The 576,716-nt window shown below is 38.7% G+C and overlaps 31 protein-coding genes and 4 pseudogenes across 47 annotated transcripts; 10 read left to right on the forward strand and 25 right to left on the reverse strand.

The window, feature by feature from the left end:
- Positions 1-42,492: 42,492 nt before the first annotated feature.
- Positions 42,493-106,115, reverse strand: lekr1 (leucine, glutamate and lysine rich 1). 4 transcript variants are annotated; one of them, XM_056766321.1, is made up of 13 exons: positions 106,012-106,115; positions 105,589-105,671; positions 100,512-100,726; positions 87,629-87,748; positions 81,714-81,877; positions 77,851-78,036; positions 72,063-72,144; positions 65,037-65,114; positions 61,514-61,696; positions 50,976-51,072; positions 49,125-49,289; positions 47,598-47,825; positions 42,494-43,242 (listed from the first exon to the last, which is right to left on the reverse strand). In XM_056766321.1, the coding sequence occupies exons 1-13, from the start codon at positions 106,013-106,015 to the stop codon at positions 42,820-42,822; spliced, it is 2,028 nt and encodes a 675-aa protein (XP_056622299.1). In that variant the 5' UTR covers positions 106,016-106,115; the 3' UTR covers positions 42,494-42,819. The 4 variants fall into 4 exon arrangements, with proteins under 4 accessions (XP_056622300.1, XP_056622299.1, XP_056622298.1 ...); XM_056766320.1 differs by having other exon boundaries at positions 61,505-61,696; XM_056766323.1 differs by lacking the exon at positions 42,494-43,242 and adding an exon at positions 46,342-47,124 and having other exon boundaries at positions 61,505-61,696.
- An 11,242-nt stretch (positions 106,116-117,357) lies between these two features.
- tiparp (TCDD-inducible poly(ADP-ribose) polymerase) lies at positions 117,358-150,640 on the reverse strand. Its single transcript, XM_056765580.1, is given in 7 exon segments — positions 117,358-118,403; positions 120,028-120,303; positions 122,433-122,571; positions 122,574-122,619; positions 123,124-123,310; positions 136,533-137,437; positions 150,492-150,640. Coding segments are annotated over 6 exon segments (1,974 nt in total). The 5' UTR covers positions 137,411-137,437; positions 150,492-150,640; the 3' UTR covers positions 117,358-117,955.
- Positions 150,641-150,694: 54 nt separating this feature from the next.
- ssr3 (signal sequence receptor, gamma) lies at positions 150,695-152,444 on the forward strand. Its single transcript, XM_056765588.1, has 5 exons — positions 150,695-150,925; positions 151,426-151,552; positions 151,680-151,778; positions 151,891-152,022; positions 152,142-152,444. Exons 1-5 carry the CDS (start codon positions 150,793-150,795, stop codon positions 152,206-152,208), a joined length of 558 nt encoding a protein of 185 aa, XP_056621566.1. The 5' UTR covers positions 150,695-150,792; the 3' UTR covers positions 152,209-152,444.
- A 132-nt stretch (positions 152,445-152,576) lies between these two features.
- kcnab1a (potassium voltage-gated channel subfamily A regulatory beta subunit 1a) lies at positions 152,577-302,974 on the reverse strand. 6 transcript variants are annotated; one of them, XM_056765585.1, is made up of 14 exons: positions 302,942-302,974; positions 298,733-298,821; positions 185,765-185,808; positions 174,272-174,309; positions 167,748-167,827; positions 167,619-167,663; positions 165,791-165,835; positions 165,281-165,324; positions 160,920-161,006; positions 156,270-156,355; positions 154,716-154,836; positions 154,541-154,635; positions 154,319-154,439; positions 152,577-154,006 (listed from the first exon to the last, which is right to left on the reverse strand). In XM_056765585.1, the coding sequence occupies exons 2-14, from the start codon at positions 298,801-298,803 to the stop codon at positions 153,819-153,821; spliced, it is 1,065 nt and encodes a 354-aa protein (XP_056621563.1). In that variant the 5' UTR covers positions 298,804-298,821; positions 302,942-302,974; the 3' UTR covers positions 152,577-153,818. The 6 variants fall into 6 exon arrangements, with proteins under 6 accessions (XP_056621563.1, XP_056621560.1, XP_056621562.1 ...); XM_056765582.1 differs by lacking the exons at positions 298,733-298,821; positions 302,942-302,974 and adding an exon at positions 289,316-289,569 and having other exon boundaries at positions 152,577-153,834; positions 153,918-154,006; XM_056765584.1 differs by lacking the exons at positions 298,733-298,821; positions 302,942-302,974 and adding an exon at positions 213,534-214,317 and having other exon boundaries at positions 152,577-153,834; positions 153,918-154,006.
- Positions 302,975-303,763: 789 nt separating this feature from the next.
- On the reverse strand, positions 303,764-311,764 carry LOC130435777 (vomeronasal type-2 receptor 1). Its single transcript, XM_056766611.1, has 6 exons — positions 311,523-311,764; positions 309,717-310,008; positions 308,710-309,585; positions 307,265-307,492; positions 306,716-306,839; positions 303,764-305,475 (listed from the first exon to the last, which is right to left on the reverse strand). Exons 1-6 carry the CDS (start codon positions 311,762-311,764, stop codon positions 304,394-304,396), a joined length of 2,844 nt encoding a protein of 947 aa, XP_056622589.1. The 3' UTR covers positions 303,764-304,393.
- Positions 311,765-314,383: 2,619 nt separating this feature from the next.
- gmps (guanine monophosphate synthase) lies at positions 314,384-329,362 on the reverse strand. Its single transcript, XM_056766525.1, has 16 exons — positions 329,026-329,362; positions 327,478-327,656; positions 325,902-326,016; positions 325,361-325,458; positions 325,120-325,223; positions 324,813-325,006; positions 323,901-324,066; positions 323,355-323,506; positions 322,928-323,101; positions 322,426-322,531; positions 322,060-322,175; positions 320,672-320,797; positions 319,378-319,493; positions 318,904-319,034; positions 317,815-317,987; positions 314,384-317,151 (listed from the first exon to the last, which is right to left on the reverse strand). The coding sequence occupies exons 1-16, from the start codon at positions 329,050-329,052 to the stop codon at positions 317,050-317,052; spliced, it is 2,079 nt and encodes a 692-aa protein (XP_056622503.1). The 5' UTR covers positions 329,053-329,362; the 3' UTR covers positions 314,384-317,049.
- Positions 329,363-331,474: 2,112 nt separating this feature from the next.
- Positions 331,475-337,018, forward strand: slc33a1 (solute carrier family 33 member 1). Of its 3 annotated transcripts, none has more exons than XM_056766935.1 (7): positions 331,475-331,528; positions 332,284-333,076; positions 333,188-333,390; positions 334,334-334,518; positions 334,665-334,782; positions 335,339-335,554; positions 335,639-337,018. In XM_056766935.1, exons 2-7 carry the CDS (start codon positions 332,326-332,328, stop codon positions 335,804-335,806), a joined length of 1,641 nt encoding a protein of 546 aa, XP_056622913.1. In that variant the 5' UTR covers positions 331,475-331,528; positions 332,284-332,325; the 3' UTR covers positions 335,807-337,018. The 3 variants fall into 3 exon arrangements, with proteins under 3 accessions (XP_056622913.1, XP_056622911.1, XP_056622912.1); XM_056766933.1 differs by having other exon boundaries at positions 331,492-331,724; XM_056766934.1 differs by having other exon boundaries at positions 331,495-331,565.
- Positions 337,019-337,106: 88 nt separating this feature from the next.
- Positions 337,107-340,344, forward strand: c18h3orf33 (c18h3orf33 homolog (H. sapiens)). The gene is made up of 5 exons (XM_056766010.1): positions 337,107-337,228; positions 337,431-337,490; positions 337,850-338,003; positions 339,348-339,508; positions 339,684-340,344. Exons 1-5 carry the CDS (start codon positions 337,121-337,123, stop codon positions 339,951-339,953), a joined length of 753 nt encoding a protein of 250 aa, XP_056621988.1. The 5' UTR covers positions 337,107-337,120; the 3' UTR covers positions 339,954-340,344.
- Positions 340,345-342,239: 1,895 nt separating this feature from the next.
- Positions 342,240-399,629, forward strand: plch1 (phospholipase C, eta 1). Of its 3 annotated transcripts, XM_056766007.1 has the most exons (24): positions 342,240-342,423; positions 349,039-349,150; positions 367,023-367,169; positions 371,464-371,706; positions 374,483-374,613; positions 375,393-375,563; positions 376,308-376,401; positions 377,355-377,558; positions 377,999-378,119; positions 379,757-379,928; positions 382,467-382,574; positions 384,803-384,964; positions 385,974-386,036; positions 387,634-387,719; positions 389,602-389,699; positions 390,025-390,204; positions 391,418-391,525; positions 391,692-391,816; positions 391,919-392,003; positions 392,116-392,262; positions 393,406-393,485; positions 393,849-393,908; positions 395,007-395,364; positions 396,645-399,629. In XM_056766007.1, the coding sequence occupies exons 2-24, from the start codon at positions 349,072-349,074 to the stop codon at positions 398,936-398,938; spliced, it is 5,316 nt and encodes a 1,771-aa protein (XP_056621985.1). In that variant the 5' UTR covers positions 342,240-342,423; positions 349,039-349,071; the 3' UTR covers positions 398,939-399,629. The 3 variants fall into 3 exon arrangements, with proteins under 3 accessions (XP_056621985.1, XP_056621987.1, XP_056621986.1); XM_056766009.1 differs by lacking the exon at positions 393,849-393,908; XM_056766008.1 differs by lacking the exons at positions 342,240-342,423; positions 349,039-349,150 and adding an exon at positions 352,496-352,883.
- Positions 399,630-401,025: 1,396 nt separating this feature from the next.
- Positions 401,026-406,884, forward strand: LOC130435954 (extracellular calcium-sensing receptor). The gene is made up of 6 exons (XM_056766853.1): positions 401,026-401,216; positions 402,690-402,966; positions 403,059-403,892; positions 405,024-405,233; positions 405,759-405,882; positions 405,983-406,884. The coding sequence occupies exons 1-6, from the start codon at positions 401,026-401,028 to the stop codon at positions 406,882-406,884; spliced, it is 2,538 nt and encodes an 845-aa protein (XP_056622831.1).
- A 579-nt stretch (positions 406,885-407,463) lies between these two features.
- LOC130435575 (extracellular calcium-sensing receptor-like) lies at positions 407,464-411,997 on the reverse strand. Its single transcript, XM_056766287.1, has 6 exons — positions 411,777-411,997; positions 411,230-411,521; positions 410,238-411,065; positions 409,921-410,148; positions 408,466-408,589; positions 407,464-408,377 (listed from the first exon to the last, which is right to left on the reverse strand). The coding sequence occupies exons 1-6, from the start codon at positions 411,995-411,997 to the stop codon at positions 407,464-407,466; spliced, it is 2,607 nt and encodes an 868-aa protein (XP_056622265.1).
- A 1,129-nt stretch (positions 411,998-413,126) lies between these two features.
- On the reverse strand, positions 413,127-416,488 carry LOC130435527 (extracellular calcium-sensing receptor-like). Its single transcript, XM_056766220.1, is given in 7 exon segments — positions 413,127-414,037; positions 414,121-414,244; positions 414,373-414,600; positions 414,729-415,112; positions 415,114-415,542; positions 415,723-416,014; positions 416,268-416,488. Coding segments are annotated over 7 exon segments (2,589 nt in total).
- Positions 416,489-419,386: 2,898 nt separating this feature from the next.
- Positions 419,387-422,943, reverse strand: LOC130435535 (extracellular calcium-sensing receptor-like). The gene is made up of 6 exons (XM_056766229.1): positions 422,729-422,943; positions 422,127-422,418; positions 421,186-422,001; positions 420,837-421,064; positions 420,388-420,511; positions 419,387-420,300 (listed from the first exon to the last, which is right to left on the reverse strand). Exons 1-6 carry the CDS (start codon positions 422,941-422,943, stop codon positions 419,387-419,389), a joined length of 2,589 nt encoding a protein of 862 aa, XP_056622207.1.
- A 2,580-nt stretch (positions 422,944-425,523) lies between these two features.
- LOC130435582 (extracellular calcium-sensing receptor-like) lies at positions 425,524-429,137 on the reverse strand. The gene is made up of 6 exons (XM_056766314.1): positions 428,917-429,137; positions 428,107-428,398; positions 427,140-427,952; positions 426,830-427,057; positions 426,582-426,705; positions 425,524-426,434 (listed from the first exon to the last, which is right to left on the reverse strand). The coding sequence occupies exons 1-6, from the start codon at positions 429,135-429,137 to the stop codon at positions 425,524-425,526; spliced, it is 2,589 nt and encodes an 862-aa protein (XP_056622292.1).
- A 4,010-nt stretch (positions 429,138-433,147) lies between these two features.
- On the reverse strand, positions 433,148-436,598 carry LOC130435209 (extracellular calcium-sensing receptor-like). Its single transcript, XM_056765631.1, has 6 exons — positions 436,378-436,598; positions 435,676-435,970; positions 434,719-435,522; positions 434,391-434,618; positions 434,140-434,263; positions 433,148-434,061 (listed from the first exon to the last, which is right to left on the reverse strand). The coding sequence occupies exons 1-6, from the start codon at positions 436,596-436,598 to the stop codon at positions 433,148-433,150; spliced, it is 2,586 nt and encodes an 861-aa protein (XP_056621609.1).
- A 2,948-nt stretch (positions 436,599-439,546) lies between these two features.
- LOC130435955 (uncharacterized) lies at positions 439,547-447,167 on the reverse strand. Its single transcript, XM_056766854.1, is given in 14 exon segments — positions 439,547-440,460; positions 440,546-440,669; positions 440,808-441,035; positions 441,153-441,460; positions 441,463-441,949; positions 442,091-442,382; positions 442,681-442,943; positions 443,434-443,438; positions 443,816-444,712; positions 444,813-444,936; positions 445,060-445,287; positions 445,401-446,213; positions 446,351-446,642; positions 446,947-447,167. Coding segments are annotated over 14 exon segments (5,196 nt in total).
- A 2,074-nt stretch (positions 447,168-449,241) lies between these two features.
- LOC130435210 (extracellular calcium-sensing receptor-like) lies at positions 449,242-452,447 on the reverse strand. Its single transcript, XM_056765633.1, has 6 exons — positions 452,287-452,447; positions 451,735-452,026; positions 450,818-451,630; positions 450,544-450,720; positions 450,223-450,346; positions 449,242-450,146 (listed from the first exon to the last, which is right to left on the reverse strand). The coding sequence occupies exons 1-6, from the start codon at positions 452,445-452,447 to the stop codon at positions 449,242-449,244; spliced, it is 2,472 nt and encodes an 823-aa protein (XP_056621611.1).
- Positions 452,448-454,108: 1,661 nt separating this feature from the next.
- On the forward strand, positions 454,109-457,698 carry LOC130435211 (extracellular calcium-sensing receptor). Its single transcript, XM_056765634.1, has 5 exons — positions 454,109-454,390; positions 455,283-456,101; positions 456,263-456,490; positions 456,571-456,694; positions 456,794-457,698. The coding sequence occupies exons 1-5, from the start codon at positions 454,124-454,126 to the stop codon at positions 457,696-457,698; spliced, it is 2,343 nt and encodes a 780-aa protein (XP_056621612.1). The 5' UTR covers positions 454,109-454,123.
- A 429-nt stretch (positions 457,699-458,127) lies between these two features.
- Positions 458,128-461,636, reverse strand: LOC130435208 (extracellular calcium-sensing receptor-like). Its single transcript, XM_056765630.1, has 6 exons — positions 461,407-461,636; positions 460,926-461,220; positions 459,848-460,633; positions 459,409-459,630; positions 459,210-459,333; positions 458,128-459,041 (listed from the first exon to the last, which is right to left on the reverse strand). Exons 1-6 carry the CDS (start codon positions 461,634-461,636, stop codon positions 458,128-458,130), a joined length of 2,571 nt encoding a protein of 856 aa, XP_056621608.1.
- An 878-nt stretch (positions 461,637-462,514) lies between these two features.
- On the forward strand, positions 462,515-463,918 carry LOC130435956 (extracellular calcium-sensing receptor-like; annotated as a pseudogene).
- A 449-nt stretch (positions 463,919-464,367) lies between these two features.
- On the reverse strand, positions 464,368-467,877 carry LOC130435500 (extracellular calcium-sensing receptor-like). The gene is made up of 6 exons (XM_056766180.1): positions 467,648-467,877; positions 467,166-467,460; positions 466,088-466,873; positions 465,649-465,870; positions 465,450-465,573; positions 464,368-465,281 (listed from the first exon to the last, which is right to left on the reverse strand). Exons 1-6 carry the CDS (start codon positions 467,875-467,877, stop codon positions 464,368-464,370), a joined length of 2,571 nt encoding a protein of 856 aa, XP_056622158.1.
- A 7,118-nt stretch (positions 467,878-474,995) lies between these two features.
- LOC130435957 (extracellular calcium-sensing receptor-like) lies at positions 474,996-478,295 on the reverse strand (annotated as a pseudogene).
- A 556-nt stretch (positions 478,296-478,851) lies between these two features.
- On the reverse strand, positions 478,852-482,402 carry LOC130435958 (extracellular calcium-sensing receptor-like; annotated as a pseudogene).
- Positions 482,403-483,315: 913 nt separating this feature from the next.
- On the reverse strand, positions 483,316-486,451 carry LOC130435959 (extracellular calcium-sensing receptor-like). The gene is given in 7 exon segments (XM_056766855.1): positions 483,316-484,127; positions 484,306-484,429; positions 484,506-484,727; positions 484,886-485,484; positions 485,487-485,670; positions 485,757-486,051; positions 486,237-486,451. Coding segments are annotated over 7 exon segments (2,451 nt in total).
- Positions 486,452-489,161: 2,710 nt separating this feature from the next.
- Positions 489,162-493,084, reverse strand: LOC130435207 (extracellular calcium-sensing receptor). Its single transcript, XM_056765629.1, has 6 exons — positions 492,879-493,084; positions 492,457-492,745; positions 491,411-492,229; positions 491,093-491,317; positions 490,133-490,256; positions 489,162-490,060 (listed from the first exon to the last, which is right to left on the reverse strand). Exons 1-6 carry the CDS (start codon positions 492,926-492,928, stop codon positions 489,162-489,164), a joined length of 2,406 nt encoding a protein of 801 aa, XP_056621607.1. The 5' UTR covers positions 492,929-493,084.
- Positions 493,085-493,519: 435 nt separating this feature from the next.
- Positions 493,520-498,256, reverse strand: LOC130435205 (extracellular calcium-sensing receptor-like). The gene is made up of 7 exons (XM_056765622.1): positions 498,151-498,256; positions 496,968-497,129; positions 496,539-496,827; positions 495,584-496,390; positions 494,929-495,153; positions 494,531-494,654; positions 493,520-494,447 (listed from the first exon to the last, which is right to left on the reverse strand). The coding sequence occupies exons 1-7, from the start codon at positions 498,162-498,164 to the stop codon at positions 493,546-493,548; spliced, it is 2,523 nt and encodes an 840-aa protein (XP_056621600.1). The 5' UTR covers positions 498,165-498,256; the 3' UTR covers positions 493,520-493,545.
- Positions 498,257-498,710: 454 nt separating this feature from the next.
- Positions 498,711-524,031, reverse strand: LOC130435206 (extracellular calcium-sensing receptor-like). Of its 5 annotated transcripts, XM_056765625.1 has the most exons (13): positions 522,656-524,031; positions 521,334-521,464; positions 518,463-518,630; positions 516,669-516,799; positions 508,285-508,415; positions 505,474-505,641; positions 505,232-505,389; positions 503,572-503,728; positions 503,196-503,484; positions 502,223-503,029; positions 501,819-502,043; positions 501,321-501,444; positions 500,223-501,192 (listed from the first exon to the last, which is right to left on the reverse strand). In XM_056765625.1, the coding sequence occupies exons 8-13, from the start codon at positions 503,676-503,678 to the stop codon at positions 500,291-500,293; spliced, it is 2,454 nt and encodes an 817-aa protein (XP_056621603.1). In that variant the 5' UTR covers positions 503,679-503,728; positions 505,232-505,389; positions 505,474-505,641; positions 508,285-508,415; positions 516,669-516,799; positions 518,463-518,630; positions 521,334-521,464; positions 522,656-524,031; the 3' UTR covers positions 500,223-500,290. The 5 variants fall into 5 exon arrangements, with proteins under 5 accessions (XP_056621606.1, XP_056621603.1, XP_056621604.1 ...); XM_056765628.1 differs by lacking the exons at positions 500,223-501,192; positions 516,669-516,799; positions 518,463-518,630; positions 521,334-521,464; positions 522,656-524,031 and adding an exon at positions 498,711-498,932 and having other exon boundaries at positions 508,285-508,397; XM_056765626.1 differs by lacking the exons at positions 516,669-516,799; positions 518,463-518,630; positions 521,334-521,464; positions 522,656-524,031 and having other exon boundaries at positions 503,572-503,628; positions 508,285-508,397.
- Positions 504,869-508,453, forward strand: LOC130435202 (extracellular calcium-sensing receptor-like). The gene is made up of 6 exons (XM_056765618.1): positions 504,869-505,214; positions 505,346-505,646; positions 505,813-506,646; positions 506,801-507,022; positions 507,333-507,456; positions 507,558-508,453. The coding sequence occupies exons 1-6, from the start codon at positions 504,988-504,990 to the stop codon at positions 508,451-508,453; spliced, it is 2,604 nt and encodes an 867-aa protein (XP_056621596.1). The 5' UTR covers positions 504,869-504,987.
- Positions 513,338-516,837, forward strand: LOC130435204 (extracellular calcium-sensing receptor-like). Its single transcript, XM_056765621.1, has 6 exons — positions 513,338-513,564; positions 513,696-513,996; positions 514,270-515,103; positions 515,215-515,436; positions 515,717-515,840; positions 515,942-516,837. Exons 1-6 carry the CDS (start codon positions 513,338-513,340, stop codon positions 516,835-516,837), a joined length of 2,604 nt encoding a protein of 867 aa, XP_056621599.1.
- LOC130435203 (extracellular calcium-sensing receptor-like) lies at positions 517,999-521,502 on the forward strand. The gene is made up of 6 exons (XM_056765620.1): positions 517,999-518,225; positions 518,335-518,635; positions 518,921-519,754; positions 519,880-520,101; positions 520,382-520,505; positions 520,607-521,502. Exons 1-6 carry the CDS (start codon positions 517,999-518,001, stop codon positions 521,500-521,502), a joined length of 2,604 nt encoding a protein of 867 aa, XP_056621598.1.
- A 2,735-nt stretch (positions 524,032-526,766) lies between the features above and the next one.
- On the reverse strand, positions 526,767-529,921 carry LOC130435960 (extracellular calcium-sensing receptor). Its single transcript, XM_056766856.1, has 6 exons — positions 529,782-529,921; positions 529,414-529,699; positions 528,283-529,104; positions 527,981-528,202; positions 527,768-527,891; positions 526,767-527,680 (listed from the first exon to the last, which is right to left on the reverse strand). The coding sequence occupies exons 1-6, from the start codon at positions 529,898-529,900 to the stop codon at positions 526,767-526,769; spliced, it is 2,487 nt and encodes an 828-aa protein (XP_056622834.1). The 5' UTR covers positions 529,901-529,921.
- A 10,376-nt stretch (positions 529,922-540,297) lies between these two features.
- On the reverse strand, positions 540,298-544,187 carry LOC130435532 (extracellular calcium-sensing receptor-like). Its single transcript, XM_056766226.1, has 5 exons — positions 543,909-544,187; positions 542,372-543,178; positions 541,708-541,935; positions 541,415-541,538; positions 540,298-541,202 (listed from the first exon to the last, which is right to left on the reverse strand). Exons 1-5 carry the CDS (start codon positions 544,158-544,160, stop codon positions 540,298-540,300), a joined length of 2,316 nt encoding a protein of 771 aa, XP_056622204.1. The 5' UTR covers positions 544,161-544,187.
- A 1,164-nt stretch (positions 544,188-545,351) lies between these two features.
- On the reverse strand, positions 545,352-548,325 carry LOC130435450 (extracellular calcium-sensing receptor-like; annotated as a pseudogene).
- A 1,880-nt stretch (positions 548,326-550,205) lies between these two features.
- LOC130435962 (extracellular calcium-sensing receptor-like) lies at positions 550,206-557,255 on the reverse strand. The gene is made up of 9 exons (XM_056766857.1): positions 556,661-557,255; positions 556,148-556,324; positions 555,955-556,081; positions 553,303-553,476; positions 552,653-552,941; positions 551,742-552,545; positions 551,413-551,640; positions 551,192-551,315; positions 550,206-551,110 (listed from the first exon to the last, which is right to left on the reverse strand). Exons 1-9 carry the CDS (start codon positions 557,253-557,255, stop codon positions 550,206-550,208), a joined length of 3,423 nt encoding a protein of 1,140 aa, XP_056622835.1.
- An 11,611-nt stretch (positions 557,256-568,866) lies between these two features.
- Positions 568,867-572,078, reverse strand: LOC130435643 (extracellular calcium-sensing receptor-like). Its single transcript, XM_056766408.1, has 6 exons — positions 571,864-572,078; positions 571,413-571,704; positions 570,465-571,256; positions 570,087-570,314; positions 569,835-569,958; positions 568,867-569,762 (listed from the first exon to the last, which is right to left on the reverse strand). The coding sequence occupies exons 1-6, from the start codon at positions 572,076-572,078 to the stop codon at positions 568,867-568,869; spliced, it is 2,547 nt and encodes an 848-aa protein (XP_056622386.1).
- Positions 572,079-576,716: the final 4,638 nt, after the last annotated feature.

Genomic DNA, 576,716 nt, shown 5'->3' on the forward strand with positions numbered 1-576,716 from the left:
GCATCATGTATCAACGCTGCCTACTCACTTAAACTTTGCTAACGCCAGCTTTCAGACTCGCGGTCGGATGTACTAACAGTGAAATTAATGTGAGAATGTGCATTCCTCCAAGCCAACTTCATGTTTGGCCTACATACATTTCTTGTGGTTTTTGTCCGTTGACTATCAATTCATTAGACCCGTCTATTGCACCACCACCACCTGTGAAAAACATTGCTATTCATTTGTTATTGAAAAAATTATACATAGCTTTGTCCTTACATGAGGCCCCAGGTCTTTAGAAGACATCTTACAGACATACCTGTGCTATCTGGGTTTGGGTGCTGTGATGAACAGAAATATGATGGCAATGCCTCTGCAACTGGGATTGTCTACTCTGGCATTGTGTTCTTCATATTGTTTTTTGAATGAAGGTAGAGAGGAGAGCAGGGTTGGGCTGGTAGACGATGACATCATCCATATGATGACCGTCCGCGGTTGTCTGCACATCCCATACGACTACACGTTTCCAAGAAAACTGTTGACAGCCGAGTCCAAACATTCTGCGCATGTGTCGAGCTTGTCCAGTCATGCTTATCTGCAGTTGAGTATGATTGGTGTGTGACGTAGAAAGAGAATGCAAACAGTGAATGGTAGTAATGCGTTCAGGTTGTGTAAACTTGTCAAACGACCTGAACTGTGCACGTCCGCAATGGCAGTAGCAAACATCAGTGCCGCGTGACCCGCGCAGTCGACTAATTACACACAGCCTGCACTGCTGGGCTCACTGGTGATACTGAACTTTCCACATGAAATAACAACTGGAAGAAATTCCAAATGTGCAGGTCGTACATGTAACAGTTCACAGATAATGGACCCACAGGAGGTGAGTGAAGGCAAAAAGGGTTTAATCAGACAAACAGGAACCAGGAAGAAAAAGGGTAATCCACAAAATCATATAATCCACAGGGTAAAAACTTTCAAAAACAAGGTAATCCACAAAGGTTAAGTAATCCACAGAACAATGTACAAACACAAGCAAAAACATCCACAGAACAAGAAAAAGACTAATTTACAACATGACCTGATAAAACACTATGAGCAAAGGAGATTACATACAGTGTCCGGTTAACGAGGATGATGGGATGCAGATGTCAGTCAATGATGACGAACAGGTGCAAATGTCAATGAGGGACAGGTGAGGGAGCGTGGCAAAAGTAATGTCATTGGGCAAAAACGAGAAAAAAAGGACTAGGGACCAATGGAAGTGTTATAAAACATTTGCGAGAACTTGTGAAAACTATACTCACAGTTAGCTTTCCTGTAGCTCAGTGGTAAGAGCATTGGTTGTGGGTTCGATTCCAGGGGATTGCAAATACCTATGTAAAATGTATAGGGCTAAAGCGATGTAAGTCACTTTGGATAAAAGCGTCTGTCAAATGCCTAAATGTAAATATAAATCATGCTGTCTTGAAAACTGGTCACAAAATGTCTTTAGGTCGCAGTCTGGAGCACTGATTTTTTTTTTAATGTTTTGTCAGATGGCCATCTAGCAAACTGATATACCCCAACCCTAGACGAGAGCAGTGTCAGGTGTAACTAGTTACTAAGTAATTAGTTACTGTATTTGAATTACTTTTCCCTTGAAAAAGTAAAGTAAGGGATTACTCATATGTTTTCTGTAATTTAATTACAGTTACTTTTGATGTACTAAATACTTTGTGAAATATATGCGTGTGCAATAGTGTAATTGACATCAAAATTCAAAGTCTTACTTTAAAATCTGTGCTCACATTTGTAATACTTTGGTCAGTTAATAATATTATTTATTTGAATGAATTAAATAAGCCGTTTCATGTCTATCCTTGAATCACTTAACTAATCAAGGTCAATGTAGGATATAGAAAGTAATTAGTAATGAGTAACTAAATACTTTTTGGACAGAGTAATTTGGACAGTAATCTAATTACACTATTGAATATGTAATGAGTAACTAGTAATTAATTACTTTTTCAGAGTAACTTACCCAACACTGGACGAGAGGGAGTTGTAAATTGGCAGTAAGTTGTGCGAGTTGGCTGTGTTTAGCGAGTGAAAGGAAAACTTCCAAATGTCATGTTTACAAGTCTTCATATCTCTCACGTTTAACGCACACTTTGGTTAGTGCAGAGTAGATGTCATTAGAGAAGTCTTTACATGCCTGTTAATTACAAATAAAATATGGATACAATACGTATTTTACTACAATTATGAGCATAATCACATTATTTGGATTTCATTATTGTGTTCGCACGAGAAACAGTTCAAGGCAACATTATTGCCTATAATCACATTACAAGCCTGCATGTTAACACAGTCAGTGTAATATGAAAAACCTGAGGAGTTGACACACCCGCAACCCAGACATCAGGAAGGCACCAACCTTGTGTGTCTACATATTTTGTATATTAGACACTGTCTGGATAAATTAAACATAAAACTTGCAAACTTGAGTTTGAGGTCACAGACACTAGTGTCTGGAAAATTCAGCAATAGCAAATCAGAGAGAATGGCATTCCTCATGTTGTTCAACTGAAACATTTCAATCACGCATTCAAGCAAATCTCTAAACACTATCGTCTAAGCAGAATAAGCAGAAATACAGACATATGAGCCAAATAATAAATAACATAGTTTAAGCAGTCAAGGCTGTAGAAGAGCAAAAGCTTTAGATCATCCAACACACTGAAAAGCCACAGTTTTGACACGGGTTGTATTAACTACTTGTACAAGGGAAGTTTTTTTAATGTTAGCTGAATATAACCGAAAGCACAGAAAGATTAGATAAATGTTCTCGTCCAAGATCTGAAGCTTCAATCAATATAAATATGAAACTCTTATGCAATCTGCAGGCTTCCCATATTAAATAAATATGAGCTGTACAGCATATGAATGGCGTTTACATGCATAAACATGCAGGTTACAATGAATGTGTTAAAAAAAGAGAACAAAAAGCTGAATTACATTATGATGTCCATCATGTGAAAGATTGTCTTCAAGGTATAATACAAAAGCCTTTGAGACCTGTTTAAATCGTATTTGTTTCCTCAGTAATTCACTGAAATGTACATTTGGATTGCTATAATTCCTATTGCGAGAAATTCTAAAAATATGTATGGATCAAGGAAAGTCTTACAGATGATAATATGATGTTAGTACTGAACAAATGTCACCGTGAAATCTCTAACATCAGGCTGGAATAACTACAACAACAGAATAATGCATGAAGATGACCTACTTGATCAAAGCATGGTATCTTCTTAACCAAATCTCTACAGTAGCGGAGCTATGCAGATCTTCTCCTGCGGAACAAAAAAAGGCAAATACTATTTAAAAAAAATGGAAAACAGGGATGAAAAGGGGAGGGGAAACGGAGAAAGGACAGCACACGCAAAGCTAAAAGTACAACCCAACCCTACTCAAGATAGAAATAGATGTTTGTGCGTAATGTGAAGTGCGCTGCAAACACTGAAATCTAAGAAAATAAATCTAGATTTTTTTTTTGTCAAAACAAGATGGTCGATGTGCCTTTACAGAGACAGTAGGTGATATTGTTTATTTACTTTTAAAAAGTATTGTTCAGACCTCTGCTGGCAAGGAAATAAAGAAACCTCCTTGAACTTAAATGGAATAACCCTGCCCAGAGCTTTTGAATATTCAAGCACATCTCTACAGTTATCGCCTTTAAACACTTTACAGAAATGTCTCCTATTTAGGAGAATAAGCAGAAATACAGACATATAGCCAAATAAAATAGTTTAAGCAGTCAAGGCTGTAGAAAAACAAGCGCTTGTAGATCATCCAACACACTGCCCAGAGCTTTTGAAAAAAAGAGTTTTGAAACACTTTGATCTCACAGCCACGTGGTCACGTGGTTCATTGAGCTCTCAATAGTTCCAAACTGACAGTATGTTTGAATAGGACGAAGCAGGAGACACAGTGGATGAAGCAGTAATTTATCAATAAATAATGAATGATTGCAAGTAAATGCACCACAAAGAACGCTGAAAAATGAACAAGACAATCAATTTCAGTCAGTAAGTGATTTTATTATATAATTCCTTGTACAGGGAGAGGGTAGATAAAATTTTATTTAACAAGCAGTCTTTATAGAAAATTATTCAACCACAGATACAGACTCACAGAAAAGCCATTTTTATTAAGGAAAACAATATTTTGTTCACAATAAAAAATAAAATACCAGTTTTACAGAGATGCATTTTATCAATATACCTGCGAATGGGTTTGGGAAACAGTGAAATAAATGAGCTTCAATGAAATGTTTGGAACTATAGAGCCCTCCATGACACGAATTACTTCAGCATTCCATTATTCCAACGGACGTATATGTGAGTGTCCCATTCTGTTTTTCAACGGCTCTATACAATTGTTTCAGAGGTGTACAGAACAGGTTTCATTCCCACATTTGTGATCACTAACATAGTGTAACCATAGAAACGTCTTGAGTGTTGACCATCCACTAATTTGATCATACAGCAACAAAACATTTATGTTATGTATCAAGCGACAGAGGCGTGTTCTTGTCATCTTTCAAGATTTCACAACATGAGAAAGTAAACGCTCATCCCTATTTCATTGTGTTTTCTTGCACGTCGCAGAAAGACATGTCCTTGATGCACATTCAAGTAGAACTTAAACAACTAATTATTCGGTGTGGTTTCTTGCACCACAAAGATTTTTGTTACACAGATAGACAGCCAGCCCACCCATTTTTAAAGTCCCTGTGAACCGGAAGTTGCGATCTTTTTTACATCTGTATTCTGACACATTTCCAAGTGAATATATTTCATGAAAAAATAAGAATTGTCATGTTTTATTTCACTAGGACTTTAATAATATTTTAAAAAATTTTTTACATTAATTCTAAATTTGAATTGAATGATAGCATTTGGATTGTTTCCATCCATCCATTTTCTACCGCTTATCCGAACTACCTCGGGTCACGGGGAGCCTGCGCCTATCTCAGGAGTCATCGGGTATCAAGGCAGGATACACCCTGGATGGAGTGATTTGGATTGTTTATTTAATAATAATAATATCCTAATATTATAAAGAATGTCGACACATGACGTCAGTTACGTAAGGGCCGTTACTCTGCGGGCCAATGATTCGTTACTTATGTTGACATCTGTTTTCACCTCTCGTTGAACAAAGCTTTTATTTTGAGGTTTGGCGGCAGTGCTGCATGTGACGTCACCACACACGAGTCGAGTCGGCATTTATCGCTATCTTTGTTAAGAATGGAAAAACATTGTTGTGCAATCGATTGTACAGCACGAAATATGAGACTTCTTTTTTTAAGACTAATGAAAAATAGAAAAGAAGCAAATGGAACGCTGTAATTTGCTTAACACATGGAATATTAAAAACGTAAACGCTTGGTTGCTAGCCATTTCAAGTCAGACTTAGCCAGGTAAGTTTTTACTGTTGAACCATATCGTGATTGTGTTATTGACCTACATTCTAACGTCACACTTTTAAATGTTGCGTAAATGTAAAGTTTTCCCAGCGTTACTAATCTTAGATAAATATTAAAATTGTTGGTAGTGGTCCCCTATTTTTTTTAACTTTGCAGGTGTAATTCATACAAACTTTAGATATACACAAAAAGGAAGCATCGTGTTTTAAATAAGTTTCACAGTTTAGCCTTGGCTTTAGGATTCCTAAGCAACTTTTCATTGTGTAAATTAATGTGAGGCTCCATTAACAGACAGTATCAGTTCCGAACATACATTGTTTACATCAGGGTCGGAAATTACAGTTTTCTCAATTGATTTCTTGAAACTATGCCTCGTATTACCAAAACAGTAAAAACAAATCCATGACATGTCACCCATTTCTCCATACATCCTATTTTCAGGTCAAAATGAAGCTCTACACTCAAAACCATTCATTCTTGCTGAAAAAACAAACTTTTCCCTCAGACACACACAAGCCCTCAAAAACACACACACAACAACATAGTCTTAAACACTGGTGCAATAAATTTAATTAAATATTTCCAAAAAGGTATGTTGCTTGTGGTTCTCCCCCTCAAAAACCTTTTCACATGAACACAAAAGTACAAACCAATGTAAACATTGGCTCCTTTGTATTCATTCATGTACTGCACAGCACTATATTTAAAAAAAATATTTCACCTCAGCATCCTATCTTTGTTCTAGGTCAGCGAGGGAAGAATCCTTACGTGCCTGATCCACCCTTGGCATGCATCTACTGATATGTCTAGGCAGGCTTCTTCCATGGCCTGGAGGATGTGAGCAAGGATATAAGGTTCTCCGTCATACACTTTCCACCACCATGCCGAAAAAAACTCCTCTATCGGGTATAGAACGGGAGTATGCAGGCAGAAAGATATAAGAAAAATTTGGGTTATTGGTAAACCAGTCACGAACCAGAGCAGCGCGATGGAAGCTGACGTTAACCCAAACAACAACATAGTGAGGCTGCTCTGGCTGCGCTGGTATCCAGAGGTCTATCTGGAACATATGCTCTCTTAGAGCGTCAAGGAGCAGCATAGTGTTACGGTGGAGTTCCCCTTGTTGGCTGATGGCTGCACACATAGTGACATTCCCTCCACGCTGACCAGGGACATATACAATGGCACGATGGCCAAATATGTTACTTCCCCTTTTTTTTCTATTGGTCAGGTTGAAACCAGCCTCATCCACAAAGATAATTTCATGGGAACAATCCGGCCTTTAATTTCACAGATTGTCTGCAAAACAAGTGAAAAACAGTGAAAAACAAAAATGAAAACAGTAGAGTAAATCAATACCCTGAAGCACAGCTCAAGAGGTTTCATCCGAGACTGCTTGTCTCCTTCCTCTTCTTCCTCTTCCTCTTCCTCCTACTCATCTTCCTCCGCCTCTTTGACTTATATGTGGATCCATTGTTCCAAAGTTCAATGAACTGATGCTGGCCCTTTTATCTATTTTCATAAAGGATCTGATTCATGTGAGATAAACTTTGTTGTTTCCACTTGGGTAATTGTTTGTTAATTGAGCTCAAGTTGTGCTGATGTGAGTAAACAATATTGATTGCCAGTGCTTTCTAATTGACCTCATGGTGTAATGAACTGTAGGAAAGAACCCAATTGCAGGCAGCAGGGATACTTTATTATAACAAACGAAAAAACAAAAACCAATGATGGGGGAAACAGGCAACAAAGGAACATAAACTGACTAAACTGACACTATAGTAAAACACTTGACACGATTACAATAAACTAAAAATAAACTAGACTTACTTTGACTGAGACGATCACACGTAAACAATGACACAACGCCATTAAGGCATGGCACAAACAGACCGCGGGATACAGCGGTACCCAAACACACACAGAATACAATGCACGAGAACTAGACAATGAACACGAGGGCTATTTAAAGGGAAACTAACAAAGGATAATTGACAAGGGAACAGGTGTAGGGGATGAAACACTGATGGGAAGGTAAATGAGACGAAAGGGCGGGAAACATAGACGAGACTCACAGAGAGATGATGACGATCCCTAAGGCTCAAAACCTCTCTCTCCACGTAAAACCTAAGGCTATGCCATGAATCCGTCATGACACATGGTGTAAGCACTGAGAAATGTGGGGATTTGTGTGTAGAGTTTTGCATTAACAGTTCACCACATCTGACTCATATGTGTTATCTTAACAAGATGAAATGAAAATGAATGAATGTGGATGACAGCGTATTTTTCTCTGCTACGGCTTTGAGCATTACATCGAATCAAGTTCATGGTATGAATACACTAGCCAATCAGAGGCATTTAAATGATTCTCCGGTGAAAAAGAGCAGTGCTGAAGTGCGCCACACTCAAAAAGTTCATCATATTAATCTTGAGTAGTATTGCTTACTTATTTAGTTTTATCACATTTCTAAAAGATAGATACAGCTTAAGATTGTTTCCAAAAACATATGGCGCATGCGGGGGGGAGGGTTAGGCTGAACTAAAGCACGTGCGCAGATATTGGCAACAAAACACAGACATCAGCTTCCCTCCGGCATCTTTTAACGCTGGGACGGCTCCATGTCAGTTTCAAACGATTTCCAAATCCAGCGTAATATCCACCGTTTATATAACATTCATCACCCAAATGCAATCAAACAAACACCTGAACATCGCCAACCAATGCTCTCTCTCTCTCCTGCGCACAAGTGAAAGTGACGTCTGCGCATGCTCCTTCTCCTGCTCTCCTTGCTGTTGCATGCTTTTCCAGGAAAATTGTGCAATAAGGTACTGTTCTCAAACTTTTTGTTTGTTTTTCCCACGGCACCCCAACCCTGATTACTAAATGTATATACATATATAAAATTAAATCCAGATGAGCAAACATCAAAAAAAGTATAAACAGCTGCATGAATTTATTACAAAAGCATTACAACGGACGTTATATGAGTTAGCCATCTGTCATTAACAACTCGATGACACATGTAAACAAATCTGATAGACTGATATGAACCTTTTGCTGTATGTGGAAATCGTTGGAACAAAACACATTAGAATAAAGATTGATACTTTATTCTTTAAATAATAATAAACAACCAACATTACATTTTCCTTTAGGTTCTTATTTGCTTTGTTCAAACTTGACCTTACAACCTAAAAAGGAAACTAAAATACCTGTGCATTGAACTGTGTTATTGGTATTTTAATGGGATACATGTGCCTGCTTTTGGGACCGCAGTCACAGGGGTAGATTGTGGATCATGCTCACTAACTTTTTTTTGTTTTTAACATACGTCAGGGATGAGAACGCTAGCTCACACAAGTTGATCTCACACGTTCTCACATTACCACTTTTGGTCCCCACCCTGGTTCCATTTACGTCAGAGTTCTTTTCATTTGGGTGATGTGAACTGCTGAACCTGGGTGCGCATCCACGAACTGTAACCCGAGTCAGGTCAATAAGGGAGATCGGGGGTGCACAGTGGAAACGCTGGAGCCGGTTGGTCGGTGAGATGGAACACTGTAAGAATAGTTAAAATATGCTTTACGTTGATTGCTTTGCTTGATGTTTTTAACTCTGAAGTGATTTTGGCAAGCCAAGTCTCAGCACATTGTCATTAGCGTTGAGCAACTGTTTATAACATTAAAGAGAGTAAATGTTTCTCCAGCTACTTGAAAAAAAGTGTTAGTTTTCTTTAAATAAAAATTTCCAAGGGGAAAGTAGGTCTGTGGTTTAAATCAACTCGCATTCCCCAATCCCTGTCTAGACTTAGCAGACCTGAATCTTGGGTGATTTTGTATAAACATCAAAAAGAAAACATACAAGAGAATATATACCACACTTCCTGTGTGTCATCCTCACCATATGGTTACGCACAAACTGATAATCAGAACTACATTTGTTTTGTTCTTTATGTTCAAATAATCAATAATCAGTTAAGGTTGTATGTAATGTAAGACATTTTAGGAGAACAAATATTTATTGTTCAAGATGCTGGTAATTTCACAGTTTTATGAATGATGAAAATATACTAAAATCATAAATTGAAAACAAAAACATACTTCTGCAACTATGTTGTTATAATGTCGGCGTAGCCAGACCTTTATGCTGAAGGTCTGGAATTTATATATATATATATATATATATGCGTGTATATTCTTTATTATTTTTACCATGATGTTAATGTGATACCAAGCGTATTTGATAGTAAATGAAAAGCAACACAATAATGTCCAAGGTGCTGTAATTTTTTGTTTGATCACTTTACTTAAATTAGATTGGGACAGAACTAAATAGTCTCTGCTGCTTAGTTTGCATTTTATCCAATCTGTTAATGTAGTAACTGTAGTGATTACTTCTATTTCTGGCGCAATGACATTCTGGGCTATCTTGAGAGTTTCTCTAATAAGATCGGTCACAAACACAATCAATGGACAATCTAATATGTTTTGTCCATTTCCCTCCCGCTAAAGAAACTCTTAAACCTCTTAAAAGTCCTCCACACTACACCGAACAATTTTAGACCATGAGAGCTCTCTTAAAGGTTAAGATGCTTTATGAATTACTTTTTTCTTTACCAGGATCTTTTCTGTAATTTTAATGGGGAACACCTACATTTCATAGAATTTTGACACTAAGAGAAACTACTTGCACAAAGATTTTTATGAATACGGGCCCAGACGTGTAGCCAACGGTCTGTGGGCATGATAACCGAGACTACCTGATAAACAATACGTGGCCCAGTATAAACTAAAATACCTTTCTCATGACCATATTTTTTCACATTTTGGGTATTACCAGCATTCACTGTCATTTTATTTGAGTTAAACCCAAACTCATACACAGACAGCATAAAAACAAAAATCTCTATAGGAAGAGATAAAAGGCAAAAACACAGACCACCCAGCAACTAAAGTTTCCACAAAACAAAAAGCCAATAGAGGGAGTGCTGGTAAATACATATAAAAATATGCAATAATATCTAATATGAGATATATTCAACCTTTTTCGGAGGAGATTTTTGAAGCGATGACAATTGTAAACGCAAAGTAGAAGCAAATACTTAACAGTTGGGTTTCAAAATAAAGCATCTTTGTTAATGTGGTATTATTGCATCAATCAAGATGAATTTCATGTTCACCTTAAAAATCTTGATCAAGGAACAAAGAGAGAAATAAAATGTTTTCATCTACTAGCAGTTTAAGCAGTCCATATAAGATTGTTTTCCCAGAAGACACTGATGCACTTGTTCTTAAAGGTGGAAACACAGATTGATCAACATCTACACATTATATCATGACAGTAGATGTAAACATGACATGAGATCATGTCTGAATGTTTTTATCTCTGTGTAATGAGGATGTACATTACATTTTTTCTTGAACAATGACAGTTACATTCATGCATTTGGCATACACTTTTATCCAAAGCAACTGACATTGCATTATACTACACATTGTATCCAAGTATGTGCCATTCCCTGAGATTGAACCCCTGATCTTGGTGTTGCTAACGGCATGCTCTAACCAATGAGCTAAACAAAAGCTATTATATATAACAGATGAGCATTGATGCTGTTAATAAAATGTTAAATAAATATTTTATTAAATAAGATTTGACGAGTGTCTATGATTGGTGTGTGTTTTGTTTGTTTAAAGCAAACCTACCTGCCACAGGATCGCAGCTGCATGACTAAAACATTTTGATTAATTTCCCACTTCATGTACCGGTAACTTGCGGTAACTCTGTGCTTTTATAGTTGCGCAACCCGTCAACTCCATGAGAAAATATGAAATAATTGAATATATCTTCATATTGTAACAAACCACATCCGGGGAAGATGGACACGATCCAACAGCAGGTTAAGTTAAACTGGCTTACTTGGTATATAAGGTATTTAACAGACATCCATGGGAAACATACAATAACTAGGAGAACATGGGACAAAGAACGGCACTACGTACACAAGGAGAGTCAGGGGAAGTACAAACAGACATAATACATCCAGACCTGACAAAGACTGACGGTGCAAGTGAGGGTTATATGCCATGTGGGTGATTGGGTGCAGGTGTGACTGATAAGTGTAGATGAGTGAGTGCACAGAGTCCTGGGAAGTGTAGTGTACTAAAAGTCCGGGGGTAAGGTGAGAGGATATCCAGGGGGAGACGCTGGTGCCGGGGGCGTGGTCACACAATCCTTTGCTAAGTGAAGTTTATAAACTTACCTGAATGAAAATGCCTGGAACACACTTTCAGTGTTCTTGAGATATCTGCCAAGTGTATGTCCATGCATCTTATGGCAGATATCCAGGCTATCCGTCTCCGCTTGGTTAGGCCTACATTCAGATGTGTCAAAAGTATTCACATACATTACTCAAGTAGAAGTATAGATACAAGGGTTTAAAAAGACTTCTGTAGAAGTTGAAGTATCAACTCAAGCTTTAATGTTACTGTTCTTTAATGTTACTAATAATGTTTCATGATTATAAACAGGCTACTGTTTGCTAAAAAAATATTTTTCACTTAGCAACACAAATCCAAACTATTATAAGAACCAAATTATATTTTGGATATATAAGTTCAAATGTTATTTAGTTTAACAGTCAATTAAAAAATATTGAATAAATTAGGTGCTTTGTTCAAATATCTTATGCTTATGTCAAATAAGATGGCATTAACAAATAGCACCCCTTAAATAGTTTAATTAGGCATACTTTAAATTTTATTGAAATCAGCAATAATTCATCAAACAATAATTGAACACAAAATGCAAAGAATACAGTGCCCTCAAGAGACTACCATACTAAGCCACTAGATAGCGCATCTACGTCATTCGTACAGCGTTTGTCCGCATGAATCCACATGTAATAAAAGGTATTTGCAAACGCTTCATGTTGCGGTTTTTGTAAATTTAAATGTATGCATTCAGTAGAGACTTCGACGCGTTTAAACAGTGACTAGATCGGCCATTTGTATAGTTTAAGCCTTTAAATCGAGGAATGGCCTATTTTAGTCTCTGTATATAGATACTATTTAGCGTTTCACATAAAAGTCTCAACTTCTTGACTCAGGATTTTCTGTATGTTACAAAACCCTGCGCAGTTCCCAACTTAATTAAAAATGACACCAAGCACTTTTTGGAGTACCAAAACAGCGGTGTTTGCCGTTGATTTTTCACGGACGTCTGGATACATAAAGATAGCTCGCAAAAGTATGTTCTGAATGAAGATATCACTCTGGATTTAAATCAAGCGCGTGCCTGACGTAGATAGCGTAGAAAGGAGCCGGCTGTATGATGACCCCGTCGCGCACAACCCCAAACCCGTCCACATGAAAATGAATCGAATTTATGCAATTTATGGGGGACATCCCAGCGAGGTCAAAAAATACGGAAATCCGTATTTATACGGAAAAATCACATCCCTGTTCATGGAGCGGAAGATATGATGAATGAGTTTGCAACGTTGAATCATAGGCTTGCAAGCAAACCATGGCATGTACCTAGCCATAGCAAAAATAGCAAATTTACCATTATTAACCAGCGGGAAAACTCTTATGACCCCCCTACCCTTCACTTTTACTGGTAAAGTTAAAAATGTCCCAAAACTTGTTGAATACAACTTAACTCAAAAAATACACAATTAGACTGGCATACAAGTTTAGAAGTTGCCTGCATCAGAGATAAAATCTGATTTTTTGGTATAGTCATAACAAAAGGGATAGTGCAGACTGTACAGAAAGCCGGTTGTTATCGCAAGAATAAACCAAGACGGTGTGATCAGGATCTTGTATTACACTGAAGGGATTTATTCCGCAATATAAGCTTTCTCTACATTATCCTGTACATTAAATGGCTACTTACCTCATAATTAAATTATTAAACATGAAATACTGATTTTAAATATTTTATTAGCTCCGTTTTGACGAATGCAGACCTTCATGAGAAAAGCCCATTTACTTTGTGGTTTGAGGTAAGACAACAACGTTCAGATTCCAGGTACTGGCAAGTTTGTTGAACTTAAATTTTATTTTGTCATTTAAATTGTTACTTTTTTTGAGAACTATTAAACTGTGCCTGTCAAAACGATTTGCAGCATTCATGTTCCCATGTGTTGTTAGTTTTAAAGGCACAATATTCACCCAGGTATATTAATGGCCGCCCAAGTATATTTAGCGTCATCATTTTTTTATCCATCTGTAATAATGACTGTATCTGTGATCAATTAACTAGTGGATAAATAGCGCTGACGCATCTTTTGTCTTTCCTGACTTGTTCCTGGTTGCGCCACATCCTGTTCTTCAGTGTCTGCATGTACTCTCTCCGATGAGCTCCATGTGTGCACTAGCCCTTGGCCTCTCGTATTTAACGGTCACTTGCATTTAAAATCAATGACGTCTTCGTAATACGGCAACACATTGTCAAGAACGTGCAAACAGAATATAGCTGCTCTTTAAAATAGATGTATTGTGATTTTGTCTGATTATGTTGTGTTCATAAATCAGGATTTCAGCAGCAGTTTAAGTAACTGCTGGTCGCATCCAGTTGTAAAATACAGTATAATGTGACCGATCAGAGGGTAGAAGAAAAACAGATATGAAGTGCGGACACTAACATGACGTATAATATGCTAATTATTCAGTGACGTCAACAGAGCCACAAGTCTGTCAGAATCCAATGGGGAACACTGACGGACTGAATCTGAAAGTCACCTGTCAATGGCATCATATCTGGGTTACCAAAGAAACTAGATGCAAAGCTTGCAACCTTTAGTAAAAAAAATTGTGGCTTCATTGGAATCCAGGAAAGGAGACAAGAGGCTGTTATATGATTGGCTTAGGTGCCTCATGTGATCTATGTAAGCAGTTATACTTACTCCATTTGTAAGTATTACAGACCCTATTATAACACAGTCCCTGACATTACCCTCGGTTTCCCCTTTAACTGCTGTAGAAACCATGCCAACAGAGTCTCGTGGAGAAATGTGAAAGTATTAGTTTGTGTCTATAGGGCAACCATCTAGTTTTGCACATGCTTTTTGGAGAACAATTATTCTTTACCGTTTGCATCTTTCAACACTTCTTCACCCTTCATCAAGCTACGCTGCTGTTGTTGTTTTGAACATATCTGTGCGTCGGACTGTGAGGGAAATTACATACGGAAGAATTAGTTTCAACAGTCACTCAAAAAGAAAAGCTAGAGTGTTTTTCTCCTATAAATCAGGAAGATTTAATTAAAATTATTGCAACATCCAAACCGACGACATGCTTATTAGACCCCATTCCGACTACTTTATTAAAAGAGTAACTACCTGCTGTAATTGAGCCCATTTGTAACATAATCAACTCGTCAATTAATCTAGGACATGTCCCAGGGCCCTTTAAACTGGCTGTAATTAAGCCTCTTATCAAAAAACCAAACTTAGACCCTGATGAACTTGGAAGCTATAGACCGATTTCAAATCTCCCGTACTTGTCTAAAATACTAGAAAAAGTAGTGTCAACTCAACTGTGTACCTTCCTACAAAATAATGACATGCACGAAAAGTTTCAGTCTGGCTTTAGACCGCATCACAGCACTGAAACTGCGCTCGTTAGAATTACAAATGACCTTCTTATTGCTTCAGATAAAGGTAACATCTCACTCTTAGTCCTGCTTGACCTTAGTGCTGCTTTTGATACTGTAGACCATAAAATACTACTAGATCGTTTACACAATTATATCGGTGTTCAGGGACAGGCACTGCAACGGTTCAGATCTTACTTAACAGACAGATATCAATACGTCCATTTAAATGGGAAATCGTCAAATCTTACGCAAGTAAATTATGGATTACCTCAGGGATCGGTTTTAGGACCCTTGCTTTTCTCAATAAACATGCTGCCCCTCGGCAACATTATTAGAAAACATGGAATTAGCTTCCACTGTTATGCAGATGATACTCAGCTATATATCTCATCAAGACCAGATGATTCCTTTAAGCTATCCAAACTGGCAGAGTGCATCAAGGACATAAAACATTGGATGACTAGTAATTTCCTCCTTTTAAACTCTAGCAAAACAGAAATATTACTTATAGCACCAAAATCAAGTAAACAGAATATCTCTGATTACAGCCTGCAAATTGAAAGCTGCACTGTTACTCCAACAAATACAGTTAAAGACCTAGGCGTTATATTAGACGGCAACCTGTCATTTAAAAATCACATCTCAAATATCACAAAAACAGCCTTCTTCCACCTTAGAAATCTTCCCAAATTACGAAATAGTTATGTGTTGCAGACGCAGAAAAGCTTATTCATGCATTTGTGACTTCACGGCTGGACTATTGTAATGCTCTTCTTAGTGATTTTCCTGTATCATCGATAAACAAACTACAGTTAGTTCAGAATGTAGCTGCCAGAGTTCTTACTAGGTCAAGAAAATACGATCACATAACCCCAGTTTTATCATCGCTTCACTGGCTACCCATTAAGTATCGTATTGATTTTAAAATTCTTTTAAGGAACTTACAAAGCCCTGAACGGTTTAGCACCTACTTACTTAACAGAGCTTTTAATCATGTTACAACCCATCACGCTCTCTAAGATCTCAAAATTTAGGACTTTTGACAACACCTAGAATAACAAAATCCACCAAAGTTCCACCATGTCCAGACGACCGACAAATGCACATCCCCAATTTGAGATTACGCCAGATGCAGCTGTAGACTGACTGACCATCCCAGCTCCATCTAAGGCAATTCCACCACCAGCCAAGAGAAATATTACCATCGGACCATCACAGCTCAGACCACTACATCCCCAACCAAGAGCAAAGACGGACTATTTGTCTTATTAATGCTGAAGTTACAATATTTGGTATTAAATGCAAAACCTAAACCACATGTCAGCAGTCTGAGTGCAGCTATGACACGTCAGAGGGGATCTGGCCCTCCCGGTTGAGCCTGGTTTCTCCCGAGGTTTTTTTCTCCATTAATTAATCATTGGAGTTTGGGTTCCTCTCCACAGCAGGGCAGTGTTGGCCTGCTCACCAGGAGACTTCATTCATTTATTTATTTAGAAATTAGATATCATTTATTAGAATGATCTTACTCGTTGTATAAATACCATGCACTGTGCTGTGTTTTAACTTTTCTGTTTTTCCTGTTTGCCCCTGTAAAGCTGCTTTGAAACAATACACATTGTGAAAAGCGCTATATAAATAACTTGAATTGAATTGAATACTGTGGCTTTAAGGGGTGTTATCTTTGAATATCAGACCTTGGAATGTCACGATTGTAAATCAGAATCAAGTATTTCAGGGCGCATTAATACTAATATGACAGTTAAAACAACTGATATGTTCCAAGATATTTAAGTTTTTACATTTTCTGCCTATAGTACCTGTCACCTGTCTTGTTTATGTCACATTTAAAAAAATAAGCAAAAATGTATTTCGAAACAAAAGCCCCAAAATATGTTGTTAATATATAATGCCTACTGTGTACTTCTTGACTCTTCTCTTATATTCCTGCTAGCGTTGCAGAGCATAGTATTACATATTTGTATGTTCCATTCCCAGGGAACACATCAACACACTGATCAAATATATATCTTGAATGTTCTGTGAGTTGCTTCGAATAAAAGTGACTGCTGAAAAGCATATACAGTTTGTAAATGAAATTTGAGAAGAAATGGAGCAGTTGTTGTAACTGTCCAGCAATTATTCTTGAGCTCCATTTGATCTGAAGACAAAAAACATATAAGTTATCTGCACTGTTCACAGAGAATGAGTAATCTCTTCTCTCTTTGGCTTTAAACTAAACACTATGGTTACGTAAAGTGATAAAAAATAATCATTTGCCTTCATTTGCTCACCCTCATGTCATTTCATACCTTTATAAATTACTTTGTTCTGATTAACACAGAGATAGACATTTGGAAGATTTTGTGTTTAACAGAAAACATAATTTTATAAAGGTTTAAAAGAACCCGAGGTTCAGTAAATGATGACAGAAATTTCATTTGTGAGTGTACTTTCCCTTAAAGCTGATATTGGGTCATTTGTTTAGCAGAATGATGTAAGCTGTCATTATCACTGCATAATACAGTATGTGACTCCTAGGAATAACACATACAAACAAATCAAGTCATCTACAGATTGTATCATTCTTCGTTTGTCCTGTGTAGTCATATGTTTATTCATAGATCCTATTAAAAGTCTGACATCATTCTTCTCAAAGATTAGGAAAACCGGTCAATTAAGATCAAAGAAAAACAATTGGAGCAATTGTAAATATAATCAAATTTGTATGGCAAAGGTCAATGTCAGGCTGCACTCAAACTGTTTTCAATGTTTGGGTCGACTTACGTTTGTGAATCACTTTTTACCACACTGAAACAAGTCAAATCAAAGCATCGCTCTGTTCTTACTGACATACATGTGAAAGAGTTACTGCGAGTCGCCACGACTGAATACAAAGCCAAACCTAAAAAGTATTGTGGAAATGAAAGACTGCCAGGTGTCACACTAATGTTAAAAAAGGTAGACTAATAAAGGCTTGTTTAAGTAATTTTTCTGTAAACGTTTTTGTTAATATCTTTTTCCATATAGACTCACCTAAAGGATTATTAGGAACAACTGTTCAATTTCTCATTAATTCAATTATAGTGGTGGTGTAATGGTGTGGGGGATGTTTTCTTGGCACACTTTAGGCCCCTTAGTGCCAATTGGGCATCGTTTAAATGCCACGGCCTACCTGAGCATTGTTTCTGACCATATCCATCCCTTTATGACCACCATGTACCCATGCTCTGATGGCTACTTCCAGCAGGATAATGCAATTCATTAACTTCACCATCACCACATACCAAACAGTACAATATCTTAAAACGAAAGATGCTATGGGGGCAGTCGTGGGCTTATGGTTAGAGACTCAGACACATGACCAGAAGGTTGCCGGTTCGACTCTCAGAGCCGGCGGGTAACAACTGAGGTGCCCTTGTGCAAGGCACCTTACCCCTACTTGCTCCCCGTGCTCTGCAGTGATAGCTGCCCACTGCTCCGGGTGTACTTGTGTTCACGACTTGCTGTGCGTGTGTTCACTATTCTCTGGATGGGTTAAATGTAGAGGTCACATTTCGGGTATGGGTTACCATATCTGACAAAAAAAGGTCACTTTCAATTTTTCACTTTTAAACAATGCCACAGAACTATTATTGGCTGTAAAGTTGAATAAAGATCCTTTAAAGTTCACCAAAGAATGAAAATTCTGACATGAATTACTCATCCTCAAGTCATTGCAAAAACTCCACCAATCTTGGGAAAAGAAGTGCTGATGAGATCCGACAGCTCTCTGATCCTCCCATAAATAGCAATGCAACATACACTCAGGGCACAGAAAGTTAGTAAAGACATCATTAAAATAGTGTATGTGACTACAGTGTTTTAACCTTCATTTTATGAAGCGATGAGAATATTTCTGTGCGCATTAAAACAATGCGGAACGATGCGGAAGAGAAGTTGTTTTCTTTTTCGCACAAAAACTAAAACTTCACTCTTTGGTGAACTATCGCTTTCACAAAAGGTTCTTTGTAGTGGATAAAGGTTCTTTAGACATTGTGTATTCGTGCTTTGAATTTTAAATAAACCAAAAACATATTGAATCATACAATTGAATAACATCATTGGATTATCAATTCTTTCTGTTTGGTGGCCTTATTTTGTGATGTTGATAACACAGAATTTATTAGAAATTCTATATTTCATAAAATACCATAAAACTGTCTACCTACAGATCTATCTTGGTGCCCCCATGGAGCCATGGCCACTAGTTTGATAACCACTGCTTTAGACTATAAAAAGGCAAAAAAAGAAATTGTTCTCCAAATTTCATTCTAAATGAGTCTAACATTCCAAGCTACTGTTATTTGCATGATCCACGTCCGGTTGGTCGTGGTGGTGGTGTTGCAACAATCTTTAGAGACTGTCTTACTGTAACTCAAGAGAACGGAGCATACATTTAAATCATTTTAAGTGCTTGCGTTGAACATAATTGTTCCAAACAAAAGTAAAACAACATTTCTTTCTCTTACATTGTCTACTGTGTATAGACCCCCTGGGCCCTACACTGATTTTCTGAAAGATTTCACAGACTTTTTATCGGACCTATTGGTAAACGTTGATACAGTTCTGATTGTCGAAGATTTAATATCTACGTAGATAGTGCTAAAGATGCATTAGCAGTGGCGTTTACAGAGCTACTACAGTCTTTTGGAGTAACACAACACATCAAAAGAACCACTCATCGATTTAATCATACACTAGACCTGATTATGTCCCACGGAGCCGATCTAACCAATAAAGATATCATACCTAAAGCGACGATGTCACCTATCACCATCTTATAACATGTACACTGCGCACTGCAGAAAGCAGCCGTATAACTCGTTATCGAAAGTGTAGAACAATTACCTCGACTACTAAAGTTCGCAAAGAGCGATAATAACCATACCAATAAATACAGAATCGCTTATTGACATGACAAAGAAATTAGGCACTATTTACAACACATTAGAAACTGTCGCACCTATGAAGTCAAAAAGATGAATGAGAAAAACAAAGCACCATGGTAAAATATCACCACTCGGGCCCTTAAAAGAGAAACACATAAACTGGAGCGCAAATGGAAACAAACACATTTAGAGGTCTTTAAAATTGCGGGGTCTTTATCCATACAGTCCGAAATTTTCATATGCTTTTTTTGTATTTTGCTCCCGTTTGTACAGTGTCTCTGAATTGTTAAAAAGGCCACTCAAAATGCTTGACGGATGCGAAAAACGCCAAAAATCGAACCCAGTAGGATTTTTTTGTGAGGGACGAAAATATCGGAGGCAGTGTGTAAATGTGATTGACACATCGTGAGGTCATATTTACTTTTCTGCATGTGAAAATTTTGACGCAAATTTCGTAATGTTATAAACTGTAATAAAACAAAGGCTCGAAAAGTAGCAAAGGCTGAGCACCTCCAACTCCTCATAGAAACTAACAAAAACAGTAAGGGTGAATGAATTCATAAAATATTTTTAATGAGAAAATCAAAAAAATAAGACACAAAATATTAAAAGCTCAACCTCCAAGTCTGTCCTATGACCTAGTACCAACCATCACCCCAAAAGAAAAGCTACAGTGTTACTCACCTATAAAACAGGAAGATTTAATTTAACTTATTGCAACATCTAAACCTACAACGTGCTTAATAGACCCCATACCAACTAAGTTATTAAAAGAGTTTTTACCTGTTGCCATTTGAGCCCAATTATAACATTATCAACTTGTCAGTTAATCTAGTCCATGTCCCAGGACCCTTTAAACTGGCCGTCATTAAGCCTCTAAGCAAACTTAGACCCCAATGAACTACGAAACTATAGACCGACGTAAAATCTCCCTTACCCGTCTAAAAAACTAGAAAAAGTAGTGTCCACAAATTGTGCTCTTTCTAACAAAATAATAACATACACAAAAAAATTCAGTCTGGCTTCAGACCGGAAACTGTGCTTGTTAAAATTACAAACAACCTGCTTATAGCATCAGATAAAAGTAACATCTCACCACTAGTGCTGATTGACCTTTGTGCTGCGTTTAATACTGTAGACCCCTGGGTTGCGAACCAGTCCTGGTCCTTGACAGAGCCGTTGCCGGATCGCAAGAATGTGCTAAAAATTCATGTACGCCACTGTATATTTTAATTATGCCTTGGCCCTTTAAGAGCGACCGTTCACATATACAAAGAGGGCGCGTTTTTTAAGCAAAGATTACACTTTCCATGTTCCATCGCTTGAGGGATTCTTAAGTGGAGGAGGTAGGAAAAGACCAAGTGATGGTGATTCAGAAACAGCTAACGTTTCTTTCGAGAAAAAGGGGAAAAAGAAAGCCACCTTTAGCCATAAGCTCCGAGCCCTATGTGTGTAATATGTGGAGATAAATTAGCGAATGAGTCAATGAAGCCCTCAAAATTGCTTCGACATCTTCAAACTAAGCACCCAGCACTGAAAAACAAACCCTTTGATTACTTTGAACGAAATAAAAGTAATACATAGTAACAAGGTAACAAATAGGGCAACAGCAACTAATGAAAGCCAATGTGTCCACAAACGTAGCTAGACTGAGAGCATCATACTTGTTGGCGGATCGTATCGCTAAAGCTAAAAAGCCTTTCACTATTGGGGAGGAATTGATTTTGCCAGCTGCCAAAGACATTTGCCGTGAGATGTTTTGAGAAACTGCAGCTAACAAAATAGGCCAGATTCCTCTTTCAGCTACCACTGTCACAAGGAGAATTGATGACATCGTACATGACATCGAAGATCAATTGTTAGAAAGGATTAACGAGTCACGTGGTATGGACTGCAAGTCCACGAATCGACCGATGTTGACAGCAAGGCAATACTACTTGTTTTTGTGCGATATATATTTCAAGACGATGTGCACGATGACATATTGTGTGTGCGCTCTTTGCCAACCTACACAACTGGAGCAGAAATGTTCAAGTCTTTGAATGACTACATATCAGGGAAACTTGACTGGTCATTTTGCGTTGGAATATGCACAGACGGAGGTGCCTGTATGACTGGCCGACTGTCTGGCCTCACTACCCGGGTTAAAGAAGTTGCTCCTGAATGTGAACCAACACACTGTCTACATACACCTATAGTTTTAGCAGTTCGACGATTTAATGGAAATTAAATTGACTTTGTAATGTTTTTATTTTTATTAAGTTGTTGTATGCAGTTGCAATGAGGCGAAGTTTGACGATTTAATGGAAATTAAATTGACTTTGTTTGTAATGTTTTTTTAGTTCTTGTATGCAATTCGAATGAGGCGAAGTTTGATGATTTAAACTAAATTAAATTGACTTTGATGTTTAATTTAACACAGTTGGCATGAATGAGCAGTTTGACGATTTAATGGAAATTAAATGTTATATAAATGAATAAATAAAAAAGTATGTAATAAGTTATTTATTCACAGTAATAGATAATTACTTTCATTGTATTTCCCTGCATCCCCGCCGGCCGGTCCGTGTAAATATTTTTAAAACAAAACCGGCCCGTGGTTTAAAAAACGATGGAGACCGCTGCTGTAGACGATAACATACTTTTAGATAGCTTACACAATTATACCGGTATTCAGAGACAGGCACTACAATGGTTCAGATCTTACTTATCAGAGCGAAATCAATTGTCCTTTTAAATGGGGAACCATCAAATCTAACGCAAGAAAATTATGGATTTCCTCAGGGATCGGATTTAGGACCCTTGTTATTCTCCATATACCCTTGGCAGCATTATAAGAAAACGTGGAATTAGCTTCCACTGTTATGCAGATGATACTCAGGTATATATCTTATCAAGACCAGATGATTCCTTCCAGCTAACAAAATTGGCAGAATGCATCGAAGATATAAAACATTGGATTACTAGTAATTTCCTAATTAAATTCTAATAAAACAGAAATATTACTTATCGGACCAAAGACATCTAAAAAGAATATTTCGGAATATAACCTGCAAATTGAAGGCAGCACTGTCACTCCAACAAATACAGTTCACGAGTTCACCTGAGCAGATAATGAAGATAGCAGGGGTAGTAAAAGTGTGCGTGTTTGGCATGCTGTCCGGGGAGCAGGTTCCGAGTTCGCCGATTCCCTCCGATCCCGGAACGCTCCTGGCCCCCAGTAGGGACGAGTGCGCCGAGCTCGGAAACGGCCGAACCCAGAACTCAACCCCCGGAGTTCTGCTATCGACAAGAGCTCAAGTAGAGGAGCCGGGGAGGTGGTGGAATATGTAATCCTTGAGAGATGTCTTCGGGTAAGAATCTTTCTCTACTTATGTGCTGATAGGGTAAAGTCTATGATTGCTGATTGCGAACCAGCCGGTCTAAATTATATGCTCTGGCTTCTCCCGAACTTTGTTAATCTATAGTCATCCATTAACATCATTTAAAGCCCCTATTAGTTTAAATCCACGATTAGACAGCAACATGTCATTTGGAAATCACATCTCAAATGTCACAAAAACAGCCTTCTTCCACCTTAGAAATGTTGCCAAATAACAAAATATTCTATGTGTTGCTGACACAGAAAAGCTTATTCATGCATTTGTGAACTCAAGACTTCACTGTAATAAACTACTTAGTGGTTGTCCTGCATCTTCAATAAACAAACTACAGTTAGTTCATAATGCAGCTGCCAGTTTTAACCAGGTCCAGAAAATGTTATCACATATCCCCAATGTTAACATCCCTTCACTGGCTACCCATTTAGTATCGTATTGAGTTTAAAGTTCTTTTAATTACTTATAAAGCCCTAAATGGTTTGGCCCCTACCTACTATCACACTACAACCCATCACACTCTCTAGGATCTAAAAAGACTTTTGATAACACCTAGAATAACTAAATCCACCAAAAGGGTAGAGCTTTCTCATACGTAGCACCTAAACTCTAGAATAGCATTCCCGATACTATTAGGGAGTCATACACATTCCAAATTTAAATCTAGACACATCTATATTTATAGATATTATTTACTAGAATGATCTTGCTTGTTTAGGGTTTAGGGCACTATGCTGTGTTTTACCCTTTTTGTGTTTTTCTTTTTTTTTCCTGTAAAGCAGCTTTGGAACAATGCAGATTGTGAAGAGCGATACATAAATAAAATGTAATTGAATTATTTTAGGAGTGTATTTCCTGTAAATAACATAAAGGTACTTGTTAGTTAATGGGGGTCTATAACCCATGTTCAGCCAGAACTTTGTAATTGCAAGCATGATAAGGCATTGAGAAAAAGCCTTGCTTAAACAGTTGCAGCACTGTTTAAGGAATTTGCATTTATATTTTCTCCTTTCGAATTGTTGTAATGTGGGAAGTGAGACAAAATGGTCATTTGAAACATGGAGAACTGAGGGAATTGTATTTGAGAGAACAGAAATCTATTTAAGCCTGAACTCCCTCAGATCATCTACCATTTCCGGTTTTAGACAATAGATCATGTGAGATAATCCCCAAGATTTTTTTTCACTTCAGCCTGCAGTTATCAGAGAGCAAGGGTTTCTTTGTGTTGTTTAAGGTCAGTCACTGGCACTGTCAAGCATCCTGGCATCATGACAATAGCCAACTCGGCCAACCAACTGATGATTTGACAAAAGACCATCTTATGTGATTATAAAATAACTTTCGATCACTTGGAAGATTTCCCCCTTTGTCGCAGTCTCAAATTGAAGCATTAAAGTGCAGTAATATGTGAAGTTACTGTTTGTTGTGTTTTCACAGCATCTCTGTGTGGATGAATTCGAGCTGTGTGCTCACGGCATCAGAATGCCTTTATACATCAAAGTGACTGTAACATGCGACCATGTCTATTTTATTTTTATTAATATTTTAACTAAGCTTTCATTTTTGTTTGTATGTTAATTTTAGTCAAAGTTTTAGCAATTTTGATGTGCGCTGAGTGATTTATTTGTTTATTTTCTATGTCTTTTTTTTTTAGTTATGTTTATCGTTATAACTTTAGTGTTTTAAACTTATTTCAGTTTAATTTTGAGGCGACATTTATATTTTTCATTTAGTTTAAGTTTTTCAAATAATTTTTTGGTCAAAATTTTATTTGACTTCAATGAACAGAAACATTTTCAAAAATTTTGTTTTAGTAAATTAAAATAACCTTTGTCTTTACCAGTCACCACGTGAGACGGAAAAAAAAAACTAATTAGAATACACCTTGTTGGATGCCTGGTATGGATAAAAACTCTAAATAACATGGGAAAGATAGTCATATATCTGAAAAATATAATCTGAACCTGTACTATGCTCTGACAAAACGTCAATCACAGTTTGTTCAGTGCATATGATATAACCTCTCTAAATCCCTTTTACGGAAAAAGAGTAAAGTATGATACTGGCACAGTACAACACAACTGATCAAAAGGAAGAATGAGTAGGAGTTATTTCTAAATGCTTTTAAAAGACATCTGGCAGAAATATTTGATGAGACAGTTCCTGGTTCCTGGTACCGGAAAGTTCCTGCTGCCGGAAAAAATCTGCAAGGAATTCATAGAATTTAGTGCCAGTGCCAAAAGTGCACCACATCCTGAGAACTATTTCCACAGTGAAGTATTGAGTTTGCAACCTCACTCAAGCAGCACACCCTAATAAAGACTGCACAAATTTAAACAATTAATTACAGGATCTTCTCTCACCTGAACAACATTGAAGAACTGAAAAAGAAGTACAAATAATAAATGTAACTAAACAAATGTCACTTAATTGACCCTTTTCTCTTTTGTAGCCTACTTATCTCACAAAAGTCTAAGATTACAAGCCTGTGAATAAATTAGTATTTTAAGGGTCTGTGTCCACCAGGGAGCTTTAACGCGGCTGAAGACGGCAGGAGCTCTACTGAAAATGCCGGCTGCTGGCTCATACTGCAGTCGACTCTTCTTATTCTTTGGGGACAGCAAGGGGGTGCACCTGGGAGTTCTGCCATGGAGGCCTTCATTTCGCAGGGTGCGCCGTATTGTCTGAGCAGAAACTGACAAATCTTTTCTCAGTTCCTCAGCAGTCACACGGGGACTTTTCTCCACTCTACGCTTCAGGTAGCGCACAGCAGTCGAAGTCAGCATCTTCTTTCTGCCACGACCAGGTAACGTTTCAACAGTGCCCTTTGCCTTGAATTTGCGAATGATGCTTCCTATGGTGTCTCTTGGTATGTTTAACATCTTTGCAATCTTCTTATAGCCATTGCCCTTCCTGTGAAGAGTAATCACCTGTTCTCTTGTCTTCCTGGACCATTCTCTTGACCTCACCATGTTTGTAACCACACCAGTAAATGTCTATAAGGAGCTGAGTATCACAGTCATTTTAAAGCTGCCTAATTGGTGCTTATTAGGCTTTATTGCTGCTCCCTGATATCCACAGGTGTTTTCAATACCTGATTGAAAACACTTCATTGAACCTCTGTTCTTCAGAGTGGTAGTCTTTAAGGGCTTGAATAATTATGTCAATGAAGAATTCACAAAATAAACATTTACTACTGTATTACAAAACTAATTGATGTCATTTTAGTTGCATATGGTTCTTTAAGAAGTCCTTGTAGGATTTCATTCTGAATACAATTACAAATGTACACTAAATTCCCTAAAACCATTTACAGCATTGGGGGTTGAATAATTTTGAACACAACTGTAGATGTATGCATGTACTTGATATTTATTTTCAACAAGAAATAATTTAACAGAAAAAAGATTACTGAATTATGATTATGAACAACTATTTTAATTTACTAACACAATTCATAAATCACATATAAAACAAACACAGAAGTCTCTCTCACTTGTGGCGCTCATGCGGTCTCATTCACATCTTCTGCTTTAATTTATATTTTTATAAATATAAAAATATTTTTTGTGCGCCGAGACCGACTTTATATTATTTTTTCTGCAATTACTTGCATTAAACACCACATGCCTATCTAACAACCTAAGCTAATAGCTACTAGCTTACAACATTGGATCACTGTTGGTTGTCTCTCCCGAAACTCTGCAACACGCTAAAAATCTAAGCTGCCATCAAAGCTGAATGAAGCATTATGCAGGAAAGAGACCGGTAAGTGTCTTAAATCTTTATCTGAGTTGTGATAAGAGCAAAGCGTCGACTCAAGTACTCGCTGTCCATCAGTTCCTGGCTGCACAATTGTCTACAATTCTCAATGCTGCAAATTACGCTGCGATAAGAAACCAGCTAGTCAGCCAGAGCCTGAAGTAAACACAAATAAGCACAGGAATGTGTAAAAGCAGCTCCCTCAGCTGCGTTAAGTCGAAGCTACTGGTCCCACACGCCTATTTTATTCCGACTCCCTTACTTCAAATGACACGTGAATAATTATTGCACCCATTACGTCAAATATAAGAGCCCGCCTGCAGGACTATGCCCACTGCTCTAATATTTTGGCTGTTTATTAATTGTAAACAAGCACATTAGCTGTTATTTTGTATTTTAATCATTTAATTGTGAACACGGGACCTTTCTTATAAAATCAAACGAAAAATACCTAATTGACATTTTTATCAAATTATTAAAAAGTCTCAAAACATGTTGTTTGTATTAACTGTTGGCTTTGGCCAGTAAACTTGGAAAACATGCACATGTGCACACAATCAAAATAAAACCATCTCCGGCACATTTCGAAGCAGAAAATCCCCACGCTGTGTCAAGTCCTTGCACCTATTTAGGAATTTAAGGAATCTTATCAGTAGTTCCCATATTAAAGGCAGAACAGAGAAATGTGTCAATGTACAGATTTGTAATCACAGAACCTGTTTAGACACTGTTTTTAATGTTCTTCAAAATGATTAATGTGAACAGGACAATTTCACAGAGGTTTAAACATTGTCCTCCGGGTGTACTGTACAGTACGTGGGTGTGTTAATGTCTGGAATGTTCACCACGGCCCTAGGAATAATTTAAAAAATGTCATGTCTGCCCAAACGTTTCTTTTCCCCAAAGTGTTTACGTTACAAAATACTTTTGGAATGCAACGAGAATTCCAACCTGGATTTTTCAGGAAGGCATATCCCCCTTTTTGCTAGACTAGACTTGGCCTAATATGTTGTCTCAAAGACCTACAGTATGTAAAAAAACAACACTGACTTTTAAAATAGACAACACAGTGTGCTGTGTTTCGGATGATGTAGTGCAAGACCTAACAGAAGATGCAGTTTTTTCCCATATACTGTAGAAAGGCAGAATTACATAAAATGAACAGCTTAACTTTAGCAAGAACAATCTGCTTCACAAACTGGAACAGAAAATCTGATGGGTTAATCAGCTTTACCAGAAAGACCACTGTCAACCAACTTAAAAAAAAAAACATGTTTGCTGGTGAGGAGAACAGAAATGCTGGTCAAAGAAATTATTTTATGAGGAGAGTTGAGTAAAGGTGCCAAAAATTGAAAAAGCAAGAAGGAGAGAAGAGCAACTGGGATATAACATATAACATCTACTGGTGCTCAGCTGTTTAATAGGTACAATCTCATGAAAAATGTTTAAGCAAGGTACTCAAACAAGGTAATTGCAAAGACGCTCTCTGTTTATAATTCAAATAGAACTCTGTTACACTGTCTATAAAGCCCGTCTGAATCTGTTTTTCTGAGCTGCCTTCGTGAACAGTGGAAGTCTTGAAGTATCTCGGACGACCCTTCTGGCCACACTTGTATCTGTTTGCGACCTGGTTTGGTGACTTTAACTAGCGGTCTGAATGCAGGCATTAGCATGACAGTGATGTGGCCAAGATGAGTAGGGCCTTGTAAGATCCTCCTAGTTGGTGTAAACAAAGTCCAGAGTGTTATTCCCCGTGTAGCATCTGATAAACATATTTTTTTATATTTTGGCAATGAAATAGTCAATACAAACTTAAAGCAGAGCTATTGTGTTTATTTGAGTAACACATAGCGATGTTTTGTTTTGTTTTGTCTTAAAACCCCTTACAGTCTTGGTCTTGTCAAGAGATTAGTCAATGAGTCAATGATAACCCAGATAGCAAGGAACCATTGAATCAAAGTTAAAAAATAGATGATTTGTAAATCGTAATTGCATTGAATCAATATCACTTTTGCACCTGCAATTCATGTAGATTTTTTTTAGAAATCTAAACAAATCATCCTTATTGTGACAAAGCTCAAAACAGGGAGTTGCAGAGAGCTAAAATATCTTCATCATGGTCAATTTTCACTGTGGTTCTGCAGTTTTCAGACTGTGATACTTGTGGTGCTATTTTTAGACAGGACAGTCACAGGACACAGCTCAGTAAATAATATTGGGAAACGACTTAACTTGCACCCACACAGAACCAGTACATGTTATCTTTGTGACGAAATGTTCCTGGAACAACATTAAATGAGCAACATCTAAGGACCAGAGGATTAGGTTAAGGGTCAATGTTACATTTGCATGTGCTGTAGGTTTAAAACTGTGCACCTTTCTTTTCAACTTCTTTTTTCCATCTAATTTCAGGACTAAGTTGTGGTTAGGGTTATATAGGGTTCAAATTAAGGCTCCAATGATGTGTCGACATCGCCGATTACATCATATTATTTACGTTTATCGACTGTAATGGCAGTGTGTATGTTAATCTGCAGAAGAAGAGAAAATATAATACACCGGCACACGCAATAAATTATTCCAAGCTAAGACTACATGATTTTAAGCCCGATTTGCAAGTCGTCGGGCTGTGATCGGGGGCAAAACAGCGTGCGATTGGCATATAGCCCTAGCAGAAGATGCAGTTTTTTCCCATATACTGTAGGAAGGCAGAATTACATTAGAAGTATGATTAATATCTGGAGCTGTTGTCCGACTCGACATCATGTGATGTCAAGTGATGTGACAAGCCACAGCCAATGACACCAAGCCATGGGTTATGGTCACAAAAACGGTCCCGTTCTGCTGATCTGTTCTTTCATCCATATTTTCTAGTTTTTTCCGAGCAGATCATCAAGCAAACAGATTGAAATGCTAACTTCTTTCCGATGTCCATTTTCACTTAAACAATTCCTGTGTCGGTGTCACAAAACGTGATTTGGGGAACGGATTGAGTCGTTGGGCAACAGAATTGTTCACAGCTTGTGTAGGGTGTTACCTCCTGTTGCAGATCATTTACATAGTGTCACGTAGTGTGAACACATTAACAACTTAAAGACTCCAGACTTAACAGAGAGTAGGTCATGTTGTCTGATCAGCTCAGCGATCGGCCGGCGTTTAAAGTTGAATAATGTGAACTTGGCTTTAGTGAATGGACAGAATGATTCCCCCTACTCCCGGAATGCGATCATCACAGCATGGACACTAGCCCAGTAGTAAAAATTTCATAGACGTCATATTTTTGCGTTGAAGCTTCGCAGCAGCTCGCCACACACACGTGGGAGACCAAAACATGGGTATGGGAATACTTCAAATTTAGTCCCAAACGTAAAGGTGTCGTTATTTACGCTCTTTGCAAAATGGAGTTGGCATACCACGGCAGCACAACAGCAATGTTGGAGCATTAGAAGCGGGGGCAACCCGTTGTCACTCGTGAAGGAGACAATAACAAGTAAGTACTAACATTGGCTAAATTAATTACATGTTTGTGTAGTGTAGCTTGAGCTCTGCGCACTTCGGTGGTGCTAGTTAACTATCTTAGCTCTCCGTGCAGATTGTTTGTGCTAGGTAGCTACTGGCGCCTTGACCGCTGTGTTTAGCTAACGTTAGTTATCATCTTATGTTGGCTTGAATGGAAGCTAGTTTACAGCTGCAGAACATCGCTATCTATAGTAGCTGACGTTAGCTAACATGAACGTTAGCTACTAACCTATCACGAACAAACTGCACAGAGAGCTAAGATACGTTGGTTAATTGGTTAGCCTAGCACCACCAAAGTGCACAGCTGCTAGATAGCCACGTTTGCATTCAAATAAACAAATCATATATCACTACAAAGAGGTTAAGAGTAGATTTGACACCCCACAGTCATAGCTGTTGTTCTAATATGCATTGCTTTCGTGTTTTCTAGGGCAAAGCAAAGAAGGTTGGCGTCCTATCTTGTGAAAGAGATGCAATGCACGCAAAATATACGCAACAACAGGAATTTTATATTGTGTTAAACACTCAGGAATGTCTATACTGTGCACTGCACAGTATTTTTTTTCCACTACAACTTTAGAATTTTTTGAACAAGAGAGTTATGTTGGTACTGTAAAGAGTAAACAGGCTGGTCTTTTATTTTGTATAACACACAAAATAAAAAAATAAATACAATTATTTTACTAAAGCAGAATACTTTTGCTGTGCAAAACTGTTGTTTAATAAAGTATATTATTACGATTTTTTTTGGTATTTATTTGAGATACATTATGGTTTTTATTAATTGAGCAACAGAAAATTGAGCGTTAGATTAATTGTCCAATTAGTTGTTAGATTAGTCGACTAATCGATAAAACAATCGTTAGATTAATCGTTTAATAAATAACCGTTTACCCCCAGCCCTAATGGACACGCGATCACGAAATCGACAGAGAGGGACACGTAGCTATAGACTTCATAATAAATTACTTTATTTTAACACTACGCTTTACATTAATGATTTACATTAACGCTAGAGCTGCTCCGATGGATCGGTGGCCGATCCCAATCGGCCGATAAACGCTTTGGGAAGTTCAATCGGCGCTCTCTATAAAGGCCGATCCTGAAGAGCCGATCAGATGACGCAAAACTCGCAAGACAATTATTTTACCCGCGAAAAAAAGGCTTCACCCGCTACAAAAATGGCTTCACCGGTCTGGCAATTTTTCAAGGTGTGTGAAAACGATAATGCATTAGCGATCTGCAATGAGTGTACCAAGAAAATTCCACGAAGCGGGAAGCCCCCAAAACATTTTAACACCACCAACCTCAGCAGACATCTGAAGGTTAATCATGGAAAGGAATACGACCAGTTTTCAAAATTAGCCAGCGCTAAGAGAGAGCGTGAAAGTTCGGGAGCTCAAGCGCCACTCACTCAAATGTCGGTAACAGAGACGTTTCAAAGACAGCAACCCTACTGCAAGGACGGTAAAAAGCATAAAGACATTTCAGATAAAATAATGGAATTCATTTGCCTTGATCATCAGCCGCTGTCTGTTGTGGAAGACGAAGGGTTCCGCCGACTAATGTCTTACTTGGATTCACGTTACACTATGCCAGGGCGAAAATATTTCACTGATGTGTGCCTGCCGCAGTTATACCAAACAGTGTTTACCCATGTAGACAGCCTTATGAAGGACAACATAACGTCAATAAGTTTCACAAGTGACATTTGGAGTGCTAGTGTATGTCCCATGTCCATGTTAAGCCTCACTGCGCAATTTATTAATCATAACTTCGAACAAAAGAGAGTTGTTCTTCATTCTCAAGAATTTTCATGGTCACACAGCGCGGAGGCTATTGCTGCTGCATTCAGCGACATGTTTCGAGCATGGGGAATCCCGAAGGAAAAAGTGCATGTTATTTTAAGGGATAACGCGAAGAACATGGAAAAGGCCATGCGCGATGCCAACCTACCCAGCCTACCGTGCATGGCGCATTCACTACAGCTCGCTGTGGCCGAGGGAGTTATGTCACAACGCAGCATTGCTGATTTAATTGCCTCTGGAAGACGCATTGTCGGTCATTTCAGCTTGCGTACTCCAGACTTCAAAGTATTCAGAAACAACTGGGACAGCCAATAAAGAGACTACAGCAAGATGTCCCGACAAGGTGGAACAGTACTGTATACATGCTGAAAAGTATCCATGAACAGAAACGTGCCTTATGTGCTTATGGAGCCAACTATGACTTACCCTCCATGTTTACCGGCAGCCAGTAGAAATTAGTGGAAAATATTATTTGGCTACTCGCCCCATTTGAAGAGCTCACGCAACAGATCAGCTCATTCACTGCATCGGCTGCAGATGTTATACCATCTATCAGAGCTTTAACTCGTCTTCTTGAGAAGACCGCGGATACTGACCATGGCGTTAAAACGTCAAAAGCCACGTTGTTGGAAGCAGTCCAAAAAAGATTTCGTGACATTGAATCTGAGCACCTGTATACCTTCGCTACAATCCTCGATCCGAGGTGAGAAAATATTCTTGAAATTCACATTCTTAAAATATATGTGTGTGTGTGTGTGTGTGTGTGTGTGTGTGTGTGTGTGTGTGTGTGTGTGCGTGTGTAACTGTGTCACGAATTAAAGAAGAGAATACTAATGTAATGACTGAAAACATTCATAAATCGATATAAATTAGAACATATATATTTTTGACTAATCTAGTAGACTCCTTTACTCAAATTACATTGTATCTTTTCGCTAACCAATGGGAAAAAATAGCTATGACCACGTTATTGTGTTACTCCTTTGTGTAAACTGGTATTTACTTAAAGTTCTTTACATTTGCTGAATAAAAGATAATTTGGGAGAGTTACAAATAAGACTACAGTAATGCATTAAATAATATATTCTTATTTTATATAATTTTTTTCTGTGCTGTTAAATATTTATTTTACTAAAATGGAGAAACTATAAACCAATAACTTAAGTACTTCAGATTAGGATTTTTATTAAATTCACAGTCAATTCAATAAATTAATTTGATTTTTTTAAAGGTATAAAGACAGATATTTCCCTGACACACTCAAGCCCCATATACGTGAGCTGCTTTCTGATGTCCTCGCCACTGGATTGGTGCAGCAGGATGGTGGGGCGAGTTTGGCTGCAAGCGAGTCCGAACCCCCACAGAAAGTACCATGGACTGGGTCCTTGCAAGCTATGTATGTGGAGTTGTTGGATGGAAATCGGGAACATGGTGGCAGCACTGACCTCAGCAGCTCAGCATCATTGCAGTTGAACCTCTACCTATCAGAGCCAGTTATCCCACAAAGCGGACAGCCACTTGTTTTTTGGCAAAACAATAAATGCCGCTTTCCGGTTCTCGCACAAGCAGCAAGAACCTATCTATGTGCCCCATGCACAAGTGTGGATAGCGAGCGACTTTTTAGCACAGCGGGAATTATTATAGATGAGAAGAGGAACAAGTTGTCAGCCAAAAATGCAGAAATGCTTATATTCATTAAGAAAAATCTGCCATTGACGCTTTAGTTAGATTGGGGTGCTTTCTCTACCTCACTCCTCTTAGGCAACTTCTCTAGAATGTATCATTGATTCTTGGTGCAAAAGCCATCATTCCAGTTCAGCTATGGTTCTGTTAGAGTTAACTACATTTTTATCTGACATTAAAAGATTTGTGATCTTGCAATGGGCCTGGCTTGTTAGGTAACATTGCTTGTTATTTTTGCTGTGCACATTATTACCTGTGGTCCTTAAACTATTTTAGAAAAACTTAGGAGTTTCTGACTTCAAATAATATTTTGGCTTTAGCCTTTTTTGTTGCAGTTCTAAGTCTGAAGTTAAAGTAGCCTAAAGCTAATGTTTAAATCTATATTCTCTTTTCTGTGTACAGGAAAGCTGTATTTGTCAACCTCGAAACGGTTAACAAAAACCAAGCACAGGCTGCTATGTTTTATGTTAATATAGTCATGTTGAATTCAATAAATATTCACTTGTCAATTCATTAGACTTCGTCCTCTCTTTATTTTAATACTTGATGTATATTGTTTTAAATATAGTTTAATAAATAAGACTGAAAGCTTCTAATAGCTCCTTTAATCGGTGATCGGTATCGGCCGATACAGCTTTCAGTGATCGAAGATCGGCTAAAAAAACCCTGATCGGAGCACCCCTAATTAACGCTATTGTAAATTGGTGTATGTGAACCTTTGCAGATTGTGACCCTGCTTAAGTTACTCTTAAGCTTAAAAAAAATATCTATCATGAAACCGCCATAACAGTTTTCATGTACTTTTTATGTCTTTCGATAGCTTTATGCGAGGAATAAATCAATATTGCAAAATTAAGAAACTGACTTCCGCTGGTGATGTCATCTGTCAATCTCCATTCAGCATGTCTACAGCGCCCCTTGCATAATAAGCACGCCAGTGTTTATGGCGGTTCTCGCTGCCAGCAGCGCTTTGGGAGCGCAAGGATTTTTCCTGGCTCAAAGGAGACGGAGGTGGTGCCATCCTGATCTTGTACATACACACAAACGTAGGCCTACCGTACCTTTCATCGGATAAACCAAAGTGACTTTGACATTAAAAGTTCTAATAAAATTAGATGAAAAAATTACAATTATTATGTTATACAAAAACATTACTTTTATTCCACCATTCAGATTTTTTTAATCAAATAAAGTTTTTATATCATTTTCAACTAACTTTGCAGCCCATAATAACCAACTGAATTAACCAGTCTTACTAAATGAGCAAAGCTCATTCACATCTTGTATTCTCTGTTGTTCACTTTAAATGATTCAATGATCTCTTATATTCACTAGTGACTGAAAAGTTCAATAGTTTAAATGAATCGATTCAAATGAGTAATTAGTGTACGAGTCGTTCTAAACACAATGTGCATTCATACTGGCGAACTCGCTGTGTACAGTATACGCTGATTCAACGATCCCAACTGCACAGCTAAAAACATTACAATGATGTTACCTCATGTTCATTTAAGATATTTCAAGAAATTAAATGTACTTGGATGCAAAACGAACAGCCGTGAAACACAGCTAGCTCTTGTTCTGCAACTCTTTTTAGTCTTCAGTGTGATGATAACGAAACAACGACTTCATTGTGGTGTAATGCTGAACATGCAGTTACAAATGACAGTCTGTTTAATGCACGCAGCATTTCTTGTGAAGACACCCCACATCATTTTGCTCTGAGTCTGAGTCGGTACGACATTTGACCGACATATTTTTTGAGTCAGTAGAGTTGTGATTTTGCAGTATTTACATACTGTTTATTACTGCAGAATATACTTCAGTAAAATAGAAGTTTCATTTGATTCATAAAATACAAGGTGATTTTATAATGACAATTTTTTTGCATTTTGTGTTTTAAGGTGAATAAACTACTATTTTTCCTATTTATACATGTCATACTTGAGGATTTCTTTAAAAATGTCTAAAAATCGCGTTGTCTCTCGTTCTTGTGAACCCAGTCTCGTCGGATAAGTGTCTCGTCACACCCCTAATATACAATGATCTACAATTGTACCTATTGATGTCCAATGTTACTGGTAAGTTTGTGTCAGTTACCCCAATGCTGACCCTCCGTAAAAGCACCAGAGGTCACAATATCTGTTTTTTACTATTATGAGCTCTAGATTTCCTGTAGCTCAGTGGTAAGAGAATCGTGTTAACATCGCAAGGTTGTGTGTTCGGTCCCTCTGCAAATACCTATGTAAAATGTATAGGATAAAGCAATGTAAGTCGCTTTGGATAAAAGCATCTGCTTAATGTAATGTAATGTAATGTTATTTCCTATTAACATGAAACCAAAGAACTAATATCCATATAAATTTTCCTCTTAGTATGTTCATGTTTTAATTAACATTTACATAAAATATACTATTTGGTTAATCCAGTTTATAATGTGATCCCAATGCCTAATGTAGGCCTACAATCCTTGTTTCATAAAACCAGACCTTTGACACCCTCCCCATATCTGGCATATTTGAAAACAAAATAATTTATCCGGTAATATATGTCTAGTTCAACAAAGGACAGAGGACAAGTCCAGGCCTCAAACTTTTTCAAAAAGACTCTTTGATAAATTCTCTCCAATAAAAGATTGGGCAACAACAATAGATGATTCATTCAAGAATGTTAAGCAACCTTACTGCAATGGCACATTATTCCCCAACTAAAGCTGTTTGAAAATTATTATTCTTTGCATATCCTGGCACAATGGTAATGGATCCCTTCTGTGTCCACTAATGCCTAAGTGCCACCCGCCTCTGTGATGTATTTTAAAGTTTATACCATGGTCAACACATGCTTTGGAAAATCGACTGTTTAGTTGATCTTGATAAGTGTTCACCATCACAGTTGCAAACATGATTGCCTTCATCTTTGACAGTGGTCACCAACCATTTTGAGCCCAAGATCACCGACCACGGATTTGATGAAAGTTGAAAATAAAAACAGATCAGATGAACCTCCAGCTTGAGGCATTTATTGAGCATATAATTGTTTGAATTACCTGAAATTCTTTTTTCCACTTTTCAGATGCAACTAAGCAAACTCTGTAACATGTAGATTTGTGTGCCAAAAGGAGGTAAAAATCACCAATTCAAATACCAGTTAAAGGACTTTTAATTCACATATGATAACTTCGGTCTTTGTCATTTAAAAACAGTAATAATAACCCCCAAAAAGCGCCTGGCGCTCAGTAAATGAGCGGCGTCTGGTAGCTCACAAAAGCATACTAAATCTTTCATTCTTCTTCACTGCTGCTTGCTCCTTGCTGGTGGAAGGATCTTCCAAATACAGTCTGACTGGTTGTTGTCGACTATAGAAAAATATTTGACAAATAAATCCTGTGTATTATCTAATGTGCACACGTTTTGGATGATTCAGTCAGAGTAAGATCCTTTTAATCTGTGACAAAACTCTTAACATCAATCAAGTCCTTCACTTTATTTTCTCTTGTACTGTATGTAAGTCCTTTAACCAAATAGTCAGACTCGCTTTGCTTGAATAGGCAACTTTTGCATTAATATGATGAATGCACTTTATTTGGACTACTATAGTCTAAATCTGTGCATTAACATGTATGATATGCTTTTTAGTTATGTTTTAAAAACATACCCCAACAGCCCCTAAATTGGAAATTATCTAATAAGATATTTTGACCCCAATTGACTGGGAACTCCTGTAAAAGCAATAAGCATGGATACATACAATGGGATTGGAATGCTATAATTGCCGACCAAGTTTTGTAGTTTTACCTTTCCAAAAAGAAAAGGGCTTTAGAAAGCAAGCTATGATATGTTTAATGTTAGCAGAGGTAATTCAGAGGAGGGCTGGGCCTATAAACGATATCATATCGAATCGCGATAGAATTTAATTAAAAAACGATGATAAGCTATTGGCATTTTGACTCGATATGGATTAATCCTACAGTCCAACAGACAGCAGAAATAAACGCAACAAAAGTCAGTCAGCGTACAGCTTTGAGCATGTGCATCAAAGTACAAAATCCATTTCATAATGCAATTGGCAAAGAAAACTCACCTCGACGAAAAAAATGACTGGAAGTGAAACTAACCTCGAGTTATCATCACGCTGTTCATCACATGTCTTATTTCCCTTCGAAATCGCCGGTTAAACAAAAGAAAGTGTGGCGCAATCGCAAGTGAGTTCGAAACTCAAGCACCTACGCTTTTATATCCATCGATAACATATCTGCTAACATGAGCTGGTGCATATAAAACAAACCAGCACTGTCCTGTACAGATAAGAGATGTAATGAAAGTGAGTTTGCACATTAAAAGATTGAACCTTGAATGTAAGATGCTTGCATGATAAAAGAAATGTACTTCATTTTATATGAGATGTCTTTTTGAAAGAATCCCACAACTCGAACAAGACATTATTTCAGCGTTATGTATGTGCGCAGGTGCTGAGTCAATAGCGTTCGTATGTACGCAGTAACGGAGCCCTTTCATTAGTTGAATATATTGAATTAACACTACCTTTACTTAACGAGTCAATTAAGACTGATTGAACTGGTACATGTTGATTATGGCCTAATATCCACTGTGTTGCAACAGTACATGTCTAGTAAGGTAATATCAATGACTTGGTTTTATTTAATTTTAACTGGTTTGAGGTTAACTTTTGTTAGACTGTTTTGTTAATAACCTGTATTTAAAAAATATTATTTTACATAGATTATTATAGATTAAAATATATATTTCTAATGAATTATATATCGAAATAAGTATCGTCATTGATCAATATAGAAAACAACTATCAAGTTTACATTGCCATATCTGCCATCAAGCAGTTTTTAATTCCTCCACGCAATAATTTGACGGAAACCTTCTGCGCTGTGATTGGCTGGATCAGTTCCATAGTGTTCCACACGAGATCAATTGGCGATAATATCGAACGGGTTTAAAAATATCGTAGCGTCTGGGATAGCTCGAGACAGGTCCAGATCACATTGTACACCTGCGTATACTTAACGAGCTTCGGCGACCGAAACGAGCACAGATTTGATCGCGATACGGAGGTTTCGTCGCAGACCTTGGAAATCTGTCCGCGGCAGCAAAATCCAGCCAAAAATCACATGGTGTGAGCTTGTCATTAGTCTCCTTCAGACTTCTGTGATTTGTGTTCGGCCTTTCAATGTCTGCAACGGGGCTGTGTGTGTGTCACGATTCTGTTCTGTGTTTACCTGTTGTTTTGGACTTTTGCTTCGTTTCCTGTTGTGTGCCATGTTCTTCTTCTTCTTTAAGGTTCTACTAGCGGTTGACAAACAACTAAATGGTGTATAACCCCCACCAACTGGTATGGAGTGTGGATCAAAAATACTTTTTTTATCCTTTCCCACAAATTTGTTTTTCTAAGATATTACAATATAAATTTACAACATTCATTTCCAGAATTGTTTTGTAACATATCTCCTAATATAAATTGCATTTTTATTTTTCCTAGATTTTTCCTTAGATTCCTTCTTTCAGACTTATGAAAAGTTTTCAAAAAGATTTCTTCTTTCCCACAAAATTCACACCTTCCCGTATCATGATTTCCCATGTTATAAAGTGTGCTGTTTAGTCTTGTATGTCCAAATCTCATCCTTGATATTATTATTTCCTCTTTCTATTTTTTCCTGCACTTCTCATCTCTCCCACTTTCCTTTGAATTTTGTAAAACCAACTACCTTTAGTCTCCATATCCCATCATTTTTTACACCTTACCTTCAACCTTTCTTTAATAATATTCTTGATTTCATTCTTATTAATACCAACACTTATAATAATATCATTGTTTTTAATGGCTTCTTTTGCTGCCTTATCTGCCATTTCCTTTTGCGTGCCATGTTTGTAGTCCTTTGTAATTTTCCTTGTTAATTAGTTTCCCCAGGCTGTTTCTTGTTTCCTTGTTATCCCAGTGTATTTAATCGCTACTGTTTCCTTTGTTGGTGTCGGTCTATGTTTCATGCTTTATTTTTGTGCCTCCTATGTTCTGTGGAATGCAGTGGTTTGTTTTTGCAAGTTATTATTTAATTAAATCTACACTGCATTTGGATCCGCTTCTCTGCCTGGTTACTCTTCATTAAAGAGTTCATAAGCCATTACTTTCCCAGATCTTTTTAAGATTTTGTACCTAGTGATGTTTAGAATATTTCTTCTTATGTCGCTGATAATGTTTGTACGTATAAGTCGTATATTTAACCCTTTAGGTTTCACAGGGAGCATGAGCCAATAGTTAATTGATATAACCGGAAACAATTGAATCGTACGATTTCAAGTCGGAAGTAGGTGACAAGGCTACGCGCAAGTAGTCCATTGCACATGCGTCAAACTCTGACGTCGTTTGTGCGCGACACGGACAGTAAAGTATACCCGCGGGTAACAGTGTCAAGACTGAAGGAATAATAACAGCATAAAAAACATATTTTGGTCCACTTTTTAGGCAATTGCAGGTCTACAATCATTTGGTCCTTATAAAATTCCTTTAGTTAAAATAAATAGTATTTTTAAATGCATATTTTAGATTGTACATGATTTTGAAAACATATTTTTCCAAAAAGATATTTCTTTTTTTCCAGGAATTCGTATAATAATTGTTTCCTACTTGTACCATGGTTCGTGGTTTAAGTAGTAATTATGATTGTTGTTTTTACTTTAAGTACATATAGTTTCAAAAATAACTGAACAGTTCATTCATTTAGAGCTCCAGTCAAATCTGAAGAGGCCTCGTGTTTGACAGCAAACCATATCTCAGACTACATGAAGTGAAATAAGTGTTATATTCTACTAAACGTAAAAGCGATGCTTGTATTTATGTACATATCAAGCCACTAGAGGTCAGCGCAATAACAGTAATAACGGGTTGTGCTCACTAAATATGTGACTATCGCAAATACAAAATGCCGTACTTTTTAAGTTGGAAATGCAGCAATCCACCTTAAAAGGAGGATCTAAGAGACAATGCCGTGTTTTTATTGAACCCACTATATTCTGCTCCTTGCTTTTTTCACTCTCAGCGGAAGACGTGTATAGGTTTCACTTTCATAACTCATCGTTTCATAACTCTAGCTTGACGCATCAGTTCCTCTGTTGGCTTTCCCATCTAGTTCGCAATAAACAACCAGCCGTGATTCAGCAGAATACACAAGCAAGCAATACGTGTGCATTTCATTGTATCCACATTGCATTAGCCATGAGTTAAGTTCACATAGGACGTGTACATTATCTTAACTTACCAGATGAATGTTTGGATGTCCCATCGAGAACGCCCCTCTTCTTCTTAAAACAACTTTTCAGCAAACGGGTGCATGACATTGTCACTTTCCAGGCAGCCTTGATTCCTCTTGAACACAAGTGTAGTTGTGAATATCATTTTTATCTTTAACAAATAGTGATATTTGTAAGTTAAGCACTGTGAGCTATTGCTAACCCCTCTGAACCTCCTGTACATAAACGGCCCCAAACATCTGACCAATGAGGAAACAGTTCCCTTATACTTCCCTTAAATTTGGATCACTGGGTACAAATAAAATACTAGGCTTAACAAAAATGAAATATTTTTTCAGAAGCAAATAATAATAGTAATAACACACTTAAATATCCCTAGAGAAGTGGATCTCAACCATTCGACTTAATAGTCTACAAACATTTAATAATTTAGCAGACGCTTCAATTGTGTGCAATAAAATATTCTAGGGTTTGGCATAACCAAAAAATAACATAAAAATACTTAAACCGTAAGAAATGGCCTAAGTCCAATCAAGGCCTCATTGTGGCTCACCTTTATGAGAAACACTACAGAGACATCATTGAAAAGTGTCCTGTAAGTCTCTGTTAACCTAAAAGAAACTGCAATAGCTTTCATTCTGTGGACACTATAGGGCAGATCAGGGCCTTTCAACCCCATGCCAGACCCGACTGAACAGATGTTATTTTAGAGATCAAACAAGAAAGAATTTAAACTTGGTTTGTGGTTTCCAAGTCGTTTTGTCTGACAGTTATACTTTACATGTACTTTACAAACACCACAAGAAGTAAAAGGGTTTCGCTGCTTGGCACTACTTTAAAAGACTTTCCAACTTCAAAGCACAGAGAAAGAGAGACGTCAGATTGACAGGAAGTGTGGAGCGAGATCATAGGCCACACACATCTTATTCACAGATAAAAGGCCCTTGGTCAAAAGTGCATTTTAAAAGGTGTGTTTGTGTTAACATGGTGAATATGTCCAATGTAAAACAAGCATACCCAAAAATCTTTTTGTATTTTATTAAATGACACCAGTCCAAACCCAGTTGAACCATCCTGTCAATCAAAGTAATGTAAAACAATACACCGACCTTTATTGGCACATGGTAGTGTGTTTTGATCACAAAAATAATATCTTAAAAATTAACTATAAGAGTTTGGCACCACAACATGCTCCAATTCACAACATGCTCTGTGTCGGCACCCATGAAAGAAACTAATTTATAAACATACTTTTTGATGCTTTTTTGAGAATGTTAGATGCAGAAGGGTTTCTTTGAAGGTTTAATTTTCCATTTAGGGTGGGAGATAGAAAATATGACGAGGTCAGTATAAAAACAATGGAAGGTGAAGAGTCCTTGGGAGGAGAATTTTTGAGAGGGGAATCAGAGTTTGTCCCTTCTGCTAAGTAAGGAAGTGATAGTTTTGCAGTCGTTTACTAAAGGGATTCCATTTTTGTTGATTTTGGGCAGGGTTGATACCGGCCTTGATATCTCATGCGAGGATGCTAGACTTCTGGTCACAATGCCGGAATGCCACTCACCCAAACTCTTACGTCTGGTGCCTTGACTTGGTGGGGTGCTGTTGTTGCGTGGGTGATTATGGAGCAGAATGGGGTTTTGTTGGGAGGTTGGAGGGTCAGGGTGTGCGAGTGTCGATCTAGAGAGTCGGGTGTGTGTCTGTGTGTCACGGGGATTCATTGAGATATGTTTGAGGTCAAGCAGCTGTTCTCTAGCCAAAGTGAGGGCTGAGGTCAGTTCTTCCCGTTCCTCACATTCACGCCTTACTGTCTCCTCCAGAAGATACTTCTGTTAGTCCAAGAGAGAGAAAACAGTGAAGAAAGAAAAGAGAAATCATCAGGGTAGTTATGCAATTAGTTGTGATGAAACAAAATATGTCATATCATTAAAGATGACTATGTTTTCCGTATGTCAGTTTCTGTTTTCATGTGTGGTAAGTTTTGGATCATTGCGTGTACAGTCAGATGATGCTGAGTGTTTGGAAGACATTTTTAGTATTTCCACATGCTTGTGGAAACATATTCCAAATAAAAATAGCCATAATTTCCACACACAAGTGCTGACAGAACACAAACTTTCAATGTGACCTGTGGCACATTTAGGATTTAACTAGACCACGATGCAACCAAGTGTAATCTTATGGTCAAACAGCGTCACCTAATGGTCAAACAGAGATACTGCAACAAGCTGAGCTGTCGCATAGATACTGTAGAAGAGTAACAATATTGTTAAATAAGCAATGCTGTGTCCACCAGCCGATTGTATCACAATATTCGGAATAATTATATAATAAAACTGAAATTTCATAACTGATTTCAAAATATGAACAATTCTCAAAACCATTTTTGTTGTACATACAACACCAGGTTTCACAAATTATTTGTATGTACGTCATTTGCATGTAATTCAATAGGCATGTCACTGAAAAATAAAACCCAATTTTATGGTTCAAATAAGACGACATTTTAAAAGCTTAACTCTAAGAGAGAATTACATCACACATTTAAATGAAACCAATACATTTATCAAATGAAATAGATGACACATTGTAAAAATAAATTAATACACAAATGATGGTACAAACTGTACATTTTTGTATCATTGTAAATTAAAGATAACATCATTTTTGATTCCACATTTGTTTCCAATCCTGCGTCCATGTTTGTGTATTCCAAATAATATCAATCAAACTGCTTTTGGGTTGTTTGATTAAGTAATCATAACTAATACAATAAGACACAATAAAAACATGATAACAATAAAAAACATGATTTTTGAATAGGAAAAAAATGAGTTGTCCGTTTTTGCAAATGAACTCTTCATATCCCAAATAAACTCTTGCCCCATAATGCAAGAGTGGTCTTCAATGAACCGAAGAGAGCACAAGTCACTTCTCTTTTTATTAAGTAACATTTGCTCCCAGTAGTCGCTCGCATCGAATTCAAAGCTCTGCTCTTGGCCTACAAGACCACCACTGGTTCTCCACCCCTATATCTTTACTCGCTTATACAGACCTATATACCCGCCAGATCCCTACACTCTCCAAACGAACAACGTCTTGTAGTGCAATCCCAAAAAGGGAAAAAAATCTCTGAATCTGTTCCACATTTGTGAATGATCTGCCCGCTACTACAAGATCAGCAGATTCTGTACCATCTTTAAGAATCGGATGAAAACATATATTTTCTGTCAGCACATGACCGATTAGTACCGACTTCTATCTCTTTTCTACACTTTCTATCCTTAAGAAAGAAACTTCGCTTTGAATACTGAGACCAGTTTTACTTGGCTTATGCTTTTTGTTGTCCTTATGTCTTCCAATTGCTTCCGTTTTTTATCTCATTTGTTAGTCGCTTTGAATAAAAGCAAGATTCTAAATGTAAAATGATGGCATTTACACCCTTAGTGTAAGGTATCATTTATGTGTTATGTTAATGTAGCCCATATAATCTTATATAAATTTAATATGATTAGGTGCTTAAAAAACACCTGAAGAACTTTTATCGGAATTGGTTATGGTCTCTACTGATAATGTGTGGGTTCTGGTGGGATGTAATTGTGGCCGATGGGAACCAACAGAACATCATTAAATCCTACTGGAATAAGGCCCGAAACACACTTCACAGAAATGTCGTAACGGTTTTATTGGTAAACAGCTAATGGTCCATACTGGTATTTGTAATGGAAACCAGAGTGATTATAGTTTAGATATTTGTGTTAATTTTCGTTAATTTTTTTGTAATTTTGTCATTTCATAATTGGTTTATTTTGAATGTTGCTATATAAGATACATTTATTTTTATTTATTATTTAAATTTTACTGCTTTAAACTTACTTCAGTTTATTTTTGAGGCAACATCTCAATTTTTCACAGATTTAAGTTTTTCCCCAAAATTGTAGGTTAATATTTTATTTGATTTCAATGAACAGGAACGTTTTCATTTTAGTAAACTAAAATAACCTTGATGAAACCATTAGAATTTATTTTAAATCTATTAGAATTTCTGTGATGGCTTCTGTTCCTTTTGTTGTCGAGTATTATAAGGTTATTATAATTATTATAATTTATAATATTATAAGGTTATTATAATACTAGAATGCTATTAATATAGACGTAGTGTATTTATAAGGCTCATGTGATATCAGCACTAATAAAAACCCATTTTTTCCCCCTGCGGCTACATACCCACACACCAACCATGTACGCATCTCATCTACCCACACACAGTCCGCTGCACAGACGTGCTTGCTCAACAAGGCATACACTCTTCAACAGCACCGGAGAGACCAGTGTGTGTGTGTCAGAAAAGGTTAAACACTATACGGGCATCTGTGTAGACAAAGTGACCTTTGCTTCACTCTGCTCCTCACCTGACACACAAAGCCGCAGAGCACCAGAGAGTTTATATCACATGAGCATTCGACCACCCTCAGGCCGAATGAGCAAAGCCCCAATGCAGCTCTGACCCCGTCCCGCTGTGAGGGCATAGGGATCAGAGTGATGAGAGCCGAATGGAGATGAAATGTCACATTCTTATCCATCTGTTGAAAAACTGAATATATATTCTACAAATTGAGGAAGGATCAAAACAGGTGTTTATTTTTTCAACGAAAAGGAGCATGAGGAATATGAAAGAAAAATATAATCACACTTTGTGAAATAAGAAAGAATATGAAAAGTGCTTGGATGCACACATATATTCTCTTTGACTTTAGAAGGATTTAAAAGGATAAATATAAAGTGGATATTATATGTTGAACAGTAATAAAAGACCTCACACCATACCACACATCTAAGATAAACACTATCAAGTGCTATAAATACATAAAAAAGTGCCTCCTTTATACAAATGGCAATATTCTTTGTTCTGCAATGTATATCCAGAAGAGAAAATGTTTTTGGTGAGAATATAAAATACAACTTTGATATCTCACAGCACCATCTTAAGCAGGAGCTGTTATAAAAGTCCATGTTTGCTTTTATTGCAGAGCTTTAATTTATTGTAACTGCAACGGCTCTCTGAAGCAACATCCTAACTGAAAAAAAAATGTCAAGTAGGCTCTCATGAGCAGGTTTTTTCTTTGTCCATTTCCTGTTCTGATTTTGAGGGAAATTATTTCATTCTGTTCTTAAAAGGAAGCATAATGTTGCCGTCAACGTTTTAAAACAGCCTTCATGTTGGGACCTCAGCCTTCGATGATTTAAAAAAGCAGTTTGCATCATTCCGTTTTAAAAAGGAGTTACAGAGTCTTCACCAATTACTCCCCTTTCTCCAACAAATCCTTATAAATATCAAGCTGAAGTTTAAAAATGTCTCGCACGCCTCTGAAGAGTGCAAGCGCAGCTCAAAGAGCAGATGAAAAGCGAGAGAGAGAGGGAGGGAAAAGAACATCAAGAAGGTGCTTTTTATAAAAGGTGAAGCGTTAAATGCCCTCAGGTATTGATTTTATATCAGGGTTAGATCTTAGCCAGCTTTAATGGATTCTTAAAATGCAGCAAAATCTTTCCCACAAAAGAACGCCATTTGCTTTGAAAGTGTGGTGGGTGAGAGAGGTAGAGATGCTGCGCTCAGGGGTCGGCGTAAAAGAATACGTCAGCTGGGAAATTGGATGAACTGGTGAGACACTCGGCAAGGAGGGAAGCGGTTCGGCGGAAGTGAGTGGCAGACCCTGAAGGTTGGAGAAAGGGGGTTTTAGTTGTCTGAGTGGGAGGATGTGAGCAAGCGAACTGACAAAAGGTGTCGTGACTGAAACCACAGACTGCACCCTGGAGACACACGCATGCATGTCAACAGAGTAGCGCTCCAAATACATCACTCGCTTACATTAATGCATAAACGCTTTTATGCAAGTCTCACGTTCGCTGGTTCTTATTTTGCTTCTTGGTAATTCATTTTTGATATATATTTTATTTGTAATTGATTTACTGTTATTCCAGTATTCTGATGTATGTCACTTGTTCGTCACTTCACCACAGTTTCACCACTGTATGTCTATAGCAGTAAACTCTGCCAGTTTACATAATTTCCTCTGTTGTCAGAACAGCCGTGTGAACCATTTTTTAAGCTACAGCATCACCTCTTATCAAATTGACAGGCTGTGACAGTGGTCAGATGGACTGATAATCTCCGTAAGTGTCTCACCTCTTCCTCTAGGGCTGTCTTCTCTTCTTTAAGCTGTTGTAATTGTTTCTGAGCCTGTTGCAGGTCCTGCAGGGCAGACTGTAGCTGAGCATCTCCTTCCCTCTGCAGTGCCTGTTGTTCCCTTTGGGGGGCGCTCTCACAAGCTTCTCCCTGCTGTTTAATGCATTCCTGCAGAACTGCAATCTCCTCATGGAGCTCCTGTGTGGCTAAATGTATCATAGCAGGAACCTTAAAACAGAAGATCAGAAACATACACAGTTTAAACCTAAAAAAATAAACGACTTGAATTTTTTATTGGTTTGACAGAATCACAGTTTTCAGTTTATGAGTAAAAGGTCTCAATAAATAAAGGCAACAATGTTTTCATGATTATGATATTTAACCGGTTTTTGAAAAAATAACTTTTTTATTACTTTTTTGTTTAAACTTGGTTACAATACTAGATTTTACTCTGTGTTCACTGGTCTCTACTGTGTATATAACCAAGGTATTTTTCCATAATGTCAGGTTCCAAATCTCTTCTGTCTTGCACACCCCCCATACCCTCCCCAATTCGACTGTGCATGCCAATCCCTCATCTGTGGCATGCGTGCAGACAACATCTCTCAACATCACTTCTGGACCAGTAGACCTGACTCCACCAATCTTACTCTGACCAAACAAACACACGCTGGATATCAGGCTCCACTGAACAGACAGTAATCAGACATCATTTGTGGCCACGAACAAAGGAGAGGTGTGAGCCAAAAACCAAACAAAGCCACATGGGGGGCTGGGAGAGAGAGAGAGAAAGAGAGAGAAAGAATGAATGAAAAAGAGGAGTGCTGCAGTGGTTCTCTGACAGGTCTGTTCTGATAAAGTCACAGCATGGAGAAATCAATGCTACATGAAAAAAATTGCAATGTCGCGTCTCGGGAGTTCAACGAGAGCTATGATGTTAACTTCTATTGTTGTTTATGAATGCATAAAACTGAACTGTCATTGTCATTCTATTGCACAATAATACATTGGCCATTTGGCGCCCTCTAATGGCCTCGACATGAATAAATCACAAATGTTTTAAAAGCCACCAAATGTAGTTTCCATAGAAATCTAATAAATGAAAAAAGATAACACCTATCGTGAAATTGTCTGTGACTCTTAAAAAACAAATTTTGTATCATACTCCAATTTAGCTCACCCAAAATAAACATGTTAAACTTTACAAAGCTTAGCAGTCATGCGGTGAATTTAAAATTTTCACACAAAAGAGGTTTATTTAACACCTTGAGGCATCTCCTCCATTCAAAATTAACATCTCCTTGTCTTGAACTGCTGCGTTACACATTTGAAAGTTTTTATAACCTTGAAGGGCCCACTGCAGGATGGGCTGTACCACACTGACCTTGATTTGAAGGGCAAACATTTTTCATATACTGTATGACTTATATTGGGAAACAAAACCTCTTCCCTGCTTTGATGAATGGCACGCCACTGACCCATTAAGGTCGAGGTCACATGGGTGTGCCAGAGGTCCATTTATTATACCTTCTTTTGTAGTTGCTGGTTTTCATTCTGGTATTTTTGAAGCAGCTCCTGGTTTTTCTGTCTTTGGATGTCCAATTCTATAACTGCATCTCTTCTTAACTCCATCTCTAACTCCTTCAGCTGTTTCTCCTTTTCAGCTTGTTTCTGCTCAAGACAGGCCTCCATCTGCACACACATACGCATATCCAAACAAATGCTCTTCTTAGATTTCTCAAAAAAGTTTCACATGTGTAGTCATACTGTAGGCAGGTGGAAGGAACAAAACAGAAACAAAAAACTACCTATAAACAAATAAAACTGCACATTAAAAATCCAAATACTGCCAACAACAAAGCAAAAAATGTGACTATTCAAAGCATTCATAACCCTGGGTGAGAATGATTACACGTCATTGAATAATTACACAGCCAAGCAGCTGACAGAGCAAAATGGCAATGAGATATAATTATGCCCTTTTATTATGGTTAATTTAGGTCTCATGCGGTCGGGAAAAAGCAATATAAAGCTGTTTGTGCAGTCATTGTGTAACCAGAGACTGTCATATGAAAGATGGATTTCTCACCACCATTGAAATATCGAACTGTCAGCGGCTGAATAAAACGGTTACCGCAATTATAAACAACAAAGAAGGGGGTGGTGACGTGCCATGTATTTTTAGTTGGGCATGACCAAGGCCACCATATTTTTCATGGAGATAGAGTGCATGTGAGAACACAACAGGGTCTGTGTGAGAGTGTGTGGTGGAGAAAGAGAGAGAGTGTGTGTGTTCGATGAAGAGAGGCTTTATGTCTGCGTGTGTGTGACAGCAAGAGACCGTTTCACCTACTGTAGACTTGCATTAACTGCAGGAAACCAGCGAGTCTTAAATGTAATTTTACCAAATCAAGTTCCTCTTACTACTGTTGTGCTGTGGGTAGACCTCAGGCCACGAAAAATAAACAAATGATATTTATTTTAAAAAAAGAGTTTAAGTGAACTTTAGATAAAAGAGGTGGAAGTGTATTCATAGTAAATGTCTATATAGTTCTCAAAGAGCATACAGAGTATTTATCACAGTGGACTTTTATACATATTTTTTAATATCTATCTATATAATATTTACATATATCCACTGAAAAAATTAAGATACCACATTTTCCAAAAAATCTAGTTTTTATTGTGTTTTATTGTGTTCGTTAGCTATATATATATTTGTTATTATAGCTTAAATCAAAACAAACAAACTGCAGTTTGATTGGAGTTAATTGGAATGCACAGTAAAAAAAGATGATTCGTTTAGGAACCAAACTCTTCATTATGTATTGTGGCCATTCCTGTCCAGTCTCTTTTTCACAAAATCAAACATCAGGATCCAATAGTAATGTGAATGGCATAACAAGACATATAAAAACGGTGATAAAACTTAAGGTTTAGAGCTTTTCCTAAACACATGTAAAAATATTACTGTTGTATTACTTAAAAGTGAGTATGAACTTGTTTTCTTTGTAGTATGTGAGGTCTGAAAAATACCGAGCATCTTTTCTGGTATTTTGACCTGTTTCAGTATTCATTTTCTGCAAATAAATGCAAATCTTTAAAAACAATATTTTTTTTTTACATTTGGGAGAAATATTGTAAGAAGTTCACAAAATGTCACAAAAATAATCGTTTAATCTAAAAACTTCCCTATAAAAAGTGAATTAAGAAAAAATGAATATAACTTTGAAAGGGTATCTTACATTTTTACGAAAAATCTTTGGACTACTAAACTCACTTGGGATCAAGAAATTAGACAAAAAAACTGTTTTGTTCATATTTATAATCTAATTCTTTTTATTATAAATGACCAATTTTTTTATTTGATCACATCACCTTTGAATTGCGTTCTTGTTCAGCAGCTTCCAGTCTCGTTCTGAAGCTCTCCTGCAATCTCTCTAGTTCTCCAGCATGAATCCTCCTCAACTCCTTTCTGAGAAAGAGAGTCTACAATGAATACATCAAAAGAGGTCCATAAAACCTCACAAAGAATGGAACATCATATCATAAAGTTTAGAGCGAAAAAATATGACTAATGCTCACAACAATCCAACATGCAATGACATTATAATTTTAAAAGGGCTGTAAATTTCATCTCGTATGGCATGAATATATTAGGCCCATGTGCTAACTAAGTGTTCATACTTTGGTGGCATAATTCCACACGTGGAGACGTGGGGTATCAGTATGCTGTGAAACTCTCCTCAGTGAGGGTTTGACAACAGTGTGGATTGAGGTCACAGAGCGGCCGCAACCCACCCTTACTAACCCTAAAATGTGACCTTAGTCTTGTGGATTTCAAATAGAACTCATGTGATGGTCATCGCAAGACCATGTGCTAATTCTTTAATCCAAAAACAAGAGCGACTGTGACACATTCAGAAGCAATCCTATATTTGTGTGTTTGACCAAGTTGTTATGGAGACTAATGTTTATAATTTTTGTTAGTTGTCATATGTCATGAAACGTTCTTATATAAAACTATGACTAATATCAGGGATTTTTAGAATCAGCCATGGGTTCAAGATGAAGATAGTTTGTCTTAATAAAACAGGTGAGACTGCTATAGTTGTGTGTCACAAACAGAGACTTGCATCCTATAAAAGAAAAAATATAAAGCTGTTTGTGCAGTCATTGTGTAACCAGAGGCTGACATATCAAAGATGGATGTCTCACCACCATTGAAATATGTTGTTATGGACTGCTATAGGTGTGTGTCATAAACAGAGACTTGCATCCTGATGTTCTAGTTCCTCAACTGACAACAAGTTGTGTGTTTAATTCTCAGGAAATGGGTAACTTGTTAAAAGATGGGGTAACATCCGCAGTTTCTGCAAATCTTATATTAATCTTAAGTACCTATACAGTAGTATTTCATACTTCACATCTTCAAAAAGTATTTAGTTTGATCATATTTATAAAAGAGAGAGACAGCTGTATGATTATTTCCGGAAAAAGACGAGTTGCTGGAGGCTGGCAGTGGGATGTAACTTCAGCACGAGCACACAATACGTAATCGCATTAATCCCTTGGTGTTTTTTACATTATGCACGTACATGACAATTGCCAACAAAACACAGACATATGACTCAGTTTGACTTACCGTGTCCAGTTCAAGTCTTGCATCTTTTAGCACTAGGATGGTGCCATCTATCAATTTTAAACGATGTCCAAATCCAGCGTTAAATACACCGTTTATATAACACCCATCACTGAAATGCCGTGAACAAAGAAACAAACCTCAACTTTTCTCACTATCGCAAGAGTAACAAGCTGCAACTGGGAAAGTGGGGCTGGATGTAATTATTTGTCTTTCCTCTTCGATAACTCGCGCATACTCTATTGTCCTCTGCACTCTGTGCGCACTCTAATCTGTCAGGGTGGAGCACAAACTCTCGCGGTTGGCTTCCGTTTTTTTAGTACGACCACAGCACGTTTTAAAAATAACATTAAAAAGTATTGATTTTTTTTTTGATTCGATTCGAATCGAAAAAAACATTGAATCGCGATTCATACATGCATAGATTTTTCTCCCACCGCTAATAACTATTACAATGTCATTAGAATTACATTTCGTGCAGTGTGAATGTGACGGTGATGATCTGCCAAGTTGTAAAGCCGAAAATAACAAAGTTATTGGCTGGGGAAAAAAGGAGTCGTCCGTCGTTCTAATTTCAGTTCTGGGTCAGATTAGCGTCACTCAGTGTAATGCCGGCCTACGTTCCATTTCCGACACTGCGATGCTGTATGCAGTAGACCAATCACAGCAGACTAGACCATCTGACCAATAATGTCAGAGTAGGATGACAGCAAAAGGGGATTAGACCGATGAATCGATGAATTAATCATCTGAGAGTCAGTCAGGATGTAAACTTGTTGTTTGACAATCCATAAAATAAAGTAGGTACTTAAAAATCACAAAATATTTACTCTTTAAATGAACATCCTGAGTGAACACTAGGTTGCTTTGCAAAAAAGACAATGCATAAACGTTTTAGGAAATGTGTGTCCAGAATACATCTGTTTGAACTGAAATACAATCTGTGTTTAAGTATAAATATAAAAAAATCATCCTACATTTTTCCTTTTTCCTTGTAGTCAATTTTAAACTGTGATCACATTTTGACTCATCTAAACCTATTTATAAACATGAATCAAGAATCCTCTTCTTCTACCGTCGAGAGGATGTGAAGAACCCTGGTGACTAGACAGACAGCTTGGCAGTAATTCCATTTTTACAGCACATTCCTCTGCGGCTCAAACATTCCTCCCATGAGACATAAACTGTGACAGAGACTTTGTAGACAGACTGCTTCCATCCCAGACTGGCGAAGACTGAGACACGCACACAAAAACAAACAAACAGCTCAGGATCAACATCAAAGCGTAAACAGACAGAATCACATCACAAGCGCCGAAATTCCGACGTCCACCTCTCCTGACCTAACCTCTCTTAGTAAAAGCTACATCTGTCTTGAATACACAACATTCTAGATATTTAGACCTTTAAGGATTTGTGCATTAAAAATGACATCATTTACTCACACTAATGCCATTGTTAAAGCCATATGACTTTCTTTATTATGTGGAACATGAGAGGAGACGTCAAAAGATCTCAAGCTTTTCATCGAATGATGCACAAATTTAAGGCCAAAGCTATGATATGACTTCAGAAGACTTGGATGAGTGAACACATGTTGAATAAATTACTTTTTGATGCAATTATGGTTCCAGTACATTGTAATGACACAGAAAAGACTCACAGAGTCTTTTCGTGTTTCACAGAAAAGGAAGTCATACATGTTTGGAACGTCACACAGGTTAGTTATAACATTTATGGTTGAACTGGTCCTTGAAAAATCTCTGACACACTAAAATGTCACCTTAAGTACACAGAAGTATGTGTTAATGGAGGGCGAAGTGATTCCCCAGAGATAACCCATTTACAAGAAGAACAGGAGAGGAAAGATTATTGTGGGAAAGAGAATGTGTTTTTTGCCGGTCTAGAGGTTACCTGTCGTTTATGTTAGACAGGCTGGGGACTGACAGACAAACATCTCTCTGAGAAGAAGAGGATGCCAATAATGGCGACGGCTGGATGAAGTGACTGTTTGAGACACAATTGTTAAAGGGGTGATATGACAAGGCTGAAACTAATAGAGAAGATTTAACCATCATATTTAAACATCAGGTTCCAAAGCAATTGTACTGACAGGTGCGCCCACCTTACTTGCGTTTACATTTGGGCGGTCTTAGTCAACTCATACCACAAACTGACATATTTTTGCGGAGGTGTGGTTACACGAGGTGTTTCATGCAGGTTGGGGAGCTTTTAGATCGAATGCATCTTTTGCAACTTATAACAACAAAGACACATAAAAACACGTGTTAGCGCCATATGACCCCTTTAAATAGACACACACTGGAATGTCCACACTTCACTGCACTTGTGTAATCAAATTAACAGCAACATATTGAAGTGACAGATAGAAACAAAATGCTGCTTAAATGGAAGAAGGTACTGGGGTTGTGAAGAAAAACATTGACTTTGAGAGATAAAGGAAAGCTAGAAATGCTCATAACCATCGGACTGAATAAGGAAAAAATAAAGTTTCAGGATTGAACAAGTGTCAGTGCCTGAGACTTATTATCAAGTTGAGTGATTCATGCGGTTCATGAACGTTCTGCATTCTGACTCAGTCTGCACAAACCTGTTTTTCATCTACAAAAACTGAACACTTCATTGACCAATACAAATTCTGTCATGATTTATTCTGGACTTTGGTTTTAAAGATTATTTCTGAAAGCTAAACAACCGTTAATGAATGAAATTGACATTGTGTCTCCGTTTACTCACTCACAAGTTGTTACAAATCTGTATACATTTCTTGGTTCTGATAAACACAGAGAAAGATATTTGGAAGAATGTTTGCAACCAAACATTTCTTGGCCACCATTGACTACCATAGTAGGAATTTGCTAAGAAATGTCTTTGTTCAATGAACACAAAAGAAGATATTTTGAAGGAATGTAGGAAAGCAAACAGTTCTGTGGCACTTTTTGCTACCATTGTCCTTTTTCCTACTATGGTAGTCAATGGGGGACAAGACCTGTTTGGTTACAGGCATTCCTGCTAATATTTTACACACAAATATCTTAATTATACAGATTTGGAACAACTTAAGGGTAAATGATGACAGAATAATCATTTTTAGGTGAACTTGGTCAAACCTGTAATACCTGTGTTTGTGTCTTTGTATTCTCATTTGTGTTCATTTCACTTTTTTTCTGTTTTTCTGTGTAAATGATTCCACCTTGAGAGATTTCCCACCACATTTCCAAAAGATATTTCTGTTAGTCACTTTTTAATGGCATTAATCACTTTGTTAATTAGTGACAGAAATTCCCTACAGCCAATAAACACGGACTAATGAGGCCTGTCAATCACACAATTAGAAATTGTATGCGTGCACTGATCTGAGAACAGTCAGACATGACTAATCGACCATTTGACTGACGTATGTATATGATTATGTTTTGCATCAGTGTGTCTGGTCTCAGTGCTGTATATTGTTTCACTTTTTCCATGACACATATCAACAGAAACGTATAAACAGTCACTCACAAAGATACGGATGTGCTAATCTTGCTACCTAGCTGGTTAAAGTTGTTTACAAATATGCTTTCAAAGGTCGTCTTAGATCTAATCTCAGGGCTGTATATTATCTCACTGTTTATGGCTGTATATTGTCTTATACAAGAAGTTTACCTGTAGCTCAGTGGTAAGAGCATGGGGCTAGCAACGCCAAGGTCATGGGTTCAACCCCGGGTATTGCACATACTCAGAATCAAATGTATAGTATAATGCAATATAAGTCCTTTTGGATAAAAGCGTCTGCAAAATGTGTTAATGTAATCTTTAGAGTCAATTTGGATGGAAAATGGGAGTTAGATGAAGTCAAGGTGTAGATGTATATGGTCGTATTGTAATTTACAAAGCATCCTGTATAATCCAGAACATGTTCAGCTATATAAAGATATTATCAATATGCTTATATAAATTCTGAAATTATAATTTTCAAATCTTGTGGATGCGCCCTGAATTATGAAAGAATATTTCGGTAAACTATTCCTATATTTGGTATATCCACATCATATGGAACTGTAGTCCTATGTCAATTATAGTCCTAAAAAAATGTTGTTTCTAAAGGAAATATAAAGAAAATCCTAAAACTAGTTTCCACAAATGGCATTTCATTTTGAAAATAAAACACATTTTCCCGTATGGTTTTATTACAAATAAAACAAACAAAAAACAAGCTTAGTGCGGTTAAACCATAATGACCACAAATGAACCACTGTATAGCTACAATAACCATTATTTAACCATGTTTTTGTTAACGATCAGTTCACTTTTTAAGCAAAACCATAGTTCATTTCATTAAGGGTAACACGTAGAAAAATGATTTTAAGGAGGAAAAACATGACTGTGTGTAGAATTCAAAGGACCAGTCAGTAAAATCTATTAACGTTTAGTGCTGAGGTTGCGAATTGCAACCAACGGCTCACTCGACCCCACCCTTCTAAAGCACTACAAAGGCTGACAAAAAATGTCAAAGGGACCAACGGTGTATCTATTACATTTTTATATGGACATCTCATCTGGTTTTCTGTATTTCCGCAGAACAGCACCGAAAGCCTGTCATCATGTCTGAGTAACCGATTCTTCTTTCAAGCACAAATAATGAAAAGGTGTCTTTTGCAAGAGAATACAGTTGATTAGTCAAAAGCTCTTTTTGTGCATTTTCAACTGTCAGAAACATGCTTCTTGCACTGAAAACTGCATTTTGTTACACAAAGCATCTGAGGACCATGAAAAGTAGATACAAATAGCTCATACTTGGGCAATACAAACATAACGCTTCATTATTTTATTATATTATTATATAATGATGTATTTATACTCATCTAAAGACATTGTTAAGTATATGTGACCCTGGATCACAAAACTAGTCTTAACTAGCACAGGGACATTTTAAGTAAAATAGAAAATACATTGTATGGGTCAAAATTATCAATTTTTCTTTTATGCCAAAAATCTTTCTTACCTCAAATATATAAAAACTTTATTTTATGAGTTGATGGCCTGGCACAGTGCCCCTGATTCACAACTTCAAAGGCAATTTTGTCAGTATTTAGTTTTTTCATTCTCAGAATCCAGAGTTTTAAAAGGTTGTATCTCAGCCAGATATTGTCCTATTCTAACAACTCATACATCAATAGAAACCGTATGTATTCAGCTTTCAGATTATTTCAAATAAATTGACCCATAAAACTGGTTTTGTTGTCCAGGGTCACATATTATATTACGCTTCTGTCATTAGATCCTCCAAAAATCACACACTGTTCCTTTAAACCATTTAACATGTTTGTGCTATAGTGTGCCAAGAGCTCATTTTAAGAGGGATCCCTTAAAACTTTCCTAAATGATGGCACACACTCCCTCTCTTTCATTTGAATTGGTCTTTGTTAACTAGTGGGAAGGGGATGGGGGTGATTATATCTGTTTGACCCCAGGCTGTGTGTATGCAGAGAATATCTGAAGCAGCTTCTTCAATAAAGTGTCACACTCTTTCTCTTTTCATCTAAAAAACATCAACCGTATCATTGTGATCCGGCTGGACACATGAAAGAGTGGTTTGACCTTATTATTCAGAGGATACACAAAGACTGAGGCAGCAGTTGGGCAAGAGCATGAGTGAGTTAGGGGACAAACTGTCCTCTGTAGGGTAAAACAGGGGTCAGAATCTATTTTCTTTGGTCTGAGGCACATGAGCACTCACACCAGGACTGTGATAATTGTCAAAGCGTGGTTACCGCACGGTCCCTGCGTGTATGAATGCGCCTGTCCCTCTGAAGTAAAACAGCACACTCAGTTCAACAACACAGCCAGAAAGTTCTGTTAACCTCTTTGTTAAGCTTTTAGTGCCATAATGTCTTAGAAATAATGCCAAGCTGACCTAATAACATAGAAACTCTATGTCAACAGCTTTGAAGAAAAGCTACTAAGTTTGTGTAAAGTTTGCATGTCTTGACGTGCTTTATACAGACAGTATTTGTCTCTGGAAATCCCTTTAAACTGTCAAACATCAGCAATTAATAAATGAAACAATCTTTTACTCACCATCAATGTAAATCTTGACATTAGTCAAGGTTTGTTTATGAAAAAGCAATGTTTGAGTCATAAATGAACAGTTTATTAGAGATAAAACAATTTGAATGATTCATTTACAAATATAGATTTATGCTGTACGATTAAATTCTTGTGTTGTCGAAGTGGTAGGATTTAATTGAACGCACTGATTTTTTATTTTAAGTTTAATAATATTTCATTACTTTCTTTATGTTTTGTCTTATTTTTCAGTATTTTCAGTATCTTAAAACTCTAATCCTGAAAGAATTAATAAAGAAATCGTATATAAAAATTAAGTTCAAATATGTTTAAAACAAGGAAAAAATCTGCTAATGGGGTAGGAAAAATGAACGTACATTTGGTTTACTAATTTGAAACATAAATAAAGTATATTTTTCCTACCCCACTGGCATATTTTTTCTGGAATTAAGCATTAAGTCTTTTTTCATTTTTGTAATGTTTGTAGAGATTCTCAGAACACTCTTTAAAAATGATGTTTTGTTTCACAGAAGAAAGACCTGGAAACATTTCCTCATTGCTTTAAGATTTTTAAGTGAAAATGTAATTAGTTTTTTGCTTCGGGCTTTCCCCTATAAAGACGACAACTTAAACACTCATTTCCATCCTATTAGTCAAGCACTTGTGACCTCTGACTCCACCTTACCCACAGCACAGGTATGAACACGTGTCTAATGAAACCCTCACATCTGACTCATGCTCTGTGACTAACAGTTCACTACATTATCACTACAAAATCAAGACTGAAAGATCTTGATCTAAATAAAATTTCCATTTCATACAACAGGCAGAAGTTAAGAAAGTTGACACTGCGTACTACTGCTATAACATATTTAGACAGGCATCACTATTTTATTACTCATACTTTTAAGGACTTTAAGTGTTTAAACTTTCATCTGGTGAATGATTAATGATTACATTAGGGACCAGAAGGTCTCTGAAACACTGAGGGGTGGGTACCTGGCAACCACCCAGAACACTACATCAACACACAAAAAACACCATGGCAACCACATAGTAGCACCCTGCCGAGTATTACAGCCTCGTGAGGACCACGAGGTGATCACAGATAATCTTGAATTCCAACTGGGAATACACAGGCATGATGGGAGCAATGGGGATGATCAGACAAGCCTGGACATCAACAGGTGAAAAATGAGTGAGACGTGACCGAGCACGGATGGGGGTAATGAGACCAACAGTCGGCACAGCTCTTGAGACACAACAGCTGAGATGTAAAAAAGCAAGGACGGACATCTAGCACACTTGGAAAGAGAAGAAGAGCCCCAGCGCTGCCAGTTGCTAAAAGACAGGTAGACCACAGGGACAGAGACGTGTATACAAACAACATCAGACATCTAAACACGCAACAGCTGGGATGTAACAAAAGGCCACTGACGGAAAGAAAAACACACAAACAGAAACTCAAGACACAGGTGGGGATTGTTACAATTAAGCTCTAATAAAGGAGAGGACAGACGTGAATTGAGTTGCAATTACCCCAATGAACAGGTGGAAAAGAACAATGGAGATCAAATAGAAAACAGGTTTGAGAAGTACAGGCCGGGTGGATGAAAAGACATTTCATGCACGTAATTGGTAAACACAGGTACTCAGACTACTAAGCAGGTCTTGATCTGGACTGAACCAATCAGCTTGGGAACCGGTAGCATAAAGGGACAAGAGAGAGAGACCGAGACAAAGTAAGAGAAAGGCCGCTTTAGGGCAGACAGACTGACGGAGAGCTAGACGGGTGTTACAGTCAAGACAAAATATTGGGCTGGGTTTGAAGAATGACGTTTGTTGCGTGTTTGGTAATGTTTGAAGCTTACAAGATTTTTGAGAAGATTATTACATCTATTTTTTGGATTCTCATTTTGATTTGGAGGATGATTATTAATGATAATCTATCGCTATTGTCCTTCCGAAACCAAGTTCAGGAAATGGAAAAACACGGTACTGCTTAAATGATTCAGTTCTGTGTCGTCAAAATTGACATTTATACTTTTTAAAGGTTCAACATTTGCAAAACTTAGTGACAAACATAAAGATGGAGTAATAATAATGATAAAAATAACAAAATATGAAGATAGGAGATTTTAGAAGGAGAGCAGCGATATTAATCTTTTATTGGTATTTTATTACACTGATGCTAAATGAAGCTTTATGCATTTAAGGTTGTTCAATGCAAAAGAAAGAAAACCTTTTAACCTTTGTATTTTTATATAAATACAGCTATAATATTGCATGTTCAAATATTTTTACTTTATCCCCCGCAATGATTGTCATGTACCCCTGTTAAAGGGATAATCCACCCAAAAATGAAAATTCTGTCATCATTTACTCCCTTTCTAGTTGTTTCAATCCTGTAATATACACATTTTTGTTCGGTTGAAGACAAAGAAAGATATTGGTAGGAACTGACATTTCTGGGGCATCTTTTACTACCATAGTAAACACATTTTAAATGGTCGTCAAAATTGCCCCAGAAATGTGTGCTTTAATAAAAGTAAATGACACAATATTTTTTTCTACTATTGTAGTCAATGGTTCCCCTGAAATGTCAGTTGCGGACAGTTTTCAGTTTAAATCAATATATGAATAAAATATGAAAGTGATTTGAAAAAATAGTTTTGTCTTAAATTAAAGAAAAGATTAAAAAAGTAAACATTGAAAGCAGACCTGAACACCACACAAGGTTTAACCTGGTAAAATCATTTACGTTACAACTATATTCATTCACATGGCAACACTTTTATCCAAAGCGTCTGACAAATGAGAGCGCATTCAAAATCGCTGTCAAGCCGGTCTCCAGTGGCTTATCTCTTCAAATGAAACGCAATCTTTCTTTGCTAGGCCGAACAATGCAGCGCGGCTTCTGTGTAATAGCTTTTGTTGGATCTTTAACCATTGTAAATGAAGACAGATATGGAAGAAATAGGTTCATGAACAATGAGTCACGTCCTACAGGTCCAGACGTGCTGAGTGCTTCTTTAAAGGAGCAGGTGGGACAGAAAGAGAGACAGCCTGACAGCTGTAGTGTGACTGAATACAAATGTATTTGTATGTATTAATGCATGGCAACTGTGTAAGCAAAACTCTGTTTGTTTTCTCCAGCTGTGGAGCGCGACTGGCAAGAGTGTGTTTTGTTTACGTGTCAAACCTCTCCTGCTGTAGATTGGATCGGGCCGCTCTCAGGTCCTTCAGCTCGGCCTCCGCCTGCTCCAGCCTACGGGTCATCTCCTCCTCTTTCTGTTGCCACGCCAACAGCTGCTCCTGCAGGGACTCGCATCGCTGTTGACATGACAACCGGCTCTCCTCTTTTTCCCTCAAGTCTCGGGACAGCCTTTAGGGGAAAAGCGTGAAGACATTAACTCACGACACATGTGACTATTTACGCCCACAGGAAAGCTGCATATCTGCACACACAAACACACACACAATGGCTTTGTTCCTAAGTAGTGAAATGCATCTCTGTGTTGCCTACATAGTCAGCTAACTTCTGAGGCAGAATGTGAAAATCATAGTTGGTCAGCACATGTTTTGATTTGGATGCTGGTCCCCTGCATGGCATGAAGTCATTCTAATGTAAGATGGGAATTTTAGCCGGATAACCGAAATGGAATGTGATAAACAGCTAATTTAAAACACTCTTCTTTAAATGCACGAGAGACTTGATTAACACCTGCTAACACTTACAGTTGATTTCACTAGAGTTGGGCGTAAACATGCTTTGCTAATCTGTGTTATCCTAATAAGCACAAACAACACACAAATATTGGGTGAAGAAGTCGATTTTGATCAAAAGGCACAATTACTTGACAAGGAAAGTGACCTACGATATGTTGTCCTGTTTTATAAAAGAAAATATAAGAATTACGTAAGTTTATGTTTAAAACTAGCAACAAATCAGCCAGTGGGGTAAGTAAAACCTCGCATTGAATACTTAAGAAAAAGGTAAAGCTAAATTCCAGATTATTTCTTAGCCCATTTGAAGACAAATAATCTTGATTTAAGATTTTTTGTAATTTTTACTAGAAAACGCTTCGTTCGAAATTCATATTTTTGCACTGAATTTACTTTATTAAACACCAAGTAGAGCAGAAGCAGGTTGAAATAAGACACACCATGATTTACCAAAAATATAAAAAAATACATGCTGAGTGCTGGATTCTGGATGAATGCTTATACACAAGAACGTAATGCCCTATAAACTCAGCTCTTCAAATGAAGGGGTTAGAAATTTAATGACATGATGCACATGTAATGTATATCACGTCTTCATCTTGCCCTTTTCTCTGCTTCGCACTTATCAGTTACAGCAGGTGTCCAAAAACTTCCTCTACCTCCCCGAAAAAGGACCTTCAAGACACCTTGTCCCTCTCTATCTCTCTCTTTTCCCTCCGGGGAAAAAAGTAGGAAATTCCCAAACACAGCAGATCTGATCTGTTAGCCTCCATCCTCCTTATAGAGGAAGACACTTCAGGATATGGTGTGACAATGGTACACTTCCCATGTGGAACAGTTATCACTTCAAGATCAGACAGTTTCCTCTATAAAGCAGCTGAGCTGAAGATATCTTTAGGCCTCTCTGAGGACCAGTCGGGGAAACACAAAAAAAGGTGTTCTGAAGAGGATTGTACGGTGGTAGTTCTGAGCTAGTCTCTGTGTAAATGAAACAAAGATAAGCGTCATCCCATGGGCCCACTCACATCTGCGTTGTTGTTTTTTTGGATGCTGGATATTGCAGATTAACGTGAATGCACACACAGGCTGCTTCTGGAATGCCTAAACAATAAATGAAACGTTGACGCTAAACATATGTTTGATATAAAGTTGAATACTAAATGAATGCAATGTGGGGAACACATGGGTGTATCTGGGGGTGTTTCAGAGTTTTTTAGAGCGTGAAGCAGTGAGAACTGCAGTAAAGTAGGGTGTGGGATAGATTCAGTCTGATATCTGTCATCAGAAAAATAAATGTTTAGTGCCTGTGACAGATGAGTCTGTTTTGGAGATGTCGTTGCTCCTCTGGGTTAGTGAAAATTAAAGGAGCTTTGAAAACCGAGATGTGAAGTGTGTGTGTGTGCGGGTAAGTCTGAAACCCAAAGCCCAGAATGGGAAGTGCTTCCATCTGCCATCACAAAGCTTCACACGCATCTCAGTCTGCCGACACTTTACTGAACGTAATAACTTGAAAGTATCTCTCTATCTGAAACGCCGCTGTGGTACACGGAGAGGGAGGGTGTGACCTCAAAAAGCAGAGGAACACGTGCACATGTCACTTTCAGAGCTCACACGCACCACATCCCCTTTTTCTCTAATTACGTTCCTGTCGTTACACTTCTAAGGTCTTCAAGACCTCACATCATTGTGGCTGAGGTCTCTTCGCCCTGTTCGAAAAGCTTTTATGCCTTTTCATAAACCCTCTTCTTTATTAGAGTGCCTACCCTGATCTCTCTTCAGGAGAGCAATCGTGACACGCCGCACGTCGCTCGAAACCACATCCAGGAATGCGCATGAATGCACAGAGACGCTTGAACGTACATATGACTGACAGATACTAACAAAATCAGTCTCTGCCATACACAGACACACACAGTTAGACACGCACAAACACATGAGCACACTCTATTCAAACAGGTACACAATAGATCATGGCTGCGCAGTTTACTGGTCCATGACATCAACAAAACAAACAAAACGTGACCACGGAGGGCTGACCTGCTACTATTTATAGTGTCCTGATACACGTGACTGTGTACCTGAGAAAATATCGAAAATACTCTCAGATGTTTCTAAAATTTCTCAGAAACAGACATGTTTGAGATAATTGTTGACATGCAATAAGAGTACGAAGCTTAAAAAGAATGTGAATAAAGTCTTAACCGCTGTGCAAAGAAAACATAATTTCATATATATTTACAGCAAATATATTGAACATTATTATATAGAAAAAAACATTGTTAATATATTTACTATATAATCTATATTATATAGATCTATAGGTTGTGTATTATATCCAACGTACGCACATGGCCCGAATTTAACTTGCGGTCTGTGTTTGGTTGTAATATAATAATTTACTTTATATTTCAATTATATTAATATTCATTTATACGAATAGTTTATTGTATATTAATTGTATTAAATTAAATTAAAATACTCAACAGTTATTGATTCTTTGCGGACGTCTACCGGAGGTTAGGTTTGGGCCACATAGCATTTGTTTATGTTGTTGCCGCTGAAACTGTCTATATGGAAATGCTTTATTTAATATATTGCATGGTTTTTCCAGTATATGCTCATATATTTCTGTTTCATAAGGGATAATCATTCAGAGTTGCATTAGATGTAAAGGTGAAGAATGTCTTTTTTTTGTTAAAATATTCTTGCCTATAAATTCGATGAAGGGCATAAATACATTAAAAAACATTGATTTAAATTTTTTGTTTGTTTTTACATTTTAATTTCTGGCTCTACCAAAGCAATTACCTTAGGGAGGAACGGGGGCGGGGGGTGTAATACATCATCATTTTTGTTGTTCTGTTCGGTGCCACCAGCGGCATTGAAATTACACACTTCACCTTTGAACAACAGTCCCCATTTGATCTCCGTTCAATCTCATTATTGACTTAGAGAAACAGTTAAAACATCAAAGAGATCTCATTTGTGATTTGTTGTACCTCTCCATGCCGGCTTTCTGGTCCCTGGCCTGTTTGCTCCACAGCTCTTGGAGTTCCTCCTTCTCGGCGGACTTTGTCCTGAAAGACAATGGCAATGTGTTTTTATTAAAAGCAGCGGCCGCTAGCATCTGTTCTTTCTTTTCTCTATTGCCTGTGAGCTCAGGAGACACTACAAAAAAATTCCCCCTCCCCGAAAAGTCACCCAAGCATGACCCTCTGGCATCCGCATCTGACACCATAACTCAGTATGTGTGGCCGATATACACAGTGTAAAGCAGTACAGCCCAGGGCACGTCCACGTGTGATCTTGGCAGGTATTGTAGAGAGTCTAACGGGTGTTGAAAACTCTGTGAGTGATAGAGTAAGTGAAAAGCAGGTGTAAAAGGAAAGGAAGAAAACACATTCTGACATACAGCTGTTAATTGTTATGGTTTTACAGCGTTGCCCTGTAGTTTGAGTAACAATGTTATACTCGGCTAGCTAGCACAGAAGTGACAAGAGCGAACAGGGAGTCTAATGAATCACAGAATGAAAGGAACACTGCAGCCAAGTGTGTGTGTGTGTGTGTGTGTGTGTGTGTGTCTGTGTGTTTAAATGACTTACATTTACATCTATCCATTTGGCACACACTTTCATCCAAAGCGAGGTGAGGTGCATTCAAATAAATAAAACAATTCATCAGTATGTCATTTCCCTTGAAATGAAATCCACAAGCTTTGCACTACTAATGCAACTGAAGTACATGAACACAGAAGCAAAATGCAAATTGCAGAAACAAATAAAGCTACAGCAACACATGTGTGCATTTGAATGCTTTGTGTTTAATGACATCTCCACCTCATGTCTCAGAGGCCATCCACACAGAGGCACTAAGCTGTATACATCAAGATTTTGTATCTTATCGCCGTTTCGTCCACACACATCCGGCGTTTCAGGAGCCTGAAAACGCTATTTTTGAAGCAGGGTTCCAAAGTGAGATGGTCCTCACTGCAGAACACAAGATCCAGGGGACGAGGTTGAATTCAGACCAAACTACTCCTAGTTTATATACTTAGCCCCAATCTGGTGAGTAATTTGCCACTTGTGGTCACCAATGTTTGCTCTTATCAATCTCATCATTTAGTATACGCCTGTAAGTAATGATCACATTTAAATATTTGTTAACTTTAATTCAAACCCTTACACTAAACCTAGAAAAATACGTCATTAAAAACACCCTAACTCTTAGACTAAACCTAAGTCTTATCAAATACGTAATTCAAATATGTAAATAAAGATTGTCTTCAGCAAGTTTGTGTGTTGTGGCAAAACTGCTGCAGAAATCTGTCGACCAATCAAAACGCAATGGAAAGAGACTTCATCTCAAATCTGAGCTTCAGTTTAAGACGCATCTAAAGTAATTTTTAGATGATTTACTGTTTTCTACATAAAATCTTCCCGTATAACGTTAAGGAGATTTTGTAAACCTATAACCTTAATATCTTTAATATTAACTGAGTAATGCAATATCAAAGATGAAATCATAGTGAAATTAAAGGGGTCATATGGTCACACGGCTAAAACAAATATTACTTTTTGTTTTGGATGTAATGCAAAGTGTATAAATGATTTAAGGTTAAAAAAACGCTGTATTTTTCCGTCATGTTTGTATCTCCTCTTTGTCCCGCCTCTTTGAATCGAGCAGATTTTTTACAAAGCTCATCGCTCTGAAAAGTGAGGTGTGCTATGATTGGCCAGTTAACCAGTGCGTTGTGATTGGTCGAATACTTTAAACGTGTGATGGAAAAGTAACGCCTCTTACCATATTTGGATCATCAGGTTCCAAAGCAATTGGATTGACAGGTACGCCCACCTTACTTGCATTTACATTTTGTCGGTCTAAGTCTACTCATACCACGAACTGACGTAGATTTGTGTGGGTGTGGATTTGAGGCAGGTCTGGGTGAGCATTCGGTTTTAGATAGAATTAATCTTTTGTTAACTTAAATTTTTGCACTTTTACGTGTCAAATATATGCACGGGCAATTTATAACACCTGCAGAGACTTCAGCCTGGATTGAACAGACTGGGTCACATATTTGAATAAAGTCCATCACTTTTGTCCACCACTGTCCTGTAGGTTACAGTCTATACAAACACAATACAGATAATAATAATTTGTACATGTCTATAGCTACACCCCCCAAACACACACATGCATACCAATCCCAGATATCATTTCACAAGAGTCCTCATACAAATTCTCCCTCTGGCTCACAGACTGTCGGGATACTCTGCATGTCTGATCCGGATTGCTAACGAAGAGGAAATTCTCCTCTTCTCTTTCTTCCTTTCAGGCCCTCCACAAAACATCAATGCCAGCCGGGGCTCCTGGGGTCTGACGTTACTCACAACAAAGAAGAGAGATCTCCGCATTGCTAAGCTGAGAAACAATCAAATTTGCATTCTCTCCTTTTCACCCCCGGCTCTTCAGTAATACTCTGTCAAGGTCAGTGTGGTATAGGTTCCCTCGGGGTGTCATTTGTCAACTGTAAAGCCTTCTACATCCCCCCCATCTGAACCCACGAACACTTTGCACCCTCTCACGCCAACACTCCCTAATCCAGTCCCAACAGCTTCAGTCCCTCCCTGCTGAATCTTGCTGGGGTTGATGAGTCTGATGTAGACCTTTCTCCCTCTGTTTATTATGGTTGCCTGAAGGTTTTGCTGAGCTCTGTGACACCCTGCTATCTGACAGAGGGTTAAGATAACCTTTTATTTCCCCTGGATCTCTGTGACACTAGAGATAAGAACGAGGGGGAGGAAGAGAGACAGAGAGAGAGAGAGGGAGAGAGAGAGGATGAGAGACAGAGTGAGATTGTAGAATTAACATGTTGAAGGTGGTTGTCTCCGTTTGGATGAAAACATGCAGCGCTCTTGATGGCTGTCAGGTCAGACGGACCTGAAAACAAGATCGTGGACTGTAAATCTCACTGAATACTGACTAGACGCCCGAGTTCTGCCAAAAAATGGATTAGATTTGAAAGAAATGAATGATGTGTACTGTTTTGTGGTTTGCTGTGTTTGTTATGGCAAACATTGTGTTTGTTATGGCATACATAAATAACTTATGTTTGATGACACAGACATACAAATATTATGTGATGTGAGATGAACAATACTACATTTCTCCACTGACACAGATTATTCAGAGCGATATCTGTTGATGCCGATGGCATAGTGGCTTATTAACTCGCATTAATTACATTCTGAAGATTAAATTAATATTTCTTAACACACTGAATGTTCATTCATTAATATTGAACATCAAACTGGTAATGTTACTTAAAAAAATGTAGATACAGAACACAAATTTGTTGCATTTTCCTGTCCTCTTTTGAGTGATAGAATAAATCGGCCTGTTTTAAACTATCAACCGATAGCCGATACTGATAATTGGCCAATATATTAGTGATCTCTACATAAGAAGAGGCGTGCAATTACTGTTCCAGTCTCTTTGCACCTTAGCAACACCCTGGCAACAAGCCGCCACACTTTAGCATCCAGATGGCAACTTGCATTTTATCCAGAATAAAATTTAGAATATGAATCTCTCTTATTCTCTTTCTGTTTATAGATCTGTTGTACAATCCTTATAACACAGGAATCATATTTTAAAGATGATATTTTGAGAAAGATACATTTTTAGAAAAACATAGTATGAAAGATATCAGCCGGTGTCCATACAGTGGACGTCAATGGGAGTAGGTGTTGTTCGGTTACCAACATTCTTCAAAATATCTTCTTCATAAATAGCCTACGTCACACAGGGTTTATAGTGTATATAGATGATGTGGGAATTTTTATTTTGGGAAACTATTCCTTTAATAACAAGGACAATACTTTTTGAGGTTGATAAAGCTGAACAAAAGGAGGAAAGATCCATAACATAAGTTTATTTCATAAACTACCTCAAAATCTTTCAAAGGTGCCCTTTAGCCCAGAGGGCACACGCACATACAACTAGATCAGTGTAGGACACGTAAGATCATGTATCTATAAGAGAATATTCTATGTGTGAAATCTGAACTTAAGGCACTGAATGGGAGATCATATGTCATGTGTCTGTAAAATACGTAGGGGTAGAAGACAAAGACAGTAACCTCTGTTCAAAAGGTTCCTTGAGGTCCCAGGAAGAAGATGTTTTGCATATCATAACATAACCTCTTCTAAGCTATAAAGTCTACATCTCATAATATTTCATATCTTGGCAGCCTGAATCATTTTCAAAATCTGTCTCTTTAACTCTCTATCTCTCACTCTTGCTCTTTTTCACTCCCTCTCCCCGCAGGTTAATCACATTGGTGCTCTGTCACTCCATGTGTATTTTAACTCGCCTCAAACTATTTCTGACATGGATCAGCGTAGCAACGGGAACAAACTGGCTCGGCAGTGCGGCAGATGTGTGATGTATGTCTGAAGAAGGGTTAGAGGTTGTATGGTTGCTGTGGGAACACACTCTACATACAAACACTGAGCATTTTTTCTGCCTGATTGGGAGATATCAAAGCTTTGGCACACGTCATGTTGTTTCAAAGGAGCAGCAACTCAACACAAAGAGTCCAAAGGTCCTCCGGGAAAAAGTGTCGAAACATCTGAGAGAGCTGAATAATTATTGGCTTGTTCGCTTGTATATTTTAGATTAGGTTAAAGGGATACTTCACCCAAAAATGAAGATTCTGTCATTTACTCACCTGTGAGTTGCTCTAAATCTGTTTACATTTCTTTGTTCTGATGAACACAGAGATAGATAATTGGAAGAATGCTTATAACCAGACCGATTTGGTCCCCCCATTGACTCCCATAGTAGGAAAAAATACAATATCATTTTTTTTCTGTTGAACACAAAAGAGGACATTTTGAAGAAGGTGGTACAGCAAACAGTTCTGGGGCACTTTTGACTACCATCATGTTTTTCCTACTATGGTAGTAAGTGGGGGGCAAGTCTGATTATAAGCGTTCTTCCAAATATCCTTCTCTGTGTCCATCAGAACAAAGAAACTTACACAAATTTTTAATAACTCCATTTTTGGAAGGAGTATCCCTTTAAGAATCTTTGTGCTTCAAGAGGCATTAAGGCTCACAAATGAGATAACAAATTGAACGTAGCATATTAACATTATGTGTTGTATTGTTTAATTCTATTTCCACTCCATATTACCATATGTCTTCATGAAAAAACAAATGTTCCTTAAACAATGTTTCATCTAGGTGAAAAATAACGCTTTATCACAGCACCTAGAATAATCTGATATTGGCTTTGATCAATGTTCAAGTGAATTCTTCAAGTGGATTTGTGTTATTAGAAATAAAACATTATGTGATATAAAATGCATTTTTTTGAGCTCAATGAAATAAATTTCTCTGCTCGTATGGAGGCTGGCAGCTCATTTCACCAGAGAGGACCAGAACGAGTATACGTTTTTGTGAGTGATGTGTTGCCTTGTAATGAAGGAACAATCAGGGGTTGCACGTTTACTGAACATAAATGGCAGGATGGGGTGTGTTTTTCATTGATGTGTTTTCACAGACAGGTAAGTGAAAGCCAAAAGTGAAGTGAACGCCTGTTAGTTGCATCAGATCTGTTTATCAGCCTACCAAAACACATTAGCACATGCGACAGGAAGAGCCACACGCCATGATTCCCGTCACACACATACAGCTGTCAATGCCAGAGCGGGCGTGACGGCTAGCACTGTCACATCAGATACACTGTCCTGCCATGCCACAGTGACCTGACAGCACTTATCCACAGACAAAGAGAGAAACTGAGATAAGGAGGGGGAGGGTTATGAGCACACAGCTAAACATAGAAGATTGTGAACTAACATGAGACTGGTGTATGGGTTTTATGCCTCTGAAACTTATACATTTAGTTTTCTATAATGTATTGAAAATTGCTGTTGTGAATTCTGAAGATTTGAAGGTGAAGTATAAACGTAGCTGCCTAACAAAGAATTGGTTCATGCCTACAGATTAGACATTTTTGTAATAAGATTTATCTATAATTTTCATATGTGTTTATGCTTCTAAAAAAGTAATGAGAAATTATAAATGAAAATTTATTTTTGACAGGGCATATAATAATATAAAATCGAACTTTTATTGTGGTGGGGCCAGTAAAAATGCTGGCAAAGCAAGTAAAAATCTTGCTCAAATTAAATTGCCTTTCATCACTTACAATGGTGATGGCCAATGGTGATTCAGTACATGTAATGTGATGAACCTCAGCAATGGATGGTGTATTCTGTGAAGCAACACGTGACACCTGACACAGATCTTTCCTCGCGCTCTTGCCAGGTCACAGAGCTCGCGAGCATTTGTTCCTGCGCTCCAAGTTTTGTTCCACCCAAGAAAAATAAACTCCCTTCATCAGTAGATATGCCACTTCATACAATAAATATATCTTCATCAAGTTGGTTAAGTAAATATATATTTTGTAGACAGCATCACGCTGGTATGCGAATGAAAGATGAATTGGTTTCTATCAAACAGAGATGATGATCTCAACTAAGCATGTTAAAACTGTTGTTTCTTCCTCCTGACACATATTAAATCATTTTAAAATGTGGGGTGTGTTTTCATAGATAATAATGTTGTATTGAGCTGAATTGTGAGCTTTGCTTGGATGTAGGAAGTATGATAAAGAGGAATTAAAGACTTTAGAGTTGGAACAGCTGAATTGCAGTTGAATCTTTGTTAAATCAGGATGAAATACCAGGTCAGATTGTAAATGAGTGTGTTTGTCTTCAAAACTATTTGGGGATTAGCGCCTGTGTGTTCGTATCTATAATAACTTGTCAGTCCGTCTAGAACCAATTGAGCTGCTTCCTAAAGACAATAATATTTAGTTTTGACTTTAAATTGTTGGCAAGATATAACAATTGAAATGTTTGCTGAGACTTTTCTATCAACCAAAGTTAATTTAAATGATGGAGCAGGACATTTCAAATGATACATATAAAGGTAGTGACAGATGTTACTTACACAAGGAGTTTCTTTACAATCTCTCGTTCATGCTTGTTGTTCTGGAGATCTTCATTCAGTGTCTTCATCTCCTCCCTCAGGCCTTTGAGAACAAAATACAGCTAGTTAGTCATAAAATGGTATCCATAATATGACACCACATCCCACACAGGCCGTACTGCTGGTCCGACTGACACTTCAAGCATCTCGATTGATCAGACTGCTGATTGTGGCATTTCTATTTACACTTGGCAGAATACATTAGCGTTTATTATTATTTTTATCGTTTTGAAATAAACTTCTAATCTAAGATACAGTCCATTACTGTTAATCTTTCAAGTAAACCCATTGTATTTCTTTTCATTTCCAAATGTTTAACTACAATGACAAAAACAATATTTCATCAGCATTGACTTTAGAAAGACTGTTTTACAGAAATAGTTCTAATGTGCTAATCTGGTACATCAGAAACCCCTTTATAATTAACAGTTAAAAGTGGTTGTTCTGCTCAATGAGGTGTGGAAATATGTCTTTCGATTAAGTATTGAGGACACTTTCAGTTTTGCAACTGACTTCACACTTGCAAATTCTTAAAAGCGGCAAAAAGAAACTTTTTCTCCAGAAAGCCAGCAGCCTTTTGTTCTAGTCAGAGATTTGGGCTCTTTCATGCACAATATACTGTCATAAAAGAACAACAAAAAGAGACACATCAAAGTACATCAAAATCTCGGGATTATGAACAAGACAATTATTGATGTCAGACAGAAAAGCCTGTTTAAAACACTGTGAGATACTGACCACGACTGAAGAAAGGGGCAGAATAATTTATTAGAAAAAGGTAAGAAATAGTCACAAAGAAAAAAGAAATACAAAAAGAGATAGTCATTATGGTCATTTAGTAACATTATAAAGAGTCTATGAGTGTTCGATCTCAATTACACACAAATACTTGACGAATAAAACTCTTAACAACAAAACATTTCATAGAGAGTAAAATACTGAAAAATAGTGAAAATTATTATAATTGAAATCTTTAATTCCTACTTTATAATAAATAAGCAAATGCTGATGACATTTTGCTAAAAAGTAACTGAAAACATGCTGTGGTATTTCTTGTTTATTATGTACTGTATGTCACACTTCCAAACTGTCTAGGAAGACTACATATTTTTCTTTTGTGACTTACAGCTATGCTTTGCCATCCGAGTAAATACCCCCTAACGTTCACAATTAAAAGTTGAGTTTCTTCGAAGATGACTCGTACTGCTAAAACGTCTATCAGGCCCTTATAAACGCTCATCTGGTTTTCTTCCTCCGTTCATCTGTTTCCTCCTCAGCCAATAAATGTAATTCTTCATTTCTCGGTTTCTTTGTTTCCTTTCTCTCCCCCTCCCCTGCTTTTATCTTCCATGAAGCAATGAAGCATAATCTGGTGGCTATCGTTTGCCAGCAGCCATAATTGAGGTTGAACTCTCCACATTCTCATTCATCATCTCAGCTCTGTGACATCCGGCGCAGCGCTCAGGAGAGCCTATTCACTCGGCCCTGCTCTCAAGATCGGTGAAGAGGGCAAAGAGACACAGAACTTGTAAAAGAGCCAAGGACTGGAAACTGGAGACACTTTAAAAGAGGTGAGAGAGAAGAGGATGACAGAAGACAGCAGGAGTGAGAGAAGCCGCTGATTTAGAGTTGTGCTACTGCAGTCACGGTACACAGCGGAAATCTATGCACATTATGGGCATACAAACTCATATTCATCTGCTAAACTCACATTTGATGTGCTGCAATTGAAATTGAAATGAACTTCCCAGGTTATAAATTGGAAATTGAACAGGAATGACAGAAAAGGGAATTTAACAAATTGCAATTCAATAGAAAGTCAACACGGTCAGCAAAATTGTCAAAAGATTTTGCAGTAAAAATAATGAAGGTCCTTATTAAATTAAAACAGAATTGATATGGCTTTTAGATTACTTCAGCTTTAAGGATGTCTATCAGTGTCTTATGAATTAAACAATTTTAATGACATCATTCTGAAATCCCCTGAAGTGAGTTAGCATTTTAGGACTTCCGGTTACATCGCCCCAGTCTATGGTTTTTTTTAATGGGTTTTTGGTAAATCGTCCGTGGTTAACAACACCTCTAAATATTTTCACGTTTTATTCTATGACAAAAAACACACCAATTATAACCCCCCTGTCATTCATTTGGTAAACCTTATTGTGTCTTAAAAATGGCGGTTGCTAACAAATTGCTAAAAGCGAGTACTTCCTTTGGAGGGGATGTTAGACGTCATCGTGCATATAAAGCTCACAAATAATGCAACATGGGCACAAATCTCATTCATTCACAGAGTAATTACTCACCGGGGACAACACATTTTTACTAAAGTTGATTTAGAGTTGTCGGAGGCTAGGTGGTGGTGACGTTGATATCGAGCGACCTTAAGTGTTGTCTTATCATTAGCTTTGATAAGTGTTAGCTATGTGTTAGATATGTGTTAGCTTTTTACTTCTGCCGATTGTATTTTGGCTTCAAAAGTAACAAATGTTGTGTTCATTTGTAAAGATTATATTGATAGGCAAAACATGTAAACATCATAAACCTTTGTTAATCACAGAGCTTATCTTTTGCGATCTTCCAGTCTATGGGAAAAAAGCACAAGCTTTCGGTCGAGGGAACCACCGCGGCGCCAACTTCCGGGTTGGCCTATATAAACACGTCACCACTGCGGCTCCCTGTTTTGTGCTTTAGTGAAAATGCATCAAACAAATTTGCACATTTTAAAGGGACAGTTCACCCAAAAATAAAAATTCTGATTTCATTTACTCATCCTGTTGTCATTTCTTTCATCTCCAGAACACAAAAGAAGATATTTGGAAGAATATTGGTCACCAAACAATGGGAATTAATCAAATGCATGAATACTGTTTGTATGTTTGCAACATCCATCAAATGTAAGTTTTTCCAAATTCTAAATGATGTCAACCTGACAGATCTCTTGAACACCAAATTTGCATGGAGAAAAATACAGACATTTACAAAGATGTAAATGTTACAAGTCACTCGTGTAATAGTATGCAGAGACGTGCAGAACAGCACACAGGTCTTGGCAGTGAGATGATGTGTAGAGTCAATGAAATACTGCCCATTACTGCCGCCACCGACCAGAGTCAAGTCACTCTGACCTCTCTCCCTCCTCCTACACACCTAATGATTAGCATCATAACCCCAGGACAAAAACACTCCAGACGCTGCAAGACTTCTGTGATCCAGAGAGAAATGATTTGTAAAACTCGGGTCTAATTTTGAAGCACATCACCAGAGAAAACGCAGGCCATTAATAAACATAATAATTATGACAGAATGGCCGGTGTATCTGACACCGCAAAAAAGTGTAATACCACAGTAAATTACAAAAAAAGGATCCGAGGGTCGAGCAATAAACATCTGAAATCAAAGTCTATCACAGCTCATAATGAAAATGTTCATCCTGTTCTCAAACTGTCGGCGAGCAGGTCCGCTCATGCAGTTCTGTTCTGGTAACTGTGTTCTACCACAACAGGATATATTCCAGAAGTGCACAGAGGCGGGGGGTTTCGCTTCCTGATGGGATCGGTTCAGAGCGCTTTCATCCAGAGAAAAATGGTCTGTTTTGTTCAGCCTGTTTGTTGGGGAATTGGCCGACTGGCTGGTCGTGAGAGGCTGAGAGCGGTTAAGGTGGTGCTTTTTCTGGTGAAAGTGCTCTCCGCTGCTTTGCTTGTGTCAGTCTGACATTTTCTCGATGGAGGAAATAAAAGAGTGGCTAGAAGAAGGCCTTTTTTCTCTTCAGTAATGAACTGATAATTGCGTTCTGGTCACTGTAACATGACCAGTCGAGACCATACTTTGAGAGGTGTAAACTTGTTTGCTCCCTTTTTTCCTCCTTTCTGCCCTTTTCTTTAATACTTCAAATGTGAAGGAACATTTTCTCTGCTTCATTTATTAGATTAATTGATAGTCTTACTGGCTGGTTAGGACATGGACAGTGGTTCTCCTCTTTTGGTTTTCACAATGTTCTGTCATGATTTACGCTCATGCCCTTCCAAATCCGTATGATGCTTTTTCCAGTGGAACACAAAAGGGCAAATTTGTAAAAACTGATTTGTAGCCCTTGCTACACAATTCATAGTGACCTTGACTATGCTTTATATAACAACGGGATACTTATATATATAATATAACATGTATTTATGATGTTTTATTAAAGGGGTTTTTATATGAAAAGATATGTTTGTGCTGTACAGAAAAAATAACAACATACCTTTACAGAATGACTTGAGCATCACTGTAAAATGACAAAGTATTTGTGCCTTATTCAAACTATACTTTTAAAGGCATATGATGGAAATAGATGCAGTTTGACAGCCTCTATCGTTTAGGGGAAATTGGTTTGTCAGCATTTCAGAACATTTCACAGACGTTAACTGAACCACTGAGAGTTTCAGCGGCTCCATAAAGGAACAAGAAGAGGAGATGAGTCTGTTACCCCAAAACACCTGTTTGACTCAAAGTACCACCCACACACTCTGTGCTACACTACACAAACACACATGCAAGAACCAAACTGAAAAAGAGAGTGAAACACATAACAGAAAGGTCTATAAGCCCAGGTGGGACAGCTACCCCCAAACACCTGTGTTACACAATCACACACAAACAACACACCAATTGTGTATGGATGTCCATGGACGACAAACAGACGAAGTGTGTAAAAGGAGTAAAAAAGTGTCAAAAGAGTCAAAACATAGGAACTACATTGGCCATTGAATCGCAAATTAATAATGCTGCCATTTGTCAGAGCCCTTTTTGAGCATACACATGAAAACGCATGTTGGAACTAAAATGGCGGTACTTCATGAATTCTTTGGAATACAGACTTACGGTTGATCTCATTTGAAAAAAGAAAAGTAGCTGACTATTGCAAAAAAAAAATCACACACACACACACACAAAATAAAATAAAATAAAGGTATGTTGTTAGGTTTATTGTAAAAAAAAAAAAATGTTTTTCTTTGATTAAAAAATACGGGTCGCAGAAGGATAACAGAAAATCTTAGCACACTCTCTATTAAAAAAGAATCAATTACTCTCGCTACATAAATTATTTTAAAATAAAGAAAATCTGTATTCTAGAGTCTTAGAACTTTCCAATGACATGGTTTGTCATGATTCTATTAGAAATTACATGCACAATATTGACGCAAACTTAGGTGTCCCATATACGGAACGGGTGACAGTTAACAGGCTACAAAAGTAACAAATAAAAAAGCACATTAACGTTTACGCTTCACAACTTATTTAAATGCTTTTCAAAATAAAAGTGGCGAATGCATGTCTATGTTTGCCTATGGTCATCCACGTAAAGGGACAGTTTACACAAAAATGAAAATATTTTCACCATTCTTTCATTTTTTCTATCCAATCTTTAAAGCGGATGTTTGTAAACCTGGACCTCTACCAACAGCAGAAAGAATCACAAAAATAAAGATTATTTTCAAACAAGTTTCCAGAACACCCCGCCCATCTAAACAAGATCTGACAAACGTATATTAGGTACACTGGGTGAGCCTCTGTTGTTGTGTCAGGTCGGTTAAGACTCTTAAGAAGAGCAATGTTCTGATCTTTATCACCACCGAGTCTCTATGGGTAATGAACCTGATAATGGATTACTCACAGTTGGCTCGGCACATTGAAATAAGATAGAAGAAAGTATTTCAACATTGAAAGAATGACACGTTTTACATTTTCAACTGTTGGTTATACACACCCTGTATGAGAGACCAGGCCTCCTGGTTTTCATTCTGCAGTAGCTTCTGGGCCTGGACCTGGCTGTCCAAATGCAAAATCTGTTCTTGTGCTGCATCAAGACACGTCATCAAATTTGGCACCTCCCCCTGCAGCCTGTTTAGCTCCGCCTCCATACCCTCGGCTTTCTGTTGCTGGTGCTTACACTCTTAAAAGAAATGTAATTGTGAAAGTGGTCAGATTTCTTTATCGTTTCTATTTGATTATTTTGTGAGTCATGGAGTATGCAGGAGAGCTTGTCGAGGTAACAAGCGGCACACATTCAACCATAGTTACACATTTATTTGTGACCAATTCAAATACAGCAACCTCTGAAAAAAACAACATGCATCAGAACAACAAGCGTAAACTAATTTGACCTACTGGAAAGACAATGAGATCACTGAGGTGCAGGATAATCTAGTCAGTATGGTTCCCACCCTCTAAAGCAGACAGTATCATTACATATTACACAAGCACTTTAAATGGATTCTGGTGGGGCAGATTCAGACTATCCAGAATACAGTCTACCCACACTTAATAGTTATGGACAAGTAAGCCGCAATTCAAAAATAAACAGATGACAAAACATCAATGTGGCATTTATTTGTACTCGAGGGGGAATTTTAATTCTCTGAGAAAAAAAACGAATAAACAAATACTTTTGAATCGTTACATGCACATAAACTAAGGTGAGGCGAAACAAAAACACACAGTAAATCCATCAACAGGGAAGGTAAAACCTCAAATCTCATAGAAGGGCTTGTGCATGGCATAACAAAGAAAACTACATAGAGATTCTCAGACGTGTGAGAAAATGCCACAGAACTTTTCACATCGGCAGTGGGCGCAGTAACTCACGTCAACAGGCTGCACCATTGAAGTGCCTGCACAAACAGAGAGAGAGAGAGAGAGAGAGAGAGAGAGAGAGAGAGAGAGAGAGAGAGAGAGAGAGAGAGAGAGAGAGAGAGAGAGAGAGAGAGAGAGAGAGAGAGAGAGAGAGAGAGAGAGAGAGAGAGAGAGAGAGAGAGAGAGAGAGAGAGAGAGAGAGAGAGAGAGAGAGAGAGAGAGAGAGAGAGAGAGAGAGAGAGAGAGAGAGAGAGAGAGAGAGAGAGAGAGAGAGAGAGAGAGAGAGAGAGAGAGAGAGAGAGAGAGAGAGAGCTGAGCCTATATCTGATGATTGACGCACTTCAGGTCACGCGGATACCATCGGCTCTGTTGCACTTGGTCCCAATCGTGCTGTCTCATGCACATAAACAAACACACACCCGCACACACATTCCAACTTGACCTGACTCTCTCAGCTGACTAAGCGCCTGAACAGCAGCTGTTAGCGCTGACCCAGCGCGGGTTAAGGTTGAATGAACGCATTGGGTGAAACTTTTTAGCATACTACTGGATGATGGGTTTACAGTTTGTGTGCTTGTAGGGGGTGCACTCATAAGCCCCGCCCTGCATGTGTGTTCGAACTTGCCGTTGGTTTTCTCAGGCCGTACTGTGTGCACCATGGGTGTAGATTTGTGTACGGGCTAAAAGGACCAAAGATAAGAGACTTCAGAAATCTTCATAGCAATTGTTTTATGCAGTGTAACATGAGCAGTGCTGTTAGACTACATGGATGTATTTCAACCAATCAAATTTGTGAATGCATCCTATAGAACAGTAGTTTTAAATTAAGTATCATTCATGCATTCAAGTATTTATAAGGATTTTTTTTTTTACTTTACTATATTTCTGCAGTTCACATCAAAATATAGGATTTTTTTAAAGGATTCATTAATATATATTAATATAATCTAATATGTAAATTTATTGTAAATGTTTATGATTTGAAATCTATTATTTTTTAATGCTTTTGAAAGATTTTTAAATTAGATATCACCTTAAGCATTGCATTAAAAAACAACTAAAAACTACTCTTTTATAGTTTTTAAAGTGTATTTATTTAAACTGTTCAACTGAATTTGACTAAAATCATCTGTAATGTATTGTTTGAACATAATTGTTTTAGTGTAAAATAGTGCATGAATCCTGTACTCACATAATTTCATAGCTAAAAACATGACAAAAACGTATTTCATGTATTGCTTGTACATTTTTGGCAGTTTAAATAGTAGTGAAGGAATCCTGTACATAAGTATATATTCTAAACAACGTTTAAAAAATCCATAGCTCAAACATACACCTGCTCCTAATAATGCTAAAACCAAACCTTAATGACACTCAGACAAAGAATCATATTTTACATTTTTAATCCGTTCTTCCTTTGTCTTCCCTGAACCATAGAAAGCAGACAGACAGGTAGAAGGGCATAATTGTTGCACCAACACCCATATCAGATCCCCCCCCCCACACACATACACATGCTTTCTTTTATCTTTCTCTATATGCACAAATAGTTAAATGTACTTTTCTCTGGGTGCCTTATTCAATTAATGAATTAAATTGTTTCAAGCGAATTCAAAAGCATTTATGTGTTAAACGCACAAGTGTTGAAAGACAGCTAGGTGCTGGCGGTATAAAAGCAAAGTCTAAACACTCCTTAGGCTACTGTAAACAAAATACCTGTGCATTGGTTCAAAGAAGTCTGACATTGTGTACTCATTCACCTCTCAATGACACACACAAACACGCATGCGTTCGCTGGAATCTGGAACGTGCAACAGGCAGAGAGGAGGTGGTTCCAACCGTTTGTGGCGAGATGACACACACGCCCCATGGGGTGATTGAGAGGTTAACTCGGCCTACGCCGTACAAACCATCTGTTAACCAAAACTATGTTGAACAACACATGGCTAACACACATATGCTCAAATCGGCGCAGGGAACGATTTGCATGCTGCGAATATTGCAGTTTAGCAACTGAACACAAACATGCAAACATTCTCTGAACATGCACACAAACATGCAAGTCACAACATACCTGATGTTTATGGAGAACACACGCTTGTCCTGACTGTAAGACCCTAATTTTCTCTCTTACACATATGTGCAAACACACGCAAATGTGAAAAAATGTGACAGAAGCTAAACCCCAGAATATAACCTCTATTAATGTGCAGTATATTCTCATTTTTTCCCTCATCCTTGCCACATTTGGCAATTATTCATTTATTTTTGCTTTCATTATTTTTGCTTTCATTATTTTTGCTTTCTAGCCATGTCTCACACCACCTGGGGGCATCAATAGGTTACTGAAAGGCATTCAGGAGACTGAATAAACTGTTCCCTAATGCAAACCTATGACCTGCTAATCCTTCTTCTAATCTTAACCTTTAATCCCAAACACAACTCTCATTGTTGATGTAAATAAAGTGGTTATAAAGTTGCTTTGTAAAGCAGTTTTGCTTAGATATGTTTTTATCCTCACGAGAACTCAGTCAGAAATTTCATCGTCAAGAGTGTCAAAGCAACGCACGCACTTCTGTGGGTCATAAATCGGTCCTGTCTTCCTCGGACGCTCTCTTCTCTTCCAGCTACATTAGCAAATGTCTCACATTCACTATTATCATTATACCGCAATTATCTCGGCACAGCGGGTACACTGCGCCCTCACTCTAATAGCCATGGACACGCACACATAGCCAATAAGGGAGAGTGTGTTCCTATTTTAATTTCAGACTGTGACATGATATATCGTGAATGTCATGCTCGTTGCGCGAGTGAGAGCTGGTTCTGATCCGCCCGCATTAGCTCCGAGCACGCGTGTGAGCCCGCTTAATACACACATGCAGATGCATATAAATGCACAAGTCCTACCAGATGTAAAATTGGATGCACGGCTTTTCTGAAGCAGGACAGAGTTCATGAGCAGAGGTTGTTTTGTTCTTGTGTGTGTTTAATTACCGGCGTCAGCAATGATGCAACTCTGCTGTATCAGTGCTTTGCTGTCCTCCCAGTTCTCCTGGAAGTGTGTAAAGCGGCTCTTAATGGACGTCATCTGCCCATGAGACGACTTCAGCAGGGCCAAAGCTTCCTCGAGAACCTGCTGCTGCTGTTCACACCTCCATCTGTCACACACACGATAACACTTAAGGGGATAGTTCGCTAAAACAAAAAATCCTTCATCATTTAGTCATTTCATCTCAAACCTGTATGACTTTCTTTATGACTTTTTGAAGAATGTTGATAAACAAACAACGTTGACATCCATAGACTTCCCTTGGACACAAAAGATATTTCTCTTAATATTTTCTTTTGTGTTAGGCTAAGAAAGTCATACATAGATTGAAAACAAAAGAATGTGAAAAATAATGAAAATGTATTTATTATCCCTTTAATACACTGTTACATTATAAATAACTTTTTTTTTTTTTTTCGACTTTCATTCTTTATTTAAATAGCAACTTTTTCAAAAGGAGGATACTTCTAAATCCATATGAGAAATAAAGAGATAAAATATCAGTACAAAACAGAAATGTTGATAACATAGTTTAGAGGTGAATAAGGTCTGGAAGGAATTTGAGTATATTTAGAATTTTGATTGAAGTTTATGGTATCTTGGAAAATCTCAGACAGTTTGATTTATTGTTGAAACCTGTTAAGACATGTGAGATTTTGGAAGCCTCTTTTTTGGGGGGTGAAAAATCTCAAAACGAGGATAGTTCTCACAAAAATGAAAATTCTTTATTCATTCTCATGTCATTCCAAACCTGTATGACTTTATTTCTTCTGCGGAACACAAAATAAGATATTTTGAAGAACGTTGGTAACCAAACAACATTGTCCCCCCATTGACTCCCACTCACACATTTTTTAAACTATCTTATTCCCCCTTAGAGTCCTATACAGGTTTTCATCCACATGAGGGTGAATAAATGTTGACAACACTTTCTTTTTTGGCTGAACTATCTCTACGTTCTCCCCTTTTTAATTTCATTGCTTTCTAGAAAATATAAAAAAGAGAAAAAATCATTTCTCTTTTATTCTAAAGGGAAACACTAAGCACAACTGAAAATTATTTTAGTTTGTCCAGTCCATCAATATAAGATGAGCTTATATGCAACCTCACATTTCAAAACCATTTTTATTATCATGTGCCATATGTACTACATTTCATTTGAAGCTGTGAGTCATTACAGCTAAAGTTTATTCTCATCGAGTCCATCCATGTCTCGGTGTTTGGTCTCTCCTAAGGTCTGGCAGGCTGTCAGCGCTTTGCGGGATGATTTAATGAGGTCTGAACTTTTGAAGTATAGTGTCAGTGGTGTCTGTTTCGCTGCCCTATATCACGCCCCTCTCCTTTCCACCAGCATTACATCATCATCAGCAGACAGAGGCAGATAAGAGCTGCCAGGATTCTCCAAGTGAATAAACAGGATGCTAACTCCACACACACACGTAATCACATCAGCGACCACACACTAACCCTCCACGTATCCATCCTTCCATCCCAGCCTGTCACCGAGTAAACAAACATACACAAACACAAACTCGCACATTTGTCTAAGTGTCATGGCAACCGGCAAACACGGTAGTGTTTCGGTGAGACGCAGAGAGAAAAAAAGAGAGAAACAATTGTGCGAACCTATCTTCCATAACAAGTGGGAGACAAAGCAAAGAGCGGAGAGGAAACCGGAAGAGGAGAGATGAGACGAGCAGAGATGAGAAAAGGCGGTTAGAACTGAGCTGTCAGCATTTCAATACTAACAGCTGGCTGCTTCTGCTGCTGTCTTTCTTTCTAAAAGTACATCTGGCTTTGTCAGTTAAACCAATCCTCCTCAGTTCAGCCATATGACCCTGTTCAGACTGACTCTCTGTCCACACCTTTCTCTCTCTCATTTCACTCTCTCCTCTCCGTTTGAAGTGTTTCTGGTGTGTCTGGACAGCACATGCTCGGTTTTTGATGTGCGCGTCTGGCCAGCTGCTTTCCCAGCATTCTTTCCCGTCCGGTTGAAGACGCATGACCTCATCATCTCGGGTCATATAAATCACCTCCCACATCCACATCGCGATTGTCTTCAAAATGATCCTCTTCACCTTGCGGAGGACGGTGCGTGGATGGGCGATCGTGGAACAAACAGTGTTTGTTTTCTGTCTCATTGGCCGTCTTTCTTTGTCTCTGAACCTCCGGTGCGTAGTCTGTAATCAGGCTATAAACCTTTTGACCGAAAAGACTGCTGGAGCTCACGCTACATTGAACTCACACTGCACACACACATGCCCCATATGTGAAGCACACACGTCGCTCTCAAGCGCACATAAAGGCACACGTGCTTTTACACGAGACATGAAAAGGGGCTTTGAGGAGACGTTGGCATTATAGCTTGGGGGTTAAGGAGAGGAGACATCTGAGAGCATTCATTTTCTTTTCGCTTTGATAACTCGGCAGTTCAAAAGCATTTATATCACCAACCTTCCCGTTTTCTGAGGGATGTTTGTTTGTGTAAAGATACTGTTGCCGGGCATTTAATGTGCTACTTTGTATTATGTAGGGTTATCGTAAATAATTCATTGCTTGGGTGTTTTAAGGTGGATGCTAAAGGGGCGATTCACGTTTCGCATCTTGTACACGCGCAAGTTCGGTATTTTAAATGTAGACACGTAACAGGCATGTGCATATAGGGAGCGATGCGGTGCCGCATTCAGATGGAATATTTCAACTTGACCGCCGGTTATTTGATAAGAGAAAGCGACACTGCGTTTTCCACGCAATTTTAAACGCGAAATGGGATTCCTGGATGACAAAACCAGTCTTATGCATCAATTTTTCGAAATGGAGATTTTTGCATCATCCGAAAGCTGAATAATTGATGTATGGGTTGTTAGAATAGGACAATATCTGGCGGAGATACTGCCGTTTAAAACTCTGGAAGCTGAGGGTGCAAAAAATCGAAATATTGAGAAAATCTCATTTGAAGATGTGAATCAGAGGCATTGTAGAGGCCATCCACCCACAAAAATAAGGTTTTTATATATTTACAGTAGGAAACTCACAAAATAGCTAAATGGAACATGATTCTTCCATAATATCCTAATGATTTTGGGCATAAAAGAAAAATCTGTAATTTCAACCCATACAATGTATTTTTGGCTTTTACTCAAAGGTTCCTGTGCTACTTAAGACTGGTTTTGTGATACAGTGTCAAAATTGTGAATCCCCCCTAAAGGCATAGTTTACCCCAAATTCTGTCAAAAGAAGATATTTTGAAGAACGTTGGTAATCTATTGTCCATTCAATAGAAGATAATAGGTACCGCCGTTGCCGTTGTCAGCAACATTCTGTTTGACAAAGTAAATGATGACAGAATTTTCATTTTTGGGTGAACTCTCAAATTTAAGTAAAATGAGTGCACTTTCAAATATATGTGACTTATATGCTTTAATGTACGCTTTTCTTAGAAAATAAAATAATAGCACATCCTCTCAATAAGATGCCCAAATTGTTTAAAAACAAACAATGTAACAAAAAATTTTCTGTTTTGATCACTAAAATAGGGCACAATATAAAATGTATTAATTTGTGTTCATCTTGTGTGATATACCAGAACTTCAGCACCAATTCGAATCAGTTAGATTACTTCACAGCCTAGACCCATCAGTAATACAGAGACAGTGAGAGAGATGGAGAGGCACTTCTACAATCATGAAACATTACAACGCTTTTCCGGGGCACATTTTGATGCACACAACCTGAGACTGAGTCATAGCCGATTATTTCTAGACAACTTGAGAAATGTGAATGGTGTTCTGAGAAAGTCAGATGTAATAATAATGTCCAGTCTACAAAATAACCATAACGCCCCGCATTCCAATATAACAGTTCACCCAGGGAAATAAGACGCTTGTTCTACAGGTGATGAAATTTGATATAATTATCGGTAAAGGATGATGAATCACCTGGTAAGACCTCGTGGTCACAAGGGTGTGACACAACGTGCTCATGTGCATGTGTGGAATGCCATTACAGCATATTTCACAGGCTTGTCATAAAACTATATGAAGGTGAGCCAGAATAGAAGAAAAAACTAAATAGTTCTGCCCCCTGGTTCAACAGGAATGCTCAGAGAGAGAGAAAATATTCACAGGCTTCATCCATCGGTTGAAATGATCAATCAAAGTCAATCCGGCAACAAAGAGAAATCAAAAACACATGACAACAATGAGCATAAAGCAAATTAGAAAAGGTTTTTCAAGTCACTCCGGGCTATTTACGTCACAGAGAGCTGAGGCACACTAACCGCAAATAAATGTTTACTGCACACTCCTTCAGCGGCATTCATTCCCCCGACACACACCTTTCCTGGAAGCACTTCTCAGTGTGACACTATCACAGCCTTTGTGTGCGTGGCTCGCACAGACGGTTGGTAAAGATGAAGAAGCCCATCACAGAGCTCATGACTGCATTATCACCTGCCAGTCAACCGAGACCGCTCGCCTTTCATGACAGCTTCTCTTCACAGCAGCTGATTATTAACTGTTTGCAACTCATCCAACGTCACATATCAATCTGCTGATGGGTCAAGTCTCGAAAATAACATATTTTAATCATGTTTATCTTAAATGACGATATGTTTAACATTTTATGGAAATATTCTTTTCGCAACCAATATTTTGAATTAAATTGCGTGTAGAGTGAATTTTATGCAAGTCTTTATTTTCTCTTTATTTAACTTTCTATTCATATAACCTTTCTTGTGGAGCTAGCTAAAAAATAAGTGTTGCACTTATTTAAATTTTTAATTGCGTATCTACTTGTTATTAAAGGTATTTGTTATTTATAATGTTTGTTGTTAGTCATAATAGTAATTGTTTTTAAACAATGATTTCATATTTTTGTACACCTTTTTGATTTCTTGTCACATGATTGTTCATGTTCTACTGTATACGAAGAGTTTTGTTCCAAAATGAGATAACTCCGTTTTTAAACATAAAAAAAAGAATTGTAATATCAATTTCAATCAAACTGCAGTTAGTTTGTTTTGATTTAAGCCATAAAAACAAAAAAATACAGCTAACTTACATAAAACACAATTAAAACATGATAACATAATAAAAAACTTGATTTTTTAAAACAAATAACTGTGTTATCTCATTTTGGAACCAAACTCTTCATATGATGATATGAATAACATAATACATTGCATTACAATCATTAAACTTTTGATTTATGCGTGTTGTAATATAAACCTTATTTTGCACATGCCACAAAAAAAGTCACGCTTTACAATAAGGTTGTATTTGTTAACATTAGTTAATGCATTAGCAAACAATGAACAATACTTCTACAGGATTGATCAATCTTAGTTCATGTTTCAGCATTTATGAATTTAAAATCAAAAGATGTGTGTTAAAAATATAACTAAAATGAACTGTACTAACATTAACTAAAATTAACAAAGATGAATACATGCTCAGTGTTAGTTCATGTTAGCTATTGCACTTACTTAAGTAAAGAAATACAACCTTATTGTAAAGTGTTACCTCCCCCCACAAAATAGAAGACTAGTTTATTTTTAAGCCCTAAGCAAAAAGATTTTCAACGGCCAAGCATATCAGCAACCATTTGTGTGGAAATGTCAAAGCCCCTTCTCTTTTTTCTTCTCCTTTTTTATTCACATGTGTGCCTGGAAACACCCACAAGTGTACACACACTCACGCACACAGTTGTTTCCCATCTGCAAAGCTCTTCCTGTCGTGCCGTGGCTGAGGTAGCTACTGCAGACACGCCACACGCTCTGGCCTTCAAGAGCCAATGGGAGCTGCACGATCTACGGCGCTTTCTTTTGTCCCTTTATGCCATTGTTCCCCCGTTTCCTTACCTCAGGTGCAGGCGGCGAGCGTGCTCATTTTCCAGCTCCGTACACACTCTCTCTTTGTCTGTCCTCACGCTCTCCATCTCATGCCTGACCACGCACAGCTGCAGGTCAAGGGCCCTTGTGCTGGAACAGAGAGAGAAATCAGGAGAGGGATATTATGAGGGAGGCATAATGGAGCAGTGGGCGTTCACAGGACACAGAAAATATGACATTGAGTTTTTTTCTAGGGAACAATATTTTTTGTGTGTGGAAACATTTCGCATGTCGATTTTCCCAATATAAACGTCTTTCTTTCTCCCTCTATAAAAGTTCAATGGCAGCGGAGCGGCCCAGCCACAGAACAGGAGGGTTTATGTTGTGTGCCGTGTGTGTGAGACTAAATGAGAGACAGATTTCTGTAGGGCAGATATACAGGCTGGAGAGTATTATGGGCTTCTGAGGATCACACGCAGACAAGGTCCCCATAGCAACGGAGAGCAAACGCCAAGGCTGAGTAATCCCTGGCACGCAGGGGTTTATCGAACTTGAGGCAATAGTCGATATATCAGTGCGCTAGAGTGTAATTGTGTTTGGTTGTGTGTGTCTATTTATGCGCATTCAGAGTTGTGTTTGTGAGAGAGCGAGCGAGTAAAAGAGAGAGCGAGAGTGTGTGTATACTGTTTGTGCTTGCAAAACAGACATGGTTATGAATAAATTTAGATCTTCAGAAGTTTCCCAGCTGCGTTACTGCATATGCTTGGGTCTTTGTCCTAAATTCATGTATCACATTCACACCATCTGTTTGTGAGTGCTGAATAATCAAACTGCAAGCAAATTTGTAAACTTGAAGTCAAATAAATAATTTCACCATCTTTTTTTCCTTCCGGTATGTGCTGGTGTGGTAACTGGTAAATAATCATTTTTATTTTTGCAGGAATACAGTTTGTAATCTTTGGCAACAGCTGAAAATTTAAATGATTTGTAAAGAAAAAAATATGATTTATTTCTAAATCTTTTTTGAAAAATAAAGCTTAAAACACAAAATAAATGAATTCTTTAAAACGCTACTTTAAACTGATCCAGCAAAGGCCAACACCCTCAGCATTCTATCGACCAATTTTTGGGTGTTTATCTCTTTGTTGGATCATTGTGAATTCAGACTTTTAGTGTCACTACAGCAACATGTTTATTTTACTTTTTGCAAAAAAGGTTGGACAAAATTACACATAATACAAATGTATTATAGAAGGGTACAGAAAGTACAGATTGCTCTGCGGTCACCCCCAAAACGAATCCAATAAAAAATATTTTTTGAACTTTAGCAGATGCCCATTGCTAACAAAACACCCAAAACATACAAACAAAGAAAAAATAGATTGTTATAGGTAAGGCAGTGTTCTCCAATTGGATATTAAATGAAACGTTTTTTCAGTAGCGTTGTTTCTCAAATTATTTTCAATTTTTACGTTAAAAAATTTAAACCGTTCTAACTCATTAACATTATTGATTATATTTCCAGAATTATTCACTTGTTAACTGTTATTATGCACAGTGGTAAAAAAGTTCAGTTTACCTATCAGAATAATAATAATATCACTATGTTTATAAGAAACAAGAATTGAATCCAGTGCCATTGCGTGTAAAATACTTACAGTTTCTCATTCTTATTCTCTAAAACGGAAGGACTTCACAAACCTCACAAAAGATACAAAACATGAGGCTTTACTCTTTATTACCCTTTAACAAATCTCCAAGCCATAGCAGAACACAGAGATGCCAGAGTGAGAATGTACTGTTCTCACTTCTGCTGTCAATAGATCCAGCCATGCTGAAACATGGCGCAGCCACAGATGGCTCCGGAATGCCCTGTACCCGGTACTGTCTGTGAAATTACACAGGCTACGGTCTTGTAAGGACATGAGAGACCTGTTCCAGAATCTTCATCACTTATTTAATACCACTGAGAGAGCCCCACATAACATTATATTTCATCTCCAGATGACTCTGTATTTCCTTTGTACATTCCTGACATCCGCACAGGTAAATGCCAGGGCTTATAGGCATTTAGATGGCTTCAGAGGGTAACTCTGGCGGAGATGAACAGGTTATAGAGTATTTAACCGGAGATAAAGATTTATCATAGAATCGTCTTTGTTTCAGTAATGAGTGACGCTGATGCAGTATGGGTAAATGTAGCAGATGTTATGGTCTAAAAGCAAAGTGAATATGAGAGAGAGGCTTAAAGAGATACAGGCGATGTCTGCTTCATTACCTCACATGTTACTCAGAATTAAAGCAGGACCTCAGACTGGGGACAGTCATTCAGCTGCCTACTGAATGTGTGTGTGTGCTTACCAAGAGATATGAGTCGTGATAATAGGCTGCAAATCCCAGACTAAAGAAAACACTGCTGTTCACTCTTCTACAGGACTGTGTGTGTGTGTGGGAGTCTAAAAGAATCGTGATAACAGATAACAAATGGCTGTAGCTGAGACCATGTGCGTGAGTAAGCCGCTGAACTGGCCTGCTCTTTCCATTAACGTGCGACTGAGTGGGAGGAGGGTTAAAAATGTGTGTGTGTGTGTGTGTACGTCTGTACTTTTATCAGTGTGAGTCACTGATCTATATAAATGACTGGATTGCACCAATAACGCTAAACCATAGGCAGGAGTTGAAGCCAACAGAAGAGATTGCGGCCATATTGATATGCCTAACTGACAGAAAGCGCTGTTGACTTACAGTCAAAATGACGATCTAAAATATAAATAAAATTCGCTTATAAGGCACCAGATACGTTTTTAGTTCACACGTGTGTTTCGGATGTTTTTTCCAATGTTTATGTTTATTTTTGGCAGAATAGTGACATAGTATAGAAATCAACAGAAGGTGAGTGTGTATTGCACACTGTTTTATTGGCAAATGTGTAAATGTGTAGAACTTAAGCTTCATGATTAAAGAACGTATACAGCCTATATTTATCTGTATTTAGATTTTAGAATAAGCACATCTGTCACATGTTGAGGTGTCTCGATGGTCTGCTGATCTAATATGTAAGCTACCGTAATGAAAAGGAACGTAACTCACTCTGTCTAATAAGACAGAATAATTCCCGACTTTCAATAATTAACCATTTACATGCTTAAGACATTTTGCGTAAGAATGTACCGTGAGACTTTAAAACGTTAAATGACTCCCTATTCATTTAATAGAACGTTTTGGCATACCAACGTGATGGCGCGGTAGTTTCAGTGTATTGACGTCATGAGCAATCCAGTCATTTATATAGATCAGTGGTGGGAGCGCATGAAACAGTGAATCACTATAATAATTTTTTGCTAAATATAGACATATATGATAGTGTCATCATTTTCTATGCTATCTAAACCTTACATTAGCAGCTGCCTTCTAAGTCTGCATCTTAACTAAAATGGAAAGACTTAAAATGATTAGACTCTTAAATAAGTTTAATGTACAAATATCAGTATCAACATCAGCTATTAGCCAAAACGAGTTTATAAATATCAGTATATATGATATCTGCAAAACCAAATATTGCACATAGTCTGAAGCACATCAAAGATTGCTTCATTTGGCAGTTCACGCATTTCTTTTGCCTATGCTGTACAATACGTAATTTGTCATTTCTACTGAAAATTATTGCTATACTAATGATTTAATGGTTACTTCTGACCTATACTCAAGTCATTACGTGTTTGACATTTTGTGTAAGAGTATGCATCTGGATCCCAGACCCCTGTTCCTTTCCCATCTGCCTGCATTGGTCTCAAAGCCAGATAAAACAGTATCAGTATAAGCGTAAGGAGTGCCGTGTGTGTTTGGGAGCGAGTATGTGGTTCTACTGTGTAAGCAGACAGGGACGTTCACAAGCTTTGAAGGAGAAAACTCACAGATGCAAGAGTGTGCCGAGTGCTGAGCTAAATATCTACACATGCATAATACGTCATCCTCCCTATCCCCATCCTATTTTTTACTAGTGGGTGCTGGACGCTGTAAAATCTTCAAACAGTGAGATCTTACTACCAGTAAGATTGATAAACATTTGAGACCAAGAATTATTCAGACATTTTGACCTGAACATTGCTAATACGACCATTTTCATCCACAGACTGAACTAAATGAAGCATTGCTTGGTAACTGGTTGCCCTAACTTGGTATAATCATATTGTGTACTTAAATTTAACAGCTTACAGCTATTCAACCTAATCCATTACATATCTTTCTATCCAAGTTATCTGACATTATCAAGAATTTGTTCTGACACAGTTTAAGTTCTTGTCGTATTTTGTTACCATTTTCTAAACTGTAGCAAATAACTGTCATGTGAGAAATGTAGAAGATGTCTGAATAAATTTTGGTTTGACTGTATATACGAGGTAAATTATTAAATCAAAATCTCAGAAGGAAAACAAACATGACGCACAGTAAACTAGAGAGTATAATGTGAACTAATAAACCAAGGCTTTTGCATTTAAGACGTTTAAAAAGATCACGCCATGTTGTCAGTTTGTAGTGCTGCCTTCTTAAAGTCCAGTGTGAAATTTTTTAGAGGATCTATTGACAGACACGCAATATGCTACATAACCATGTCTTCAGAGGTGTATAAAGAATCTAGATAAATGTATCTAAGGTTTTTATAAATGCAGAAATAACACAAAAGAGGGGTTAAAAAGTTTTGGGGTCACACTTTGTTTTTCCCTTACAATATTGATATATTTTAAGATGAAGTGTTACTGTATATTACACCTGTAATAGTTCTTTCATAGTGCTATATCACCACCATATATCAGTGTAGCACAAGGCAACAGGCCAAGTCATGCAGGTAATCATCGTCCGTTGAGATATAGTCAATTTAAGCTTATGTAATAGACATCCAAATGGCCTGAGGTTCATTTATAAACGTTTAACATCCAACTTTAATAAACATGCTTTTGGGAAACGTGTTATGAAGATTGAATGCTACTTATGTGCTTTTAACATTGTACTTAGTGCATTAGAAACCCGGTCATGATCAACTAATGCGAATGGCTTTGGAATGTACCCTCCAAGATCAAGATCTCAATTCGGACATCGTTCTGGCATTGTTCAGTTATAAAATACTTTCTTCCATGGCAATCTTGAATAAAAATCCAATCCAAGAAGCAATCTGATTCCAATAAGAGACGGATAATAGCTTGGCAGCAGGAAGGCCAACAAATATCGTTTATCAAATAATAAAAGAGAGCATGAAGAGTCATCGTTTAATATACTAATAAAGATCATATATCATCTAAATAAACTGTGCTGGTCTATGACCCACAGACATCAATGACAGATCTTTGCCTGTTCTACCAACACTCATCCAACCTCAACAGCCGTCGTGATCAACATAGCAACATACCACCAACTAATTGCGAACCAATTACTCAATGATTATCAAGCATGACAAGACATAACGTTCTCATTCAGTCATTCGACCGAGGGGCTCTTCCTCTGTGTGTTGAAAAGCAGTGAGTCTGAACGTGAGGTTTTGATCAGCAGCGTGAAGCTGGGGACCATTACACAGAACAGAGTCGTGACTCATGGCCACATTCCCGATCAGTCGAGAGCTCAAAGGGGCCGGTTCTTAATCACAGTCGCACTTAAAGAACCAGGCTACTGGAAACTGGAGCATCTTTACAGCTTTGCAGACTACTGCAAATATCACTTAACCCTTTCGAAATATAAAGCAAGAGGGAATTATTTCCGTGATTATAATGCTATAGGGTAATTCATGGAAACCAAACATCATAAAACAAGATGATATAAATACACACAGAAGTGAAACACAAAGCCACATACACACTCAGTATCGGATATGACCCTTTAATGTTATTTCAGTCACATAGGAAAAGTTTCACTGGCAGTTATCTGTCTTTTTCTGGGCACATTCAGAGCTTCGCTGATGTTTTTGCATTCGGGTGTTGAATGAGATCACTGAAAGTCTGGATAAAATATGAAAATGATATGCACCATCGTAACGCACAACTTCAAAGTCACACCAGGAGGCCTTCACGCAGGTTAGCATGAAGCTTGGCAGCGGTGGCTTTTTTTGTTTATTCTTCTGTCCTTTTTCTTTAATGTTGCTGTTGCTGCTGTTGTCATGCCAGCCGCTGAGCAGAACCTCAAACGTGTCAACTGCAGTGTGTGAAGCTTATGTAAGGACCTTCTCTATGAAGATCAGGCTTCCTTACACAAGTGTGATGCATGAAAGCATACCTGATGTATTTTATATGCAGGTGAGAGAAGGAGACGGTTGGGTTTGCATAGACATACTATTTTAATCAAAGACCATACAGTCAAGAACTGTTTGTTCTGGGAGCAATTTTAGTACCGATATGACTATCATTAAAGATGATGATGAATGAGGATAAAAACTGAATATTCATTATAACGACATTACAAAATAGATATTAAGTATATATTTTACTGCATCATGCATCTTACTGTTTGAATATTGTAAGGTAAATAACATTTGTAATAGTAAATGCTGTTTCACATGACTGACCTGGAAACAGTGGAAATATATAATAGAAATAGAACATGAATTTACAGAGTTGGGACATTGAAGTCCACAATACTCCACTGATACAGACATACACAAACATGTGGGCAAAGTTTTATTTTTGGCCTGAGCTTTGAGGTGTGGGTGCTGATAAGGGCATGAGGGAAGAAAGGATGGAAAATATAGCCCACATTCCAGCCCCGCCTCTTTTCAAAGGGACACGCTACACACCTGCTTGTGTTTGAGAAAGAAAGAAAGAAAGAAAGAAAGAAAGAAAGAAAGACAAGTAACTAAGTAAGTAAGTAAGTAAGCAAGTGGGTTTTGGGTGTTTTTGGGTAGGAAAGAAAAAAAGAAAGAAAGAAAGAAAGACAAAGAAGAGGAAGAAAGAAGGAAAGTAAAAGAAAGAAAAAAGAAAGAAAGAAAGAAGAAGTAGAGTTAACTGAATCCTTATAATTAGTTCTCTGTGCATATGTGTTTTGAAACAGAAAGAGTGTGTTGGTTCATTCAATGTTCCTTTGATCTGGAAATATAGTCCCATATCAATATCTCCTATGAGACAGACGAAATGCCGAATTTGCATAATTTGTGCTGACTCAGACCCACTGCACAGCAAAATAATGGCCAGCCTCACACTGTTTGCTTGGTTGCTAACTGTAACATCATGACAAGGAAATATCCCAATTATTGTAATGTAATCCCAACCTTAAAAGGTTTCTTAAAAGCAATTCAAGCCAAATGTGTTTTTGTGTTACTTTATAAGATGAGTGTTATATAAGTGAACAGTGAGAGGGATCCACTGAGTGACTATGCTTCTGCATTTGCTGCTAATTTAATACAAGTTAATATAATGTAAAAAATAATTTGAGTTCATTAAAATGTCATCCGTTTGGTTTAATGACCGTGCACACAGACTGTACATACAGGCATGTTACGTTATCCCGGTGGGATCTGGGAATGTTCAATATTTTGTGTCCTTAAAGGAAACAAGAAAATCTTTTTTAAGTTTGTTTTAAAAAATGTTTTTTGTGTTTTAGACGTTGCTGTATATTTACACAGGAATCCAAACACACACACGAGCACATACATACTCGAAACACATGTGAACGAACACATTCTGTCACCACCTTAACTGCAACCCAATTACAACAGTCAAGTAAAGGCATAATATGTGAAGACAGATTTGTTGCATGGCAGCAGCTATGCATTACTTCGAAAAAGACACACAAAGCAGCACAATTATCTTCCCTTTCAATAATGCATTTAATGCAAACGTGCCATATAAAGAACATGAACTAAAGGCCTAAAGAGATACAAAGCAAGAATCAGTAAGAGCAGTTTTATAAAAGCGTCACCTAGAGAAACCAACAAATATAAAAAGTAAAAATGTTGTGGTCCTATTAATTGTGGGTTTATTAATGTACCATGGAAAACACTTTGAAAAATACATTTGTACTACCATGCCCTGCCTATCTCAAAGAACATGATAGTTCAATAATACTACTTTACATAGTGGTAGATAAACTGTAAAGATAATTCAATTACAATGAAGCACAAAATCCACAACCATGTCCTTCCCAACTCCCATAACGTTCCAACGGATGGCTCTTATTTCCTTAAGGGATCCATTAAAACGTATGTCTATTATTAATGTGTTGTAGAGACTGGTCTGTTTGCACTTTGTTTACATTTGCACTGTTGTGTAGGGAGTGTAACTTCTCATAATGGCAACACAAACCACCAAGGGCTGTTTGTGCCTTTTTCCAGTTCTAAACGGTGTTTTGCATTTTGGCTTATAGGCTCCAACTGAGATCATATTCAGCAACATAAAAAAGCGTTTAGAGCAGCGCTGTTTTTAAAGTGGCTGGTATAGTACAAAAGCAGGATACATGACTGATTTGAATCGCTAATCACACTGTTGACAGAGTGATTCAGATGCTTATTTTTCGCCAATCTGAAACATCACAATCAGCCAACTTGCTTGATCTACAAACTCCTTGCTCCCTTTTATGAACCTGTCAGCGCAGGTCTTCTGTAGAGTCCTGGACAAACTTGATTAAGCTGAATCTCCTATTCAAACCCAAGTCGAATGAATCGTTTTCGTGAACCTTTGACCCTGTCAATCGTGTTAATTGAAGATGGTAAACGACGCCCTTTGGCGGGGGCATGAGCCCACCAATGCAGTGGTTTAACAATATTTATACACTACAGACAGGAACTTTTTTGAAGCATGCTGGGAGAACCAGGGGGTCTTCACGCACATACACACAATCACACAAATAGATGCATGACAGAGCCACTTATAAATAATGAAAGATGCCATTGTGTGACCTCCATCTGAACTCATGCATACAAAAAAGAGGAACAGCTCCACCACGAGCTGACCTGGTGACCACATCCAAACATCTGAATTTAAATGTAAACCTGCTAAAGGAGTCCCAAACATGCATGTTTGTACACTAATTAAAAACACAGCAGACATAAATAACTTGGAATACTTTGAAAGGTGTAAGAGAAGCAAATACCAAAGCTGGCCTGTCAATCACTATTAGTAAAGGTGAAACCAAAGCTAATCATAGCGAAGCCTTGTGTACGTTTATATTTCAAACTAATTGAAGCTGTCAGGCATCATTTTGTCAAAACTAAAGCCTTTTCCTACACCTAGAAATGGAACAAACGTGCATTAGCATATAAATAACTCCCCAGCGTGCATAGCTTATTCACAACCTGATATGACAAAGTTGCATTTAAATAAATGACTCATGCATGTGCGTGTGTGTGTGTGTTGTGAGAAAAACACTGCATCTATACACTACCCTCTTCCACTTCCTGTGCCAACCACAAGGATAAAGCCTCTTCGTGCTCACACAGTATAGGTTACGAGGCGGTGACACGTATGTAACGCAGGCATGCAACACATATATACGTTAACCTCAATGTAACCTCACACAGAGAAAGAGGTGCCAGGTGTGTTAACAGATACACAGGCACAGATAAGCATGCACGCAACAAGTGATGACATTATAGCAAGTTCTCTATAACCGAGAGAAGCGCTGAGGAAGTGAAAAAACACAAAACCTTTAACAGTATACATTTATATCATTGTCACACACAAATCCATACATGTAAAAACATATGAATGTAATCTAAAATGTTACATGGGCTTTAAAGGTGCTGTTTATCATTTTTGGAGCCTCTATTGAGAGAAATCCAATATAAAAGCCAAGCCCATACATAATTATGTCTTCAGAGATGTATAAAGACCTTATATAATGAAGTGGTAAGTTTTTATTATCTTAAAATGAGCTATTTCTATCTACATACACCTCAGGTCCACTTAAATGGAATTCACCATGTGGTTTCTACAGTAGCCCTAAACGGACAAACTGCTCTACATAGCATTTCATTAAAACATTATGAATTACGACATTTTAGTCTAGAGTTAGCCGCTGTAGTGCTTCGAAAGGGAGGGTTGGAGTGAGCCATTGGTTGCAATTCGCAACCTTGCCGCTAGATGCCGCTACATTTCATACACTGAACTCACATAAACACAACCATCAACTAAATAACTACATAATAGTTTATTATAAGAATTAAAATGTAAAAAGAATATAAATTGTGTTCTACGATGTAAAAGATTCTTTAAAGCTGCTTTGCAACAATGCACTTTGTAAAAAGTGCTAAAAATATAAAACTGAATAGCTTTCTTTATTTTCCTTTAGATCCAAAGCAGTTCATCAAGGTGTTCAAGACCAGAACATTAAAGGCAGGTGTTTTGGAGCAGGGTTTGCATTAAACTCAACAGCAGGGTACTGTAGCCCTTCAGAAAAAGGGTTGGTTTTGTAAACAAATGGGGCTCTGTGGTGCTTTCAACATGGCTCTATTTGTTTGAGCGACCCATTTTAGCAACAACCAATGGCGCAGGTGGGATTACCTGTCAATCCATCCAATGGCACGGAGGCGAAATGTTTTGGAAACCTGTCTAAAAACATTATTGTTTGGTGTTGCTTAGTAGTGGCATAGAAAATACACACATTTTCCTTAATTAAAAAGGTTAAAAAAGACCAATGCACAGGTAGCTATGCATAAAGTATGCATGAGAAACCATACAGCACCTTCGCAAACATCACTGAATCTGTTTCATTCTCACACTGCTGTCACGGATGTTGTTGCCCACTAACTATCTACATCTCCCACATACCCTCTCTCTCACGACCCACTTACTGCCATCTCACGTCCGCCTCTTCCTCTCTATTGCTTTGAGTCAAGTCAACGGGTTCACAAGCAGGTCGCAAAACTGTCTGAGTCAAACCGAAAGCCTCAACCAGGCCTGCAGCTGATTGTTGTTATTTGAAAAAAATCTCACTGGCATGTTAAGCCGTGACCCAGTTTCTTTTAAATCGACACCTGATTTAAGACCATCATAAATAGGGTTGAGAAAATGGATCCTCTAGCCTCCTCATATCCACCTTTCTCAAACTAAAGCGCATGGATGCACAAGCCGAATGTGCACCCGTGTGCACCCTCCTGTCGTGTCAGGTCTGGAATGTGCTAGCTATGAATGAATCGCGGAGGCCGATCCAGAAGCACGACTGCTGTGCTGTTAAGAATTTCTCGTGAGCTCAAGGGGACGACACAACCTGCTATTATTATCAGCCACAGTGGGGGAACAGCCCTGAAATAGGATCCGCTCGCTCTCTGTCTCCTCTTCATTCTCAGAGTTTCTGTCTGTGCTAAGCTGCATAGGCGTAGGCGCTGAGAGGTTTATTTTTTGATTGCTGCGTTGGTATAATTATGCTTGGAATCTGCGTCAGCTGGGAAAGAGGACGTACACGGTTCTACTGTAGTGAGGGAAGCCAAAATGAGGTGTTCAAGTACCTGCAGGGCATGATGAACCATTCACACATACACAGCACTTACACACACAGAATTACACATACACACATGCTATGTGGGGAAAAACATGCACGTCCGTATGTAAGCATGTGACACATAATTTACATTAGTATGCTAACGTTTTTCAGTCATGACCTGACTCACTTACTAGTTTGACCGGGTAGAATGACGCGTGATCGGAAACCACAAAGAGACCAATGCTCTGGGTATGGAGTGGGCAGATGCTGTTTGAAGTGTAAAGTGGGTGAGTGGGGGTAAAATTATGCGTATGGATTATATACATTGGCCTGTGGGTGCTTACAGCCTTTGAACATTAGGGGATGGAGTTAAGAAAGGCATATATTCTAGAAAATGGAAAGTTTGAAATCCTTTTCAGCATTGCCAGGGTTTACAATCGAACTACATTTAAAGGAAAATGGGATTTGGTCTTTTAGCATAATTTTTTTTGCATTAAGGAAAAAATCGCCATTTCAGATAACTTGGAAAAAGACCCCCACAACTCTCTTCTTAAATCTTCTAAACATAGAAGGTCAAGATTACAGTTTATAGATAAAACCTTTAGTTTTGTTTGAGAATAGACCACTTTGCGATGTGTAAACACTGGTCCAGCAGCCGATCCAATTACATTTATTTTTTAAACCTTACATACGGTATATAATAAAAAAAAAACATGTGAAAGGTGAAAAAATTTATGTTCTCCTGGACCAGTGTTGGACCAGCATGGTTTAGGTTTTCCAAAGTGGTCTATAGACGGTTTCAGCACAACAACATAAACAAGCGTCATGTGGCCTAAACTTAAAGGGGTCATATTAAATATATTAAATATTATCATTTGTTTTAGATGTAATGCAATGTAGACACATGATTTAAGAACCCTGTATTTTCCACATAGCTTACATGTTTGCATCTCCTCCTTTCTGAAACCTGCAGATTTTTTACGAAGCTCACCGCTCTGAAAATCAAGGTGTGCTATGATTGGCCAGTTAACCAGAGTGTAGGGATTGCTCAAATACTGCAAGCGTGTGACGGAAATGTAACGCCTCTAACCATAATCGGAACATCATGTTCCAAAGCAATTGTACTGACTGGTGCGCCCACCTTATTTGCGTGCACATTTGGGCGGACTTAGTCAACTCATACCACAAACTGATGTAGATTTGTGGGGGTGTGGTTACACGAGGCGTTTCAGGCAGGTCTGGGTGAGCATTCGCTTTTAGATGGAATTTACATGCATGGGCAACTTATAACAAGCCGGACACAGAAAAACATGTTTTGCGCCATATGTCCCCTTTAACTTCCAGAAGACCTCCACAAAGAATCAATAACTGTTGAGTAGTATTAATTTCATTTAATACACTAAATATACAATCAAATATGAATATAAATAAAAAATAAAATAGATTGTGCATCACAGGAAAACATCTATAAGAATAATCAGATGTTTGCATTAGTGGAAATATAATGGAAACTCACGTATCCTCCTGCTGAAGCACCGCTGCTTTCATCTCATCCAGATGATCGAGGGCTTGCCGGAGCTCCACTCTCACAGCCCTCTCTCTCTCTACACTCCCTCTCGCTCTCTCCAGCTCTCTCTCCACTTCCTGCAGACGTTCCTGCAGACGCTGGAACTCGTGCAGGATCAAATAACTCACGCCACAGTACCGGCAGGCCTTCTCTGTTTGATCCATCTGAACACACATATACACGATCATCAGTTCATTTCTGTATACATTTAATTCAAATACAGCAGTCAAAAACAAACAAGGAAGTTTAGTTCCATAATTTCCCCAATGGACAAAATTTCCATAATCGACAAAAGATAAATAAATAATGTATTAAAAAACATCACAAATGCATACTTCTGAGAAACACACTCATAACTGACGGGCAGTCTGGGAAGAGAGTTAAAGGATATTTATCATTTCATAGCACATGTTTTATGCCATCTTATGAGTCAGTTCTGTACACAATTACACTTCACTGAACTAATGGCAGCTTTATGATAACCCTTGGATCATGACAAATATCCAAGTCAATTCACTCCTCCCGACTGCAAAAGACCTGTCAAACTGTAACTACCACACCAAAGACCATTAAACCTCCATCTGAGCAACACAATGCTGTGAACATGTTTTTCTTTCATTTCATATGTGACTAAAAACAGAAATTATAACAGGAGGATAGGCACTGTAGTTTCATTATTATTAAATAGCCTTAGTTTCTGTTACATTTACTGTAAGATAACATGTGATCGTGTCCGCTAAGCCTGCAGCTGTGTTTAAGTAGCTTTACAGTAAAGATTACTGTAAATTCTGCGACACATGCAGATCTTATTGCTTTGGAAACGAGAAGTGAACCTTCTTGTTGAGAAGGAAACCAGAATGATTGATTTGCATTTGTATCGCTACATCTCGACACATCAATCATTTTCATTCGTATACTCAGTTCTGTTTATTCATAGGAGGCCAATCGTGCTGATTGCAGCACATAGACAGATTCATGAATAAGTAATTCTGTTTTTTAGAACCTCTCTATCTCTATTTGCCTTTAATCAATCACACAGTTTCTTGGAAAATGGGCGCAGAAGATCACTTCAAGGAAATTGTAATCAGACAGAATCATTTTGTTTTTGAATAAAACAATATCCTTAAAATTAGTTTAATTCACTTTGTACAGTAAAGGTCTTTGCACAAAACAGCCTGAAATTTTTGTATGCGTTTTTTCGTATTTGGCTCTCGTTTGTATGGTGTCTCTGAATTGTTAAAAAGGCCACTCAAAATGCTTGACGGATGCGAAAAAATGCAGAAAATGTCACAAATTTGATGACATTAACGCATGTGGACTTACAGTACATGATGCGTGGGGACAGCAATGATTTGGTGGCGCAGTCATGTCATCGTCTCACATGGAGGAGCAATGTTCAAAACATTTAATACGACAAACCTGATTAATGGAAAATATAACAAAAATATAACCAAGGTAACATCCATGGTATTACTTTATCTACAAAAGGTTAACGTGACTAGAGAGCTTACATATCAGTTATATAAAGCTTGAAGCATTGGAAGCGGGATCCATGCTGGCCGATCAAAATGACAAGAAATCGCTAGGCCTACTTGGTGTTGGCAGCAAAAATCCTGAACGGAGCATCCCTAATTATTTTAGTAATATACTGTGCAATTATGCAGTCCTTTAGCAGTTAGTAAATGCACCAAATTTTTTATATAAAAATAAAAAAGTGCTATTTTGCAGTGCTCGGTTTTACAAGGGTCACACACATATATAACACTTTGCTCTGTGAGTTTGACCTTCTGTCTGTTAAAGCCTATTCGTGATCCGGCTTAGCCAACTGTCTAAACAGACACGCAAACACACAGTCCTCCTGGAAAATGCAGACATTGCACGAAATCTAACGACTCTGATCCCCCTCTCTCTCACTCACGCATTAGGTCACGTTCAAAGACAGGCACGCATGCATAGGCTTATAAATACACGCACATGCTGGCCTGGGGGGGATGTCTGCCACCAGTAGGAATGTGTTTTGTTGACAGTAATGGCCCGTTGGATAGATCCTTACTCCTAGCACTGACACATCCACTTAACACTGAAACATACACACAGTGCTTACAAATCTACCTTACCAAAGTTCTGGTATAAATAAAGCTCCTAAAGCGATAGTGCACCCAAAAATGAAAACTCCAGGACGATGGACACTGGCCCTGATTCTGCACCCTTACGAAAGTTCATTTTTACACTCATCATTAAACTGAAAAAAATATCTGTTCAACTTTAGTAAAAGTATTTGATAAACAGGTTATGAGTGTATAGGTAGTATAAGAATGTAAGTCACAAAAAGTTTACACTTCATCTTTAAGATCAAATAAATAAAAAAAATGCCTTTTTATATCTTTTTTAATTCATATGACAGAGCTTCAACCAATTCTCAGAAAAATGTGAAGATGAATTGAACATATGACTGTACACAGTCTCTTAAAATAACAGGATAAGTCTTATCAAGGAAGTAAAGACCCATCATTAATTATATGAAATCTTTTAGACCTGATTAAGCATTGTGGGATTTGTCTCAAGCAGAAAATAGGAAAGAGCGGCTCACGTGCAAAGGTCTCAAAACAGAATCCTAATCTTTTTTCGCCCCACCCCTCCCGCTCTTCACTTGAACCCTGTCAAATCCCATGGCAGAAATGGGTCAGTGTTACAGACACGCAACATACCCCCAATACCTCTGCAAATTACCACAGCCCCATCCAAACCTCACGCGAGGGAACCTGTTATGAATTTCATCTGACAACTGTGCATTTGAATCGAGTTTCTGGTTCTGCTAGATAAAAGAACACGTTTATTTAGCAAAATTACAATAATCAGTATTAAGAGTCCAGCATGTGATGTTATCTTTTTCTTTATCCACTGTCCATAAAATTCTCACAGATTAAGCTGGCTAAGTGGTTCCTCATCTTTGTTTCCTAAATTAAGTTTGCACACGATTGTGCGTTGGCATGAGTGTTTGTTTTTGTCCATATGGGCGAGAGTGTGTGATTTTCGAGCGCGTCTGAGTAAAAGAGGACGGTTCGTGACTGCTGCTTTGTGTACTTTCATGGAGATAAAGACCCCCCGTGGTGCTCACTGTACCATGAGCCAACACCGAGATTCTCATCTGGACACACCGTGCCAACGCGTTACATGAGAGCAGGATGCCTGTTGGCAGGGGGATGGGGCGTAGACTGCCACTTCACTTGGGGCAGGGGAGGGGGGGTGTGCCGTTCAGACGATGGCCTTCAGCAGTCATGGGTGCATTTGACGCCTGAATGAGCTCCCCAATTCCCTACTTCTTCTGTCTTCGCACACACTTCCTCGCGTGGAGGAAGAACAAGTGCAGTGACTGGGAAAATTAACCTTTGACTGCATGTTGATCTAAAGCCCAACACAGAGACAAACATGCCAAAAGTGAGGGGGGGGGGGTTTGACCACTACCTCCTATATACTCAACAAAATAAAATATTATAATTTTGTCTTTTGGCATGACATCATTGAACCCTGGCAAGGAAACCCAGGCAGGTAAGAGGACAAAGAAGAATTGCTCGTGTACTAGGCGACGATGGAAGCTGAGGATACAAACATGCCTTTGAACACGCAACACTTGCCGCCATTATCCTCTCATGTCTCCCAGGGTACAAAAATGTGGCTGTTTTCATCTCATTCATTATTTAGAAAGAAGCAGAGCTGGAATGAGAGGCACCATGGTGTGACTCCATCACTTCTCTTGTCACAGTGGAGCTACTTGCCACGCTAACATCAAAAATGAATAGTGGAAAGGCTGGAAATCCAAAGCAGTTGCCTTGTTTTATAAGACATTACAGCCAGGGATGACAAAAAGGAGTCAGGAATGAAAGTCATTTGGATTTCACCACAAGAGATAGAGAGGGGTCAGTCAAGAAAAAACATCTGAGGCATTGTGTGAAAAACTGTTTTTACAAGTCACATTAAATTAATTGGTAAAGCCCAAAGGAAATAGCTAGAAGGTGTTTATGACCTTGCGTTTACCCTGCAAGAGGTATGCCATGAATGCCATGCATCTGGGCCAGAAAACACAATACCCCATCTAACCGGGATCCTCCCTGTTGCAAGGTATGCTATCAATGAGGTAGTTTAACTATGATGCGTTTAATGGAATAACATCTATTTCCTGATTATTAAAAAGATTTAAACAAGAAGATATATTGGCATTGTTCTCTGCTATAAATATTACCTTTTAATCCGTGCAGGTTAAGGAGAGTTCACCCAAAATGGAAAATTCCTCATTCTTTATTCACAATCATGTCATTCCAAACTTGTATGACTTTCTTTCTGTCGCAGAACACAGATGAAAATATTTTGAAGAACGTTGCTAACCAAACAATATGTCCCCATTGACTTCCATCGTATAGACACGAAACCACTGAGACATTTCCCAGAATGTCTTTGTGTTCAACAGAAGAACAAGTCATATATAGGTTTTAACAACATGAGGTTGAATAAATGATGGCAGAATTTAGATTTTAGGGTGAATTATCCTTTCTAGAATGCAAGCTACATGCATCCTGAAATACGTTACAAGTAACTCTTAAGAAAACTCTTACGTGAAAGAAAGAATTCATGATGTTTTGATCAAACGCCTTTCCTGGCAAACTTTTGTATGTTTAAGAATAAAATACGTCTTAACTGGTTGACCTATTTCTGAGCTATGAGACAAAGACAAAAATACAAGTACTCTTAGGTCAATCCTAATGATTTTTTACTACACAGAATAGTTTTTTTCGGATAATAGAACTCCTCTAAATGACCCAGAGCAACATGACCTCGTGACACAAAGACACCTGAGTAAATCTGAGAGAGAGCGAGTGTTGAATCTCCTCGTATCTCTCTCCAGCTGCCCCGGAACACAACGAATAACAAAGTATCAGCATTTGTGTCTGTAACAACAATTAACTGAGAACCTATCCAATTATATATCTGCATAGCAGGAGTGTTACACCTGTGAAATGAATGTTTTTACCTGCTGTATTTCTCGAGGTAGGGGGTAAGCAGGGGTGTGTATTTCCATTTCCTCTTTATCAGATCGCTCCCTGGGTGTCTCCTCTACAGGACAGAAGAAAAAATGCAAATGTTACTGTATTGACATACAGACACAACGTAGGCTAAATAATTGTTACTTTCATGCAATAATTACCCCAAATCCAATACTCGGTGTATCTTACGTGATTCTTGCAAGTTTCTATCAATATCTGCTTGTAATATCTTCTTTGCGCTAATATTACGTTTTTAAGACTTTTAATACAACAGCTTTATTTGTTGTGCTAAGAGTTTCATTTTAAACGATTTACTTAGCATAGCAAAATGCTCGAGCTTAAACCATTAAACCTACATCTTTTAACCGTTTGGTTAAACAAAAAAAAGTACGTTCAAAGCAAATACATACCCATTGTTTTATCGATATACCAACAAAAAATTGTTCAATCACTTTAGTGTAAACAAATACACCTCACAGGCTGTAGCCTACTCGGTCCAGCACTCCGAGTGAAAACGTGAGTGGTAAGTAAAGCGTTACGCAGTCTCCATGGTATCAACGTTGTGTTTACGCAAATAGCGTAGAAACTTTCGGAACGGTATATGACGCGCGTGCTCGAAATAGAACAGCTGGTTTACGTAAAGAGTCACGAAAATGTTTAGGTTTATGAGATCCTTCTCTTTTCATTTTAGTAAAACCAATGGTCTCACCACAATTTACTACTTGAACCATTTTTAACTTCCGTAAGTCTCGTTTTATTGAACAATGGAGTGGTCATGTTTAAGATTAAATAATGTAATTATTGTTATTATTGTCCTTAACGAATATTAATAACTACGTTTATTAATTATTTATTAAGCAGCTGGTTGGACGTGTTGTAACCGAAATGCAACCACTAATGGCAATATGCCCGTGGGACTGGGAGGCTTGCGTTTGTAGAGTTAACGCAGGCACGCTATGGTGTGTGGGGAAGTGTGTAATGTAAATAGAACATTGACGAAACGACAAGTGTGTGTGTGTTTGCGTGCGTGTGTGTCCCTTGCGTGCGTCTGGATGTCACAAAAGGTTGTGCGTGCAATCCCTGTGCGTGCAACACGCAGTAGGGTAAATTGCGTATGTGGCGTAACAGAAGGGATGGGATTGAGTAGGTTTAGAGATGGCAACCTATTAAAATTACGATGAACCTTATATTGGATTTGCCAATAGCCTATGTATCGGTTGTACATACAATTCAGTGAGCACAGAATTACATAATCTATGTTAAATATACAATAAACAAATTCTAATGCCTAGCCACGTTCCTTTGAGTTATTTCGGTCGAAATTAATCTATGAAAAATAGATTTTTGTATGGTATTTTCTAAAAGTGAGATGGTATTTCTATTTAGTTTCTTCTTGCAGCTGTGTTCCACTACACTAACAGATAAACTTGCGAGGTTTATTATTCGCTTCCTCATACAATTTTTAAGCCTCGCGCGTCCTCAGGGAATTTTTCTCCCAGGGTACCCGAACACCAAATGGTCTTTTTCTACTGTCTGCACGCAAACGTGTGTAAAAACAATCTCAAAAATCAATTAAAGCCGATGGCCACTGTGTCGGAGTGAACGATGATGGCGTGACAGCTCTGCACTTATCCTTTCTGTGTCGTGAGAGAGAGATAAAGCATCAGACACCTGACATGGTTGACATCCTCGTGCAAGCAGGAAATGAGACCGGGTTTAAAAGCGAATTTGAAAACTATCGGTCATACTAAGTAGCTTTTATTTTTTATGTCATTATATTTCCTGTATATAATAGGGCTGCCTTAAAATAGCAACAGACTACCACATGAATAATTTCATGATGTCGCCTTGTCACAGTGCAGAATGCGTGCATTAATTCTCCACTAAAAATAACATAAATATACATTTTGTGTTGTTGGATAATAATAGACAATTACGAAAGAGCCAGCTAAGCGTGCATGTCCCCAGGTCTGTGTGTGTAATGGTGGAGGAAGGGAGAGTAAAGCTAGTGAATAGATTTGCATGAGAAGCGCAGAGGCGCTCCGGCTCCTCTCACGGCAGCGCGTTGTGTAACACTTGAGCGGCGGATGTCGTGACAAACCCCCGCCAGATCATTTCAAATAACGGCGTGTGACAAATGCAAGTCACGCATCAAGCTGAAGGGGGCGCGGCCTCAACAAATGCGTCATCACAAAAATGTACGAAATGTGAGCTTGAGCTATATTAGGTGTAGGATTTTCACACACTCATAATCCACATCTTAGTATGAAAAAAAAATATTCGTATAAAAACACGAGAGGCCTATTTATAAATAAAAGAGCCCATGAGTTTCATGTGTAGAATGAAAGCCTTTCAAAACAACAAATTCCTGAAGGTATGCCTATATTCCCCACAAGAAAGAACATTCTGTCATCATTAACACCCAAGTTGTTCCAAACCTGTAAAAACTGTGTCGATAAACACAAAGAAAGATATTTGGAAAAAATGTAATGTACAGTAATGTATAGAAACAAATATTTTTACAATTTATTTTGCTGCTCACGCGTTTGTAAACAATGGAAATGATCATTGGTATAATTGCCATGTCTTTTAATTGTGACTACTTTTTAAAGTGAGTCTGTGGTCAAAAGGAATCAACACATATACTGCACATCACAAACTGAAAATTCCCACACGGGTCATCCAGCTGACCTCTAGCCGGAGTTCACAATACTCTTCATAGCTGCAGTTCATACTGAGAGGTTATTAAAGAAGAACTGACCTGGATTCAGTATGATGACTTTATATGCCTCTGATAGGATTATTAAGAACAGATCACAATTCCATCATCAAATTTCATCTGTTTGTGTTTCCGAGCTAGGTTAATTTTATCAAGTAACAATTTAACATTTATCATATTAAGACTGCTACCAGTGAAAGTGTAATTTGTCATTAATTCAAATCCCATTTTCATTTAAAACACATGAATGAATCCAAAACGAAACCCTTTTCTCATTCATGAGCATTTACAGGTTGCAAATAGATGGCATTTTCCTATCCCGTGTTTCAGCAGGCCATTCTTCCGGCGGTCCTCTTAAATCTGATCTGTATCAGCACCTCTGTTGGGTTATCTTCCCCGGACCACCCCTGAGGAAGGCGGCAAAGAGAAAAAACAGTCCTGTACCGCTGAAAGAAAGAGATTCTTCTGTGTGAAGGCAAATACTCTCAGTGACAATGGCTCCTTCTTTGGAATGTCCATTGTGTAAATGTTTACTACTAAGCTCTGTGAGAAACTGGTGGGACGGATTGTTGTGGAAAGAATCTAATCAAGCGTTTGAATGGGGCAAATTTGGAGGGGCGAATAAGTGGATGGATTGAAGCTGACAGTGAAGAAATGGCAGTGTGTGTGTGTGGGGGTCCGATTACAATCTTCCAGGTTAAGTGTGGCATAAATATGTGTGATGCATACTGACAAGGCAGGTTTCAGTTTGTGCATTAATAATATACGTCACTGATTAAATCAGGCAACAGGTGACCCTGTTTCTGTGGAACAGGTTTATCTCGGCGAAAGTCTGTTACAGCGATAACAGAATTTGCCTCAGCAAAATAATTCTGTTCAATAAATGGATCTTTTGCATGTGATTTGCACTTAATCAGGCCAGTTTTGTTTATGACATGTCGCATCATCTTTCCAGACACACAACCCCTGAAACACAAATACAGGCACATTCCTGTCAGTGCTACATTTGACCCGTGAAGCGGTTAAGCTGTTTTTGTTGATTATGATTAAGATGTTGAGCATGGTTGAATTTGGGCTCCGGTTTTTAATTAGGCATCCTATTTGGAGCCCTAAGCCTCTACTTCCTACGAACATAAAACACTCACACACAACTGAATAAATCATGTCTGATCAAGATCATCTGACTCCAACCGCCAAATGAGGTGGAATTCATACAGTCAGAACAACAAACTGCACCCTTCTGTTATTTTGCACGCTTATCTTTCTATTACTGCTTCTAGTTTTAACATATTTTGAAATGAGAGACTTTCAGAATTCTGAAATAAGTCCAGGTGTAAAGCATGGATGGAAACATTGCAGTAAAATGACTCCAGAACACCAATGCGGGGAGAATTGAAAATCTTCAGGTTTTGTTTCTGGATCGGTTTCTTTCGCCTTAATTCGGACTAAGTGCCTGCACATCAAGCACTCTCAAACATATACGCACGCACATACGTGGAATTCCAGTGACGCAGGTAGTGTGAGACTACGTTCCCTCACTGTTGCCGTGACAACCTGCCTGGGCTTGTTCTGTGCAGAATGAGGAGCGCTCTTGATGTAGGATCAGTTGAGGAGAAAGAGGAGCCTGCATTTGTTCTTTGTCACCTGTTACCTCCGTGTTGTGCCGCTGCGTTGGGCATACCAACGCATCTCACATCTCCTGCACAATAAATGTGGTCCTTGTTAGAGAAAAATGACTGGCAGACACTTTACTAATTCTCATTATTGACCACAGCTCCTCTGAGAGGAAAACCTCAGACATATTTTGGAAATGTGATTATAGGATTTGAGGTTGGAAGTCGGAGACGGTCGACTCTGGGCCTTGGGTATCCCGGTCTGGTTTGGGCTTTGAGTTTGAACCTTGATTGGATTAGCGGTCTGTTCCTGCTTATAATGTTACCGAACACATTCAAGAAGTCCGAGGGGCCTTTAAGGGTGACAAAAAATATGCCACAGTTCATGTCGTAAATTTTCATCTTGCTAAAAGGTGCGGTATGTTCCTCCTTTGAAAATGGTTAGCACTGACTCACACTCAGGAATGTTTGTGAGTGTTACAGGCTGGATCGACATCCCTCAGGTTAAGGGAAGTTACAGTAATAAACAACACCCAGACAGGCTAACACTTGACATGGTGCACATTGTGTACACAGGCCTGGAATCCATTTGGGTTTTTGAAAGTTAGCTTAGCGCTCTGGCTTTTGAAAGACCTTCCAGTTTGGAGACAGCAATGTGGAACAGCTGGTTCAAAGTACCCTTGACATGCGCTTCCCGGCCTATGCCACAAAACAGAGACGTAACGATAGTTGTGGTATGTTGCTGCTTTCCTATAGCTCAGTGGTAAGACACATTGCATTTACCACGCAAGGTTGTGGGTTCCATCCCAGGGGATTGCACATACCTTTGTATAAATCTATAGGATATTCAAATGTAAGTCGCAAAGCGTCTGGCAAATGAAAATGTGTAGTGTTGCTGTGAGAAGAATAAGAGCTTATTTAAGTTCGATTTACATTACAAAAGTTATACAGTTGATTTGAGTAAACAGCAAGAAATAACATTTGAATAGTTGCAGACAGGTGCACTGCACTGAGGAAATATTACAAAGAGTGTTGATTTAAAAAAACTATATGATTTTGAATTGACTTATATCAATTAAAATGGTTATATTACTAAAACATTGCTGTTTCAATTAGTTGCCAATATCATGTTAGAACTACACATATATATATTTTTAATTATTCAGCATTTATTAAAAACACATGAATTTCAATATTGATTTATTCCCACCAATACAGTTAAGAAAATGAAACACTAATTTGATTAATAGCAACTATTAAATAAATATTACATTAAAATAGTTGAATTATTTTGGACAAAGTACTTCTGTTTTTTTTCAACTGTTTCCAATGGAAACGGTGCGTTTTCTGAAGACACGAGCAGCTGGCGTTTTTTACACACTTTGCGTTTTTCCCACGCTCAGCGCCGGCGCTCGAACGGGCGCCCAGAGATGTAAAATGCTCAACTTGGGGCAGAACGCTATGCCCGCAGCGGGTGTTTTCCGCCGAGCTCCTGGTGTATACAGCCGTGTAAAAGCGCCTTGGTGGACACAGCCACTGACAATCCAAAGTTTGCATTATCTTAAAGGTCAAGTGTGTAATATTTTGGAGGACAGAAATGGAATATAATATGTACATAACAATGTCTTCATAAGGAAGTGTTATGTCTTTATTATATTAGAATGAGCGATTTCTATCTACATACACCACGGGTCCCCTTATATGGAATTCGCCATGTTGTTTCCACAGCCCCAAATGGACAAACCGCTCTGCAAAACGCATTTCATAATTATGTTTGTCACTCGCCAAAGAAGTGAAAACGAGCTGACATCTTTGTCCTGTGAAAGCCACCATCGTGCTTCGAAAGGGAGGGGCGGAGTGAGCAGTTGGTTTCAACTCGCAACCTCACTGCTAGAGACCCCTAAAACCTCCCCATTGCTCCTTTAAAGAAAATTTAACACGTATATACAAACTGAAATTATGTTTTTAGAATAGGACCAAAAAAACTTAATGAGGAACAGCATTAAGTGGGAACACACTTGGAAACCTAAGAGTGTTGGAAAAGTATTCCAGGTGGCTACCGTATGTCCTTCGATAAAAAAATACCCACAGTGTTCAAAGCTCTTATTAAGGCAAAAGACTTTGAAGAATAAAAAGTGAGTTTAGCTTTTCTTTGTTTCAAAATAGCAGTCACTGTATAATTCCCACTTACATTAGTGTTATTTCATAAATGACTTATTTTAAAATGTGGAAAATGGTAAATATGAATCTAAACAGATGTACTAAATTTTTCGACTGGTTGAGTAGACGTACATAAAGGAAAAGTAAGGTCTCTAACAATAACGACTGTAAAGAGTGTTTTCCTTCAGCCAGTGGTCCTAAATGAACATGTTTCTAAATGTGACTGTTAGCATGTTGACCATCCCCAGCTCCTCTGAGAACAAGGAACTGTGATGTGACTGCCAACTCTACCCAGCAATTTTGTCTGAAGAGATCATTTCCTTTATGAGAGAGTTCCTACATCATAACCCTCTTCCTCCCTGACCCTATCCTCTCTGTGTCTCTCTTTTTATTTCTCTCTATCTCATTTTTCCAGCGTGTGCAGTGGGATGAGTGTTGTGCACAGACTGCCGAGGCGTACGCATTCCTGCAGGGCTCAGCATCCTGTTCTTTTGTCTCCGCCTCCAGCACCAGTCTCAAGCTGTGCTGCACGTACGCACGCCCTGCCTTCACACCCCCATCTTTCCACCCTTCCTCCGGGCACCCGCCATATTCCAGCACCTCCCATTCCTCCACTCAGGAAATGGTACCAGGGGGCTTGTCACAACCAACAACCCTCGCCAACTAGGGGCCAGGCATGTGTGACGGGACAACCCTTTCCAAATTTTCTCATTCTCACCATTTATTTGCCTGTCGGTTCAGCAGAAATGGATTTTCAAACTTTTTGAGGCTTTTGGCTATTGTTTTTATATTGAAGAGACAATTGAAGTGAACAGGAAAACAGAGCGTGAATGGGATCAGGACAGGCTACTTAAATTACCTCAAGCATGTGCAATACTGGAACAAATCATTTTTATACCTCCGTATATAATTTATCTAGGGATGGACAGATACCATAATCGTTATCAGGCCCGATACTAAGCTCATGTACTCGTAAAAATGTACCGATACCAAAGACCAATACCTCATGTAACATAATTAACAGAACTGACTGAAATATGTTGTGAAATTTGCTTTGAAAGTATGTGAAAAGCACATAATAATGTGTTGAAGGTATCGGCGAGTGCTAAAAAATATATTTTGGTACTCGTACTTGGTCTTTAAAAACTGGTATGGCGCATCCCTAAATTTACCATTTTTTTTACTTATTCAAAAAACCCTTACGCACAAAATATTTTAAAGAATCAACCTTCATGGCTTAACATAACCATAATTTATTCAGGTCCTAAAATTGCTCTACAAATGACAACAAAATGACATTTGATCTAACGGATGTCCAACCTGAACCATATTAGAGATTCTGATTTTTATGGTTGGAAAAAATGATGCAAAGATTTTTGTCTTCTTTGGTCTTTTCTTCCATAGAACAGTAATTGGAATTCAGGGGGCTTGAAAAATGACCACATTGGCCTAAAGTGACATAAGGGGTATAAGTCAATAATGAATAAATTATTCTAGGAGAGGTGAGAAATCCCTATAATCTAGACAATGTCTGTAACATTCTTTTGTTTGCCCAGAATTCGAAACAGTCGTGATTCTCCGGAGTGTTGAGCGAGCAAACCGTACTTAGCAGGTAAATGGAAGCAGAGGTCTGCTTTTAGAAACTTTTGATAACCTGTTGGCCTCCCGCTCGAGCAGGGCTATATATTCATCAGTCTGCTTCAGACTATCTCGATTCTGCCCTTCAAATGAGTCCATTTTGAGATAACCTTGCTCCTAACCTCCCTGCTCCCCTTACCCACTGACTGACCTACTCTGAAATTCAATTAAAGAAAGAGACAGCGATAGGTAGATAAGCCAAAGAGAAAAGAAGGGCTGTCAAACCACCCGGCCTAGAGATCCAGAATACACAGGAAGAAGATAAAACAAGGACACTAGATAAAGAGCGACAGACACATGAATTGGAAGCGTGCGGGGCGTAAAATCCAGCCGTTTGACCATGCATGCAAACCGGCCCTTAAGGCCATCTCCAGGACAGAAAGCAGAGGTCACACCGAGCAGACGGCTTTTAAGGTCACGCTGAGTTCACAACACAATCTCCTTCCCATATTTGGTCCGCCCCTGTTCATTTTAGGGGCTTATGGCAGAAATTTGAAATGATGGAAAAAGTGAGCTGGAATGTTCATTGGTTGCAGCTGGCCGTCATTGGAGCAATATGGAACTGGGTTGAGCAGGAAGTACGGGGATTCAACATCGTGAAGCTATCCGTGTGCTCGTTCCTGGTTCTCGTTGGGCTTAACCCTCCCCGAAGCAAACAAGAAGTCAAATATTTAAAATCCACACAAGAAGTCAAATATCTCAAATCACACACATTCTTTGCCTGTGTCTTCTAGACACACCTTACACAAACATGCGTCTCCCAAGCTCGAGAGATTTAGCAGTCGTTCTGCATATACCGATGTGACGTCTGTAAAATGTTTGTAAGGAGCACGATTGAGTCACGTTATCCGGTGGAAGCCGGGGGCTTGTGTCTTTAACTGGAACTCAGAGGACGGCAGATGGGAGAGAGGTCGGCTAAGTACAAAGAAAAAGAAGCAAGAAGAAGGGTACAAGACCACCTGGGGCAGGTTTCACAAACTGCTTAGACTAGTCTTAGAAGTTAGTCATCTCATTTTTTTCTTCAAGACTGGTCATCATTTCTTTAAATCAGTAACGTAAAAAGATAGATTGGGCTCATTGAAATATGAAAAGTAAGACTGATTAGTTCAAACTAATTGCTAGTCAGTGAGACTAGTTAAGACGCAGTCTTAACTTAACGGCTAAGTTTATGCAACTGGGCCCTAATTGCCAATTTCTAAGTTCCTGTTTGAGGGGTCACATCCCAGCAGGTTATAATCAGTGTTGTTGCTCAAGGGGAACCCTACTTGCCCTCCCTCCACTGACTGTCCTTTCCTTCTACCCCCACCTCAATTGTTCCAGCCCCAGGACACAAAGCGATATCGGCTTTGTGCCAGTGATCATTCCACAAGGGCAGTCAGGCAGACAAACAACACCTGGCTTTTCTATGGGTTCCAGAGCTGTTTGTGAAAACAACTGACGGCAAACAAGCCTGCATATCGAAAACTAATCCTACTGAAAAGACCAGCATATCTGGTCACCGGAATCTATTGTGTTTGCACGCTTATGTGCCCCACTGAGCTGTTTCTCTAGCTTAACCAGCAAGACTACCTTTGTGTATCAGCTCCATCTGATATGCTTTGCTGGTCATTACAGATACACTGCCAGCTAGTCACATACCCGGGACTAACCAGCATTTGACACAATGACCCAAAGTAAATAAGTCAGAGGGGTCATTTTGAATCCTCAAAGGTTTTGCAATGGAACACAATGAATAAAATTCAGACAGAGTAACAGAGGAAGCCATTGAACGCTGGATTAGAGGTTGGGAAAGGAGGGTTCTCATGCATATCATCAGAGAATTGGGGACCTGCTGTTGTTTCCTAAACTGGCCGGCTCTAGGGTGGGGCGAGTGTTCCCTTGCTGCCTCCTTGGTCTGTCTGGTGCTCTGGGATTCATTAAACATGAAGCTTAGGAACCCAGAACCCCTGGAGAGCAAGTGCAAGAGAAAAGAAGAAAAAGAAAGAGAGAGAGAGAGAGAGAGAGAGAGAGAGAGAGAATTGAGAAGGTGGGACACATTCTTCTTTTGGACAACAAGCTTAAATGTCATCCAATCTAATTTGCACAATACCAGCAAACTGTTCTGTTATAAGAACTGAAAGACTGCCTTTAAAATTGATCATAAAACCAACAATACTGGTCCAAAGTTTTAGAACGGTTACAATTTTTTTCTTAAAATTTGGAAAAATATGAACAAGTACGCTCCGCAAAACTGGGAAATAATACAAAGGGAGCTATCAGAATTATGTTGTGGCTGAAAAATCTAAACAAAATATAAAACTTGTAATATTTTAGCATATTCAGTGGTTACCTTTTGTCTAGAAATGTGTTTCTTCGAATTTTACAATCCAGCTTCTTTGGGTTTCACCCAAAGATTCTTTTTAAATAATATTGAAGTAGTCCCCATCTATTCTGTGCTCTTATAGGCTCCACTTTTTCCATTATTCAGTCAAAGTCATCCATTTCAAAGACATTTCTATTAAATACAATTTTGTTATAATTAATTTTAGTAATAAAAACCTTTATATTTGTACAATTATACACTCACCTAAAGGAGTATTAGGAACACCTGTTCAATTTCTCATTAATTCAATTATGGTGGTGGTGTAATGGTGTGGGGGATGTTTTCTTGGCACACTTTAGGCCCCTTAGTGCAAATTGGGCATCGTTTAAATGTCACCGCCTACCTGAGCATTGTTTCTGACCATGTCCATCCCTTTATGACCACCATATACCCATCCTCTGATGGCTTCTTCCAGCAGGATAATGCACCATGTCACAAAGCTCGAATCAACTAAATTGGTTTCTTGAACATGACAATGAGTTCACTGTACTAAAATGGCCCCCACAGTCACCAGATCTCAACCCAATAGAGCATCTTTGGGATGTGGTGGAACGGGAGCTTCGTGCATCCCACAAATCTCCATCAACTGCAAGATGCTATCCTATCAATATGGGCCAATATTTCTAAAGAGTGCTTTCAGCACCTTGTTGAATCAATGCCACATAGAATTAAGGCAGTTCTGAAGGCACAACACAGTTTTAGTATGGTGTTCCTAATAATCCTTTAGGTGAGTGTATAGTTGTATTTAAGAAGCATACACCTTCTGATCAAAACCTTTTTAAGAATACGAAACCTCTCAAGTGTTCCTTTACTTTTGACTGGTAGTGTACTACTTGTGCGTGACTGGCCAAGTCAGTTTAACTTTACTTGCATACTTTAACGACTATCTCAACAGAAGCGTCATGCACAGCTTAGACTTCGGCCGTTTACAAGACCATCACAAATCGAGATGTAACCAGGGCCAGTTTCAGTTGTACACACTTAAAATGTTGGGTTGTTTCAACCATTGTTGGGTTAAATATGGACTAACCTAACTGTTGGGTTAAAATAACTCAGAGAATATTTATATTTGACTGAACAATGGGTTGAAACAACCCAGCGTATTGGTCATTTATAACCCAACATTTGGGTGTGTCCATGTTGACCCAACGCAGGTTTGAAATAACCCTATTTTTTTCTAGAGTAACTGTTGTCTTTAATCTGTAGGCGTTACGTTAACAACGCTTAAACACACTGAAAAATTATCCTAGCTTCAAACTTTTTCTTTAATTGTTTTATTTACTTATCGTTACATTGACTAACATAAATAAACAATTTATTTATGAACAAAAGGCACACAGTTCAAATATAAACAAGAAGAACATATTTACAACTTTCACAAATTAAGTATGGATCGCAAATGGCAGCAATGTTGGTAAGTTGAGTCTTTTGGGGAAAAAAACGATGTGAAGCTCCAAACACAGCCCCAAGTCCGAGTGGCAAGCCATGAACAGGCTTCTGAGTAACACGGATATAAATCCACCGTCAGCTACGGAAGCCGCATCAGAGACACACGTCCACACACGAGGTTCACACACTAAACTGTCCAGCACTGAGGAGAGACGTCACGCACACTCATGCTCGCACATACACACAATCCCCATTTGTATTCACAGGGGGACGAGAAGACGGGCACTAAATGGTCACACATTAACCCTCACACACAGCAACGAGGGAAACTGGTTGTTGCTCCAATGCTCTCTACAGCCGAATGTATCCCATACGGTCCCGAGTTCCATTCGCAGAGCCAGAGCACAACCGCTCTGTTTTCGTTTCCTAACCGTGCCGGTCTAGCGTGCAGGTATCCACGCAAACGTCACTCTTCAAATAGCTACTGTATTGCCCACTTCTTCATATTGAATAATAAAGTACGGATAACTCTGATCGTCATTAAAGATGACAAAGATCTGTGGGTCCATCCAATTATCCACGCAGGAGTCGAACAGATCACTAGAGGGGTTTTGTGGATTCAGTGGAGGTGGTCGGCGCATGGAAGGGTTGCCCACCGTGAACTTGCCCGTCAAGACTTTGGCCAGGAACATGTAGTGCACGCCACGGGGCGAGCGCTTGGAGAAGTTGTGAGAATAGATGGCCTTGCGTGCAAAGTAGCTGCCCTGGCCAAACATAGTGGCGTGCTTGCCGCAGACGCGTGGATCGAAGTTGTGCTTGCAGATGCCCTCAACCACATCCTGGGACGTGCCGTGGAACAGGTGGCGCTCGTTCAGCATGCGATCCATCTCGGACATGTGCCGTGACATGTAATCCTTCTTCCTGTCATGGGCAGAGAGAAAAATATGCTTTAATTAAAAAAGTGAATCAAAAGTGATTCTGGGAACATATAAGGATTGTGTATGACATCAAGGTCCAAAATCTACATAAAATAACACTTAAAGGCATAATGAAAAATAAAGATTCTTTATTAATCTAATGTCATTTCAAACCTGTATGACTTTCTGTCTCTCTGCAGAACACAAAAGATATGCTGGTAACCAAACAACACTGGCCACCGCTAACTTCCATTATATGGACACAAAACCACAGAGAAATTTCTCAAAATATCTTCATTTTGTGTTCCACAATTTACTTTTCAGAGTACTTAACAGGTTTTAAACAACACTGTGGTAAATAAATGATGATAGAATAATTGATGTGTTCATTTCCCCTCTAATTCAAACAACCACAACAACAAACCTTCAAAAGCTAAAAAACATTTTTCTTGTATCAGCGCGTGCCAGCTGTCCACAAACAAGACAACAAGGCAAACTACTGAGCGCTCGGCTTGTCATCTGGTCAAGTGGAAACAGAGAAGTGAGAGGGTACCAAAAGGGCGAGTGATCAAATGAGAACCAGAGACCCAAGTGACCCCAGTCAGCTACAAAGCTCCATTAACCCGAATCTGTGCCTCTATTGTTGAAGACAGAGATGACGTGAGGTCATCTTAGCGGAGAGAAAGCCTCTGATCAGTAGAGTACCCAGCGTGACATTGCCAGACCTCTGGTGACCCTACGGCCCACAACTAGACCCAGTCGTCATGGACATTGCTTTTTAACATGTGGCCTTCAAGCCCAGCTCCATGTACGTCAATGTCTTTGTTATTTCAGCAGGTCAATTCTGTTGATGCAAATAATCGCTTATGTCCCCCACTCACTGGCCAACTCCCCTGAAACGTTCGATGCAATTAAACTAAAGATATAGAAGCACACATGCGCATAAACATTTTACAAAATAAAAGCATTATCGTATCACATTATTCATCAGTCTCGTCTACACCAATTCTGTCACCACCATATTATTCTCCCACACATGCCGCATTTATGCATTTCCAAACATGGCTACGCTTCCATCAGAGAAGGCGAACACTCTAAGCGATGCTTTACTAGACACATGGAGCTCAGAGATAAGCTAATCTCCCGCATGCTTCATAAAGCAGTGAACACGCATAAACAGTGAGTCAGCAGCCACTCTTTCCCCCTGACTCACTATTTTTTATGGGCTAAACATCACAGAAAAGGGGTAAGAAACCTTGTTTCTATGACAACCAAAACATTTAAAAACGTTAGCGCACCGCATGTACTTCCTCTGCTCTGCATTTCACACCTCACGTATCCACCACAATCACATCTGTTTCCGACCAACAAAGGCATCGTAAGAACCGTTGGCGTGGCTGACACCGAACCGTGTGAAGACAAACAACTTTAAAGCCTCGGGCCTTACGTGTGGGTGTGGTCGAACATTTCTGTTACAGATGTTTAAGGGACAGATCGTTCCTGATAACCTTTTAAGTGGCAGTTTGTAATCTCAGTGTTTACTAAACACAGCTCTGGCTCCAAATAAATAGTCTAAACAACTTTAACCAACACAAAGGATTTAGTCATTTGGGAATGTTCTACCGCACCTTTTGTACTTCTCCCAGAGGAAAGGGTTTTGGACGCGGAGGATCTTGAGGATGCGGAATTTGGTCTCGGATACGGTCTTGTGGAACAGGCCGTAGACGGTCCGGTAGCTGCGGTCGTCCCGGGAGACGGGCACCTGCAGAAAGTCCTGATTGTTGGCCATGTGTAACCAAGTCTCTGGGTATACTCGGGAGGGGGCGACTGGTGCAGGAGAAAGAGGCAGGTTTCCAGAATTTTCCAGGGAGGATAGAAATGCTGAGGAAAGGCCACCGAGAGTCCTGGAGGAGAGGGTAAAACATGATGCCATTAGGAGCATAAATGATGAAAAAAAATCATAAAACATCAACAGTAACTATTTTACCTATTGTCTAGATTCACAGCCCGTTTAGAATAAAGAATTAATATGTTTAATATGAAGACTTCCCATTCATTATGTAGTTTTAATCATTTAAAAATGATAGTAGTTATATTATAATATATAAAAATATATTTTGTAAGATATATGTTATCTATATAATTATATCTAATTTTATATGCATAAATATATATTTCAATAATAAATATATCATTTGGACTATTTCCTTTTTTCAAACGCTTGTTCAAAACTTCCAGAGTTTATATTCACCTACTCTTTTGTCATATATTTTTTTATTATCTCGCAACTTCCTTTTGCAATGCTTGCTATTCTCTTGCTCTCTCGCTCTCTCTCTCTAAAGCTGACTGTCATTGCAGGAACTGAGGCGATTTATTCATCATATTTTTCCGAGAAGCACCGAGCAAGACTGAGGAAAAGTGAATAAATAGAAGAGAGCAAAAAAGTTTTGCAGAGATAGCAAGACGACAAGCAAACACTTTTGGGAAACCAACTGTTAAGAGATTGTTCAAGAGTGTTTGTGCGTGTATGTGAGAGAGGGAGATTTATGCTGCTCGCTGAACGTTAAGTCAGCTGGTGCAAGAAGCGGTTCAGCCAAATTGTCAATCGCACAAATGAGTTCCACCACTGTGCTCAGGACAATGTGTTCCTGACGCTGCAGGAGACAACCTGACAACAGGAGCCAAATAATGAGGATGAGAAAGATACTGACTGAAGTCTGGGCAATAAATCAAGATTTTGCTAATGGTATGATCTGAAAAAAACACTGCAGTGTATTAAATATTAAATTTAATAATAAAATTATCAATTATAAACGATTATTCTTGTTTAAAGAACTCTTTTACATTATACTAAATAACTGCTGCTTGAAAATACTTTTAAATTATTACCAAAGAGACAAACAAATAAACTGCTTTAGAGCAGCATTTATAATTATTGTCTCTGACGGACTAAATACACGAAAGACAGGACAAACCTAGCCCAAAAATCTGATATCCAAATGGTCAAATTTTACTTTCAAACGCGTTTACTCCCTCCGTTTCCTCAACACTTTTTTTATATCTGCTGCGTTTTACATACACTCACCTAAAGGATTATTAGGAACACCATACGAAAACTGTGTTGTGCCTTCAGAACTGCCTTAATTCTACGTGGCATTGATTCAACAAGGTGCTGAAAGCATTCTTTAGAAATGTTGGCCCATATTGATAGGATAGCATCTTGCAGTTGATGGAGATTTGTGGGATGCACGAAGCTCCCGTTCCACCACATCCCAAAGATGCTCTATTGGGTTGAGATCTGGTGACTGTGGGGGCCATTTTATTACAGTGAACTCATTGTCATGTTCAAGAAACCAATTTAGTTGATTCGAGCTTTGTGACATGGTGCATTATCCTGCTGGAAGTAGCCATCAGAGGATGGGTATATGGTGGTTATAAAGGGATGGACATGGTCAGAAACGATGCTCAGGTAGGCTGTGACATTTAAACGATGCCCAATTGGCACTAAGGGGCCTAAAGTGTGCCAAGAAAACATCCCCCACACCATTACACCACCACCATAATTGAATTAATGAGAAATTGAATAGGTGTTCCTAATAATCCTTTAGGTGGGTGTTATTTTTCCTGTAAATAAGCAGACGTCACATTCCCGCTCACGAAGCATTATAGATGTAACAGCTTTCTGTCCCGTGATAGATTTACGATATTCAAGATAGGCTGACCTGTGACTTTTAGTTTACAAGCTGAAGTTCTAGAGTAAGATGAGCATGAATATTAGGTTTCAGAAAAGTGTTCTGGAGGCACGAACAGTACTCGAAGCAATTAAAAAGAGATCTCTTTAAACCTCTTACTGATGGGAAAACGGCAAAGTCTCAATTACGTTTTTTGTGAGCGATGAATTCTCACTGACATTAAGTGAGAACGCGGCGTGTATGACAATGGACGCCCTACGGCTACAGGTCATAATGAACCTGGTAGGAACATTCAGTATGTCAGATATGTCAATGTGTAAAGGGATGTTTTTTATACTCACTGGAGGTAAGGTGTGAGCAAGATGGAGGACCTGAACAGCGGGCGTTTTTTGATTTGTCGGCGGAAGCCGAACACAGCATTTTGCTGGAAGCCCTCGCGAATGTTCAGGATGTACTGATTCTGCAGCGTGATGAAACGACCTCTTTCAGACCGCGACCGCTTGCCTCTTCAATCAGTCGAACCACTGGCTGTGAGATGGAAAAAGACAGGAAATGAGTTAGTCAGAGCACGAGGCAAAAACAGCCAACCTCAATGTGCTTCGTATCCCACTCGATTCATCCGAAGCAGCGGTCAGAATGTATTCATCAGATGAGATTTTCAGAGGAAATAAAGGGCTCTGTTTTCAAAGGAGTGCTTACGCAATGTTCTGATTTCAGGAGCTTGTGAGCAGAACAGTACGTCTTCTACTTTTAGTTTAGACCCAACACGAACACAAACAATCTAACTCCCAAAACTGAATACCTGCCACCAACTCATCTATTCAATGCAACCCAGAGCTGCGCAATCTAACAGCTTAAAAAAACCTACAGCATCGAGACCAAATCTTAACATAATACTGCAATACAATAATGAGAATCTAATGAGAATTGTCATTAAGAATAATGAGATTTTTTTGGTTTTGAGGTTAAATGTGGAGCGTTTTGGACTTTATTACACAGGTAAAAACTGAAGGAAAAGATCAGATGTCTTACCTCGGAGTACTCCCTCCAGCCAAAGTTATCTCTGCAGTAGTACTTCCAGACGGTCAGACAGCTGGGGGTGGGGCTTGTGTTAGTGGGTGTGGCTGTAGAGCTGGAGGGCGTGGACAGGCGCCTGACGAGGTCAAACTCCAGGTCACAAACTCGCATGGAAGTGAAGTCCAATACAAACACTCGACCCCTGCATTTAAACAAAAGTAAACAAATGTAAACACATACATTTACATAAACACACATCGAACATGAGACTGAACACTGATCAGCTCCAGACAGCAAATAATAATGCAATGTGTTCCTGAGCCATGACATCACCAGATCCAATTTAATTTCTACGAAATACCTTGGGCTTACTGAAAAGCTCTCTTATTGTCCTGATTGATCTTTGCTGCCTGACAGTGCCCTGTATGCATAAAACCCTGAAAAGCCCAATGAGACAGAGGATGGATGAAACCCTGCCCCCTGTGTGCAGACCATGGCTGTTTTAGGACACCCTCCAGGGGTGTACGGCTCACTATTAATGGCCTCATCGATTACACTTATTCTCTAACAAAAAGAGGATTTGAGGTCAAAGGTGAAACGTCTGGGCAGTAGTGGAGCAAGTAATTCCCAACACGATGGGTGTTCCACTTATTGAGAAAACATAAATATTTCAACATAAACTGTAACGATAATCAGGCGACTATAATCCATAAAAATAGACATGGCTAATATCAGAAAGAAAAAGAGATACAGAATTTCTAAAATAAAACTAATTGTATTTCATTCAGATATCTAATATTCGCCTTAAGACGTACCTGCAAAGGCCAAAGACTCTCACAATGCATACAGACAAACCATGACGCACTAGACCCACACTGTCAAGAACACTCAAAATCCACACTCGGTAACACGCTAGTCAGTTTAGACAGCTAATCTTAGCAGCCCAGCAGAAGGACAGGGGGCACTGACAGGATGAGTGGACTGAGGCCTAAAAAAAAACACTTATAAGCGAATGTGGCGGACAGACGAGATGTAGACTAAACACTGAGAGTTCAGCATACAGCAGACGGGGCCGAGCACAGAGATGATCTCAACAACCTCCCAGTTACATACACACAAAATACAATTAACTGCAAAAGGCTTCAACAAGCCTTCAAAACATGACAATACTAGACTAAACATAAGTATTGTTTGAACAAAACAATCCATGTTGCAATAAATTGGGGAAAAAACAAACACATCAAACTGCCATGACTTCAGTCCTTTTTAAAGACTTTGTTTGGACCTGTTATGGAATAGTTGGCAGCATTTTGGGGACTTTCACAAAAACTTGCAATAAATGTCATGGTCATATTTCACCGCAAAATTAAAATAGAAATATACCAAAATAGATTTTGGATAAATACAATGAAGCGTATTTTACGCTTGCTCGATGACATTGTTTTCATAATAATTCAGCTTTTCCCACATCTGAGGGATATTCATTTATTTACTTTTTTATACAGAACATAGTGCATTAGTAAAGTAGAACTTAGTATTTGTCAAATTAATTTTATGCTAATTTAATTTAAAAACATTGTGTATGACAGGGCTGGCTTTAATGTTTGTGTAATTTAGTTTTATGTGGTGAAATATATCCTTGACATATCATTGCAAGATGAATCACCCTTTTAGCAGGTGGAATGATGGGAAACTGGCAGAGACGGATGATAAAACAGTCTGCTTACCGTAAAAATAAAACAAGAGCATCTAAGAGAGCAACCTGCTCACGAGATACCAAAAAGGGGAAGGGGAGACAGAAGTGATACTGTAAAGAGCGAATAAACAAATGAGGGTTAATCCTGTGAACTCACTTACTCTAGCAATGTCTTTCTGACTTGAAATCTTTCCAAGAGACACTAAATCTGATCTCAAAAAAATGCATGACAAACAAAACCAGGCCCAGAATTCATGTACGTAAGAGAGAATCAGAGAGGAAAGATGCTTATCATTTCTGTCCCAACTGACCTACTGAATTGAGTTAAATACACAAATGCATGAACCCGCAAACATTTACATACAGCAAACACATGCTCCATGAGTCACAGACACACATGATAATGGTCTTCCCAGCAGCCCTTGCAGAGATAAGGTCCAGTGTGTTAACAGTTTAAGCCGCTCCCAGAAATCCTTCCCAAAACTTGACTGTCTACCTGAAGCCCTTCAATTCTCTTTTTCATAGTAAAAGACAAACACTATGTCCTTTCAGCTGGAACGCGATGGGTTTTACACTTACACACCCATGTTCACTTTAAATCAGAAGGTTCAGGACAGCCTGTATTTTACAGACAGTTCCGGGCACACAAACACACATTGTGCCCCAGCAGATGCAGCCCCGGGCCCAGCCAACAAAACCCGACAGGGACCAGCTTTCTCCGCTGGAGACCGCATTTCACCAATTTATCCAGGCCATCAGGCCAAGGTACCAGATAAGTAGTAGCCAAACTTTTTGAGTCTTGATGTTCTAAGGGACACTAGAGGGGACGCTAACAGATCTACATGCAAGCCCAGTCACAGAAGGACAAAATGAAAGTTTCATTATCATAAGGATTGCACGCACACAAGATCAACTGACAGCGTTAAAAGACCTAAGAATGGACACAAACAACTTGGTTGAAAATAATGGAAACAATTGTTATGGAAAATATTGCTCCGAGGTAGCCCCTTCATTGTCAAAACACTACCCAATTAACTTACTTTGGTCTCAAAGTTGTCCCTTTTTCTCAGAAAAGTTTTCCTGAGGAAAATAATCGAAGATCTCATCAAACGTCTGCATTTGATCTCATTGCTGTCTAGGAGAAACACTTCTACATTAAACAGATCTTTTTTGTGATTTGTCTTTCTACGCCAAGTGCAAAATTGACTTAATTCAATATTTATTGAATTTGAAGAAAATGAGCTAAGCTGGACATTTGAGTATTTAAACAGTGCATAAAAAAAATAAAAGCAATTTGTCCGCCCAACATTTCCGGATGACCGGGAACTCATTTACCATTCCCTCTCTGCCACATCTCGCAAACAAAAATGCTCTCACCGGCAAAACAAACTTTAAGATACTCAATGATGCGAAACTCAAGACAGGGCTGGGCTCTTTACTGAATTGCTGCCAGTCAGAGGGTTTCACAACCCAAATATCCTTCTGCGGGAATTACTCTGTTGCTAGTTTCGTTTCTGAGTGTTGCTGACTCATGCCAAGTCATCTGGACTCAATACAGCAGCAAAGACATAATGGACAGAGCCAGAATATCTACAGGGCACAGTGACCTGAAAGACCGGTGGATGTCACACTCTTTTGCTCCACCTGACCTCATTCATCGAAAGCAGCAGGAATATAAAAAACACCATTTAAAAATGGAATACACGGACTGGTGAGCTAATCCAAAAAAGGCAATGCTGATTTCAAACTCACCTGAACTGTAAAGAAATTTCTGCTTTAAATTTTGAAAGGAACAGTTCACCCCAAAATAAAAAAAAATCTGTAATTTCCTTCCCTCAAGTTGTTCTGATGAACACAAAGATATTTGGAAGAATGCTTGCAACCGAACCGTTCTTGGCCACCAATGACCCTATAGTAGGAAAAATTGCTTTATACATTTCTTTGTTCTACTGAACCCAAAATAATATATTTTTAAGAATGTAGGGAATCAAACAGTTCTGGGGTACTTTTGACTACCACCACGAAAAAATAAATGTATTCAGATTTGAAACAACTAGAAGGTGAGTAAATGATGACAGAATTTTTATTTTTGGGTTAACAATCCCTATAAGGGATACGTAATTTCTATCTTTCATTTGAAATGTTGTTAAAACAAAAATGAAGTTGAAATTCTGAGTGAAATGGTTACAACAATTCACATTTCAAATATAAAATAGTATGTTAAACTACTTGAAAAGTCAATTTGATGGTACTAGAAAATCTAAGGCAGCAAAAAAAATTAAGTGCACCTTGAGTGTTTTATTTGTTTTTTTTTTCACATAAAATGTGTTTTCGCAGAAAAATAGGCAATAACCAAACACTCAATCATCGGTTGACTAGCTGACAGCAGCAACCCTCATTTACATTAAACCGCATTTGGCAGATGCAGAAGCGAAGCGACCAACAGCGCATTCTACGGAGGACCACAGTACTCAAAATGAAATAATTAAAATATTAATTAATTAAGTGAACCACTAATAAAATTCTGCCGTTCATATTGCAACAATTTAATCATTAAATAATTTAATCAACAATGCATTAAATGTATTCATTTATTTTGTAATATTCTCTGAAAATACATCATTAATTGTTTAGCTCTTTTCACAACAGCTGTCACAAAAAACTATTGCTTTTTTCCACCAAAATGAATTAAGATGAATTTCCTAATAATTGGCTGAATTTCCAAATGAACACATATTTCACCACTGTCTCTTTATTGGCGTTCGTAAAATATATTCTCTATGAAAACAAAACTCTGACTGGGTGATGTGTACAGATTTGTGCTGCCTGCCAGTAGGACCTACTTTTTTTCCAACCATTTAGCGACAAGTACTGCCCTAGTCTGTTGGCGTTTGTGAAATATTCTCCAGTATTATGAAAAGAAAAAAACTGTGATGAAATTGTTCTTAATATTATGAAAAACATGCTTTTGAAAAACACAAGGCATTATGAGAAATTCTTCCTACTTTATTAAGGAAATTGAATAAAAAGATTTATATTATAAAAAGTTTTGGTCCTCCATAGCATCCAGCTATACATTTCATCAGTATGTGTTTCCTGAAAACCAAATCCTCTCCCTTTAAAAAAAAATTTGCTCCCTTTAGCACAATGTTACACCAACCTAGCTATAGGAACATTATCATTCTAGCCATCAGCGAATACGATCACTTCTAGAGCTAAGAATTAAAAACCCCCATAACAGCCAGAGAAGAAACAAACAAAAAGTAGATAAAAGAAAACTGGTTGGTGAAAATTATACAGAAAGTTTATTTTCGCTCTCGCTTTCCTTAATGCTCTTTCTTTGTCCAGAACGCTCTACTCGTAATGCAGTACAATGAGAAAGAACAGGGCATTCTGGGATTAGGGAGGAATGGGTGGTTACAGAAGTGACGGCGCAGCGAGGTAAAGAGCTAAGACAACATAAAATAAGAGAGTTGAGAGAATTACACAATGTCTCAGAACAACGCGAGCTCTTTTCTATTTAGAGTGACAAAACCGGCAATGTCATTTATGACGTCATTTCTCAGACACTGTCATTATCCAACAGTGGGAGGCGACACGGCTTCGATTTCACAACACTGCTTTAACACATACACATGCATGTTTTGTGTAGCGCTGTGATTGTGTTACCGTTTCTCTTTTGGATGTGCATCAACACACACCCTCATGAAAGGTACCGTATTTGATACCTAGAGCAAGGTGTTTCGTGCCAGAACGCACACACATTCTCCCGGGTTTCCTGACAGACTAGATTTCACAGTGGCTCACCCACACACACACTTTTCATTTTCACACAAGTGCTCGCTTCTTTTTCCAGCCTGGCATGCCGAACCGAATTCGGCCACCTGTGCGCGGGGTAACCATGGCGACTGTTATCCGAGAGGGTGCCTGACGGACCGAGTAATAGCGTGCTGATAACAACAGAAGACCCGCCGGCCTCTTACCCTGCCTCGCAGACAAAGCTCAGTCACCCCATACCAAGAATCCCTGAGATTGCTTGAATCCTCCCGCCCTCCGGCTAGAAAAATAACATTCCAGCTATTAAATCAAGTGCAAGGACTGATTCTCTGGGCTCATCAGCGCTGCCTACTTATCAAGCCTCGGGATTTTCTAGTCTGCACATGCACGCACGTGTTTCTGGAAGCGAAAAGTAACGCAATGATGCTATAGGGATGATGTGCGAGAGAAAGACGAATACAGAGAAAAAGTGTAGTGAATAGGTCGACAATAAGCAGGAGGACGGTAATTAAAGCCATCAATGTGTGCTGAGGGAGAGAGCTTGATAAGTCAGTTTTATCTCTCTTTATATACCTATGAGGCGGAGTCATGGGAGAATAACCTGCTTTGCTCTTCCAGTCAGCCCTGCGTTCCTTTAATGTCCCCCTGACCCAGTCGTGAGGTGGTGTTCATAGTCACGGTGACATGACCTGTAACCGTGTGATGACTCAGTGGTGTCAGGTGCTGAGATCAGCTAATGTAGACATACACACTTTTTGACTCGGTAAGGTGTAAATATATAAAGCAGAAGTGCAATATTTCTCCATTTAACATTTAATAATCTACAAGTGAATGATTACAGAAAGGTCAATATAACAGAAGATTCAGCCGTGTAATGATTCGGTTACCCTGTACTAAACTCAATATGTTATTATTCAGGTGGCTAGCTATAAACATGTTGACAATTGAAAGACTGATACTTGCATTTTGTTATGAATTGTTTTAAAATACAGTGCTGCATGAGAACAGGCTTGCATTCACCTACTCACAAATAGCAACAACCACTCTAAAGAGAGTAAGAGACTATCAAAATCTACATTGAGTCAGGACAGAAATCTCTCTCTGTCTCTATATCCTCCCTGGCTCCCGAGATCGTGAGTCAGTATGTCGTGTACACGGGTCTGGGATCTGGTAAGGACCTTGGCTCCCTTCTCATTGGGACACCGTTCACTTATTTTCCTGTGACGTGACTGCTTAAGCCCGTTGTGATACTCCACAGCTGGTATTAATCAACAAACGGCAAAACCGACATCTCTCTGAATTTATTTTATAAATAATGGTTGAAGAAGGCTACATATGAGAAACACTTTCATTCTCTGTTACATATCAGCGCACAGATTTGGTCGCTTATTAAATTTAACTGTTGTGCTGCCTGCCTGTCTAGCAACATTTGTTTACACATAACATAAATAAGCGTTTGTCTTTTCAAAAGTTACTTTGAGTTTCATGAAGTTCATCGAGTTGGCTCCTGCGATTTCAGTTAAACGTCATCAAAACATGTCATATGGTTAACGGAAAGGGAACATAGGTTTTTGAAAAACATGGTTTTTGCAGAGCATTGTGTGAAAATTTAGGGAACAAATGTTTCAGTGCAATGAAGGATTTTGCCAATGAGACGGCCCTTAAATGGCTGACTCCCTGGTTAGTGCCCTGACTACTGAACAGGGGGCTGATTTGAGACACAGGCTTTGTTTGCGTCACATCTCAGACAAGCTATCAGAGTCTAAAACTGAAGTGGCATCACTGAACTGCAATGTGGTTCTGTATAAACAATGCAGATTTATTTTAGTTTTTTAGGTGAATGCAGTTTCAACTGTCTTAAAGAACTGAACTGTATAAATTAAAAATGGGACTACATAGTCGCCACATTGTACAATGCCAATCTCTGTTCCTGAACTGAGCTGATATCCAGTCATTCTGCTAAATTATGGGAACTCAAACCCAGCTGGCAGATTTAAAAGACTTTACAGTTCTGCTTTACTAAAACCTAAATAATCACTATTGTGCTAATTTCACCAGCTCGAAACCCACACACTGAAGAGAACAAACAGTAGTACCAAAAAGGAAATCTGATGTACGGTAGCATAAGCAAGTTGGCTGTATGACAAAGGGAGAGAAGCAAAAAAAAGGGGGATAAGACATAAACAATGCGTCACAAATCGCCTTCTTCCATACTATATACTAGGGGAAAATAATTATGAGTCACAATGATTATGTCCGAAACCTCAGCAGGTATAACACAGTAGGCGAGAAACTCCTTTCGCTGAGATTTGTGAGTGTGGATCGAAAGGACACTTCTCTGTCTCATGATGCCACGGGAGCTGAGCAACGGCCAAATTTCAAAAGTAAATCGAACAAAAATAGCGGAAAACTTTTTAAGGTGGATGTCCATTTAATAGTGCCATTAAACAAATTTCTTGTGACTAACTTATGTTTTTATCAGCGCTTATGTACAGGTTGTTGTTAATAAATCAAAGGTCAAAGAGCATACGGGTCACATGACCATAACACATAGCGGATTAATTATGTCCGAAATGTAGTCCTACTCCCACTCATACTATATACAACATTCTGTTTTAACGGTGGATACGTACTTATTCAAAATTCAGTACGTACTGTCACAGTATGTGATTAAAGTGTGAAGGATTAGCAGTTGTTTCATAGCTTGTGTGGCACGGAGCATGCCCAAAACCCAAAGCCTCTGCTGGGACTGGCATGTTTCACAAACTACAAAAAAATTATTTTCCTAGGCAGTATTTTTGACTTGTAAAACACGTTTAACAATTTAAATTTACTTGGACAACGATTTACACTTTTGTTGTTTCTTGTTCATAAACCTCATTATGTTTGGGTTTGAATTGTTTAATATATGAAAGAAAACAATTTGCCAAAGGATTAAGAGAATAAACATCAGTTAGGATAAGTTCTCTGAATGTAGTTTTAATATCTCATTTTAGGTAAGATTTGATAGTGTTTTTACTGTAAAAGAAGATGAAAATAAAGATATTTTACAGTCAGAAAGACACATGATAAGCCTTTAACCCTGTGGCCCTGGCACACACGATCCAAGTGCCTTCTGTGGTCTCTGACGGACTACTGGAGAAAGACAGTAGAGATTTAATTGAAAAGAAATACGACGGGATTCAAAAGAGAGATATTTCATATTTCTATTCTCTGTTGTCCATCATTTCAAAGCACTGCATGATCTTAATGACTTATAACACATACAACAACTCACTTTTACATGCTCAGCATGAGCTACCCGCAAGCCAGTATCATTCACACCCAGCACGAGTGTCACAGTCTGAGAGGAATTAAACAAACACACACACGCACCTGATCACACAGTACCAACCCTGAGATAAGAGAGTCAACTCTGCGGGTGATAAACTTAGTAGAAGCAAAGTCAGCAAATATACACACAACACCTGTACAAGTTGTATCAGTCACACTCAAACGCTGTTCAGGTGAAATACTAAATAGTTTTATACTTCATAGATACATGCACTTACTGAATTTATAAACACTTAGACTGTGACTAAAAGGTTTATGAATGACAGTTCGGTTAATGGTGCAACCAGGTGACTTTTGGACAACCTCTATCTTATTTGGCTTATGAATAAGTCGCTGACGTCACCAGACTGTCAGCCAAGAAAAGCTATTCAGCAGATGACTGGTTTCCATCACTCATTTCAATCCCAAACTCTCACGCAGTGTCTATAACGCAAGTGAGCAGCGTGATGCGGCTAAAACATACAGCTCCCCTTAAAATAAGTACACAAAAGACTTTCATTGCCCTGTAGATACAGCAGAAGATTTTGGAGAAGTGTGAATACTTCACTGAACTACAAAATCTGGTGGTACAAATTTCTGCAGGGCCATGGTTATATTTCAAAGGACCCATGATTTTTAAAGGGTGGGCTGCCTCTCATCTCCTTATCATACGGCTTAAGACAGAGTTTAGTTTTCAGTGGTCTATCTCCTTTTTCTCCAAAGAACAATATCCTCTTATATTATACTTTATATGAAATATTACAAGGTAAAATACTGCAAATCCTTGAAAATCCATTTCTGGTAAAGACCTACATCGTTTTGAGGAGTGAGCTCTTTCATTCTGCAATAACACGATACCCACACAGATATTCTGCTGTAATGAGGTCATCTGAATGACAATGAGAGCAATAAAGTGACAGTTGATAATGAAGTGCGAAGGTCTTTCCATTCTTCCTCTTCAAGAGATTTAAAGGGAATAAAATCAGCCTCAATCATCACGCTTGACTTCCCCATTTTAAGTTTCCATTCATGGCGGACATGCTCAGTGGTGCTGAGGGCAGTAAGCGCTCTCGCTTCCCTCCTGCTCACGAGAAGAAAAAGTATCTGAAAAGTCTCAGGATGTTCTGGAGGCCATGAGCTAACAGGACGTGCGCTACTGTTGCACGATGCGGGACCAAGAAGGAACTGTTTGTTCAGACAATCCAGCCTCTATTTGGCTTTTGCTCTTTGTTTCTCTCAGTGAGAGAAGAACACAAACATACTTCAGCTGAAAATTTTTGCAGCTTTTGTTTATGTTGGAGAACACATTTGAGCTAGTAAAAGATACACACCGACGGTATCAGAAGACAACTTTGATATATATTCCTATGGTACTGAATGCCTTTCATGAGGCCAATAGAGACAAAAAGATCGTACAATTCGAAATGACGCAAAAAGACCTCACCCATGAGAATAACTTCAATGCTTGTCTAAGATGTTATCTCCTTTCTCACACACACAAGCAAACACCTTGGTTACATGTCACTGTGCCCTTGGTGCGCAGCGAGATTGTGTGACAAACACAATTATCTCACCTTCAGCTGCTTCCATAGAGACCAAACCATCAAGATCAAGGGTCGCAATTCTCATACATGGCTGCACAATGGCATAAGAATTCAAAACCTCCAGCACCTGTTTGTTTGTAAGGAATATCTACAATGATGAATAAAAGTTTTGCTCTCTGAGATAACTGAAAGCTAACACTAACAGCCTATGTTATCATCAAATTGCAATGGCATTCAAGCACTCTGCAGGAACATAATAAGAATTTGAATACTTAAGCCGCACTTAAACTTGCATGGAGATCACTACATTGGATAACACAATAACTACCCAGATGATGCTTATTTTCCCAGAATTAACAAAACTTTCTATTTCTTAACTATTTCTAACCCAAACCAACTGGTTCAAATGTTTGTGTACTCGCTTTCCTTGTAGTTTATGCAGTTGCCCTAAGCACAGTGGTTCTCAACCAGGTGGCGCAGAGGTACTGCAGGTGTGGCACGAAGGTTACCCGAAATCCCAACCTGAACGCAAATGCACGGAGGAATGCGAATGCAATAAATCTGTTCTTGGGAATCATCCGATATGCTCTGCCAGATCTGCGTGTCCGTTCTGCGGATCTGCCAGTGGTACGGTAAAACGGTGGGATGCTTCGCAAATTGAAGGGCAATATTCCATCTGAAGCTGCGAGCGTGAGCCGCGCATTGTAGATATTAAGCTTTTGTGCACAACCTAAAAGTGCATAGTAAGCAAACGTCTACTCAGGAAGTGGCACCAATTACCTCTACATCATCTTAAGAAACAGGTTGATCATATAAGTATGAGTACGTTTGTCTTTCAGACTGTAATTTCAGAATAAGCGCAAGTCTCTCTCTCTCTCCCGAAAAGAGTTGCGTGTAAATAAAGTGCCTTTTCATATATTTCTGAACTTGGACGGCTGTTTAAAGCTGTTGACAGTTAATAAAGATGTAAAGCACAAATGACACCACACCGCATCTGTATTAAAAACTGCAAATAAACTCTCACAATGGTATTTTAAATGGAAACTATTCATTTCTGTGATGGTTTCTTTTGTTTTTATTAGCAGGGTTGCTACATCTATAATGTGATCTTTTGAGATCAATTTGTCATATACAGGTATTTTTTGCTTATATATATTTTTTAATTATGTTACGTTATGTTTTAATTTTATTTTATCGTGTTAGTTAGATATATTTTTTTGGTAATTGTGGCTTAAATCAAAATAAACCAACTGCAGTTTGATATTAATTGGAACGCACAATCATTTTTTTTAATCAAATTATATATATACATATAATCTAACATATTTTACACATTATCTTATCTATCCTCGACGTACTGTTTTGGGGGGGTTGCAAGTTCTTTAAATGTGTTTAGAGGGGGGCACGATCATGAAAAGGTTGAGATAAACCACAAGTTTGACAAAGTATCAACTGCTTACGCTGTTTCATTAAAATAACCAACTAAGACTGATAAATGTTATCTAATGCGATTACATTCATGCTGTTTTAATGTTGTTTAATGTGTAATAAGCAGTGGCCATCTGTCATTCAGACGAGCACATTTCTGTCCTCAAACACCCTGCAACATTGTACAGAAGCATTTTGTGCATATATGATACAAGTCATATACAAATGCAAACCAGCAGCCAGAGCTGGGGGTTCAACAGATATGGGTGTGGTTAACAGGATCCCTGTGGGTCCCTGAAATCCCAGTCCGCAGGGGGTTAATGGTTGACTTAAGCCATTAACATAAAAAAGGTTTCTATCAGCCAGCTCTTTCAGAGCACACAGGCAGACCAGCAAAGATATTTGTGTGTGTCCATTTGGCAAAAGCTTATATCCAAGGTTACAGTGCATTTAAGGTATATATTTGAGCAGTCTGTGTGTTTGAAATTATAATCTTTGCACTGGTAAAACCATGTTCTACCAACTAGCCACAAAAACACTTTATTAAAGTTTGATTCATTTGTTTATTACAGCAAAAAGGAAATTAGAAAATTCAATAATCCCGAAATTTATTCACCCCCATCCCAGATGTGTGACTTCCTTTGTTGGGTGAATAAATATGTTCTGAACTGAAGCAAATAATTAAACTGTGTTGTTCACCCTGTAAATAGTGATTTGTCATATTGAAAACTACTATGACAAATCAACAATACTATCTTTAAGGAGGAAGTAGCCATGAGCTGCGTCATGGTAAACATTAAAATCACTGGGTCTTTTTTCTGCTTTGTCACCACCAAGAGTGTTTCCTTCTTTAAAGGACTTTTGCATACAGACCGCGTTTGTACCTAATGAGCAGTATCACAAACAAAGGGGGCCCACAAAAAACCCAGCTGTGTCGAAACTTTTACAATTTTCTATGACACAAGACATGGTAATGGAGAGTACGGTCAGCAATGTCCGAACAAGTCGATGTACATGAACATATCAAATAGAAAAAAAAGAAAAACATACATAGGCCTTTTGAAAACCGAGATTTGCATGAACTTGTCTGGTGTATACGTGCGTGCGTGCGTGCGTGCATGAAGGCAAGTTCCCGTCCGCGCGCGCGCGTGTGTGGGTGAGCTAGCGAGCGTGTGTATAATTGTGCGTGTGTCTCTGAAGCTCGTTTATTTGCGTGTCTCTGAGCAAGTCTGCGTGTGAGCCCTTCTCTGTCTGTGCAAGAAGTGCGTGTGACCGCCTGTGCGCAAGCCGCAGTGAGTGGGAGCGTGCGTGCGTATGTGTGTGCGTTTGACAAAACTAAGTAGGTGTGGGTCATGCGAGTTCACGGCTTACAGCTGTCAGTACGCTTCCACATGTCAGCCTGGTCAACGGAAGGCTTAAGTGAGACAATCAATCTCTTGAGTCACATCTACCTCTTCCACAACACGCACAACACTTCCGGTCACGCACTGTTCTTCACTAGCTGGCTCCTTCAATACGCCCTCACACCATTTCTCATGTTATCTCACGGATCAAAACAAAGCACAACATCTAAGCTCTATTTCCTTCGCCTCATAAAATATTCAAGTTGCCTATGAGGTTTAAATGAAATGGGTATCATACCCGGAGGTAAAATCAGAAACACTTACGGAAACTTAAGCCGGACATGTTCGTTGTCCGGATTGCAATAAAGCCTTTCCAGTTGTTCTTGAGAATCATCCGATATGCTCTGCCAGATCTGCGTGTCCGTTCTGCGGATCTGCCAGTGGTACGGTAAAACGGTGTGATGCTGCGCACAGTCACTGCCATAGACGCAGACACCCTGGAGAAAATCCACACAAATCGATACGCCGTCCCCTTGATGCGTGTGATACTGGAGCTGGGTCAGAAGTTCAAACACTAGATCCAAAGAGGCCTCCTCGCTTTTATCCTGAAAGATCTCGGCTTTCAGCGAGCCCTCTTTGATGGAGAGGCAATTTGCACCCTGCAAGGTCTCAGCGGTGTAGATGTCATTTAACTTCGACCCCGTAACGTCGGAGGAGGGCGCCGCCACGTCGCGCTCCTGGGGCTGGAAGCGTCGCTCATTAGCGTCTATTGTGACTCGCTGAATAGCCGTCACCTTCTGTTCCACGGAGAGCACGCTCACCGTCACATCAGCGTCCGAGTCCACGGCCATGAGCGCGGATACGGCGCCCTCCTCATCTTCCTCCTTCAGGCACACCTGACTAATCCTGGCCTGCTTTTCCACGGCTACAGTGCATATATTCCGTTGAGGTCGAGACTGGTTTCGTGGAACAAACACGCCGTCCCCTGACACGAGAGCGTCCGAGTTTAATAGCGTACTTAAAATAGGGTCCTCTAAAGCGCGTAAGCACTTTGCGTCAAGTTTTCTCTGCGAGTGTTTCTTTTTGAAGTAGGGCTTCACTAAAGGGATCTTGTCGGCGAGTCCCATCTGGTGCTCGGCAAACTCTCCAGTTTCCACGGGTAGAGCTAAAGCGGTCTCGGTGGTCTCCACTGCCTCCTGCATGGTTCAAAACCTTAACTCCACCGACACCTATTTTAAAAAACAGAGAGAAATGTTCTGTTAAAAGGACGATTGAAATCGACCAATGCGTAATGTTAAACAGTCATCAACAAGTTTCATTGTTTGTCCTGTCAGCTTACGCATCGCGGGACATGACTAGATGACCAATCAATACATTTAGCAGGGCGTAAGCTCAAGCCTTTCCTTTCTCGAGAAAGGAGAGGGAGGGAGGAGGTGGCATTACAGAAACAGAAACTTTCTTTCAAGTCCCCCTCCCCATTTAACAACAAAAAGCAGCACAGCACGGATTAAATCCTTCCATTATTATAAACGAACGCATCATTTTGATTTATACCTCACGAACAGCATCGCTTCCTTGTGCTCGTTGCAATTGCATCAGTCTAACGCAAGCCAAACGCTCCCTAGGCAATATTTTGATGGCTTGATCTAGATATAAGGAGTTGGGAGCGTACGTGCCCGTTGCCAATAGCTGTTCGTTCTAGTTCGCACGTACTGCCTTGTGTTGATGCGATCCCAGCGAGAGCGCGTCTGCCCACCGCGGCGCCTGAGACCCATTCTTATACAAATACACAAGCTCGCTTAAATTTCGCAAGAATCGACCACTACATACACACAGTGTTAATCAAACGCACGAATACAGTCGGATTACAGCATTTCACCCGTGCGCAATGCAGAAAAGCCGCGTCTTTTTCCCCGTGGACTAGATTCACTTAAACGCTTCACATATTCGGATCTATTCCAAATGTACCTGTAAAACGTCCCGGATCCTCTCGTGCTACAGTCAAAGCCCGTAGCTCGTTCCGGGGGTTCCGCACTCCTTTCACATACAGGACAGATGAGTGCGTTAACAAAGCGCTCTTCCACAGAGCGAAGCGTCCCCGTCCGTCTCTCCAGTAGAGTCTGAGCGGCTCGCAGCTGTTGCAGAACACGAGCGCGATAAGACTCGCTCGTCCAATCACCGGGCGAATGTGCGCCGGAGGGGCGGAGCGTCGTCTGGGAGAGCGGCGGAAAAAAATCAGGAAGTTGTCCGATGCGTGCATGTGTTTTGACTCACCCCACTCGTTTGCTTATGCCAGAATGCGTCAGGTGTTGTAATTATAGGACACGGGCTGGTTCGTGTTTTTCACATAAAAATTCTTTCAAAGTTTTAGTAGGGGAAATGAGAACAGTTAAAGAGATGCATTTAAAAGTGAGTTTCTGTGGGACAGCTTTTAGTGGAATGTGGTCACGGGAGCATTGGGTAAGCCTATTTACCCTAGTCATCCAGTATCGTTTTTCCTGAACAAAAAAGGCGTGTGAATTATTGATGCGCTAAAGCGAACCATACATGATTGTATCGTGACCAGGTGACGTGTGTGACTGAAATGAGGTGAAAGGTTATCCAGTGCACTACCGATCAAACCTGTATTCACACCAACTGCAAATGAGAAAACAAATACCCCGCACAGATGAGGACAGTAAACACACCTGACCGTGGATCAAGTATCGACTAGTCAGACACAGGACGTTAACAGTCATAAAAACCTCGCCATTTCATTTGAACAGATATCCCCTGCACTGTAAAATTGCATTTGCCATTGAAGGGAGTTAAAAAGACACGAAAGCATAATTGGGTGGCTACGCCTCTGTGGCCAAGTTCACATTGTACCTCGCCCAAAACACGTTGTGTATCTTGTGTATAGACATGTCGGTACGAGCCCTCCCTCACAGCGGAATCTACAGTGAAATGGAGTGACGTATGCGTGTTCCCATGGCTCTGCCCTTGAGAGAAACAGCTCTGCTCTTTGGAGTCTTGATAATGATCCTTCCCCTATTTTTAATACTGTTCACATATCGTAGTGTTTCCCCTAACATTCCCTTAGGGGGGGCGCCCCGTCTGCCAACGGCAGCCCGGCCCCCTTGAAGGTCAAGTTAATTTTATTTTCTATATCACCAGATCACAAGAGAAGTAATTTAAGGTTACATTTCCTATAGAACATTGTTTTTTATTAAACTAATTAAATAGCATTATGTTTTTACACTATTTACACAGCGACATGTCATTTCCTGCTACAAGTCTAGTGGCGATATTTTTCTTCTCTTCCTACCGTAGCAGTCTCCCTTCTAGCAACAACCTAGCTTGGCTTTGTCCTATCCGCACCTCAAGTTCTGATGAACCATATAAAACATCAAATATTTCCGTAGTTTAAATGGAACAGCCTATCTACATAACTGACCTGTTCACATAACAGGGACTCGGGGACATTTATGTTGATTATATTTTGCAGCTATATCTTTAGCGACAAACTCGCTTCGTTTGAATAATTTCTGCTGTGTGAGCACTGCTTCTCCCGCCAAAGATGCGTCGCATATAAAGACCTGCAGACATCAAGAGCAGGTAAATAAATGTAAATTTTTACTGTAACGTAAATAAAAGAAAATGCAGCAGTAGCCTAATAAAGTATTTTTAACTGTCAGTCAGTTTACGGTCTGTATACGTTTAACACTAATGATATTAACAATATTAATAGTATTAATAATCAGCAAAGAGCATTTCATAATGAACCATGTTTTAATCTGAAAGAATATTTAAATCAGTTCTAGTATGAACTGCATGGAAAGGAAATTGTTAGTGACTTTGTAAGTACTTGTGCTCATGATAAATTAATTTAGGTCGTTTTTTTATTATTAAAATATAAAATATATACTTTGCTTCAGCACAAAAGCCTACAGCACATTTTCTCAGTAAGCAGGCCTTCTAATTATCATATATACTGTGGGTATCAGAATATAAAATAAATGGACTGATAAAACATTCGATGTTAACTCTTTATTAACATATTTGACTGGGCTCAATTGATTATATTTTCTTTGCAGTGGAGGTCCAGACAATCTTTATTTAATGAATAATATTTAGAGACCGCACCCCCCTCCCGATCTGTAAACCTAGGGGAAACACTGTCAATGTATATTAACAACAAAAATGATTCCCATGCAACAAAGATTTCTAGTCATGAGAACAGTAAATATGATGTTTTTTTTAAATGATGTAATTACACAGTATAGGCAGGAATATCCTTCATCAGAATGTTTAATGCTTGACTTACCAATTATACATAATTACTACACACTAGTGCACGTAAAAAGTCTGCCCATAAAAATGGGACAGGCACTTAACTTGTATTAATTCGGCACTACAACTGCTTAATCTGCCACTAAACTTTCTGGCCTGGTAGCATTTATGTTTTGTCAAATTGTTCATCCTCATTTAAGCCTATAAACATGAGGTTTGTAGAAACACACTATGCCACAGAAAAATATACAGGCCTCTTCTTGCGGAACGGTGTTTAATGCAACGAGGAGTATATATTTACAAGCCACAACACTTTAACTGACGTGGCTTTGGGATCTTTCTTTAAAACCTCATTGTTCATTTTTGTTGGCCTACACATCGTATAATCCCCCCCTCTGGGCTCTTTATTCTTTAAGAGGTGTTTCCCTAAATTTTCCTATTAGAAACAGTCTATCTTAGTCTGCTTGAAGGATGTCTGAGATGTTGACCCAGTGACCTTGCCCGTGTTGAGGGTCTGTACGTCTATAAGCAAATGAATGACTGCTTGAAGGTATTCTACAAAGGGATTTACTTCAAGCCTGTGAGTCGCTGGGTTTGCAGTGGGGGGTTTATGAAAAGAGGAGGAGATTCAGAGGCAGGTGGTGGTGGCAGAGCTGAGCAAAACAAAAAAGATTCCGTAGTGATTTAGCCCAAGGAGGACAGGAAAGAAGGAACAATACCCTGTTCTTGAGTTGCTGCTCTCCCTCCCTCTCATTGCTCTCTTCTCTCATCTGCACATGACCAGGTCACCTAGTGTGCACTCACAATGTGCTGATCAAAGCCATGGGTTTGCCCTGCATGGCAGACTCTTGTTGAGGCCACCAGGGATGCAGGAAAATTGAGGGTAAAGGTCACATGAACCATTTTCAGAGCCAAATTCATGTACTGTATCGGTTTCTCCGTTCAATGATGTTCACCTGCCCTCAGGGATGGTACCTCTTTGTCCTCTAGCTGAGGGATTCTGCTTTGTCCTGATCTACGAACAGTCTGTGTAACCAACATTCTTATCTCAATTTTAGTAAGTGAAAGAGCAGAAGTCTCAGATCAGTGCAAGAGGGCAGATTTTTCCAGCACCAAAGAGGGGAGATGGACATGAGCCAACATGTAGCTTTTAGTAGCAGAGGAGAGAACAGGAATTTTAATGACCCAACAAAAACCCGCCCAGCAGGTTGTCATCTTACTAATACCACAGATGTCTCTAAAAAACAGCACAGAGATCTTAAAAAAAAGGTTACCTGGGTCTGCGTGAAAAAGTCTTTTTCAATGTGGAAAATAAAAACACAGGGAGGTCTCTCCACTACTAACCAGTTTTCATAAAATCTGTCGTAACATAATTTAAATTATGTGCATTGTAAAGGACCAGACATCTGGCAAGAATGCACAGGTGCTTTCTTGACGTAAATACAACGATCCTTGATGACACATTAACCCCAGTGAATATAATGACAAACCCTCTGTAATCTTGAAACCTTTACACCAAAAGTGGGACAGTTTTCATGTAACCTCATAGAAAAATCAAAAGCTTTTATCTTAAATTTTAATGGTTATATATCTAAAAAGTACTAAGCATATGTAGTATTAGGCAATAATTTAATGAGCGGTGACTAACTGTCTGGGTGGCACCAGTATACTAGTCATTGTTTATATTTGGGAAAATACCATGGCACCTTGATTTTCATTTCTCCATATGTTCAGTCATAAACCATTCATAGGAAATTTTTCAGACTCACCATGACTACAAGCATTGATGAGAACACACATCCATTGCTTTCCTTTCACTGCAGTGGGGTTGTTAAGTTTGGGGTCTTAAGTTTCCTTTCTGTTCTGCTTTTTCTTTCGGGCCCCTAGGTGAACAGAGGGGCCCCTATGTTCTACTTTCATTTCACAACTAGTCCTCCTGGGACGGGGGTTGCCACACATGGATCCTTTTCACAGTCATCTACGAGGAATGTTCTTACACTACCTATCACTCAGGTGACTGTGAAACACACAAATTATGAGCAGCTCAGTCAACAAACACATACACAGGCTGTGCTTGTCATCCGTAGTGTGCCTGGCACCCTCATACCTTGTCTGACAACTCAGTCAACTGTTAAGCACTTACTAAATAAACTAAATAAAATGACTGAAATACCTTTGTTTGATATCATGTTTTTCTTCTCTGGAGACAATGTTACATTTATCTGTCTGAGTTTCCATGAAACAGAGTTGACAGACACAGCAGCGTTCAGTGACTAAAATGTCTCTAGCTTTGGATGTCTAGGGCATCGCTTTCTCACTCCGAAAAATTCCCCTGGATCCCTGTGGGTCACACCAGGACACGCATATATGAGCTCTGCCTGCTCTTCAAATCCACAACAAACTCTAAAAAGCTTTTTCTGAAAAGACTGATGGGATGGGATTGCAAGACAAATGTAGAATGGGGAAAAATCGATACAGAAATATATAAAAAAAGAAAAATTATCAAACAAGACGAAATACCAGAAGCAACTCTGACAGTTGAGTAGTTACAGATAAACCAAAAAATAGTAAGTTTGGAGAAGATTCTATAGACAGAGAAAATAAACTATATATTACCATATTTCCTGGAAGAAACCGATTCACGGAATGGCAAGTAAAAGGAAACCAAAGGAACTCAAGATGGAGAATATGCTGGTGCAAAATAGGTTGTTGTAACAGCAAAGTTTCCTGGTTGCGGTCTTATCTCTCTTTACACTGTTTGCAAGCCTAATTTACTTTAGGATTATGTTTTTTTCACGGCTTGAGCTATGAACTTTGAGCCATGCTATGATTCAACAGCTTGAAATGGCACATCATTGTAAATGCAGTGATCACAGGATCTGGACAAGAAATCATTGCCTGATGTGTCCTGTGACTGCTTATGAAAACGTCTATCACATGGTTTTAGCAATAGCCAGGTCAAGAATGGTGTAATTTAATAATGCCGTACATGAACATCTTGTATACTGAATGCTTACATCACACAAATCTTAAGAAACGTTTGCTTATTCAATTGGAGGTCAAGCAGATGTCTTCCAGGAAACCCAATTGAGAAAACTATCCTGCCCTCTATTGGTGGCTTAGAGTTATGTGTGAGGGGACGTCTGTCAGTGTTGTTTATTCATTTTAGGGGGTGTCCTGACCGAAGACTAGAGATCTTTCTAACTGGAATAGGTCCAACTCTGCTTTGACCCACACTTTCAAGACAACCAGAAAACCTTGATTTGCTGGTTATAGAACCCCTGGACTATCCTGAAAATATGAATATTTTGGGTTGGATTCTGAAACGCGCTGCACGATTAAGCATTCCAATTCTATACCCTTAGGTCTTATCAGCCTATTTCAACCTGTGGAACAAATGTTTATAAAAAAAAGTAAATATGCACGCAATATTCCAAAAAAGGCTAACACGATAAAGATGCTGCTGCTAAAGGCACGTAAAGAAAGTGTAGATTATACAGCTGCATATGGCTTGTCTATTAGAAACGGAGCCATCTGGTGTACAGATGTAAGCTTGGGTGTGTTATTCGCCTCTTCTTGTACAGTAGATTAACCAGTTTTTAAAATGAGTACAGCCAAACTCATAAAAACATGAGATTTAAAAAAAGAGCATTACAATTTTATTGTGTGATTACAGACCCGATTCGTTCTCATGATATTGTTGTGAAAGCATGCACAGAGAACCCAATTTTTTTCTAAAACAAAAAGGGCGTGTTGTAATATTAGATAAGGAAAAGGTCAACCATTATCATAATCGCTCTAGTCTGGTCAATATGCATTGTAAAGTGCTTGGGTTGTCTGTGTGTGCAGGGTTATATCCAATGCTCTGATCTACGTCCAACCTAGATCCACAACCCTTTCAAGTCCACATCTTGTGTTTTTGAGGCTTTCTATGGAGCATGGGTTCCCCAAGTGGTCCTTCCTTGAAGGGTTCCCCCCTTCCTTCCACACCATGTTATCTTGGTCCCAGGTTTCCTCTCTGCCCACGTAACTGACATTACACGTGTACATTTGTATAAACACAAATGGAAACACGCCCACACTTGTCTTGTTGACATAACTAAACATGACCTTTTACTTTCTATTCACTAATCTTGCTCACCAACATTTTATTTTGAACAACGTATAGAAATTGCTACCTAACTGTTATGTAACTACATCTGAAACTTACTTTTTTAAAACAAGATTTAAAATACACATGCTAACATAATGTAATTATGTTATTATATATCATATAGCAAAACGATGGCTCTATGGGATATACTCTCTCCCTATGGGAGAGTAGCATAAAATGGACCATACGTCGAAACCATGTTAAGTGTTTGGGAAAAGTAACATTGACCCAGTTGCGATGTTCAGAACTATGTTGTATCGGTATAAATGTAAATGCAAACATGAACATAATATATGTAAACTACAGTTATACATTTTAGATCTTACAATTTAATGAGATGTGCAATCTGACACCAAACACATCTTTTTAAATCAAAGATCATAAATTCTGCACTGAAAAGCTCCTGTGTAAACGTCTTATTTCTCTGTGGTTTGTGAGATTTAATTTGTTTCACCAGAGGGAGGTTCCCTGTTTGTTCCAAAACAAAGTAAATAGACAGCAACCCCATTATAGTGACGAAAGGAAGGGGAGGCGCTGCGAGTATAAGTTCATAATGAGGTTTGGGCGGAGCACTTTCAGTACTCAAGCACAAGGTCAATAAATGTATGACATTATATATTATGACACAAAACACATCGAATGTATCTATCAAAATAGGCAACACAAGGTCTTCCCAGACTTTTCCCTTCAATGGCACAGATAATGAAGAGAACGTTCATTCATCTCTTCCATTGTGGGCATGCCAAGCTGCATTTATTTAGTGTATTTAACAGTCTAGAGCGGTGGAGAGGGAGTGACGTTTAATCCGCTTATTACAATCCTTAGTGTTGCCAGTGATTCGTAGAGAGCGAACATGACATACAAGCTCTTTCACCATGGCATGGTCACAACAGTAAAAAGCAAAAGGATTTTCCAGCCCTTTGAATTTTAGGGGAGTAAAATGGGATGTAAAGAATACATCACATAATGGTTTCTACATAATAAGTACAATAATAAACCTAATTGCTTCTACATAGCGAAAGTGCATTCATATAACAGAATTTAAAAGCCTCTAAGAGATAATCTTAATTCTGTAAATGCTGTTTTAACTGTGAAAATTTATTCAAAATTTAAGAAACCCCATGACATGTAACATCTTGAATCTGAATATTTTTTGCACAATTCCTTTATGTATCATTTTATTCTTGCCAACAATAGTACATAGAATGTAGTGTTTTCTTAAAGAACCCAGTCTGGCTGTTTTAGAGGCTTTGATTATGTTTTTTGGGTATTTAACTATGGATGTTCATGTTTCTAATTTCAAAAAACACTTTATATTTCAAGTCTGTTGATCAACGTTACAGTGTTAGTTTAACTTTTTTATATTGGACCCGATAGGAAAATAAAACAAGCCGATTGACCAGGAGACATTTGCAAGCAGGACTTCAAAGGACGCTTCATAGAAGTGTTTAAGAGGTATCCGCACACACACACACAATATCAGTGTATTACACAGAACAGCTTTCACAGCCAATGTTAAAGTCATGGAAGCTGTTATTTGACCGTTGGTTATCTTAGTATGCGTCACTGCGTGTAGCTGAATTCTTATTACCAGCTGTAGGACTGTGATGAAAGTAGTTATAGCGGGTAGTTCAGTCAAATGTTTACGATCTCTGATAACCAAACACAACTACAGCGGCTCTTCCTCTTCTCGAAGGAAAGCCTCGCCTCTTTTTTGGCTGAGGTTATTAAAAGCACTCGGAATAGTGAGATCATGTACCCGGGAAGTATAGGGCTGTAGTTTGATTCCAGCCATTCTCTGTAGTCCTTGAAAAACGAATTCTGTTAAAGAAAATATCTCGCTTCACGAGATGGCTTATTTGTGAAATTGTTCGCTATAAATCATACAAAAACATTGCTAGAAAAAGCAATAAATAAGATCAACCCCTTAATCTAATCATCACTGGGGTGAAAGCAGATCTTACCAAAACTACATTGGGTAGTTTGACAAATTTTTCATAAATGTGTCTTATGGTGGGACGGCAAAAATGTAGAAAAAAAAAACTAACAATGACGATAAATCTAATTTGATATTTTATATCATGTATAAAAAATGATATAATATCATTAACAGTTTGCTTTCAAATTGTTTGCCATGTCATGTACAGAATATACATGGAGATGGTGGTCTAGTGGGTTAAACCACTGAAAATCAAAAGGTTGCTGGTTCGATCCCAGCAGCCACCACCAGTGTGTCCTTGAGCAAGACACTTTACTCCACGTTGCTCCAGGGGGATTGTCCCTAATAAGTGCACTGTAAGTCGCTTTGGATAAAAGCGTCTGCCAAATGCCTAAATGTAAGTGTAATATTTGTCAACTATCCATTTACATATTATTAGCCAACTCAAGAAATAGTTACAAATTGCCACAAGATTTTGTTGGTATAGACACTGTAAACACAGTCCATTGACTCCATTCCTACATCTCACATTTATTTTAACTTTATTTATGATAAACAAAACAATTAGGTTGGTCTCCAGTGCTGTATGAGCCACACTAATGTGTCCTCTATAAACTGGGTTGTGATTCAGAAACGCATCATTATAACTTTCCACACCAGTCTTTTGCAGACGTCACAAGAGCTCTTCATGAGTCAGTTTAAATGTGTCAAAAATGTGTGTTTGTTCAGTATATATGGGCCACATAATCACAGCTCACACAAACCATGTGTTCTTCTTGTCTCTTCTAGTAATGCACACAGTCCTTACAGGACATAATGTCTGGCTAACTCAGCAGTCATTATTCTCTCTTTTTTTGTTGTTCTTCCTTCGTCTGTGTTCGGTCTTTACTCAAATGAAAAGTTCGCTCAAAGCCATAGAGCAGAGTTATTATTTTTTTATTCTACAGCCCCCACACAGTTTTTTAGGTTGTTGTTCCTGCTGTGTTGTTTTTGCTTTATGAGTGGTCACACCAAGTTTGTTTTTCCATCTCCCGTGTTCTTCACACGCAGAGTTGACACTACAAAAAGCACAGTGACCTTTCAGATGCAGATAGACGAATGAGCTTTCCTCTCCTGCCAAAATGTCAACCTCTACTTTTTTCTTTCCCTCGGTTTTTTGTGTTTGTTTTTCTGAGCGGCCTTGGCAGCACGTTGGTCTAAACCTCAAGCCTTTTCCCTTCGGCCAAGCATGTGCCCTGGACATCTGAAGAACATGACCCCTACTACAAACAAAAAGGCCATCTCACATTCCACTTATTTTGTATAGCGCTTCACAACAGGACGCAGTACTTCAAAACATTTTGTTGCATTTTATTTGTGGTGCTTGCTATAATCACAATCATTTTACTGTATATTGCTAAAATGTTAATAATTAACAGTAAAATTAAAGTAGTTTGAGCTTTTATAAAGCGGTCCATGCTAGTGCCTCTTTCTTTGCTTTATGAATGCTCTGTGTAGTGGAGTAGGCGGGGCGAGACCGTGGTTCGAGACCGGTGAGTAATTGTTAATGAGCGCCAGCTGTGCGCGCACCGGTCTCGTATCACGTAGGAGATCGGGAGCATATAAGAGAACGAGCGACCGGACCGTCGATGAGAGAGGAACGGGCCTGTACATGTTTATGTTTTGTAATTTGATGGCAGAGCTGAGAATGGGAAGCGGTGACCTGACAAGAGCTAAGAGGATAGAGCTGGATAAAGGACGCGACAACTTTGTTTTTCCTACAACATTTCAAATGGTATTAGATTGTTAATGATAATCTTACATCTTAAATCCTTAATTTTTATATTTTTATTAAGCCTTGTTGTGCAAGCACTGTTGAGCCTGTGCAGAAGCAGCAGCTTTTGCCAGAGGGGAACTGGAATCCCTGGTTGGGCCTGGGTTCCCCAGTTTTTTTTTCTCGATGGGAGTTTTGGGTTCCTCACCACCGTTTGCATATTGTTTTGCACTATCTGCCTGGCCGGGGGGGCTGAGTTGAGTTGAGTAATTTGTTTTGTTCGCCGACGGTCGGCCGTGAGGGTCCGCCGGCTGTCATTATTTATATTATAACTTTATTTAAATGTCTGCCGGTTCCCGCCTCCTTCCTTCCCTACTTTAAATCGTGCTACATTGGTGCCGAAACCCGGGAGGAAGGAGTGACATGCCCTCGGACACTCCTCCCCGCCGAGTGGCCTCGGGGTGCCGGAGAGTTCGGGTAGCGCGGACGAAGGGCAAATCCAAAGCTTCGGTGCGACGGCGACCTTTGCTGCAGCGCCCCTGGGTCGAGGTGGGGTGGCTATCGTCCAAGCGGGAGCGGGGGAGTTGCCGCCGTCCGCCAGAGGCCGGAGCCTGCGTCCGTCCCCCGAGGGGGAGGAGCAGGGGACGGGGAAGGGAACTCGCCCCGACTCCTCGATAAAGGAGGAGCCACCGCCGGCCGCCAGGGGGCGGATAGTCGAGCCGTCCACCGAGGCCCCAGGGCCACCGCGAAGGAGAGTATCCCGGCCGGTTGAGGACCGAGCGGCAGCATGTCGGGGAACCGGACTATATATATATTATTTTCTCTCTCTTTCAGGTCGCTCCGAGGGCTCCCGTCTCCATTGATTCGTCTCGTCGCTGCATCCCCCCCATTTTATGTTTGATTAAATGTTTGCCGGTTCCCGTATCCTTTCTTCCCTACTTTGAAACTCTCTACACCCGGCAATGTCTTTCTAGACTGTTTAACTGCCAACGCTACAATACACATCTTCTTTAAAATGAACACTCCACGTATCAATTTTACACACGCTCCAGAATTAAAAATAAAACAAAGCAAATCGAATGGACAAATGATGCAACATATAACAGTCATACTGGCAGTTATCAATATTCTTTTGCTTTCCATTCAAAGCATCATCACATGCACGATGTGACCAAAACGGATCCACCCCTTGAATACACTAATAGCTGCAAATGTGATCAAACAGGATCGAGGACTGTCAGTCATTCAGATTTCAAATAAAAAACAAAACCTAACGTTTACACCCACGTCATGCCACAAATGACCTGAGGATGGGGAAACCCGCTTCACATGACACATCAACTTCACCCAAACAACTGTCTCCCTTACTATTCTCCGCATTCCTTTTTTGTCAGCAGACATGGTGTCATTTCATCCACAATTCACTTTTATTCTCTTGTCTATCTCGCTTTTTCATCTGGGCCTTAATTGTGATTAGTGATTCTGCTTTCCACACCTAGTGTGAAGGGTAAATAGGATGAAGACTCAGGTTCAAAAGTTGCTCAGGGGTAGAATGAGTAATTTATTCTCCAAAGCAAAGTGCAGGAGAGAGAGAGAAAGAGGGATAGAGATAGAGAGAGGGATACCTTTCTGAACATTACATGCACTACTTCAAAACTATGATTAACAATAACTTTTAACTTACAATATTTGTCTCCCCCTAGTGGTCATGAATTCCACAATGTCTTATTAAATAAACTATTTTAGACTGACCACGCAGGTTTCGTATTTTCCGAAGTCCGTTTGTATCACCACATTTGCACCACACGGTCAAGTAATGGACAATTTTCGTAATATATAATCACACAAACTAATTTAAACAGGACCCAGTAATTTGTGTCAAAATAAAAACAAAAGCCTTCCTCGGTCAACAAGAACATTACAGTAACGTTAAATACACGTTGGTACAGGTAACTTAGTAGAGACACCAGGGGAAAACAGTACAAAATTAAAGGGAACGATATAATAGCAAGAAAAGTACAAAAAATATATTATAAAATACAATGTAAATATAGTATAAAACACATATTAACTTAAATTAGCAATACACTTGAATAACGTCAATAAATACACACTTAACTTACTTTAGAGTTTTACGAATTCCAGGTGTATATTAAGACACCTTACCTGGCTAGTTAAAACCAACTGTCTTCCCGCTCGGTTTCACCACTTTTTCTCCTCAATTTCCATTTACTTGCTCTATGAATAATGCACAACAAACAGTCTAGTGCTCGCCGGTTAGGTGCGTTTGCTCTTCCCGCGCAGTAGAGGGCAGAGACTGCGCGAGTCTCTCGCTGCACTTCCGGCGCATCAATTCTACGTCACTGTTTGTGCTGACGCGGCGTAAGCGCTTCATCCATTTGGATCAAATACGTGTCTGTCTCTTTTTGTCCAAACCGAGGATCAGAGAGGAGGATCGACTAGAGCCATGCCACCAAAAACAAACACCAAACAGCAGTCAGAAGAGGATCTTCTCCTCCAGGACTTTAGCAGGAACCTCTCGGCGAAATCCACGGCGCTTTTCTACGGCAATGCTCTCATTGTGTCAGCGATTCCCATCTGTGAGTTCCTGTCTTGGTTTACTACCAATCTGTGTAACGTTAACTGTCTCTAAACATGCTTCGTTGCATGTGTAGACAGTATTCTGATGGTGTTTATGGTTATAATATTGAAGTATAATATTGACGGTTTGAGTGTATTCTACGGTAACATTACGTGTAATGTTGAGGGTTTAAATGTCAAGCTAATGCCAGAGACTGACAGGACTTGTTTAGATCAAACTATTTCTATCTGGTGTTTTTTTTTTTGTATAACTAACTTTTGTTGTGCCTTGTAAAAACATCCATGGTTGTGTGACGTAAGCATGGCAGATGGAGACCACAGTAAATAAGCAATGGTTCATTTTGGTAGTGGTCACGTGGCAACGACTAATAATGATTTGTGATCTTTTGGTCAAATTTTATTTATTGTAATTGATTTTTAATACATGACAGATTCTTTCCCTTTGAAGTTTGAATGATCAGATCTTACCTGGCTGTTGTTATTTATGATTGTGAAACAGGGCTGTTCTGGAGGATCTGGCATATGGATTTGGTCCAGTCCGCTGTGCTGTATGCCGTCATGACCCTAGTCAGCACATACCTGGTTGCCTTTGCTTACAAGAATGTCAAATTCGTCCTAAAGCACAAGTAATACTTTACCCTTTAATCTATTCTGTGTTTCAGCTCTTCACAGTGTTTGTGTTTGTTGATTGGCTTTATCCATAGACCTGTTTGCTTCTTCGATACTTGATAATCTAAAAACCGCTATTTTTAGGGTGGCTCAGAAGCGCGAAGATGCTGTGTCCAAGGAAGTGACTCGCAAGCTTTCTGAAGCCGACAACCGCAAAATGTCCCGCAAAGAGAAGGACGAGAGGTACGTTTGTCTCAGTTCTCAGACATGTTCTAACAATACTGTTGTTCTTATAGGACACGTTTGCTTAATCATTTTCGAGTACCTCATTGGTAACGACAAGTCTTTGTCACAGGATCCTTTGGAAAAAGAATGAAGTTGCTGATTATGAGGCCACAACATTCTCCATCTTTTACAACAACACCCTGTTCCTCTTGCTGGTCATCGTTGCCTCGTTCTTCTTGCTGAAGAACTTCAATCCAACAGTGTAAGCTTACTATGGAGTGCTATTCTTTACATTTGTCTCCTGAAACATGTTGATTGTTTGATTGATATTTTACAGCCTTGTGTTTTTACCTAATGTTTACTTTGATTTGTGTGTCACAGGAACTACATTCTGTCCATTAGCGCCTCTTCAGGTCTGATTGCCCTGCTATCCACAGGGTCTAAATAAAGAGACTGATCACATAAGGATGAGAAGATGAGGAACAAACAGATACGGGGATTGTGGGATAAGGAGGGATGGTTAAGAGTAAAAAGAGGTTTGCTATCTTTTGTGTGTGTGGGGCGTTATCATTTCATGTCATCTGATAAACTTTCATGAAATTCATGATCGGTAAATGCTTAACGGCCATTTTTGTATGTCTGCTCTTCTCTTTGTTTTGTATCAATAAAAGACAATTTATTCAAGGTTCTCTTCATATTTTACTCCAAGAAAACCCAGCTGATTAAGGAATCACACATGGTTTTGCTGACTTTATACAGTTTATTTTAAGCATATAATCTACCTCTATATACTGTTTTACATATTTATATTTACAGAAATCACTGCGGCCATCAAGGAGAGAGATGCACGATATGATAAAATATCCTGATTCATAACAGCCTGTCAATCCAACACGTCATCTTTTACAAACTTAGAAAACAATAGTCACCCCATGGTGCGATTTCCTACATTTTTGCAAAAGAGGTCATTGAAAATGGAGAAAAGCTCACAGTATTACACTCGTGGACCCATGGGAGAACGGGCCAGCCCTAAAGTTCATGCAGGTTAGAATCAAGGCACTCCGCATGGAGACTAAAGGTAGCACTATGGACACACAGATGTCAATATTCAAAAGCCTCCTGCATTTCATTACATGATATATCTAAGGTTTCTTGATTTGCAAGGAATCTTGTGTTTAAAGCCATCAACATTTAAACGATACTTCTGCTTGTTTCCTCATGCCAAAATTTCACATGTATCTATAAGCTCTGAGGTTGTAGGACATATTATGGCTCAAGCAACTAAAGACAAACATGAGGCACCCACAGACTGAATTAAATTGACTCCAGTTATAATTTATATCGTAATCCTGCCATGCATATTGGGAGCCTAGTTTCCTCCGAACTTCTAAAAAGAACCTGGAAGGAAACTTTGAGAATATAATTTATAAACAAACATACCACGAATGCACAGCATAATATACAATATGCATGTCAATTCTAATACTCTATATTTATACTGACTGAGGTCTGATTATCATTCATTTTCTGAAAGTATATATTTATCCTCGTTAAAGTCATTTCACTAAATCTCATTCTCATAAAAATGTCCCTCATAAAATTCTCAAAAACAGCTTCAAGGAGTCCTTGCTTGTTAAAACAGGTTTGCAGTTGCTGCAATTGAACACAAGAGGGCGGCAGATCTCCAGACACACCAATCAACCAATCAGAGGCCAAGCATGGGTCAGAACGCATGAAGATCACATCACAGGGCTCCGCAGTGAAGGAAGCTTTCCCTTGTTGACACCTTGACGGCAGTTGTGGAGATTTTTGCGGTAGTGTTGATGTGCAAAAGGGGGAATGCAGGTACACGTTTTGGAGCGTATAACTCTAAGGCTTCAGAGAGGCCAGACCGATGATGAAAAAAGACTCTGAGCAGGAACCACTTAGGGCATAAATACTGCTACACACAGATCTCTCTTCACCCTGAACGTGACCCGAGGCCCTAGGACCGGTAGTCCTTCTTGCTGTACGGCCGGTTCCCAAGTATATGATCGATGTCTGACACTATGTGGGATGTCATCTTTGGAAGTACCTGAGTGTGCAACAAATTCGAGGAATACGGAATGAGTCAAAACTCTTGGTACTGTTTAAGAGTTTTATTCCAGTTATGCTTACCTGTATGGCTCCCAGGTTTTCAGTTAACTGTTCTGGATTAGAGGTTCCTAAAAGAACAGAGCTCACGCCTTCGTTCCGCAGACACCAGGCTAGAAATAGACAAAAAAGACACGAATAGAGTTAAGGCAAGTGTTCAAAAGCATCTCTGTAAATCATACTTTGTGCATCTGCTTAAGAACAGGAGGTGGCGCAATAGAGCTTAAATAAATCTTGGTGTTCTGCTTGTGTCAGAGGTCAAGGTTTGGGTGGTTAGCTAGCTTGAACAGTTAACCGCTGTAGGTAGATATCATATTTGCACCATTATGCAAGCAAATTGTGTAGGTAACAGCTAAAGTTTAAGGGCTGCATGCCAACTCCTCTTTGAAATGTTTTGTACGGATATCTTTAATGCGCAGTCTTACCTACGGCGAGCTGAGGCAACGTGCAGCCCAGCTTCTCTGCAATATGGCCCAGTTCTTTCAGTTTGGCCTGCTGTTTTCGTCCATCCTCACTGACAATCTTATCTTTCAGCCACTGGTATGACTTGGACAAAAAAAGTACAATTTGGAAAAATGCCTTGCAGAAAATCTATATTTTATTTCTTATTGTGAAGGTGAGGTTTTTCTAGTTTTAACTGTAGGTACCTTCATAGCTGCTCTGGAGGATTCTGGGATACCATTTTCATACTTCCCGGTGATGATCCCACAGGCCAAAGGGGACCATGTCATAGCCCCCACACCTACAGTCACACACGGATGATGTTATAACAGAGACTGACAGTGTTACGTTTATAGAAAAAGTCTGATGAATGACACCTGCCTATCTTATGGTAGAGCTCAGGCAGCTGCACCTCCACCTTCTCTCTCTGGAAGAGATGATACTCGGCCTGTTCACATACTGGAGGAATCAAGTTAAACTGCCTTGCCACGGAGTACGCCTCCTAAATAAAGAAAGCGAGAGAGAGATTACATTTGCTATTTAGGCGTTTGGGAGAAATTTTGGCCTCTGAATAAATAAGGTCGGATGCAGATCCTTTTGTTTTTGAGCTATTTAGGTTTAAAACATATATTTTTTCACCACTTTTTTAATGTTGCTTTTCCAAAATATCTAGTTCAAAACAAAATTAAATGAGATATTTGTGAATTCAGTCATTCAAATTCAAATGTCATATTCTCGTAATAGCTTTTGAATAAATAAGTAAACATAATTAATCCAGAATGGCATTCATAAACCCAAGGGTCTATTTAATTATAAAAAAAATTGTTGGAGATATTAAAAATGAAATACATTACTTAATAAAAACTAACTAATAAAAAAGATTTGTTTTGTTTTAAATGTGTATATGTTACCTTTTTTCGGTAATTATGATGAAATACACTTTTTTGACCAAACTTACTTTTCTGTATGTTTCCATTTGATTCATATGAGGTTTAAGGACAGGTTCTTATTGACAACTACCCCCTTAAAATGTATTCCCTTCTGTGTAATGAAGTAATCAAGATGTTTCAATGCTTCATATTTTCAAGAAATAAACCATTTATAAATATTTTAAAAAGTAAATACAGTATATATCATTAAAAGTAAAACTAGCCTCTATTTCCTGCTATGACAGAACCGACATCTACTCCGCTCACCCCTGCTTGTCAATGCAAGTACAAAAATAAATGTACAGTGCTCTTGTCAGCCATTTGTAAGGATTTCATTGACACATGCTGTGATGGTCTGTTCCAGTGGGAGGATGTTTACGTGGGGTGTGTCAGGCATGGCCACTGAATATTCTATTATCAGTCACCCAAATTACAGGTCATCACCATATCTCCTCACCAGCTGTAAAAACCCTGATCAAGCCCACATTCATCAACCATGAATTATTAATGTCAGCATTTAATTACAGCATATCAGTTTGGGCAAACTTGTCTTGTGCTACACTACAATTACAGCAACACAGAACACTGGCAAAACACTGACTTCAGACAACATGCTAAAAATATGTGATGTATGCAATGTACACAAGAGAAGCCGATAAACAACGCCTCATTTTGTTGTCCACCCAAGCCCAGCTAGCTCTGTATTCTGTCCCCTTTTTAACTGAGCCCTAAACAGAAAGCCAATGATTTGTCCAGCTTCTTTTCCAGTCGACGAAACAACACTTAATGCTTAGTTAGACATCAGAGTGCACATCTGGGTCCCTTGTGTGATTTGCAGTACACAGGAAGCCTAAAAACTAAAGCTACCAATGTCTGTTCCCCATTCATCCAAAAGTTTATTTTCTTATTTATGTAATGTAAGTTTTAAAACACAATTTTAAAGAATTCTGTGTCCTATAGGAAGACATTGATGACACAGATTCCTCCATATAATGCTGTAACTCACCATTATTTCCATAGCCGTCCATCGTGAGGTACCCCAATACATGGACATGCCTTGGTTTATCACGTAGGTCATGGCTCTAACAATCTCTGGAGGAACAAATATGCAATGCTGTTATCAAACATGATGAAAAAACTTTTTTTTTTTAATATCTTGAATAATGAAGACATACAGTAAAACTGTATTAGGGTGTCATCTTTATACGCAAAGTTTGTAATTCAGGGCTTTCCGAATTTGTGGCGATTCAAGCATCCCAATACTTTTCCAGTAGTTGTTAAAAATAACAGAATATTCTGCTGTCTCAGATTTTCCTCAGCTACAGTATATTTAGGAGTTTGTTGAATCAGGTTTGGTTCAATATATCTTCAGGAATCCCGGTGAGCTGATTAAGGTCAGCTTGACTAGATTCACTGTGACTTCATTCAATAAGTGCACTCGTGAGGAATAAATGAATGATAAATTGCAGCGTAACTTTATATTCCCGTCACCGTTTGCCCTTCAGAGTGATGTCACGGTGATCAGCATTTTCCTGAGTTGCAGGTAAGAAACAGATCGAGGGTAGAAAACTTGTAAAAGGAAAAGAGCAGGACAAGTGTGCGGTCACAGAGGAACTTTTGATATGCATTGCACACACAGTGAGAAGCACTATGCTCTAGACACTATACGCATCAATGCAGCAGAAAAGCACTACATAGCTATCTGTCTACCCAAGACTAAAAGAAAGAGAGAGAGAGGATTTACCATTAGCCGGTGATGTTTAAACACTAAGAACCTAAGTTATTACATTCACAGAGATAAGAGCCACATGCAAGAACAAACTAACAGTAAAGATGGTACCTGTTAATACTGGCTTCACGTTTTTTCTTAAAGTGATAGTTCACCCAAAAATGAAAATTAATTTACTCACCCACATGTCATTCTAAACCTGTATGACTTACTTTCTTCTGCACAACACGAAAGAAGATATTTTGTAAAGTGTTGGTAACCAAAATAGGACCAACACTGGTCCTATTTACTTCCATTATATGGAACATTTCTCAAAATATCTTCTTTTGAGTTCATCAACATGTTTTTTAATGATACTGGGGTGAATGATGACAAAATTGTAATTAATGTGTGAAATGTTCTTTAAATGCAGGACTGGTTTTTAGAAAAAAAATACGCTGAGAGAGAAAAGACCAGACCGGGATAGAATGAGATAAATGTAGCGATGCATTCTTTATGTTGTTTGCTAGAGGTTGATGTAAAATCCCGTGGAGAAGTAATGTTAAAATAACTCCAGGGGCACCAGGTTGACAGGCGCAGTTCATTTCTGTGGGTCTGTGATGGGGTGGGGTGAGAGCTGAAGAAGCATGTGAAAGTAAGGAGGCTTGGAACAAATGGCTGAGTCAATGTGACCTTGAAATGCAGCACGAAGCTTTGAAATATTACTTAGCCCTAAATGCTTTACAACAAAACAGATTGAAGCTGATATTCATTACAGAGGGAGAATACTGATCCTCTCTGATGCATGAATATTGATTCAGAGGATGTGAAACATTTGTTTTCTTAAACTTAGATTTTGAATTAAACCAAAGACATATTCAATTATAAAATGCTGGAGAATCAATTCTCTTGGTTGGTGGTATTATTTTTCTGTTTGATTACACAAAATTGATGGTAAATATCTGTGTCTCATAAAATGCCGCAAAAATGCCGGGCCCCCTGGACCCCCCAGTTTGAGAACCACTGGTCTAGAAAGTATTATTTTGGGTTACCAGTTGAAGAACCATCACTGGGCTTAACTAAAATGCAACAAAAACATTTAAATGAATAAATTTAATTAAAGTATGTACGTACAATGCATTATAAAAGTAGTTTTAATGTATTACTTATGCCTTGTAATGCACCTTAAAATCCATTGTAATGTCTCATGAATAATTGTAAATACCAGCGCCAGGATGTTTTTCTTGGGGGTGTTAAGGGGCGGGGCTTAACAGTTTACAGGGTGGGATAGTAAAATTATTAAATTAATAAATGCCTAATAGACAACATGCAATATTGCTGCTTACATACAGAACAAATTTTGTTCTAGAAAAATATTGTTGCATTGTATTAGCCTACACGTCTTCCATGGATGCATTTAGTTATAGTCATTGTTAATTAGACCACAGGACTGCTGTATACTTCAATCTGATTGGTTGCCAAACTTTCTATGGTTATGCATTAACTTTCAGTTAAATGTACACCTATGAAAGTGCTCCAAGTCTGCTAACCGCATTACAGTTCCACATCATTTGCCAAGTTTAAACAACAGAAAGTATATAGTGTAGCCTACAGACATCACCGCACCCAGCACTGATCATGATCTGACATTTATAATGTCAAACTTTACTGTTAACAGAAACGTGTGCAGTTTCGTTTCAATAAACAAAGCATTTCCGAAACAAGAAATACATATAGGGCTACTGAAATGAAATGAATCAGATAACTTAATAGAAAAACAAAGTGCATTAATAAACACTGATATCCTACTGTTTCTATTCCTCTTCATGCCGCTTATAACTGATAACAAATATATTCTGGTAGACCTACTCTTTCTAAAGTTTGTGTTATTTTTTTTACTGCTGAAGATATAACCAAAACAAGGAATAAATCATTTATTATCACTGGATTTTCTGTCACATTACTGCAAACACGCAGGTGTGCGTGCAATTTCTCTCTGATAACACCCAACACGTGGCTGAAGCTTCCGAGTCCATTCGATCAAACAACATGAACAAGAAAGTAGTCCTACCATCAACAGCATTTTAAAGACGAAAACAAGACAAACATTGACATTAAACATTTGAAAAATGTCATGTAAGGTGTAGTTACTGTGTGGTATATGTGGGATTATTGACTCCTGTCCATTCAATTATTCGAAAGTTAATGCAAACCCATTAACTTTTGAAAAATTGAACGGCCCGTCGTCAATTATTCCTTATTTAATTAAGAATTTGTGAGCATTTTAGAACAAGCTTACATTATATGCGGTTCTCTTTTGTTGAAGACATTATGCCATACATATCAGTGTAAATAGGCACTCACTCCGTGAAATATATAAGGAAATCCTTGGGAGTGCATTGCCAGGGCTGAGCAGTTCCCCCCTAGCGCTGCCATTGGTAACTACAGTCATACATTATAACACTTGTCAATTCTTTATTGTGGTTATAATTCTTTACAACTACATTTAATGTATTACAACACACAAAACGAACAATATTAAATATATTTCATCAGACACTTTCATAACGCTTTATAATGCATTATACATACAGGCTTTAAGTAAAGTGTTACCACGAAGATTAATATAAATAAAATAATATTAATATAAATAGACATTAATATAAATGTCTTAACAACTGTGAGACTAGTTGTTAAGAGACAGTCTTAACGTAGCGGCTAAGTTTATGCACTTCGAGCCAGGCGTGTACATCCGAAGAAACGTCTATAGCAGACTCCCAGAGACTCTTCTCTGCACTTGCAATGTTTTGACTTAGCATTCGTATCTGCATTTGCAAACTTCACGTGAAAGTCATTTATCAAGTATTGTGTACAAAGCACAATGAAAAACTGAACCTTTGTTTTTATTTGTTTGCGATCACGTTTTTTCCATTAAATATTCACTTTTGTAAATCTTATTAAATACATGGAACATGTTAGTATTCCATTGTTTGAAAATAAATATAAACTTCTTTCTTTTGTTCATTGTTCATTCATTCCATTCCATTTTTTAATATAAATAAAAGTCTGTCAGGTTTTCATTTTACGCAAATAAAAGCAACATGTTTTGTTGTTATATGAGAGAAATGCTGTCTATAGTTCAAAGACTGAAACCACAACAACACTTTGCCAATATAGTTTATTTAGAAAAGCTGAAAATATCTTTGCCGTGGTCCCTACATTTTTTTCAAGAGCTGCTCTTTCTTTATTATCTTGGCGTGTGTTATTCATGTGAATATAATAGAAAGGATACAGAGAGAATCTGTTGTTACAGCTGGAATCTTGTCTCCTCATTCATCTCTTCTGAGAATAAAACTCTCAAAACTTAAACAACAGTATCAGTATTTTCCTATATATCATTTTTTCTTGTCTTTATACAAATCTACTTTGATACTGTTTAAATCTGTTTTTTTGTCAGTGTTGTCATAAGCGTGAAGTGACAATCCAGGAATGTTTTCTGTAACCAGCCACCCAACACATAAAATGTTCTCCTGATCCCTATGATATAAAAAGCGAGCCCGGGCAAAAACAAATTAAAACAATAGATTAGATTTTCAGGTTGACTGCTCTGGAAGTTTCGGGCAGAACAGAATCTTAACAGTGCCGTGACAGCCTGCTGGCTGTATTACCTACCTAGGGCACAAGTAAGAAGTGAGTTTATTCAGAGTTATTATTGTGATGGTACTCTGGGGACTGCACTTAATCATAACCATGACATCATGACTACATCTTTAAAAGTACTGGCCTGTGGGACACAAACCCTTTCAGTCTGACGCACTCATTCATTTGTACCTCTCTGGCATTTGATGCACTATCGTAAATGCATTGTCAGTGCAACTCTTCCACTGCTTTGGTTATAAAATATTTGAAAAAAACTTCCATACAAGTTGTCTGCATGACCCAACTCACCCTCCATTGGTGTGTTGCTGTCGGGACGGTTGGCAAAGACCACATCGACATATTCCAGCTGCATTCTCTGTAAGGAGCCCTTCAGACCTAAAAAACAAACCGTGTGTGAGTGTTTGTTTTATGTTCCTTTTCAAACGTTCTGGTAATGTTTACCAGGGATGTCAGTGGGGGACAATACAATATGCTTTATTTTTCCTGAGTAGCAATGAGGACTGGGGCCAACCATGGTTGGGGTTTAAGATTTCAAGCACCGGTCAACAAGGTACTTAAATGTTCAGTCTGAAAAGTCCAAAGCAATTTGAAAGATCACAGAGGATCTGCTGAAGATTCAAGTCCATGTGACATCGAGATAAACATCCCCCCCTAATAAAGCTTTACAGACAGGGGACCCACAGCTGCGTGAGTCAGGTGGACTTTCATGTAATCAAACCTGTTCTGTCTTATACCCCAGAGCTCACTTATATCTTCGGTCTCTCTCTTTATCCCCATTACCCTGTGAATTGATGGTCAAATGTAATGAAGTGTTTGGGACCGGATTGTTTCTTTTCCCATCTCCAGAGATTCACTATAATAGGGTCAACATTCTGCGGTTAGTAAAGGCTTCACAATTACTCCAGAAAGGAGATTGTGGTGTTTGTCAGGACTCCGAGGAACAGGCAAGCCAAGCAAGATCTAATATTGATCAATAATACAACTGACCGTATCTCTTCCTATAGCACCATAGGATGACAGTTTTAAACCAAACACTCGGGCTGTTTAATGTAATGGTTTTTACGAAGCATTGCGATGAAGATGGGAACGATTACAGCACCGATGCATTAAAACATTTGTTTATTAAAAATGCAATTGTAAACTGTGCTAAAATTCACAGCCACAACAGCGGCCCAGTAATGTATGATTTAAAGGGGTCATATTTTGCCAATTTTCAAAGTCTTTATAATTTTTATGATGTGCTAACCAAGAGAAGTTCATATTTAAATTTTTCAAAAAATGCTTTATGTATTACATACTGTAGTTAACCAGTGTTTTACACCGTCATCTCGATTCTCAGAAAACAGGCTGTTGAGTGTCTGGCTCTTTGAAGTGCTTCCTTCCAAAACGCTCTGATTGGTCTAGCTTAGACAGTTTTTTATGATTGGTCTACTCTACTGCTTCGAGTGTGTGTTCAGATTTTGTAATGCCATGCTCTCTCTCCGGTCTTGTGTCCTTTAGCCCCGCCCCTTGTTCTCTGTTAGCGCCCCATTAGTCTCACCTGTCCAGCCAGTTCCCATCAGTGTTTTAGTCTTGTCACCTGCCCGTCACCATCCTGTTTCAATCTTCCCTAATTTACGTCTCCCTATATATTGTCCCAGTGCCCATTGTTCCCCGTCGGTTCATTGTTTGTGTACTCTATCATTGTATTACCAGTTCGTGTCTCCTGATATTCTGTGTTCCTGTTGGACTTCCCCTATTCGTGTTTGGACTTATTATTTTGATTATTGACCTTGTTTGTTTTGTCCCCCTTGTGGGAAGTCTTTAGTTTGACCCTTTGTTTCCGTTTTCGTGTTTTGCCCCATCGTGGGTCTTTTCTTTATTAATAAAAGTGTATAAGCATGCTAAGCATGTTCACAGACATGCCCCATATAAACACATCTTCAGGTGGAAAGTGCCGTTCCCCAAGCTCTCTGTTTGTAAAATAGGTGTCTGGCTTAAAACCTGCTGGCATGAGGGAAAAATAAAGGCCAGCACAGAACAGCAAACACAACCATCATTCATCTTCTACCCCCATAAACCTGAATATCTAGGCCATGGTTGTATATTAGTTCAGGGGCTTCAGAGAAAAGTCATTTTCGCCCTAGAGTGACAATGTACGCATTACAATGTAAGCATTTCAGGGGAGTAGTTTATACTGCAATATTAATGCCTCCCATAAATCTCACTGCTTCTCTTTCATTATTTTTATGTAATGAAACAAGTCAGTACTGCCACCAATGCTGGATAGCAACATCACTCTTGTGCCCCACCATTAATAGTCTGTCTATTCAGAATTCAAGGTGCTATGTCAGATGAGATTCAGTCAGGAGCAAATTATGCAAAGGAGATTTACTTTGGAAGGTCAGATATGTGTGACATGCTTATCATCCTGACTTTCTGCTGCTTCATTGTGTTCCAACATGCGTGTGTGTGTTCTGTGATGGAGTGTTAAATGAGCTGTTTGTTTGTGTGTGTCTCCTCTTTAGTGCTATAAGCCAAAGCCAAAGCGACACTAACACTAAATTCACTCAATCAGTCTCCGTGTGTAGATACCGGTATGTCACAGACATGTTTACTTAAACAGGATCATTCCATAGATTTCAATGGCATTTTGAAATTAAAGATTGGACCAAACAGTGAATAAAAATCAGCCAATAAGATTTGAGCTTTGACGGAAATTTCTTCAACACGGTTTTAAAAGCTTCCCAGGTTGAGACCTCAAGAAGCTGGATGATAAAGTGCCAAGCGTACCATTTTGGAAATTCCATGCAGACTACTTTGAACATTCTAAAATATTTATTTTATATTATTTATTTTTGATGCTTTTAGTCAGAACATAATTCCCATAATTATCTTATTCCATGGTTTTAATGGGTTGACTATTATTTAAAAATGTGCGAAAAATATAAATACTGAATGAGTAGTACATTTTAAGAAATTCTAAAGCTAGTGTGTATTTAATTGTACATGTGCACAAGTTGTAAATGTAGAACAGAACATTTCATAAAGAGAGAAAAAACAAAGAGCTCCAACTCGCTAAAACAGTTTTTAAATGTCAGTACAAATTTTTTGTCTCCTTCACTAAAAACCACAATTCACTTTAACTAAACATGCACCAAAGTTCTTTTCAGTGCACACACCTTCTTTCTATGTAAATTAGCCTTCTAAATCATAAAACCCAGTGCAATTTATTTACTAATATTTACATTGTGTCATTACAAAACTGATGTCTATTAAAAATAAATGTTTTTGTACTTTTTTATTGGTTATGTACGGTGGCCGCTAGGTGTCAATGCGCTGCGACGGAAGAAAACACATGCAAACATAAAAAAACACAAGCAAATTCAGAAAGCATCTTCATTAGTTTGGCGACACATGCCCTGCAAATACTCGAAACACAAACAAACACAGAAACGCGCTGCAAGCTGCACAGACGACAACGGAAGTGTTTCAGGAGGACCACAAAAACTGATGCACCTGATTGGGATGCGCTTCATTTTGACTGTTCAAATTCGTTAGTTGAGTTGTCAGCCACATTGACAATGTTTTTAATCATTTTTTAAACCTTTAAACTTTTTTATAGTGACACTTGTTTAAGTAAGTCGAGCAGCTACTACGTCTCATAGTTTTTGTTAAACTGATCAAAACGACAGGCTAATAATATCCTACGGACGTACGTTCAGAAAGTTAAACTAATGTTATAAAGCAATTACCTTCAATGTGGCTGACAACTCCACTAACGAATTTGAACAGTCAAAATGAAGCGCGTCCCAATCAGGTGCATCAGTTTTTTGCGGTCCCCTAGAAACACTTCCGTTGTCGTCCGTGCAGCTTGCAGCGCGTTTCTGTGTTTGTTTGTGTTGCGAAAATTTGCAGTGCATTTATGTGTTTGTTTGTGTTGCGAGTATATGCAGTGCGTTTCTGTGTTTGTTTGTGTTGCGAGTATATGCAGTGCGTTTCTGTGTTTGTTTGTGTTGCGAGAATTTGCAGCGCGTTTCTGTGTTTGTTTGTGTTGCTAGTATATGCAGTGCATTTCTGTGTTTGTTTGTGTTGCGAGTATATGCAGTGCGTTTCTGTGTTTGTTTGTGTTGCGAGAATTTGCAGCGCGTTTCTGTGTTTGTTTGTGTTTCGAGTATTTGCAGGGCATGTGTCGCCAAACTAATGAAGATGCTTTCTGAATTTGCTTGTGTTTTTTTGTGTTTGAATGTGTTTTCTTCTGTTGCAGCGTAGTGACACCTAGCGGCCACCGTAGTTAACACACCAGTAACTCATCAAAAGATGAAAGGAAAAAAAGCATTTTAACTGGGCACAAATCCAGATACAGTACACAATGTTCTCAAGTGCAGTTTCAGAATTTTAATAAACTAAATTACTGTAGTGGTGCAGCGATGCTGTACAGACTCAGTCTGCTGCATCATGCACAATCTAACACAACAAACTAATCCGAAAGATCCTAATTGCATCAAATGTTTGATTTTTGGTATTTCTGTGCATGATTTGTGTAATTCCTTTAGTGAATCGGGTGCCAAAACAATGCAGAAAGTGTGTGCAAATAAACAGCACTGTCAGCAGACACTATTTATCTTTACAGATTCACCCCACGGTGTAAGGGAGAAGGTGTAGTGTACCTTCGATAATGTGTTTCCTGGAGAGACCTCTTTCTGTCTCAGCTCTGTGGTAAAAAAAACACAAACAAAACTTTAGAAAGCTGCACTATGGCAAAGAACATCTCTCAAGTCATTCAGCCTAGCTTCTGTGCATCTGTCAGATATTCTCGGTCATCTGTTTCCAAGTGCAAAACGCTTGCTCTTCATATTTTAAAAACGCAGCGTTTTGCCAGCATGTTTAAACAGCAATTATTATTCATGAGAGAGGATTTGTAGAGAAACAGAACATGGCTTTTCTTTAGTCTTATCTGGCTCTCCAGGTGCACCTGAGACGAGACACACACTGGACTGATGGAGAAACGCTGGGTCAGCTCCTGACCTCAGTCAAGCTGCATAATTGCATTTACAAAACATGGAAATCCACAGATGTCAGCGTTAAGTGTGCTGCTCTTTAGAATGTTCAATGAAGAGACAGTTATTATATATCAGAACGTGTCTCTCAACAGGAAGTGACATGAACCGTTTACTCACTTTCCACCCCAGTAGAGCTTTGTGGTTATAACCAGACTGGATCGCCTTAAAAGGATGAGAGAAAATGTTGTTAATTTATACTGAAGTCTGAAGTAGCCATTAGGCCTGTTAGCCGGTTACTAATATTTACATTTAGCAAACGCTTTTCTTCAAAGCGCATTTGACATTTTGGTATTATGACTTTATTAAACTGCAAACAACAGAATAAGAGACAGTAATGCTATTGCTATGTGACGACACATAGTGTACATAACTTTCGCCTGTAGCTGTTTTGACAGTAATCTGCAGGTCTAAGAGATTTATTCTCATCTACATTTTAAAAGGGTGTAAATGAGCTTTCATCACTAGGAACTCTCAATGTGCCCTACATTTATTATTTGCGAAAAAAATTGATAAAAAAAGAGAGCCAAATATAATTTAGGCCAAATGAAAAACAGACAAATTACAGAAGACATGCTTTAATCATGAAAGCTGGGGCTGAGTCAAATCCATCATATAACAGATACAAGAAATCAGATTTTAAGTGATTCTGGCGGCTCTGTGGGTTACACAAAGGGGAACAGTTTCCCACCCAACTTTCATTTTTGTATAGCAGAAAAGCAATCAATGAAAAACACCATCAGCTTCATGAAGAGGCTGGAGCGGGATGGAAGATCAGGAACTAGAGCTTGAAATGAAATGAAAAAGCAAATGAAAGGAAAGCCGAAGGGGAGAAACTGGGTTATGAGAGAAGTGGAACGGGGCTACAATTAAAATGTGGGAATGAGAGGGGAATACACTGGAAAGACATTAAAGATTTAGGAAGACACTAACAAAACGATTAAAGGCAAAAAACAAGTGACAGTGAAACAAATCAAGTAGTTTAAAAAGCTGTACATTTCCATGGGTCACATCACCTATAATGTGCATCCATCAAACATATACCAAGATCATCAAACCAGATAAGTTTATGCATTTTGAATGGGTGTCATTGGATAGCTAGACAATAAGATGATATATAATATGTTCTCTACAGTGGGAACAGAGAGAATTCATTATAGCATAACAATGTGTTGATCAGTCATTATTAGTCAATATTAAAGATTCATGATTTAATTTAACTTCGGAGAGTTACACAAAATGGGATTGTAAATCATAAAACAACCATTAATTCTATCTGAAATAGCCAAGTTTCAAATAATTATGAAAGATGATGTAGTATTTAGTGCATACTACATAGTGTGCACTATGGTAGTACTCCATGGCAAACACAGACCTTTTTATCTCTCATACTGAATGGGAACAATGACAAATCAACAACACGACTTAAGGCTAAAATACACTACAAGACTTTTGCCCAGATTTTCAATCTGTACTTGTTGTAGAAGGTCTGTGCAAGTCTGCAGATTTGATCAGATAGTGTGTTTCTATCTGAAACTTTCAAAAAGTCTGAAAGTGTATGATGTCTAGTTTAAAAAAATCTGTTAAGATTTTTAAAGTCTTGTAGTGTATTCCAGCCATAAGAAATTTTCTATGTCAGTGGAATAACAGTCATTCCACAAGTGATATTGATCACAGTGGGTAGTCATCCGTTGTCATTGCAACCACCCACACCAGGAAGTACTTGTGTGTTTCCATCAGTTCAGCGTTACAAAACGGTGATCAAAGCCCCAATCTACCCCCCTCTGACAAATGAGATGTAACCGATACTACAGTCAGCAGGTAGACAACAACCACAAAAAATACAAACATCTTGCAGTTTTTACTTGAGCAAAGAGTTTGCACTTCCTGCGTTCTAGTATCACAGTTACATATCTACTTATTTACACAGGTACACATGCAACCGTACCTCCAGCCCTTCTTTCTGATGATGTTTCCCAGTATGACTTCAGCTCTGTAACAGAGAGAGAGATGTTAATTATGAATCATGGTGTAGAGTGAATTATGGGTATTATTGTTGAAGTTGAGTCACACTCACTTTCCTGCAGCATACACCTCTGCCGTGTCAAAAAGGTTCACCCCGCTCTCATAAGCTATAGTCATCAACCGTTCTGCCACCTGAAAGAGACACAAACATACACACTTAGTATCAAGTACCACAAAAATATCAACCTACAGCAGTATGTAAGACACGACACTGCTATTATTAAGATTCCAATCCAAAGTGTTTACATTATCTACAATATAGATTTACAGTATTCAAGGTATTCTGCTGGCTTATATGTACAATCAATGTCATTCAATGCATTGTTCCCCAAATGGGCAATTCCATGCAAATGTCAACATTTGAGGTCTGTGTTAAAGTTTAAAATGCTTTGTTTTAAATGCATAGTCCGGTAAGTGAATTGTCACATCCATAACAGTCCATATTCCTCATAAATGGCCACATGAAAATTAAATTAAAATAACCTTAAGTTCTATGAAGACTCATCCTTTCTCAGTTTGTGGAGTATTGTTGCTTCTGGTTTGAGCATATTAATTCACATTTTAATTAAGACATTCTACGAAGTATGTTCTCTTTAAAAAACATGTCAATTTATGTCACATCCGTAACGCATGCAATCTTTGCCTCTTTTAAATAGAAAACTTGATGTGCATAGACTGATATTTTTCTAACTCTATCATCAGGGGTTAAATAAAATATAAACAGATTATTCAACATAGTGGTAATAAATACATTCTCTGGGAGTTTATATATTTCATGTTTTGATTGAAAATGTCACATCCATAACGCTGTAATTGCTTCAACAATAAATGTTTAGTGTTTATTGCAAGACCAAGCCAAATCTCACTCTGGTTTGAAGTAAAACATTGAAAAGACATTTACATAGCCTTTGGGTCACTTTTACAAAGGTTTCTGTGGTTGTGATCGCATTTATTTTTATTATGAAGTGATTTAGCAGGTGTGGAATCATTCATCCTGACAGCAGCCCATTCATCTCCCCCGCATGCTTGGAGATTAATTTTGGCTGTTTGAGGGTTTTTCTATGAGCTAAGCTGTCACATTCCACATATCACATTCATATATCGGAGTGAGAAAGAATTAGTATATGAGTTTAAATGTGTTTGTATTTGTATTGGTATGATTGCCATGTGAGCAATCACTTTTTTATTCATCTCTAAAATCATATTTTTATTTGATCCTAGTCCAGTCCTTTGAGATTCTCATCACTTTCCGAAGGTCCCTGCTTCACAATAACACCACAGCCAACCCTTATCAAAAAGAAGTTTATTCAAGTGTGCTATTAGTATATGAACTAAGGAGTAAAATTGAGCAGCTTATACAGGAGAGTTGAATGACTTTAAAAGTGATGGCAGTGAAGCTATCGATCATTTAGAGCACCCTAGAAACCACCTTACAACACCTTTGCAATGGCCCATAAAACCTTAGCAACACCATAGCAACCACTTAAAAAACACTTAAGCAATCGAGTGCCAAATTTTGCCACAGCAAATAAAGTTTTACATACTTCCTAATCTTCACATTTTCTTCTACTTTTTCCACAATTTCTTAAAATTAATTTACATCTTCTAGTTTACACAGCAAAAAGTAAGACTTAAAATAAAGGCAAAAAATAAATACTAATGTGTGGAACTTTAATGCGCCCTTAAAAAAATACATTTAAGTGCATTTTAATTTATTTTGATTTCAATTTTCTCTTTACTAAGCAATGACAACTCTAAATTACAGAACGCGATTAAACTAAACATATTCATTTAACTCTATTTAAAAGTGTAATTTACATATGTGTATTGGAGCCGCTCGTGCACAGTTACACAGTTCAACCTATAGGTGGAGTCCATCTGAATACTCAAGGAGTGAATGAAAGTGAAGAAGCAGTGTGAGGTATGTTGGTGCTCTTCTAGCATCTTTTTTTATTGCTGAACTGCTTAATTTTTCATTGTACAAATATTTTGTACAGTTCTTACATGTGAATGTTTTGACTCTTTTATTATTTTTTGTATTTACTAAACAGAAAAGTTTTCTATTTATTATGTCTATTGCATAATTTCCTGTTTTATACTTCTGTCACTACTTATTATATTAATATAGCTACTTTTTAAATTAATTTGTATTTGTAAAGCTATGAAAGATTTTAAACGTGCTATAGAAAGAAATTTGAACTGAAGAGAATTGAATTGACAATTATTTTGTTGGTTTAGAAAAATTACACTTTGCTGCAATTTAGAAGTAGCGATATAATAAGATTTAATAAAATATTTACAAAAATGTGAGGGTTGTACTTACTTCTGTGAGATACTGTGTATTAGAAGTATTTCAAGTGCAAAAATAATATCTAAATAGTATGTTCATAAAAATACTTCAACTAGTTTACTTAGAATCAACATTGAGGTGTACTTACGAATGTTCAACAAGAATTAATAATTAACTGTCCGTTTATATTGAAGGTAACGCAAAGAAAGCTTACAAGCATACTTAAAATAAATGGGAGCTCGAGAGCTGCCCACACTGTCTCGGTGGCTAATGAGTACGGTCCGTCTTGGTTACTCGATCCAGTTCGCCAGAGACTCTCCGAAGTTTCGGGGCATCCTCTCTCGTTCTTTGATAGGCAGGCACGCCTACGTACTTCGGGTAGAGGTCACCACCCTTCTGGCGAAACAGGTATGGAGTTCGTCCCTCAAAACCAAGATGTTCAGTGGGTTACAGCCCACACTTCATCGATCCCAAGACGGCAGGTCACGCCCCACAGGTCTGCTTGCCCTTAACAAAGCACCTTCACAAGCTGCCATTCAGGATGCTTATGCATCCAGACATCTATCAGGTGTCAGGATTGGTTTCGTGGCAATCGACCTGTTCTCCCTTTCGGTCTGTCCCTGTTCCCATGGTCCACGAAGATCGTGGAAGCCGCCCTATCTCCCTGAGGGGAGGAAGGTGGGCGGGTACTAAACGATCTTGACGACTGGCTTATCTTGGCACACTCGCGAGATCTGTTGTGTACACAAAGGGACCTGGTGCTCCGGCACCTAGATCGGTTGGGATTACAGGTCAACCGAGAGAAGAGCAAGCTCTCCCCAGTGCAGAGCATCCTCTTTCTCGGTATGGAACTAAACTCTGTCAATGACGGCTCGACTGTCCGCAGCACGCACCCAGTCGGTGTTGAACTGCCTGGAACACTTCCCCCTGGGAATCAAAAGGTGATCCGCTCCCTGCGGGCCTCACACATCCCGGGCAAACTGAACAAGACAGCCAACACGCTTTCTCGTCAGTATACGCCTCGCGGAAAGTGGCGACTCCACCCCCGCAGTCCAGCTCATTTGGATGCTGTTCGGACAGTTCCAGGTAAACCTGTTCGCCTCCCGCAACACCACCATTACCCGCTTTGGTATTCCCTGTCCGAGGCCCCCTCGGCACGCATGCCCTTGCGCACAGCTGAGCGCGGGACGGACGGAAACACACCTTCCACCTTCCTCTCTGGGCCCCCCAAGAGCCCCTTGGAGGTTCCGATCTTCGTTACCTGAAGAGAAAGACAGCCCTCCTGATGGCGCTCGCTTCCTTCAAGAGGGTAGGGGACCTCCAAGCATTCTCGGTTGGCTGGGCAGAGCAGCCTTCCCCCTTAGGCCGGGATACCATATGAACTATCACAGATAGCTCTAGCCGGACCTAGTGCTACCAGACGTTTGTAAAACCCCCTCCATGGGCTGTTCCGTTTGATGTATCCTCATGAGAATGGTTCCCACTCCTGGTAACCCATGAGCTTCCCCAGGTGGACCTCCACCTCGGGGTTAACTACTCAGTCCACACGTTCCATGTGTTCTGCTCCAAGGACAAGACCATACCTATGTCCACCATATTCCTCCCCAAGGGTAGGAGGTGGCCTCTGCAGCGCATCCCTAATTAAGGAAGTTGCGCTTACCCGGTGTAAACCTGAGCCGGACAGCCTCTCGCCAGTAGAGAGCTAACGCCTCCGTCCGTGAAAGGTTACCGGTCAGGGCTGTACCCATCTTTCTCCAAGAATCTGTACCCATCTTTCTCTGGAACCCCCCGACCACCACACGGGAAGGTTACAGTTTCACGAAAGCTTCGAGCTGACACGCCCAGGCCTGTTACCGTCGCTTCGCTAAAGATTGTGACGCGATACAGCATTGTCGCCTTTTCCATAGGTAACCCCATTGGTCGTTCTCAACACTATGTCGAGAGACCGACAGAAAGGGAACGTCTTGGTTTTACATGTGTTAAAAGTATTGAACAAATAAACTATCAGCACAGCAACAAATTTATATGGATTATAGTTGTTGAACAAATGAAAACTTATTGTGAAATTGTTGTGTACTCAAAAGTTAACTACTGGTAATTTTTAAGTATACTTAAATCTATAATTTTATCTATATCTATAATTTTTATCTAATCTGTACTTTTATAAACTAAAAAGAGGGCCAATTGAGTCCCAAGAGGTTTTCAAGTATTACACTTTCAAGCATACTACTAGTCCATTGATATTAGTATACTTACTACATAAAGTATACTTAAAAATATACTTGAACTTTACTTAAGTATACTCAAAAATGAACTTCAAGTATACTTCTTTTTGACAAGCAAAACACCTTTACTACACCATGCATCACAATTAAAACTGGAGGAAAGCAGACAAATGGAGAATGACTTTAAGGCATAAAACCACCTAAATGAATCTCTCTGGCCTCTTCTAAAGTGACGGAAGCGATGGAGGGTTTAGGTTCATTGGTCAATTCATGCGTTCACTTGACCATTTGGAGTGATAATGTAAATTGATTTGCCTTGTTTCCCGGAATGCGAGGGCTTAGCCTTGAGATTACTTTAATTTCCTCCTCGCAGACTCATGAATCATAGGTGGGATGCTCTAGGCAGCTGAATGTAAGGATGTTCTTAACCTTGTGATTCATTTCACGACTTTCTTCCATTTCACAAACTTTAGTTGTTTTTTCAAACCTATATGACTTTCCTCTGCAGAACGCAGAAGATTGATTGACTTCTATTGTATGGACACAAAACCACTGAGACATTCCTCAAAATATCTTCTTTAGTGTTCACAGAAGAAAGAGTCACAGCAAGTTTTGAATGACATGAGGCTGAATAAATCATAAAATAATTTTCACTTTTGGCGGAACTTTGCCTTTGGAGCATCAACATTGAAACATGTATTGAACAGCCGAGTTTAATTTAAAGGGTAACTCTGGCCAAAAATGAAAATTCCGCCATTAATTACTCCCCCTCAAGTAGTTTAACATCTGAATTACCTCCATTTTCCCCCCAAAACGTGAATTAAGGTCGTTTTGGAAGCTTTCTGACTCCTCCTTAGATTGCAAAGCAACTAATCTTCAAGGCGCTGAAAGTGCCTAAAGACATAGTAAAATTGTCCACACGCCTCCGGTGGTTCAGTATAAATTAATATAAAGTGACAAGGATACTTTTTGTGCGGAAACAAACAAAACTAACGACAATATTCAAAAACTTCCTGATTTGATTGTTAGTTTCAAGTGTGTGTTCCCGAGAGGCTCCCATGCATCCGGTGTCAGCATTGCTGGACACATGCGTGTTCTGATACAGAGCCTGTGTGGTCAGAACGCGCATTTGTCGAGCGATGCTGACACCGGATGAACTGTCATGTGCCTCGTATGTTTGGTTGCGTTGCAATCTGAGGATTCAGAAAGCTTCCAAAAGTAAAAAAAATGGGGGTCATAAAGATGTTAGAGTCATTTTTGAAGTATTTTCATTATTTGTCCGGAGGTACACTTTAAGGCTTGATGCTTCACCTCGGGTCATCTGTAAATAGGAATTTGAAGAGAGAAAGAACACTTCACAGTCTGTACCCTCCAGATTACATATAAGCTCAAAACATTTAACAGAAGCAAAACCCTCTTATCCCCATTAATCCACCTACACACACACTTTCACACTCCCAAAGTGTTACTCGCACAAAGTCCTGATTCAGTCGTTGCTCCCCGACATCCTAATGCTCTGGAGAAAGCAAATCTCTTATGACTGCAGAGAAACAAACTGCTTTGTCACTCAGACGGGTCGACTCAGCTGGCAGGACACGCCGAGTCATTCTACTGCCAGGAGCAAGTGTGTGTGTGTGAGTGTGATGTAGGGCAGGGTGACAATTCCAGCGTTTCAAGCTTGTTCTCCTGACAACCAGCATTGAAAGAACAGGGCTGTTTAAGCGGAGAGGTTGAGGACTTGTTAACCCTTCCATTGAGGCAAAAGAACGGCAGGCAGTTTTTCTATAAACTTACATGCCCTCAAAAACAAATTACTGTCCCTGCCCGTCCAATGAGTCTTGTTCATCCTCTAGGTTGATTTGACTGTCCCTTCCACAACATCTGCGCCCGTGCACATGCACATTTTACACAACTTCTAGAACAACGTCACAGGCTTTTGCACACTATTTGCAATCTGACGGCTTTTTCTTGTCACTTTCGCTACTGATGTCATTTTGTATGTTATAGTTTTATATCTTTATAAAGTTTCTTCGGTTAGTGAGCAGAACAATTCTGACTTACCTCATCTGAAATCTGGCCTCCAAACGTTACCCAAGTCCCTGTGAAGAAAGAAAGAATAATGAGGTTACACTTAAGAAGTTTTAGAACGTATTTTTAAGGATCAAAACCTCCTCCGCCTCATATCTTCTAATGAAATGATATTTCTCGCACAAGCACACCTGACTCATTTCATTACTGTCTGATTATCACTTATAATGCCGTGGGATGGAAAATCTCCAAGAAACCGGAGAGATTACAATTCATTTTTAAATCAGGTTGGTTTCTAATTTCTTTATATTTTTAGGTTCAGTTCAACATTACTGCTCAACAGTACATATAATTATGAAATAAAGAGTGATACAAATAACCAAATAATATCTTATAAATATCTTAAGAAAAATAATAACACAATAATAAAAAATGAACAAGATCAAATGTCACCATGTTAATCGCAAACGGGCTCAGGAAATCAGTTTCAAAGCTCTTGTTCAATGTTGCAATGACAATGGATAGTTCACCAAAAATGTTTTAATTCTTTTATCATTTCAAGCCTGTATTACTTTTTTCTTCTGCAAAACACAAAAGAAGTTATTCTGAAGAATGTTTGCTGCCAAACCTATAGCTATCCCATTGACTTCCATGGTACGGAGACTAAACCACTGAGACATTTCTCAAAATATCTTCTTTTGTGTTGTGCAGCAGAAAGAAACTCATACGGGTTTGGGATGATATGAGGGTGAATACAAATATTTTTGGGTATACGATATTATCAAGAATATACATTTAACGTCTATATTTCAATAGACTACAAAAATCTGATTCATTCTTAAAATAGGTTTGAATTGAATATCTATCTTTCACTGCAAATATTTACCAAACCCCAAATCTATTAAACCATGTGACATTTAAAAATGTTCCAATCTTTATTAAAAGCGACATCACTCCTATTACAAAACACTCCAACAAAATTATGGCTCTGCTCTTTTAAGAGAGTAATGTTGTCCAGAGGCAAAATCCTACCGCAGAGAAGCTTTACCAATTCCTAACAGCTGCAGATTTAGAGAAAATACTCCCAAGAGCCGTAAATTCAAGCCAGCAGAACAGAAGTTACAAGCTCAGCCAACAGAGCTTATAAATAGCAGCTGCTGTCTGACTCAGAGATGTAATGCTGCTGTGGACTGACAGTGTAGAAGACTCTGGATTTACTGCACATTGCTTATGAAACATCAGGATATTGGGAAATGTTCTTCACCGTGAAGCTGTTACGCTCTCAGCTCCACTGAGCTTTAATGAGCGATCCAGATCTATTTTAGCAGAGGAATTATCATACGTTCACACCCACTCACTTGATATTGCTGTGAGGTCATGTAAAGGTTTAATCTCGCTCTACTGAAAAATATTGCTGACATCAGCAACCATCATCTCTTTTCTGTAGGCTCCACCAAGGATTAAAACCGCAAAGAAGTTAGATTTGTACTCTGGTGGAGAAACTGTGACCGAAGATAAGCAATCGTTCATTCATCTGAATTGAAATTTTGACAATCCTAATCCGTCCATGAGTAAAGTTTTGGTTTTAGTGTTTATAGAAGTTCAAGAATAAAGTGATATGATTTCTGACAGGAGAAATTTTGGGGGTTATTTAGATTATTCTTTCAAAGAGAAGTTTCTTTGTTCTGATGAAGCAGAGAAAGATATTTGGAAGAATGCTTGTAACCAAACAGTTCTTGGTCACCATCGACTACCATAGGAAAAATGACAATGTTATAGTCAAATGTGTCCCAGAACTGTTTCTTATATTCTTCCATATATCGTCCTTTGTGTTCAACAGAACAAAGATATTTACAAAGCAATTTCTCCTACTATGGTAGTCAATGGTCTTCTAAATATCTTTCTCGGTGTTCATCACAACAACAACAAAAGTTATACAGATTTGGATAGAGGGTGAGTAAATGAGAACCATTCCATTCCATTCCATTTTCTACCGCTTATCCGAACTACCTCGGGTCACGGGGAGTCTGCGCCTATCTCAGGAGTCATCGGGCATCAAGGCAGGATACACCCTGGATGGAGTGCTAAATGAGAACTATCTCTTTAATTTATTCAAAGAACAAACAAACCACTCCTGAGACCACGACTGCTGTTAACTAAGGCCTTCATCAAGGCAAGGCAAGTTTATTTATATAGCACATTTCATACACAAGTGCAATTCAAAGTGCTTTACATAAAATGATTGACAGAAAGAAATAAGTCTTATCTTGAAAATGCAAATGATTTAAGATCTCAAAAACTTTAGATTTTAAGAAACAATAAAACAGCAATAAAATTGATAAAAAATGTGACTGTATACATAAAAAGAATAAGAGCAAATAAAAATAAATTAGAAATAGAAGTGCAGTTGATGTAAAGCAGCACAGTGCTCTAGTATCTAGTATTTTTCTTAATCGCAATAGTTGAAATACATGCTCATATTTATATGAGTGTGCTTGGTTTCTATTTTCTCCACTGCAAAAGATGACTTTCTTACTTAGTCTGTTTTTCTTGTTTTCCAGTGAAAATGTCTAAACATTCTTGAATCAAGATGCAGCAAACTGACTTAAGAAAATAAATCCTGCTTTTATTAAAAATATATAAAATTTCAGTATATTTGTGCTTAAAACAAGCAGAACATTTGCCAATGGGGTAAGAAAAATAATCTTGAATTGATTGACCTTAATTCAAGATTATTTTTCTTACCCCATTAGCAGAATTTTTTGCTTGTTTTTAGTAAAAAAATATGAAATTTCAGTGAAAGTGTGCTTAAAACAAGACACATATTCTTAGGTCATTTTGCTCATCAAGAAAATTCATCTTGATTCAATAATTTGTAGACATTTTTACTGGAAAACAAGAGTATTCTTTTGCAGTGTGTTTCTCTTAGCTGAGGGCAGAGATGTCAGAATGTGCAGATCATAAGGGACAAGGTCATTTTAGGAGGATAAGAGGATGAGAGAGAGTGTGAGAATACCAGCGGGTCAGTGACATTAGGTCACACCGCTGATGGTGGAAGCGCAATTGTGAAAACAAAGAGCTTTGAGCAAAAAGCAAAAAACATTTCACAAGTACAAAAGCAGACACGTGCAAATCCATTTTGCACCAATTACTAATGAAAGATTTGAATAATATCTCACTTATACATACAAAAAGACATCTCAGTGTGACCTTGATACACTAAATTATCTTCTGTAACTCTAAGTGAGAAAGTTAAAGGCAAAAATTGAGCAGATCATTCAGATAATTTACATCATAACCCTCCTTCAACTGGGGAGCATGTGTTAGGTCAGCGTGACTGAGCAGAATCTCTTTATTAATGCTAAGTGCTCTCTCACTCTCTGTCTCCAGGCACATTAGTATTTGGCACAAATAGTCCTTAGATGACTAAGGTTTACAATGTTCCCTTTGTTAACCCCTGTTTCTGGACCGTCTCTCTAATGTCTCATCATTTTGATGGGTTATCAGTTTGTTTTTCTATAGCCCTTGAACAGTCCTGAGTTTATTTTTTATTAACGCATCTCATATGAAGTATCGTAAACGACCATACGGACAGTTTTCTGTCATACACTTGTTTTGTAAATGAGGCCTGTTGTTACTTACTGTTGCTATTTTAAAAAAATCTAACTTGGCCATATCATTTTTTTTGTTATGTATTCTCAAAATTGCTGGCAGAATATAAGCGTCTTCTGTGTATTGTATAGTAGTTGGCTGAAATACATTGGCTGGATGGATCCCATTTTTCATGACAGTGTGTTGATGTAACACTGTAAATCTGTCTGATTGACAAACACATCCTAAAGATGCTATGAATCAATTCAGGACATAACTGAGCTCTGAAGCACTTCAGTTTGTTAAAATCCCCCCTTAGTTAAATTCACATGTTATGTGTATTCCACAAAAATACATATACAAGGCATATTTGATATTATTCTTCCAGATTCTTCTTCAAACTGCAATGAGATGTAACACATCCAATTCTCATCTGACATACGGTATTGTTTTACTGCAGTACAAATGTCTGTCTTCTTGACTTTAGCCGCAGGGATTTGGACTGCAAAATGAAAAACTCTGAATGATGAAATTCAGAGGTGTTTAAAGGAATAAACGTTCCTTCCAGAGCCTCTGGTGCTTTTCATGCATGAAACCCGGAATGAGTGACATTTTAAGGTGAGTAGGTTTTCTCCTCAGGGTGGTGGAAATGATCCACAGTCCAACGCAAGAGTGATTCAAAAGCTTATTCGCGTGCACACAAAGACACGCACACACACACTGATCCCTTAAGACAAAGGCTGTGCTTTCTGTAGCCTTGAATTCACTTAACAAACCAATTTTCAACTCCATCCAACTGGAAGAAATGTTCCCGATTCAATCAATGAGCAGATGGCAGCAACAAGCCAATGCCACGGGAACAGAAGGAAAAGAGAAATAGAGTTTGAGAGAAATATGGTGAATTCAAAATATTCTCATTTCATCTCATCTCATTTGCCTGACTGCATTTAGGGAATTGCTAAGGGATACTTCAACCAAAAATAAAAAGTCTGTCATCATTTACTCACCCTCAGATTGTTCCAGACCTGTAAAATCACACAGGAAGTGTAAAATCTCCACCTCCCATGACTCCCATATTTATTTTCCATACTATGGCAGTAAATGGTCTGTTCTGTTTGGTTACTGACATTCTTCCAAATTTCTTTCTGTGTGTTCAGCAGAACAAAGAAATGTATACAGGTTTGAAACAATCTGGATGAGTTAATTTTTGGTTGAAGTATCCCTTTAATACTGCATTCATGCAGCTCAACAGGTACTCTACAACACTAGCCATGCCAAGATCATGGGTTCAATTCCCAAGAAAAGCACATACTCTGTAATAAATGTTTTGCTTGATGGCTGTTACAGCTTAAATCCAAGCTACGCCAGTAACAAGCATTTGCCAAATGCAAGATCAAAACATGATCAAAAACATGCTTTCAGGTGGTAACATTTCCTGATTTGATACACACTGTTGGACCACCAACCTGTCAGCGAAAAACAGGGGCAGAAGAGGTTTCATTGGGGATAGAAATGAGGCATGGTGGGTATTTCATGACTGAATGCATCACTGTGCTGTTTAATGGTGGGTGAGTGTGTGTGCAGTGACATTTGGAAAGAGTTTGAGTAAGTATGATACCCTATAGTTCTCCATACTCAACAAAGTTATTTACACTTACTCAAAATGAAAGAGAATTAAAGAGAATAAATATACGCAGTCATGGAGAAAATAACGATATTTTTTTAAGACCATTTTCAGTTTTTCTGAATTCAGTATGTGTTTGGGTAAAAGTATTATTTTCGTTTTCTATTATGAACTACTAGTCTCTCGTGGCCAGACCTTCATACTGCTTTCCTGTGCCTCAGGGTTAGCATGGGGCTAGCAACTCCAAGGTCATGGGTTTGGCAGGGGATTGCATGTAGTCAGAAACAACATCAATGCAATATAAGTCGCTGTGGATAAAAGCGTCTGCCAAACGTGTAAATGTAAATAAATGTAAGGTCTGGAACTTATCGCCGCTTTCTTTGGCCCTAGGCCCGGCCAAGAGGCCATATGACTGACAGGTTTCTTTTTGTGCCGCGCCAAAAGTTAACAGCAACAAAATGATTATAATGCCGTGAACCTGGCATGCTTTTAAGAATTAAGCGTTTAGTCAATCGTGATAAATTCCTATAGCAAACATTGTAAAAACTTCCTGTTGTTTCCAGGCGGAAAACTCTACATGCAAGGCGGACACCGGAAGACTCCCGGAAATCCTGTAAAATTCAACCAATCGACGACTTCGAACGTGCTGAAGTGTTTCCAGAAAAGTGTGCCTAAGGCACGTGGCATGATGTCTGATGCTGAGACTAATGAACTATTAACAATATTTCAAATCAAAATATTGCTTTTATTTGCATTTAGTCACGAAGAAAACAAGTTCATATTTATTTTTATGCAAAACATCAGTAATATTTGTATTTAGGAAAAGTGTGAAATTAATTTTTATGTATTGACCTAGATTTTTTTGACAGTTTTATGTCTTGTCATGCTGTCAGTATTACATCGTTGTTGGATGACTTTATGCCACTCCTGTGTCACGAATTACAAGGAGAGAGAACCCAAGTGCATTCAGCTGTAAGCAAAACACTATTACAAACAAAAAAAGACCCACGAAGGGGATAAACAAGAACAACACAAAATATAAACAGAAACAAAAAGGGGCAAAAGCAAAGGAAACAGGAAAACTCACACTAACTCACAAAACGGCAATGACAGGACTAGATATACAAGAACATCAATACACGAGGCAGGGCAATCCAAAGGGTATGTTAATCCACAAGGTTATGGTACAGCAAACAGAGCAAAATTAATCAGCACAGGACAGCAAACACAAGGGCATTAAATAGGCGACCAAATCAAAAGGGTGCGGGGCATGAACTTATTAACAATCAATAATGAGGGAACCAGAGGACGGGAACAAAGACGAGACCCGAGAGAGCGCATGGCATCACAAAACAAACAATGCCTTGTCTCTCTCACACTAAACACGTGGGTCTGTCATGATCCTGCCACAAGACTGAGAAAAACATGACCAAAAGAGGCAGAACCATGACATCCTGAGGTTTGATTTGGTTGAAATTCAACAGACACTGGAATGGAATTGCCAGAATACATGATCTAGAAATGCAGATTAAATGAAAATTTGGAATCATCTCTTAATGTTTTCTGTGGCTGTACAGTTAACCCCAAACCTGGAGATATCTGCAAAATCCCAAAACTTATCACCAATTATAAAAACCACCTAACAGCTGTAAATGATAAATAAGTTTTTCCATTGATTAACCATAATGAAAAATTGGCCCTGGGTATAAATAATTTTGGGCGTACCTGTATAAGTGATGTAACTACAAGACTATAATATACTAAACTGCTCAGTAAGATTCTGCATAATAATTTGCAACCTCATTTTTACTGTTTCACTGGGGAGAGTGATTTACAGATCAAATTAAATATAAATGAAATATATGTTTGATGGTTTACATTTGGTATTATCATTTTGAATATCAATATCATTTTATAATCTAGTTAAACATGCAGTGACGTATTTTTTTAAAGTAAACTGTGGTTCTATGTCATTTTTTTTCTTCCTAAAAATAAGTGACCTGTACTGTCACAGAGAACTGAGCGAAGCTGTCTGTGTGTTAACTTAAAACCTTCCTTACTTAATGCAGCTTATCAGGATCCGAGGTGGTCAGCTGCCTCTGAGCGTGCTCTCTAACTAAACATTGGTCTACTGCCTGTTTTGTGCACTTGTGGCATTATGAGAGACGGTCAGTTGGCAGCACACTGACCTTTGCATGAGACGGCTACCTGGGCGGCTGCTCTAAACATATTCTCCTGGACAACTACCTCGGTCAAGTTCTGAAACAACTATCCACTTCATAGAAACGCCTTTCCTATAACTTAATAAGTGCGTTTTGGGCAAACTGATTTATATTTCTAATAAAGTAAAATGAAGCAGAAATTTGATTAAACAATATTTTCAATAAGTTGTAAGTTATATGATTGTGAGAGTAGGCTAAGTATTTGTGAAACAAAGTATATGAAATGTATCAGTCTAGGGACACCAGCAGACCTCAGTGAGAGCCATTATCCACAAATAGAGAAATCATGGAACAGTGGTAAACCGTCCCAGGAGTGGTCGGCCTACCAAAACTACTCCAAGAGCACAACGACGACTCGTCCAGGAGGTCATAAAAGGATGACTGGCCATAATAGATGGAACCATGAATTCTGCGATCTACCAGAGAATCCTAAAAGAGAATGTGTTTGTGACCTCAAGTTTAAATGCACTTTAAGATCAGACCAGCAAGTCCACCTCTGAATGGCTAAAATAATCTAAATAAGGGTTTTGGAGTGGGCCTAATCAAACTCTGGCATGACCTTAAAAAGACTGTTCATGCTTAGGACCCTCCAATGTGGCGGAATTAAAACAATTCTGCAAAGAAGAGTGGGCCAAAATCACATCACAGCGATGTGAAAGACTCATTGCCAGGTATCGCAAACACTTGATTGCAGTTGTTGCCGCCAAGGGTGGCACAACTTGTTTTTTGGTTTAGGGGGCAATTACTTTTTCACATAGGGTCAGAAATGTTTGGATGTTTTTTTCCCTTAAAGGAGCCAGTCGTTTGCTGTTCTTTAGGCTTTGAGTTCTTAAGGTGTTTAACAATGGATGTTCATGTTTCTAATTAAAAAAAAAACGCTTTATGTTTCACATAATGGCTCTGATTGGTTAAGCTGAACAGGTCTGTGATTGGTTCCCTGCTTAGGTATGTGTGTGAAGATGACCCACCCATACCATATCAGTGAGCTTCCGCTTCACAGGCTGTATTGATTTGTCACTCTCAGTGCACTTGTATTCATAAACTTTGGCTTTTACCAATAAACAGTAACAATTGCGTCAACGTAACTTTATCAATTGAAAATATGCGGATCGATCGAAGTGTAACGGAGGTCTGCTAGTGCATTAGCAAACGTCAATCTTTGTTAGGGATCGCAAATGTTATTCCTACTATGTCGAGAGAAATTAAAACTAAGAAGCCCTATACGCCAAAAAATGGGCGTATAACTTTGGGTTATTAAAAGCACTCCGAATAGTGACATCTTGTACCCGGGAAGTAGAGGGCTGTAGTCCGATTCCAGCCGTCCTCTGTAGTCCTTGAAAAGTGAATTCTGTTAAAGACAATATCTCGCTTGGCGATGAACTTTGAGCTTTATCATTTTGCAGGTTTTGTTTATGCTCTAACAGCAACATTACACACTGACTAAAGGTTGAAAAATAGGATCACGGGGAATGTGAACTTTATTAAATAAAACCTTCATTTAAAAACTGCTGTATTAACTCGGTTTTCTTTGTGTAATATAAAAATGTGTTTGATGATCTGGATCATTTAAGCAAGACTAAAAATCAGGAAGGGGCAAATACTTTTTCACATCACTGTATATCAGTAAAACAGAAATCAATAACTAATAATAACAACTAACTATAACAAAGTTCCCTTCTAAAAAAGTAGTAAGTTACAAACAAAAGTACTTCACTGTGCTTTATTTAAGTTATTTTTTTAAACGATAAAAGTACCTAATTCAGTACAATACTGCCAGAAAAGCAGCTGCTCTCAATCAAGAAGTAACATCAAATTCAAACAAAAATATCCAACAATACAAATAAAAACACCTTTTCATACTGCTATTGTTTAGAGATGTTACTAGAAAACATACATATGACAATAACTGAAAAACAACACATTCTTATTCGTAACTATTTTAAGATATGAATTCATCCATCTCATTCGAAAGTTATAATCAGCTATTGTGCCATGATTGACGGTTAGGTGTAGGTGTGTGCTCTTTTTAGAATAATCGTTTTTTTTTACAATTTACTTTACATGAATTTGTACGAAATCACCACCCCAAAAATGAAGTTCATGTATGATCAGCCTGGAAGAATAGTAAGTTTAGTACTCGCAAAAGAGAACATTTTTAAAGAACAAAACACACAGACTTATATAAACCTGAACACACCACCTGTGTTCTCAATACAAACCCACACAGTCTCACTGCAGGACTCTTAACCTGCCTGGTTCTTTATTTAACAAATTATTTCCCTTGTCTACAAAAGAGTGAGATATTGTCCTTTCTGTCTTTCTTATTGTTGGATTTTTATAAAATCTGTAATGTAAGACATGCTTAAAATGTTATGACCGCATTCTCACCTCGATCTCTGCCGAGCGCTGTGACAAAAACATGTGCCGTCCACATCTTTTACACATAAAAATCATTTCTACAGCATATTTAACAGAAAACAATGCAAACCTATAAGATTCACTTTTAACGTGTTGCCACTATTTCAATAAGCAGTAGATACAGGAAGCATTAAAGGGGTCATATGGCGTGAATACGTGTTTTTCTGTGTCTTTGGTGTGTTATAAGTTGCCCATGCATGTATAAGACACGTACAATTGCAAAAATTAAAGTGTCGGAACAAAAGATGCATTCCTTCTAAAAGCGAACACAGACCTGCCTGAAACACCTTGTGTAATCACACCCCGGCGAATGTACGTCACTTCATAGCATGACTTGACCAAAAAACTGCCCAAATCTAAACGCAAGTAAGGTAGGAAGACTTCTTAATCTCATTGTATCGTCACTGGCGCAGCCATGTCGCGGAGACGCTGTGTGTTTCGTTTAGAAAATACTTTGTTACGGACTAAGGCGAGTTGAGCTCACACTGGTTGATCAAGAAGGGCCAAAGCGCTCTCGTTATTTATTATGTTACCATTCCCTGCTGTAATGCGAGTTTTTTTCTATCTCACACAAACTCTGTATGATGTGTATGGTTGTTTGTTTATAGTCTTTATAACGTCGTATATAAAAGGTTAAACAGTTAGCTATCATTTTTAACTATTTAACATCATCTTTTTGTAACAAAACCTTACCGATCCTTTAAATCCTGCTCAAGTCACGCTGGCAAAGTTGATGTATCGACTTGATCATCTTTATTTTCCCTATCAGGTTTGGGCTCAAATTGAAGGAAGTACCAGATTTGGGCTCATGTCAAAGGAAGTACCGATGACATTTTATCACCTGTCAGTACAATTGCTTCGGAACCTGATGTTCCAAATATGGTAAGAGGGTTTACATTTCTGTCACAAGCTTGCAGTATTCGACCAATCACTACGCACTGGTAAACTGGCCAATGAAAGCACACATCGCTTTTCACAGCGATGATCTGGGCGTTTCATAGAGGCGGGGAAAAGAGGAGATACAAACATGCACGTTATGTGGAAAATACAGCGTTTTTTAACCTTAAATCGTGTATAAACATTACAGAACATATCATCTAAAATAAAGGCTAATATTCATTTTGCCGTGTCATTTGCCCCCTTTTAAGAAAAACAAGCATCATCTGATGCAGGCCAGATTAAAACCGTAACTATTCATCTTCTAAAATATTTTTTTAATACATGGACACACTGAAGTGTTCAAATGTAAACACGCACACAAGCAAACTGAGTCCCTGCAGCATTGGCCTGTTTCGCTTTATAAGCTGAGTCGGCCTTTTGTCGTCTCTGAGGTCCTTAACGCTGACTGGCTCGCACTGGTTACCAAAGTTCAGCTTTAGTAATTGTGCGCATATATCCCACTGTACAGTTCCCAGTGTCTTTATGTCGACATCAAGAGCCAGATTGTGTTCGTGTGTGTGAAAGAGAGATAAGCAAGTGTGTATATGTGTTAGCGCACTAAGCAGAGTTTCTCAAGTCAGCATGGTGCTTGACATGATTAATGAACTGTTACACAGGGAATTAAACCGAGGCCTCAAAAATCTGTGCCTGCTGCTATCTGTCAATCTACCACAGCATACAGAGACACGCAGCACAAAATATATTTTCTGAGATTGATAAAGTGATACTCACCCAGACCTAGGCATGATACTCTCAATCCAGATTTCCCAAGGTTCCTGACAGGCAGAAACAGAGAGAGGGAGAGATATTGTTATTAAAATTGAACATCTGTGTTCTGGGATCTAAACTCTATTAAATCAACAGAAAGTAATTAACCAGCAAAAACTACAGAAATGTGCTTGATCATGTGAGATTATGGTTGTTTCATTTTTTACAACAGCTTTTAGATCAAGTAAAAGTTTTTAAAGAATATTGGTGAGCACGTTTGTTAAAGATAGCGAGTTTGTCAGAGCCGATGGTTGAGTGGTTCGTGGTCCGACATATAACGCCTGGCGACCCGAGTTCGAATCCCGGCTCGTGGTCCTTTCCCCGGCCCCACCCTCTCTATCATCCATTTCACTTCTTGTCCTCTCTAAAAAAATCACTGTCTGTCCAATAAAGGCAAAAACTAAAAGCTAGTTTTGACATGTAAATAAATAAAAATGATAGTTTATCTCTGTAGCACTTTAAATTAAGGTTGTATTTGTTAACATTTGTAAATGCATTAGCTCCCACAAATCAACAATAGTTCTACAGCATTTATTCTTTTATAATAATATAAACATAGTTAATTATTAACATTAACAAAGATTAATAGATTATGATAAACTTAAACTACAGTTTGTTGCTCATTGTTGGTTCATGCATTTACTAACATTAAAAAGTAAAATCTTATTGTAAAGTGTTACTGTACATTCACACGGAGCTTCAGTGTCGCATCACTGGCGTTGCTCGTGGCAGAAGTTGAAAATGTCTCAACTTTTCAAGCACCAATGCAGGAGTCAGCCAGTCAGTTCACGTTGTGCAATCAACCTATTGCAGGTGCTAGCCAATTGCGTTAATGAAAGACAGGAGAACAACGTGATTGGCTGTTGTAATTATAACGATTGGGTCTGGCCACGCTTCAGACACACCCCCTTGTCAAGCTCTGTCGCTGAAGCCCCTTTTGAATGTAGGGTTACTCTCATTTTTATGGCACATAACATAACTCTCACTCCCCTTAGAGGGACAGTTAACCCAAAATAACAATTCTGTTTTCATTCACAGAGAACGATACTTGAATAAATGCTTCTAACCAAACAGTTCTTGGGACCATAGTAGGTTACACTGCTACCATAGTAGGAAAAATAACAATGGTAGTCAAGAGTGCCCCAGAACTGTTCATACGTTCTTCAAAACATCTTCTTTTGTGTTCAACAAACAAAGAACTTTGTAAAACAAAACTATGGTAGTCAATGGAGGCCAATAACTGTTTGGTTACAAGCATTCTTCCAAATATCTTCCTGTAACAACTCGTGGGAGTAAATGATGACTTCAGATTTTTGGGTGAACTGTCCGTTTCAGTATTTAGGTTTGTTACCACCGCATTAAGTTGGTAGCTGTAGTGTGCAAAATGAGTTTAAAGTGAGTTTTATTGATATCTAGTGGCTTGGGATAAGCGACAAACTTTGGCAGGGAAAACAGTAAAGTGCTGACAGAGAAAAAAACGTGGATGAGCAAGAAAACGCAAGCAGTTGCTTTTTGCAGTAAACGTGTATAGCCTCTGTGGAACTATCAGAAGGCTAGAGAATGAAGTCGCAAGATAATAGCTGTGCTTGTAGATAATAAAACTGCTTCAATGACAGATTACATACATCTACAGTATCCTGTAGTGTCCTGCGGGCTTCGAGTTACACAGCAAATATTTTAATAAAGTACCCATATACTATCTGTTTTCAGTGGTCTCCGTCTGTCATTCTATAGAAGCATTGCTGAACAGCGTGACCAAGAAGAGCCAGGACCATAAGCAAGTGGGTAAACAGATGGGATGGATTTCAGGGGTATAACAATTGTAGTATGTTATTTTGGAGCCCACAGTAGTATACCTGAGATGCCAAAAACCAGACTGCACCCTAACTAGGATCAACATAATAAATCTCCTTCATGTAGAACTTTATTATTTATCTACGCTGAAAAGTTATTCCCAGCAACAAGCAAAAGGACATTCCTCACAGTGAAATCAGGACCATTTCATTAAACATCAAATATCTTCTGACTGGCTGCTTTCCTGGACGCACAAATTGCTTGCCATTGGAAACGTGTCACATCAGTCTGGATTTGACAAAATGCAAGAGCATAAGCAAATCTATCTCAGTAATTTGACAGCGCTGTGTCTGTCTGTGTGTTGTGTGTCCATTCTGTGTGCAAGAATTTCTCTCCACATCTGCTGTATTTGTATGATATAACTGACACGACGGCAGGAGGGAGAGCTAGCATTTAGACAGTGCAAATACAAAAAATAATGCCAGTCAGAGAAAGCTGGAAATCTGTTAAAGATTACATGAGAAGTATTGCCAAAAATGGCTGCACAAAAAAACAAATGCAGCATTGCGCAGTGCATAAGAAACACAACAATGACGAAGCATGAAACAGAAAAGAAAACCAGAAAAGGCAACAGGATTTATTACAGGTGGTCTTTAATGTATAATTTGCAGTATTTTCATAAATCCACACAAACAGCATCAAAGAGATGAGTGACCCATGAGGTCTCACTGGGCCACTGAAGCAACACAGACATAAGGTCCATTAGGCAATGCTGAGTTTATCCAAGTTTAAGCAAAGTGTAGATGCTGAACATAAAAAAATTAGACAGAGATAGAGGTGCTTAAATCAGCCAAACAATTCATCATCCTTAGACTAATGCCGCTGCGGTCACATGGGCGTCTGCAGGAGGACAGACAGAGAGACGCTGCCTCAGCTGGACATTACAAAGCGTGTCTGGACTTTTCTGGGAGTATTGAAGAAGTTACTGGCCCAGCAATTCCTTTCAGCGAAATTCCGCTGATCGCTCGACATGTTTCTCAATGGATTATAAAAAGAGTAAAGCAGCTTAATTGTACAGATGTTAGGGCTGCTCGATAAATCGAAAATAAACCGCAGGTGATTTGCCGGTTGGCTGCGATGTTTTATGCGCAGTTTGTCAGTGAAATACTGTTCATTGCAGCAGCATCCGAAAGCCAGAGGGCGCTCTAGCACAGAACCTCAAATGCTCCATAGAAGAAGTATCACGCGATAGCCAGGAAATGCCGTCTTCCTATCTGCCTCTGGCATCTTTCTATCAATGTTTTTCAAGCCTTCTCAGGAATTTTCATGATATTAAAGTATATTGATAAGGATGATGTTTGACGGGTGTTGCATTTTAAATGCACGTTTTAAGCGATTCAAACACTTAGTGCTTTCAGATTGAGCAGTATTTCCCACAGATCACAGAGCCGTGCTTCACGAACAAGCTGCGCATACAACATAATCGCAGCCTTCGCGATTTCACAATCGCGATAGCCACATCGATTTAATCAAGATTTGAATGGGAAATGTGATTAATCGAGCGGCCCTAACTGATGTGGACAGCATCAGAAAGGAGAGACGGGAGGCAATTCTAACAACTCTAAAAACTGACTTCCAATAAACTTGTATGCTATGAGGCTAAATTGTTGTGTCTGGCACATATAAATGTTTCTTATAACAAGAGATGACAGATTGACGTGTAGAAGCGTGTAATGTATAGACCACTCAACAAGACCTGTTGGTTGTATTTTGTTCAAACGTTTGTGCAGTGTTAAAGTCCCACTGCATTTGATCATTTATCACTTAAAACTCATCTTTAAGCATGACAATAGTATATGTCAAAGTATTTTCCTGTGATACTAATTTATTCATGCCTTAAAATGACTTAAATATAACGCTACACCTTTGCTTCATTTAGTATACGTTGACAAATTAGTCAGGCGTGTGATTTCGGACCGTTGATCATGGGTACATATGTAGATGCCTCATTCAACATGTGAGCAGCTCATCCTCGTGTTGCAGAATCAGAGCTGAAACAGCATCGATCGTTTCAGTGTCGAGTCTATGCTCCATCCTGAAATATCTATTGCTCAAATCTGATATTGTGATTGGTTACAGGGTTATGATGTCATAAACAGAGGTTCAAACTGCATTTCAAACTGTCTTTGGTAAACTACAGTTTTATAGAGAAAATACTCGGCAATGGTTTAAAATGATGAATTTGCACACGAGTTATCTTAAGGTATGTTAAAAACACCACATAGACAAACAAAAACCTTGATTTTTCACCACAGGGGGACTTTAAAAACTTAAAACAGGATGTTTACTGAACTGGTCTATAGATAAAAATTCCACACAGAATTGATTGCATTTACATTTATGCATTATTCAGATGCCTTCATTAAATTGCATTCAATTTATCTGGCAATTTACCAACCAAATCCTTCTCTGGTTATGGTGTTTGTGCATATGAGCAGGGGCTAAATTAGGATTTGTAATGGGCTCTATGGGGGATTTTGAGGGGTGCGTATACAAAGCTTTTAATTTTATTAATTCACAAACTGTAAAATATAAATTCAGACAGCCCTTTGCTATGAACAATAAAATGCTGATCAAACTCATTCTAGATGCCAGCAGTTCACAAAGCTACATGTGATAGATCTCTCTGTAGGCCTGTGCCCTTTCCTTCTTTCATTATCAAATATTTTCATCTATTAATGTACACAGAAATGTATGTATGACCTGTGGATTTCTGGTGCTTTTCTGTCAAAACTTCATACAACATTCATAATGACTGAGATGACGAATCGTTGCTGCCTCACACACCATGAACAAACCGCTTCAAATGCTTGAACTTGATGAAAATGACATTATTTGGAAGTCGAGCCTTTCTTCATAAACAGCTCATTGTGACTTGAAATGTTTAAACAACAGTGCGCCCTGTACAAGAAGCACCGCCGCGCATCATGTCTATAACTCGGAAATATAGACAGTGCAGAAAGGAAACACAAGCGTGCGCAGACACCCGGTGCCCTCCAACCGGAATATGTCTCCCTGCGAAGGGCCCTTTGGGAATGGAACACCATAAAAAATGTCAATCCAAATACAGAGAAAATGGTGTTGTTTAAATCTCCTTTTGCCATGTTAATTTTAAATGAACAATTGAGTTTTTCCCTTCAGGGCTTACACATCAAGAGCTTTACTCCTCGAAGAGAGTAGGGCATAGGGATCACTTCGAAATGAAATGGAGCAGGGAATGATTTCTGCTCGAACGCGGTCAATGTACGACTGCGAGTTGGGTTACGTTGCATATAGACCCATTTTCCACAACCATCAATGTAAGACTATACACTGACAAATAGGGAAATTGTTACTTAAACTTGAGATTTCTACTGGTGCATAGCATATTTGTAATGGCTCCGCCCCCGATGGGCATCTACCATAATCATGTCACATGGAGTAATATGATGTGAGAACAATATTTGGGTCATGGTGAACCCGACCAGAATGCTTTCCCCCGTGTACTGCCTGGAATTCCGATCTGTGTGTGTGTGTGTGTGTGTGTGTGTGTGTGTGTGCTTCTATGCCATAACATCTGCCTTTCTGTGTGTGATAGGCACTTAAAATCCAAAGGCTCTCCAGAAAAACCCACCTGAGCCTCATCTGGATATATGATGTTTACAGTATCATTACACTTTATGGTTACTGTCTTTCACATAGAAACGTTAAGGATAAAAAATGATCTTCCTTGGCAATACCATGGTCACCGGTGACAGGAGATAGTGTGGTACATACAGTGCAGCTAAAAGTATTATGCTGATAGTTAGTGATTAAAAATGTTAAAATCAGCATGAAGGAGAGAACAGTTTAAACATCACAGAGATGGTGAGAGAGAAAAATCATAAATAGATGGTGAGGCGTATGAGGCTGGTTTGGCTCTGGCAGTTTTCTGATGTGTCGGGGGAGACCCCATCTGTGTCATCAACACAAAAACACTGTAACTACATCTCAAATGGATATTACAAATATTCCTGTCAGGGAAACACCTCTGCTCTCGAATAACCAGACCTTTGATGTACAGCATAAAGTCCAGCCTGCTTTGCAACTTGTTCTGGTTAAGGTCTTCCCGGAACTAAAGAACCTGAGACTGACATGTCCCTTCATGTTCTTTAAATATTTCCTATTCATATACAGGATGACCAGAAAAAGCCATAATAAACAGACCTACTACAGACAAAATAACTAGCACCAGGTCAGGAACATGGGTTACTTGTGTTTGCAAGTTCTCTGCTGAATCTCTAGTTAGAAAGCCAGTCAATCAGATTGAAACTGGTTTTAACCATCACTTGTCATTTTTGTGAGCAATATGTATCAGACTTTCAATGAGGAGACTGTGGGCGGTCTGTGGGTGTACTGCAGTCTGAGAATACAGTCTTCTACTGACTAGCTGTAAAAAAACATCTGGGATTTATCTTTGATAACTTGCAAAGAGCAAGACACCCCCTTAAAAATAACGGGAACATATTTCCAATGCTAAGAAACATATTATGCAGATCTATGCCCTTATTCATGTGACTTACACTATGACTTTCAGCTATAGACTGAACACAGAATGTTTAGCTCTTTTAAAAACATAGATTTTACATTCTTTCATAAGTCTGCAATAAACAAGCTGCTTTGTTAAATGTCATATGATGTCACTGTTCTTAACAGAGCCCGTCGAAAGCTCGTTGCTTTGGTAATTGAAAACAATAACAAAGTTTTATTCAAATCTTCAGAAGCCTAGGTAAAAAAAATAAGGCAGGAGGAACTTACAATTCCATATATAGGATTCAAAGAACACTAGCTTTAAAGCACATACACTCTTAAAGTAAACCCTATGGTACTTGGATAGATTTACTCTGCGGCAAATAAGAAAGAATGCTCACATGCTCGATAGGGCAGATTCAGTGCAGCTGTGCTAGCAAACATCTATCAGTTTGATTGACAGCAAGCCCCTTTTCTACTTTTCCTTCATTCCTTAACTCATGGAGAGTCAGATAAGAAAGGTTTGAGGTTGTTGAGCTGCATGTTCAATAACGTGCCGTAATAAGATGCATGGAACACTACGGAAGATCCGCTCAGATTTCTGGACAAGAGGGTCACTTCATAAATTCTGAATACTTGGAAGACTGAGCAAAACAGAAAGCTGTGTGAAGTTGATATCTGGAATTTGATTTAATGTTGGTTTGACTGAAATGTTACCAGTAATCTTCAGAGTGTGGACTGACTGGTTTCTGTTAAACCAGAATAAAGTGAATTAAGGGGTGGATATCAAAATGTTGGCTTTTGATAGTCACTTGAGAGTGATGAGTCTGAGAACAAATCAAGATCTTTATTAGCAGATTGCACAATATGTTGATTTCAATGTTGTTAGAGAACCCCTGGGAGTAATTATTATATAAGTAAACTGAAGAAAAAATGTCATGTTATATGTGCTGTGTGTAATTTTTGCAAGATCTATTGACAATGCAATATAATATTCATGCTGTAATTGTGTCTTCAGTGGTGTATAAAGACCTGACATCATGAAGCATTATGGTTTATTATCTTAGAATGAGCTATTTCTATCTACAAACATCGCGGGTCCCCTTACATGGAATTCGCCATGCTGTTCTACAGTAGCCCTAACGGACAAACTTCTCTACAGAGCACATTTTGAAAATATGTTATCTCCTTCGATAAAGAAGCACAAACGTGACATTATTTAAGTCCTGTTTCAGCCACCAGAGCACTTCGAAAGGGATGGGAAGGGGGAATTGGGCTGTTGGTTGCAATTCACAACCTCACCGATAGATATTGCTAAATTTGTACACTGGACCTCTAATTTAGAAAACTATCAATTCTAATACGATAAAAATATAAATCAACCTAGAAGAACCTCAAGAGTGCAAAGAATTTTCAAGTACAGCAGGCCTCTCTAACCACACTTGGTATAAATAATCTTGTAATAATATCTTTTGTGATCTGATGGTCATGTTTGTGTATTTGACCCAAACCCAAACTGTTGACTACATTAAGAAACAAAATTGGCTAAAACCAAGATAAGAAAACCAATACCGTCAAAAAGCATTAATATTTTACAAAGTAGGGGTGTCACAATATGCCAACATGATAACAACTGTGGTATTAAAAACTTAATTATTGATATTGTGTTACTACTGAATCTGCACAAAAAATTTGCCTCAAAATTAAATGAAAGAATAAATATTTTGTCCACAATAATAGTGTGAAAATCTGACATTGTTACAGTCCACCTACAATGTGACATTTACCTGCTGCTTTAATTCAAAGCAGAACACTAAATGCAGGGACAGAGGTGCCTTGCTCGAGGGCTCAATGGTAATGATTTATGGCTCACTCCAAGCTTCAACCTTTTCGTACCAACACAAATCTCTGACCACTTGCCTTCCCGTGCACCAAGTAGCTAAGCATCCACAGTACTTGCTGGAGAAGAATGCACATAAGAGCAGCTGCACAGAATTCCTCTGATATATACATACATAGAAAGAAAGCATTAATCTTCATGTGAGGTGTTATATCTCCTGGGTCTCATTTACACCTTCACATGTTGAGCTGAGTAGTTTCCCTCCCCATGCTGCAGAGAAGCAGCTACCCTGTGATTACCTCCTTTCCCTTCAGAGACACTGACCCAGAGGACAGTTTCTGAGCATCACGCACACACATGTACACATAAAAGTCACACGCACACTCGTGCGATCAAGAACACGCACGCACTGAACTTACTGTACAATACTGCACCCAATATTTACACTCCGAACAGGACAGAGAGAGAGAAACAGTGTCGCCAAGCAACGTTGAGTGGGCAGAGGGAGAGAAAAACACTTGCATTAGTGTGGATTCAAGCATCCGCTTAGTGTTAGCTTCCGGCGAGACTTCAGCACAGTGTAGGCGAGCAAGGCCACTGCAAGCCGTTTAAACATCACACACTGGTCATTGCATGCCTCTGAATGAAACAACTCAAGGAGAGAGAGAGGGGGGTTTGTCAAAAAATGAGCTTGACTCATTCGCATATATGAGGATGTTGGCGATTCAATTAATTTCTCATTCCCCCTCTCTTCTACTAAAACCAATACATTTGCATGTTCCCCACAGTCATCAATTGTCTCTGTTTTCACGCCTGTCACAAAACCTCGTTAACGCAATATAAAAAGAACAAGGATTCTTTCGATAAATGTTTCCTGAACTTTTCATATTGCAATTTAAATTCTCTGTGGTAGTGTTGTGATTCAATACTGAATGCGTTTGGCATGCCAAAGGTCTAAAACTGAGTTCAAAAGCATCACACCAGATAAAACATGTGAATGTCAGATGTTTCATAGATTTTGGATGTGCATTCAGGATGCATAAATGTAATTATTTTTGGTTGTTATGTCTACAAAAATGACGCCAACATTACCCATGTAAGTGTCAATTTGCTCAGTACGGTCAAATTGAAGATTTTATCATCCAGCCCACCGCATCTTTCTCCACGTGAAACACATTTTTTTATCAAAATATTAAAACAAAATCTACATAACACATGCTGATGCAAAGTTTCAATTCGTTTTGGATATCATCATTATAGAAAATCTGGCCAGGGGCATAGTAAGCCACTGAGCCACAAACAAACAAACAAACTAAACAAGGAAAGGCTTTCTGCAGGATCATAAGAAGGTTACAGTTACATTTATGCATTTGGCTGACACGTTTATCCAAAGCGACTTACATTGCTTTATACTATACATTGTATCTGTGTCATGGTTTCACCTCTCCCTGTCTGGTATTTCTTGGATTAGAGGTGGAATCATAGAGAATCCTTTGTTTCATGTGGGGAGAGATAATTTTGACCCGTGTGGTCTTCCATATTCTCCCCAAGTCGCGTCATCGTTTCTACCCTCCTGTTTCCTAGTTTGTGTTAATTAGCTTCCCCTATAAAGAGTCCTCGTGTTCATTGTCTTGTGCGCGTGCATTGTTTGCTGTACCTGTATGGTTTCCCTCGTCGTGTGGCTTTGTGGATGTTCCTTGTTCCTGGTTCGTGTTCCCCTTTCTTAGTAAGTTTAGTCATTGTTGTTCTAGTGTTTTATTTTACAGTTTAGTTAGTCCGTGTCTTTGTTTGTTAAAGTTTATTGATTTACTCCTGTCTTGTTTTACCCCATTGTGGGTTTTGTTTTGCCTTTTTTGTCCCTGTTTCTCTGTAAAAATAAACCATTGTTACCCCTACCATCTCGTCTTGCCTGTGTTTGCCTGCAATTGGGTTCGCCCTTGAGATCCTTGACATACTCGGGGGCACCGGACTGGGTAGCACCGGACTGGGTAGCACCGGACGGGGTAGCACCGGACGGGGTAGCACCGGACGGGGTAGCACCGGACGGGGTAGCACCGGACGGGGTAGCACCGGACGGGGTAGCACCGGACGGGGTAGCACCGGACGGGGTAGCTCCGGACGGGGCAGCTCCGGACGGGGTAGCTCCGGACGGGGTAGCTCCGGACTGGGTAGCTCCGGACTGGGTAGCTCCGGACTGGGTAGCTCCGGACTGGGTAGCTCCGAACTCGGGAGTTTCTTTCTCCTCCGCCGGCCAGTGGGACTGGCAGACGGTAGAGTGGCTGCAGGAGGTGCTGCGGATGAGGGTGCCGAGCTCCCCAGGGTAAGGGCGGCCAGGACGCGGTCCCCCGGGACGGTAGCCACGGGGGTGGACACCCAGTCTGGCACTAACGGCCAGGGATCATCCCGGTTGACCACGTACCTGATCAAGTCGCCCATTCACAGGGAGCTCAACATCCTCATCTCGGACCGCCGGAGAGGCTCTGTGAGGCAGCAGTTAAAAATAACCTTGAGCTCTGCCTCACCGAACTCAGTCTCCCTAGCTGCAGCCAGGAATTCCCGAGCGAACTCCCTGATCCCGCGATCCCCCTGCTTAAAACCCAACAGGAGTCGGGCCTGGTGGGACCGCAAGGAATCGTCCTGCTGGGTTCTGTTTGGCGCGTGCATTATGTCACGAGTCACGTGGCAAGAACCCAGATGCAGGCACACACAGGCAAGACGAGATGGTAGGGGTAACAATGGTTTATTTTTACAGAGAAACAGGGACAAAAAAGGCAAAACAAAACCCACAATGGGGTAAAACAAGACAGGAGTAAATCAATAAACTTTAACAAACAAAGACACGGACTAACTAAACTGTAAAACAAAACACTAGAACAACAATGACTAAACTTACTAAGACAGGGGAACACGAACCAGGAACAAGGAACAAGGAACATCCACAAAGCCACACGACGAGGGAAACCATACAGGTACAGCAAACAATGCACACGCACAAGACAATGAACACGAGGACTCTTTATAGGGGAAGCTAATTAACACAAACTAGGAAACAGGAGTGTAGAAACGATGACGCGACTTGGGGAGAATATGGAAGACCACACGGGTCAAAATTATCTCTCCCCACATGAAACAAAGGATTCTGTATGATTCCACCTCTAATCCAAGAAAAACCAGACAGGGAGAGGTGAAACCATGACACTCTGAGTATGTGCAATCCCCTGGGATTAAACCCATGATCTTGGCATTGCAAGCGACATGCCCTAACCACTGAGCCACAGAAAAGCATTGGTTGCATTCGGATTGCCTTAAATTTGTGATTGATGATGCCCCCTTCAGAGACATTGTTCCTCTCAGCTTCTGCTGTGATCAGATGTGCCAGAGCAGGTAAACAGGACACCAATGACTTCAAGCTTCATGAAGAAGAAACATTCACTGCCACCGTTAGACTTCGGGTCATTTATCATTAGACTGCTACTTATTATTATCCCATTAGAATAAGAACTGTTTGTCTGAGCTGATGGCATTTCCAAGTTAAGATTTGTGGTAAAAAGCCTATGGATGCCCAAGTGCTCAGTTTGCAAAACATACAAATGTAAGAACATGAGGGATTTTTTTTCAGAATTTAAGGTGTAATATGAACAAAAGTGTTAAAATTACTATTTAAATTTAATTTTGCAATAAATATTAATCTTGATTTTCAATAAAGATTATATGAGGATGGAACTTGACATCCCTATTATAGTTTTATATGGAGATATGGCTTTGACGTTTTGATAATAGTTCATTTGTGTTCCCTGGGGAGAAAAGTCAAGTTTCAAGTGATCAGGTTGGGTGAACGATGACAAAAAGTTTTGTACAGTGCCTCAGCACCACACAAAGATTCACTCTGTAAGATAATAATTGTATTAAACCAAAGAAACCGTGTCAAAGGGAAAAATGGAAAATAGGCCAGGCCAAAAATGTTGTGCGAAATCAGCATGTTTTTTTTCTTCTGAAGAATACACGAGCAAAAATAGTTTCAAAAACAGGGTCACGGGGAGTGAAAACAGAGGTTGTAAAAGTCTTAAATAGGAAGATTGCACAACTATTTCAGCTCAGCATAACACACTTCTATAAAAGAACACTTCTATGTTATGACTGCTATCAAAGGACATGCAAAGGATTGAGAAAATCACTCAGTTGTACGCCGTCTCATCTGATCCTTTCTGAACAAAACAATTGTGTTTGCACACTGTCATTCTGTCTCTCCACAGCCTGACACTGCTCAGTGTTTTGTTGAGTCTGCTTTAAATAAAATGCTGAAAAGCTGAGACAGCAGTAAAATACGAGAACGCTGATTCGAGTTTTTACAGTGACGGGTCTATGTTTTCATGTAACTGTTCAAATGTTTTGTGCAGGAGAGCAATAAGCTCCTGTGGATCGCAATAAGACACCTGATGAGAGAAGCAATCACCTGTTCCAAATCCAGAGCCGTTTGATATCAGACAGACCCATAATCCTACATGTCCTGTCGATCCGGATGTGTAATATCTTACCTTTTCTCCATTTTCCAGGACAGAAAAATCAATGCTATTCATTACTGAATCAATTTACAAATGGGAAAACAAATGCCATTATTGATGCATTAATTATAACAACTAAGACCTTTCATTATGACCATGTCACATACAATTAGTCCTGGTAAATCGGAAAATTATTGATTTTGTTGAAAATCTTTCTGATATAGCTATTTTCCTCATCAGATGCAGCTGTATTTCAGTTGATTGCGCATGTACAGACATATAAAACATTTAAATATAATTTTCTAATTTTCACTTTTTCTGAAATTACTATTAATAGTATGTGTTGTGGTAAAATTATCTTTTTTTATTCTGTGAACTTCTAACAAATGTCTTCCAAATTTCAAACAAAAAATGTTGTTTCTATTTGCATTTATTTGCAAAAATTTGAGAAAAAATATGCGCTGTATTTTTTCAGACCTCTAATACTGCAAAGAAAACAAGTTTATAATCACTTTTAAGCAATACAACAGTAATATTTTGTTGAAATTCAACATACACTGGACTTGAATGTCCCCAATACATCAATGATAATTAAAAGATCATTTGGAATGGTCTCTTAATTTTTTCTGTGGCTATTTATACAGGAGCAGAGACAATTTTACGAGAATTCAAACTATTCATTTTTCACTGCTGTTCATATAAAACAGTGCGGTATTCCCTTTTGATTTGATTTTCACTTCAGGTAAATAAATCAATAAAATGCCATTTGACGGAACGTTAGATCGGCGGAAAAGCCAATTCATGTGTGACAGACCACAACAGCTGCCGAAGTATAATATCCACAAGCACACACAAACAGTGATTCATCTATAGGAGGAGAAAGGGAAAGAATAATGAGAACTAGCAGAATTCATGCCCTTTATTATTGGTGTCATGGTGTATACGATGGGGGTGGAATATGGGAGGGGATTAAAGCTCAATAAATCAACAGTGGGAGTGAGATCCCCTGAATCTCACTTTAATAGATTCTTTAAGCCTCACCCCCTAAAACACCAGCCACAATGCAAAAAGATGAATCATATTTGGTAACCACTCCGCATGTTAAATGAATCACCGTGTGTTTGTTAAACGTGTTTTTATTGGGTTTAACAGACAAATTGCACAAGAGCTTGTCTCTGTAGTGTTCAACAAACAAAAAATGAATAAATGAAGAGGTAAATAAAGAACTGAAATTACCCACTGGGACTTGGATTATTTACAAGTGTGCTGTTTGCGTGAGTTCATATCAATGCAGTGGTGCTCAATAGATACTTGGACCCGATATCAGCAACATGTTCACCACTGAGAGCGATATCATCAATTATTCACAACACAGTAACGTAAACTCATTCTAAGAGTTAACTACAGAGATATGACAAAAGTTAAATCTTCCTATAATTCTACAGATTCAGTGTGTTTCAGAGCGGCACAGTCTAAAATAAGGCTTTAAGGAGCTCTGAATAAAGAGGCCTGGGACAATGGGAAATAGAGGTTAGAGAAGTTCAATCACAGAATCAGCAATAATTCACCTAAACACATTACTCGACTCTAAATAAGATTTAAACTTTAACTCTTGACTTGTCAAGCATATCTTATCTACAATGCAATTTCAGGCCATCACAAGCTGCAGCGCTCACAGCAAAACAATTTGCTATGAGTTTAAAGGAGTATCAAGCACTATTATTTGAAGTTCCCAGTATGTTTTTAGAAAGTAAACTTTGCACTCATGCCAGTGTTTCTCAAACTTTTTCTGCCATTCCACACTTTGGAGGTAGGGAAGGGTTCCGAGCCCCACCTGTCCCCAACCGCCCCAACAAAATTGTTATAAACTTTAGGTCCACTGTCTGTCTTAGTTTTGTCTCCTGGTGCCAAATTTTCAGTTCCCGTTTCATTTCATGTCACAAACTTATCCATTGATAACTTTTATACACTACTCACACTATGAATACTACATAATAGTGTAGAATTGTGCATAAATATGCAATATGAGATGCAGCTATGTGTTCTCAGTCATTTTATATAGAGGTTAAAATGGTATGAGGGACGAATTATTAGTGCATTAGTCGTACAGTAGGAATTTATAATATAGTATGTTGGTAATCTAAAGACAAACTGTTAATAATATATTATTTCATATTATTAGGAATTATAATATAAAATAGCAGATTAATCTTCACAGTTGTTTGCTGTCCATACCCTAGGACACATTTACGTTTTGTTTGTCAACTACCCATGTACATGTTGGATATAAAGGTCTTTGTACATGCAGTAGTGTGTGTGGATCCTTGTAATCCTACCCAGAAGGAATCACTTTATAATTATTTTATTTATAGGACAATTGTGTCGTTTTTAGCAGCATCTAGGGGTGAGGTTGTGAATTGCAACCAAAGGCTCACTCCACCCCTCCGTTTGAAGCACCATGGAGACTGATGCAGCACTAATATATTGTCACATTTTCATTTCTTTGCCGAAGAAGATAACGTATTTACAAAACGTTCTCAAGAGCAGTTTATCGGTTTAGTGCTACTGTAGAAACAAATTGGTGAATTCCATGCAAGGGGACAAGCGGTGTACTGTATGTAGATAGAAATAGCTCATTCTAAGGTAATAAAAACAAAACGCTTCAATAGGTAAGGTCTTTATACACCACTGAAGACATAGTTATGTATATTATATTGCAGTTCTTTCAATAGATCCTCCAAAAAAAGTACACGCTGGACCTTTAAAGCTCTCAGAATTATGGAACTTTAACGTGTCTAAGTTTCTGTGTGTTTGTGGGCACTTGTTCTGTGAGGTAATGAACTCTCTAACTCGCTGATGTGAAGAGAGAAAGAATTAAAAACAAAATGATTTTTTCACCATTCACACCAGCTCTGACGTGTTTAATGTGTAATCGCACTTGTTATTGTAATTTCTTAATTTCTGGTTCAAACTGTCATGTAGCCTACTGCTTCAAGGGATTATAAATGCTTTGTTAAAATGTATTCCTTTTCGACTCACAATTATTTATGTATATTTATATTCTGTGTATCAGAGGTGTGCTATAAGTAAAGGGTAATGTACAGGATGATCTTACTGTATATTAAACTGTAGGAGTTTATTTTGAGATTACAAGTAGCTGGGTGTATATTATTCCCAGTGGTGGAGAGAGTACTGGAAATTTGTACTTAAGTACTTCGAGTAAAAGTAAAAATTACTCTTCTCAAAAACTACTCAGAGTACTAGTTACTCGTTACTTTTTAGGAGGTGTTATTTAATAAATTAAGAATGAACACAATTCCCTGGAAGCTGAAAACATCCCAGTTCTTGCATGGCATTAAGTATGTAAAACTTTAAAATTCGAATTCTAAAGCAGCCCCCCCGCAAATAGTGCAAAGCAGTATGCAAACGGTGGCGAGGAACCCAAAACTCCAGGAAAAAAAACCCAGGAGAACCCAGACCCAACCAGGGGATTCCAGTTCCCCTCTGACAAAAGCTCCTGCCATTGCTCAAGCTTGGCAGTGCTTGCACAATAAGGCTAAATAAAAATAAATAAACTAAGTAATAAGGTAAATTATAGATTTAAGAGTATCATTAATAATCTAATAGCATTTGAAATTTGAATTGAAGACGTCTCAAATCGTCGTGTCCTTCTTTATCCAGCTCTATAATCTCAGCTCTTGTCAGGTCACCGCTTCCCATTCTCAGCTCTGCCATCAGGTCTGGGCATGAACTGCATCCTGCTTGCTTAGTAACATCGGAACAATGAGACAAGACTGGCTGAGAGTAGAGTAATGTTCTGCACTCTTTGATGCAACAATACATCAATTGTTGGAAGTGTTCCTGGTTCCGGTTGATCCAACTAATGCAGCCTAAACCCTCAGAGGATTCATATTATGGAAGTGTAGTGTATGCATGATTAAAACAATGTGTCTTTCGTCTAGATTTCAATTGACAGAGTGTGTCTGCCTCCCGGACAGTGCAGGGAAGACTGTACCAAAGTTTAGGCGCTAGATAGGAAAAGGACTACCACCTGCACTTGATTTTTAAATTCTAGGTATTACCAACTGACAGGACGCCTGAGAGCTGTAATACAAGAGGAGTTCACTCAAGTACTAAGGAGCTAAACCATGTAGGGCTTTATAGGTAATAAGCAAGATCTTAAAGTTAATGCGATGCCTTATAGGTTACCAGTGCAAGGTTGACAGAAACGGGTTAATATTCTCATTCTTTTTTGTACGTGTAAGAACTTGAGCTGCCGCGTTTTGCACCAGTTGGAGTTTTTATACTAAGCCTGCAGGGCAACCACCTAACAGTGCATTACAGTAATCTATTCATGAATGCATTTATTAATTTCTTTGCATCTGAAAATGACTGCATATGACATAGTTTAGATATATTCTTAAAATGAAAAACTTTCACAATTTTACTGGTGTTGGCGACATGGCTCTCAAATGACAGATTACTATCGAATAGAACATTAGTTTCATTCGTGCTGTTTTGCTTGAGCAAAAACTGAACACATTATTTCACCCACAAAATCAAGTATATTGCTGATTGGCAAGTAAATACTGTATGCTGCTGCCTTGTATTTTTTCTTATATATTTTATTCTGTTATATTTCTCCAATGGTACCTGTTTCCCAAACACAGACGTTTCTTGTTTGTGAAGTAAAACTATGAAACGCTACAGGCGATTTATTTCTTGGACAGCATAGAGAATCTGTCCCTGCTACCTGACAGATAACACTAAATTAGGTGTCATGAGACTTGTCTCCGTCACCAGGGCTCAGTAAACAGTGAAAGGAATCTGACCTCAGGATTCTATTATTTAGCACATCAGTTGACTTTGAGGCTTTCCCTTCCAGTCAGTCATTTTGAGCATTCAGGATGTCTGAAAGGTCTTCTTTAAAGAGATGGGTGGTCTAATTCTGAGGCCGGAAGCAGTTGACAACTTGGCTAAAAACGCATCCAGGGTGCTACACTGAAGCCCTAAATTTGCACCAGTACCACTAACATTTGTCTCCCTAACATAAAAATAATGCAGACATATTGCCAAACTGGAAAACTGCATTCTGAGTTGTTGAAGAGCGAGGAGTCACAGAATATATTACAAGAATTAATGAAGGCCCAAGAAGATGTGGGTTAATGTACGTGGCCCAGGATAAACGTGTGTATTGTGAAATGGATAATCATGAAGCGTGGGGCTCCGCGGTTACAATTTATTTGTGCTCCTGTGGTTGGAAGCTTAACAGATGCACATAGAACCGCTTTACAATGAAGGCAAAGACTGCATCTGCTATGTAATAAACTATACTCCATTTATAGAGCTACTTGGTGCATTCATGTATCATCTGTTTTGCAATTTAAATTCAATAGCTACATATATGCAACTATTATGTTCAATCCCAAAGATGCAAACAAGGCTAGGTGGAGCAAATTGAACTTGCCATAGAGATAATGATGACGAAAAAAAATCTTACGAAATCAGCATCATTAAAAATGTATAATCTTACTATAAAAATACATAAACTATGCTTTATAAAGTAGGCCAATTAAATTGTCTGTCATGTAAATGCAAATCCTACCAAAGCACGGATATTTTTGATTTGCATTGTTTTTTAAATACAACAGTTTACAATGTCACTGCAATAAAATGCATAAATATTAATTATTTTTGGTCCCTTAGTTTCAAGAAGACCATAAGAAATATTATCTGCTCAAAATGTATTTGAATGTTCACAATGAGTGTCTGGATAATTCACAAATGATATAAACTATATAGATAATGACACTTAAGAAACTGCTGTTATAGTACATAACAGATGAAGCTGAACTGTGTGTTTTGGGGAAACCCAGCCAGCATCAGTTATCACTTTCATTGCATAATAGAAAATGGTCTTTACTTAATATAGATAGACTCATCATTTATTAGTAAAACACTGTAAAGAAAAAAGAACAGGTAACTGTAAGAGTTAAGCAGTCGAAGACACTGCACCACTGTAAATGTGACAATGAAAAGCAGAGACCATGTAAATCCAGATACAAACAGCACACCCAAAAACAGACTAAAGCACTTCAGCTCATTTGCTGTACTAATGACATTTAAATGCAACTTCAGTGGGTATAATACTGTTATGGTTATGATTCTAAAAGCAGTTTCATTTTAAGCCCCCACAGAGTGCAACTTTATTTCATTTCCAATTTTAGTTTTTGGTGGATCAGCATTTTCTTTTATAAAAACTTAATTCAGGAAGCAGTCTAAGTTTTTCTAGAGAATGTCTGGGGGATTTTATTCTCTTTGTGTATAAGCGAGTACAGTATGAAGTCTGATTCACTCTTTGATCAGAAAAACGTGCACATTTTAACAACACTATGATTTCAAGGAGACAAGGATGTACTGCCACTGCTACAACTCCACTGTTAACCCACTCCACAGCATTTACTAAATATGTGACTCTGGACATTAGGGTCAGACTTATACAACTAATAAGGTTTCCATTAATGTATTGTTTGTTAGAATACGACAATATTTGGCTGAGATCAATTTGAAAATCTGTAATCTGAGGGTGCAAAATCTAAATATTGAGAAAATCACCTTTAAAGTTGTCCATCAGAGGCCGTTGCTAAGAAGAAACACGTTTCTTTTAACGCTCTCTATTGGCTTAACACAGTAATGATGTTGTGTAGAGAAGATAATCCCAAAAACTGAAATTCTAAGCTTCACACGGATACCAAACATGAGTGGGTAATATTTAAAGAGCGGGCAGCAGCGAGTGAAGATTGTGGGCGTGTTTCCACATGGCTGTACGTAAACTTTGAACGTATCACTGGTGCTACGGAGGTTTAAAGTTTTGTTGCATGGGCCAAGCAGTCAAAGCAGAAGTATAAAACGTCTGTTATATTAGCAAAATATACACATACAAATATTTATGTGTAGTTTATCACATAAATAGGCAGGTAACAGACGAAGGACATTAATGTTACAGTTGTGTAAATTAGGGCCATATGATTTAGTTTTTCCCAAGTTCCTTTTTTCCGACTTCTTTGTTTTCCATTCTTTTACAATACAATAATTGTATATTTGTCCACATACTGTCCACATACATTCTATTATACGATTTAAAATGGTAAACTGTAGTAAAATTCCTCCTTTTGCCAATACAATGCTTTTCTGATATATCATGTTATGTTAAATAGTAAATATAAGTATTCTCTAGTGTTTATAATTTATAAATGTACTGCTAGAATACTACAATTTACTACAATCAATATTAAAATACAAAACTGTGTTTTTAATCTGGATGTTCGAGTTTTTATAAAACTGGTCGTCGCAACGAGTGTGTGGTTCTCGATCTTTTCTCTAACACTGAATCCACTCTCAGATCAGCTCTGCAGATGAAGTTCATGTGTTTATGTCCTCATACAGAGACGCTGACAAAGGCAGGAGCGTCACACAGGTGTAGGCCTACTGTAGTAATGCGTGAAACTTTGCAGCTCGTTCACATTCACGCAAAACAACCAGGTGACAAATATAAAGAGCCGGATAGCATCTCCCCTATTCCTTCCAGGTGAAAAAATCGCAGAAATCACAGGGCTCAAAATATGGACTCAATGCAGCAGGAAAATAAGTGTTGAGGGCGATTCACATTTCTCGTCTTTGCGCGCTCAAGTTCATTAATTTAAATGTAGACACACAAAAGGCACGCACAAATAGGGAGCATGCGGTGCGCACATTTTTCTAGGTGCGTCGGCGCCATATCGAGATGGAAATACCTCAAATTTTCAGAGTGCCGCACACGCATTGCCAATGTGAACAACTACAATATCGGTGCACCGTTGATTAACATCAAAAATAAACAAGCACCGCGACAAACACCTCCCACAACCAAGCCGCTCTATTTAAAAAACGGTATTACACACGTGCTACACTGGTAAATTTATTCATAGCACAGACAGATTTTTAATTTCACTGGGCCTTTAATATCCTAATGATTTTTGGGCAAAAAAACCCAATAATATTGACCCATACAATGTTTTGTTGGCTTTTGTCACAAACGTTGCCGTGCTACTTATGACTGGGTTTGCAGTCCAGGGTCACATTAACTATATATTAGCCTATATTTGTACTTTTATTATTTTAACTGCATGTTAAACTGACATATTAAACCAATGAAAGTGGTTTGTTATGGAAAGGGTTGGGGAAAGTCACCTGGGATGAAAAAGGACATATTAATTGGGGAGAATGTAATTAAGAGATGCTTTCAAAGCACCAATCAAAGCAAAAGCAATGAGCAATACACGCTCTGATCCACACGATCCCCACTCAAGCTTATTAGACATCTCTCTGTCCCTTTCTCTTCACTGATAGAATTTATTACTGCTTCTATACATTTCCTGAGGGTCTCCACATGTCGTGGGTGTGTTTTACGTTCTTATTGCACTAAACTCAGCTCTGCATCAGCACATAGAAATTCACTTATCCAGTGCACATCCGTTCTTACTATGAAACAAGCTTCAGTTCCCTGCAGCCTTTCATTTAATGTAAAACCTCTTATCCATGTCACGGAAAGACATATAAATATACACAGAAGGATACTCGGTGGCTGTTATTCTTTAAGTCTACAAATGTTTTAGCACGCATTCTCCCATCTTGCCATGTAACAATCTTGGGATGCAACCGAAGTGTTCGCATTGACAGACTTGACACTACAGTATTTAACTCTGTTCCAGAACCAACAGTAGTGAACTCACTGTCTTCTGCCTACACCAACAGCTGCCTATGGCAGTATGATAACTTGACTGGAAGCTCATAAACTGAATGATTTGGAACAGTAAGGGTGACAACACAATGCAGTATATAAATAAAACTCCCCACACACGATAAACAGGAGAATCAAGCCTTAAATGGAAACTTCACCCCAAAACGAAAACTTAAAAACGTAATTTTTCCTACTATGGGAGTCAATGGGTGTTGAGATCTGTTTGGTAATGAGCATTATTCCAAATATCTTTCTCTGAGTTCATCTGAGTTTTACTCAATGTATGAGAAGAAGGCAATGATTTCAGTCATCAAGAGGCTGCGACGTCTGTCAGTAGATCAGGTGGCGTTCCTCCCATGTCAACTTACAGAATAAAAACTCACTAAAACATCGTAAACTGTGTGGCTTTAAAACTGTGTTTAGCCTATAAGTTGTTGTTAGTGTATTGAAATAAAAAGGATTTGGAAGTCATTAAATGCATTATTTAACAATTATACATTTTAAAAGAGAAACTCTTTTTCAATATTTGTTTGTTCTTACTCCTTTAGTTTTCTCTTTTTGAGAAGATCTTCAAAGTTTACAAAATGATAACTCCACATATGTTCTATGCTCAAATTTAAAGAGACAGTGAACAAAACAACATATCGTCATTCAATTTTGATGTGTTATAACATTTAATCTATGCCTTAATTATGTTGTAGTTGAAATAGACTAAGTAACTTATTATTTTTATAAGCCATAAATTATATAAAAATGTTACTTAATGTAAATCCTTTGTAGCCGTCTTTGCATATGAGCATGAATATGGCGTTTAGCCAAAAATAAAAATAAATCTGCCATCATTTATTTACTCTTGTGCTGTTTAAAACCTCTGTATGACGTTTTGGTCTGTGGAACACAAAAGAAGGTATTTTGAAAAATGTATTCATACAATTGAAGTCAAAGGAATAAATGCTGAAAGAATTTTATTTTTTGGTTGAACTATCCCTTCAACAATAATGATTCAGCATCTATTACCTTTGGCAACGAACGCTGCAGTTTCTTGTCTCTTGTGTCACTCTTTGGTCCCTTTACTCTTACTCAGTGAGTTAAATTGAATTCAAATCAATATTCCATGACTATTGGTTTATTTATTTTTTACATGAGTATTCATGAAAACAGAATAATATACAGTTAGCTGGTGATTATTTTGTCAGGGTTCATGTCAGGATTTATTTTGCACTGACCCACTGAGTGTACATGAACCTTTACTAAAATTAAAAAATATTTGATGCGTCTCTTTTTTAACCTTTGTAGAAACACAAAAACACAGGTTAACACCTGAAATATATTTAGATCTATACAAGCAAATCTGATCACATCAATGGGTGAAGGATTCCAAGAAACCTCTGTTTAAGGATGACAGCGAATGGATGAATAATGAATGCAGTATGAGGAGATGAATATAACAGCCCAACATCACCTCAAGGAATTGTGAGGAACATATCCAACAAACCCCACGTTGCATTCTGTCACAATCCATAGCATTATATTCATTTTATTTTCTCATTGTGGACAGCTGGCAACCCAACTGTATGTGTCATTGAATCAGAGCCTCAGACGAGTGAGAATGTGGAGAATAACCCTGACTGTTCTTATTCATTTGTAGATAAGATTAGACATTTATGTCTACATGATGAAGATGACTGCAACATCCATGCATTTTGGTTGATAGGGGCACATTCATTAAATATTAAATAACTACCAGGGGGTAATAAAGTGCAGTTAACATATCAAGTTATACCATTAGATAAAACCTCTTAAAACGTAACCCCCCCCAAAAAAGATTATGAATTATACATATTAATTGATCGATGTATGGATTTAATTACTTTGTTCTAGATGCTGATCAATAACCTTTATTCAGTTACTTTCTATATTATGGTGCTGCACCCATGCCAGGGACTATATTCTACAGTATGTACAGTATAACACAAAAATGGACTTGGATATTTTAATTTCGCTTCTATCTAAAAAAACCTCTTATACAAAATGTAGTCTTGTGTTAACAATTATGGTAATATGGTATAAGTTACTGTGCTAAGGGAAAAAGTCATTATGTTTTTTCCCACAAGTCACTACCCATATTCTGGCTTGGTTTAGTAAATAAACAAATCCAATAAAAAGACCAAGAAAAACATAGAAATAAATTGAATAAATATTTTTTTTTCAAATTGTTTTGGACATAAGGATCATAAACAAATGAATATTCATTTTGAACCCAGAACACACCACCAGACATCAAACATCAGTTTGATGGATGCAATGATCTGTAACAGAATCAGTAAAATTAAGTCTAAATGTTGTCATGGAAACTACTCAAGCTAATTTAAGGTTTTAACTGCAGGGTCACTGGAGGCCACCAAACAACAAGATGTTCTTCGTTGACACATTTGTAAATTACAATGAACAATTGACCCCACTGCTTTTAAGGTCTTATCTCCGGGGATCATAATTCCTTACATTAACGGATGAAGTGTGCATCTCAGCACTGCTGTACACTAGACTCAAAATAACGCGAATCGATATGAACTGCTGCCCTGCGATGGGTTGGCACTCCATCCAGGGTGTATCCTGCCTTGATGCCCGATGACTCCTGAGATAGGCGCAGGCTCCCCGTGACCCGAGGTAGTTCGGATAAGCGGTAGAAAATGGAATGGAATGGATATGAACTGCTAGTCTTGCAATTTTTAAAAAGCTTTCATCATTTCTTCAAAAATTCCAACAGATGTTGCTTTTTATTTTTGTCTTCATACTTGGTTTGGTTTCTCTGAAGGCACGACATCATTTAGGTCTAAATAATGACTTAATCAAAGGTAAAGGCTATTGTGGCTCATATATCACTCAAGACTCAGTGGGAATAGACTCTATCACTAAGCATCAATCCTATCATCCTGTAATTAAGTGTGCATACTTCTGTCTCGCTGTGTTTGCATGCGGGCGTCCACTGCATGATTTATTCATCAGTCGGGCTATTGGTGCGAGTTTGGCTCCTGGTGCTTCTTTTTCAAAGCTTCAGTGCTGCAATGGGAGGTCAGGTGACTCTGAGCGTTCATGTAGAAAATAAGACCCTAGTGACAAACGGTTTATTGCAGCACACCAATACAGAAAAGGAGAGACGGAAGAACATCTGGGACATTATCTCTTCCAGCTAAGGACTTTTAAGCCGCTTATAGCAATTGTTTACTTGCTCTATGCTTTCTACCATGCATACATTATCCTATTACCTGACAGATATCCCAGAAATGTCTCTGTGACAGCCCTTAAACTCTGTCATTGTGCGTTCACTGACATCGATGTCTTTGGACGCTGAGTTTGCAGAGAAACAGTGTTTGTTTAGCAAATCTAAAATTGCTTACAGAACCTTTAATAATGAAACTCATCTTCGGTTCGATTTGACCTTTCAACAAGTAAGCTGCTGTGACACCCAGTGAACAGACCCCAGACAAGCTCTTCATTTCCCCCCTACAAAACCCTTTAAAGGTCATCTCTGACAAACGGTATGTTTGCGCCAAAAGTCTCAATTTGACTTTTTATTTGCTGTTCCTAGTTCTGTGTTTCCTTTGGAGCAATTGAAAAAAGAATGAATGCAAGCTCTCTTTATCTCAGTTTGCCTGATCTGCATTCACGGTGTACCACAGGATACAGGATTTTATTCAAGGTGCTATTGTTGCCTTAAAACCTATTAAAGCTTTGTTTGGTGACTTCAAGCTTGTAGGAGAGATAATTTCTGATGGATGATGGGCTCTTTTTATCCTACCTTTATTTACCATTTAAAATAGCCTCAGCTGTCACCTATAGACTTGCTTTGTATTGGATTAGTATGAGCTCCAGAATGTCATTTAAGTATTGCAGAAAGATGACTGTTGTATTTTTTAATCCAGTATTTTCAGCGATAACAACCACACTAATCAGATTCGAGATTGGTGATGACGGATTAAATGAGAAAAACACTTCCTGGATGTTATTCTCATCTAATGGGTCTCCAAGGTTTCTACTGCAGCTTTAACTGTAAAGCCACAATGAAACCTTGGCCTATTGAACCCTGTCAATGTGATGTTTACCATGGGTGAGCACGTATGAGCGTGTGTGTGCTGGTAATGAGAGCGGTCATAGAAAACTTCATCCCGAGCAGATCGCTGTCAGGGCTCTACAATGAAGTCATGATGGACGTGAAAAGCTATAAGTATAACTTCTAGAAACACAATCCTCTTCTATCTGCTCCTCACTCATACACTGTATGTTTCATCGGTACGCTCTCTTGCACTTTTAATGTTGTCCTGATGGGCTGTCAACGGCACAGAGATCACTATCAAAACACAGAAAGAGAGAGAGAGACAGACAGACAGACAGAGAGAAATTCATACTTTATGCTGTTGCTGTGTTCCAGTAGAGATTAAGATGAACCATGGATTCCCCACTCATACAGTATACAGGTTTTCTGTCCTTTCAAATTCTCACACCAGTGATTTTCACCAAAGTGAGTTTTAACAATTAGGTAATAGATTAATCTTTGTTGGGTCGTTGTTATCCAACCAACCCAGCATAGGTAATTCTTTTTAACCCAACAGTTGAATTTGTCCATATTTTAACCAAACCATGGATTGGAACTCAAGTGTGAATTAAATATGCAAGACATGTCACTTTCGTTTTTATGGACTGGCAAAATCTAGATAATGAAAGAACGCATGATCTTGTTTTCCTACGGCTTTTAGAAGTATAGAGTTTAGATTGTTGTCTTGGGGATTGGTAATGACGGGCAGATTTGAGGTCATGAAATCCTAAAGGATTTACAATAGACAATCCAAAGTAACAACAAAAGAAAAGAGATTAAAGCCTGTACGGTGAGATACACACCACCAATCTCAACCCACACGCATGCACGCACACACACACACACACACACTCATTTATCATCACATGCACAAACAATACAGAGTATGGTCTTATTATTTCTAGCAGTTCAATGGGTGTTAAACAATAGATTTTCAAAGGATGGATCATGTAATCTGGGTCATATTGTGCATGATCCATTGGTGCCTGTTTTTCCAAAGAAAAGTATTGAAAATAAAAGGCACCTCCTCTTAATCAACTTAAAAATACAATATATATAGATAGAACAAGGGAAAGAGAGAGAGAGACCAATGTTCATTGATCAATCCATTCCTATGAATAAAATCAAGTCCTACCTCATTTTGTCATCTTGCAGATTATTCTTTAATACATTATGTGAAATGTAAAATTTAGAAATTCGTTGTACCATGCAAATGAAATGGGTTATGAATTCTGTTTAATGAATTTATTAATTGGTGATCCCACTGCTGTGCTGACTATAAAAAGCATGCTACTTCATGTCTTTCATTCACATTTTACATTGTGTACCAAAGTTGAAGCCTGGTGAGATATATATTAATATCAAAAATATGTTTGATCAGCAGAGGTTTTAAATGTCCCAAACTGACTTCTTAACGTAACGCAAAGAATACAAACTTTAAAGCTGCGTGGCTTGCAGTGGTCTGCAAACATAGTATATTGTTAACAATTTGTCATCATTTTGTCTCTAATAAATTTGTTAAGTGTTCAAAATAACTGTGCATGTTTAAAGGTAATCTTAACTTCATAATGTGCTGATTCAGGACTTTAGGTGGGTCATACAAAAATGCATGAATGCATCATCCACCAAAAGTAAAAAATCGACTACAACAGCAAAAAGTATTAGAATATCTAGATACCTGGTCAATTACTACATCAAAATTTTTATTAAGAAAACAAAGATTATTCAGCTCCAGAGGAACAAAAAATGACCAGAAGACTGTATTGATGCATCAATCTCACAAGTGTCCTTTCTAGTATGTAAATAGCAAACAGCAAAACAATACGATGTGTTTAAAGCGAAAAAATAACAGACAGGGAACTTATCTTAAACAGACAAACTAACACTGATCTATCAACAACAGTATAACACACAACCTCAAGTTACAGTGAAGTGACAAATATATCACCTGAAGTGCCCACAATTCATCTCAAGCTTTCCCATCACATAAGACCTTCACTACAGCACTGAGACTCTTAGAGCTGACCTCAGAACAGTTCTAAAACATTAAACTGAAAGACTGAGCCAGAGGTGAAAATGTCCTTAAGAAAGAGAGAAATTAAAAAATGAGAGAAATGGAAAGTGAGTAAGAAAGTGTTAAACGTGTGGGATAGATACGGAGGCAGAAAAAGACGTACCGGTACTTCATGCCAGTGAGCTTGCCGGTGGACTCTTTGAGGGAGATGTGGTTACGTGGGGTAAAAGAGCCAAAGCTCCGGGCGATGATGGCAACAGTGCGGAACTTTGCCCGTGCTGCGTTCACCACGTTGGGACTGGTGGCGTTCTGTTTTCCATGGTCCCCATTGCGACCCTTCAGATTGTGGTCTGTGCAAGCGATGGAGACCTGCATGCTGGCACTCGAGGATGAGAAAGATCAATGCAGTCTGAAACTCAAAAGAGGACTCGCTGGGAGATCATGTGGAGGTCACGATTCCAAACAACCTCACCGGTCTCCTCCAGTGGATGCTGTCACGCCGGCAACAGAGAAACCGCATCAATTATTGAGCGCAAGGAAAAAGGAGCCGTCTACACAGTCCGAAAGTTGCTTCGCTCCTTGTTTTGCTCCACCAGCCAAAGGCAAAAGTCAAAGCTGGGGTCAGTGAGCAGGACTATCCGGAGAAGATGAGGAGATTCCCACAGCACTGAGAGGATCCTCGCATGGTCAGCCACAAAAGCCCGCCTGCTGAGGGGGAGGGGGGAGAGGTGGAGGAAAGGAGGGAGTGATGTCAAGACCGGACAGGATACAATGTCATCTTCAAGAATAAATCCACACTTCTGTCCTCTCTTCTGAAGTCCACTTCTAACACACTATTTCTCTCTCACACACCTGCATTCACTCATTCCTTCTTTTTCTTTTTCGTACTTTTCTTTCCTTTCTTCTTTTCTCTACAGATCTGTATTTTGTTGAGCTCAGCACTGATGCTTCATCTCCACAACAGCACTGAGGGAATGAGCAGCAGGCAGACGTCCACGTCTGTTTAAGCACTCTCTCTCTCTCTCTCTCTCTCTCGCTACCTCCCTGGCTCTGTTTCTTTCCCAGCGAATCTCGCTGCACTGCTGTAAAGCATTTGGTCTCTACACACAACGCGTGTACATTTTCTCACACCTGTGTACACACGTACGTAATCAACACATTTTCAATGCTAAGCCTGTAAATGAATGCTAAATGAAAAGCTGTCGAAATGTGTGAAGCAGATGAAGCGCACCAGAAGCACATGGCTCTTTAAAAGTGAAAGAGTAATTTTTGGTTTAGAAATAATTTTGGGTATTCCATCTTACATAACATTGATATACAACAATTAGTAAAGTTTTGAATGAGCAAAACAACTGTTTCAAAAATCTGCTAGTGTAAAAAAAATCTTGCTAGTGGGATGGAGATAACATGCTTCAACTTTAATTAAAGTCAAAGCAATAGACCTAAAGCAATAAAATAAGATCCTGTTCTGCAAAGAAAGGTATCTAATGAGGTCCTTCTTGCAATTTTTATTAATATGAAATTATTTAATTATTTATCAAAATATTTCTTAAATAACTGCTACATGTTATTTATATAAAAACTAGTGGCACGGTTTAAAAATTCATATCACAGTTACTGTATTGTGCATTTGTGTTATATTGGTTTTTATTTTATAAGGGGGTATGTTTATCTCACCACGGACTTGCAGACACACACATTCACATAAACACATTCACACAGTCAACATATAGACGCCAACAACATAAGACACCAAAATCAGTTTTTCTGATTTAAAAATGTACTATTTATTTGTTTAGGTAAAATTATGATTTTTGTTTAATTCTATGAACTACCAACAATGTTTCTCCCAAATTTTAAATAAAAATATTGTTTCTATTTGTCGCATTAACAGAAAAGATGCACAATTTTTTTCAGACCTCAAACACTGCAAAGAAAAGAAGTTCATATTCACGTTAAAGTAATACAACAGTAATATTTGTACATCTATTTAGAAAAAAATATTTTATACGCGATAACCTTGGGTCTAACTTTTGGGCATCTTACTTTTTCACACGGCAGTATATACATCATGATAAAAATAAAAGACCAACGCAGAGAGGATCATTGTAATAAATTGCAGCGCATTAGTTATATTTTGAGCCAAATTCAGACCCCATTTGGAACCATTACTAATCAATTGACCTCAAAGTAAATGTTGAAATGCCAATTGATGCTCTTCACCTGAAACTGGTTCTTTATAGAGTCAAAGTATCAACTCAGAATGAAACTGTTATTTCTGAGCCTGTTAGCATCCTGACACTATGAAATGAGATTCATCCCAGATCTGAGAATGAGAGAATTGTCAGAAATATATTCCTCAGCTCTTGGTTTCTTACCGCGCTAAATAAAAAACCTCCTACCCTCAGCCCCTCGAACCACAAACTCAGTCCCTCATATAACCAGAAACATAGAAATTTCAGATCAATACTAGATCACACACCGCAGTGTAGATTGCATACGCTATCCATTAAATCTTTAAGCTTGGGTCTTGAATCAATATTGATCAAAGGAGCAGTGAACATTTTATGATTCCCACCATTTGCACAAAGTTGCTCATTACACCAGGAAGCTCAGGAGATAATGGTATAAAACATGGTATTGAGCCGTGTCTATGGCAACCGTAGAGAGAGGAACATGTTTGCAATAAAATGCTCTGGTAAAAAGGTTATTTTGTCAGTAGTAGCTATAAAATAGGTTTTATTGCTGTGTAATTTTCACTTAAGATTTACACTGTGTGCGTACTGTTAAAAATGATGGTGATTAGCATACGACGGGACGCTATCACATCGCATCTTATTTCTCAGATCCAATTTTTGCCGCCCAAATTCTCTTCTGTTCTCCTCTGTTTTTCAAGACCTTTTACATTTTTTTTATAAATATGTGCATGTTTTAATGTAAGTGACCCGTTCACCTCTATTGTATGGACACATACCCAACACAAGGCAATGGGTGCCGATTAACAACATTCTTCAAAATATCTTCTTTTGTGTTCTTCGGAAGACTGTACATTACTGCATTAACAAGAGCACTATATATACTGATATGCAGTAGCAGTGAGGCATCCTGATGTACACTTGTGTCTGATGAGTCTTCCTGAGTGGCATGGGGATGTCAACTCAATGAACGTTTGTGCCGATTATATTCATCTCACAATAGCCTTTGATTCGCATCAGTACCTGTGTGACAATGATGGTAATTACTATGCAAGGCAATAGACAGCCTTGAGTAACTGTATCAGTGGCACAGCCGACCAGCATGATAAGATCTTTCTCTCTCTTTGACCGCACACGTAAGGGTTGACTGGCAGGTTTGTACTTTGGTAATACAACCGAGGGAAAATAACAAACTTTTTAACTTATTAGTGTGTATTAATAAAATTAACCGATTAACAATATTTTTCACTGGAATATGCTCTATATATTTACCACAGGGCTTTGTATCTGATGCACTCCAATTCCAACACTTTGATGTCAAACAGTGATGTCAAAATAGTTTTACTGTATATCGCACACTTATGTGACCCTGGATCACAAAACCAGTCTTAAGTAGCAGGGGAACATTTTTAGTAAAAGCAAAATTATTGATATTTCTTTTATGCCAAAAATCAATAGGATATTAAGTAAAGATCATGTTCCATGCAGATATTTTGTAAATTTCCTATGATAAATATATAAAAACTTAATTTTTGTGAGTGAGTGGTCTGCCACAGTGCCCCTGATCAACAACTTCAAATGGCATTTTCTCAATATTTAGATTTTTTGCACTCTCAGATTCCAGAGTTTTAAAAAGTTTTATCTCAGCCAGATATTGTCCTATTTTAACAACTCCTACATCAATTGAAATCTTATTTATTCTGCTTTCAGATTATGTAAACATCTCAATTTCGAAAGATTGACTCATAAGACTGGTTTGGTAGTCCACGGTCACATATATCAATAAAACAGTATTCACTTTTCCACTTCTGCATGCCAACATCATCTGTGGTGGGTACCTTAATGTTAATTAAAGAATGAATGAGCAAACCCATTTGATCTCTTTAAGTTCTAACAGTCATTCGGTCAGCCCTGAATTCTCGCACAATCTCAACTGGTTGAGCATCAAAGGGTTGGTGGGAGATACATAAAATATGACGGCAAAGGCCAGGGAAAAATCTTCTCTCATGCATTTAAAAAAGTGTTAGGAACTATAAAACACGACATGACTTAAGTTTGCACCAACTCTTACATACAGAGTATTAGTATCGTGCCAAGATACAACGTACATTTTTTTCAAACAGCAACTGTCCCACAGCTTTCCTGAGGCTCAGTGGTTAGAGCATTGCACTAGCAATGCCAAAGTCATGGGTTTGATCCCACTGGATTGCATATAGTCAGAAACAAATGTATAACACAAAGCAACGTAAGTAAAAGCGTCTGCCAAATGCATAAATGTAAATGCATTGATGTCCAAAGACATACAGTATATAACCCTTAGAGGAACACCATTACAGAACCCTGGATGCTGTCAGAGTCCCCGAGTTCTGCAAAGCCAATTAATTACCAGACACCCATACCTTAATGCTTCACTGAATTTATGGTATTACTGAGTATATTTTGAAGCTTGTATAATTAAAGCTCCTTGTGTAATCCCATAGGCCGTGGCACTATTGACTTTTAATGCATTCTTCAATTAACATGCATGGTTTGGCACTTTGTGTATCCAGTTAGCAACAACAACAAATTATCCTGGGTAAATCAGTTCATGATTTCTTATAATCAGCAGGGTGTTTTATTCATTTGTTTTTGAAGAATATGTTTAAGTATGACGACACTATGCCTTTTAATGAAACAAGACCATATAAACATCCAATTACAATAAAGATATGGCAGTTCAAAACAATTATATGATCTTATTTGCATCAACCTGCTCCTGTTAACATACTTTCATAATTGTGTACATAGTGTTTACGATTTAATAAAACATTTATGACACAAGGGAAAGTCATGACCGGTGCAATTATACATAAGTACGCTTTGTACTGCCCCCTAGAGGAACATATAGCATTTGTTATAGTTGTGTCACATGCAATTTCACAAGAAAAACCTTACAACCACACAAACAAACACATTTGAAGAGCGACCAGGTTGCGTTTGCTTTTTGTGAGTAAAAAATAAAAATGCACGTTCTCACACTGTATGAGGTAAAAAAAGAGCAGGCAGCATCTCTTTCAGCTCCCCAATGTGTGGGTGGAAGGAGAAACACTCACTCAACAGTGCTGTGATCGTCTAACTCTTTTTATATACACAAACACTTTAACTTTGCCATAGGACATGTACGAACATTTAACTCCATGAAAAACGATGAGAGGTGAGCAATAAAGTCCATTTCTCGCCACATACTCTTCTTCTATTCTGCATTTACACATTTACACAGCTTAACATGTTTCAACTCCTGACACCGTTTTAAACAGTGAAAAGTATCTCACCTTCTTTTATGTCATATCTGAGCATAAAATGCTGTCAGGAATAGTATGTCTGTGTTCATTGGTAGGTTACGTGGAATTCGAGTTCTATAGTTTCTGGAAAATGAAAAAGCATAATCGTTTGTAGTTAATGTTGTACATATGTAAACATAAACATATACATCTAAAAATATATTTTATATTTTTTCCCCAAAGTCTATATTAGAGTATATCTATAACGACTCAAATGATTTTTTTTTAGTGTAGTTTAATAAAGATGATTATGATATTTATGTGAAATTACATGATATATTATATATGATATATGGTATGATTTATACCATATAAGGAGTTTATATGATTGTGGAGGGATGGATTTGTTTGTAAATTGTTTTCTCATAATCTTCTCATAAGCATTCAATCAAAAATAACACCAATGCAGCCATGTTCTTCTAAGCTATGTGGCAGATGCCATAAATTAAAAATACCATATGCAGTACTTATTTTAACATGACCACGGTAACCTGGTGAAACATGCCGTTTTTAAAGTGTCTGTTTATATGTCTGGGGGAAAATATGTTTGAGTTTTGTTGGATTGAACCACAATCAAAATTGTGATCCTTTACAGTAATGAAAAGCAGGGGTTTGTGAAAAGTATAGAAAAGTGAAAGAGAGAATACATTGCCTTCTGAGCAATGACCTGTTTTTTGACCTTGCATAACTTCATCACCTCTCCCCAGAGACAATTTTCTTTGCTGCTCTCTCTCTCCATCTCACCCACTCTTTAATGTCACTGTTTCTGTAAACACAATCCTTCTCTCTGTTCTCTATCTGGCATTTTTAAGATAAAAATCTTTCAGTGCGCAAGATTCAGAACTGCACGATTAAAATATAAGATTAAAAACAGGCTAATGGAATTGCTGGAGGCATGCATGAAAATGTTTTACAATGGCATTACAACAACACAAGTCAAATAAAGGCAAAATAGCTCTTTGACAGTTGATTGGTTGTCTGGAATTGCTGTTGGCAGCATATGGGTTTTTCTTGGCTATGGTGAACTGTTGAGTGAAGTAAAGAGCACATGCACACAGTGTGAAGGTTATTCTCTCTGTAAGTTCATGCTATATTTGCTTTCCAGTTGCATGGCAATACAGTCGGATTACAATTACCGCAAATCCCCTACACAACACAAAATCTCCAGCATAAAATGCAAACGCAATCTTATACCTCCTTGTCTTATTTCTTGCCTGTTTATTGTTAAGTAGTGTTTAAGCAGTTTTTTTGCCAACTATGAAGGCAGAATAACCAAAGAATTCATCGGAAAAATGTATTACATACAATAGCAGTTTTAAAAAATACATAGAAACCTTATTGCGATAGTTAGCCTAAAAATACAAATTCATTCATTTATTCACCCCTTATAATTTCAAATTGTATGACTATATGACTTACTTCAGACACAAAGAAGATATTTTGAAGAACATTGCTAACCGAACATCATCATTAATCACTTCCACAGCATAGACACAAAACCCCTGAGACATTTCTCAAAATATCTTCTTCATATGCAGGTTTTCAACCACATGACTCTGAATAATTAATGACATCATTTTCTTTTATCTGAACTATCCCTTTAACTTGCACAGCTAATAATCCGCACGAACTGAATGCATACAGAACTGTGTTTCTCTATAGTCTAAATTCATGTGAAGACTAACAGGCAGATGTTTAAAAAGCGTAACCTCATCACACTGCATACTTGAGTATTTCACTCATCATGCTTGCATTCAGAGAGCCTGTCATCCATATCCCACGAACACACATCATATCTCATCATATCAGTGAACGCTTAAGCAGTAATGAGTAAGAAAGACAGTCTAATGAGAGGTGTTTGATCTCACGGAGCAATCTCACAAGTGTAATTACTGTAAATGGAACATACTGTACTGTAGCACAGAGAGAGAGAGAGAGAGAGAGAGAGAGATGGGAGAGTGGTTTATAAAAACACCTGGACACACTACAGAAATGCAATCAAAACTATGTGATGGCTGAAAAGGGGAAAAATCTTGAATTGTTGGTCGAAAGAACCAGGGTTGTGTATTACCACTGAAGTGTAAGATATCTATGGGTAAACCAATCAAAACCATCCCCAGCATTGCTCCATAAGAGCTCTCGTGCAACTTTTTGTTGTTTTAAAGCTTGTGTAGACAGTTTTGTAAGGCTAGCAATACTAAGTTAGCTTTGAATGGGTAAAAGATCCCAAATTTCAAAGATCACACAAAGCCATGTTTTTTTAAAGGGATAGTTTGTCCCCAAATGAAAATTCTGTCAACATTTATTCACCCTCATGTCAATCCAAATCTGTATGACTTTCTTTCTTCTGCAGAACAGAAGACTGTAAAAATCATGTGAACGTATACAACAGTTTAAACCAATAAACAAGCTCAGTTCATCACCCATAAATCCTTTTGCGCCTCAATCCTGGGTTACGTGAGTGGGGAAAAATAAATTCTTAGATGCATCGGCAGACATGAAAGATTCTGAATCTAATCAGAAACGTAAAAAAATATTTTAAATGTTAATGTATTAATAATCTGATGTTTCGGAAAAGCCAACACTAGTCTGACTGTGAGTGCAAATGCGGCGTGATGTCATCTTTTTGCAAATGAACACACTGAGAATCGATTCTGAATCGACTTGTGACCTTCAGAATCGTTTCTGAATCGAAACGTGTAGGGTTGCACAACGATTGCCATTTCATAATTATTATACACAGTTCAAACACATAGATTTTTTTAAATAAAAACTTTTGTTTTGCATTCGATTATTCGCAACTAATCGTTCTGCAAAATCTTGAGGGACTAAAGAATTGCCACTCCTTCGAAGCACATAACAATGAACGTAAACTTATTATTAATCATTTAAGGACCCTTAGCAGTTTTCTAAGCTTGTTTACGTGCCAACAGGGTGCAAACAGTTATGCAAATACACAGGCATCGAATGCAATGATTGGACAAAAATGCTATAGTCCTCAGACAATACTGGTGCGTTATCTTTTGTATACATTTCTGTTATAAAGTACAGATTATATAACACAGTTACATTGACACTTCACAAAGTGTAGGTGTCTGCTGTAGGCCAAAAACAAACAACCACAACAAAACACACTGCCGTACTTGTGACCTTCTGTTTATACGACTTGTGGTAATCTTGCACAAATCTTAATGAGAGTATCTCATGAGGGGGAAGAACATGATTGAGAAAGTTTGTGTGTTATTTACCAGAGAGAATCTCTGGTCATATTACTGAAAGCATGACTTTCTTGACCTGCTCATAACTGAGCTAATTATGAAGAAATATACGTCTGGGGCGACTAGCGTGACATTTTAATGTGCGTTTGAGTGTATGTGCATATCAGGGTGAAGAGGAGGGGTGTATCACCCGAGGCAAAATCTGTGTCGTACATCAAAGCGACACGGTGTGTGTGTCCATCATTCAGAGCAGAGCTGCCGACTTTGCTTTTTTATTGGCCGCTGGTGTATGCCCTTTATTAATGAACTCAGGAAAACACGTACATCACAAAAGAGACTCAACTGTGATTCTGTCACAAATCACGAAGTGGCCTTGTGCACACTGAAAAGACATATGTAAAAGTGTTTTCAATGCTAAAATACTACACACCTTAAAGGGATACTTCCTTTAAAAATGACATCTAATTAAATCTACTTATTCTGACAAATGCACGATTCAATTTTCATGCCCATAAAAAGCTTTGTCTACCAAAATACTCACTTCTATCAACTGACCTTCAAACAGTTCATAAACAGCATTGATTAGAGCTGTATTTAACAATTAAAAGGATTGTTTTTATGTCATCCAAACCTGTTTATGTCTCTATCTTCTGTGGAAGACAAAAGAAGATATTTTGAGAAATGTTTTACAGTTTTGCGCCCATACAATGGAAGTCAATGAGAGTCAATGTTTGTTGGTCACCAATGTTCTTCAAAACATTTTCTTTTTGTGTTCTCCAGAAGAAAGAAAGTAAAACCGTGGTAAACTAGTCCATAACAATACTTAGAAAACACTTTCATTTTACACTCTTTTCATTTTAAGCTACCTACATGTTTCTAAGCACTTACAAATATAAACTTTACATTGAACACAACCTACATGCATGTGGCTTAAACTTTCAATCTATGCAGCTCTTTAGTGTGCTGACACAAAATATCAAAGACGTGTTCATGTTTGACAAATAGAAGAAGATTACATGGGAAAGGGAGAGAGTATGAGTGCAAAAGAGAGGCAGAAAGAGGGAGAGAGTGGGTGAAACAGATTGTACTGTCAAAAGGGGACGGAGCAGGCTCAATGTGACGTTGCCACGGCAATGCAGAGTGGGGCAGAATAAAGTGGCTGGCTGTGTGTGTGTGTGAGTGGGCGATACATATTTCCCTTCGACTCACAACAGCATAAATACCGCAGGCGCTATCAAAGGCACTGCTCTCATCTGTGCTTTGTCTTCCTCTTGTCCCTCAGGCCTGATGGCTCTAGTCACTGTCTGTTCTCTCTCACACAAACACATAGGAGGACAGCAGGAAAGTGTCACACCAGCCTAGTGAAGAGAAAGAGAGGGAATCCTTTGATGCCCAATTGAGAGTCTTGCAGCTGATCATACATGGGCATATAAATGTGGAACCCCTTTTCACATATTTAGGCAAGACCAGATTGCAGGTAAGACTCATCATAATGCAATACTATACAACACAATAATAATATATAAAATATAACTGCAAGCAGTAATCATCGGGTTCGAGCAGTCTAAGGGGACTAAGGTCAACTGCCTTCGCAGACTACGGTCAGGAATCGCACCATAACACATCCGCAACGGATGACACTTACCCATATCCAGAAAAATGAAAGAAATGGTCAGCAACGGTTAATACAGACCACGCATGCTTACACTCATATGCAGGTTTAAACAGATAAGGGACGAGTGAAATTAACCAATTCTCATGTCTCTACGATGTTCTGTTCCAGAGATATAGGTCTAGCTTAATGGTTGCTAAGTTAACCTGTTTAGTTGCTATGGATGTGGCATGGCACCTGCCATACATTATGATAGACGTGTATACATTTTTTTTAAGGCTTTAGGCCAGGAGCATCTTAAATAGATACATTGATTCACATTCATAATATTCTAGAATGCCATGGCATTTAAATTATGCTTAATTTTATACAAACACCTCACATAATACAATATACCCCATTTTGATGTTTGCTTTGAACTTCAGGAAGTCATGTTTACCATGTCTAAATGCCTAAATTTATTGAGCTGCTGCCATGTGACTGGCTGAGTAGCAATTTGGGTTTACATGCAATTAAACTGGTTTTATCTAATAAAGCTTTGTTATATATATATATATCAACACTCATCTTAAAAGCAAGCAGACATGTGCTATATTTATAGATGTGTAAATATGGAGCAACGTTTAATGTGTAATACATTATATTTCTAACACTGTCTTCCTGTGAGACACATTTCATTACACACACATGCACACTCTCGATCACACAAGACATACAGAACTATACAGTGCATTCAAACTCATATGATACAGAGGGAAATGATATCCATAAACACACACGCACACTACACACCTTTATCCTGCACATATTTATCGTTCCTTTAGCAAAGCTACATGCATTGTGATCTGGTGACTCTATAAGAAAGCCATCGAAATGAATGTCTCTTCCTATGAGCATCACATTTTGCATGCTTGTTAAGTGTCATAATATGTATAATAGTACTAAATGGCAAGTAAGTTGGATTATTTATTAAGGAGTATCGACATATAACATACTCGTTTCACGCTAATATAATAAAGGACCCTGTTATGGTCACAAAACAAAAAAAACTCAACATGATTTTGATGATTATTGACCTAGAGAGTCCAAAGAAATGAACTGAGGTGGAAATTTTGAAATTGCTTGAAAGTCCTTGAACAAGTTTGAAAAAGTAGTTTTTTAAATCATCACCAATATCTCACAAACCATTTGATAGACATCAATGGTTCAAGAGGCAAAGTTGTTATGAATAAGGAGATCTATCGTTTGATATCAATAGTTTGTGTATTACTCAAATGTCACGTGACGAACAGTTGTCTAGGCTACCAAAAGACATGTGCATTATGCCATTTTTATTATTATAGCGCCACCTAGTGTCCAAACGCCACGTTCTTTTTTATGTGAAATCCTAGTGATGGTCTCCAGATATTTCCTGAGCCCCTTGCTGTTATGTTAAACCGTTCTTGATTTGAGGCCATTTAAATGTGATAGGCTCCGCCCATTTTTTTATTTTGGGGCCCCTAAGCGACCGTGAAAGGAAATTTCAACTTTTTTTGATAATTATTTACCTTCACACTCAACACAAGTCATCTACATTGGTTTGGGTCTGATCGGTCAAAAACTCAGGGACAAGTTTGCGAAGAAAGGTTTCTATCAATATCTGCGATAACTCACAAACCATTTGATCGACAGAAGTTGTTCTAGAGGCAAAGTTGTTTAGAATAAGGAGATCTATCATATAATACAAATAGTTTGGTTATATGTCAAGTGTCACATGATACACAAATGTTTAAGCACTACTAAAGCGTTATTTCGCCCCCCGGTGGCCAAATGAGTTCACATTTCTTACAGACCTTAAGGACCTTGAGATGAATAAGCCCAGCGAGTGTCGTTTTGATCGGCCTCCGTTTACCCGGTGTAATGAGCGCTCAAAATTCATTGGCCAATGGCGGCCATGTTTTTTGACATACGTCAATGTCCTTTTAGATATTCATGAAGCATGAGACAAAGAGACACCATACCAATTATCAAGTCATTCGGGCAAAGGGTTGCGTAGTTATAGCCATTTTCTAGCTCATTCAAATTATAGCGCCACCTAGTGGCCAAAATGCCACATTTTTTTTATTGTGACTCCGGACTGAGGGTCTACACATATGTTCCAAGCCCCATGAAGATATCTCAAACAGTTCACGAGTTATGGCCATTTTAGCTAAATATGCCACTTCCGGTTTGGACGTTTTAGCGCCACCTAGCGGCCGTGAATGGAAAATTCAACTTTTTTTCGATAACTATTTACATTCACAGTCCACAGAATTCATCAACGTTGGTTTGGTTTCGATAGGGCAAAAATCCAGGGACTAGTTCATTTTTTTTTTTTTTCATAAAATGCAAATTAGCGAAAAAATTTGCATACCGGAAATGAAATCGGAGATATACGTTTTTTAAGTTTTGAGCCAGTGATTACACTGATATAAGACACTTGGGTGTGCGACCAATGGTTTAGGAGTATAAGGCGCAAACGCGCTTTTCATCGTTGTAGCGCCACCTATGGGCCGATTTGGCTGGCTCCGTGTATCTGAGTAGCGACAAGGACTACTACCATCTGACCAAGTCTCAGCTCTGTCGGTCTTACGGTTTGGGCTGCAGCATCAGTTTTAGGGCAGAATAATAATAAGAATTAAAGCTGCAAGCAGCATTTAGCGGGTTCGAGCAGTCTAAGGCCTCTATTGGCCTTGCCATTGTCAACTAGGCTCAGGAATGGCACCGTAACAAATCCACAACGAATGACACTCTTCCACACCAAGAAATATGACAGAAACGGTCGGTAACTTTTAATACAGACCATGCATGCTTACACTCGTATGCAAAAACGGGCGTAAACTGATAATACCTAAGGGACGAGTGCAATGAACCAATTCTCATGTCTCTACGATGATTTGTTGCAGAGATATAGACCTTGCTAAACGGTTGCTAAGCTAACCTGTTCGGTTGCCATGGGTGTGGAATAGCACCTGTCAATTAATAACACATCAAACCACAAGTCAAACGAACCAAGCCCCTTGTCTCTATAATATTCTACTGCAGAGATGTAGGTCTGGCTAGACGGTTGCAAAAAATAATCTGTTTGGTTGCTAAGGGTGTGGCTTGGCAGCTGTCAATTGATAAAGAACGAAGCCATTAGCAAAACAAAGCAACTCCTGTGTCTCTAAAACATTCCATGCACATATATAGGTCTTTTTTGTTAATACAATGCACATTCTTCAAAATAGCTCATTTTGTGTTCTGAAAAATTGATTAAAAAAAATAAGACCAATTTAAATAGATAATTGATTCACATTCATGGTCTGCAACAATATTCCAGAAGACCTTGCCATTTAAGTGATGCTTATTTGGTTGAGTCTGGTGACTCTGAAGGCCATTGGAGTACAGTGAGCTCATTGTCATGTTCAAGAAACCAGTTTGAGATCATTTGAGCTTTCTGACATGGTCCATTTTTTACTGCTGGAAGTAGCCATCAAAACATGGACTTGGTTGGCAACAATCCTCAGGTGGTATGTGTTATCTAATATATCCCATACCATATATCCAACTGTTTCTCCATTTTGATGCTCGGTTTGAACTTCAGCAAGTGTGTTTACCACGTCTAGAAGCCAAAATGGATTGAGTTTATGCTATGTGACTGGCTGATTAGCAATTTGATTAGCAAATGATGTATTTATTAAAGACAAGTTTAAAATAGTAATTTTAAATGTATGATATTTCACCTTTTTGACTGTTGTGAAGGCATGCCTCTTCCGATAAGAATCACATGTTGCATGCTTGTTTTTTGTCATAATATGTATAATAGTACTTAATGGCAAGTCAGTTGGATTAATTATTAAGGAGTAGCGACCTTCACCGTACTCGTTTCACGCTAATATAATAAAGGACCCTGTTATGGTCACAAAACAAAAAAAACTCAACTTGATTTTGATGATTATTGACCTAGAGAGTCCAGAGAAATGTACTGTGGTGGAAATTTTGAAATTGCTTGAAAATCCTTGAACAAGTTTGCAAAAGTAGTTTTTTTACATCATCACCAATAACTCACAAACCATTTGATAGACATCAATGGTTCAAGAGGCAAAGTTGTTATGAATGAGGAGATCTATCGTTTGATATCAATAGTTTGTTTATTAGTCAAATGTCACGTGACACACCGTTGTCTAGGCCACCAAAAGACATGTACATTTAGCCATTTTTAATATTATAGCGCCACCTAGTGTCCAAACGCCCCGTTATTTTGTATGTGACCTCGGAGTGATGGTCTACATATATTTCCCGAGGCATATGATGATATGTTTAGCTGTTCTGGATTTAAGGCCATTTAAATGTGATAGGCTCCACCCATTCTTTTATTTTGGCGCCCCTAAGCAACCGTGAAAGGAAATTTCTACTTTTTTTCAATAATTATTTACAAACACTTCCCACAGAAGTCATCTGCATTGTTGTGGTTCCGATCGGTCGAAAATCCAACGACTAGTTTGCGAAGGTAGGTTTTTAACCTCATCAGCGATTATTCACAAACTGTTCGATTGACAGAAGTTGTTCCAGAGGCAAAGTTGCTCAGAATGAAGAGTACTATCATATGATACCAATAGTTTCTGTATATGTCAAATGTCACGTGATACACAATTGTTAAAGCACTCCTAAAGCGTTATTTCGCCCCCCGGTGGCCGAATGAGTTCACATTTCTTACAGACCTTAAAGACCATGAGACGAATAAGCCCAGCGAGCGTCGTTTTGTTCGGCCTCCGTTAACCCGGTCTAATAAGTGCTCAAACTTCATTGGCCAATGGCGGCCATGTTTTTTAGGATACGCCAATGTCCTTTTACATATTCATGTAGAATGAGACAAAGACACACCATACCAAATAATAAGTCAATCGGGCAAACTGTTGCGTAGTTATAGCCATTTTCTAGCTCATTCAAATTATAGCGCCACCTAGTGGCCAAACGCCGCATTTTTTTTATTGTGACCCCGGATTGAGGGTGTACACATATGTTAAAAGCCCCATGAAGATATCTCAAACAGTTAAGGAGTTATGGCCATTTTAGTTCAATATGTTACTTCCGTTTTGGACATTTTTGCGCCCTCTAGCGATGGGGGATGAAAATTTCAACTTTTTTTTAATAATTATTCATATTCACACTCCACAGAACTCATCAGCGTTGGTTTGGTTCCAATAGGGCAAAAATCCAGGGACTAGTTCATTTTTAATTTTTTTCATAAAATGCTAATTAGCGAAAAAATTTGCATACCGGAAATGAAATCAGAGATATACGTTTTTTAAGTTTTGAGCCAGTGATTACACTGATATAAGACACATGGGTGTGCGACAAACGGTTTAGGAGTAACAAGCGTTAACGCGTTCGGCATCGCTGTAGCGCCACCTATGGGCCGATTTGGCTGGTTCCGTGTATCTGAGTAGCGACAAGGACTACAACCATCTGACCAAGTCTCAGCCCTGTCGGCCTTACGGTTTGGGCTGCAGTATCAGTTCTAGGGAAGAAGTATAATAATAATAATTAAAGCTGCAAGCAGCATTTAGCGGGTTCGAGCAGTCTAAGGCCTCTATTGGCCTTGCCATTGTCAACTAGGCTCAGGAATGGCACCGTAACAAATCCACAACGAATGACACTCTTCCACACCAAGAAATATGACAGAAACGGTTGGTAACTTTTAATACAGACCATGCATGCGTACACTCGTATGCAAAAACGGGCGTAAACCGATAATACCTAAGGGACGAGTGCAATAAACCATTTCTCATGTCTCTATGATGATTTGTTGCAGAGATAGAGATCTTGCTAAACGGTTGCTAAGCTAACCTGTTCGGTTGCCATGGGTGTCAATTAATACCTGTCAATTAATAACACATCAAACCACAATTCAAACGAACCAAGCCCCGTGTCTTTATAATATTCTACTGCAGAGATGTAGGTCTGGCTAGACGATTGCAAAAAATAATCTGTTTGGTTGCTAAGGGTGTGGCTTGGCAGCTGTCAATTGATAAAGAACGAAGCCATTAGCAAAACAAAGCAACTCCTGTGTCTCTAAAACATTCTATTGCACAGATATAGGTCTTTTTTTTAATACAATGCACATTCTTCAAAATAGCTTATTTTTTGTTCTGAAGAATTGATAAAAAAAATACGACCAATTTAAATAGATAATTGATTCACATTCATGGTCTGCAACAATATTCCAGAAGACCTTGCCATTTAAGTGATGCTTATTTGGTTGAGTCTGGTGACTCTGAAGGCCATTGGAGTACAGTGAGCTCATTGTCATGTTCAAGAAACCAGTTTGAGATCATTTGAGCTTTCTGACATGGTCGATTTTTTTTACTGCTGGAAGTAGCCATCAAAACATGGACATGGTTGGCAACAATCCTCAGGTGGTATGTGTTATCTAATATATCCCATACCATATATCCAATTGTTTCTCCATTTTGATGCTCGGTTTGAACTTCAGCAAGTGTGTTTACCACGTCTAGATGCCAAAATGGATTGAGTTTATGCTATGTGACTGGCTGATTAGCAATTTGACTAGCAAATGATGTATTTATTAAAGACAAGTTTAAAATAGTAATTTTAAATGTATGATATTTCACCTTTTTGACTGTTGTGAAGGCATGCCTCTTCCGATAAGAATCACATGTTGCATGCTTGTTTTGTGTCATAATATGTATAATAGTACTTAATGGCAAGTCAGTTGGATTAATTATTAAGGAGTGGTGACCTTCACCACACTTGTTTCACGCTAATATAATAAAGGACCCTGTTATGGTCACAAAACAAAAAAAACTCAACATGTTTTTGATGATTATTGACCTAGAGAGTCCAGAGAAATGTACTGTGGTGGAAATTTTGTAATTGCTTGAAAATCTTTGAACAAGTTTGCAAAAGTAGGTTTTATACATCATCACCAATAACTCACAAACCATTTGATAGACATCAATGGTTCAAGAGGCAAAGTTGTTATGAATGAGGAGATCTATCGTTTGATATCAATAGTTTGTGTATTAGTCAAATGTCACATGACACAAAGTTGTCCAGGCCACCAAAATACATGTACATTTTGCCTTTTTTAATGTTTTAGCGCCACCTAGTATCCAAACGCCACCTTCCTTTGTATGTGACCTTGGAGTGATGGTCTACACATATCATCTGAGCCCCATGATGATATGTTAAGCCGTTCTGGATTTATGGCCATTTTAATGTGATAGGCTCAGACCATTTTAAGTTTTGGCGTCCCTAAGCAGCGGTGAAAGAAAAATTTCAACTTTTTTTCAATGATTATTTACATTCACACTCCACAGAAGTCATCTGCATTGGTTTGGTTCCGATCGGTTGAAAAACCAGGAACTAGTTCGCGAAAGTAGGTTTTTGACATCATCAGCGATAACTCACGAACCGTTTGATCAATAGAAGTTGTTCCAGAGGCAAAGTTGCTCAGAATGAAGAGTACTATCATATTATAACCATAGTTTGGGTAAATGTCAAATATCACGTGATACACAGTTGTGCATGCACTCCAAAAGCGCTATTACGCCCCCAGGTGGCCGAATAAGTTCATGTTTCTTACACACCGTCAGGACCATGAGACAAATAAGCCCAGTGAGTGGCGTTTTGATCGGCCTCCGTTAACCCGGCGTAATGAGTGCTCAAACTTCATCGACCAATGGCGGCCATGTTTTTTGATATACGCCAATGTCCATTTAGATATTTATGTAGAATGAGACAAAGACACACCATACCAAATAATAAGTCAATCGGGCAAACTGTTGCGTAGTTATAGACATTTTCTAGCTCATTCAAATTATAGCGCCATCTAGTGGCCAAACGCCACTGTCTTTTTATTGTGACCCCGGACTGAGGGTCTACACATGTGTTCCAAGCCCCATGAAGATATCTCAAACAGTTCAGGAGTTATGGCCATTTTAGCTAAATATGTTACTTCCGGTTTGAATGTTTTAGCGCCACCTAGCGACCGTGAATTGAAAATTGAACTTTTTTTTAATAATTATTCATATTCATACTCCACAGAACTCATCAGCGTTGGTTTGGTTCCAATAGGGCAAAAATCCAGGGACTAGTTCATTTTTTTTTTTTTTCATAAAATGCTAATTACCGAAAAATCTATAATGGCGGAAATGAAATCGGAGATATACGTTTTTTAAGTTTTGAGCCAGTGATTACACTGATATAAGACACTTGGGTGTGCGACAAACGGTTTCGGAGTAACAAGCGCAAACGCGTTTGGTATTGCTATAGCGCCACCTATGGGTCGATATGGCTGGCTCCGTGTATCTGAGTAGCGACAAGGACTACTACCATCTGACCCAGTCTCAGCTCTGTCGGCCTTACGGTTTGGGCTGCAGTATCAGTTTTATGGCAGAATAATAATAAGAAGAAGAATAATAAAACCAACAAATACAATAGGTTTCTAGCCCTTCGGGCTCGAACCCTAATAAAACCAACAAATACAATAGGTTTCTAGCCCTTCGGGCTCGAACCCTAATAAAACTAACAAATACAATAGGTTTCTAGCCCTTCGGGCTCGAACCCTAAATATAACTGCAAGCAGTAATCATCGGGTTCGAGCAGTCTAAGGGGACTAAGGTCGACTGCCTTCGCAGACTACGGTCAGGAATCGCACCATAACACATCCGCAACGGATGACACTTACCCATATCCAGAAAAATGAAAGAAATGGTCAGCAACGGTTAATACAGACCACGCATGCTTACACTCATATGCAGGTTTAAACAGATAAGGGACGAGTGAAATTAACCAATTCTCATGTCTCTACGATGTTCTGTTCCAGAGATATAGGTCTAGCTTAATGGTTGCTAAGTTAACCTGTTTAGTTGCTATGGATGTGGCATGGCACCTGCCATACATTATGATAGACGTGTATACATTTTTTTTAAGGCTTAAGGCCAGGAGCATCTTAAATAGATACATTGATTCACATTCATAATATTCTAGAATGCCATGGCATTTAAATTATGCTTAATTTTATACAAACACCTCACATAATACAATATACCCCATTTTGATGTTTGCTTTGAACTTCAGGAAGTCATGTTTACCATGTCTAAATGCCTAAATTTATTGAGCTGCTGCCATGTGACTGGCTGAGTAGCAATTTGGGTTTACATGCAATTAAACTGGTTTTATCTAATAAAGCTGTGTTATATATATATATCAACACTCATCTTAAAAGCAAGCAGACATGTGCTATATTATTAGATGTGTAAATATGGAGCAACGTTTAATGTGTAATACATTATATTTCTAACACTGTCTTCCTGTGAGACACATTTCATTACACACACATGCACACTCTCGATCACACAAGACACACAGAACTATACAGTGCATTCAAACTCATATGATACAGAGGGAAATGATATCCATAAACACACACGCACACTACACACCTTTATCCTGCACATATTTATCGTTCCTTTAGCAAAGCTACATGCATTGTGATCTGGTGACTCTATAAGAAAGCCATCGAAATGAATGTCTCTTCCTATGAGCATCACATTTTGCATGCTTGTTAAGTGTTATAATATGTATAATAGTACTACATGGCAAGTCAGTTGGATTATTTATTAAGGAGTATCGACATATAACATACTCGTTTCACGCTAATATAATAAAGGACCCTGTTATGGTCACAAAACAAAAAAAAACTCAACATGATTTTGATGATTATTGACCTAGAGAGTCCAAAGAAATGAACTGAGGTGGAAATTTTGAAATTGCTTGAAAATCCTTGAACAAGTTTGAAAAAGTAGTTTTTTAAATCATCACCAATAACTCACAAACCATTTGATAGACATCAATGGTTCAAGAGGCAAAGTTGTTATGAATAAGGAGATCTATCGTTTGATATCAATAGTTTGTGTATTACTCAAATGTCACGTGACGAACAGTTGTCTAGGCCACCAAAAGACATGTGCATTTTGCCATTTTTATTATTATAGCGCCACCTAGTGTCCAAACGCCACGTTCTTTTTTATGTGACATCCTAGTGATGGTCTCCAGATATTTCCTGAGCCCCTTGCTGAAATGTTAAACCGTTGTTGATTTGAGGCCATTTAAATGTGATAGGCTCCGCCCATTTTTTTATTTTGGGGCCCCTAAGCGATCGTGAAAGGAAATTTCAACTTTTTTTGATAATTATTTACCTTCACACTCCACACAAGTCATCTACATTGGTTTGGGTCTGATCGGTCAAAAACTCAGGGACAAGTTTGCGAAGAAAGGTTTCTATCAATATCTGCGATAACTCACAAACCATTTGATCGACAGAAGTTGTTCTAGAGGCAAAGTTGTTTAGAATAAGGAGATCTATCATATAATACAAATAGTTTGGTTATATGTCAAGTGTCACATGATACACAAATGTTTAAGCACTACTAAAGCGTTACTTCGCCCCCCGGTGGCCAAATGAGTTCACATTTCTTACAGACCTTAAGGACCTTGAGATGAATAAGCCCAGCGAGTGTCGTTTTGATCGGCCTCCGTTTACCCGGTGTAATGAGTGCTCAAAATTCATTGGCCAATGGCGGCCATGTTTTTTGACATACGTCAATGTCCTTTTAGATATTCATGAAGCATGAGACAAAGACCCACCATACCAATTATCAAGTCATTCGGGCAAAGGGTTGCGTAGTTATAGCCATTTTCTAGCTCATTCAAATTATAGCGCCACCTAGTGGCCAAACGCCACATTTTTTTTATTATAACTCCGGACTGAGGGTCTACACATATGTTCCAAGCCCCATGAAGATATCTCAAACAGTTCACGAGTTATGGCCATTTTAGCTAAATATGCCACTTCCGGTTTGGACGTTTTAGCGCCACCTAGCGGCCGTGAGCAGAAAATTCAACTTTTTTTCGATAACTATTTACATTCACACTCCACAGAATTCATCAACGTTGGTTTGGTTTCGATATGGCAAAAATCCAGGGACTAGTTCATTTTTATTTTTTTTCATAAAATGCAAATTAGCGAAAAAATTTGCATACCGGAAATGAAATCGGAGATATACGTTTTTTAAGTTTTGAGCCAGTGATTACACTGATATAAGACACTTGGGTGTGCGACCAATGGTTTAGGAGTATAAGGCGCAAACGCGCTTTTCATCGTTGTAGCGCCACCTATGGGCCGATTTGGCTGGCTCCGTGTATCTGAGTAGCGACAAGGACTACTACCATCTGACCAAGTCTCAGCTCTGTCGGTCTTACGGTTTGGGCTGCAGCATCAGTTTTAGGGCAGAATAATAATAAGAATTAAAGCTGCAAGCAGCATTTAGCGGGTTCGAGCAGTCTAAGGCCTCTATTGGCCTTGCCATTGTCAACTAGGCTCAGGAATGGCACCGTAACAAATCCACAACGAATGACACTCTTCCACACCAAGAAATATGACAGAAACGGTCGGTAACTTTTAATACAGACCATGCATGCTTACACTCGTATGCAAAAACGGGCGTAAACCGATAATACCTAAGGGACGAGTGCAATGAACCAATTCTCATGTCTCTACGATGATTTGTTGCAGAGATATAGATCTTGCTAAACGGTTGCTAAGCTAACCTGTTCGGTTGCCATGGGTGTGGAATAGCACCTGTCAATTAATAACACATCAAACCACAAGTCAAACGAACCAAGCCCCTTGTCTCTATAATATTCTACTGCAGAGATGTAGGTCTGGCTAGACGGTTGCAAAAAATAATCTGTTTGGTTGCTAAGGGTGTGGCTTGGCAGCTGTCAATTGATAAAGAACGAAGCCATTAGCAAAACAAAGCAACTCCTGTGTCTCTAAAACATTCCATGCACATATATAGGTCTTTTTTGTTAATACAATGCACATTCTTCAAAATAGCTCATTTTGTGTTCTGAAAAATTGATTAAAAAAAATAAGACCAATTTAAATAGATAATTGATTCACATTCATGGTCTGCAACAATATTCCAGAAGACCTTGCCATTTAACTGATGCTTATTTGGTTGAGTCTGGTGACTCTGAAGGCCATTGGAGTACAGTGAGCTCATTGTCATGTTCAAGAAACCAGTTTGAGATCATTTGAGCTTTCTGACATGGTCCATTTTTTACTGCTGGAAGTAGCCATCAAAACATGGACTTGGTTGGCAACAATCCTCAGGTGGTATGTGTTATCTAATATATCCCATACCATATATCCAACTGTTTCTCCATTTTGATGCTCGGTTTGAACTTCAGCAAGTGTGTTTACCACGTCTAGAAGCCAAAATGGATTGAGTTTATGCTATGTGACTGGCTGATTAGCAATTTGATTAGCAAATGATGTATTTATTAAAGACAAGTTTAAAATAGTAATTTTAAATGTATGATATTTCACCTTTTTGACTGTTGTGAAGGCATGCCTCTTCAGATAAGAATCACATGTTGCATGCTTGTTTTTTGTCATAATATGTATAATAGTACTTAATGGCAAGTCAGTTGGATTAATTATTAAGGAGTAGCGACCTTCACCGTACTCGTTTCACGCTAATATAATAAAGGACCCTGTTATGGTCACAAAACAAAAAAAACTCAACATGATTTTGATGATTATTGACCTAGAGAGTCCAGAGAAATGTACTGTGGTGGAAATTTTCAAATTGCTTGAAAATCCTTGAACAAGTTTGCAAAAGTAGTTTTTTTACATCATCACCAATAACTCACAAACCATTTGATAGACATCAATGGTTCAAGAGGCAAAGTTGTTATGAATGAGGAGATCTATCGTTTGATATCAATAGTTTGTTTATTAGTCAAATGTCACGTGACACACCGTTGTCTAGGCCACCAAAAGACATGTACATTTAGCCATTTTTAATATTATAGCGCCACCTAGTGTCCAAACGCCACGTTATTTTGTATGTGACCTCGGAGTGATGGTTTACATATATTTCCCGAGGCATATGATGATATGTTTAGCTGTTCTGGATTTAAGGCCATTTAAATGTGATAGGCTCCACCCATTCTTTTATTTTGGCGCCCCTAAGCAACCGTGAAAGGAAATTTCTACTTTTTTTCAATAAGTATTTACAAACACTTCCCACAGAAGTCATCTGCATTGTTGTGGTTCCGATCGGTCGAAAATCCAACGACTAGTTTGCGAAGGTAGGTTTTTGACCTTCAGCGATTATTCACAAACTGTTCGATTGACAGAAGTTGTTCCAGAGGCAAAGTTGCTCAGAATGAAGAGTACTATCATATGATACCAATAGTTTCTGTATATGTCAAATGTCACGTGATACACAATTGTTAAAGCACTCCTAAAGCGTTATTTCGCCCCCCGGTGGCCGAATGAGTTCACATTTCTTACAGACCTTAAAGACCATGAGACGAATAAGCCCAGCGAGCTTCGTTTTGTTCGGCCTCCCTTAACCCGGTCTAATAAGTGCTCAAACTTCATTGGCCAATGGCGGCCATGTTTTTTAGGATACGCCAATGTCCTTTTAGATATTCATGTAGAATGAGACAAAGACACACCATACCAAATAATAAGTCAATCGGGCAAACTGTTGCGTAGTTATAGCCATTTTCTAGCTCATTCAAATTATAGCGCCACCTAGTGGCCAAACGCCGCATTTTTTTTTATTGTGACCCCGGATTGAGGGTGTACACATATGTTAAAAGCCCCATGAAGATATCTCAAACAGTTAAGGAGTTATGGCCATTTTAGTTCAATATGTTACTTCCGTTTTGGACATTTTTGCGCCCTCTAGCGATGGGGGATGAAAATTTCAACTTTTTTTTAATAATTATTCATATTCACACTCCACAGAACTCATCAGCGTTGGTTTGGTTCCAATAGGGCAAAAATCCAGGGACTAGTTCATTTTTAATTTTTTTCATAAAATGCTAATTAGCGAAAAAATTTGCATACCGGAAATGAAATCAGAGATATACGTTTTTTAAGTTTTGAGCCAGTGATTACACTGATATAAGACACATGGGTGTGCGACAAACGGTTTAGGAGTAACAAGCGTTAACGCGTTCGGCATCGCTGTAGCGCCACCTATGGGCCGATTTGGCTGGTTCCGTGTATCTGAGTAGCGACAAGGACTACAACCATCTGACCAAGTCTCAGCCCTGTCGGCCTTACGGTTTGGGCTGCAGTATCAGTTCTAGGGAAGAAGTATAATAATAATAATAAAACCAACAAATACAATAGGTTTCTAGCCCTTCGGGCTCGAACCCTAATAAAACTAACAAATACAATAGGTTTCTAGCCCTTCGGGCTCGAACCCTAAATATAACTGCAAGCAGTAATCATCGGGTTCGAGCAGTCTAAGGGGACTAAGGTCGACTGCCTTCGCTGACTACGGTCAGGAATCGCACCATAACACATCCGCAACGGATGACACTTACCCATATCCAGAAAAATGAAAGAAATGGTCAGCAACGGTTAATACAGACCACGCATGCTTACACTCATATGCAGGTTTAAACAGATAAGGGACGAGTGAAATTAACCAATTCTCATGTCTCTACGATGTTCTGTTCCAGAGATATAGGTCTAGCTTAATGGTTGCTAAGTTAACCTGTTTAGTTGCTATGGATGTGGCATGGCACCTGCCATACATTATGATAGACGTGTATACATTTTTTTTAAGGCTTAAGGCCAGGAGCATCTTAAATAGATACATTGATTCACATTCATAATATTCTAGAATGCCATGGCATTTAAATTATGCTTAATTTTATACAAACACCTCACATAATACAATATACCCCATTTTGATGTTTGCTTTGAACTTCAGGAAGTCATGTTTACCATGTCTAAATGCCTAAATTTATTGAGCTGCTGCCATGTGACTGGCTGAGTAGCAATTTGGGTTTACATGCAATTAAACTGGTTTTATCTAATAAAGCTGTGTTATATATATATATCAACACTCATCTTAAAAGCAAGCAGACATGTGCTATATTTATAGATGTGTAAATATGGAGCAACGTTTAATGTGTAATACATTATATTTCTAACACTGTCTTCCTGTGAGACACATTTCATTACACACACATGCACACTCTCGATCACACAAGACACACAGAACTATACAGTGCATTCAAACTCATATGATACAGAGGGAAATGATATCCATAAACACACACGCACACTACACACCTTTATCCTGCACATATTTATCGTTCCTTTAGCAAAGCTACATGCATTGTGATCTGGTGACTCTATAAGAAAGCCATCGAAATGAATGTCTCTTCCTATGAGCATCACATTTTGCATGCTTGTTAAGTGTTATAATATGTATAATAGTACTACATGGCAAGTCAGTTGGATTATTTATTAAGGAGTATCGACATATAACATACTCGTTTCACGCTAATATAATAAAGGACCCTGTTATGGTCACAAAACAAAAAAAAACTCAACATGATTTTGATGATTATTGACCTAGAGAGTCCAAAGAAATGAACTGAGGTGGAAATTTTGAAATTGCTTGAAAATCCTTGAACAAGTTTGAAAAAGTAGTTTTTTAAATCATCACCAATAACTCACAAACCATTTGATAGACATCAATGGTTCAAGAGGCAAAGTTGTTATGAATAAGGAGATCTATCGTTTGATATCAATAGTTTGTGTATTACTCAAATGTCACGTGACGAACAGTTGTCTAGGCCACCAAAAGACATGTGCATTTTGCCATTTTTATTATTATAGCGCCACCTAGTGTCCAAACGCCACGTTCTTTTTTATGTGACATCCTAGTGATGGTCTCCAGATATTTCCTGAGCCCCTTGCTGAAATGTTAAACCGTTGTTGATTTGAGGCCATTTAAATGTGATAGGCTCCGCCCATTTTTTTATTTTGGGGCCCCTAAGCGATCGTGAAAGGAAATTTCAACTTTTTTTGATAATTATTTACCTTCACACTCCACACAAGTCATCTACATTGGTTTGGGTCTGATCGGTCAAAAACTCAGGGACAAGTTTGCGAAGAAAGGTTTCTATCAATATCTGCGATAACTCACAAACCATTTGATCGACAGAAGTTGTTCTAGAGGCAAAGTTGTTTAGAATAAGGAGATCTATCATATAATACAAATAGTTTGGTTATATGTCAAGTGTCACATGATACACAAATGTTTAAGCACTACTAAAGCGTTACTTCGCCCCCCGGTGGCCAAATGAGTTCACATTTCTTACAGACCTTAAGGACCTTGAGATGAATAAGCCCAGCGAGTGTCGTTTTGATCGGCCTCCGTTTACCCGGTGTAATGAGTGCTCAAAATTCATTGGCCAATGGCGGCCATGTTTTTTGACATACGTCAATGTCCTTTTAGATATTCATGAAGCATGAGACAAAGACCCACCATACCAATTATCAAGTCATTCGGGCAAAGGGTTGCGTAGTTATAGCCATTTTCTAGCTCATTCAAATTATAGCGCCACCTAGTGGCCAAACGCCACATTTTTTTTATTATAACTCCGGACTGAGGGTCTACACATATGTTCCAAGCCCCATGAAGATATCTCAAACAGTTCACGAGTTATGGCCATTTTAGCTAAATATGCCACTTCCGGTTTGGACGTTTTAGCGCCACCTAGCGGCCGTGAGCAGAAAATTCAACTTTTTTTCGATAACTATTTACATTCACACTCCACAGAATTCATCAACGTTGGTTTGGTTTCGATAGGGCAAAAATCCAGGGACTAGTTCATTTTTTTTTTTTTTCATAAAATGCAAATTAGCGAAAAAATTTGCATACCGGAAATGAAATCGGAGATATACGTTTTTTAAGTTTTGAGCCAGTGATTACACTGATATAAGACACTTGGGTGTGCGACCAATGGTTTAGGAGTATAAGGCGCAAACGCGCTTTTCATCGTTGTAGCGCCACCTATGGGCCGATTTGGCTGGCTCCGTGTATCTGAGTAGCGACAAGGACTACTACCATCTGACCAAGTCTCAGCTCTGTCGGTCTTACGGTTTGGGCTGCAGCATCAGTTTTAGGGCAGAATAATAATAAGAAATATAGCTGCAAGCAGCAATCATCGGGTTCGAGCAGTCTAAGAGGTCTAAGGTCGACTGCTTTCGCTGACTATGGTCAGGAATCGCACCATAATACATCCGCAATGGATGACACTTACCCATAACCAGAAAAATGAAAGAAATGGTCATCAACGGTTAATAAAGAATACGCATGCTTACACTCACATGCAACAACAGGTGTAAACCGATAATACCTAAGGGCCGAGTGAAATGAATCAATTCTCGTGTCTCTACGATGTTCTTTTCCAGAGATATAGATCTTGCTTTACGGTTGCTGAACTAACTTGTTTGGTTGCGGCATGGCACCTGCCAATTGATAGCACACTAAGCCACAACTGAAACAAACTAAACCCCGTGCCTCTACGATGTTCTAATGCAGAGATGCAGGTCTGTCTAAACGGTTGCTAAGGTAATATGTTTGGTTGCTATGGGTGTGCCATGACACCAGACAATTGATAACACGCTAAGCCACATGTCAAACAAACCAAGCCCCTGTGTCTCTACAATGTTCTAAAGCAGAGATATAGGTCTCGGTAAATGGTTGCTAAGGTGCTCTGTTTGGTTGCTAGGGAGAGGCTTTGCAACTTCCAACGTATAATACGCATGTCACAAGTGAAACGAAACAGCCCTATTGTCTCCTTTGTGTTCTGAAGCAGAGATGTAGGTCTACCTAAGTGTTTGCTAATGTACTCTGTTTGGTTGCTAGGCAGTGGATTGTAGCTGCCAATTAATTATTCACCGACCAATAAGTGAAACAATCCATACACCAAGTCTCTATGATGTTATGATGCATCTACATGGAGCTTGCAAAGCGGTTTCTAATGTGTGCTATTTGGTTGCTTGGGAGTGGACTGGCAGTTGTCAATTGATTATAGATCAAATACTTTATGCCAGAATGAAGGATAAATCAACCCCCATGTAAATATGACGTTCAGATTTAAACATTTCCGTTTGGGTTTATAGTGTGATCAGCAATTGTTGCTAGTATATGTATATTATCCAATGTAAACTTTCATGGACTGTGCTCCAATCAGTTTAAACACTCCAAAAAAACTGCACGACGCGGATGATTAATTTCCATAAAGTTTACTGAGATTATTGTGAAACTGCAATACAATACAGAAGAGTTAATTCTACATATTGATATTAAATACAAGTGTCAAAAACAACACGGGTAATCTACGTCATTAGATGCAATCGAGCTGATAAACAATCGGCAGTAATAGGCATGAAGCTAACTTAGCCACAACTTTACCGGTAACAAAATAGAGACTACCTTAATATTAAATGATAAGAAGTACTCACAGACGTTGCTTAGCAAAGAGGAGAAAAGAAAAAGAGATCGCTCTAGAAACGGAAGACTGAGAGCACTCGCAGTTTGCTGCTACCACTGCCGCTTGCGTGAAAGACTTCCGCATACATCACGTGAGCCGGTAACACATGACTAAAGTAACAGAGCCAGTCAGATCGCGCTATACTAGTAAAACAAGGGAAAATACACATGTAAATTCTCAAGGAACACAACATAAACACTTAAAGCTTTAAATTGATTAAGAAATTGATCCTGAAATAATACTTAATCATCAAATCATCAGTTTCAACACGGAATCAATAAAGCACATCAGATTTCTGAATGTCCAAACACACATCACCAGCTTCAATATCATCAACCATCACGATAAAATTACCCAGATAACTTTTACACAAGTGTTACAACTTTAGATAAAACATCATTCATGCACTTTAAACAAGGATGGTAGTTATATTTGCCTTTTAATCCGCTTTGCTGAAAGAAATCACCTGCTCGCGGTAAACTTCCATCTCAAATCAGTGAAGTGAAGCGACGTCAAACAAGCGCCAGTTTTAAAATAAAAGTCACACTTGAGTTTTTTTAAATTATTTAAAAATCCATCATGAACAATGATTGAGCTTACACCTATTATTGCTCATATGTTTTTAGTGACAATATAATGATTTACAATTGTATTTATGAAGAGTTTCATTCAAAAAGAGAAAACTCCGTTTTTTTATATTTTTTTATAGACAAAAATGTTTCTGGGGACAAAGTTGTTCGGAATGAGGAGAGCTATCATACGATATCAATAGTTTGCGTAAATGTCAAATGTCACGTGATTCACAATTGTTTAAGCACTGAAAAACGCATCAATATTGCCATTTTTGGTGTTATAGCGCCACCTAGTGTCCAAACCCCGCCTTCTTTTACACGTAATATCGGAGTTATGTCCTACACATATATTCCAAGCCCCACGAACATATCTCAAATAGTTCTTGAGTTATGGCTATTTCATTAAAAAATGCCACTTCCTGGTTTGATTTATTTGCGCCTGCTTGCAACCATGAATCGAAATTTCAACTTTTTTTCGATAATTATTTACATTCACACTCCAAAGAATTCATCAGCGTTGGTTTGGTTCCAATCGGGCGAAAAACCAGGGACTAGTTTGAAAACGTGTTAGGTGCATAAAATGCTAATTAGCGGAAAACTTTTCCGGGCGCAAATAAAAACGGAGATATACGTTTTGTTCGGCTTTAGCCAACAATTCCAATGATACCAAACACTTGGGTGTACGACAAGCGGTTTAGGAGTTATAAGCCTAAACGCGTTTGTCATCGCTGTAGCGCCCCCTAACGGCCGATTTGGCTGTCTTTCTGTCTCCGAGTAGCCAACAGGAGTACAACCATCTGACCAAGTATCAAGTCTCTAGGACTTACGGTTTGGGCTGCACGATCAGTTTTAGGGGGAAAAATCTGCTCTGTGAGCAATTATAAATAACAATATAGCTGCAAGCAGCAATCATCGGGTTCGAGCAGTCCAAGGCGTCTAAGGGGTCGACTAGGCTCGGGAATCGCACCATTACAATCCACGACGGATGTCAGTCTCCCACACCAAGAAAAATGACGGAACAATGACAGCCATGAGACTGGTTGAGTATCAATTTGGGTTTACATGCAATTAAACTGGTGTACGTAATAAACGTTTGTTATGTACATAAATACAGCATCTTACAACCAGCCAGACATGTGCTATATTTATAAATGTATAAATAAGGACCAATGTTTAATGTTTAATACATTTAATTTTTATCACTGTCGTATTGTGAGACAGATTTCATTCCACACACATGCACAGTCTCAATCACACACGACACACAGAAGTATAAAGTACATTCACACTCTTATGAAACAGAGAGAAATTATATCCATAAATACACACACATAACATGTAATACATACGCACGTATGCACACATAATATAATATACAATAAGCCGCTACAGTGAAACAATATGCATTGTGATCTGTTGACTATAAAAAAGCCATTGAAATGAATGATATTTCGTCTTTTTGAGTGTTATGAAGGCATGCATCTTCCGATGACCTTCACATTTTGCATGCTTGTTTAGTGTCATAAAAGTATAATAATCCTTAATGACAAGTCAGTTGGATTATTCATTAAGGAGGAGTGAGCTTTCAGGTGTACTTTTGAGGTTAATATAATAAAAGTACATCTTTAACATCTTTAACATCATCACCAATAACTTGCCAACTGTTTGATTGACATCAATGGATCAAGAGGCAAAGTTGTTCAGAATGAGGAGAACTATCATATGATTATATTAGTTTGTGTAAATGACAAAATGTCACGTGATACACAATTGTTTAAACAATGAAATACGCATCAATTTTGCCATTTTTATCGTTATAGCGCCACCTAGTGTCCAAATGCCACGTTCTTTTGTAGTTGACCTCGGAGTGATGGTCTACACATATGTTCCGAGGCCCATGATGATATGTTAAACCATTCTGGATTAATAGGCATTCTAATTTGATAGGCTCCGCCCATTTTTTTATTTTGGCGCCCCTATTCAACCAGGAAAGAAAATTTCAACTTTTTTTGGATAACTATTTACCTTCACACTCCACACAAGTCATCTACATTGGTTTGGGTCTGATCGGTTGAAAAACCCACGACTAGTTCGCGAAAGTAGTTTTTTGACATCATCAGCGATAACTCACGAAGCGTTTGATCGACAGAAATGGTTCCAGAGGCAAAGTTGCTCAGAATAAGAAAAGCTATCATATGATACCATTAGTTTGGGTATATGTCAAATGTCACGTGATACACAGTTGTTCATGCACTCCAAAAGCGTTATTACGCCCCCCGGTGGCCGAATAAGTTCATGTTTCTTACAGACCTTAAGGACCATGAGACGAATAAGCCCAGCGAGTGTCGTTTTGATCGGTCTCCGTTAACCCGGTGTAATGAGTGCTCAAAATTCATCGACCAATGGCGAACATGTTTTTTGAGATACGCCAATGTCCTTTTAGTTATTCATGTAGCATGAGACAAAGACCCACCATACCAAATATCAAGTCATTCGGGCAAAGGATTGCGTAGTTATAGCCATTTTCTAGCTCATTCAAATTATAGCGCCACCTAGTGGCCAAACGCCGCAGTTTTTTTATTGTGACCCCGGACTGAGGGTCTACACATGTGTTCCAAGCCCCATGAAGATATCTCAAATGGTTTACGAGTTATGGCCGTTTTAGCTAAATATTCCACTTCCGGTTTGGACGTTTTAGCGCCACCTAGCGGCCGTGAGTGGAAAATTCAACTTTTTTTTGATAACTATTTACATTCACACTCCACAGAATTCATCAGCGTTGGTTTGGTTTCGATCGGGCAAAAATCCAGGGACTAGTTCATTTTCTTTATTGATGCATAAAATGCAAATTAGCGAAAAAATTTGCATACCGGAAATGAAATCGGAGATATACGTTTTTTAAGTTTTGACCCAGTGATTACACTGATATAAGACACTTGGGTGTGCGACAAACGGTTTAGGAGTATCGGGGGCAAACGCGCTTTTTATCGTTGTAGCGCCACCTATGGGCCGATTTGGCTGGCTCCGTGTATCTGAGTAGCGACAAGGACTACTACCATCTGACCGAGTCTCAGCTCTGTCGGCTTTACGGTTTGGGCTGCAGCATCAGTTTTAGGGCAGAATAATAATAAGAATAATAATAAAACCAACAAATACAATAGGTTTCTAGCCCTTCGGGCTCGAACCCTAATTAAAGCTGCAAGCAGCATTTAGCGGGTTCGAGCGATTTAAGGCATCTAAGGTACGTCTGCCATCGCCGACCAGTTTCAAGAATCGCACCATAACAGATCAAGGACGGACGACACTCTAGCGCACCAAGTAAAATGTCAGAAACGTTTAATACAGTTGCAGAGATATAGATCTTGCTAAAAGGTTGCTAAGCTAATCTGTTTGGTTGCTATTGGCGTGGAATGGCACCTGCCAATTAATAACACATTAAACCACAAGTCATGCGAAACAACTCCAGTGACTCTGCGATGCTCTATTGCAGAGATGGAGGTCTAGCTTCATGGTTGCTAAGTTAACAGTTTAGTTGCTATGGATGTGGTATGGCACCTGCCAATTGATATTACATTAAGTCACAAGTGAAATTAACCGAACCCCTGTGTCTCTACAATATTCAACTGCAGAGATATAGGTCTGTGTAAATGATTGTTAAGCTAATCTGTTTAGTGGCTATGGGCATAGCTTGTCACCTTCATATTATAATACACTTTTCCATGAGTAGAACGAAGCAACTTCTTTGTCTCTATGACATTCTATTGCAGAGATATTGGTCTTTTTGGTTAATTTAATGCATATTTTTCAAAATAGCCTCTTTTGTGTTTTGAAGAATTAAAATTGAATTAAAATTTAGGACCATTTTAAATGGATACATTGATTCATATTCATGAATACATTGTGGTCAGTAAGACATTGACATTGTCTGCAATAATATTTTAGAAGGCCGTGCCATTTAAATTATGTTTCTTTGGTAGACGCGCCTCACATGATATATCCCATTTCTTCTCAAGTTTGATGTTTGGTTTGAACTTCAGGAAGTCATGTTTACCATGTCTAAATGCCTAAATGCATTGAGTTGCTGCCATGTGACTGGCTGAGTAGCAATTTGGGTTTACATGCAATTAAACTGGTTTTATCTAATAAAGGTGTGTTGTATATATATATATCAATACAGCATCATAAAAGCAGCCAGACATGTGCTATATTTATAGATGTGTAAATATGCAGCAACGTTTAATGTGTAATACATTATATTTTTTAACACTGTCTTCCTGTGAAACACATTTCATTCCACACACATGCACAGTCTCGATCACGCAAGACACACAGAACTATACTGTGCATTTACACTCTTATGATACAGAGGGAAATGATACCCATAAACATACACACATGCACACTACACACCTTTATCCTGCACACATTTATCGTTCCTTAAGCAAAGCTACATGCATTGTGATCTGGTGACTCTATAAGAAAACCATTGAAATGAATGATATTTCACCTTTTTATCATTTATGAAGGAATGCCTCTTCCTATGAGCATCACATTTTGCATCCTTGTTAAGTGTCATAATATGTATAATAGTACTAAATGGCAAGTCAGTTGGATTATTTCTTAAGGAGTAGCGACCTATAACATACTCGTTTCACGCTAATATAATAAAGCACCCTGTTATGGTCACAAAACTAAAAAATACTCAACATATTTTTGATGATTATTGACCTAGAGAGTCCAAAGAAATGTACTGTGGTGGAAATTTTGAAATTGCTTGAAAATCCTTGAACAAGTTAGCAAAAGTAGGTTTTTTACATCATCACCAATAACTCACAAACCATTTGATAGACATCAATGGTTCAAGAGGCAAAGTTGTTATGAATAAGGAGATCTATCGTTTGATATGAATAGTTTTTGTATTAGTCAAATGTCACGTGACACAGAGTTGTCTAGGCCACCAAAAGACATGTACATTTAGCCATTTTTACTGTTATAGCACCACCTAGTGTCCAAACGCCATGTTATTTTGTATGGGACCTCGGAGTGATGATCTACATATATTTCCCGAGGCATATGATGATATGTTAAGCCGTTCTGGATTTATGGCCATTTAAATGTGATAGGCTCCACCCATTCTTTTATTTTGGCGCCCCTAAGCGACCGTGAAAGGAAATTTCTACTTTTTTTCAATAATCATTTACAAACACTTCCCACAGAAGTCATCTGCATTGTTTTGGTTCCGATCGGTCGAAAATCCAACGACTAGTTTGCGAAGGTAGGTTTTTGACCTCATCAGCGATAACTCACAAACTATTCGATTGACAGAAGTTGTTCCAGAGGCAAAGTTGCTCAGATAGAAGAGTACTATCCTATGATACCAATAGTTTCTGTATATGTCAAATGTCACGTGATACACAATTGTTTAAGCACTCCTAAAGCGTTATTTCGCCCCCCGGTGGCCGAATGAGTTCACATTTCTTACAGACCTTAAAGACCATGAGACGAATAAGCCCAGCGAGCGTTGTTTTGTTCGGCCTCCGTTAACCCGGTCTAATAAGTGCTCAAACTTCATTGGCCAATGGCGGCCATGTTTTTTAAGATACGCCAATGTCCTTTTAGATATTCATGTAGAATGAGACAAAGACACACCATACCAAATAATAAGTCAATCGGGCAAACTGTTGCGTAGTTATGGCCATTTTGTAGCTCATCCAAATTATAGCGCCACCTAGTGGCCAAACGCAGGATTCTTTTTACTGTGACCCCGGATTGAGGGTCTACACATATGTTCCAAGCCCCATGAAGATATCTCAAACAGTTCAGGAGTAATGGCCATTTTAGTTCAATATGTTACTTCCGTTTTGGACATTTTTGCGCCCTCTAGCAATGGGGGATGAAAATTTCAACTTTTTTTTAATAATTATTCATATTCACACTCCACAGAACTCATCAGCGTTGGTTTGGTTCCAATAGGGCAAAAATCCAGGGACTAGTTCATTTTTTATTTTTTTCATAAAATGCTAATTAGCGAAAAAATTTGCATACCGGAAATGAATTCGGAGATATACATTTTTTAAGTTTTGAGCCAGTGATTACTCTGATATAAAATACTTGGGTGTGCAACAAACGGTTTAGGAGTAACATGCGTAAACGCGTTTTTTATCGCTGTAGCGCCACCTATGGGTCGATTTGGCTGGCTCCGTGTATCTGAGTAGCGACAAGGACTACAACCATCTGACCAAGTCTCAGCCCTGTCGGCCTTACGGTTTGGGCTGCAGTATCAGTTCTAGGGAAGAAGTATAATAATAATAATAAAACCAACAAATACAATAGGTTTCTAGCCCTTCGGGCTCGAACCCTAATTAAAGCTGCAAGCAGCATTTAGCGGGTTCGAGCGGTCTAAGGCCTCTATTGGCCTTGCCATTGTCAACTAGGCTCAGGAATGGCACCGTAACAAATCCACAACGAATGACACTCTTCCACACCAAGAAATATGACAGAAACGGTTGGTAACTTTTAATACAGACCATGCATGCGTACACTCGTATGCAAAAACGGGCGTAAACCGATAATACCTAAGGGACGAGTGCAATAAACCATTTCTCATGTCTCTATGATGATTTGTTGCAGAGATAGAGATCTTGCTAAACGGTTGCTAAGCTAACCTGTTCGGTTGCCATGGGTGTCATTTAATACCTGTCAATTCATAACACATCAAACCACAGGTCAAACGAACGAAGCCCCGTGTCTTTATAATATTCTACTGCAGAGATGTAGGTCTGGCTAGACGATTGCAAAAAATAATCTGTTTGGTTGCTAAGGGCGTGGCTTGGCAGCTGTCAATTGATAAAGAATGAAGCCATTAGCAAAACAAAGCAACTCCTGTGTCTCTAAAACATTCTATTGCACATATATAGGTCTTTTTTTAATACAATGCACATTCTTCAAAATAGCTTATTTTGTGTTCTGAAGAATTGATAAAAAAAATACGACCAATTTAAATAGATAATTGATTCACATTCATGGTCTGCAACAATATTCCAGAAGACCTTGCCATTTAACTGATGCTTATTTGGTTGAGTCTGGTGACTCTGAAGGCCATTGGAGTACAGTGAGCTCATTGTCATGTTCAAGAAACCAGTTTGAGATCATTTGAGCTTTCTGACATGGTTGATTTTTTTTACTGCTGGAAGTAGCCATCAAAACATGGACATGGTTGGCAACAATCCTCAGGTGGTATGTGTTATCTAATATATCCCATACCATATATCCAATTGTTTCTCCATTTTGATGCTCGGTTTGAACTTCAGCAAGTGTGTTTACCACGTCTAGAAGCCAAACTGGATTGAGTTTATGCTATGTGACTGGCTGATTAGCAATTTGACTAGCAAATGATGTATTTATTAAAGACAAGTTTAAAATAGTAATTTTAAATGTATGATATTTCACCTTTTTGACTGTTGTGAAGGCATGACTCTTCCGATAAGAATCACATATTGCATGCTTGTTTTGTGTCATAATAGGTATAATAGTACTTAATGGCAAGTCAGTTGGATTAATTATTAAGGAGTGGTGACCTTCACCACACTCGTTTCACGCTAATATAATAAAGGACCCCGTTATGGTCACAAAAAAAAAACTCAACATGTTTTTGATGATTATTGACCTAGAGAGTCCAGAGAAATGTACTGTGTTGGAAATTTTGTAATTGCTTGAAAATCCTTGAACAAGTTTGCAAAAGTAGGTTTTATACATCATCACCAATAACTCACAAACCATTTGATAGACATCAATGGTTCAAGAGGCAAAGTTGTTATGAATGAGGAGATCTATCGTTTGATATCAATAGTTTGTGTATTAGTCAAATGTCACATGACACAAAGTTGTCCAGGCCACCAAAATACATGTACATTTTGCCTTTTTTAATGTTTTAGCGCCACCTAGTATCCAAACGCCACCTTCCTTTGTATGTGACCTTGGAGTGATGGTCTACACATATCATCTGAGCCCCATGATGATATGTTAAGCCGTTCTGGATTTATGGCAATTTTAATGTGATAGGCTCAGACCATTTTAAGTTTTGGCGTCCCTAAGCAGCGGTGAAAGAAAATTTCAACTTTTTTTCAATGATTATTTACATTCACACTCCACAGAAGTCATCTGCATTGGTTTGGTTCCGATCGGTTGAAAAACCAGGAACTAGTTCGCGAAAGTAGGTTTTTGACATCATCAGCGATAACTCACGAACCGTTTGATCGACAGAAGAGTGTCCAGAGGCAAAGTTGCTCAGAATGAAGAGTACTATCATATTATAACCATAGTTTGGGTAAATGTCAAATATCACGTGATACACAGTTGTGCATGCACTCCAAAAGCGCTATTACGCCCCCCGGTGGCCGAATAAGTTCATGTTTCTTACAGACCGTCAGGACCATGAGACAAATAAGCCCAGTGAGTGGCGTTTTGATCGGCCTCCGTTAACCCGGCGTAATGAGTGCTCAAACTTCATCGACCAATGGCGGCCATGTTTTTTGATATACGCCAATGTCCATTTAGATATTTATGTAGAATGAGACAAAGACACACCATACCAAATAATAAGTCAATCGGGCAAACTGTTGCGTAGTTATAGCCATTTTCTAGCTCATTCAAATTATAGCGCCATCTAGTGGCCAAACGCCACTGTTTTTTTATTGTGACCCCGGACTGAGGGTCTACACATGTGTTCCAAGCCCCATGAAGATATCTCAAACAGTTCAGGAGTTATGGCCATTTTAGCTAAATATATTACTTCCGGTTTGGATGTTTTAGCGCCACCTAGCGACCGTGAATTGAAAATTGAACTTTTTTTTAATAATTATTCATATTCACACTCCACAGAACTCATCAGCGTTGGTTTGGTTCCAATAGGGCAAAAATCCAGGGACTAGTTCATTTTTTTTTTTTTTCATAAAATGCTAATTAGCGAAAAATCTATAATGGCGGAAATGAAATCGGAGATATACGTTTTTTAAGTTTTGAGCCAGTGATTACACTGATATAAGACACTTGGGTGTGCGAGAAACGGTTTCGGAGTAACAAGCGCAAACGCGTTTGGTATTGCTATAGCGCCACCTATGGGTCGATATGGCTGGCTCCGTGTATCTGAGTAGCGACAAGGACTACTACCATCTGACCAAGTCTCAGCTCTGTCGGCCTTACGGTTTGGGCTGCAGTATCAGTTTTATGGCAGAATAATAATAAGAAGAAGAATAAATATAGCTGCAAGCAGCAATCATCGGGTTCGAGCAGTCCAAGGCGTCTAAGGGGTCGACTAGGCTCGGGAATCGCACCATTACAATCCACGACGGATGTCAGTCTCCCACACCAAGAAAAATGACGGAACAATGACAGCCATGAGACTGGTTGAGTATCAATTTGGGTTTACATGCAATTAAACTGGTGTACGTAATAAACGTTTGTTATGTACATAAATACAGCATCTTACAACCAGCCAGACATGTGCTATATTTATAAATGTATAAATAAGGACCAATGTTTAATGTTTAATACATTTAATTTTTATCACTGTCGTATTGTGAGACAGATTTCATTCCACACACATGCACAGTCTCAATCACACACGACACACAGAAGTATAAAGTACATTCACACTCTTATGAAACAGAGAGAAATTATATCCATAAATACACACACATACACACACAGAACATGTAATACATACGCACGTATGCACACATAATATAATATACAATAAGCCGCTACAGTGAAACAATATGCATTGTGATCTGTTGACTATAAAAAAGCCATTGAAATGAATGATATTTCGTCTTTTTGAGTGTTATGAAGGCATGCATCTTCCGATGACCTTCACATTTTGCATGCTTGTTTAGTGTCATAAAAGTATAATAATCCTTAATGACAAGTCAGTTGGATTATTCATTAAGGAGGAGTGAGCTTTCAGGTGTACTTTTGAGGTTAATATAATAAAAGTACATCTTTAACATCTTTAACATCATCACCAATAACTTGCCAACTGTTTGATTGACATCAATGGATCAAGAGGCAAAGTTGTTCAGAATGAGGAGAACTATCATATGATTATATTAGTTTGTGTAAATGACAAAATGTCACGTGATACACAATTGTTTAAACAATGAAATACGCATCAATTTTGCCATTTTTATCGTTATAGCGCCACCTAGTGTCCAAATGCCACGTTCTTTTGTAGTTGACCTCGGAGTGATGGTCTACACATATGTTCCGAGGCCCATGATGATATGTTAAACCATTCTGGATTAATAGGCATTCTAATTTGATAGGCTCCGCCCATTTTTTTATTTTGGCGCCCCTATTCAACCAGGAAAGAAAATTTCAACTTTTTTTGGATAACTATTTACCTTCACACTCCACACAAGTCATCTACATTGGTTTGGGTCTGATCGGTTGAAAAACCCACGACTAGTTCGCGAAAGTAGTTTTTTGACATCATCAGCGATAACTCACGAAGCGTTTGATCGACAGAAATGGTTCCAGAGGCAAAGTTGCTCAGAATAAGAAAAGCTATCATATGATACCATTAGTTTGGGTATATGTCAAATGTCACGTGATACACAGTTGTTCATGCACTCCAAAAGCGTTATTACGCCCCCCGGTGGCCGAATAAGTTCATGTTTCTTACAGACCTTAAGGACCATGAGACGAATAAGCCCAGCGAGTGTCGTTTTGATCGGTCTCCGTTAACCCGGTGTAATGAGTGCTCAAAATTCATCGACCAATGGCGAACATGTTTTTTGAGATACGCCAATGTCCTTTTAGTTATTCATGTAGCATGAGACAAAGACCCACCATACCAAATATCAAGTCATTCGGGCAAAGGATTGCGTAGTTATAGCCATTTTCTAGCTCATTCAAATTATAGCGCCACCTAGTGGCCAAACGCCGCAGTTTTTTTATTGTGACCCCGGACTGAGGGTCTACACATGTGTTCCAAGCCCCATGAAGATATCTCAAATGGTTTACGAGTTATGGCCGTTTTAGCTAAATATTCCACTTCCGGTTTGGACGTTTTAGCGCCACCTAGCGGCCGTGAGTGGAAAATTCAACTTTTTTTTGATAACTATTTACATTCACACTCAACAGAATTCATCAGCGTTGGTTTGGTTTCGATCGGGCAAAAATCCAGGGACTAGTTCATTTTCTTTATTGATGCATAAAATGCAAATTAGCGAAAAAATTTGCATACCGGAAATGAAATCGGAGATATACGTTTTTTAAGTTTTGACCCAGTGATTACACTGATATAAGACACTTGGGTGTGCGACAAACGGTTTAGGAGTATCGGGGGCAAACGCGCTTTTTATCGTTGTAGCGCCACCTATGGGCCGATTTGGCTGGCTCCGTGTATCTGAGTAGCGACAAGGACTACTACCATCTGACCGAGTCTCAGCTCTGTCGGCTTTACGGTTTGGGCTGCAGCATCAGTTTTAGGGCAGAATAATAATAAGAATAATTAAAGCTGCAAGCAGCATTTAGCGGGTTCGAGCAGTCTAAGGCCTCTATTGGCCTTGCCATTGTCAACTAGGCTCAGGAATGGCACCGTAACAAATCCACAACGAATGACACTCTTCCACACCAAGAAATATGACAGAAACGGTCGGTAACTTTTAATACAGACCATGCATGCTTACACTCGTATGCAAAAACGGGCGTAAACCGATAATACCTAAGGGACGAGTGCAATGAACCAATTCTCATGTCTCTACGATGATTTGTTGCAGAGATATAGATCTTGCTAAACGGTTGCTAAGCTAACCTGTTCGGTTGCCATGGGTGTGGAATAGCACCTGTCAATTAATAACACATCAAACCACAAGTCAAACGAACCAAGCCCCTTGTCTCTATAATATTCTACTGCAGAGATGTAGGTCTGGCTAGACGGTTGCAAAAAATAATCTGTTTGGTTGCTAAGGGTGTGGCTTGGCAGCTGTCAATTGATAAAGAACGAAGCCATAAGCAAAACAAAGCAACTCCTGTGTCTCTAAAACATTCCATGCACATATATAGGTCTTTTTTGTTAATACAATGCACATTCTTCAAAATAGCTCATTTTGTGTTCTGAAAAATTGATTAAAAAAAATAAGACCAATTTAAATAGATAATTGATTCACATTCATGGTCTGCAACAATATTCCAGAAGACCTTGCCATTTAACTGATGCTAATTTGGTTGAGTCTGGTGACTCTGAAGGCCATTGGAGTACAGTGAGCTCATTGTCATGTTCAAGAAACCAGTTTGAGATCATTTGAGCTTTCTGACATGGTCCATTTTTTACTGCTGGAAGTAGCCATCAAAACATGGACTTGGTTGGCAACAATCCTCAGGTGGTATGTGTTATCTAATATATCCCATACCATATATCCAACTGTTTCTCCATTTTGATGCTCGGTTTGAACTTCAGCAAGTGTGTTTACCACGTCTAGAAGCCAAAATGGATTGAGTTTATGCTATGTGACTGGCTGATTAGCAATTTGATTAGCAAATGATGTATTTATTAAAGACAAGTTTAAAATAGTAATTTTAAATGTATGATATTTCACCTTTTTGACTGTTGTGAAGGCATGCCTCTTCCGATAAGAATCACATGTTGCATGCTTGTTTTTTGTCATAATATGTATAATAGTACTTAATGGCAAGTCAGTTGGATTAATTATTAAGGAGTAGCGACCTTCACCGTACTCGTTTCACGCTAATATAATAAAGGACCCTGTTATGGTCACAAAACAAAAAAAACTCAACATGATTTTGATGATTATTGACCTAGAGAGTCCAGAGAAATGTACTGTGGTGGAAATTTTGAAATTGCTTGAAAATCCTTGAACAAGTTTGCAAAAGTAGTTTTTTTACATCATCACCAATAACTCACAAACCATTTGATAGACATCAATGGTTCAAGAGGCAAAGTTGTTATGAATGAGGAGATCTATCGTTTGATATCAATAGTTTGTTTATTAGTCAAATGTCACGTGACACACCGTTGTCTAGGCCACCAAAAGACATGTACATTTAGCCATTTTTAATATTATAGCGCCACCTAGTGTCCAAACGCCACGTTATTTTGTATGTGACCTCGGAGTGATGGTCTACATATATTTCCCGAGGCATATGATGATATGTTTAGCTGTTCTGGATTTAAGGCCATTTAAATGTGATAGGCTCCACCCATTCTTTTATTTTGGCGCCCCTAAGCAACCGTGAAAGGAAATTTCTACTTTTTTTCAATAAGTATTTACAAACACTTCCCACAGAAGTCATCTGCATTGTTGTGGTTCCGATCGGTCGAAAATCCAACGACTAGTTTGCGAAGGTAGGTTTTTGACCTCATCAGCGATTATTCACAAACTGTTCGATTGACAGAAGTTGTTCCAGAGGCAAAGTTGCTCAGAATGAAGAGTACTATCATATGATACCAATAGTTTCTGTATATGTCAAATGTCACGTGATACACAATTGTTATAGCACTCCTAAAGCGTTATTTCGCCCCCCGGTGGCCGAATGAGTTCACATTTCTTACAGACCTTAAAGACCATGAGACGAATAAGCCCAGCGAGCGTCGTTTTGTTCGGCCTCCGTTAACCCGGTCTAATAAGTGCTCAAACTTCATTGGCCAATGGCGGCCATGTTTTTTAGGATACGCCAATGTCCTTTTAGATATTCATGTAGAATGAGACAAAGACACACCATACCAAATAATAAGTCAATCGGGCAAACTGTTGCGTAGTTATAGCCATTTTCTAGCTCATTCAAATTATAGCGCCACCTAGTGGCCAAACGCCGCATTTTTTTTTATTGTGACCCCGGATTGAGGGTGTACACATATGTTAAAAGCCCCATGAAGATATCTCAAACAGTTAAGGAGTTATGGCCATTTTAGTTCAATATGTTACTTCCGTTTTGGACATTTTTGCGCCCTCTAGCGATGGGGGATGAAAATTTCAACTTTTTTTTAATAATTATTCATATTCACACTCCACAGAACTCATCAGCGTTGGTTTGGTTCCAATAGGGCAAAAATCCAGGGACTAGTTCATTTTTAATTTTTTTCATAAAATGCTAATTAGCGAAAAAATTTGCATACCGGAAATGAAATCAGAGATATACGTTTTTTAAGTTTTGAGCCAGTGATTACACTGATATAAGACACATGGGTGTGCGAAAAACGGTTTAGGAGTAACAAGCGTTAACGCGTTCGGCATCGCTGTAGCGCCACCTATGGGCCGATTTGGCTGGTTCCGTGTATCTGAGTAGCGACAAGGACTACAACCATCTGACCAAGTCTCAGCCCTGTCGGCCTTACGGTTTGGGCTGCAGTATCAGTTCTAGGGAAGAAGTATAATAATAATAATAAAACCAACAAATACAATAGGTTTCTAGCCCTTCGGGCTCGAACCCTAATAATAAAACCAACAAATACAATAGGTTTCTAGCCCTTCGGGCTCGAACCCTAATTAAAGCTGCAAGCAGCATTTAGCGGGTTCGAGCAGTCTAAGGCCTCTATTGGCCTTGCCATTGTCAACTAGGCTCAGGAATGGCACCGTAACAAATCCACAACGAATGACACTCTTCCACACCAAGAAATATGACAGAAACGGTTGGTAACTTTTAATACAGACCATGCATGCGTACACTCGTATGCAAAAACGGGCGTAAACCGATAATACCTAAGGGACGAGTGCAATAAACCATTTCTCATGTCTCTATGATGATTTGTTGCAGAGATAGAGATCTTGCTAAACGGTTGCTAAGCTAACCTGTTCGGTTGCCATGGGTGTCAATTAATACCTGTCAATTAATAACACATCAAACCACAAGCCAAACGAACCAAGCCCCGTGTCTTTATAATACTCTACTGCAGAGATTTAGGTCTGGCTAGACGATTGCAAAAAATAATCTGTTTGGTTGCTAAGGGCGTGGCTTGGCAGCTGTCAATTGATAAAGAATGAAGCCATTAGCAAAACAAAGCAACTCCTGTGTCTCTAAAACATTCTATTGCAACTATATAGGTCTTTTTTTTAATACAATGCACATTCTTCAAAATAGCTTATTTTGTGTTCTGAAGAATTGATAAAAAAAATACGACCAATTTAAATAGATAATTGATTCACATTCATGGTCTGCAACAATATTCCAGAAGACCTTGCCATTTAAGTGATGCTTATTTGGTTGAGTCTGGTGACTCTGAAGGCCATTGGAGTACAGTGAGCTTATTATCATGTTTAAGAAACCAGTTTGAGATCATTTGAGCTTTCTGACATGGTCCATTTTTTACTGCTGGAAGTAGCCATCAAAACATGGACATGGTTGGCAACAATCCTCAGGTGGTATGTGTTATCTAATATATCCCATACCATATATCCAATTGTTTCTCCATTTTGATGCTCGGTTTGAACTTCAGCAAGTGTGTTTACCATGTCTAGAAGCCAAAATGGATTGAGTTTATGCTATGTGACTGGCTGATTAGCAATTTGATTAGCAAATGATGTACTTATTAAAGACAAGTTTAAAATAGTAATTTTAAATGTATGATATTTCACCTTTTTGACTGTTGTGAAGGCATGCCTCTTCCGATAAGGATCACATGTTGCATGCTTGTTTTGTGTCATAATATGTATAATAGTACTTAATGGCAAGTCAGTTGGATTAATTATTAAGGAGTAGCGACCTTCACCGTACTCGTTTCACGCTAATATAATAAAGGACCCTGTTATGGTCACAAAACAAAAAAAACTCAACATGTTTTTGATGATTATTGACCTAGAGAGTCCAGAGAAATGTACTGTGGTGGAAATTTTGAAATTGCTTGAAAATCCTTGAACAAGTTTGCAAAAGTAGTTTTTTTACATCATCACCAATAACTCACAAACCATTTGATAGACATCAATGGTTCAAGAGGCAAAGTTGTTATGAATGAGGAAATCTATCGTTTGATATCAATAGTTTGTGTATTAGTCAAATGTCACGTGACACACCGTTGTCTAGGCCACCAAAAGACATGTACATTTAGCCATTTTTACTATTATAGCGCCACCTAGTGTCCAAACGCCACGTTATTTTGTATGTGACCTCGGAGTGATGGTCTACATATATTTCCCGAGGCATATGATGATATGTTTAGCTTTTCTGGATTTATGGCCATTTAAATGTGATAGGCTCCACCCATTTTTTATTTTGGCGCCCCTAAGCGACCGTGAAAGGAAATTTTAACTTTTTTTCAATAATTATTTACAAACACTTCCCAAAGAAGTCATCTGCATTGTTTTGGTTCCGATCGGTCGAAAATCCAACGACTAGTTCGCGAAAGTAGGTTTTTGACATCATCAGCAATAACTCACGAACCGTTCGATCGATAGAAGTTGTTCCAGAGGCAAAGTTGCTCAGAATGAAGAGTACTATCATATGATACCAATAGTTTCTGTATATGTCAAATGTCACGTGATACACAATTGTTTAAGCACTCCTAAAGCGTTATTTCGCCCCCCGGTGGCCGAATGAGTTCACATTTCTTACAGACCTTAAAGACCATGAGACGAATAAGCCCAGCGAGCGTCGTTTTGTTCGGCCTCCGTTAACCCGGTCTAATAAGTGCTCAAACTTCATTGGCCAATGGCGGCCATGTTTTTTAAGATACGCCAATGTCCTTTTAGATATTCATGTAGAATGAGACAAAGACACACCATACCAAATAATAAGTCAATCGGGCAAACTGTTGCGTAGTTATGGCCATTTTCTAGCTCATTCAAATTATAGCGCCACCTAGTGGCCAAACGCAGCTTTTTTTTTACCTTGACCCCGGATTGAGGGTCTACACATATGTTCCAAGCCCCATGAAGATATCTCAAACAGTTCAGGAGTTATGGCCATTTTAGTTCAATATGTTACTTCCGTTTTGGACATTTTTGCGCCCTCTAGCGATGGGGGATGAAAATTTCAACTTTTTTTAATAATTATTCATATTCACACTCCACAGAACTCATCAGCGTTGGTTTGGTTCCGATAGGGCAAAAATCCAGGGACTAGTTCATTTTTAATTTTTTTCATAAAATGCTAATTAGCGAAAAAATTTGCATACCGGAAATGAAATCGGAGATATACGTTTTTTAAGTTTTGAGCCAGTGATTACTCTGATATAAAATACTTGGGTGTGCGACAAACGGTTTAGGAGTAACAAGCGTAAACACGTTTTTTATCGCTGTAGCGCCACCTATGGGTCGATTTGGCTGGCTCCGTGTATCTGAGTAGCGACAAGGACTACTACCATCTGACCGAGTCTCAGCTCTGTCGGCCTTACGGTTTGGGCTGCAGTATCAGTTCTAGGGAAGAAGTATAATAATAATAATAAAACCAACAAATACAATAGGTTTCTAGCCCTTCGGGCTCGAACCCTAAATATAACTGCAAGCAGTAATCATCGGGTTCGAGCAGTCTAAGGGGACTAAGGTCAACTGCCTTCGCAGACTACGGTCAGGAATCGCACCATAACACATCCGCAACGGATGACACTTACCCATATCCAGAAAAATGAAAGAAATGGTCAGCAACGGTTAATACAGACCACGCATGCTTACACTCATATGCAGGTTTAAACAGATAAGGGACGAGTGAAATTAACCAATTCTCATGTCTCTACGATGTTCTGTTCCAGAGATATAGGTCTAGCTTAATGGTTGCTAAGTTAACCTGTTTAGTTGCTATGGATGTGGCATGGCACCTGCCATACATTATGATAGACGTGTATACATTTTTTTTAAGGCTTTAGGCCAGGAGCATCTTAAATAGATACATTGATTCACATTCATAATATTCTAGAATGCCATGGCATTTAAATTATGCTTAATTTTATACAAACACCTCACATAATACAATATACCCCATTTTGATGTTTGCTTTGAACTTCAGGAAGTCATGTTTACCATGTCTAAATGCCTAAATTTATTGAGCTGCTGCCATGTGACTGGCTGAGTAGCAATTTGGGTTTACATGCAATTAAACTGGTTTTATCTAATAAAGCTTTGTTATATATATATATATCAACACTCATCTTAAAAGCAAGCAGACATGTGCTATATTTATAGATGTGTAAATATGGAGCAACGTTTAATGTGTAATACATTATATTTCTAACACTGTCTTCCTGTGAGACACATTTCATTACACACACATGCACACTCTCGATCACACAAGACATACAGAACTATACAGTGCATTCAAACTCATATGATACAGAGGGAAATGATATCCATAAACACACACGCACACTACACACCTTTATCCTGCACATATTTATCGTTCCTTTAGCAAAGCTACATGCATTGTGATCTGGTGACTCTATAAGAAAGCCATCGAAATGAATGTCTCTTCCTATGAGCATCACATTTTGCATGCTTGTTAAGTGTCATAATATGTATAATAGTACTAAATGGCAAGTAAGTTGGATTATTTATTAAGGAGTATCGACATATAACATACTCGTTTCACGCTAATATAATAAAGGACCCTGTTATGGTCACAAAACAAAAAAAACTCAACATGATTTTGATGATTATTGACCTAGAGAGTCCAAAGAAATGAACTGAGGTGGAAATTTTGAAATTGCTTGAAAGTCCTTGAACAAGTTTGAAAAAGTAGTTTTTTAAATCATCACCAATATCTCACAAACCATTTGATAGACATCAATGGTTCAAGAGGCAAAGTTGTTATGAATAAGGAGATCTATCGTTTGATATCAATAGTTTGTGTATTACTCAAATGTCACGTGACGAACAGTTGTCTAGGCTACCAAAAGACATGTGCATTATGCCATTTTTATTATTATAGCGCCACCTAGTGTCCAAACGCCACGTTCTTTTTTATGTGAAATCCTAGTGATGGTCTCCAGATATTTCCTGAGCCCCTTGCTGTTATGTTAAACCGTTCTTGATTTGAGGCCATTTAAATGTGATAGGCTCCGCCCATTTTTTTATTTTGGGGCCCCTAAGCGACCGTGAAAGGAAATTTCAACTTTTTTTGATAATTATTTACCTTCACACTCAACACAAGTCATCTACATTGGTTTGGGTCTGATCGGTCAAAAACTCAGGGACAAGTTTGCGAAGAAAGGTTTCTATCAATATCTGCGATAACTCACAAACCATTTGATCGACAGAAGTTGTTCTAGAGGCAAAGTTGTTTAGAATAAGGAGATCTATCATATAATACAAATAGTTTGGTTATATGTCAAGTGTCACATGATACACAAATGTTTAAGCACTACTAAAGCGTTATTTCGCCCCCCGGTGGCCAAATGAGTTCACATTTCTTACAGACCTTAAGGACCTTGAGATGAATAAGCCCAGCGAGTGTCGTTTTGATCGGCCTCCGTTTACCCGGTGTAATGAGCGCTCAAAATTCATTGGCCAATGGCGGCCATGTTTTTTGACATACGTCAATGTCCTTTTAGATATTCATGAAGCATGAGACAAAGAGACACCATACCAATTATCAAGTCATTCGGGCAAAGGGTTGCGTAGTTATAGCCATTTTCTAGCTCATTCAAATTATAGCGCCACCTAGTGGCCAAAATGCCACATTTTTTTTATTGTGACTCCGGACTGAGGGTCTACACATATGTTCCAAGCCCCATGAAGATATCTCAAACAGTTCACGAGTTATGGCCATTTTAGCTAAATATGCCACTTCCGGTTTGGACGTTTTAGCGCCACCTAGCGGCCGTGAATGGAAAATTCAACTTTTTTTCGATAACTATTTACATTCACAGTCCACAGAATTCATCAACGTTGGTTTGGTTTCGATAGGGCAAAAATCCAGGGACTAGTTCATTTTTTTTTTTTTTCATAAAATGCAAATTAGCGAAAAAATTTGCATACCGGAAATGAAATCGGAGATATACGTTTTTTAAGTTTTGAGCCAGTGATTACACTGATATAAGACACTTGGGTGTGCGACCAATGGTTTAGGAGTATAAGGCGCAAACGCGCTTTTCATCGTTGTAGCGCCACCTATGGGCCGATTTGGCTGGCTCCGTGTATCTGAGTAGCGACAAGGACTACTACCATCTGACCAAGTCTCAGCTCTGTCGGTCTTACGGTTTGGGCTGCAGCATCAGTTTTAGGGCAGAATAATAATAAGAATTAAAGCTGCAAGCAGCATTTAGCGGGTTCGAGCAGTCTAAGGCCTCTATTGGCCTTGCCATTGTCAACTAGGCTCAGGAATGGCACCGTAACAAATCCACAACGAATGACACTCTTCCACACCAAGAAATATGACAGAAACGGTTGGTAACTTTTAATACAGACCATGCATGCGTACACTCGTATGCAAAAACGGGCGTAAACCGATAATACCTAAGGGACGAGTGCAATAAACCATTTCTCATGTCTCTATGATGATTTGTTGCAGAGATAGAGATCTTGCTAAACGGTTGCTAAGCTAACCTGTTCGGTTGCCATGGGTGTCAATTAATACCTGTCAATTAATAACACATCAAACCACAAGTCAAACTAACCAAGCCCCGTGTCTTTATAATATTCTACTGCAGAGATGTAGGTCTGGCTAGACGATTGCAAAAAATAATCTGTTTGGTTGCTAAGGGCGTGGCTTGGCAGCTGTCAATTGATAAAGAATGAAGCCATTAGCAAAACAAAGCAACTCCTGTGTCTCTAAAACATTCTATTGCACATATATAGGTCTTTTTTTTAATACAATGCACATTCTTCAAAATAGCTTATTTTGTGTTCTGAAGAATTGATAAAAAAAAATAAGACCAATTTAAATAGATAATTGATTCACATTCATGGTCTGCAACAATATTCCAGAAGACCTTGCCATTTAAGTGATGCTTATTTGGTTGAGTCTGGTGACTCTGAAGGCCATTGGAGTACAGTGAGCTCATTGTCATGTTCAAGAAACCAGTTTGAGATCATTTGAGCTTTCTGACATGGTCCATTTTTTACTGCTGGAAGTAGCCATCAAAACATGGACTTGGTTGGCAACAATCCTCAGGTGGTATGTGTTATCTAATATATCCCATACCATATATCCAACTGTTTCTCCATTTTGATGCTCGGTTTGAACTTCAGCAAGTGTGTTTACCACGTCTAGAAGCCAAAATGGATTGAGTTTATGCTATGTGACTGGCTGATTAGCAATTTGATTAGCAAATGATGTATTTATTAAAGACAAGTTTAAAATAGTAATTTTAAATGTATGATATTTCACCTTTTTGACTGTTGTGAAGGCATGCCTCTTCCGATAAGAATCACATGTTGCATGCTTGTTTTTTGTCATAATATGTATAATAGTACTTAATGGCAAGTCAGTTGGATTAATTATTAAGGAGTAGCGACCTTCACCGTACTCGTTTCACGCTAATATAATAAAGGACCCTGTTATGGTCACAAAACAAAAAAAACTCAACATGTTTTTGATGATTATTGACCTAGAGAGTCCAGAGAAATGTACTGTGGTGGAAATTTTGTAATTGCTTGAAAATCCTTGAACAAGTTTGCAAAAGTAGTTTTTTTACATCATCACCAATAACTCACAAACCATTTGATAGACATCAATGGTTCAAGAGGCAAAGTTGTTATGAATGAGGAGATCTATCGTTTGATATCAATAGTTTGTTTATTAGTCAAATGTCACGTGACACACCGTTGTCTAGGCCACCAAAAGACATGTACATTTAGCCATTTTTAATATTATAGCGCCACCTAGTGTCCAAACGCCACGTTATTTTGTATGTGACCTCGGAGTGATGGTCTACATATATTTCCCGAGGCATATGATGATATGTTTAGCTGTTCTGGATTTAAGGCCATTTAAATGTGATAGGCTCCACCCATTCTTTTATTTTGGCGCCCCTAAGCAACCGTGAAAGGAAATTTCTACTTTTTTTCAATAAGTATTTACAAACACTTCCCACAGAAGTCATCTGCATTGTTGTGGTTCCGATCGGTCGAAAATCCAACGACTAGTTTGCGAAGGTAGGTTTTTGACCTCATCAGCGATTATTCACAAACTGTTCGATTGACAGAAGTTGTTCCAGAGGCAAAGTTGCTCAGAATGAAGAGTACTATCATATGATACCAATAGTTTCTGTATATGTCAAATGTCACGTGATACACAATTGTTAAAGCACTCCTAAAGCGTTATTTCGCCCCCCGGTGGCCGAATGAGTTCACATTTCTTACAGACCTTAAAGACCATGAGACGAATAAGCCCAGCGAGCGTCGTTTTGTTCGGCCTCCGTTAACCCGGTCTAATAAGTGCTCAAACTTCATTGGCCAATGGCGGCCATGTTTTTTAGGATACGCCAATGTCCTTTTAGATATTCATGTAGAATGAGACAAAGACACACCATACCAAATAATAAGTCAATCGGGCAAACTGTTGCGTAGTTATAGCCATTTTCTAGCTCATTCAAATTATAGCGCCACCTAGTGGCCAAACGCCGCATTTTTTTTATTGTGACCCCGGATTGAGGGTGTACACATATGTTAAAAGCCCCATGAAGATATCTCAAACAGTTAAGGAGTTATGGCCATTTTAGTTCAATATGTTACTTCCGTTTTGGACATTTTTGCACCCTCTAGCGATGGGGGATGAAAATTTCAACTTTTTTTTAATAATTATTCATATTCACACTCCACAGAACTCATCAGCGTTGGTTTGGTTCCAATAGGGCAAAAATCCAGGGACTAGTTCATTTTTAATTTTTTTCATAAAATGCTAATTAGCGAAAAAATTTGCATACCGGAAATGAAATCAGAGATATACGTTTTTTAAGTTTTGAGCCAGTGATTACACTGATATAAGACACATGGGTGTGCGAAAAACGGTTTAGGAGTAACAAGCGTTAACGCGTTCGGCATCGCTGTAGCGCCACCTATGGGCCGATTTGGCTGGTTCCGTGTATCTGAGTAGCGACAAGGACTACAACCATCTGACCAAGTCTCAGCCCTGTCGGCCTTACGGTTTGGGCTGCAGTATCAGTTCTAGGGAAGAAGTATAATAATAATAATAAAACTAACAAATACAATAGGTTTCTAGCCCTTCGGGCTCGAACCCTAATTAAAGCTGCAAGCAGCCTTTAAGCGGGTTTCGAGTATTTGCGCCATTCAATGGAGCAGTGCATCCACGAACAGGCTAAGGGGTCAAACCCCAACGAACCCACGACGGATCAAAGTCCCACACACACAGAAAAGTGATAGAAAATATCAGTATTAACTCACAGAAGCGTTGCATGCTTACACACTCATGACTAGCTGTTTTCTCTCGATAAAACAACAAAATAATCTAATTCAAAGTTGGTTGGTGTCAGGTAATGGTGTCATAAAATACTGCCTGCAGGCATAGCCTTTATCCCCTAGCAGGATTCCATCATAGTCACCTGTATAATAGAAACATGCAGTTCTGTTAGGCCCAAGATTAGTAATCTATTTAGTTTGTAAAGTCTATTTGACTTGCCACGTTTAAATAATGTGCATAACTCTCTAGGATACTTGGGTCGTGCACAGAGCCTGGCCATTTTGCTACCACATATATCATATGATATATAGTCACACACCATCTAAGAGATTTGTTTTATAATTGAATACATTCCCACGAATAATTATCAAACTAAATGTTATGAATCTCACCTTCACATTTATACTGTGAACCCCATTTTGGGCCATAAAAAATCCCCTTCATTGTGGCCTGGGGGTGCCTTGATGGCAATGTGTGTGCAGTCTATGGCACCAATCACATTAGGGAAGCCGGGAGACAATCGCATCATATTAACTGGCATGGCCATTTTTTAATCTCTATTGATAAATTATAATGTGCCTGCAATAGAGAATTTTTAAATTGCTTGAAAATCATAGAACTAGTTAGCAAAAGTCAGTTTTAAACCCCATCACCGATAACTCGTGAACCTTTTGTTTGACATCAATGCATCAAGAGGCAAAGTTGTTCAGAATGAAGAGGAGGACTATCGAATGATATCATTAGTTTGTGTAAATGTCAAATGTCATATGATACACAATTGTTTAAAAATGAGATGCATGTCAACATACTGTTTTAGCGCCACCTAGTGTCCAAACGCCACCTTCTTTTGTAGATGACCTTGGAGTGATGGTCTACACATATCATCTGAGCCCCATGATGATATGTTAAGCCGTTCTGGATTTATGGCCATTTTAATGTGATAGGCTCAGCCCATTTTAAGTTTTGCGTCCCTAAGCAACGGTGAAAGAAAATTTCAACTTTTTTTCAATGATTATTTACATTCACACTCCACAGAAGTCATCTGCATTGGTTTGGTTCCGATCGGTTGAAAAACCAGGAACTAGTTCGCGAAAGTAGGTTTTTGACATCATCAGCGATAACTCACGAACCGTTTGATCGACAGAAGAGTGTCCAGAGGCAAAGTTGTTCAGAATGAGAAGAGCTATCATATGATACCAATAGTTTCTGTATATGTCAAATGTCACGTGATACACAGTTGTTCATGCACTCCAAAAGCATTATTTCGCCCCCCGGTGGCCGAATGAGTTCATGTTTCTTACAGACCTTCAGGACCATGAGGCAAATAAGCCCAGCGAGTGTCATTTTGATCGGCCTCCGTTTACCCGGTCTAATGAGTGCTCAAACTTCATTGGCCGATGGCAGACATGTTTTTTGAGAAACGCCAAAGTCCTTTTACATAGTCAAGGTTCATGACACAAAGACACACCATACCAAATAATATGTCGATCGGGCAAACGGTTGCGTAGTTATAGCCCTTTTCGAGTTCTTTGCTATTATAGCGCCACCTAGTGGCCAAACGCCGCAATTTTTTTATTGTGACCCCGGACTGAGGGTCTACACATATGGTCTAAGCCCCGTGAAGATATCTCAAACCGTTCTCTAGGTATAGCCATTTTAATGAAATAGGCTACTTCCGGGTTTGACGTTTTGATGCCCCCTAGTGACCCTGAATCGAAATTTCGACTTTTTTTCAATGAATATTTACATTCACACTCCACAGAATTTATCAGCGTTGGTTTGGTTCCGATCGGGCAAAAATCCAGGGACTAGTTCATTTTTTTTTTTTTTTCTAAAATGCAAATTAGCGGGAAAATTTGCATACCGGAAATGAAATCGGGGATATACGTTTTTTAGGTTTTGAGCCAATGATTACAATGATATAAAACACTTGGGTGTGCGACAAACGGTTTAGGAGTAACGAGCACAAACGCGTTACGCATCGCTGTAGCGCCACCTATGGGCCGATTTGGCTGGGTCACTGTATCTGAGTAACCTGCACAGATACAACCAACTGACCAAGCCTCAAGTTTCTACGATTTACGGTTTGGGCTGGGCGACCGGTTTTAAGGCGGAAAAATAATAATAATAAGAATAATTAAAGCTGCAAGCAGCATTTAGCGGGTTCGAGCAGTCTAAGGCCTCTATTGGCCTTGCCATTGTCAACTAGGCTCAGGAATGGCACCGTAACAAATCCACAACGAATGACACTCTTCCACACCAAGAAATATGACAGAAACGGTTGGTAACTTTTAATACAGACCATGCATGCGTACACTCGTATGCAAAAACGGGCGTAAACCGATAATACCTAAGGGACGAGTGCAATAAACCATTTCTCATGTCTCTATGATGATTTGTTGCAGAGATAGAGATCTTGCTAAACGGTTGCTAAGCTAACCTGTTCGGTTGCCATGGGTGTCAATTAATACCTGTCAATTAATAACATATCAAACCACAAGTCAAACGAACCAAGCCCCGTGTCTTTATAATATTCTACTGCAGAGATGTAGGTCTGGCTAGACGATTGCAAAAAATAATCTGTTTGGTTGCTAAGGGCGTGGCTTGGCAGCTGTCAATTGATAAAGAATGAAGCCATTAGCAAAACAAAGCAACTCCTGTGTCTCCAAAACATTCTATTGCACATATATAGGTCTTTTTTTTAATACAATGCACATTCTTCAAAATAGCTTATTTTGTGTTCTGAAGAATTGATAAAAAAATACGACCAATTTAAATAGATAATTGATTCACATTCATGGTCTGCAACAATATTCCAGAAGACCTTGCCATTTAAGTGATGCTTATTTGGTTGAGTCTGGTGACTCTGAAGGCCATTGGAGTACAGTGAGCTCATTGTCATGTTCAAGAAACCAGTTTGAGATCATTTGAGCTTTCTGACATGGTCGATTTTTTTTACTGCTGGAAGTAGCCATCAAAACATGGACATGGTTGGCAACAATCCTCAGGTGGTATGTGTTATCTAATATATCCCATACCATATATCCAATTGTTTCTCCATTTTGATGCTCGGTTTGAACTTCAGCAAGTGTTTACCACGTCTAGAAGCCAAAATGGATTGAGTTTATGCTATGTGACTGGCTGATTAGCAATTTGACTAGCAAATGATGTATTTATTAAAGACAAGTTTAAAATAGTAATTTTAAATGTATGATATTTCACCTTTTTGACTGTTGTGAAGGCATGCCTCTTCCGATAAGAATCACATGTTGCATGCTTGTTTTGTGTCATAATATGTATAATAGTACTTAATGGCAAGTCAGTTGGATTATTTCTTAAGGAGTAGCGACCTATAACATACTCGTTTCACGCTAATATAATAAAGCACCCTGTTATGGTCACAAAACTAAAAAATACTCAACATATTTTTGATGATTATTGACCTAGAGAGTCCAAAGACATGTACTGTGGTGGAAATTTTGAAATTGCTTGAAAATCCTTGAACAAGTTAGCAAAAGTAGGTTTTTTACATCATAACCAATAAGTCACAAACAATTTGATAGACATCAATGGTTCAAGAGGCAAAGTTGTTATGAATAAGGAGATCTATCGTTTGATATGAATAGTTTTTGTATTAGTCAAATGTCACGTGACACAGAGTTGTCTAGGCCACCAAAAGACATGTACATTTAGCCATTTTTACTGTTATAGCACCACCTAGTGTCCAAACGCCATGTTATTTTGTATGGGACCTCGGAGTGATGATCTACATATATTTCCCGAGGCATATGATGATATGTTAAGCCGTTCTGGATTTATGGCCATTTAAATGTGATAGGCTCCACCCATTCTTTTATTTTGGCGCCCCTAAGCGACCGTGAAAGGAAATTTCTACTTTTTTTCAATAATTATTTACAAACACTTCCCACAGAAGTCATCTGCATTGTTTTGGTTCCGATCGGTCGAAAATCCAACGACTAGTTTGCGAAGGTAGGTTTTTGACCTCATCAGCGATAACTCACAAACTATTCGATTGACAGAAGTTGTTCCAGAGGCAAAGTTGCTCAGATAGAAGAGTACTATCCTATGATACCAATAGTTTCTGTATATGTCAAATGTCACGTGATACACAATTGTTTAAGCACTCCTAAAGCGTTATTTCGCCCCCCGGTGGCCGAATGAGTTCACATTTCTTACAGACCTTAAAGACCATGAGACGAATAAGCCCAGCGAGCGTTGTTTTGTTCGGCCTCCGTTAACCCGGTCTAATAAGTGCTCAAACTTCATTGGCCAATGGCGGCCATGTTTTTTAAGATACGCCAATGTCCTTTTAGATATTCATGTAGAATGAGACAAAGACACACCATACCAAATAATAAGTCAATCGGGCAAACTGTTGCGTAGTTATGGCCATTTTGTAGCTCATCCAAATTATAGCGCCACCTAGTGGCCAAACGCAGGATTCTTTTTACTGTGACCCCGGATTGAGGGTCTACACATATGTTCCAAGCCCCATGAAGATATCTCAAACAGTTCAGGAGTTATGGCCATTTTAGTTCAATATGTTACTTCCGTTTTGGACATTTTTGCGCCCTCTAGCGATGGGGGATGAAAATTTCAACTTTTTTTTAATAATTATTCATATTCACACTCCACAGAACTCATCAGCGTTGGTTTGGTTCCAATAGGGCAAAAATCCAGGGACTAGATCATTTTTTATTTTTTTCATAAAATGCTAATTAGCGAAAAAATTTGCATACCGGAAATGAATTCGGAGATATACATTTTTTAAGTTTTGAGCCAGTGATTACTCTGATATAAAATACTTGGGTGTGCAACAAACGGTTTAGGAGTAACATGCGTAAACGCGTTTTTTATCGCTGTAGCGCCACCTATGGGTCGATTTGGCTGGCTCCGTGTATCTGAGTAGCGACAAGGACTACAACCATCTGACCAAGTCTCAGCCCTGTCGGCCTTACGGTTTGGGCTGCAGTATCAGTTCTAGGGAAGAAGTATAATAATAATAATAAAACCAACAAATACAATAGGTTTCTAGCCCTTCGGGCTCGAACCCTAATTAAAGCTGCAAGCAGCATTTAGCGGGTTCGAGCAGTCTAAGGCCTCTATTGGCCTTGCCATTGTCAACTAGGCTCAGGAATGGCACCGTAACAAATCCACAACGAATGACACTCTTCCACACCAAGAAATATGACAGAAACGGTTGGTAACTTTTAATACAGACCATGCATGCGTACACTCGTATGCAAAAACGGGCGTAAACCGATAATACCTAAGGGACGAGTGCAATAAACCAATTCTCATGTCTCTATGATGATTTGTTGCAGAGATAGAGATCTTGCTAAACGGTTGCTAAGCTAACCTGTTCGGTTGCCATGGGTGTCATTTAATACCTGTCAATTCATAACACATTAAACCACAGGTCAAACGAACCAAGCCCCGTGTCTTTATAATATTCTACTGCAGAGATGTAGGTCTGGCTAGACGATTGCAAAAAATAATCTGTTTGGTTGCTAAGGGCGTGGCTTGGCAGCTGTCAATTGATAAAGAATGAAGCCATTAGCAAAACAAAGCAACTCCTGTGTCTCTAAAACATTCTATTGCACATATATAGGTCTTTTTTTTAATACAATGCACATTCTTCAAAATAGCTTATTTTGTGTTCTGAAGAATTGATAAAAAAAATACGACCAATTTAAATTGATAATTGATTCACATTCATGGTCTGCAACAATATTCCAGAAGACCTTGCCATTTAACTGATGCTTATTTGGTTGAGTCTGGTGACTCTGAAGGCCACTGGAGTACAGTGAGCTTATTGTCATGTTCAAGAAACCTGTTTGAGATCATTTGAGCTTTCTGATATGGTCCATTTTTTACTGCTGGAAGTAGCCATCAAAACATGGACTTGGTTGGCAACAATCCTCAGGTGGTATGTGTTATCTAATATATCCCATACCATATATCCAATTGTTTCTCCATTTTGATGCTCGGTTTGAACTTCAGCAAGTGTGTTTACCACGTCTGGATGCCAAAATGGATTGAGTTTATGCTATGTGACTGGCTGATTAGCAATTTGATTAGCATATGATGTATTTATTAAAGACAAGTTTAAAATAGTAATTTTAAATGTATGATATTTCACCTTTTTGACTGTTGTGAAGGCATGCCTCTTCCGATAAGAATCACATGTTGCATGCTTGTTTTGTGTCATAATATGTATAATAGTACTTAATGGCAAGTCAGTTGGATTAATTATTAAGGAGTAGCGACCTTCACCGTACTCGTTTCACGCTAATATAATAAAGGACCCTGTTATGGTCACAAAACAAAAAAAAATCAACATGTTTTTGATGATTATTGACCTAGAGAGTCCAGAGAAATGCACTGTGGTGGAAATTTTGAAATTGCTTGAAAATCCTTGAACAAGTTTGCAAAAGTAGGTTTTTTACATCATCACCAATAAATCACAAACCATTTGATAGAAATTAATGGTTCAAGAGGCAAAGTTGTTATGAATGAGGAGATCTATCGTTTGATATCAATAGTTTGTTTATTAGTCAAATGTCACGTGACACACCGTTGTCTAGGCCCTCAAAAGACATGTACATTTAGCCATTTTTACAATTATAGCGCCACCTAGTATCCAAACGCCACCTTCCTTTGTATGTGACCTTGGAGTGATGGTCTACACATATCATCTGAGCCCCATGATGATATGTTAAGCCGTTCTGGATTTATGGCCATTTTAATGTGATAGGCTCAGACCATTTTAAGTTTTGGCGTCCCTAAGCAGCGGTGAAAGAAAAATTTCAACTTTTTTTCAATGATTATTTACATTCACACTCCACAGAAGTCATCTGCATTTGTTTGGTTCCGATCGGTTGAAAAACCAGGAACTAGTTCGCGAAAGTAGGTTTTTGACATCATCAGCGATAACTCACGAACCGTTTGATCGATAGAAGTTGTTCCAGAGGCAAAGTTGCTCAGAATGAAGAGTACTATCATATTATAACCATAGTTTGGGTAAATGTCAAATATCACGTGATACACAGTTGTGCATGCACTCCAAAAGCGCTATTACGCCCCCCGGTGGCCGAATAAGTTCATGTTTCTTACACACCGTCAGGACCATGAGACAAATAAGCCCAGTGAGTGGCGTTTTGATCGGCCTCCGTTAACCCGGCGTAATGAGTGCTCAAACTTCATCGACCAATGGCGGCCATGTTTTTTTGATATACGCCAATGTCCATTTAGATATTTATGTAGAATGAGACAAAGACACACCATACCAAATAATAAGTCAATCGGGCAAACTGTTGCGTAGTTATAGCCATTTTCTAGCTCATTCAAATTATAGCGCCATCTAGTGGCCAAACGCCACTGTTTTTTTATTGTGACCCCGGACTGAGGGTCTACACATGTGTTCCAAGCCCCATGAAGATATCTCAAACAGTTCAGGAGTTATGGCCATTTTAGCTAAATATGTTACTTCCGGTTTGGATGTTTTAGCGCCACCTAGCGACCGTGAATTGAAAATTGAACTTTTTTTTAATAATTATTCATATTCACACTCCACAGAACGCATCAGCGTTGGTTTGGTTCCAATAGGGCAAAAATCCAGGGACTAGTTCATTTTTTTTTTTTTTCATAAAATGCTAATTAGCGAAAAATCTATAATGGCGGAAATGAAATCGGAGATATACGTTTTTTAAGTTTTGAGCCAGTGATTACACTGATATAAGACACTTGGGTGTGCGACAAACGGTTTCGGAGAAACAAGCGCAAACGCGTTTGGTATTGCTATAGCGCCACCTATGGGTCGATATGGCTGGCTCCGTGTTTCTGAGTAGCGACAAGGACTACTACCATCTGACCAAGTCTCAGCTCTGTCGGCCTTACGGTTTGGGCTGCAGTATCAGTTTTATGGCAGAATAATAATAAGAAGAAGAATTAAAGCTGCAAGCAGCATTTAGCGGGTTCGAGCAGTCTAAGGCCTCTATTGGCCTTGCCATTGTCAACTAGGCTCAGGAATGGCACCGTAACAAATCCACAACGAATGACACTCTTCCACACCAAGAAATATGACAGAAACGGTTGGTAACTTTTAATACAGACCATGCATGCGTACACTCGTATGCAAAAACGGGCGTAAACCGATAATACCTAAGGGACGAGTGCAATAAACCATTTCTCATGTCTCTATGATGATTTGTTGCTGAGATAGAGATCTTGCTAAACGGTTGCTAAGCTAACCTGTTCGGTTGCCATGGGTGTCAATTAATACCTGTCAATTAATAACACATCAAACCACAAGTCAAACGAACCAAGCCCCGTGTCTTTATAATATTCTACTGCAGAGATGTAGGTCTGGCTAGACGATTGCAAAAAATAATCTGTTTGGTTGCTAAGGGCGTGGCTTGGCAGCTGTCAATTGATAAAGAATGAAGCCATTAGCAAAACAAAGCAACTCCTGTGTCTCTAAAACATTCTATTGCACATATATAGGTCTTTTTTTTAATACAATGCACATTCTTCAAAATAGCTTATTTTGTGTTCTGAAGAATTGATAAAAAAAATACGACCAATTTAAATAGATAATTGGTTCACATTCATGGTCTGCAACAATATTCCAGAAGACCTTGCCATTTAAGTGATGCTTATTTGGTTGAGTCTGGTGACTCTGAAGGCCATTGGAGTACAGTGAGCTCATTGTCATGTTCAAGAAACCAGTTTGAGATCATTTGAGCTTTCTGACATGGTCGATTTTTTTTACTGCTGGAAGTAGCCATCAAAACATGGACATGGTTGGCAACAATCCTCAGGTGGTATGTGTTATCTAATATATCCCATACCATATATCCAATTGTTTCTCCATTTTGATGCTCGGTTTGAACTTCAGCAAGTGTGTTTACCACGTCTAGAAGCCAAAATGGATTGAGTTTATGCTATGTGACTGGCTGATTAGCAATTTGACTAGCAAATGATGTATTTATTAAAGACAAGTTTAAAATAGTAATTTTAAATGTATGATATTTCACCTTTTTGACTGTTGTGAAGGCATGCCTCTTCCGATAAGAATCACATGTTGCATGCTTGTTTTGTGTCATAATATGTATAATAGTACTTAATGGCAAGTCAGTTGGATTAATTATTAAGGAGTGGTGACCTTCACCACACTCGTTTCACGCTAATATAATAAAGGACCCTGTTATGGTCACAAAACAAAAAAACTCAACATGATTTTGATGATTATTGACCTAGAGAGTCCAGAGAAATGTACTGTGGTGGAAATTTTGTAATTGCTTGAAAATCTTTGAACAAGTTTGCAAAAGTAGGTTTTATACATCATCACCAATAACTCACAAACCATTTGATAGACATCAATGGTTCAAGAGGCAAAGTTGTTATGAATGAGGAGATCTATCGTTTGATATCAATAGTTTGTGTATTAGTCAAATGTCACATGACACAAAGTTGTCCAGGCCACCAAAATACATGTACATTTTGCCTTTTTTAATGTTTTAGCGCCACCTAGTATCCAAACGCCACCTTCCTTTGTATGTGACCTTGGAGTGATGGTCTACACATATCATCTGAGCCCCATGATGATATGTTAAGCCGTTCTGGATTTATGGCCATTTTAATGTGATAGGCTCAGACCATTTTAAGTTTTAGCGTCCCTAAGCAGCGGTGAAAGAAAAATTTCAACTTTTTTTCAATGATTATTTACATTCACACTCCACAGAAGTCATCTGCATTGGTTTGGTTCCGATCGGTTGAAAAACCAGGAACTAGTTCGCGAAAGTAGGTTTTTGACATCATCAGCGATAACTCACGAACCGTTTGATCGATAGAAGTTGTTCCAGAGGCAAAGTTGCTCAGAATGAAGAGTACTATCATAATATAACCATAGTTTGGGTAAATGTCAAATATCACGTGATACACAGTTGTGCATGCACTCCAAAAGCGCTATTACGCCCCCCGGTGGCCGAATAAGTTCATGTTTCTTACACACCGTCAGGACCATGAGACAAATAAGCCCAGTGAGTGGCGTTTTGATCGGCCTCCGTTAACCCGGCGTAATGAGTGCTCAAACTTCATCGACCAATGGCGGCCATGTTTTTTGATATACGCCAATGTCCATTTAGATATTTATGTAGAATGAGACAAAGACACACCATACCAAATAATAAGTCAATCGGGCAAACTGTTGCGTAGTTATAGACATTTTCTAGCTCATTCAAATTATAGCGCCATCTAGTGGCCAAACGCCACTGTTTTTTTATTGTGACCCCGGACTGAGGGTCTACACATGTGTTCCAAGCCCCATGAAGATATCTCAAACAGTTCAGGAGTTATTGTCATTTTTGCTAAATATGTTACTTCCGGTTTGGATGTTTTAGCGCCACCTAGCGACCGTGAATTGAAAATTGAACTTTTTTTTAATAATTATTCATATTCACACTCAACAGAATTCATCAACGTTGGTTTGTTTTCGATAGGGCAAAAATCCAGGGACTAGTTCATTTTTTTTTTTTTTCATAAAATGCTAATTAGCGAAAAATCTATAATGGCGGAAATGAAATCGGAGATATACGTTTTTCAAGTTTTGAGCCAGTGATTACACTGATATAAGACACTTGGGTGTGCGACAAACGGTTTCGGAGTAACAAGCGCAAACGCGTTTGGTATTGCTATAGCGCCACCTATGGGTCGATATGGCTGGCTCCGTGTATCTGAGTAGCGACAAGGACTACTACCATCTGACCAAATCTCAGTTCTGTCGGCCTTACGGTTTGGGCTGCAGTATCAGTTTTATGGCAGAATAATAATAAGAAGAAGAATAAATATAGCTGCAAGCAGCAATCATCGGGTTCGAGCAGGCTAAGTGGACTAATGTCGACTGCCTTTGGTCACTACGCTAAGGAATCGCACGTCAAATGTCACGTGATACACAGTTGTTCATGCACTCCAAAAGCGTTATTACGCCCCCCGGTGGCCGAATAAGTTCATGTTTCTTACAGACCTTAAGGACCATGAGACGAATACGCCCAGCGAGTGTCGTTTTGATCGGCCTCTGTTAACCCGGTGTAATGAGTGCTCAAAATTCATCGACCAATGGCGGCCATGTTTTTTGAGATACGCCAATGTCCTTTTAGTTATTCATGTAGCATGAGACAAAGACCCACCATACCAAATATCAAGTCATTCGGGCAAAGGATTGCGTAGTTATAGCCATTTTCTAGCTCATTCAAATTATAGCGCCACCTAGTGGCCAAACGCCGCAGTTTTTTTATTGTGACCCCGGACTGAGGGTCTACACATGTGTTCCAAGCCCCATGAAGATATCTCAAATGGTTTACGAGTTATGGCCGTTTTAGCTAAATATGCCACTTCCGGTTTGGACGTTTTAGCGCCACCAAGCGGCCGTGAGTGGAAAATTCAACTTTTTTTTGATAGTTATTTACATTCACACTCCACAGATGTCATCAGCGCTGGTTTGGTTCCGATAGGGCAAAAATCCAGGGACTAGTTCATTTTCTTTTTTGTTGCATAAAATGCAAATTAGCGGAAAAATTTGCATACCGGAAATGAAATCGGAGATATACATTTTTTAAGTTTTGAGCCAATGATTACTCTGATATAAAACACTTGGGTGTGCGACAAACGGTTTAGGAGTATCGGGGGCAAACGCGCTTTTTATCGTTGTAGCGCCACCTATGGGCCGATTTGGCAGGCTCCGTGTATCTGAGTAGCGACAAGGACTACTACCATCTGACCAAGTCTCAGCTCTGTCGGCTTTACGGTTTGGGCTGCAGCATCAGTTTTAGGGCAGAATAATAATAAGAATAATAATAAAACCAACAAATACAATAGGTTTCTAGCCCTTCGGGCTCGAACCCTAATAATAAAACCAACAAATACAATAGGTTTCTAGCCCTTCGGGCTCGAACCCTAATTAAAGCTGCAAGCAGCATTTAGCGGGTTCGAGCAGACTAAGGCCTCTATTGGCCTTGCCATTGTCAACTAGGCTCAGGAATGGCACCGTAACAAATCCACAACGAATGACACTCTTCCACAACAAGAAATATGACAGAAACGGTTGGTAACTTTTAATACAGACCATGCATGCGTACACTCGTATGCAAAAACGGGCGTAAACCGATAATACCTAAGGGACGAGTGCAATAAACCATTTCTCATGTCTCTATGATGATTTGTTGCAGAGATAGAGATCTTGCTAAACGGTTGCTAAGCTAACCTGTTCGGTTGCCATGGGTGTCAATTAATACCTGTCAATTAATAACACATCAAACCACAAGTCAAACGAACCAAGCCCCGTGTCTTTATAATATTCTACTGCAGAGATGTAGGTCTGGCTAGACGATTGCAAACAATAATCTGTTTGGTTGCTAAGGGCGTGGCTTGGCAGCTGTCAATTGATAAAGAATGAAGCCATTAGCAAAACAAAGCAACTCCTGTGTCTCCAAAACATTCTATTGCACATATATAGGTCTTTTTTTTAATACAATGCACATTCTTCAAAATAGCTTATTTTGTGTTCTGAAGAATTGATAAAAAAAATACGACCAATTTAAATAGATAATTGATTCACATTCATGGTCTGCAACAATATTCCAGAAGACCTTGCCATTTAAGTGATGCTTATTTGGTTGAGTCTGGTGACTCTGAAGGCCATTGGAGTACAGTGAGCTCATTGTCATGTTCAAGAAACCAGTTTGAGATCATTTGAGCTTTCTGACATGGTCGATTTTTTTTACTGCTGGAAGTAGCCATCAAAACATGGACATGGTTGGCAACAATCCTCAGGTGGTATGTGTTATCTAATATATCCCATACCATATATCCAATTGTTTCTCCATTTTGATGCTCGGTTTGAACTTCAGCAAGTGTGTTTACCACGTCTAGAAGCCAAAATGGATTGAGTTTATGCTATGTGACTGGCTGATTAGCAATTTGACTAGCAAATGATGTATTTATTAAAGACAAGTTTAAAATAGTAATTTTAAATGTATGATATTTCACCTTTTTGACTGTTGTGAAGGCATGCCTCTTCCGATAAGAATCACATGTTGCATGCTTGTTTTGTGTCATAATATGTATAATAGTACTTAATGGCAAGTCAGTTGGATTAATAATTAAGGAGTGGTGACCTTCACCACACTTGTTTCACGCTAATATAATAAAGGACCCTGTTATGGTCACAAAACAAAAAAAAACTCAACATGTTTTTGATGATTATTGACCTAGAGAGTCCAGAGAAATGTACTGTGGTGGAAATTTTGTAATTGCTTGAAAATCTTTGAACAAGTTTGCAAAAGTAGGTTTTATACATCATCACCAATAACTCACAAACCATTTGATAGACATCAATGGTTCAAGAGGCAAAGTTGTTATGAATGAGGAGATCTATCGTTTGATATCAATAGTTTGTGTATTAGTCAAATGTCACATGACACAAAGTTGTCCAGGCCACCAAAATACATGTACATTTTGCCTTTTTTAATGTTTTAGCGCCACCTAGTATCCAAACGCCACCTTCCTTTGTATGTGACCTTGGAGTGATGGTCTACACATATCATCTGAGCCCCATGATGATATGTTAAGCCGTTCTGGATTTATGGCCATTTTAATGTGATAGGCTCAGACCATTTTAAGTTTTGGCGTCCCTAAGCAGCGGTGAAAGAGAAATTTCAACTTTTTTTCAATGATTATTTACATTCACACTCCACAGAAGTCATCTGCATTGGTTTGGTTCCGATCGGTTGAAAAACCAGGAACTAGTTCGCGAAAGTAGGTTTTTGACATCATCAGCGATAACTCACGAACCGTTTGATCAATAGAAGTTGTTCCAGAGGCAAAGTTGCTCAGAATGAAGAGTACTATCATATTATGACCATAGTTTGGGTAAATGTCAAATATCACGTGATACACAGTTGTGCATGCACTCCAAAAGCGCTATTACGCCCCCAGGTGGCCGAATAAGTTCATGTTTCTTACACACCGTCAGGACCATGAGACAAATAAGCCCAGTGAGTGGCGTTTTGATCGGCCTCCGTTAACCCGGCGTAATGAGTGCTCAAACTTCATCGACCAATGGCGGCCATGTTTTTTGATATACGCCAATGTCCATTTAGATATTTATGTAGAATGAGACAAAGACACACCATACCAAATAATAAGTCAATCGGGCAAACTGTTGCGTAGTTATAGACATTTTCTAGCTCATTCAAATTATAGCGCCATCTAGTGGCCAAACGCCACTGTCTTTTTATTGTGACCCCGGACTGAGGGTCTACACATGTGTTCCAAGCCCCATGAAGATATCTCAAACAGTTCAGGAGTTATGGCCATTTTAGCTAAATATGTTACTTCCGGTTTGAATGTTTTAGCGCCACCTAGCGACCGTGAATTGAAAATTGAACTTTTTTTTAATAATTATTCATATTCACACTCCACAGAACTCATCAGCGTTGGTTTGGTTCCAATAGGGCAAAAATCCAGGGACTAGTTCATTTTTTTTTTTTTTCATAAAATGCTAATTACCGAAAAATCTATAATGGCGGAAATGAAATCGGAGATATACGTTTTTTAAGTTTTGAGCCAGTGATTACACTGATATAAGACACTTGGGTGTGCGACAAACGGTTTCGGAGTAACAAGCGCAAACGCGTTTGGTATTGCTATAGCGCCACCTATGGGTCGATATGGCTGGCTCCGTGTATCTGAGTAGCGACAAGGACTACTACCATCTGACCAAGTCTCAGCTCTGTCGGCCTTACGGTTTGGGCTGCAGTATCAGTTTTATGGCAGAATAATAATAAGAAGAAGACTAATTAAAGCTGCAAGCAGCATTTAGCGGGTTCGAGCAGTCTAAGGCCTCTATTGGCCTTGCCATTGTCAACTAGGCTCAGGAATGGCACCGTAACAAATCCACAATGAATGACACTCTTCCACACCAAGAAATATGACAGAAATGGTTGGTAACTTTTAATACAGACCATGCATGCGTACACTCGTATGCAAAAACGGGCGTAAACCGATAATACCTAAGGGACGAATGCAATAAACCAATTCTCATGTCTCTATGATGATTTGTTGCAGAGATAGAGATCTTGCTAAACGGTTGCTAAGCTAACCTGTTCGGTTGCCATGGGTGTCAATTAATACCTGTCAATTAATAACACATCAAACCACAAGTCAAACGAACCAAGCCCCGTGTCTTTATAATATTCTACTGCAGAGATGTAGGTCTGGCTAGACGATTGCAAAAAATAATCTGTTTGGTTGCTAAGGGCGTGGCTTGGCAGCTGTCAATTGATAAAGAATGAAGCCATTAGCAAAACAAAGCAACTCCTGTGTCTCTAAAACATTCTATTGCACATATATAGGTCTTTTTTTTAATACAATGCACATTCTTCAAAATAGCTTATTTTGTGTTCTGAAGAATTGATAAAAAAAATACGACCAATTTAAATAGATAATTGATTCACATTCATGGTCTGCAACAATATTCCAGAAGACCTTGCCATTTAAGTGATGCTTATTTGGTTGAGTCTGGTGACTCTGAAGGCCATTGGAGTACAGTGAGCTTATTATCATGTTTAAGAAACCAGTTTGAGATCATTTGAGCTTTCTGACATGGTCCATTTTTTACTGCTGGAAGTAGCCATCAAAACATGGACATGGTTGGCAACAATCCTCAGGTGGTATGTGTTATCTAATATATCCCATACCATATATCCAATTGTTTCTCCATTTTGATGCTCGGTTTGAACTTCAGCAAGTGTGTTTACCACGTCTAGAAGCCAAAATGGATTGAGTTTATGCTATGTGACTGGCTGATTAGCAATTTGATTAGCAAATGATGTACTTATTAAAGACAAGTTTAAAATAGTAATTTTAAATGTATGATATTTCACCTTTTTGACTGTTGTGAAGGCATGCCTCTTCCGATAAGGATCACATGTTGCATGCTTGTTTTGTGTCATAATATGTATAATAGTACTTAATGGCAAGTCAGTTGGATTAATTATTAAGGAGTAGCGACCTTCACCGTACTCGTTTCACGCTAATATAATAAAGGACCCTGTTATGGTCACAAAACAAAAAAAACTCAACATGTTTTTGATGATTATTGACCTACAGAGTCCAGAGAAATGTACTGTGGTGGAAATTTTGAAATTGCTTGAAAATCCTTGAACAAGTTTGCAAAAGTAGGTTTTTTACATCATCACCAATAACTCACAAACCATTTGATAGACATCAATGGTTCAAGAGGCAAAGTTGTTATGAATGAGGAGATCTATCGTTTGATATCAATAGTTTGTGTATTAGTCAAATGTCACGTGACACACCGTTGTCTAGGCCACCAAAAGACATGTACATTTAGCCATTTTTACTATTATAGCGCCACCTAGTGTCCAAACGCCACGTTATTTTGTATGTGACCTCGGAGTGATGGTCTACATATATTTCCCGAGGCATATGATGATATGTTTAGCTTTTCTGGATTTATGGCCATTTAAATGTGATAGGCTCCACCCATTTTTTATTTTGGCGCCCCTAAGCGACCGTGAAAGGAAATTTTAACTTTTTTTCAATAATTATTTACAAACACTTCCCAAAGAAGTCATCTGCATTGTTTTGGTTCCGATCGGTCGAAAATCCAACGACTAGTTCGCGAAAGTAGGTTTTTGACATCATCAGCAATAACTCACAAACCGTTCGATCGATAGAAGTTGTTCCAGAGGCAAAGTTGCTCAGAATGAAGAGTACTATCATATGATACCAATAGTTTCTGTATATGTCAAATGTCACGTGATACACAATTGTTTAAGCACTCCTAAAGCGTTATTTCGCCCCCCGGTGGCCGAATGAGTTCACATTTCTTACAGACCTTAAAGACCATGAGACGAATAAGCCCAGCGAGCGTCGTTTTGTTCGGCCTCCGTTAACCCGGTCTAATAAGTGCTCAAACTTCATTGGCCAATGGCGGCCATGTTTTTTAAGATACGCCAATGTCCTTTTAGATATTCATGTAGAATGAGACAAAGACACACCATACCAAATAATAAGTCAATCGGGCAAACTGTTGCGTAGTTATGGCCATTTTCTAGCTCATTCAAATTATAGCGCCACCTAGTGGCCAAACGCAGCATTTTTTTTACCTTGACCCCGGATTGAGGGTCTACACATATGTTCCAAGCCCCATGAAGATATCTCAAACAGTTCAGGAGTTATGGCCATTTTAGTTCAATATGTTACTTCCGTTTTGGACATTTTTGCACCCTCTAGCGATGGGGGATGAAAATTTCAACTTTTTTTTAATAATTATTCATATTCACACTCCACAGAACTCATCAGCGTTGGTTTGGTTCCGATAGGGCAAAAATCCAGGGACTAGTTCATTTTTAATTTTTTTCATAAAATGCTAATTAGCGAAAAATCTATAATGGCGGAAATGAAATCGGAGATATACGTTTTTTAAGTTTTGAGCCAGTGATTACACTGATATAAGACACTTGGGTGTGCGACAAACGGTTTCGGAGAAACAAGTGCAAACGCGTTTGGTATTGCTATAGCGCCACCTATGGGTCGATATGGCTGGCTCCGTGTATCTGAGTAGCGACAAGGACTACTACCATCTGACCAAGTCTCAGCTCTGTCGGCCTTACGGTTTGGGCTGCAGTATCAGTTTTATGGCAGAATAATAATAAGAAGAAGAATAATAAAACCAACAAATACAATAGGTTTCTAGCCCTTCGGGCTCGAACCCTAATAAAACCAACAAATACAATAGGTTTCTAGCCCTTCGGGCTCGAACCCTAATAAAACTAACAAATACAATAGGTTTCTAGCCCTTCGGGCTCGAACCCTAATAAGTAATATGCTTTCCTGTAGCTCAGTGGTAAGAGCATGGCATTAACAACACCAAGGTTGTTGGGTTCCATCACAGGGGATTGCACATACTGAGAAACAAAATGTATGGATAATACAATGTAAGTCGCTATGGATAAAAGCGTCGGCCAAATGCATAAATGTAAATGCTTTAAAATGAATTCCAATATTTTGGGAAGAATGCAAATCAGATGGACATTGCTTTTGTTGGGTTGTTTAGAATAGACAGATGGTCTTAGTACAGCTTGTAAGATAGAGAAACTAAAGTCATTTTCTGTGTAGCTTTATTGAGGTTGCATTAATATTTAGTGCACATTTCAACAATGCACATAAACAGAATTGTGGAGGATATCTCAATTTAATTAAACAACAATGCAAATGCAAACGAGTGAAATACACATGTATTCTGATCGGTCAATGCACAACCAAGCAAACTTTCTAAACGTGACTACTAAGAGTTGTAGCGCCCCCTGTTGGTCAAAGTTGGTACGAACAGCACCGTGCACTTTGATAACCTCTGGCAAATACCCACTGCTTTTTGCCACAATACACACCCACAGGCCATTAGCACACAGGTAGAAGGATACTGTTACTGTTACCTACACCTCCATTAATACTCACCAGATCATCTAGAAACTTTCTAATGTGTCTCAATGGACACTAATTGATTCAAAGGTGTTTTGGAGGGTGCTGATCTAGCTTATATAACAACGATCCTTCAGCATAAAGCCTTTTTCACTTTTAGATTAAAAGACCACCGATTATTGATCTCAGCTGGGAAGGATTTCTGTCAAAGCTGCTGTAGAAACACATGGCTGAGGTGAACTCATTTAGAGTGTCATGTGTGTGTGAACATCTCAATTACCGTGAGATGGTCAGAGCATGTTTGTTAATAATTTACACACACATCACACACTCATTCACACCGCAGTGGTCGGATTGAGGCTTGAATGACAGAAAGCATTAATAATGTTGAAATAGTAATGAACTACAAATGAGATGACTGTAAAATTCCCATACACAGAGACCTTTAACTGTTTGTCAGCAGGCATTCGATTGTCATGGAGATACATAATGCCTGTGGATTTGCTTTCTTAGTGTAGCAGAAGTTACATAAAGGATTAATCCTATGGTGTCACAGTGTATGAGAGAGATACGTGGAAAAGATAGATTGGGTGTAAAAGAATGGCTCGTCAGGTCTGAAACTGATGGTTGCATTATTGATTGTGTTTAAAACCTATGGTCACATTGCTGATGTGCATTCCACTAATGCCAATACTGACTAAATAACATTTAGCCTGGATTGCTGGTGAACAAAGACATCTTTATCTAAATTAGTCAAGGTTCAGTGCCACCTTGCTTAAAGATGGGGTAACATGCTGTTTCATGCATTCTGACATCTTTACACTGTCTTTACACTGCTGGGTTCTCATGCTAAACATGGTCAACTTGTAAAAGAAACTAGTTGGACGTATGACGTAGTATTTCTGTGCTCTATACACTCCCCCAGCATTTCCAACTCGGAAAATGTTTTATTAGTCTTTTTTATATTCCCTTTATTAGCCATTCTGCTGGAAATGCAGGCCCACATGTTATCCACTGAGCGAAAGACCACGATGCCGCCTGAGAAAGAGCAGCACGCCCATCAATGCCGCTTCAGTCGGCTGACGTAAATTAAGCTGTTTGTTTGCCAACTGCATTTCGGTGATGAATGTTAGCAGCGGAAATAATCCTACAGCTGTGTCTCTCTTTTATAAATTGTATCAAACTAAATACTTTTCGAAGATACAAAGTATGTAATACTTCTGTATAAGTACTCAAGATTTATATGAGAATTGCAAAAACTATGTGTGTTACCCCTTCTTTAAAGTACAGAAATAAGTGCCTTTTAAGATTAAAATTACATCTTACATTTACATTTATGCATTTGGCAGACACTTTTATCCAAAGCGACTTACATTGCAATGTCCTATACATTTTCTATATAGTTATGTGCAATCCACTGGGATCGAACCCATGACCTTGCGAGGTTGACGCAATGCTCTTACAACTGAGCTACAAGAGCTTCTTCCCTATAAATGTACAGAGATATCGATATATTCAGCCTGTTAGGATTAAAATACGCTTTTCCAATCCTAGCTAAATTTACAGATACAAATGCAATTTTAAAAGATTCAAATATATTGTATTCCTAATCTATCTTGAAGGGATTTCACCCAAAAATTGAAATTCTTTTATCATTTAGTGACCTTCGTGTCCTTCCAAACCTGTATGATTTTCTTTCTTCTGCAGAACACAAAATAATTTATTTTGAAGGATGTTGGTAACAGAACAGTAGCGGTACCCATTGACTTGCATTGGTCTTATATCCATACAATAGAAGAAAAAAGTCAGACAGGCTTGAAATGACCAGAGGGCGAGTAAATGATGTCAACATTTAAGTTTTTCAGGCAAAACAATCCCTTTAATGTATAGAGCTAAGCCATTTACACTGTACCTCAAGGATTGTAAACACTGGATCCTTCTTTTACAAAACTGTTTCTTCAATTTCTATGAAAAAGATCTATAGTCATATATTCACTGACAACAATCTCTAAAGCTCACTTGACATCCTCGATTCCATTAGACATGTCATTAAGGTGCCCTTTGATGCAGTCCGAGTTTCTGGCTAGCAAACAACCCGTCTTTGATTTCAGACGCAAGCAGTGACTCTGTTTGCATAGCCAGCCTGACATGTCTCAGTTGGGGTCACAACCAGTTTTATTCCCAAACAGATGAGGATGTCTGAGAAACCTGTTTGAAACAGTCATAATTTACAATACTCATTAATGACACATTTCACATTCATTAAAGCCTTTAAGAAAATCTCTAATTCTGATAACCACACTGAGACCATTTATGAATCATTAATTATGACTGGCCAGTCTGAAACCCAAAAGTGTGTTTTGAACCATCGTATCCGAATGTAGCAGGAATGGGATCACTCAGTCTAAGTGCCTCTGTCTCTCCCTTAAGACCCGTAATCCGGTTTTTAGACGTGGGGTGCAGAGTGACGCAGTGTCACGGGTTATCCCTTATCTTATTGCGTAGGCAATTAAGTATTTAATGGAAACACCTGGTGATCATCCTCAATCATTTATTAGCTTTCCAAAATGAATAAATGATTAGTGACTGGCAGTTTCTGAGTGATTTAAAAGCGACCTCACAAAACCAGCCCACTCCAAAACTGTTTCTGTTGAGACCCTGGTAAAGAATCTTAAAGAAATACTGTACAAGATCAGGAAGAAATGTTTCAGAGAATGGTTATATTGACTTAATTTTCTTTATATGTTTATTAGAACAGAGCCTTATATTATAAGCCTTATTAAAACTTAAACATTGATTAGTGATGCAGAAATATCTGTGCCAACTTAAGAAAATTTAATTCTGTGAGTAAAAATATATGGATATTCTATGAATGGATTCTAAACCAAAACAAATGCAAACAAACCCTCAAACAACACTGGTTGTCAAAACCAGAAAGGGCAACAGAAGTGCTGTCTTATGAAGGCTAATGAAGAAGAAAGAAACTTTTTTGACAAATACAACTTGACAGGTCTCCTTTATTTAATGACAGTGTTGTAAAACTCAAACAACAATGTTCCACTATAAATGTCCTGCCAGTACCATAAGTCAGGCAGTAACTGTGCCTGGATCGCAACTAAAGTCCAGCAGCCTGAGTAGAACTGAGACTGTAAATAAAGCAGCACACAAAGCGATGACAGGAAATGGATCAAATAGATTATACCCTCAAGTTCTTTCCAGTCAATATTAAGCAGTGTATTCCCTCAGCTGACAAACAGAAATTCATCACCAGCATTTCTTCTCCATAAAAGTGTATTTAACAAACAGCACTCTGGCCCGTGAATGTACGACATGTAGTAGATGTTATGGTCATAACTCAAGATGGCCTATAAAAGCTATTTCCACAAAACTTTGTCTGACATCGGAATGTAGATCATTGCAGTTTTACAATCTCTCTTCATGTCTTTCTGAACAATCAGCCCTAAAAGCAAAACAGCTTTATTTTTTGTTTTATTGATATAATTTCAGTTACAACAACTGTGACCTCCCTGTTTCGGGTCATTGCTATGCAGTTTAACGGGTTGAGGTCATTGGAATTACTGGGTTTGAAGTTATTCGTTCACGATCCAACGCATGCCACTGACTGATGTGACTCCAAGAAATGATGCTCTTGTGGCCCCGGTCAAATGCCTGGACATGACCCTCGCTGTCATGTGACACTATGTACGTGTTTATTTGTGTGTGTGGAAAGAGCTTCGAGAAGAAAAAGGAATATATCGATAGAAATAACTTTCACGTGGCCCAAAAGAGTGCATCTGTTACTGCGACAGACAGTTTACAGATAATTCCAATACTTTTGTGTTGACTCAATATGGCCTCTAGCCCTTGTTAACACACCATATGTTATCTAAAAGTGGAACAGCCCGGTAATGTCCCACTCAACCCATGAGTCCATCACCCACCTATGGAGTCAACGTCCTACAATACACATGTTTTGTGCCATCTTTTGTATCTGTCTATCTAAAACATGACACCCAAAACCGTCTCTTGATGTCATTGTTAGACCAGTAGAGTGACCTATAGTGACGTATTTTCGGAATGTAGCTGTGAGGACACACTGTGCCAGCAGCCAGCTACATAATCAAAGAACTAATAAATGAACGGACTAACAAAAGCTAGTGAAAATCCCTGGTTATGGGAACGGATGGGTGAGAGGCTGTTGCTATGCCTGTAAATCAGGCCCAGCCAATATGTTCAAGTGCACTTGAAACCAAAACACAAATTCACAGTATATGAAAGACATAAAAAAAGTAAGAACCAGAGCTTTAGACGGTTCGTGATGTCCCTGTGAGAGATTTTAAATCGTGCAGAACATAAATGAGCACAAACGAGAACAAAGGCAAAACTATGACAAAAAAAAAACAAAACTATCCCACAACGTCACTCAACAGAGAACACAATATACAACCACATGTGGGCGAAAAGAGGAACAGTGTGTCACTTAAGATCCCAAGAAGACTTATTCCTCCTACTCTCAGTACTTAGAGTTTTTGAAGCTCATTTAAGGGAAACAGTTCATCCCAAAAAATGTAATGTTGTCATTATTTACACACATTTCTTTGAAAAACTTTAGCAGTAATTGTGTAACTCATCCCTTTAAAACTGAAAGAATGCTCTCTCATCCTGCATCATCAACAACAAATTAAACCAAAGCTCCACAATTAACAAATGAAACCCCCAAACATACACCGACTGGAATTGGAGTATGCATAAACGTCGCTGCCCCTCAGAATTGTGTACCTGTATGCCATGCCAGTCCTGGCTCGGACAGAATCCTGTAAAGAGAGTGTGTGTACGTTGAGAAACTCCTCCAGATGTTTCAGCTCTAGCTGGGAGTTGTTATGCAGGCCTCCCCAGCACACGATCGGAGGGTAAATCTTTCCCCCAGAGGTCTGTTTGCTGCCCCGCTGCTGCCCCCTCTCCCCAACGGGCTTCTGCCCACCCTTCTGCTTTGGAGTGGGAATCTCAGGACAAGTGGCTTTGTACAAGTACATCTCTCACGCTGACGTCCTCACGTGCCTGTACATACACAATCCTAGTGGGCCTTCAAGAAACTTCTGAGTTAAAACCTTCTGTTTTCCAGTACTCTGCGCTTTACAAGAATCAAAATAGACCTGAATGTCTCCTTCGGTCAGTAGATTATCCCCCAAAAAGAACAATTGTTCCAAAATCCTGTTGAAAGTAAATATCCACTGATTGAATTTGTATCTCTCTTCGACGTCTTGTCAGTTACAGATCCCATTGCATTTGATCGACTTAGTTTCACTCTGTAATAAACACCATGGGAATCTGGGACATTTTCCCTGCCTGTATCTCCGCTGCCATCCCTCCACCGCCCCCCGCCCACCCAACCTTTCCATCTATGTCGCTCCACCTCCCTCACTCGCTATATTTCATCCCCTACTATTTTCCGTTCCATTTTTTTCATGCCTCCTCGCATACAGTACACCTCATCTACAGTCGACCTTTGACCCCTGTGTAGTGTTGGAACTACAACTATGACATCATGTCTGTGCCGGGAGATTGTGGGAATGAGAGACTTATTTTCCAAGCACCGTTCTAATATTCCAGGGAGAACAGCCAACAACAAATACACAGAAGACCAATCTATACACACACAAGTGTGTTAAAGTCTTTGACGTATTCCAAATCTCAATCTCCAAGCTCATACAACCAAAACCAGACAAACATTCACACAAGTCTACAGGCAAAGCATTGACAGATATCTGGTTCAATCAGGAGTGAAAGCTGTGGAGAAATCAACAGCAATGCCAGTTGAGGTTTTGTAGTTTTGCTTTTCTTAACGTTTATTTTTAGGCAAAGGACGAGGCATATAAATAACCAAATGAGTTTTCACACTCAGAAGAGCATGCAGAGGTCTAAGGGGACAAATTACCCTCCTCCATCCCCAGCTCCACCTCACATTTTCAATTGGGACTCCACTTTCTCAACTCCATATCAAAATTCCAGATAGTCAGACGTGTATCCCATACTTATAGTGTATTTTTTTCCTACGATGAAAATTCAATGGGGACCATATTTATTCCTTTAGGTTAAGCAGTTAAGAAACCCTGTCTATGCTAATTAAAACTATTAAAGGGACACTTCACCCAAAATTGAAAATGCTGTCATCATTTACTCACCCTTCAATTGTTCCAAACCTGTACCAATTTCTTTGTTTTGCTGAACACACAGGAAGAAATAGGAAGAATGTCAGATCTTGTAAACCATTTACTGCCATAGTAGAGAAAATAAATACTTTGGGAGTCAATGGGGAGTGAGATTTGAAAATCTTCCAGATATCTTCCTGTGTGTTTAGCAAAACAAAGAAAGGTATACATGTTTGTAACAATCTGAGGGTGAGTTAATGATTACAGAATTTTCATTTTTGGGTGAGGCATCCCTTAAATTGCCTCTTTACATGAATTCAACATTTCTAGGACATCTGTGTTTGAAACTTAAAAATAAGGGAGCCAAGCATAAAAACACCTGAAACCCCTCAGCATACAAACAGAGCTTCTGTTAAATCTCAGGGGGGGCGTTATATCTCACAGACATCACATCATTATTTCCCATTGTAGATAATGATCTGTTAATTAAATTAATAATCAGAACACTTTAGGAAGGGGTTGTTATTTCAAGAGCAGGGACCACTGGTGTCCCATATGCCGTGAGCCTTGCAGTTCTTCTTGCTATTAAATCTGAACTGTGTGAGACTAATTATTATTTCACACTTCAGTAAACTATCAGTTAGAAAAAACCCAGTGGACACAACTTGAGAAAACTGTAAAAGTGCAAAATATATAAATAAAATGCATGAAAAAAGCTAGCCAAAGCACCAGCAAATATAATAAGCACTTTAACAACAATAGACACCTTAACAAGATAAGCATTTACAACTAAATTGAAAAAAATATGTAAGCATCCTTTCAAAAGTCAAACTGGCACATTAAGCTGTCAGCTGTTTAATCAGATGGTCATCTGCTTCCTACACAGTGTTAAGGTCACTGAAAATGGTGAGAAATGCCTCCAGTTTCATAACAACCCATAAAAAAGCATTATAACTTTTCAAACCAACCTTTCATATTTTTTTAAGTTAAAATATTTAAAAGTTGAGTGTTCTCAATTTTGATTTGATACTCTACATGTGCTATTTTTGTCTTCTAAATGTGTTTGAGTATGAGGCACACACAGACTCAGAATAAAAAAGAGTAATCTAGCACATTATCTAATGTTCAAATGTTTAACAATCTATGAAAATACCAAGAGTAGATTAGATCCATAAGGAAAATTTAGCTGCATGCCATAAAAAACAGTATTATGTAAAATGCACATTTTAATAAGGGTGAGTCACCATTTGAAAAATAAAACACTAAAGGGAGATGAAATTCTTGGGTTAATGGAGTGGTTTGTCCTGACAACCAGGTCTCGCCCTGTCTGTAAGCACATAAATAACTCATCTTTTTATCTAATTTACTTTACAGGTATTAAGGATTTAGTTACAAAGAATGTCTGATGTAGGACACAGATTTGTTACAAAACAACTTGGATGATCTCGCTATAGTAAAACTAAGTGCCTCCATGTTTTGTGTATGTACCCTGTGCTGTATAACTAGACATGAGTAAATTGTTTACGGTGTCATATACAGTACATTTTAGAGAGGGGGATGAAACTAAAACAATTGTCTTTTTTGGTTTGCCAGTTCGCATTGGCAAGAAAACAGAAGTGCCAAGTTTTGGCTTCATGCTTAAAGATAATACAGTACTGTATGTATCACAGAGAATATTTCCTCAAGAACTGCAGTTCATTACAAAACGCATAATGTGAGAAAAATGGCCAATTTAAAGCTAAAATGAACATGAAATACAACGTTCCTTTCTGTATGTGTTTTGCTCACCCAATGTGTCTCTAGACAGATTTTTTGCATGAGAAGAAAGAGAATAAAGAGGATCAACATTTTCACAGTTTACAGCTGCAGGGCTTTAACTTTAAACCCATTAACCTTGTCTGCATTCTTCATTCTCCTTAAGACATAAAAAGAAAAATCTGTTTGAGGACAGACTGCAAAATTTGGAAACACAGAGAGAGATAAGCACACAATGTATGAAAGGATGAATGGATTGTAATGGGTTCTTTTGCATTCATTTGGCTAGCTTTATAAATCTGGAGTATTATTGAACAAAAAACACATTTTAAAAAGAGTGTTAGTCATAAAATGGGCTGACACCCAAAATGATTTCTATTTACTACTCTGTATGAACAAAATGTGAAACATCAATATGACCACAGGTGAACATGGTGGTTCAAGGACCAAAGCTTAAAAATGGTTCAACTGCTTGGTGTTATTATCTATCTACTTTCACTTTATAAAGTGAGAAGAAAAGATTGATGAGTCCCTAGACAGCTTGAGATCAACCCAGAGAACATCAACTACATCAAAATGAAATGTAAACTAATGTTCTTAATTTCATTTCTTTATAATAAAACGTAATTGAGAAAATTTATCCAATGAGCAGCCACAATTTTTACAGTCAAAATATTGACTTAAACACACATTATGTCCTCAAGTCAAAACTTCTGTGTGTCACTCACATTGCCCCCCCCCCAACAAATTTAAAAACATCAAAAACTACACCACTGCCACCTTTTCATCGCCTAAGGAGCTCTTGTGTTTTAATGCAAAGACGAAGAGGCAAACAGAAAGAGAGAAATCATGACATGGACCCTTCCTTCATATAACATCCCCTCCCTACATTCAGCACTCACCGGTAAGGCATGCCGGTCTGATAAGCTACGCTATCTTCCTTGGCTCGACCACACAGCTTCAAATACCAGTTTGTCTCCATCTCCCTGATAAGAAAAGCTTTCCTTGCCCGCATCAGCGCCACCTGCCGGTTGTGAGAATGGCTGCCATCGCGGGTGTTCTCCTGAGAGCTGCGCTGGCTGCGGTGCCCTAACAGAGAAGCAGCTGACTGTCTGCGGTGCCTGGAAGGATCCTCGGGCCCCCCCCGACCCACCGAACCGCTGCGAGCTGCAATCATGGCTGGCAGGGCCCCCTCCCCCCTATGGAGGCTGGGGGGAGTCTGGATTTAATCACTGAGGCTTCTCAATCAAAAGTTGAGTAGCTTCCTAATCAAGTTCTTGTTTGACTAACTGGAACTCAAAGGTCAGGTATTATCTTCTTTTGCTTCTCTTTCTGTGCGTGAGATCTTTTCAGCCTCTCTTATAACCTCTCTGTGTGCTGAGGATGAAACCAGATCTGACTGAGCTCTTCGGTCTGACTGCAGGGCTGGGTTGGGTTGGGCAAGGAAGAAGACAAAGCCAACAGGCTTGGGTTGGGTGTAAGGAGCCTGGCATTCTAGTTCAAGCATATATGGAGTTTAATGTTTTTTATATATATGATATTAAATATCTAGATTAACCATATTTTTTTTATTAGGAATAAAATTATCAGCATAAAAATCATAGTATTAGGTGTGTTACTCTTTCAAGAAGACAGTATGCATTTGACCTGGCATAGACCCCACAAGTTTATTATGTCACTGCTGTTCTTCTGAAAACATTTTTGCCATTTTTTTTGTCATAAATTGATAGTATTGGACCCCCTTTATGTTTGTCACAGGGTATGGCAAATATGCTACCAATAAAACATATTAAAAACTGCTTGTCAACTTTGACAAAACAGTATTTAATCACTTAAAAATATATATTTCCTCAAAAACAGTGAATTTGAACAAAAGAGGTTTTGAAGTACCTCAATTTTTTTATATGAGTGAGGAAATATGAGTTTTTCCAGACTCATTTTACATCCTAAACGTTTTGGTATCGTTTCCAAACCCTAAAATGTCTAATTTCCCAACTTAAATGTTAAATCCTGGATTTTAATGGGACTTTTTGATACCACTGTATAGTAAACACTAGCGTACTTCTACAAGCTGAAGAAACAAACTTTTCAAAGACATTTGTATTTAAAATAGCCTTTCTCTTGAAAACGCACCAAACTATTGATGATTCATTTTACACTTAATACGTTAACAAAACGATTCAATATTTTGTCCGTATAATACATTTGCTTCCCTTTTCAAAAGGGAACATTCAATACAAGAAAATCGTGCTTCTTAACATAAAATAATCGTAAAAACCATGTCATAAACTACTTCCAAAGTAACCGCAGGTTGCCTGAAGCTTTGCAAAACTCACCAAACAAACAGACTAACAAAACTTTCAAATTTCAGTTCAAACAGTGATTTTCAGTCTTTAACTGTAATAGCTTTTTGGGGTTTTTGCTTTTATTTTTGTTGTCATCATGTGAGCAGTATTACAGCTGGAGATGTTTTGTACGTAATGGTGCATTGAGGATTGATATTGTGACAGTTACTTTCTCAAGTCTAGTATATACATAATGTAATGCTTCTAAAACAGCAACATTCACATTCATTCATCCTCACACCTGAACATCTGCTTCCTAAATAGCTAAATTAATCGGATCATTAGGACACGTTAAAATGGTCGGTTGGAAGCAATTAACAAATTATAAAGACCCCTTGGGTCATTTATAAAGCAAGATGATATCATCCTAAAGTAATCTTCCTAATCAATTCATGCTTACCTCAAGGGTCCAAAATACATAAATATGGAAATGACTCCGCTAATTACTTTGCTTGCTCTCCCCGAAGTTTGTTTTTCTTGCCATGAAAACCAGCATCAAAATCAATCTTCCCTTGAATATCAGCAACAAAAAAGTTTGCAACTTTTCTCCCAAGTACTTCAAAGAAATTATTTCATGCTTCAGTAGAGGAGCTTGAAAAGAATCTGATGACTAAAAACAGTCTCTCACCTCAAGGTTACAAAAGAGACGTCCCAAGACAGGCTCGCTTAATCAATTTCAGCAATCTGCCAGCATACGTGCAAATAGGCACAAATCGCTAGTGATCGATGTTCACTGAGCCCATCAAGACTTCAGTCTTAATGCAGTCAGAGCTTCTGCCTTTAAACCAAAATTGCATGCCAGTTTTTATATCACGTTCAAGCAGAAAAGGTTCAGACAGGCAAAAATTGCAGCCGGTAAAACTGATCCGGGCAATTTCCAAGCACAAACACGTATGTCGCACATATCAGCTAATATGACATTTCAGTCTGTTTTTTGCTATGTTTTAAGCTAATGATGTTTAGTCAGGCACACTTCACACTCAGGAATTAATGAGTAATCAAATATGAATTTTAGAGTAACTCAATGCTTCTCTTTCAGATTCTCTTCAGCTCACAGGCTTTGACCTTCAGCGTCACATTTCCAAAGATTAGTGCTGTTTTCTAAGCTTAATAATTGATAAAGGTAATGTCTATCTGGTCTGGACGGTGATCGTGGATAAGAGTAAATGCGTGTTGGTTTTTAGTCTGGGCAAAAAGGTTTGTGAGATGGAAAGTGAGAAAGGCAGGACAGCAGAACGAGAGGCTCAAGAAATTAGAAGCCGGCTGATCGGACCTTGGACGTGACGTGGGGGGAAACCTGAGCACATGGAGGTCAGGGTCTTGCACAATGACAAAGGTGAGAACTCTGTAATTTAAGTCTTGAGCAGAATGACACAGGCAAGCGGGATGCGAAAGTCCGAAGATACAAACTGACAATCCTCGCATACGTGGACACTCATACATGTGAAGGAGAGGTGATGACCATTTGAGTTCCTCATTTCAGGGTAACTAAATGCGTCCTCCACTCAAATCCCCAACTGGTGAACATAACATCATCTTACATCCATCAACAGAGGTTCTGACCTCTGCACCCGTATTGGCAGAGCAGACACGACTGTGATTGGCATGCCGTCACTGGAATGCTATTGAGAGACTGTAACTAAGGCAGCAAACATAACACAAATCAAAAATACACACATATGACCAAACGGTCAACTGTGGACTAAACATGCTCTAAAAACATATGTGGACCCAGACATGAAAACATAAAGAAATTGAGTTCTACTAGTTTCTGCATATACAATTACTTTGACTTTATTCACTTTACCCCCCCACGCACTTTATTCATACACAGAAACCAAAAACACATTTCATCATGCAGCACTTAAACAAAAGAGTTGCCCTCGAGACAGAGATAGAAGATGCATGGCTTGAGATTATTCCATCTCCCAGAGAAGCAGAGGAAGGGTAAAGAGAAGTCTGACATTACTGCCTCAAGAGATTCATTGGGCAAGTTTCAGAACTGAGAATAAAGTATTGGCTTGCTTTAAAGAGAACTGAATTGATTTGGCCATACCTCACTGGATGTGGCCTGTACAATTCTATTGAATAACAATTTAAAGGAACAGTCATAGAAAATGTTCAGTCAATAGAAAAAGTATATAATTAAATTACCCAAATAATTTTGCTACATTGTTTTTAGATACCTTTATAAAATATACAGTGGCACATTTGAATCTAATAAAGCTATAATTTACTGATCCACAAAAAAGTGTACAAATAAAAAAATAAGAAAACACCATGTGTTTATTCTTAAAGGTCCAGTGTATGAAATTTAGCGGCATCTAGCGGTGAGGTTGTGAATTGCAACCACTCCTCCCCTTCCTTTCAAAGCACTACGGTGGCTGACACAGGACTAAGATGTTGTCACGGCTTCGCTTCTTTGTCGAAGTAGATAATGTATTCAGGAAACGCTCAGTTTGTCCTTTTAGGGCTACTGTAGAAACAACATGGTGAATTCCTGTAAGGGGACCCGCTGTGTTTATAGATAGAAATAGCTCATTCTAAGGTAATAAAAACATAACGCTTCATTATGTAAGGTCTTTATACACCTCTGAAGATGTATGCATATTATATTGCATTTCTTTCAATGGATTTTAAATCACACACAGCACCTTTAAGCCACTCTTTTACATATACGTTTAATTTAAACCTACTTTCTTAAATTTAGATCCAAATGACAATTCTGTATCAATTCATTCTCAAATCAATTCAATTGTTTATACACGTCCTTTCCTACTGTTTCTATATTTAAATGTTTTTTTAGATTCTAGGAGTAATACTATCTCAGTAATGAAGGCGAATGAAGCGATGCTGAAAAGAGGAGACCAGGAAATAACAGGCATGAAAGTTCAATTAGGAGATGAAGAATACATTGAGGCATGATAGCTAGTAAGAAAAAAAACTGAAACTCCTGATGAAGCAGAGATGATCAAAATACAGTAGAAGTTTGAATGAAGTGTTAAATCTCTAGACTCTAAAAAAATACAGCTGTGAAATACAGCATTTTCATTCTGAACCGTCTGTGAACTCAAACCATTTTTTTTGCTGTTTGACATGGAGATGAGAGAGCCAAGTGAGAGTCGAATAGGTTACACAGTCTGATATAACTCAAGTCATCAACCCAAATAATACTGACTCATAGCCAGGAGCCTGGTGGCTCATAACCGTGTGACTAAAAAGAACAGCTGTTCTACAGACTTCGATTCTTTCCACAAACACTTTAACATTCATTCTACACTTCTTCACACAAACTGTTGTAAATCTCAGAACAGCCTGCTGCTGTATGTCACAAGAATAGTCTTTTTACACTTCTCACTTTTAAATAAGTGAGGCACTCAGTCACAAGACTTATAGTAATGTTTTGTGTTGTTTTCCTTTATATTTAAGCATTTTAACAACAAAATTGTGTCAGCTCTGTAATATCTTGTGACATGAACAATTAATCATTGCAATTGTATTGAATTCACCCAAACAAATATTTATCCTAATATCCTCTTTTGGGTTTCGACTGACATGAAGGCACTCTACAGTTCGATATAAAATACTCGTTTGATTGAAGTATGTCAACTATCACCTAAAATGTAGGTCCTAAATGACAGAATCAACTTTCTTCTTACTTACAACTTATTAAAAGAGAACATTACTTTTACATTTATTTTATCAGCTGTGATGTTCAAAGAATTGTTATATAACTGGGTAAAAATATCACCAAATGTCATCACAGAAGCTGTTAGAGACCTTTGACATGCGGTGTTTCAAGGAAGACAATCTATCACCTCACAGTATTAATCACCAGGATTTACTGCATGTATTTACAGGAGCTCAACATAAAGTACAGCTCCCTAACTGTAGTAACAGATGGACGTCATAGCTCTGAATCATACAGTAGAGAGTATTTCTCTCACCTGTATGGTATCTTTGAACTTCTGGGAACTCTGTCACTGCCATCTATCACCTCTTGTACTTTATCTGCCATATTTGGTATCCAGTCCACCTGCAAAACATTAAAAGTCACATTGGCTTACATAATAATAAAAATCTCTTTTGACGATACACAATATATCCTATACTATTATTGACTATTTTTAGTTATACGCTGCGACACCTCGGATTTGGAATATTTCCCACATCAAACCGTGAACCATCGTCTGGATTTTGAAACATTAAACATATTTAGTAACATTAAAACATTATTGTTAGTAAAGATGAAGTACTATTTAAATAGTATTTATTAAATTTATTAGCATTGACAGAGACAAATGTCCCTGATGGAGGGAACGAGACATTGTGTGAAGAACGACAGATGGGGTTCGCCCTTGAGAACCAATCAACTCTGATTACTATAGAAAAGGCCAATGAAATTTGGCGAATGAAATTTAAATGCTGGTCCCCGCCCCACTCTCCGCGAGGCGTATACTGACGAGAAAGTGCGTCGGCTGTCTGGTTCAGTTTGCCTGGGATGTGTGTGGCCCGCAGGGAACGGGTCACCTGTTGACTCCACCGGAGGAGGCGTCGAGCAAGTCGTGTTAGCTTCCGTGAGCGTACGCCACCCAGACGATTTGATGTACACCACAGCTGTAGTGCTGTCCTCGGACCAGCATGTGCTTGTCCTGCACGAGAGGCCGCAGCCTGCTCAGTGCAAGTAGCACAGCCCGCAACTCTTGGCAATTGATCTGCCAGCGCAGGCGGGGATTCGTCCAACGCCCCGCTGCTGCGTGCTCGTTACACACTGCACCGCACCCCTGCAGGGAGGCGTCCATCGTCACCATGACTTGCCTCGTTACCTGCCCAGAGGAACCTTAGTCCGTCGAAAGGTCATGGAAGCCAGAGGGTTATGATGCGAACCGGGGACAGCTTGTCCTTCTCTCGGTTGACCTGTAGTCCCAATCGATCTAGGTGCTGGAGCACCAGGTCCCTTTGTGTACATAACAGATCTCGCGAGTGTGGCAAAATAAGCCAGTCGTTGAGATAGTTAAGTACCCGCACACCTTCCTTCCCTCAGGGAGATAGGGCGGCTTCCACGATCTTCGTGAAGACCGTGGGGACAGGAAAAGACTTAAAGGGAGAACAGGTCGATTGCCACAAAACCAATCCTGACACCTGATGGATGTCAGGATGCGCCTCTGCGTGAGCATCCTGAACGGCAGCTTGTGAAGGTGCTTTGTTCAGGGTACACAGACCTATGGGGCGCTTTCTTGGGAACGATGAAGTGCGGGCTGTAACCCACTGAACATCTTGGTTTTGAGGGACAAACTCGATGCCTGTTTCGCCAGAAGGGTGGTGACCTCTACCCGAAGTATGGAGGCGAAGTATGCCCCGAAACTTGGGAGAGTCTCTGGCGAACTGGATCGAGTAACCAAGACGGACCGTACTCATTAGCCACCGAGACAGTATGGGCAGCTGTCGAGCTCCCAGGGACGAGGCAGGAGCCGTCCCGTACCGACCGATCAGAGACCGTGGCTGTGAAGGTCGGGCCTGATGTTGTTCTCCCTTGGGTATTCCCGTCAGTGTCACTTCTTGCGAGAAGGTTGCTGATGGGGTGGAGGTTTCCCCCTCGACCTCAGCTTCCGGGGTGCCGCCTGTGGGGGCACAGGAACCGGAGCCGATGTCGAAGGGTTCCTGGGCTGCCTGGAAGCAGACGTCACGCGGGATCTCGGAGGCCTCTAGGCGGCCGAGTCGCGGAGCGGTAAAATGTGGCTAATTGCCACTGTCTGCTTTTTCACCATCAAAAACTGCTGAGCGCAGTCCTCGACGGTGTTACCAACAACCCACCCTGCGAGACGGGTGCATCAAGAAAGCGGACTTTCTCGTTGTCACTCATCTGCGCAAGGTACAGCCGGGGGTATTTCTCCTGGACCACTACCGTGGACATTGTCCGGCCCGACATTTGGTCGCCCATAGAGCGCTGTCAGCGGCGGCACGGAGATCCTGCATTATTCCCGGGTCGGCCTTACCCTCATGGAGCCCTCTCAACGCCTTGGCCTGGGGGACCTGCAGGATGGCCATGGCTTAGAGAGGAGGCAGCCTGGCCCGCAGCAGTGCAAGCCTTCGACACCAGTGATGCCGAAGTCCTACACGCTTTGGACGGTAGGCGTGGCCGATTCCCCCAGGTAGCAGCCGTCTGGAGCGGGCCATGAGTGGAGCACTCCAAGTTTTACACAGCTCCTCATGCACCTCCGGGAAAAAAATTGCACCCGGGGTGGCCGCGGTTTGCACCGCGCGCTGACCCCAGGAACCACTTATCCCTGTGTTAGCATGGCTGACATCACTTCTGCTTCCTCCTGAGCTCGACCCCCCAGGGGGGGAGCTTGGATTCGTCAGAGTTGGTTGGCCCGTGATTACTTGGCTGGCGGGTTTACGTTCGCAGAGGTCCCCACATCACTAACCCTGCTAACACTGGCGGGCATCGGGGCCTTAGCCACCGACATCACGGCCGGGGTAGCAATGAAATGGTGGCTGGTTCCCCTTAGGAAGACAGCCACCCGTAACCGCAACTTCTGTATGACCATCTGCCCGCAGTGCTGGCAAGATGTGTCAATGAAAGCTGCCTCAGTGTGCTGGACGCCCAGACACTCGACGCATCTATCGTGTCCATCCCCCTCCTCGATGAGAGTACCGCACCCAAGAGAACAGCGGGACATGCCGCTCATTTTGTCCCAAGACACTCATTTTGTATTCTGTATGTAAAAAAGAGATACCACATGTGCTATTAAAAACGCTTTAATAATAAAAATATATTTGTCACGTGGCTGTATTTAAAGACTGATTCAGTCATTTTATACTAGCGCTGGGAACAGAGAAAGTCGATGTCTCTGTAATAAACTACAGTTTGTGCAATACAATCTACTAAATAAAGTTTGTCCAGACATTTTGTTTTTAAAATGTCACCAACAAAAAAAACTGTAGGCCTTTCAACATTGGCAACGCCAAAGGAACAATCATAACAATTTTATTAATAATATAGTAATATCATAACCCACAAAACCTACTCAATTTACTCTGTTAACATTAATATTGACGTTACCCTTATGTCTTAAAAAGGAGAGAAGTAGCATTGACACAAGAAAATAACTTAAAATTTAATAAACGGTCGCTTAGGACGTCCATCAGGTCATGACACTGTGAGGTCAAAATAAAGATGTGGGCCCGGTTGCATAAAGCACCTTAAGTGTAATTTTCCCTGAAGTGTGACCTTAAAAATACCTTAAGTTTTACCTTATTATTCTCCTATTGTCTTTGGTAAAGGGAAATCACACCTTACGTCTCACACTTAAGGGAAAAACTTAAGGTGCTTTATGCAACCAGGCCGTCACAGTGGTGTGTGATTGTAGGCTATTCACGAGAGTAGCATCTGCCTGCAAACCAAGGGGCTGCATTTTCAAGACCGCATTTCTGGGGATGCATTTCTAGGACCAAAAATGTTTTTACGTATATTTTATTTCTTAATGGCAGTTTTTGTTGCTTTTAACTTTTCGGCTAAACAAAACCATGACCAAAACCCACCAAGATTTTAACTCAACTATTTGCTTTTCATTGCGAGCCTAAATCAAGCCAAGATTTGGCCAAACTGATGCATGGCTTTTTGTTTCTTTTGGCTTGAGACTCACACCACAACCAACCCTAATGCTGTTTGACACAAGACTGTGGAATAAAGCAATACCAGGACTAAGCTATAGAAGTGCCAAATGTAAGCCCTTTTCAGCCCAGAATTTGTTGCTATATCTGTGGTGTAGTTCTGTCAGTTTCCAACAATTCAAACATCGTTTGGAGTTTTAAATAGAGCTTGCTATACATGATAAAATGTTGATATTTTATTAGAACACTTACATCACTTAAAGAAATGTTTAGGAAAGAAATTGTTTTGAAAGCACAAAGAGGACATAGGTACTTAAATGATTCAAGTCCATGAAACGTGTCTTACATATTTTTTGTTTGAGAACCTTTGATCTATACACTGTAACCTGACAAGACTCTCAAGGACAACTCTCAGCATGAAACCGGCCTGCTAAAATAGTAGCAAGCATAAACTTCGTAACACCCATTTGACCGCATGTATCATTAATATCATGCTGTATATTACTTTACAAAGATCTGATGACTTATTAAAATCATACCTTCACAGGGCCGTCAGTTTAGCTGGTTTCCACTCAGTGTTGTCTGTGGTCAGTGGTCTTAAATTAGCCTTATTGCCAAACCCTTATTCAGGCATTTTGTTTATACCACATCCACAGTTACTCAGACACACACCCATATCAACTGCAAAGGTCTTCCTCAGGCATGCTAGGCTTCCCTCACACAGGGTATGTTGTTACACGTCCAATTATAGACAAACACCATCCCTCCACAAAGCATCTACAGTGGCAAGTGATACCGTGTGACCACTGGATACTTCCTCTCTGTAACACAAAATGTCTGAAAATATTGTTTCATGCAAGTATTTAATCAATGCCAACTTTGGTCATATTTGGCTAAAAATAGTAGGTAGATACAGTATATTATGCATGGTCAAATTTATTGTTGAGGACTGCTGTTTTTGTTACTCCCTGGTTTCTCTTAACGCTTATTTTAACAAAATAGGAACCATATAGTAAGAGTCTACGGTGATAAATTTAGCAGTGGAGAGATACAAATAAATAAAGATGGAGTCTGATTCAGCCTTTCAGTGTCTGCTAAACACTTCGTGTCACATGGTGTCTGGAAATGTAAGGTAAAAAGAGAGAAACAAAACTGGCAATTTAGTGTAACTGTTTATTTTATCAATACGATAAATGCAAAACATATGATAATGATTAGTACATATTAGTTGAGAAAAAGACATGAAAATGAAGACCCCTTCAAAGATGCCTGTGCAAAATTCAGCATAGCTCTAAACAATTTACAAAGGATTTAACTTCGCCTCCCACATCTCTAAATAACACACCCAGTTTATTCTAATCTCACCAATAAAACCTTTAAAGAAACTTTACATTTAGAAATAAAGCATAGTTTACAGAAGTTTCACAAAAATATACTTCATGTATGTTAGCAAAACTATTGCGATACATCTTTTATTTATCAAACAGGAGCAACTGTGGTACTTTTATGTGGAGAATATCCGGCTGCTGAAGTCTCAGTGCTCCCACCTGCTGTCAGGAACCTGCATTACCTCTCTATTGTCATGTCTTTAAGACAGGAAATAAGTTTTATTTTATTTATGTGCCGACTCTTGCTTCATATCAACAGCTACACTAGTCAAAAAACACCCTGAGTGCAAATTTCATGTTTATTTAAAAGGGTCATATCGTGAGGAATCCAATTTTACTTTCATTATTTTCCTTCCTTTATTTTCTTAATCAAACATGGCATAGAGACTGTTATTAAAGAACATGGCAGTTAGAAACTTGACATAGATTTAAAATAGAAATAGAAATAGTAATAATAATGTATGATATGACCCCTTTAAGGTCTCTTTACTGTTATTCCTATTCTGTTTTAGATCTGATATGTAAATTTATATTTATGAAATATGAAGTTCAAACAAATAAATCGGACTTGAAAGTTCATAGTGATGTTTTCAGGCACTGTCTTCATTCATCTAGAGACACGGTGGACACAGTGGTGCCATTGCCGTTGGCAGTGCTGGCTATAGACGCTGAGCTTCCATTGGCAGCTGTGCCACGAGATATCGGTCTGGTAATCATCATCTCCTCTTTGTTCCTCTCAGGCTTGATAAGCAGCACATAGACCTTGGGGAGAAAAACACAAGCCAGCAGGCCGAAGCTGGAAGCCAAGATGGCAAAGATTTGCACAGCCACCATGAACTTCCCCCGTGTGCTCAGGTAGGCCGGCACGAAAGAGATCCAAACGATGAAAAACACCAGCATGCCAAAGGTCACACTCTTGCCCTCGCTGAAGTGGTCTTCCAACTTTCTCGCCACGAAAGCAAAGGCGAACGCGACGACTGCCAACAGAATGTCATAGCCAAATATGGAGCAGATGAAGATGATGTTTCCAGGATCACATTCTAAGATGATCTTAATGTTCTGGGCGGCCGTGTTTTTCACCGGGTGCGGAGGAACTAGGAGCAGCCACACAGTGCAGCCCACCACTTGGATCAGGGTGCACACTATCATTATCGCCCTCTGGGTTCTGGGATGTATGGGGTCAAAGTCATTCTTCTGAGGTATGGCTGGGGCAATGACAGCGGTGTCGGGACTTTGCTCAGAAGCTGCCGCAGCCGCTTTGGCCTTCTTGGAGGCATTTTTGACGGCTTTAACCGCTCTGGCTCTCAGCATGAGAAGAGCTGACTTCCCCATGATGGAGGAGAGGACCAGAGCAAAGCCAACAGCCAGTGCCACCTGGCTGGTCATGCAAGACCACATCTGAGGCTCTCCCAGGAAGACAATAGAACAAAGGAAGGTGATGACCAAACCGAACAGCAGGGAGAAGCTTAGCAGTGGATCATTGACCTTCACCAGAGGGGTGTTTAGGTGAATAAAGAAAATGATGGCAACTACGATAGTCAAAAGGGCCCCAAAAGCAGAGATGGCGATAAGTGTGATCCCAAGAGGTTCCGAGAAGTCCAGGAATTCAATGGTCTTTGGCACACACTCATCATGATTTGCATTGGACCAGTCGTCTTCATTGCATTGGATACAACCTCTTGCATCTGTTGGAAACGCACAAGTGATTCAAAGTGATTATTTGGCTACATGGTTAAAGAGTACTTAACATGAGATCATGAAAATGACATTTCATGCACTGTGGAATGATGCCGTGTCTAAAAGTAAGCAGTCTACCAAGATGAAATCCGAAGGTGAATGAATAACAAAGTTATAGGCTTGAAAAAAAGGGAGTCGACTCTGAATCACTCAAAAGAGTTGTCCCGATTCGTGAACCGCCGCAGATGTACATCACTACATATAGTCCCCGCCTACATTTTGCTAGGACTTCCAGCGAAAAACTTCACTCTTCTCCTACAAACACTGAAGTTTGTGAGGGTCATTCAACGTAGACCAATCACAGCAGACTAGACCATCTGAATAATCACATCATACTAGACCATCGGACCAATCACACCAGACTAGGCTAGCGGAAAGGAGGCGATTATACAGATCAATTGCGAAACAAATCATTTGAGAGTTAGTCAAGAATTACGGTAAGAATAACTGCCTATTATTACGAGATAATAGTGTTTTTACACCTATGTACAACAACTTGTTGTTGAACACTTCATAAATCAAAGTAGGACCTTAGAAATCCCTAGTTATGTACTCTTTAAAAATGACAAGAAGCTTTCTTTGCTATTTATAATCGCTGATCATATATTATCAGGAGGATAAGCAGCTGCAGAAAAAACTAATAGACCATTTCAAAATGATTTCATTTTTCAGAATTGACTATTTCTAGGTATGTGTTAAGGTAAAATTACTATTTTTGTTTTATTCTGTGAACTAATAACAATATTTCTCCCAAATTTCCAAGTTTTAATTTGCATTTATGTCAAAATAACAGAAAAGATGCTCTGTATTTTTCAGACCTCAAATGCAAAGAAAACAAGTTCATAATCACTTTTAAGCAACACAACAGCAATATCTGTATTCAGGAAATTTCATAAAAATCTTTTACGGGATAACGTTGATTTTTATTACAGTTTTCATGTGTCTTTTCATGCTGTCAGTCTTTCACATTGCTGTTGGATGACTTAATGTCACTCCTGAGGTTTGATTTTGTTGAAATCCAACAGACACTGGACTGGAATGGACACAATAGATCTAGAAATGCTGATTTGATGAATTTGAATGATCTTTTAATTATTTATATACATATCCATCGGGTGGAATATCATGCCTCTCCAAGAAACGCACAAACACACGCACCAACAATGTTCATAATGATTAACTCCTGACCTGTTGTGTTCGAGATCTCGCCATCTGCACATGTGATGCAGTCAAAACAGCAAACAGGTTCTCCCTGACGGATACCCATCCTGGTTCCCGGCTGGCACCTCTCACTGCACACAGAGCGTGGCACCTGTGACACAACAACAAAAGACCGCAAGAAGTTTCATGTCAGTTCACCGGGGAAGCACGTCAGTTTGTTTACTTTGTTTCTTATAGAGATTCCACATGCAAAAATGAGAAGCAAACCGATAAAGTCTCAAGCCTCTTTAGAAGGGCACCTGTTATAAGATGGGAAAAACATTATTACATAAAAATGTCAGTGATTGTCAGTGATTTGGTGGTTACAGGCCATATTATGTAATACAATATTTAATTAGCATTAAAAAGCCTGTAATAAAGTTTGAAAGGTTGTTTCTTGTACAAGTGAAATTAACGTTTTGATTGTCAACCACACAAAATAACTATTTTAACCATTTCTTATTTTCATATTGTCAATGGTAGTAAGGGTGATTTGTCAAAAGATTAAACACGGCACACATAGTGTAACCTCCTCACCTCCAGAATTTCATTGTTCCAGATGATAGAGGTGTTGTCAATTGTCAATCTCTTATCTATGGGCAATGTGCCACTATAGTTACCAATGGAGTGATATTTAACCCCACCCTCTGAATCACTCTGCCAATTTAAGATTTCATAAAAGCCTTCCACATCGCCATTATTGAAGTAAATCTCTTCTCCGGTGTGAGGGACTTTAAATCTGAGATTCTTCAGGTAGTACATCAGCTAAAGAAGAACACAAGAAGACATGAACGAGACATGATTAACTAACAAAGATTAGTGTTTCTGTAGCACATTTGATAGAGCACTTTTAGATTTGCAAAGGTCATAGGTTTGAATCTTAAAGATGGGGTAGCATGCTATTTCATGCATTTTGACTTCTTTACACTGTTAAACATGCTGGCTTCTTATGCTTAACATGGTAAACTTGTTAAAAAAATGAGTGAACGTATGACGTAGTATTTCTGTGTTCGATACACTCCCCCAGCACTCCAACTTGTTTTGCAAAGTTGAACTGTCTCACTCATTTATAAATTTGATGAAACTAAATACTCTTCGAAGATAGAAAGTATGCAATACTACTGTATAAGTATTCATGATTAATTTGAGATTTGCAGAAACTGTGTGAGTTACCCCATCTTTAAAGAACACACAAAAATGAATCATTTGACACCATTTTAAGCCCCTTTGAATACAACTGTGTGTTGAATGCATTAACGAACATTTAAAAAGACATCGTTTTTGTCTGTGTTGTTTCTGTTCCACATAAGTGTGTAACATTTTAAAGCTGCAATCCACAACTTTTACCTCTCTATCGCCATCTCTGTTTGAAACATTAAACTGTAGATTATTTGACATGCTTTTCTTTACGTGTTGAAAAAACATGTTGTGCAAACTCCGTGCTCAAATTAAACCCCATTATTATAAACTTACACTTCGGAATCAAGAGGGGCTAAGATGAAATTTCTTTACTTGCTCAGTTTCTGATTATTTTAAAGTTATTGTGTTATAAATTGCAGCTTTATACACCCATAGCAAATAAGTGGTTAAAATTTATGATGATCTTTTTAGTCCTGTCAAATTAATTAATTGTTGAATTAATTAATAACAATTCATCCATTCCAAAATAAAGGACTGTGTTTATATAATATGTGTGTGTGTGGCATTTACATTTATATATATATTGTATATATTTAAGAAATATGAGAAATATATATCTATATTTACATAGTGTACATATTATTTTAAACATACACATATATATGTTTATGTAAATATATGTTATACATATGTATGTGCGAGCATTTATATATATGCGAGCATTTATATATATATACAGCATATATACACCACACATATATTATATAAAAAGATTTTTTTGGAATCGAATCATTTTTGTTTTTTGTTTACTTGCTTTGTGTGCTTGTTGTTTTGTGTTTTACCTGCCAAGGCTCAAATTTATCAATGTCAGCACAGGTGCCGCCATCAAAAGGGCCATACCCTGGTACACAATGCTCCAGATTATGAAGGGCATGTGCCACGGCATACACAGCCTTATACACATTGTACGTAATCCTCAACTGTGACACGTCTGTGAATGTATTATTTAACTTGCCTAACATCTCCTTCCCATTACAGAGGCCTTCGGGAGCTAATCTGACATCCTGAGCACTTGTAATATTCCCTGATTCTCTGGCCTCTCTTGTCTGGGCATTTTGCATTGCCTTTTGATAATTCAGCGTACAGTTAAAAGCTGTCTCCCAAAACTCTTCTGTCAAAGGGTCCTGATAGGGATCGATCTGCAGCAGGTGCTCTTCCAGGCCGGGTATTGTGGCTTTTCTCACAGCGAACCCGATCGTGCCACCCAGAACGGGCAGAATATTGCGGTGATGTGAGATGGCAGCAGACGTGACCCAGGCCTCGCTTGCAATCCACGTGCGATTGGTGACATTGTTCAAAAGCAGTTCTTCCACCAGGAGGCTCATATCCACATCAGAGGAGAACACCACAATGATCTTAGCCGTGGAGTCCAGCACCGTCTGCACAATGCGCTGGATGGCCTCTGGGCTGCTGACCTTGGGGAGGGTTTCAGAGAAGGATGTGCAGACCCCTGCTTCTTCCACCAGCTCCTTGAACCTCTTGATGCCATATTTGCCGTAATCGTCTTCGGCTGCGATGGTACCCACCCAGGTCCAGCCAAAATGCAGCACCAGTCGCGCCATAGCCACAGACTGATGCTCGTCACTGGGTATAGTGCGGAGGAAGGTGGGGTATTGAAATCTGCTTTCTAAAACTGAGCATGAAGATTCGTAGCTCATCTAGTAATGTGGAAAGAAGAACTTTAGTTCTAACACCCAAACTGATTTGTTGTGATTCTTGGCTTTATAATATAGCAATATCTAAACATTAAAAACATCACAGATCAAATACAGTAAAAATTGAAGGTTACTTGTGGGAAATAGTAGAGGCCCAGGATCCTGGCAGTGGCAATAGAGAGATCAGAGCCTCCAGCCCCGATCAAAGCCGAAAGTGGAGGACCATCTCCACATCTGTAGTTGGGCACAGCCTCATCTTGGCCTGTCAAGAAGGTAAGGGTCCCCTCCACAGCTTTGGAAATGGTGAAGCACGAATCATAGATGACATAACCTAGCTCAGTTTTGGGTAACAGGTCGACCCTGGCGTTGATCTCTTTAATGGCAAACAGCATGGTCTGAGTCCAGCGGAAAGTACGGAAGTTAAAACTGAGGGGAAATTCACACATTAGAATTCAATACAATGGGCAGGTGTCCTAGACATAAATGAATAGCACTCCTGGATTGATAAACACTGTATATATTATTGAGTGTTGTTCTTTCAATCGAAGACTGGAATCATTTTTGAGTGTAAACAAAGCATAAAGGAATAGTTCTCCCACAAAATTGTTCCCATTGATTGTTCATATTAGTCATAAAATGACTATGGTGAAGTCAATGGGAAATGTTTGGGAGTGCAAAATTCCTTCAAAGACATTTTGTTGTCATTTCTTAAGTACGTAAAGCCTGGATGATGTTCCCTTGCTTTGTTTAACATGGATCGGTAGACATGACACAGAAGTCGCAAGTTGTGTCTCTTCCATATTGTGATGTATATTTAAGTGAAACGGCTTCTGGAATGAGATAAAAATGCATGGCAGGACTTGATTTTGTTCTTTGGGAATTGATTGGATCATTGAAAGTTAAAACCATGGTCATTGAACAGTCAATATAGCCTCACCCTTATGCTAAGACATTCGTCATGTAAAGAAGAGACTTCGTTTGAAAGGGACATTTTACATTTATTGCACATACATGTAAGCAACAATGACCCTCACAGATGAATTACTTGTAACAAAACACTGCAATATTAAACTAAGAATGGTCAGTTTTCATTTCATGGTAACCAAACGCTGCTCTTTTGCATACAGCCCATAAGGGGTCAAAGTTTAAAATGTTTAAAAATGCAAAATGGAGAATGAGATGTTGCAGAAAGAACACATACATTTTGCATTTTAAATGTGATTCATAGGTCTCCCATGGGAATTTAAGGGAACTTCACAAAATGTTCCAAAACACACAAAATATGACCATGTGCTTTTGCATATGTAATAAGTTGTTTTCAAAAATAATATAAATGACACCGTATAGATTCGGAACAATATGTATGTTGTTGGAAAATAGATACAAAATTAATTTTATTGAAAATATTACTCTACAAATGTGTGATGTGGACATTTAATTTAGTCCTCAATTCTCTCTAAATTTAATACAATTTTTCTTGCATATCTTGATTTGCTTGTCAAATTAACTTTATGATATTGTAAATAAATGGCATTTCTTTTATAATGTATCAATATACTGTAAATATCAGGTGACTGGGGATTACCAATGTAATACCAGTTAACACCAATAGGTGTATTGTATACAATTAATTTCAACATGTAATGAGTTTATGGAAAGTAACAGTGATCTCCAGGGAGGCCAACCTGCGATTTTGATAACAACGATGACAAAGAAAATCTGTATGAATGAAGTAACAATCCAGGAAATGCAGTGTAATAAAACATATTAAACAGTTTCCAAATAACGTGCATTTCATCATAAGCCTTACAAGTCAGCAAATTCAATAACAAGCATATAGTTGTAAAAAGGACTATACTATTATTTCAATACACAAGTTCTAGACAGCTTTTCTTCCAATCTGAAATCTTTCTATGGTTATATAAAAAGTGTAATCTTACCCCTCACATTCCGAGGACTCTGGAGCGTTTGTGGTGTTGCCGTCAGTTGATGCCAGGCGATTATGAATAGGAAACATACCACCAATAACCACCGTCTTCTTCTCCACATCCTTATATCCGCTCAGATTGAATTTGGCTTTGAGTTTGCAGCTGGCCTCAGCATTGGTCGACACACAGAAATAAGAAATAACGCAAAAAACGAACAATAAACGTTCTTTCGAATTCTTTCCAGCTAATTCCATTTTTAATATAGGAACATGCAGTAGACACTGCTCTGATGTGCATGTGTTGGGAGAAGAGCAGACACTGTGGATTACTGACGCTTGAGTTCCCAGCATCTCCACTGGGAACTCAAACGATTGCATAAGACAACTTCATAAAACATTCTCTGAATGTGGATTCACACACTGACCCGTGTTAGTGAAACACGAGTTTAAATAAACTGTAAATATTAACATGAAAACTAATAGAGCCCATGATGTGCCTGCTGGAATAAAAACAAAACAACGTATTGTTAGAATGGTTACACTACAAGTGAACCGTTACCTATAATTCCTTCATGTGGTGTTTTGAGTGTTTTTTTTTAGATAATAATGTTATATTGGATCCTATTCAATAGATAACACCCAGAACACATTACCAGTTGAGACCCATAGACATTACATTACAACCAATTCAATTCTGGGTGTCACCATTAAATCCATTAGAATGTTTGTGATATATTGTTTTTTTATCGGCATATTATCAGCTTACTTTGTCTATAAAATGTATCTCTAATTTTTTTCTCTTTATTGAAATAATGAACACATATAATCTGTATATAATCTTTTCGTTCACATTATTTAACAATCAGACTACTGACTGCATTGTCGAAAAAAGGGCAAACTGCATATTAGTTCCTCAGAGGTACATTGCAGGTACATCTAGGGTACTGTATATGACAGCTTGACCATTTTTTACCATTTCTTCTGATAGTGTGGGAGAGGTGCTATGAGGTGAAGATGATATAGACGAACAACACAAAAAGTACCATGGGGTTGAATTAATTGTGATGGGCGTGAATCAGCTTGTTCGTTGACAGCACCAGTGCTTGAACCTTCCCTGCCATTTACCTCCATAACAGGCTTGATATTGTATCTTTAGTTACCTTTGGGATGTAGCTGTTTGTGGATGTGCTTGTCACTACATGTCCTCCGATCAGCACAAAGGCACACACCTGAACCCCTTTCCCAAGTGAAAGACAGAACACCACACAGGCTCACTGCAGAACACAAACAAGTGCCTGACATTGTACACAATGACAATGAAAGAAGAACATTAGTCTGTACTTGCTTTAAGGTATCAAAGTATGGCAGTTAAGATTTAATGAAACAAATATATGTTCATTTTGGCTAAGTACGCAAATTATTCAACGCTTGCTTATTTGTTGGTCACTTTGGTTGCCAGCATCAGCTAAGTGAATAAATGTTTATGATGAAATGAAATGCTCATTAAAATGGACAATAATGTCATGTTTTGTAGAACATACATGCACATACCATATCTATTAAGACTTAAAGCTTGTATCTCCAAATCTGACACTTTTACACTTTTTACACTTTTAAAACACCTTTTTTATAATCAAAAGTTGATAAGCTCTGTTCAATACATTATATTCGCTAAATATTTGCAAATCCCCAGAATAAACATCAAGGATCACCAATAGCGATTGATTTATGAAAAAATATAGATGCTGGTTTCAGTCCCACAGGAAGAATATGTTAAAAAAATGAATATGTTTTAAAAGATAAGATGTATTACCATAAACACTATTACCATGTATGATTTTCCCAAGACACACACAAGCATGAATCTGGGTCTTCCATTTTTCCGACAACAAAGCACCTAAAACATAACCAGCTCGGAATCATGACTTCAGAAGTGGGAACTAACAAATTTCCGAGAGCACGTGAAGGCAGTTTTAGCATAAAAAGGTTGTAGACACTTGGGAGATAGAAAAAAACTAGAAAAAACTAAAGGAAACTAAGGAATAAAGACAGTAATAAATAAAGAAAAAGTGTTTGTTTATAATTTATTGTTAAATATTGCATTTGCAAATAAGTTTTTACTTTTTATAGGCTTACAACAACAATTTTTTTAAGAGTTTGCCATGTTATAGTGAAGGTCTGTGAATAATGTGATGAAGTAAATATACGTAACCATTTAATTAATACTCAACTTTATTTTATTTATAAACAATATGCACGCATTCTATTCCTAATCTAATCCCTAATAAAACGCTGAACATGGCTCTGTTACTGTCTCTCTGGTTTTATCACACTTTTAAAGGCAATCACATAATTTACATATTTTTCATCTAAACAGCGTTTTGTAGTTCGCATCAGTGGAAACTGTCGGTCAACAAAAGTTGTAAAATATTGGATGTTTAGCCACTTGCGTTGCACCCTGAATCAAAGTCCCAGAGAAGTAAAAAAATAAAATGCCTATTTTTTCATGAAATTTGCATCGTTTATTGTAAATTGTTTATCAATGAGGGTCATTCTGTTTTTTAAATTTGTGTGCCCTCTTAATCTTTAGTTAAAAACAGAAAATGTTATGACTATAACTATAAATGTCGTCTTTGATTTGATTGGTCACTGCTCAGCTATGTAAACAGAAACTCCTGCCTCCTTACATTTATTTGGCCACCTCATTTTAACATTGAGGTCCATTGCTGAGATGTACAAAAAGTTTGCAGCACCAAAATAATTATTTTAGGGGATTTATTGAACAAATCTTATCACACTTCACCCAAAAAAATGGCGGGAGATGAAAATGGATTTGTGGCATGAGGAAAGTGTCTCACGGTATTGAGAGTTGGCAGCCTTCATCATGTGGTCCAATTTGCGGTAGACCATCAATTTTATTTAGTTTACTACATCTCATATACAATACAAAATTAATATAAATTAAATACAAAAGTAATTCTTATTTTATAACCAAAGACAGAACCCAGCAGCACGCCTCATCTTCAACAGCCCAAAAGGGCTCATGTGACTCCCCATTTTCATCTCTCTCCACTGGCTACCAGTTAAAGCCGTATCAGTTTCAAGTCACTAATGCTTGCCTACAGGACTATCAATGTATCTGCACCGGCATACTTTCACACCCTCCTAAACCCCATAAAGAAGCCTGTGTTCAGCAAAACCCAGGATTGTATGCTTCTCTGAATACTTGAAAGACAAATGAAAAATAAAACTAACCCTCTCTCTTTCTCTCAACAGGCAGTGGTCTAGCTTTTGTTGAAATCAGTAACTTTGTATTGGCATCTATTTTATGATTGCTCGTGTATGTCATATTGCGTATTGCTCCTTGAGCTCCCTGAAGTTGCTTTGAATAAAAGAGTCTGCTAAATGACTAAATGTAAGAGGACCGCGCAAAGGTTTCACCTAGAAAAAAAACTGTAACTTCTTTACGTTTAAGATTTTAGGGACATTGTCCAGCAATCATGAGTAATTTCTATACAGAAGCATAACTCAATCATTCATTTTACTACCATTTTGCTAATAACATCTGAATGATTGAAAGGTCATTGCGAAGGACAACGTCATCTGAACACAGAGTTCTTTATTAAAGCTCAGTTTGCATTATACAAATATCAGCTTCAAACTGCATGCGGTGGCTTGGTCTGAGGCACAATACTAAGGTAAAACAGCATTGTTCATCTTTAAACAAAAGGGGAGCGGGAAATCGACATAGAATTGCATAAATTAAACTGAATATCATGTAATATTGCAGTTTACCCACTAGGAACTTGTTAGATGTATTTTCAACAGACATGTAAAATATACACTACAGTAAAGGTGACACAAAAAATACAATTAAGACAAAGATGCTTATCTTGCAGTGAATTTTTTTTGCTATTGTGACAACAGAAGGTTATGAAATGAAATCTTTGAAGACAATAAATACCAAGCATGTTACTCATAACACAACAATTCTCTACATCATAAATTAGACCGAGGGTTGGACATAGATCCCTATTTGTGTCCATTCAAAGTCTCCCCCTCTCTATATTTATAAGACCACATGTTTGTTAAAGGAGTGAAAAATTGAAACCATACCCACAGGACTCCTACATTGACAGCAGGTTATAGTTAAAAATCTGTAAAGCTCTTACTGGCTTATAAAGGATTTGACCTATTCGGATGGTTTCTGCTCTTCATAATAAAAGTCCTGTCAATCATCTATTCATTCTCTGTCTGCATCTTCTTTCTTGTGCCTTTGGAAACAAGACTGCTCTGCTCAGCTCAAGAAAATACCAAGGCCTTTATCGGTGAAAATAAGTACATTGATCTTACTGAAACAAAAAATTATTTTCTCAATTCGTTTTCCCTCATGTTTCACAGTAAAAATACCTCAACGTTCTTTGTACAAGACAAATTTACCCGAGAAGCATAACTGGTGTATAACACATATATCCTGAATGAAGTTTATCATCTCACTGGCACTTTTTGTCTTAGACACAAACCTCACTCATTTATTCTAGATTTATCCTTAAAACACTTGGGTAAAATAAATGTTAATCAAGATTTATTCGCTAAAGCCAACGCAATTCATGCAACTTTGCTTCCCAGGTAGATTTAGTTAGCGGATTTTAACTGTAAAACAATAATGTTGGTGTGAATTTTGTATGTCAAAATGATGAGAAGAAAACTATGCAGCATAAAATAAAAAGTCACATCCCTGAAAAACAAAACCAAAAAAATATATAAAACAGGCACAAATTCCAGGAGCTCTCCAGCGTCTCCTCCACAGCAAGCCTCTATTACACCAAACCTGCTGTCCACCAGGGTGACAGCAGCGCTCAAGACACTCTGATCTGTTTTTGGCAAATAAAGTTGAAAACATCAATTGGTCACGTCGAATCGCCACTTCTTTTAGAGAAGACTTGATGTAAGAGATCCAAACAAATAAATCAACACCACACAAGCTGGGTTATTGAAAACTGATCTTAAAGAAGGCAGGAAACAGCATTTGGAACTTTGTCCTTGAAACACAATCTGTACGTTTGTTTAAAAAAATGTTGCTTGTTCGTGTCATGCTGCACTTGGACAGACAACTGCCCTAATATGACCTTCCACCTTCAGTAGCTACAACAGAGATTATGGAGAAGACCTGTCACAATGCATTAAACACACAGAGCTGATATAAAAAAAACTAAATCCACGTATCATCATTATCATCATCATCAATAATGATGATAATAACAACATTAACAATAATAATACCAATGTTACAACCAACCCCAGAAAATGAGGCGGAAGTCAAGTAGCGGTGTCAGTTTTACGCCAATCACAGTACAACCTGCCTGTGTGGGAATGTTCCGTTTCGGTGGGACAATGACAGGGCAGGCCGGCGTGACTAAAGGGGGGTCGCAGGTGCGGGAAAACTTTGGGATTCAGGGGTTCGGTAGGGAATGTAGCAGTACTGGGTTAAGGGGGAGGTAGAGGAGACAAGGACAGGTCAGATGGTGAAGTCCACTGTTCTACTCCCACTCTGTGGTTCCTGGAGGCTTGGAGGTAAGGTCGTACATCACCCTCGAGATACCTGGGATTTTCTTGATCTCGTTGACCATTTTAAGAACCACCTGTGGCCACAAAGCATGAGTTAGGGACACGTTATTGTTTTCCATTTATCCTTTTTTTGATGTGTGTACAAGGATGTCATGTGCAAGTTTTTCAGTGTCTTGCTGTCGTTTCAACAAGTGTGCTAAGCACCATTAAAGGGACAGTTCACCCAAAAATGACATTTTGAAGTCCTGCTAAACACAAAAAGTTATTTTGCAGAATGTGTAAAACCAGACAGTTCTGGGGCACCTACTATTAGTAGAAAGTAGTAGGAAGTTTTTCCTACTATGAAAGTCAATCGTGCCAAAGAATTGTCTGGTTATGAACATTCTTCGAAATATGTAAATGATGACAGAATTGTCATTTTTTGGTGAACTATCCCTTTAAGACAGCTAGTGGGGGTTAAACTTCATGTAACTCAAGACCACTAAATTCTAAATTTCATTCCATTGCACCGCATCTAGCTATTTTCGATGGCCCTCGTGCATTGTACTGTACAGTTTCTAAACTTTTCAACAAAATTTATTTTTCGCATCTATAAGCAGTTTAACATTAATTAGAAATCACTTTTTCTAATCCAACAAGATGCTTGTTACCGATACAATAACCCACATCTGCAGATGAATTCCATTTCCTAAAAACTGAGGATATGATAATGAGGATATTATTTCAGAGATTCTCACCTCTTCAGGGATTTGGTTGTCTGGAGTAGCGGCAATACCCGTCATAAAGTCGCTGGTGATGAAGGTTCTGATGACCACGGATCGTCTGCAAGAGGGCTGTTTCGTAAGCGGGTCACGATCAAAGTGCAGTGGGGTGAGAATGATTGGCATTTGACTGATCTTGCCAGAGTAGCCTAGAAATAAAGCACAACATGAAACTTCAACACACTGAAGAGTCCTAAACACAAGTCTGTACAAACAAACCCGCGGAACATTTAAAAAGGCCTACACAGCTGTAATATTTGGAGAACTATTTTGGGGTGGGCCCCTATCTCTACTGAGCCAATTGACTAGTCATTAGAAAACTATAGTGTGCGCAAGAAGAAAAGTTAAACCGGTTTAAAATGTCAAAAGGTTGAGCAAATGATGACAGATTTTTCTTTTTTTGACCAACTATCACTAAAATTATAATTTTATTTTAATTACAATACAAGATTATTTGAATGTTGGGTGTCATTTTCATGTAAATAAATCAATGAACAGGCCCAATGGTTGTATAACTGTGATTCTTAGCCATGGCTGTACCACCATGGTTTGTAGAGCATGTTTGTTGATATCATTAATGTCTTAAGCAAGGAAATGCAAAAAGCTACAGATACCAGATGACTATTCATCTGTGCTGCAAAACATCTGGCCATACAAAACATGATGTCACATTAACATTTATATACTTTACAATACTTACACAATATACTTGTCAAACAATTCTGCAATTACACATTGAACCACTAGGTGTCCACAAACCCCAAGTTTCAATTCATTCTTGCTTCCCTCTAGCTTCATTTAGCTCTTGGTTTAAATATTTATATAATTTGTAGTTGTGTATACATGTACTACATTCTCCTGAACATCCAGCAATCTTTAACACTGTTTGAACAGAAGTCAAAGTCTAACAGCATCAGAAACATCAGCTGATGACGTTTAACCAGCAGAATGAGACATAGCTGTGGTGAAAATATTGACTCTGCTCTGACAGTAGCCATTACTGTGGTGTGAGTGTTTAAGTCCGTAAAGGTTACGACAATAATGAAGCAGACATTCAGTTCTTACCAGACTCCCTCAAAATAGAGTGTGCTACAAAGTCAGCTTGTCTTAACGTGCTCAGTACACCAGTAGTCAGGAAAGTGGGTGTGATGTCACTGGGCGGCTCTTTTACGTGTGACCCAAAAACATAAACAACTCTGCGAATAAAGAGAGAAAAAATAACATTACTTTACTTATTGGAGGTTCACACAAAGGTTTACTCAAAAAATAGAAGAAATTTGTCATTAGTTACACACCCTCATTTATTTCTAACTATTTTCTGGCCTTTTTTGTTAAACACAAAAGGTTTAATGTCAGGGCTTTTGTTTCATAGCTTTGCCTTAGACACAGTTCTTCTTGAATCTTATTTGTAATCACATGACATGTGAGAACCAATTATTATGTGTACTAGCTTTAAGCCACAAGAGGGAGTCAATGAAGTTTTCCTTCACATTTCCCATTTGTTTAAAGGTTAAAAAAGCACTGCGACAAAGATATTACCTGTTGATGGCATGACAGATTCGAGGGATAAGTCTGGCCAGAAACATCAGTGAATCCCAGTGAGGAGCTTCTTTACTGCTCACCCCACAAACATAACTGTATGAGCGACAGTCGCCCTGTAAAGAGAGAGCACATTGTACCCAAGTTAGAACATGATTTGTCCTCTTAAAACAAGCTCAAAATATTCATTCAAATTTTCAAAGTTTCTTTTAGCATTCGGGTACAACATCTATTAGTCCTATACTGTATTCTTTTATAGTTCACTCAATCTTAAATTCATGCATTAATACAGCACATAGCATGTCAAACTTCCGTCCCCTGTGAGTCAGCAGTCTGTCTGTGGTAATTTTAGCTCAGCGTGCTTTAGCAGTAGGCAGTTTGTAATAGGAACGCCCAGCCATGCATCATAAACCTGTGGTGAGACACTGACTGCCTCTGTCTGGACATGTTCCATCTAATAACTTCATCTCACAGAACAAACCAGCCGACCATAAATCTGTCTATAAATACAAACATCATGAGACTTGCGCATGGCACCAATGCATTGGAGAAACTATCGGCCTTTGAACTTCTGACATGTAGACGGTTGGGCTCTTCGACATTTACTGAACTCCACATATCTATAAAATAACATCTTATCCTAAACATTAACAAAGTGAGCGAGAGAGGAGGAGGGAGGGATAGAGAGAGAGAGAGAGAGAGAGAGAGAGACAGTCAGTAAAAAATTTGTGTCAACAACTAACCACAGAACTGTGGCTACAGAAAATAAAAAGTCAGAATGAAGGGTGTTGTGTAGGTAGACAGGTCACTCTACCATTTAAATTTACTTTAATTTTATAGATGAGAAAATGTTTAGTTAAAGTGATACTTCACCCATAAATAAATATTCTGATATCATTAACTCACCCTCTTGTCACTTCAAACATGTTTGACTTCCTTTCTTACGCAGAACACAAAAGAATATTGGAAACAGAACAACACTAGAACCCCTTCATTTCTATTATTTGCACAAAACCATTGCATCAAAGTGTACCACCATTGTTCGGTTACCAACATTCTTCAAAATATCTTTTTTGTGTTCTGCAGAAGATAAAAGTCAAACATGTTGGAATTGATAATTGAATTTTCATTTTTAACAACAAATTTTCTTCAACAAAACACTGCAATTTCTGCACTCCAAGTGCACAAAGGGAAAAACAAAAATGATTGTTTTACAAACAGGCCCCAAATAATAACTGTTAGTAATCGAAATGCCCGTTCATTCCTGAAAATGACACGGCTGATAAAAGCTCACCTGGACACCGACAGTTTTGATTGGCAGCAGAAAGGCATTTAGTGAATGAAGGCTGGTGATCTGCATCAGTTTCTCCTCCTCCTCATCTGATATGCATGACTTCACTCTCTGAAGAAGGGTGTGTGGCTGAATGAAACAATAAAAAGAGTGTGACTTTTATTAGTACGTAACATAATCCACTGGAAACTCAATGGACAGACTAAAGCTGTGTCCCAATTCCGAGGGCTACAACCTTCTTAGGACGCAGACTTAAAAACGAGGACTTTTTTTCAAAGCACGCAGGCTCAAAAGTCCAGGAAGCTAACTGAAATGAGGCCTCGCAGAGGGTCTCTGAATTGCGTCACCTGTTGCTCATGTTGCGTGGCGACAGCAGTAGGACACAGCAGAGACGTTTTTGACTTTTTTAAACTAATACGGAGCCAGAAAAAATATTTTATTTTAGAGACTATGACACATTTGTGCAGATTAAAACAGCCAAACAGTATATTAAATAAACCAATCTTACAAATTTAAAACACAATAATGCACCCATAATGTTAATGAACAACATCCTGTATAATATTGTTACACTGAAATGGACCGTTTTTGTTAATTAAATACTTTATTAAACTAAAGTTTTGAATGATTATTTAAAAATTTCAAGCCATTACCGGCGCACAATGAATCTCGGGCAATCCGAGGCTGTGAAGGATACATTCGTTCTATCCATTTTGGGGCTGTCATACCAGCCTTCAGTGGCGCTGCTATGACGCAATCGTTCTTAAAATGCAACCATCAAAGAACACAGCCCCGAATTGGGAAACAGCCTAAGAGGCCATTTACACTAGACATATTCAACTAAAAACTGAGAACTTTTTAAGCGTTTTGGAGGACTGGAAACGCAAACTTTTGAAGACGGGACTCAGTTTGAAAAACTTTGAAAACGATGGTTATCGCAGCGATTTCCAAAAATGATGACGTCATAGGCATGTGTATTACGCATTCAGTCTGTAGGCATGCGCAAGCGTATTCCCCAAACAATAATGGCAGCCTCCATCCTACATGTTTATGCTGCATATTATTTCTACACCAAAAGGTAACTTAACTGCAATACTACAACCAGTGGAGAGTAGTGTTTATATGCATACTACTATAAACACACATACACTGTGACAAAGTGTATTAAAAGCACTGATTTAAACAGTGTATGCGGATATGCATAAGCATGTAGAGTTTCTTTATAGCGCAATAGTGCCATCAACTGACCTGGCATGCATAATACATAGTTTATATTAGTTTCTTGGATCCATGTAATGCAGATGGTTATGTCATGTGAACACATTTACGTTTTTATCATGTAAACGTACTCTAAATGTTTAGTAACAGGACAGCGCAGATTAAACGCTCACCTTTTTGACACTGGCAGAGAAATCTGTGATGATTTTCAGGATGTTATTGGTCTCAGCGAAGTCTTTACAGATGTAAGGCTCATCAGCACAGATCACTCTAATGGCCAAACCTGGACCTGCAGCACATAAAACAATCACAATTACAGCATGGCATTATTAGCGAAAGCATATCCAATGAAAACGATCCATGATTTGCATTTTGTTTAAATATTAGATATAACAGACAGAACTGAAAGGAATATGCTATATATATATATATATATATATATATATATATATATCAACTTCTTATATATTTGTTAAATTTAAATCAGAAATTAAAAATTTGGTTATATTCTTAAATTAGAAGCACGTTGATGGTCTCACCTGGGAAGGGGTGTCGAGAGACGATCTCTTCTGGAAGCCCCAGCTCTCGTCCCAAGGCTCTCACTTCATCCTTATGGAAATCTTTCAGTGGTTCGATAACTTTTCCCTGCAGGGAACCACGTTTGAGAGAACAAAATAACAATTAGGAGAGAGACATAAATGTGTTTTCCTAAAGATGAAAGGGAAATATTCCCTGCTATAAACCTCTATTCGGGTTTTCAGTAAAAATATTATTCCTTGAGTCCAGACTTATAAAACATTACATGTATTTATCTCTTTTAATCACAATTCATACATTAAAAAAACACGTCTACTATTTTCAGGGCATCTCAATATTTGTATTATTCTTCCTCTTTTTTATGCACACACAGTGAAGCCAGACAGGAATTATTGAGGAAAGACAAATAGAAAAACATCACTGTTTATAACATTACAATCCCAACTCGAACCTGTAACACCCGTGTGAGCACCAAGGCTCAGTATGAAGCTGGTTGATTTTTACCTCATCTCTGAGTTTGCGGATGAGCTCTGTGTCATTATGGTGCGTTTTTATAACTTCTGCCTTTCCGCTAGCGAGATGAGAGGCGCTCTCAATCAGGTCTGGCCTGAGTGTGCCTTGCGCCAGGTACACATCCTCTGGCTTCAGATTCATCTCTCCGATAACCTCATTCGCAACCTGAGAGAGACAGCACATTACACCACTGTCTACTACACATCCAGATAACCTCTTAAAAATTTGCTTTGTAATTGTTTTTTTCTCCAGGTAAAGGCTTGTTGATGTTTGCTCAAGATATTTTAAAGCAAATCAATAGCTAATTCAGTTCTGCGATAACATAATACTCATATAAAATAATGACATCATCAATTCTATTAATGGGAGATTAATGCTTAAAGCAGAAAACAGGATCACAAAATGCAGAGCTACACACCTTCACAAACGTATCCCCAATGATCTTTCTTTTCTCTTCTGGGTTGGTGGTCATGTTGAGTGTTTTGCTAATGCGTTTTCTGGGCGTGCGATCTTCTTCTGATATTGGCAGTGTTGTTGTGCCGTTGTAAAAGGTGTGTGCTGCATTTACAACTGTGAAGAAGACAGAAATATTACAGTCACAAATTGTACAACACTTAGTTCCAAAAAATCTAATAATAATATTTGTCAGGCATAAACAACAAAAAGATTGGGGACCTTTCAAAACCCTTTTTTTAATTCTTTTAAAAAATGTAGTTCTGCAGTTTTGTTGAATTTCTTTTTTTACATTTAATATTATCCACCTACAAAATAGCTATCATAATATTGTTAAGAGAAAACAAAGGGCAATCAAAATGGCGTATAAACAATACATTTATATTTTTATTGAGGTTTAATTTTGAAGGAACTTGGTGCATTCCTTGATTTTTTAACCAATTCATATGTTTACAATATTTTCCATCTTGATTTGACATTCGGCCAACCAAAATAAATATATTCCTGTTACCTTTGAGATTGATGCCCAGTTTTGTCAGTGCTTCCTCAACGCTCTGACTCTCTCTCTTCCTCATGAAGCCGTTGTCAATGTGAACAGCGATCACCTGATCCTGATTCAGGGCTTTATTCAGCAGAGCTGTGCACACGGTTGAATCTACACCACCGCTCAATAAAACCTGCACAGAGATTCCATTTTACACACATATCACACTTGAACTATAAACAACTATTCCATAGAAAACCGTACAAAGGGTCTGTCTTTGTGGGAGGGAGATTCAATAACCAAAAGATTATAACCCTCTGTTCATTTTCTCAAGAGAGGAGACCCACTTTACAGAGTCAATCACCTTGCTTTAGGAAAGAGTGCCAAGTAATTGGCATTTTTTAATTACTTGCGCACTCTCTCTCTCACAAACATACACACTCAAATCCCACCCAAACATCGCCTCAAGCAACAGCAATTAATGGACAAATTACAGTATTATGGTAATATCAAATATGCTTTCAACCAAACAAAAACAAAATCTTAGTATATCAAGGCAGATCCATAATAATAGCATCACTTTCACTCAAGTGTTCAGCGTTCGGCTGGTGATCGCAAGCCAATTTAGGCCCCTTGTGAAAGATGCTAAACCATTCATCTGCCAAAAAGCATCCTGTAATGCCACCGGTGTTATCACCATCTTCCTGCTGCTCAGGAGAACTTCTGAGGCCAGAACTGAGTGCCCACAAGGACAGATGGCAGAATTCAAGCATGAAATCAAATCGTTCAAAAAGCATGCAAACAAAGCGTTTACTTTTAAAATCACAGCCCTCACAGTTTCCAACAAAAAATATTATTATCCCTATTAAACCAACAGAATATATTATCTATTGATAGGAATACTGGTCAATTATTAATGCAAAGTTGTTCTGTACTCACCAGAACTTTTGATTTGTCTACTTTTTCAGTGATTTCTCTGATGCAGTCGAGCTGACGGTTCTGGACGGTAAAGTTACTGCTGCAGCCAGCGATCTCAAACAGGAAGTTGCGTAACATGTCCATCCCCCTTTCTGTCAGATCCACCTCTGGATGAAACTGAGTCCCGTACAGCTTCTTCTGTTCATTGGCAATGCCTGAGAAACAGATGATGATGGAAAATGCCTTAAACCTCAAACGCCCACAGCAGACATTCTTAACTTTCCAAGATTCAGGACATGAAAAAATCTGCTGTTTCCTGTCTGCCTACCCGCAATGATATTTCCAGACTGGGCAACAACTTTAAATCCATCTGCTACTTTGTCGACACTGTCTCCGTGTGTCAACAGCACGTGTTCCTCTTTCTTCAGGCCCCTTAAAACACACAAGAGAATGTGTGAGTGCAATTCTTCATATAACCATGGGCTTTGAGGAAGTTGGCCAACTATGCCAAACATGGTGAAAGAGAAAATACATCATGTTAAATATTACAATCAGGGGATTTTTTATACCTAAAAAGAGAACAGGAGTTGTCCAGAGCAATGTTGAAAACACCATCCTCTCTCACACTCTTCCTGTGGACTGTGCCTCCAAACACTTTATTCATCATCTGAGGAATGCAAAAGTGTGAGGAATTACATGGTGGACAGTCTATTTGTTTACAGAAAGAATATGCCAAGAGCACTATGATGGATTATCCTTATAAAATATTGTGATGCATGGCTATTAGATATAAGAAGGCAAGGCAAGTTTATTTATATAGCACAATTTATCCACAAAGATATTCAAAGTGATTTGCAAAGAAATGATTTACAAAGAGAAAAAGGACACATAAGGAATACAAATAACAGACCAATGATATTTAGGGATTTAAAATAACAATCAAATTGAACTAAAATTGTGTTTATTTTAAGATGTGAATATAAATAGAAGAAAACGAAAGAAAAAGAAGAAAATAGCACATCCCTCAGTCGGTAAATTTAAGAAATGTTTATCTGGATTCGAAAGTGTCTATTGTAACAACACAAATGTAACAAACAAACAAATTCTCACCTGCATTCCATAGCAGATTCCAAGTACAGGTTTTCCAATGGTGAATATAGCAGGGTCAAACCAGGGTGCATCCTCAGCATAGACCGAGTTTGGGCCTCCAGATATAATAATGGCCCTAACACAAAAAAGAACCCTTATTGTTAAAATATAATCCAAAACACAATACCTAGATCTGAAGTGGTAAAGAAAAATGGATCTAGCCTCTCTAAACTTGAATTACTGAGAGAGTGAAAGCTATAATGCCAAGGCCAGATTACATGAGCAGCCCCTTATCTGACTAAATTGTCGATCTTTCTATTAGGTCCAATCTGAGTCCCTCACTGTTCAGTGTTTCAGGAAAACACAACAGCTTTGTTTCCTTTTCTCTCCTCACAGGTGGGTTGCTCAGCTCTCTACAAACTCACACTGTGTTCTCAAAAAGACATGAGATAAAATAAACCAACCACACGTTTATCTTCATCACTGACCGGTGTTTTGCAAATGTGTGGGACATGTTTTACAAGAGTTTAAGATTTCCTAGTGCTTCCATTTGTTATAATACCCACTGGTTAAATGTTGGTTGATCTTTAATAGGGATGTAACAATATTATTGATATCGTGTAATCGCAATAGCAAAATTGTTAAAATATGATCGCGGTCACATGACTGTATGAAACGATATGTCTTCCGGGCCTAGAGAACATAGAGAATGTTCTAACAAAATAATAGACGTTACCTTTGGCAAAGTTTATCTGGTGCAATTATTTTATTTTATAAAAGGGATTTTTAGGTCATTTGACCCATATCATACCATAACTCATTCCTCTAAGCAACAGTCATGAATAGAGGATTAAGAAAAATGGATGGTAATGGAATCTTTCCAAGTCATCATTTGTCATTTTAAATATTGCAATAAATATTGTACCATGTATAAACAGAGGTATTATTGCACAGTGAGATTTTGATATTGTTACATTACTAATCTTTACAATAATATTTATGATAAAATCAAAGAAATGTTGGAAAGACTTTATAATAAGGCTGCATTTTTTAACGTTAATACGTTGAACAACAATAAACCTCTCTACTTCTCTCAAAAGGTATTGGTCTAGCTTTTGCTAACTTTTTATCAACACTTATTGCATTATTGCTCCTGTATGACATATCGCTTATTGCTCCCTGAACTCTCTGTAAGTCGCTTTGGAAAAAAGCATCTGCTAAATTATTAAATGAATTTACATTAAAAATGATTAATAAATGCTGAAAACTATGTTACTAATTTATGACTAATACAACCTTATTGTAAAGCGTTATGTAAACATGATTGCTCTTTCATTAAAATCTGTAAATAATTAAACAAGAAATGTATTTAATGGAAGATTTGATCAGAGCTGTCTCAAGTACACAGCACAGTCACTGATACAGAATACTCCTGATCAGAATAAATGGCATACTTTGCTATATTGTGCAACGGCTGTTAGTATCAGTATTATCAGTATTAATGCTTCTGCTTTTTTTACATAAAAATATTATTTGACTACTTTTCACTACCATCTCACCTGATAAGAAAAAAACAGAATGGTTTAGATGGGCTCACCTGAAACCCTGCTCTCTGATGGCAAACGCTGGTGTCTCCAGAGGCAAAATCTCTGACTGAACCAACAGCTCTCGCACCCGCCTGTCAATGACTTTTCCATACTGTGCTCCAGCATCCAGGATCACCACAGCACCCTCATAGGAACATAAACCATCTTTGGGTTCTCCAACAATATCCAGCTGCATACACACACAAAATACATTGAAAGAGAGAAATCTCTGAATATCGATTTAAAATGCCACTAATAGAATTTGTGACGCATTAAAGGCATGTGTGCACATGTGACTAGAGATGTGCTGCTTCTGATCAGTGTAGTCTGGTCACATGAATACCAAGAAGGTGACTATGTTATGCAGATAACCATTTCTGTACCTCAGACTTGCATTAATGTCTTAAAGTGTAAGACAAATAAAAAAAAAGATTTTTATTAATTATTGACAAGGAAACACAATTTGTGTAAGATTAAGAATCATGTAAGTGTATAGGTGGTCATGAAGGGTGGGTGGGCTTTTACCCATACTTGGGGCAACAGTAACAGGGAAAATATCAGCATGTTTTTAAAACATTTAAGCAAGATTATGAACAGCATAAAAACGTGTTATTTATTCATCATGGAAAGTGTTAGGATTTCAGCATTTCTGTATTGATGTAGTGCATTTTAAAACGCCCAATTCTAACTTTGTATCACTAAATCCTTAAATAGACAATACGCAACTCTGCTATGTAGCATTTGGTCTTTTTCTGCAAAATCGTCTTGCTGTGGTTTATAGTACGAACGTTCCCACGTGGTTTTGAGCGCAAGATAACAGCAGCAATTCACTTCACTCACTTCCAAACAGATCTCAACTCAAACCCTGTAACAGTCCGTAAAATGAACAAACCTAAAGTAAGTTGATAATAACAACTGGAAGTGTGCGAATGTTAATCAGCTGTCATTACATTTGAGGGGAAAAAACAGTTTCAGTCTTAGTCTACAGAAAACATGATTCAGTCAGAATATGCACTGGCCTGTTTATAGGCTACAGCTGATATTAGCGTAAGGACGCACAAAGCAACTTCTTCGTTTGCCTTAAATAAATGTATACGGGGATAAAGAAATATATTCTTTTTAGCGACACGAACCCCTCCAGTGTTTCACGGGTCTCGTTGGCAATTGAGGCTCAGCATGTCACACTGAATATGGCTAACTAGCATTAGCTTAGCCTCATGGACAGCGCTCGCGAGCCCGGCTTCAGCGCGCGGTGAGCCTGTAGACCTCCCCCGGGGCACAAAAAGCTCTCACTATCGCTTTCACATCAGACACCACGAGACCAGGCAGGGTGGCATGCACTGGAAAGATAACGTTCACAAAAAATGTTTTCAGAATGACACAACGATCTCCGGAAGCTCAGAATCCCGGGTGCGCAGTCTGCTATAAGTTTCCCAGAACAGACAGGCCGCGTGTGAACGGCGACTACCGGAGGAGCCCCGTCCACCGCTGCGGCGAGCCCCGGTAATACGCACAAGGACGGGCTGAACTTCTGTGCATGCTCAGTTCGGTTTACTGACCTTGCTATCCCCGTTACACAGCGCCATGGATGCGTGCTGTGGAATGGACACCCCTGTCTCGCGTGTTATTCTCTTCTGAACGTGTTCGGCGAGCACTCCACTCACTGCCGCTTCCGTGTGATTACCGACGGTATCTGCCGTTCGCCTGCTGGTAACGTTACTACAGTTCCGTAGCTCACCCAAGCTCAATGCGAGCGCTGAAAGGGAGGAGTTTGACGTTTAGAGACGGAGAAAACTTTCTGTTGGCTGGGGGATCACAGACAAGACAGCCTGCTGGATGTCAAGTGTAGAACTTTGCTACAGAGTTGCATGACAAATTACATTTTGTAATCGAGTCAAATAAGATGTAAATTGTCTTTAAATAAAGCTGTGGGTCATTAAAGGGGTCTTCGTCTCTCAGTTACTCTGTAGAATTAAATAACGCTCTGAAATGTTACGCATTGTGGACAATTAGATTTATTTGTGTTTACAGAATGATCCGTAATTAAAATGATACTTCACCCCACAATTAAAATTACGTCATCACTTAACTACTCACCTTCGAGTTGTGCCAAAATTTGTATACATTTATTTGTTCTGATGAACACAGAGAAAGATATTTTGAATAATCCTAATAACCAAACAGATCTCAACACCCATTGACTACCATAGTAGAAACAATAAATTTATCATGTTTTTTTGTTCTGTTAAAAGAAGATATTTTGAAGAATGTAAGACAGCAAACAGTTCTGGTGCACTGTTGACTACTATGAGAACCATCATTCTTAATACATGAAGTTAATTTAAGTTTTTATAAAGTCATAACTGGTTTGAGTGATTAACCATCACATACCCACGAAAACACCCATGACTCCATCTGCTAATGGTGAAAAATTGATTTAGTTTACTAGTCACATGTTTTTATTCAACATGCCCTGTCACATGCATTTAAATCTTTTTACTGATCCCACAGCTCCACACACAGTCATTCATTATCTCTGCATGATGGAGGAGGGGTCCTATTCAATGACTGTAAAAGGCTAAAGAGGACATTTCAGCACTTAGCAACAGACCTGTTCTTTTTCTCTTTAGCCCAGGTAAACCACTTCTGAATTGGTCTCTGGTTAAAGGGTGGCTAATGTGACAATTGTTGCCTATTTTCTAAAGACGCACTTCAACTTCAGTCCACTTCCTGTGAAACCTCAAGTTTTTGAATCAGCTCTGCTTGACAGTCTTCTATATGACTTCAGTCCCTGTTGACCTTACACCTTTTCTTACCACACTTTCATACAGTTAACTTTTCTTGAAAATAATACCCATCATCAGTTAGCCCTGTGGAGGATATAGATGGTTTTCTTCTGGAGAACAGGCAATTTAGGAAGTCTTCCCTTTGGTTGTGTTCGTGGTTAATGGAAGTACCACAAAATACTCAGAATCCAAACTGTATTAATAGTAATTAAATCAAACTTCAAATGTTTTGTTTCCATCTAAGAAATGTGGACAAAAACGACTTGAAATACTTAATGTATTGAAGCTATAAAAGGAAATAATTTCACTTTTTGAATAAAATTAAGAAACTTGTGTTTTGTTTACAATATTCAATCTTCTTGAGATGCACCTAGTTACTATATGTGACCCTGGAGAACAAAACCACTCTTATGGGTCAATTTTTCAAATTTAATATTTTTACATAATCTGAAAGCTGAATTAATAAAATTTCTATTGATGTATGAAGTGTTAGAATAGGACAATATCTGGCTGCGATGCAACCGTTTAAAACTCAGGAATCTGAGAGTTCAAAAAAATCGAAATATTGAGAAAATGGCCTTTGAAGTTGTTAATCAGGGGGACTGTGGCAGACCACTCACTCACAAAAATAAAGTTTTTATATATGTAAGGTAGGGAATTTACAAAATGTCTCCATGGAACATTATCTTTACTTAATATCCTAATGATTTTTGGCATAAAAGAAACATATGTATTACTGTATTTTTGTCTTATTAAAATGTTCAGGGTCACATATGTGTATCAAAAAAATCCTAGTAAGGTGAATACAACATATTAGTTAATTTATAATTTATCACACAACAATTGCAAACACTGCATGTCAATCACATACTCATGATGTGAGTTAAGTTCGATTTTTTAAAGTTATTAAGTCGATATAAAGGAGTATGAACTCTAAAAAATATGCTGTATAAAATGTATACATATATTCCCAAGCACACCGTATACCAAAACCTAACCCTACACTAAAAACTAGACTACACTACACTATTGTCAAAAATCTGACTGACTTTCTAATTAATTTATTTAGCTTTATCATGAGATGATCATATACACACATAAAATGGTCATTTCTAACCACCTCACCAAACCCAAGGGAACTTACTACTTCCTTCACTACCAACGAGAAGAGGGCGGAACTGTAATACGGAAGCAGTAAGACACGTCAGCCGTAACGTCCGGACACATTTCAATGACGCACCGCTCCGGTTTCCTTCTCATACAAAGTCAGTTCGGTGTATGTACAGTCTTTCATTGTATCCTGTAAACATTAGGTATAATATATTTGTGTGGATGTTTTTTTAACAACATACTGCTCAACAGAAGTCACGGGACAGTAACGCAGTCTTTAATCGATGTTTTATATGCGTGATAAATAACAGATTTTTTCCATTGATTTTTGACTGTCATGTGGTTTGTCATCATAGTGCAAGGTAACCATGAATCAGTTGTTTTTTACCATCTCGTGCTTGTGTGTTCCTTGCATTTGTCCGATAAATAACATTACTATTATGCTAACACATCTAGTGTGTATCGCGTGTCATGTCATCTATACTGATTCTTTATTATTATCTTTTTATTTCATTTAAACATATTTTTGTCCTCATGCTTTGATGACTGTACAATACATTCTCAAAAGTACTATGACATCTAAACACCTTATGCACATGTGCTTGTTGAACGTTACATCTGAAATCCATGGAGACTAATAGGACATTGGGCTCACCTTCTGCTGCTATTACAGTTTCTTTTAAAGTATTCTTTTTGCTAGAAATTGGAACAGAAATTTGGTTATTTTCAAACATGAGAGCATCAGTATGGTTAGGCAATTATGGTGATGGTATTCAATTGGTTTCAGAACAGGTGTGGGGTCTCTAAAGCTAGTTAAAAACATCTCCACCTGACTCCGTAAACCTTTCACTTGTTTTTGTAACTGATGCTCAGTTTGTAATTTGATTGTATTTGAATTCATCGCTTCTGTTTCACATGCAGGTGATTTGAGGACATACCTGGATTGATGCCGATTAGATTAAAATGGAACTATCTAAATCTATCGCACTCAAGAACGGGAGGAAGCGGAAGCCTGTGGTGCCCGGGTCAGACATGGGTGGAAGGGAGCCCAGGCTGTCTGACTTAGAAGTGGACGGGGATGAGGAAGCTCTTTTACGGAGCTCGAACAGGTACAACGGCAGTTCCAAAGGGCGAAATGGAATCCATGGAGAACTGGGCAACGTGGCCCTCTTACTGTTCTTGTATGTGCTTCAGGGCATTCCCTTAGGCTTGGCTGGAAGCATCCCTCTTATCATGCAGAGTAAGAACGTCAGTTACAAGGACCAGGCCTTTTTTAGTTTCGTTTTTTGGCCCTTCAGCCTAAAGTTGCTCTGGGCTCCTCTTGTGGACTCTGTATACCTGCAGCAGTTTGGCAGGAGGAAATCTTGGCTGGTGCCCACTCAGTACCTGCTAGGTCTTTTTATGCTTTATTTATCCTTTACGGTTGACGCAATGCTTCAGACAGATGGGCAGAAAGGACCGGATGTGATCATGTTGACTGCAGTCTTCTTCCTGTTAGCTTTCCTTGCAGCCACACAAGACATTGCTGTTGATGGCTGGGCTTTGACCATGCTGTCCAAGGAGAATGTGGGTTATGCTTCAACATGTAACTCTGTGGGACAAACCGCTGGATATTTCCTGGGCAATGTGTTGTTTCTTGCGTTAGAGTCTCCTGACTTCTGCAACAAGTATCTGAGGTTCGAACCCAAGGACCAGGGCATTGTAACACTCTCAGGTAAAGATATGGCTAATGATTGACTAAAATTTAGTTGTATCACCATGTGTACAGACTGATATATTTAAATGCATTTGGTAATCATTTGTACTGCTCTGCACCGTATATCAGATTTCCTGTTTTTCTGGGGGATTGTTTTCATGGTGTCGACCACTCTGGTTGCTATTCTGAAAAAGGAGAACGCCAGACATCAACGTATCCAGAAAAAGCCCAAAGAGGAGAATCAGGGTGTCATGGAGACCTACAAGCATTTGGTCTCCGTTCTTAAAATGCCCACAGTCTTTACCTTCTGTATCCTATTGCTAACTGCTAAGGTAAAGTCATCTAGCTGAGGTGTCACTTATTGCTGTTGTCATCATCCTTTTTTAATGTTTTATGCGGTTTTGTTACACGACTCATTGAAATGCTTTATTCTAATTGGCCAGTCGCGACATTTGCAGGTTTGTTATGTATGGGAGAATGTACAGGCAGCCGGTTGTTATCGCAGAAATGAGCCTTGACAATGTGATCTTGTACATTAACAACATTATCCCGCTTATTACACGGCTACTTGCCAGATGAAAAAAAAGGACATCAAATGTGAATTTTAAATATTTGAAAAAGCTAATTTTTACCGAATGCAGACCTTCTGTATGGAAAAGCCGTTTACCTTATGAAGTTCAAACGTCACGAACAGGCAAATTGGTTCAACCATTTGTAAATATAATGTCATACATGTTATTAAAAGACATATTTATAATTAATTTTTGTGTAATATTAAACTGCCCCTCTCAAAATGATTTGCAGCATCCGGGTTACAGGTTTTTTTTTTTTTTTTGATGGGTTGTTATTTGAAAAGACCAACCCTTGGAATGTCCGGACTGCCCAATCAGAATCAAGCATTCAAATGAGCTGTGTAATAATCCCAGATAACAACATCTTAAAACTAATAACAGCCGGTCACCTGGATGCAACAAATCATTTTGACAACTGTTTTTGTTGACAATTTAAATTGTAATGTCTTTTAATAACATGTATGACATTATATTTACAAATGATTAAACGACTGTTTGTGACATTTGAATGTTGTTTCTTACCTTAAAACCTAAGTAAAAAGTAGCAAAATAAGCATATCTGCATTCTGTAAAAATTAGATAATAATATATTCCTGATCACAATGTCGGGGGGGCTTATTTTTGAGCTAACAACCGGCTGCCTGTACATTATCCCTTACTAATGCAGATCAGTGATATATCTCTCTCTTCCCGTTTCTTCCAGATTGGCTTTTCTGCTGCGGATGCTGTGACTGGGCTGAAGCTAGTAGAAGCTGGGGTTCCTAAAGAGCAACTAGCCCTGCTTGCAGTTCCCATGGTGCCTCTGCAAATTCTGCTACCCCTGGTTATCAGTAAATACACAGCTGGTCCTCGTCCACTAGATATCTTTTACAAGGCTTTTCCATTCAGGTACAAACAGAATCCATAAACATAACTTCCTGCTAGTAATAAATAGCTTTGACAACCAAATAAAATGGCCAGTCACTTCTTAAATTTAATCGTAAGAGGGAATAAATGCATATAGACTAATAGTGCACATGTTGTGTTTCATTAAGGTTACTGATTGGTCTGGAATATGCCCTGCTGGTCTGGTGGACCCCAAGTGTTCGGCATGAGGAGGGATTCCCTTTGTACTACTATGCAGTGGTGCTGCTCAGCTATGCTGCACATCAGGTTAGTACAGTATATACTGTATAAACCACAGCTACTGGGTTGATCAATGACATTTTATGTTTTTGGTTCAAAATGTTTCTGCCTTTTTTGGGGGTTTGTTATATTTTAAAATAGAAAGAAAACTAGTTTCACCCGAAAATGAAAATTCTGTCATTATTTATTCTCCCTCTTGTTATTTCAAACCTGCATGACTTCATTCTGCAGAACACAAAAGAAGATATTTTGAAGAATGTTAGTGACCGAACAATAGCGGTACCCATTGGCTTCCATTGTATAGATTCAAAACCAATGCAAGTCAATGGGTACCACAGGGATATTTCTTAAAAATATAATTTTTTTGTGTTCTGCAACAGGTTTGAAATGACATACGGGTGAGTAAATGATGATGGAATTTTCATTTTTGGTTGAACTAGTCAAACAGACATACCAGACATATTTTATTTTGTTATTCAATGGGAATGTCTAAATGTCACTTTTAGTATTTATTTAAAAGTTTTCACTCAATGAAATTCACACACTTTGTTTTTCTTTGAGTAATTTGTATTTTTTCCACTAGGTGGCAGTATATAGCATGTATGTTGCCTGCATGGCCTTTCATGCTAAGGTCAGTGACCCTGTCATCGGCGGCACCTATATGACCCTTTTAAACACTGTGACTAATCTAGGAGGTAACTGGCCTTCTACTCTAGCTTTATGGCTGGTAGACCCTCTCACCTCTAAAGAATGCCAGGGAGCCCCTGGCCAAACATGCAGTTCACTTGAAGAAGCAGGGGTGAGTTTTACTTTTCTTTTTCACTAACAGAAATTTGCTGTATCTGCTTGCAGACTTTTTCACCTGTTTTTATATTGTCTGCAGCTCTGTGTCAGAGAGGGTGGGACATGTATAACAACATTGGACGGTTACTACGTGGAGTCTATTGTGTGTGTTGTGATTGGTCTCTGCTGGTGGATCTTTTTCGGAAAGAAGATGACGCGATTACAAGAAGAAAGCCCCTCGGCATGGCACTGTAGAGTTACCAAATAACAGAATCTCTGCCAGACTCAGAGCTACTGTGGTTTTTTAGTTACTTTATGCCTTGCTCTCTTATGCCCCCTGTCTTTTCCACACTGAGCGACAGCTTGTGATTTGTCACACTATAGAAAGCCCGTGGACAGGCTTTATTCTTTAAGGACTGAAATGCTGAAATATACTGTACCATTAAACAATCACAGGTTTAAAGCCTGGAGATGTATACACTATCAATACAGCCATAGTTTATGTACAGATTACATACATAAACCCTTCTGACATAACATAGCATCCGTTTTATGATTACTTGAGTTGTCTGTGCCTTGTTTACCTTTTCAAAATATACATTTCAATATATACATTTTTATCATGTATGCCTTTGTTCCAGAAACGTAATTGAGCTGTTCAGGATGGCAGTGAAAGTTATTATTGTCCCTAAGGCATTACCAGTTGCAAATGGATAGATCCCATTAAGGCATATAGCCCTTTTCATACAGAGGTCCCAGAAAAGTCATGGAATATTTTTTTCTGGGATCATTTGATTTTTGTTTATATGGTGGAATATATGCCTAATAGGGACATATATATGGGAATAGTTGGTGCTTAGATCTGTTTCATGAAACAGAGGTTACAAGAAGATTTACCTACAGCAAGGCCAGGAAAAAAGTACTAAAAATATGGTTGACATAGACAACTGTCTGTCCTTTCAAAGTAATTTTAAGGCCAGTAATTCCCATTTAATCTGATTGAACATACTGTTTATGCAGTCAGCTGGGTACCTTGAATTGTCTTTTTTTTTTAAACCAAAAATGAATGTTTAGGTTTTCTGTAAATTATGTAGACTAGCAGTGGAGCAGAAAGTCCACTGTAGAAATCAGTTTACTGCAGTGATACGGTTGGTGTGGATATTTATGAAATCACCAGCACTGTATTGGGTATTGATCCTCAATTGTGTGTTGATCTGTTTATCTAGATCATCAATTTAATGCATATAGATTTTCTAATGCAAATGACTTGTTTTCATTCATTAAGTCCTTACTTTAATTGTTATTCTATCGTGTTGTATGTTGATTTATGGGAAGAGGATACTGTTGCATTGTTTTGAACTTTGTAAATACATGTAAACTGTTACCTTAGTCGTTTTAATTAACAATCCAGAAGTGTAATGTTAAAAAATTAAATGCCTATCTTATATGAAAATAAATGAAACGAAGATTTGAGCTTGCAGCCTCCTTTAGCTGTTTTTGCTCAAAAAGCGCGTTGTGTCCTATCTTACTTTCCATTGGAAGTGGGCGTGGTTTCATCTGTAGTTTTTTCTTTGTAAACAACATGCCGGATTTGGATCCTGCAGATGTAAACGAGGAAAATGCCAAGAGACCACAGAATATAATTGCACTTGTATCACAGCATGCCGACAACAACTTAGTTTTTGTCCGGGTAAATAACTCATCAGAATATTCCGTGTGATTTGCTGTCTTTTTAATGTTAGCCGAAATATACTGAGGTTTTAAATTACAACCCGACAAATATAATACAAATACATTCTTCATAGCATTATACTACGTTACATTCCATTGTCTTTTACATTTGATCATGTCATCTGTTTATATCTTCATGATGTTTTCGTGCTCTTCAACAGAACATCAGCACATGTCTTGGGCTCGCGGGTGTTCTCGTCATAGCGAGGAGCATAAGGCTGGTAAATGCTTAATTCACGAGCTTTTATCTGACGCAACTTCTGTCAATCAAAATGTCAATGGTGATTGTAAAATTACGTTTTATAAAGAGCAATAAGAAAACAGAATTTCTCAATTTTTCTAACCTTAACAGTCAAACGTTACTAAAACTCACGACATTGGTTGACAGGTTTCACGTGCAAGGTTATTCTTTTATTTAGTCTAATTAAATGAAACCTGTTTTGTGTAGTATTCTTATAAAACATGTATTTCTTATACAATTATAAAATGAACCACCAGTATTATATTACAAATGTATAGGGCATGGATCCTTTTAATTTACATATTTTTTTCACTTTGGTAATGTCTTTTTATTCTGCAGATTACAAAATTTGGCTCTGCCTCTGATATTCCAGCACGGTTCATTGAGAGTAACATCAGTATCAGAGGAAGAGTGAGAACTATAACCGAGAAAGGGCTTGAAGTGGAACACATACCAATTTACGTCCCTTTGCTCAGTCCCCTGCTTACGAAACGTAAGGAAACACCCACTTAGTTTAGTATACATTGAACTGAAAATCACATAGACCCCCTATGCAAACCCACAGGAAGACCCCCTCACACACACACACAGTGAGCTTTAATTAGAGTTTTATTCGTTGGCCTGCATATTTGTTTCACTGCTGTCATGGGGACAACTGTGTTCATCTGAACAGCTGGTCCCGGTTATGACTAGGGATGTAACAATATCCAAATCTCAGTGTATGGTAATACCTCAGAATAAAGACTGCGGTGCGGTATTTATTGCAATATTTAAAATGATGACTTGGATAGGGCCATACGGATCCTCTTTTCTTTATCCTCTTATCATAAGTGTTGCTTGAAGATATGAGTTATAATATGAGATGGGTCAAATGACCTAAAATCCCTTATATAAAATAATTGCACCAGAAGGACCACGCCAAAGTTAACATCTATTATTTTTTAAACATTCTCTATGTTAGGCCCGGAAGACCTATCGTTTCATACAGTCGTGTGACCATGATAATATTGAGACAATTTTGCTATTGCGATAACACGATATCGATAATATTGTTATATCCCTAGTCATGACTCAATTTCTCTTAGAAACAAAATGCAATCTATTTTGCCTAACAGTTTGCCTAATAGATACATTCACTTTGAACTTGTATTGAAGCCCATTCACTTATTAGTTATTGAACATAAATGAAACCTATTTTCTGTTTTCCTATTGTTACAACCTATGTCACAGGACACAGGAGAGTAGACAGGAGAATAGGGATGATAAGTGAGTTGTGGGACCCCCGTGAGCCAACGGCTTGTATTCTTTATTACCACAAAACGATTAATCTCCTTTTAGATTCAGTTTTGTAAACCGGTAAGTGGAGGGAAGTAGCCAGTATAATTTTATTATGGACTAGCCATGCTTTTAAAATGAATGTAGAAGGGTTCTCATCTGCTTTTTTTAACACTTTGATAGGAACAGATCAAGTGCCTGAAGTTTGATTATAGTCGGTCAAGAGGATTATACAGTATCTTTCGGGTTTTCTGTGATTCACAGATGGCCTTGTCTAGCGTGACCTCTTTGGGCTTGCACCATATGGGCAGGCTTTCTCTTGTAAGTTGTAAAGACAGACCGTCACAGACCTACAGGATAGGGTCACCCTTTATGATCTTTCCCCCTTCGACAACAATAAAAGGATCATTTCTATGAATATGTTACATGGCTCACTGCTTTATGCTAATTCCTTAAACCAGGGAATTTTAACTATGGTTTAGAGTTAATTTTTGACAAAAGCCCTAAAATCACATCTTGTTGATCTGGTGATTTTGAAGCTCACTCACCCTGATTTCACCAGGCCAGTCCGTGACCTTTCTGGATGTGCGTCTGGCTGGGGTGGAGCTGACATCCGAAGGACAGAACTGGATCAGTCAGCAGCTGAAACCTGCTGAGACGGTGTGGCTCCGACTGATCGCTCGACAGAACGAGACCCTCCACTGCCTAGTGTCAGTTAACAGGGTAAGTGAGATATACACCAGATTAGCACAAGGGTCAAATGCCACCATGGAAGTTGTTAACTTGAAAGACGAGAGGCTTTCACACTTAAAGTAAAAAGAAACAAAACGTTTTCTTATCAATCTTACTGGTATTAAAATAATAGATGAACACTTCATCACATTCCTTCTTTTTCTAGGGCTCGTTCTTCAACACTTGTATGAATGACAAGCTTTTAAAGGATGGTTTGGCCCGGACTTCTCCCCTTATTGGTCTGGACCCTCAGTCACGCATCTACTGGAGACTTTATAAGCGCTTGTTGAGGGCTGAGAGCAGAGCTGAGAAAAAAGGAAAAGGTCTGTGGAAGGAGGAGAGTCGTTGGGAGAGAGCCACTAATGTCTTGAGGAGCAATTCACTGGTCGTGTCAATTAAGAAACTCTTTAAATGGACATTTGGGGCTAGAAGATAGTAAACTATACAAAAGAAGGAGAACGGGTTTAGATAATGCAGAGTTGTTTTGCATGTATTTATGAGACACATTTTAATATGTGTTCTATTTGTGACATATTGTTGATGGCAATGCATGATTAAAAGTGAAAGTTCACCCAAAAATGAAATTTTAATCATTTATTCACACTCAAGTTGTTTCAAACCTCTATAAATGAACACAAATATAGTAGATTGGTAGATTGCTTGGTTTTGACATACTTCAAAATTTCTTCTTTTGTGTTCAACAGAACAACGGAATCTAAACAGTCACAACTTATTTAACCATGACAAAAAAAAAATTGCGGGGTGAACTTTCCTTTACTACCTTAATAAAATCATAAAACTTGAATAAAAAGAAAAGCACAAATTTACTTTCACTTATTTAAATATTCGTCCATTTGTTGCTAAACCTGATGCTTTGTGATGCTATAACCTAAGAATGTATCTCTTCACACATGTGTTTACTCAACACAAAAACCTTTTTAACACTGTCCCTGATGTTGACGGTGTGATAATCACATTATCATGCTGCCGTACACCTGTATCGTCGGAGCCCACATCTTAGTTTTGACAACCGGAAAGCCTTTGTACTCTTGCCTCCTCCTCCCATAAATCCATATCCCACAGACCTCTCAGTTTTCGCTCACCCTGGGGAGGTGGGGGAGTGCTTTGTCACAATGACATGGCAGTGGGGGTCTACCCATGCCCCCATTGAGACAATGAGGAGGGGAGAACCCCATCACTATAGAAACATCACACTCTGGACAAAGTACATTAAAGGGGGTACCATCGCAGGGTCCTAAAGGACTTAGACTTGGGAAGGGAGAATGAGGCTCAAGAGGGAAAAAGTAGTAAAACATGGAGTGGGAGTTTACGAAGCTCTAGATAGAGTAAGAAACAGTGGAAGGTCATGTATTGTGAAAATAAATCTTTCATGCTTAAATGAGAACGTTTTTTTTTGTGTGTAGTTAGATAAAAAGTAGACAAGCAGCTTAATTTTAGTGACTATATAAGTATATATTTTATACTGTTGTATGTACTAAATACAAAAACTTGCTGTCTTAAAAGTACTGCAAGGGGTCATTTTGAGTTTAACTAGGAAGCTGGAATCAGAATCGCTTTTGGTAGTGTTATTCTATACACAAGTGGCCAAGACCATAAGGAAATGAACTAAAGAAAAGCAAACAAACAACATATAGAGAGAATGTTAGAATAAGGCTTGTTAGTCTGGGGCCTAATCGACATTGAATGACCCTCCCAGTGGGTTTCTCTGAACAGTAAAATCTCAGGTCCTCTGGAAGGGGTTTTGTTTTTGTCTCAGCTCTCAATGGCAATAGTCTATCTACTCTAATGGGCACGAGGGGGAGGAGGTGACTGCCAGCACCCCTCTTCCGCCTTTGTTGTGCAAATGTCCCTTGCGACTATGGCAGAGTTGCTGGACTCTTATTGGACAGACGGTTTGAATTGTAAGGTGCATTACTATGATCATTGGGTCTGAGACTGGCAGACTTTGAACTCAGACTCAGCACATGGGCGGCTACGCGGAAAGAACAGTGGAAACTGTGGAAGGACTGATGGATGAGAGATGTGGGAGTTAAGCCTTGGAAAAACATGGTCTTTGTGTTTGTGCAGGAGCGAGAACAGAGCTCGTCTCTCCTCATTGTATCAAATTCTACACTTGGAATTTTGAGCTCCTCAACTGATTTTACCTCTCAGGGTTTGTGTTTTTGTGACTATGAAACAAACTATTAAACTAAGTGTATTTGTTTATAGTTAATTAATGGTAAACTATAAAATACTTATAAATGCATGTTTTCAGTATTTTCAAACCAACTTTTATTTTAAAGTATTTAGAAAAACAGTGTAGGCCTACCATGCTGGACACTTCTAAAAGGATAGAATATCATAATAAAACAAAGACTGACTAGAACATTAAAAGTTAAAATAAATTATTTAAGTTCCATATACCACATAAATAATATATGCACGCCTATGTACATTTATGTCAATTATGTACATTTTAAAAACTGAGATGTGGCATATTTCGTTAAATATTAATGTTAAATTAAAATACTTTAAATGTGTAGGCAAAATGTTTAAATGAATGAATATACTAGTGAGTTAATAATATTAGCTGTCTATTAACAGATTTTTGTTGCTCAGTCCAGGTTCACGTGATTCCCTCTCGGTCCAATCCGTTAACTCCGCGCCTGGATTTGGTGGTGCGCGTCTCGACTCCGGTCAGTCCGGAGCGTTTGAATGAGCGCAGAGACTTTACAGTTAAACAGTAAACACCGCTTTACATGATCTGGGGTGAGGAAGCAGAACCTTGGAAACGTTGTGGCCCTGTGTGGAGGATACTACATACACAATGTTTCCATGAGTCAACGCTACTTTTATAAGCAAAGCGGATTATTGAGCAAACTCGTCAGGGACGCAGAGGATCTTAGGTAAGATTTGTGTGTTCTTTGTTGAGAGCAGGTGCACGTTTGATCCATACGTTAACTTACCCACAAACTTTCGCTACGTCCGAGAACTTTGTTGTGAATTTTGTCTCCGCAGTAACTTTCATTTTAGGTTTTCTCACAGGGTTGATGGAGGCTTTATCGTCCAGCATGGCTTTTTTAATGAATATTAAAGTTATAACGAATGTTAAAACAGTTGTTTTTTATTATGTAAAACATTGTTTACATGTATTGTTAGGTACGAGTTTGACATATGATACATGTGGCATTACAAGCAAAAGGTGACAAGGTTGTCAAGGCTTTTGCTGGCAAGGTTGGCAATTTGCCAAACAAAATGTGTTGAATGTGGTCCCCTAAGAAAACTGAACCACGCTAGAAGTGTAGGAACTCAGGATTGAGTCCGATTTGTTTGAGGCTGTCATAGTTTTGCTATTATGCCATTTGGTTTCTAATGTGTGAAAATGGTAAATTTGTGGTTTTAAAACAAAAGTCATGGTTAAGCTTTGGTTAGTATGGTAAAACCATGGCACATTTTGGAAAGGGAAGATGGTCTTGGGTTTTATGCCACCCAATCAGGTCATACAGAAGAGTTCACAGGTGGTCTTAAGGGGATCTTGAAGATTCACAGGGCACATGTTCAGATCACTACTGGTATACAAATTTGACAAATGTGGGGTGTGGTGTTATGTTTGTACATTCAAACATGATGGCACAATTCAGGTTGGTCAGTTGATATGGTGGTCAATGATCATTGTTTCTAATTTTTATAATTTCCCCTTTAACATATTTAACATGTAATTTGGCAAAAGTTAGCGTTAGCAAGTATGAGATTGCCTATCCAAAGTTTGTACATACTTTTGTGTATTGGAACGTGCGGGGTAAAACGACTCTAGTGTTTTCCAAGCACAGCGTATCAATTTGCTCCCCTGCTCGGGTGTAGCGTGGGCCGGTAAACAAGCGGAGCCCAGATTAATTATTTAGCTTTTATTCTCCGGGAACAGAAGATGCGTTAACTGTATTCTTTGTGTGCTCGGTGTCGCTGCAGTTACAGTAAAGTTAATCCTCTGTGGCCTTCTGATGAAACAGATCTTCGTGTGTCTCACTTGTTTTGGGTCATGAGCCCTAAAGTGTCTGCCACTCCTACTTGGTTTAGCAAAAGGGGAGAATGTTTCAGACTAGAATTTTGCACAAACCAACGTAACAAAGCCTCTCTCTATTCTAGAATTGTTGTGAAAGAATGAACATAATCAAATAATGCATTCTTTATACAGCTAACCTTCTGGGATTTCAATGCATAATAGGTGGAGTGGGATGTAAGGAGGGTGGGTCCATGGGGACAAGATGGAAAATGTACAAAATGCTTGGAATAAATGTTTTACATTGATCTGAGATATTGCGATAGTCTTGAAAAAGGGGACACAATAAACCTATTACTATACTACCTACTATAGTGTCACAATTCAAAGTAGCAGCACTATCTCTCTCTCTCGCATGCACGCACACACACACACACACACACACACAAGATGAAGAAAAGCGAGTCAGCAGTTTTATTGACCTGTATTTTGCTGTTTGACAGAGACAGACAGTCAACTCCTACAGGTTAAGGAAAGGTTTTATATACAGGGCTTGTGTTGGGGAAAGTGTCTTTCTATACATTGTGAGGGGGTGTGGGGGTCAAAGGGTTAGCCCCTCCCCCACCTCTACATTTATTTTAAGTGCTGTCACCCCAATCCCTGGTGCTTTAACCACCTCACTCTCACTGGTGGCATATATATATGAATTACTGTTTTTTTCTGTGAAAAGATAAGAAGCATAATAAACAAAGTCATAAAATGATGCTATTAGTGTTTGTTTGTCGTCTTTTGTCCCTGGCTGCTTTATGGTGCATGTATTTTTAAATGTGCTTGTTCGTCACCAGTTGTTCATTTGTCGCTAGAATCTAAATAGTAACGTAGCTTCTGAATGTTTCAAAAAGGGATTCTTTGTATCGTGAAACCAAAAAGACCGATGTTTTAAGAAATGACTCACTACTTTTGTGTCCATACAATGGAAGTCCATAGGGGCCAGTGCCGTTCGGTTACCAACATTCTTAAAAATGTTTTGAAGTGGAAAGTCATTTAATAAAGATGGTGGATAAATGAGGAAATAATTATTATAGTGTATGAAATTTAGCGGCATCTGGCGGTCAGGTTTGGGAATTGCAACCAACGGCTCACTCCACCGCTCTACCTTCCTTTCTAAGCATTATGGAGGCTACCATTCTAAGGTAATACAAACATAACGCTTCATTATTTTAGGTTGTTATACACCTCTGAAGATATAGTTATGCATATTATATAGCATTTCTGTCAATAGATTATCCAAAAAATTACACACCGGCCTTTAAGTGCTGGGGTCTGTTTGTTTAGCCAGTGACCATTTTAAATTCTTTCTATCACAGTTTAGTAAGGACACTATAACAAACAGCTTTTGCGTGTTCTATAATGTATAGTGGCCATCAAACAGAATTATCATGTAATTTGCATACAGCCTCAGGGTGCTTAGTCACATGGCATTTGCTACTCAGGTGGTTGCCTTCTATCGCCATAAGTGGCCATGAGCCAACATGGTAACATGCAGGCCGGTGGGTCAATGGGATTGAATGAGAATGCAAATGCATAACATCCTATCCTTCTGGCCTCTTTACAGACCTCGCTCAAGAAGACAGACTTGCATGAGCTGTTTCCTTATACAGTTACTGAAGACGAGTCAGAATGTCTATTTGTAAACCAGGGGTAGCAACTTGGCTCCTACACTGCCAGCATGTGAATTGGGATTTTATACACACAAATTATGTATAATTGTATACAATAAGTATATTTATTCCTTTTAACACATCTTGGCTGTCTAGATTTGACAACTGTTTATCAAGCTCTCTCTTTCTCATCTTTTTAGAATATACATTACCATGATTCCTTAAATTTCCTCCAAAAAAAGATGCCATTGACACAGGTTTTATATATTTCAAAAAAGTTATATTTTTGCACCTAATAATGATGCCCCACCAAACCAGATTATGTTCGCTAGGGGCAGATGGGACTTTCTTATGACAGTACAAACAGGATGGTTTATTGAAAAGCCAAGTGCTCACATTACCACACTCTGACACCATAATCATTCTCAATTTCCCCCCTCTGTGTGGGTAATGCACGCTCAAAAAGGGCTGCTAGCCTCTTATCCTATATCTAATGTGCCCCATAGTCACGGGAATAAAATTTTCAGGCACATGTGACAGTTTATGATTACCCTCACATTTATATTCTAGCTTCTCTGACAGTAAGCGCCAAATCGAGAGATGAGAGAATACAGTAAGGCTGAATGCAGTGTGGATTTCATGTTTCAGGCATGTAACGATGGACAACATTTTATAAATGTTGGATTTTGCTATTTAATACCTAGTCCTTTAAATTCAAGATTTAAAAATGAGGTTTGTCTTGAATGAAGGGCAATGTGGTTCAGTTCAGGAATCGTTTGTACTATATTGAATGAGAACTCATAATCTAGAAGCTATAGAAGTGCAGTGGTTTTCATATTACAATATTGATATGTATTACTAACAATACCACGAAATGTAGCTCTCGCAGAATCATTAGGAGATCCACCATCCTCTTGCCATCCCTCAGTCCACTTAAATCTTTGCCCTCTTCCTAGAACTATACGTTCCCTGTCCAGTCCTTTTACATTACATTATATAATTTTTCATTGATATCAAAGGCTGATTTCTTTCGCACCATAGTTTCTATAGCAGCACCTGTTGTGCAAGTTCGTCTCCTGCTGATTTATGAGAATATCCTGAGAGTAGAGTTCTGGAAAAAGAAAGACCCCCGTCGGCTTCTGCTTCAGTATCTGATTTCGTCTTGTTTCAGGAAATTAGTGCAGACTGAGGGCACAGGGTCAAGCACATAGAGTTTCTAGGGGGACACACAAAAAGTGAAGGGCTATTGGTAATAAATTGCTATTTGTTAGCTTTGTGAGCAGTATTTTCTCTTTGTGGTTTAATTTGACATTTTTAGGAACTTCATCATAAATGATTCATAGAGAAGTTTTTGTTTTAATGGCTTTAATAGACGTTTAGAATGGAGAGGTTGAATGGATTTGAACTTGTCATGTATCTTGCACATTTCATTTATTAAAAAAGAGGAAGATCACACTAGGTCAGGGCCTAAGGGCTGATGAACATAATTAATAAAATTAATTATACACCCGTCATGTGAAAAGTGCTTGAAAATGATTATGAGTACAATTATTTAAATGAATAGTAAAAGTCAGAGTTATAAAATTGCACATGATTACACATCCAGAAAAAGTTCCCAGCCTGTAAATATAGACACACACCTATTTGTGCTAAATGTATAATTTATAATGTGTTTAGAACAGTCTCAGGGCGCCTTTCAGGCTTCAACCCTTTCATTCTCTCCATGTATTTTTTCTCTCACGATTTTCTTTTGTAATCCCATCAGTACAATCAGCGTTGTAACTGCAGGTTTGCACCTGTTACCACCAATCAGAGCTCACGGTGTCTGATGAGACACAAGACCTGTTTGTGGTCAGGCCTAGCACATAACATAAATCAATAACTATTAAATTGCACAGTTAAAAAACATTTGATATAGCGGCACGATATTGAAAAAAATGTGATATGTGATAATTTGCTAAATAATGCAATATATGGTATAAGGTTAATAGGCGATGTAATGTGATTTATGATAATGCTTTACGTTTGTTAAACCAGTCGGAACCTTTGTCAAACAGGCTACTTAAAACTAAAAAGTATATAATCAGCATTCATGTTGCACATTCTTTCTGTTCGTCAGAAAATAGTTTTTTTTTAAGTATTAATTAAAATCTTTGTTATTGCAAACAACTGCTCAGAAACCTCAATATGCACATTTACAGTGTTTCTAACTGAAGTATAATATTAAATAAGATGTCTTATATTTTCCAAAATAAAACATTTCATGCAGGATACTGTTTGATGAGCCTATATTTATTAGCACACCTGTGTGTGTAGGGATGGGTACCGAAACTCGGTACTTTATCGGTCTCGGGGCTAAATTGTGAAAGACCGAAGTATCGATAAGCCCTGACGTTAACGGTCCTGCTATCGGTACTTGCGAAATTAAGAAAAACATTTCCTATTTATTATTGCTAAATAAACGTTACATAGCATTTTAACTGACCAGCCATTTCTAATTTGAGATAATATTTAAGACATTTACCTGCATTTTCGTTATTCGCAATCTCGCACCGCACGTAAAATGTACGTCTGTTCCACACTACACGGAGCTCGCGCGCACACAACACGAAAGCTCGCGCATATAATAGTGACGATGGCGGAGAGAAACAAACGTTCTAAAGTCTGGCTATATTTCAAGCGAGTAGACACAGATAATGCTCGTTGCATTAAGTGCAACAAGACTTTTGCTTGTAAGAGTGGTAACACAAGTAATCTGTCTAAACATATCTCTAAAGTGCATTATGTGCAGACAGAGAGATGCAAAGTTTTCGACTGCCTGCAAACTAATAGTTCGTCATCCACGTCCTCAGGTGCGTATGCTAGCCCAGCAGTCTTTCTAAATAACACAGACAGAATTTAAACATTGCATAAGGTTTCTTTAAATTATTATGTAATAATTGTATAAACACACATCACATAAAAAATAGCCTACATATAAATCTTTAGAGTTTTTTTTTCTGCAGTAGCCTAAATAAATCTTAAACTTAAAAACCGCTTTCACAGTACTGAATTTAAAATGGATGAATAATAATAAATTATGCTTAAGAAATTATAAAGCAGAGCTTACCTAAAAAATTAATTTGTAGCGATGAAATACATAAACTTTTTTGTGTTCATGTAAATTGCAAGAGGTTCCAAACCTGTATAACGTTTAAGCCCAAACAGAGTTAACTACATTGTAATTTATGTGAATGTAAAGCTGCAGTTACAGTGAACCAAGCCACTCCAGCATCTGGTCCAAACAAAAGAGAATTCCAAAGCCCCTTCACACTGAGCAGCATGTGTGTGTGTTTGTGTGTTTATACATATTATGTCCCTATTTATCATAAGTATTAAATGCACAAACACACAAATGAAGGAAATATGTGCTGCACTACACACATCATCACAAAAGAGAAGATCTCCAGCCACAACACATAATTGGAAAACCATTTCTTTATTATTATTCTTAAACAAAAACAACAAAAAACATAAACAAATTTAGGACCACATGCATTTTATCTAAATTCTCTATGAATAATAGGCGGGTATCATTCATCTTTTACCTGCATTAAGATATGTTAGGTCAACGAATGTAAAGAATACGAATGTTTTAAATAGTGAAAAAAAACTCCAGCTTTAGTTTCGTCTTTCATAAAAAAAACGCAACAAAAAGTACCGATAAGAGTACCGTTAAAGTACCGGACCGATAAGTGGTACCGATAAAAGTAGTAGTACCGTTAAAACCTTAACGATACCCATCCCTATGTGTGTGATGTTCATTTTTATATTATTTAAATTGTTTATATTAATATTGTTTATACCTCTGTTTTTCTTAACAGCTATTCCACTTCCCATCATTCCTGGATCTCGTCATGAGCTACAGGAAGATGGACAAGCATGGAAGTCCACAGTATTGCCGTCATTTTCTGGCTGACAACAGCATCTTCCATGGTAGGTCTTTGCTGCGGATCATGAATATCGTAATAGAGTATTGTTACACCTCTTCAAATCTTTATTAATGTATTGGAGGGTACTTCCGATCTCTTTATCCTCTAGTGACTGTCAATTCAAAAGAAATGCAGGTGGGACTTTTATACACAAGGTGGTGCTATATCTCACATCATAAAAATAGTGAAGTTCACTCTGGCCGTTAAGTGTTTGGGAATTGGCACCTATAGTACAGAAGGGAAAGGAAATCAGTCCTCCCTCACTTGATGACATTTCCTTAAATGGGTCATATGGCAAGAATACATGTTTTTATGTGTCTTTGATGTGTTAAAAGTTGCACATGCATGTAATAGACACATAACATTGCAAAAATGTAAGTGTCGGAAAAAAAGAGGCATTCTATCTGAAAGCTAATGCTCATCCAGACCTGCCTGAAACGACTCGTGTAGCCACACCCCAACAAATCTACATCAGTTTGTTGTATGAGTTGACTAAGACCGCCCGAATATATAAGCAAGTGGAGGGTGTACCTGTCTGTACATTTGCTTTGGAACCTGATGTATATGGAAAGAGACATTACGTTTCCGTCACACGCATGCACTATTCGACCAATCACTGTCCAATCATAGCACACCTCGCTTTTTACAGCGATGAGCTTTGTAAAAAATCTGCGCCTTTTAGAGAGGCAGGACAAAGATGAGATACAAACAGGCACGGTATGTGGAAAATACAGGGTTTTTAAAACTTAAATCGTGGATACACTTGGCACTACATCTAAAACAAACAATAATGTTTTAGCCGTGTCATTTGACCCCTTTAAATAGGACAGTGTCCATATCACCAAACAAGAAACTGACAGCTTGCTCTTAACAGAAATATTACCACAATACCTATTACAAATCTCAACAGATGGTTTCTTCGTAATCAGAAGGTTTGATTCTCATGGCCAGCGGTTAACTGGTAATGACTGAGGTGCCCTTGAGCAAGGCACCATTCCCCCACTTGCTCCCCGGGAGCTGCAATGATAGCTGCCCACTGCTCCGGGTGAAGGTGTGTTCACAACTTGCTGTGGGTGTGTTCACTGCTCTGGATGGGTTAAATGCAGAGGACACATTTGGGGTATGGGTCACCATATCTGACAGATAGGTCACTTTCACTAAATGTACTAAATAGCCCTGGACAGATGTTGATGTGGACAAATGGTTTTCACTTTACCCATTTGCTGTTGGTCAGACAAAACAAAGTTCTGCTCCAGGTTCAAGTCTTTGGTTGAGGTTATGTGGCTGTGTTTGAATGCTTAAACAACAAAAAGTATTTAAAAAGAATATATACAATGTTCAGTGGAATCAAAATTAAACTGATATTCAAATTTAAAGTGATATTGAAGAAGGTATTTAAAAAAAATTGTCTCCATTAGAATGACCCCTGCTTCTTGGTAGTGCTTGTTGACGCTTTTCAGGATCACTACCTTAAATATTACCACCATTGTATGAATTATATTCCTATATCTTTTATTAATAAGATGAATGCGGTGGTGTGGATGGTTGTTTTACTGAGAGAGGTGGGATGGTTTTGTAGTGGCTGGGCAACTGATGTATGATACCTATCAGACCTGTGAGCTGCAGCCCGCCTGTCTGTCTGCTTGCCTGCTTGGAGATGGTGTGTCTGGCATTCGGATGTGGCATGCTGTAAGTTACCTGTTCTTTAAACAAAAGAGGTCAGTGAATCATGATAGAAAAACAATTGTGTGTGATTGTGAAATAGCTCATATGTCAATGTGTAAATTGATTAGATTTAGATGGGTTGACTCCACAAGTAAAGTCCGCTCAGCCTAATTTGATATCTCTTAAATCTCCTGCATTGACATTTTAATGTCACACATATACACACAAAACACATGAATAGAGCAAGAAGATCTAACATTATCCTGACCTAACAGATTTCTCAGACAGTATTGATCGTATCCGCTTCATTCCAAACCACTCCACAACCCATGTGGGATCCACTTCGATCTATCCTAGGGACCCTAAGCTTTGACTTGCTTTTCTGTTTGTTTTGCAGTGAATGTTTCTTTTAAGAGATTCAGTAACGCACACACAGCATAAGATTAGAAGCATATCTGATTTATTTGCATGCTGTGAATATGGTTCCCTCTGAGGAATTGCAGAAGACTTGCTCATATTTTATAAGGCTTATTTTATGACTGTCACTGATGTGGCGTGATGGATGAGAGTGATGGGGGATTCACAGAGAAATGCTCGCCAATTTAAAAAAAGCGACAGATGTTTTTCTCTGACGGAATCCACAGTGTAAAAATGAAATGATGGAATAAATTACAATGCAACAATCTTAACTACCGATTTTAGGATGTTAAGACACACCTTAGATTTAAACTTCAGTCAATCTCGTACATGCAAATTACATTGCACAACAACAATGCAAACAACCACACAACAGATTTTCACGACTTTCATCTACAACAAGTTCAAAATACCAGTCACCATTCCTCGTTTAGGGTAAAATTGGTTGAAGGGACAACTTATCTGGTGCTTTTTATCCATTGTCACCATTTGTTTTTTACAAGAATAACCGAATATTCAGTTCATCTTTATTTGCATTCCACTTAATGACTTTGGAATGACATGGGCCATTAAAAGATTAAAGAATTCATTTTTGTTTGAACTATTTCTTTAAATATGTTTTTCACACTCTGCCCTCTGGCCATTTTTTATATGTTATAAAATTCACATGTCACTTTAATTTATGAAGCAAACTGTCACCATCCAAACATTCCACTGGATAGATAAATGAAAAATACATTATGGCACATTAATCTTTTAGAAACCTTCTGTGAGTAGTGCTAAAGCAATGCCCAGCAATCATGTGATGAGAGTTCATTCATTATTACAGTATGTGGGTTTGAGCTAATCCCAATGGCGTTTTAATCACTTTATTTTCCAATACCAAATAACTCATGACCATTTTGGATGTGGAGAACGATTTCTATAAATTGCATGTCTCTGAGCATGAACAGCACAATCCAGTTTTTTAAAGTCCACTTTAACTTAACGCATTTTCCTTCACAGCTCTTTAAGTTGCAAATGATCATCGAAATAGTAACATATCTATCACTATCTATCCAGACAAATGTCTGAGGCAAATCACGACTCCTCAAGTGTTTCTTATTCACGTGGTGTTGTATTGATGTAAATGATGTGTTGTTGATCCCGCCGATATCCCTCGGACTCCTCAATTACCCACAAAACTCCCGCCTCCCCATGTAATCCCCTCCCGCCTCCACTCACATGTGTGCAGAAAAGCGCAGATATTCCTCGCGCAGAGATCGGGCTCATTGGCACCTCCGTAAAGAGAATGAGCCGAAAAAAAACGCGCGAGAGAGGAGACGAGCGCGCGCCGCGCTCAGCGAAAATTGGAGAGCTCCTTTCCGCGCGCCTTGACTGAATGAAAATGGATTTTTAAACGATCAATTAAAATATGCAGCCATTTATTAGACTAACAATTTCATCCATACTCTGAAATTAAATTCCTAAAGCAGAGAATGATATTATATACCGTATAGGTATATGGAAGAGTGCATTGGCACCTGCGTTCTGAAGCGCATGCCGTATTTTCCTACCTCCACACTTAACGGGATACGGTCTTTAATGCGGTGTTTACCCCTTATAAACTACAATGGCGGAGCTGGAAGTTTCGAAAAATATCACTTTGGAAAAGGGTGAGTCACACGTCATTTTTTCCCTGTTTGCTCTTCTGGCAAAAGTGCGGGTTTGTGGTTTTTATTTTGGTGCATTTAAGCGCGCTGTTCTCGGTGTTCGTGCCACTTAATTTAGTCAAGTGAAGAATTTAGTGCCTGATTAACTCTCATATAAAGGATTTGAAGCGATGTTGATGTTGTTTGGTCTTTGGCTTATCACATGCTTGACTTAACAAGTGTTGTGAGGGAGCGGGAGCTGTCCATGGTTCTACATCGGAATGCTGCTGTACTCAGCGGGAGGGGGAAGAGAAGCTGCGCTCGAGACACAAATGTAAAGGCTTTGGCTGATTTAATGTTTGCCAGCTATTCTGGTCCCCAACCGCGAAACCTAATGTTCTGTTTATTAATTGAATCATTTTTTATGTTATAAATTATAATTACAATTAGAAACCGTGTTTGAGTCTGTATTTGATATTGCAACAAGAATGGTCTTTTTTTCTCCCGCCTTAAACACTTGCATTAGGGCGGGGTTAGTTGATGTTATTGGTTCAAGTAAATGTGATTTTTCTTGCTTTTCTAACGCAGTGACCACGTGAGCTGATTTGATGCCACGCGTCACACATCTCCGCTTATTTTTACCTTTGCGCTTTTGTTGAATCGTGTCATTGATAATGTTTGCTGGTATTCGCCTACTGTAGGGACTTTAAGGATTGTTGTATGTGTATTTAAATATGAGCAGTACATGCACATCAATAATAAAAGCATTTCTTTAGCTATAACTCTCTATGGATTAAATGTTGTGTCAACAGGTTAAATTATTACACTTGTGACGCAGGTTTATGCCTGAACTGACTGTTTTAAGATTAATTTATTGGCAAGACAAAATCAGTATAAAAAGTGCTTTTTAAGTTTATGATGATTTACTGCTCCTTCCCCAGCCTTCACATTCTTTAAGAGTTCATGGCCTCCTTGTGTCTCCTTCTTTTTCCATGTCCCTCTTCTCTATTTCTCTTCATCTTTCTTTCCTGTTTCTCTCCCTTTCTTCCTGAATGAGTACTTAGAGTGCCTATTGATTTTGAAAAATTGTTAGAGACCAGCTTAATTGCCCATTAACTTGATGTTATGATGTAAATCAAGAGATTTTATATGGGGTTGTGCAGTAGCCCGTATTGGTGTTTTAAGTAATCCGTCGAGACTAGTGAGCAGAATACAATCAACATGAATTTTCATTTTAATATTCAATGTAGCCATAGGCCTTTAAGACCACCCACTCTGTGTGACCTGATGGGCCTCAGTTGCACAACAACCACCGTTATAGCCAAGCTGGAGGCAAATTTCCAGTTAATGTGTCTCCAAGGCCGTCCTTTATGAAGTGGAGAAGATTAGGCAGATCACAGGAGTACCTGTTTCTGTTTGGTGAGATACTGGTATCAGCTCAGCTCCATCCTTCTTCTGGGTAAAGGGAAATGGCAAAGGGGAGGGGCTTTCCCAATTGGCCCAATACATCCCCGAAGATCTCTGTGAACGCCTGCCTGCCTAACTGTGCTTCAATACTAGGAAACGCTGTCAGAGCAGCAGTCATGAATATATTAAGATTCTGCACAGTTATTTTGGCTCTGATGGATTGTGGGAGCTCAGTGGGGTTCTTGTTGAACGTAGTGATGCAGTTTGAGTTAGGGCAGTAATAGCATCATTTTTTTCTAATTAAGATGGAGAGGATGTGATAAGTGCTTCCTTCCTCTGTTTAAATCCCCAATTTAAAGTGCGTTCCTGTTGAGGATATTCTTGTCTCTCAAGCTTGGCAAAAAACTCTCCTTTATTTAGTTCCAGTTTTTCAAAAGAGTTTCTAAAATAAAACTCAAATTGAATTCGTACTGTCCTGTAATTTAATGTGTTGCATGGTAGAAGCAATACTAAGGTTGAGGGTTTGATGGACATGCTTAAAAAATGAATACCTCAAAAATATTTGCAAGCCATTTTTATAAGCCTTCAATGTTATTGTCGTGGCAGTGCATATGCATTGAGGCTGTTTATGACATTTAATCAGATTTATTAACATGTCATTTGAATTAATATGAACAAGCAGTCTGTTATCACATCATAGAGAGCTGAGCACGCTCAATTTGCAGTTTTCCCTTTTCTTACCTCAAAATATCTGTCACGTCTTGAGATTATAAATGTCACATTAAGGGCCTTCTGGTTACTGCATCTGAGATGGACATCTCCTCCATCTGACCAGCGGTCAGATCCCACCGGTCAAAAAGCAGCATGGACTAATACAATTTCATATCTGAATGACTTCGTCGTATAGTATGTGTAGTCTCACAGCGACACAGAATAGAGAAACGAGAGAAAATGAGGACACAGAGAACTTTGAGATGTGAAGACATTGTGAAGAAATGCATTCATATTGCAGCAACTGGGAATTAATGATTTATAATGGAAGTTCAACTGCTTTCTTGAGGAGCTGAAGAGTTTTAATAAATGAGTGGCTTCCCCTTCAGTTCCACTCTTGAACTTAATAAAACAGTACACTTTATTGGACCCTAGAGAGATCCACCCACAGTTCCCCAGTCTCGGGTTTTGTAAAAGGTATTTTTTTCCGTTATTTTAGGTTGTTTTATAGATATATACTTATGCTCAACCCTTATTTACTCGAATAATACACTTTAAAACAAAGAAGAAACGAAAAATGTACTGTTAATTTTCTGCCTGGATTTTATCCATTCTTTTCACAGAAATTTTCGTTATGCAAATTTTAAACAGCTGTGAAAAAAATGAATATGGAAAATACCTTATTTTAATATTTAATATGATAAATATGTTAATATAGTTAATTGTGCCCTTTAAATGATTTTTAGTGTAGATGCCTTGACTTCTTCATGGAATGTGAAAAATGTGTATCTTGAAAATGTAGGACACAGTTTGCACAGCTTTTCAAAGATGAAATCATTTTCTCAAATTATAGTACTTGTCTTGAATAAAGTATTCTAAACCTACAATGTCAGACTTGATCAAAAGAAAAGATTGAGAATAATGTCCTTATGTCCTTCTCCACTGAGCAAGCACTAAAATACCCATCACAGATTGTTTGGCATCACATTCAGTTTTAATGACTGTATTATGTCATGTCATGTCATTAAGATTTTCTGCTTTCTCGTCCATCTGTATCATACCGCTCCCTTTGACCCTCCAGGACAAAAACACATCTGTTCATAGGCACAGCATCATGCACATTTGCCCCACTACAATACATTACATATTCTGTGTTAATCCCTGCTCGGTATTGCTTTCTACAGTCACAAAGGTTCAAAGGCTCTTTGTGAATAGCTGGCGTGATAGAAGATGGACAACCAAAGCAAGGGTGGAGTGGTCTTTTGTGGCTAAAGACGTGAGTGTTGTACACGGACGATCGGCGACAACCCAGCTCGCAGAGTTGGGAAGAGTGCGAGCTAGAATTCATGACGGATGATGCCTGAATTACGAGCGGCCGGTTTTATGTTTGGATGCTGTGGGACTTTTCTCTGTGACGTCAGAGCGATCAGCCATGGCCAGTGTGGCGTCTCTCTTGGCCCGTTGGTTCTACCATGTTGGAGGCAGCGTGGCGGTGCCACAAAAGTATCGTTTGGCATACATAGGTAGGAAATAGATTGTAGAGCAAATTTAATTTCTTTGTGTGTTTGTGTAGACACTTCAATCACAAATCTCAAAATTTATTAAAAGCTTCATTGCTTAGTTTAGTTTATTGGCTTTTGAACTAAAACACTTATCTCATTCCTTGACCTATATGAACTCATATTCATTAAATTTATATTTATTAAGCTGTTGCTTTTATTAACCTTTTGGATCAGATATGAAAAGCGAAAGTATGAATATTCTGCTTGTTATCACCTCTCAGAAATTGTGGAAGATGACATCTCAGGAATGCAGAGAGATGTGCAGAGTACTCTTCCTCTGCAGGTATTCTACCTGCCTGACTATTTGGTGTGAAACACGCAGTGTTTTATGGAACAGATGGTACTAAACAAAACACAAACATAAAACAAACTGATCAGGCTATCTTAATACAGAAAGAGGTCTCAATCTGTAATGAAAAGGTGCACAGCTTTATAGAAATGTCAAAATTGTCCCATCTTTAACGGTGCGTTTTTTTGTTGGGCGAGTGCTCGTTCTTATCTGTCCTGCTGTTGGTTGGTCTAATTAAGCATCAGTTTGGATCTCTGTGTAATAAAATGGATTTGATGTATAAAATGAATTACAGCTGATTTGGGTTCGGAGTGGTGAGTAGCAGCACAGGGTTCGTGTATTATGAGATGTTTGACTCAACAATGAGAGCACAGAGCAGGGACAGATATATTTTGGGGTATTTATAGTTCAGGCTGTGCACATACACGGTTTAATCTGGTTTATTGTTGTGTGTGTGTGACATGTTCCTGATCCAGATTCTCTGTTTTACACTGCTTCAAGGCTCTCTGAACATTATGACAGTGCTGTTAAGCCATCTCAATGACTTGACTGTGATTCAGAGCCTCTTTGTAGAGTCTTTTATCCTCTTCTGCTGGAAGAGTATGAGCTGCTGTTTGTAATTTAAACTTTGATGATGATGCTGATGCTGAGATCTAAACCAGGGGTTATCTGCTGGTTCTGCTTCAGGACACAGATTATAGTGTATAGCAGCAGCATGATGTTTCTAAAATCAAAGAATGAAATGGATTAATTTCATGGTTATTTATTAATACTTTCATGAACATCCTTTAAAAACCTGGTGTAATAGTTAAAATTCTCATGGCAATAGTTAAAATGTTGATGGCAGTAATATATGGCACAGAAGGCATTGCTGTCAACACAATAAACCCATATTTTTAACCAATACTTTTTAATAGGGCCAACGCTGTCGGACAGTTTGTCAAACCTGTGCGCAGGTGTCTAACTGCATAATGCATGTGTCGCCCTGTGTTCTGTGTTCCCGTTTTGATGGTTCTGAACGCAGGGTGCTTTGTGATTTAGGCATCACAGAGACTAAGCTTCTATGACCCCATTATGCAGTGTTTGATATCTCCCTGTACTTCTCCTCACCAGCCTGCTTTGATCTGTTCTCATTTCCAGCCGCCGGGCTGATGAACACATTTAGGTTTCTTGTATATCTAAAAGACGGTCTTTCTCCAACCCCCTGCTTTTATTTACTCTTTTATCTCTTTCACTGAATGGTTCCTGGGTCAAAAGCAGTTGAAATGTCCCATACATTTAATTTTTAATGTGGCTTTGAGTTTTCTGTTGATCCCTTGCTTTTCTGACACAGCCCTGCCCATAATCTGTCTGGACCGCAGACATATGTGAGGAATTTGCTAGCTGTGATTAGACAATCAGACTGCATAATGAAATAGGGCATGAAAACAGAAATGAACACTTTGACAAAAAGCATGTCACAGTTTTTCAGGTTCAAACTGCATTTAAAAAAAAAGAGTAATGACTAAACACCAATTCCCGACCTGGTCACATAGGAAATACATACATCTGTACACTTCTTGCAACACCACAAAATACGTACCATCAGGTATATTGCTAGTTTTGAGACACAGAACTCCACTTGGGGCGCTAAAGAGAATAACTGCATTTGTTCTGCTAGAATGCGTTTTAGTGTCACGATTGGCCTCTGAATTAATTTTAAAAAATAATTTTTATTTGTACTTTAATAGATATTTTAGAGCACCGTACCCAACTCCTACTCTAAACCTACCCACTTCCCAACCACTTAAACACGCAACAAGGAAAGAGTAGTCAGACACGGGTATTTATTGCAAACACTGACCAAAATCAGTATAAAGCACTACAAACAAGTTGAGTTGCGTTTCGAGTCTTCTAAAGCCATACGATATCGCTGTGTGTGCACTGCATGGTTTTAATCACTGTTCATATCAATTTAATCTCCAGTTTCATGGTTTTATTCAAATTTTTCAGTTTCACAGCTTGAGAAAAATATGAAAAAAATGTTTAAATTTCAATAATGGTCTTTTTTTTTTTTTTAGAAGATTTCTCGTGTAAATGCAAAAGATGCATTCTATCTAAAAGCCAATGCTCAATCAGATCTGCCTGAAACGCCTCGTGTAACCACACCTCCACAAATCTACATCAATTCATGGTATGAGTAGACTAAGACCGCTCAAATGTGTACGCAAGTAAGGTGGGCGCACCTGTCAGTACAATTGCTTTGAAACCTGATGTTTCAAATATGGCAAGAAGCGTTACATTTCCATCACACGCTTGCAGTAATCGACCAATCACTATGCACTGCTTAACTGGCCAATCACAGCACAGCTCGCTTTTCAGAGCTATGAGCTTTGTAAAAAATCTGCACGTTTCAGAGAGGTGGGGAAAAGAGGAGAGACAAACATGCACGGCATGTGGAAAATACAGCGTTTTTAAATCTTAAATCGTGTATACACATAACATTACATTTAAAACAAATGATAATACTCATTTTAGCCGTCTCATATGAACCCTTAAATGTTTTTCTTTATTTCATTTTTTCGTTGTTGTAAGCATAGTCAAATGTATCCCATTCTGGCCTATTCACACCAGGAACTATGGACTGTTTAAGATAAAACTTTTAAATTGTATAACTCTATATAACATTCTAAAATGGATAATATATTTATATAATAATAATACAGAGCGAAATTATTTTGATCACCTTCAGAGTGTTATTTTACATTGACAGACAATCATTATCCTTTCACATTTTAATGGGCACACACATTTATATAGACTAGTTTAGTCTATAGTTATCTTTAAAGTTATCATTCTTGATGTGAACATGAGCTACTGGACAGTGGAAAGAAATACACATATATTGAACTTGTATTTTGGGACTAATTCCTGGACATTCTGTCCCAGTGTGAAATTAATTCTGTCACTTTAACTCATCATTATCAGGTTATGAAGTGGCAGGGGATGATGGGACGCTGGAGGTGAGCCGCTCGTCTCCATCCTCCTCTCCAGCTATCTCACCTCTCTCTGCAGTCTAATGAACATGCTGCCCTCCCTCTCTCCATTCCCCCGAGACCAGTGCCGAATCCCCACAGTGCAGAAGGCAGTAATCGGGCGTGAAGGTTTACTCAACACAAGACTAATTTGTTTCAAATTAGCCGGAGAGTCTCGGCGTAATAACAATAATAAGAGTCCAACCAGAGACTCTAACAGAGAGATCAAAAGACGGAGGGAGAGAGAGTTTGAGAGACACTAACCAAGAGACCCTTATAAATTGTTTATAAATCTTGACCACTCATTAAAATGGATTTCTTTATTTAGAGATCTAATTAATGACCCCCAGATGTGGTGCATGTGCTTGTGCATGGCCTTTGATTCTCACAGGCATTCCTCCAAACCATAAAGTTTGGCCATCAGAGAAACCAATTTAGATCCGTGTTTTGGCATTCAAGTGGAGTGTGTGTGTACCTCTGTGTACAGATGTTGAGTGGAGTGCCCTTGTGGAAGTTGTTGTGGTCTTAGTTGTGTTGTTTCCATGTTTTTAAAATTCCAGTCACAATTGTTTGGGTCGATGGAACCCCTTGAGTCCATAACAAAAGGACACAGTTCTCTAGGTGCTTCTAAAGCAAGCAGTATTGAAAGTCAAAATGTTTTTATTTTGTTTATGTGAAATGATAGTTTGAGTGTTATTTAAAGTGAATCCAGTAGTGCACAAACAATTTATTTATAGTACAGCTTCTATGATCACACTCGTTTCAGGAGACGTACAGATTCATGGTGTCAACCATTTTGTTCGGGGAGACGCTAATCGCAGAAGAAAAGAAAGATTATGTTGTTGCATAAATGTTTGCTAAAAGGTATTAAGTGTAACTTGCTTTTGATAACCTCAAAACTCACTGATGAGTTTACTGACTGCATCTGCACACTGAGTTCTTTATATAGCGAGTACACAGTGCTCTGCATGTAAGATTTTGCCTTAGAAACGGATTTTGGTTGAAGTTAAAACGTCTGATGGAGTTTTTATGTGGATGAAACTTTACTAAACATAGACATACTGTATACTGCATACAGTGGCACACACCAGTTGAATTAGAATTAGTCATTTTTATACCAGTACAAAATTTCTCCACCGATATCCGATTAGTCAGTTTTCGAAACAATATTTATTTACATACTTAATGTTGTTAATTCCTATGACTATTAATATAAACATGAAACAGGTTATATTTCTTGAAATTTTCTACACACAGAGCACAAATTCATAGCATTTTCCTGTCCTCTTTTGATTGACAGGATATATCGGTCCTGATTGTTGGCTGTTTTTAAACTATAGTTGTGAAATATTGCTTTAATCGACCGATAATTGGCCGATATTTTGGTGCATCTGTATCTCAAACTTTTAGCTATGCTTTAAGTAAAGAAAATATAATAATATTTATAATCGTTTCACTATTCCCCTTGACACAATTTTTTCGATGTTTACATTGAGCCCAAAGCATTTTAGGATTTCCCCAATGCAAAGCATTCCTGTGATGTCACCTTAGTTCCCTTAGAGATTTAAGAGCAGCTTGTTGCCTGCACCACAGGACATGCTTCCAAACATTGGTTGAAACTCGCCTAAACCCTGCTGGAAGCAAAGACGTATGGATTGACCCTGAGGGGGAAAGGGAACATGAGCAGGTTTATTTAGGAACAAACAGTATGTTTCAGGGGAAAGATAAAGAGCTGTTGCTTTCATAAGAATGAAAATCAATAAAGCTCTCGTCTACTGAAACGATCACTGACAGACTTGTGCGTGTGTGAGAGTTTTCTGATTGAAACTGCCGAGTTATTACGTGTGCGAATATATCGCTCTGCCGGATGATGTTTGACAGATTTTTCAAAAGTTTCTTTGCTGTTTCTTTCTATGGAAGTAAATAAGAGACATAATGTTTTGAAATTTAACAGCCTATGAATACTTGATTTTGAATTATTTTACTTTGGAAACCATGTATCTGAATTTATTTGTTTCGAATTTACCTCTATGAAATTTAAATATGAAAATTATTGATTTCCAATTTAAAAACCTGAATTTAATGCTCACAAATTCAGATACAAAAAAAATCAACTTACAGAATTTCAGATAAAATACATTCAGATTGATCAAATTTGATGGCTCTTATTCAGATCTCAAATTTAGATCGAAAAATTCAAGTTAAATATTCACATGGTAACATCCGGGCTACCCAGGATAGGAAAAACAGTTGAGCCCAGAGCCCGTCTGCAATTGAACCGAACCAATGAACCGAACCATTGAACCGAACCATTGAACCGAACCAATGAACCGATGTCGGGCGGCCTATCAGAGCACAACAACCTGACTGTCTGTCATGATCCAAGAAGAGACCAAGGCACGGATATTCCACCTGTAAAGAAGATGACTTCTAGGGAAAACGAAGGCGCTCCGGTAAGTTTGCCGTTTATGTGCAATCAGACTCTACAAAACAAAAGTATGTTGTTGCTAATTATTTTTTGGAACTATTATTATTATTATTTTTCGACCGACGTCGGTTCGGTTCAACGGTTCGGTTCATTGGTTCGGTTCATTGGTTCGGTTTAAATGGCAAAATATTTGGGAGCTGAAGACCAGACGCTTAAGAAGACCAGAGAGCGTTTTATTCTGTCTAACAGTATATTAATGTGCTTTGGAGGATGACCCGAATCTTTCATAATAACAGGAAGATTGTTTGTTGAAACACCCACTTAATGAACTATTTTGTTCCTGTATTTTTTTCTCTCCCTTGAGTCCAATACAAAAGGACACAGTTCTCTAGGTGCTTTTAAAGCAAGCTAAATTTTATTTGTGCCCATATTTAAAGTGAATCGAGAAGGCCACAAACTATTTATCTAAAGTACAGCTTCTATGATAGCACCAATACCGATTATTGGCCGATATTTTGGTGCGAGAAGACAATTCGTTCAGATTCATGGTGTCAACCATTTTGTACTGGGAGATGCTAATCGCAGAAGCAAAGAAAGATTATGTTGTTGCATAAATGTTTGCTAAAAGGTATGAAGTGTAACTTGCTTTTGAAAGACTCTGTGATGAGTTTACTGACCGCATCTGCACACTGAGTTCTTTATATAGCGAGTACACAGTGCTCTGCATGTAAGATTTTGTTCATGTTAAAACGTCTGATGGAGTTTTTATGTGGATGACACTTTACTAAACATAGACATACTGTATACTGCATACTGTGGCATCTCTGCTACTTTACTTTATTCTTCTTCTACAGTCTCATACTTGTGGCTCAAATCCTACCTTAAGAAATAGTATCAGTAATGAGTTTAACCTGTCCAAGCCAATCCTTCTTTTTGTTTCACTTCACAAACAAAAATCTATCTTTGTGCAAACCAATACTACGTGTCAAGAGAGAAGAAAACAAGAGGGTGTTTGAGTGTTTCGAAGGGGAAGAATAGAAAGCACTGTCTTTCATGGTCATGTCAAATCTAATTGGATTGTAGATTGTTTCCCAATCTGTGAAGTGCTGATAGTGAAAGTGGGCCAGAGGTTTGGTTGGGACCGAATGATGGTGCTGTTCTTTTTTATTTTGGATGAGTAGATGAGTCAGCGGGAGAAGGTGTATATGGAGGCAGAGAGGAATATTTCTGGATCCTTGTCAGGTCATGATCAAAGTACATGTTCTCAGGTATGGCTTTATAATCTGGGTCAGATTGTGCGAGAACACAACAGAGCCATTGGTATCATGGCTTCAATAGAAGCCTCCAAACCTGGTGTTTGTCCTGTATATGAGTTTTATTTTTATCTCGAACGTCATTTCCTTTTTTGCCTGGTCTAATTTCAGCCTGTTAATTCCTCTTCATCATCACAGATGGTCAGAGCGGAATTGGCACACAATGTCTGAGCCTGCATCCATTATCTTTAATTATACCACGGGCTGTTGAATGCTTCATACTGATTGGCTGACGAACATTATGCGGGTGTGCATTATTTTTCAGTTAAACGCACATATATGTAGTTGTTCCAGATCGGTCGACTGAATTACAGTTCCATATCAATGCGCCCAGTTTAATTAAAAAGGTTATACTGGAGCCTACTGTCCACCACTGAATATGGATTTAACAACAGACAAAATGACACACAAATTCTATTGTCTGAGAAGAAATCACTACTAAAATGAATGGACAGCATGAACATTTCAACAACAATGTGGCGAGTGTTATACAGGTCTGTTCAGAAGGAAAACTAAAGCATATAGCAAAGGTAACTACATGACACAATCTGCGGGTTAAAGATAAAACGCGAAGAAAGACGAAAATAACAAAAACAACTGTTTAAATTAGTCTGTGGAATGGGTTAACGGGACTTTAAATGCACAGTAGCAAGCTTTCCATGCTGCTGCGAGAACCGCAGTTCGTGCAGAAATCTCTGCATCACATTTTTTTCTCCTTATGGTTTTTCATATGACCGGGTGTTAAATACGACGAAAGCAAATCAAATATAGATACTTGGCTTTTCTCTCTCAATGGTGCAAACACATCTGCATGTGTCTGTCTTCCTCTTGCTCTCGGATAACTGCATATGCACGCTCAAGCAACGGCTTCAGATGAGATGCGCAAGAAATTAGTCCTACCAACAAGTGCATTCCGAGACAAATACCTTACAAATGTCTTGAGATAAAACATCGGAACAACGTCTTGTGGTGTGGTATAAGCGGAACAATTGACTATAATTAGTAATCGTAAATTTCATAATTGAAAAAAATGCACACCCGTCGTTGCTTCATTACCCCCTTGGGGTTTGCATTATTTTCAAAGAATTCAATGGCATGTCGTGGCGTCATCAATTATTCCTTTCCTAATCATCTTGTAGACTAGTGTGTGTGTGTGTGTGTGTGTGTGTGCTGACATCTGTCTCTGTGAGTGAGATTGGTTTAAATCCTTTATAATTGTCCTGTCCTTTATGTTAAATCCTGCTTCATTAGATCCAAATGGTTCCCAGTATTCCTGCCCAAAAGTGCTTTGTTCTGCAAGAAGTGCAATAGTTCTTGTTACATAAGCACTAGTGTTGAGGTGAGTTCAAGCAAATTGGTTGTTGACAAGAAATGGTATGATCATGTGATCACTATCACATCATGAATGGAATATAAAATTCATATGAATTATTATTGTCATCATTTAAAATGTGGGTAAACATTTCTTTATTTTTGCATGAAACTGTACTTATAAAAACTATGTTTTTAGAATATTTGAGACAAATAAAAAATTACAACAGTGTGACAGTCAAGCATGTTTCAAAATTGTAACTTTTATAAATTGAAAAGAAAATTATAAAAAATGTACAACATTTTACAACAGTCTTTTTGAGTAAATGGCAAAAAAACGGATCCATATATTTCTAAAAGTTTAGGGATTTAAACATTTTGTCACTGAAAACCATCCTAGTTTAAGCTAATAAAACAACTTGAATTAGCCGATGGACCCCATTCAGGATTTAATGGCGGTTTCCAAGTACACAAAAAATGGAATTGTGTTCTCGTGGAGACCGGTCTTGAGAGGCAACCTCAGAAGAACGAACTCGGATAGACGTTGAGCAAACTTCTGTAATGTTTCTGGGACTTCAAATGGTTTCAGTACGCGAAAGTCTGCATTCGATCCGTCTGTGCTGAAAAGTTATTTGTATAAAAATACCAAAAGTTTTGTCGTCGTTTGGGGCTACACCCCCTAAATTATAGTTTTTAATTAAAAACGGTTTCTTTATGTTTTTTACCCAAAAATAATGTTTATTTGTAATTTCATATTTAATAAATAACACTATATTAAAATAATTGTAAATGTTTTGCTATATTACACAATATGACACATTTACGGCACAGGTTAGTAATTTTTTTTACAGAAACAGTAAAATAATGGAGAAAGTTAGTGAACCCTTATAGACCCCTTAGTCTCATGAGACTTCACGCTACAATTATTTTCAATTTGCTTAAAAAATGGTGGTTTACAGAATATTTTTGTTTTACTACATATTTGTCAATTACTCAAGTACACTGTATCGCGTGAGTATGGCTGAGGTGTCCTGGATGTTTTCTGAGCAATAGAATTTTGTTAAAGTGATAGGTTACCCAAAACCAAGTTAATTAAATGGGGGCATTTAACAACATTCTTCAAAATATCTTCTTTTGTGTTCTGCGGAAGAAGGAAAGTCATACAGGTTTGAAATGACAAGAAAGAGAATAAATGATGACAGAATTGTTATTTTTGGGTGAACTATCACTTTAAGTTGTTTACAGTCTTTCCTTTGAGGAAATATCACTGGCATTTATCGACAATTAGGTGTCAATGAGCAAGAGCAATGATCTTATAAGAGAAATGTAAGAACGTCAAATTTCATTGTGACCCTAGTTTTGATCAGTTCCACACACAAAGCTATGGCTCCTGAACACTGGAAATCCAGCCTGTTAGATGAGCCTATTTATGTTACTTTTATAACAACCAGACAAATGTGATTAGATTGAACAGTATAAAGCAGTTTCTGGGAGTGTTTCATCAGGTCTGCAGGGGATCTTTAAGCTTAAATCACATTTAAAGCACACAAGTATCTTAAAGAGAGTTTGAAGGAAAAGCAACCAGTGCTGTGCATGCATGCTCACTCCATGTGTCTCCATCCCTTTCTTCTACTTCTGCCGCACTTTTATCAGCAGGGTGCCAGCCTCAGCAGAAGTTTTATTTAGAGTCTTTCTGTCTGCTGATGTGAAGCCGATTGGTCCCAGTGGCCCTGAAGGACAGGGAGTTGCCGTCTCACTTTGTAAAGATGAGGAGCGTTGCAGGCACTCTCTGCTATGTTGCATCAGTGAAGCTCCTGGTTCTCACAGTTCACTGAGGGGTTCTCGAATCTTCTGATACAGAGATTCTCTATTCTCGCATTGTTTTTGGTATAGTAGTAATTGCACCCCCTGCCAATTTTAAAATGTTGTCAATTTTTCAAGTTCCATATTCTGCCTACATGTGTCACAATTAAAATGACACCTATCGGCATGCGATCTAAAAATATCAGAGCTGATACATCAGCCAATTTATATCTGTCGATACTTCCGTCCAGCTGAATAATTTTACCTGGCTGTTCAGTTGCCCATCTACCCACTCAATAAATGTGCATGTTTGTGTTTTCTGCAGTGGAGCGATGCATGAGTGTGATGCAGTCAGGGACTCAGATGGTGAAGCTGAAGACTGGTTCTAAAGGTCTGGTTCGTCTATTCTACCTGGATGAGCATCGGTCATGTATCCGCTGGAGACCATCTCGCAAGAGCGAGAAAGCCAAGAGTAAGTCAAACGTATTCATATATAGTTTAACATAAACATGCATTCTTTTTCTAAACATGGACTCAAAAAGGTTTACTTCACATGCAAAAAGAGCCTTTGTCATTGTTTATTCGCCCTCAAATCATTCAAACCCTGCAAGACTCATTCTTAGGTGGAACACAAAAGAAGAAAATTTGAGAAATGTCTCATTGGTTTTGTGTCAATACAATGGAGTCAATGTGACCACAGTGTTGTTTGGTTACCAACATTCTTCAAAATATCTTCTTTTGTGATCTGCAGAAGAAAGATAGTCATACTGGTGTGAATTGACATTACATTGTAAATGATGAAAGAATTTTCTTTTTTGGGCGAACTACCCCTTTAAATATTATGTATTTATGTAGAGAGAGAGATGAAAAATTTCCAAAAATGTATTTTTTTTAATTGGCTAGCTTGTCACCAGAATAAGAATAACCACACTTAAAGGAAATGCATTTTACTGAATAGTATCATGCATAATTCTGCAGTCACACTAGACTTACACAGTGTGAAATTTCTAAATGGAGATTTGGGTATGAACCATTTATGGATAGCAACCAGAAAACCCTTGATAAAAACATCCGACACACAGTATTTGCACCGTTATAGATGTTTTCCCTATTTTAAGGTGTATTGTACAGCATTAGACTGTGTGATTATTAATATTGTAAGCATTTCCTCCAACCGTAAAGGTCACCTCTTTGAATATCAGTCTTTTTTAGGTCAGACTTCATCACGATACACATTCGCAGGTCGCCAAACTTGACCTTTAAAATGCAATAAAATGCATTTTTTGGTAGGAGCTTGCATTTCCCATCTACTACATTCACAAGTATATGATTGGAAGTCAATAAAACGAAAAGTCTTGTGTGACTGTGATAACTCCCTCATCCTAAATGTGCTATGTGTAATATTAAAGCTGAGGTAACGCATGCAGTTTCTGCCAATCTCACATTGCATAATATATATCTTCGAAGAGTATTTAGTTTGATCACATTTATAAAAAACAGATACTTCTGTACGATTATTTCGAAAACAGTCAAGGTCCTGGAGGCGTGCTGTTGGCGGAACTAAAGCACGGGCACACATTACATCATCTTATTACCCTGGGCTCCAGACCAACATTTTTTTGTAGGAGCACTGTAGCCAGTGTCCAAGCGAAAAATGTAGTGGCACACCGTAATTCAGCCTGCAATGCAATTATTCACATTTTCCCCAAAATAACTGTATTACTTATATAGACAAATAAGTTACTTGATGACAGCAGATTTGGTTCTGCTTATTTAAAAAGAGGCAGAGAGACTGTAATCTGAATTAATTTGAACCAACAGAAATTGTTCTTATCAAAAAGTAATAATTGTTTATTAAAGAAAAACGAAAGCCCTCGTTTTATTTTCTTAAGATGATTTATTGTGTATTAGGACAATTCTCCTAATGTTCACAACACATGTTAATATAACGTCAAATAAAACTTAACAAGAGCATTCGCCTGTCGTCTGTTCTTGCTGTGAGCGGATTTGAAATGATCCAGGGCTGTCTCAAGTAATCCTCTGATAAATAATTTTCCTGAACTCTTCCGATGTTAGTTTAGTTTTAAACGTCTCGTACATCGATTCGTTCATCCTCGTTCTCAAGAATCCATCACAGCAACTCGTAGAAATGCACTCACGTTGTGTGTTGAATCTTGTCAATGACGACTGGATTGTGCGCGTCTGCGTCAGTGCTAAGCATCAGTGACACGAGTGACTGCGTAGTTGACAATCACACACAGCCTGCACTGGTGGTGGTCGCGTTCTAATCATTTTTCCACATAAAATAACAGCTAGAAGAAATTCCACATTTGCAGGTCGCACATGCCCGAGTACTTATAAAAAGTGCTTGCACTGTCTGGAAAACTTGTCGTAAATGTGACTATTAAGTTGAAGTCTGGAGCCCTGTTATACCTGCATAACTGTGTTCACTATAAATTTGTATAGTTTACATAATGCAAGCGCATGCCTATTGGCAATAATACACAGACATATGACTGTTTCACTTACAGCGTGCGGTTCATGTCCGGCATCTTTTAGAGTTTTAAATGATTTGCAAATCCGTGAAAATGACTTGAATAAACAAACACAGCTGAACGTGCGTAATGTAAGAGGTACATTGATGGGCGTACCCTTTCTGGTGGTTAATGTGTGGGCGTGCTTATCTGGGAGAATTGCCCAATAAGGTACCAAGAAAAGTTGTTACTTATCAGAATTTCATGTTCGAAAAAAAAAACCAAACCTATAAGAAACTTGGGGAGTGAATTGAGCACAGAAATACTACGGCATACGCCCAACTCGTTTTCTGACAAGTTGACCATGAAGCATGAGAAGCCAGCACGTTTAACATTGTGAAGATGTCAGAATGCATGAAACAGTGTTGAACCACTCCTTTAAAGGTCAAGTCAGTGAAATCTAGCAGCAAGGTGTATAAAGACCTTACATAATGAAGCATTATGTTTTTAATATCTTAGGATGATTTTAATATCTATGTGCATACACCCCGGGTCCCTTTACATGGAATTCACCATGTTGTTTCTACAGTAGCCCTAAACGGAGCACATTTCGTAAAAAAATTATTTCCTTCAGCAAAGAAGCAAAAACGTGATGACATCTTACTTCTGTGTCAGCCACCCAAGTGCTAAAGTGGAGTGAGCTGTTGGTTGCAATTCATAGCCAAACCACCAGATGTCACTAAATTTCACAAACTGGACCTTTAAGTTCATCTGTCTATTCTTCTCTGTCACTTCCCTGAGATCTCTCTCTCTCTCTCTCTCTCACTCTATAATCGTTGTATTATTTATTTCCTTCTGCTTCCCCATTAAAGCATCCCTGAAAATTTTGACATGTCGAGAGTCTGAGAGCAGCTCTCTTACATAAAACCGTGTATGAATCACAGGCCAGGGGCTTTCAGAAACAAACTACTCTCTAACCATTTTTATTTGCGCTCTGCTTGTTTGGGTTCAAGAGAATTCTGTATAAACGCTTATTTTTGCACTGGCTGAGTGTTCCGCTAGCATGCTAGAAATAAGATCCTGTTCCCTTCTCTCTATATTCACTTGCTCTGCAAGCTTTTGTTGGCTGAACTCACCCAGCCCAGATAGATGGATTATAACACAGTGCTGTTAATAAAAACTCAAGTGCTTTGGTCCAACCATCTCCTCCTCTCATTCCCTCTGTCTCTATCTGTCTCTATCCCTCTCTTTGTATGCTGTTATGTTTGTGAACTGCTCTCATAAGATAACATTCTCTTTGTTTTCCATTTGCATAATTAAAAAGGCAGATTGTGCCTAGCTCATTGTCAGGTTAAGGGATCAGAGGCTTTGATGCCACTCGGGTTTCCAGAGCACATGCAGAGCTGCTGGAACAGATTATCATAACCGGAAGTGTTAAAGGCGTGTTAAAGAGGTATTGCTGAAAGATTCAGAGGCTTGTTTGGGTGTAGATTTTGATAAGACTGAACTGGACAGAAATCATAGAGCAGATTATGGAGTAGATCCAAAAGTGAAATTTCGGACATTATTTATGTTCCCCCATGCTATATTGAACCTGTATGTTGAACGTTTTTTATATTTTTAAATAGTTTTTATGTAGACAGTTTAAAGAGAATTTGGGCTGTCTCCAAGAACAGCTATTAACCTATATTTAGTATTAATATTTGTTTTAAGAGCTGAAGTGACTAATTACATTTGGATTTCTTTACCTACATCTGTACGTAATTTTTGTAATAATAATTATTAATAATAATATACAAATATAATATACTGTATATAAAACCCATGTTTGTTTTTTGTTTGTCTCTTCTATTTCCATGTATTTTCTTCTGTAAATTATGTCTTCACATTTTGCTTTCGCAAAAAAAAGTATTTGTGTCTCACGTATAGCTATGGGTGGCATCACAAGACTTGAAATATAGACCATGAGCCATATAGACTACTCTACCGTTATGCTCCAGTGCTTAAGAAAAAGAAAGAAAACACTGTGATGGGATGAAGATGGTGATTATTCTCTTAGATTTTGTTTCTTCAATCTCATATTCAATTTCAGCCATACATAGAATTGGAATCAATGTTTCATTAACACATTTCCACTTCACTTTCTGTTAATTTTACCGAAGCAAGTCTTTTATTGTACTTGAGTAATACAGGTCAAAAAACCGCTGGCAGGCTTTTTTACCGATGAATGCATCGCTGCATGTTGGACATTTCATAGCTTGTGGGGTTCAGGGATCTCTTTTTTCTCCCCAGTCACCATCGACTCACTCTACAAGGTCACGGAAGGTCGTCAATCTGACATCTTTCACCGACATGCGGAGGGCAACTTTGATCCCAGCTGTTGTTTCACCATTTACCACGGCAACCACATGGAGTCTTTGGACTTGGTCACGTCGAACGCGGAGGAAGCGAGAACGTGGGTGACGGGACTCAGGTACCTGATGGCCGGTATCAGCGATGAAGACTCTTTAGCGAAGAGACAGCGCACCCATGATCAATATCCTTCGCTTTTACATATTCAAACTGGGTGCTTTTTGGAATAGTCATGTCCCTTTTTTTGTAAAAGGTCACGTTAGAAAGGTTTAGCAAATGATATTTACCTTTTTGGGTGGACTGTTCCTTTAATGGATGCGTGGATGGATGGCTGAGTGGGTGGGTGGTTGAATACATTGATGGCAAGAAAGGACCCGTGATTGATTTTGACTGAATGATTTAGACTGACTTACAAAGACACAAACACAAAGAGAGAGAGAACGCGAGCGAGCGAGAGCTGCTTGACTCAGTCTTTAAGGCTGTGAGTAGTTCAGTGCTTTAGGGAGTTTTGCTCTGCAGGGAGTTCTTACAAAAGCACAGCCTCACATGAAAGAAGCGGCCTGAGAGGAGGAGGAGATAAAACCACAGAGCTGCTCTTCCTCTCCTCCCTTATGTTTCTGTCTGTTATTCTCATGAAGGTGCGCGAGTCATCGAAGGGAAGTATTATAAACTACCATTACAGGAAATGAATAACGCATTTCTCTAAACGACAGATCGACTGTGACCTATTTGATTAATCGCGATTCCAGAATAAAAGTTTGTTTTTACATAATATATGTCTGTATACTTTGTGTATTCATTTTGTGTTTATAAACACATACATTTATAGAAACAATGCTAATGAATGTTTATATTTTTCTTAAATATATGCATGTATGCATGTGTTTATAAATACAAAAATTATTTCATAAATACAAAATTATTATGCACAGCACAGAGACATAATATTGTGTAATCACAAAATTTTATTCTGAATGTGATTTAACAAGATTAATTGTTTAACAGCCCTAATGGTGTCTGTGTTTACGAAAAAAACGTTTCTTGTATTATCTTAACTGACTGCTTGTGAATACAAACAAATCTGTGAACAAACTGTTTAGCTGTTTAAAATGACTCAGATCTACTGTGGGCCAAATGTTGAGAAGACATTCTCTGTGATTTTTCCATCACACACGCTCACATTGAGTGTTATAAATCGAAGCACACATTTTTATCAAAGACTTGGAAGCTTTATAGTTCAAAGCTAGTGGATTAGCATTAAATGAAACGTCATTTAAAGTTGATATTCTGCAGCTCACATGTTAATGCCCCTTTGATTAGCCATCTAATCGCACCATGGTTACATGACTCGACCGCTGTATTTGGATGACTTTCAAAATCTGTCCCCTGCGTGCAGACCTATACAAGTAGCCTTCCGCTCTTTTGCCTTCAAGTCTCTCTGCTAACTGTCGTACTTAAAAAACAAAACATCCTTTTCATTTCGGTATAGATTATATGTTTCCTGACAGTTAACGTCTAATCGATGATAACCATATTCATCTACATTATAAACATGTGCAAAATAGTACGCACACACACACACACACACACACAAAAAGGTATCAATGTTTTAGGGTGACTGTACGAAACTGTAATTTCAATGTTATTTTACATTTTCATATAAACATAAACAAATCAAACATAAAGTGTTTTCTAATGGAGACCCTGACCATCTCCACAAGGTCAAAAATGACTGGTATTACTAACATAGGGTTTACCAGGACCACACATGCACACACATAGAGTATAAGTCTCCATGAGGATACTCTATAAGTATCCAAAAGCACCTGAATTGGCTCATTAAAATGCTAAACGTACACTGGTCTACACCGGCTTCTGGATTCTTCCCAGTTCTTGTGCTGTTCTCCATAATAAGATGAGTTACTGATGCCATTATCAATAGATCATGTGAACAAACATTTCTTTCAAAATGCTGTTGTACCATTTGCCACTGCAGACAGTATAGCAGGAGTTTAATTGTTGAGGAGAATATTGAATATGTTTTTTTATATAAAACACTTTGAATAATGAGCCCGATTTGGATAGAACGTCCATATGTCGTATACGTGTACGGTTAAGCTAGATTGCAGTTGCTTATTGAATGGGATTTTTGTGCTAAAATATTGCATGAAAAGGTCGGATGCTGCGACTGTCTTACTGTTTCTTTATGCATATGAGTGAATCGAGTTCCAGCTTTATGTTTTTAAGATCTCATCATTCAGGGCCTGTTCTCCTAATGAGACACACAGTGCAGCTGAATCCCGCTCGACAGATGGGCTGAAACATTTCAACAAAGCTCAGTTGATTTCTGCTGTCTGGATGGCCATTTTGGCATGCAAAACCAATGAAAACCCACATCAGCACTCACAATGAGTGAGTTGTGCACGACCACTGTGTGCTTAGCAGCTATGGGAATCTCTCAGTTGTGCATTAGTGCTAATTGTGTTAGAGCGGAGAGATGAGAAACGCATGATGTCATTTGTAAGGATGCACAGAAACATGAAATTGATTATAAAAATAATGTTGGAAAGTGAATTGTTGCACGTCATCTTTTTTTCATCCAGGATAATTATTTCAAGAGATGGTAGTTACGTGCAATGTAGCATGTTATACTTTGTCTGAAACCGTTTTGAACAACATTTTGCCAGTTCTTGTATTATGCATGAAGCTTTTATGAGACTATGTGGTATATCTGTACTTTTATAAATTCATGTCACACAGCAGACCAGAGCTTTCCTGATGTTGAGAGAAGGCGTACAGTACATTTCATTTTAATAGTGGCTGGAAAGTCGTTGTCGTCTCGATTTCTGATAGGCCACTTAATACTAATTTTTAGAAAAACTGGGAAACATTTTATTATGGAGTGATTATTCTAGATAAGAAAATAGTTTTCCTGGTGTTTTTTCTTAACCTCTCTGTAAATGGATGAAACAGACGTTTGAGGAGGCTGATAAGAATGGAGATGGTCTTCTGAACATTGAAGAGATCTACCAGCTTTTACACAAAATGAATGTCAACCTGCCTCGCAGAAAAGTCAAACAAATGTTTCAGGTATGCGAAATTTCTTTACCTTTGTTACGATTCACTTTAGAAAAAGTACATTATAAATTCAGTTGGCATTTCCACTGCTTCATAGAATGTGTGATTTAATCGGGCCAGGACCGTACGCTCCAGGCAAGGTACAAGTTGTTATTTTAAGGTTCTCCTTGTTTTCTTTGTTCTATTTGTTCAGTAGAGCTGTGTGTAACACTATAATGTGGTATCACCTTATGATTAATGTGTCTTAAAGCATTATTCTCCCTTTTTGGCGCAGTTAATGCTCCGTTTCTGGGAAACAAAGAAATTTAATTTGAGCTATTACAGAACAATAATAGTTTTCTCGGACAGGAGGAGTGAAGAAAGATAAAAGAGAGTTAACACAGTGGAGTAATATACAGTATTCCTACAAAATAAGAGTTTCCCAGTCAGTCGTCATAGAAGATTCCAACATGCCGAGTCATCTAGTGACTATTGAATATTAATAAAAGTTTAATTGAAGGGGATTAACTTATTTCTATTTATTTGTTATTAATTATTTAAGTTTTAAAAAGAATATTGATTATAAAAATCAATTATATAAAACAGTATAGTCCTATACACTTATATATTGATGATGGATCTATTTACTGGAGGCGGGACTTCGTTTAAGCTCCACACTGAATATTGTATTCATAATTGTAGCACATGTTAATATTTAATATCTTTCTATTTACCATATCGATTCAAACCTATTGTGTCTTGAATGGAACCCATAATGCACCTCTGCTCTATCTCTGTGTATGATGGAACAGGAAGCAGACTCTGATGACCAGCAAGGCACACTGACGTTTGAAGAGTTCACTGTATTCTACAAGATGATGTCATTAAGGCGAGACCTCTTCCTTCTGCTCATGTGCTTTAGTGAGAAGAAGGATCACCTGACCCCAGAGGAACTTGGCAACTTTCTGGGGGTGGAGCAAAAGGTCTGAAGTGAAGTTCTTCTCTCCTGCACTTGTAATAAATTCAAAACTTTCTAAACACACATGTACTGTTCTGTTCAGGTTGAGAGGAGATGCTCAAAAACAAAACTCCCTCACAATAGTTATTCTACTAAATGCATTATTAATAAATGTACATTTTACAATTATCAAAATGAAATACTGTTATAACCCATTGCTATTAAATAATCAAATTAATTCAAATTATGTCATATTTTCAACGTAAATGTTTTACATTTTCTCAGTTTTTTACAGTTTATTTGACATATTTAGCTGTTTTTCCTGCATTTTCCCGCTTAGACATTTTTTCATTAGCCGTCTTTGCCTTTTCCATCTCAATATGTGCCGGAGCTCTTGGGCATTCTTTAGGAATTGGAAAGCAAAAGCCTTTCCCTTTCTATCAACCATTACAATGGCTTTCCAGCTGAGGCTATGAACAGCCCCAGTGTGATGCTAAGAAAGTCTCGCTGTGTCCCAGCTTCCTCTCTCTCTGCCCACGCACGGACCATGAAGCCCTGGGGGAAGAGAGGGGAAGAGTGGAGAAGAGAGCAGACAAAATAGAAGATACAGTCATTTGGTGACAGAATGGCAGTGGGAGGGTTTTTGTGATCTCAGTTTAGGATGAGGTGACCCTCAGAGACCACATGATTGACGTGTTATGGATCCTGTCTGGAAAAGTGATTTTTGTGACTGACTCGCTCTTTTCATTCCTTCCCTGCCTTTTCACAGATGTCCAATGTGACCCCAGAGAACTGTCTGGACATAATCAATAAGTTTGAAGTCTCTGAGGAGAACAAGCAGAAGGGAGTTCTTGGTGTTGAAGGTACTGTGAGAACTGTGTGTGTCCGTTTCTCTTTTTATTTTTAAGGGTTTTTTCAAAGTCAAAATACATTTCAGGCCTAAGCTATTCTTAAGTTAAATTTGAATCGACACATATTTATTACATTATGCCGTGACCATAAATGAACCCATTTAAAAACATGAGGGTACAACTTTTTATAGAGTTGTTCCTATGATGCTGTTGCACAAGCTGTTCCATTGATGTTTGTTATTCAAGTTTTGTTGTTTTTGGAGGTTTTGCTGAAAGCGTGTGTGTGGATCATGAAACTTCCTCTGATCGTTTGAGTGGTTTTATTGATTGGCTCAATGAACGCTGTCCACTGACAGAGAAGCACTGGCCACTTTGTCCTCCCTGAAGCTAAATAAGACACAGGGCTCCGTTCAGCTTGACTGTGTACTAAAGTAAAGCTGATGAGCAAAAGGAACTGTTTGAACCTGGCTGCTGTGTGTGACCCTTTTAAAACCCTGTAGACGGACATTAGTGTGTTAGAGAAACATGCATCTGTCTATCCATCCATCCATTCTTCTCTCTATCCATGTCTGTCTGTCAATGACATAAATGATGTTCTTTTGTGTTTGTTTGTCAGTCACATCCATAAGATGTGTTTTATGTGCTTACCAGTGACCGCTTCACCATCAGTGGCTTGTCATGTCACTGAAACCAATTCATTTTGCATCTGCCGCTATTAGACAGACCATCGATAGCTCTCTTGCTGTCTAAACGCTACGTTTAAGAATCAGTACAAAACATTGACGATTATTTGTGGGGGTTTTTAAGTGCATCATTCATCAATGTGTTGTCTGATTTCTGCACTTTGAAAAGTCATTGTGCTTGAATCTACATTTAGTCATTTGGCAGACGCTTTTATCCAAAGCGTCTAGGTGTTTGCATTGTTTGGAAGTTTTAAAGCAACAATTGTTCTCTGTTCCATTTAGGGTTCACCAATTACATGCGCAGCCCTGCCTGTGATGTGTTCAACCCTCAACACAATGAGGTAAATCAGGACATGGATCAGCCTCTGTGTAACTATTTCATAGCTTCTTCCCACAACACCTACCTGACCGGAGACCAGCTGCTGTCCAACTCAAAGACCGACATGTATGCATGGGTGCTGCAGGCCGGCTGCCGCTGTGTGGAGGGTAAGACCAAACGTACAGTCAGAGTTGGGTGTAACTAGTTACTGAGAAATTCCATAAAAAAGTAAAGTAAGGGATTACTCTGATGTTTTTCTGCAATTTAATTACTTTGGTTGTAATTGAAGCAAATACTGTGTAATGTGTACAATAGTGGAATTGACATTAAAATTCAGAGTCTTCATTTAAAATGCACGCATTGATGAATCTTTTTCACATTTGTAATACTTTAGACCATTTAAAGGGGACTTTATATAGTTTTATATTATTTATTTGATTAAAATATTATGAAATTAAATGTATTGTTCTTTAGAACACAGGGAATATATCTGTATCTTTTTGAGTTTAGGTTAAGCATGAAGAGTTTTGAATTGCAGAACTGTCTTCCTTTGGGTTTTTTTGACCCAGCTGTAACCGTACTGTGTTGTATGTGTTCTGTTGTGCAGTGGATTGTTGGGATGGTCCAGACGGTGAGCCCATGGTCCAGCATGGATACACTCTCACCTCCAAGATTACCTTCAAATCTGTCATCGAGACCATCAACAAATATGCCTTCATAAACAATGAGTGTGTACAACAAATTATTTTATTTTGTCATGTTTCATGTGTCATTGGTTTATGTTAAAGGAGGGAGAAACAATCGTACTTTATTTGTAAATTTATAGGGTATGTGAAGATGTTAAATTCTTGTTTATAACATCGATTCTCTTTAAAGAATATGCAAAGTTTGCAAAACAAAGTAACATTTCTTATTCTGCAGAATATACCGGACTAGCAAGAGGTCATGTGACAGGGTTTGAGATACTCATTTAATCTTCATATATTGCATATTTTAAATATTAAGTATATTTATGTCGTTAAGTGTTTTTCTATCCAAAGTGAGTGGATTAAGGCTTTTATTTAACATTTTATCATGGGGTGCATTTAGCGTTGGCTTACCCAAACATTTTTCTACCAGTTGAGTTACAGGAAGACAATGTAGTAGTCAGTATGTATACATAAATCACATTTGTATGCTGTTACTGTATTATGCTGGTATTCTATTTCAAACATACCCATCAACTAAATTAAACAAAAACATTCTTAAAAAGATCATTTTTGGTTTCAATAATTAGCTTCACAGGGCTGTGCAGTGTCTCTGGTGTGCCGCTTGCTGTTTTAATAATCAGAAGAGTTCTGTTATGTCAAAAACAATTTAAAAGAACCTTGTTTGCCTTTCCTCCTCCATTTTATGATATCAGCGCACCCAGCGAGGTGCAGGTGACATGATAATTATGTATGATGTGTTGTGGAAAATTGTTTTATATACCATGAGGTGAAGTACAGTAAAAATTTAACAGAATTTTGGGCACCGAGGCGTGTAAACTGTAGGAGAGCTCTCAGAATCTGTTTCCTTAATGGTGTTTTATCATTAGTCAGCCACCTGTTTCATCTAATGGCTCAGCATAATGAAGTAAATGAGCTTTTTTGCACACTCACATCACATGGAAATGACACTCACTATTTCCCAAGATTCCCACAGAGACTGGTTTGCTTTTCCCCCCTCTTTTCCTGTCGTTTTTCCTTGTTTTCATTCTCGTTTTCAGAATGTGTGAGGGAATGTCACTTATAGTGTACTCACTCTCCTAGTCAAATTGAACACGTTTTCGTCATTTTGGAAAGCAGAACACCTTTATTAGTATGTCAAACATGAAGCCATCAGCAGGACCAAAGAACGGCCACTATTGAATCTGTGTCTTTTTAATCTCATTGACAATTTTTCTGATAACAGGAGAAAAATACAAAATAACTGTCATGGTTTCCTTTAATACTTCTAGAAACACTAAGGAATTCTGAAGCAATTTTTAGAATATGAAATATTTGTATTTCAGAGCGAGAATTGTAGAGTTTGATTTGTTAGGTGTGCAGATCATGTATGAGGTAAACAAAAGCTGAGAATGACAGCAAGCAGCGTGGGGAACAGACAGAAGCCGAGAGCGACAGTCAAAGAAACAGACGCTTATGAGAAAGGGAACAGTGAGACTGCAGAAGCGACAGACAGCACATGGCAGAAGATGAAAGTAATAAGAACAAGAGATAGATGTTGAGGACAGAATCTGAAGGCAGGGAGCATCTGCTGACTCTTCTTGTTGTTGCCTTGTTTGTGATTACTGTCTCTCTCTCTCTCTCTCTCTCGCTCTCTCTCACGCTTTCTCTCTCCTTAGGTTCCCGGTGATACTGTCCATAGAGAATCACTGCAGCATTCAGCAGCAGAAGAAGATAGCGCAGCATCTAAAAGAGATCTTTGGAGACAAGCTGGATGTGGCGGAGGCCCTGAACAAAGACCCCAAGCAGCTTCCCAGCCCGAACAGCCTGAAGGGAAAGATACTCATAAAGGTACAACCTGAACTGAAGACACACTGATCACCATTTAAAGCAACTCCAGGTTTAGCTTGGCTCCTGAACCCACGGTTTCAATATACATTTCAGACTTTTACATCGCCTGCTTTTGGTTGGATTTATTACTATATTCATGGCTATATACAAAACTAGACAATTGCAGGAGGGTGTTAAAATTGTGTTTTTGTGTTTTCTATACCTGTTTTACCATGAATATGCATTTTTTTCTAGGAATTACTTGATAATATCGCTCTTATAGGCTACAGCAGTTCTTTAGATAGATATGTGGAGTATAAGATGCCCTAATGATTTTCCTATTTGTGAGTGAATTCTTTTTTAATTCTTGGTTCTTTTAATTCACAAAATGGTCTGAAATGTTCACCTGAACAAAAATAAGAGACTTAGAGAAATCTACGTGAACATGGTTTATACCATTGACTGTAAAATAGATGAACGGCATGACGCCACTTCCAGCTTTCCTGTAGCTCGGTGGTAAGAGCATTGTTTTAACAACACAAGATTGTGGGTTCGATCCTAGGGGATTGCACATACCTATGTATAATGTATAAATGTATAGGATAATGTAGTGTGAGTCGCTTTGGATAAAAGTGTCTACCAAATGCGTAAATGTAAACTAAATGTAAGTGTAATGAATTGAGCGCAAAACGTCTGACGATGGTCACTGACATGTTACGCAAAAACGTCAGTGTGGAGCTGGGCATGAGCAGAAGGAATCGTAAGTGACACTTAAATCTGCACAGTAGTGAGCACAAAGTGGACCGCGGTATGAAGGTCCTGCCCTTATTCCCTGATGACTCAATAGTCAAATAAACTTTTTTTAAATCGTATAACTTACTAAAACCAAATGTATTAATAAAATGAACACTTGGACATGCATCAACGTGATAAAAGCTGACTAAAATAAAAATAAAGTGTAATTGGATTGTGTTGTTTGGCTCCTGTGCCAACATGGAGAGGGCCAGTCACCATGGGATCAAAAAGCCTGCAGCTTCTCTTTTCAGGACGTGTGAGGCACCCCTGTTTTATATTAAGATAGTTTTGATAGCATATTAAAGGGATAGTTCACAAAAAAATATGAAATCATTGACTCACCCTCATGCCATTCCAAACCCGCATGACTTTCTTTCTTCTGCAGAACCCAACATTTTTTTTTTTGAAGAACCTTGATAACCAAACAACATTGGCCCACTTTGATTTACATTGTATGGACACAAAACTAGAGACATTTCTCAAAATATCTTTTGTCTGTGTTCCACAGAGAAAACCGTCAGATACAGGTTTTGAGGGTGAATGAATGAAAAGACTTGGAGTGAACTTAGTTATCCCTTGCAAAAGTGAAGCTCCATCATTTGGTCCATGAGGGTGTCATCAGTGACACGTGGTCATGTGGAAGAGGGAGTTGGGTGTTGCTCCGCGACACTTCAGTACACGCAGACGTCACTGCGCTAGCTGGAACCTTTGGCATTAGTAAAGCAGGTCAAGACAGATGGCACGGCCAGCCTGCCGCTCTACGGGACCCACCCGGTTAAGCAAACAAAACCGCCAGCCTCTCAAACACAGCAAGGACACTTTGTGATTGAAGCACACTTCAGAAAAATCTCTCCTGGCCTCCTTTCATTACATTCTCGCACACACCTGCATCTACACGCATGCTTGAATCATGTCTCGATGAAAGCAGCATTCATCCTGTCTTCCTGGACAATGTCTAGGTCAAGCAGCATTGATTTTACCTTCGTCTCTACCAGCGCTGTTATTTCCCACCAATGTTTATATGTGTGGAGAAAGAAATGGACAGCTGGAAAGGGGCCTGCACTTGGAGTTTTAGGTTTAATGACCCTTTAATGGGCCTCAGTGCTCTCGAGTGTCTAAGATGATGTTGTTTATCCTCAGGCAAAGAAAAAAGTGAGCTGTGGGTCACTGAAGGATGCTCTGCTGTCATAGTAAAGTGTCTGGAGTGCTAAACAGGTGAACATGAGCTGTGTCTCTCATTAGCAACAGAAGGTCGAATAACGTAATTAATAGTGAGAGTTTGTTAGATTATATAGAGCTATTCTTAAATTTGGGTGTCACAATACTGATCATTTTGATAAAAAACGTTGTATTGAAGCAATGGTTGGGTTTGTTCCTTTTTACCCAACGCTGGGCTGAAAATAACCCAGTATTTTTTCGAGAGCAGGTTTGGTATGACATGGACTCTATGACAAGAGCTGCAGGGTCATAGCTGCTGGCTATATGTCATTAAGAAGATGTAATTTCATTTGCCTTTGGGCTGCATACAGTTTCTGCTGTAGCTAGCAGCCATTAGTATCCATTTCTGAGTGGCTGCGTAAGGTGCTGTCAATGTTTGGACTCGTGGTGTAGAACAATCTGGCGCTCAGTAATAATCTTGCCTTGCGTGTATCGCTGGAATGATTGTTTGTATTTCACAGTGATAGTGATTTTTTGATCTAAAACGCATAGGGAAGTAAAGAGATTTAATCTGGATTATGAAAGAAGTGATCTGTTTGTCTGCAGGGGAAGCGTCTATCTCCGTACCTGTCTGCAGATGCAGAGGAGGGGGAGGTGTCTGATGATGATAGCGCTGATGAGATTGAAGATGACTTCAAGATGAAGAACAGCATGGTAAGACACTTTGAAAATGTTGTGATCAATGAAAATAAATGCTTTTAACTATAAAATTGTATTAATTCAAAAAAAACAATAATAATGATAATACAAATAATAATGGATTAAATCAAATATTAAATAATATATAAAACAAATACTAAATGAAATAAAATAAAATACAAATGGAATTAAACAAAAGTATTTGTTGTGTTTATATGGCTAAATGTTGCTATATTTAAGGTAAACTAGTATAAAAATATGTAAACCACAGTTAATGCACTGAGTTGCGTGGGCTGTCGAGTTGAATCCAAACAATTTTAGAAGCTGTGTTTATAGTGATGTTCTATGTATAACTGTCTGTCCCATATATAAATAACCAGATTCCGCATTAGCATCAGTTTCTATGGGCTGCTATAAGTAGGACGTCCACGATCAAAATCCAACTGACTGTGTATGATTATGAAAACATATTTTTTGTTGTGTAAACGCATGACAACAACGAAGGTTATCAAATTTTTCAGGAATTTAAGTCTCCGTGGTTTTCACAGCCATGGCTGCGCAGCGTTGGGGTATTCTAGTAAACTGTGAGTGATATCAGAATACAGTTCCAAGATGGCAGACACATCTACGTTGCTGGATTGCTTGAATGCTATATCTAGTTATTTATATCTATGGTCTGTCCAGGTGTACTGGATTCTAGAACCGAACTATCTGTTTAAAAAGCTGCAAATAAATAGCATGCATAAAAGATGGAGGCTAGGGGGTGAAGTTCACCCACAGATTTCCCATGGGCCCCCCAAAAATGTCCAGCTGACAGTTAAACATTAAATATTACTAATTTGAGTCCTCTATTTAATAATGAATAATGACAGAAAATTATGCATGCAGTGAACTATGATTATATTACTAGAAAAATTGTTACCCAACTAGAATATCTAATTTGCCCCCAGTCCATCCAGTCCAGGTTAATACCTGGCCTTAAATGACCAAATCATCTCTCTCTCTCTCTCTCTCTCTCTCTCTCTCCATGTATATGTGTACAGTGAGAATACATATATATGTACTCAGTGTGCCAAATGAGTTACTGTAAATGTATACAGTGTGTGTGTGTGTGTCTAGGTGGCCCTGTTTTTATATCCCAGGGGAAACATGAATGCACACTCATCGAGGGAGCCAAAATTGAGGTCCCCACGTGTAAAAAAAAAAGTTTTAATCGTACAGAACGATTTTTTTAAAAGCTAAAAATTAAAAAAATATTATATGATCTTCAGGTTTAGGGGTTGGGTTAGTGGATAAAATATACAGTTCGTACATCATAAAAATGATTACGCCTATGGACTGTCCCCACGGAGATAATAATCCAGACAGGTGTGTTTTGTCATTTCCTACATTTTCACTCAAGCTTTTATGTTGCGTTTCTTCATGCGCTGCCATGCCACCTTCTTTCAACGCATTATCTCATTCTGTCTCTCTCTCTCTCTCTCTCTCTCTCTTTCGTTTTTGGATTTGAGGCTCTCTCACTGGCAGTTTTTTTACTGGCTGCCTCCCCACACTGGCTCACAGTGAGCTGTTGGTCTCAGTCTTTAAAAAGCGATCAATCACAGCCCGAAACCTCAGCAGGCTCCCGTTTATGTGGAAACGCATCTAAACAGACAACTGTAACATCAGCAGACAGTCTTGCCACAACACTACCACTGGATGCATTTAGCCACACTAGCACAAGCCTTCCACACACAGATTCATCAAGCTTCTGTGTTTTTATGCCGAAAACCGTATTGAAAATGCTCATTTTTTTTCAAAATGACTAATTTACTAGGAACAAATTGATTTTCTAGTTGAGTCATTTTGGTCAATCGTGATTTCTCTGATAGACTTTTAATGCATCCTTACAAAATATTCATGTTGTTTTGTTAGGAGTAATTAATGTTTAATGATCAGTCTAAGAAGTCATTACTGAGAGCATATTAAAGGTTTCAATGTCTCATCTCATTACACGGCTGCTTAAACACCTCAAGAAATGCGAGTGAATTGCTGAATCTCTGCTGTAAGAAATAAGTAATACAAGAAAAAGGGAGCGAAAGAAAGATTGATGAAAACCTGTTAAAGTATAAATGGACAACACAACACTTTCAAAGAATAGACACTATTTTCATGCAAAACCTTTATAATTAAGAATTTGTTCTTCTCAGTATAAGATACATATTTTTACACCTTCTTTTTTGCTTTTGCTGTCGGTATTTCAGTCCAACGGGACCAGTCAGCACCAGGTAGAGACCCACATCAGGAAGAAACTCGACTCTCTGATGAAGGAGTCTCAGATCGGGGATAAAGAAGACACTGACAGCTTCTCCATCAGAGCGTTGCTCCGTGCCACTCACGAGGGTCTGCAGAGAAACCTGCGAAAGGTAGCTTTAAACTGAATCGTTATGTTGCTGAGGTTGGCTCTGAGGCGCTCCTGTGGAGAGATTGAAGAAAATAAAGGAATTTTAATTCCTTATCAATTCACACACATTACACTCGTAATCCAGGGAGAGACAGAGAATCACTTAATTAATATTCCTTCTGCCTCTTCTCTTGTCCTATTATTAGACTTTGCACCCTCTAAACATTCATTGTGATGTGCAAAGAGGGATTTTCTCTCCCTTCCAGTGTTCCTGCATAATATTTATAGAAAACCATAGAGGCCCATGAAGAAAGCAATTAAATTAAGAATTTGTATGGAGAATATTTTATGCTTACGTTTCCTCTTGTGATGTGTAACCCCAAATATTCATTGAAATGCTTTGTAACACTGTGAGGTTTGACCGAGTTAAGCCTTATAGGAACAGATTACATCTTGTATTGCTCAAAATCCACATGTTTCTGTCTTCAATGAAACTCAAAATGATATACGAAATGTTCAGTTGGCTTTCCAACTCAAAAATGTGGAAAACAATCCCCTTTTAAATTGCCCATATGACAAATTATTGACGCTTGTGAATATGGGCGATTCCATGCAAATGTCAACCTTAAGATGACAAAGTTTATATTAAATGTTTTCACCGTACTGATGTCAATATTTGGTGGTTTAAATACGCATGTCTCTCTTAAAATGAAAATGCATTTTTTATGTTTTGAAAGCATAATTTGCCGTAGTCTGGTAAGTGAATTGTCACTTCCATAAAGGTACATATTCCTCATTTGCTTCTGGTTTGCACATTTTAATTCACAGAAATCCTAGAAAGTGTGGCGTCTCTCAGAAATGTGCGTTCTTTTTTGTCAAATCCATAACGCATGAATTTTTCCCTCTTTTAAACAGAGAAATCGTGCATAGACTGTTATTTTTGTCTGGACTCTATCATCAGGGGTTTCAAAAATTTGATGAATTATGTTTCTCTCAATGTAATTGCTTTTGTTTATGTGCTTGCTTTCTAGAATTCCAAAGATGGCATGAAGAAATCCCAGAGTCGCTCTTTTATCAGCAACCTCAAGCAGAAGGTCAGAATAGAGGATATTGAGCCTTTTTAGTTTTTTTTTTACTTTCTCTCTCTCTTTGTCTCTGCTTTAGCCTGTTTGTGTCTGTCTGCAGTATCAACTGTTTTCCACTTTACTCCCTAGAGACAGGAACATTTAAAGAATAATCTCTATTGATTTTTTTGGAATCAGTGCTCAGGGCTCTAGACTGCGACTATTTTTCCTGCCAGGGCGACACGTTTTTCTTAATGGCCTGCCAAACTGATTAATATATATTTTTTGTGTGTTATAAATTGAATGCGCAGAAATGTTATATTGCGCAAGCAGAGCATTCAGTCACTCATTTTCGTATTCCCTCCTTAACCATTATCTTACCTATCAGTGCCCCCACTCCCAAAAGATGTACAGTAGCCTAATGCGAGGGTGTTAGAGGCCATTTAATGCTATGATGAAGTGGAATGACCGACAGAGCCGACAAGTGAAACGCTCAATATTGCAACTGAAATAAATATGCAGAATACAAGAATTTCACCGGCTAAGGTACATAATAGCAAAGATAACAATAAGTGTTGCGTGTTTTGTATGCATGTGACGCTAAAGCAGGAAACACGTCTTTAAATGTTATTTCCTTTGGCAAAGAAGTGAAAATGTGTCGACATCTTAGTTCAACGTCAGCAACAGTAGTGCTTCAAAAAGGAGGGTTGAGGGATGGAGTGAGCCATTGGTTGCAATTCGCAACCTCACCACTAGACGCAGCTAAATGTCATACACTGGACCTTTAAATTCTAACTATTAGTCCATTAACTAACATTCTTAATTTCTTATTGTAAAACTTGGATTTATCTGAAGTACTCTCTTTAGATGCTGAGGTTTATAGCATTCATGGTTTGTTTAGTCACACATGTTGATATTTGATACTCACTTAGGTCCTGTTTTATTGTGTACACAGATAATGACAATTCTGAGCTCCAGAGAATCTCAAATTTCATCCTGTGCACGAAACCACCAAACACATTATTCATCTACATCTCGTACACTGATTTGTGTGTAATTCTGCACCTCAAAAACAGATCAATGAAGCAAGCAAACATGCGGCATGCAGTTTCTGCTCCATACATTTAATCGTGTCCTATTGTACTGAGGCGTCTACACATTTTTTTTTACTAAATTGTAATCAGGCTTGTCAGGTATATGTTGCGGTTTCTCGTCTCCTGCAGATCGCATCCGTCTCCTTTGTCATTCCCGCAGGAAGTGGGCTTGCATGCTTCTCGTTCGCGTTTGCTGTTTCCTCCCACTCTCAATGATGTTGGTTTTGTATGTGTGCTTATGAGGTCTCAAAGGTTTTTCTTTTGTTAGTAGTGAGTGTATAGCCTGTAATTACTGTAGCTTTCATGCACTGCGAGGCCTAAAAAAAGTTAAAGGATTTAGTCGCTATTCACGCCTGGCAAGTATTAAATCCACACAGTTGCGTGGTTATGTTAAGTGTGCCCTTTAAAACAAGTCTGTGCTATTCTTTCTCTCTGTTATGTGTAGGAGGAATTTCATTAATACCCATCCAAACGCTTAAGAGTAAACATTCTCTCTATGTACTTATTTAGCTTGTGTGTGTGTGTGTTCACAGAGGCACTCCAAATCAAGACTGAAATGTCAGAGTGTTGAAACAGACGATGACGGGCTGCAGGAGACATCAGGTGGACAGTTCAGCAGGTGTGTCCTAATCGCCTCGGCCTCCAAAATGTTACCTGTCGGACTGGTTGTGTAAAACTTCAGTCACACCAACAGACATCTGTCTGTCTGTTTGTTTAGCTGTCTGTCTGTTTTTTGGGGTTTTTTAGGGTATTGGGAAAACAATCCTACTATATTGTTCCACAGTATATCTTTATTCTGTGTAAGTAGTGGCCTTAATATCCAGCTTTGGAAAATCTTTATTCAAATATATTATTACACTTTTAATTAAAAGCATTGTATGTGTATAGCTTGCAATGTAAATCTCAAAGCTTAGCTCTTTGAGTAAGGGCCCAGGAGACTCTTTTTAATATAAAGCAAGAGAGGATGAACACAATATTAAATTAAGTTGTCAATGTATGCTTCTATTCGTGCAAGCTTTTTTCCCATATTAGATAAAACATACAGATTTTCTAAAATTGTCGTGTCAGAAACCGTGTCTCCATATTTCGTGATTTATGTTTTTTCCACAAATCATTACAATTGGACACCCTTCATGTTTTTAGTTTTTGCAAACATTTGACCAATAAAAAGTATTGAAAGGACGTTTCAGCTTTGACAACACAGAAATAAATAAAAATTTTGCGCTTTGCTTTTTTTATTGTGCCCTTTTGCAAAATAATTTTCTTACAGAAATGCAACATAACATATACATAACTATGTCTTCAGAGGTGTATAAAGACCTTACATAATGAAGAGTATTTATTACCTTCTATCTACAAACACTGCATGTCCCCTTACATGGAATTCACCTTGTGGTTTCAACATTATCCGTAACCAGACAAACTGCTCTACAGAGCGCCTTCATACATACGTTATTTCCTTTGGCAAAGAAGCGAAAGCATAGTGCTTCGAAATGGAGGGGTGGAGTGAGCCATTGGTTGCAATTCGCAACCTCACCACTGGATGCTGCTAAATTTCATACAATCTAGCTTTAAGCCAAGTTTAGTGTTTTCTCAATTGCTTACCATGCACATCTTATTTGTATGGTTAAATCTGACACAAGGGGACTTTAGAGGCAAATATACACATACTGTATGTTATTCGGATATCGGGAATTTTGGCTACTACATTTGTTTATTTTCCCAGCAATATGGACTATAGCCATTGTTTTTGCAAAGAGATACCATTTTAACAAATCAAGAGCACAAAGAAAGAGACGTGAAACACTCACACGTAGTGACAGAGGGCAGAGTGAATATCACATCGTGTTTAAGCAGTATTTGAAAGACCAGCAGCCTGCAGCAACACAAGATTTTCCAGAGACAACATCACGTGACTCGTAGTTTAACAACAGCCTGTGACACGAGAACAGAAATGCTAAAACATATAATGTAGCAGACATCATGTAGAGATTGTTAGCGTCTGATGTCAATGAGTATTTGACCACATTTGGCACCATGAGGTAACTCATTTGTGACAAAGTTCTCTTCAAGACACTTTTCTAATCTTCTCTGATAAAACATCTCTTTGACATCGACATGTGCTGTAAGTATTTACTGATTGCTTGAACAGATTGCTATTAGCGTTTAATTTAGCGGTTTAGTAGACCTTGATGTGAAGCTATGTCTTAAACTCACTCCCTGTCTGTCTGAAGGATTCCTGAAGGAAAACGTTTTTGATGACGATACCTTTTTTAACGGCTTTATATTTTCTGGTCTAAGAGTCCGACCATATGACCGTATCACACACTCTGTACACAGAGACTGTTCGTTTGTAGATGTGTTTCTAGCCTTTGTTTACTGTATGTTACACATGTCTTTGAAGTAATTTCCTGTGAGTGTTCATCCTGTGTTTGTGTCTAAGGCAGGAGCAAAGAAATCGCATGTTATAATTTTATGGCCTGTTATGTGTTTGTGTGTAGAGGTGGAAGAAGGAGAAAAACGATAAAGCTGAGCAGAGATCTGTCAGATCTTGTGGTGTTTACCAACTCTGTGGTTTCTCAGGAGTGTTTAGATGAGGGTAAGACTTTCTGTTTTTATTGTCTGCCTGCAATTTCTATGCTGGCTAAGGCTTGTTTACATTACCAGTCAAATATGGATGCAGATGTTTTTATTTTGGTTTTGTGCTTGGAATTAGTTATGTATACATATATACTGTACATTTATTTTTTATGTAGCTAAAATGTGGTATTACTTTTACATTTTTCAGGATAAAGATTTTTTATAAACTGCCTATTTGTTTAACTTTTTCTAGACTCCTTTTTGCGAAATCTTATTTCTGGATGAATTCACCATCGTCTCCAACTCTCTTCTGTATTTTTGTGTTTCTGCACTTTTTCTCTCAGGATCGCAACATAATGTTCTGTCCTTTAGTGAGACGCGGGCTCAGCACCTGGTGCACCACCAAGCCGAGCGCTTCCTGACTTTTAACCAGCGGCAGCTCTCTCGGATCTATCCCTCCGCCTACCGCATCGACTCCAGCAACTTCAACCCACAGACATACTGGAACGTGGGCTGCCAGTTAGGTGAGCATTCACGCATGCAAATATAGAAATATTAAGTGTTGTCAGTTCAATGTGCAGGGCTCAGCAATAAGGATTTTATACCAAGTTTTTAAAAGATTTTTGTTTAGTCATTATTATATAATTAGGTTAATATTATTATTTCATGGTACTGAAACTTAGTAGTAGTTAGTAGTATTTCTTGTCCCAACTTGACCATGGTATTGACTGACACTATTTATAATGGTCTGTTGATTCAGTCATATACGGCAGACAAATTTCACTCATGACCATGTTGACCTCCTGACCTTTTGTCAGTGTGTATGTGAGCATGCTGTGTTTTTTAGCGGTTCTGTCCTGTATGCCATATGTTCCTTGCTGCACATACCATCTGGGTCTTGGCTGTCAAACTGACAACTCAGCCAATTCTGGATAAGTCGAGTCAATTAAGGAAAACACATTTGCACTTGCGCACACAAACTCTCCTCAAGAGACCGACTGTAAGGCTTAGACATACAAACCCTCGCACACATTATTATTGTCATCTCCTTCGCCACGTGCCCCTGTAGTTTGAAATGAATAACTGTTATCAATGGTCCATTTCCCTCTGTGTGTGGAGAATCTGCAGGATGAAGAAACCGAATCAGATGGAACGGAGCAGGAAAACATCTAAACGTTTTTAATAAGAATAAACCAGATAGACAGGAAGACAAGGGAGAAACCCAGAAAGTCTGAGCAGGTGTTAAGCATGAGACGTAAATGGGTGAAGAACCCCAGACTTGTGTGTGTGTGCACGTGTTTTTCATCATAAGGGTCCAATAAACAAGAGTAAATTGGAACTTGTGGAAGCGCAGCTGAGTTCTGACTTTTGCCTCCTGATTGTTTGAGCAAAATGTTTACCAGGCCATGATGAAACCTCAAAGTTTGTTCATCCATCCGGTTTATTTAGGTTTACACGGATGAATAAATGCCTGAAATTATTTATCTGAGTAAAATTCGAGTGAGGTCGGAAGGTAGAAGGTTTAAGGGGAAGTAGAGAGAGAAGGACGACGAGTCAGACTAGACAGAATAATGAAAAAAATATGATATTTTGAAAAAGAGTGAAATAGATGGAAATGAAGTATATAAAGAGAATAATGATAAAAGTAAGATTGCAAAAAAAGAGAGTAAATATAGAAAGAAGGAGTAAAAAGAATGGGTGTGATGAAAAAGGTTTTTGATTTTGCTTCACCTGCAGTGGCTTTAAACTACCAGACGGATGGACGCATGATGCAGTTAAACAGAGCCAAGTTTATGGTGAATGGAGGGAGCGGATATGTGCTCAAACCCGGAGCCATGAGTAAAGGTGCACATTTTCACTCTATCACCACGCAGCCACTGTGACGCCCATCTGTGTTATAATGCATTTCTCATTAGTACAGAATAACCAGCTAACCATACTTCAGATCACACACAAATGCTTAACAAGCGAGTCTTCTGGTTTTGTGACGTTCTCTGATAATCATTTTCAGGCTCATTCAACCCACTGAACGACGATCCGCTGCCTGCAAATCCTAAGAAACAGGTGGTGATAAAAATCATCAGTGGACAGCAGCTGCCCAAACCCCCTGACTCAATGCTGGGAGACCGTGGAGAGGTGAGCACGTGATTCCTACTAAACATAATCCAGTTTGAGGAAGTACAGCGTGTGTTGTTAATAATATATATACTGCTTATGTTATGCTGATTTAATTCACAGATCATTGATCCTTTTGTGGAGGTGGAGATCATTGGCATTCCTGCGGATTGCTGTAAAGAACAGACCAGAGTTGTGGATGATAATGGTACTGTATGACTTCCTTGTTTTTACCTGTGTGTCCAGCATTCTTTTTCTTTGAGGAAGAAAGATGAGAGGGTGTTTGAGTGTCTTAACCTTCAGTGTAATTGTTCATGTAGGATTTAATCCAGTATGGGAAGAGACCTTGTCTTTCACACTACACATGCCTGAGGTGGCTCTGGTACGCTTCCTGGTCTGGGATCATGACCCTATTGGCCGAGATTTTGTGGGTCAGAGGACCGTAGCGTTCAGCAGTCTTATGCCAGGTAAGAGATTCTGAAAATCATTCTTTCTGCAATCATGGGCACGTTTTTCTCTGTTTTAAATTCCTTTAAAACGCACAAACTCTGTGTATTTTATTTATCTGCTTCGTGTACTTTGTTCAATAGAAATATAAAGCCATTTTTTAAACAACAGATGTCATTTTTGCCACAAGTCATAATGTTATGTAGTGGAAATGACAATTTAAAAAAAAATTGTGCTTGCTTAAAAATAAACTTTAACCAAAAATAATTAAGTTTGAAAACTATGCACAATAAATTGAATTTGCCAGCTAAATTATTTATTTACGTCCATTTAAGTCTTCTGAGTCGGGCAAGACGGTAAATTGATAAATGTATAAACTGCATTTTAAAAATAGCAAAAGGAAATTTTGCAGGTAAGAATAAAAAGATAAGAGCAGTTTAAACAAGTTAAAAAATGTTTAAATCTGTTATAAGCAAAATAATAAAAAAAGACTTATTTTTTATACTTTAGTATTTTTACTCAAGTACATTTTTAAATATACATACTTTATCAGAATGTTTTGACTTTGGAATTTTTTTACTAGATTACAGAAATCTTTTACTAAATTATAAAGCATTTCACACTTTGTACTCCATTTCATAAGTACATTTCATGTTTTTTAATACTAGAGTAATTAAGAATTAAAGGTAAAACATTTTCATCTTTATTCAAATGAAGTGGAGTAAAAAGTATGATGCATAATTATATAGAAAAATGAAGGAAATACAATTCTGATAATGTACATATATGTATGTACTTGAGAGTAAAATTTCTCACGTAATTTACACCTCTGTCCAAAAGGAAAAAGGAATCAATAGACTATTGGGTTACGGGGGAGAGAGGTGAAGGGTTAAATAAATAGCATGTAAAGTGTAATAGAGTTCAGTGCCAGCAGTTAGATGGTGTCATACGAAGCATGTAATGTGTTGCTCTGCCCTCACTGACAGACAGTCACATACGGCTTTCACAGATGGCAGACGTGTTCCTGTGCAGAAACATTGAAATACTGATGATACCATGTCTTACCGCCTGTGTTTTTTTCCAATTTCATTCGCCTTTTAACCATTCCCGCAAATGCCTTTCTCCATTCATTTCAATCATTGCTCTTCTTTCCACTCTCACAGGATATAGACACGTTTATTTGGAAGGAATGACAGAAGCATCCATTTTTGTCTATATCACAGTGCACGACATCTATGGGAAGGTGAGCTCATGACAGCTGTACAGCCATCTTCACTGAAAGGGAATGCTTCAGATTTAAATTCAACACGTTAATGTGTCATATATTTGCTGTAATTTAGAAAATGTCCTGTTTGTTACTGAAGTGTCACTTTAAAGGAACTATGGAGCTTAGATTAAATAAAAAGGTGTTAAAAGCTCAGCTGGTCGCCAGCGAAACAATCTGTCACACAAGCTGTTGTTTCTTTCCATTTTTGCTGCAGTACGACCAAACACATGTGCGCTGGCATGTCCATCATAAGACTGAGGAAAATACCTACAATTGTAAAATCACTTAATGATTTTATGTGTTTGAAGGTCCTTCAACATTTACATTTTTACTTTCCAGTGGAGTCCTTTAGTCCTCAACCCAAGTTATACCATAATGCACTTGCTAGGAGCCAATAAGGTACCCTGGCTATATAGTGTGCTGCATGTGTACTGCATGAGCGTCTCTGAGCCGTCACTGTCAAATCCTGTTGATGTTCAGTGAAAAGAAAGTTGTTTTAAATGTGCGTGACTGTGTTGATACCTTTTTTTAAGTGTGAGTAATGCTTTATTTGGCCAATTCAGTTTTTGGCCTTAAATCTGGATTTTTTTTTAGGGTTTAAATTATATATATTATTTCAGTGTTTCCCAACCCATTTTTAGTATGTATATTAAGGAAAAAAGTTTGCTTGATCTACTGCAAACTAGAAATTTTATACTGCGTATAATCTAGCAATATACATATTTTTTATATTATGGGTAATAATCCCATAAACGTTTTATAAACATGAATATAAAATAACTTAATATGCATGATTTTGTTTTCTGTTTTATAAGGCAAGAACATGAAATTCATCATAATTACTTATTTTAAGATATTTTTATGTTTAATAGGTTTCCAATGTTCTTGTTGGATATGCTGCAGTGCATTCTCTGGTTGGGAATAACTGTATCTGTTGTAATGATGGTGATTTTGTAAAGGATTATGCTGCCATCTGTTGGTTTGAGTGTATAGTGCAATGGTTGATATCACAGTGCTGTATTTGTCTTGTGAAAACACACAGCATATGAAGTTTTTAACTGAATGTGATGGTGCATGTATGCATTGTTGTTGTCTGAGCTTGCTTACTGTTGGATTCACAGTCATTCGGGACCCAGCAGGACTTTTTTGTATTTCTGTTTAAGGGTTGAGTTGGTTAAAGATCTTAGAAAAATGAAGTCGGTTATTTTAAAATTTTTAAATAATTAATTTTTTATGAATTCTGGAAAAACTAGAAGTTAATATTATAAAAATAATATACAATGTAAGAAATAAGAGTACATATTGTGTAAAGAATCAGTCCCATATCTCCCATATCATGGTTGTGCTGCAGTTAAAAGGTATTTTTCTTTCTGTTTCATAATCATAAATGACATAAATAATAAAATGAACCCTTTTGGTGCTGGGTCCCAGGTGTATAATATGCGTATGCAAATAATATCTTTTAAAATATCTTTCTGCTCCTTTTTCTTACCTCAGGGTCGTCAGCTTCGGGGTTTCAGAGGCTTATTTAATAAAAGTTCAAAGTCTTCAGTAGACACAAATATCGGTGTCCCACCACGTAAACGCTCCATAACAGACCACCTCCTCCGGAGAACAGCCAGTGCCCCTGCCAAAGGCCGCAAAAAGACCAAGATGCCGTTAGCTGAAGTTCCGCACGAAAGAAAACTGAGTACTGGGGACTCTCAACCTACCGATGTAGAGAGAAGAACAGACAATAGAAAAACGCTTCAACACCGGCCAGTCTCTATGCCCATGGAGAAGCTCCTACACAGTAAAGTCAACCTGACATCCACAGATCAAGAGGGGACAGATACAGGAGCCGACACAATCACTGGTCAGTAAAAATGTGAATAATTCTTCTGGATTATGTAAATGTCTTCCAAATAACATGAACGCGGCTACAGCTCTGTGATGAACAATCTTACCTTTGCTTGTGTTACCCTCTCAAAAAAAGGAAGATTAAACATTTTATACATAGACATGATCTAATAGTTAACATGTACTACTTACTCCATTGTTTTCTGTATCTAATGTTTTGGTTCGCATGCACTTTTTATTTTACACTTCCTTATAGGGCTGCAAGATGTAAAACTAATTGGAATATATGGAGATGAAAAAAATAATTTACTATAATGCATACACACAGAAACGAAATACTGTTTCTGCATTAAAGCAAGTTATCAAATTGCGTATTGCATCATTTCGCAAATAAACACATATCACCTTCAATATGTGCAGCCCTAGTTCCTATTAAACAATGTAGTTAAAGCTAGGGTAGGCAATGTATATTTTGTGTTGTACTGTTTCAAAGTCTCACATCCTGACAGCAAACTAAAGTGGTCTATATATAAAAAGTACAGATCTTCTTTAGAAGTCTCAGGTCCATGAAAACAAAAATTTTGTTCCAAATGCAACTATAGGAAGTCAAAATTGAATTGCATAACCCTGCTCGTACATGAATGTTACATACATAATATTAATGTTATGTTAATGAGACAGTAAATGTTAGTGAGACATAGTAATTGACATGAGGAGGCGTGTCTTCAGAGGTTGCTATTGCTAGCCTCTATGAAACAGCCTACCCTAGCTTTAATCGGTCCCTTTGAAGTATTCATACTTACAAGCTTTTCTTTCTTTGATATCTTAACTTGCTTTTGTCTTATTCTGTCTTTACTGTTGTGCTTCTCTGTAGTAGAAAACTGACTAGGAAAACCCCTGCAGGTAATCCACAAGCCATACTCAGGTCGACTCATCAAAAACATCCCCGTTCTGAATCATCGCACTGATGTGTTCATTATTTTTAGGATTTTTCTTTAAAAACTCTTTCTCGTTTTACAAGAAAATCCAGGCCATAATTCATCAATGGTGTGTTGTTTGAAAAATTATGAAAAAAAAGCACCAAATAATTGAATGTTAAATATATGCAAACTGGATGTTCCCTCTACAGTGCCATTATCAAACTTCCTTCTCACCGTCGTACTTGGTGGTACATTTCATTTGTCCTTTGTACAGAGTGACGTGTGTTTGATTGTGTTGTTTGAAGGTCTGTGAGTTTTTCCTGTTGTTTCTTTTTCAAACTTCTAACAATCATCTCCTTTTAATTGTCTTCTACAGATTCTGTTCACCATCAGAAGCCAAAATCCATCTCAATGGATCTTCTTATCGAAACTTCTGCCTTTAAAAGACCCGATGGTCGTTCCCTTTCTGCCAATCCCATTCAGGACTGTAACACTGAGCCCAAGGAAACTATAGAAACTCCATACCTGGTCATTGAAAGCAGTAGAGAAAGTGTGGTTGATCCTCACCAAGAACACTCAAGCCACGGTGTCATCCCAACTGAGGACATTCAATTTTGTTCTTCCAAAAAGCCAGCAGACCACTGGTTAGATCCCTCAGATTATTGTAATGGTGATTTAAGCATGCAAAGAAAAGAAAGTCAAAGAGAATCCAGCCCCTTACAATCTCCAAGAAATAAAGTGTTATCAACCAAGGCAGCCACTTATTCCTCGTCCTCCTCTTCTTCATCTTCTTCACGCACCTTTACCAAATCTGACCCTCAAATCGATCAGACTGACCAGAGTCAAGTGTCCCTTCAGGACAGTGCTCTGTCTCGCCTTATTGATGCTGTCTCCCTTGGAAACGAGAACGACACCTGTGGATCAATATCTGCTCTGATTGGCCAATTTGACTTGACCGTTGAGCAAAGCCCCTTAAATGTACTGTCAAACTCACAACCATTGAAATATTCCTTACCACCAAATGACCTCCCTGATTTCAGCAATGAGCTTTCCAGCACTCCGCTAAAGGCCATTCAAGAATCTTCTGGCTTAACCTCTGCTCTACCTGACAGATCCTCAAGTCCTGCAACTACCGAACCTGAAGTTTTCACCATCCTGGATGAGGAGGTGCTTTCTCCTGTTTCCTCACACAACCATTATCAAAAGAACTTCCAAAAGGACCTAATTGGCTCTCCAGTGGCCAGCAAAGTATCCTCACCCATCAGGTGGCCTTTGGAGAGGTTCACACAAGGTAACGTGAACTTAGTATCAAACAGAAAGACAAGGTATGGCAGTCAATGTCATTCCACAGGGTCCATGATGCACTATGAATTTGGAGGTTACAGAGAAACCTCAATGAACAGCACAGTCTCGGACCGCTTCCTATTGTGCCAAGACTCTGCGAGCAGCAGTCTGATGGAGGTGGAAATCAACGTGGACGGGGATCCCTTAGATGACACATTGATCTCTCCAAATCAAGACCATCACTGGTGTAATGACCTCAAAAACGGCTCCAATCAGCCTTCCCCGTATCACGTACCAAGACTTGAACCATCCCATCCTCATAAACCCTCAAATCATCCTTCTCCAGGTCATTCTCATTCAATGGAAACAGCAATTCACAGACACTACCAGTCTCCATCATCACATCACATTCCAACCTCCAGTACTGTCGATCACAACAAATCCCATCCCAGGAGATTTCCACTTGGCACTCACAGAATAGACACAACAGAGGAAAGGCACCAGGAAACAAGATACCAAAGTGGCTGTAAAGTTGAGCATTTGCCAAAAAGCTCTTTGTCCTCCGAATGTCTTGCAAGGACTCGAGGCAGGCAAACTTCATTAGAAAGAGACTTGTATAAACCTGCATCAGACATTGAGATGATTTACAACTCTGTTGCGTTACAAGACAACAGAGCTCCCATAAACTCATATTCCCCGCAAAAACGCCATCCTCCGATCTCCCCAGTGTCCTCCAATACGTGCAAGTCCAAGAGTCTCGGAGACTTGACCTCTGAAGACATTTCTTGTAACTTCCAAAGCAAGTACAAGTTCATCAGCCGAAGTTTCGTCACTCCTGCGATGCGAGACCAAAGACGGATGTGTGGGTTGGCCGGTAGACCAAAGTCATCGGACCCCTTAACTGAGCAGCTTCGCAAGCTTGTGACCTTAGACCATGAGGACTATATGCATGCTCCCTCCTCTTCTCAGCCCACCACTAAACTACCTACAGTCCTTCAAAGTTCAACTGATGATCCCGAAGATCCTCCACCGTTCCTCTCAAGGCGGCTTTCCTCCCGGAGTCAAAGTCGTGTGCGTCACATAGCCAACCGTGCACGTGAGAAACAGCAAGACGCCTTGAAACACCAGCATCTTGAGGGCTCCACAGACGTAGTTCTCCGTAATAAGCTCTCTTCCCAAAATCCTCCACCGAACAGGCATTCTACAGGCTCGTATATCGCCGGTTATCTGGATCAGCTAGGTCCAGAGGATAGAGGTTTGCCTGAAGGCGCCTGCACTACGCTACGCTATGGATGTGGAGATGGATACTATGCTGATGATTCTTTGCTCCCTCCTGACTTCTCCAGCCAAGCCGAACCTGAGGTTTACTTTTTGCTGAGGCTTTGACAGCGCTGTTTTCGGACTCTGCATGCGTTTCCCTGTAACAGTCTGAAGATGTATGTAGCAGGACACTTCCAGAACTGTGCACTGTACATATGCTGTATATCACAGTAGGGGGTGTACTGTATCAAACTGTTAATGTATATGTGGTCCCGTCTTTCTTAAAAAAAATGTATTGTTAAACATGTGTGTTGTCTTAAGGTGAAAAATAATTGTTATAATAACAAGTAATTGAATTTAAGAGGACAGTTTGGGGTATTTGTTCTGTTTATGTAGTACAGCAAAGCCATGAATGGGCTTCACTTTTAATTCAGTCTTCCTGCATATCAAATGTTATTTGTATGTCTATGTAGTTTGTACATACTTGGTAAATTTATCCTCACTCAAAGCATTATGAGTCTTCATTTCAATTTGAATAACTGTGATGTTTTTCTTTAGGAAACAGCATGTGAACCTGTGAACATTTCAGCATGACTATGCACAGACCTGTAGATGTTCCTGTGCTATGATTTTGCACAGAATTATTGTGTTGTATTGAATGCAATTACAACACATTTACCTGCTTGCTCTCACTTGCTTGCTTTCTATTAGTCACACATTGAAAATTTTTCTTCATATTCTAAAGCTGTATGTTGAAAGTTTTATTTTTGTAATTGCTTTGATACAGATAGCAAAAATAAACATTTGTTAGACTTAATATTTTGTTTTCTTTTAAAGAGATTGCGACAAAAAAAACTTTCCCACTTCTCTAGTGCTTTAATGCATTTAGTGTGTTTTTCTTTTTAGGGTTGCTCATTAAAGATGAGTGTGAGCATTTTCCTACCAATGCAATAAATTCTAAAATGTTTGCCATGGAGTTAAAAAAAGTTGATTGTGTGATTTTTCATACCTCTACAATATCATTTTCATTATGATCAGGGTTGCCAGCTTCCGTGAAATATGGCTACTTTTAAACTGTTGCCATGCGTGTTTTAATCTGCGGGCTAAAGGTGGATAGATTCAGTTTATCAGCTATTATTCTTCAAGTATATGAAGATGTTGATGAAAATTGAGCGTGTTTAGGATTACTACTACAGTGATGTTTCAATAATAAATTGTGTGTAAATCATAAAAGTGACTGTAAAATAGGAATTGTATGTATTGGGGTAATTTATCTTATTTAGGCCTGGTTTCAGAGAAAAGGCTTGGTCTAATCCAAGACTATGCCTTAGTTCAATTTAAGTCGTTTTTATTAAAATGTCGTAGAATACAAGGCATTTTAATAAACGCGACTTTAATTTAACTTAGATTAGATAAAAACATTACTGGTGTACATTTTAAGAAAAAACAATGGTAGTGACATATTCAAGATATTTTCAGTAAGGACAGCTCAAACTTTCGATTTAGTCTGGTACTAGTCTTAAACCTTGCCTGTGAAACCAGGCATTAGAGTTTGGGTATTTAGGCTGGGGTCATGGGATAATTTTGGTAGGCCACTGGGATGGTTTTGTCATGCAGATTTGGCAACCCTGATTGTGATGATTTCATGTCGTGTTTTTGACTAACCATGATATATTTCTCCCATATAGATGAATGTATTTTCTTCTAAGAGGTTTAGAGTTTGATATCACAATCTCTGATAATCACAAAAACAGTCTCACTCATGCTGAAATGTTATACCCGGAAAGCTCAGGTGAACATTCGCAATTAAAACTTAATCTATCAGAAGCTTTCTAGCAGATGTGACCCTGTTGTTGTTGTGGACAGGAGATAAGTAACTGAGACTCAGTACTTCACTATTCCGAAAATACAGAGTGTCCCTCTGCAGCTTCATCTAACCGTTAACTCATCACAAATTATTTTGTAATTACCTTTAATTTTTGGACTCCTAGGAACCACAATTTGGCCTCCCATTGCCTGGCTTTTGTTTTTCTGCTGCTCTCTTAGGACTGTGGTCATAACAGGTATCCATTCTTACTCTACATAACACATAAGGTTCAGGAAGGCTGTCAGACAGCAGGTAACACTAAACTGTGCCAATGTCTGTACTCACTCAGTCGTGGCTTCTACCGTCTGTGCTGGTGCTTTTGCAGTGGTCAGTATGTGAGGCTGGGATGAGTTTTACTGTGGTGGAGGAGATTCAGCAGGAAAAGTGTGTGAACTTGGATATGTCACAGCGCTTAGATGATGTCGGTCTCTATAAGGATGGTGATATGATCATTGGAGCTCTCATTAATATATACAACCTGCCGCCGACCCCTGACCTGACCTTCACCAAAAGAACTGAAATAAAGCCGTGCACTGAGTAAGTGAGTTTTCTGTCACATTCTCTTTACAATATTTTTTCCCATGTATTACGATATACTTATTTATATGTGAGTTTATTATACACTTAGTATGTTCCCCTAGGTTTTCCCAACAGGTGTACGAGGACTTTTGAGGCACCACCTATTCTTTTACTTTTTGTTCTTTTACTTTTACATCTTTTATTTTATTTTGTGATTTTACAAATATTTATTTTTCCACCTGTTTGGTTGATGAAACAGCAGTATTTATGAAATGTTAACAGGATTATTAATACATTTACTGTAACTGAACATGTATTCAGTCATTTCTGAACTGAACATTGTTACAATTTCTTTCATAATATTTTTTATTTATGTTCTATTTTTGTTGCACTGTTTATCATGGGAAAACAATATACGGTATGTAAATACGTTCATGGATCGCACACATCTGTGTGCAATGGGGGGATGTTCCTAACATCCAGACTGTATTTGTTTGTCGGTTTAAGTGGTCATTGTTCAAAACTTACACACCACTGAAGAATGTATACTTTATTTATTTTTATAAAAAAGTGTATTGAGTGTATTTTCTAATTGCATGTGTAGTTATACAATCCCTGACATAGTATACTCTGTTTATAATTTATTATAAAAAAAAATATTTTTGTTTTTGGTTTGGTTAGAGATGCAGTTTGCTCATACTATCTATAGTTTCAATTAATTTCATTTTAAAATTATACATTTAAAATTGTAAATTAAATTAAAATTGTAATAATTTAATTCGTAGTTTTAACGTTTTGACATTTTGTTTCTGGGCATAAATGTCTTTATGCGTTTCCCACAGGTATACTTCATTACACCCTTGTATGGTTATGTTAAGTGTTTGGTTATCGTTCTGGCTAGGGGCTATTACATGACATTTAAACAAATTATATTAATATTAATATTAAATTGAATTGAATTGTATATTAATTGTATTAAATTAAACTACTCAACAGTTTTTTATTCTGTGCTGAGGTCCAAAGTCATTATAGTTTTGAATTTATTTTATTCAGTTTTGTTAATATTTAAAATTGGCTTTTATTTTTCAATCTTTAGTTGTTACGGTTTATGTTAAGTTACGGTATTAGCAATTTTGGTATATGATTTTGTCTTTTTACAATATGTTTGTTTATTGTTTATGTTGCTATATAATATCAAGTAATTTTTATTTTAGTTTTTGTTCATGATTATAATTGTAGTGCTTTAAACTTATGTCAATTTATATTTGAGGCAACAATTTTTCCTTTAGTTAAGTTTTTCCCATAATTTTTAGGTCAATATTTGATTTGATTTCAATAAACAGAGACGATTTCAAAGGTTTAATTTTAGTAAACTAAAATAACCTTGCTGAGGTCTACCAGAGGTAAAGTTTGGGCCACATAACGTTTGTTTATGTTGTTGGTGCTGAAACTGTCTGTAACCATTCTTTAAAATGTTCTGTCTGTTATCAGGCTTCAAGAGCGTTCTATGCGCTGGGTTCAAGCTGTGGTGTTTGCTGTTGAAGAAATTAACCGCAATCCCTTTCTATTGCCTGGTATTCAACTGGGATATCACATACAAGATAGCTGTTCCCGTTACCCCTACAGCCTAAGATCAGCTTTGTCAATGATCAGCGGCGGAAACCAGACCTGCAGCAACACCAGACCTGCTAAACTCATAATTGGAGATTCTGCCTCGACTCAAAGCATTATCATGTCCACAACACTGCGTCCCCTGCAGATCGCAATGGTGCATTAAGGATACTTCTAAAAAAGTAACTTTGTAATTGAAATGCTTGATCATTGACCTATACTTACAGCATGTGTTGTTTGTCTTTCTAGATCAGCTATCTGGCTAGCTGCCCGTGTCTCAGCAACAGACAAAAATTCCCCAATTTCTTCCGCACTGTCCCCAGTGATGCTTATCAGGCACGGACGATGGCACAAATGGCTAAACGCTTTGGCTGGACGTGGGTCGGAGCCGTGGTTGTCGATAATGACTACGGCCGTGGGGCAGTGCAGGTGTTTGAAGAGGAAATTAAAGGGATGGAAATTTGCTTGGCTTTCTTTCACACCATCTACAGGGAGCAGCTGGCCAAAGATGTTGACCGCGCAGCGACGACGGTACAAGCCTCATCTGCCCGTGTGATCCTTGTGTTTGCATGGTACGCAGATGTGGAGGCTTTTCTGTTGGAGTTGGTCCGTAGAAATGTGACCGACAGGCTGTTTCTGGCCAGTGAGATCTGGAGCACCAGTGGGCATCTCTTGAGCAATCCCCAGCTCTACACAATCTCCAAGGGAACTCTCGGTGTGGCTTTAAGAAGTGCACACATACCTGGCTTTGATGCACATCTCCGACAACTACATCCTGCACTTTACCCTAAAGATGCTCTGTTGAAGGCTTTGTGGGAGAATATATTCAGTTGTAGCCTTCAAAAGAACTCTTCCACAGGTTTTCAGAAGAGCCTCTCTCGCTGCAGCGGCACAGAGAGTCTGAAAGGAATGAACCGTCAGTTTACAGACACATCTTCCCTGAGAGTGACCTATAATGTGTACTTGGCTGTGTATGCTGCTGCCCATGCAATGCATTCTCTGTTGACCTGCACAACACAAAATAACTCAAACCCTGAAAGAAAACCACAGTGTTCCTCTCTGGATAGCATCACCCTGGCACAGGTATGCACATCAATTGTTATAGGCTATGTATACAGTTTGTGTAAAAGTCTTAGCTCACCAGCAGCTCCACCAAGATTATACTTTTTTTTTTGGTCTCTAAGATACAACAGAAAATATGTAGGCAACACAGTATATACACAATAATAAGCTACAAAATGTCTTATTGCAAGAGTAAGTATTATCATTTTATTCCAATTTGGTGAAACAGAGTCAGGTTTCTCAAATGTGACCCTGGACAACAAAAACAGTATTATGGATCTAAAATTTAGATTTTTACATAACCTAAAAGCTGAATAAATAAGAGTTATATTGATGTATGATTTGTTAGAATAGGACAATATCTGGCTGAGATACAACCGTTTAAAACTCAAGAATCTGAGAGTGCAAAAAAATAAAATTGATATTGAAGTTGTGAATCAGAGGCACTGTGGCAGGCCATCCACTCACAAAACTAAAGTTTTTATATATTTAAGGTAGTATATGTACAAAATGTCTCCATGGAACATGATCTTTACTTAATATCCTTATGATTTTAGGGCATAAAGGAAAAATCTATCATTTTGACCCATACAATGTATTTTTGTCTTTTACTAAAAATGTTCCCGTGCTACTTAAGACTGGTTTTGTGATCCAGGGTCACATACTGTAAGTGCAATGAGAACTCAGACTATAAAATCTAAAAGTTTTTCTTTTCTTTTTCAAGCTGCATGCGAATATTATCAGAATTCAAAGGTTGTATTCTAATAAACAGACTGAGAAATAATCATTCTACTTAAACATCATTGCTGAAATCTAATGGTGGCCTAAGACTTCTGTACATTATGTATTTGGAATTTAAGACACGTCTTTCAATCAAAAAAATATCAAACCAAGTAGCATTTTTTAAAAGATAGATGAACATACTTATTCTTAAAACATGTGGTACCTGTGGTACACAAATTATAGTATACCTGTGTAAACTTAAACCTAACTGATCTAACCTAACCTTGGGATTGGCATGTTAAAAGTTGTTTCCAAAATGTAGTTTTTATTGATACATTTCAAAGTGTGTAATAAAAAAGATGTTTATGGGATTGAAAGAGACTTTTCAGTTGGTCTAAAAACATGTTGTTCTGTCTGTCTTTTTAAAAGCTTTTACAGCACATTGAACAAGTTAATTTCACCACTCAGTTAGGAGAGGAGTTTTATTTCCAGGATGGAGGCATCCCGCCTGTCTATGATCTGGTGAACTGGCAAAGAGCTCCTGATGGTTCTCTCCAGTATGTGACCATCGGTAAAGTGGAGGGAAGCCAACTTATCATGAATGAATCTGCTATTATATGGCCTGGAGACTCAGGAAAGGTAAGAGAGGCTTGTAGTATTTTATTGCATCTGACAATGAAATATGACTGAAGATCACTCCAAAATGAATCAAATATATCACTGTAATTTCAAATTTTTATTTTTGTATTGTTTTCTAGTCACGAAAATCAAGACACATTTACTTGAGAAGCAAAATTAGCCGAGTTGTGTTCTGAAAAATTTAAATTAATCTTATTTATAATATAAATAATCTTGAATTACGTAAGAAAGATCATCTTGAATTAAGTTGCTCACTTAATAAAGATGTCGAACCTAACTTAGTATTTTTCTTATTCCATTGGAAAATATTTTCTCCGGTTTTAAACTCACTGAGTACATCAAGTGTGTCTTGATTTGTCCATTTTTAGGTATTTTTACATGAAGTCAAGTGGAAAGAATTCTAAATAGAAATGATTTTTTGTCAACAGACATTTAAAATATTTACATTTAATTGATCTAGAATGTTTAAATGTAATGAAATGACATCTTTGATTTATTTCAGTCTTATACATTTCATCTTCGCAGGTGCCTGTATCTGTTTGCACAGCTGAGTGTCCTCCTGGGACACGTAAGGCCATTAAGAAAGGTTTGCCCGTGTGCTGTTTTGACTGTCTGCCCTGCACTGATGGTGAAATCAGCAACATCACGGGTTATTATTCCTTCCTCATTCGTTTGAACAAAATATAAACACCTGACCACATTTTGAAATCAATAAATAACACAAAACATGTGAAAATGTTCTCCCCCAGGTGCTGTGAAATGTTACAGCTGCCCCCCAGAGTTCTGGTCTAATAGTTTCAGAAACGAATGTGTGCCCAGAGAGACTGAATTTCTCGCCTTTACAGAAACAATGGGCATCACATTGACAAGCGTGGCTGTTTCTGGTGCACTTATGACATCTACAGTGGCTGTTATTTTCCTGTACCACAGAAACACTCCCATTGTGAAGGCCAACAACTCTGAACTTAGCTTCCTGCTCTTGCTGTCACTCAAACTCTGCTTCTTGTGCTCGCTGGTGTTTGTAGGCAAGCCCTCGCTTTGGTCATGCAGGTTACAACAGGCCGCGTTTGGGATCAGTTTTGTCCTGTGCCTCTCCTGCATCCTGGTCAAAACCATTGTGGTTCTAGTTGCATTTCGCTCGGCTAGACCTGGATCCTCGGCTCTTATAAAATGGTTTGGACCCGGTCAGCAGAGAGGAAGTGTTTTGCTGTGCACCTGTGTTCAAGTGATTATCTGTGCCATGTGGCTCTCCGTCAGTCCACCTTCACCTCACCATAACTATGGAATCCAGGGGTCAAAGGTCATCCTGGAGTGCACGGTGGGATCAGTTGCAGGATTCGCCTCAGTACTGGGCTACATTGGCTTTTTGGCTTCTTTCTGCTTTTTGTTGGCTTTCTTTGCACGGACGCTTCCGGATAATTTTAACGAGGCCAAGTTTATTACATTTAGTATGTTGATATTTTGTGCGGTGTGGATTGCATTTGTGCCAGCGTATGTCAGCTCTCCAGGAAAGTACAGCGTGGCTGTGGAGATTTTTGCCATCTTGGCCTCTAGTTTTGGACTTCTGGTTTGCATATTTGTCCCAAAATGCTACATTATTTTACTCAAGCCAGAAAACAACACTAAGAAGTTTCTTATGGGAAAAACATAATTGTGCCTGTGGAAAAAAGTATTTTGTATGTACTGTGATTCTTGCTTAATAAATCTATCTATAATAAAGCTATTCTGATTCGGTCCTGTCTCTTTCTGTCATTTATTTAGTCTAACAAAAAACATGGAGAAACTATTTTATAACCATTAAGATGGATTTATTATGCACAATGCATATGAAGTTGATGTCATATACACATAGATCTGTCAGCTATTTCCAGTTTCAAAAGATCAAAGGCTATTTATCACTGAATACACAATGTTTCAAATTGGTGCTGAATGTAAAATATAAGGGTAGCCTGATTGTAAAAATATATTTAAAAGTGTTTCATTTAGCTTTTATATAATGTATTAAAATACATGTTTTTAAAGGTTTCATCTTATTTTGCTCTTTTACATTTAGTAGACAATTCATATTTCACACATACGAATGCAAAACAGGTATTGTCATCTGCTTAAATTAACTTTATTGTAAATCATAACAAATTGACAGTAATGTGTATCATGAACACTTTTGCATATGTCTATAAGCAGGAGACAGTTTCAGAGTTTATAGATATATAACAGGTAACATGCAAAACTATTTCTTTTCTGTGCCTCTCCCCATTAAGGCTTTTTTGGTGTTTCTCTCTGGACGTAAAAGGATGATGTAGCACTTTGGGGCAAATATAGCCACCAGTAATCCAAAACTAGAAGCCAGGATGGCAAAAATCTCCACAGCCACTGCATATTTCCCTGGTGAGCTGACATATGCTGGAACAAATGCGATCCACACAGCACAGAATATCAACATGCTGAAGGTTATAAACTTGGCCTCATTAAAATGATCAGGAAGGTTTCTTGCCAGAAAGGCTAACAGAAAGCTTATAGCTGCCAAAAGTCCGATATATCCCAGCAGCATAGCAAATCCAACCACTGAACCAACAGCACATTCATACACTATTTTAGACCTGATATACTGGGTGTTTTTATGGGGTGTTGGAGAAGCATTTGATAGCCAGACTGCACAAATCACCACCTGAAGGGCAGTGAGGACTAATACTGTGCCTCTTTGTTGAGCTGCTCCAAACCATTTCATTGCACTTTTACCTTCTGGTCGAGATGACTTGAACACGGCTATTACCACCATAGTCTTGACCAGAATACTGGAGACGCACAGAACAAAACTAATGCCAAACACAGCATGTCTTAACTGACACGTCCACAACTGTGGACGACCAATAAACAGCAGCACACACAGAAAACACAGTTTGAGTGACAGCAGCAGCAGGAAGCTGAGCTCTGAATTATTGGCGCGCACTATAGGAGTGTTACGGTGATGAACGAAGATGATCATCACAAGAGCACAGAAGCAGGTGCCGAGTAGTGAAGCAGTGGTCAGAGAGATGCCCAGAGGTTCCTCATAGGACAGATACTCCACTTCCTTTGGGACACAGCGATTCTTTTCTGGATTGGACCAGAACTCATCTGGACACACTGTGCACTCATTTGCATCTGTGAGGTGTAAAACAGAGAATTTAGAAGGAAACTACATGGAAACGTAGCAACATTGATTTCTTTATAGGAATCATAATACCCTCACCTGTTGTGTTAGAAATCTCTCCATCTGCACATGGCAGGCAGTCAAAGCAGCAGACAGGAAGGCCCTTTCTTCTGGCTCGTCTGGTGCCTGGAGGGCAGCTCTCACTACACACAGACCGTGGAGGCTGTCAGGGACATCATCTGTTATCATTTAGTTAATACAGTTATCTTTAATAGCTCAAATAATTTAAAGCTGATCCTAAAAGTTAGGTTATTGAAGTGTTATGAACAGGGTTTGAAATGAACACCGGTCAACAAATTAATACAAATACGTAATGCCCCGTAACTTAAAATATCAGAAGTCATATTGGTGATTTGTGAAAAGGTTAATTTCAAACCCATGTTAGGAAATAAATAATGTAATTAGTGTAGGATAAAAACAATACAATTGAAAGTCCCTCCTTTACCAGAAAGACTTTAAGGCTCCCTTCATAAAGCATTTATAAATATGTTCATTAATGATTAATAAGTCATTTCTGCATTATAAAGCAGTTTTAACTGCGTAAATAAAAATGATTCTAACGAAATACCTGCCAAATAGTGGGCCATTTTGGACTCACGTTATAAATGCTTAATAAATGTATTTATTTATTATTTATTTGCAAAATAGGCGTTCAGACTGGAGACTGTAGGGTGTTTTAATATGATATATTTCATATTTTATGTCACATTTCAAACCATGTTGCTTACTTAATCAGATTCTGAATGTTTTACGGTGCCCCCCAGAATGCCTTCAGATCATGATGCTTATCCAAAGCAGTTGTTTCTTGCTTACCAAGATAAATTTTGTTCACTTTTTAACACTAAATGCATAAAGGTAGTCTTGTTTGTTTATAATGTTTTATTAATGATTCAATTACTTCCAATAATTAATCAAAACCTGAAAACATTTATTTATTATTTATTGTAGAAACAGAATGCTTGCTCACAAGGCTACATCTAATAATGTGAATCATACATTTAGAAGTATTGACATCCCATGAAAGTACACTTTAAAGAAAAGTGGACGCCTGTGAAGTATTCATTCACAACTTCAAACACCTAACTTATAAATGTGAAGTGTAATAATATGATAGCAAACCATGAAAGTGTGCCTTAATAAAGAGGATTCGTCTGAACCATTTATTACGTCTCGCAGCCTATTTTGCAAACAACGCCAAGATAATCATGAATCTGGAGTCTAATAAATATGGAATAAATACACTTATTAAGTTCAAAACGGCCTACTATTTGGCAGGTAGTTTGTTAGAATCCCCCTTTCTGCTTTATAATGCATTTGTAAATGACGTGTTAATCATTAATGAACACATTTATAAATGCTTTAGGAAGGGAACCTTAATGCAAAGTGTTACCAATAATGTTAGTAGTGGTGTATTATTAATCACAAGAAATATGGAAAGCATTGCTCTATCCATACAATTTCGAAAAGTAATGTTAACATGAAATGTTACTTTACTTTTCTTGTATCAGAGTTCCAGTATAATTCATCTTCATACAGTGTGAGCACTTTCCCCGTAGCTGCCCCTTCATCCACCACACCGACTGTGTAAACCTTTATTGACCCATCAGAGCTCGGCTGCCAGTTCATCACATCATAGATGGCCAGAGCATCTCCATTCTCATCAAATGACACACGGTCCCCAAAACCTGTGGTGAAGTTCACTTTCTGTAGATAATGGACCAGCTGTAGAGGTTACAGAAAGGACAGTTGTTTAATGTAAATGTGATTTTTTTAAATATGTTTTTTTGGACAATCTTTTTTATTTTTCTTACCTGCCATGGCTTCAGATCATTTTTGTCAGCACATGTATTTTCACTGAATGGTCCTCTCCCCTCCTCACACTGCATCAGATCATGAAGTGCATGTGCCAGAGCATAAACTGCCTTATACACATTATAGGCTGGTCTCACCCCTGAAACATCAGTGTACACTGTATTTGTGCTGTATAAATCTTCCTCTCCTGAACAGACCTTTTTAAATTGCTCTCCGTTTATCTCTCTGCCTCCTGTCTCAAAACTACAATCAAACATATTCTCCCAGAAAATTCTCAACATGTTATTCCTTGGGTCATTACTGGGCCGAAGGCGGAACAAAAAGTCATGAAGTCCCTGGATTTCTCCACGTCTGATGGCGATGCCCAGTGTGCCCCCTAGAAAGGGCAGGAAACGCTGAGAGTGAAACACAGGAGAAGTGGCCCAAGCTTCACTTGCAATCCACTGCAAGTCTGTCATGTTTTGCATCACTACCTCATCCATTAAGGGCATCAGATATGAAGAAGTAGAAAAAACAACCACCACTTTAGCGGTAGATGCCTGAATCACGTCCACTATGCGCAGAATATCCCTGCGGTTGTTATCATGAGGCAGAATTTCAGAAAATGCCACACAGCCTCCAAACAACTGCATCTCCTGATGGAAGGACTGAGCGGCATATTTTCCATAATCATCATCACTGTAAAGAAGACCGACCCATGTCCATCCAAAATGTGTCAAGATCTGCATCATAGCCCTCACCTGGAAGGCATCACTGGGGATAGTTCTGAAGAATGACGGGTACTTTTTTCTGTCACTCAAACAGGAGCAGGTGGCATAGTGGCTAACCTATTGCGGGTACAGATTAGATGGAGAAAGTGAAGAAAAGACAAATAAAATAATAATTGTATGATTGATTATGATTGAAAATTTTAAAACTGTGAAAAAACTGCAAGAACTGCATAGCATAAATACACATCATATCCAATTTTACTTTTTTCATCCCATCTTACTAAAGGTACTCGAAACAGCCCCAGCACACTGGAGATGGCAATCGATGGAGTGGATCCTGGATCTCCCACAATTCCGATGACTGGTGGTGGTCCAGTACAGTCTAGGTTGGAGAAGGATTCTTCTGTCCCACTGACCAAAGCTATGGCAGCCCGGAACGCCATTCCCAACATAACACAGTTGTCATGCAGATGATAACCAAGAGTGATGTTAGCCAGCAAGTTGGGATTCTTATTGATTTCTTCTATAGCAAAAATCATAGTCTGCGCCTGCTGGAAACTTTCCATATCAAATCTACACAAAGCAAGAGAAATGAGGATATAACTGATTTGAAGACAATAAAACAGAAGCACCAACACATAACAAAACGTTTTTTCAATTTACAGGACAATTTGTATGGACACACAAGTATTTGTTGTAACACAGCATTTTTGCTCCCAAATGACAGAGTGAGACTGAGAAAAACAGAACTTTCTATAATTACAAAAACCTTGCAGTCATCTTTCTCTTTTCTTTATAGTTGAGCATTTAGTTTTGCTCCAGACTCACTTCTCACAGTACGGTGGTTCTGGCTCAGTTGTGAAGCTCAGATCTGGAAACACTGTGAAAAAGTGAACCTCAAACAGGCCTCCGAGTATAAGATCTCCATCCTGGTACACTCCATTCAGTTTAAAATGTCCCTGGAGCTGACAGGTAGCCGGGTCAGCGATTACAGCTGAAGAAATACAGTTTAAGAACAGGCATATACAAATATACAGAGTGATCCACATCTCTCTCTCTCTCTCTCTCTCTCTCTTTGGCCCTCTCACACAGTTGGCTTAAACATTTATGTCGAATGTTGAATGGGGTGTTGCTTTAAAAGTGCAGGCGGTGCCAGATGGGCATTGATGGAAATCAGATAGTAACTCTTTGAATCTTTTTTTAATCATAGAACTTGTTTTAAGGAATAACAACTGTGTTTTTTTTGCTCTGTACTTTGCTGCCGAATGAAACAGATAAATACAAAATCGATCTTCAAATGAAAACAAAACAAATGATGTAATTATGTTTTGTTTATTGACCTGTTCAACTGAATACCTACTTGCATTGTGTTTTCTATAACAGTATTTTCAATAAAATGTCCTCTAGATGTCACTCATGCCCTTCCCTGTCTCTCAAAGGAAAAATACAGTCAATGGAACAAGATCCAAATGAGTTAAAGTCGTACTAAAGGAACAGTTTGCCTAAAAATAAATATTCTGACATCATTTTCTTACTCTCAAGTTGTTACAAATCTGCATAATTTTTTTTGTTCTGATGAACACAAAAGAAGATTTTTTGAAGAATGTAGGAAAGCAAACAGTTCAGGGATACTTTAGACTACCATTGTAATTTGTACTACTATCGTAGTCAATGGTGGATAAAAGAACTACCATTTCCCACCAACCCCCATTCATGGGATTCAGAAGAAACAAAAAATGCAAAATTTTAAAATTAAGACAAATTTGGGAATGACTTGGGAAGACTAAAAAATACCATTAGGTGCTGTTACTTGTAAGTATAATGATTTTTGTGTGTTTTGTGTTAACTTAAAATTGACATTATCACTTGTTCACGTTTGTTGTATGTGATGACTCAAAGTCTAAATTAAAGCTATTTTTTAGGAATTGCCTGTTAAGTATCTTTCTATAATACAGATTGTTCTGACAAACACTCCAGTCTTTTGTTCTTAGTTTTTTTTTTATTTGGAATACATTTTAAATCATATATTTGTATTATTTACATAGAAAAAGGAGGAAATACTCTATATGCTATTAACTACAATCATACGAATAAACTGGCATGTTGATTTTAAAAAAAGGTAGAAACAAGCCAAGTGTCAATTACAATTTCATGTCACAGTCATACAAAGGAAAATTATTACTTTTCTGAGCCTCTTCCCATGAGGGCTTTTTTGGTGTTTCTCTCTGGACGTAAAAGGATGATGTAGCACTTTGGGGCAAATATGGCCACTAATACTCCAAAACTAGAGGCAAGAATGGCAAAAATCTCCACAGCCACTGCATATTTCCCTGGTGAGCTGACATATGCTGGAACAAACGCAATCCACACAGTGCAGAAGATCAACATGCTGAAGGTAATAAACTTTGCTTCATTAAAACTATCAGGAAGGTTTCTTGCCAGGAAAGCTAACAGAAAACTAACAGCTGCCAGAAAGCCAATGTAACCTAGAAGCACAGCAAATCCAGCCACTGAACCAATAGAACATTCATACACTACTTTAGAACTAATATATTGACTGTTTTTATGGGGTGTTGGAGATGCAGTTGATAACCAGACAACACATATTGCCACTTGGAGAGCAGTTAGAACCAAGACTGTGCCTCTTTGTTGAGCTGCTCCAAACCATTTCATTGCACTTTTACCTTCTGGTCGAGATGACTTGAACACGGCTATTACCACCATAGTCTTGACCAGAATACTGGAGACGCACAGAACAAAACTAATGCCAAACACAGCATGTCTTAACTGACACGTCCACAACTGTGGACGACCAATAAACAGCAGCACACACAGAAAACACAGTTTGAGTGACAGCAGCAGCAGGAAGCTGAGCTCTGAATTATTGGCGCGCACTATAGGAGTGTTACGGTGATGAACGAAGATGATCATCACAAGAGCACAGAAGCAGGTGCCGAGTAGTGAAGCAGTGGTCAGAGAGATGCCCAGAGGTTCCTCATAGGACAGATACTCCACTTCTTTAGGGATACACTGATCCTTATCTGGATTGGACCAGAACTCATCTGGACAAACTGTGCACTCATTTGCATCTGTGATGTGTAAAACAGAGAATTTAGAAGGAAGTTACATGGAAACATAGCAACATTCTTCATATGAATCATAAAACCCTCACCTGTTGTGTTGGAAATCTCTCCATCTGCACATGGCAGGCAGTCAAAGCAGCAGACAGGAAGGCCCTTTCTTCTGGCTCGTCTGGTGCTTGGAGGGCAGCTCTCACTACACACAGAGCGTGGTGGCTAATGGATACATCATTGGAAGAAGTGATACATGTGTCTGTCAAATATAGACTCTATAATATTTTAGTGACCATTACGCACCATAGTATTTTTTAAATATACTTCAAATCAAATATAATGTAAGTTACTTTTCTTGTATCAGAGTTCCAGTATAATTCATCTTCATTCAGTGTGAGCACTTTCCCTTTTGCCGCTCCTTCATCCACCACACCGACTGTTCGGACAATGATGGACCCATCAGAGCTCGGCTGCCAGTTCATCACATCATAGATGGCCAGAGCATCTCCATTCTCATCAAATGACACACGATCCCCAAAACCTGTGGTGAAGTTCACTTTCTGTAGATAATGGACCAGCTGTACATTTTTAGACAGGACAGGTGTGAAATAGAATCAGAATGAATACTTTTCTCAATATGCGCATCTTTGCTTTAATGTTTTTTTCTGTGTTTGTGTTATTATGTGACTATATATTTTAATGTTACCTGCCAGGGCTGCAGGTTGGTTATGTCAACACATGTATTCTCACTGAATGGTCCTCTCCCCTCCTCACACTGCATCAGGTCATGAAGTGCATGTGCCAGAGCATAAACTGTTTTATACACATTATATGAAGCTCTCAACTGTGATACATCAGTGTATGCTGTGTTTGTGCTGCTTAGATCCTCTTGACCTGTACATGCTTTTTCTCCCTGACTGCCTTCAGTCTTAAACCTGCACCCGAATATGTTCTCCCAAAAGATTCTCACCATATTATTTTTTGGATCATTGTCAGGAAGGAGACGAACAAGAAAATCCCGAAGTCCCTGGATCTCTCCACGCCGTATGGCGATGCCCAGTGTGCCCCCCAGGAAGGGCAGAAGACGCTGGAGTGTGAAACACAGGAGAGGTGGCCCAAGCTTCACTTGCTATCCACTGCCTATCCGTAACATTCTGTAAAGCCACCTCATCCATTAAAGGCAACAGATAAGTAGAAGTGGCAAACACCACCACCACTTTAGCTGTAGAGTCCTGAATAACTCCCACTAAATGCCGAATATCTTTGCGGTTGTTATCAAGAGGCAGGATTTCAGAAAAAGCAACGCAACCTCCAAACAACTGCACCCCTTGGTGAAAGGACTGTGCTGCATAGGTGCCATAATCATCATCACTGTAAAGAAGACCGACCCATGTCCATCCAAAATGTCTCAAGATCTGCATCATAGCCCTCACCTGGAAGGCATCGCTGGGGATAGTTCTGAAAAAAGAGGGATACTTCTTCCTGTCACTCAGACAGGAGCAGGTGGCAAAATAGCTCACCTAATAAAGGAAAAGAAAGAGATATGGTACATACTCAAATTCGTATTCAAATTCTTGCATTTGAGGATTTATATAAAGACAGAGATTTAGGATAATTGCACAATTTTTTCCTTTTAAAACAAAACATATAAATGTGGAGCGAAGTGTATTGTATTATTCATGAATTTCATCACATCTTACTATAGGTATTCGAAACAGCCCCAGCACACTGGAGATCGCTATTGAAGGAGTGGAATTTGAGTCTCCCACAATTCCAATGACTGGTGGTGGTCCAGTACAGTTGAGGTTGGAAAAGGACTCTTCTGTCCCACTAACCAGAGCAATAGCAGCCCGGAACGCCATTCCCAACATAACACAGTTGTCATACAGATGATAACCAAGAGTTATATTTGGCAGCAGGTTTGGATTCTTATTGATCTCATCTATCGCAAAAATCATAGTCTGTGCTTGCTGGAAACTTGCCATATCAAATCTAGAAAAACAAACACACATTTTAATACGAAGCCATTATAATTCTTATTAAGAGAAATAAGAGAATCATCAACACAATGCCATATAGGCCTACAGTATATATATTTTCCAACATCCTTTTAGAAACTTAACAGTAGCAAATTACAAAAAAGTTAAGTAAATGTCATTTTTAAAGAGCAATTTTACATATATGCATATATTGTTTTTCTGATGTTCCCATTATCTGTCCTTATTCCATTTGGCTCCAGACTCACTGTTCACAGTACGGTGGATCTGGCTCAGTTCTGAAGCTCAGTTCTGGGAACACTGTGAGAAAATGAACTTCAAACAGGCCTCCGAGTATAAGATCTCCATCCTTGTACATCCCATTTAACTCGAAGCGTCCTTGAAGCTGACAAGAACTCGAATTGAGGATTAAAGCTGCAGAGATACAGTTTAAGGACAGATACAAGCAGATGTTTAGAGGGATCCACATCTTTCTCTGTCACTTACACTCTTTCTTTCCTACTCACTCACTTTGCTCACAAATTTATGATAACGTTGAGCAGGGTGTAACTTTTAGAAAAGCGGGAGGTGCCAAACAGGCATGAGTGGAAATTAGGACGTCACCGGGAATCCCTCAATTGTTATAATTAAAATAGCTCAGGCAATTTGTTTCAGTATTGAACATTCAATTTATTGATAACCAATGTTGCCAAATTATTATAGATTTTTATTACAGCCACACATTTTTTCTTAAAGGAGGCATGAATTAAAATCACAATTTTAAGTCAAGCTTTTGTTATATAAGTGGGAATCGTATTCACACAAGTGTAAGTGTTAATACTGAAAACACCCTTTTCACTGAGATTACTGTTATTGACACAAGGCCCAGTGAACGGCAGTTTCTGGAATGCACCTATCTATGACGACATTAATAGGTTGAACACAACCTCCATAGAAAAAATTCGCCTCTCACTAAATCCTTGGTGTTTCGAGTCTGACGTCATTACCCAAACATGTTTTTTCGTACATTTTAACAATCATAGGTAGTTTAGATAGTTAGAGTAAGGTTAGGGTAAGAGTGTGGGTCAGGATAAAGGTTTCGTAAGACTTGAAACACCAAGATTTAGTCAACGCTACCAACGCTGTTTACAGGTGAGGGGGGCAGCTGTTTACCTCGACCGGGGATATCGTCGGGCGGTGTAAGGAATACTTCGAGGATCTCCTCAATGCCCGCCGTCACGTCTTCCATTGAGGAAGCAGAGGCTGAGGGCTCGGAGGCGGACTCATCCATCACCCGGGCTGAAGTCACAGAGGTCGTCAACAAACTCCTCGGTGGCAGGGCTCCGGGGGTGGATGAGGTCCGCCCTGAGTACCTCAAGTCTCTGGATGTTGTGGGGCTGTCTTGGCTGACACGCCTCTGCAGCACCGCGTGGCGGTCGGGGACAGTGCCTTTGGACTGGCAGACCGGGGTGGTGGTCCCTCTTTTTAAGAAGGGGGACCGGAGGGTGTGCTCCAACTATCGGGGATCACACTTCTCAGCCTCCCCGGGAAAGTCTATGCCAGGGTACTGGAGAGGAGAATCCGGCCGATGGTAGAACCTCGGATTCAGGAGGAACAGTGTGGTTTTCGTCCAGGTCGTGGAACACTGGACCAGCTCTATACCCTCTCCAGGGTGCTGAAGGGTTCTTGGGAGTTTGCCCAACCAATCCACATGTGTTTTGTGGATTTGGAGAAGGCATTCGACAGTGTCCCTCGCGGCATCTTGTGGAGGGTGCTCTGGGAGTATGGGATTCGGAACCCTTTGCTAAGGGCTATCCGGTCCCTGTATGACCAGAGCAGGAGCTTGGTTCGCATTGCCGGCAGTAAGTCAGACTTGTTCCCGGTGCATGTAGGACTCCGGCAGGGATGCCCTTTGTCGCCGGTTCTGTTCATAATTTTTATGGACAGAATTTCTAGGTGCAGCCAGGGGCCGGAGGGCGTCGGGTTTGGGGACCACACGATTTCATCTCTGCTCTTTGCGGATGATGTTGTTGTGCTGGCCCCATCAGACCAGGACCTTCAGCATGCACTGGGACGGTTTGCAGCCGAGTGTGAAGCGGCTGGGATGAGAATCAGCACCTCCAAATCTGAGGCCATGGTTCTCAGTCGGAAAAGGTTGGCTTTCCCACTTCAGGTGGGTGGAGGGTCCCTGCCTCAAGTGGAGGAGTTCAAGTATCTGGGGGTCTTGTTCACGAGTGAGGGAAGGATGGAACGGGAGATTGACAGACGGATCGGTGCAGCCTCTGCAGTAATGCGGTCGCTGAACCGGTCTGTCGTGGTGAAGAAGGAGCTGAGTCGCAAGGCGAAGCTCTCGATTTACCGGTCAATCTACGTTCCTACTCTCACCTATGGTCATTAGCTGTGGGTCATGACCGAAAGGACAAGATCCCGGATGACAGGCGGCCGAAATGAGCTTTCTCCGCAGGGTGGCTGGGCGATCCCGTAGAGATAGGGTGAGAAGCTTGGTCACTCGGGAGGAGCTCAGAGTAGAGCCGCTGCTCCTCCACATCGAGAGTGGACAGCTGAGGTCGCTCGGGCATCTTTTCCGGATGCCCCCTGGACGTCTTCCCGGGAAGGTGTTCCGGGCATGTCCCACCAGGAGGAGACCCCGGGGAAGACCTAGGACATGCTGGAGGGACTATGTCTCCCGGCTGGCCTGGGAACGCCTCGGTATCCCCCCGGAAGAGCTGGAGGAAGTGTCTAGGGAGAGGGAAGTCTGGGCATCCCTGTATGTTTCATATGTGTTTAATATGTTTCATGTACAGCTGCTTTGTAACAATGAAAATTGTAAAAAACGGATATAAATAAAGTTGACTTGACTCGACTTTGAGAACCTGTCTTATAAAGAAAAATATTTAATAAGGATTTGGACCACAGGAAAAGTTTACCAAGTAGCAACACTCACAAAAAGATCAAATTCATTATCATAAGTGCATGCAATAGCTATAAATTAACATTAGTTAATAAAGCAATAAAATAATCATATTACAATATAATATACAACTTTTTTAATTGATTACTTGTTACATTAATATTACACCAAATTAATAAATGTCATATTTAAATGTCAGTACATGCTGTGGCATAAACTAACATAAATTAAATGCTCTGATGCTCTGAACACAGATGGTTAAGCGTGAATGAACGTCCCGGACTCAGGTGATCCATATGTTTTATTATGATTTTAATGAGATAAAAATTGAAGAAATCAAGTGTATTGTAACTTAAACATTTATTTCAGCTAGACTCACCAGCATGGCCAAAATAACTTACATGCATGCCTCAAACACATTCACTAAACTACTGACATTTTTACAAATTTACAGTAAAAGTGTATAGAATTTGTTTTCTATTTCTCTTGCATAGCTCTTCCCATAAGGGCTTTTTTGGTGTTTCTCTCTGGACGTAAAAGGATGATGTAGCACTTTGGGGCAAATATAGCCACTAATAATCCAAAACTGGAGGCCAGGATGGCAAAAATCTCCACAGCCACTGCATATTTCCCTGGTGAACTGACATATGCTGGAACAAATGTGATCCACACAGCACAGAATATCAACATGCTGAAGGTTATAAACTTTGCTTCATTAAAACTGTCAGGAAGGTTTCTTGCCAGGAAAGCTAACATGAAGCTTACAGCCGCCAGAAAGCCAATGTAACCTAGAAGAACAGCAAATCCAATCACTGAACCAATAGAACATTCATACACTACTTTAGACCTGATATACTGACTGTTTTTATGGGGTGTTGGAGATGCAGTCGATAACCAGACAACACATATTGCCACTTGGAGAGCAGTTAGAACCAAGACTGTGCCTCTTTGTTGAGCTGCTCCAAACCATTTCATTGCACTTTTACCTTCTGGTCGAGATGACTTGAACACGGCTATTACCACCATAGTCTTGACCAGAATACTGGAGACACACAGAACAAAACTAATGCCAAACACAGCATGTCTTAACTGACACGTCCACAACTGTGGACGACCAATAAACAGCAGCACACACAGAAAACACAGTTTGAGTGACAGCAGCAGCAGGAAGCTGAGCTCTGAATTATTGGCGCGCACTATAGGAGTGTTACGGTGATGAACGAAGATGATCATCACAAGAGCACAGAAGCAGGTGCCGAGTAGTGAAGCAGTGGTCAGAGAGATGCCCAGAGGTTCCTCATAGGACAGATACTCCACTTCTTTAGGTATACACTGATCCTTATCTGGATTGGACCAGAACTCATCTGGACACACTGTGCAGTCATTTGCATCTGTAGGTGTGCGAAAGAAAATTAAAGTGAAAAATACATTCAATATGTAGGAGAAGTCTTCTTTATTTGCCAGCCATAATTGCTTACCTGTTGTGTTAGAAATCTCTCCATCTGCACATGTCAGGCAGTCAAAGCAGCAGACAGGAAGGCCCTTTCTTCTGGCTCGTCTGGTACCTGGAGGGCAGCTCTCACTACACACAGAGTGCGGAGGCTGAAGGAAACATACAGTACGTCAACTATTATTTTACACACAAGCATTAATGTGTTTTTCTGTTGTAATTCACATTAGTTCTTCATTATTGTGCATTTGTGCTTCAGTTATTTGTATTAAATTGATATGGCATCTGCACAAAAAAATAACACGATGCGCACACAAACCTTGGGAACTAAGGGGGAACAACATCTGTCATTACTCATCAGTGATGTGTGTTTGTTGGATATACCACAGGACATTATAGTGAACAATCAAAGAATACACTTTACATTAATCTATTATCAGATTTTATTATAGTTCTGTGTTGTTTTGAGTACATTACTTTTCTTGTATCAGAGTTCCAGTATAATTCATCTTCATTCAGTGTGAGCACTTTCCCTGTTGTCGCTCCTTCATCCACCACACCGACTGTTCGGACAATGATGGACCCGTCAGAGCTCGGCTGCCAGTTCATCACATCATAGATGGCCAGAGCATCTCCATTCTCATCAAATGACACACGATCCCCAAAACCTGTGGTGAAGTTCACTTTCTGTAGATAATGGACCAGCTGTACAGGTAACAGACAGTTATAAATTTGGTTTGTAAACAAAACATTTTGTATGCGGTTTTTAAAAGATTTTTCTAATATGCAGTTTATTTGCAATGCTGTGTTTTTTATTCGGTCTTACCTGCCAGGGCTGCAGGTTGGTTATGTCAAGACATGTATTCTCACTGAATGGTCCTCTCCCCTCCTCACACTGCATCAGGTCATGAAGTGCATGTGCCAGAGCATAAACTGCCTTATACACATTATATGAAGCTCTCAACTGTGATACATCAGTGTATGCTGTGTTTGTGCTGCTTAGATCCTCTTGACCTGTACACATTTCTTCTCCTTTTTCTATGTCTGGAGTTTCAAATTTACATCCAAACATTATCTCCCAAAAGATTCTCAGCATGTTGTTTTTTGGATTATTGTCAGGACGGAGGAAATGCAAAAAGTCATGAAGTCCCTGGATCTCTCCACGTCTGATGGCGATGCCCAGTGTGCCCCCCAGGAAGGGCAGAAGACGTGGAGTGTGAAACACAGGAGAAGTGGCCCAAGCTTCACTTGCAATCCACTGCCTGCCCGTCACATTTTGCAGGGCCACCTCATCCATTAAAGGCAACAGATAAGCCTCAGTGGAGAAAACAACCACCACTTTAGCCGTAGAGGCCTGAATCACTCCCACTATGTGCTGTATATCTCTACGGTTGTTATCACGGGGCAGCATTTCAGAAAAAGCCACACACCCTCCAAACAACTGCACATCTTGGTGGAAGGACTGAGCGGCATAGATTCCGTAATCATCATCACTGTAAAGGAGACCGACCCATGTCCATCCAAAATGTGTCAAGATCTGCATCATAGCCCTCACCTGGAAGGCATCACTGGGGATAGTTCTGAAAAAAGAGGGATATTTCTTCCTGTCACTCAGACAGGAGCAGGTGGCAAAGTAGCTCACCTAATAGAAGAGACACAAATATAAATCAAATCAAGTCTAAAAATTTGTTATATATTTTACAAAATTGTCTCTATTAATCCATTCATTTGTTTTTTAACGCTTAAAAAATATAGCTTACATCTTACCATAGGCACTCGAAACAGCCCCAGCACACTAGAGATCGCAATGGAGTGTGTGGACCCTGGATCCCCTACAATAGCAATGACTGGTGGTGGTCCGGTACAGTCGAGGTCGGAGATGGACTCCTCCGTCCCACTTACCAGAGCTGTTGCAGCACGAAACGCCACTCCGAGTTTTACACAATTGTCATACAGATAGTAACCAAGAGTGATGTTAGGCAGCAGACTGGGATTTTTATTGATTTCCTGTAATGCAAAAACCATAGTCTGTGCCTGCTGGAAGCTTGCCATATCAAATCTAGAAAAATGCAAGGGAAAAATGACATTTCATTGTTGATTTACAAAGATACATTAAATTCATAGATACTGTACTGTAGATCCAACATAAAATCAATCTTTTTACTTTAAGTATTGTTTAAGATCCGTCAATCATGAATTATAATTTTCATTTGATTTGCAGAAGGCACATGTTTGTTTCTACATTTATCAAAGCACATACCAACAAAAACTATTTGCAATTGCTAAAAAAGCATTTTTCTTTAGTCTCTTTTAATTTGTTTTTTGCTCTCATGCCCAGCTGTCCTTATTCAGTTTTGCTCCAGACTCACTGTTCACAGTACGGTGGATCTGGCTCAGTTCTGAAGCTCAGTTCTGGGAACACTGTGAGAAAATGAACCTCAAACAGGCCTCCGAGTATGAGATCTCCATCCTGATACATCCCGTTTAACTTGAAGCGTCCTTGAAGCCGACAGGTGCCTGCACTGACCACTGACACTAAAGAAATGCAGTTAATGGACAGGTACAGACATAGAGTGATCCACATCTCTCTCTCTCTCTCTCTCTCTCTCTCTCTCTCAGTTGAATCATACCCATTCGGTTCTTTTATTTATATCAAGGATTGCACTGTATGGGGTTTTGCTTTAAACAGTAGGTGGGGCCTCTCAGGAAATCTCTTAATGCTTTTTGAAAATGAAATGTAGTTTGGAGAATAGCGACTTAGTTAAAGCTGATGTATGATGTAGTTTCAGTTGCTTTTATTGTATTACACATCAGCTCATTAAAGATAGTTTTACGTTTAAATTTGTTTCCCTACGACTGAAAAGTCGTTGTGGCGCACATAATAATATAAAATGACATTCATTGTTATCCGTTTATTTTGCGTACATTTCCTTTAATGATAAAACAATGCAATGCAGTGCAAAATTTAAAACACATGTAAACCGGTGTAAAAATGAATACTTAACATTTATTTGTATTAATACAGTATATTGTGCAATCTTTTTATGTTTTTAAAAAAATTCTAGCGCACAGGTAGAGTATAGTGCACATTTTCTGTTTGGTCACTAAATTCCTTTTGTGCAGAAACTTTCTCATAGTTTTGATTATTTTATTTTCATTATTTGGATAATAATAAAAGAAAAAAAATGTGTAGGTTTGTCTAAAGGTTGAACTTGTTCAGTATACATCATGCTGCCCAGGGTGATTGTGTACATCAGGCTTGTCTTATCATTGAGTATAATTGTGTTTCTAGAATGGCCCTGTGGGTGGCAGTGTGTCATTAGATTATGTGTTAGATCGTCAGGCACCCAGTTTGTTTGGGTTGTTTTGGACTAAGAGCTTCTGTCTTCATGACACGTCAGTTTCATTTCACATGGGCGGTTTTGAAATGATGTAAATCCTGCTCTTATAAACAGAAACAGAACAATATTTCATGCAATCTCATTATTTTTTATGCTGTGCTGCTCTCCTGTCATTGTTGTTGTTCAGGAATGTCACCATGGGTGTATGTGTGAACATAGTGATCATGCACACATACCAATTTACCCAGTGTCCTTTGTTTTTAGATCTCAGCTTTATACAGTACAGACTGCAGCCACTAGTGCTTAGCATCTTCTACATCGGACAACTATGCTGCACATGATGATGTCATTCAGAATCAGCTTCTGGGCCTGCATCCCACAAACCAGTTCAGATTTTAAAATACAGCTGTAAAGCTCAGACATACTGCTTTATCGTAGATAATGTTGTTTGTGTAATATATTAAAGTTTTTATGTCATCTTAGCCTTTGACTCTCTAAAATGCTTGATTCTGAATAGACATTCTTGTGTTGTTTAAAACAAAACTCGAAAACCTATCTCCTAAATAGATGTGCTCATATTTCAACCCGTTCTCATCAACTGAATATAAATAACAAGCTGTTGCATTATCGTGTAATACGTACTCCAAAATTCGATTTTGCGTGCATAAGCTAGGATAGGCCAATGTTTGCTTGCACCTGGGTGGAGCGCAGCCATTTTAAAACGTAAATAAAGAGGAAACACTGAAATAATTTAAATAATACTGTCAGGTTTAGGGTTTGGTAAGGGTATAGGTTATAATATGCACACACGCTATCATTAGGTTTAGTGTTTGGGTAAGGGGACATGTCAATGAGACAAACTCCTGTTTAAAATACACACACACCAAAATGGCGTATCATATGCATGCAAAATTAAACGTATTGTATGCACACAAAACCACACTTTGGCGTACGTATTACACAATATTGTACAGCGCGTGTTATTTACATGCACTTGAAGAGAATATTTTGTCTATCCACAGATTTGAAGTCTTGATGTTAGCTGTTGACATATTCCAATTCGAATCAATACTTATATTAAATATACTTTTGTTTATTTGTGTGATACAGTAAGTAGCCATAAAATAATAGGACAGTATACAGTTAGATGTTTTCTATCTTTCTTTCTTTCTTTACAGGAAGAAACTAAACAAAATGCAAAAACATAAAAAGGTAGAATACAGTACTGTACATGGTATAGAAAGAGTAAGACCATTCTATTAAAGCAATGTCAATGAAATTTTCAGAACCCTGAGCTAATCTATATCAGCAGTCTCCTGGTGAGAAAGCCAAAACTATAACAATGAAAAACTTTGTGAGAAACCAGTCTCAGCCGAGAGAGTCAGGTCTCATCTGATGTGTTACAGCTGCACGCAGTGACTTTGATAAAAAGTTACAGAGTAAATGTTTTTGATTAGTAAGGAGAGCTTATTAGTTGTAATTTATCAAATTTATATTTGTGTGAAACTGTTTAACTCAGATTTTTTACAACAATTTTGAACAACAGAGGAGTGTTTTAGGCTGGGATATTAGTAGAGGCATAATGTGCATCTACAATTTATTGTATATTTTACTGAAATCAAATAAATACAAATAATACATTTATTTAATCAGTATACTATCAATATAACATTTGTGTAAGTTTAGTGTATGTTATGTTCATTCAATATGTTAGTAAATAACATGAAGGGAAATAATGAATGTATTTTAACTGTAAGAATGGATACTGATTTTATGTATCTGTCAAGCACCAACGGCATCAGATGATGTAGTGTACATGACTATTAGCTTTGTGTGCCTCTTCCCATGATGGCTTTTTTTGTGTTTCTCTCTGGATGTAAGATGATGATGTAGAACTTTGGTGCAAATATGGCCACCAGCAACCCAAAACTTGAGGCCAGGATGGCAAAAATCTCCACAGCCACTGCATATTTCCCTGGTGAACTGACATATGCTGGAACAAATGTGATCCACACAGCACAGAATATCAACATGCTGAAGGTAATAAACTTTGCTTCATTAAAACTATCTGGGAGGTTTCTTGCAAGAAATGCTAACATGAAGCTTATAGCTGCCAGCAGTCCGATATATCCCAGCAACATAGAAAATCCAACCACTGAGCCTACAGCGCATTCAAATACTATTTTAGACCTGATGTACTGACTGTTTTTATGGGGTTTGGGAGAAGCAGTTGATAGCCAGACTGCACAAATCACCACCTGGAGAGCAGTTAGAACCAAGACTGTGCCTCTTTGTTGAGCTGCTCCAAACCATTTCATTGCACTTTTACCTTCTGGTCGAGATGACTTGAACACAGCTATTACCACCATAGTCTTGACCAGAATACTGGAGACACACAGAACAAAACTAATGCCAAACACAGCATGTCTTAACTGACACGTCCACAACTGTGGACGACCAATAAACAGCAGCACACACAGAAAACACAGTTTGAGTGACAGCAGCAGCAGGAAGCTGAGCTCTGAATTATTTGAACGCACTATAGGAGTGTTACGGTGATGAACAAAAACGGCCATCACGATAGCACAGAAGCAAGTGCCAAGTATTGAGGCAGTGGTCAGAGAGATGCCCAGAGGTTCCTCATAGGACAGATACTCCACTTCTTTAGGGATACACTTATCATTTTCTGGGTTTGACCAGAACTCATCTGGACAAGGTATGCACTCAGTAGAATCTGTGCATGAGAAATTACAAACATGTTTGTTAAACGCGAAATGACCAAGCAAATGAAAGTGGCATCTTCACTGGTTGTACAGATGTTAAACACATGTGTTTTAATAAATATATAGAATATTATATTCTCTTAACATCATTTCCTCACCTGTTGTGTTAGAAATCTCTCCATCTGCACATGGCAGGCAGTCAAAGCAGCAGACAGGAAGGCCCTTTCTTCTGGCTCGTCTTGTGCCTGGAGGGCAGCTCTCACTACACACAGAGCGCGGAGGCTGTAGGATAAATTGTTTGAAAAAAAATTGCATGTATCTGCACCTGAATGTATATTATAGTGACCATTACATCTATAGTTTGGTGTAAACTGTATAATTGCAAATCAAATATAATGTAAATTACTTTTCTAGTGTCAAAGTTCCAGTATAATTCATCTTCATTCAGTGTGAGCACTTTCCCTGTTGTCGCTCCTTCATCCACCACACCGACTGTTCGGACAATGATGGACCCATCAGAGCTCGGCTGCCAGTTCATCACATCATAGATGGCCAGAGCATCTCCATTCTCATCAAATGACACACGGTCCCCAAAACCTGTGGCGAAGTTCACTTTCTGTAGATAATGGACCACCTGTACAGGTTAGATAAAGGATGTTTTTTTTTCTGCATTTTGGTGTATTTTGCTTTTTATAAATAACTACACCTATTATTACCTGCCAGGGCTGCAGGTTGTTTATGTCAGCACATTTATTCTCACTGAATGGTCCTCTCCCCTCCTCACACTGCATCAGGTCATGAAGTGCATGTGCCAGAGCATAAACTGCCTTATACACATTATATGAAGCTCTCAACTCTGATACATCAGTGTATGCTGTGTCTGTAGTGCTCAGATCCTCTTGCCCTGTACACAACTTTTCTCCCTCATTGCCTTCATTCTTAATCTTGCATCCAAACATACTCTCCCAAAAAATTCTAACCATACTGTTTTCTGAATCATTGTCAGGTCGGAGGTGTAGCAGGAAGTCACCGATTCCCTCAATCTCTCCTCGTCGGATGGCAATACCCAGCGTCCCACCCAAAACAGGCATCAGCCGCGGAGCGAGAAGCACAGGTGAAGTTGCCCAGGCCTCACTAGCAATCCATTGTCTGCCTGTCACATTTTTCAACAGCATCTCGTCAACAAGGGGCAACAAATAGCTTGAAGTGGAAAACACAACAACCACCATTCCTGTGGAATCCTGAATAACACTCATTATACGTTGTATTTCCTTTGGGTTGTTATCAGAAGGTAGTATCTCAGAAAAAGCCACACAGCCCCCAACCAGCTGGATCTCCTGGTGAAAGGATTGAGCTGCGTGTTTACCATAATCATCATCACTGTGAAGGAGACCGACCCATGTCCATCCAAAATGTGTCAAGATCTGCATCATAGCCCTCACCTGGAAGGCATCACTGGGGATAGTTCTGAAGAAGGACGGGTACTTTTTTCTGTCACTCAAACAAGAGCAGGTGGCATAATAGCTCACCTAATGATGAGATGTGAGAAAAGAAAACAACTAAGTTATTAATGTTATAGCAACTGCATTATTGTGTTTGCAAATTTTCTGACATTATCTGGTATGATTCTTATTGTGGGACCATAGCTGCATGAAAAATAAAAAATACAATTGTATCTCTCACCATAGGCACTCGGAACAGTCCTAATACACGGGAGATGGCTATAGAGTTAGTTGAACCTGGATCTCCAATGATTCCTATCACTGGTGGTGGTCCCGTACAGTTGAGATGTGAGAGAGACTCTTCTTTTCCACTAACCAGAGCTGTGGCTGCACGTAATGCCACTCCAAGCCGCAAACAGTTGTCAAAGATTTGGTATCCAAGCGTGATGTTAGGGAGCAGGTTGGGGTTATTATTGATCTCATTTATGGCAAAAACCATTGTCTGTGCCTGCTGAAAGCTTGTCATATAAAAGCTGAAAAAACAACAACAACACAAAACAAAGTTAAGTTGCTTTAAGTAACAGTAACACACTTTGACAGTAACACAGACTCAACATTTAATTAAATACAATCTCATTAGGTTATTATAGTTAACATTTCTGTTTATTGAAATCAAATTAAATATTGCCTTAACATAATTGGAAAAACCTAAACTAAATGAGAATGTTGCCTAAGAATATGTTTAAGGCACTTAAATTATAATATTAAAAAAACTATATAAAAATACATTAATCTCATAAAGAAACAAAAATACATAAGAAATAAAATGACAAAAGCACATAACGAAATTGCTAGAAATCCCACTATCAATTTTGTACATTTAATATGGACTCTATATGAATACACACAAATTCTATTTATATTATAAGCATGATTTTAGTTCTGTTTCTAGTGTTTCAGATGCCAACATGATAACACTGACAAGTGACAGTGTATATACAGTACAGTGGATTTAAAAAAAGTCCTTTCAGTTGTTTTGGTCCAGACTCACTTCTCACACTGTGGTAATTCTGGTTCTGTTCTGAAGCTCAGCACTGGGAATGTTTTGAGGTACTGAACCTCAAACAGACCTCCGATGATTAAGTCTCCACCCTTGTACATCCCGTTCAACTTGAAGCGTCTCCGTATCTGACATGAGACTGAACTGTTCATCAAAACTGCAGGGATATACTGAGAAAACAGCAAGAGACAAATTTGCAGAATTATCCACATCCCTTCCTCTGTAAGTGTCACTTTATCTTTTACACTCAGTGATTTGTCCTGAAGATTAAGTGTGATACTTTTTTATAGAGCAGGCGGAACCACTTGGGCCTTTTTTGCAAGTGAAGACGTCGTTCTGGGACTCCTCACCTCGTCATCATAATAGAAATAAGAAAAATCTAAAACACAGGGCTAGGTAGAAGGTAGAAGTTAGTTTAGAATTACGTCCTTTAGGGGCATATTGTTTAAATTGACACAAATCACTTACAATAAATAAAGCCATATTTGTACAAATTTGGTGCATGATATCTTTATGCACATGCATGATTTAGAGTTTTTAAATAATATATTCAAATTTGGTAACATAACAGTATAAGCTAGCATGAACTAACAATGAACTTTAATAATTCTGAGTTCAAGTTAATTTCAGCATTTATTCATACTTTAATATATATTTTTAAAATATATGATTTTGTAATAAACTAAAATGAACAAAGATTGTTAATGCTGTAAACTGTTATTAATTGTTAGTTCATGTTAGCTAATACATTTCCAATTGTTAACAAAAACAGGCATATCTGTTACATCACACAGGTCTGATGTCTTTGTATAGGTAGTCTTCAATCCGGAGTCTAGATGGCAGTCTTGGCTTTGCTTTGTAAAGCACCTGTGGTACTGTAGATTAAAAAGAGCAACCTAATCCTATTATGGTTATCACAGAATTTATCATTTCCGATACACCACAGCTTCTGTATTCAGTGCACGCACGCACACAAACATTGCTTAGCAGGTTATAGCCATGTGCAATTGGAAGTTTGATCACTCCTGCCTTGGGCGACACCACTAAAACACACTACAACTTTCAAGATAAAAGATTATAAAAATACTGTAAACGTAAAATTTTGCCCAAGTGCTCAAACTGACGTCATCAGTAAAAAAGATAGCCAGAAGTACATTTACAGATTATGTATAAAGACTCTAGATGCATAGCAATCAGCGCAGAGACGTGGCATGTGGTGTTAAATGTTGGAAATGCAAGTGAAATGGCTTTAGGACAGACATGGGGCATATAGTCAAAGATAAGGTTTGCTTAAAGGTACAGTGTGTAGCATTTTGAAGGATTTATTTACCAAAATGTAATATATAATACAAAACTATGTTGTGAGTGGTGAAGAAATACCTCACAAAATGAACCGAAATGTATATATAACCTTACAATGAGCCATTTTATGTATATACACAGCGGGCACACCCTTACATGTAATTTATCAAATTGCACAGCCATGTTTCTATAGTATCACTACACGGACAAACTGAGCACTTTTCGTAAAAGGAAGGATGCACGGGACAATGTTATTCTTCTTCGACTGTGTTTTGCAAAGGCAGCTTGCAAAGCCACTACATAGAAGGATTAGCAGAAGTAGAGGAAGAACAATAACAACATTTTCTTGTCGTGTTTTTATTAGAAATATAAACAGTTCTTTGTTGCAGTAAGAAGTGAAATTTGCGCTAATGGCGGACCACACATACTCTGCACACGAGCCGACACAGACGTCAATCTGTTTCGTCAAAAAAGAGAAAATACGATGCAGCAAGGCGAAGTTGAGACAAAAAACGGCAGAAAACCCGAATAAACATCGGCGTGGTTCTTTTAAAAAAGGAGGGCATGAAGCAGGAAACGGGTTTGCCAAGCGACGCCGATAAATTTGTTTAATTTCCGCAATATAAGTGAAATGTTTGATTGATAGCTTTAGCTAACAGATGAGCATGATCATCAAGAGAAGTAGCGTTTTTCCTTGTAAATTGTTAGTACTTTTTAATTGTATCATAAGTACTTGTTGCATGGCCGTGTGCAAATCAAGGTAGAAATCATGTTTACAATCTGAATTTGCATAAATCGGGTGTAAGTTATATTATAATACTGCTTAGCTTCCACATCCTCTCTTGTGCGGTCCTCCCAGGTAACGTTAGGTCCTCTGCCTCTCCTCTGCCTCTCCTCGCCCTGCCTGCATCTCCAACACCCCTACCTCTCCGCCCTCTTCCTCTCCCTCTTACTACCTGTGTAAAGTTCTCTGATTGACTCTGTGATGATGAGAAAATCGTCTGCTAAGACATTCGCGGTTAGATTACACCGTTTTATCATTAGCAAGCCGTTTCAATAGGCTGTAAATTACGAACCAAGTTACCGTGCCAAAAAATGCTATGCAAAATAAGCGAATAAATCACTGACACAATGTTAACAAGTAACAATAATATTCACTATAACGATTAGATTAAAGTATGAATTAAGTCAATTTAATTTATTTATTTTTCTTTGTAAATAAACCTCGTCACTTGACTTGCAAAGGTTACTCTCTGCTGTCTCAAACAACGACATCTCTGTCCTGTGTCCGTAACTTCAGTCTGTTGTTCGCCTGTGAGACGTAAATTGCAATTATCAACACCACCGATAATGGCCGCTATCATTTACGGGACCCTTTTGTCCTGTGACGGCAACCGTAGCTTCTCTAATGGGAGGTAGAGGGGGGCAGAGGAGCTGCAGGTTGCAATATCCTACATCGCCAATAGTGGCCTCTGAAACTTACACACAGAACCTTTAAGCGAAGGTTTTGCCTTCCAGCAAAAAGAGCCAAATGCGATATATTGCCAGAGGTGTAAAGTATGAGTAATTTTACTTGATTACTCTACTTAAGTATTATTTTGGGGGTTTGTATTTTACTTGAGTACATTTAAAAAAGAAACCTTGTACTTTAACTTAATTACATTTTTAAACAAAAAAAGTACTTTTACTCCTTACAATTTTATTTTTTAATAAATTATTATTTTTCCTCTATATTTCCCTTACTACTAATGAACCAACTAAATTGCGATGATAATTTAATAGTTTTATTTAAATGTTATTTATTCAGCCAATGAGATTCGTTTTAACATTCAATGAAATTGGCCAGACATGTCATTTGTCCTTTTGAAGTGACGTTGTGTCACATTAAAATATCACATTGCAGAGCACCTTGCCTGACCTGAACCAGTGGACCTGATAGAAATAGACATGACATGATGTGGCAGAATCATGGCAGTCTCCTTCTTGTAGTGGAATGAAAAAGGATTCGTATAAGATGAAGTGTGTTCTTTGTCTCCCACTCACCAAGAAAATATCTGCCTATCTTGATTCTAATAATTTTGAAAATCAGCTTCTGCTGAATTTAAACCAGAGGTTTAACAACCTTTAGGAGCATGTTGCATATAAGAAGAAGGATGTCTTGTAGTTTAAAGAAAGTACTTGTACTTTTACTTGAGTATCATTTTTGAGTACTTTTTTCACCTCCGTATATTGCCATCCGAAAGGCCCTTCAGACTGAAAACAATCATGGCCGCCATATTGAAGAGTCGTTCCAAACTGAAGTGCTTATAAATGGCCACTTCAAAGGGCCCTTCGGAATGAAGGATTTTGAAGGCACAACTGATGGACACTTTGCGCCCCCATGATTCTTTGCGCTGATTCTTTGCTTGGCGTCAGCGCCTGGTTATGGGCACAGAATGATGACACAAAAGGGCACTTCAAGAAACAGTTGTTTGGTCCCCTACAATCTTCAACCCTTTGAATCTCTCACTCCGGAGGGTAATCTCTTTGAAGGGCTTAGGGCATAGGGATGAACCCTTCGAATTAGAATGCAGGGAAAGAGTGACATTCTCTAGAGGAGGGGCTCTTTAGAAAGTCTCGTGAGACCCATGCCAACTTGTGCCAACTGGTGCTCATTCTGTGGAGTAGCTGAGCAACCTCAAAAAGCTAGCAATTTTAAAGTTATTTGTCTTCCCTGTTCAACTACTGTAGAGTTTTTTTTTAAAAACACTTTTTAAATTATTGAATTTGTTAATATATTTATTTACAAATAAATTCAAAACAGTAGACATATTGTTTTTTAAATCATGTTTAATGAAACAGATCTGACAATTCAAAGAATCTACAAGGTATAAGGCAACAAGACTGTAAAAGGTAAAGTTATCACTGTCAAAGTTTTAAATTATTTATTTTCAGTTTGTCTAGCCATGAGGGCTTTTTTGGTGTTTCTCTCTGGATGCAATATGATGATGTAGCACTTTGGGGCAAAAATGGAAACAAGCAGTCCAAAACTGGAGGCTAAAATGGCAAAAATCTCCACAGCCACTGCATATTTCCCTGGTGAGCTGACATATGCTGGAACAAATGTGATCCACACAGCGCAGAAGATCAACATGCTGAATGTTATGAACTTGGCCTCATTAAAGTTATCTGGGAGGTTCCTTGCCAGAAAGGCTAACAGAAAGCTTCCAGCTGCCAAAAGTCCAATGTATCCCAGCAGAATGGCAAAACCAGCCACTGAACCAACAGCACATTCATACACTATTTTAGACCTGATGTACTGGGTGTTTTTATGAGGTGCAGGAGAAGCAGTTGATAGCCAAACTGCACATATTATAACCTGGAGAGCAGTTAGTACCAAGACTGTGCCTCTTTGTTGAGCTGCTCCAAACCATTTCATTGCACTTTTACCTTCTGGTCGAGATGACTTGAACACGGCTATTACCACCATAGTCTTGACCAGAATACTGGAGACACACAGAACAAAACTAATGCCAAACACAGCATGTCTTAACTGACATGTCCACAACTGTGGACGACCAATAAACAGCAGCACACATAGAAAACACAGTTTGAGTGACAGCAGCAGCAGGAAGCTGAGCTCTGAATTATTTGCGCGCACTATAGGAGTGTTACGGTGATGTACAAAGATGATCATCACAAGAGCACAGAAGCCTGTTCCGAGTAGTGAAGCAGTGGTCAGAGAGATGCCCAGAGGTTCCTCATAGGACAGATACTCCACTTCCTTTGGGACACAGCGATTCTTTTCTGGATTGGACCAAGAATCTTCTGGACACACCATGCACTCATTTGCATCTGTGAAAGATATAAACAGGAAGTTGTATATTTGTTTCAAACAAAACTAATTAATTAATATTTATTATTTGATTATACCTGTTGTGTTAGAAATCTCTCCATCTGCACATGGCAGGCAGTCAAAGCAGCAGACAGGAAGGCCCTTTCTTCTGGCCCGTCTGGTGCCTGGAGGGCAGCTCTCACTACACACAGACCGTGGAGGCTGATGGATACATTAAAAAAAATAAAGCATGTATCTGTAAAATATAAATTCTTAAAAAGAATTTTAGTGACCATCATGCACATCTACAGATCTTTTAAGTTGGAAAGTCAAATATAATGTACATTACTTTTCTAGAGTCAGAGTTCCAGTATAATTCATCTTCATTCAGTGTGAGCACTTTCCCTGTAGTCGCTCCTTCATCCACCACACCGACTGTTCGGACAATGATGGACCCATCAGAGCTCGGCTGCCAGTTCATCACATCATAGATGGCCAGAGCATCTCCATTCTCATCAAATGACACACGATCCCCAAAACCTGTGGTGAAGTTCACTTTCTGTAGATAATGGACCAGCTGTACAGGTGAAAAAAAATAAAAACGTTTTTTATACATTTTGTGTTTTGAAAGAATTTGTAGTCTACAAAACCGTTTCTTTTTCTGTTTACAGTATTACCTGCCAGGGCTGCAGGTTGTTTATGTCAGCACATTTATTCTCACTGAATGGTCCTTTCCCCTCCTCACACTGCATCAGATCATGAAGTGCATGTGCCAGAGCATAAACTGCCTTATACACATTATATGAAGCTCTCAACTCTGATACATCATTATATTCATTAACAATACTGCTCAGATCCTCTTCTCCTGTACAACGGTTTTCCCCTTCACTGTCTCCAGTCTCAAACTTACACCCAAAAATATTCTCCCAGAAAATTCTAACCAAATTATTTCTTGCGTCATTGTCTGGACGAAGGCGTTGTAAAAACTCAAGAAGTCCTTGGATCTCTCCACGACGGATAGCGATACCCAGTGTGCCCCCAACGAGGGGTGAGTATCGTGGGGCATGAAGCACAGGTGAAGTGGTCCAAGCTTCGCTCGCAATCCACTGTAACCCTGTCACGTTTTGCAACAATAACTCATCCATCAGGGCTAACAGATCGGTTGAGAATGCCACCACTACTTTTGCTGTAGAGGCCTCAATCACTTTCACTATGCGCTGAATGTCTCTGCGATTATCATAGGGCATTATTTCAGAGAAAGCCACACAACCTCCATGCAACTGCATCTCCTGATGAAAGGACTGAGCGGCATAGATCCCATAATCATCATCACTGTAGATAACACCAACCCATGTCCATCCAAAATGTCTCAAGATCTGCATCATAGCCCTCACCTGGAAGGCATCGCTGGGGATAGTTCTGAAGAAGGACGGGTACTTTTCCCTGTCACTCAGACAGGTGCAGGTGGCATAATAGCTGACCTAATGAGGCAATGCAGAGGAAGAGAAAATATTCAAATATGATTTTAAAGCATTTTATGTACCATGACATTATAATGTGATATTAAATAACAGCATAATATCTAAAATATCATGATTGTTGTTATTTGCACTCCATTTTTTAAGTTATCTTACCATTGGAACCCTAAATAGGCCAAGCACACTTGAAACTGCAATGGAGTGTGTGGACCCTGGATCCCCCACAATAGCAAGAACTGGTGGTGGTCCAATACATTTGTGGGAGCTGGGTAGGGACTCCTCTGTCCCACTGATAAGAGATGTGGCCGCCCTGAATGCCACTACAAGTTTTAAGCAGTTGTCATACAGATTGTATCCAAGAGTGATGTTTGGCAGCAAGTTTTGATTTTTATTGATCTCATCTATAGCAAAAACCATAGTCTGTGCCTGCTGGAAACTTGACATATAGAATCTAGGGAAAAAGCAATTTGGTTACACTTTGATTTACAGTGCCCGTGTTACAGTGTAATTATACATTTAAGTACTATAATAGTAATAATAATAATAATGTAATAATTTTACCCAACATTTATACATTCAGTGACTTTGGCAGGAAAATCAAACCCATTACAAAATCCAATTTCAATATGAAAATAATTTACAAATGGATAGTTTTGTAATCTAAAGTAACCCTTTTTTAATGCGATTCTTGCCGTTAGATTTGAAGTCATCTTTTTCTTTGCAAGTAATTATTACAAATAAGTTTCAATAACTTTTCAAATAATTTTATCTTAATATAATATTTTCTTTGGATCTTTAAATTTTTTCTTTCATATTTTTTGTGAGGTATCATTGTACTCCTTTGCAGCCCAAACTCACTCTTCACACTGCGGTTGTTCTGGCTCCATTCTGAAGCTCAGGTCTGGAAATACTTTGAGGTGCTGAACCTCAAACAGGCCTCCAATAACAAAATCTCCATCCTGGTACATCCCGTTCAACCTAAAGTGTCCCTGAAGTCGACAAGATTCTGAGCTGGGGATGAAGGCAGCTGATATACAGGTAAAGCACAGATATAGGCAGATGTTTACAGTGATCCACATCTCTCTCTCTCTCTCGTGATCTCTGTTTGATCCCCTCAGCTTCTCAGTGTGCCAAGATATTGTAAGAGCTGTGAATGTTTTTTTTTCTATTAAGCAGGAGGTGCTACATGGACATCCCTGGAAATTAATACGTCATTTTTTTAGGGTGGTACCAATAACTCCAAAAACACCATAAGAACCTATACACTACCAGTAAAAAGTTACTTTCTTACTTTAAATTCATATTTTTGACACATTTTAAAAAAGTAGAAAGTTCATCAATACTGGAATATTGTTAAAAATAAGTCTAAGCAAATGAAAAAAAAACATGTTATAAATTATTTTATTTGTTTAATAGGTGTCCTAGAGAGAAACAACTTTTGTGTATTTTTATTAATTTACTGGTTGGTGTGATTGAATCAGTCTGTTTTCTAACTCATACTGGTTGTGGATGAGCTGGTGTGACATAAAATTATAAAACAATGTGTCAATTTTTAAGTAACACTATCAGTTCTTCCAATATGCATACTATACGTCCTGAATAGAATTTGATATTAAAATTATAATGTTACAAATCATAGTATGTTAAAATGAGTACCTTGATATTCTACTATTTTCTGTGAAATTTCTAAGTGTGGATCCATGGACACTAAATGGCTGATATTACCAAAGATAATAATATTAACCAGACGCGCCACTGCCGTTACAATGAATAGCGAGGTATCAGGTCTCGGGTCTGAACACTTGGTGGCTTTGTTTATTGTTGAGCACATGGCGCGTTGTACTAACCACCATGTGCTCCGTGTCTTCGAATGTGACCCCGTCCCCTTGTTCTGCTACCAACTGATCGTTAGTGTTTCACTCTCCTCACCTGGTGTCACTTTGGGTTCTACAACTCTGATTTCCTCCCCTACTTTATCCCGGGTTATTCTCAGTCCTGTGTCGGTTCTTTAATGTTGTTCAGTCAGAATCCCTCTGGCTTTTAGTTCTGGGGTTTTCACTCTAACCACTCTTTGTGTCCAGGCTCCGGCTGTTATTGTGCTTGCACGGTGCCTACTTTTTGCATGTCCGCAGTTCCAGTTAACACTTGCTCCTGTGATCTTCGTGGTGAAGACTTACCTCTTGAGTGTAATAGCGGGCGGATCCTGTGAAGGTTCTTCCAGCACCTTGTCTTGCCACGAATCATCAATTATACTGCCTAGTGGAATTATGCCGTGTATCTTGTGCTGCTGAGAATCATTGAGTAGCCTGCCTAAACGGAGTAACGTCTAGTATCCTGTCATAGAGAGAACCATTTTGTAGCCTGCCTAGTGAGTTCACGGCTATCATACTGTCTTGTGGATTTGCGCCGAGCTTCCACCCGACGGACTCTCACCGAGGCTCTGACCTCGAGGACCAGTGTGATTCGACTTTCACATTGTCGATGCGGTTGGACTCCTCTATGGACTCTCTCTGACTCTGTTCGAGGACACTTACCTACCCTGGGTTTCCTATAACCAAGTTTAATTCCGTTGTGTTGATGTGAGGAAGTCCTGAATCTTCTACATTTTTGATCATTGCCTTCACCTGTTTTTTTCGGCTGAGCGCTTCAGCCCTTGCCCCTCTGAGGGCTTTCTGTTGGGTATGTTGGTTCTATGTGCCATCACAATTAAGACTCTGTTACAACTGCGCTTGACTCTGAGAATTCGTGAACGAGGAATGCTACGCTCAATATGGCCGCTCTTGTGAAAGTTTTCAAATGAATATTAATGAGAAATGAGCCATTATTATTTTTTACAACACTATTCAAACAGAGTGGTTTAAAATAGTGGATGTGGCTTGTGTTTTCCATTGCGATTTGATCGGATGAATAAAAAAATATATATAAAATGTGTGGTCACGTAGTTCATGGGGCGCTCAATAGTTCCAAACAAATCTGTGCTGTTAACCTATTTTAATGGATTTTACTGGGACAGACAGCCGCAACTAAAATTGCATAAATATAGTAATAAAGCCCTGCCACCTCGTTCCCTTTTTTATCGTCCCATCATTAGTTTACGCCCTTCACCTGTTGCCCTCCTTACCTCCGCTTAGTTTTTACCCTACTTAAAGCCTGTGTGTTTTCTGTCTTGTACTGGAATGTTTTGTTATTCCCCTGCCACATTTTATCTGCCCGGTGAGTGCTTTTGATAAAAGTTAAGTTTTGTATTTTATCCTGTTATGTTTTGGTCTTGTTTTTCTCCCTCAAGGGATTTTTCTGCTCATGTTTTGTTAATAAAGGTTTTTGTTTAAAGAGCTGTCTGAAATTGGGTCCTATCCTTAGAATTCATGACACATTTGCAGTAGTATTTTGTCTGGAGAGTAATATGAATATAAGATCTATGAATATAAGATGTAAAATATGTCGGCTTTAAAAACTCGTTAAAATGGAGTTTTTTTACCAACTGTACAGCAAATGCTTCTGGGAGACATTGAAATGAATCAGCTTCAGTGCAGTGTTTCAAACTATTGGTCACTCCATGACGCAAGTTTCTTCCGCATTCCATTCTTACTATGAAGGTATATGTGAGTGATGTAACTCTGTGTTTCAACGGCTCTGAGATTGATAGCCACCAGAGGGCAGAAGTTCATTTTTAGATTTTGATTGAAGAACATGAGGGCACATGAATTAAAAACATAGAATGACCAACACTAATAAGCTATTTATAATTTAAACTTCAAAATTCCATGAAAAAAATAGGAATTGTATTTTTTTTATTTCACAATACTTTTACAGATATATTACACAAAGTCAAAAGTTGAATTTGATACAAAGGCATACAAGCCATTTTTAAATAATTTTTAATTCTTTAATAACACATAAAGTTAAACTTGTTGCTTAAGGTAAGATAATAAAAAGTATAAATTAAAGCTTTTCATTGGAGCCTTTAGAAGCAGTACAATAAAAGAAATGTCGCAACAATTAATAATCATACAGTTAACAAGTCAAACTATTTCTGTTGTGTTTCCCTTCCCATTAAAGCGTTTTTAGTGTTTCTCTCTGGACGTAAAAGGATGATGTAGCACTTTGGGGCAAATATGGCCACTAATACTCCAAAACTGGAGGCCAGGATGGCAAAAATCTCCACAGCCACTGCATATTTCCCTGGTGAGCTGACATATGCTGGAACAAATGTGATCCACACAGCACAGAATATCAACATGCTGAAGGTAATAAACTTTGCTTCATTAAAACTATCAGGAAGGTTTCTTGCAAGGAAAGCTAACAGGAAGCTTACAGCCGCCAGAAAGCCAATGTAACCTAGAAGCACAGCAAATCCAGCCACTGAACCAATAGAACATTCATACACTACTTTAGAACTAATATATTGACTGTTTTTATGGGGTGTTGGAGATGCAGTTGATAACCAGACAACACATATTGCCACTTGGAGAGCAGTTAGTACCAAGACTGTGCCTCTTTGTTGAGCTGCTCCAAACCATTTCATTGCACTTTTACCTTCTGGTCGAGATGACTTGAACACGGCTATTACCACCATTGTCTTGACCAGAATACTGGAGACGCACAGAACAAAACTAATGCCAAACACAGCATGTCTTAACTGACACGTCCACAACTGTGGACGACCAATAAACAGCAGCACACACAGAAAACACAGTTTGAGTGACAGCAGCAGCAGGAAGCTGAGCTCTGAATTATTGGCGCGCACTATAGGAGTGTTGCGGTGATAAGTGAAGATGACAATTACAAAAGCACAGAAACTGGTGCCTATAAGGGATGCTGTGGTCAGAGAGATGCCCAGCGGATCTTCATAGGACAGATACTCCACTTCCTTTGGGACACATTTATTTTTTTCTGGATTGGACCAGAACTCATCTGGACACAACGTGCACTCAGTAGAATCTGTGAAAAACATACAAAGCACATTTATTCATTAATTGCAAAACATGTGCACAAAATACTTTAATAATTTAGTATTATGTCTCACCTGTTGTGTTAGAAATCTCTCCATCTGCACATGGCAGGCAGTCAAAGCAGCAGACAGGAAGGCCCTTTCTTCTGGCTCGTCTGGTGCCTGGAGGGCAGTTCTCACTACACACAGACCGCGGAGGCTGAAGGATACATTACATACATTAGTCACAGTGCATTTCATTTCATTGCTATGTATTATGTGTTCAAATAGAAATGTTTAAGTAAATTAAGTCATATCTGCGTAGAGGATTTGAAACTAAACATGCATTGTACTTTACTTTTCTTGTCTCAGAGTTCCAGTATAATTCATCTTCATTCAGTGTGAGCACTTTCCCTGTTGTCGCTCCTTCATCCACCACACCGACTGTTCGGACAATGATGGACCCATCAGAGCTCGGCTGCCAGTTCATCACATCATAGATGGCCAGAGCATCTCCATTCTCATCAAATGACACACGATCCCCAAAACCTGTGGTGAAGTTCACTTTCTGTAGGTAGTAAAGCAGCTGAATAGAAATGACAGTTATGCAGTTTAATAATTCAAATGCATATGTGATTCATTTATGGCTTTAGTTGTGTTTCTCTCATGTAACTGAAACTTTACATTTACCTTTGGATCTTACCTGCCAGTACTGTAAATATGTCATGTCAGCACATGTATTTTCACTGAATGGTCCTCTCCCCTCCTCACACTGCATCAGGTCATGAAGTGCATGTGCCAGAGCATAAACTGCCTTATACACATTATATGGCCCCCTCAGCTCTGATACATCAGTGTATGCTGTGTTTGTACTGTTCAGATCCTCTTGACCTGTACACACTTTTTCCTCCTTATTGGCTTCACTTTTAAATTTGCACCCAAACATATTCTCCCAGAAGATTCTCACCATATTATTTTTTGGATTGATGTCAGGATGGAGGCTTAGCAGAGTCCCTGGATCTCTCCTCGTCGGATGGTGATACCCAATGTCCCCCCCAGTAGAGGCAGATAATGTTTAGTGTGTAATATAGGTGTTGTGGTCCAAGCTTCGCTTGCAATCCACTGCTTTCCTGTCACATTTTGCAACACCAACTCATCCATTAGGGGTTTTAAGTAATTTGAAAACGCTACTACTACGTTGGCTGTGGAGGTCTGAATAACTTCTACTGTTCGTTGAATATCTCGCTGGTTGTTATCATACGGCAGGATCTCAGAAAAAGCCACACAGCCTCCAAACAGCTGCATCTCCTGATGAAAGGATTGAGCTGCGTAGATGCCATAATCATCATCACTGTAAAGGAGGCCGACCCATGTCCATCCAAAATGTCTCAAGATTTGCACAACAGCTCTCACCTGGAAGGCATCGCTGGGGATAGTTCTGAAGAAGGACGGGTACTTTTTCTTGTCACTCAAACAGGCACAGCTGGCAAAGTAGCTCACCTAATTTAAAGTGTCAAAAGTGAGAGGAGAGAGTAGGAAGAAAGGATTTGCTGCTTTGGTCATTTTACAATGCAGAAGTTTATCTTACATATACAATTCAATAGTAAGTAATCTTATTGTCAGAGAAAAAAAAAATTGTACCATAGGCACTCTAAAAGGGCCTAGGACACTGGAGATGGCTATAGAGTTAGTTGAACCTGGATCTCCAATGATTCCTATCACTGGTGGTGGTCCCGTACAGTTGAGATGTGAGAGAGACTCTTCTTTTCCACTAACCAGAGCTGTGGCTGCACGTAATGCCACTCCAAGCCGTGAGCAGTTGTCATAGATTTTGTATCCAAGCGTGATGTTAGGGAGCAGGTTGGGATTATTATTAATCTCATTTATGGCAAAAACCATTGTCTGTGCCTCCTGAAAACATATCATGTAGAATCTAGAAAAAGGAACAACATTTTGTCATTTTATGATTTAAAATTCAAATGAATGCAAAACAGTATTACAAATATGTTGTAAATGTGAAAATGTATTTTGTTCCTTATACATTTAACCTTGCAACAAGATTTAGAAATTGATTTAATTCGTCGTCACAAAAATCACAGTAAATAAAGAAAAAGTGTTTAAATGACACCTTCATCTTGTCAGTATTATCTATTTTGTTATATCTCATTTGAGATTTTGTTAATGCTGTTTGCTTTTCAAGGCTGTTCTCATCCTGTGCAGTCGAAACTCACTCTTCACACTGCGGTTGTTCTGGCTCCATTCTGAAGCTCAGGTCTGGAAATTCATTGACACTCTGAACCTCAAACAGGCCTCCAATAACAAAATCTCCATCCTGGTACATTCCGTTCAATTTGAAGTGTCCCAGGAGCTGACAAGATTCTGAGCTGGGGATGAAGGCAGCTGATATACAGGTAAAGCACAGATATAGGCAGATGTTTACAGTGATCCACATCTCTCTCTCTCTCTCTCTTGATCTCTGTTTGACCCGCTCACCCTTTCAGTGCGCCAAGATATTATAAGAGCTGTGCATCGTTTTTTTTATATGGGACAGGAGGTGCTACATGGACCTCCCTGGGAATGAAAACATCCATTTGTATTAATTTCCTATTCTTTATATCATTGGTCGGTGGCAGTTCAGAATGGTAAATCATTAGGTTGCATGCTTTGTTGTCAGTGTCTTTCTCCGGTACTCTGTCATTTCAAGGACATACTATTGTTTTAGTTTTATTTAAACAAATATAATGCTTTTTTCTGCCTTTTTCGTTTGATTAAAATTAATTTGACGTTAACTTCACTTATTTATCAGTTACTGTAAATATAACCTGCTTGTTCTCAGAGTGAATGAGTGGTGTGTTTTGTACTAAATGCATGATGCAGCTACTGCACCTAATTCTGAGGATGTTCTATGAGGATGCGAACCCATGAAATTCATCTCTAGAGCTGCTCTAAGAATTCACTTGACTTACATTTTACTGTTTCATTACAAAACCTTTTGTCAAACATACAATGGAAGTCAAAAGAAGAAAAGAAAAATCTACTTTGTGAAAAAATTAAATGCATTTCATAGGGCCCTACATGCCCCATCTATGTTTTATGCATACTGTTTACAGGGTCTTTGATAACTTTTGACATATGTGAAGGAAAATATATAATATATATATATACATATATATATATATATATATATATATATATATATATATATACACACATATCTTCTAACAATAGATTTTTTGAAACGATTTTGAAACAAGGTCAGATAAAGAGAACTGGAAGATATCCTGGTGTCCTTGATTTTTATTCATTTTTTATTTCATTTTATTTTTAAAACATTCCACGTATTTTTCATCCAGCATTTTTAGGTGCCTCTTCCCATGAGGGCTTTTTTAGTGTTTTTTTCTGGATGTAAGATGATGATGTAGCACTTTGGTGCAAAAATAGACACCAGTAATCCAAAACTAGAAGCCAGGATGGCAAAAACTTCCACAGCCACTGCATATTTCCCTGGTGAGCTGACATATGCTGGAACAAATGTGATCCACACAGCGCAGAAGATCAACATGCTGAATGTTATGAACTTGGCCTCATTAAAATGATCAGGAAGGTTTCTTGCCAGAAAGGCTAACAGAAAGCTTATAGCTGCCAAAAGTCCGATATATCCCAGCAGCATAGCAAACCCAACCACTGAACCAACAGCACATTCATACACTATTTTAGACCTGATGTACTGGGTGTTTTTATGTGGTGTTGGAGAAGCATTTGATAGCCAGACTGCACATATTATAACCTGGACAGCAGTTAGTACCAAGACTGTGCCTCTTTGTTGAGCTGCTCCAAACCATTTCATTGCACTTTTACCTTCTGGTCGAGATGACTTGAACACGGCTATTACCACCATAGTCTTGACCAGAATACTGGAGACGCACAGAACAAAACTAATGCCAAACACAGCATGTCTTAACTGACATGTCCACAACTGTGGACGACCAATAAACAGCAGCACACACAGAAAACACAGTTTGAGTGACAGCAGCAGCAGGAAGCTGAGCTCTGAATTATTGGCGCGCACTATAGGAGTGTTACGGTGATGAACGAAGATGAGAACCACCACAAAACAGAAGCAGGTGCCGAGTAGTGAAGCAGTGGTCAGAGAGATGCCCAGAGGCTCTCCAAATGACAGATACTCCACTTCTTTAGAGATGCACTGATCCTTATCTGGATTGGACCAGAACTCATCTGGACACACTGTGCACTCAATAGTATCTAACAAAGAGACGAAAATAAATGTTATTTGTTTCAAAGACATTTAAAAAAAATATATTTGTTTAGGATTTATCTTTGTTTCTGTCAATAATCGTATCACCTGTTTTGTTAGAAATCTCTCCATCTGCACATGTCAGGCAGTCAAAGCAGCAGACAGGAAGGCCCTTTCTTCTGGCTCGTCTGGTGCCTGGAGGGCAGCTCTCACTACACACAGACCGCGGAGGCTGAAGGATAAATTATTTTAAAAAAGTGACTGTGTTTGTAAAAACTAGACTTGTAATAATTTAATCTTTAGTGACAATTATACACCATATTATTTTATTCAAATAATGCATAATGTTAGTCACTTTTCTAGTGTCAAAGTTCCAGTATAATTCATCTTCATTCAGTGTGAGCACTTTCCCTGTTGCCGCTCCTTCATCCACCACACCGACTGTTCGGACAATGATGGACCCATCAGAGCTCGGCTGCCAGTTCATCACATCATAGATGGCAAGAGCATCTCCATTCTCATCAAATGACACACGGTCCCCAAAACCTGTGGCGAAGTTCACTTTCTGTAGATAATGGACCAGCTGTACAGGTTACAGAGAGGATTTGTTTAAGAATATTTTGTGTTAAATAGTTTTTTTCTAGCTAGAAAACAATGTAGTGTAAAAGTTGAGCTGTGCTTTTGTGTGCAGCATACCTGCCAGGGCTGCAGGTTGTTTATGTCAGCACATGTATTCTCACTGAATGGTCCTCTCCCCTCCTCACACTGCATCAGGTCATGAAGTGCATGTGCCAGAGCATAAACTGCCTTATACACATTATAAGCGGCTCTCAGCTCTGATACATCAGTGTATGCTGTGTTTATGCTGCTCAGATCCTCTGTCCCTGTGCACGATTTTTCTTTCCCACTGTCTGTAATGTCAAATCTGCACCCAAAAACATTTTCCCAAAAGATTGTAACAATATTATTTCTTGGATTTTTGTCAGGACGCAGGCGTAGCAAAAAGTCCCTAAGTCCCTGGATCTCTCCACGTCTGATGGCGATTCCCAGTGTGCCCCCTAGGAAGGGCAGGAGACGAGGAGTGTGAAACAAGGGAGAGGTGGCCCAACCTTCACTTGCGATCCACTGCCTGCCCGTCACATTCTGCAGGGCCACCTCATCCATTAAAGGCACGACATAAGCTACAGTGGAGAAAACAACCACCACTTTAGCCGTAGAGGCCTGAATCACTCCCACTATGCGCTGTATATCTTTGTAGTTGTTATAGCGTGGAAGAATTTCAGAGAAAGCCACACACCCTCCAAACAACTGCACATCTTGGTGGAAGGACTGAGCGGCATGGATGCCATAATCATCATCACTGTAAAGGAGACCGACCCATGTCCATCCAAAATGTGTCAAGATCTGCATCATAGCCCTCACCTGGAAGGCATCACTGGGGATAGTTCTGAAGAAGGACGGGTGCTTTTTTCTGTCACTCAAACAGGAGCAGGTGGCATAATAGCTAACCTGAAAGACATAATTATGAAAAAGAAAGACATCATTGTTATAGCAATTATTATTTTATACGCCTGTAAATAATAAAGTGAAAACAGTTAATATTATTCAATGAACAGATACAGAACATTATATTCTTGACATCCTACCATAGGTATTCGAAACAGGCCAAGCACACTGGAGATTGCAATACAGTGAGTAGAACTTGGGTCACCTACAATTCCAATCACTGGTGGTGGTCCAGTACAGTTGAAATCGGAGAGAGACTCTTCTGTCCCGCTGACCAAAGCTGTTGCAGCCCGTAATGCCACTCCTACTTTAATACAGTTGTCATACAGATGATAACCAAGGGTGATGTTAGGCAACAGCTTAGGATTCTTATTGATCTCATTTATGGCAAAAACCATAGCCTGTGCCTGCTGAAAGGCTGCCATATAGAATCTAGAAAAAGCATCACAGTGTCGGAATTCAGTTACTCTATGAATCTCATGACATGTACAGGTATATAATAAAATGAAATATTTACTGCACCCTGTAATATGATGTACTTTTTGCCCCTATTTAATAACAGTTAAGTCACAATGTAAGATCATTGTTAATACATTTTCAAACATGTAAATTAAATATAAGCAATAAGAGCAGCAAATTTGCTGTTAATGTGCTTCATTCTGATGTTTTGTCCTTTTCATTAGTTGTCTTTGTTTTCAGATTTTGGTGCTTTTAGTTCAGTTTAGCCCAGGCTCACCGCTGGCAGTACGGTTGTTCCGGTTCTTGTCTGAAGCTCAGTTCTGGGAACACTGTGATGAGATGAAATGCAAACAGGCCTCCGATAATAAGATCTCCATCCTGGTACATCCCGTTTAACTTGAAGTGTCCCTGAAGCTGACAGAAGCCTGAGCTTCTCATTGAAGATACAGAGATACAGTTAAAGGTCAGATATAGACATACATGCAGAGTGATCCACATCTCTCTCTCTCTTTCTATGGCTCATTAATGTCTGACAAAGATTGTGTGCAGTACTCATTTATAAAGCAGGTGGTGCCACATGGGCTTCTCAAGAAAGACGTCACACTAAAGCTGTCTGTGTCGTCATTTGACATTTTCTTAACTGTGAACCACTATTTATAGTTTGGGTAAGTTCTAGAAAATATACTTTTTCATGTTAAATCAGTATTGAAATGTAGTAACCATTTGTAAAATGTAAATTGGTAATATTTCAATAATTCCCTTACACTTTATTTCTTAAAATAGCCTATATTGCAACCAAAACTTCTTCAAGTTGTTTATATCTCTCGTCATTGAATGAAGATTGTGCTAGTAATGACAAAAGTATTATGGTGAAATTTTTTATTTTTACAAAATATAAGAAACCTAATAACAAATAAAAGGATCTTTGAAAAAATACCAATTGTATTGAAGCAGAGTGTGTGCCGTAAATTGTCCAATAGATGGCAGTCACCTCGTAAGAGGCTGTGTATCTTTCATTTGCCACTCCATCATACACTAACCTGGGAGGCCCAACACACAGACATACTCATTATACTACACCTAACCTTTACACACACAAACACATTCTATTGCTCAGTCTATGAGAGCACTCTGCAATGGAAACTGTTGGTTTTAGACTTTAAATAATATACAGCATGCACAAACTCTAACCATAACAGGGAACAACTTTACATTTTAGAATTAAAAACATATATATTTACTATTCAAATGCAATTTTAACAAACAAGGAATCCCCAAATGTTACTAAATGTAGGCTTTATTAGATTAAGCTAAATTCTGAGATCAGATTTGTCCCTAACCGATTCCATATGTGGACATACAGTAGTGTACAAGTATATGCATCGTAAATTAGTCTAAAATAATATTCTGAATAATATTCGTTTAAAATTTGTATTATACAGACAGACGTTACATTTATTTTTAAAAATGTACAGTTCAGTGAGTTTGAATATGGTTGTTTTCTGACTGATACTGGGAAGGAGCTGGTGTGGCAAATGACCATTTGTGACCCTGGATCACAAAACAAGTCTTAAGTAGCACGGGAACATTTTTAATAAAAGACAAAAATACATTGTATGGGACAAAATGATAGATTTTCCTTCATGCCCAAAATCATTAGGATATTAAGTATAGATCATGTTCCATGGAGATATTTTGTAAATTTCCTTCCTTAAAAATATAAAATCTTTATTTTTGTGAGTGGATGGCCTGCCACAGTGCCCCTGATTCACTACTTCAATGGCAATTTTCTCTCTTTTCTCTCTCTCTTAGATTCCTGAGTTTAAACGGTTGTATCTCAGTCAGATATTCTCCTACAACTCATACATCAATAGAACTCTTATTTATTTAGCTTTCAGATTATGTAAAAATCTCAATTTCGATAAATTTACCCATAAGACTGGTTTTGTTCTCCAGGGTCACATTTGTAAATTTTTAAGTTAGCAGTCTCTAGTCTAGTGTATCTCATTTGCAAGAATATACTAACATGTCTTCTGACAGTCGATGTGTTTCACTGGACATCATCTAGATGTCAGTCATGAGCTGGACTTTGTGTTCCGGATGCTAATGTATTCCATTATAAAGACAATCATGTACTGAAACACATGCACATGCATGTTTTTATACAAATTCAGCACATTCAATAATGTCATAAAAATTACAGTGTATAAAGAAAGAAAACAATAGCATGTGTAAATAAATAAATATATATGTATTTATATATTAAGCACACATTTACACATATGTGCAGGCCTCAAGGGTCTTAAGACGTAAGGTGATATTTCATGTTTTATTAAAAGCTTGGACTGTAACTGGTAGAAGTCTGTGTGGCCTTTAGACTTTTCACTTTATTCATTTAATTCCATTGTTGCAGTCAAGTGACTTCTAACTGCTGTTTTCTCTGTTTTCATAATAGTTAGTCATGACTGGTTAGTAAGTAATATTAGTCAGACTAATTTTGTCATTACTTACCTCATCATTACAATGCTACCTGTAATAAGGAAAACCTAATGGAATTTCACAGAATAATATTTTAGGAAGATCTTCCCATGAGGGCTTTTTTTGTGTTTCTTTCTGGATGCAAAATAATGATGTAGCACTTTGGGGCAAATATAGCCACCAGTAAACCAAAACTGGAGGCCAAAATGGCAAAAACTTCCACAGCCACTGCATATTTCCCTGGTGAGCTGACATATGCTGGAACAAATGTGATCCACACAGCACAGAATATCAACATGCTGAAGGTAATAAACTTTGCTTCATTAAAACTGTCAGGAAGGTTTCTTGCCAGGAAAGCTAACATGAAGCTTACAGCCGCCAAAAGGCCAATATAGCCAAGTAACATGGAAAATCCTGCTACTGAGCCTATAGTACATTCATACACTATTTTTGAGCGTGTGTACTGGCTGTTTCTATGGGGTTTGGGAGAAGCAGTTGATAGCCAGACTGCACAAATCACCACCTGGACAGCAGTTAGTACCAAGACTGTGCCTCTTTGTTGAGCTGCTCCAAACCATTTCATTGCACTTTTACCTTCTGGTCGAGATGACTTGAACACGGCTATTACCACCATAGTCTTGACCAGAATACTGGAGACACACAGAACAAAACTAATGCCAAACACAGCATGTCTTAACTGACACATCCACAACTGTGGACGACCAATAAACAGCAGCACACACAGAAAACACAGTTTGAGTGACAGCAGCAGCAGGAAGCTGAGCTCTGAATTATTGGCGCGCACTACTGGAGTGTGCCGATGATGGGCAAAGATGAGAACCACCATAGAACAAAAGCAGGTGCCGAGTAGTGAAGCAGTGGTCAGAGAGATGCCCAGAGGTTCCTCATAGGACAGATACTCCACTTCTTTAGGGATACACTGATCCTTATCTGGATTGGACCAGAACTCATCTTGACACACTGTGCACTCAATAGTATCTAACAAAGAGACAAAAATAAATGTTATTTGTTTCAAATTAGGATCTATCTTTGTTTCTGTCAATAATCGTATCACCTGTTTTGTTAGAAATCTCTCCATCTGCACATGTCAGGCAGTCAAAGCAGCAGACAGGAAGGCCCTTTCTTCTGGCTCGTCTGGTACCTGGAGGGCAGCTCTCACTACACACAGACCGCGGAGGCTGAAGGATACATTTATTGTTCCATACTTTATTCACAGTGCATTAAATTGAGTTGCTATGCATTAAGTGCTTAAATTGAAATGTTTAAGTAATTTAAATTTATAAATTTATATGGGATTTGAAACTAAACATGCATTGTACTTTACTTTTCTTGTCTCAGAGTTCCAGTATAATTCATCTTCATTCAGTGTGAGCACTTTCCCTGTTGTCGCTCCTTCATCCACCACACCGACTGTTCGGACAATGATGGACCCATCAGAGCTCGGCTGCCAGTTCATCACATCATAGATGGCCAGAGCATCTCCATTCTCATCAAATGACACACGGTCCCCAAAACCTGTGGTGAAGTTCACTTTCTGTAGATAATGGACCAGCTGTACATTTTGTAGACAGGACAGGTGTTAAATGTAAATCTGACATATATTTTCCATTTTCCCCCACATAAAGAGAATCTGCTGTGTGCAGTATTACCTGCCAGGGCTGCAGGTTGTTTATGTCACCACATGTATTCTCACTGAATGGTCCTCTCCCCTCCTCACACTGCATCAGATCATGAAGTGCATGTGCCAGAGCATAAACTGCCTTATACACATTATAAGCAGCTCTCAGCTCTGACACATCAGTGTATGCTGTGTTTATGCTGCTCAGATCCTCTTGACCTGTACATGTTTTTTCTTTCTCACTGTCTGCCGTGTCAAATCTGCACCCAAACATATTCTCCCAGAAGATTTTGACAATATTATTTCTTGGATTTTTGTCAGGACGCAGGCGTAGCAAAAAGTCCCAAAGTCCCTGGATCTCTCCACGTCTGATGGCGATGCCCAGTGTGCCCCCCAGGAAGGGCAGGAGACGTGGAGTGTGAAACACAGGAGAGGTGGCCCAAGCTTCACTCGCAATCCACTGCCTGCCCGTCACATTCTGCAACACAATCTCATCCATCAAAGCCAATAAATAAGCTTCAGTGGAGATAATCACTACCACTTTAGCTTTGGAGGTCTGAATCACTTGTACTATGTGCTGAATATCTTTACGGTTGTTATCAAGAGGCAGGATTTCAGAAAAAGCAACGCAACCTCCAAACAACTGCACCTCTTGGTGGAAGGACTGTGCTGCATAGGTGCCATAATCATCATCACTGTAAAGAAGACCGACCCATGTCCATCCAAAATGTCTCAAGATCTGCATCATAGCCCTCACCTGGAAGGCATCACTGGGGATAGTTCTGAAAAAAGAGGGGTACTTCTTCCTGTCACTTAGACAAGAGCAGGTGGCATAATAGCTCACCTAATAAAAGAGACAATGGTTGATCAGAAAAGTGTCATTGTTACATCAGTTACTATTTTATATGGCTTTTAAAAAGTAAAAACATTTAACTTGTGGAACATTACCATAGGTATTCGAAACAGCCCCAGAACACTGGAGATTGCGATACAATGAGTGGATCCTGGATCTCCCACAATTCCAATCACTGGTGGTGGTCCAGTACAGTTCACTTCGGAGAGAGACTCTTCTGTCCCACTAACAAGAGCTGTTGCAGCCCGGAACGCAACTCCCAGCTTCACACAGTTGTCATACAGATGATAACCAAGAGTGATGTTAGGCAACAGTCTAGGCTTCTGATTGATCTCATTTATGGCAAAAACCATAGCCTGTGCCTGCTGGAAGCTTGCCGTATAGAATCTAGAAAATCATACACAAATTGCATTCAGTTACATTAGAATCTCAATTTTTTGTCACAATTTCAAGAGCAGTTACTTCCGTTAATTTGAAATACATCATCAGACAAATATTCACAAATATTTACAAATATTTACAAATACAAAAAATATTGTGAATATGCTTCCTTTCCCCCTCATTATCTTTCTGTTGTTGTGTCATTTTCATTAGTTGTCTTTGTTTTCAGATTTTGGTGCTTTTAGTTCAGTTTAGCCCAGGCTCACCGCTGGCAGTACGGTTGTTCCGGTTCTTGTCTGAAGCTCAGTTCTGGGAACACTGTGATGAGATGAAATGCAAACAGGCCTCCGATAATAAGATCTCCATCCTGGTACATCCCGTTTAACTTGAAGTGTCCCTGAAGCTGACAGAAGCCTGAGCTTCTCATTGAAGATACAGAGATACAGTTAAAGGTCAGATATAGACATACATGCAGAGTGATCCACATCTCTCTCTCTCTTTCTATGGCTCATTAATGTCTGACAAAGATTGTGTGCAGTACTCATTTATAAAGCAGGTGGTGCCACATGGGCTTCTCAAGAAAGACGTCACACTACATCAGTCTATCATTTCATTTTACAGTATTTTAGTATGAGTTGTGGTCACAACTTGTCAAATGTAACGAGGGGATTCTTTAGTTCTTTGTATTTTTAAGATCTCAGGTAACTTCATCACATTATCACACACACTATCCCTGTCTGCAACACACTAATGAAGTATTTTAAACTGGTAATGTCTTGTAGAGAAGAGTGTGCCTTAAATTGTCCAGTAGATGGCAGTCACCTCACAACAGGTGGTGTACAGTAGGCCTATGTGTCAATTCTCACTTCATCTAACAAACACTAACCACACATACATAGACAGCAATTTGTATTACTATTTTATCGTATAATAATTTTATTACATAAACAACATGTTGAAATTTTTGTATATTCATTTATTAAATAAACAATTTGTTGAATGGGCCGTGTAACTTTGTCACATTTAAGTTTAGCCAGGTAACAGTACTTCTACTCCTAACCCAAATAATAAGCCTACTGGCTAGACATACTTTTAACATGCTAGCAAATGAAATTGACTTTATATTGCTTTTGCTTGTTTTTAGAAATAATCTACAGGGACTCGGATGTGTGCCGGAAGTTTGGTTTGGGACAGAAAATCGGGCATGCGCTGCCTGACACAAACACACAAGCACACACGGATACATAACACATACAGTAGGCCTACCTGTCATACATTGTTGGAATAGTTTAATAAAAAAAAAAAAAAATGGTTATTCATAACACATCTGCATTCAATATCAGTTTCCCTAGAAATTATAGCTCATTAAACGTAAAATAATCAGTGAATTTTTATTTGTTTAGATGTCAGAAGCATGTGTGTCGCTACTCCACCCACCATGTATACCATTGGCTAGATATATCTGATGTTTCAAATGACATGTCTGTGATATTTTTATATAGCAGGGAATTCAAGACTTTCATACACTCTGGATGGAGTCCTCACCTGCTGTGTCCATGGTTGTTTTTAAAAAGTTTCAGCAATGGCCAATAAGATACTAGTGATTGAACTGGTACCACTGGGTCTTTTGCTTTGCTTGCCAGTCGTCTGCACTTTGTTAGACAATAAGTGCTGGAGATTGAGAGATTTTAACTCACCAGTGTTGGAACAGGAAGGTGATATTATAATTGGAGGGCTGTTTCCATTGCACTACATTGCTCCGGAACCTGAGTTCACTTACTCTGAGCAGCCACAGTATCAAGAGTGCAGCGGGTGTGTGACACTGTTCTGCACAGACATAGAAAAAAAAGCAATGAAACGATACGTTTAAACCCCTGAATGTAACATAAATGAGATTCATATTGTGTTACCCAGATTCTACGTTGTATTATATTCTACTACGTTGAAAGAATTGATCTTGATTGTATAAATTGTTTGTATTTTGTGTGCAAATCTGTTTCCTTATATTTTACCACAGCTACACAGCAGTATGTCTTCCTCCTTTGTGTCTCGTCCTATCTGCTAAACAGGTTTGATTTTCGTGCATTCCGCTGGATCCAAACAATGGTGTTTGCCATTAAAGAAATCAACAATATTTCCAGTTTGTTACCAGGAGTGACACTAGGCTATCGGATCTTGGATAGCTGTGACTATGTCCACACTAGTCTGCGGAGCACGTTGGCTCTGGTGAACGGGACCTCCGGTCAAACACAGGCTGTTGGGAGTGCCAAATGCCTTTCCACGGCCCCGGTGTCAGCTGTCATCGGTCTGGCATCCTCTTCACCTACTCGTGCTGTGGCACATACTTTGGGTCCATTCGGAATTCCACTGGTAAGAAACTGAAATAGCTATCAATTTCAGACATGTAGTTATATTATGCATTGTTCTCCTTTATTAAACTTTTTTGTCATTTAAACCACCTGCGAATATTCAGAAGAATTGCACTCACCCATTTTGGCTGGTGTGAGTAAAAAGAATAAGAAGGTATTTTTTTCATTAAAACCTCAGGTTTTGAATGGTGTGAAATTGTGAACAATTTAATGTAAAGCGGTTACGGAGATGTGTCCACTTTTCCAAGAACTTACATTCATTAAACCTGTATTAAATCCTATTAAAGAAATTCATAATGATATCTGTTGATATATTTTGTTACAAGAGTACAAAAGGCGTCTAGCGGTTTTGATGATCTGTTTTGTCTATTATGATCTCCAAACACATTCACGATACTTTGCATCTTGTATTTTCTGTATAAAAAAATAGCATGATTGTGATGTATGAGGTTCAGATTTTTAATGATGTCAAAATCCCAATTTTTTGGTAAGGTGTTGCACATAACCGTTTTAGTTCAAAAGCAATGAAAAACATCAGAGACACATGCACACTGTCATTCTTGATATTTCAATATTGACACCTTGGAATGATACGTTTCTATCTGCATTTTGAGCAGAGATTGAGCTTCAAAGTTTTTGCCCAGTTTTGAAAAAGATGTAAGAACCTTATAATTTCAGGGTAATACTGTCAGCCTTTGTATACATTTTTAGCAACATATGACCAGATATTAACTATCACCTAATTCAATATTCTGTTACAAATATTACACTTTCAAAGCTCTTAAAAATCTGAAAAAATAATATGTCAAATACAGTATGACCAAGCTTCCCTTTTTAAGTCCCTTCTAACTTCTCTTTTTCCATTTCTCTTTCTCTACTGACATCTCTTTAAGATAAGCTACTTTGCGACTTGCACCTGCCTTACAGACAAGACAGAGTACCCGTCTTTTCTCCGTACAGTCCCCAGTGATGTTTTTCAAGTGCAAGGACTGGTTCAGATGGTTTCCTACTTTGGCTGGCACTGGGTGGGCACAGTTGGCACAGATGATGACTACAGTAACTATGGCATCCAGGCCTTTACCGAGCAGCTCAGACAACTTGGTGGCTGTATAGACTTTCACCACACTATACCCAAAGCAGCCTCCCAGGCACAAATACATGCTATTGTCAACCGTCTGGAGGCTTCATCGGCACGAGTCATAATAGCATTTGCCACGGAAGGGCAGCTGCTGGAGCTCCTGACTGAAGTGGCGTACAGGAATCTGACAAGGTGGCAGTGGGTAGCCAGTGAAGCTTGGGTGACAGCAAAACTTCTCACTGTCCCGGAGCTTCACCCTGTTTTGGCTGGAACAGTGGGCTTTGCTTTCAGAGGCACCACTATTCCTGGTTTGGCTGAGTTTCTTCTAAAAGTAAGGCCTTCACCAAGAGCTGAATCTGTTTTTACTAACATGTTCTGGGAGGAACTGTTTGGATGCAGACTAGATTATGAGGACGACGGTGATTCAGTGTTACCCCTCTGTACTGGCTCTGAGGATCTGATGGACACTGAGACTAGCTACACTGATGTAACACCGGTGAGAATTTCCTACAATATCTACAAAGCAGTTTATGCCATCGCTCATGCTCTACATCAACTGTTACAGTGTGGCTCTGAGGGCCGAGGCTTTGATGATAAAGTCTGTAACACGGCATCAAAGTTCTCTCCATGGCAGGTAATGAGTTTTTAATGTGCCTTTAAGTTGTTTTAAATGATCAAAATCATTCTGTCATAATTTTTCTTTCTTTATAAAAAGCATTACGGTCAAATGTGCTTTTCCACATAATTATATTAAAATTTTCATTGTACACATTTCTTGCCTAACCAATTCAATAGCTTCTTCGCTACCTGAAGGAAGTCAATTTTATTAACCAGTTAAATGAGAAAGTATATTTTGACAAAAATGGAGAGCCTGTGCCCCTCTATGACATCATAAACTGGCAAACAAATGGCGGCGGTGCCATTCGGTTTCAGATCGTGGGCACCTTTGATGGTTCTGCCCCAAAGGGGGAGCAGCTTAAGATAGATGAGAAGTCAATTCAGTGGGCAGGGGGACACGTTAAGGTGAGGTTTTTTAACAAACAATTAGAAAAATCCTTCTTTTTTTATTAGGAAGTTGTTTCACTATTGTATATTGTGCGCAGGTCCCCGTTTCTTTATGCACCCCTCCTTGTCCTCCGGGAACACGTCAGGCCACTCGGCCAGGGCAGCCTATCTGCTGCTTTGACTGTTTGCCTTGTGCTGAAGGGGAATTCAGCAATATCTCAGGTAAACATCTCATGGAAATACAATGATGCATGATAACTCAATTATGTAAAGTTTAAATTCTATATTGATTATAAATTTGGTTACTGTGTGATACACTAGGTGCTACTGAGTGCATCAAGTGTCCCCAGTACTACTGGCCAAACAAAGAAAGAGTTGTCTGCCTTGCTGGAATGGAAGAGTTCCTCTCCTACCACGAAATTATGGGCATCATTCTCATTTTTCTGTCTCTCCTTGGAGTTGCTGTGGCAACAGTTATCACAGTGATATTCTTCCTCTTTCGAAGCACGCCCATAGTTAAGGCCAACAACTCCGAGATAAGTTTTTTACTCCTGCTCTCTCTCAAACTTTGCTTCCTTTGCTCGCTGGTGTTCGTGGGCCGGCCCTCGCCATGGACGTGCCGTGCCCGGCAAGCTGCGTTCGGGATCAGCTTTGTTCTCTGCATCTCATGCATTCTGGTGAAGACAATCGTAGTGCTGCTGGCTTTTCGTTCGACTATACCAGGGTCCAGTTCTCTAAAGTTATTTGGTCCTCCGCAGCAGAGGGCTTTTATCTGCTTTTGTACAACGGGTCAGGTCATTCTGTGTGCTTGCTGGCTGGCACTAGCACCTCCTTACCCCTATAAAAACACATCATATCAGGGTGGTAGGATTGTTCTGGAGTGCAAAGACGTGTGGCCTCTAGGATTTTATCTGGTGCTGGGTTATATTGGATTGCTCTCTTGTATGTGCTTTGCCCTTGCTTTCCTAGGACGGAAACTCCCGGACACGTTTAATGAAGCCAAGCTCATCACTTTTAGTATGCTAATATTTTTTGCGGTGTGGATCTCCTTTATACCAGCATATAACAGCTCACCAGGGAAATACACAGTGGCGGTTGAGATCTTTGCCATTCTAACTTCCACTTTCGGACTCCTGTTTTGTATTTTTGGACCTAAATGTTACGTGATTTTGCTAAGGCCTGATTTAAACACTAAGAAGGGAATGACTGGAAAAACATCAAAATGACATTTTTTCGGCCTGCTTCAATTTGCCCATGTCCATTCAGAAGGATTGTCGTGTGTTATGGTTATATTTTCAATTCATTGAGTGATGACAGTTTTTTTAAACTATGTAATAAAACAACTCTGCTGCAAATTGTCTTTAATAATGTTGACATAAATAAAACCATTAAAAAAAATAATGTTTCTTTACCTTTATTTAGCACAAAATAAGGAAGCCAAGTAGCCAAGCATCTTTATTTAAAAGGATATGCAATAAATAATGAAAAAGTATATACAGTTTAATACAGTACCGTAAATATCAATTCATTGTTTCCATCTTCTGTGGGCTATTTCAAACCTAGTTTCTATACACATACAGAACAAGCTAAAAAAAATGTTTAAACTAACCATTAATGCATTTAAATTATATAATGCTGTGTGTGCTTTGCTTGTCTCACAGGGCTTTTGATTGTACTTTTCCCATGAAATGTTTTTTAGTATTCTGCTCTGGCCTAAACACAATAATGAAACACTTTGGAGCAAAAATACAGATAATCAGACCAAAGCTTGAAGCTAAAATTGCAAATATCTCTACAGCAACAGTAAACTTCCCTGGAGAACTGACATAAGCTGGTACAAATGTGACCCACACAGCACAGAATATGAGCATACTGAATGTGATGAATTTAGCTTCATTGAAGTTATCAGGCAACTTCCGTGCCAGAAAAGCTAAAACAAAACAGAGGAAAGCCAAAAGGCCTATATAACCCAACACAGCCCAGAAACCTACAGCTGATCCTAAACTGCACTCCAGAATAATTTTTTCTTTGTAGTGTCGCATATTGTTGAAAGGGAAAGGTGGGGATATTGTTAACCAAAGCACACATATAAGAACTTGGACAAATGTGAAACCAAGAACACTAAGTCTCTGCTGAGGAGGCCCAAACCATTTCATGACGTTACTTCCTGGAAGTGTGGCTTTAAAGGCCATTAACACAACTAATGTTTTCCCCAGAACACAAGAGATACAGAGTACAAAAGTGATCCCAAACGCTGTGTGACGTAACATACAGGACCACTCAGTGGGGCGACCAATGAAAGTAAGTGAACAGAGAAAACACAGAGTCAATGAGAAGAGCAGCAGGAAGCTCAGCTCTGAGTTGTTGGCTTTTACTATGGGAGAAGCTCTGTTTTTGTAAAACACTAAAGCCATGCTCAAAGCCACTAAAGAGCCAGCAACAGAGAAAGCAGCAAGGACTATCCCAAGGATCTCATTCCAAGACAAAAACTCCACTGGTTTAGGATGACATTTATTCTTCTCTTTATTGGGCCAGTACTCAGGGTGACAGGTGTGACAACCTAAAGAATCTGTAATAATGACAATGACAATTTACAAAGATAAAAAACAACACTATTCTGGAAAGTCTATGCCCTGTTGGAGCATTACAGAACAAACTAATACATATCATAATACATATTAGAACTGTAATAAGATGCATTAGAATCACTGGTAATTTATTCAGAAGAACACATTACCTGTTTCATTACTGATTTCTCCATCTGCACATGGAATACAGTCATAACAGCAGACAGGTCGTCCTTTCTGTACAGCCTTCCTACTGCCTGGAGGACAACTCTCACTGCACACAGACACAGGAACCTGGAGGTGACAGGTGACACAAAACTCTCACCGATAACCACAAGCAGATAGAAACAGAAGAAAACATTTGCAAACCTTTTCAATTCCATCATTCCAAATTATAGCTCCGTTCAAACTGAATTCTTGGCCTTTAGGCTGGGATGCATCATAGTGACCCACTGTGACAAAGACAATTGCACCATCTTTCTGACGCTGCCAGTTCACAAGTTCATAGGTGGCTATTGGGTCCCCGTTGGTATCAAATGAAACAGGATAATCATTTTTTGTGAAGTTAACTCTCCTGAGCTGTTCAGAAATCTGCATGATGGACATGATACATTTAGTCATGATTGTAATTGTTGATTAGTGATATTGATGAAAATTACATTTATATAAATAATCCATATTAAAATCCCATGTATACAGTGCAGCCTACAGATTACAGAAATTGATTTTAAAATGTACTGTATGTAGATCTTTAGGAAATTTAAATTATGTTTGACATTAAACATTTTATTAGGAAGAGAAAGCTTACCTGTGAGGGTTTAATTTTGATTTTTTTGTCACATTGCATGTCTTTACAGACAATAGCATGGATGGCATGAGCTATAGCATATGTGGCTTTGTACACCATGTTAGTGATTCTTAACTGGGATGTATCTGTATACGGGTTCTCTAATGCACGCAGGTCCTGAGTACCATCACATGCTGGCAAACCAGAGGAAGAACCTGTTTGCTTTTTTAAAGTACAACTAAATGAGCTTTCCCAAAATTCTATCAGCAGCGGAGATTTTAGTACCTCTTCTGAAGAGAGATCAAGTAAAAAGTCTCGAAAACCCGGAATAACAGAGCGCTGAATTCCAAAGCCCACAGCACCGATGCACATATTAAAGCGCAACATTCCTGGGTCTGTAACCCACGTCTCACTGCCAATCCACTGTAACGGAGGTGGTGGCTCCTGGCTCAGTTCTTCTAATAAGATTTTCATGTCACCTGAGGCAAGAAAAGCAACGATTACACGAGCCGTTGAGCTGCGGATGACATCTGCCACTCTTTTGAGTTTAGTGCGCGGCTGGGTCCTGTAGAAGGCCTCTGAATACTCTACACAGATTCCCTCCTCCTCCGCAGCTTTCAGGAATGATGCCATGCCATTATTCCCGTAGTCTGAATCACTGCGCACCGCCCCGATCCACATCCATCCGAAGTGCTTGACCATTCGTGCCAATGCAGCCGCTTGATGGTGGTCGCTGGGGATGGTCCTGAAGAAAGTAGGATACTCACGCTTATCACTGAGACACGCGCAAGTTGCGTAATGACTCACCTATAATTCGCCATAAAAGAAACAAAATGTGTGCCAGTAAATCATCGATATCATTTTCAAAGTACTTGTTTATTTATACATTTTGGAGCACGCTAATAAATTAGTTATTTTGGTTACTTATATCAAATACTTCTCAGTCAAACTTTTTGACAAAGATGTTTCACACTGTGATATTACAAAACAGAACGTTATGTTTTTTTAAAACAATGATTTGAAACCAATGTAAGATAGAAACATTTTTCTCTTTATTCTCTGATGTATCGTGTATTGTATTATGCTTTGGAAAAAGCACCTGTGGGTATCCAAATCGACCGAAAATTCTTGACATGCTTATAGACGGAGTGGAACCAGATTCTCCAATTACTGCAGCAGACGCAGCAGATTTTGCGCATGAATCAGTGTCATTATAAACTAGATCAAATCCATTGGTGAGCTGAAACGCTACTTTTATTGCCATTGGCACAGATGCACAAGAATCATAGATTTGGTATCCTAGAGTGATGCCCGGTAGGAGATCAGAGCTGTTGTTGATTTCTTCGATTGCAAACTGTAAGGCACGAGCAAAGCGCATCTCTCTGGTATCCATGCTGTACAAATACACATAGGATAACAAATATTACATTAATACAATAAAAAGTAAAAAAACGAACAAGTGAAACATGTAATTTTGATTACCATTAGCTTACTTATACAACAAACATAACGACAATCATTTATAATTTCAACAGAAAAACAAAAGAACCCTGATTGTATCCTGTTTGTTAAACTCTAACCTCCCGCTGCATTCTAGTGGCTCTGGCCGTCTAGTGTAGGTGCGATTCTCTGCCTTCAGATAGTAATGAATCGTGAAAGCCCCTCCAATAATAAAATCTCCGTCCTTGAAGAGACCAGGAGGCTGGGGGTCACCTCGCAGGGCGCAGGTGACTGGATTTACCTCACACAGAGCAGGACAAAGCCTGGTAATGTACAGTATTGTCAGTGTTAATATGAAATTAAAATGCATTTCTCCCGCAAGCCCAACAAACACTCCAAATGTGAAGTGAACATCACAGCATGTTTAAATAGCCAACACTACCACAACTGTTCCTGTGTTGTAACTATACAACTGGGATCCCCAAGAGGGTGTGGTTATTTTTAATACCTGTAACTCAATGACAGAATCTGACTTAAGTGTAACATCAAATCTAAAAACACTAAAATTAAAATATATAAACCTGCCTTTTTATGGTGGTCACTCCTGTCAACCTCATGAGAGATGTCACAAAGCATATTTTATAACTTATTACCACATGACAACTCTTTATCAACATGCGAGATATAAATATAATAAACAGGCATTATAAAAGAGACCAAAATAGTTTATTAAATGTTTATGACACTTTGAAGACTATATTGTCTATTAAATTAAGATAAAAAGTTACATGAACTAATAACTTTACAAGTAATACAATTTGATTATATATGTTCTATGTAAGGCGCAGAGATTTGCTAAAAGGTTATCAGTTAAATAATAAAGTAGGACTAAAACATTGTGAAAAAGCATCAGTTGCGATTACATTTTAGGTGTGAACATAAATCCATAAAAGGTGCATCAACACATACTGGTTTTGGATTTTTTTCTGTGAGCTCGATTTTACTTTCAGCATTTTTTTGTAATAATTCTATAATTAACAATATACATAATTAGTTTGGGAGATAAAAACTCATACAATCACGGAATAGATATCAAAATAAATGTCACTAATAGTTGCTTTGAGTGTTTTAAGGTGCTTTTGACAGTACTTTGACTGCCACATATGACCAGATATTAACTATCACCTAATTCAATATTCTGTTACAAATATTACACTTTCAAAGCTCTTAAAAATCTGAAAAAATAATATGTCAAATACAGTATGACCACGCTTCCCTTTTTAAGTCCCTTCTAACTTCTCTTTTTCCATTTCTCTTTCTCTACTGACATATCTTTAAGATAAGCTACGTTGCGACTTGCACCTGCCTTACAGACAAGACAGAGTACCCGTCTTTTCTCCGTACAGTCCCCAGTGATGTTTTTCAAGTGCAAGGACTGGTTCAGATGGTTTCCTACTTTGGCTGGCACTGGGTGGGCACAGTTGGCACAGATGATGACTACAGTAACTATGGCATCCAGGCCTTTACCGAGCAGCTCAGCCAACTTGGTGGCTGTATAGACTTTCACCACACTATACCCAAAGCAGCCTCCCAGGCACAAATACATGCTATTGTCAACCGTCTGGAGGCTTCATCGGCACGAGTCATAATAGCATTTGATGCATTTATATAATGATGCATGATAACTCAATTATGTAAAGTTTAAATTCCATATTGATTATAAATTTGGTTACTGTGTGATACACTAGGTGCTACTGAGTGCATCAAGTGTCCCCAGTACTACTCGCCAAACAAAGAAAGAGTTGTCTGCCTTGCTGGAATGGAAGAGTTCCTCTCCTACCACGAAATTATGGGCATCATTCTCATTTTTCTGTCTCTCCTTGGAGTTGCTGTGGCAACAGTTATCACAGTGATATTCTTCCTCTTTCGAAGCACGCCCATAGTTAAAGCCAACAACTCTGAGATAAGTTTTTACTCCTGCTCTCTCTCAAACTTTGCTTCGTTTGCTCGCTGGTGTTCGTGGGCCGGCCCTCGCCATGGACGTGCCGTGCCCGGCAAGCTGCATTCGGGATCAGCTTTGTTCTCTGCATCTCATGCATTCTGGTGAAGACAATCGTAGTGCTGCTGGCTTTTCGCTCGACTATACCAGGGTCCAGTTCTCTAAAGTTATTTGGTCCTCCGCAGCAGAGGGCTTTTATCTGCTTTTGTACAACGGGTCAGGTCATTCTGTGTGCTTGCTGGCTGGCACTAGCACCTCCTTACCCCTATAAAAACACATCATATCAGGGTGGTAGGATTGTTCTGGAGTGCAAAGACGTGTGGCCTCTAGGATTTTATCTGGTGCTGGGTTATATTGAATTGCTCTCTTGTATGTGCTTTGCCCTTGCTTTCCTAGGACGGAAATTCCCGGACACGTTTAATGAAGCCAAGCTCATCACTTTTAGTATGCTAATATTTTTTGCGGTGTGGATCTCCTTTATACCAGCATATAACAGCTCAGCAGGGAAATACACAGTGGCGGTTGAGATCTTTGCCATTCTAACTTCCACTTTCGGACTCCTGTTTTGTATTTTTGGACCTAAATGTTACGTGATTTTGCTAAGGCCTGATTTAAACACTAAGAAGGGAATGACTGGAAAAACATCAAAATGACATTATTTCGGCCTGCTTCAATTTGCCCATGTCCATTCAGAAGGATTGTCGTGTGTTATGGTTATATTTTCAATTCATTGAGTGATGACAGTTTTTTTAAATGTGTGTAAGCCACCATTAAACTATGTAATAAAACAACTCTGCTGCAAATTGTCTTTAATAATGTTGACATAAATAAAACCATTAAAAAAAATAATGTTTCTTTACCTTTATTTAGCACAAAATAAGGAAGCCAAGTAGCCAAGCATCTTTATTTAAAAGGATATGCAATAAATAATGAAAAAGTATATACAGTTTAATACAGTACCGTAAATATCAATTCATTGTTTCCATCTTCTGTGGGCTATTTCAAACCTAGTTTCTATACACATACAGAACAAGCTAAAAAAATGTTTAAACTAACCATTAATGCATTTAAATTATATAATGCTGTGTGTGCTTTGCTTGTCTCACAGGGCTTTTGATTGTACTTTTCCCATTAAATGTTTTTTGGTATTCTGCTCTGGCCTAAACACAATAATGAAACACTTTGGAGCAAAAATACAGATAATCAGACCAAAGCTTGAAGCTAAAATTGCAAATATCTCTACAGCAACAGTAAACTTCCCTGGAGAACTGACATAAGCTGGTACAAATGTGACCCACACAGCACAGAAGATGAGCATACTGAATGTGATGAATTTAGCTTCATTGAAGTTATCAGGCAACTTCCGTGCCAGAAAAGCTAAAACAAAACAGAGGAAAGCCAAAAGGCCTATATAACCCAACACAGCCCAGAAACCTACAGCTGATCCTAAACTGCACTCCAGAATAATTTTTTCTTTGTAGTGTTGCATATTGTTGAAAGGGAAAGGTGGGGATATTGTTAACCAAAGCACACATATAAGAACTTGGACAAATGTGAAACCAAGAACACTAAGTCTCTGCTGAGGAGGCCCAAACCATTTCATGACGTTACTTCCTGGAAGTGTGGCTTTAAAGGCCATTAACACAACTAATGTTTTACCCAGAACACAAGAGATACAGAGGACAAAAGTGATCCCAAACGCTGTGTGACGTAACATACAGGACCACTCAGTGGGGCGACCAATGAAAGTAAGTGAACAGAGAAAACACAGAGTCAATGAGAAGAGCAGCAGGAAGCTCAGCTCTGAGTTGTTGGCTTTTACTATGGGAGAAGCTCTGTTTTTGTAAAACACTAAAGCCATGCTCAAAGCCACTAAAGAGCCAGCAACAGAGAAAGCAGCAAGGATTATTCCAAGGATCTCATCCCATGACAGAAACTCCACTGGTTTAGGAAGACATTTATTCTTCTCATTATTGGGCCAGTACTCAGGGTGACAGGCGAGACAACCTAAAGAATCTGTAATAATGACAATGACAATTTACAAAGATAAAAAACAACACTATTCTGGAAAGTCTATGCCCTGTTGGAGCATTACAGAACAAACTAATACATATCATAATACATATTAGAACTGTAATAAGATGCATTAGAATCACTGGTAATTTATTTAGAAGAACACATTACCTGTTTCATTACTGATTTCTCCATCTGCACATGGAATACAGTCATAACAGCAGACAGGTCGTCCTTTCTGTACAGCCTTCCTAGTGCCTGGAGGACAACTCTTACTGCACACAGACACAGGAACCTGGAGGTGACAGGTGACACAAAACTCTCACCGATAACCACAAGCAGATAGAAACAGAAGAAAACATTTGCAAACCTTTTCAATTCCATCATTCCAAATTATAGCTCCGTTCAAACTGAATTCTTGGCCTTTAGGCTGTGCAGCATCATAGTGACCCACTGTGACAAAGTCAATTGCACCATCTTTCTGACGCTGCCAGTTCACAAGTTCATAGGTGGCTATTGGGTCCCCGTTGGTATCAAATGAAACAGGATAATCATTTTTTGTGAAGTTAACTCTCCTGAGCTGTTCAGAAATCTGCATGATGGACATGATACATTTAGTCATGATTGTAATTGTTGATTAGTGATATTGATGAAAATTACATTTATATAAATAATCCATATTAAAATCCCATGTATACAGTGCAGCCTACAGGTTACAGAAATTGATTTTAAAATGTACTGTATGTAGATCTTTAGGAAATTTAAATTATGTTTGACATTAAACATTTTATTAGGAAGAGAAAGCTTACCTGTGAGGGTTTAATTTTGATTTTTTTGTCACATTGCATGTCTTTACAGACAATAGCATGGATGGCATGAGCTATAGCATATGTGGCTTTGTACACCATGTTAGTGATTCTTAACTGGGATGTATCTGTATACGGGTTCTCTAATGCACGCAGGTCCTGAGTACCATCACATGCTGGCAAACCAGAGGAAGAACCCGTTTGCTTTTTTAAAGTACAACTAAATGAGCTTTCCCAAAATTCTATCAACAGGGGAGATTTCAGTACCTCTTCTGAAGAGAGATCAAGTAAAAAGTCTCGAAAACCCGGAATAACAGAGCGCTGGATCCCAAAGCCCACAGCACCGATGCACAAATTAAAGCGCAACATCCCTGGGTCTGTAACCCACGACTCACTGCCAATCCACTGTAACGGAGGTGGTGGCTCCTGGCTCAGTTCTTCTAATAAGATTTTCATGTCACCTGAGGCAAGAAAAGCAACGATTACACGAGCCGTTGAGCTGCGGATGACATCTGCCACTCTTTTGAGTTTAGTGCGCGGTTGGGTCCTGTAGAAGGCCTCTGAATACTCTACACAGATTCCCTCCTCCTCTGCAGCTTTCAGGAATGATGCCATGCCGTTATTCCCGTAGTCTGAATCACTGCGCACCGCCCCGATCCACATCCATCCGAAGTGCTTGACCATTCGTGCCAATGCAGCCGCTTGATGGTGGTCGCTGGGGATGGTCCTGAAGAAAGTAGGATACTGACGCTTATCACTGAGACACGCACAGGTTGCGTAATGACTCACCTATAATTCGCCATAAAAGAAACACAATGTGTGCCAGTAAATCATCGATATCATTTTCAAAATACTTGTTTATTTATACATTTTGGAACATGCTAATAAATTAGGTCTTTTGGTTACTTATATCAAATACTTCTCAGTCAAACTTTTTGACAAAGATGTTTCACACTGTGATATTACAAAACAGAACGTTATGTTTTTTTAAAACAATGATTTGAAACCAATGTAAGATAGAAACATTTTTCTCTTTATTCTCTGATGTATCGTGTATTGTATTATGCTTTGGAAAAAGCACCTGTGGGTATCCAAATCGACCGAAAATTCTTGACATGCTTATAGACGGAGTGGAACCAGATTCTCCAATTACTGCAGCAGACGCAGCAGATTTTGCGCATGAATCAGTGTCATTATAAACTAGATCAAATCCATTGGTGAGCTGAAACGCTACTTTTATTGCCATTGGCACAGATGCACAAGAATCATAGATTTGGTATCCTAGAGTGATGCCCGGTAGGAGATCAGAGCTGTTGTTGATTTCTTCGATTGCAAACTGTAAGGCACGAGCAAAGCGCATCTCTCTGGTATCCATGCTGTACAAATACACATAGGATAACAAATATTACATTAATACAATAAAAAGTAAAAAAAACGAACAAGTGAAAAATGTAATTTTGATTACCATTAGCTTACTTATACAACAAACATAACGACAATCATTTATAATTTCAACAGAAAAACAAAAGAACCCTGATTGTATCCTGTTTGTTAAACTCTAACCTCCCGCTGCATTCTAGTGGCTCTGGCCGTCTAGTGTAGGTGCGATTCTCTGCCTTCAGATAGTAATGAATCGTGAAAGCCCCTCCAATAATAAAATCTCCGTCCTTGAAGAGACCAGGAGGCTGGGGGTCACCTCGCAGGGCGCAGGTGACTGGATTTATCTCACACAGAGCAGGACAAAGCCTGGTAATGTACAGTATTGTCAGTGTTAATATGAAATTAAAATGCATTTCTCCCCCAAGCCCAACAAACACTCCAAATGTGAAGTGAACATCACAGCATGTTTAAATAGCCAACACTACCACAACTGTTCCTGTGTTGTAACTATACAACTGGGATCCCCAAGAGGGTGTGGTTATTTTTAATACCTGTAACTCAATGACAGAATCTGTCTTAAGTGTAACATCAAATCTAAAAACACTAAAATTAAAATATATAAACCTGCCTTTTTATGGTGGTCACTCCTGTCAACCTCATGGGAGATGTCACAAAGCATATTTTATAACTCTTTATCAACATGCGAGATATAAATATAATAAACAGGCATTATAAAAGAGACCAAGACAATAGTTTATTAAATGTTTATGACACTTTCGGATTTTATTGTCTATTAAATTAAGATGTAAAGTTATTAGTTCATGTAACTTTTTAAGTAATACAATTTGATTATATATGTTCTATGTAAGGCTCAGAGATTTGCTTAAAGGTTATCAGTTAAATAATAAAGTAGGACTAAAACATTGTGAAAAAGCATCAGTTGCGATTACATTTTAGGTGTGAACATAAATCCATAAAAGTTGCATCAACACATACTTGTATTGGATTTTTTTCTGTGAGCTCGATTTTACTTTCAGCATTTTTTTGTAATAATTCTATAATTAACAATATACATAATTAGTTTGGGAGATAAAAACTCATACAATCACGGAATAGATATCAGAATAAATGTCACTAATAGTTGCTTTGAGTGTTTCAAGGTGCTTTTGACTGTACTTTCCCCATTAAATGTTTTTTAATATTCTGCTCTGGCCTAAACACAATAATGAAACAGGAGCTAAACTACAGATAATCAGACCAAAGCTTGAACCTAAAATCTCAAATATCTCTAACAAACGGAAACTTTCCTAGAGAACTGACATAAGCTGGTATAAATGTGACCGACACAGCACAGAATATGAGCATACTGAATGTGATGAATTTAGCTTCATTGAAGTTATCCGGAAGCTTTCAGGCCAGGCAAGCTAAAACAAAACACAGGTAAGCCAAAAGACCTATATAACCCAACACAGCCCAGAAACCTACAGATGATGAACTGCATATAGATTGTTGCATATTATTGTTAGGGAAAGGTGGGATATTTTTAACCAAAGCACACATAAGAGCCTGTACAAGAATAAAACCAAGATCACTTATTCGTTGTTGTAAAGGCCCAAACCATTTCATGACATTACATCCTTGAAGTGTGGCCTTGAAGGCCATTAACACAACTAATTACCCAGAGCAGTAGAGAAACAGGGGACAACAGCTCTGTTTTTGTAAAACAAAACCATGCTCAAAGCCATGCACAAAGAAAGCAGCAAGGATTATCCCAAGGATCTCATTCAAAGACAAAAACTCCATTGGTTTAGAAAGACATTTATTCTTTTCTTTATTAGGCCAGTAGAAAAGTCCTGTCCGGATACAGAACTGATTTCTCCATCTGCACATGTTATAGTCATAACAGCTTTCAGGTCTTCCTTCTTTACAGCCTTCCTAGTGCCTGGAGGACAACTCTCACTGCACAGACACAGATAATCACAAGCAGACAGAAACACAAGAAAACCTTTGCAAACCTTTTCACTTCCATCATTCCAAATGGTATCTGCTCAAACTGAATTCTTGGCCTTTAGGCTGAGCAGCATCATAATAACCCACTGTGACAAAGTCAACGGAACCATCTTTCTGACGCTGCCAGTTCACAAGTGGCTACTGGGTCCCTGTTGGTATCAAATGAAACAGTATAATTATTTTTTGTGAAGTTCACTTGCTTAAGTGGATCAGAAACCTGCATGATGGACATAAAACATTGATTTATAGTTTAACATCATTGCAGGTCAATGCTACTGGTTTATTGTTTGAGAAAAAGATCTGTTGAAATCCCCAGTGGTCCTTTACGGTCTATGCAAAATCTTTCCCAAAAAAATTCAGAAACTGAAAATTCCTGATGTATGCAGATTTGAAATATCTTTGGTAAATCAAACTTTGATTAATGAAAAGATGGCGAGAATACGCTTATCTGGTTGGGCTCCATTTGAATGTTTATGTCACACTGCGTGCCGTTACAGATAAAGGCATGGAACTTGAGTAATTCGAATACAAAAAAAATAGAGGCAAGCTGTTTAAGCCATTTAACTACAGTACACACAGAGCACCACGTTTCCCCACTGACCATGATTACTGAAGCACAGTCCGCAAAACTCTGGACATGTTATGTAAACACTGCAAAATAAATTAGAAAAATCTATCGTTTTCATTTCTTGTCTGACGAACGAGAGACTGCACGTGTGTGTGTGTGCGCGTTAGAATAGTGAGAGAACATTGTGCTTGGTACATTACTTTCCTTTAAACAGAACTTTTAGGACTTTAGCCGGCAAAGTCTATCGTTTACCAGTGGACGTTAGCATGCATGCAATAAAGTTTGACAAGTGCATTAAACTGAGCCGCTTGTTTTAAGTGCGTTTGTCGTTGTGCTTTTTTCTGTATAACGTTACGACCCTTCGCTATTTTGCGAGTGAAACTTGTTGTTTGGCTGCATTGAGTTCATATAACTAGATGCAGACATCGAATCCTGTTATTTAAACATGCCATCTGCCTGTTCTGCGTGTCCGAGTGCTACACGTGTGATTATCATCGATTTGTCCGCGTCTGTGCTTTATGAGGACATGAAGACATGAGCTTCATCTCCTTTCAGAACATTTTACTGAGTGAAGCTAAAAAACACCAAATAATAAGCGTCTTCCGACAAACTGCCAAAATAAACGTCTGCTTGACTACAGTAGTTTCACTTCTTGCCAGGGACAAAAATGTATAAATTGCCAACACTTAAATTAATTAAAAATCACACTATATTGCCACCAAGTGGTGCAACTGGGTAACTACTACATTACATGTTTAACAACCTGTTTTGAAGTCATTTAAAGGTTACATATATTTTGCAGCCCATGGCGACCCCTGGGGTAGACAGAGAAGGTGTCAGGGGGTAGTCCATATTGCTGGGGAGGTGAGGACAATTGGAGAAGGCAGTGAAGTGTCCAAAGCAGGTTGAACAAAGGCCCCGGAGACCAGCCAGGAGGAGGTCCCGTCCTGGAGACCAGACAGACTCTGGGGAAGAGTTACGGAGATGACTAGGAGGAGTCCAGGCGACCCAAAAGGTCAGAAGTACCGAGGGGAAGGTGTGGACACGGCAGAGCCAGAGCAACGGAGGATGGAGGTGGAGCAGAAGGGGCAGAGAGACGAGGCTAGCCAGAAGATAGGAGTCCAGCAGCGGATGGTCGATGACAGACCAAGGCGGAGGCGGAGCGACGAGGGAGTCTGGTGAAGCCAGTGGGATGACAGGCCACAAAGAAGACGAGGGAGACAAGAGCTGAGGTGTGGTCGCTGGGTCGAAGGAACGAGGTGGAGTCTGGGTCTAGAAGCGGAGACATGAGATAATCCATTTGGCAGCTGGAGATCCAGAGGCTCATCGGACCCAACAGCGCTGACATGCTGAGGGTGAGCTAAGGGATTTCCTGGTTCCAACAGGCCAAGGGCTAATACACTAGTTAATGAAGACAGAGGGAGGGAGGGCATGAGGAGTAGCTCATCATCCAGTCCCGACACAAGCAAATGGTTTAATTCAGGGTAGCACCAACTCAACAGTCAACAGAGCTGCATTAGCTGGGTCTCTGGAGAGGTGATGCGAAGTTTAGGTCCGAAAGGGTCCGGGGGTCAGTGAAGGGGTCCTGTGATTAAGATGGTGAAGGTTGAAGGATTGGTCATTGTTGGTGTTGCTCAAGTCTTCTGTAACAATTACAGGCAGAGGGACGATGCCACACGGAGAGCTGAAGTTGACTTGGGTTTATTGCAGGGTTTACTGATGAACAGAAAACAGGTAAAACAATTCAGGTAACATACACAGGAAAGTAAATTAACAACAGGTCATACCACGGGTAACTATAAATGACAGCTAGACACAAAGCATGGACCTTTGCTTCGGTTACGCCCACTTGTCTGAATGGATATATTCTCCTGGACGGCCTTCACTTCAGTACCACACCCATGCTGGCCCTGAAACAACAGAATTGCCATAAGGTTTTAATTGGTTAAAATGCACAACAGAATTTGTAGCTCCTCCTTCTGGCTGTATCCGATAGAGGACTTCGGACACCTTTTCCACGATTCTGTAGGGGCCCTTAAATCGCTTTTGCAATTTAGGACTCACCGCTTTCTTTCAAGCATTATTCTTTAACCACACCAGCTCGGCCACCAGGTAGTACTGCCATTTAGCTTTAAAGTCAAAGTAAACCTTTAGAACGCTCTGAAGCTCACAACAGGTGCTTTTTCACTGATTCAATGACTTTAGAAAGACTTCCTACCTCCCTTTCAACGTAATCCATTTACTGTTGAAAATTTCTCCTGTCCCCCATGTCCATAGTTACATCTATAGGTGAAACAGTCTCTTTACCAAACAACACATTACTGTATATGGGGTAAAACTTGTCATCTACTTAAAGAGACAACATAGACAACAAAGTATGATTATACCTCTCAATCATACCACCTGACTGTGGTTGATATGGGGTTGTTCCACAGTTACAGGTAAAATAGCCATTTGTGCATCATCAGGAGTAGCGTTAGACTCTCCACGCACTTTCGCTTCCAGGGACATCTGACTCTGTTCGAACTCCCAAATAAGCTCAAGTTCTGTGGCCAAATTTATAGTTGCCTCTAGCGTGGTTGGTCTAGTGCTATGGAGCTGTATCCGCTGTTCCCCAACATGAGCGATAAATTATTGTTGTGCAAACAGATCTTGCGTCGAACAGTCAGCAGCTGGATAAGATTTATTCAAGAGTCATCTTAAGGCATTACCAAACTCTCATATGGATTCCCCTGGTACTCTTCTTCTAGAAGAGAGACTAGCACTATTCCAATCCTCAGTTTATTTAGAGCATTTCAACTTATGGTTTTCCCTGGACAGACCACAGAATACAACTCTAGCTCTGCCTGACAATGATGAGACTTAATATTTAATTTCTATCTTTCATCCCAATTATTGATGTCTGCTGATTGTTGGGACCAATCAAACCAGCCGCAACCACACCCTGTGAATGTCTCTGGCATAAACACTGGATGATTCACTAAGCTATGACTTTAAGTGGTTCTACCACCATAAGCCGGAGCCTAAGGTTCTTGAGTAGAGTGTACAGCTTCGGAGTGCTCCACTATCAATTTTCCTAGAAGTATTCATTAGGAATATAAGCTCAGTCCCACTGCTGCCGCCAGTGTATCAAACCATAATTACCAATAAGGGCACTTGGGCGCTGCAAGTAATGTTGCTGCCACCACCTTTAATTTATAAACTGGTAAGGTCCGAAGTGAGCACTACAGAAACGCAAGGATACCAGAGAAAATTACATTTATTTCAATAGGAGCAGTTCTGCAGCAGTGGTCACAATTTACTTCCCAATAACACACACACACACTAGTTATCCCCTATAAAGGCCAAGCACTAGAAGTTGGCCCAGGACACAGTAGACATTCAAATTACACAATTCATTGTGCAAATGATCAGTACATATAATAAATACCAGTTAGCACTGCACACACGTCCCATGCACGTACGTGAAGTTAACCATCATACATAACCAGCATGGCATTGAGTGAAAATGAATCACATCTGCAAAGGAGCACAAGAACAAACACAAACACACACAAAGCAATAAAAATCGGACTTCCCTGTCCGTGTGACGACACCGCGCCATCACGTTCAGCAGGCAGCCGCCTCTCGGCCGTGAGGATTGAGGGTTGAGAGTTCGACAAGTCCGCCGGCGTTCACCTATAGTCCCTTTCATCGCTCTCTAAGCTTTTCCCACTATCTACTATTCCAGAAAGTTTTTTTTTTTCTTTAAATACTTTATTCCTTTCATTTTTTAGTCATTAAAATGGCTTTCGTCTTTAAATGGGTTAAAAGTTGACCTCAGTTGACCTGTGTAGTCGCAGCTCCATGCGGAACTAGTAACATCCAGCAACTATTGAGAGCTGGTGTCATGTGATTCACGGAGCCTTCAGATCGTTCCGGGCAGTTATGTTTTCTCTTTAAATTCTTTATTTCTTTCATATTTTTATTCATTTAGGGTTAGGGTTAAATTGGTTAGAAGTTTACATCAGTTCTGTTAAGACATGCGTAACTTCCGCGAACTATTGAGAGCCACCATGAACCGCCATTGCTGTTAAAAAACGTTTCCATTGGAGACAACGGAGTTGATACTACTCTCTCGCAATGACTTTGGTGCTATAGCCAGCCACGAACGCCACAATTCGACACCCTGTTCACCCATGCACTCTCCCGCCTTGAATAACACAGTCTATGCTCCTCCTCTATTTTTCTCTCGTTCCTCTTCTTTGTCGCCTTTTTAACACGTTGCCGCCATCTCATTTTCCACAGGTGCGTTCATCAACAACTGCGCCACTCCTTCATTACGTCACTTTTACATGACATCACTATTACTCGGGTGATTATACGTCTTATGCGATGTGATTTATGAACTGATTGCAGTCCTGATTTATTTAACCTACTTGCTTTTGATGACTATCACAAGGGCCATCGGTTCTGATAGGTGTCACTTTTTACGTGACACTAAGAGTAGGTACTACAAAGTATACATTTGTTAGTAATAGGAGAACGTTTTACATAATGATTGCTTTTTTTCATTTATTTATCTTTTTTTATTTAATCATTATTAAATACCCGATTTATCAGAGTGTCTCTATGACAATACAAGCATTGGAATTAAATTAGATTATTCATCTCTGGATAAATCAATGAAATTTGCTAAAAATTCAGCAGTTAAAATAATAATGTGCTTACAGTCTAAAGGAGCATCTTTAGTTTGGGTAACATACTGTATGTTTGAAAACAAATCAAATGAAATGTTTTAAATATTCTTATTTAAATTAAGAATATTCTTATGAATTTAATTGTAATATATTTTTACTCTCTACATGTGTATGATTTATAGTACATATAATCCGTGTGAAAATTGAAACAAATTGAATTAAAACACAGAATGTCTGACATTAGCACGAGTGCTTCTCTGTTTCAAGGAGCTTGTTACTGTACTTTTCCCATTAAATGTTTTTTAGTATTCTGCTCTGGCCTAAACACAATAATGAAACACTTTGGAGCAAATATACAGATAATCAGACCAAAGCTTGAAGCTAAAATTGCAAATATCTCCACAGCAACAGTAAATTTTCCTGGAGAACTGACATAAGCTGGAATAAATGTGACCCACACAGCACAGAATATGAGCATACTGAATGTGATGAATTTAGCTTCATTGAAGTTATCAGGCAGCTTCCGTGCCAGAAAAGCTAAAACAAAGCACAGGAAAGCCAAAAGGCCCTATATAACCCAACACAGCCCAGAAACCTACAGCTGATCCTAAACTGCACTCAAGAATCACTTTTTCTTTGTAGTGTTGCATATTATTGTTAGGGAAAGGAGGGGATATTGTTAACCAAAGCACACAGATAAGAACCTGTATAAGTGTAAAGGCAAGAACACTGAGTCTCTGTTGTACAGGCCCAAACCATTTCATGACATTACTTCCTGGAAGTGTGGCCCTGAATGCCATTAACACAACTAATGTTTTACCCAGAACACAAGAGATACAGAGTACAAAAGTGATCCCAAACGCTGTGTGACGTAACATACAAGACCACTCAGTGGGGCGACCAATGAAAGTAAGTGAACAGAGAAAACACAGCATTAGTGAAAACAGGAGCAGGAAGCTCAGCTCTGAGTTGTTGGCTTTTACTATGGGAGAAGCTCTGTTTTTGTAAAACACTAAAGCCATGCTCAAAGCCACTAAAGAGCCAGCAACAGAGAAAGCAGCAAGGACTATCCAAGGATCTCATCCCATGACAGAAACTCCACTGGTTTAGGAAGACATTTATTCTTCTCTTTATTGGGCCAGTACTCAGGGTGACAGGCGTGACAACCTAAAGAATCTGTAAGATAAAGATTTAATGACTATTTATGAATCAGAGTAAAAGAGAAATACGTAATCAGACTGGGTTTTAAGGAAAGTCATGTCCAAACACATTACCTGTCTCATTACTGATTTCTCCATCTGCACATGGAATACAGTCATAACAGCAGACAGGTCGTCCTTTCTGTACAGCCTTCCTAGTGCCTGGGGGACAACTCTCACTGCACACAGACACAGGCACCTGGAGGTGACAGGTGACACAAAGCACTCACAGATAACCACAAGCAGATAGAAACAGAAGGAAACAATTGAATACCTTTTCACTTCCATCATTCCAAATGACAGCTCCCTTCAAACTGAATTCTTGGCCTTTAGGCTGGGATGCATCATAGTGACCCACTGTGACAAAGACTATTGCACCATCTTTCTGACGCTGCCAGTTCACAAGTTCATAGGTGGCTATTGGGTCCCCGTTGGTATCAAATGAAACAGGATAATTATTTTTTGTGAAATTCACTCTCCTGAGCTGTTCAAAAACCTGCATGATAGACATGATATATAATATGGTGTCTTGCTGGTTTATGTTATTGATCTATTTGCTTAATTTTCTGTAGGCTTACTAATATCCCTGATTGACCATTCTTTATGTACAGCATTTTGCAGTTCAAAGTAACATTACAATATATCCAAATATCTTTAGTAGGCTACATAACCCTATGTAGAATTAAAAGTATTTTTTTCTTACCTGCTTGGGCTCAATTTTAATGTTTTTTTCACACTGCATGCCTTTACAGACAATGGCATGGATGGCATGAGCTATAGCATATGTTGCTTTGTACACCAAGTTAGAAATTCGTAACTGGGATGTATCTGTATACGGGATTTGTAATTCGCGCATATCCTGAGTACCATCACATGCTGGCAAACCAGAGGAAGAACCTGTTTGCTGTTTTAAACTACAACTAAATGAGCTTTCCCAAAATTCGGTCAACAGGGGAGATTTCAGTACCTCTTCTGGTGAGAGATCAAGTAAAAAGTCTCGAAAACCCGGAATAACAGAGCGCTGAATTCCAAAGCCCACAGCACCGAAGCACAAATTATAGCGCAACATTCCTGGGTCTGTAACCCACGTCTCACTGCCAATCCACTGTAACGGAGGAGGGGGCTGCTGTCTCAGCTCTTCTAGTAGGATTTTCATGTCACCTGAGGCCATGAAAGCAACGATTACACGAGCCGTTGACCTGCGGATGACATCTGCCACTCTTTTGAGTTTAGTGCGCGGTTGGGTCCTGTAGAAGGCCTCTGAATACTCTACACAGATTCCCTCCTCCTCTGCAGCTTTCAGGAATGATGCCATGCCATTATTCCCGTAGTCTGAATCACTGCGCACCGCCCCGATCCACATCCATCCGAAGTGCTTGACCATTCGTGCCAATGCAGCCGCTTGATGGTGGTCGCTGGGGATGGTCCTGAAGAACGTAGGATACTCACGCTTATCACTGAGACACGCACAGGTTGAGGAATGACTCACCTGTAACGCATTGTAAAGAGGATAAAAAAGTTGTCCGCAACACATTGATATACAATTTTAAATATCATACGATTTTTGTAAAGCCAGCATATTTATAAAGTGATTTTTTAACGCAAAGAAAATAGGGCAATTGATATTTTCTTTATTCTATATGTAGGCACTACAGAAAAATGCACCTGTGGGTATCCAAAGCGACTGAAAATTCTTGACATGCTTATAGACGGAGTGGAACCAGATTCTCCAATTACTGCAGCAGACGCAGCAGATTTTGCGCATGAATCAGTGTCATTATAAACTAGATCAAATCCATTGGTGAGCTGAAACGCTACTTTTATTGCCATTGGCACAGATGCACAAGAATCATAGATTTGGTATCCTAGAGTGATTCCCGGTAGGAGATCAGAGCTGTTGTTGATATCTTCGATGGCAAACTGCAAGGCACGAGCAATACGCAATTCCCTGGTATCCATGCTGTTTAAATACATATACAAATATTTTGATTTGCATCTGCATATAATTGAAAAAAAATATGTGAAAAATATACATGTCTGATACCCTTATTTACACAATAAACTCACAATTATAAACATAATTTCAGGAGTCAATGCCATTCAACCCTGATACAGATTGTACTGTATTAACCCGTTTTTTTAAACTCTAACCTCCCAGTGCATTCTAGTGGCTCTGGCCGTCTAGTGTAGGTGCGATTCTCTGTTTTCAGATAGTGATGAATGGTGAAAGCCCCTCCGATAATAAAATCCCCTTCCTTGAAGAGAGCAGGCAGCCAGGGATCACCTCGCAGAACGCAGGTGACTGAATAAACACCACACAGAGCAGGACAAAGCCTGGTAATGTACAGTATTGTCACTGTGAAGAACAGATTCATTTCTCCTGCTAGACCAGCAAACAATCCAAATGTGAGGGGAAAATTTGGCCTTGTTTAAATATTCACCATTACCACAACTGTTGACACAACTGGGAAACCTGGAGGGTGTGGTTAATATTTCATGTCTGTCAATCCTAATAACAACATGTGTCTCAAGTGTGTAATATACTGTAGTTTCAAAACATAGACCTGCCTTCTTTAAGGTCATTTCGCTCCTGCCAACCCCATGAGAAAAGTATCAAAGCACATTTATTTCCCTTAACCTCTCACCAAAATATTATAATAACCATTTCTCAACATGTATTGTAAATAAAATTAAACACTACAGACGGATATATTTTTTAATCTGTTAGGTATTTTTTAATCTTTTGCATGTTACGTGTGAAAATAGATCAATGAAAGACGTTTCAGCACATTCATGTTTTGAATTTTATTGATATATATTTTTACTCTCTACATGTTTATGATTGTATAATTTACAGTACATTTAATTATTGTGAGGATTGTAACAATAAAACACAGTATGTCTGATATAAGTACGAGCGCTTTGTGCGTTTCAAGGTGCTTTTGATTGTACTTTTCCCATTAAATGTTTTTTGGTATTCTGCTCTGGCCTAAACACAATAATGAAACACTTTGGAGCAAAAATACAGATAATCAGACCAAAGCTTGAAGCTAAAATTGCAAATATCTCTACAGCAACAGTAAACTTCCCTGGAGAACTGACATAAGCTGGTACAAATGTGACCCACACAGCACAGAATATGAGCATACTGAATGTGATGAATTTAGCTTCATTGAAGTTATCAGGCAACTTCCGTGCCAGAAAAGCTAAAACAAAACAGAGGAAAGCCAAAAGGCCTATATAACCCAACACAGCCCAGAAACCTACAGCTGATCCTAAACTGCACTCCAGAATAATTTTTTCTTTGTAGTGTTGCATATTATTGTTAGGGAAAGGAGGGGATATTGTTAACCAAAGCACACAGATAAGAACCTGAATAAGAGTAAAACCAAGGACACTCATTCGTTGTTGTAAAGGCCCAAACCATTTCATGACGTTACTTCCTGGAAGTGTGGCTTTAAAGGCCATTAACACAACTAATGTTTTCCCCAGAACACAAGAGATACAGAGAACAAAAGTGATCCCAAACGCTGTGTGACGTAACATACAAGACCACTCAGTGGGGCGACCAATGAAAGTAAGTGAACAGAGAAAACACAGAGTCAATGAGAAGAGCAGCAGGAAGCTCAGCTCTGAGTTGTTGGCTTTTACTATGGGAGATGCTCTGTTTTTGTAAAACACTAAAGCCATGCTCAAAGCCACTAAAGAGCCAGCAACAGAAAAAGCAGCAAGGATTATTCCAAGGATCTCATCCCATGACAGAAACTCCACTGGTTTAGGAAGACATTTATTCTTCTCATTATTGGGCCAGTACTCAGGGTGACAGGCGAGACAACCTAAAGAATCTGTAAGATGAAGATTTAATGTTTAAATTATTAAGTAAAAGAAAGACATAATCAGACTGGGTTTTGCAAGCCATAAAGTTAGAAACTTAAAATTGTCAATGCATTCTTGTTGGGATAATTACACATGAGAGCTAGGGAAAATTGCCTAAAGAAACTAGGATGCAATGCATATTAATCATGAGTCATTTATTCATAAGAACACATTACCTGTCTCATTACTGATTTCTCCTTCTGCACATGGAATACAGTCATAACAGCAGACAGGTCGTCCTTTCTGTACAGCCTTCCTAGTGCCTGGAGGACAACTCTCACTGCACACAGACACAGGCACCTGGAGGTGACATTTGACAGGTAACACAAAGCACTCACAGAAAACCACAAGAAGATAGAAACAGAAGAAAACATTTACATACCTTTTCACTTCCATCATTCCAAATTATAGCTCCGTTCAAACTGAATTCTTGGCCTTTAGGCTGGGATGCATCATAGTGACCCACTGTGACAAAGTCAATTGAACCATCTTTCTGACGCTGCCAGTTCACAAGTTCATAGGTGGCTACCGGGTCCCCGTTGGTATCAAATGAAACAGGATAATCATTTTTTGTGAAATTCACTTTCTTGAGCTGTTCAGAAACCTGCGTGAAGGAAATGAGACAGGATTCCTGGTTAACATTACAGATTCGTATTTTACTAAATTATCTTTGCTGATATCCCCACCCGGTACCTAACCTTCTATGACATTTTACACTTCACGGAAACTAAAGTAACATTACAAATATATGCAGATATAAAATTTCTTTGGTAAATAAAACTTTGTTTATGTCACTCGTTTGTATTCTATGTTGTAAATTCGCTTACCTGCTTGGGGTCAATTTTGAAGTTTTTGTCACACTGCGTGCCGTTACAGACAATAGCATGGATGGCATGAGCTATAGCATATGTGGCTTTGTACACCAAGTTAGTGATTCTCAACTGGGATGTATCTGTATACGGGTTCTGTATTGTGCGCAGGTCCTGAGTACCATCACATGCTGGCAAACCAGAGGAAGAACCTATTTGCTGTTTTAAACTACAACTAAATGAGCTTTCCCAAAATTCGGTCAGCAGGGGAGATTTCAGTATCTCCTCTGGTGAGAGGTCAAGTAAAAAATTACGAAACCCAGGAATAACAGAGCGCTGGATCCCAAAGCCCACAGCACCGATGCACATATTAAAGCGCAACATTCCTGGGTCTATGACCCAAGTCTCACTGCCAATCCACTGTAACGGAGGTGGTGGCTCCCGGCTCAGTTCTTCTAAAAGGAAATTAATGTCACCTGAGGCCATGAAAGCAACGATTACACGAGCCGTTGAGCTGCGGATGACATCTGCCACTCTTTTGAGTTTAGTGCGCGGCTGGGTCCTGTAGAAGGCCTCTGAATACTCTACACAGATTCCCTCCTCCTCCGCAGCTTTCAGAATGATGCCATGCCATAGTTCCCGTAGTCTGAATCACTGCGCACCGCCCCGATCCACATCCATCCGAAGTGCTTGACCATTCGTGCCAATGCAGGCCGCTTGATGGTGGTCGCTGGGGATGGTCCTGTAGAACGTAGGATACTGACGCTTATCACTGAGACACGCACAGGTTGCGAAATGACTCACCTGTAATGCATCATTAAGAGGACAAAAAAGAAAAACGTGTCAGCAACCCGACAATATTTCTATAATCTATATTTAACATATTTTTTTCACATCTACATAATATATATCCAGCGAAATATAAAATCAAATCACAACGGTTTCGTAGTCTTTTTTTACACACATTTTAGAATCTTAACAGTTAGATGTCATTATCACATTGGCCTACAAAAACTATTGTAATGTTGTGCTGCTCTTTTAAAAAATATTTATTCAATAATAAGTTGGCACTATGGGAAAAAAAGCACCTGTGGGTATCCAAAACGACCGAAAATTCTTGACATGCTTATAGACGGAGTCGAGCCTGTTTCTCCTACTAGCGCCGTAACAGCAGCAGATTTTGCGCATGAATCAGTGTCATTATAAACTAGATCAAATCCATTGGCGAGCTGCAATGCTACTTTTATTGCCATCGGCACAGATCCACAAGAATCGTAGACTTGGTATCCTAATGTGATGCCCGGTAATAAATTTGAGCTGTTGTTTATCTCTTCAACGGCAAACTGTATGGCGCGACCAAAGCGCAGCTCTCTGGTGTCCATGCTGTTAAAACAAACATCACACAAATACACACTGCATCATAATAACTTGTTATTTGTGCCCTTTTAAAATAAATTATTTTGTGAAAAATAGCTATGTCTGATTACTATGTCACATTTTTTACATGGGCTAACAAACAAAAATGACAAATATATTTCAAATATATTTATATATTTCAAACTCTAACCTGCCACTGCACTCTAGTGGCTGTGGCCGTCTATTGTATGTGCGATTCTCTGCCTTCAGATAGTAATGAATCGTGAAAGCCCCTCCAATAATAAAATCTCCGTCCTTGAAGAGACCAGGCAGCCAGGGATCACCTCGCAGGGCGCAAGTGACTGAATAAACCCCACACAGAGCAGGACAAAGCCTGGTAATGTACAGTATTGTCACTGTTAATATGAGATTAACTTGCATTTCTCCTGCTAGGCCAGCAAGCACTCCAAATGTGAAGTGAACACTTGGCCTTGTTTAAATATGCACTTAAACCACACTGCTGTTTTGTAAAAATACAACTGGGAAACTAAGGAGGGTGTGGTTAATATTTCATATCTGTCAATCATGCTGTATGTGTCTCAAGTGTGTCACACTGAATAGTTTCCTTAACAACAAAATCTAGACCTGCCTCCTTCAAGTTCAACATACTCTTGCCATTCCCATGAAAAATGTGTCACTTGAAAGCATGTTTATTTTATATTTTTTTTGACATCTCACCAAAAGAAGAAAATAAACCTTTCTCCACGCATACTGTAAACATATATAACAACTAATAAAAATTGAACTGCAGGAAGTTAACTCATTTCTAATGTCAGTCACAACATGCCTTGGTTTTAGCTGTCCACTTTTACATGACACTCTTATATTGTTATCACCAAGGTGTGTGGTCAAATGAAGTAAAATTACTTTTTTATTTAATTCCTCATTACTGAAATTATTAACTGCTTGATGATAATTGAATACCAGACATATCAATTCACAATTTGTGTAATATTTCAAGTATTATATACAATTAGATATAATCATATGAATTATAAATCAGAAAAATTGTCTATTTTTCTGTATAAACAACAAAAATATGCTGAAAAGTTAGATAAAACAAACTTGTGTGTGAAAGGAAATCCATGAAATATGACATATAAGTACATTTTAATTTCAGTATATATACAGGGTATCATTAGTGTGAGAGCTGATATTCAGCATAAATGTCATTTTTGTTTGCTTTGTGCGTTTCAAGGTGCTTTTGATTGTACGTTTGCCATTAAATGTTTTTTAGTATTCTGCTCTGGCCTAAACACAATAATGAAACACTTTGGAGCAAAAATACAGATAATCAGACCAAAACTTGAGCTAAAATTGCAAATATCTCTACAGCAACAGTAAACTTCCCTGGAGAACTGACATAAGCTGGTATAAATGTGACCCACACAGCACAGAATATGAGCATACTGAATGTGATGAATTTAGCTTCATTGAAGTTATCAGGCAGCTTTCGGGCCAAAAAAGCTAGAATGAAGCACAAGAGAGCCAGTAGACCAATGTAACCCAGTACAACCCAAAAACCGACAGATGATCCTAAACTGCACTCTAGAATAATTTTTTCTTTGTAGTGTTGCATATTGTTGAAAGGGAAAGGTGGGGATATTGTTAACCAAAGCACACATATAAGAACTTGCACAAGTGTGAAACCAAGAACACTGAGTCTCTGCTGAGGAGGCCCAAACCATTTCATGACGTTACTTCCTGGAAGTGTGGCTTTAAAGGCCATTAACACAACTAATGTTTTACCCAGAACACAAGAGATACAGAGGACAAAAGTGATCCCAAACGCTGTGTGACGTAACATACAGGACCACTCAGTGGGGCGACCAATGAAAGTAAGTGAACAGAGAAAACACAGAGTCAATGAGAAGAGCAGCAGGAAGCTCAGCTCTGAGTTGTTGGCTTTTACTATGGGAGAAGCTCTGTTTTTGTAAAACACTAGAAACATGCTCAAAGCCATTAAAGAGCCAGCAATAGACACAATAACGAGAATGATTCCAAGTATTTCATCCCATGACAGAAACTCCACTGGTTTAGGAAGGCACTTATCTTTCTCTTTATTGGGCCAGTACTCAGGTGAGCATGGACGGCAATCCACAGAATCTGTAGGATGAATCATAGTTAACAAATGGTAACCAAACAGAATAAAGTAATTGGCAACTGCAAAAATTTGATGAAGAGTGACTTACTACATGTAGCTTGGCAAGACGCTAAAACTAGGATATTCAATTTTATAATTATGAATGTTTTTCTCATCAGACTATGTTCAAAAATACATTACTTGTTTCATTACTGATTTCTCCATCTGCACATGGAATACAGTCATAACAGCAGACAGGTCTTCCTTTCTGTCCAGCCTTCCTAGTGCCTGGAGGACAACTCTCACTGCACACAGACACAGGAACCTGGAGGTGACACAAAACACTCACAACCACACCAATAACCACAAGCATATAGAAACAGAAGTAAACATTTACATACCTTTTCACCTCCAGCATTCCAAATGATAGGTCTGCTCAAACTGAATTCTTGGCCTTTAGGCTGGGATGCATCATAGTGACCCACTGTGACAAAGTCAGTTGAACCATCTTTCTGACGCTGCCAGTTCACAAGTTCATAGGTGGCTACTGGGTCCCCGTTGGTATCAAATGAAACAGGATAATTATTTTTTGTGAAATTCACTCTCCTGAGCTGTTCAAAAACCTGCATGAAGGACATTTTGATGCATTTTAAAAGAAGATGTTGCTATGCATGATTTCAATATTAACTGAATAATTCATACAGGGTGTATGAATGTTTTCCAGAAAGTACAAGAATAAAAGTTTCATACAAGCTTTTGTCGGCTGTCATTTAAGACTTACCTGCAGGGGCTCAACTTTCATGTATTTGTCACATTGATTGTCGCTACATACAGTGCCATGGATGGCATGAGCTATAGCATATGTGGCTTTGTACACCATGTTAGTGATTCTCAGTTGAGATGTATCTGTATACGGGTTCTGTATTGTGCGCAGGTCCTGAGTACCATCACATGCTGGCAAACCAGAGGAAGAACCTGTTTGCTGTTTTAAACTACAATCAAATAAGTTTTCCCATAATTCTGTTAATAGGGGAAATTTCAGCACCTGCTCCATAGAGAGGTCAAGCAAATGATTTCGAAATCCCGGAATAACAGAGCGCTGGATCCCAAAGCCCACAGCACCGATGCACAAATTAAAGCGCAACATTTCTGGATCTGTAACCCAAGCCTCACTCCCAATCCAATGTAACGGAGGTGGTGGCTCCTGGCTCAGTTCTTCTAATAAGATTCTCATGTCGCCTGAGGCAAGAAAAGCAACGATAACACGAGCCGTTGACCTGCGGATGACATCTGCCACTCTTTTGAGTTTAGAGCGTGGCTGGGTCCTGTAGAAGGCCTCTGAATACTCTACACAGATTCCCTCCTCCTCTGCAGCTTTCAGAATGATGCCATGCCATTGTTCCCGTAGTCTGAATCACTGCGCACCGCCCCGATCCACATCCATCCGAAGTGCTTGACCATTCGTGCCAATGCAGCCGCTTGATGGTGGTCGCTGGGGATGGTCCTGAAGAAAGTAGGATACTGACGCTTATCACTGAGACACGCACAGGTTGCGTAATGACTCACCTGTGCACCATAAAGAGAAGAAAAAAAGTCAGCTTCAAAAATAAATCATTTTAATCATGTAAAAAATTGTCACACTGAACAATCACCTGTGGAATTCCAAACGGACTTAGAAGTCTTGATATGCTTATAGACGGAGTAGAACCAGATTCTGCAACTACAGCCGTAACAGCAGCAGATTTTGCACATGGACCAGTGTCATTATATACAAGATCAAATCCATTGGTGAGCTGAAACGCTGTTTTTATTGCCATTGGTACAGATGCACATGAATCATAGATATGGTATCCTAAAGTGATGCCCGGTAAGAGATCAGAGCTGTTGTTGATCTCTTCAATGGCAAACTCAAATGCACGAACAAAGCGCATCTCTCTGAATCCCACACTGTAAGCGTAAACAAAGGTAAATAAAAAACACAAAACAGTGGCACATCTGATTTCTCATAATCTAACTATTACACTTCAAACATTAAGTAATTTATCCAAACAATTTCATCACTACATTAAAATCAAACATCATTATTTAATTCATATAAAGCGTTCTATTCCATCAAACTTGCATATGCTAACCTCCCAGTGCATTCTAGTGGCTGTGGCCATCTAGTGAAGGTGTGTTTCTCTGCCTTCAGATAGTCGTGAATGGAGAAAACCCCTCCAATAAGAAAATCTCCATCCTTGAAGAGGGCAGGAGGATGGGGATCACCTTGCAGGATGCAGGTGACAGAATAAACCCCACACAGAGCAGGTGTAATGTACAGTATTGTCACTGTCAAGAACAGATGCATTTCCCCTGCAAGGCCAGCAAACACTCCAAATGTGAGGGGAACATCATGGCATGTTAAATAGCCACTGGTGTTCTCTGTGGAAATCAATTTGCATTGGAAATGTGTAAGAGGTGTGGTTAATACTGTATCTGTATATCACAATGGTAGATGATAATGACATTGTCTTGTGTTTACTGTCATCCCCAAGTTTAAAAATCTTTTAATGTGTCTTATTGAACAAAAACCTTCAAGCCAGCTCAATTAAAGGGTACCTAAACGGATTCCAATTTTTCCATAAACAAATTTAACTCCACCTACCCAGCTATAGCCAGTTCTCAAGCTTCATGCTCACCAAGGAATCCAAAGAGCTCAACCCGTCCGCCTGCCCGGACACAAGACAACCTATAACTTTGGATATAATGACAAAATGTATTTCTACCCTCCGCAGAGGCTACCACTCCATGCGCACCGCCTGCACCCTCAACACCATGTTCACTCTGGCTTTTTCAGATTTCTCAAATGCTCTGAAAAGACCACTACGTCCAGCTTTAACCCTTCAGTCCACCCCTCCATCTCTGACTTAGCAGTGCTTGACGCAGAAACAATCTCCTTCCACATCAAGCAAAGACAGATCAACTCAAAAAAGGGCATTTCATCTACATATTCAACCTTCAATCACCCATCCAGCCTTACCAAACCCTCCTTGCCTATGTACATTTCAGAAGACCACAGGAAAAATCCCTATCTGACCATCTCTTCATAGACGACACCTGTCGTCCAGCCTCACGTTTTTGGTTATAAAACCGCCTTGCTTCAATCTGGCATTCCCGCAGAACCTTTCTCTAGCCATTCCTTTAGCATCGGCGCAGCTACCACAGCCGCCCAAAAAAGGTCTCTCCCAGCCTCCGATCCACACTTTCACAAGCATAAACGTGATAAAACTGACTAAAAAACAGAAAACATCTTTGGGTAAAAATTATCATATCATATTTTGGCTCCTGTGAAAAAGAGCAGGGAAAGGACAGGGTTTGTGACCTGTACTGCAGCCAGCCAGCAGAGGTCAAATCAAATAGCCCGTAGCTTCACTTTTCAGGGCGTGTGAGGCACACCTGGAATCCAGTACCACACATTTTTGTAGGCTTACCCAGAAGTAAGAACCATGCTGGTTCCCTTCACCGAAAGGCTATGCATTTTTCCCATAGACTTTTGGAAGATCGCAAAAAATAAACTCTGTGATTAACAAAGGTTTATGATGTTAATACGTGTGGTCTATCAATGTAATCTAAACAAACTAACACAGCATTTGTTAATTTTGAAGCTGAAATATAATCGGCGGAAGTAAAAAGCTAACACGACGCTATACTTAAGGTCACTCAATATCAACGTCAACCCCACCAACCCTCCAACAACTCTTTATTAACTCACAAACTTTATTAAAAATGTGTTCCCTGGTAAAAATTACTCTGTGAATGAATCTGCATCTACCTTTTAAGAGATCTGTGCCCATGTTGCATTATTTGTGAGCTTTATATGTGCGATGACGTCTAACGTTGCTAAAAGTGACCTCTTTTGGCGGGGACGTGTTAGCAACTGCCACTTTTAATTACATTTAAATAATCACAAGTAGGTTATAATTATAGTGTTTTATGTCGTAGTATGAACTTTGAAAATATTTAGAGGTTTTGTTTACCTCAGACCTTATTCTGGGCGATTTAACAAAACCTATTTGACAAACCCATAGACTTTGAAGCAACGGAACCGGAAGTCCTAAAATTCTAACACAATTCCGGGTTTTGCATACAAAAATATGACATCTCGGCTCCCTATTTACCATGTTGTTTCTACAGTAGCCCTTAAAGGACAAACTGCTCACGGAGTACGTTTCGTTTACATTTACATTTATGCATTTGACAGACACTTTTATCCAAAGTGACTTGCACTGTATTATACTATACAATTGTTTCTAAATCCGTGCAATCCCTGGGATCTTAGCGCCATGCTCTAACAACTGAGCTACAGGAAAGCGGTAAAGCAAGAAAAGCTGGAAATACTATCTCCTTCAGGAAAGAATCAAAAACGTGATGACATGTTTGTCCTGGGGGGGCACGGTGGCTTAGTGGTTCGCACGTTTGCCTCACACCTCCAGGGTTGGGGGTTCGATTCCCGCTTCCGACTTGTGTGTGTGGAGTTTGCATGTTCTCCCCGTGCCTCGGGGGTTTCCTCCGGGTACTCTGGTTTCCTCCCCTGGTCCAAAGACATGCATGGTAGGTTGATTGGCATCTCTGGAAAAATTGTCCGTAGGGTGTGAGTGCGTGAGTGCGTGAGTGAATGAGTGAGTGTGTGTGTGTGCCCTGCGATGGGTTGGCACTCCATCCAGGGTGTATCCTGCCTTGATGCCCGATGACTCCTGAGATAGGCACAGGCTCCCCGTGACCCGAGGTAGTTCGGATAAGCGGTAGAAAATGGATGGATGGATGTTTGTCCTGTGTCAGCCTTCGTAGTGCTTCAAAAGGGAGGGGTGGACATTGGTTGCAATTCGCAACCTCACCACTAGATGCCTCTAAATTTCATACACTGGGCATTTAAAACCAGTGGTTTTATTTATAATGTTGAAATTTGAATAAAAATGAAAAGATAACAATTTAATATGAGTTGTATTTATTTATGAGGGTGGGGGTCATGTTGCGGTTTCATTAACATTTGTAATACGTACACAATTTGATAAATATAGTTATTTGTCTTTTCCCATGAGATGTTGTTTGGTGTTTTTCTCTGGCTTAACTAAAATTATATAAACCTTTGGGGTGAAAAGACAGAGCAGCAGACCAAAACTAGAGGCTAAAATAGCGAAAATCTCTACAGCTGTTGTGAATTTTCCAGGTGAACTGACATATGCAGGTACAAAAGCCAACCAAACAGCACAAAAAATAAGCATGCTGAAAGTGATGTACTTGGCCTCATTAAAATTGCCCGGCAACTTTCGAGCCAAAAAAGCCAGAAAAAAGCAAACACAGGCCAGGAGGCCGATATATCCCAGCACACACCAGAAGGCCAGATCAGAGCCAACACTGCAATCCAGAATGATCTTAGACTGTTGATATTTAGTGTTTCTATAGGGGAACGGTGGGGACACTATAAGCCAGGTAGTACATATCAACACTTGAACTAAAGTGCAGCTAAAGATGATGATTCTCTGCTGTGTGGGACCCAACCATTTCATGATATTGTTTCCAGGTCGAGTAGCTGTAAACGCTGCTAATACCACTAAAGTCTTTCCCAGGATGCAGGAGATGCAGAGAGAGAAGGTGATGCTGAAAGCAGTGTGTCTGAGCATGCAGGACCAGGATGTGGGTTCTCCAATGAACACCAAAGAACACAGAAAACACAGAGTCAAAGATAGCAGGATGAAGAAACTGAGCTCTGAGTTATTGATGCGTACTATAGGCGTGTTTCTGTAATACAGAAATACAGCAAACACCGCTAAAGTGAGACAGGCTCCGATTACAGCTATCACTGTTAGGGTCATCCCCATTGCATCGTGGGTCAGGAATTCAACCACTTTAGGAATGCATACAGTTCCATCAGCATTAGACCAGTAATCTTCAGTACAGGACATACAGTCTATTGAATCTAAAGAGAGGAAACACTGCACAAATGAATATGAAGGTCACTTTTTATGAGAATTATGACTGTGTGACCGACCTGTCTGATTACTGATTTTGCCACTGTCACAGGGTACACAGTCAAAGCAGCATAGAGTCTCCCCAGGACGGACCGCCTTCCTGAATCCTCGAGTGCAGCTGTTGCTGCACACAGATACCAGCACCTGCTCAAGCCACAGATCCACACAAACATTACCAAAGATAATGTGTGGATTTGTATGCATTATTACAGTTATGTATTGGTGATGTGTACAAAACAAGAAATAAATGATGGTGAAAATATGGTAGGGACATACTATGCGGTTAGGGAAATACACGATTCAGTTTGGCTTATTGACAGACCTGCCATCTGATCAACAGTTGGGCAATTCCAGCGTAGTGGATGTGATTTTTTAGTCAAAACTTTAATTATAAATTCTCAGTGAATGTTTTTATACCCAATATATTAAATCCTATGTTTATATGATACCCATGATGATAGAGTCCAGATATCAAAAAATATCAGTCTATGCATTTTTATTTTAAATGAGAGAACAATTCATTTGTTATGGATGTGACAAAAAAGGATGCACGTTCTTAAGAGACAACAAACTTTATAGGATTTTTGAGAATAAAAATGTACAAATCAGAAGCAACAAGTGGAGGGGGGGTGGCTCTTCATAGATCGAGAAATAATTCTTTTATTTTCATTTTCATTTGCCCATTTATGAGGAATATATATCATTATGGATGTGACTTCGGTTATGATATAGCAATAAACTTACCCGACTTTTCAAAAACATAACTTTAAGAACACAAAAAATGGGTATTGAAATCACTAAATGTAGACATCTGTGACCTATCTGGAGGGTTAAAACCTTCGGTAAAAATCTTTTTTCATCTTAAGGTTGACATTTGCATGGAATTGCCCAGTTGTTTAAGTCACTTACCTCCATTTGACCCTACAGAACTTCAGAACATGGAATCTCATGTACTGAAATACACTGTGAGAACAGCTTGCCTCAGTCTGATGGCCAGGCCACATGATTTCCCCCTCCTGGATGACCAGCTCTTGGCCTGATTCTTGTGCACCATCGAACATGCCCACATTAACAAACTCAATATTTCCAGCCGAGCCCCTCTGCCAGTTTATGAGGTCATACGATGGAATTGAGTCACCTTTCATGTCAAACTTCACTGTCTCTCCTGAAATAGCGAATGACACCTCTTGGAGATAGTGCTGTAACTGTGAAATATTGCATTGATGAGATAAACTCTTTACAAATCATCATTTTGTACATTTGACATGAATCATGTACGCAGTCACTTTAATGAGTACCTGCCACGGGTAGACATTATCTATGTTTGCACATGTGGAGTTATTAAAAGGCCCTTTCCCAGGACTACATTGAATGAGATTATGCAGAGAATGAGCAATGGCATACACTCCTTTATAAACATTATAGGAAATACGAAGGCTGGAAGTGTTCATATAGGCAGAGTGCTGCTCCCTAAGAGTCTCCTGCCCGGTGCAGGGGGGCAGATGACTGTTCACGCTGGAGGATGAAGACGGGGAACAGCCATATAAAGCCCCCCAGAGCTCCTGAACCAAAGTGTTAGAGGGATATCTCTCTGGGTTCACCGTCATGAGATACTCCCTTAACCCTGGGATCTGACCCTGTCGGATTCCAAATCCAATGGTCCCACCCAGGAAAGGATAATACTCACTCCCTGTGAATACTGAGGATGTCACCCATGCCTCACTAGCAATCCACTGTATACCAGTGACGTTCTGCTCCATGTAATCTGTCAGGAAGGGGGTGAGCTCCCCTTCAGCAGAGAACACTACCACCACCCGAGCAGTGGAGGTGCTCATGACACGGATGATTTCTAGCGCCCTCCGGCGGTCATATAGCAGAGGGATCATTTCCTGATATGCTACACATACGTCCGTGCCCTCCAGCTCCTTCAGTAAACCTTGAAGGGCAAAGCGACCGTACTCGTGATCTCCTCGTACCACTCCGACCCAGGTCCATTGAAAATGCCGCAGGAGTTTTGCAATGGCCTTCACTTGATAGTCATCACTAGGGATGACCCTAAAGAATGTAGGGAACTCTCTCCGATCACTCAGACAGGCGCAGGATGAAAAATAACTGATCTGTTATGAGGGGGAAAAAAGAGAATTGTGATAACATTTTGAAAAATCCTGGATCACACAAAGTGTCTGTAAATCATATAATGAGTCAATTGTTGTCCATTGATGTCTGGAAAAAAAGATCTCTGTTCTGATTCTTTACGCTCAACCATTCACACACACATACAAATTTGTCCCACAGGCGAACCACAATTAGAGAGAACACATATAATCTAACATAAATATCTCACCATTGGAATTCTGAATGACTTTAACATTCTAGAAAGTACAATAGACTGAGCTGATCCGGATTCTCCTATAATAGCAAGCAGTGGACTGGCACCTGAACACATGGGGCTTTCTTCCTCATTTGGCCCATTTAAAACAGCTACTGCTGATCTCTGGCCAGTCAGAGGATATGCACAAGAGTCAAATGTTTTGTAACCGATCGTGTGGTTAGGTAAGAGATCATTTCTTCTGTTTATTTCCTCTATTGCAAGCTGCATTGTAATGGCCCAGCGGAAAGCTCTCGGATCAAACCTGCAAATAAAGCGAATGGACATTCAGTAAAGGCAAATGCATACCATCACAAACATGTTGTGATCATTTTTACAGTACATGTTTAATTTTAAAAGGTTTTTGACAGTGCAGAGAATAAAGACTTGCTACTCACCCGTTACATTTGACCGGCCCTGGTTTGTAAGTACAATTGAGGTCTGGCATCTCCTGATTATAGTGCAAAGGAAAAATACCACCTATTATAAATTCTCCACCAGCCGCCAAGCCTGGCTCAAAGTCATTTCGTAGGATGCATTTGGAGGCATGTCCTAAAGTAAGTGCACTGAGACGCTGAACCAGAAGCCACAGCAGCAAGGCAGTCATGCTCAGAAATGTCTGCCTCCACCAGCATGAATACAGAGGGCAGTATACAGTTATATATATACTAGACACAAATCTCCATGCATCTCATTATGTGTCATTCTCATGTGTCATCGCCAAGATTCACAATAACAGAGATATGTCTGTAAATGCTTTATTAACATCCTTCTTTTTTTAACTCCAGTAGTAGGATAGAATCCATGATTATACACATTTTAATCATTGGAGAAAAAAGGAAATTATTTACGAAATGATTTGTTTATTTATAATGCATAAATGTTTACATTCCATGATGTCTGATGTATTTTAAGTTATACTTAGTATTTTACATGATGATATCACAAATTAAAATAAAAATAGCATTTTCTCAAGCTGTGTGGGTATGTATTTTTCCCATTTAATTTTGTTTCATTTGAACCTGAACCTTATGTGTTATACTAAAAGAAAAAATTTGGAAAAAATTATTTAGTGCCCTTTCCAATAAGATGTTGCTTGGTGTTTTTTTCAGGCTTCAGTAATATAATATAACACTTTGGAGCAAATAAGCAGAGCAGCAGACCGAAACTTGAAGCTAAAATGGCGAAAATCTCTACAGCAGTTGTAAATTTACCAGGCTGGCTGACATATGCGGGTACAAAAGCCAACCAAACAGCACAAAAAATAAGCATGCTGAAAGTGATGTACTTGGCCTCATTAAAATTGCCCGGCAACTTTCGAGCCAAAAAAGCCAGAAAAAAGCAAACACAGGCCAGGAGGCCGATATATCCCAGCACACACCAGAAGGCCAGATCAGAGCCAACACTGCAATCCAGAATGATCTTAGACTGTTGATATTTAGTGTTTCTATAGGGGAACGGTGGGGACACTACAAGCCAGGCAGTACATATCAACACTTGAACTAAAGTGCAGCTGAAGATGATGATTCTCTGCTGTGTGGGGCCCAACCATTTCATGATATTGTTTCCAGGTCGAGTAGCTGTGAACGCTGCTAATACCACTAAAGTCTTTCCCAGGATGCAGGAGATGCAGAGAGAGAAGGTGATGCTGAAAGCAGTGTGTCTGAGCATGCAGGACCAGGATGTGGGTTCTCCAATGAACACCAAAGCACACAGAAAACACAGAGTCAAAGAAAACAGGATGAAGAAACTGAGCTCCGAGTTATTGATGCGGACTATAGGCGTTCCTCTGTTGTACAGAAATATCAAGAGCACTGTGATAGTCAGAAACGCTCCCACAATAGCTATCACAGTCAGGGCGATTCCCATTGCATCATGGGTAAGAAACTCAACTACCTTCGGCACACATATTGTTCCGTTTATATTGGACCAGTAATCTTCAGGGCAAGACAGGCAATCTATTGAATCTAAGATAATTGCAAAAAACAGTCAGAGAGTGCATGACAGGAATAAACCAGCATTTGATGTCTGTAAGAAAAAAAAAGAGTACCTGTTTGATAACTGATCTTGCCACTTTCACATGGAACACAGTCAAAGCAGCACAGAGGCTGCCCACGACGGACAGCCTTCCTAAATCCTGGTATACATCTATCAGTGCACACAGAGACAGGTACCTATATATAAATATATCAAAACAAAGTCCTTTTACATTTAATTAATTTGTCAGGAATATGGAAGACAATTGTATTATGCATTTGGTATAATTAGGTTTTAGTAAATACACTCTAAGTAAGAGCTTTTTTTAAAAATACAGCTACATTTTGACAAAGTACACTATGCAGTCACTTTAATGTATGCGGGGGTGGATTGATTACATAGTTCTATTAATATATTATATTAGAAAATGAACCACGAGGGTGGCAGTGCAGCGCACAGTCAACACCTTGCCTTATTTTGTTGGTTAGACCACATGATGGCCTCCTCCTCAATCACCAGTTCTTTCCCTGTATGCTGAGCACCGTCATACAGGCCCACTTTAACAAACTCAATATCTCCACTTGAGTGTCTTTGCCAGTTTATTAAATCATAATATGGGGTTGCATCTCCTTTCTTATCAAAGTTAACGTTTTCTCCAGAAATTGAGAAGGAAACTTCCTGAAGGTAATGCTGAAGCTAATGTGCATTAAAAAAAAAACAGATGAAGAGAAAGACTGTTAACTGGAAACAACATTTTTTTTCAATGATAATTATTTGAACAAAAAATAGATTTATATTAAACAATTTTATATTATTTATTGGTTACACTTTACAATTAGGTTGTATTTGTTAACATGCATTAACATCAGTTATTAATCTTTGTTAATGTTACTTAATGCAAATACAATTATTCATGTGCCAATGTTCTATTTTAACATTAGTATGAACTAAAATTAATAAAAGCTGAAGAAGTTTTGTTCATTGGTAATTCGTGTTGCATCATTTAATTTTATTGTAAAGTTTTAACAATTTATCACATACATTACTATTTATTAGTTATATTTTGTATTATTAGTTAGATTTTGTGGGACAAGTCAATTCTTATCATACCCTAAAGTATTTTTACCTGCAGTGGAAACACATGGTTGAAATCTGCACATGAGAAATTCTCAAACGGTCCATTTCCAGGTGTACAGTGAATGAGATTATGTAGAGAATAAGCAAAGGCGTACACCGCTTTATACACATTATAGCTGACACGAGGGCTAGTTGTGTTCATGTATGCAGAATGCTCTTCTCTGAGCGTCTCTTTTCCTGTACAGGAGGGCAGATGACCGTTTAAACTGATAGAAGGTGAACAACCGTAGAGAGCTTCCCAAAGCTCCTGAACCTGAGGGTTAGACGGATACTCTTCTGGATTCACTGTTTTGAGATAATCCTCCAGACCTGGAATGTGTCCTTGACGAATCGCAAACCCAATTGTGCCGTGTAAGAATGGATAAGATTCTGCTAAAATGGAGGCTGTAACCCAAGCCTCACTTGCAATCCATTGAATTTCTGTGATATTCTGAATCATAAACTCTCTCAAGAACGGATAAAATTCCCCCTCTACTGAAAAAACAACTACAACCTTAGCTGTGGATTCTTTCATTACTTTTAAAATCTTGAGGACTTTTTCTCTGGTGTAGTCTTTTGGGATCATTTCATGATAAGCCAAACAAATGTCAGTGTTTTCAATTTCTCGTTTCAAGCCCTGTAAAGCAAACCTGCCGTAGTCATGGTCTTCAGTGACCACGCCAATCCATGTCCAGCCGAACTTCTTTAAGAGCTGTGCAATAGCTTTGACCTGATAATCATCATTGGGAATCACTCTGAAAAATGTTGGGAACTGCTTTCGGTCGCTTAGACAAGAGCAGGTTGAGAAGAAGCTTATCTGGGAGTTAAAATTAAGAAGAAAAATATACCAAAGTCTATACGTTAATGTCTCAAGTTAATCATGTTTTACATATGGTATGTCACAAATGCGCAAAACACTGAAGATAAGAATATTTACAATTTAGAAACCACATGCATCTTATTACCATGGGTATTTTGAAAGGCTGCAGAGTTCTGGAAAGTACAATAGATTGTGAGGAACCAGATTCCCCTACTAATCCTATTAAAGGAGCAGATGCAGAACACATTACACTTTGCATAACATCCTGCCCGTTCAATACGGCCAAGACTGCTTTCTGAGCTGTTACAGGGGTGGAGCAGGAGTCAAATATCCTGAAGGCCAGAGTATGGTTGGGCAGGAGGTCTTTTCTGTGGTTTATCTGTTCCACTGCAAGCTTCATTGTGAGAGCCCAGCGGAAGGCCCTTGGATCAAACCTGCATACAGAAGACTCATAAAAATAACTTAATACAATTACTTTTCGAACAATAATCTGACATATCAAAACTTGATTTAAATTTAAAAAACATGTATAAACACAAGACCAAATTTTGAATAGCCAAGCTCATATCCTTACCCTCGACACTGTGCTGCTAAGGGTCTCATTTTGTAATCTGTTGGTGGAAGCTCAACTCTGTAATGCAAAGGAAAAATTCCTCCTATTGTGAAGTCTCCAGTAGTTAAAAACACTGGTAGATCAAAGTCATCCTGTGCGGAGCAGTTTGGAGACACAGCTGCACTGGACAGGTGAAACACAAAGACAAAAATGTAAATCATTGTTCTTTCGAGCTCCACATAAACAAAGACTTAGGACATATCTTGTTTCCTGAGGTTTTAAATGGCTAGTCATGCTCCTTGCATATCATTATGTCTGACGTATTCTTGGGTTATTTGCTGAATCGGTTATGTGTAATATTATCCATGATGTAGCTAAGGGAGATAACTGTCTTGTGTTCTTAAAACACACATAAAACACTTCAGAAGAAAAAACATCAAATTTTAAACTACATAGGGTATTGTTTTCAATCAAATATCAAAACGTTTTTTTCAGTGTCAGACTTTGTTGATATTGTTAAAGGATTCACACAAAAAATAAAAAATCTGTCATCATTCATTAGCCCCCATGTTGTTCAAAACCAGAATATGATTTTCTTTTGAAATCAAAACACAAAATGAGACATTTTGAGAAATGTTTCAAAGGTTTTGTGTCCATACAATGGAAGTCAACGGAGGCCAACATTATTTGGTTACGAACATTCTTTAAAATATCTTTTTGTGTTCTACAGATTAAGGCAAATCATACAGCCTTGAAATTGGTGTCATCAATTGCGTATAAATAACACGCTGTTGCATTATCATGTAATACGTACGCCAAAGTTCAATTTTGCGTGCATATGATACGTCAATGTTTGCGTACAATTTGATGAAGAGTAGCCATTTTTAAACATACACGAAGTCAAAAACACTGAAATAATTAAAATAATACTGTTATGTATAGGGTTTGGGTTAGGGGACAGGTTAATGAGACAAATTGCTGTCTATTATGCACACACGCTTAACTGGCGAATCATATTCATGCAAAAATAGGCGAATTGTATGCGCTCAAAATCGAACTATGGCGTACATATTACATGATATTGCACAGCGCGTGTTATTTATACCCAATTCATGAGAATGGGCTGCTCTGGAAACTGTTGTAACACTCTCCGCCTGCACGTTCCTCACTGGACTCCAATTCCCACGATTCCCTGCGCACACACCTGTCATTGTTCATTTCATCTGCACCTGTTTTCTATTGGACTCATTATTTGGATCCCGTTCCAGGATGTGTGCCCCCTGGATCGCGTTCCAGGACGTATATGCCCCTGGATCCCGTTACAGCAGTGATGGCATTGCCGGCGGCCTTTGTCTGGGCGGCCATCATCCCCAACGTTCCCGAGGACTCCGGTTCGGAATTCCCACTCCCTCTTCCTCCTCTGTCTGGTCTGTCGCGATGCCACTGCTTCCTGTCAGCCCTGTTGCTGACTCTCCATACACTATCTGTGCAGTTGAGCTTTCACAGGGCTGCCTGTCATCAGCGCCATCTCGACTGGAGGGACCCTCGTCGTCACCTCTTGCCTCTGAGCCCCAGACTCCACCTTGGCCCATCCACCCCGTTGCGTCCCCTCAGCCACATGCTCCATCGTCTACATTGTCGCCCACTGGCTCGGCCGGGCTCCCTCCAGATCCGCCTGGGTCGGTCAGCATGCTGTCTTCTACTCAGGATTTTGCTCCTCCTACTGCACCTCGTCGCTCTGTCCTGTTGGTCTTCTCCCTCCCGTCGGCTACTCCTTTGTCGTCAGTCGCTCTGGTCTCGCCACGGACTCCCAGGTCTCTGCCTCTACCTCCGTCAAGTGCAACTTCGGTTCCGCTTGGTCCCGCTGGAACCTCGGTGTCACCTGGTTCCATCGGCTCTCGACCTCCTCCTTGGTCTCCACGTCGGCCACATGGACTACCTGGCCCTTGTGACTGCCCCTCCTTCTGTTACGGTGCAAGGACGTGCCTGGAGAGGGGGGAGTACTGTAACAATCCGCATACACGTTCTTCACCAGACTCAAATTCCCTGCACACACACCTGTCATGGTTTATTTTATCTGCACCTGTTTTCTATTGGACTCATTATTTGGACACCATTTAAGTTTCATCTTTGTTTCTATTCATTTGTCGGTTATTAAATGTCATTTGTTGTCGGTTGCCGGAGTCTCTGTACACTCTTGGATTAACATTGATTCCTGTTTCCATTTGGATTGTACCCTGCCTGTTTTTTACCAGTCTAACAAAGGAGTCTGTTATCCTGTGGATTTAAGTTTTGTTTTTTGACTGTCTCGATTTATTTGGATATATTAAACCTTACAACCTTACATGTGGTGAAGGCATCCTTCTGTTCCCAGCATCTTGTGACAACTGTCCCTTAAAAAATGAATCCAGTACAAATGACTAATTGTGTGATTTCTAAATTTCTATAATTTTACTGATCACATGACTTCAACTAAAGCTTTCCTGTAGCTCAGTTGTAAGAGCATTGTGTTTAACAACACAATGTTGTGGGTTCTATCCCAGATGATTGCACATACCTATGTATAAATGTTTAGGTTATTGCAATGTAAGTCGCTTTGGATAAAAGCATCTGCCAAAAATGTAAAACTAAAGTCAGTGTACAGGACCAAGCATTTTTTGTTTGTTTGGTATTTTTAGACTGACAGGAGGCACACTTAGTCTGTTTTCAAACAGACCTATTTCAAAGCGTGACGTGTACAAGAAAGGGGATTGCTTGTCAGGTCAATGCTCCAGCTCTGTTCACAGAACAGTTGTGGGGACTAGAAGCAGTTGGGCATAGCGCTCCCTTCATGCTGATTTTTCTTACATACAGTATATATCAGACCTTGATAAAAATAAATCAATTAAAATACAGTGTTTTTGAAATGTTTGTTTTCCCAATTTTACATCTCCCAATAAACCATGAACAAATCGGACAACATATGCTACTGTTGCTTTCGGCAAATAAAATGAATGCCTGTGAAAAAACAAGCTGAATGAATGAATAGCTATGGCTGCGGTGCGATTTCCGTTCTCTGTCACCATATTGCGAAAAAGCCAACTGCTAATGGGGTATGACCCATTATATAAAGATTAATTTGCTGAGTCTCATCAGTTATAAGCCTAATGTTAATACAGAGCTATCAGTAAAGTAGATTCTTTTGTTTCCATAACTAAGAAAAGTGTATGATTTTAACACATTTTAATAATGTTTATTTTTTCCACAGTTTCCCATATACGTGAAGGCCAAGTAAAGTCAGTAACATGGAGGATTATTTAAAACATAACAACAATAAAATATTTTCAAATGAAAGACCTTTTTTATTACTTTGCTACCTTTCCCATTAAATGCTGCTTGGTGTTTTTTTCAGGCTTTAGTAAAATTATGTAGCATTTCGGAGCAAATAAGCAGAGCAGCAGACCAAAACTTGAAGCTAAAATAGCGAAAATCTCTACAGCAGTTGTGAATTTTCCAGGTGAACTGACATATGCGGGTACAAAAGCCAACCAAACAGCACAAAAAATAAGCATGCTGAAAGTGATGTACTTGGCCTCATTAAAATTGCCCGGCAACTTTCGAGCCAAAAAAGCCAGAAAAAAGCAAACACAGGCCAGGAGGCCGATATATCCCAGCACACACCAGAAGGCCAGATCAGAGCCAACACTGCAATCCAGAATGATCTTAGACTGTTGATATTTAGTGTTTCTATAGGGGAACGGTGGGGACACTACAAGCCAGGCAGTACATATCAACACTTGAACTAAAGTGCAGCTGAAGATGATGATTCTCTGCTGTGTGGGGCCCAACCATTTCATGATATTGTTTCCAGGTCGAGTAGCTGTGAACGCTGCTAATACCACTAAAGTCTTTCCCAGGATGCAGGAGATGCAGAGAGAGAAGGTGATGCTGAAAGCAGTGTGTCTGAGCATGCAGGACCAGGATGTGGGTTCTCCAATGAACACCAAAGCACACAGAAAACACAGAGTCAAAGAAAACAGGATGAAGAAACTGAGCTCCGAGTTATTGATGCGGACTATAGGCGTTCCTCTGTTGTACAGAAATATCAAGAGCACTGTGATAGTCAGAAACGCTCCCACAATAGCTATCACAGTCAGGGCGATTCCCATTGCATCATGGGTAAGAAACTCAACTACCTTCGGCACACATATTGTTCCGTTTATATTGGACCAGTAATCTTCAGGGCAAGACAGGCAATCTATTGAATCTAAGATAATTACAAATGAAAAGGTTAGAGTTAACATCTGGAAGAATAAATAAGACATGGAACCAGATTATAAACGGAGTATTTCCTTTTATTTAAATAAAAAAAAAAATCTTGGGTGGTAGTGTTACCTGTTTGATTACTGATTTTGCCAATATCACATGGAACACAGTCAAAGCAGCACAGAGGCTCCCCACGACGGACAGCCTTCCTAAGTCCTGGAGTACAGCTGTTGCTGCACACGGATACAGGCACCTAGATTAAAAATATTTTTAGATTTAGATTCTAAAACCCACACAATGAAAAAATAGTAATGTTACAAAAGCAAATGTATTTAAGTTACTCAAGAAAATATTTGATTTCCCTTGGATAAATAAGGCATCTAAATGAACTTGACTAATTCATGCAAATTCTGATTAATTTATACATTTTAAAATGCAATGTAAAAGCTAACTTCATACAAATTAATTCACACAACTATATTTCCTTATAGTGTAGCTATTTATCATTTAGCATCTTTTTTTATTTAACCCATATTATTGTGCTAACTGTGGCCCCAGGATCCTATTATGCTTCTGATTTTTATAAATGGCAACAGATGGCAGTGCAGCACACAGACAACACCTTGCCTTATTCTGTTGGTTAGACCATATGATGGCCTCGTCCTCAATCACCAGTTCTTTCCCAGCTTGCTGTGCTGTGTCATAGAGACCCAATTTAACAAACTGAATATCTCCATTTGTGTGTCTTTGCCAGTTTATCAAATCATATGATGGAATTGAATCCCCCTTGATATCAAAATTTACTTCTTCTCCAGAAACAGAGAAGGACACTTCCTGTAAATAATGCTGTAGCTTTGGAATACAGAAGCAAAGAAAAATAGAAAGAAGGGGCAGACATTTACATTAAGATAGAATATACAAAAGAAAAATGTAACTTGTTTGTGGATTGCTATTCCAGAATTTTTATATATATTGTTTACACAGAAATATGTTATGAGCAATATTCTCATCTGACCCTAAAGTATTTTTACCTGCAATGGAAACACATTGTTGAAATCTGCACATGAGAAATTCTCAAACGGTCCATTTCCAGGTGTACAGTGAATGAGATTATGTAGAGAATAAGCAAAGGCGTACACCGCTTTATACACATTATAGCTGACACGAGGGCTAGTTGTGTTCATGTATGCAGAATGCTCTTCTCTGAGCGTCTCTTTTCCTGTACAGGAGGGCAGATGACCGTTTAAACTGATAGAAGGTGAACAACCGTAGAGAGCTTCCCAAAGCTCCTGAACCTGAGGGTTAGACGGATACTCTTCTGGATTCACTGTTTTGAGATAATCCTCCAGACCTGGAATGTGTCCTTGACGAATCGCAAACCCAATTGTGCCGTGTAAGAATGGATAAGATTCTGCTAAAATGGAGGCTGTAACCCAAGCCTCACTTGCAATCCATTGAATTTCTGTGATATTCTGAATCATAAACTCTCTCAAGAACGGATAAAATTCCCCCTCTCCTGAAAAAACAACTACAACTTTAGCTGTGGATTCTTTCATTACGTTTAAAATCTTGAGGACTTTTTCTCTGGTGTAGTCTTTTGGGATCATTTCATGATAAGCCAAACAAATGTCAGTGTTTTCAATTTCTCGTTTCAAGCCCTGTAAAGCAAACCTGCCGTAGTCATGGTCTTCAGTGACCACACCAATCCATGTCCAGCCGAACTTCTTTAAGAGCTGTGCAATAGCTTTGACCTGATAATCATCATTAGGGACCACTCGGAAAAATGTTGGGAACTGCTTTCGGTCGCTTAGACAAGAGCAGGTTGAGAAGTAGCTTATCTAGGAGTTAAAAGAAAAAAAAGGAGAAGCGAAACAATTAACTCCAAAAGTAACATTTTCACCACACAATGAAGCCAGTAATTGTTAATCTGCTTGTAAACATGATAAAGAAAACACTTGAATATGCTTTAAACATACACAAAAAAGAATAATAACTCTGTATTACCATTGGTATTCGGAAAGGCTGTAAAGTTCTAGAGACCACAATAGACTGTGAGGAACCAGATTCCCCTACTAATCCTAATAAATAACCACCTTTAGAACAAATAAAAGCTGAAACAATATCCTGCCCGTTCAGTATGGCCAGGACAGCTTTTTGAGCTGTTACAGGAGTGGCGCAGGAGTCGAATATCTTGTAGGCCAGAGTATGGTTGGGCAGGAGGTCTTTTCTGTGGTTTATCTGTTCCACTGCAAGCTTCATTGTGAGAGCCCAGCGGAAGGCCCTTGGATCAAACCTACACAAAGCATCAAATAATTATTAATAGAATTAGAAAATGAACTATATAAAAACTGAATAATCACACATGAACACATTTCCTTACCCTTGACACTGTGCTGCTAAGGGTCTCTTTATGTAATCTGTTGGTGGAAGCTCTACTCTGTAATGCAAAGGAAAAATTCCTCCTATTGTGAAGTCTCCAGTAGTCATGAACACTGGCCGATCAAAGTCACCTTGTGGAGAGCAGTCTGAAGAAACGGCTGCACTCGAGAGGTGAAACACATATAAAAAAATATAAATCATTATCTTCTTGGCTTCACTAAACACAAGTGTGTGATGATACTGTTACTCTGTGTTTTATATATCAGTCATGCTTCATGCATATCATTATGTATATGACGTCCTCCTGATTTATATATTGAATATACAATCCTTTGGGACGTTTCCCAAGATACCCCTGTCAAAAACACTATCATTACAGTAATGTCACACATTTTCAATTCAATCAAATTTGAACGTTTTAACACATTTTAACGATTGCGCATTGTTGAAGAGCACCTTTACATTAAATACATATTAGTAGAAGTAGGAGCATTGGGAAACAACTAATTATGAAATAAATTACATAGATTTAGGGACATAGGGATGTCATACTTACAATAACCATGATACTATGTAATTCTTACCTAAGAATTAAGTATATTACTTTATACTAAATGATACTACTTAATTCTACAATTATGACAATATGGTAAATAATGCACAGATTTTTGCTCTCTCTAAAAAACCCTACACTTAAATGTGAATTGTTGACCAAAAAAAAGAAAACACGAAATAGACAAAATTAAAGATTCAGTTATTTTGCAATATTTTTGCATTAAAAAACTCATAAAAATAGATATCATGATAATATCATTACTGTGAAAATATGTTTTGGCCTTGACAGCTGCGAAGTGAAAATCTGTTATTGCGATAGCCCTACATCAAATACATGGTGCATTTGAAATGTTTATGTTAAGATGTACACGCGCCTTGGCAATATTGTAAAAATAATCTTCTTAAGTTTTGCAACGTTGAGTGACATTACACATTACTGTATTCAATAAAACAGCAATATAATTATTTATAGTGATACTAATAATTATATCAAGTGCATGTAGACCATAACTATAATTTTCTAATTACTTTGGCAAAATTGAATCACTCGAGTATACAATGTGACATCAACAAAAGCATAAATTTGGCATAAACTAGCATTGAAGGGTGAAATCATCTAACATATTAGTATCTTAATTTTTACTTCACCTCTCAAAATTAAAATATTTTAGAACATTAAATGTATCATGATCATCATAAATGTTTACGGTCTTATGACTCAATGGGCTTGGTTCATAGTCTGACAGTAGAAGCGGTATATGCATTGGTTTGTTTGTTTCTCCGTGAAATGTCAAAGCCAACCCCTCCATCACAGATTGTCTATATATTCTGTACCAACTAACTCTCTTTGTCTGTGTCAGTTATGGAACAACTCTTTTCAACTCTGCTCACATTTTGCCTTGTTCTGTCTAGTGGTGTGCATAGTCAGACTCAAAGCAAAGACAAGTGCTCGTATCAGGGAGATGAGGATACTCTTAGCTTTTACCAAGAGGGAGATGTCGTTTTGGGGGGGCTTTTTCCAATGCATTTTAGCCCTGTATCATCGGATTTATCATTTAGGACCAAACCGAAGCCAAAAACATATAAATTGTGTGTGACGGTTTTACCTTATGATCCTGTAGATGTTGTGTCAAATAGGAATACTGCTGTAAATTGTCTGGTTTGAGTTTTTTGTTTGTTTCATGTATGGATTTAATACTAGTTTTTTATGTCCGTTGCAGCTTTACCCCTCGAGCCCTGAGGTGGATGCAGACAATGATTTTTGCTGTGAATGAAATAAACCAGCGGAAAGACCTCTTGTCAAATCTGTCTCTGGGCTACCACATCAAAGACAGTGGGGATGACATACCTATATCTATAAAAAGATCTCTTCTCCTGGTCAATGGTCAGCCAGAGAGAGGCATAGAGGGACGAGACTGTCAAGACACACAAAAGCAGCCCAGTCCTGTGATTGTAGGGGAGGCTTCATCAGGAATATCTATGGCTGTTTTGAGAACTCTGGGCTCCTTTAAAATACCTGTGGTACACAAAAATCATTATGTTTATCATTTATTTAATTAAATGGATCTATTATTGAATGATATTATTGTGTAATAATTGTTAACATGTTTTATTTTATTATAATAATATTTTCTATATTTTGAAGTTTTGTTTGTTGCATTTAAAAATGTTTTTTGTCCGATTTCAGGTGAGCTACTTCGCATCCTGCTCCTGTCTGAGTAACAATAGAGAGTTTCCAGCGTTCATGAGGACAATGCCAAGTGATGCTTTTCAGATTAAGGCTTTGGTAAAGCTTTTCCATTCTTTTCAGTGGACATGGGTTGGGGTAACCGGCGTAGATACAGATTATGCTCGCTTTGCCATTCAGAACTTTCTGAAGGATTCAGAAAAATTTAACATTTGTCCTGCTTATGTTCTCCTTTATCCTGTTGCATTGACCCAACATGCAGTGGAGGAGTTTGTGAACATTTTAAAAGCCTCTTCTGCTACAGTCATACTAAACTTCTCTGTAGAATCATATCTGCATGGCATCCTTAAAGAGTGCAGACGACAAAATGTGACACATCTTCAATGGATTGCCAGTGAGGCCTGGGCCACATCAAAGGACCTGTGGGAAGATTTTGGTGATCTGTTACAGGGGACACTGGGATTTGCAATACGAAGGGCTGAAATTCCACATCTTGGCAGTTACCTAAGAAGATTAAGTGTTCCAGTTGCACAAACATCTCACTTTCTCTCTGAGTTTTGGGAAGAGACTTTCCATTGTCGGATAAATGGGTCTTTTAATACTCATGTACACAGAGAAGATGCTCAGAACTGGCCAACCTGTAATGGCAGTGGGAGTCTGGCAGACATGTACACTCTTTATGCTGATGTAACACAACTCAGAGTCTCTTACAATGTTTACAAAGCTGTATATCTCATAGCTCATGCACTACATGATATGAGAACATGTATCTCAGGAAAAGGCCCTTTTCAGAACGGGACATGCGGGAGTCTAAATCCCATTCTGCCATGGCAGGTGTGTGATACTTTCTGTAGAATATTCTCTGCCTTTATTGTCTGATAATGAATATCATTGTATAAAACAAAGAACCTATCAGCCTTAAAAATACATACATATTTATTACGCGTGCCTAACTTTGAATCATCCTGTCTGCCAATCTTCACCCAAGCTTCTGTACTACATGAAACGGACACATTTCACAACATTAGGGGAAGAGGTGAGATTTGATAACAATGGTGACCCCATTGCATCCTATGATCTGATGAACTGGCAAAGAAGTTCTGACGGCTCCCTTCAGCTGGTGAGGGTGGGGTTCTATGATGCATCCCTGGAAGAGGACAAGGACCTAATAATAGATGAGCCAATAATTATGTGGCACAGAGGAGAGAAGGTGTGTGCCATCCCACTCATCACCAGATATTCCTTGCTTTTTTTGCTTTTTCTTGAACTTTACCTAATGTTAATGTCTGAAATTAGTAGTATTCAATTTTGTATATCTTAATGAAAATATATTGTTGACTTTGTTTAAATATGATGTTCATTTATACACATTTAAATATGATGTTCAATTTATACACATTTAGCATAGACTAACTGTATGTAGATAAACTGTAGAATATATCTATGTGGTAAATTGAATGCCGATGCAAAATGCAAATTATGTAGTGCTTGTCTACTGCCTCCTGTGCTGTGGTCACTAGGCACCAGAATCACTGTGCAGTAAAAGCTGTCTGCCAGGCTTCAGGAAGGCCAGGCAAAAAGGAAAGCCAATCTGCTGCTTTGACTGTATACCATGTGCAGAAGGAGAAATCAGTAATCAAACAGGTGTGAATTGCATTACAGCTCCACACTTAATAGTATTTCTGGAAGCAACGTATATTTGTGTTATACTGTGAGTTTCCCTTTCCCACAATTTCCCCTCACAGACTCAATAGATTGCCTGACATGTTCAAAGGAGACATGGCCGAACCAAGCCCAAGACCAGTGCATCCCCAAGACTTTAGAGTTTTTGTCTTTTCAGGAGCCCTTGGGAATAGTTCTGTGGTCAGTTTCAGCATTCGGGGCATTTACAACATTAGCAGTGCTTGGTGTGTTTATAAAGTTCAGAAAGACCCCAGTCATACGAGGGAATAACATGGAACTAAGTTTGCTCCTCCTCCTGTTCCTCTCTGCATGTTTTCTGATAAGTCTGACATTTATAGGAAAGCCCACTGACTGGCTATGCCGGGTTCGGTATCCAGCTTTTGGAATCAGCTTTGCTCTCTGTATCTCATGCATTCTGGCAAAAACTGTTGTTGTTTTAATGGCATTCAGGGCCACTCTCCCTGGCAGTGATGTCATGAAATGGTTTGGTCCTGCTCAACAAAGGTCAAGTGTAATCGTGTGCACCTGTGTCCAAGCACTTATTTGCATTATATGGTTAACAATAAATCCTCCCTCTGCTGTATATAACACCAAGTTCATGAGTGCAACTTTAATCGTTGAATGCGATGTAGGATCTGAAGTTGGATTTTGGTGTGTATTAGGGTATATTGGCTTCTTAGCATCTTTTTGTTTCTTACTGGCATTTTTGGCCAGAAAACTACCAGATAACTTTAATGAGGCTAAATTCATCACATTCAGCATGCTGATATTTTTTGCTGTTTGGATTACCTTCATTCCAGTTTATGTGAGCACACGTGGAAAGTATACTGTCGCTGTCCATGTCTTCGCTATTCTAGCATCTGCTTTTGGTCTCCTGCTGTGTATATTTGCTCCTAAATGTTATATTGTATTAATGAAACCTGAAAAAAATGACAAAAGAAGTATGATGAAGAAATAGTACTTATACAGCACTTAAAGTGCCAGCCTTGTATGAAATTACTAAGATTAACAGTTTACAGATTTTATTCAAGTAACAATGAGAACTTTTTTTTTACAGCAAATGCACTAAATTATAGAAAATTTCAGGAATGTAAGATGTATAGAAGAAACTTATTAAAAGATCACATTTATGTTTTATCGTCAACCAACATTGAACATTTGTCTAATTGACCAGCATCAATTATTAGCAATATATGGTTAATCAATGGCTTTGCGTAGCCCTAACCCAGATTTCTAATTCCCCAAAACCGCACTGTATATTTTCACCACCTGATTCTGTCTGAAATTCTGCACAAATTTCTCTATTACACCACGTCTTCAATTGTCATATCTAAGTATATTTGATTTCATATAATGTGATTTCTACAAATCATTATTTAGGCAATTCATTTAATAAATGTGAATCAATGCATTGGTGAACTGTTATGACATAAACAGTAAAACTGAATAAAAAAGGTGGATCTATCCAATGCGGAACTGAACTCTTTGACATTGCAGGGTTCAAATTCACAGAAATGACGTAAAGCAAGGAAAGCATTAAGAGAACAGGGACAACCCTATTAGACCATGAACCAGGAGCGCATACCATTTTTCCCTTTGTTAAACTAGCAAAGTGGATTTGGACATGCCCTAAGTGCACTTGTGCTGTATGCTTCAGAACATGTGATTAGATCGTTAAAATATGGCCCATATAGGGTCTTTGAAGGTATCTGGGTCAGGGCCATCTTTGTCAGAATGTGGGCCTGGAAAACTTGAAGCACTGCCTTACAGTGAAGGGTTGCTCTCTAACATAGGCAGTCGTCCAGCAAGACTTTGAAGGAAACCTGTCTCTGTTCAACAAGAGGAATGATGAGACACTGTAACTATAATACACTGACATGAATATGTGTTTAGGCTAGGACTATAGTTGAATATGTGAAGTTTGGGGCTGGTCGGATATTGTGTGCAATCAGGGCGAAACATCAAACAAGGGGATTACAATTTTAAAGTGAACTACTCCTTTAACCAATCACTTAAAAAAAAACATTAGAAGTTAAAAATAAATGATGAAAATTACAAAAATAAAGTTCTATAAAACCATAAATGTATTCAACCAAATAGATAAGTTGTTTGAAGTAAAATATTAGCTTATAAGAAAAGCTCATTCACATCCTGTGTTCTCCTGTGGCTCATTGAGCTTGAATGATTTACCGATCTCTTATATTCGCAACTTATTCAAAGTTTCAACAAATGGGTTCAAAGGAGTCATTAGTTTGCAGTTCTGATCACAATGTGTATTCATACAGGCGCACTGGCTGTGTACAAGATAACACTGATACAAAAAGTGTAGTTGACTGAACCGAGTTAGGAAGAATGTTCCACCAGGAAGGAGTTGTAAAGGATAATGAGCGGGAAAGCAATTTGTCCTCATGAGAAGGCAACACAGGACGCGGCTCGTTTGCTAAGGTTCTTGATGGGGTGTAAGAGGGTGTGAAAGTATGCCAGTGAAAATCCAGTGATAGTCCAGTAGGCAAGCATTATTGACTTGAATCTGATACGGGCTTCAACTGGTAGCCAGTGGAGAGAGATGAAAAAAGGGGAGTCACATGAGCTCTTTTGGGCTGTTGGAGGACAAGGCGTGCTTGTGTGTTTTGAACCAGCTGGAGTGGTTTGATAGCCTTTGCAGAAAGACCAGCAAGGAGAGCATTGCATTAGTTCAACCTTGAGATTACCAGGGCCTGAACAAGGAGTTGTGCTGCATGCTCAGTGAGATAGGGTCTAACCTTTCTAATGTTGAATAAGGCACATCGGCATGACAGAGGTTCATTAAATATGACTCCGTGGTTCCTGGCTGTTTTGGAAGGAGTGATTGTGGTATTGCCAAGTTGGATGGTGAGATCGTGTTGAACGAGATGTAGATCTGGGTGTCATCAACATAACAGTGATACGACAAGCCGTGTGCCCGTATGATGGGTCACAAAGATGTTGTGTATGTGGAAAAAAGCAGAGGTCCAAGCAGTGATCCCTGAGGGACCCCAATGATCATGTGGTGAGCAGTGGACAGCGAGCCCCTCCATGACACCCTGAAGGATCTGCCGGAGAGATAAGATTTCAATCAGCGGAGAGGAGTGCCTGAGAATCCTAGAGATGAGAGGGTTGCCAGATCTATTTGGTGATTGACAGTGTCAAACGCCGCAGATAGGGCTAGCAGAATCAGGACCGAGGATTTAGATTCCGCCTTGGCTAGTTGCAGTGCTTCTGTGACCGATAGCGGTGCAGTCTCGGTGGAGTGGTTTGTTTTGAAGTCAGACTGCTTGTCATCCAGTAGTTTATTCTGGGACAGGTTGGAAGACACCTGGTTGAAAACTGACCTTTCAAGTGTTTTTGTAATAAATGAGAAGAGAAGAAAGTTAAATGTCTTGAAAAGCTTTAGAGTGTTACGAAGGATGTCAGACACCCAAGGGCAGGAGGGGGTGGCGCGAGCTGATCTAGAGGACAGCGGACAAAGGTTATCTAGACAGGTTGTAAGTGTTAGCATATGGTGTCGGTGGCAGTGTTAACATCTAGAGATGCAAAGTTGCAGGGAAGAGAGGATTTCCCTTTGGCAGAGAGGTTGCTAGGGTAGAGGGAGCGAAAGTTCTGTCTAAAATAAATAGGTGGTGGTGTAGGTGTAGTGCCTGTAGGTACGGGTGTAGATGAGATCAAGCTGGTTTCCTGATCTGTGAGTAACTGCTGTGGCGAGGCACGTGAGGTTGAAAGATACGTTGAGGGTGTGAAAGTCAGAAGCATAGGGTCTCCAAAGACTACAAGAGGGCCGCCATCCTCTGGGAATGATGAGAGCAGCAGATCTAACTCTTCAATGAAGTTGTGATGAGGTCCTGGGAAGTGGAAAAATACAACAACACTGAGCTGAGTGGAAGAAGTGAAATTAACAGCATGGTATTCAAATGAATAGTTGTTGCATAAGGAAGATAGTGTGGAATATTTAAATTATTGTTGTTCAGCAACACTGTTTCTCCTCCTCTTCCTGTTTGGGAGAGAGAACAGGTTGGGTGTGGGTGAGTCTTCAGGACGAATCCATGTCTCAGTAAGACCTAGAATGTGAATGTCAGACTGGCTGGAAAAAGCATGGATGAAGTCAGTATTGTTCACAGCTGACTGGCAGTTCCAGTGATCCACAGAGAGACAGTGGTGTGGAGGTGGGGGTGTGAATGGGACGAGCGTGAGAGTGAATGCGTCGTGGCTCACGTCTTGGGTGAGAACACTGTCTGCGATGGAGTACAGGAATGTAAAGCAAAGGTACAGTGGGTACGGAAAGCATTCAGACCCCCTTAAATTGTTCACTCTTTGTTATATTGCAGCCATTTGCTAAAATCATTTAATTCAATTTTTTTTCCTCATTAATGTACACACAGCACCCCATATTGACAGAAAAACACAGAATTGTTGACATTTTTGCAGATTTATTAAAAAAGAAAAACTGAAATATCACTTTTTTTGGCATTATACTACTTTGTTATTTATTATAGTATACTTTAATCAGATTCCTAGATGCTACAGTGTTTTTGAACTGTACCATAGTAAATATTAAGGTATAATACAGTATTTGTTTATATATTAAGGTACAATACATGTTCCGTACCGGGATTCTGGGTGGGAAAATTATTCTCTGTGAAACAGGTTAGAATTGTCCAATCACCTGAGGTCAAACATATAAAAATCAATACTGATTACTATCAGCAAAAGTAGGAGGGTCTAGGGCGCACAGAGCTGCCTGCAGTGAGCAAATTAGAGAGTAGCCTGCCAAAAGTTTGTGTACCTACTATCTACATAAAAACTATTTATTCCGGCAACCTCAAACGTAGAATGTATATGTATTGTCATGAACATGTCTCTACCAATTTTCAAAACAAAGTTTTGCCACTGGTGGAATGACACAATGCCAGCATTGTTGCAAGAGGAATACATATTATAGAGTTCAAGAAGAAAGTTATTAGATGTATGTGACAAGCAGAGTGGAATGAGGGACGTGAGGGAATGGCGCGAGGATGGTGACACGAGTGATAATGAGTGTCAGCTGAGCGTTGCAATGGTCTCGCATCTCTCACTGAGGAGCTCTGGAAGCATGAAAGGAGGAGTGACAGCAATGAAGGACGAGAGAGAACCAGGCCTGAATTTGTTACAATGTAGTAAGATAAAATGAAATAAGAGGAAATTGTGAATAGACTGTTTTATTTTAAATTTGTAGATTTCAATTATTACACACTGTACAGCATTGTGATACCACTTGAGATGCTGATAGTCGTATTATGAGATATGTTTATGGTATTGTAACAACCCTAGTTAACATATATGTTTAAACCAAATAATTCTAGAATGCTAGGAATTTTGTCACAATAAAAGGATCTAAATGTAAAATATACACTAAAAAGTGATGTGTACATACTGTATCTTCTGACAAATTTTGCTCCCAACAAACAGATGCAGTGCATTTGGATTCTCTCAGCAAATTGTGTTACTTTATTTCTCTGCATATACAGTAATGTATTAATCCAAAAAGATTATTATAACTAGTTTTTGGTTTAGTTTCATTTAAAAATATATTATTAAAACATTCTGAACTGGTTATGTGTTTAGATAAAAAAAATCATTATAATTATTTATTCAAAATATTGCATTTACAAAATAAACATTTTTGCAAACAGTATATATTTTTCCCAGAAGAGAGAATACTCAAATTGACAGCAGGAACTACACTGATTTGCCATTGGGTTGACTGTTTCCACGTGAGACATTAAGGCCATCCCTCATAACAGATTGTCTATATATTCTGAACCCCCAGTTCCATATGTCTGTGTCAGTTATGGCGCGGCTCTGTGTAACTCTGCTCACATTTTGCCTAATGCTCTATATTGGTGTGCAGAGTCAATCTAAAAGAAAGGACATGTGTATTTACCAGGGAGATGATGATATTCACAGCTTTTACCAGGGGGGAGATGTGGTTCTGGGGGGGCTTTTTCCTTTACATTCCAGCCCTATTGCATTGATATCTTCTTTCAGGACCAAACCAAAGCCAACAGAGTATAAATTGTGTGTTTTATCTTCTGGTTGGTGTGTAAAAGAACTGTGATTGAAATAGTATTATATGCTCTTCCTTTAAAGCTAATGATCTTTTTATATTACAGTTTTGTAATGCAAAGTGTTTGAAAAATCTGTTGTAGCTTCACCTCTCGAGCACTGAGGTGGATGCAGACGATGATCTTTGCTGTTAAAGAAATAAACCAGCGGCGGGACTTATTGCCAAATCTGTCTCTGGGCTACCACATCAGAGATAGCTGTGATGACATACCTGTATCTGTTAAAAGATCTCTTCTCCTGGTAAATGGACAGCCAGAGAGAGGCAGAGAGGGACAAGACTGTCAAGACACACAAAAGCAGCCCAGTCCTGTGATTGTAGGAGACGCTGCATCAGGAATATCTATGGCTGTTTTGAGAACTCTGGGCTCCTTTAAAATACCTTTGGTAAAATAAAAATATTGAAATATCATTTAATATTATATTACTTCACTACACTATATTTGCATCACATTGCTTTAAGTTGGTAATAAGAAGCTGCTATGCACTGATATGATCATATTATTTAAATTTACCACTGCGATATGTAGCATCCTTTTCATTATGTGACGAATATAATCATATTATATGTATATTATTTTGGTAAATTATATTAAGGTAATGATTGGTCTTGGAAGCTGCAGTTTTGTTTATTAATTGCAATTTTAAATCTGATTTCAGGTGAGCTACTTTGCATCCTGCTCCTGTCTCAGTAACAAGAGAGAGTTTCCAGCATTCATGAGGACAATGCCAAGTGATGCTTTTCAGATTAAGGCTCTAGTAAAACTGGTCCATTATTTTCAGTGGACATGGGTCGGGGTGATCGGCGTGGAATCAGACTACGCTCGCTTTGCCATCCAGCTCTTCCTGAAAGAATCAGAAAGATTTAATATTTGTCCTGCTTATGTTCACTTTTATCCTGTTGCGCTGGTTCAAGATGCAGTAAAGGAGCTTGTGGACATTTTAAAATCCTTTTCTGCCACAGTCATACTAAACTTTTCTGGAGAGTCAGAAATGCATAGTATCCTAAAAGAGTGCAGACGACAAAATGTGACACATCTTCAATGGATTGCTAGTGAGGCCTGGGCCACATCACAAGCTCTCTGGGAGGATTTTGGAGATTTATTAAAGGGAACACTGGGATTTGCCATAAGAAGGGCTGATATTCCAAATATTGGCAGGTTCCTCAAAAATTTAAATGTTCCAGTTGCACAAACGTCCCAATTATTCTCTGAGTTTTGGGAAGAGACTTTCCATTGTCGGATAAATGGGTCTTTAAATACTCATGTACACAGAGAGGATGTTCAGAACTGGCCAACCTGCAATGGCAGCGAGAGTCTGGATGATGTGTACAGCCCTTATTCAGATGTTTCACAACTCAGAGTCTCTTACAATGTTTACAAAGCTGTATATCTCATAGCTCATGCACTACATGATATGAGAACATGTATCTCAGGAAAAGGCCCTTTTCAGAACGGGACATGCGGGAGTCTAAATCCCATTCTGCCATGGCAGGTGTGTGCTACTTTCTGTTAAATAACAAAAAGCCTATCATCTCATAAAACACACATTTATTTATTGTAATGTGTTCGGTTTACATAACTTGTCATTTTACTCTCATCCAAGCTTCTGTACTACATGAAGCAAACAAATTTCACAACATTAGGGGAAGAGGTGAGATTTGATAACAATGGTGACCCCATTGCATCATATGATCTGATGAACTGGCAAAGAAGTTCTGACGGCTCCCTTCAGCTGGTGAGGGTGGGGTTCTATGATGCATCCCTTGAAGAGGACAAGGACCTAATAATAGATGAGCCAATAATTATGTGGCACAGAGGAGAGAAGGTGTGTGCCATCCCACTCATCACCAGATATTCCTTTCTATGGTTGCTTTTTCTTCAACTTTACCTAATGTTCATGTCTGAATTTATATATTTTTTGAACTATAATCTGAAATGTACAGTTGGTTTCGTTTTGAATTAAACAAATGCAGATTAAAATATGTCTGGCACAGCATTGTAGATATTCAAGCAAATTGTTGTATTGATAATTTAGTACAGAAAATTAACATTAAAGTTCAGATTATGTAGTGCTTGTCTACTGCCTCCTGTGCTGTGGTCACTAGGCACCAGAATCACTGTGCAGTAAAAGCTGTCTGCCAGGCTTCAGGAAGGCCAGGCAAAAAGGAAAGCCAATCTGCTGCTTTGACTGTATACCATGTGCAGAAGGAGAAATCAGTAATCAAACAGGTGTGAATTGCATTACAGCTCCACACTTAATAGTATTTCTGGAAGCAACGTATATTTGTGTTACACTGTGAGTTTCCCTTTCCCACAATTTCCCCTCACAGACTCAATAGATTGCCTGACATGTTCAAAGGAGACATGGCCGAACCAAGCCCAAGACCAGTGCATCCCCAAGACTTTAGAGTTTTTGTCTTTTCAGGAGCCCTTGGGAATAGTTCTGTGGTCAGTTTCAGCACTCGGGGCATTTACAACATTAGCAGTGCTTGGTGTGTTTATAAAGTACAGAAAGACCCCAGTCATACGAGGGAATAACATGGAACTAAGTTTGCTCCTCCTCCTGTTCCTCTCTGCATGTTTTCTGATAAGTCTGACATTTATAGGAAAGCCCACTGACTGGCTATGCCGGGTTCGGTATCCAGCTTTTGGAATCAGCTTTGCTCTCTGTATCTCATGCATTCTGGCAAAAACTGTTGTTGTTTTAATGGCATTCAGGGCCACTCTCCCTGGCAGTGATGTCATGAAATGGTTTGGTCCTGCTCAACAAAGGTCAAGTGTAATCGTGTGCACTTGTGTGCAAGCACTTATTTGCATTATATGGTTAACAACCAAACCACCATTTGCTTCGCATAACACCAAGTTCATGAGTGCAACTTTAATCGTTGAATGTACTGTAGGATCTGAAGTTGGATTTTGGTGTGTGTTAGGATACATTGGATTTCTGGCTTGCTTGTGTTTCTTATTGGCATTTTTGGCCAGAAAACTACCAGATAACTTTAATGAGGCTAAATTCATCACATTCAGTATGCTGATATTTTTTGCTGTTTGGATTACCTTCATTCCAGTTTATGTGAGCACACGTGGAAAGTATACTGTCGCTGTCCATGTCTTCGCTATTCTAGCATCTGCCTTTGGTCTCCTACTGTGTATATTTGCCCCTAAATGTTATATTGTATTAATGAAACCTGAAAAAAATGACAAAAGAAGTATGATGAAGAAATAATTTTCTCACTCTCACACAGAATTATAAATATTAAATGTTTAAAGATTATTTTATGCTCGTGACATTTACAACGCAGAACAATGAATGTTCCTCAACCAACAATAAATTTGCTGTTAAGGTATATTAAACTTTGCTTTTAAAAACACACTTTGCTTTTCTTGTTATTACAACTATAACAAAATACTGTTAGATATTTACTTTCAGTAGTATAGACCAGCAGATGTAAAAATCAGGCATGGTATTTATTTTTAAGTAGTCTTTTAATATCAGAAATAGAAAGAGAGGTCAGCTTTTTGCTGCAGACATAATTGCTAAATAATGATATTGAGTAACAGTGTGTCACTTTATGCACATTTCTGTATTAGTGGGTTGGTTCATTTAAAACCCTAATTTATTTAGTTTGGCCACAATGGCCAGTGAATAATTAAGTAAAATAAACAAGAAATACAGAAGAATAGGCGATTTTCACAGTTTGAGCTGGTAGCTGTAACAATCAATTCATAGTAAATAATAAAATTGACCTTACAGTTATTTTAGGATATGGTAGCGATATCTAGCTATAAGTCCAATCGTTAAAAAAAACAAAATAATTTAATTAAACAAAAATCAAATAAGAAGGCCAAAGATCAGATAAACATTTTTTGCTATACTTTATTTAGTTAATAAGGATAAAATTAGAGGCATCTCGTATGATGAAATACCTGTAACAATCAAATCTAAAATAAATTAAAATCAAGATAGTCAACTGAAGCGCTTGTCAGTGAAATTCACTGAATTTGAGAGGTTGATCTGGTCTTGTTCCACTGCATTGTGCTACCGCGCGTGCAAAGGTCACAGCCCTGTACAATACCAAACGTGACATCCATTTAAATCTCTGGGGAGTATGTGGATTTTTTTATAATAAACTGACCAGGAAAATTTTATAAAGACAAAGTCCCAGCCCTATACATGGTTGATTCTGACATCCTGGTATAAGAAACTAGATGATGTGGTAGCCAAGGAAATATTTTACTATTTAATTTCATCAGTAAAATCAGAAACTATGGTTCTAGGTATTATGCTATTGGTTTTTGAATTTCCCTGTAAAGAAAAATAAGGTCATCCCTCAATCACTTATTGTCTATAAATTCTGTGCCCACAAGCTGCATTTGTCTGTCAGGTATGGCACGGCTTTCTGCAACTCTGCCCACATTTTGCATTCTGCTGTCTATTGGTGTGCACAGTCAGTCTCGAAGCAAAGACAAGTGCACGTATCAGGGAGATGAGGATACTCTCAGCTTTTACCAGGGAGGAGATGTAGTTTTGGGAGGGCTTTTTCCACTGCACTTCAGCCCTGTATCATTGGATTTATCATTCAGGACCAAACCAAAGCCAACAGAATATAAATTGTGTGTGTTAGATTTCTATTTTCTGTCAAATGCTATGTGGATAAAATTACAATTGTTTACAAATCGTAAATTATGTCATCCACATACATGTGTGTGAAATCTCTTGCAGCTTCACCCCTCGAGCACTGAGGTGGATGCAGACGATGATATTTGCAGTTGAAGAAATAAACCAGCGGCAGGACTTATTGACAAATCTATCTCTTGGTTACCACATCAGAGATAGCTGTGATGACATACCTGTATCTGTTAAAAGATCTCTTCTCCTGGTCAATGGACAGCCAGAGAGAGGCAGAGAGGGACAAGACTGTCAAGACACACAAAAGCAGCCCAGTCCTGTGATTGTAGGAGACGCTGCATCAGGAATATCTATGGCTGTTTTGAGAACTCTGGGCTCCTTTAAAATACCTTTGGTAAAACAAAAGTTTAAAAAAAATATATATATTTGAACTCTTCACAATGAAATATAATCTCTTTAACCTTTGATATGCGAGGCTATAAGGTTGTATTAATATGTTCCTATATACTTTGATTCACTTAAAATCAAATACAGTATATAAACAATTTCTGGGTATAGTTTCGTACATAAAATTATGTTCATTTTTGTCCAGTGATTTTGCTATTATGCTAAAATCATTTTCTTTTAGTTATTAGTTGCAGTGTTGACCTTACTAAACCATGCTTTCAATCGTTTTCAGGTGAGTTATTTTGCATCCTGCTCCTGTCTCAGTAACAACAGAGAGTTTCCAGGATTCATGAGGACAATGCCAAGTGATGTCTTTCAAATAAAGGCTTTGGTAAAGCTTGTCCATTATTTTCAATGGACGTGGGTCGGGGTGATCGGTGTGAATAATGACTACGCTCGCTTTGCCATCCAGCTCTTCCTGAAAGAATCAGAAAGATTTAATATCTGTCCTGCTTATGTTCACTTTTATCCTGTAGCACCGATCAAAGATGCTGTGGAGGAGCTTGTGAACATTTTAAAAGCCTCTTCTGCCACCGTTATAATAAACTTCTCAGTGGAATCAGATTTGCATAGTATCCTAACGGAGTGCAGACGACAAAATGTGACACATCTTCAATGGATTGCTAGTGAGGCCTGGGCCACATCACAAGGTCTTTGGGACAATTTTAGTGACTTATTAAAGGGAACATTGGGGTTTGCCATAAGAAGGGCCTATATTCCAAAGCTTGGCAGTTACCTTAAAACAGTAAATGTTCCAGTTGCAAAAACTTCCCATTTTCTCTCTGAGTTTTGGGAAGAGACTTTTCGTTGTCAGATAAAGGGGTCTTTAAATACTCATGTACACATAGAAGATGCTCAGAACTGGTCACCCTGCAATGGCACCGAGAGTCTGGATGATGTGTACAGCCCTTATTCAGATGTTTCACAACTCAGAGTCTCTTACAATGTTTACAAAGCTGTATATCTCATAGCTCATGCACTACATGATATGAGCACATGTATCTCAGGAAAAGGCCCTTTTCAGAACGGGACATGCGGGAGTCTAAATCCCATTCTGCCATGGCAGGTGTGTGTTACTTCCTAATGATTAAATAAAGCATAGTATGAATCTCTCATTTAAAAATGTTGATTTGTTCATTTTAATGTGTGGGCTTTATTTTGAATCCCCCTGTCTGCCAATCTTCACCCAAGCTTCTGTACTACATGAAACGGACACATTTCACAACATTAGGGGAAGAGGTGAGATTTGATGACAATGGTGACCCCATTGCATCCTATGATCTGATGAACTGGCAAAGAAGTTCTGACGGCTCCCTTCAGCTGGTGAGGGCGGGGTTCTATGATGCATCCCTGGAAGAGGACAAGGACCTAATAATAGATGAGCCAATAATTATGTGGCACAGAGGAGAGAAGGTGTGTGCCATCCCACTCATCACCAGATATTCCTTTCTATGGTTGCTTTTTCTTCAATTTTACCTAATGTTCATGTCTGAATTTATATATTTTTTTAACTATAATCTGAAATGTACAGTTGGTTTTATTTTGAATTAAACAAATGCAGATTAAAATATGTCTGGCACAGCATTGTAGATATTCAAGCAAATTGTTGTATTGATAATTTAGTACAGAAAATTTAGATAAAAGTTCAGATTATGTAGTGCTTGTCTACTGCCTCCTGTGCTGTGGTCACTAGGCACCAGAATCACTGTGCAGTAAAAGCTGTCTGCCAGGCTTCAGGAAGGCCAGGCAAAAAGGAAAGCCAATCTGCTGCTTTGACTGTATACCATGTGCAGAAGGAGAAATCAGTAATCAAACAGGTGTGAATTGCATTACAGCTCCACACTTAATAGTATTTCTGGAAGCAACGTATATTTGTGTTATACTGTGAGTTTCCCTTTTCCAAAATTTTCCCCCACAGACTCAATAGATTGCCTGACATGTTCAAAGGAGACATGGCCTAACCAAGCCCAAGACCAGTGCATCCCCAAGACTTTAGAGTTTTTGTCTTTTCAGGAGCCCTTGGGAATAGTTCTGTGGTCAGTTTCAGCACTCGGGGCATTTACAACATTAGCAGTGCTTGGTGTATTTACAATGTACAGAAGGACCCCAGTCATACGAGGGAATAACATGGAACTAAGTTTCCTTCTTCTGTTTTTCCTCTCTGCATGTTTTCTGATAAGTCTGACGTTTATAGGAAAGCCCACTGACTGGCTATGCCGGGTTCGGTATGCAGCTTTTGGAATCAGCTTTGCTCTCTGTATCTCATGCATTCTGGCAAAAACTGTTGTTGTTTTAATGGCATTCAGGGCCACTCTCCCTGGCAGTGATGTCATGAAATGGTTTGGTCCTGCTCAACAAAGGTCAAGTGTAATCGTGTGCACTTGTGTGCAAGCACTTATTTGCATTATATGGTTAACAACCAAACCACCATTTGCTTCGCATAACACCAAGTTCATGAGTGCAACTTTAATCGTTGAATGTACTGTAGGATCTGAAGTTGGATTTTGGTGTGTATTAGGATACATTGGATTTCTGGCTTGCTTGTGTTTCTTACTGGCATTTTTGGCCAGAAAACTACCAGATAACTTTAATGAGGCTAAATTCATCACATTCAGCATGCTGATATTTTTTGCTGTCTGGATTACCTTCATTCCAGTTTATGTGAGCACACGTGGAAAGTATACTGTCGCTGTCCATGTCTTCGCTATTCTAGCATCTGCCTTTGGTCTCCTGCTGTGTATATTTGCTCCTAAATGTTATATTGTATTAATGAAACCTGAAAAAAATGACAAAAAGAATATGATGAAAAAATAATACTCACGCATGTAATATGGCAGAATGTCATAACATTTTACAAATTCATTGTTCATTGAGGTAGATTTTTCAGTTTGAAATTCACACTTTAGCCACAACTGTGCCTGGGAAAAAAATGTAACCACTGCTTATTTTGCATATTTATTAAACTATTTAAAACAATGTTTTTTTTCTGAATGTTATTATTGCAAATTAATTTTTAATAATTTTAACTTATTTGAATTCGAACAGAGGTACAGACTTACTGTTATCAAATGAAGAACACAGCATGGATTAAAAATAGAATAAATGTGAGCTGCAAAACTAATAATATAGTATTCTTATGTACACACATAATGTACACATTAAAGCACACAGGCGTAGGATAAAGAGGTTTAGTTTTTAATTATTTTTCCCAGTCAAACACATTTAAAATTGTTGTTAGTAAAAATAAATTACATACGAAGGCTCATGTCATATATGTAATCATATAATAATCATAGGCCTATTATACAGTTGAAAGAAAAAGTATGTGAACCCTTTGGGCTTACTTGGATTTCTTCATAAATTGGTCATAAATTGTGTTCTGATCTTCATCTAAGTCACAACAACAGAGAAACACAGTCTGCTTAAACTAATACCGCACAAACATTATACGTTTTCATGTTTTTATTGAACACAACATGTAAACATTCATAGTGCAGGGTGGATAAAGTATGTGAAACTCTAGGCTAATGACTTCTCCAAGAGCTAATTGGAGCCAGGAGTCAGCCAACCTGGGGTCCAATTGTCCCTTAGCCTAAGGGACAAAAATTGTCCCTTAGCCTAAGACTGGTTTTGTCGTCCAGGGTCACACATATAGCCTTATAACTATCGTTTCGGTACTGCAGAATTGGGCCTAGTGGTGAAGTTAGAATTGTCTAGTAGAAGTGCTGCAGGACAAGTGCTTAGCCAACATCTTGTGAAGTCGTAAAACAAGTTAAGTAACCTACTGTTAATTAAAAAAGTCTTTATACTGTATGTGGTATCGCGTCATATTTAAAAACACTTATAGAAGTTGCTACAATTCGTAATTTACTAGTTCAAATATACTTTCTGGTGGATTCACACTGCGGTCTACCTTGCCTCACGCCACTTGCGACTTCGCACACAACTACTCCCCACAGTCACTCACCTGGTACCACAGTTACCCTACCAATAGGGATGCTATCGGCCGATAATCACATTTTATGACTCGATCGGTACTCACGAACTCAGCCGGTCTCACAAACCGATCGCAATATTATGACATCACCGCGTGATGTCGTCCATAATGCGTGGCGATGTAAATGATTTGGCGCTGCACTCATGTCATCGCCTGTGTGGAACCTTTACGACGTTTCCGAAAACAACGAAAAATTAGCAATTTGCCGTGTATGTTCCAAAGAAATGTCACGTGGAGGAGTATTGTCCAAATCGTTTAATACGACGAAGCTGATTCGGCACTTAAGAACGAACCACCGGAAGACTTATGCCCAATACGAGAAACTGGCGTCTGCAAATTCAACGGTTAGTGACTCTCACACAGGCGTCCATTACAGACGCTCTAAAAAAAACACGAACTTTATACAGCAGACAGCAAGAAAGCCAAGGCTACCACGAAGATGATTGAATTTGGATGCATTGATAACCAGCCGCTGTTAGTCACAGAGGACATTGGATTTAAACGTCTTATTGGGCATCGTGAACGTTTACATATTGACATGTCTACATACACAGTATGCTGCACGAAACTGGGACTGCGGTGAGTTTAACAACTGCTATTTGAAGCTCTAGCATACGTAGTGGATAGCTCAAAACTGTGAAAAAAGACAAGTGCTTCTCCACTCCCGAAAATTTTGTGGCGTGCACTCTAGTGCGAAGGCTTTACTTGCTATTTACAAAGACATGTTGCAGCCTTGGGACATAGGCTTACTCAAGAGAAAGTGCATGTCGTACTACGCGATAATGAAAGGAACATAGCAGCGTGCCGTGCATGGAACATACTTTGCATTTACTTGTTCACGAGGGAGTCCTATCACAGCGGGCTGTCCGTGATGCTGTGGCTGTTATTTTGGATGTGCGTGATGCTGTGGCTGTTATTTTGAATTTATTTATTTTGGCTAGAATTTTGCCACCCTCGTGTTGTGATTGGGTTGCAGGAGCGGAAATCTATGTTTAAGGGTTGTACTGGGGGAGGGGTTAGTCCTGTTATGTATGATGTAGCAAAATTCGCATTGTTGGGCATTTTAAGCATACTTAAAGTAAGGAGATATTCAAAAACAACTCGGCCAGTCTCCTAAAAAGTTGCAACATGACGTTGACACACGTTGGAATAGCACATGCTTTATACTCAACTCCCTGCTGGAAAACAAACATGCTTTAATGGTATACGCAGCTGACTATGACATCCTGACTCTTAATGCAACACAGTGGAAAGTAATTGAAAATATGGTTTTGATTCTTGCACCTTTTGAACAGTTAACCATGGAGGTCAGCTCATCTGCGGCTGATATCATTCCATCTAGAGAGAATCTGACTCAGACCATGGAGTAAAAACATCGAAACAACATTTCTCAAAGCTGTTGTACAAAGGTTTTAAAACATTGATAGGGAACCTGTTTATGTTGTTGCCACGGTCGCTGATCCCATGTAATTAATTTTGTAGATATAATGTATATTATATATTTCATAGCATGTGACCTAGTGAAATCCAGGCTAAAACTTCAATCTAATGAGATGGATAAGATAACGAGCTTCAAAGTTAAAAAAATATATAATTTCCTTGATCTTTGAAATGGTCTTAATCAGTCAGTATTAAAGATATCAAAGTTATATTTTATTTATAATGATGGTTATTTTTTCTTTTCAAAACAAGGTACAAAGATAGATATTTTACTGATAAAAGCAAAACAGAGGCACACAGACTGCTCGTTGAAGTGTTGGATGCACAAGTAAGGCATATATTTTACTGAAAAAATTTTAACAGTGATCACAGAGCTTTCATATCAGTTTTATAAAGCTTAAAGCATCGAAACCGGGATCGGCTGATCATGATTACAAAAAATCGGTACTCGGTATCGGCTGCAAAAATCCTGATCGGAGCATCCCTATCATTCTGAACTTCTAATAATCACATTCCCTCATTCTTTTTAATCGTCAATGCATTGCACACTGTAAACCCGGATAAGTTGGCAATACTCAAACATTTTGAGTTTTTTTTAGAGAGTCATTGGTTTTAAGCAGAACTTTCAAATTTTGATTACTGTCAAGTTAAAGTTCTTACCAAATCTTAGCAAGTGTGACTTAAATATTTAATTGATCCTTTTTATGAAATTAAGTAGACAGAACTTAAACAACTACACCAAAATTGCAGTTTCAAGTTAACTAAACTAAATTCTTTCAGTTTTTTTTTTATTTAAATGTAACTCTTCGACTTATGCAGCCTTAAATGACCTAGAAGAGATTGATCTCAGAACTGGCATTAGCACAGTCTCTGCTCACTGGTAACATAACACATGTCAGAGGTCAAATGTAGCATCGCAGAGCCTAATCACGTGCACCACTCTTCAAAACAATGGTAACCACAAAACTGAAAAATATATCAAACTCTTCTAAATATCTAAGACAAGTGAACATTAAAAAGTCTTTAATTTTACTAAAAACATGTAAATGAATCATATTTTAAAAATGTACTCTGCTAGTGCAGTCTGACGCAACGCATGGGAATTGGAAATCCTTTTTGAACAATTGTGTTGAATTAACTTGTTTAAATTAAGTAAATTGAACAAAGAGTAAATACATTTTTTTTGAGTTTTAGTAAAAACTTAAAGTGAATAAAAAATAATCATTATATTTTATTCAAAAGTAAAATAGTGTTTCAGGAACTTAAAATATTTAAATTATTTACTTTTTTAATCTGTTTGATTATTTTGAACATTTGGGCTAACAGTGTAGATGGACAAATCCAATCAAGACAGTACAATACTAACCCCAGCATAACGCTTGATGTTTGTTTTTTTGCTTGTGCTTTCTCTCTTTTGCTGTGGGTTCTTTCATTTTCATTAGTAACTTCACACAAGAATAGCCACATTACATGTCTTTATATCTTTAACGCAGATGAATCAGCGCGCTGTTACTTGTTGCGCAGTGATGAGTACTTACTTCAAGCAAGTGAAAAATGCATAGTAATGGCCCCAATAGGCCGTGTTTGATATGTATTCATGATTTACTGGACAAAATGTGCGCAGGTTTGGCCTACACAAACTTGGAGAGTTGTCGGTGTTAGTAGTTTTAAAACCTGGTAGTTATTCTGTTGCAGGCCCACTTAATGGACTACATTTAGAGAAAGCTTTTAAGATAATCTTTAGATGATGACACCTTTCTGGGTCAAAATCACAAAGTTGATGTTCATTTCGTGGTGTTGACTGCATAATTTGGTGATCAGAAGATACACACATCATGCCCATGGCCAGGTGTGAAATGTTTCCTAACTCCTACCCTCCTACCCTAAACTCTATGGCAATAGTTTATTTAATAAACGCTTTACTTATGACGTCGATTGACAGCTGTGCATTTGAGTTCTTGAAATTTATTGAGTAATTAAAGCAACCTTTAGAAATCTCAAAGACTATAAATTTCTAGTTTGATACATTTGGTCAATTAATTTAAGAAAATTATAAATGTAGTTTATTACCATTTTTTAAGATTTTGTCTTATTGGGCATGGATATAGAACATAAAGCTTTTAAAAAGCCTTTTAAAGACACATAAGGAAAATGTTTCCTTACTCTGGTTGTATTCGTAAATTTTTCAATTATATAAGGCAGTGGTTCTCAAATTTCATTGTTGTAAGACTCCTTTTGTGTAGAGTGCATCGCTTCGCGGCCCCCCAAATCAAGACTTGTAATCTTAAACTTAGATTTTTAATTAAACCAAAAACATATTCAGTTATACAATGCTAAAACATGAATTATTTTGATAATTTTTTTCTGATCGACCAAAATGCACGATACATTTCATAAAATTGCACGATACATTTCATAAAATTGCCACAAAATCTGTGGCCCCTGTGGATCCATCTTGTGGCCTATTTATATATAAACGTATATGTATATTCAAAGACTATATAATTTATATAAGACTATGTAAATACATTTAATGATTTAAAATGCATGAGATATACTAAGACTTTATAAAAGTTGACAATTTTACTCTTAAGGCCAATTTATTGGTCAGCTTTGATTGTTTTGAAATGACGTATGGACCTCAAAGACTTGCCTTTCGAAGTTTTCCCATCAAGTGTTTTTTAGTATTTCTCTCTGGTTTTATGAGAATAATGTAACATTTTGGCACAAATATACTCAACAGTAGGCCATAGGCAGATGACAAAATTGCAAAAATCTCCACTGCAACTGTGTACTTCCCAGGTGAACTGATGTAAGCAGGTATAAATGTTGCCCAGACAGCACAAAATACAAGCATACTGAACGAGATGAATTTGGCTTCGTTAAAATTATCCGGTAGCTTCCTAGCTAGAAACGCCAGAACCAAACAGATAGCAGCGAGAAGGCTAATATATCCTAAAACTGCGTAAAATGCCGCATCGGATCCTGTATTGCATTCTAAAATGATCTTTTTATTGTTGTACTTAAGAGCTCTATCAGGAAATGGTGGGCTAATTTTAAGCCATAGTATACAGATGACTATTTGAACTGCAGTGCAAGAGAAAACAATGATTCTTTGTTGTACGGGCCCAAACTTTCCAGCCATATTATTTCCTGGTAATGTGGCTCTGAAAGCAGTGACAACTACTATGGTTTTCCCCAAAACACAAGAAATGCAAAGGGCAAAAGTGAACCCGAATGCTGTGTGACGTAGCATGCATGACCAGATGGTCGGCTCGCCAATGAAAGTAAGCGGACAGAGGAAGCAAAAGAACAGAGAAACAAGTAGTAGTGAGCTCAGCTCTGAGTTGTTCGCTTTAACTAGTGGTGTTTCTCGAAAGTGTATGAAGACAATAATAGTGGCCAAAGTAAGACTAGCTCCAAATAGGGATAAAGCAGTCAGAATTATCCCCATTGTTTCTGTATACGATAGAAACTCAGTGGCTTTTATGACACACTTGTCTCGCCTCTCATTCGACCAGTATTCTTCCAGGCACAGAATGCAATCTGCTGCTCCTGTGAAGTGCAGAAAAACAAGACATTGTGATGTTGTTGTAATTGATGAGGGGTATTTAGGCAGTGCAGGTGAATTTAAATCGGTACCTGTTGTATTTGATATGGAACCATCAGCACATGGGATGCAGTCAAAGCAGCACACTGGCCGTCCTTTGATTTGTGCTTTTCGTGTGCCATTTGGGCAGGTTTCCGAGCAGACAGACTTCGGTATCTGACAAAACAATGTGTTAGATAATGTATGACAACAGAAAAAAACTAAGACTGTTTGCTTGCATATGTTAAAGAGTAATGTTTTAGTACCAAATTTCCTGTGTTCCAACGGATGTAATCCTTTTTTACTGTAAGTTTATATGTTCCATCTGTGGAGGTGCTGAAATGACCCACTGCAACATGAAGCACCTCTCCATCTCTTAGCTGCCAGTTTATGAGCTCATACGATGCGGGTGGATCTCCGTTCTTATCAAAGAACACTTTTTCTCCATAGTCGTCTACAAAATTCACCTTCTGCAAGCGATCGCTGACCTTACAATGAATTACGGTATTGTTAAACCATTAATGTTTAAAAATGATACTTATACTTTGTATAACTTATATTTTCCAACCTGTTTAGGAGTTATTTGTGATATGTTTAGACACTGTTTTGTGACATTATTTTCATCTGTTTTGCAAAAAATCACTTTATGAATGGCATGTGCAATGGCATACACGGCTTGATAAACATTATATGCTACTCTCAGTTGTGATACATCGAAAAATTTGTCAGTGTAATTAAGTTTTTCTTCTCCTTTACATATTTGATTAAGCTTAACATTTGCAGATGGTGTACAGTTAAGACAGGGTTTACAGCCGGCCATTGTTTCCCAGAAGTCACTGACAAACATAGATTGTGAGGTAGAATAAGGACTGATGTTTTTCAAAAAAGGTCCTAGTTTGGGCATTGCCATCTTTCGTACCACAAATCCAACTGTCCCTCCAAAAGACTTAAACATTTCCGGGGTAGATGGCCTGGCTGCAGTTACCCACGCTTCACTTGCAATCCACTGAATTCCTGTGATGTTTAGTCTCACAACTTCTTTCATTAGAGGATAAAGATCTCCCTCTGGCACAAATGCCAGGATCACTTTTACTGCAGATTGTTTTATCAGTTCAACAACCTCGTTGATTTTATTCTGGGGATATGTTCGTAAAATTGTGCCAACAAATGCAATACAAACTCCAATTTTTTCAACTTCCTTTGTGAAGGCTGATATTCCGTTTCTTCCATAATCATTGTCAGACTGTAAAGCTCCGATCCAGGTCCATCCGTGTTGCTGTACAAGAGAAGCCAATGCCTTTGCTTGGTAGTAGTCACTTGATATTGTACGAAAAAATGTTGGATATTTACTTCTGTCACTTAAACATGCACATGTTGAAAAGTAACTCACCTAAAATGAATAAACAAAACGTTTTAAATGTAAATGATAAAATTTGTATTAAACATCAAAAACATGTCAAATCTGTCATTTACTTAGCCTTGTGTTCTTTCAAAACAGTATGACTTCTTTCATGTAACAATAACGTAGAATATTAATGACCTCACATCTCAGTCCCTATTTAGTATCATTGTAAGAGCAGCATTAACATACTGGTTTTGAAGCACATGAGGATATGTAAATGTTTTTGGGTAAACTGACCGTTTAAAACCATCAGGAGCATGTAAAATGCAATTACTCATCAAGAATGATTCATTTTACCATCGGCACTCTGAATGGTCCGAGTGTTCCAGCAACAGCTAAAGATTGTGATGATCCTGATTCAGCTACAAGAGCTGTTAGTGGAAGGTGACACTGCGTTGTAGATTTCTCTTCCTCCTGCTCACTTAGCAGCATGAGGGCAGCACGTAAAACATTAGTGGGAGAAGCACAAGAGTCCATTATTTTATATCCCAAAGAAATATTAGGAAGCAAAAACTCATTCCGGTTTATCTCATCTAGTGCAAACATCATGACCTGAGTCCAACGGAAAGCACGCAGGTCAAATCTGTGTAGAAGATTTGTGAAAAACATCAAACATGATTATTGAGATTTTTTTTTTTTTAATTACATGCATGCTTTGAACTTACCCATTACATTTAACTCTTGGCATTTTTCTTTCAAATGATGCAATTAAATTTTCTTGTTTGTTAAAAATGGGAAAAATTCCTCCAATCATGATATCCCCAGTTTTGAAAATATAAGGCATTTCAAATTTATTAAGCAGCTGGCATGCGAAGCCAATTTGTACGGATAGCAGACAGGAGAAAAGAAAAACATAAACCCTTCCCATGGCTGTGCATTGGTTCAAAAAGAATAAGGCTGACTCTGAAGTTCTGGCTCACTTAAATAGATTATCTGTCCTTCTGTAGTGAAAATTGGCCCATTCTGGCAGGGTTCCAGCTAGTGTTATGATATTCCCTGGTGACCTGGTGTGGTAATATGCGCATGCTCATCTCAATTGTAGAAATATTCAAAGAAATTGAAAATGTAACAGTAATGATGTATCGCATATTGTGATCGGTACGATAAAGTATGTTTCTTTGAACTATGGCGATTGTTTTACGATATAATGTCATGTGCACCTGCGTCAACATATATAATGGTAATGTTTTGTTTATTGTTTTAATATTTGGCTTTTAATGCTGTAAGAAGTTAGGTTAAACGAGTGGAACACCACCGCATATATGAAAACAGCGTCTGCCAGGGGCTGCAACCTTCTAAGGTCGCCGACTTAAGAACGAGGACTTGGTCTTCAAACCCCGCAGCCTCAAAAGTCGAACAACTGAACTGAAATGAGATGGCCTGGCCTCACGGGTGATTTCCTAATTGTGTCACCTGTTGCTCCTGTTGCGTGGTGACGGCAGCAAGACACGTTTCTGACTTTTTTAAGCATTTTTTTTATTTTAATGAATATTCGGAATGGAACAGTATAATAAAGTGGGCGTAACACACAGGGTTTCTGCCTATCTCATATTAATCTTGAGTACCTATAGAGTAGTATTGCGTAATTCGTATCTTCGAAGAGTATTTAGTTTGGTCACATTTGTAAAAGATAGATACAGCTTTACAATTGTTTCCGAAAACATATGGCGCGTGCGGGGTGGGAGGGTTAGGCTCACGATCTCCAAATCCAGCATTATATCCACAGTTTATATAACATTCATCACCCAAATGCAGTGAACAAACAAATACCCGAACTCCGAATTATGAGTTCTCCAAGGCATTTTGAAACAAATATGGTGCAGGATTTTGACGTTACCTACAAATGTAAGTACAATAATTTAGTTTGTATTTGTTTTAGACTACTTTGTCAGTGAAAAATATATTTAAGATGGTTAAGATACAGTATAATATCATTTAGTTTACAGGAAAATGTACTTAATATGTTTAAAAATGTTTCTTTTATCATATACTTCCTTTATTTATACCAAGTGGAGTGAACACTAAACACTAAAACGGTGAAATAAGACATAATAACACAATATTTTTTTGTTTGTTTATTTTCAACAAACGAACGCTGGATTCAGAAAGCACGTGTGGCGTTGTCAAGGTAACATTTGGCAAGTCATTCCCTTTGTGAAGGGAGTTCCAAATACATAATGAGAGACAGAAATGGCATATACCCTTCAAACAGTTCACTTCAAGGGCTCAACCCTTCGTTGAAGGGAGTAGGGCATAGGGATGCTCTCATACGTTTGGAAAATGCCCTAGGTTTCAGCGACGTATAGAAACATTGTGAAATCTGAAGTTCTCTTCAGTTTTAAGGTGTTTATGCTGCAAAAACTGCTAAAACAATGTACCTGGGGTACCTGTTACAATTAATCCAGGTGTCCTGAAAGGATGAGGAATGGAATTTCTTTTATTCAATTTCCCAAACCTACACAAAAAAAGAGCAAAATGTGGGCGCAGTAACCCGATTCAACTCCAGTCCCAGTGAAGACAAAACGTTTATTTTCTAGTTGTCATACTTCCACTAGTTACAGTTTTAATCTGCAGATCGTTAAAGAATGAGTGGTTGATTTGGAAAGGTGCTAATTTTAGCCTGCTAGCACTGAAATTATAATCCCACCCTCTATGCGATTCGCCGACCAAAGCCACGCCTACTCCAAACCAAACACATGAATGTATTTCGTAAATCCACGTAACAAATTACAAACTAAATATATAAAATTATTCTCAAAGCATGTACATACCTGTCCAAAAAAAAGCAACCATGGTATGGTCCTTCAGACCCTTTGCCTGCCGGAGCTGTCTTCATCGAGTAAAAGCTGAACCGATATGATTCAAATGCTTCCATTTTTCATAATCCAGAAGTTTCTTCGTCATTGCTTTTTCAAAAAAACTGATTATTCGTTTGTAGATTAAATTGTTGTCGGTTCCTCAGTAAATTTGATTGTTGCTGATTGTTCACCATTCTCCCTGCATTGATACAGTGGACGTGAGCGTGCTGATGGCGTCAAATGTGCGTAGTGGTATGCAAAATACGTTGGCTGAAAATGTACACATCCCTTGAGTCGCTTTTTTTTAAACGTGTCACTCCACTTCTTGTCTGGTGTGCGATGTAGGGAAGATTAAATTAAATCTTTAATTTTATAATTCTTTAACAAAATAACCAGTATTATTTAGGTAAATTAATCTATTGTGAATTTCAGGTTTTTTTACATTTTGTGTAAATGTCGATTCCATATAATATTAATAAAGTTATAATCGTGAATAGGGTTGCACGGTCTACTTGTGTTATGGTAGCATTGCAATGCCAAAGCTTCAAGAATTTGTGTTTATATTGTCGGAGCCAATAGCCTTTTGGTTAGTGCTCCGATTTAAGGCGCTGTTGCGCTCCGGGTGACCCAAGTTCGAGTCCCGGCTCATAGTCCTTTCCCGATCCCACCAGTGGCGGAGCCAGAGGGGTGTCCTGGGTGGCACTGGACCCCTCAGACATCTGATTTGCCACCCCGAGTGCCACCTCACATTTTATTGGGCAGTTTAATGATGATTGACATCTCATTTCACCACTTACTGAAAAAGCGTCCGGTGCCGCGCGCAGCTTTCAGATTAATCAACGACGAAAGTGATGCGAGTAACAGAAGACTAATGAAATTTCGCACACAAGGTTAGTTTTCAGACTAGGCATCGGGATTTTGTTTGCCGAAATCATTTTGAAATTGAAGTCGCTGTATGAGTAAACACGAATGTTGGCGCTAGACGGGTTAATCAGATAAGAGAGATCGGTTCCCGATCTCTCTTATCTGATTCAGGTTTAGGTTTAGGTTTAGCCTAAACATTGTGTTTAACGTTACATTTGTGCTAGTTATATACACTTAAACAGTGCAGTGCCAATACATTTCACTATTTTCCTGTTTACTTAATGTAGCCTAACGTCAGCTACAGCCACCACCATTGTTTTAATGTTAAGCTAACTTTGAAATTCTTAAGCTATGTATCTGGTCGTGATACTCAAAAGATTACCTCAATTGCAAATAGCCTGTTTACATATCATAAAGGGCTAATAAAATACAGCTAAATTACTCCATAGTTCGGCCAGCCATGTAACGAATCTAGTTGTGTGTTACGAGATACAGACTCTGACAATTCATGGTAGTTGAATATATTTTTTTAAGCCAAATCACGTTACAAACACCAGGTTAGGTAAATTATATTATTATTTCTCTTTTGATGCCAGGTTAGGGTTACACCTAGAGATGCGCAGATAAGCTGTCACCCGCATCCGCTGCTTCAAATAAATTATCCACGCGCCCGCATGTATAATTTTCTCTGATATAGATATCCGCACCCGACCCGGATCCGATCGTCACTTTAATTACTCAGTAAATTTTCTAGCACTCTCTTTGTCTGTAAATGCTTAAATCTAATCTTTCGATTGAGCACACACATGATGTACCATATAAGAGGTAACAGTCTTATTGCGTTCATATACATACAGTGCCTCACAGTCGTTGCATATTACATACCCAGCACTTGATTCATCCTTGTTAATCCACTTCGCTAAAACGCTCCCACACGGTACTTTTCTTTCCTACCTTTCTTTTGTCCTCTACCACCGCCACGGGCTCATTTCTTTTAAATTACTGCAAATTAGCGGCTGATTAAAAATTCATTCAAAACATATTTGTATTTTTTGAGAAATTTTGTTTATATTGTATATGATATCATACACCGGCGACCCACCCGCAATTAATCAGAATGTATTTTTTTATTACCCGACCCGTCATCCGCAGCGCCCGCGGATTTAACCGCCATCCGCACATCATTATTACACACTGACTTTCTATCATGGTCTATGGACTCCCTGAAGTTGCCTTGGCCACCCCCAGGACACCCCATGTGAAAAACTCTAGCTCGGCCACTGGATCCCACCCGCCCTCTCACCCACTCCGTTTCCTGTCCTCTCACTGAAAGTGCCAAAAAACTCATAATATTTTATTGTATATTAATTCTATTAAAATAAATTAAAATCACTTGACAGTTATTGATTCTTTGCAGAGGTCTACCATAAAGTTTATGTTGTTGCCGCTGAAACGGTCTATAAATGAAATATGTCACTCATTTGAATGAGTTCCCATGTGAAAAAATAATCTAGTGTACTTTAGTAGCTGTTTACTATAGTACATAAAAAATGTTTCGTCTAGATCTGTGTATTTAGAAAATTTTGGTTTATTTTCTAGACTTGAATCATGAACATGGCGCAGCTCCTGATACTTGGTATCTTGATACTTTAGTTGGTATAGTATCGTAAAATATGTTGTGACAACCACTATCATGTATATCTACTGATTTCCAGGCCCCTTACTTTTAGACCATTGCATTAATGCATTCTTTTCTGCCATCTAATTGTCATGTCCACCATTTTTAAGAGTTTAAGAGCCTTGCATTGCTTATTCCTAACTTTTTAAAGACATTCAGAAGTGCCTTTAATATTGGGGACATATTGTGTTTGGAGAATGAAAATTAAGCACTCGCTTGCAGCTAATATAGTGATGGGGTTTTCATGCCTATTTATGCATCGCCTGGTAGTAGAAAGCAAATGTCAGTTTAGCAGAATAGCACAGCTCTACTTAAAATAGTTAAATCAACATAATGGGAGACGTATCAGAGTTCAAAAGAGAAATTGAATCAATATCATGGCATTCTCTGCACCCACTACTTATGTTAGTTGAACATCTTCCATGGCCTGTGTGGTCATTTTGTGAATATGTTTCTTTTTATTTGGAGGAGGGAGTGAGGAAACTGATTTGCGATCTAGGACACAAGTAGGACCTCTGTAATTTTGTGGTATAAATGATTGTAGTTAAAACATAAAATGTTGTTACAAAAAGGTTTTAAACAGGCATTACGTGATCTGAGTAATAAAGCAGCCAGTAAGATGCCAGCATATATTGGAACTGTTGTTTCATAAAGAACCCCGATGCTCGGTAAAGTGGAATTTTTAATTAATCAGTCTTTATTTTAAAACCATCCCTTTGAGATACCTTCCGATAATTAATGTATTTACATAATTTTATCATCAAAAATTTCAGAAAATAATTATATGTGAATCAATGTTGCCACCATATATCAATCTCAGAAATGTTCCTCTTAAGAGTTTGTTGTTGTCTCTGACCCTCTTAAACAGGCCAGCTATACATTAATAATGCTGTGACCTAATAGTTTGTGTAAGTGATATTCTTGTAGTCAAACACACAACTGCATGGATGTTCAGTATTGAATAACAGGCAGTTGTGAAAAGCATGTTACATACAAGAAATGTAAGAATAAAACTGAGCACCAGGTGACCCAAAATAGTACAGAAACCAATTGCTGAGAACCCATAATATTCTAACGTTTGATCTTGGTAACCGTTCATAATCCCGTTAAAGCAAGGGTAATGTATTAAAAACCAAAACACAAGGACACCAATCTGTTTGAGAATAAAGACAGAAACACCGAGTCGTGGTGGCCATGGCCCAAACCACTTCATTACATTACTGCCTGGAATTGTAGCCTTAAAGGCCATTAACACAACTATTGTTTTCCCCACAACGCAGGAGACACAGAAGACAAAAGTGATCCCGAACGCTGTGTGGTGAAGTTTGCATGAACATCCAGCTGATTGTCCAGTAACAGGAAGGGGATTTAAAGAGCACCATGACATTGTAAAGAGCAGCAGAAAACTTAGATTTGAGTTCCTGATTCTGTGGACTGAAGAAAGTCTTTGCTTATAGTTGACGTATATCAGAATTGCTGTCTGTCCAATTAAAAGTATAAAAACAGTCACAAACAACATTCTCATAAACCAATGATGAAACGGCCCTCTGCTGAGTAGTTGAGTGCAGATCTGCCAGTGTAGCGGATTGGTCACTAGAAGTACAAATAAAATGTATAAACGCATCAATTTGATATGTTAGGTCAAATCAACAGTGTTCATTACTGCATACAACCTCCTTAAGCACAGAATACACTCAAAACACAAAATACAGTTTACGCCTCATGTTATTTTAAAACAAAATACAAAAACAAAGACATGTCACCTTTTTGGTCTTTGTAGATGAGCATATTTGCTTTGAGGAAACTTTTAGTCACCTGGTTTAACTCCCTCTGTCGCTGCATTGGACATGGCCATATGTGTATGCACTGTCAAAAAGAACATTTATTCATTAACATTGCATGTTGCATATTAGTTTTGCATTTAATGCACTTTTTATAGATCTTCGGTATCCATTCATTTATGCAATCACTTTATGAAAAAGAAGATATGCAGTAATTTAAAAATATTTGTAAAGCAGGCTTCTTTCTGTACCTGCCAGCTATCGCCTTTTCCTCCCATAAGGGAGATTATGCATAAAGACCTGTGGAGTGACAGTACACACTTGAAACCCATAGTAGTACACACACAGATCGAGGAGGGCAAGACACAGTCTGTAAGCCAGGGAGATGTCCACATTTCTGCTGCCCGGGACACATCAACGCTTTCACAAAACATAGTCAGTCCCAGGTCTTTCGACTTTAGAATGTTTTCCTCTGTGAAGTTAGCTTGCATGAACCAGGCTCCAGTTCTCTTCCTCAGTTTATCCATCACATACATCTGCTCTTTTGCAGTCACAAAAAGATCAACTTTGAAGTAGCACACACAGCTCATCACTCTCGTGAGAGTTTTGACATTGAGTTTATAGACCATGTGCAGTGCATTAGTTAAGCAGTTGTCTGAGATTTTCCTATTTTTCTGGGAAAGCAGATCAACAGGAGGAAAGTGGTGACTGTCCACAAATGTCAAGATCAGGAGATACACATGGCAGTAGTTTGTACACGGCCTTGAAGATGAATGGGAAACCTAAACAAAAAATAAGAAAAGGGGAGATAATTACAGTACAAGAGGTTTAAAGACAGATTTCACACAGTTGGACAATTTTTTTTTAAAACGAGTTTCCAATAGTAGCTGAAGATTTACAGTTTGCATTGCATGTCATCTTCCCCTTTCTTGAATTTACTTGGGCATTCTGTATTAACACCTCATGCTCACCTCATGTAAGCCCAGAGTGTTCTGCTTAGGCTCTAATGTGTGTTGCACATCCAGGTTTTGCAGTTTCAGTCCACAGAGGCAGAGACAGAGTCCTGAGCATCTTACAATAACAACTTGTACTGTGATCACTTCAAGTTTTTTCACAGGATGAATCATCAAATATGTAGAACATTCTTCTACCATGCAGCTAAAATAAGATTACAAACAGAAGAACTTACACCCTTTGGAAGTAAATGCAATAGGGTCTAATACAGAAAAATATTTCATGGTTAACTGCACAGTTGAACCATAACATCACATATATGAACAGTTGCAATGTATAAATCACATCTCCATCTTTAATTGTTAGGCAACAGCAAGTGTTGGATCAATGTTAAGTACAAACATATTAACATAACAATACATCAGCAATGAGAAGTTGTGAATAAAAATAAATAAATAAGCAAATCATACCCACCCATCACATGTCATGGGTTCATGACTTGTCACAAAGGCTCTGCTAACTTTGACACCTCTGTGTTCATTCTGTCTCTCTGCATCTCCCAGGCTTACTGATCTACAGCAAGGGTTCAGTGCTCTTGTCAGAAGAGCAAGTAGAACCACAGTGGCTCCTCTCATCTCAGAGGCTGGGCTGGTGTGGAGTTCTTCTTCCAGATATCTTGCTAGATTTATACACTCCATAAGTGACGGAGGAAGGGACAGTTTGTGGGCAGCACAAGGGCCAATTCCCAGAGGTGAATGCAGTGCACAAACACTTTTAGAAAATACCAGCACCAGCCGAAAAATTGGAAATGTACATTTTTTCATTTGGCAGATGTGTCTTATAAATGAACATTTCACGTTCGCCTTAAGAGCCAACAATTATCAAAGTACACTGGTATGTTTACAAGTAGATTTATTACATAACTTAATTAAAACATTAAAGGGATACTCCACGCAAAATGAAAATTCTGCTGTGAATTACTCACTCTGAAGTCGTACAATAACCCTAGGACCTCCATTCATCTTTTAAACACAAATTAGGAAAGTTTTGATGAGGTCCAAGAGCTTTTTGACTCCCTGTTGCAGCATAACCATCACTCACAGTGCAGAAAGTGGGTAAAGACATATAGTATAGACACAATAGTCCAGGTGACTCCAGTGGTTCAACCTTAACTGTATAAAGCAACAAGGATACTTTTTGTGCACAAACAAATAAAAATAACGATTTTATTCAACAATTACCACATGACCGCCTCAGAGCCCAATGCGTGTCTTGAAGACCACATGACACATGCATGTGGTACTGATGTAGAACGGCGGCTTCTGTGTCAGCTCAACATGCATGAGTCGTGAACGGCGGCTCCAGCGCCTGGCCAACACGCATGAATCGTGAACGCTGGCTGCTGCATCATCATATGCGTTATAGATTGACACGGAAGTCAGGAAATTGTTGAGTAAAGCCGTTATTTTTTGGTTGTTTGCGCACAAAAAGTGTCAAGTCTGTTTATACAGTTAAAGGTGCAATGTGTGATATTAAGGAGGATCTATAGACAGAAATGTAATATAATATACGTAACTATATCTTCAGCGTTGTATAAAAACCTTACATAATGAAGCGTTGTGTTTTTTATTAGCTAAGACTGAAATATTTTTGTCTATATAACCACAAACTGTCCCTTACATGGAATTTACCATGTTTGTTCCTACAGTAGCCATAAATGGGCAAACTGCTCTTCAGAGCGCATTTCATAAATATTATCTTCCTTGGCAAAGAAGTGAAAATGTGATGAAGTATATTTCCTGTGTAAGCCACTATAGTTTTCAAAAGGGAGGGGTGAAATGAGCCATTGGTTGCAATTCGTAACCTCACCACTAGATGCCGCTAAATTTCACAAACAGAACCACTGGAGTCACATGGGCCGTGTCCAAAATCGCCCACTATACCATCATTCACTATTCCCTAAATTAGTTCACTAGTATAGTCCACGTTAAGGAGCGGGTGAAAACTTGTTGCACTGGAAATGCTGTGGGCGCCATCTTCCGCCGAGACACGGGAATTCATTCAGCGTTAGCATCTCGATAGATAGCTAGGAGCTAGCTTTGAGTGAACATCGGTTGTACACTTGTTATTATGATGGATCATGGGATTGAATGAGTGCACTCAATAATATCCACTATGAATTCGGACACCACTATGATGAGGGATGTCTATAGGGGGCAATTTCGGACACATCCATGGACTATTTCAACGATGTCTTTCTTGACTTTCTAAGTTGCTGTCTATCGGGGGAGTAAGAAAGATCCTGGACCTCATCAGAACTATCTTAATTGTGTTCCGAAGCTGAACAGCAGACCTAGGGTTATAGTAGGACTTCAGGGTCAGTAATTCATGTCAGAATTTCCATTTTAGGGTAGAGTAAATAATTAAATTATATTTTAAATAATATCAACAATCTGACAAAATATTTAACACAACAGGGAATTTAAACACATATTAAGATAGACTATTTATGCACCATTTTGCAATTTAATTTTTATGTGAGTGAAAACAAGGCTGTGAGTGGTTTTGTTGTTGTATTTATTCTGTTTTAAAATATCTTGCTGAAATATATTAATATGCGAAAATCATAATTGGTTGACAAGTTTTTGAATACTTAAGAAGTCACATTTTAGAGGTGTCGTTTAAATCAAAGGTAGGAATTTTGTACACAAATAAATGTGTGTTTTATTTGGTACAATGCAGTAACAATTCTGAGGATCAATGATCAGATTACATTAGATACATTACTTTAAACAGATAAAAACATTTGATGTATGCATATGCCATGACTGCAAAACAAATCGTTATGACTGCTTACAGTACTTTCAAATGCGCTTGTGAAGTTCTTGCATTAGTGGGCCTACAGCCTTTTCCACTGGAGGGATATCATAAATGTGTCCTTCCGTGGGATGGCCAACTAGGTTTCGTTTTTTCACTGTTTGGTCTGATGTGTTCTTTACAACATTTACATTTTTCTTGTACCATGATTTGTAATAAATTAAAAAGTCTTTAATTTAATTTTATTACTTTTGAAAGCTTCAATATGTGCTGTTCCCATAAGTTCTTGTTAATGTGCCATTTTTCCTAGTAGATGTTTTTTCGTGTTGCCGTCCGGTCTTAAAAGAATGACATAACATTTTGGAATAAAAATACATAGCAGCAAACTATAACTGGAGGCCAGAATGGCAAATATCTCCACAGCTACTGTAAACTTTCCAGGTGTGCTTACGTAAGCTGGAATAAATGTGATCCACACAGCACAGAATATGAGCATACTGAATGTGATGAATTTAGCTTCATTGAAGTTATCAGGCAGCTTCCGAGCCAGAAAAGCCAGAATGAAGCACAAGATGGCTAGTACGCCAATATAACCCAGCACAGCCCAGAAACCTACAGAAGAACCTAAATGACATTCCAAGATTATCTTTTCTCTATCATGGTTAATGTTCATATATGGAAACGGTGGGTATATTGTCAACCAAAGCACACAAATAAGAACCTGTACAAGTGTAAAGGCAAGAACACTGAGTCTCTGTTGTAAAGGCCCAAACCATTTCATGACATTACTTCCTGGAAGTGTGGCCTTGAAGGCCATTAACACAACTATTGTTTTCCCCAGAACACAGGAGATACAGAGGACAAAAGTGATCCCAAACGCTGTGTGACGTAACATACAGGACCACTCAGTGGGGCGACCAATGAAAGTAAGTGAACAGAGAAAACACAGAGTCAATGAGAAGAGCAGCAGGAAGCTCAGCTCGGAGTTGTTGGCTTTTACTATAGGAGTGTCTCTGTGTTGAAAGAAAACTACAAATACAATCAAGGTTAGAAATGCACCGATTAACCCAAACATCATCAAAATGATACCCATGATTTCGGTGAATGACAGGAATTCCACTGTCTTTATGATACACTCATCACTTCTGCTATTGGACCAGTATCCAAAAGGGCACTTCAAACAGTCAGATGCATCTGGGTGTGGATGGAAATGGAATTGCAATAGAAATGAGTCTGTTAGGTCAAACATGCATCCTTTTGTTTAAAAACTGTTTTAAAAGAGATTTGGATGACAATATTGCATTTATTTTGTATAATTATTTAGATGTCAACGATTGTTAAATATCTCCATTTGATTCTCTTTCGGTGAACGGCAAGTGTTAAAAGAGCAATTAAGGAAATGTTACCTGTTGTGTTGCTAATCTCTCCTGGAGGACATGGAATACAATCATAACAACAGATGGGTCTTCCTTTCTGTACAGCCTTCCTAGTACCAGAGGGACAACTCTCACTGCAAACAGAGACAGGCACCTGCCACACATCAGGGAAAAGCTAGTGCACAATAATATAAAAATAATATGCTGTGTGACATGTTTGCACACGTTTATGCATGCTTGTCTTGTTGATTTATGCCTTTACAATGCATCTGAGCATGCTAACATGTTTTGATCTGAAAGTTAATCTGAACAGAGGCTCTTACGCTCTTTAGTCCACCTCCCCAGATGATGTTGACGGGGTTCATGGTAAACTGTTGGCCTTGGGGCTGGGTTGCATCATAGTAGCCAATTGTTGCCACCTCCATGGTGCCTTTTGTGACCTTTTGCAAATTTACCAGTTCATATCTTGCAGGGGGGTCACCTTGGCTGTCAAAAAACACAGTTTCTCCCCATTTCATGCTGAAATTTACAGTTTGTAAATAATGTAAAACCTGAAATAACAAAAGGTGATTCAAGGACATTTTGCTATATGGGAAAGCTATTAAATGCATTTTGTGTATAGGTAAACATGCTCTACATGGAAACATGTTTTAAAACAAAATATATAAAGTATTTAGTAATTTCATAGTTTATCATAGGTTTTTTAAATAGTTTTTTTAACTTAAGAACTGTGTTTTAGACACTAAACTGCTACACTGTATGGAAATCTACTCCACATATATGAACAATGATTTAATTTTTCATTATAGTTTAATTTTAAATAGCTGGCTTTAACCTATTAACCTGAAATAACAAAGATGATTTAGACATTTGAAAACAATACAGTATATTTAATTGTACATAAAATACATAATCAATGATTGCATAGTTTATATATAGTATGCTTTCATTTATTTTAATCAGTGTTGTTTATGTAAAGTATCTCACCTGCCAGGGTTGTATTGTCATGGTCTGGCCACACGTGGCATTACTAAAAGGGCCTTTTTGTTGCTTACATGAGAGTAAATTGTGTAGTGCATGAGCAACTGCATACACAGCCTGATAGACATTGTTGATGAATCTCAGATCAGACACATCAGTGAAAGGATGTTGAACATATGCTAAATTCTCAGAGCCATTACATTTCCTTTGCTCACTATTCGCACTAAATGAGCATTTAAATACATTTTCCCAGAATTCTCTGAGAAACGTGCTATAAGGGAACTGAGATGGATGCACTTCTTGTAGAAAAGGGCCTAGTCCAGGGATCTGTGCGTTGCGGGCAGTAAATCCTACAGACCCGATTAGCAGAGAGTGGCCCAGGCCGTCTGCAAGCGAATCATCTGTGATCCAAGCATCGCTTCCGATCCACTGCAGACCTGTAATGTTCTGCCTGTATAATTCCTCAACCAGCATCTTGATCTCTCTGTGTGACATGAAGGCCATTATTACCTTTGATGTGGAGCTTTTGATGATTTCTACTGTTTTTGTTAGTGAAGTTATTGAATATGTGCTTTCAAATGAGGCCGAGTACTCAATGCAAATGCCCTCCTCTTGAGCAGCTTTAATAAATGTGGTGATGCCATTTATACCATAATCATTTTCATTGCTTAAGGCTCCCAACCATGTCCAGCCGAAGTGTTTGACCAGCTGGGCCAGCGCTCGGCTTTGATAGTAGTCACTTGGAATGGTCCTGAAGAACGAAGGAAACTCTTTTCTGTTGCTCAGGCAGGCACAGGTGGCAAAATGACTGATCTGTTTCAAAAACATACTTTTGTGAGAACAGCATGCAAGTGATTTCTTTTGTTCACAGATTGACCTTTCTTTTACCATTCTTTCATCCTAATATAAAATACAGAATAATAAATAATGTGGATATGCATTTAAAAATGACATATTCTAACGTTTATTTTTTAGGTTTTCCAAAATGTTGAAAAAATATTCACATATATATATAAGATGTTTTAGAAATATTTATGTTGCTGGATTTTTTCTAGGTGTCTGTTCTAATAACGTAAATAGCTCATATTTATTACATTCAAGCATACAAAGTGCTTTAAAAATATTTTGAAATATTATGTATTATCAGGTTTTGAACAAATTTGTGAAGTCATGGTCATTAAAGTGAATAGGGCATAAACTAAATACTGATAACCTGTTAAATTCATTAACATTTGCTTATAATATAATTTGTATTGAAATATATTAAAAGAAAACAAAATGGAAGCATTTTACCACAGTAATATATTGTCATATTGTCCTCTTTACATTAACATTTATGCACTTAGCAGACGGTTTTATCAAAAGTGACTTACATTGCATTATACTATACAATTTGAAAGTACAATATATAGACTAATAATTAATAACAATATTTGGGTTAACAGAGAGGGACAATGAAAAAACAAATGGCATGAAGTATGGTGATTAGCTTTACTTCACATATAGCTGTATACTAAAGCTAAATTTGAGGGGTAAATCTTACTGTGGGTATATGAAATCGACCCATTATTCTCGCAAACCCAATGGTTGGAGTTGATGCCGAATGTCCTATAATAGCATGTGCAGTTTTAATCTTTGTGCAGTTTCTTTCATCAATGACAGGTTCTTGTCCATTGGAAAGTGCAAGTGCAGACTGAAGGATGAAGAATCCACAGGCATTATAGATTTCATATCCCAGTGTGTGGTTTGGAAGGATACTTGGATTTTTATTTATTTCCTCTATTGCAAAGATCATGGTGATTGCAAATTTAAGTTCCCTGTAATTGATACTTAATAAGGAGATAAAGATGCAACATGTTAGAGTAGAAATACATTTGCACAAAACAGTACATTTAGTGTAAACAAAGCATAACAATATAATTCAAGTTACACTACATTAAGACAATTAGTGTATAAAGTTATGCAATTTTGCCTATTAAAAACATACGTACTCCTTGCATTTTGGTTGAGGCGGAAAGCGGTTAAACTTCGGAATTACACCAGTATAACCGGTGTAAAATGTAAATATGCCCCCGATCTTTAGGTCTCCATCTTTTAGAAACTCAGGCAGCTGTGTATTGCCCTGTCGCCTGCAAACTTGCTGTTGTGCCCTGATGACCACTGACATGAACAGAAGCAACTCCAGATACAGCATTGTGGGTCTGATCTTCTCAAATGCTCTGTGACCAGATACAACATTCCGCCTTTATATAGCTTTAGCTGACACCCTGAACAGAGGATGTACTGTTCTTTACCTGCTATACATCAGTTTAACACAAGGTTAATTATTTTTTATTATTTCTTAAAGACTTGCAACGTTTTTACATCTTGTAGAGATGTAAAGCGAATTATTTCAAAGATTTTTTCATAGTGGTTTTCAGTTTGAGGACTTTTATGACGTAATGCTTCAGATATGATTTCAGCTATTTATAATGCTTGTTAGAGATGTTTGAAGGATACACGTCGGAATATTGTATGGCATCATTCATTTAAGTTGAGTAAACAGCATACAATTATAAATGAGTCTTAAATCCTTAAACTTTTGTTGCATATTTTGTTGCATTGGTATTGGACAGCGAGCATGCTGGAAATGTCTCAAAGTGGGACTGGAATAATTTTAAACTGCTTTGGTGTCAGTAAGACTGCATACCATGTGATTATGCAGACAATTATGCCAAAGAATTACTACACATTGTGACAATTGTTAAGTTGCGAAGATAATATTGATGGATATTTACCAAACATAGGCCTCTTTACAGTAGCCTATATTGCCTGTTATTCATATTTTGTTTTATACATTATTTCAGTAAAACGAAAAAGATAATTTAATTTAGAAATTAGAGAATATATACTGTAATAGAGAACAGAAACAAAAAATTAAAGCTAAAATTACAATCTTTATATAATGTAGTCTTAAATTTAATTTACATGACCACATGCATAATCATTACTTCCCCATCATGTGTTTCTTTGTGTTTTGCTCTGGCTTTAGTAAAATTATATAACATTTTGGGGCAAATATACAAAATAATAATCCAAAGCTTGAGGCTAAAATGGCAAATATTTCCACAGCTACAGTAAATTTTCCCGGAGAACTGACATAAGCTGGAATAAATGTGATCCACACAGCACAGAATATGAGCATACTGAAAGTGATGAATTTAGCTTCATTGAAATTATCAGGCAGCTTTCTAGCCAGAAATGCCAGAATGAAGCACAAGAGAGCCATTAAACCTATATAACCCAACACAGCCCAGAAACCAAAAGCTGAACCCACATTACATTCTAATATTATTCTTTCTTGATAAAGATTCATGTTCATAAATGGGTAAGGAGGGGATATTGTTAACCAAAGCACACAAATTATGACCTGTAATGAAGTGAAGGTAATGACACTAAGTCTTTGCTGCATGGGCCCAAACCATTTCATGACATTACTTCCTGGAAGTGTGGCCTTGAACGCCATTAACACAACTATTGTTTTCCCCAGAACACAGGAGATACAGAGTACAAAAGTGATTCCAAACGCTGTGTGACGTAACATACAGGACCACTCAGTGGGGCGACCAATGAAAGTAAGTGAACAGAGAAAACACAGAGTCAATGAGAAGAGCAGCAGGAAACTCAGCTCTGAGTTGTTGGCTTTTACTATGGGGGTATCCTTATGTATAAAGAATACTACAGCAATGCCTAATGTAAAAGATACACCCAACAAAGAAAACGCTACTAGAATAATTCCCATCACATCTTCAAATGACAGGAATTCTATAAGTTTCAGGACACATGTGTCTCTCCATTTGTTGGACCAAAAGGTAGAAGGGCACTTGAGACAAGTCAGAGAATCTGAGGATGTAAATTGAATATAACAGTTACTTTTTATCTGAGAACCCTCTTTCTTATTAATCTTGCTTTAGACATGAAATGTAGCATACCTGTCTCATTGCTGATTTCTCCATCTGCACATGGAATACAGTCATAACAACATATAGGTTTTCCTTTCTGAACAGCCTTCCTAGTGCCTACAGGACAGCTGTCGCTGCACACGGAAATAGGCACCTATAAAAGGTAACAGTTTACGCCAAATTACTCTATAAAGTTTCCAGCAAAAGCACACATACTGCTTTTTGAACTACAAGAATTACCTTGTGTTCATTTTGGGCCCAGACTATGCTTGTGTTGTTAAATGAAAGCTGTAAATCAGGTGGCAAAGATACATCATAGAAACCCACTTTCATAAATTTGGTTGTTCCATCCTTCCCCTGCTGCCAGTTTAAGAGGTCGTACCTCGTTGCCGGATCTCCGTTCTCATCAAAGTACACCTTTTCACCAGTTCCCGTAAAAAAAAATATTTCCTTTAAGGCATTAAGTACCTGAAGAGGAAAACCAAGTTATAATATATATATATATTTTTTAAACTTGACATGACTGCTTGAATATCTCTGCAGCTCATGCTACCTGCCACGTGTTGTTGATTTTATCCAGGCATTTGTTTACACCACCTTGGTTTAGATCCCATTTTGAACAGTTCATTGTGCGGTTTAGAGTATGAGCGACAGCATACACTGCCTTGTATACATTATTAGCGATCTGTAAATCTGTGACATCTGTGTATTGGTTCTGCACATTGATCAGGCTTTCATTGCCTTTGCATATATTACCACTTAATGCAGTTTCTTGTGAGGGGATTTTACATTCAAATACAGTTTCCCACAACTCTTTATACAGATCTACACCAGACGATGGGCTAAGTTTGGTAAGAAACTCCGCAAGGCCTCTTATTTCAGCTGTTGGGATGGAAAAGCCCATGGACCCTCTGAGAATGTGCTGCCATTTACCAGTAGCAATGTTCATATCAGAGATCCAAGACTCGCTACCAATCCACTGCAGGCCAGTAATATTCTGCTGGGCTAATTCACCCAGAAGAACTTCCATGTCCGAGTAAGATACAAAAGCCACAATCACTTTAGAGTTTGCACTTTTAACAATGTTCACGATTCTCAGAATTTCTTCTTTAGGATCGGTCCTGAAAAATGCTTCTGAAAATTCCACACACACTCCGAATTCTGTGGCTGCTTTGATAAATGTGTTCATGCCATTGTTTCCGTAGTCATTATCGCTGCAGAGAGCCCCCACCCATGTCCAGCCAAAATATTTCACCAGGTTGGCCAGTGCTCTGCTCTGGTAGTAGTCACTGGGAATAGTTCTGAAGAATGATGGGTATTTCTTTCTGTCGCTGAGGCAGGCACAGGTCGCAAAATGACTGATCTGCAGGATCCCCATTAAACACAATAGAATAATGTATTAGAAGGAACATTCTTACACGTTATTGCAAAATGAGTCGGTAAGAGCAATATCAACACATAAAAATACATACCACCGGTATGTGCAGAGGTCCAACAGTAGCTGATATGGCAATAGTTGGAGTTGAGGATGTTTCTGCGATGACAGCTTGGACTGTGTTAGGTCTTTGACAGGACAAGTGAGAAGCATTTTCCTCATTAACTAGTGACAGAGAGGCTCTGAGAGCCATTTCTATGGATCCACATGAATCATAGATTTTGTAACCCAATTTGACACCCGGAAGAATATCAGATCTGTTGTTGATTTCTTCTATGGCAAATACCATTGTCTGAGCATTCTGAAACTCTCTGAGGCTCAAACTATAAAATACAGTCAAAGTTATCATTTAGTCTTGCTTGGTCAAACAGGTCAGGAATGCAATGATTAAAATTCCTTCCGAAAATACCTTCTGGAAATTACAGCAATTATTTTAACTTAATTTGTACATGTCAAATAATCTCCATACAATATATCACTGCTCACCTCTTACATTTTGGCCGCTCTGGTCTTGATGTGAATGTGGGTATCATCTCCTCCCAGCTGTTGTGGAAGGAGAAGATGCCCCCAATTATCACATCCCCATCTCTTTTGAGCTGAGGGCTGTTTGGAGGCCCCCATAACTTGCATGGAGGGTCGGCTGCTCTCACCATTGTGAACAGAAGCCATGTGTGCAGGAACCCCATTCTTGCCCCTTATTAAGACGATAAACCACTGATGCGGTCTTATATAACACCGTTTTATTCCACGTTGTGGGTGTTGCTTTTACAAATGCATTGCGTGCTTTCTGCCTTGAAACGTAGCCAATGAGAATGAACCACATTCATACTTATAATCTTATACTGCTTTGGAAAATAAAGTGGAACGTAGGTTACATCATCTTTTAAACTTGACTATCAAGCAAACTAAACAGGAAATTGCTATGGCAGTGCCAGATGGCTGAGAGCATCACAGGTATGTGCAGAAATAACACAAGTAACAAAAGTCAAAGGCCTTCTAAATCTGATACTGATAAAACTTCAAAACAATTTAAACAACAAAATGTGCATTATGGCTGTAAGTCAGCAGGACTGGGATGCGGTTATAAGCACAAGGCCACAGCATGTGGATATGTAGAAATAATAGTACATTTGTGAATGTTATAGTGCTTTTTCAACAGTTCAAAGGACATTGCGCAGGTAAATAGGACATTTTCGTGATATACTCTGACACTACGGACCTGTCATTCCTGTGTGCGCTTCAAAATATCCAAGACCGTTTGTCTAATCTGAGAATGTCACCATAAAACTAGCAACCATTAGTATTCAACTGCAGTGATCATTACAATGTTGTTTTCATAATTTATTTGTGAGAAGGTGCATTTACTAGTAAATATTTGCTAATGTCAGCTGGCTCTTTATACTGATAGTAGAAGTAGACTCTATTCTGACACCTAGTGCCATTGCTGCATGACGTTTGTTAACCAGAGTGATTCTAGTGTTGTTTTAGTTGTATTAATATTTTGAATTAGCTGTACTTTGGTTGCTGCAAAGTACTAAAATATTGTCTTGTTTTAGCCTCTTTGTCGAATGAGATAACATATTTACTAAACACATTCTGTAGAGCAGTTGTAGAAACAATGTGGTGAATTCCATGCAAGGGGAAAAGCTTATTCTAAGGTAATAAAAACATAACACTTCGTTTTGTAACATCTTTGTACACTTCTGAAGACATAGTTATGTACACTATTTTAAACTGCATTTTTGTTAGTAGATCCTCCTTAATATCACAAATTGTACCTTTAATTGTAGTTTTTCTATCAATCGTGTTTTTATCCTTTTATTATTTGTTGTATACGTTTCGTTGATTTTTGTTTCAGTTCTGGTTTTATTATATTTCTTATATTTGGTTAGTTTAATTGTCTCATATAATATTTAGACCAATTATTTATTTAATTTTATTTCAATGAACAATAACAACTTCTTAAGAGTTTTAGCTTCAGTAAAGCTTTAGTAAGCTTTTGTGCCCATAAGGGGGCGCCCTGCTTCCATGTAGAACACAAACGTTTTTATTAAACTAATATTATAAAACTAATGTCTAAAGCCCTCAACCTCCTAATGGAAATAAATGTATTCACAAAAAAATATATTTCAGAAAAATAGTAAATGTGTGTTTTTAAGAACAACATAATTATTGAACAAGGCAACATAAATAACAAACATACTATAGGATTGTTTAATATGTTTATTGTTTTATCCTAAATAATGGAAAAACAAATGTATCTTTGAAGGAGGCGTGTTGTGGTATGGTGACTGTTGCCTTTTGTTGGTCTTTATTTATTCTATGTCTCTATTTCATTTGTAGTTTTATGCTTACTTAATCTGTTTGGACTATTGAATCAATAGTTCAGTCATGTTTTTTTTTTATTTGTAGAAATGGTCTAACAGCCTATGTTGGTGATTTTTTTCACAAACTTTATTCATATTTAATGTAAAGTTTTTGTCGTGACAAGCTTTTTAGTATTAAATTCAGGTCTCAGTAAAATTATATAGCATTTTGGCAAGAAAATACAGAACAGTAAACCATAGCTAGAGCCCAAAATGGCAAATATCTCCACAGCTACAATAAACTTCCCAGGTGAACTTACATAAGCCGGTATAAAACTTATCCAAACTGCACAGAATATGAGCATACTGAAAGTGATCAATTTAGCTTCATTAAAGTTATCTGGCAATTTCCGCGCAAGGAACGCTAAAACAAAGCAGATGACAGCCAGAAGTCCAATATAACCCAGCACAGCCCAGAAGCCTACAGCTGAACCCAAATCACATTCTAGAATGATTTTGTCTTGATAATGATTTAAATTCATAAAGGGAAAAGGAGGAGAGACTGTTAACCAAAGCACACAGATCAAAATCTGTATAATTGTAAAGGCAAGAACAGTTAGACGTTGTTGTAAAGGCCCAAACCATTTCATGACATTACTTCCTGGAAGTGTGGCTTTAAAGGCCATTAACACAACTAATGTTTTACCCAGAACACAAGAGATACAGAGGACGAAAGTGATCCCAAACGCTGTGTGACGTAACATACAGGACCACTCAGTGGGGCGACCAATGAAAGTAAGTGAACAGAGAAAACACAGAGTCAATGAGAAGAGCAGCAGGAAGCTCAGCTCTGAGTTGTTGGCTCTGACAATAGGTGTACTTCTGTAGGTGTAGAAAATAAGCATGGTTACTATTGTGAAAAAGACCCCAACTAATGAAAACAATGCTAGAAGTATTCCCATTATTTCATCATATGACAAGAATTCAACTTCTTTTGGGATGCAGGCGTCTCCTCTTGTATTTGACCACTGTGCAAAAGGGCATTTGAGGCAAGCAATGGAATCTAGAAAGGCAAAAAAAGCAATTTTATATCAAAATGTCTAATATCTCTTATCTAATACTAGATAATAAGATTATTGTGTACCTGTTCTGTTACTGATCTCTCCTGGTGGACATGGAATACAGTCATAACAGCAGACAGGTCGTCCTTTTTGCACAGCCTTTCTAGTGCCTGGAGGACAACTCTCACTGCACACAGAAACAGGAACCTGCCATATACAAATACAAATCTATTTACTTGACTTTACTTCCAAATATATTTGTGTTTGTAGGTTTATTTTTTTTTAACTAAAACACATTGTTTACCCCATTACTTTCTTCTCTCCAGACTATCAGAACATTGTTCATGGAGAAACGCTGACCTTTAGGCAAAGAAGCATCATAGTAGCCTATGGTTTGGACCTTCATTTTTCCTTTATTAACACTTTGCAGATTGATCAGCTCATACTTCGCTGGGATATCTCCGTTGTTGTCAAAAAATACATTTTCACCACTGCGTGTGGTAAAATTTACAAATTTTAAGACGTTTAAGACCTTCAACACACAAGTGAATAAAAACATTAGTGTCTGCGGGCTACATATGGTTATAGTTTATGATTATTTTATTGTGTTCATAGAAAATGTTCTGGCCTTACCTGCCATGGCTTCATTTGATTAAGCTTTGGACAGGCATTAGAAATTGAGCTTTTGTTTTGCTCACATGAAAGCAAGTTATCGATTGCATGGGCCACTGCATAAACAGCTTTATATATATTATCAGAGATCCTTAAATCAGTAACATCAGTGAAGGAGTTCTGCACATCACGCAGGTGCTCTGACCCGTTACATTTCATTTTTACCTTACTCTGAGTCAAAGAGCAGTCAAAGACATATTCCCAGAATTCTCTGAGAAATGTGCTGTTAGGGAACTGAGATGGATGGACTTCTTGTAGAAAAGGGCCTAGTCCAGGGATCTGTGCGTTGCGGGCAGTAAATCCTACAGACCCGATTAGCAGAGAGTGGCCCGGGCCGTCTGCAAGCGAATCATCTGTGATCCAAGCATCACTTCCAATCCACTGCAGACCTGTAATGTTCTGCCTGTATAATTCCTCAACCAGCATCTTGATCTCTCTGTGTGACATGAAGGCCATTATTACCTGTGATGTAGAGGTTTTGATAATATTCACGATTCTCAGTAGTTCGTTGTATGGACCAGTACTTTCGAAGGCTTCAGTGTACTCAATGCACACTCCCTCTTCATGAGCAGCCATAATGAATGTGGTTATCCCATTTATTCCGTAATCATTTTTATTGCTTAACGCTCCAACCCACATCCAGCCAAAGTGTCTGACCAGCTGGGCCAGCGCTCTGCTCTGATGGTAATCACTAGGAATAGTTCTGAAGAAGGAGGGATATTCTTTTCTATTGCTCAAGCAAGCACATGTAGCAAAATGACTGATCTGCAGACAGAAGAATAAAAAGAGTATTATGCGTATATGATGACAACATTTTTATATCAAAACTAGAATTATAACATAAAAAAATAAACAAAATTTTGATATCTCACCACCGGTATATAAAATCTTCCGACAATCCGTGCAAAACTCATAGTTGGTGTTGACCCGGAATGTCCAATAATTGCTTGGACGGTCTGTGGCTTGGTGCAGTTTTCTGATATTTGTGATTGCTCCACACCATTTATCAATGCCATTCCTGCTCTAAGTATGTCTGTGGATCCACACTCATTGTAAATCTTGTAACCCAGTGTTACTCCGGGAAGAATATCTGTGGCTTTGTTTATCTTATCTATTGCAAACATCATTGTGTGAGCAAGCTTGAATTCTCGGAAACTGAAACTTAAAGGAAAATGTCATGTCAGCAATGTTATATATTTATATTAAATGCAATAGAAATGTAAGCCAGCAACAATTTTTTTAAGTACATCAACTTGGCATTACAAGTTAATTCAACTTACTATGATTTGGCCATTTTACTAATTTTGATATGTTGAAGTAATTTTAAAAAGCTGAAATTACTTGTAAAGCCAAGTTGACAGAATTAAAAATGTTAAGACAAAACTTGGATCTTTAGCCTTCTTACTTTAAAAGACAGTGTTTCTTTTTTTAACAATAAACATACATTTCCCCTAAGAGTGTTCAGACGAATTCATATGACAATTCAAGACAAATTATGTTTTTTTTTCTTAAATATACCTACTCCTTGCATGGACGTAATACCGGCATTTTTGTAAAGGAATCTTGGTAGCCGTCTTGTGTTGTGCGGAAGGAAAAGATACCCCCAATGATCAGGTCTCCATCTTTCTCTAGTTCAGGCTGCTTGTGATGCCACTGTGGCCTGCAGTCCGGCTTTTCTGCCTGAGATAACAGGACCCTTAAAAGCAGATGAAGTGTCAGCATAGCAGCTCTGTAACATGCATGTAGCAGACCACCGGATTTATACAGTCTGAGATCCCAAACATGTGAAGCCTGTCACGGCATTAGATCTCAGGAGACACATAGTACCAATCACATTGTAGTTCATTGTTCTCAAGGAAACACATATTCCAGCCTTCTAACCACCTGTTTTTGCTTCTGGAAATGTTAATCTGTAATCAGTTTTCCGTTTGTTAACTAATGCTGCAAAATAATTGATTTATGATTTTTAAGATCCTACTTTGGTCTATGGAGTGTCCAACAACAGGTTTACGTACATACATGGTGTAAAACACTTTCATTTTCTAATAATAGGCAGTTATTATTACCTTACTTCTTTACTGACTCTCAGATGATTCGTTCAGCGATTCATCTGTCTAATCCCCTTCCTTTCTGTCAGCCTACTCTGAAATGATTGGTCAGATTGTCTAGTCTAGTGTTTCTCAACCGGGGGTACCTTGATCCCTTGTGGTCCGTGGCGTAATTGCAGGAGATCCCTAGAACCCTTTAGAAAATTAATTTGTTATTATCTTGCATTCAGAGTTTGCAAAGAACACTTTATCCAGAGGAGAAGAATGTTCAACATGAGTTCCCTTTCTGTCTGTCTCGACCAGCAGTTCTCGACAGTAAAGAAGGGGCCCTGCCCCGTCCCAACAACCCACTTCAAGGACTTTTCCTCTCCTTCTTTTTTTTTCCCCTTTTCACGACGGTGTTCGGCAACCTGACGTTATGTTATGGCGAGACGCAACGTTGAGTATACTCAGCAGCCCTCAGCACTCTTAAATCAATGATAAGTTGAGCTGCATCGCCAGGCAGGTAAGTCAACAAAGCCGATCTCCATCCTCGGGGGCCTCCCCACGGCGAGAGATCCGCACTGCCAGCCATCGAACCATCCCCTGGGTGGACGACGTAGCAGATTGTACCCCTAGTCCCTGTCACGGTTCCTGGGCATCCCAGGCCAGACCTCTGGAACCTCTATCAGAAGAATCAGAATCAGAAAGAGCTTTATTGCCAAGTATGTTTGCACATACAAGGAATTTGTTTTGGTGACAGGAGCATCCAGTACACAGAATAAGCAACAACACAGAGACCATCAAACAATACAAAAAACAGTTACACAGATGATTTAAATAAGGGCCTATGGATATAAAAATTAAGAAATACAATACAGTAAACATAAGAGTAAAGCTATGGAGAGTTAAGTTATGTGTGTATGTAAATATGTACAAGTAAAAAATAGAATAGACTATTTCAGTAAAAGGTATGCGTTATATACAGCAAGATGAAATATAATTTACAGAAAAAGTTGTATAAAAAATAGACATTGTATTATCTGAAGGATATTGAAGATTGCACTTTGTTATTATTGCACAGAGTTAATTGCACATAAGAAGTCGTCTTGCACGCAAGAAAATATTTAAAAAATAAATTAACTGTTCAAGAGGTAGATGGCCTGAGGGAAGAAGCTATTTTTGTGTCTGGTTGTTTTGGTGCTCAGTGCTCTGTAGCGCCGACCAGACGGCAGCATTGTGAAGAGATGATGGCTTAGATGTGAGAGGTCCAGGGTGATTTTCTGAGCCCTTTTCCTCACTCTGGATGTATACAGTTCTTGGAGGGTGGGCAGGGGAGCACCAATGATCTTCTCAGCAGTCCGAACCGTCCTCTGTAGTCTTCTGAGGTCTGACTTTGTGGCTGAGCCAAACCAGACAGTGATGGATGTGCAGAGAACAGACTCTATGACCGCTGAGTAAAACTGTTTTAATAGAGTTTGCGGTAGGTTTAACTTCTTCAGCTGATGTAAGAAGTACAACATCTGCTGGGCTTTTTTATCAATAGAGCCAATGTGATTGTCCCACTTCAGGTCCTGAGAGATGATGGTGCCCAGGAACCTGAATGACTCCACTGCTGCCACAGTGCTGTTCATGATGGTGAGAGGGGGGAGTGCAGGGGGGTTTCTCCTGAAATCCACAATCGTCTCCTGTGATTCAGTCCTGTGATTTTGGATTTCTTTGGGATGGGGATTATGGTGGAGCACTTGAAACAGGAAGGAACTGTGCACAGATCCAGTGATCTGTTGAAGATCTTTGAGAAGATGAAGGCCAGTTGAATAGCACAGCTTTTAAGACAGGCTGGGGAGATACCATCTGGGCCTGGTGCTTTTCTTCTCTTTTGTTTCCTAAAGACTCTGCACACATCCTCTTCACTGATCTGAAGTGCAGGAGGTGGGATGACTGAAGGTGATAGGTGTTGTGTAGAGAGAATGTCAGAGTTGAAGTGAGGTGTTAAATTAGCATTTTCAAATCTGCAGTAAAGGTCATTCAGATCATTGACCAGGTGTTGATTGCCTGCAAAATTGGGGGATGGTGGCTTGTAGTTAGTGATGTCTTTAAGGCCCTTCCACACAGACGCAGGGTCATTGGATGAAAACTACTCTAACTTTTTAGAGTAGTTTCTCTTAGCCACTCTGATCTCCTTTGTCAATGTGTTCCTAGCCTGCCTGTACAAGACCTTGTCCCCGTTTCTGTAGGCATCCTCCTTGGCCTGGCGAATCTGTCTGAGTTTTGCTGAGAACCATGGTTTATCATTGTTTTATTTTAAGGAGGTCCTGGTAGGAATGCACAAGTCCTCACAGAAACTGATGTATGATGTTACAGTCTCTGTGAGCTCGTCCAGATCGGTGGTAGCAGCTTCAAAAACACTCCAATCGGAGTACTCGAAACAGGCTTGTAGGGCAAGCTCTGTTTCGTTGGTCCATCTTTTAACAGTCCTTACCACAGGTTTGGCAGATTTTAGTTTCTGCCTGTAGGCTGGGATAAGGTGAACCAGGCAGTGATCAGACAGTCCTAAAGCTGCTCTAGGGACAGAGCGATATGCATTCTTTATTGTGGTGTAGCAGTGGTCCAAAATATTTTTGTCTCTGGTTGGGCATGTGATGTGTTGTCTGTTTTTTGGCAGCTCGAGTGTAAGTTTTGCATGATTAAAGTCGCCAAGAATAATGATAACAGAGTCCGGATGTTGTTGCTCTGTGTCTGTGATGTGATCGGCGAGCTGTTGTAATGCCACGCTCACGTGCGCTTGCGGAGGAATGTAAACACACACGAAAATGAACTAGGAAAACTCTCTCGGCGAGTAAAAGGGCTTACAGTTAATGAAGAGTGCTTCTAGGTCGAGACAGCGCATCTTCTTCATCACTGTTGTATCTGTACACCACTTTTCATTGATGTAGAAACATACCCCACCTCCGCGCGATTTTCCTGTTGATTCTGCGTCGCGGTCCGCTCTGAACAGCAGGTAGCCGGGCAGATGTAACGCGCTGTCCGGGATAAAGTCGTTCAGCCACGTTTCCACAAAACACAAAACAACAGAGTTTGAAAAATCCTTATTTGTCCGGCAGAGTAGAAGAAGTTTGTCCGTTTTGTTTGGCAAAGAGCGCAGATTCGCCAGATGTATGCTAGGCAGTGCAGTTTTAAAGCCGCGCTTTCTGAGCCTGATCAGCGCGCCGGCTCGCTTACCACGCTTGCGTGTCCTGGAGTGCTTTAGCAGCGCTGCTGCGCCTCCGACTACGATGTTGAATAAAACATCCGAATAATCAAAAACCGGTAAAATATCAGATGGTGTGCAGTGCCGAATGTTCAGCAGTTCACCTCTTGTGAAACTAATTGTATGGGAAAAACATGAAACAGGACAAACTAACAAAAACACTAAAACAACTGGAGAGCTCCACACCGAGGCAGCCATCTGCGGCGCCATCTTGGATCTATATTTCTTGGCGCCATCTTGGATCTCTATGTCTGGCCCTTGGACGCAAGTTAGAGACGCAACTTAGAGGCGTATAGACCCCTTGTGGCCGGGACCCTAGCCTGATTGATGGCTAGGGTCCCGGCCACAAGGGGGCTATACGCCTCTAAGTTGCACCTCTTCTCGTCCTGGTGTTCGTCTCGCAGAGAATACCCACGCAGATGCATGATCGGGAACGTGTTGTCCTTTTTACAAGAGAGACTTGAGACTAACCTCTCCCCTTCCACACTGAAAGTGTATGTTGCCGCTCATCATGACTCAGTTGCTGGTAAAGCTCTTGGACAGCACGACCTGATCATTCGGTTCCTAAGGGGCGCGAGAAGGCGTAACCCGCCTCTTCCGCGCTCCATTCCCCCAGGAGTTGAAGAACAGGCATCCAATCCATCACTAAGCATGCACTCCCTGCGGGCTGGCTGGGCAGATTAGCCGTGCCCCTTAGGCCGGGTACCTTCTGAGTTATCCATATATAGCTCTAACCGGACAAAATACTACCAGACGTTGTAACTCAGGTTCCGTCTGATGTATCCTCAATATCGGTACCCACCTTCCCTAGGTGCACCTTGGTGACCTTCCCGCGGTTTACTACTTCAGTCGGCATATATTTCCCATGAGCTCTCCCCTGACGGTGAGAGCATGCAGGTATCCCCATCAGAACTCCTCCCGATGCACCGTAAGGATGGAAGGTAGAGGCTTCCCACCTTTTCAAAAAGCTCTGGGACCCCCTACCTACCTATCCAATGGAAGATTACAATTTAAAAAAAGCGCTCATGTCTGACACGCCCACGCCATTCACTGTTGCTTCGCTAGAGATTGTGATATTAAATATATCACATTCATTGAAAGTATTATGTTCAATTGTATTTGGTTAATTTCTGTGACATGACAAATATATTCTATGTGGGGGGCGCCAGACAAATTATGCAGCCAGGTGACCTGAGGCTACTCTATAATTGTCTTGTGTATCAATCTTGAGTTTGAAATGTTTTACTTTACTCATCCAGAACCCCGTAACGGAACATAATGAAGTTTAAATACAAGTTTAGAAGTATAGACTGCATGAACGTGATTTACAAATTCACTCCAAAAGTGGTAAAGGATGAGCTTTACTCGCCCTAAGTATAAAGTCTTTACACTGCGCGAGTGCAAAGGGACAAAAGCAGATAACCCACTATAATCAGGATGCTATGTGCTGCGTAAGTAATCCTTGTTATTGTTTTTTTCTGTTTACTCTCTGTAAAATTGTAGTACACTTTTTGCTATATACACCAGTAAACTGTAGTAAATTCTGAGGTGCTGTTATATTTAAAAGCTATATGTAGATTTTATAAATGTTTTCAAAAATAGGCTTCTAACTACAACTATGTTGTATAGCTTAACACAAATAAATGATGAGACACCCGATGGACTGTTATTTTTCTTTACTGAACTAAAGTTAACTGAAAAGTTACTATCGTGTAACAGAAGAGATGGATAGCCAACCAAAACACTTAACAGTGTTACTCTCTAGCTATGGTTATTTTTATTAATTCCACAGTCTCCTGAAGACTCCATACACTACATTACTGAATTGATAAACTGGAAAATACTGTTTTGTAACTTAATATTTACTACTTAATATTTTATTTTAATATTTTATGTTATGGTTCAAAAACATTGTGTATCTAGGAATTTTTACAACAGTTTACTATTATAAATTATACGTTTATTGCAATATTTGTTTTCATTATTTTACGTTTTTTAGTGTTAATAAACACCATCACATGCTTTTATAGTTAAACCTTTGTTAGCTAAAGTAGTGATGATAGTTAATATCACATATAAAATGGTTTATTGCACCCTCAAAAAGCATGTGCAGCAGCCTCCACTGCTCTGCATACCGTCGCATGAATTTTAATTAAAAATTTTAATGCAAATGAAAACCATTCTATGGTCATTAGTAATTTTAAGTGAGGCTTACATTTATGTACTTAACAGATATAAAAATGTTGAATTTACAAATCTTTTTATTTTCCGTATTTAGTGACTTTGTTATTTGTTCACTTTCAGCTTTACAACTTGGCATTCACACACAGCCACATTGTAAACTATTTAAGGCGGATTTATGGTTATGAATTGGACCTGCACCGGAGCCCCTAAGCCATAAGCTACGCATTGGTTTACTTGTGCGTCGACATGCAATTACATACACAGACCATTGGTAAGCAGGGAATGTTGCTGGTGCAACCCTGAATATCAATGCAAACGGCGAAGAAGCAGCAGTTTGTTGTTTATGTTGTCGGAGAAGCATCCTCAGTCATAGCTGCAAACAGACAGCTACTTTTTTTGCTGTCAACAAACCGTTTATTAAGATTCAGAAATGCAACGCTATCCCTGTGTTTGTTTGAGGGAGGGGTTCTAGCAGACCAACCACAACCAGTGGGTTGATTCACTGCTAATATTGAAATATTGATTGACATCTGATGATATCTCTCCTTGAACGAAGTCTTTACTTTGACATTCGGCAGCAGTGTAGTGCAGTTGCCGATCTAGAGATGCTCAAGAAGGCAACATTGTATTTGAATTAAGTTTCACTATTTCGCTTTGGGTTTGGGATTAGTGAAAAACTTTTCATTGTGTAGGTTAGCGTTAGGCTCCGTTAACAGATGATTAATTGGATAAGAGCGATCTGATCCCAACATACATATCATTATTTATTATCATTATATTTACATCAGGGTTGGAAATTAACAGATGCTTTGGAAAAAAACGGACAACAAGGTGAACAAAAATGCTCTCCAAATTCAAGGTGAATGGGGAATACTGCCCCTGCAGAATAAAAAGTAACTACGACTGTCGCAATCTTCATAAGATTTAGTAAAAATTAACAAATATGGGTTACAGCATAACATTTTGATCTGTTACAGCTTTAAGCAGAACAGCCTATCACAGCCTGTCATGACCCTGTCCTTCTTGTCCAGAGTTTTGTAGTTTTGTAGACAGGGTCATGACTGTACCATGTCTTGTGTGTGTGTTTCGTCTACTGTGGAGACACGTGACTGTTTGTTATGACATTGCGCCACTTGTCTCGTGCTTTGGCCCCTCCCTCTAGTTCCCAGTAATCTCCCCATCGGTGTTTCATTCCCGTCTTTGTGTTCCCCTTTATTACGCCCCAGTTCCCTCTGTCCTGTGCTGGTTCGTTTTGACGTGTTTGCCATTTTCCTGCCTAGATCTTGTAAGCCCGGATAATACCCTGTTTTGTTCTTGTTTCCCCTTGGGGAAAGTGTTTGTTTGCCTTTTCAATCTACAACGAGTTCCTGTTTTTTTTTAGTTTGCCCCTTCGTGGGTAAAAAAGTATTTTATCTCAACTTTAACTGTCTGCATCTGGGTTCTGCCCAGAAAAGTCAGATTCTTTCATGTATAACTTGAAGCCATTGAATGAGTATAATAAAAATTGTGCTTTAACTAATTTGCATTTAATCATAGGACTATGACTAAAACTAAATATAAAATTGCTGTTTAAATTAATACTGGTGTCTGGGGAGCTGCACTTCAAGCAGATGAAGTGTCAGCATAGCAGCTCTGTAACATGCATGTAGCAGACCACCGGATTTATACAGTCTGAGATCCCAAACATGTGAAGCCTGTCACGGCATTAGATCTCAGGAGACACATAGTACCAATCACATTGTAGTTCATTGTTCTCAAGGAAACACATATTCCAGCCTTCTAACCACCTGTTTTTGCTTCTGGAAATGTTAATCTGTAATCAGTTTTCCGTTTGTTAACTAATGCTGCAAAATAATTGATTTATGATTTTTAAGATCCTACTTTGGTCTATGGAGTGTCCAACAACAGGTTTACGTACATACATGGTGTAAAACACTTTCATTTTCTAATAATAGGCAGTTATTATTACCTTACTTCTTTACTGACTCTCAGATGATTCGTTCAGCGATTCATCTGTCTAATCCCCTTCCTTTCTGTCAGCCTACTCTGAAATGATTGGTCAGATTGTCTAGTCTAGTGTTTCTCAACCGGGGGTACCTTGATCCCTTGTGGTCCGTGGCGTAATTGCAGGAGATCCCTAGAACCCTTTAGAAAATTAATTTGTTATTATCTTGCATTCAGAGTTTGCAAAGAACACTTTATCCAGAGGAGAAGAATGTTCAACATGAGTTCCCTTTCTGTCTGTCTCGACCAGCAGTTCTCGACAGTAAAGAAGGGGCCCTGCCCCGTCCCAACAACCCACTTCAAGGACTTTTCCTCTCCTTCTTTTTTTTTCCCCTTTTCACGACGGTGTTCGGCAACCTGACGTTATGTTATGGCGAGACGCAACGTTGAGTATACTCAGCAGCCCTCAGCACTCTTAAATCGATGACAAGTTGAGCTGCATCGCCAGGCAGGTAAGTCAACAAAGCCGATCTCCATCCTCGGGGGCCTCCCCACGGCGAGAGATCCGCACTGCCAGCCATCGAACCATCCCCTGGGTGGACGACGTAGCAGATTGTACCCCTAGTCCCTGTCACGGTTCCTGGGCATCCCAGGCCAGACCTCTGGAACCTCTATCAGAAGAATCAGAATCAGAAAGAGCTTTATTGCCAAGTATGTTTGCACATACAAGGAATTTGTTTTGGTGACAGGAGCATCCAGTACACAGAATAAGCAACAACACAGAGACCATCAAACAATACAAAAAACAGTTACACAGATGATTTAAATAAGGGCCTATGGATATAAAAATTAAGAAATACAATACAGTAAACATAAGAGTAAAGCTATGGAGAGTTAAGTTATGTGTGTATGTAAATATGTACAAGTAAAAAATAGAATAGACTATTTCAGTAAAAGGTATGCGTTATATACAGCAAGATGAAATATAATTTACAGAAAAAGTTGTATAAAAAATAGACATTGTATTATCTGAAGGATATTGAAGATTGCACTTTGTTATTATTGCACAGAGTTAATTGCACATAAGAAGTCGTCTTGCACGCAAGAAAATATTTAAAAAATAAATTAACTGTTCAAGAGGTAGATGGCCTGAGGGAAGAAGCTATTTTTGTGTCTGGTTGTTTTGGTGCTCAGTGCTCTGTAGCGCCGACCAGACGGCAGCATTGTGAAGAGATGATGGCTTAGATGTGAGAGGTCCAGGGTGATTTTCTGAGCCCTTTTCCTCACTCTGGATGTATACAGTTCTTGGAGGGTGGGCAGGGGAGCACCAATGATCTTCTCAGCAGTCCGAACCGTCCTCTGTAGTCTTCTGAGGTCTGACTTTGTGGCTGAGCCAAACCAGACAGTGATGGATGTGCAGAGAACAGACTCTATGACCGCTGAGTAAAACTGTTTTAATAGAGTTTGCGGTAGGTTTAACTTCTTCAGCTGATGTAAGAAGTACAACATCTGCTGGGCTTTTTTATCAATAGAGCCAATGTGATTGTCCCACTTCAGGTCCTGAGAGATGATGGTGCCCAGGAACCTGAATGACTCCACTGCTGCCACAGTGCTGTTCATGATGGTGAGAGGGGGGAGTGCAGGGGGGTTTCTCCTGAAATCCACAATCGTCTCCACTGTTTTAAGCGTGTTCAGCTCCAAGTTGTTATGACTGCACCAGACAGACAGCTGCTCGACCTCCTGTCTGTAAGCAGACTCATCACCATCCTGGATGAGGCCAATAAGTGTCGTCTGCGAACTTCAGAAGTCTTATAGAAGGGTCCTGGGCAGTGCAGTCATTTGTGTACAGGGAGAAGAGCAGTGGGGAGAGAACGCATCCCTGGGGGGTGCCAGTGCTGATTGTGCGAGTGCTGGATGTGAGTTTCCCCATTCTCACTAACTGTTGCCTGTCTGTCAGAAAGCTGGTGATCCACTGACAGATAGAGCCAGGAACAGATAGATGGGTTAACTTTTTCTGGAGCAGTGATGGGATGATGGTGTTGAAAGCGGAGCTGAAGTCCACAAACAGGATCCTTACCTAGGTCCCTGGTCTATCGAGATGTTTCAGGACAAAATGCAGCGCCATGTTAACTGCATCCTCAACAGACCTGTTTGCTCTGTAGGCAAACTGCAGGGGCTCCAGTAAGGGTTCTGTGATGTCCTTCAGATAAGCCAATACCAGTCTCTTGAATGACTTCATGACCACAGATGTGAGAGCGACGGGACTGTAGTTATTCAGTCCTGTGATTTTGGATTTCTTTGGGATGGGGATTATGGTGGAGCACTTGAAACAGGAAGGAACTGTGCACAGATCCAGTGATCTGTTGAAGATCTTTGAGAAGATGAAGGCCAGTTGAATAGCACAGCTTTTAAGACAGGCTGGGGAGATACCATCTGGGCCTGGTGCTTTTCTTCTCTTTTGTTTCCTAAAGACTCTGCACACATCCTCTTCACTGATCTGAAGTGCAGGAGGTGGGATGACTGAAGGTGATAGGTGTTGTGTAGAGAGAATGTCAGAGTTGAAGTGAGGTGTTAAATTAGCATTTTCAAATCTGCAGTAAAGGTCATTCAGATCATTGACCAGGTGTTGATTGCCTGCAAAATTGGGGGATGGTGGCTTGTAGTTAGTGATGTCTTTAAGGCCCTTCCACACAGACGCAGGGTCATTGGATGAAAACTACTCTAACTTTTTAGAGTAGTTTCTCTTAGCCACTCTGATCTCCTTTGTCAATGTGTTCCTAGCCTGCCTGTACAAGACCTTGTCCCCGTTTCTGTAGGCATCCTCCTTGGCCTGGCGAATCTGTCTGAGTTTTGCTGAGAACCATGGTTTATCATTGTTTTATTTTAAGGAGGTCCTGGTAGGAATGCACAAGTCCTCACAGAAACTGATGTATGATGTTACAGTCTCTGTGAGCTCGTCCAGATCGGTGGTAGCAGCTTCAAAAACACTCCAATCGGAGTACTCGAAACAGGCTTGTAGGGCAAGCTCTGTTTCGTTGGTCCATCTTTTAACAGTCCTTACCACAGGTTTGGCAGATTTTAGTTTCTGCCTGTAGGCTGGGATAAGGTGAACCAGGCAGTGATCAGACAGTCCTAAAGCTGCTCTAGGGACAGAGCGATATGCATTCTTTATTGTGGTGTAGCAGTGGTCCAAAATATTTTTGTCTCTGGTTGGGCATGTGATGTGTTGTCTGTTTTTTGGCAGCTCGAGTGTAAGTTTTGCATGATTAAAGTCGCCAAGAATAATGATAACAGAGTCCGGATGTTGTTGCTCTGTGTCTGTGATGTGATCGGCGAGCTGTTGTAATGCCACGCTCACGTGCGCTTGCGGAGGAATGTAAACACACACGAAAATGAACTAGGAAAACTCTCTCGGCGAGTAAAAGGGCTTACAGTTAATGAAGAGTGCTTCTAGGTCGAGACAGCGCATCTTCTTCATCACTGTTGTATCTGTACACCACTTTTCATTGATGTAGAAACATACCCCACCTCCGCGCGATTTTCCTGTTGATTCTGCGTCGCGGTCCGCTCTGAACAGCAGGTAGCCGGGCAGATGTAACGCGCTGTCCGGGATAAAGTCGTTCAGCCACGTTTCCACGAAACACAAAACAACAGAGTTTGAAAAATCCTTATTTGTCCGGCAGAGTAGAAGAAGTTTGTCCGTTTTGTTTGGCAAAGAGCGCAGATTCGCCAGATGTATGCTAGGCAGTGCAGTTTTAAAGCCGCGCTTTCTGAGCCTGATCAGCGCGCCGGCTCGCTTACCACGCTTGCGTGTCCTGGAGTGCTTTAGCAGCGCTGCTGCGCCTCCGACTACGATGTTGAATAAAACATCCGAATAATCAAAAACCGGTAAAATATCAGATGGTGTGCAGTGCCGAATGTTCAGCAGTTCACCTCTTGTGAAACTAATTGTATGGGAAAAACATGAAACAGGACAAACTAACAAAAACACTAAAACAACTGGAGAGCTCCACACCGAGGCAGCCATCTGCGGCGCCATCTTGGATCTATATTTCTTGGCGCCATCTTGGATCTCTATGTCTGGCCCTTGGACGCAAGTTAGAGACGCAACTTAGAGGCGTATAGACCCCTTGTGGCCGGGACCCTAGCCTGATTGATGGCTAGGGTCCCGGCCACAAGGGGGCTATACGCCTCTAAGTTGCACCTCTTCTCGTCCTGGTGTTCGTCTCGCAGAGAATACCCACGCAGATGCATGATCGGGAACGTGTTGTCCTTTTTACAAGAGAGACTTGAGACTAACCTCTCCCCTTCCACACTGAAAGTGTATGTTGCCGCTCATCATGACTCAGTTGCTGGTAAAGCTCTTGGACAGCACGACCTGATCATTCGGTTCCTAAGGGGCGCGAGAAGGCGTAACCCGCCTCTTCCGCGCTCCATTCCCCCAGGAGTTGAAGAACAGGCATCCAATCCATCACTAAGCATGCACTCCCTGCGGGCTGGCTGGGCAGATTAGCCGTGCCCCTTAGGCCGGGTACCTTCTGAGTTATCCATATATAGCTCTAACCGGACAAAATACTACCAGACGTTGTAACTCAGGTTCCGTCTGATGTATCCTCAATATCGGTACCCACCTTCCCTAGGTGCACCTTGGTGACCTTCCCGCGGTTTACTACTTCAGTCGGCATATATTTCCCATGAGCTCTCCCCTGACGGTGAGAGCATGCAGGTATCCCCATCAGAACTCCTCCCGATGCACCGTAAGGATGGAAGGTAGAGGCTTCCCACCTTTTCAAAAAGCTCTGGGACCCCCTACCTACCTATCCAATGGAAGATTACAATTTAAAAAAAGCGCTCATGTCTGACACGCCCACGCCATTCACTGTTGCTTCGCTAGAGATTGTGATATTAAATATATCACATTCATTGAAAGTATTATGTTCAATTGTATTTGGTTAATTTCTGTGACATGACAAATATATTCTATGTGGGGGGCGCCAGACAAATTATGCAGCCAGGTGACCTGAGGCTACTCTATAATTGTCTTGTGTATCAATCTTGAGTTTGAAATGTTTTACTTTACTCATCCAGAACCCCGTAACGGAACATAATGAAGTTTAAATACAAGTTTAGAAGTATAGACTGCATGAACGTGATTTACAAATTCACTCCAAAAGTGGTAAAGGATGAGCTTTACTCGCCCTAAGTATAAAGTCTTTACACTGCGCGAGTGCAAAGGGACAAAAGCAGATAACCCACTATAATCAGGATGCTATGTGCTGCGTAAGTAATCCTTGTTATTGTTTTTTTCTGTTTACTCTCTGTAAAATTGTAGTACACTTTTTGCTATATACACCAGTAAACTGTAGTAAATTCTGAGGTGCTGTTATATTTAAAAGCTATATGTAGATTTTATAAATGTTTTCAAAAATAGGCTTCTAACTACAACTATGTTGTATAGCTTAACACAAATAAATGATGAGACACCCGATGGACTGTTATTTTTCTTTACTGAACTAAAGTTAACTGAAAAGTTACTATCGTGTAACAGAAGAGATGGATAGCCAACCAAAACACTTAACAGTGTTACTCTCTAGCTATGGTTATTTTTATTAATTCCACAGTCTCCTGAAGACTCCATACACTACATTACTGAATTGATAAACTGGAAAATACTGTTTTGTAACTTAATATTTACTACTTAATATTTTATTTTAATATTTTATGTTATGGTTCAAAAACATTGTGTATCTAGGAATTTTTACAACAGTTTACTATTATAAATTATACGTTTATTGCAATATTTGTTTTCATTATTTTACGTTTTTTAGTGTTAATAAACACCATCACATGCTTTTATAGTTAAACCTTTGTTAGCTAAAGTAGTGATGATAGTTAATATCACATATAAAATGGTTTATTGCACCCTCAAAAAGCATGTGCAGCAGCCTCCACTGCTCTGCATACCGTCGCATGAATTTTAATTAAAAATTTTAATGCAAATGAAAACCATTCTATGGTCATTAGTAATTTTAAGTGAGGCTTACATTTATGTACTTAACAGATATAAAAATGTTGAATTTACAAATCTTTTTATTTTCCGTATTTAGTGACTTTGTTATTTGTTCACTTTCAGCTTTACAACTTGGCATTCACACACAGCCACATTGTAAACTATTTAAGGCGGATTTATGGTTATGAATTGGACCTGCACCGGAGCCCCTAAGCCATAAGCTACGCATTGGTTTACTTGTGCGTCGACATGCAATTACATACACAGACCATTGGTAAGCAGGGAATGTTGCTGGTGCAACCCTGAATATCAATGCAAACGGCGAAGAAGCAGCAGTTTGTTGTTTATGTTGTCGGAGAAGCATCCTCAGTCATAGCTGCAAACAGACAGCTACTTTTTTTGCTGTCAACAAACCGTTTATTAAGATTCAGAAATGCAACGCTATCCCTGTGTTTGTTTGAGGGAGGGGTTCTAGCAGACCAACCACAACCAGTGGGTTGATTCACTGCTAATATTGAAATATTGATTGACATCTGATGATATCTCTCCTTGAACGAAGTCTTTACTTTGACATTCGGCAGCAGTGTAGTGCAGTTGCCGATCTAGAGATGCTCAAGAAGGCAACATTGTATTTGAATTAAGTTTCACTATTTCGCTTTGGGTTTGGGATTAGTGAAAAACTTTTCATTGTGTAGGTTAGCGTTAGGCTCCGTTAACAGATGATTAATTGGATAAGAGCGATCTGATCCCAACATACATATCATTATTTATTATCATTATATTTACATCAGGGTTGGAAATTAACAGATGCTTTGGAAAAAAACGGACAACAAGGTGAACAAAAATGCTCTCCAAATTCAAGGTGAATGGGGAATACTGCCCCTGCAGAATAAAAAGTAACTACGACTGTCGCAATCTTCATAAGATTTAGTAAAAATTAACAAATATGGGTTACAGCATAACATTTTGATCTGTTACAGCTTTAAGCAGAACAGCCTATCACAGCCTGTCATGACCCTGTCCTTCTTGTCCAGAGTTTTGTAGTTTTGTAGACAGGGTCATGACTGTACCATGTCTTGTGTGTGTGTTTCGTCTACTGTGGGGACACGTGACTGTTTGTTATGACATTGCGCCACTTGTCTCGTGCTTTGGCCCCTCCCTCTAGTTCCCAGTAATCTCCCCATCGGTGTTTCATTCCCGTCTTTGTGTTCCCCTTTATTACGCCCCAGTTCCCTCTGTCCTGTGCTGGTTCGTTTTGACGTGTTTGCCATTTTCCTGCCTAGATCTTGTAAGCCCGGATAATACCCTGTTTTGTTCTTGTTTCCCCTTGGGGAAAGTGTTTGTTTGCCTTTTCAATCTACACCGAGTTCCTGTTTTTTTTTAGTTTGCCCCTTCGTGGGTAAAAAAGTATTTTATCTCAACTTTAACTGTCTGCATCTGGGTTCTGCCCAGAAAAGTCAGATTCTTTCATGTATAACTTGAAGCCATTGAATGAGTATAATAAAAATTGTGCTTTAACTAATTTGCATTTAATCATAGGACTATGACTAAAACTAAATATAAAATTGCTGTTTAAATTAATACTGGTGTCTGGGGAGCTGGAGAAACATTTCAGAAACTTTTATTTTTATTTATTCTATCTAGTATTTTATAAATTAAACACACAGATCATTACTTGCCCATCATGTGCCTCTTAGAATTCTTTTCTGGTTTGAATAAAATCAAATAACATTTTGGGAGAAAGATGCAGAACAGCAAGCCAAAACTAGAGGCTAAAATAGCAAATATCTCCACAGCTACTGTAAACTTTCCAGGAGAACTGACATAAGCTGGAATAAAAGCGATCCACACAGCACAGAATATGAGCATACTGAATGTGATGAATTTAGCTTCATTGAATTTATCAGGCAGCTTCCGAGCTAGAAAAGCCAGAATGAAGCACCAAAGAGCAAGAAATCCTACATAACCCAAAACAGCCCAGAAGCCAAGAGCTGAGCCCACATTACACTCTAAAATTATCCTTTCTTTGAAGTAATTTATATTTTTAAAAGGAAACGGAGGAGAGGTTGTCAGCCAAAGTATACAAATAAGCACTTGTATTAGTGTGAATCCAAGAACACTGAGTCTCTGTTGTACAGGCCCAAACCATTTCATGACATTACTTCCTGGAAGTGTGGCCTTGAATGCCATTAACACAACTAATGTTTTACCCAGAACACAAGAGATACAGAGTACAAAAGTGATCCCAAACGCTGTGTGACGTAACATACAGGACCACTCAGTGGGGCGACCAATGAAAGTAAGTGAACAGAGAAAACACAACATTAGTGAAAACAGGAGCAGGAAGCTCAGTTCTGAGTTGTTGGCTTTTACTATTGGAGTGTTTTTATATCTAAAGAATATGACTGCAACTAACACTGTTATAAATGCACCAACAATAGAAATTGTTGTGAGCAAAATTCCCATGATCTCCTCATATGATAAATATTCAGTCTCTTTCTTAACACATCCATCATTTTTCAGATTTGACCAGAAGTCTTCATTGCACCGCAGACATGTCACAGAATCTGTTAATGATTAGTAATTTTTAATAACAGCAATTTCAATTTATTTTGTTCTTTTTACATATGTATTTTTACCTGTCATGTTAGTAATTTCACCTTCCGTACATGGTATGCAGTCATAACAGCAGACAGGTCTTCCTTTCTGTACAGCCTTTCTAGTGCCTGGAGGACAACTCTCACTGCACACAGACACAGGCACCTGCAACCCAAAGATTGAATTTTTTACTATAATGCTGTTATACAGTATGTATTATTACATTAGGTTTTGACCAAATAGACATTGTGATAACACACAATACACGCAAATGACATGTCCCGTAATCTCACCTTTGTCTTATTATTTGCCCATATAATTGAACCAATGTTCACTGACAAGCGATCTTTCACAGGAAGAGATGCATCATAAAGTCCAACGGAAACAAATACATCATGTTTTATTTGACCTAGTTGCCAATTTATTATCTCATATTTTGCCACTGCCTCTCCATTTTCATCAAAGTAAACCTCCTCGCCATCTTTGGTTTTGAAACTGACTTTTCTCAGGTTCCTCAGAAACTGAAAGAGTTGACACACACATGCACACACACATGCACACACCACACACACACACGCAAATTGATACACATTTGTTATATTTTTTTTATGTGACAACACTTTAGAAGAGTGGAGGTACATGGAGGTACATTATATATAGTGTTAACGCACTGTTGAGGGATCAGTCTTTTTCTTTGTTGGACATTTGTCTGTGCAGCCCAGAAGGTCATGAATTGCATGAGCTACAGAGTAAACTCCTTTATACACATTACTGAAGATGGGCATGAGTGACATGTCTGTAAATGTGTTTGGCATGTCAGACTGTTCCTCCTCGCCTGTACATTCAGTCGTGAATGTTGAATCATTCTTATTGGAATATTTACACTGAAACAAATCTTCCCAGAGCTCAGTGAAAATGGCACTTCCCGATGACTTCAGTGGTTTTATATCTAATATGAAATCTTTTAGACCTGTTACTTCATTTTTAGGTATAGTCAGCCCAACAGCCCCGTGCAAAATATGGTGTTTATCCATACTGGCAATGACTGAATCTGAGATCCAGCCCTCTGTGCCCACCCACTGAAATCCTGTGATATTGTGTTCAACAAATTTATGTAACAGGACCTCCAAGTCCCCGTATACAAGAAATCCCACAATCACTCGAGAAGTAGACCTTTTAATCTGCTCAATTATTCGCAGTACTTTATCTTCCGGGTACGTTCTTAAAAACGGGAGGGAATATTCCAGACAAATGCCCATCTTCTCAGCTACTTTAGTGAAAGTGGCCATTCCAGTATTGCCATAATCATCATCTGTTCTAATGGCGCCCACCCAGGTCCAGCCAAAGTGTCTGACCAGTTCTGCCAATGCTCTGCTTTGATAATAATCACTTGTTATTGTTCTCAGAAATGAAGGATATTTGATTTTGTCACTGAGACACTCACAGGTGGCATAATGACTGATCTAGGAAAATTTGAGCGATTCAATTATTATATTATATTAACATCAAAAAATATAAAACTTTTTTGGACAATTTAAATTCTGGAAGTTTATACTGAGAAAATAAAGCCATACAGTAACATAGAAACGAGATGATAGTAAAAATAAAACAATTAATACCATTGGAAGCCTAAATGGTCCAATACTTTTTGCCATTGCCATGCTTTTTGAGGATGTTGTGTCTCCAAGTACAGCTTGCACATAGCCTTGCTTTGTGCAAGACCCATTAGAGGTTGTGTTCTCATGCCCATTAACAAGAGCCATAGTCACTCGAACAGCCATTGCCATAGAGCCGCATGTGTCATAGACCCTGTAGCCCAACTTGACCCCCGGCAGCAAAGTAGAGCTGTTGTTAATTTCCTCTATAGCGTAGAGCATTGACTGTGCATACTGGAAATCTCTGTAATTAAGACTGGTTAAAAAAAAAGACATTCATTACATTTAGGTAAAGCTAAATGGAAGTTAATTCCAATATTATTATTGAAATAAGCAGTAATAGGTGTGTCAATAACATAAATAAAACCTAAACATTTATTTAAAAAGACAGCACTGATTTTCAGGTGTTCCCTACCTGATGCACTTCAGTGGAGGTGGTGTAGTTAAATATGTTATTTGTCTGACCTCCCAGCTACTGTGGAAGGAGAAAACCCCTCCAAGTATGATGTCCCCATCTTTCCATAGCTGAGGGTAGACAGGCTGTCCTTGCAGAACGCAGGCAGTTTCATTTGCTCTGGTGAAAGAAACAATGGTCATTACTACATGCATGAGGGCAAATAATGGCTCCATTCATCAATTTAATAAATGCAGCTGTATATCAGAGATGTGCTTGGTTTGATGTGCCAATAAAGTGATCCGGAACAGTTCTGCAATATTTATAGAGATCAAAGGTACTAATTCTCTGTGGAAAAATGACAAACTTGGACCTCTTTTGAAGGAGGTGCTTCATTCTGACATTATCAGGAAAAAGTATGGTAAACTGAAATTTCAGTTTTGCAGAATATTGGAAGCAAGTGTTGCCCCCAAAGCTGTAAGCTATTTAGAATCTAAAATGCTGAAGAGAACTTATTTAATGTAATACATTTCATGCATTAACAGGGGAATATATTTTAGTGTTTATAGGTGTAATTATATGTTGTCGCCGCTAGAGGTTGCAAAACAACAAATACCACAGCTATTTTGCATGTTTTATGAGATTCACTGATCGAATGCTGTATGAAAAGAGTGACACAATGCTGGTTTCAGGCCAGGCCATTTAATAGAGAGTGTTAAAATAAAACTATTTCTTCTTAGAAATGGCCTGCTACAGCGCCTCTGATGGACAATTTTAAAGGCAATTTTCTAAATATTAAAATGTTCACCCTCACCCTATTTTCAGAAAGTTCTTTCTTTGCCAATCTAATATTGTCCTATCCTAATAAACAATGCATCAATGGAAAGCTTATTTATTCAGCTATAATTCTCAATTTAAAAAATAATTCCCTTATGACTGGTTTTGTGGTCCAGGTTCACAAATAGTAGTCTAATAGTCAAATGTTGTGTTCGATAGAACAAATACAAAATATACAACAATTGTCTAATAGGTTAATTAATGATGCCCCAGAAATCTCGATTGCCAACATTCTTCCAAACATCTATCGTTGTGTTCAACCAAACAAAGAAATGTATACAGGTTTGTAACAACTTGAGGGTGATTCAATTTTGATTAAAACCACAGACTTACTTTCCCCTTGGAAATCACAGCAACCAGCCTGCTGTCGGACATGGTTCTGTGGTCCAGCTCAAGTAGGACAGACCTCATAGTTGAGTGGACTGTACCTTGAGAAGAGGTCATTAACAAAGCTTTTGAAATAAAGAATCTCCTATATGCCAACTTGGCAGTGGAGGCTGAAGATCGGGGATGGACAGCGAAATTGTTCCCGGTGGAAGTGGGGTGCGGTTCTTTGTTTCCAATTTCACTGGAAGGACGTGGAATTCAGAGGACAGTCCCAACGGACTGTAGTCAAAGAATTTGCCCTATTGCTGAGAGAAGTTGCTGGACACAATATGGGCTGCCCAATGACCACGAGATAAAATGGTTGTGTCTTGTGATGTTAGACCATACGGAACCGGGGGAACTGAGCATGCACTAACTGTGCCAGTGGGGCTGTACCGCCCTTAGCCAACAGGTCAGCGCGTATGGTGGCGTTGATTTTGGTAATTTGTTGTAATATTATGCCATATGGGACCGAGGCAATGAGCATGCATTGAGGGTGCCAGTGGGGCCATACCGCCCTTAGCCAACAGGTCGGTGCGAATCCACTTAATGCCAAATAATTCATATAGTTCGCTTAACGTATGTGACATGAACGCCATCCCTTGATCCGTGAGAATCTCCCTGGGGATCCCCACACGGTATCGTGTTGCATAGTCCACCAGAACTAATGTAAAACAATGTTCTCTTGCGGATCGTTCTAATGGCCCGATAAGGTCCATCCCAATTCTCTAGTATATGCAACAGACCTGCTCAAATGCGATTTTGATCGTCTTATCCTGCGTCTGTTCTAGAGGAAAGTCTTTGCGATCCGAGAGGATTAGCCTCTCGATCTCGCGCTGTTCTCTTGGTTAGCACTCGGAAAGCCCGGATCAGTCTCTCCCCCAGCCCCCTTTCCCTGATGAGAGGTGTTCATTATTGTGACCGAAGAAGGCCATGGTAGCAGTATTATTCCACAATTTGTTTTATAAACAATTATTGTCAAATTCATTATCAGTGCACAAAAAATAAGTACACAAAAATATTCCATAAAAAAATAGATTGCCGTCTTTAAAGCAAAATGTTAAATGGGTGCAAACCCACCACCTACTTTGTTGCAGTCTTGACCAGATATTGGTTCTGATTTATTTACATTATTATACAATATCAGATATAATAATATAACTGCAAGCAGTAATCATCGGGTTCGAGCAGTCTAAGGGGACTAAGGTCGACTGCCTTCGCAGAATACGGTCAGGAATCGCACCATAACACATCCGCAACGGATGACACTTACCCATATCCAGAAAAATGAAAGAAATGGTCAGCAACGGTTAATACAGACCACGCATGCTTACACTCATATGCAGGTTTAAACAGATAAGGGACGAGTGAAATTAACCAATTCTCATGTCTCTACGATGTTCTGTTCCAGAGATATAGGTCTAGCTTAATGGTTGCTAAGTTAACCTGTTTAGTTGCTATGGATGTGGCATGGCACCTGCCATACATTATGATAGACGTGTATACATTTTTTTTAAGGCTTTAGGCCAGGAGCATCTTAAATAGATACATTGATTCACATTCATAATATTCTAGAATGCCATGGCATTTAAATTATGCTTAATTTTATACAAACACCTCACATAATACAATATACCCCATTTTGATGTTTGCTTTGAACTTCAGGAAGTCATGTTTACCATGTCTAAATGCCTAAATTTATTGAGCTGCTGCCATGTGACTGGCTGAGTAGCAATTTGGGTTTACATGCAATTAAACTGGTTTTATCTAATAAAGCTTTGTTATATATATATATCAACACTCATCTTAAAAGCAAGCAGACATGTGCTATATTTATAGATGTGTAAATATGGAGCAACGTTTAATGTGTAATACATTATATTTCTAACACTGTCTTCCTGTGAGACACATTTCATTACACACACATGCACACTCTCGATCACACAAGACACACAGAACTATACAGTGCATTCAAACTCATATGATACAGAGGGAAATGATATCCATAAACACACACGCACACTACACACCTTTATCCTGCACATATTTATCGTTCCTTTAGCAAAGCTACATGCATTGTGATCTGGTGACTCTATAAGAAAGCCATCGAAATGAATGTCTCTTCCTATGAGCATCACATTTTGCATGCTTGTTAAGTGTTATAATATGTATAATAGTACTACATGGCAAGTAAGTTGGATTATTTATTAAGGAGTATCGACATATAACATACTCGTTTCACGCTAATATAATAAAGGACCCTGTTATGGTCACAAAACAAAAAAAACTCAACATGATTTTGATGATTATTGACCTAGAGAGTCCAAAGAAATGAACTGAGGTGGAAATTTTGAAATTGCTTGAAAGTCCTTGAACAAGTTTGAAAAAGTAGTTTTTTAAATCATCACCAATATCTCACAAACCATTTGATAGACATCAATGGTTCAAGAGGCAAAGTTGTTATGAATAAGGAGATCTATCGTTTGATATCAATAGTTTGTGTATTACTCAAATGTCACGTGACGAACAGTTGTCTAGGCCACCAAAAGACATGTGCATTTTGCCATTTTTATTATTATAGCGCCACCTAGTGTCCAAACGCCACGTTCTTTTTTATGTGACATCCTAGTGATGGTCTCCAGATATTTCCTGAGCCCCTTGCTGAAATGTTAAACCGTTGTTGATTTGAGGCCATTTAAATGTGATAGGCTCCGCCCATTTTTTTATTTTGGGGCCCCTAAGCGATCGTGAAAGGAAATTTCAACTTTTTTTGATAATTATTTACCTTCACACTCCACACAAGTCATCTACATTGGTTTGGGTCTGATCGGTCAAAAACTCAGGGACAAGTTTGCGAAGAAAGGTTTCTATCAATATCTGCGATAACTCACAAACCATTTGATCGACAGAAGTTGTTCTAGAGGCAAAGTTGTTTAGAATAAGGAGATCTATCATATAATACAAATAGTTTGGTTATATGTCAAGTGTCACATGATACACAAATGTTTAAGCACTACTAAAGCGTTACTTCGCCCCCCGGTGGCCAAATGAGTTCACATTTCTTACAGACCTTAAGGACCTTGAGATGAATAAGCCCAGCGAGTGTCGTTTTGATCGGCCTCCGTTTACCCGGTGTAATGAGTGCTCAAAATTCATTGGCCAATGGCGGCCATGTTTTTTGACATACGTCAATGTCCTTTTAGATATTCATGAAGCATGAGACAAAGACCCACCATACCAATTATCAAGTCATTCGGGCAAAGGGTTGCGTAGTTATAGCCATTTTCTAGCTCATTCAAATTATAGCGCCACCTAGTGGCCAAACGCCACATTTTTTTTATTATAACTCCGGACTGAGGGTCTACACATATGTTCCAAGCCCCATGAAGATATCTCAAACAGTTCACGAGTTATGGCCATTTTAGCTAAATATGCCACTTCCGGTTTGGACGTTTTAGCGCCACCTAGCGGCCGTGAGCAGAAAATTCAACTTTTTTTCGATAACTATTTACATTCACACTCCACAGAATTCATCAACGTTGGTTTGGTTTCGATAGGGCAAAAATCCAGGGACTAGTTCATTTTTTTTTTTTTTCATAAAATGCAAATTAGCGAAAAAATTTGCATACCGGAAATGAAATCGGAGATATACGTTTTTTAAGTTTTGAGCC

This window comes from Triplophysa dalaica, chromosome 14 (genome assembly GCF_015846415.1).
Source record: "Triplophysa dalaica isolate WHDGS20190420 chromosome 14, ASM1584641v1, whole genome shotgun sequence".
Lineage (NCBI taxonomy): Eukaryota > Metazoa > Chordata > Actinopteri > Cypriniformes > Nemacheilidae > Triplophysa > Triplophysa dalaica.

Excerpts from the sequence above, each read along its gene's own strand:
- LOC130435211 (XM_056765634.1), top strand. The coding sequence starts at position 454,124 with ATGGTGTTTGCCATTAAAGAAATCAACAATATTTCCAGTTTGTTACCA. Across the intron at positions 456,102-456,262 it reads CAAAGTTCTCTCCATGGCAG|CTTCTTCGCTACCTGAAGGA; the intron begins GTAATGAGTTTT and ends CCAATTCAATAG. Across the intron at positions 456,491-456,570 it reads GGGCAGGGGGACACGTTAAG|GTCCCCGTTTCTTTATGCAC; the intron begins GTGAGGTTTTTT and ends TATTGTGCGCAG.
- LOC130435203 (XM_056765620.1), top strand. The coding sequence starts at position 517,999 with ATGGCACGGCTTTCTGCAACTCTGCCCACATTTTGCATTCTGCTGTCT. Across the intron at positions 518,226-518,334 it reads AAGCCAACAGAATATAAATT|CTTCACCCCTCGAGCACTGA; the intron begins GTGTGTGTTAGA and ends AATCTCTTGCAG. Across the intron at positions 520,102-520,381 it reads TGTGGCACAGAGGAGAGAAG|GCACCAGAATCACTGTGCAG; the intron begins GTGTGTGCCATC and ends TGTGGTCACTAG.
- LOC130435206 (XM_056765625.1), bottom strand. The coding sequence starts at position 503,678 with ATGACTACTGGAGACTTCACAATAGGAGGAATTTTTCCTTTGCATTAC. Across the intron at positions 502,044-502,222 it reads ACAATGTGTTTCCATTGCAG|CTACAGCATTATTTACAGGA; the intron begins GTAAAAATACTT and ends TGTATTCCAAAG. Across the intron at positions 501,445-501,818 it reads GGTCTAACCAACAGAATAAG|GTGCCTGTATCCGTGTGCAG; the intron begins GCAAGGTGTTGT and ends TTTTTAATCTAG.
- LOC130435777 (XM_056766611.1), bottom strand. The coding sequence starts at position 311,764 with ATGGAATTAGCTGGAAAGAATTCGAAAGAACGTTTATTGTTCGTTTTT. Across the intron at positions 310,009-311,522 it reads GAGTCCTCGGAATGTGAGGG|TTTTAACTTCCGTACTTTCC; the intron begins GTAAGATTACAC and ends ATTTCCCCTCAG. Across the intron at positions 309,586-309,716 it reads GCCTCTACTATTTCCCACAA|ATGAGCTACGAATCTTCATG; the intron begins GTAACCTTCAAT and ends CCACATTACTAG.
- slc33a1 (XM_056766935.1), top strand. The coding sequence starts at position 332,326 with ATGGAACTATCTAAATCTATCGCACTCAAGAACGGGAGGAAGCGGAAG. Across the intron at positions 333,077-333,187 it reads GGGCATTGTAACACTCTCAG|ATTTCCTGTTTTTCTGGGGG; the intron begins GTAAAGATATGG and ends ACCGTATATCAG. Across the intron at positions 334,783-335,338 it reads TCAGCTATGCTGCACATCAG|GTGGCAGTATATAGCATGTA; the intron begins GTTAGTACAGTA and ends TTTTTCCACTAG.
- LOC130435954 (XM_056766853.1), top strand. The coding sequence starts at position 401,026 with ATGAGTTTTACTGTGGTGGAGGAGATTCAGCAGGAAAAGTGTGTGAAC. Across the intron at positions 401,217-402,689 it reads GAAATAAAGCCGTGCACTGA|GCTTCAAGAGCGTTCTATGC; the intron begins GTAAGTGAGTTT and ends GTCTGTTATCAG. Across the intron at positions 405,883-405,982 it reads TGAAATCAGCAACATCACGG|GTGCTGTGAAATGTTACAGC; the intron begins GTTATTATTCCT and ends GTTCTCCCCCAG.
- LOC130435500 (XM_056766180.1), bottom strand. The coding sequence starts at position 467,877 with ATGCATTTTAATTTCATATTAACACTGACAATACTGTACATTACCAGG. Across the intron at positions 467,461-467,647 it reads CCACTAGAATGCAGCGGGAG|CATGGATACCAGAGAGATGC; the intron begins GTTAGAGTTTAA and ends GTATTTGTACAG. Across the intron at positions 466,874-467,165 it reads GTCGATTTGGATACCCACAG|GTGAGTCATTACGCAACCTG; the intron begins GTGCTTTTTCCA and ends GGCGAATTATAG.
- LOC130435643 (XM_056766408.1), bottom strand. The coding sequence starts at position 572,078 with ATGGAGCCATTATTTGCCCTCATGCATGTAGTAATGACCATTGTTTCT. Across the intron at positions 570,315-570,464 it reads AAAAGACTGATCCCTCAACA|TTTCTGAGGAACCTGAGAAA; the intron begins GTGCGTTAACAC and ends CAACTCTTTCAG. Across the intron at positions 569,959-570,086 it reads GGGCAAATAATAAGACAAAG|GTGCCTGTGTCTGTGTGCAG; the intron begins GTGAGATTACGG and ends TTTGGGTTGCAG.
- c18h3orf33 (XM_056766010.1), top strand. The coding sequence starts at position 337,121 with ATGCCGGATTTGGATCCTGCAGATGTAAACGAGGAAAATGCCAAGAGA. Across the intron at positions 337,229-337,430 it reads ACAACTTAGTTTTTGTCCGG|AACATCAGCACATGTCTTGG; the intron begins GTAAATAACTCA and ends GCTCTTCAACAG. Across the intron at positions 338,004-339,347 it reads CAGTCCCCTGCTTACGAAAC|GCCAGTCCGTGACCTTTCTG; the intron begins GTAAGGAAACAC and ends TGATTTCACCAG.
- LOC130435208 (XM_056765630.1), bottom strand. The coding sequence starts at position 461,636 with ATGCATTTTAATTTCATATTAACACTGACAATACTGTACATTACCAGG. Across the intron at positions 460,634-460,925 it reads GTCGATTTGGATACCCACAG|GTGAGTCATTACGCAACTTG; the intron begins GTGCTTTTTCCA and ends GGCGAATTATAG. Across the intron at positions 459,631-459,847 it reads TCAAAATTAAACCCTCACAG|ATTTCTGAACAGCTCAGGAG; the intron begins GTAAGCTTTCTC and ends TCCATCATGCAG.
- LOC130435207 (XM_056765629.1), bottom strand. The coding sequence starts at position 492,928 with ATGCCAGACCTCAATTGTACTTACAAACCAGGGCCGGTCAAATGTAAC. Across the intron at positions 491,318-491,410 it reads ATAATGTCTACCCGTGGCAG|TTACAGCACTATCTCCAAGA; the intron begins GTACTCATTAAA and ends AATATTTCACAG. Across the intron at positions 490,061-490,132 it reads CAAAATCAGTAATCAGACAG|ATTCAATAGACTGTATGTCC; the intron begins GTCGGTCACACA and ends TCCTCTCTTTAG.
- gmps (XM_056766525.1), bottom strand. The coding sequence starts at position 329,052 with ATGGCGCTGTGTAACGGGGATAGCAAG. Across the intron at positions 322,532-322,927 it reads TCCGCAAACTCAGAGATGAG|GGAAAAGTTATCGAACCACT; the intron begins GTAAAAATCAAC and ends GGTTCCCTGCAG. Across the intron at positions 317,988-318,903 it reads CTCTATTTTGAGGGAGTCTG|GCTACTCTGGCAAGATCAGT; the intron begins GTAAGAACTGAA and ends CTTTATTTCTAG.
- LOC130435535 (XM_056766229.1), bottom strand. The coding sequence starts at position 422,943 with ATGTGGATCACTCTATGTCTGTACCTGTCCATTAACTGCATTTCTTTA. Across the intron at positions 422,419-422,728 it reads GATCCACCGTACTGTGAACA|ATTTGATATGGCAAGCTTCC; the intron begins GTGAGTCTGGAG and ends GCATTTTTCTAG. Across the intron at positions 420,512-420,836 it reads GGAACTCTGATACAAGAAAA|CCTCCGCACTCTGTGTGTAG; the intron begins GTAATGTACTCA and ends TGTTTCCTTCAG.
- LOC130435962 (XM_056766857.1), bottom strand. The coding sequence starts at position 557,255 with ATGGCTGCCTCGGTGTGGAGCTCTCCAGTTGTTTTAGTGTTTTTGTTA. Across the intron at positions 556,325-556,660 it reads AGAAGCACTCTTCATTAACT|CCTACAGGCAGAAACTAAAA; the intron begins GTAAGCCCTTTT and ends ACCTTATCCCAG. Across the intron at positions 551,316-551,412 it reads GGAGAGAAGAAAGTAATGGG|GTTCCTGTTTCTGTGTGCAG; the intron begins GTAAACAATGTG and ends TGTATATGGCAG.
- kcnab1a (XM_056765581.1), bottom strand. The coding sequence starts at position 289,569 with ATGTACTTGTACAAAGCCACTTGTCCTGAGATTCCCACTCCAAAGCAG. Across the intron at positions 185,809-289,315 it reads AGGACTGGCATGGCATACAG|GAACCTTGGGAAATCTGGAT; the intron begins GTACACAATTCT and ends TCTGCCTGTCAG. Across the intron at positions 154,440-154,540 it reads CCTCCAGAGCAGCTATGAAG|TCATACCAGTGGCTGAAAGA; the intron begins GTACCTACAGTT and ends TTTTTGTCCAAG.
- LOC130435532 (XM_056766226.1), bottom strand. The coding sequence starts at position 544,160 with ATGATCTTTGCAATAGAGGAAATAAATAAAAATCCAAGTATCCTTCCA. Across the intron at positions 541,539-541,707 it reads GGGGAGGTGGACTAAAGAGC|GTGCCTGTCTCTGTTTGCAG; the intron begins GTAAGAGCCTCT and ends GATGTGTGGCAG. Across the intron at positions 541,203-541,414 it reads AGAGATTAGCAACACAACAG|ATGCATCTGACTGTTTGAAG; the intron begins GTAACATTTCCT and ends ATCCACACCCAG.
- lekr1 (XM_056766320.1), bottom strand. Across the intron at positions 100,727-105,588 it reads TACCTCGAGAAATACAGCAG|ATGGATCAAACAGAGAAGGC; the intron begins GTAAAAACATTC and ends ATGTGTGTTCAG. Across the intron at positions 61,697-65,036 it reads CAGAAAGCCGGCATGGAGAG|GCTGTCCCGAGACTTGAGGG; the intron begins GTACAACAAATC and ends TTTCCCCTAAAG.
- ssr3 (XM_056765588.1), top strand. The coding sequence starts at position 150,793 with ATGCCACCAAAAACAAACACCAAACAGCAGTCAGAAGAGGATCTTCTC. Across the intron at positions 151,779-151,890 it reads CGCAAAGAGAAGGACGAGAG|GATCCTTTGGAAAAAGAATG; the intron begins GTACGTTTGTCT and ends TCTTTGTCACAG. Across the intron at positions 152,023-152,141 it reads AAGAACTTCAATCCAACAGT|GAACTACATTCTGTCCATTA; the intron begins GTAAGCTTACTA and ends TGTGTGTCACAG.
- LOC130435205 (XM_056765622.1), bottom strand. Across the intron at positions 495,154-495,583 it reads ACCATGTGTTTCCACTGCAG|CTTCAGCATTACCTTCAGGA; the intron begins GTAAAAATACTT and ends AATGCACATTAG. Across the intron at positions 494,655-494,928 it reads GGTCTAACCAACAAAATAAG|GTACCTGTCTCTGTGTGCAC; the intron begins GCAAGGTGTTGA and ends ATTTATATATAG.
- LOC130435202 (XM_056765618.1), top strand. The coding sequence starts at position 504,988 with ATGGAACAACTCTTTTCAACTCTGCTCACATTTTGCCTTGTTCTGTCT. Across the intron at positions 505,215-505,345 it reads AAGCCAAAAACATATAAATT|CTTTACCCCTCGAGCCCTGA; the intron begins GTGTGTGACGGT and ends TGTCCGTTGCAG. Across the intron at positions 507,023-507,332 it reads TGTGGCACAGAGGAGAGAAG|GCACCAGAATCACTGTGCAG; the intron begins GTGTGTGCCATC and ends TGTGGTCACTAG.
- LOC130435204 (XM_056765621.1), top strand. The coding sequence starts at position 513,338 with ATGGCGCGGCTCTGTGTAACTCTGCTCACATTTTGCCTAATGCTCTAT. Across the intron at positions 513,565-513,695 it reads AAGCCAACAGAGTATAAATT|CTTCACCTCTCGAGCACTGA; the intron begins GTGTGTTTTATC and ends AATCTGTTGTAG. Across the intron at positions 515,437-515,716 it reads TGTGGCACAGAGGAGAGAAG|GCACCAGAATCACTGTGCAG; the intron begins GTGTGTGCCATC and ends TGTGGTCACTAG.
- LOC130435209 (XM_056765631.1), bottom strand. The coding sequence starts at position 436,598 with ATGTGGATCACTGTAAACATCTGCCTATATCTGTGCTTTACCTGTATA. Across the intron at positions 435,971-436,377 it reads GAACAACCGCAGTGTGAAGA|ATTCTATATGTCAAGTTTCC; the intron begins GTGAGTTTGGGC and ends CTTTTTCCCTAG. Across the intron at positions 434,619-434,718 it reads ACAACCTGCAGCCCTGGCAG|CTGGTCCATTATCTACAGAA; the intron begins GTAATACTGTAA and ends TCACCTGTACAG.
- LOC130435582 (XM_056766314.1), bottom strand. The coding sequence starts at position 429,137 with ATGTGGATAATTCTGCAAATTTGTCTCTTGCTGTTTTCTCAGTATATC. Across the intron at positions 427,058-427,139 it reads ACAACCTGCAGCCCTGGCAG|GTGGTCCATTATCTACAGAA; the intron begins GTAATAATAGGT and ends TAACCTGTACAG. Across the intron at positions 426,435-426,581 it reads AGAGATTTCTAACACAACAG|ATTCTACTGAGTGCATACCT; the intron begins GTGAGGAAATGA and ends TCTCATGCACAG.
- plch1 (XM_056766007.1), top strand. The coding sequence starts at position 349,072 with ATGAGCTACAGGAAGATGGACAAGCATGGAAGTCCACAGTATTGCCGT. Across the intron at positions 379,929-382,466 it reads AGGGAAAGATACTCATAAAG|GGGAAGCGTCTATCTCCGTA; the intron begins GTACAACCTGAA and ends GTTTGTCTGCAG. Across the intron at positions 395,365-396,644 it reads AGGAGCCGACACAATCACTG|ATTCTGTTCACCATCAGAAG; the intron begins GTCAGTAAAAAT and ends TGTCTTCTACAG.
- LOC130435575 (XM_056766287.1), bottom strand. The coding sequence starts at position 411,997 with ATGTGGATCACTCTGTATATTTGTATATGCCTGTTCTTAAACTGTATT. Across the intron at positions 411,066-411,229 it reads GGCTGTTTCGAGTACCTTTA|GTTAGCCACTATGCCACCTG; the intron begins GTAAGATGGGAT and ends TACCCGCAATAG. Across the intron at positions 410,149-410,237 it reads ATGATCTGAAGCCATGGCAG|CTGGTCCATTATCTACAGAA; the intron begins GTAAGAAAAATA and ends TAACCTCTACAG.
- LOC130435960 (XM_056766856.1), bottom strand. The coding sequence starts at position 529,900 with ATGCCTTATATTTTCAAAACTGGGGATATCATGATTGGAGGAATTTTT. Across the intron at positions 529,700-529,781 it reads CCAAGAGTTAAATGTAATGG|ATTTGACCTGCGTGCTTTCC; the intron begins GTAAGTTCAAAG and ends TCTTCTACACAG. Across the intron at positions 527,681-527,767 it reads TTCCATATCAAATACAACAG|GAGCAGCAGATTGCATTCTG; the intron begins GTACCGATTTAA and ends TGCACTTCACAG.
- LOC130435210 (XM_056765633.1), bottom strand. The coding sequence starts at position 452,447 with ATGAGAAGCTCAGGCTTCTGTCAGCTTCAGGGACACTTCAAGTTAAAC. Across the intron at positions 451,631-451,734 it reads GGCTGTTTCGAATACCTATG|GTGAGCTATTATGCCACCTG; the intron begins GTAATGTTCCAC and ends CTCTTTTATTAG. Across the intron at positions 450,347-450,543 it reads AAGGAGCGACAACAGGGAAA|CCTCCGCGGTCTGTGTGTAG; the intron begins GTGCTCACACTG and ends TGTATCCTTCAG.